At 55.0% G+C, this 445,519-nt stretch overlaps 9 protein-coding genes, 13 long non-coding RNA genes, 1 other non-coding gene and 2 pseudogenes across 59 annotated transcripts, besides 110 other annotated features; 12 read left to right on the forward strand and 13 right to left on the reverse strand.

Moving 5' to 3' along the window:
• Positions 4,537-5,050: an enhancer, noted in NCBI's record as "H3K4me1 hESC enhancer chr20:61339152-61339665 (GRCh37/hg19 assembly coordinates)". NCBI's record gives its function as "activates a minimal SCP1, AML or CMV promoter by ChIP-STARR-seq in naive H9 embryonic stem cells {active_cell/tissue: H9 hESC(naive)}" and the evidence as "EXISTENCE:reporter gene assay evidence [ECO:0000049][PMID:30033119]".
• Positions 5,051-5,563: an enhancer, noted in NCBI's record as "H3K4me1 hESC enhancer chr20:61339666-61340178 (GRCh37/hg19 assembly coordinates)". NCBI's record gives its function as "activates a minimal SCP1, AML or CMV promoter by ChIP-STARR-seq in naive H9 embryonic stem cells {active_cell/tissue: H9 hESC(naive)}" and the evidence as "EXISTENCE:reporter gene assay evidence [ECO:0000049][PMID:30033119]".
• On the forward strand, positions 5,573-59,508 carry NTSR1 (neurotensin receptor 1). The gene is made up of 4 exons (NM_002531.3): positions 5,573-6,658; positions 51,422-51,623; positions 55,003-55,093; positions 56,755-59,508. Exons 1-4 carry the CDS (start codon positions 5,945-5,947, stop codon positions 57,002-57,004), a joined length of 1,257 nt encoding a protein of 418 aa, NP_002522.2. The 5' UTR covers positions 5,573-5,944; the 3' UTR covers positions 57,005-59,508.
• Positions 5,773-6,319: an enhancer, noted in NCBI's record as "H3K27ac-H3K4me1 hESC enhancer chr20:61340388-61340934 (GRCh37/hg19 assembly coordinates)". NCBI's record gives its function as "activates a minimal SCP1, AML or CMV promoter by ChIP-STARR-seq in naive H9 embryonic stem cells {active_cell/tissue: H9 hESC(naive)}" and the evidence as "EXISTENCE:reporter gene assay evidence [ECO:0000049][PMID:30033119]".
• Positions 6,320-6,864: an enhancer, noted in NCBI's record as "H3K27ac-H3K4me1 hESC enhancer chr20:61340935-61341479 (GRCh37/hg19 assembly coordinates)". NCBI's record gives its function as "activates a minimal SCP1, AML or CMV promoter by ChIP-STARR-seq in naive H9 embryonic stem cells {active_cell/tissue: H9 hESC(naive)}" and the evidence as "EXISTENCE:reporter gene assay evidence [ECO:0000049][PMID:30033119]".
• Positions 18,111-18,303: a silencer, noted in NCBI's record as "fragment chr20:61352726-61352918 (GRCh37/hg19 assembly coordinates)". NCBI's record gives its function as "represses an EF-1alpha promoter that drives an FKBP-Casp9 reporter gene in an ReSE screen in HepG2 liver carcinoma cells {active_cell/tissue: HepG2}" and the evidence as "EXISTENCE:reporter gene assay evidence [ECO:0000049][PMID:32094911]".
• Positions 20,131-20,670: an enhancer, noted in NCBI's record as "H3K4me1 hESC enhancer chr20:61354746-61355285 (GRCh37/hg19 assembly coordinates)". NCBI's record gives its function as "activates a minimal SCP1, AML or CMV promoter by ChIP-STARR-seq in naive H9 embryonic stem cells {active_cell/tissue: H9 hESC(naive)}" and the evidence as "EXISTENCE:reporter gene assay evidence [ECO:0000049][PMID:30033119]".
• On the reverse strand, positions 26,667-32,096 carry NTSR1-AS1 (NTSR1 antisense RNA 1). The gene is made up of 2 exons (NR_199009.1): positions 31,963-32,096; positions 26,667-29,919 (listed from the first exon to the last, which is right to left on the reverse strand). It is a non-coding gene; the product is annotated as an NTSR1 antisense RNA 1 (long non-coding RNA).
• Positions 31,520-32,365: an enhancer, noted in NCBI's record as "H3K4me1 hESC enhancer chr20:61366135-61366980 (GRCh37/hg19 assembly coordinates)". NCBI's record gives its function as "activates a minimal SCP1, AML or CMV promoter by ChIP-STARR-seq in primed H9 embryonic stem cells {active_cell/tissue: H9 hESC(primed)}" and the evidence as "EXISTENCE:reporter gene assay evidence [ECO:0000049][PMID:30033119]".
• Positions 36,497-37,696: an enhancer, noted in NCBI's record as "P300/CBP strongly-dependent group 1 enhancer chr20:61371112-61372311 (GRCh37/hg19 assembly coordinates)". NCBI's record gives its function as "activates an origin of replication core promoter dependent on BRD2, BRD4, P300/CBP, MED14 and CDK7 cofactors, with strong dependence on P300/CBP, by STARR-seq in HCT116 cells {active_cell/tissue: HCT116}" and the evidence as "EXISTENCE:reporter gene assay evidence [ECO:0000049][PMID:35650434]".
• Positions 36,677-37,305: an enhancer, noted in NCBI's record as "H3K4me1 hESC enhancer chr20:61371292-61371920 (GRCh37/hg19 assembly coordinates)". NCBI's record gives its function as "activates a minimal SCP1, AML or CMV promoter by ChIP-STARR-seq in naive H9 embryonic stem cells {active_cell/tissue: H9 hESC(naive)}" and the evidence as "EXISTENCE:reporter gene assay evidence [ECO:0000049][PMID:30033119]".
• Positions 57,818-58,597: an enhancer, noted in NCBI's record as "H3K4me1 hESC enhancer chr20:61392433-61393212 (GRCh37/hg19 assembly coordinates)". NCBI's record gives its function as "activates a minimal SCP1, AML or CMV promoter by ChIP-STARR-seq in primed H9 embryonic stem cells {active_cell/tissue: H9 hESC(primed)}" and the evidence as "EXISTENCE:reporter gene assay evidence [ECO:0000049][PMID:30033119]".
• Positions 65,670-66,401: an enhancer, noted in NCBI's record as "H3K4me1 hESC enhancer chr20:61400285-61401016 (GRCh37/hg19 assembly coordinates)". NCBI's record gives its function as "activates a minimal SCP1, AML or CMV promoter by ChIP-STARR-seq in primed H9 embryonic stem cells {active_cell/tissue: H9 hESC(primed)}" and the evidence as "EXISTENCE:reporter gene assay evidence [ECO:0000049][PMID:30033119]".
• LINC00659 (long intergenic non-protein coding RNA 659) lies at positions 70,858-73,593 on the reverse strand. Of its 2 annotated transcripts, none has more exons than NR_046225.1 (3): positions 73,543-73,593; positions 72,052-72,123; positions 70,858-71,306 (listed from the first exon to the last, which is right to left on the reverse strand). It is a non-coding gene; the product is annotated as a long intergenic non-protein coding RNA 659 (long non-coding RNA). The 2 variants fall into 2 exon arrangements; NR_046224.1 differs by having other exon boundaries at positions 72,052-72,257.
• Positions 72,900-73,061: a silencer, noted in NCBI's record as "fragment chr20:61407515-61407676 (GRCh37/hg19 assembly coordinates)". NCBI's record gives its function as "represses an EF-1alpha promoter that drives an FKBP-Casp9 reporter gene in an ReSE screen in K562 erythroleukemia cells {active_cell/tissue: K562}" and the evidence as "EXISTENCE:reporter gene assay evidence [ECO:0000049][PMID:32094911]".
• Positions 73,594-79,954: 6,361 nt separating the features above from the next.
• On the reverse strand, positions 79,955-91,018 carry LOC105372716 (uncharacterized). Of its 5 annotated transcripts, none has more exons than XR_001754705.2 (4): positions 90,500-91,018; positions 88,639-88,861; positions 83,683-83,813; positions 79,955-80,566 (listed from the first exon to the last, which is right to left on the reverse strand). It is a non-coding gene; the product is annotated as an uncharacterized LOC105372716 (long non-coding RNA). The 5 variants fall into 5 exon arrangements; XR_936984.3 differs by having other exon boundaries at positions 90,316-91,018; XR_936986.3 differs by having other exon boundaries at positions 83,625-83,813; positions 90,316-91,018.
• Positions 89,835-90,529: an enhancer, noted in NCBI's record as "H3K4me1 hESC enhancer chr20:61424450-61425144 (GRCh37/hg19 assembly coordinates)". NCBI's record gives its function as "activates a minimal SCP1, AML or CMV promoter by ChIP-STARR-seq in naive H9 embryonic stem cells {active_cell/tissue: H9 hESC(naive)}" and the evidence as "EXISTENCE:reporter gene assay evidence [ECO:0000049][PMID:30033119]".
• Positions 90,766-90,835: an enhancer, noted in NCBI's record as "active region_18214". NCBI's record gives its function as "activates an Ori minimal core promoter by ATAC-STARR-seq in GM12878 lymphoblastoid cells {active_cell/tissue: GM12878}" and the evidence as "EXISTENCE:reporter gene assay evidence [ECO:0000049][PMID:35858748]".
• Positions 90,926-91,515: a silencer, noted in NCBI's record as "silent region_13119". NCBI's record gives its function as "represses an Ori minimal core promoter by ATAC-STARR-seq in GM12878 lymphoblastoid cells {active_cell/tissue: GM12878}" and the evidence as "EXISTENCE:reporter gene assay evidence [ECO:0000049][PMID:35858748]".
• Positions 91,807-92,353: an enhancer, noted in NCBI's record as "H3K27ac-H3K4me1 hESC enhancer chr20:61426422-61426968 (GRCh37/hg19 assembly coordinates)". NCBI's record gives its function as "activates a minimal SCP1, AML or CMV promoter by ChIP-STARR-seq in naive H9 embryonic stem cells {active_cell/tissue: H9 hESC(naive)}" and the evidence as "EXISTENCE:reporter gene assay evidence [ECO:0000049][PMID:30033119]".
• Positions 92,977-93,516: a silencer, noted in NCBI's record as "silent region_13120". NCBI's record gives its function as "represses an Ori minimal core promoter by ATAC-STARR-seq in GM12878 lymphoblastoid cells {active_cell/tissue: GM12878}" and the evidence as "EXISTENCE:reporter gene assay evidence [ECO:0000049][PMID:35858748]".
• MRGBP (MRG domain binding protein) lies at positions 93,210-98,466 on the forward strand. 2 transcript variants are annotated; one of them, NR_136405.2, is made up of 5 exons: positions 93,210-93,408; positions 93,847-93,968; positions 95,324-95,405; positions 95,590-95,786; positions 96,193-98,466. NR_136405.2 is itself a non-coding variant. In NM_018270.6 (5 exons), exons 1-5 carry the CDS (start codon positions 93,261-93,263, stop codon positions 96,378-96,380), a joined length of 615 nt encoding a protein of 204 aa, NP_060740.1. In that variant the 5' UTR covers positions 93,210-93,260; the 3' UTR covers positions 96,381-98,466. The 2 variants fall into 2 exon arrangements, 1 of the variants encoding a protein (NP_060740.1); NM_018270.6 differs by having other exon boundaries at positions 95,712-95,786.
• OGFR-AS1 (OGFR antisense RNA 1) lies at positions 97,364-102,324 on the reverse strand. Its single transcript, NR_102430.1, has 3 exons — positions 102,205-102,324; positions 98,752-98,846; positions 97,364-97,816 (listed from the first exon to the last, which is right to left on the reverse strand). It is a non-coding gene; the product is annotated as an OGFR antisense RNA 1 (long non-coding RNA).
• Positions 101,345-102,250: an enhancer, noted in NCBI's record as "H3K27ac-H3K4me1 hESC enhancer chr20:61435960-61436865 (GRCh37/hg19 assembly coordinates)". NCBI's record gives its function as "activates a minimal SCP1, AML or CMV promoter by ChIP-STARR-seq in naive H9 embryonic stem cells {active_cell/tissue: H9 hESC(naive)}" and the evidence as "EXISTENCE:reporter gene assay evidence [ECO:0000049][PMID:30033119]".
• Positions 101,345-102,295: a biological region, named in NCBI's record as "H3K27ac-H3K4me1 hESC enhancer GRCh37_chr20:61435960-61436865".
• On the forward strand, positions 101,572-110,737 carry OGFR (opioid growth factor receptor). Its single transcript, NM_007346.4, has 7 exons — positions 101,572-101,767; positions 104,274-104,342; positions 104,984-105,062; positions 106,322-106,400; positions 107,236-107,302; positions 108,199-108,347; positions 108,967-110,737. The coding sequence occupies exons 1-7, from the start codon at positions 101,597-101,599 to the stop codon at positions 110,384-110,386; spliced, it is 2,034 nt and encodes a 677-aa protein (NP_031372.2). The 5' UTR covers positions 101,572-101,596; the 3' UTR covers positions 110,387-110,737.
• Positions 101,766-101,835: a silencer, noted in NCBI's record as "silent region_13121". NCBI's record gives its function as "represses an Ori minimal core promoter by ATAC-STARR-seq in GM12878 lymphoblastoid cells {active_cell/tissue: GM12878}" and the evidence as "EXISTENCE:reporter gene assay evidence [ECO:0000049][PMID:35858748]".
• Positions 101,916-102,065: a silencer, noted in NCBI's record as "silent region_13122". NCBI's record gives its function as "represses an Ori minimal core promoter by ATAC-STARR-seq in GM12878 lymphoblastoid cells {active_cell/tissue: GM12878}" and the evidence as "EXISTENCE:reporter gene assay evidence [ECO:0000049][PMID:35858748]".
• Positions 102,126-102,295: a silencer, noted in NCBI's record as "silent region_13123". NCBI's record gives its function as "represses an Ori minimal core promoter by ATAC-STARR-seq in GM12878 lymphoblastoid cells {active_cell/tissue: GM12878}" and the evidence as "EXISTENCE:reporter gene assay evidence [ECO:0000049][PMID:35858748]".
• Positions 102,446-102,505: a silencer, noted in NCBI's record as "silent region_13124". NCBI's record gives its function as "represses an Ori minimal core promoter by ATAC-STARR-seq in GM12878 lymphoblastoid cells {active_cell/tissue: GM12878}" and the evidence as "EXISTENCE:reporter gene assay evidence [ECO:0000049][PMID:35858748]".
• Positions 105,247-105,296: a silencer, noted in NCBI's record as "silent region_13125". NCBI's record gives its function as "represses an Ori minimal core promoter by ATAC-STARR-seq in GM12878 lymphoblastoid cells {active_cell/tissue: GM12878}" and the evidence as "EXISTENCE:reporter gene assay evidence [ECO:0000049][PMID:35858748]".
• Positions 111,967-112,653: an enhancer, noted in NCBI's record as "H3K4me1 hESC enhancer chr20:61446582-61447268 (GRCh37/hg19 assembly coordinates)". NCBI's record gives its function as "activates a minimal SCP1, AML or CMV promoter by ChIP-STARR-seq in primed H9 embryonic stem cells {active_cell/tissue: H9 hESC(primed)}" and the evidence as "EXISTENCE:reporter gene assay evidence [ECO:0000049][PMID:30033119]".
• COL9A3 (collagen type IX alpha 3 chain) lies at positions 112,950-137,896 on the forward strand. Of its 5 annotated transcripts, none has more exons than XM_047439894.1 (32): positions 112,950-113,054; positions 114,304-114,372; positions 115,255-115,290; positions 115,959-116,030; positions 116,666-116,719; positions 117,918-117,953; positions 118,244-118,267; positions 118,494-118,547; positions 118,848-118,901; positions 119,328-119,369; positions 121,182-121,238; positions 121,705-121,758; positions 122,554-122,607; positions 122,941-122,994; positions 123,504-123,557; positions 123,978-124,031; positions 124,660-124,713; positions 125,501-125,554; positions 125,660-125,713; positions 126,192-126,236; positions 126,365-126,418; positions 126,503-126,556; positions 127,097-127,150; positions 127,254-127,325; positions 128,891-128,926; positions 129,757-129,801; positions 132,658-132,690; positions 132,924-133,070; positions 133,215-133,269; positions 133,820-134,002; positions 135,421-135,498; positions 137,279-137,896. In XM_047439894.1, exons 11-32 carry the CDS (start codon positions 121,224-121,226, stop codon positions 137,467-137,469), a joined length of 1,494 nt encoding a protein of 497 aa, XP_047295850.1. In that variant the 5' UTR covers positions 112,950-113,054; positions 114,304-114,372; positions 115,255-115,290; positions 115,959-116,030; positions 116,666-116,719; positions 117,918-117,953; positions 118,244-118,267; positions 118,494-118,547; positions 118,848-118,901; positions 119,328-119,369; positions 121,182-121,223; the 3' UTR covers positions 137,470-137,896. The 5 variants fall into 5 exon arrangements, with proteins under 5 accessions (XP_047295850.1, NP_001844.3, XP_047295849.1 ...); NM_001853.4 differs by lacking the exon at positions 112,950-113,054 and adding an exon at positions 113,787-113,879; XM_047439893.1 differs by lacking the exon at positions 112,950-113,054 and having other exon boundaries at positions 113,787-114,372.
• Positions 113,342-114,027: an enhancer, noted in NCBI's record as "H3K27ac-H3K4me1 hESC enhancer chr20:61447957-61448642 (GRCh37/hg19 assembly coordinates)". NCBI's record gives its function as "activates a minimal SCP1, AML or CMV promoter by ChIP-STARR-seq in naive H9 embryonic stem cells {active_cell/tissue: H9 hESC(naive)}" and the evidence as "EXISTENCE:reporter gene assay evidence [ECO:0000049][PMID:30033119]".
• Positions 114,716-115,401: an enhancer, noted in NCBI's record as "H3K27ac-H3K4me1 hESC enhancer chr20:61449331-61450016 (GRCh37/hg19 assembly coordinates)". NCBI's record gives its function as "activates a minimal SCP1, AML or CMV promoter by ChIP-STARR-seq in primed H9 embryonic stem cells {active_cell/tissue: H9 hESC(primed)}" and the evidence as "EXISTENCE:reporter gene assay evidence [ECO:0000049][PMID:30033119]".
• Positions 115,402-116,089: an enhancer, noted in NCBI's record as "H3K27ac-H3K4me1 hESC enhancer chr20:61450017-61450704 (GRCh37/hg19 assembly coordinates)". NCBI's record gives its function as "activates a minimal SCP1, AML or CMV promoter by ChIP-STARR-seq in primed H9 embryonic stem cells {active_cell/tissue: H9 hESC(primed)}" and the evidence as "EXISTENCE:reporter gene assay evidence [ECO:0000049][PMID:30033119]".
• Positions 119,971-120,659: an enhancer, noted in NCBI's record as "H3K27ac-H3K4me1 hESC enhancer chr20:61454586-61455274 (GRCh37/hg19 assembly coordinates)". NCBI's record gives its function as "activates a minimal SCP1, AML or CMV promoter by ChIP-STARR-seq in naive H9 embryonic stem cells {active_cell/tissue: H9 hESC(naive)}" and the evidence as "EXISTENCE:reporter gene assay evidence [ECO:0000049][PMID:30033119]".
• Positions 120,660-121,347: an enhancer, noted in NCBI's record as "H3K27ac-H3K4me1 hESC enhancer chr20:61455275-61455962 (GRCh37/hg19 assembly coordinates)". NCBI's record gives its function as "activates a minimal SCP1, AML or CMV promoter by ChIP-STARR-seq in naive H9 embryonic stem cells {active_cell/tissue: H9 hESC(naive)}" and the evidence as "EXISTENCE:reporter gene assay evidence [ECO:0000049][PMID:30033119]".
• Positions 121,936-121,995: a silencer, noted in NCBI's record as "silent region_13126". NCBI's record gives its function as "represses an Ori minimal core promoter by ATAC-STARR-seq in GM12878 lymphoblastoid cells {active_cell/tissue: GM12878}" and the evidence as "EXISTENCE:reporter gene assay evidence [ECO:0000049][PMID:35858748]".
• Positions 127,177-128,133: an enhancer, noted in NCBI's record as "H3K27ac-H3K4me1 hESC enhancer chr20:61461792-61462748 (GRCh37/hg19 assembly coordinates)". NCBI's record gives its function as "activates a minimal SCP1, AML or CMV promoter by ChIP-STARR-seq in primed H9 embryonic stem cells {active_cell/tissue: H9 hESC(primed)}" and the evidence as "EXISTENCE:reporter gene assay evidence [ECO:0000049][PMID:30033119]".
• Positions 128,134-129,089: an enhancer, noted in NCBI's record as "H3K27ac-H3K4me1 hESC enhancer chr20:61462749-61463704 (GRCh37/hg19 assembly coordinates)". NCBI's record gives its function as "activates a minimal SCP1, AML or CMV promoter by ChIP-STARR-seq in primed H9 embryonic stem cells {active_cell/tissue: H9 hESC(primed)}" and the evidence as "EXISTENCE:reporter gene assay evidence [ECO:0000049][PMID:30033119]".
• Positions 129,090-130,046: an enhancer, noted in NCBI's record as "H3K27ac-H3K4me1 hESC enhancer chr20:61463705-61464661 (GRCh37/hg19 assembly coordinates)". NCBI's record gives its function as "activates a minimal SCP1, AML or CMV promoter by ChIP-STARR-seq in primed H9 embryonic stem cells {active_cell/tissue: H9 hESC(primed)}" and the evidence as "EXISTENCE:reporter gene assay evidence [ECO:0000049][PMID:30033119]".
• Positions 129,345-129,394: an enhancer, noted in NCBI's record as "active region_18215". NCBI's record gives its function as "activates an Ori minimal core promoter by ATAC-STARR-seq in GM12878 lymphoblastoid cells {active_cell/tissue: GM12878}" and the evidence as "EXISTENCE:reporter gene assay evidence [ECO:0000049][PMID:35858748]".
• Positions 129,875-129,924: an enhancer, noted in NCBI's record as "active region_18216". NCBI's record gives its function as "activates an Ori minimal core promoter by ATAC-STARR-seq in GM12878 lymphoblastoid cells {active_cell/tissue: GM12878}" and the evidence as "EXISTENCE:reporter gene assay evidence [ECO:0000049][PMID:35858748]".
• Positions 130,047-131,002: an enhancer, noted in NCBI's record as "H3K27ac-H3K4me1 hESC enhancer chr20:61464662-61465617 (GRCh37/hg19 assembly coordinates)". NCBI's record gives its function as "activates a minimal SCP1, AML or CMV promoter by ChIP-STARR-seq in primed H9 embryonic stem cells {active_cell/tissue: H9 hESC(primed)}" and the evidence as "EXISTENCE:reporter gene assay evidence [ECO:0000049][PMID:30033119]".
• Positions 132,526-133,725: an enhancer, noted in NCBI's record as "MED14-independent group 3 enhancer chr20:61467141-61468340 (GRCh37/hg19 assembly coordinates)". NCBI's record gives its function as "activates an origin of replication core promoter dependent on BRD2, BRD4, P300/CBP and CDK7 cofactors, and independent of MED14, by STARR-seq in HCT116 cells {active_cell/tissue: HCT116}" and the evidence as "EXISTENCE:reporter gene assay evidence [ECO:0000049][PMID:35650434]".
• Positions 137,742-158,559, reverse strand: TCFL5 (transcription factor like 5). 14 transcript variants are annotated; one of them, XM_005260185.5, is made up of 6 exons: positions 157,761-158,559; positions 156,862-157,045; positions 156,101-156,263; positions 154,132-154,372; positions 150,753-150,894; positions 137,742-138,834 (listed from the first exon to the last, which is right to left on the reverse strand). In XM_005260185.5, exons 1-6 carry the CDS (start codon positions 158,405-158,407, stop codon positions 138,712-138,714), a joined length of 1,500 nt encoding a protein of 499 aa, XP_005260242.1. In that variant the 5' UTR covers positions 158,408-158,559; the 3' UTR covers positions 137,742-138,711. The 14 variants fall into 14 exon arrangements, 13 of the variants coding, with proteins under 13 accessions (XP_005260242.1, NP_006593.2, XP_047295796.1 ...); NM_006602.4 differs by having other exon boundaries at positions 154,132-154,375; XM_047439840.1 differs by lacking the exon at positions 157,761-158,559 and adding an exon at positions 157,567-157,697 and having other exon boundaries at positions 154,132-154,375.
• On the forward strand, positions 142,334-142,928 carry DPH3P1 (diphthamide biosynthesis 3 pseudogene 1; annotated as a pseudogene).
• Positions 144,274-144,568: an enhancer, noted in NCBI's record as "tiled region #13411; HepG2 Activating non-DNase unmatched - State 25:Art, and K562 Activating DNase matched - State 12:CtcfO". NCBI's record gives its function as "activates a minimal TATA promoter and a strong SV40 promoter by Sharpr-MPRA in HepG2 and K562 cells {active_cell/tissue: HepG2 | K562}" and the evidence as "EXISTENCE:reporter gene assay evidence [ECO:0000049][PMID:27701403]".
• Positions 157,978-158,127: a silencer, noted in NCBI's record as "silent region_13127". NCBI's record gives its function as "represses an Ori minimal core promoter by ATAC-STARR-seq in GM12878 lymphoblastoid cells {active_cell/tissue: GM12878}" and the evidence as "EXISTENCE:reporter gene assay evidence [ECO:0000049][PMID:35858748]".
• Positions 158,172-175,703, forward strand: LOC105372717 (uncharacterized). 3 transcript variants are annotated; one of them, XR_936988.4, is made up of 4 exons: positions 158,172-158,278; positions 171,510-171,658; positions 171,779-171,914; positions 172,303-175,703. It is a non-coding gene; the product is annotated as an uncharacterized LOC105372717 (long non-coding RNA). The 3 variants fall into 3 exon arrangements; XR_936989.4 differs by having other exon boundaries at positions 173,524-175,703; XR_007067712.1 differs by having other exon boundaries at positions 173,723-175,328.
• Positions 158,352-159,006: an enhancer, noted in NCBI's record as "H3K27ac-H3K4me1 hESC enhancer chr20:61492967-61493621 (GRCh37/hg19 assembly coordinates)". NCBI's record gives its function as "activates a minimal SCP1, AML or CMV promoter by ChIP-STARR-seq in naive H9 embryonic stem cells {active_cell/tissue: H9 hESC(naive)}" and the evidence as "EXISTENCE:reporter gene assay evidence [ECO:0000049][PMID:30033119]".
• Positions 158,628-158,817: a silencer, noted in NCBI's record as "silent region_13128". NCBI's record gives its function as "represses an Ori minimal core promoter by ATAC-STARR-seq in GM12878 lymphoblastoid cells {active_cell/tissue: GM12878}" and the evidence as "EXISTENCE:reporter gene assay evidence [ECO:0000049][PMID:35858748]".
• Positions 158,868-158,967: a silencer, noted in NCBI's record as "silent region_13129". NCBI's record gives its function as "represses an Ori minimal core promoter by ATAC-STARR-seq in GM12878 lymphoblastoid cells {active_cell/tissue: GM12878}" and the evidence as "EXISTENCE:reporter gene assay evidence [ECO:0000049][PMID:35858748]".
• Positions 168,710-170,017, reverse strand: ARF4P2 (ARF GTPase 4 pseudogene 2; annotated as a pseudogene).
• Positions 172,071-172,725: an enhancer, noted in NCBI's record as "H3K4me1 hESC enhancer chr20:61506686-61507340 (GRCh37/hg19 assembly coordinates)". NCBI's record gives its function as "activates a minimal SCP1, AML or CMV promoter by ChIP-STARR-seq in naive H9 embryonic stem cells {active_cell/tissue: H9 hESC(naive)}" and the evidence as "EXISTENCE:reporter gene assay evidence [ECO:0000049][PMID:30033119]".
• Positions 172,726-173,379: an enhancer, noted in NCBI's record as "H3K27ac-H3K4me1 hESC enhancer chr20:61507341-61507994 (GRCh37/hg19 assembly coordinates)". NCBI's record gives its function as "activates a minimal SCP1, AML or CMV promoter by ChIP-STARR-seq in naive H9 embryonic stem cells {active_cell/tissue: H9 hESC(naive)}" and the evidence as "EXISTENCE:reporter gene assay evidence [ECO:0000049][PMID:30033119]".
• On the reverse strand, positions 174,480-234,641 carry DIDO1 (death inducer-obliterator 1). Of its 6 annotated transcripts, none has more exons than NM_033081.3 (16): positions 234,533-234,641; positions 210,947-211,143; positions 207,511-208,351; positions 206,436-206,757; positions 203,884-204,096; positions 202,624-202,837; positions 193,268-193,733; positions 192,970-193,129; positions 191,786-191,902; positions 191,547-191,651; positions 191,150-191,285; positions 190,403-190,931; positions 189,546-189,699; positions 188,724-188,813; positions 187,697-187,892; positions 174,480-179,151 (listed from the first exon to the last, which is right to left on the reverse strand). In NM_033081.3, the coding sequence occupies exons 3-16, from the start codon at positions 208,347-208,349 to the stop codon at positions 175,970-175,972; spliced, it is 6,723 nt and encodes a 2,240-aa protein (NP_149072.2). In that variant the 5' UTR covers positions 208,350-208,351; positions 210,947-211,143; positions 234,533-234,641; the 3' UTR covers positions 174,480-175,969. The 6 variants fall into 6 exon arrangements, with proteins under 6 accessions (NP_149072.2, NP_001180298.1, NP_542987.2 ...); NM_001193369.2 differs by lacking the exon at positions 234,533-234,641 and adding an exon at positions 223,176-223,242; NM_080797.4 differs by lacking the exon at positions 174,480-179,151 and having other exon boundaries at positions 183,951-187,892.
• Positions 176,034-176,328: a silencer, noted in NCBI's record as "tiled region #11652; HepG2 Repressive DNase matched - State 18:Pol2". NCBI's record gives its function as "represses a minimal TATA promoter and a strong SV40 promoter by Sharpr-MPRA in HepG2 cells {active_cell/tissue: HepG2}" and the evidence as "EXISTENCE:reporter gene assay evidence [ECO:0000049][PMID:27701403]".
• Positions 177,245-177,445: a silencer, noted in NCBI's record as "peak4302 fragment used in MPRA reporter construct". NCBI's record gives its function as "represses an SCP1 promoter by STARR-seq MPRAs in K562 erythroleukemia cells {active_cell/tissue: K562}" and the evidence as "EXISTENCE:reporter gene assay evidence [ECO:0000049][PMID:32103011]".
• SNORA117 (small nucleolar RNA, H/ACA box 117) lies at positions 179,543-179,640 on the reverse strand. The gene has a single exon (NR_145839.1). It is a non-coding gene; the product is annotated as a small nucleolar RNA, H/ACA box 117 (small nucleolar RNA).
• Positions 182,471-183,001: an enhancer, noted in NCBI's record as "H3K4me1 hESC enhancer chr20:61517086-61517616 (GRCh37/hg19 assembly coordinates)". NCBI's record gives its function as "activates a minimal SCP1, AML or CMV promoter by ChIP-STARR-seq in naive H9 embryonic stem cells {active_cell/tissue: H9 hESC(naive)}" and the evidence as "EXISTENCE:reporter gene assay evidence [ECO:0000049][PMID:30033119]".
• Positions 196,674-197,528: an enhancer, noted in NCBI's record as "H3K27ac-H3K4me1 hESC enhancer chr20:61531289-61532143 (GRCh37/hg19 assembly coordinates)". NCBI's record gives its function as "activates a minimal SCP1, AML or CMV promoter by ChIP-STARR-seq in naive H9 embryonic stem cells {active_cell/tissue: H9 hESC(naive)}" and the evidence as "EXISTENCE:reporter gene assay evidence [ECO:0000049][PMID:30033119]".
• Positions 196,858-197,107: an enhancer, noted in NCBI's record as "active region_18217". NCBI's record gives its function as "activates an Ori minimal core promoter by ATAC-STARR-seq in GM12878 lymphoblastoid cells {active_cell/tissue: GM12878}" and the evidence as "EXISTENCE:reporter gene assay evidence [ECO:0000049][PMID:35858748]".
• Positions 204,234-204,283: a silencer, noted in NCBI's record as "silent region_13130". NCBI's record gives its function as "represses an Ori minimal core promoter by ATAC-STARR-seq in GM12878 lymphoblastoid cells {active_cell/tissue: GM12878}" and the evidence as "EXISTENCE:reporter gene assay evidence [ECO:0000049][PMID:35858748]".
• Positions 219,214-219,725: an enhancer, noted in NCBI's record as "H3K4me1 hESC enhancer chr20:61553829-61554340 (GRCh37/hg19 assembly coordinates)". NCBI's record gives its function as "activates a minimal SCP1, AML or CMV promoter by ChIP-STARR-seq in naive H9 embryonic stem cells {active_cell/tissue: H9 hESC(naive)}" and the evidence as "EXISTENCE:reporter gene assay evidence [ECO:0000049][PMID:30033119]".
• Positions 222,118-222,731: an enhancer, noted in NCBI's record as "H3K27ac hESC enhancer chr20:61556733-61557346 (GRCh37/hg19 assembly coordinates)". NCBI's record gives its function as "activates a minimal SCP1, AML or CMV promoter by ChIP-STARR-seq in primed H9 embryonic stem cells {active_cell/tissue: H9 hESC(primed)}" and the evidence as "EXISTENCE:reporter gene assay evidence [ECO:0000049][PMID:30033119]".
• Positions 222,340-222,389: an enhancer, noted in NCBI's record as "active region_18218". NCBI's record gives its function as "activates an Ori minimal core promoter by ATAC-STARR-seq in GM12878 lymphoblastoid cells {active_cell/tissue: GM12878}" and the evidence as "EXISTENCE:reporter gene assay evidence [ECO:0000049][PMID:35858748]".
• Positions 222,732-223,345: an enhancer, noted in NCBI's record as "H3K27ac hESC enhancer chr20:61557347-61557960 (GRCh37/hg19 assembly coordinates)". NCBI's record gives its function as "activates a minimal SCP1, AML or CMV promoter by ChIP-STARR-seq in primed H9 embryonic stem cells {active_cell/tissue: H9 hESC(primed)}" and the evidence as "EXISTENCE:reporter gene assay evidence [ECO:0000049][PMID:30033119]".
• Positions 222,732-223,429: a biological region, named in NCBI's record as "H3K27ac hESC enhancer GRCh37_chr20:61557347-61557960".
• Positions 222,830-222,919: a silencer, noted in NCBI's record as "silent region_13131". NCBI's record gives its function as "represses an Ori minimal core promoter by ATAC-STARR-seq in GM12878 lymphoblastoid cells {active_cell/tissue: GM12878}" and the evidence as "EXISTENCE:reporter gene assay evidence [ECO:0000049][PMID:35858748]".
• Positions 222,990-223,429: a silencer, noted in NCBI's record as "silent region_13132". NCBI's record gives its function as "represses an Ori minimal core promoter by ATAC-STARR-seq in GM12878 lymphoblastoid cells {active_cell/tissue: GM12878}" and the evidence as "EXISTENCE:reporter gene assay evidence [ECO:0000049][PMID:35858748]".
• Positions 224,228-225,076: an enhancer, noted in NCBI's record as "H3K27ac-H3K4me1 hESC enhancer chr20:61558843-61559691 (GRCh37/hg19 assembly coordinates)". NCBI's record gives its function as "activates a minimal SCP1, AML or CMV promoter by ChIP-STARR-seq in naive H9 embryonic stem cells {active_cell/tissue: H9 hESC(naive)}" and the evidence as "EXISTENCE:reporter gene assay evidence [ECO:0000049][PMID:30033119]".
• Positions 225,853-225,942: an enhancer, noted in NCBI's record as "active region_18219". NCBI's record gives its function as "activates an Ori minimal core promoter by ATAC-STARR-seq in GM12878 lymphoblastoid cells {active_cell/tissue: GM12878}" and the evidence as "EXISTENCE:reporter gene assay evidence [ECO:0000049][PMID:35858748]".
• Positions 226,073-226,122: a silencer, noted in NCBI's record as "silent region_13133". NCBI's record gives its function as "represses an Ori minimal core promoter by ATAC-STARR-seq in GM12878 lymphoblastoid cells {active_cell/tissue: GM12878}" and the evidence as "EXISTENCE:reporter gene assay evidence [ECO:0000049][PMID:35858748]".
• Positions 234,085-234,134: a silencer, noted in NCBI's record as "silent region_13134". NCBI's record gives its function as "represses an Ori minimal core promoter by ATAC-STARR-seq in GM12878 lymphoblastoid cells {active_cell/tissue: GM12878}" and the evidence as "EXISTENCE:reporter gene assay evidence [ECO:0000049][PMID:35858748]".
• Positions 234,405-234,454: a silencer, noted in NCBI's record as "silent region_13135". NCBI's record gives its function as "represses an Ori minimal core promoter by ATAC-STARR-seq in GM12878 lymphoblastoid cells {active_cell/tissue: GM12878}" and the evidence as "EXISTENCE:reporter gene assay evidence [ECO:0000049][PMID:35858748]".
• Positions 234,825-235,054: a silencer, noted in NCBI's record as "silent region_13136". NCBI's record gives its function as "represses an Ori minimal core promoter by ATAC-STARR-seq in GM12878 lymphoblastoid cells {active_cell/tissue: GM12878}" and the evidence as "EXISTENCE:reporter gene assay evidence [ECO:0000049][PMID:35858748]".
• Positions 234,825-235,618: a biological region, named in NCBI's record as "H3K27ac-H3K4me1 hESC enhancer GRCh37_chr20:61569565-61570233".
• Positions 234,884-245,212, forward strand: GID8 (GID complex subunit 8 homolog). 3 transcript variants are annotated; one of them, XM_047440247.1, is made up of 6 exons: positions 234,884-234,990; positions 235,461-235,561; positions 238,228-238,357; positions 239,724-239,920; positions 240,232-240,429; positions 241,476-245,212. In XM_047440247.1, exons 3-6 carry the CDS (start codon positions 238,240-238,242, stop codon positions 241,647-241,649), a joined length of 687 nt encoding a protein of 228 aa, XP_047296203.1. In that variant the 5' UTR covers positions 234,884-234,990; positions 235,461-235,561; positions 238,228-238,239; the 3' UTR covers positions 241,650-245,212. The 3 variants fall into 3 exon arrangements, with proteins under 3 accessions (XP_047296203.1, NP_060366.1, XP_047296202.1); NM_017896.3 differs by lacking the exon at positions 235,461-235,561; XM_047440246.1 differs by having other exon boundaries at positions 234,984-235,561.
• Positions 234,950-235,618: an enhancer, noted in NCBI's record as "H3K27ac-H3K4me1 hESC enhancer chr20:61569565-61570233 (GRCh37/hg19 assembly coordinates)". NCBI's record gives its function as "activates a minimal SCP1, AML or CMV promoter by ChIP-STARR-seq in naive H9 embryonic stem cells {active_cell/tissue: H9 hESC(naive)}" and the evidence as "EXISTENCE:reporter gene assay evidence [ECO:0000049][PMID:30033119]".
• Positions 235,125-235,254: a silencer, noted in NCBI's record as "silent region_13137". NCBI's record gives its function as "represses an Ori minimal core promoter by ATAC-STARR-seq in GM12878 lymphoblastoid cells {active_cell/tissue: GM12878}" and the evidence as "EXISTENCE:reporter gene assay evidence [ECO:0000049][PMID:35858748]".
• Positions 248,856-249,685: an enhancer, noted in NCBI's record as "H3K27ac-H3K4me1 hESC enhancer chr20:61583471-61584300 (GRCh37/hg19 assembly coordinates)". NCBI's record gives its function as "activates a minimal SCP1, AML or CMV promoter by ChIP-STARR-seq in naive H9 embryonic stem cells {active_cell/tissue: H9 hESC(naive)}" and the evidence as "EXISTENCE:reporter gene assay evidence [ECO:0000049][PMID:30033119]".
• Positions 249,237-249,556: a silencer, noted in NCBI's record as "silent region_13138". NCBI's record gives its function as "represses an Ori minimal core promoter by ATAC-STARR-seq in GM12878 lymphoblastoid cells {active_cell/tissue: GM12878}" and the evidence as "EXISTENCE:reporter gene assay evidence [ECO:0000049][PMID:35858748]".
• On the forward strand, positions 249,446-266,322 carry SLC17A9 (solute carrier family 17 member 9). Of its 4 annotated transcripts, NM_001302643.2 has the most exons (14): positions 249,446-249,626; positions 249,948-250,009; positions 253,502-253,699; positions 254,178-254,317; positions 257,241-257,340; positions 259,361-259,491; positions 260,010-260,106; positions 260,321-260,417; positions 260,965-261,052; positions 261,869-261,903; positions 262,347-262,462; positions 263,262-263,317; positions 263,440-263,469; positions 264,074-266,322. In NM_001302643.2, the coding sequence occupies exons 2-14, from the start codon at positions 249,969-249,971 to the stop codon at positions 264,235-264,237; spliced, it is 1,293 nt and encodes a 430-aa protein (NP_001289572.2). In that variant the 5' UTR covers positions 249,446-249,626; positions 249,948-249,968; the 3' UTR covers positions 264,238-266,322. The 4 variants fall into 4 exon arrangements, 3 of the variants coding, with proteins under 3 accessions (NP_001289572.2, NP_071365.4, XP_011527280.1); NM_022082.4 differs by lacking the exon at positions 249,948-250,009; XM_011528978.3 differs by lacking the exons at positions 249,446-249,626; positions 249,948-250,009 and having other exon boundaries at positions 253,590-253,673.
• Positions 249,567-249,666: a silencer, noted in NCBI's record as "silent region_13139". NCBI's record gives its function as "represses an Ori minimal core promoter by ATAC-STARR-seq in GM12878 lymphoblastoid cells {active_cell/tissue: GM12878}" and the evidence as "EXISTENCE:reporter gene assay evidence [ECO:0000049][PMID:35858748]".
• Positions 269,287-269,346: a silencer, noted in NCBI's record as "silent region_13140". NCBI's record gives its function as "represses an Ori minimal core promoter by ATAC-STARR-seq in GM12878 lymphoblastoid cells {active_cell/tissue: GM12878}" and the evidence as "EXISTENCE:reporter gene assay evidence [ECO:0000049][PMID:35858748]".
• Positions 269,367-269,616: a silencer, noted in NCBI's record as "silent region_13141". NCBI's record gives its function as "represses an Ori minimal core promoter by ATAC-STARR-seq in GM12878 lymphoblastoid cells {active_cell/tissue: GM12878}" and the evidence as "EXISTENCE:reporter gene assay evidence [ECO:0000049][PMID:35858748]".
• Positions 270,100-270,949: an enhancer, noted in NCBI's record as "OCT4-NANOG-H3K27ac-H3K4me1 hESC enhancer chr20:61604715-61605564 (GRCh37/hg19 assembly coordinates)". NCBI's record gives its function as "activates a minimal SCP1, AML or CMV promoter by ChIP-STARR-seq in naive H9 embryonic stem cells {active_cell/tissue: H9 hESC(naive)}" and the evidence as "EXISTENCE:reporter gene assay evidence [ECO:0000049][PMID:30033119]".
• Positions 270,950-271,801: an enhancer, noted in NCBI's record as "OCT4-NANOG-H3K4me1 hESC enhancer chr20:61605565-61606416 (GRCh37/hg19 assembly coordinates)". NCBI's record gives its function as "activates a minimal SCP1, AML or CMV promoter by ChIP-STARR-seq in naive H9 embryonic stem cells {active_cell/tissue: H9 hESC(naive)}" and the evidence as "EXISTENCE:reporter gene assay evidence [ECO:0000049][PMID:30033119]".
• Positions 274,424-274,583: an enhancer, noted in NCBI's record as "active region_18220". NCBI's record gives its function as "activates an Ori minimal core promoter by ATAC-STARR-seq in GM12878 lymphoblastoid cells {active_cell/tissue: GM12878}" and the evidence as "EXISTENCE:reporter gene assay evidence [ECO:0000049][PMID:35858748]".
• Positions 278,959-279,876: an enhancer, noted in NCBI's record as "H3K27ac-H3K4me1 hESC enhancer chr20:61613574-61614491 (GRCh37/hg19 assembly coordinates)". NCBI's record gives its function as "activates a minimal SCP1, AML or CMV promoter by ChIP-STARR-seq in naive and primed H9 embryonic stem cells {active_cell/tissue: H9 hESC(naive and primed)}" and the evidence as "EXISTENCE:reporter gene assay evidence [ECO:0000049][PMID:30033119]".
• Positions 294,864-295,628: an enhancer, noted in NCBI's record as "H3K27ac-H3K4me1 hESC enhancer chr20:61629479-61630243 (GRCh37/hg19 assembly coordinates)". NCBI's record gives its function as "activates a minimal SCP1, AML or CMV promoter by ChIP-STARR-seq in naive H9 embryonic stem cells {active_cell/tissue: H9 hESC(naive)}" and the evidence as "EXISTENCE:reporter gene assay evidence [ECO:0000049][PMID:30033119]".
• Positions 296,143-296,785: an enhancer, noted in NCBI's record as "H3K4me1 hESC enhancer chr20:61630758-61631400 (GRCh37/hg19 assembly coordinates)". NCBI's record gives its function as "activates a minimal SCP1, AML or CMV promoter by ChIP-STARR-seq in primed H9 embryonic stem cells {active_cell/tissue: H9 hESC(primed)}" and the evidence as "EXISTENCE:reporter gene assay evidence [ECO:0000049][PMID:30033119]".
• Positions 296,786-297,427: an enhancer, noted in NCBI's record as "H3K4me1 hESC enhancer chr20:61631401-61632042 (GRCh37/hg19 assembly coordinates)". NCBI's record gives its function as "activates a minimal SCP1, AML or CMV promoter by ChIP-STARR-seq in naive H9 embryonic stem cells {active_cell/tissue: H9 hESC(naive)}" and the evidence as "EXISTENCE:reporter gene assay evidence [ECO:0000049][PMID:30033119]".
• Positions 300,582-301,095: an enhancer, noted in NCBI's record as "H3K4me1 hESC enhancer chr20:61635197-61635710 (GRCh37/hg19 assembly coordinates)". NCBI's record gives its function as "activates a minimal SCP1, AML or CMV promoter by ChIP-STARR-seq in primed H9 embryonic stem cells {active_cell/tissue: H9 hESC(primed)}" and the evidence as "EXISTENCE:reporter gene assay evidence [ECO:0000049][PMID:30033119]".
• BHLHE23 (basic helix-loop-helix family member e23) lies at positions 302,664-303,701 on the reverse strand. Its single transcript, NM_080606.4, has one exon. The coding sequence runs from the start codon at positions 303,509-303,511 to the stop codon at positions 302,786-302,788; it is 726 nt and encodes a 241-aa protein (NP_542173.2). The 5' UTR covers positions 303,512-303,701; the 3' UTR covers positions 302,664-302,785.
• Positions 303,420-304,125: an enhancer, noted in NCBI's record as "H3K27ac-H3K4me1 hESC enhancer chr20:61638035-61638740 (GRCh37/hg19 assembly coordinates)". NCBI's record gives its function as "activates a minimal SCP1, AML or CMV promoter by ChIP-STARR-seq in naive H9 embryonic stem cells {active_cell/tissue: H9 hESC(naive)}" and the evidence as "EXISTENCE:reporter gene assay evidence [ECO:0000049][PMID:30033119]".
• Positions 304,126-304,833: an enhancer, noted in NCBI's record as "H3K27ac-H3K4me1 hESC enhancer chr20:61638741-61639448 (GRCh37/hg19 assembly coordinates)". NCBI's record gives its function as "activates a minimal SCP1, AML or CMV promoter by ChIP-STARR-seq in naive H9 embryonic stem cells {active_cell/tissue: H9 hESC(naive)}" and the evidence as "EXISTENCE:reporter gene assay evidence [ECO:0000049][PMID:30033119]".
• Positions 305,685-305,754: an enhancer, noted in NCBI's record as "active region_18221". NCBI's record gives its function as "activates an Ori minimal core promoter by ATAC-STARR-seq in GM12878 lymphoblastoid cells {active_cell/tissue: GM12878}" and the evidence as "EXISTENCE:reporter gene assay evidence [ECO:0000049][PMID:35858748]".
• Positions 306,445-306,744: a silencer, noted in NCBI's record as "silent region_13142". NCBI's record gives its function as "represses an Ori minimal core promoter by ATAC-STARR-seq in GM12878 lymphoblastoid cells {active_cell/tissue: GM12878}" and the evidence as "EXISTENCE:reporter gene assay evidence [ECO:0000049][PMID:35858748]".
• Positions 306,755-306,834: a silencer, noted in NCBI's record as "silent region_13143". NCBI's record gives its function as "represses an Ori minimal core promoter by ATAC-STARR-seq in GM12878 lymphoblastoid cells {active_cell/tissue: GM12878}" and the evidence as "EXISTENCE:reporter gene assay evidence [ECO:0000049][PMID:35858748]".
• Positions 307,155-307,474: an enhancer, noted in NCBI's record as "active region_18222". NCBI's record gives its function as "activates an Ori minimal core promoter by ATAC-STARR-seq in GM12878 lymphoblastoid cells {active_cell/tissue: GM12878}" and the evidence as "EXISTENCE:reporter gene assay evidence [ECO:0000049][PMID:35858748]".
• Positions 309,675-309,824: an enhancer, noted in NCBI's record as "active region_18223". NCBI's record gives its function as "activates an Ori minimal core promoter by ATAC-STARR-seq in GM12878 lymphoblastoid cells {active_cell/tissue: GM12878}" and the evidence as "EXISTENCE:reporter gene assay evidence [ECO:0000049][PMID:35858748]".
• Positions 313,510-314,477: an enhancer, noted in NCBI's record as "H3K27ac-H3K4me1 hESC enhancer chr20:61648125-61649092 (GRCh37/hg19 assembly coordinates)". NCBI's record gives its function as "activates a minimal SCP1, AML or CMV promoter by ChIP-STARR-seq in naive H9 embryonic stem cells {active_cell/tissue: H9 hESC(naive)}" and the evidence as "EXISTENCE:reporter gene assay evidence [ECO:0000049][PMID:30033119]".
• LOC105372718 (uncharacterized) lies at positions 322,153-324,493 on the reverse strand. Its single transcript, XR_007067718.1, has 3 exons — positions 323,942-324,493; positions 323,635-323,853; positions 322,153-323,262 (listed from the first exon to the last, which is right to left on the reverse strand). It is a non-coding gene; the product is annotated as an uncharacterized LOC105372718 (long non-coding RNA).
• Positions 324,989-325,058: a silencer, noted in NCBI's record as "silent region_13144". NCBI's record gives its function as "represses an Ori minimal core promoter by ATAC-STARR-seq in GM12878 lymphoblastoid cells {active_cell/tissue: GM12878}" and the evidence as "EXISTENCE:reporter gene assay evidence [ECO:0000049][PMID:35858748]".
• Positions 325,353-325,904: an enhancer, noted in NCBI's record as "H3K27ac-H3K4me1 hESC enhancer chr20:61659968-61660519 (GRCh37/hg19 assembly coordinates)". NCBI's record gives its function as "activates a minimal SCP1, AML or CMV promoter by ChIP-STARR-seq in primed H9 embryonic stem cells {active_cell/tissue: H9 hESC(primed)}" and the evidence as "EXISTENCE:reporter gene assay evidence [ECO:0000049][PMID:30033119]".
• Positions 329,375-330,099: an enhancer, noted in NCBI's record as "H3K4me1 hESC enhancer chr20:61663990-61664714 (GRCh37/hg19 assembly coordinates)". NCBI's record gives its function as "activates a minimal SCP1, AML or CMV promoter by ChIP-STARR-seq in naive H9 embryonic stem cells {active_cell/tissue: H9 hESC(naive)}" and the evidence as "EXISTENCE:reporter gene assay evidence [ECO:0000049][PMID:30033119]".
• Positions 330,823-331,547: an enhancer, noted in NCBI's record as "H3K27ac-H3K4me1 hESC enhancer chr20:61665438-61666162 (GRCh37/hg19 assembly coordinates)". NCBI's record gives its function as "activates a minimal SCP1, AML or CMV promoter by ChIP-STARR-seq in naive H9 embryonic stem cells {active_cell/tissue: H9 hESC(naive)}" and the evidence as "EXISTENCE:reporter gene assay evidence [ECO:0000049][PMID:30033119]".
• On the reverse strand, positions 330,954-333,765 carry LINC00029 (long intergenic non-protein coding RNA 29). Its single transcript, NR_028295.1, has 4 exons — positions 332,785-333,765; positions 332,302-332,458; positions 332,020-332,178; positions 330,954-331,405 (listed from the first exon to the last, which is right to left on the reverse strand). It is a non-coding gene; the product is annotated as a long intergenic non-protein coding RNA 29 (long non-coding RNA).
• Positions 331,548-332,271: an enhancer, noted in NCBI's record as "H3K27ac-H3K4me1 hESC enhancer chr20:61666163-61666886 (GRCh37/hg19 assembly coordinates)". NCBI's record gives its function as "activates a minimal SCP1, AML or CMV promoter by ChIP-STARR-seq in naive H9 embryonic stem cells {active_cell/tissue: H9 hESC(naive)}" and the evidence as "EXISTENCE:reporter gene assay evidence [ECO:0000049][PMID:30033119]".
• A 982-nt stretch (positions 333,766-334,747) lies between the features above and the next one.
• LINC01056 (long intergenic non-protein coding RNA 1056) lies at positions 334,748-350,600 on the forward strand. The gene is made up of 6 exons (NR_033369.1): positions 334,748-334,922; positions 345,593-345,662; positions 346,249-346,393; positions 348,359-348,488; positions 349,642-350,003; positions 350,249-350,600. It is a non-coding gene; the product is annotated as a long intergenic non-protein coding RNA 1056 (long non-coding RNA).
• Positions 353,179-353,379: a silencer, noted in NCBI's record as "fragment chr20:61687794-61687994 (GRCh37/hg19 assembly coordinates)". NCBI's record gives its function as "represses an EF-1alpha promoter that drives an FKBP-Casp9 reporter gene in an ReSE screen in phorbol 12-myristate 13-acetate-treated (for megakaryocytic differentiation) K562 erythroleukemia cells {active_cell/tissue: K562(+PMA)}" and the evidence as "EXISTENCE:reporter gene assay evidence [ECO:0000049][PMID:32094911]".
• Positions 356,339-357,181: an enhancer, noted in NCBI's record as "H3K4me1 hESC enhancer chr20:61690954-61691796 (GRCh37/hg19 assembly coordinates)". NCBI's record gives its function as "activates a minimal SCP1, AML or CMV promoter by ChIP-STARR-seq in naive H9 embryonic stem cells {active_cell/tissue: H9 hESC(naive)}" and the evidence as "EXISTENCE:reporter gene assay evidence [ECO:0000049][PMID:30033119]".
• Positions 357,182-358,023: an enhancer, noted in NCBI's record as "H3K4me1 hESC enhancer chr20:61691797-61692638 (GRCh37/hg19 assembly coordinates)". NCBI's record gives its function as "activates a minimal SCP1, AML or CMV promoter by ChIP-STARR-seq in primed H9 embryonic stem cells {active_cell/tissue: H9 hESC(primed)}" and the evidence as "EXISTENCE:reporter gene assay evidence [ECO:0000049][PMID:30033119]".
• Positions 364,901-365,407: an enhancer, noted in NCBI's record as "H3K27ac-H3K4me1 hESC enhancer chr20:61699516-61700022 (GRCh37/hg19 assembly coordinates)". NCBI's record gives its function as "activates a minimal SCP1, AML or CMV promoter by ChIP-STARR-seq in naive H9 embryonic stem cells {active_cell/tissue: H9 hESC(naive)}" and the evidence as "EXISTENCE:reporter gene assay evidence [ECO:0000049][PMID:30033119]".
• Positions 365,982-366,483: an enhancer, noted in NCBI's record as "H3K4me1 hESC enhancer chr20:61700597-61701098 (GRCh37/hg19 assembly coordinates)". NCBI's record gives its function as "activates a minimal SCP1, AML or CMV promoter by ChIP-STARR-seq in primed H9 embryonic stem cells {active_cell/tissue: H9 hESC(primed)}" and the evidence as "EXISTENCE:reporter gene assay evidence [ECO:0000049][PMID:30033119]".
• Positions 366,484-366,983: an enhancer, noted in NCBI's record as "H3K4me1 hESC enhancer chr20:61701099-61701598 (GRCh37/hg19 assembly coordinates)". NCBI's record gives its function as "activates a minimal SCP1, AML or CMV promoter by ChIP-STARR-seq in naive H9 embryonic stem cells {active_cell/tissue: H9 hESC(naive)}" and the evidence as "EXISTENCE:reporter gene assay evidence [ECO:0000049][PMID:30033119]".
• Positions 366,665-366,836: a silencer, noted in NCBI's record as "fragment chr20:61701280-61701451 (GRCh37/hg19 assembly coordinates)". NCBI's record gives its function as "represses an EF-1alpha promoter that drives an FKBP-Casp9 reporter gene in an ReSE screen in phorbol 12-myristate 13-acetate-treated (for megakaryocytic differentiation) K562 erythroleukemia cells {active_cell/tissue: K562(+PMA)}" and the evidence as "EXISTENCE:reporter gene assay evidence [ECO:0000049][PMID:32094911]".
• Positions 366,681-366,881: a silencer, noted in NCBI's record as "peak4305 fragment used in MPRA reporter construct". NCBI's record gives its function as "represses an SCP1 promoter by STARR-seq MPRAs in K562 erythroleukemia cells {active_cell/tissue: K562}" and the evidence as "EXISTENCE:reporter gene assay evidence [ECO:0000049][PMID:32103011]".
• Positions 368,473-368,562: an enhancer, noted in NCBI's record as "active region_18224". NCBI's record gives its function as "activates an Ori minimal core promoter by ATAC-STARR-seq in GM12878 lymphoblastoid cells {active_cell/tissue: GM12878}" and the evidence as "EXISTENCE:reporter gene assay evidence [ECO:0000049][PMID:35858748]".
• Positions 368,573-368,642: a silencer, noted in NCBI's record as "silent region_13145". NCBI's record gives its function as "represses an Ori minimal core promoter by ATAC-STARR-seq in GM12878 lymphoblastoid cells {active_cell/tissue: GM12878}" and the evidence as "EXISTENCE:reporter gene assay evidence [ECO:0000049][PMID:35858748]".
• Positions 369,506-370,005: an enhancer, noted in NCBI's record as "H3K4me1 hESC enhancer chr20:61704121-61704620 (GRCh37/hg19 assembly coordinates)". NCBI's record gives its function as "activates a minimal SCP1, AML or CMV promoter by ChIP-STARR-seq in primed H9 embryonic stem cells {active_cell/tissue: H9 hESC(primed)}" and the evidence as "EXISTENCE:reporter gene assay evidence [ECO:0000049][PMID:30033119]".
• LINC01749 (long intergenic non-protein coding RNA 1749) lies at positions 376,729-382,680 on the forward strand. Its single transcript, XR_010947461.1, has 2 exons — positions 376,729-376,840; positions 377,047-382,680. It is a non-coding gene; the product is annotated as a long intergenic non-protein coding RNA 1749 (long non-coding RNA).
• Positions 382,681-392,229: 9,549 nt separating this feature from the next.
• HAR1B (highly accelerated region 1B) lies at positions 392,230-399,056 on the reverse strand. 2 transcript variants are annotated; one of them, NR_152601.1, is made up of 3 exons: positions 398,852-399,056; positions 392,774-392,920; positions 392,230-392,650 (listed from the first exon to the last, which is right to left on the reverse strand). It is a non-coding gene; the product is annotated as a highly accelerated region 1B (long non-coding RNA). The 2 variants fall into 2 exon arrangements; NR_003245.1 differs by having other exon boundaries at positions 392,230-392,920.
• On the forward strand, positions 398,029-401,123 carry HAR1A (highly accelerated region 1A). Its single transcript, NR_003244.2, has 2 exons — positions 398,029-399,991; positions 400,292-401,123. It is a non-coding gene; the product is annotated as a highly accelerated region 1A (long non-coding RNA).
• Positions 399,105-399,494: a silencer, noted in NCBI's record as "silent region_13146". NCBI's record gives its function as "represses an Ori minimal core promoter by ATAC-STARR-seq in GM12878 lymphoblastoid cells {active_cell/tissue: GM12878}" and the evidence as "EXISTENCE:reporter gene assay evidence [ECO:0000049][PMID:35858748]".
• Positions 401,124-412,972: 11,849 nt separating the features above from the next.
• Positions 412,973-418,690, forward strand: LOC105372719 (uncharacterized). Its single transcript, XR_936993.3, has 3 exons — positions 412,973-413,222; positions 413,579-415,365; positions 415,853-418,690. It is a non-coding gene; the product is annotated as an uncharacterized LOC105372719 (long non-coding RNA).
• Positions 413,241-413,441: a silencer, noted in NCBI's record as "peak4307 fragment used in MPRA reporter construct". NCBI's record gives its function as "represses an SCP1 promoter by STARR-seq MPRAs in K562 erythroleukemia cells {active_cell/tissue: K562}" and the evidence as "EXISTENCE:reporter gene assay evidence [ECO:0000049][PMID:32103011]".
• Positions 416,549-416,732: a silencer, noted in NCBI's record as "fragment chr20:61751164-61751347 (GRCh37/hg19 assembly coordinates)". NCBI's record gives its function as "represses an EF-1alpha promoter that drives an FKBP-Casp9 reporter gene in an ReSE screen in both phorbol 12-myristate 13-acetate-treated (for megakaryocytic differentiation) and untreated K562 erythroleukemia cells {active_cell/tissue: K562 | K562(+PMA)}" and the evidence as "EXISTENCE:reporter gene assay evidence [ECO:0000049][PMID:32094911]".
• Positions 418,560-419,061: an enhancer, noted in NCBI's record as "H3K4me1 hESC enhancer chr20:61753175-61753676 (GRCh37/hg19 assembly coordinates)". NCBI's record gives its function as "activates a minimal SCP1, AML or CMV promoter by ChIP-STARR-seq in primed H9 embryonic stem cells {active_cell/tissue: H9 hESC(primed)}" and the evidence as "EXISTENCE:reporter gene assay evidence [ECO:0000049][PMID:30033119]".
• On the reverse strand, positions 422,017-427,013 carry LOC105376996 (uncharacterized). Its single transcript, XR_001754707.1, has 2 exons — positions 426,928-427,013; positions 422,017-422,490 (listed from the first exon to the last, which is right to left on the reverse strand). It is a non-coding gene; the product is annotated as an uncharacterized LOC105376996 (long non-coding RNA).
• Positions 427,718-428,471: an enhancer, noted in NCBI's record as "H3K4me1 hESC enhancer chr20:61762333-61763086 (GRCh37/hg19 assembly coordinates)". NCBI's record gives its function as "activates a minimal SCP1, AML or CMV promoter by ChIP-STARR-seq in naive H9 embryonic stem cells {active_cell/tissue: H9 hESC(naive)}" and the evidence as "EXISTENCE:reporter gene assay evidence [ECO:0000049][PMID:30033119]".
• Positions 437,936-438,759: an enhancer, noted in NCBI's record as "H3K4me1 hESC enhancer chr20:61772551-61773374 (GRCh37/hg19 assembly coordinates)". NCBI's record gives its function as "activates a minimal SCP1, AML or CMV promoter by ChIP-STARR-seq in primed H9 embryonic stem cells {active_cell/tissue: H9 hESC(primed)}" and the evidence as "EXISTENCE:reporter gene assay evidence [ECO:0000049][PMID:30033119]".

The following is a 445,519-nucleotide window of genomic DNA, read 5'->3' on the forward strand; positions in this document are numbered from 1 at the left end:
GCCAACGAGGACCCTCTGAGACCCTGGGTCTGGGAGCCCAACACGCATGCAGGTATACACACATGTGCACACACACATGCATGCACACACACCATGTGGACAGCAGGCGGTTCACAGGAAGACTTGGGGGTGCTGCACCCAGACGAGGGGGAAGGCTGAGTAGGTGAATTGCCAGCTGTTCCCTCCAGGTGCTCACAATTCGCTCAACACACATCTCCCTGTCCACTGGGTACCAAGCCTGCGCCAGATTCCCGCAGAGCCAGGTGGAAGGCAGATGGCTTTGGGGGGCACAAAAATTAAGGGAACTTGGCTGCTTTTGCCCACTAGGTGTGAGCCCTTGAGTCAAGGGCTCACCAGGAGGCTCTGGCCTCCAGGCAGATGGCAGAGATACACTTGTTGATATATGTTTGACGACTGCGTGAGTCAGACCATCCGGCTGAATCAGAGCCCGGAGGAAATACATGATTGAAAACCAGGCCCATTACAGAGCAGCCAGCTCTCCACGGAGCCATGTCAGGTTTGAATTAGAAGATTCTTGGCTTCTTAGCCGTGGAAGGAGAAGGAACCCTGGATAATTTGGGATTTGGAGGGAGTGGTGAGACCTGGTCCCAGTGGGGGAGACCTGGGCTGGGAGGGTCAACGGAGCAGGAGAGAGCCTGGGAAGGGAGGGAAGCTGCAAGAGCAAACTCCCACAGCACACAACCAGGGTGACCCTCAGCCCCAACTGCTTGAGACTGAGAGGGCTCCAGCTCCCAGGTCTCCGGACTTGCTGTTTTAAAACCTCGAAAGTCCCAGGAAAACCAGAGTGAGTTGTTTGTCCTACCCTGAGCCTCCCAGCCTGCCAGTGCCATCTTACTTAGGCAACCTGCAGACACCATGTGGAACAGCCATCCCAGCTCACTTGAGGCCCAAAACTGGATTGCCGAGTGTCTATAACGCTGACAGGGACCTCACATAACTCTGGTGGCCAATCACTCTCCATCCTCAGCCTAGCGCACAAGACAGCCACGGCAACGCCCCGAGTGTGTCCCACTCAGGCAAAGGCAGAGTGTGTGACCCCCCTCCAGGCCATCCTTCTCCCACCCAGCCTCTCCAGCTGCCCTGCAGCCACCAGGGTGAGCCCTGGCCTCTGTGTGGAATGAAGTGTGTGCACATCACAGGAGGCTCACAGCAGCCTGGTGACCTAGGGGCCACGTCATGCTTTTCACACACAGGAAACTGGGGGTCCAGGCCTGGTGAAGCTGGAATTCGAAATCACCTCCTCTCCAGCCTGCCACCCCGACCTGCCCTCGGCATCCCTGGCCTTCCCGGGGCTTATCCCATGCAGCAGCCGCTGCACTTGTGGGCAGCCACGCCTGCTTCCTCTTCTGGTTCTTCCCTGAGAACACAGCTCATGTTTCCAGAAAGCTGGCCAAGGTCCAAGGGGCGGCCTGGGAATGTGAAGGACAAGGATGCCGATGACTGAGGCTTGATCAGCCTGTAGCACAGCCCCCAGAATCTGCCAACAGCCCCAGAGATGCCTGGAGCGCAGCCAGCGTGAGGCTGGAAAGCGGCTCCGCCCTCCTTGCCCGCCTGCGAACACTCACTGTGCGTACACATGTGCAGGTGCCGCTCTGTTTTTAAAGATCCTCCTTCGAACACCGTCCGTCCTGGAACACGTGCAATTTCCATGCTGTGGGTGGGAAAATCTATAGCCAGGCTCTACCGATTATGTTTATTACGTATCTTCTGTGCCTCTAACACATCCACGTTTCTGCCCCACCCGCCTTCGTCCTCATAGGAAACCAACTACTCTGCCACTGACATAATAAATGCCTGTTGTTTTAAGCCACTGAGTGTGGGGGCATTTCGTTATGCAGCAATAGATAACTGATTCAGGTGTTATTGTCAACTTAATTTTTTCAATTTTAATAAGAAGCCTTCCTGCTAGCAAGAGTCACCCAACAGCGGTTGGGGGCCTGAGGGAAGAGAAGGTTGGAGGCTGGAGAGATGGTGGCTCTCCTACATTTGGAAGCCTGAAGCCTGCTGCAAACCAGTGACGGGTTTCGCACATCCTGCTGGCATGGCCTCATCCTGTTCACCATTGCATCTGCTCCACTAGTGCAACACAAACCCAGTGAGCGCCAACTGAGCGTTGGAGGGACTCAGGGTAAGCTAGCCAATGAAACAAGCAGGGACCCCCACCCGTGCCGGGCAGTGTTGGAGGGACTCAGGGTAAGCTAGCCAATGAAACAAGCAGGGACCCCCACCCTTGGGAGCGTGCTTCCAAGGACCTCTTGTGTGGTGACTCTTTGGACGTGATTGTCACCCCAGGCACAGATGACTACCTTGCTTGGTAATAAGGACATGCCTCGCTCACACCACTCAGGAAATCACAGAAAGCCAGGCTGTCCCCAGCACACTGGCTGCCCCAGCTCAGCACGCCTGCTGCACCCTAGAATCACAGCCGTGCCCGTGGACCTCGGTCCTCGCTGCCCATGGGACCGGCCGGCTCCTCAACAGGCAGCATTGGGAGTGTTGGGATCGGGGCAGCAGGTCCCCAAGGCTCTCCAACTTGCAGGAGACACTCGCCCCCGGAGCCCTGCCCCCCACAAGGCGTGCCCGACTTCACGTGTCAGTGAAGGCATCCGGCTGGCCAAGGGTGTGGCTGCATCCCCAATGGGCATGACCGGACCTGGCCTGTCCCTTCCCAAGCACCTCACCGGCACTTTCTTTAAAGAGTCTCAGCTGTTTAGGAAGGGCTTCTGTCTGCAGAAATCAGAAGAGAAAGGGGCAAACAACGTGGAGTTAAGAGCTTCCAGCCGCTGAGCCATCCGGTTTGTGAGTGCACAGAAGAGCTCAGAACGGCCGAGCGGCGTGGCTGCCAGGGGTCCCCACCGGAGGCCTGCCATCTGCCTTGTGTAGAACAAGGCCTTCCAAGTGACATTTTCCTATGTGGTTTTAAGCAAATGCTCCAACACAATATTTGCACTATGTTGCCTTTTATGATTTTGTAAGCTCCCAGGCCAACTCACAGATAAATCTTTGAAAATAAGGGCAGCTTAGCCAAAAGGTCAGGGGTTTAAAAACCAAACAATGAGCTTAGGCAGAGGGAGAGCACAATCGCTGCATCCTCCTGCTTTGGCTGGCAGAGGGACAGACTCCAGTGGCCATTGCTGTGGACTTCCTCTTTGTGGGGGTCTCGACAGAGGCGCCTGATGGCCCAGCCCGTGGTCAGGCCCCAGTGTTACCAAGACAGTGGTGAGCGCCTGGACCTCACACTGTCCAGCACCTGTACTCCCTGGCATGGTGTGGATGCTAAGGTCCCCGCCCAAACCTCTGTACTTGGCCGGGCGCAGTGGCTCACGCCAGCAATCCCAGCACTTTGGGAGGCCAAGGCGGGTGGATCACGAAGTCAGGAGATGGAGACCATCCTGGCTAACATGGTGAAATCCTGTCTCTACTAAAAATACAAAAAAATTAGCGCCTGTAGTCCCAGCTATTCGGGAGGCTGAGGCAGGAAAATGGCGAGAACCTGGGAGGCGGAGCTTGCAGTGAGCCAAGATCGCGCCACTGCCCTCGAGCCTGGGTGACAGAGCGAGACTCCATCTCAACAAATAAAAAAAATAAAAAAATAAAAAAACCTGTGTACTTAACTGGTGAATCGTGTCTTCCAGAGGACAAATCTGGCCTACTCCAGCCTATTCTAGTTGGATGGAACACCTCACCTCACACCCGACAGCCCATTCGACCTCGTTCATTCCCCGTGGAGACCCATCAGTAACAGCCCTGCCCTTCATTCAGCCGCTATTCCCATTTTACAGACGACTCAATCGAGGCACAGAGACGCTAAGCACACTCGCCCAAATGTGAAGTAGCAGGGCCAACATTCAATCCTATCTACTGGCTTCCAGCAAAGGGATCACTGGCGTTTCCTTTGATGCCAAGATTTCTAAGCTCTGATGTTTGTGAGCTGCAGCCCCCTGACAAGAGTATCAGGCTCCGGTTGAACAGAGAAGTCCAAAGCAGGGCGAGAACGGACGAATAATCACAGAGTCCCGCTGCCAGCCACCGGCTCAGAAGCCTTGAATTCTCCTAGCTGGGCGGGCCCGGGAGGGGGTTCCTCAGCCTCCCGCTTCCCTCAACACCCTGCGACCCCCGCCCCAGCCTGCCCAGGTTTCCTGCTCCCAGCACAGCAGGTGCAGCCAGCCATGTGCACAAAGGCCAGGCTGGTTCCCTGGGCTGCACTCGAGCAGCTCCTCCCAGCCCTGCACACATGGGGCAGCAGCTCTACCCAACCTCTCCCAGGGGTTCTGGGGAGGAGGGAGCAGGGGAGGGGGCGGGGAGGGCCCAGAGAAGGGACAGTAGTGCCCTGGGGGCCCCTGGGCAACCCAGACATGGAGGGGGGGGCAAGCTTGTGCCTGGCCACCTATGCCAGTGCCACCAGGTGCTGGGGGGGACACGGAAAGGACAGGAATCTTGCCCTCACCTGGCTCCCGAGCCAGGGGCCGGGGCACCCTGTGAGGACACTCAGAGGGAGGGAGTGTGCAAAGCCTGCAGGGCCTGGGAGGATGCGTGCTGGGGCTGCCTCTCCCAAATCCTGCTGGGGCGCAGGCTCTCAGGGTGGCTTCTGATGACAAATCCAGGCAGTAATAAGGGGCCCAGGGCATCACATCCCATAGCGTCATGAGACCAGCCCAGGGTGCCAGATGCAGGGCCCTGAGTGGGGAGGGTGCTGCTCTGGGCACCTGCTTTCTGCCCTCCCTCATTCACCCCTCCCCAGACTTTGATGAAACCATCTGTGGCTCCCGGCCTCTGCAGGACCCAGCCCCTCAGCTCCTCAGCCCCTGCAGGTGTCCCTCGGTACTGCCTCACGCCATCCTGCCCCAGGTGATAACTATGCCCTGAGCCCCCACCATTTCCACTGGGCACATCCCAGAAATACGCATTCACAGACCAGGCACGCCCATGACTGCGGCCAGATTTTAAAAGGAATCACCAGAAATGTAATCTCCAGTGGTCCTAGAGCCCCCTGGGCACCCAGCTTCTGGCACCCTGTGGACACCCAGGAGTGGGGGTCGGCCCAACCAGCTGCGCAGCCGCCCAGCCCTGCCAGCGGGGAGCTTCCTCCCTCCCTGCCCTCCGGATACACCCTCACCCCAACTGAGCGAGCCCAGGGTTGGGGGAGGTGCATAGTTCCCTTCCTAGCCGGTGCGAGAAATTGCGGAGAACAGGGAAGAGGGTGGCAGGAAGGGTCTGGTGCACGATACCCGCCGCGCCCGCTCGGAATCCTGGTTCCCTGGAGCGCTCACCCCAGCCCGCCCTGCCCCGGGGAGCGCGAGGGGGCGACCCGCCAGGCTGCACCCGGGCGGGGCGGGGATGGCGGCGGGGGCTGCCTCCCTCCTCCGCCGCCACCCCCCACTGCTGGGCGCGCCGCGCGGCCGCCGGCTCCGTGGAGACGCGCAGAGCCGGGAGGGCGCGGGCGCGGCGGGAGGTGTGCGGGGCTGGGGTGCGCGGAGAGCGCGAGGGAGGAGATTCTGAGCGAGGGAGGGGAGCGCGCCCGGGCAGCAGTGCGTGCGCTCCTCCCGGCGCCACAAGCTCGCCCCGCGCAGCCCGAGCCGGGCTGGGCGCTGTCCTCGGGGGCCTGGGGAACCGCGCGGTTTGGAGATCGGAGGCACCTGGAACCCGTGGCAAGCGCCGAGCCGGGAGACAGCCCGAGGAACCACGGGTTCTGGAGCTAGGAGCCGGAAGCTGGGAGTCCGGAGGAGAGCGGAGCCCGGAGCCCGGAGCCCGGGGCGGCGCGTCTGGGTCTGGCGCTTCCCGACTGGACGGCGCGCCCGCTGGTCTTCGCCACGCGCCCTCCCCTGGGCTCCCGTTCATCGGTCCCCGCCTGAGACGCGCCCACTCCTGCCCGGACTTCCAGCCCCGGAGGCGCCGGACAGAGCCGCGGACTCCAGCGCCCACCATGCGCCTCAACAGCTCCGCGCCGGGAACCCCGGGCACGCCGGCCGCCGACCCCTTCCAGCGGGCGCAGGCCGGACTGGAGGAGGCGCTGCTGGCCCCGGGCTTCGGCAACGCTTCGGGCAACGCGTCGGAGCGCGTCCTGGCGGCACCCAGCAGCGAGCTGGACGTGAACACCGACATCTACTCCAAGGTGCTGGTGACCGCCGTGTACCTGGCGCTCTTCGTGGTGGGCACGGTGGGCAACACGGTGACGGCGTTCACGCTGGCGCGGAAGAAGTCGCTGCAGAGCCTGCAGAGCACGGTGCATTACCACCTGGGCAGCCTGGCGCTGTCCGACCTGCTCACCCTGCTGCTGGCCATGCCCGTGGAGCTGTACAACTTCATCTGGGTGCACCACCCCTGGGCCTTCGGCGACGCCGGCTGCCGCGGCTACTACTTCCTGCGCGACGCCTGCACCTACGCCACGGCCCTCAACGTGGCCAGCCTGAGTGTGGAGCGCTACCTGGCCATCTGCCACCCCTTCAAGGCCAAGACCCTCATGTCCCGAAGCCGCACCAAGAAGTTCATCAGCGCCATCTGGCTCGCCTCGGCCCTGCTGGCGGTGCCTATGCTGTTCACCATGGGCGAGCAGAACCGCAGCGCCGACGGCCAGCACGCCGGCGGCCTGGTGTGCACCCCCACCATCCACACTGCCACCGTCAAGGTCGTCATACAGGTGAGCCTCAGTAACCAGCCCCGGGGCTCCCCTCTCCTTCACCCCAAAAGCAGTGCCAGTGGTGTGCCTTCTGGGTAGGGAGTGGGAGAGATGTCACAGAGACAGTCTACTCCTGCGAGGCTGGGAAGGCGGTTGGGGCAGCTTGGGGGCAGCTCCAGAGTTGCCAGGCTCAGCCCCTATCTTCTTCCCTCCTGTTGAGGGGATGGAGCCCCTGCCTGTGACCTCTCTGGTGTTGGTGGCTGGGCCTCGGACATCTCTGAATTCCTTAAGCCTAATGGAAACATGTGCGCTGGCACCTGCGTCTCCAAAGGAAGAGTAACACTTTCATCAGCTTCTCAAAAGACTGTGCCACCAACAGGTGATGTTCCTTCCTCTGCAGAGAAGCCCCCAGACTGGCTCTGCCGGTGCCTCCCAGCTGCCTGCCCTGACCCAAACTTGGGAGTCAGAACAGAACCTGATGCCGTGTTGGGCCAGTTCCTAGTTTAGCCTCAGCTTTCCCATCTGTGTGATGGGGTAGTGATAGCATTGACCTCAGAAGGTAGAGCATTGGAGAGAGGACGCGTGGGAAGTGTTTGCATGGCCCCTGACACATAGAAGGGCTCACAGGCACTATTATTGCGGGATGGTGGGGACGATGTTTCTGCGGGGAAGGTTGTGAGGATCTGCGTGTGGCGGCGGTGTTGTGGTGAGGTGTGTAAAACTGGAGCCGAGTGACTAAGGGCCCTCCAAGGGTCTGAGCAAAGCGCCGTGGGAATGCGGGTGGGAAGCCCCCTTGGGAATCAGTTTGGCTGAGGTTCGTGGCACGGGGGGTTCCAGTGCTGGAGGGGAGGGCTGATCAAACCAAAGCCCCGAGCAGGAGGCTGGTGTCCAGGGAGGAAGTCAGGGCCGGTCGGGAACTTTGAAAGGCATCTTGGAAATGAGCAGCCTTAGAAGTGTGGGGTTTCCTCCATTTCTGGTGGGCTAAGGAAGCCAGAGGGTGAAGGATCCGGGCAGAGTCGCCTACCTCTGCCCAGCTAGAGGGGCCAGGGTGGCTGGCTGTCCCCCCAACTCCCCACACACCAGCATCGCCAGCCTCCCAGCTAAGCTTCTGTAGTTGCCTGGGCACCCCGCGTATGCCAGTATGCCCGGTGGGGGTGAGGGCAGCAGTGCCGGGCAGGGGGTCACCTGTCTGTCACTCCCTGGGCCCTAACTGACCCTCCACTGGCCACCACCCAGGTGGGCTGGGGGGTGGAGGAGGGTAGAACTGAGCTCCCAGTCTCCCTGGCTGCACATAGAACTGGTGGCTACAGGTGTCCCATCTCGGGGAGGCCCCTCCCACAGACACTGGTGGCAGGCAGTGAGTCAGGGCTGCTTTGCTTCTGCGGCGAGAGTCCCTCCCCTCACCAGAGGCAGAAGTAGGCACGGCCTGTGGGGTAAACACAGTGAGAAATGACCTCTCCCTCCCTTTGAGGCTTTATCTGCTCTCCCCAAGCTCCTGTCTTTGATTGGCATTGGCCAGGGGGAACCTCTCCCCAGTCCGCGTGGAGGGGCCCCAGGGGCGACAGCCACTCAGTCCTTCAGAAGGTGGGCAGTGGAGGGGTCAGCGCTGTCACTGCCCACCCAGGAGATGCCCCCACTCAGACCCCGGATCCCCCCACTCAGACCCCCGATCCCCCCGCTCAGATCCCCGATCCCCCCGCTCAGAACCCCGATCCCCCTGCTCCCCTGGCAAAAGGCCAGGAGCTCACCAGCCTCCTGCAGTCCTCAAAAACAAACAGCCGAAAAGCACAGGGGCGTGAGGACAGCTCGGCTCCGCCCCCCGGAAAGTGTCCTCCCCGCGTGCGTGGGCTCTCTGCCAGGTACTTGGGATTGGGCACCTGGGGGACATCACTTTGCCTCCCAAAGCACCACCTGCCCAGCCTTGTTGCTCAGAGGCTGCGAGGCAGATTTGGCCAAGTCACGCTACGGCCGGCCACAGGCACTCGTCCAATCGCAGAGGCCTGTGACGTATCAACCGTAGGACAGCGGCCCCACGCCCTGCAGACGCCATGCTGGCCGAGCGTTGCTGAAGGCACCCTTGGAGAACGTAGTTTCCATTTTTCTTTAAAGGGCTCAGCTGCGTGCCTGGGAGCAGCTGATTACAAGGGTGCTCCTCCATCCGATGCTGATGACCTGGGGCTTTCCAGGGCCCCGATGCCAGCTGCTCTGTGTGCTTGAAAAGAACATTCCTCGTAGGAGAGGCCTTGGCTTCCCCTGACCCCTGCCCCGCCATTTGCCATTTTATGAAAGGTTTCCCCGGAATTAGGGGGTTTACGGTCCCCACGTGGGCTTCTGGGCCATTGGCAGATCTGGGCAAACATCCACGGTTTTCAGATGGTGATGTCTGGCTGAAGAGGGGCTGGATACCCTGAGCTAAGTGTCTCCCTCTCAGTGACCATGTTTGGAAGTGTTGGGGCAGTGGCCAATCAAATGGCCCCTCTTTCCAAAACAGGGGTCCTTTCCTGCCCCAGCGTCTCCTACGAAATTTTGGCCTGGGCACTTGCAAACAGAAATTGTGTTTAGAAATGAGGTGGTTCAGTGATAACACTTTGGAGCAACTTACAATAATCCTCCCTGAAGCCAGCTGGGCATTTTCCTAGTGTGTAGCTGGGACTGGGAGTTGATGGTGGAGTGGGCAGGGCTCTCAGGTCAGCAGACAGGACCTGGTGCCCAGGACCCTCCCAAAGGCCCCAGACCTGGCCCTGGTGCCAGCAGGGTGACTGGGAGGAGGAGCTGGGGGCTCAGGGACCTACGGGTGCCCCTGGGTTCCCCTGGACTGTCCTACCCATCCTCTAACCCACCCGCACACGTGGCCCCACACGGGCAGATGGCCCTTGCTTCTTGGATGGTCCCCCATGGCCCAGGCCCAACCTCCAGCTCAGCTTTGACCTCGGCTGTGACAGGGTCCCAGTGGCACACGATCTGTGTGGCAGGGCTCAGGGCTGATGGCCCAGATGGTGGGTCATCAGAGTCCCATGCTTATCTGTCATCTGTCCATGGCGTGTATACTGAACGTGTGCACACATGTGTGTGTCCAGGGGCCCACAGTGGCAGGGGCCTGGGACTTCAGGTGTCCGATTCAAATCAGATGAGGTGGCTGCAGCCTTTGAAACAGTTTTAGAGACCCGCCCCTGACTATGGCCACACACGAAAGCAAACCCTCCCAGCCTCACAGGCACGAGTCCATTAGACCCTCCTGAGCAGCCGTGAGGACTCCTTTCATCATTGCCATTTTCTGCACCAAGGGAGTCCTGCTCCTGCAGGCTCAGCCTCCCTGCCTCCTCCTTGTTTTTTCTGAAAGCCTTCTTCATATTGAGTACAAACAGCAGTGCTCTTCGCTGGGTTAGACCCCAACTCAGAGGGCACCTGCTCCCTCCCAGGGGCAGACAGGGGCCTCAATTTGTGCAGGAGGCGCTGGTGTCCTACAACCCCTGCTCCAGAGGCGTCCAGGAGCAGACAGATCACAGGGCGACTTGGCAAACACCCCAGCCGTTCAGGGCTGGCAGAATTCCGGGAAAGGAGAGGCGGCTGAGACAGGGAAGGAGACAGGTTCCAGTGAAATCTGGCCATGGATTATTTCAGGGCTCCTGTCCCGTGCCCCAGGCTGTGCCCAGCAACCTCCACAGGCAGCATCCTTGTTCTTAGGAAGGATACAGAGGTGTTTAGAGTGTGGAGTCTGCAACTTATTCTCAAATCATTCAGAAAGAAAGGTGTGGCCAAATGGAAGGAGAGCAAGCAGACAGTGAATCAAGGGAGGAGACTGCTTGCGGGTCATGCGGCATTGGGCTGCAGCCCTGCCACAGGCAGCTGAGTGTCCTGGGCATTCTTCCTGCAACTGTTCTGCAGTAGGAACTTTTTCAAGTTAGAAAGTTGCAGAAGGCCGGGCGTGGTGGCTCACACCTGTAATCCCAGCACTTTGGGAGGCTGAGGCAGGCGGATCACCTGAGGTCAGGAGTTCAAGCCCAGCCTGGCCAACATGGCGAAAACCCATCTCTACTAAAAATACAAAAATTAGCTGGGCGTCGTGAAGGATGCCTGTAATCCCAGCTACTTGGGAGGCTGAGGCAGGAGAATCGCTTGAGCTTGGGAGGCGGAGGTTGCAGTGAGCCAAGATCACACCACTGCACTCCAGCCTGGGTGACAACTGTCTCAAAGAAAAAAAAAGTTGCAGAAGAAGTTCTTCAAGGGGTCCTTAGGAACAGCCTGCTCCACTCTGACCTCCCGTGAGGACGGGAAGGGGACCCACGCCACGCAGCTGTGGGCAGCTCTGGCTCTGGCCGTAGCGGCCACAGTGTCCTCACCTGCAGCGCAGGGCATAGAGGGCTGTTGGTGTGGGGCCAAGAGTCACACACTTCCTCCAGTCTGAGCCCATGACCCTTTAGAGGAAAGGAATGGAGTATTTTTCCTGCCTTTTCTATTCAAACGGTACTTTAGAATAACCCAAGAGTAGATAAAAGGCAGTGTCTCAGCCCAGAAATGTTCATCAATAAGTGAAGAAGGAGCAGGATGGTCAGAATACCACCCATCAGGTGCAATCCTCATAAATCAATGGATGTAGGCATGGATTCTTGACAGCTGCTGGGGTCACGAAGGGGAGAGAGTTAGGTGTGAGGTGAGCCCTGGTGTGCACACAGCCTCGTGGCATCCTTGGAGCAAAGCCATTGAATCTGAATCTCATGGAGCCCCTGATCCAACACACAGGACACACCAGGGACAGAGGAACAGGGACAAATGTACCATTAGGATGCAGCCAGCAAAACCCAGACCACAAGAAACAGCTCCAAATAAACAACTCGTTCTGTTCTACAAACAGTGAGGGAATCGGAGACGGTGGCCTGGTTTCTTAGCAAAGACTCGGACAAGTCAACCTGTCGCAGAAAGCCGGCACCAAAGCTGATCATTCTTCCTGCCAAGAAACAGCAAAAAAGCCTAGGTAGTGAATAGCTACAAATTCTTGTTGTCCAGAGCTGTTGTGGGTATGGTTTTCAAAATGGTCCTGCTCTCTTAGAGGTACATGCGGAAATGTTTACAGACAAAATGATGCAATGTCTCAGATTTACTGAAGCGTGATCTGGGGGAAGGGGCTGTGGGAGGGCTACAGAGGAGACAAGATTGGTCTTAAGTCTGTAATCATGGAAAGTGAGTGTTGATGACATTTTTGGCATGTTTGAAAAATTTAGTAATTAAAAGTTTTCAAAAGGTTAAGGTGCTATATGTTGGAAATAAAGAATTTGGCGTATGAAATCACCGTTCAGATGGTGACTCTGAGGCTGTGGGGGGTGAGAGGGCAGGACAGGGAGGTGACCTTGGCCTTGTTCCAGGCACCAGACCTGCCTGTTGGAGCCAGGTGGGAGACGGCAGGGTGAGGACGTGCAGACATGCGGGTCCACCTCTGTACCCCGTAACCCCGTTTCCCAGATGAAGCAGAGGGCAGAGCCACCTGTGCACATCACGTGGCTGGAGAGAGACAGGGCCTGGAGGTGCTCTCAGAAGGGAAGGCCTAGCCTGACCCTGTGGTGCTCCCCGTGGGGACAACGGTCAGGCTTTTGAGTGAGATGGGCAAGGGTGGGAACGTGAGGGGCCCAGAGCTGGCCATGGCTGGCTCTGACTGGGCTTGGAGTCCTCGAGAGTGACTTGGCCCAGAGTGGTTCAGGCTCACCTGTTCACAGCTCTGCATTGTGACCCGGGGTCAGCTCTCCCGGGCTGTCCTGCACTTGGACTGACAGCATTCTGAGGATGTTCAACTCCAAGGACAAATGGGGTCCTGGGGCTGTGCCTGCAGTTCTGTGGGTACTGAGGGCAGCAAGGGGGTACAGCCACCCTGTGCTTGCCAAGAACCACCACAAGCCACCCCACAGGTGAGGCAGGCCTCAGGCAGCAGCCCAGGGATCTCCAGGTCTGTTCTCAGGGGCACTGGGGCTCCCAGCTGGTAACATCTGATGATGGGCAGAGAGGGCCCTGGGCTGAGCAGGGCCCGAGAGGACGTCCGACCTGTGCACGAACCAGAGGCTGCCTTCGTTTTTCTCAATCAAATCTCACGTGGTGATCTAGTAGTTTGTATTAAGAGAAGAAAGAAGCTTTTCTTTATTTTTGATTCATGGTGAAACACACATCACTTAAAATGTGCTGTTTTACCATCTGGAAGGGCACAGTTGAGCGGCGTGAAGCACGTTCACATTGCTGTGCAACCGTCGCCACCATCCACCTCCAGAACCTTCTCTCTCCCCAGACTGAAACTCTGTCCCCATTAAACCCTGACCCCCAGCGCCTGGTAACCTCTTTTCTGCTTTCTGGCTCGGTGAGGTGGATGACTCAGACTGGCAGAATCTCAGGCCTCCCCTGGGTCTTCTCTAAGATGCAGGTTCTTGAAGGCAGGCTTGCTGCTGAAAGACGCCAGACTCCAAGGCCCTGGGTGATTCCAAGCACTTGAGGTTCTGGACAACGCTGAGCCGTTGGGACAGGAGGAAGGTCGGAGGAGGGGTGGGGTGGCCATAGGGGCGCTGGGAACTCTGGGGTGACGGAAATGTTCTGTATCTTCGTTGTGGATCATAGCTCGTGGTTTCAGCGCGTTAGTCCCGCCTCCGTGAGTCTGTGTTGGTTGTGGTTCAAAGCTCGTGGGGCTGTAGACTGAGGGGTGGATTTCAGCGCGTGTTAGTCCTGCCTCCGTGAGTCTGTGAAAAACAACAGCAGCAGAGAGTGACCGAGCTGCCGTCCGCTCAAGGCTGTTTCGGGTGGCCAGGTCCTCCCTCCTGTGGGCCTGTGTGCACTCAAGATCGTCCTCCCCTGGACGGCCATGAAGGGCTGTGAAGAGCATGAGCCCCCATCCCGGCAGCCCCTCGCTCCCTGACCAGGCTGCTGCCTGCACGAGGCTAGCTCTGCAAGGGGGGCACGGAGGGGAATAGAGATCCTGGTTCTTGGCGCTTGGTGGGGATGGTGTTACTGAGGTCACAGCCATGGGGTCTGCCTGTCTCAGAGACCCCCACTGTTCCCCCGCCATGCCCTGGAGTTTGACCTTGCCATCGCCAGTGAAGGCGCAGTGGCCAAGGGGCTGTCCCCGTCCATGTGTCACCCCAAGGGGAATGCACAGCTCCGGAGGGGGACCACCGGGCTCTGCAGCGTCAATGAAGAAACTGAGGCCCAGAGCGGGGCAAGGCGCCTGCCCCACCCTGGTGCCCACTGCTCTTCCCAAAAGCATTGCCAGTGGGGCACCACCCACCCCAGGAGGGCAAGGTGAGAGCCCTGGGTCTGGAGTGCCACGTGGACCTGGCACAGGTTGGAGAGGGGAGGTGCCCAGCATGCTGACCCACCCGAAGCCACCCGTGCCTACTTTGGGATTTTACATCCCTGTGCACCTGTGGGGGCTGTGTCCTACATACCCAGGGCTGGCTCCTGAAGGCAGTCAGGGAAGCAAGAAGGAGATCAGGAGAATGCTTCCCGAGAATAGGTGGTTTTGGGTTGTCCCCAGTGGCTTGGAATGGCTGGCTTGCCAGAACCCAGGTTCAAATCCCAGCTTCACCACTGGCCAGCAGCACGACTCTGGGCAAATGGTGTGACCATCTGTGCCTCTGTTTCCCCATAAGCCAACTGGAGGTAGCGATTGCCCTGCAGTCTCATGAGTTAATGACATAAAACGCTGGAGACTGTGCCTGGGGTGGAAGAAGGACTCAATCGCCCATGAGCATGATTTGTGTTCTCCCCTGGACAACGGCAGAAATGCAGCAGCGCTTGGGAGGGCTGGGAGCCTCCCCAGGCAGGAGGAATTCTCTTCTGAGCATCTGGGCTAACATCTTTCCTTCCTTCCTTCATTCACTCATCATTCATTCACTGAACACCTACCACATGCCAGGATGGGGGTATAGCAGCCCAAAAAAACTGGCAAAAAGTTCTGGCCCTTTGAACTCACGTCCCATCAGAGAAGACAGAAAATAAGCGAAATAAATAGGCACCATACATGGCCGGCAAGGAGTAACGAGAGCCGCAGAGAAAACCACACGGGGGGAGCGTGGGGGTGCAGGCAGGTCAGGAAGGCCTCGTGCAGACCCTGCAGGAGCACTCCGGTGGGCGTCGGGGAAGATGCCAGGTAGGGGAACAGCAGGTGCAAAGACCCCAGGGCAGGCACGTGCTGGGGGTGCTGGAGGAACAGCGCTGGCCTGGCGGGGTGGCCGGAGCGGAGGGAGCAGAGGGCCGTGTGAGAAGCCACGGGCAGATCATGCCTCGTAGACCTCGCCACAGCTTTTATTCTGGAAGAAGTGAGTGGGCGTGGGAGATTCTGAGCAGAGCCGCCACGTGACTTACACGTTAAAGGGACAGTTCTGACTGCTTTGTGGAGAATGCATTTAGGGGTCAGAATGGTTGGGAAGCTGCTGCTGGATGCCTGGGGAGTGACCAAGGAGTCCTAGGCCAGGGTGGGGGTGGAGAAGGTGGCGGAGAGGGGTTGGATACCAGAGACGTGCTTTTCGTTGTTCCTACTTCATTTTTCGACTGACAGGCAATAAGATTCCCTTCTGTGCTTGTTCGCACCTATGAGCTTCGATAAATGCAGCCATGTATCCCCACTTCAGAAGACACACCGGCCCCCGCCCTCCAGCCCTGTGGCCCACCCGCCCCGATGCCCGCCCCTCCACCCACTGGTCCGCTCTCCTCCCCCACAGCTTTGCCTTTTCTGGGACGTCGAGTGAATGGAGCCAGCTGGGCTGTGGCCTCTCGAGCCGGCCTTCTTCCTTCACTGCATCCTCTGAGCTGTTGCCTGCATTGACCAGGCGTTCCTTTTTATTGTGCAGTCAGATCCATTCTGTGGATGGACCACGTTTTGTTGAGGCATTTGCCCACCAAAAGACTTCTGGGTTGTTTCTGGGTTTGGGCGATTATGAATAAAGTAGCTACAAATATTCACATATGATGAATTTTGTGTGAATATACATTTTCATTTCTCATGAGTAAATACGTAGGTTTCAGATTGCTGGGTCATACAGAAAGTGTATGTTTGCCAGTGTTTCCTAAGCGATGCGCTGTTTTGAACGTCCCTCACCCTAGCCTTAACCCACATGAAGCAGTGGTCACTCTGCATCCTGGCCAGCTCCTGGTCTTGCCTCACTGCTCTGGCTATGACGTCCAGTATGATGGTGAATAGGAGTGATGAGAGTAGACATCCTTGCCTTGCTTCCAGTCCCTTTTTTTTTCTTTCAAAAAAAAAAAAAAGTTTTTCGTTTATTTAAGTTTTTGTTAGAGCTCTTTATAAAGTTAGGAAAGTTTCCTTATATTCCTAGTGTGCTGAGAGATTTTTTTCTTCATCGTGAATGAATGTTAAATTTTGTGCAGTGATTTTTCTGTCTCATCATGTGGCAAGATCATGTGGATTTTCTCCATTAGTCAGTTAATGTGGTGAATTATATTGATTACTTTCCAGTTGTGATAAAATGTACATCACGTAAAATTTACCACTTTAATCAATATAAGTGCACAGTTCTGTGGCACTAAGTACACTGTCACATGACCATCTCCACCCTCCCTCTCGGTACATCGTCATACGATCATCCCCACCCTCCCTCTCGGTACATCGTCATGCGACCATCTCCACCCTCCCTCTCCAGAGCTCTTTTCATCTTTCCAAACTGAAGCTCTGCGCCTGTTAAACACTAACTCCCCATCTCCTCCTCCCCCAGCCCCTGGCAACCGCCATTCTACTTTTTGTCTCTGTGAATTTGACCACTCCGGGGGCCAAATATAAGTGGAAAACCTTGGTTAATTCTTGAATGATGAACCAGCCTCACATTCCTGGGATAGACCTCATTTCGTCGTGTATTAGCTGGTTTTGACTTGCTAGTGTTTTGCTGAGAATTTTTGTGTCTATGCTCATGAGAAATATTGGTCTGTAAGTTTATTTTCCTGGGTTATCTTCATCTGGTTTTCTGGCCTCATAACATGAGCTGGGAGGTTCTTGTTCCTTTTGTGTTTTCTGTCAGAGGTTGTGTAGAATTGGCATGATTTCCTCTTTAAAGCTTTGGTAGATTGTCCAGCAAAACCATCCGGGCCTGGAGTTTTGTAGGAAGGTTTTTATAAATTCAATTCTTTTCAAAGAAACCAGGTGTAGTGGTTCAGGCCTGTAATCCCAGCACCGTGGGAGGCCAAGGAGGGTGGATCACCTGAGGTCAGGAGTTTGAGACCAGCCTGGCCAACAGGATGAAACCCTGTCTCTACTAAAAATACAAAACTTAGCCAGGTGTGGTGGTGGGCACCTGTAGTCCTGGCAACTCGGGAGGCTAAGGCAGGAGAATCGCTTTAACTCGGGAGGTGGAGGTTGCAATGAACCGAGATCACGCCACTGCACACCAGCCTAGGTGACAGAGCGAGACTCCATCTCACAAGACAAATTATTTTAAAAGATAAAGGAATATTCAGGTTATATATTTCTCCTTGAGTAAGTGTTAGTAATTTGTATCTTTTGAGGAATTGGTCCATATAATCTATTTTGTCAAATTTTAGAGCATAGATTTATTTGTGGTATTCTGTCATCATCCTTTTAATGTCTGTGGGGTCAGTAATAGTGTCTCCTTGTTCATTTCTAATATTGGTAATCTGTGACTTCTCTCTTTTCTCCTTGGGCAATATGGCTAGGATTTTATTAACATTATTGTTCTTTTTCAAGAATGAGCTTTTGATTTCATTGATTTTTTTTCTATTGTCTTTTAGCTTTCAATTTTATTTATTTATATTTCTTTCTTCATTTCCTTTTTCTGCTTGCTTTGGGTTTAATTTGCTCTTCTTTTCCTAGATTTCCTAAGGTGGGAGCTTGGATTATTGATTTAAGATCTTTATTCTTTTCTAACATAAACATGAAATGCTATAAACATCCTCCTAATTAATGCTTTAGTGGCATCTCAAAATTTTTGAACATTGTATTCTAATTTAGATCAAAATTTTTTTATATCTTGAGATTCCCTCTTTAACCTTTGTGTTATTTACAAATGTGTTGTTTAGTTTCCAAATGTTTGGGATTTTCCAGATATTACTTTTTTATCCATTTCTAATTTAACCCTATTATGTTTAGAGAACAAATGTGCATGATTTAAATTCCTAATTTTGTGAATGCTTGTTTCATGGTTTAGGATAATGGTCTATTCTGGTGAATGTCACATGCACACTTGAGCAGAATGTGCTGTGCTATCATTGCTGGGTATATTATTCTATGAAGGTCAATTTGTTGGATAGTGTTATAGTATTTAATTCTAGAATTTTTATTGGTTCTTTTAATATAGTTTCTTTTTGTCTTTTAAGAACTTTCATTTTTCCATTTATTTCAAGAGAGTTACCTTTACCTCAAGGAGCATGGTTGTAATGCCTGCTTTAAAGTCTTTGTCTGGTAAATCCATCCTCTGGGTCATCTTGAGGGTGGCATATATTGATTCTCTTTTCCTTGAGAGTTAGTCCCATTTCCATGGTTCTTTTTCTGTTAAGTAATTTTGAATTAATTCCTGAACATTTTGAATTTTGTTGTGGTTCTTTGGGTTATGTTAGAATCCTCTGGAGAGGCAGCCCGCTTGGTCAGAGCTGCCGCTTTTGTCTCACTGTCTGTCCGTGGTGGTTCCAATGCAGGCCTGTTTTTGGGTCTTTTGCTGTTCAGCCATTCCACATGAAAGTGCCATTCAGGGGCAGGCTTAGATCTTGGAGATCGTTTATATCACAGCGGTTTTCAAGCCCTTAACTATAATTGTTTAGGTGTGTTCCTCATATGTGGTAACTCCAGGACTTGTGTTGACTCATACACAGAACTGGGGGATCCCCTTGTTCAGCTCTCACCTCTCTGAGATTTCCTGTCACACTCTCTAGTTTCCAGGGATCCTTTCCTTAGGCCTCCAGCCAGGAAGCCCGAGTATTCCATGTTATGTCCTCTGCTGACTTCTTTAGATCCACTTCTCTGTATTTGCTCTTGGAATGGTTGCCCTGGAATATCAGTATGCCTCTGAGTGGACTCTGAGTGCTCAGAGTCTGATCAGATTCATATCATGCTGATTTACACCTGACACCTCCTGCTTCTCACTTCCACCTTGATGTCTGTTTCAATGGACTCATTTTTTTCTTGTCAATGGGTCACATTTTACTTTCTTTGCATATCTAGTAATTTTTAACCTATACTAGACCTTGTAGATGACACATTAAAGAGACTGGATTGTGTTGTGTTCCTTTGGAGAGGGTTGATTCTTATTTTAGCAGGCAGTTCAGTGGCAGACTCGTCATCTTGAACTTGGGTCGGCTTGGTTTCATGCTTAGTTGAGTAAACAACTACGGAAAGCCCAAGGCATTTTCCAATATCCCTTCTCACTTGGAAGAACTCAGTGGGCACCTTCAGCCTCCTCTGTGGATTCTGTCTTAGCTGGGGTGGGTTTGGAGGCCTTGCTCTAGGGCTTCTCCATCCTCCTGTGTCATGGGCTTCCTGGCATCTCTGTTGGCTGCTTCATGTGTTAATGAGACTTCTTCCCCCTAGCTCTGCCAGGATGCCAGCCACCCTCTGATAAGCCTTTCGTGGCCTTGTTCTGTACACGCTGGGCCAGCACAGATCCCACAGGAAAGCCGGTGTAGGCTTCTGAGGACCGTCACCATGCAGTCCCCCTCTCTAGCACCTGGCTCTGCAGATGTAGCCACAGCCACAGCCCGCATCTCTGATCTCTGCCTCCTTGGCTCAGATAGTAACGTTCTGCCCGGACCTCAGCTCTTACGTCTCCATCAGGAAACTGTCCCCAAACAGAGGCATGGTGATGATGGGCTCACCTTGTGAGTATCCATGCCCTTAGGGACCACAGTCCTGAGGTTTGTCCAGGGTCTGAAAACAACTGCCTGATACATCGTGTACAATTTTATAGTTGTTTATGGCAGGAGAGCTAGTCCAGTACCCCTGGCGAAAGTCATCCGTAGATTTTAAACACTGCCTACTTTCAAAAAGATCTGAGGCAGCTTATGATAAAAGGCTTGGGCTCAAAGGAATTATTAAAACAATGTTACAAAAGAACACAGAACAAAGAAATAGAGTTATCCAAGAAACATGAGTCTGAGGACAGCCACTGTGTTTGAGTAAATCTTACACTGAAGCTTATGAAAAAGAGCAACATTATTTGGACTTAAACATTTTTAGCCTGTTGTCTGTGAAAAGGTGAACTTACTGTAAATTTCAGTAACTCTCCTTTGACATATTTAAAGGTTAAGAGAATTATTTCAAGAGCCTTGTTTTCTTATAATTCAAACACGGTTCCTCTCCTTAAAAACTCACACTTCCAGGCTCTCAGCATTCAGAGAGTACGGGAGCTGTTTGGGAATCATTCCTGCTTGGGCATCACTCAATTGTAACTGCTCACAACAGCCGTGGGATGCTGCTGTCTGGGGTGTCACTTCCCAGTTGATTGGCAGAATCACGAAGCCCCCGGCTCCTGCGAGTCAGGGAGGGACCGCAAGTGTGTCTGGGCCGTGTCACTCCGGAGCTGCGAATAGAGCCGTCCGGAATGTGCTGGTCAGGAGCCAGGGCAAGGAACGCTCATTTGTCCACCTGTCGACTTCAGGCTGCGTGCCCAGCAGGATGTGCACAGTAGGAAGCGGCTGTCGGGGGTCACTATTTATTGCCTGGAGCTGAGGGATAAGCCATTCCATCTGGGCTGACCCCATGGTGGAGGACCAGATCCAGGATCCCTGGTCCAGGGCTCACCAGCATTTCCCATCACCACTGCCCTGCCCTGCACCCTTAAGACACAGAAGCTGCCAGTGGGGACAGAGGTCTTTCCAGCCCAGGGACCTCCTCAGACACAGCAGCCTGAAGCTCCTCTCTCTGGCCTGTCCTTAGTACAGGGAGCCCCCAAGCACGGGGCTTTATTTCCTCTGCACCTGTGATGGGCTGAGGGAGTCAGGGCCGAGCCAGCGAAACACTGGGGTTGCTTTGAAGCTGGCTTCAGGTGAACACGCTGACCCCCTGGGTGGTCTCCAGGTGGTCTTCCTGTGGCAGCAGGTCAGGCGGAGGCAGCAGCCTCTGGGGCAGGAGGCAGAGATGGGAGGGGCCATGGGCAAGAGGTCTGGCAGCTCTGTGTCTGCCCAGTGGCTTCAACCAGCTTGTAGGAGGCAGTGGGGAGTGGCTGCCCAAACGGCCCCACTGTCCCCACAGGCCTGGCACAGGGTTGAGGGTCCAAGATTCTGCCCCGCTCAGAAGTTTGCTTTGCCAAAGTGGCCCAAACTCTCAGGGGACCCGAGCCATGACCTCCCAAGTCCTGGGAGGAGCCAAACTGCACCCAGACCCCAGCTCAGAGGGCAGCAGCTCTCAGCAGAGCCCTGGGACAGTGGGGCCCCTGCAACCCCAGAGGCCCAGACGGTTAGGGACAAACACTCAGATGCTAGTGCAGTGACCTGGAAGCATGCTTCTAACCAAAGGAAGCATGCCTGGAACAGGGAGGGTCCCCAAGGCCCCTACCCTGGCGAACCTGCCACAGACTAGAAGCGGGTAATTGCAGGGCACTCAGACAAGGTGCAGGGCACCCATCAAACTTCCTGCAGTGGATTTTCCTGACAGCTTCTTCAAAAGGAGCCCATCTAATGTATTAAAAATAACTGCATTTGTGTCCGATCAGCACAGAGATGCTCAGAAAGCCTCCAGTTAAAACCAGCGGGGTGGAGATCTGTGTTTTGACAGCTCCAACCCCAAATACCTTTCATGCTTCTGCCTGTCAGGAAGAACCACAGAAACCCCGAGGGTCTCCTGGGCAGGCACTGGTCTCTTGGGGCTGCAGAGGCTCAAAACACAGAAATGTGTCCTCCGTGGCTCTGGAGGCCTGAAATCAGGGTCCCAGGCCCACACTCCGCGGAGGCTCTAGGGAAGGACCCTTCCTGCCTCCTGCAGCTCCTGGAGGCTCTTGGCATTCCTTGGCTTGTGGCCGAATCGCTCCTTTCTCTGCTTCTGTCTCCACGTGGCTTCCCCCTGTGCGTCTCTGTGTCATCTAAGGATACTGGTCATTAGATTTAGGGCCCACTCCGATCCAGGATGATCTCATCGCACAGTCCTCAGTTACATCTGCACACTCTTTTCCCAAATAAGGTCACACAGGTTCCAATGGACGTATCTTTTCGGGGCTACCAATTACTCCACAACACCACAATTCAAGGGGAGAGGCAGCAGGCACCAGGCCTCCTCTCCCGGCAGACAAGTGCTCCCCAAGGCACAGGATGGGGCTCCCTGGCTCCTGGTGGAAAGCAAGCACCAGAGCCCCAGATAAGTGCAAGGGGAGGAACAGGAAGGGGCTGGAAGGGCTACCCCAGCCCCCAGCCCCAGCTCAATTGCCTAGAACAGTCCCAAGACCAGCATCATTCTGGCCTCCCTGCAAGGGGGAAGGAAGAGGAGCAGGGGTAGGAGTGACCTTTCACAGCCACCCTGGCCTCATCCTGTGGGGCCTCCAGCCAGGTGAGGCCATGCGAGACACAGTGGGAAGCGGGAGGCGGGAGGCGAGTGGGCTCGGGGCATTTGCCACCCTCTGCCGCTGCACTGTCGGCCCCGTCTCCCCCCCGCTGCCTTCCGGTCCCATCACTGCCCACTCCTCTTGCTCCCTGGGGGATAAGGTGGAAAGAGGTCCCCTGGATTCAAGCCTTAGAATCCTGCAGCCACCCAACCGGCCACCCCATCTGTCCACGCCTCATCTGCTGTCCCTGAGCTCAATGTCTTCCAGCTGCTGGTTGGAGGTGCCAGCTGGTTCCTGCTGGGTCCGTCTGACAGTGGCACAGGGAGGTTCAGGTGGGCACAGACGCCGCCGCCTCAGCTCTGAGTGTTATTGGTATCACCCCCCACCTTGAATCCCAGCAAACCAAGAGGAGGGAGGAGGACGGAGGGAGAGGGAGAAGAAGGGAGGTGGAAGAAGGGGGAGGTTGGAGGAGTGAGGGGGAGGGAGGAGGAGGGAGGCTAGCAGTGCCCAGGATCACCCAGCCCAGGAAGAGCGTGGAAAGGTGGCCGGCCCTGGCTTGAGGGTGGGGGGACTCTGGGTGGCTCTGCCCTGTACCCTGAAATCTCTGTACACCAACCTCATGGGCCAAGAGATCTGCTGCCCTGTCCCTGCCCTGGGGCTTGACCAGAATGTCGGGGGCAGCATTTGGGGTAGAATAAAATGGACATGCTCACCTGCCCTTGGGGTTCGCAGCCTCCACCGGGTCACCGGCAGCTCCATTCCAGCCCGAGGGGTGAGCAGCCCTTCCGAACCGGTCTCAACCCTTTCTGTGGGGCTGCCATTGTCCTGATTCTCTCCCCAAAATTGTCAGCTGGGATCACCTTGCAGAAACCCAGTTAAAACCCAAGCACAGGACTCGGAGGAGACAGATCTCCCAAGAGGCTCCAGCCTCCAAGAGCCGGCAGATCGGCCTGCGTCTGTCAATGGAACTGCTGCGACTATTTGTCCATAAATAAAACCTGTTTTCATTTCTCCTGCCCTCAAGAAACTGCTGCTCTCCGAGACCAGGCCCAGGAGTGTGGGCTGCTTAGAAAGGAAACCCAAGAGGCACCAGCAGGACCTCGCTTAGCACGGCATCCCCACTGCCTGCCCACCGGTCCCCAGGAGAATCAGCCATCCCAGGCATAGCAGGCTTTAGGATGCTGAGATTGCCTGGGCATGCTGGCTGGTGCCTGTGGCCCCTGCCTGGGAGGCTGAGGCAGGAGAATCGCTTGAGCCTGGGAGGTCAAGGCCGCAATGAGTCGTGATGGCACTACTGCACTCCAGCCTGGACGGCAGAGCAGGAACCTGTCTCAAAAAAAAAAAAAAATGGTGGGAATGGCTTCACAACTGTGGAGTGCTTTTCTCATTTTACTAGGTGAGGAGGAACAGGTCCATGCTCCCCGAGGCACAGGCACCTAAGACAAGCCTGGCCCCGGCCGCGTTAGTGGAGAAGGCTACAGATGGCCAAGATGCTCACAGGACGGGCACTTCCTGCCCAGGATTCCAATGTGGCCCCATCCACACTGGGATGGTTTTGAGAACCAGGTGACGGCAGGTGCACCTGTCCTCTGAGCCCCATCTGGAAACTGCTTTGTGGACAACCGTGGCCTTGGATGAAAGGGGTCCTTGCCAGAGCTTGTGGGGTGCACAGCTGGAGGAGAAGGGTTTCTGCATCACCTGTTTTCATTGGTTCCAAGGCTCAAGGCCCTCCTGGAGTCCCCGAGAGACCGCCTCATCCGCCTGGGAAGCGGGTTGCCTGCATAAGCCAGGGCAGGACACACCAGCCCCACACAGGAGCCCGTGAGGGCTCCGCACTGCCCCCACCCTGAGCCGGGCTCCTGCAGGCTCCCCGGCCCCACAGACCTGTCACCACGTAGATGCGCTCTCTCCGGCTCACAGGGCCTGAGGACAGGGTTTCCTCTCCACCCTCAGGGAGCAGCAAGGGCTGGGTGGAAGTGGGGGGTCCCAGCAAGTCCCAGCCCAGAGTGCCAGGAACAGGTGAGCTGGAGTGAGGAGTGAACACTGAAAACACACAGGCTGTCACCGCCTGGGGCCACGGGTTCTGCCCCAGAGATAGCGCCAGCTGGACTGCCGGCGGGTCTGGAGCCACCTCTGCACCTTGCCCGGCCGCCGGGCTCAGCACCGGTCTAAGGAGAGTCCGCTGTGGTACGGCCGCTGGGCAGTGGCTCTGAGCCCTCCGCCTCCAGCATCGAGGTGACTGAGGGGATAGCACAGAGAGGGTGGCTGGACGTGGATTTCCTGGAGGGGAGGCGGGAGTGCCTGAGCCACAAACAGGTTTCATCACAAAACCTGTGTCTGGCGTGGTGGCAGGGGGACCTGTGGGCTGAAAGCAGCAGCCCCTGGATCAGCAAATGGCCCCGGCCTCAGAACTGCACAGCAGCGGCCACCAGGGCCACAGCCGAGGGCCAGAGTGGGAGAAGAGCAAGGGCAGGCGGGTATGGGTGCCATGGCAAGGGTGGGGCCAAGTGGGCAAAGGGACAGACCTGTGTTCCCGGCGCTCCCGGCGTGGGCCGACCCAGCACCTGGGGCCTGCACTCACTCACCTCCTGTCACAGCAGATGGTGCTGGGGACCCAGCGAGGCCTCAGGGCTGCCCCAGGCCCACGGTGCCTGCAGGGCCAAGGAAGGGCCAGTCTAGGCCCGGCCCCATCATCTGGCTCTTTACTCCCCCTCCTGGGGCTCCTTATGACCACAAGGACGAGCCTTGTGGATGAGGGGTGTGGACTGGACAGCAGGGAGGGCTTCCTGGAGGAGGGGCTGAGTCGGCTTTGAAGTCAGGGGAAGGGAGTGGTGCACAGGTCCCCCCGAGTCTCCCAGCATCCGAGCCTTGATCAACAGGAGGGAGATGGGTACCTTGGGGTCGGTGCTCTCTCTTTCCCTCCCCGGCTACTCAGCTGGACCCCAGGGTCACCTCCTCCATGAAGCCCTGTTTCCCCATCCCTGCGGTCAGTGTGTGCGGCAGCCCCACCCTGAGGAGGGGGTGGAGCTGGGTGGGTGCAGACACTACTGGTGATGAACAGACAGACGTCCCCGCAGGAGGGGACGGAGCTTCCGTTTCCAGCACCAGCTTCATTCCCGGGGATTTTTACTGTTCAGTTTCTAAAAATGGCAGAAGTTCATTTCTTAACATCCCCTTGGCAAGGCTGCTTCCATTTCGGTGAAAGTGGAGGCCGTTTGTGGTTTTCTCTGCCTGCCGGAGGCTGGGCCACGGTGTCTGCGGAAGACGCTGTGTGCACAGCTGGGCTTTCTTTGTGTGTGCCAGCATTGCTCAGGAAGGGGAAGGAAAAGGAAACTGAGTCGCGAAGGGCAGGCCAACACCCGGAGGCCAAGCAGGTTTCACGGCAGCCACTTCTGCCAAACGCCAGAGGCACGTCCACCAGGTCACCTGGACAGCCCAGCCAGGTGCCCACCCAGTTTCTGTCACCTGCACCCAGAACCGGCCCTCAGTGGAGTCCTCGCTCCAGACAGAGGGGCTTCAGGACACTGAGAAGGGTCTTGGGGTAGATTCTTTTCTGAAGGAAGCCGGAGATGCTGAGTTGGAAAGGGACCCTAAGACTGTCCCCTGACCCCACCCAGCCCTTCCGGCGACACTCAGAAGAAGCTGCTGGCAAGAGCCAAGAGATGGATGTCCAGTCCTCGGTCTGTGCACACCTGAGGGGCTCGTGCCCTGCAGGGAGCTAAACCTGAGACTGAAGCTGTATCCAGACACACTTACTCACGGCATGTCCCAAATGCCTGACACCCACAGATCCACCCAAGTCTGCTTCTCTGCTGTGCCTGCAGCCCCCAGGAGTGGCTATCTGCATGGTCAAAGCCACTCCTCCCAACTTGGGGGCTCCGGGAGGAGGGCAGGGTGGGGAGAGAGTAGCTCCCTGGGAGCCCCAGGGTGGCCTGCTCAACACAGGCTCTGTGGCTTCCAGCCCACTGGGGAGAGATGAGACAAAGGGAGAATGGAAAGATCTGGAATTTCTTTCGTGCATGGAGCGGGGGCAGTCCTCAGAAGCACAGCCTGAGACAGGGATTGTGGTGCAGGTGATGGATGGAGGGTGGGCCCTCAGGGGAGGAGAGGGAAACACAGGTGACACAGGTGTAGCTCAGAGCCTTATAGCCTCAGGAATCTCCCCCAGGGGTGCTTCCAGAATGCAGACCCCAAGGCTCACCCCAGACCAACTGGATCAGAATCTCCAGGGCAGAGACCTAGAACTTGGGGCTAGGGGTTTCTAATTTTTTTTTTTTTTTTTTTTTTGAGATGGAGTCTCGCTCTGTCACCCAGGCTGGAGTGCAGTGGCACGATCTCAGCTCTCCACCTCCCAGATTCAAGTGATTCTCCTGCCTCAGCCTTCTGAGTAGCTGGGATTACAGGAGCCCGCCACCTCCCTCAGCTAATGTTTTATATTTTTGGTAGAGACAGGGTTTCACCATGTTGTCCAGGCTGGTCTCAAACTCCTGACCTCAAGTGATCTGCCTGCCTCGGCCTCCCAAAGTGCTGGGATGACAGGCCTGAGCCACCATGCCTGGCCATCTAAATTGTTATTAATAGACTTTATTTTTTAGAACAGTTGTAGAGAAGCGTTGAGCCCACAGGACAGCGGCTCCATGGTGTCTCCTGGCCCTCACCTGTTAATAACAGGTGTCTCCCTGTTATTAACATTTTGCATTAGTGTGGTACATTGTTACAATTAATGAGCCAATATTGATACATTATTAAGGAAAGTCTGCAGTTTATATTAGGGTTCATCAGTCTTGTACCTTCTGTGGGTTTGGACAAATGTGTAATGTCCTATATCTACCATCCCAGGATCCTGCAGAAGAGTTTCATTGCCCGAAAAAATCCTTGGAGCTCCACCTGTTTATTCCTCCCTCCCCACAACCCCTGGCACCCACTGATCCTCTTACTGTCTTTCCAGTTTGTCTTACCCAGAACGTCACACAGCTGGGATTATACCGTATGCAGCCTTTTCAGACCAGCTTCTTTCCCTTCGCAGTATGTAGTTGAGGTTTCTCCCTGTCTTTTCATGGCTTGATAGCTTGTTCTTTTTACGGCTGAATAATATTCCATTATCTGGATGTCCCCCAGCTTGTTTATTCACTCAGCTATTGATGGACATCTTGGTTTTTGGCATTTATGAAGAAGGCTGCTATAAACATACATGTGCAGGTTTCTGTGTGGCTTTCACCCCTTTGGGAGTAGAAATGCCAAGGAGGGCGATCGTTGGAACACGTGGTAAGGATACGTTGAGCTTTGTAGGAAGTTGCCAAAGTGCCTTCCAGCACGGCTGCGCCATTTTGAATTCCCAGCAGCCACGGGTGAGGGCGGTTCTGTTGCTCCGCAGCCTTGCCAGCGTTTGGTGTCGTCAGGATCTTGGTTTTGGTTTTTGTAGCCATTCTCATTTGATCTCATTGTTTTAATCGACATTTCTCTAATGACATATGATGTGGAGCATTTTTCTTGTGCTTATTTTTCCATTGCTACGTCTTCTTTGATGAGGTGTCTATTCAGATGTTTTGCCCATTTCTTCATGTTTGTTTCCTTATTGTTGAGTTGTAAAAGTTCTTTATATATTTTGGATAACACTCCTTTATCAAGTATTTTGCAAATATTTTTTCCTAGGCTGTATCTTGTCTTCTCATTCGTTTAACAGTGTCATTTTTAGAGCGTTTTTGTTTTGTTTTGTTTTTGTTTTTTCTTTTTTGTTTTTGAGACGGAGTTTCGCTCTTGTTGCCCAGGCTGGAGTGTAATGGCACAATCTCGGCTCACCACAACCTCCGCCTCCCGGGTTCAAGTGATTCTCCTGCCTCAGCCTCCCGAGTAGCTGGGATTACAGGCGTGCACCACCATGCCCAGCTAATTTTGTATTTTTAGTAGAGATGGGGTTTCTCCATGTTGGTCAGGCTGGTCTTGAACTCCTGACCTCAGGTGATCCACCCGCCTTGGCCTCCAAAAGTGCTGGGATTACAAGTGTGAGCCACCACGCCCAGCCGTGTAATTTCTTAATTTTAATGAAGTCCAGCTTATTCATTTTTTTTGTGGATTATGCTTTTGATGTTGCATCTAAAAACTCATTGCCAAACCCAAGATACCTAGATTTTATACCCAAGATACCTAGATTTTATTACCTAGAAATTTTATTATCTTGTATTTTATATTAAATAAAATGTGTTATTATCTATAAATTGTATTATCTTGCATTTTATATTAAGGTCTGTGAGGCCTTTTGAGTTAATTATCCTGAAAGGTATAAGACCCATTTTTTTCTACATGTGGATGTCAGTTGTTCCAGCACCATCTGTTGAAAGACAGTCTTTTCAACATCAATAACTTTTGCTTCTTTCTCAAAGATCATTTGCCCATGCATGTGTCCGTCCACTTCTGGGCTCTCTTTTCTGTTCCATTGGAATATTTGTCTGTTCTTTAGCCACGATTACACTTTACTGGCTGGGTGTGGTGGCTCACGCCTGTAATCCCAGCACTTTGGGAGGCCGAGGCGGGTGGATCACTTGAGGTCAGGAGTTCGAGGCCAGTCTGGCCAATATAGTGAAACCCCCATCTCTACTAAAAATACAAAAATTAGCCAGGTATGGTGGCAGGTGCCTGAAATCCCAAGTACTCAAGAGGCTGAGGCAGGAGAATCACTTGAACCCAGGAGGCAGAGGCTGCAGTGAGCCAAGATTGTGTCACCATACTCCAGCCTGGGCGACAGAGTGAGACTCCATTTCAAAAAAAAAAAAAAAATTACACTGTACCGATAACTGGGGCTTTATAGCAAGTGTTGAAATCGGTAGTGTCCATCCTGTGAACTCACAGTATGACGTTAAATAGGAGTGAGGATAGGGGGCCTCCCTGCCTCCTTCCCTATCTTAGGAAGAAAAGCTTCAGGTTTGTCACCATTGAGTATGACATGGGCTGTAGGTTTTTAGTAGATGTTCTCTACCAAGCTGAGGGAGTTCCCTTGTATTCCTGGCTTGTGAAAGGTTTTTCTCACAGATGGGTGTTGGGTTTTGGAAAATAGTTCCTGTTGCCATGATGGATTTCGATAATCTGTTTCCGAACCCTGGAGCAGCCTCGCATGCCTGGAATAAATCCTGTGCTGTCTAATTCTTACCATGTAGCGCTGCATGAGATTCGCTGCTATTTGTGTAATTCTTAGTATGTGGTGCTGGTTGGGAAATCCTGTGGTGTATAATTCTTAGTATGTGATGCTGGATTTGCTGCTGTTTTGTTGAGGGTTTTTGCATCTGTGTTCATGAGACATCCTGGTCTGCGTTTTCCTTTCTTGTAACATCCTCGGTTTTGTTATTGGGGTAATGCCGGCCTCGTAGAGTGAGTTATAAAGTGTTCCTCTGCTTCTATTTCCTGGAAGAGACTGTAGAGAGTATCTATCATCTGTTCCTTAAATGCAAGGTAGAATTCTAAGTCCGTGTCCCTGCGTGGCTCCAGGCACGCTGGTTCCCCATCTGACCCTCCGCTTGCTTTTCCTCGGGCTCTCCCTGCCTGGGCCTGGAGGACCACAGCGGGCACAGGGGGCGGCTCAGGCTGAGAACCAACGGCGCTGACGTCGCCTAAAGGGGGTTCCCAGCTGGCAGCCTCCAGGTGCTGGAATGTTTCTCGGTGAGAAGCCGCCACGGGAGTCTGTGGACTTGTCACATCACCCGCAGGCGTGGCCCTGAGGCCACGTATCCAAGCAGCAGTGCCGTGCATATTCATGTCGGCATTGGACTTGCAAATTCTGAGTGAAGTAAATGTCATCGGCAGTGTGTAGACGTTCTTTCGGAAGAAGATCTGTCAGAGAAAATGCAAGCTGATTACCAGCCTAACAGAGAAATGTGCATCCCGGTCCCCGCAGGGCCACCCTGGAGGCACCTCTGCACCTCCCAGGCACAGCTCTGGGAAGGCTGAAAATTAGCACCAATTAGGGAAGAATGAAGCTCTTGGTTCCCTCCTGAAGCACTTGGTTGAAGCTTGCTGCGCTCCTTTCCGGGAGCAAATGAGCATCTCTCGGGACAGTTGTGTTTCCCTTGGGCAGGGAGCCACTGGCAGCTCCCCAGTGGGAATCGTGCCTTCTAGTCCAGATTTCCACTTTGGAAAGGGAAGGTTCTAGAAAGTTCTGGAAAGCTCGGCTGTGGCTGACTCCTGGCTTAGGGCTCAGGCCTGTCTCACCTAGCAATGCAGGGTGAGCCATGTGGGCTGGCTTCTGGGGATGGGGAGGAGAGATACACACATGGAGAAAAAGAGGGAGATAGAGAAGAGAGAGGGAGAGAGAAAAGGAAAGAGAGGAGAGAGGGAAAGGCAGAGAGAGAAACAGAGGGAGAAACACAAAGAGAGGGAGAGAAGGAGAGAGAGACACAGAGAGAAAGGGAGGAACAGAGGAGAGAGAGGGGAGGAGGGGGAGGGAGACAGCACCCTCTTCTCCCTACCCTTGCCTGGGGTCTCAGCTGAGAGAGGGAAGGCTCTGTGCTGGGGAAGAGGCCTCCAGCAGGGAGTAGTGACTGATGAATGTATGATTGCTACTTTATCTCAATAGAGGATTCGAACAGCCCCCAGGCAGGGTCGCATTTTAAATGATGGTTTTGGGTGCTGAGCCAGCCCAGCTTGGAGGGGGTTTCGTTTCACAGATGAGGAGCCTGAGGCTGGGGGAAGCCACTTGCTCAGATGCACACGGCTGGGGCCGGCGGCAGGTTTGCCCGACCTCGAGTCTGCGCTTCTCATCCTGGAAGCGACCGCCTTGTCCCCTGCGCAGCCTCCTTCTCTGGCTCAGCCACGTGGGTTACTACTGAGTTCACTCTTCAGCCCTGGTGGGGGACGGGCAAGAGATGGGGCGTGAGGGGCGGGCGGAGGCAGCGAGGTCTGGGATGAGAGCTTTTCTGGAGCCTTCTCTGGAGTGTGACCCCCTTCCCCGCAAAAAAAAAAAAAAATCTTGGCTCAGCTCTTGGGCTTCGGTGCAGTAGGGGCTTTGTGGCCGATGCAGAGGAAGCCGAGCTCTGCTCCTGGAAGGACGTGGCCCCTTGTCTTACCCAGGCTTCATTTTGGGGCCATCTTTTTAGGTGGTTGAAAATGAGTAACTCATTCTTGACCTTGTGCAATGCCCACGCCCTGTGTCCGGGGCTGACCTGGAGGCTCTGGGTTCTCTGCTGAGCAGAGCTGGGGCCAAGACCACCCCTGGGGAGCGAGGAGCAGGCGCTGGTGTGCCTGGCCCAGGTGGCTTCCCATAAAAGCTGCAGGCAGCCCTGTCTAATGTGGCAGCCCTGGGCCACACGTGGCCACTGGGCATTGAGACATGGCTGGTCTGAGTGAAGATGAGCTTCAGCCTGAAATCCGCACCGGGTTTTAGAGTTAATGCGGAAAGGCGGTATACAATAGCTCACTAATACCGTTGCAAGTTGATATGATATTTTGAATACATTAAGTTAAATAAGATATCGTATTAAAATTATCATAGCTGTTTCCTTCCACTTTTGTAACATAGCTACTGGTACATTTAAGCCTCACGTGGCCTGCATCCTATTTCCACGGGACTGTGCTGCCCGAGCCCCTCCCTGCTGATGAGAAGCAGCCCTCGGGTGGCTTTGGGGTGTGTCCAGAGCCTGTACAGCCTCCCCTTGGGGTGGGGTGCCGCGTGCGGGGTGCCAGGCACCAGCCGGTGCTGAGGCCCCATGTGGAGGCAGCCCTGCATGATGGGCAGCAACCAGTGGGGTGCCATCGTGTGCGGTGACGTGCACACTAAAGAAAGACGCTCAGCTCCCTCCTCTGCCCCGCCTGGCCGCCAGCTCAGTGCCAAAACCATGGTTAGGGGGTGGGAGGCCACGGGTGCCCTTGGGGACCTACCAGGCCTGCAGGGTCCTTGGCAGAGGGGCAGTGCCTGGCACCAGGAGGACACTGTGCTGGAAGGTCAGCCTGTTCCCACAGCCAGGGATGTGGGGCTCCCAGGTAGCCCCATTCATAGTTATTTGAATTGCTGTGATGGAGGCAGGCGGAAGAGGTGGGACTGCGAGGGAAGGCAGGGGCCCCCCGGGGAGAGAGTGGGTGCCTCCTTCCCTTTCCTCAAAGCCCAACGGCCTTGCAGTGAGACTGCCACTATACAACAAAGAGCCAGCACCGCTGTGCACGCTGGAGTCTCACAGATGAGCCGATTATGTCTTTGTGACAAACACATTATTAGGAGTGAGATGAATTCCTTCTGTGGGCGGGGATGATTCAGAGAGAGGCGTCCCAGCCCCAGGAACAGCCTCCCCGCAAGGTGGCCTCAGCCTCCCCCATGCTCCCCTGGAGGCCGCTCCCTGGCTTGGGGGGTGGGTAACACGGGAGTCCCCCCGACACGGCGAGGTGAGCTCACCTCCTGAGGCTGGCGTGCAGGGAAGTAGGAAAGGGCACACACTGCGACCGGGGACCAGGGACAGGGTCTTCCCCGCTGTGACCTGTGGGGCTGTGCAGGGGGCGGGAGCAGCCCCCATCCCAAAAGGAAATGGGACAGGAGTTGCCAAGAACAGTTCCCCTTACCCTCCAATTCCTCACGGGTTCAGCACTTTCTCTGAGGGGGTCTGGTCTGAATCCCAAATTCAGATTCTGTATTCAACTGTTCCCTTCATTACAAAGAACAAATTTCCGAGCCCAGTAATTCCCGTTTAAATTTGTCAATTTTCATCCCTCGATAGAAATCAGTATGTGGTGATCACAAAAGCCGGGGTATTAGCCCAGTGGACAGTTTGTTCTGAAACTTGTCCCTTCGGGGCAGGGCCTGGGTTAGGAGGCCTGAGATCTGCCTGGAGCCTGGGGTGCCTCGGGCAGGGGCATCGTGGCTGGGGATTCTCTGCACTTGCCCCATGGAGCAGGGCGGGAAGGGAAGCCAGGCTCCTTTCCCTGTCTGGGTCTGGGGCTGCTGCCCTTGGCAGCTGGGGAGACCCTGGGACCCCAGAGGCAGAGCCCCACTCTCTGTACCCTCAGGCGCAATGCCCTGAAAGACAGGCGCCACTTTGTCTTCAGAAAGGCAGGAACCAAACCCCTCTCACAGTTCCAGAAGCTTCCCTGAGTCCCAGTTTAGACGCAGAATCTCCTCTGTGGATCACTCCAACTGGGGAACCAGGAGAGGGGGTTTGGGAGAGGAGGGAAGTGGCTTCCACCTGTGGGTGGGGCAAAGAGAGGGCTCCCAGCTATGCAGGGCGGGCCCAAACCTCCAGCAGAGCCCCTTTCCCAGCGAGGACTCCGAGGACTCCGAGGCCCTGGCCTGTGGCTCCCAGGGAACAACCTGGACCCTCAGCATAGGACCCGCAAGCTGAGACCCTCCTCTGTTTTACTGCTTCATTTTCCATCTGTGACCAGGGCCCAGGCCACATGCACACACCTGGCGTAGGAGTTACTTCGTGATGTGTTTGGCTGTGTCCCCACCCAAAATCTCATGGGAATTGTAATCCCCATAATGCCCCGTGTCAAGGGCAGGACCAGGGGGAGGTGACTGGATCGTGGGGGCGGTTCCCCCAGGCAGTTCTTGTGAGAGTGAATCTCATGAGATCTGATGGTTTTAGAAGCGTCTGGCGTTTGCCCTGCTGTCACTCACACCGTCCTGCTGCCCAGTGAAGAAAGTGCCTGCTTCTCCCTCCACCATGATTGTAGGTCTCCTGAGGCTCCCCCAGCCCTGCAGAACTGTGAGTCAATTCAACCTCTTTCCTTTATAAACTACACAGTCTCGGCAGTTCTTTAGAGCAGTGCGAAAATGGACTCACACACTTGGCCTGGGCCCAGTCTTTCCCGGATGGATGGTGCGATGATCAGCCCCGTGTTCGTGAGGACGGGGCCAACCCAGACCCACCTGGAGTTGTAAAGTTTCATCAGCACTCAGCCCCACCTGCTCATGTACGTACTGCTATGGCTGTGTTGGCCACAGCGGCCACAGTGAGTGGTTCTGCTCAAAAGTTGAGATCCTCCGGCCCACGAAGCCACAGTGACTCACTCTCTGGACCTTCACAGAAAGCATTCACCCACCCCACCCTAGGATGCGTGTCCAGAGGTGAAATGGCTCCCTCCGTGCAGTCGGAGAGCCCCTTGACTCACGGCTGCACCCCTGCTCATCAGGCACAGCGGCAGGCACGTGACCTCTGTGGGGCCACTTGTCCTACTTGCAGGGAGGGGCCGAGCATGGGATGCAGCATCCACGCCTGCACTTAAACGAGCCCTCTGTGGCCTTGCCCCACTCGGCCTGAGGAGAGCCTGGAGAGAGATGCCGTCCCTGCCTGGGCGCTGCGATCCTCCTTCCTTCCCACCTGCTCTCGTCCCCACATCTGCCCATCGCCAGGTCCAGCCCCGGATGCAGGCCACACCTGGGTCCCTCCCTGGCCCCACCCCTGAGAGCAAACCCAGAATGCAGTTGTGGCTGCAGCGGCCTCCTGCTTTACCTCCTGCTGCTGCTTCCCACTTCTGAGCTGCTCCAAGTCCAGGATTGATGACCTGACCCCTGCCCCCGGTCCTCCCCACCCCCCACACCCCTGCACCACCTCACACACTCTTACCTCCTTCCTCCTGGCCCACAGATGCCCTTCAGCCCTGCAGCCTCTGCGTAAAGCTCCCTCCTCTGGAAAATGGCCCCTTATCTCCCCCAGACCACGCTGCATGCCCCCTGGTCCTCCGCAACAGCCGCATCCCTTTCCCTGCAGTGCCCATCTGCCCACGTCTGCCCCCCTCCCCCTCCTCTGCCTATGCCAGGTGCCTTGGATGCATCAGGTGCACCGTCAGGGCTTTTGAAGGCTCCACGAGGCGGGCCTGGGCACGCAGTGCACGCAGAGGGTGATGGAGGGTGCTAGATGGCCGGCCTGGATGAACCCAGGTGCACGCAGAGGGTGACGGAGGGTGCTAGATGGCCGGCCTGGATGAACCCAGGGACAGGGACAGACAAGGCAGGTGCAGCCACTGAGTTCTGGAACATTCCAAGAAGAGTCAGGCAAACTACTCCCTGCTCAGGTCTGCAGCCCGGCTTGGGGAGAAGCCTGCAGCTGTGGGGTCAGCCTCCCAGCTGCCAGCAGTAATAGCCCGAGCCATGGGGAGGCCTCGTTTCCTAAAAAGGCCTCAGCTGCCGCTGCGTTCCTGCAGGGTGGAAGGACAGGCTGATGACCACCAGCGAAGTATCATGAAAATCTCCCGGCGAGCCTATGAGCCGTACATTTGTCTCTCTCTAGAGACAGGCTTCTCCTGGAGCCAATCAGCCCTCTGGCTTTCATGGGCTCCTACCTTGCAAGGTGGCCACAGGCCTCAGCCGTGCCTGTGTTGGCAGGGAGCCCTGTGCACTGCCTCTCTTCTGCCCGCGGGGTTAGCATGGCAGGAACCCGGGCTGGAGGCTGGGAACACGTCCAGGCTCACGCTGGTCCTCGAGGTGGCTCCAGCCTTGCTGCTCTTGGCAGCAGAGATGGCGGAGGGTCTAGGTCTCAGGCCAGAGATCTCCAAAATGGACCAGCCCATCCCCTTCCATCATGAGGAGGAGACAGGGCCAGCACGAGAAGGGAAATATGCTCAGGGTCACTCAGCGAGGCCAAAATCCTGGGCTGCCTTGTTCTTGACTCTAGGATCTAGAAATGGGAAAGCTGGGACTTGTCGCCTCCCCAGTGATCTATCTTTTACACACGCGTGTTTTCATGCACTGAGCCATTCATAAAACAGAAAAGCCAAGCCTCCTCACTGTTGTAAAGGAAAGCCCTGCGTGGCTGTGAGGGAGACGCGTGTGGAACCTCATGTCGTGTGGCGCCGTTGGGGACCCGTTGGGCTCTTGAGACTGAACCGGGACAGGCTGAGAGGCTCTCCAGGACACTTCCGGGCAGCAGGCCCCCTCTGGCTGTGCTTGACCCTGGCCCCTGGGCCCTCTTGGTTCACCAAGTCTCCCACGTCCTATGCTCTTGAGATCCCAGACTCGGCACTGGATGGGGTGGCCCTGGGTCCCACTGCTGTTCCAGAGCACTGGCCCTTCCTTTCGGCCACTCAGGGTAGAGGCTGGAGCCCCTGGAATCACACAGAAGGGGCCTGGCTGAAGCACAAAGGGTGGAGATCTGGGGTTAAGCCAGAGCCTGGGGCCCCCTGAGCCCAGGGGCTGGGCAGCTGGGGAAGCAAGGAGAGCCAGGTGTCACTGAGTCAGTCCCTCCCATGCAGGTACTTGGGGGTGTGAGGGGCCGCCCCCGGCCTTCCTCTCTCACCCCTACGGCCTCTTCCGGTGGGTGAGGACACTTGGCTCTGTGTGTTCACCATAATCAGATTCACCACAACAGGGCAGAACACTAATTCCACTGACACCGCTGAGATGCTGTGTAGAGCCAGATGTCTGTGGGACACGGCGGCCAGCTTTGCCAGGGCGTGGCCACTAGGCGCTGGGAGGGGCAGGATGTGCCTGATGCCCATATGTCTGCATGGCAGAAAAGCACACAGAGAACCGTGGGGCTGGAGGTGCAGCGGCCGGCGACGGCCAGAACTGGAGAACAGGCCGGCGGGGTGCGGGACGCATATGCTGTCCCGCAGGCAACTGGGAACACTTGCTCTTTTCCAAATCTGTGCTCTGACATGGAAAGTTAAGTCGTGCTGGGACTGCTGGCCCCTGGCCGCACCGCCTCGTCCCCAGCTGCAGGGCCTCCCCCTTGATCACAGCAGCTCCTCCTTGGTCACAGCTGGGGCTTTGCACAAACTCCCCGGAAACCCAGGGCTTGCGTTTGCAGGTCTCTGGGCTTTTCCTGCATGGAGCAGAGAACTTTTCCGGATGGTGTGGCTTTTTTCAAGGAACCGGGCTCCAAAGCGCTCTGTGCTAAGTGTGTTAGCTCCACTTCTGATCTGTCACGTTAGTGCCCTGCGTTTTAGAAAAGTATGAACGAAAGCCTCAGCAAACCGGATCGAACGGGCTCATTCGCAGCCATAGGGTGAGCGGCAGGCAGATCTTACAAGCCGTGCAGGCCGGAAGGAAAAGGGTTGTGGGGCTCATTCTTAGTCATAGGGTGAGCGGCAGGCAGATCTTATAAGCCGCACAGGCCGGAAGGAAAAGGGTTGTGGGGCTCATTCTTAGTCATAGGGTGAGCGGCAGGCAGATCTTACAAGCCGTGCAGGCCGGAGGGAAAAGGGTTGTGGGGCTCATTCTTAGTCATAGGGTGAGCGGGAGACAGATCTTACAAGCCGTGCAGGCGGGAGGGAAAAGGGTTGTGCCGACAGTCTGAGGGTGGAGACCAGAGCTGTGGACTCGAGCCCAGGGGAGCCCCCACCTGGCCACGGTTTCCTCATCTGAGAAACAGGAGTGCGAGGCCCTACCAGGGATCCTTCCCGCTCAGATCCCCAGAGAGGTGGGGGCCGTGACCGGGGCCAGAATTCCACCCCTCACTCACTGCTCTGCGCAGCCTCCTGGGCTTGTCAAGAGTTTTTAAAGCCCTGTCGTGCTTCCCAGCAGATGCCTTGTGGGTGTGAGCATTCTCATGGGCTTGAAGCTGGCAGATATTTGAAAACATGGCAGAGACCTGCAGCCCGCAGCCTCAACCGCTGGCTGTCACCTGCCGCTGCCTGTGATTTACTCTTGAGAAGTGCTGGAGCAGCTGAAAAGCAACTCGCCACCCCAGCACTGCCCTCAGAGTGACTAATGGGGCACACTGGGGTTCTGGGCCCCGGCCAGGCTCAGCGAGGGGAGGGCCGTTCCCGGGGCTGAGGGCCAGGGGCCTCCCCTCCTCCTGTCCTGGAGGGCACCTGCCCAGCACAGGTAGAGGAGGCAAGGGTGTCAGGAAGGCTCTTTCCCTAATCTGACTAAGGCCCTCTGGGCTAAGTCAGGGGTCTCCCGGCAGCCAGGCTGCTAAGTCAGGGGTCTCCCGGCAGCCAGGCTGCTGCCAGTCCCGCAGCTCAGCCGGGCACAGACAGGATGTGGCTTCCAGGGGCTTCTGTTCTGCCAAGTCCCCACTCAGACAATGGCCTCTATAGCTCCAGCAATCAGGAGGGAAAAGATTCCAACTCCCACACTCAGGGCTCCCTGCTGCCTGGAAGAGGAGAGGAGGGCAAACCTCTTGCAGAGGTGACGGGTGACTCACCAGCCCCGCTCAGAGGACGGGTCTGCAGGTGGCCAGAGTTCTCCTGATGGGGTCCTTGCCCCCAGCTGGCTTGGGGGTCCCTACACCGGCCCCCTGCCCCACACCATGTTCCTCCCACCCCATGTCTGTGCGCCCCTTCGAGCATGCCTGGGCATTGTCCATGGTACTGAACCCCTGAGGCTCCCTGGGGCTCTGGCATTCTCTTGAGCCTTTCCCAGAAATTCCAAACCAGAAGAAAAGTGCAGGGAACAGAGTGGAGGAGCCATGGACAGAGGCTGTGGGGCAGGCTCAGTCCCTGAGAGGTCGCCAAGGAGCCACAGCCTTGGACTAGATGCTCTCAAAACCTGGCAATGGCCCACAGAAGGCATCTGCTCAGGTGAGGTACATGCCACAAAGCTTCACCAGTGGGGATGAGGATCTGCTCATAGGATGGCCCCTGATGGAGGAAGTGGGAGCTCAGGCTGTGGGATCAGGCCCCTGGGTTCACAACTGTGCCTGGGTTTCTTTATCTACAAAAGGAGCCTGACAGGAGCCTCTGCCTCACAGATGAGACCTGTGTGCCTGAGGTGGTGCACACAGAGTATGTGTAGACCCCAGGACAGTCGATGTCAGCTAGAAAGTGAAGGTTAGAGGAATTCAAACCGTTATTTTTAATACTGAGCCAAAACCTGCACATCAGAGCTCTCTGATGGAGGCGTGGACGGGGTCGTGAGGGGCCAAGTACTAGCCAGAAGCTGCGCCGTCCATTTCATCCCCTCCCCACAGTGGTCCCACAGACACCGAGGTGGCTGACATGGCCCCTCCAGGTCACACGCCTGTTCTCTCTCCAGTCCTGCCCTCAGGGACTCAGAAATGCTGGCGTTCCAGGAGGTGGTGTGTGGGCTCCTCCTCAGGCCAGGTCTGTGGTCACTGCTGACCACGCGGCAATGTACGGCTTTCCAGGCCCCCATCCACCATGAGTCAGGCGTGTCCCCACTGGGCAGCAAGTCCCACAGCTTTGCATTCCAGATCCCAGCAGCATCTCGAGCCGGGCCTGGTACTGCTTAGATGCCTGGGAGGGAGGACCGAGGAAAGAGACTGGGGACTGAGGGACAGCACAGTATCCCAAGCTGGCCACTACCAGAACCTTCTAGAACAAGGTCACACTGGCAGTTCTTTATGCCTTCCGTCCTCTGCTCCCCAGACACCTGTTTACACAGGGCCCTAGGTCTCAGGTGTCCTGTGGGTGGCCGCTGCTTTTCCCTGGGTCCCTCCATGGTGTCTCCTCTGAGGACAGCCACTGGTCAGAGCCTCCTGGATGACCTCACTCCTGGAAAGCGCTGGGCTGTGTCACCTTAAAGACCCCTTTGCTCTCTTGGCCCTGGCACCCCACCTCTGGCATGGGGAGCAGAGACCCACCAGGGTTCCCATCCCTCTCCCCGCAGTGTTTCCCCAGTTCCAGGGCTGTGAGGTGGTCACAGTGGCTCTGGTGTGGCCGTGGGGTTCCTGTTCATCCCAGGGCACCTGTCACGGGACATACCCACAGCACAGGCAAGTGGAACGTTCTCTGAGTTTAGCTTTGTTTGTGTAGGTAGTTCACTGTGGGAGTCTAGCTTTTGGGGGACACACCTGAGACCCTCCCAGCTACCCTGCCCTCTCCCCAGATCAGCTCGGTAGGCTCCAATCCAGAGAGTCAGGCTGGGAGGGGAGCACGGAGCCGCCCCTGCTGGACACGTATCCCGGCCATCTCAGGCCCACCCATTGCCTCATTGCTCCCTGCCCCCGGTCCAGTCAGCTGAGTGCCCCGTGGTGTGGGTGCGTCATGCCATGGCGACCAGCCCCAAAGGGTGAGCCTTTGAGTTGTTCACCAATCATTGGGGTTTCGAACAAGCCTGTGCTGACGGCCCTGGCACACAGGGTTTCTGAATTAACTCTGCCATCGTTCCTGGCCTCAGCTGTGGTGGGGAAGGCAGTTCGGGGTCATGAGAACCCTGAGGGTTGCTCCCAAGTCAGTGTTTGCTGGGTCTAGTGGGGGCCTCTCCACCTGGAGTCTGTCTGGGAGGTTAGAAAAGACCGTCCGTGAGCCTGGGCCCTGCTGGGGCTGGTCATCTGCTCAGGGAGAGGGCGATCCCCTGCCAGCCCAGCAAGGCCACCCCAGCGGTCACCCCCTTGGGAGGGTGTGGACAGGAGCCTCCCCTCCCACCCGCCCCGCAGCCTCTGCAGCCATCTTACAAAGCCTCTGGGTTCTGCAAAGCAAAAGGGTTTTGCACCTTCCCACTCAGCACAGGCTGGCTGCGGAGCCGGGAAGCAGTGTGCCAGTCTGGGGCTGTCTCTTGATCTAAACACAATGGGATGAATTAGAGAGAAAGGCAGAATACAAAACAAGCAATTGCTCTCGAAGAGCGAGGTGAGAACGCCCTGCCTGAGGTCGAGGGGCTGAGGCCGGCTGTCTGGAGCCTGTGTCGGGGGCACCCTCCTGCTGTCTGGCTGTGCCCTCACCTGTGGGCAGGCATACCGTGTGCACCCCTCCCGCTCCCCACCTGGTCTCCACGGCCAAGCTCAGACCAACCACCCAGAGGCTGCGCCCCGGTCCAGATCCCCCTAACACACCTGCTGTTTCATTATCTAACCTTTCACTCCACCTCCGTCCTCCCCATCAAAATTACACATGCGAGGGGGCAGAGGCCAGGCTGTCCCTCCCATAGGTCCAGCCCCACCAGCCGTCGCCCCAGCGTGTCCCATCCCAGCCTCCCAAGCCGCAGTCCTGTGCCCCCCAATTTGCTTCCTTTCCCACACCCAAGGGAGCACAGTCAGTGCTCCAGGAACTGAGGCAGCACCTCTAGGCTCGCTCTTTTAGAAATGAGGCTGAGGGGCTGGACGCAGTGGCTCGTGTTTGTAATCCCAGCACTTTGGGAGGCCGAGGTGGGCGGGTCATGAGGTCAGGAGATCGAGACCATCCTGGCTAACATGGTGAAACCCTGTCTCTACTAAAAATACAAAAAAATTAGCCAGGCATGGCGGCGTGCACCTGTAGTCCCAGCTACTGGGGAGACTGAGGCAGGAGAATGGCGTGAACCCGGGAGGTGGAGCTTGCAATGAGCTGAGATCACACCACTGCACTCCAGCCTGGGTGACAGAACAAGACTCCGTCTCAAAAAAAAAAAAAAATACAAAATTAGCCAGGCATGGTGGCACATGCCTGTAATCCCAGCTACTCAGGAAGGCTGAGGCAGGAGAATCACTTGAACCTGGGAGACGGAGGTTGTGATAAGCAGAAATCGCGCCACTGCACTCCAGCCTGGGCAACAAGAGCAAAGCTCAGTCTCACAAAAAAAAAAGAGAGAAATGAGCCTGAGGCCCAGGAGGACCTGCCGAGCTCACAGCTGGCCAGGGAACAAGCCAGGCCCCCACTTCTGGCACCAAACCCCAGGCATTCGGCTGCTTCTGAGAGGCTTGAGGCCCTACCAACCACTCAAACGCCATTCCCAGACCCAGACAGGGCTAGGAGGCAAGGGGTAGCAGCTGAGGGGTGCACACAGCAGAGGATACTGCCAGAAGCACGAATGAGATTCCCATGGAGGCAGCCCCACCTCCAGACCACCACGGCTGTCACAGCAGACACCCCTGTCTCCCACCATGACCTTCTGCTCTGGAACATCCACCCCTAAAACCTCAGACCCAGCCACTGAGGCCCATGGCCCAGAGCCCAGCTACCCAGCCGGCTCCAGGGAGGGTGGCCCAGCCAGTTCCTGCCACCTGAGGATGTTGGTACACACACCAGACTCAGAGGGAGACCCAGACAGACAGCAACACAAAGACAGAGAGAGAGACACAGAGAGGAAAGCAGAGACACAGAGAGACATGGAGAGAGACACAGAGACAGAGAAACAGACACATAGAGGAAAACAGACACAGGGAGACACAGAGACAGAGATACAGAGACACAAGAAAACAGAGACAGAGATAGAGACAGAGACACAGAGATATAGAGATAGAGACACAGACTCAGGAAAACAGACAGAGAGAGACACAGGAGAACAGAGACACAGAGATACAGAGATAGAGACACAGGAACAACAGAGACACACAGACAGAGACAGACACAGGAAAACAGTGAAAGACAGAGACACAGAGGAAAACACACAGATATACAGAGAGAGACACAACAGAGACAGACACAGGAAGGAAAACATACAAGGAGACAGAGACACAGAAAAACACAGAGAAAAACACAGAGACATCACAGGAGAAAGATACAAAGACAGACAGAGACACATATTCTGCCTCGCCTCCAAATCCAGCTTGGCGTGGACCTCGCTGGGACTGGATGGCCTTCTCTACAGCTGCTGAACAGCCTCGCCGTCCCCAGGGCTTCCCTGCTGTTGGCCATGACCCTCCCCTGCTGCTTGGAATTGCAAAGCCAGGCGGTCTGGGAGTCCCAGCCACCACGCGTCCCCCAGAATATTCATGGGGCTGGGCCAGGTGACTCCCTGCTCTCTTTAGAGACAAATCGAAAGGCGCCAGGGTGCTGTGGCATCAGTGGCGCTGAGGCATCCTCTGGCCGGCCCTGCATGGCCTTCAAGCTGCTTGAGTCCATTGGACAAAGTCCCTCAAGGCCACCCTATGTGGCCAGGGCTGAGACGCCTAGAGAGGTAGACGCTCAGCCTGGGCAGGGACGGGGGCCACACTAGCAGAGGTCAGAGAAGGGGTCAGCCAGGGGGAAGGTCAAGGCTGCCGCCCGGCGGGTCACCACCAGGCCCCCACACTACCCCAGCCTGGCCGTCTGCTTCCTGTTCAGTTCTCACCCCCTGAGTTCTCAGGTCTGTGAGTTTGCTGGACCGTCTGCCAGGAGAGCTTAGGGTCCCTGTAGGCTTGTGGGTGCCATCAGGTCAGAGATGAGAAGTCACCTCCAAGCAGAGGCCTTCCCGGAACCCCCAGCACTACTGCAGCCAGGCTGCCGCCAGCATCGCTGTGTCTGTAGCTCTTATTGGCCCTGAAGTCACTGCAGGTGGTTCTTTCAGTGGTCTCTCCTCCCCAGGATCCAAGACCTCTGACGGCAGGGGCTCCTATGGCTTCTCCAAGGCAGTGATGTTTGTGGGAGGGAGGAAGGGAGAAAGGTGGAGGGAAGCTAGACTAACCAAGAAAAAAGAGAGAAGACATAGCTAAAATCAGATATGAAAGAGGAGACTTTACAAGATGCCACAGAAATCAAAAGGATCATAATAAACTGTGAACAATTTTATACAAACCAGCTGGACAGCCTGGAAAAAATGGATACATTCCTAGAAACTCACAAGCTTCCTAGAGTCAATCGCGAGAAATGGAAAATCTGAAAGGACCAATAACAAAGAAGGAGATTGAATCAGTTACCAAAAACCTCCCAAAAAAGAAAACCCCAGGGCAGGGCCAGGTTGCTTCGCCGATGGATGCTACAAACATTTAAAGAAGAATTAACACCAGTCCTTATACAATTCCGAAAATGTGAAGAGGAAGGAACACTTTCTAACTCATCTTACAAGGTCAGCATTACCCTGATACCAAAGCCAGAGAAGGACGCTATGAGAAAAGAACCAAGAGGCAAAAATCTTCAACAAAATACTGGCAAACTTCATTCAACAGCATGTTGAAAGGCTCATCCACCATGAGCAGGTGGGATTTATCCCTGGGATGGAAACACAGTTCAGCACATATGAATCAGTAAATGTGATCCACCACATGAACAGAAGGAAGGACAAGAGCCATTTGATCATCTCATTTGATACAGAAAAAGCATTTGACAAAACTCAGCATCCTTTCATGATAAAAACACTCAACAAACTGGGTGTTGAATGCATGCTACACAATAAAGGCCACGTATGACAGACCCACAGCTAACACCACACTCAGTGTAAAGGCCACGTATGACAGACCCACAGCTAACACCACACTCAGTGTAAAGGCCACGTATGACAGACCCACAGCTAACACCACACTCAGTGTAAAGGCCACGTATGACAGACCCACAGCTAACACCACACTCAGTGTAAAGGCCACGTATGATGACAGACCCACAGCTAACACCACACTCAGTGTAAAGGCCACGTATGACAGTCCCACAGCTAACACCACACTCAGTGTAAAGGCCACGTATGACAGACCCACAGCTAACACCACACTCAGTGATAAGAAGTAGAAAGCTTTTTCTCTAAGGTCAGGCAAAGCAAGGATGCACTACTCAACATGGTCCTGGAAGGCCTAGCCAGAGCCATTAAGCAAGATAAAGCAGTAAAAGGCATTCACATCAGAAAGGAAGAAGTAAAATTGTCTCTGCAGATGACATGAACTTATGTATAGAAAACCCTAAAGACTCCACAAAAACAAAAACAAAAACAAAAAAAAACTGTTAGCACTAATAAACACATTCAATAAAGTTGCAGGACACAAAATTGGCATATGAAAATAAGTTGTGTTTCTATACACTAGCAATGAATTATCCCAAAAAGAAATCAAGAGGGCCAGGCGCAGTGGCTGACACCTGTAATCCCAGCAGTTTGGGAGCCCGAGGCGGGTGGATCACCTGAGGTCAGGGGTTTGAAACCAGCCTGGCCAACATGGCAAAGCCCAGTATCTACTAAAAATACAAAATTAGCTGGGCGTGGTGGTGTGTGCCTATAATCCCAGCTACTTGGGAGGCTGAGGCAGGAGAATTGCTTGAACCTGAGAGGCGGAGGTTGCAGTGAGCCAAAATTGTGCCATTGCACTCCAGCCTGGGCAACAAGAATGAGAATCTGTCTCAAAAAAAAAAAAAAAAAAAATCCCATTTACAATAGCATCAAAAAGAGTAAATTTAATCAAGGAAGTAAAAGACCTGTACACTGAATATAACATGATGAAAGAAATTGCACAAATAAATGGAAAGATACCTCATGTTCATGCATTGCAAGAATTCATATTGTTAAAATTTTCATACTACCCAAAGTGATCTACAGATTCAGTGCAATCCCTATCAAAATTTCAATGACATTTTACACAGAAATAGAAAAAAAAATCCTAGGATTCATAGTGAACCACAACAGACCTCAAATAGTCAAAGCAACATTAAGAAAGAGGAACAAAACTGGAGGCATCACACTTCCTAATTTCCTTTTATATTACAAAGCTATAGTAATCAAAACAGCATGGTACTAGTACCACATAGACCCACGGAACAGAACAGAGAGCCCAGCAATAAACCCACTTTCGTACAGTCAAATCATCTTTGACAAGGTGCTATGGTTTGAATGTCCCCTCCAAATCTTATTAAAACTTCATCCCCAGTGTGGCAGGATTGAGAGGTAGAGCCTTTCAGAGGTGATGGGATCTGTGAGGACTGGACCCTCATGAATGGATTAATCCATTCATAAATAAATGAGTTATAGGATTAAGGGGCAATCACACAAGGGGAGCTGGTGGCTTTATAAGAAGAGAAAGAGAGACCTGAGCTAGCATGCTCTGCCCCCTCTGCACGCGATGCCCCATGCCACGGCGGAACTTTTCCGAGAGTCCCCCCAGCAAGAAGGCTTTCACCAGTCGCATCCCCTGGGCCTTGGACTTCCCAGCCTCCATAACCATGATAAATACCTGACTTTTCTTTGTAAATTACCCAGTTTCAGGTCTTCTGTCATAAGCAACATAAAATGGACTTAGACACAAGGGCACCAATACACAATGGGGAAAAAGCAGTCTCCTCAAACAGTGATGGGAAAACTGGATATCCCCATGCAAGAGAATGAAATTGTAGGCCGGGCGCGGTGGCTCACGCCTATAATCCCAGCACTTTGGGAGGCCGAGGTGGGCGGATCACGAGGTCAGGAGATCGAGACCATCCTGGCTAACACGGTGAAACCCCGTCTCTACTAAAAATACAAAAAATTAGCCGGGTGTGGTGGCGGGCGCCTGTAGTCCCAGCTACTCGAGAGCCTGAAATTGTACCCTTATCTCACACCATGCAAAAAAAAATCAGCTTAAAGTGGATTAAAGATCTAAACATAAAACCTGAAACTATAACACTGCTAGGAGAAAACATAGAAGAAAAGCTTCTTGACATTGGTCTTGGCAGTGATTTTTTTATGACAGCAAAAACACAGGCAACAAAAGCAACATAAATGAGACTACATTAAAATGAAAAGTCTCTGCACAGCAAAAGAAACAGCAAAACGAAAAGGCAGTCTCTACAAAATGGGAGAAAAATAACCCATTTAAAAATGGAAAAGGGGCCTGAGTAGACATTTTTCCAAAGAAGAGCTACATATGGCCAATGGGTTTCTGAAAAGGTGCTCAACACCACTAGTCATCAGGAAACTGCAAATCAAAACCACAGTGAGCTATCACTGTACACCTGTTAGGATGGCGATCATCAAAAAGCCGGCAGATAACTCGTGGTGGGGACAATGTGGCGAAAAGGGGGCCCCGGTGCACTGTTGGTGGGAATGTATTAAATGGGTACGGCTGTTACGGAAAACAGGATGGGGGCTCCTCAAAAAAAGTAAAGGCAGAACCACCGTAGGATCCAGCAATCCCACTTCTGGGTATTTATGCAAAGGAAGCGGAATCCGGATCTTGAAAAGATCCCTGCAAGCCCCTGTCCGCTGCGGCACTGTTCACAATCGCCAAGACACGGAATCAACCCAGGTGTCCCTCAGCAGACCCGCGGATCGAGAGAGCGTGGTGCAGATACACAGCAGAGTGCTGCTCCGTCTTGAAAAATAAGCAGATCTGGTCATTTGCGGTAGCCGCAACAAACCTGGGGGCATTATGCTAAGTGAAATAAGCCAGGCGCAGAAAGACAAATGCTGTGTGATCTCGCTTATGTGTGGAATCTGAAAAAGCCAAACTCGTGAAGACAGAGAGCAGAGCACTGAGTGCTGGGGGAGGGGAACGAGGAATGGGGAGAGGACGATCAAGGGCTGCAAAGTTTCAGTTATAAGGCGAGTACATTCCGGAGCTTTGAGGTATGGTGTGAGGACCAGAGTTAACAATACTGCATTGCGGCCGGGCGTGGTGGCTCACGCCTGTAATCCCAGCACTTTGGGAGGCCGAGGCGGGTGGATCACGAGGTCAGGAGATCGAGACCATCCTGGCTAACATGGTGAAACCCCATCTCTACTAAAAATACAAAAAAATTAGCTGGGCATGGTGGCGGGCGCCTGTAGTCCCAGCTACTCCAGAGGCTGAGGCAGGAGAATGGCGTGAACCCGGGAGGCGGAGATTGCAGTGAGCCGAGATCATGCCACTGCACTCCAGCCTGGGCGACAGAGCGAGACTCCGTCTCAAAAAAAAAAAAAAAAAAAAAACAATACTGCATTGCACACTCAAAATGTCCTCAGAGAATAAATCTTGTGTTCCCACCATAATCAACGGGGGTAACTGTGAGGTGACGGATGTTTCATTAGCTCGATGGCGGTGATCATTTCACAATGTATACATAGATGACAACATCACATTGTACACAGTCAATAGATACAAATATTTTTGCGATGGGCGTCTCACTCTGTTGCCCAGGCTGGAGTGCAGTGGCGAAGTCATAGCTCACTGTAGCCTCAAACTCCTGGGCTCAAACAATCCTCCCATCTCAGCCTCCCAAGTAGCTGGCACTATAGGCGTATGCCAGCATGCCTGGATGATTTTTTTTAGTTTTTGTAGAGATGGGGTCTCACTGTGTTGCCCAGACTGGTCTCAAACTCCTGGCCTCAAGGGATCTTCCTGCCTCAGTCTCCCAAAATACTGTGATTACAGGAATGAGCCACGGTACCTGGCCAATAGATACAATTTTTATTTGTCAATTATCCCTCAATAAAGCTGGGGGAAAAGGTTAAAAATATATACATTTAAATTTAAAACTTCCATGATTTCTTATAGTAATGTTACGGTTTTTGGTTTTAGGTTTTAATCTTCTTACCATGTGGAATTTTTTTGGGGTAAGATCTCTATGAGTTAGGGTACTAACTCCAGGAACTAAGTCAAATTGTCTTATCCCTTAAGAAAAGGAATATTTATTTCACTCAAGACACACTGAAAGTCCAAGAATAATAGCTGCAGGCGCAGCTTGACCCAGGAGCACAAACAATGTCATGGGGTGCCCCGCTTCACCGGTGCTGGCTTTATTCTTAGGCAGGTCTTCTCTAAAAGGTAGGAAAACGGCACTGACGGCCACGGATGCATTTCCTGCTCAGTGAGCCCAGGCAAAGCTGGTGTCTAGCAAAGGTTTGGGGCTGGCCCTCATCAGACAAATGTGACTGATGCAAATGTTTGGCTGACCTGTCCAATGAGGGCCTACCCAGGCCTTTTGGGATGTGTTGATTGGCCAGGTCTGGGCCACATGCCAGTGGGATGGAGGGTGCACGGCTCCCCAGGGGAAGGAGGCGGGTGGGACAGGGGCCCTGAGGACCCAGCTTCCTGTGGTCCAGGCCGTCAGCTGTCCAGCGCCATGCCTGGGTGGCCAGTCTTCTCCCCGATGATCTGGATGCTGTCTCCATCACAGATGGAGCTTCTGTCTGATCTGGCACTGTCGATGCCAAATTCTCCTCATTAAGGTCACTCTCAGTGACACTCAGGTACATCCCAGTGGCTGGCAAGGCTGACGCTCCCTTGTCCTAGCGACCTGCCTTTCAAGAGCCTTTCTGGCCATTCTGAGACTATTTCCCACTTGAACTGTAGAGTCCATGTGTCTATGCACAACAGCTCTCGTGTTTTATAGGGACTGGATGCACAGACGTGATCTCAACGGGTCCTTCTGTCCAGGAAGGGGCCTGTCCTTCCCCTCGCTCAGTCCTCCCCTCACCTCCCCTCACCCCCAGCAGCATCGCAGGCTTTCCTCCGAGTCCCCGCGCTGCCGATGGACGTGCTCCCTTTGCTTGTTGTGGAGGTGGGGGGCAGCTCCTTACCCAGAGCGGGAGAGATTACAGGAAAGGACGGCGCAAGCCAAAGCCCCTGCTTCCAGCTGTGCGTCTGGGAAGAGAAGGCCGGCCCCAGGAGTCGGGGTGCATTCCCCTCACCCCCCAATCCTACTCGGCTTCAGTCTCCAGGGTGGGCAGGTGGGGGAGGCGGGGGAGGGCCAGACTTCCTCTGCAAGGCCCCGCCTCTGTCCCCACACGTGGCCCTGCGGCAGACTCTGTTCCCTCCCTCTGGAAACGGCAGGATCCTCCAACGGGGGCAGCCAGGGGGCCGGGGCCAGACCCTACAACCCACCAGCCCCCAGAGGTAGCTATTTTTGCAGCCAGCCGTGTTGGTGAGGTTGGTATTTTAAATGTTTTGACATTTAAAATCTGTGTTGGATACATTGGTGCTGTTTAAACTATCCCCGGGCTGCGGTGACTCACAGGGAATGGGTTTATCTCCTGAGGCTGGGCCTGGCCTCCCCTGTCCCCGCTCCCAGCAGCCGGAGTGGGAAGAGGGAGTTTTTACCTGCCCCCAGTCTCACCAGCACCTTGTTGTCCTGCAGAAGGTGGACTTCGGCCAGAGCAGGAGAACAGGAGGGACGCGGGACGGCCTCAGATCCGGACGCCCAAGCAGGGGAGGGCAGAACAGACCCGCCACCCAGCCAGGGTCAGCAGCGGTGGTGGTGGCTCTCAGGAGCCCACACAGGTGGCACGAGCAAGGGGCGCTGGGCTGGCAGGTGCAGGATGCTGCCTCCCGGGGGTTTGAGTGCCCCCTCTCCATGCATGTCCTCTGATCTGTTAGCAGAACTCTGCTCAAATGGAATGTGAGGGTAAACTCAGGCCGCCTCCTTCCTGAAGGCCTCTGAGTGCTTCTGAGTGGAGCCGGGAGCTTCGATGGGAGCAGGAAGGACCTCCAGAGGTGCCTCAGCCGGTGCCCAGAGGGGGCCAGGGAGAAAACCTGCCGACATTCCCACGACCCCAGCACCTCTCAGTGGCTGCCCTGTCCCATGGCCACCGCCGCCTTCATTAGCGAGACACGGCGAGGATTGTCCTCACCGGGACCATCCTGACTTGGACTGTTGAGGCCATGTGGCTCTGCCCTCCCTTGTGGCAGGAGGTTGGGAGGGAGGTGGCCCCTGCAGCCCAGCCCAGGGAATCCCACGGCAGATACCCCTGGACTTTCTACCGCAATCACAGCCACCAGCCACAGAGCTAGTACAGGCCGCTTCTCCAAGACACCCAAAAGCTTCTTGGAATCAGAAATTCAGCATGAGGATCCCGGGCAGCTTGGCAGAGAGGGGGCAGCCTCCGTCCCCGGCACAGGATCGAACCCGCAAGTGTGGCAGCCAAAGACGCCAAGATCTGGCTTGCAGAGAAGAGCATCTTACAAAGAACCGAAGGCCAAGGAAGATTTTAAAGCCATTGATGGCTGTTATTCCACTGCCCCAGGGAGGGGTGCCGGTTTCTCCATTGGAAGCCGGGCCATGGCCGTCCTGGCTGGTTCTGCTGCTGCCAGTCCGCAGACATGTCCCCTTCCTGTTCTGAGCAGCAGCTCTGGTTGAGGAGGAGGCTAGGCCACTGCCCATCTGGGGAAGTCACAGCCACCCTGCCAGTGCCTACAGAGTCACGTCTCAGCCAGGAGTCGCAGAAGGAGCGGGACTCAGCTCAGGCCAGGCTCAAATCCAGGCACAGCCCCCCTTGCGCTGGAGTCTTTGGGCAGGACCTCTACCCTGTCCAGGACTCGGATCAGGTGCAGGGTAGCTATGATGACCCAGCCTTGTGGGTTGATGTGGAAGCTAGAGGTGGGGAGTGGGGGCTCCAGGTGCTGATAACAGGGGCCCTATACCTTTCAATGCTCTGAGAGGTAGCTGGGGTGGGAGGGAGGAAGGGGCCTCTATTAGTGTGAGCTGTCAGGACCTAGGAGAACTGTCTGCACACAGCTACAAGGCCAGGGCTTGACTCTCCCACAGGACGGGCCTTGGGGTGGGGCAGCCACGTGCTTGTGGGCCTCAGCCATGCACACAACATGTCCAGACCTGGGAACCTAGAGCCTAGGGCCTTTGCCACAGCTGGGACACCCCAGTGGTTGTGTTCCTTGCTGTGTACAGGCGGGACCCTCGGGAGGGACTCATGAAAGTAGGGGAGTCTGCAAACTTCTTCCCAGTCAGAGGCAGGGTCGGGGGCAGGCTGAGGGCCAGCTTACAACAGCAGCCAGGGGTGGCCATGTCTTCCGGGCAGCCGGGATAGGGCCGGACCTCCTGAACTTGTGTTGACTGAGCACCTCACACTGAGCAGGCCTGACACCCCAATCAGCACGGCAGGCATCCCAGCTGAGGGTGCATGAGTCCCGCTGCTGGCTCTGACAGCCTCGCCCTTCCTCTCCTGCAGGTCAACACCTTCATGTCCTTCATATTCCCCATGGTGGTCATCTCGGTCCTGAACACCATCATCGCCAACAAGCTGACCGTCATGGTACGCCAGGCGGCCGAGCAGGGCCAAGTGTGCACGGTCGGGGGCGAGCACAGCACATTCAGCATGGCCATCGAGCCTGGCAGGGTCCAGGCCCTGCGGCACGGCGTGCGCGTCCTACGTACGTAACCTCTGGGCCCTCCAGGGGCGGGAGGCAGGCCAGGGCTAGCAAAGGCAGCGAGCGCTGAACCACCCCAAGCCTGGGCAAGGTTTAAAGACATAGGGATGGAGCTGTCAGGCCAAGACCCAAGGGTGCCAGCTCCCCCGAGGGGTGAGTGCCATTCTGCACTCCATCCCTCCCTCCATCCTTCCATCTATCCTTCCCTCCCTCCATCCATCCATCCTTCCCTCCCTCCCTCCATCCATCCTTCCTTCCCTCCATCCATCCATCCCTTCCTCCTTCTATCCCTCCACCCCTCCCTCCTCCCTTCATCCCTCCCTCCATCCATCCATCCTTCTCTCCCTCCTTCCCTCCATTCACTCCTCTACCTCTCCCTCCATCCATCCCTCTCTCCCTCCTTCCCTCCATTCATTCCTCTACCTCTCCCTCCCTTCCTTCCTCCCTCCCTCCATCCATCCATCCCTCTCTCCCTTCCTCCCTTCATCCCTCCATCCACCCTCCCTCCCTCCATCCATCATTCCATCCATCATCCCTCCATCCATCCCTCCATCCATCCATCCATCCTCCCTCCATCCCTCCCTCCCTCCATCCATCCTCCCTCCCTCCATCCCTCCCTCCATCCATCCTCCCTCCGTCCATCACTCCCTCCCTCCATGCATTCTCCCTCCCTCCGTCCATCCCTCCCTCCATCCATCCTCCCTCCCTCCATCATCCCTCCCTCCCTCCATCCCTCATTCCATCCCTCCCTCCCTCCCTCCATCCCTGCCTTCATCCATCCTCCCTCCCTCCATCCATCCTCCCTCCCTCCATCATCCCTCTCTCCCTCCATCCCTCATTCCATCCCTCCCTCCCTCCCTCCCTCCAGCCATCCTCCCTCCCTCCAGCCATCATCTCTCCCTCCCTCCCTCCATCCCTCCCTTCAGCCATCCTCCCTCCCTCCATCCATCCCTCCCTCCCTCCATCCATCCTCCCTCCCTCCACCCATCATCCCTCCCTCCCTCCATCCCTCATTCCATCCATCCATCCCTCCTTCCATCCCTCCTTCCCTCCCTTGTTCCATTCCTCCCTCCCTCCATCTATCCATCTCTCTGTCCATCTGTCCACTTGCTCACGTGCTCACTTATTCATTTGCTCAGCAGTTGGCTGAGTGCCCACCCTGGGTCTCGCCTATTCTTGCTCACAGGCATGGAGGCAGCAGAGGCAGGGGCATCCCTGCACTCTGGGGGAACAGGGGCTCCACCAAGGACACAAACACAGGCACCAGGCACCTTCAGCCAGTGATGAGCATGAAGAAAAAAATACCACCACCACCACCCCTGACTACATCTGGCAGCTGGGAGGGGCTCTCAGAGCAGGTGGCATCCTGCAAGTCCCAAGGACCAGGAGCCCATCTGGGCAACAGAGCTGCAGGCGAGGGGATGGCTGGAGCAAAGGCCCTGTGGTGGGAGGTGCTTGGCAAGAAGGCGGGGCAGGGGCAGGGCAGACGCTGCCAACAACACAGGGCTTGGAGAGTGTGATGGGAACTGGAGAGAATGAAGCCCTTTCATGCCTGAGACCCAGGTCTTCAGTTTGGTTTGCCTGAAGCATTTGGCTTGAGCTCCTCCCTGGTGCTGGCCCATTTTCAGGGCTTGTTTGAGGGTGTGGCCAGTCACAGGAGAGGCCCATAGCCAAGCACATTACCCTAAGAGAGCCTGGCTCTGGGCTCAGCCTTCCCTGCTCATGGGAACCAGCCAGGGCTTTGGACACGGAGCTCTCAGGGCTGGCGAAGCCCACAGCAGGGCAACGCCCATCCTATCGGAACCCTGAGGACCAGCCCCAGCTCAGGACGGCTGGCTTGCCAACATCCAAGGTGTGTCCTGGTCCCAGTGTGTGCCTGTTGTTTTAATAGTAGCCATCCTAATAGATTTGAGGTGGCATCTCGTTGTGGTTTTGATTTGCATTTCTCCAGTGATTTAAGATTAATGATTAATAACATCTTTCATGTGCTTGTTGACCATTTGTATCTTCTTTGGAGAAATGTCTGAGTCCTTTGCCCATTTGTGAATTGGATTGTTTGTTTTCATGTTGAGTTTTAGGAGTTATACTCTCAAGGTTAACTCATTATCAGATGTGATTTGCAAATATTTTCTCCTTTTTTGTGAGCTGACTTCCACTCTCCTGATGGCATCCTTTGATACACAGAAATTCAGTGTTTATGTTGTTCAATTTATCTACTTTTTTCTTTTGTGGCCTGTGCTTTTGGTGTCATACCCAAGAAATCATTGCCAAAATCAATGTTGTAAAGTAATTATGTTTTCTCCTAGGAGTTTTATGGTTTTAGTTCTTATGTTCAGGTCTTTAATCCACTTCAAGTCCATTTTTGTATATGGTGTGAGGGGAGGATCCACCTTCATACAAGTGGATGTCCCGTTTTCCTAACACCCTTTGTTGAATAGACTGTCCTTTCCCCACTGAATGGTCTTGGTGAAGATCACTTGACCATAAAGGTAAGGGTTCGTTTCTGAGATTTCTAGTCTATTCCCTTGGTCTACGTGTCTATCTTTATGCCAGCACCACACTGTAACTTTGTAGTAAGTTTTGAAATCAAGAAGTGTAAGACCTCCAACTTTATTTTCTTACAAGATTGTTTTGGCTGTCCGGGATCCTTTGAGATTTCATATGAATTTTAGCACAGATTTTTCTATTTCTGCCAAAAGCATTCTTGAAATTTGATACGGATTGCATTGAATCTGTAGAGTGCTTTGGGTAGTACTGACACCTTAACAATATTAAATCTTCCAATCCATGAACATGGGATGTCTCCCTGCATCTCCCTCAGACCACGTGTCTCCTTCTCTGAGGCCATATCTCTGTGTCTCTAAGCCCATGTCTCTGAGCCAGTGTCTACCTCCCTCAGCCCATGTCTCTCCCTCTCTGAGCCTGTGTCCTGTCTCTGAGCCTGTGTCCTGTCTCTGAGCTTATGCTCCCTCCCCAAGCCCACGTCTCTCCCTCTCTGAGCTTGTGTCTGGTCTCTGAGCCCATGTCTCCCCCACTGAGCCCACGCCTCTGTGCCTCAGGTGCAGTGGGTCTCTGAGCCCACGCCTCTGTGCCTCAGGTGCAGTGGGTCTCTGAGCCCACGTCTCTGTGCCTCAGGTGCAGTGGGTCTCTGAGCCCATGTCCTGTCTCTGAGCCCACGTCTCTGTGCCTCAGGTGCAGTGGGTCTCTGAGCCCATGTCTCTGTGCCTCAGGTGCAGTGGGTCTCTGAGCCCACGTCTCTGTGCCTCAGGTGCAGTGGGTCTCTGAGCCCACATCTGTGTGCCTCAGGTGCAGTGGGTCTCTGAGCCCACGCCTCTGTGCCTCAGGTGCAGTGGGTCTCTGAGCCCACGTCTCTGTGCCTCAGGTGCAGTGGTCATCGCCTTTGTGGTCTGCTGGCTGCCCTACCACGTGCGGCGCCTCATGTTCTGCTACATCTCGGATGAGCAGTGGACTCCGTGAGTACCGGGAACCAGGAAGTTGGGTGCTGGACAAGTAAGTGCTCCCAAAACAGATGGTGGGTGTGGCAGGCACTGCTGAGGGGATCCACTCAGGGCAGGGGTGTGGTGAGTCCCCCGGCGACCCCCTGGGCAGGGTTGTGCTGTGACTGGGGCCGGGAGAAGGCCATGGAGGGACAGGTTCAAGGCAGGGGCTATTCAGGCCAGACTGGTGCAGAGAAAGAAAGTTGGTCCTAAGAGAGATGGCCCAGGCAGTTTCCCGAAGGTGAAAGAGAGACATCCCTGGCTCTGCTGGGGACATGGTGGGGGTGTCACCTCCTCATATGGCAGCTGTCAGAGCCCCAAGGCCACCCAGGTTGGACCCACAGGGCTCAGCCTGGAGTTATACTCAGGGCTGTGACTTATCGCAGCAAGAGCACCAATACTGACAAAGCTTTGCTTATACAGCAAAGTCAGCAAAGGGAAAAGACACATGGAGTGGGGTCAGCGGAAGACCAGATGCAGCTTCCAGGGCCCCCTCCCAGAGGAGCCTCACAGGACGATATGGGGGCCGATCACAGGGGCACCCACTGCCTGGCAAAACCCCTACTGTTTGCACCAACAGTTCAGGGGCAGGGAGCCCTTCTCACCCAAAAATGGCAGAGCCTTCCCAAAATCCAAGGCCCCAGGCACCAGCCAGAGGCCAGCCTTGCCAGCTGGCCATCCTGAGATGGCAGCTTGGGGCCCACTTGTGAACCCTTTTCTGTGCAGTGGGGCTGCCAGATCCCAGAATAAAAGGTTCCTTCCAGTGACAACCACCAGGGAGGGCGCACCTACGACCAATGAGGAGGAGAAGGCACGGGGAACAGAGTGTGGCCCCTGCAAAAGCTTCTGAAACTCAGGGCTGACTGGTAGTAATTGAGCTGCCTGGTGAGGGAGTGAGATCACTGTGGGGGGAGGCAACAAGCTGAGGGCAAGGTGTGTGGCTGCTGGGGAGGTGTGGAGGGGGTTACTGCCCTGGCTGTTTGGTTAGGCCGGGACCAGCCAAGCCCTGGACCCTTGGATGCACAGAGCTGCGAAGGGCAATGCAGGCAGCTGCAAGGAGAGGCAGGGATGGACAAGCAGAGCCCACGCTCCACCTAAAGAAGCCCAGGCTGGGTGGGACACGGTGGCTCACGCCTGTAATCCCAGCACTTTGGGAGGCTGAGGTGGGTGGATCACGAGGTCAGGAGATCGAGACCATCCTGGCTAACACGGTGAAACCCCGTCTCTACCAAAAATACAAAAAATTAGCCGGGCGTGGTGGGGGGGTCCCTGTAGTCCCAGCTACTCGGGAGGCTGAGGCAGGAGAATGGTGTGAACCCGGGAGGTGGAGCTTGCAGTGAGCCGAGATCGCGCCACTGTACTCCAGCCTGGGAGACAGAGCGAGACTCCGTCTCAAAAAAAAAAAAAAAGCAGCAGCAGCCCAGGCTGGGCGGGAGCACGACGAGAACTTGCAGCTGCTCAGGAGAAGCCAGACCCTGGAGCTTGTTATGAAATGTCCCCAAACAACCATTCTCAAGGGGTGTTTTAATTAGCGTCTGAGCCACCACGTCCCTCAGCCGCTGTGGCCCCGGCTGTCACCCTGCCTTGGGGCCCTCAAGAGTTCTCTCTGGGATCTGAGCGCCTCTCTCTCCCCGCAGGTTCCTCTATGACTTCTACCACTACTTCTACATGGTGACCAACGCACTCTTCTACGTCAGCTCCACCATCAACCCCATCCTGTACAACCTCGTCTCTGCCAACTTCCGCCACATCTTCCTGGCCACACTGGCCTGCCTCTGCCCGGTGTGGCGGCGCAGGAGGAAGAGGCCAGCCTTCTCGAGGAAGGCCGACAGCGTGTCCAGCAACCACACCCTCTCCAGCAATGCCACCCGCGAGACGCTGTACTAGGCTGTGCGCCCCGGAACGTGTCCAGGAGGAGCCTGGCCATGGGTCCTTGCCCCCGACAGACAGAGCAGCCCCCACCCGGGAGCCTTGATGGGGGTCAGGCAGAGGCCAGCCTGCACTGGAGTCTGAGGCCTGGGACCCCCCCCTCCCACCCCCTAACCCATGTTTCTCATTAGTGTCTCCCGGGCCTGTCCCCAACTCCTCCCCACCCCTCCCCCATCTCCTCTTTGAAAGCCAGAACAAGAGAGCGCTCCTCTCCCAGATAGGAAAAGGGCCTCTAACAAGGAGAAATTAGTGTGCGGCAAAAGGCAGTTTTCTTTGTTCTCAGACTAATGGATGGTTCCAGAGAAGGAAATGAAAGGTGCTGGGTGGGGCCGGGCCTCCGGCGGCCCGGCTGCTGTTCCCATGTCCACATCTCTGAGGCCTGCACCCCCTCTGTCTAGCTCGGGGAGTCCAGCCCCAGTCCCGCAGGCTCCGTGGCTTTGGGCCTCACGTGCAGACCCTGCCATGCAGACCCATGCCCCCCTCCCCCAGGCAGCTCCAAGAAAGCTCCCTGACTCGCCCCTTCAGGCCTGGCAAGCTGGGGGCCCATCGCCGTGGGGAGTCCCTCCCACCACCCTCGCCGCAGGCAGCTGCAGCCCCCAGAGGGGACCACAAGCCCAAAAAGGACAAAAATGGGCTGGCCTGGAATGGCCCAGACCCCAGCCTCCCCTCCTCCCTCCCATCCTCACCCAGGCCAAGGCCCAGGGGCTCTGCCAGGACACCACATGGGAGGGGGCTCAGGCCTCAGCCTCAAGATCTTCAGCTGTGGCCTCTCGGGCTCGGCAGAAGGGACGCCGGATCAGGGGCCTGGTCTCCAGCACCTGCCCGAGTGGCCGTGGCCAGGATGGGGTGCGCATTCCGTGTGCTTTGCTTGTGGCTGTGCAGGCTGAGGTCTGGAGCCAGGCCCAGAGCTGGCTTCAGGGTGGGGCCTTGAGAAGGGGAATGTGGGACAGGGGCGATGGTGCCTGGTCTCTGAGTAAGATGCCAGGTCCCAGGAACTCAGGCTTCAGGTGAGAAGGAGCGGTGTGTCCAGGCACCGCTGGCCGGCAGCCCTGGGCTGAGGCACAGACTCATTTGTCACCTTCTGGCGGCGGCAGCCCTGGCCCCGGCCTCCAAGCAGTTGAAAAAGCTGGCGCCTCCTTGGTCTCTAGGATCCAGGCTCCACAGAGCACATGACTAGCCAGGCCCCTGGCTTAAGAAGGTCGCCTAAGCCTAAGAGAAGACAGTCCCAGGAGAAGCTGGCCGGGACCAGCCAGGAGCTGGGAGCCACAGGAAGCAAAAGTCAGCCTTTTCTTCAAGGGATTTCCCTGTCTCAGAGCAGCCTTTGCCCCAGGGAAATGGGCTCTGGGCTGGCTGCCTGCACCGGCCATGTCGACCCAGGACCCGGACACCTGGTCTTGGGCTGTGTTCAGCCACTTTGCCTTCTCTGGACTCAGTTTCCCCGTCTGAGAAATGAGAGTCGAATGCTACAGTATCTGCAGTCGCTTGGATCTGGCTGTTGAGTTGACGGGTTCCTTGAACCCCACAAAATCCCTCTCCAACCACAGGACCCTTCGGCTCACCAAGAACAGGGCCCAGGGGAGTCAGGCCTATTCGCTGCACTTCCTGCCAAACTTTGCCCCCACAAGCCTGGTCATCAGCCAGGCAGCCCTCCCAGTGCCCAAGGGCCACCAACCCCAGGGAAACAGGGCCAGCACAGAGGGGCCTTCCTCCCCCACAGAGCCCCCATGACATAGTCTGCTCTGGGCGGAAGAGCTTTGCTGCCAGCCAGGGATGTCCAGAGGTCAGTGCAGCCCCTACCCCTGCTCAGGAGTGGGCTCAGAGTCTAGCAAATGCTAAGGCCCCTCAGGCTGGGCTCTGAACGAGGACCTGGACTCAGAGCCAGACAGGGCAGCCTCAGACCCTTCTCTGGGGCTCCTGGACCTTGGGCCATAATTTCTGAGCCTCGGTTTCCCCATCTAAGGAACAGATGTGGTCGTTCCGCCCTCTCAGCTGGATGAGACTGTCCTGGAGGATCCACCCCGGAACAGACAGAATGGTGTCTCTCAGGATGGTGCTCTGAGAGAGGGCAGAGTGGATGCCCCACTGCCCTAGACCCTCGGTAGACGTGGGGTCTCTGGGGCGGGGTCTGTGGCTGTGACTGAAGTCGGCTTTTCCCGTTGATGTCTTGATGCTCCTATCTGTGCACTTACCGTAGGTAGGGACACGTGTCCACGCACCACAGACACACCCACGACACCTGATCTCGTATCACTAGCTTGCGGCCAGGTCATGATGTGGCCCCGGAAGCTGGCCCTGCGTGCCATGAGTGCGTCGGTCATGGAGTCCGGAGCCCCTGAGCCGGCCCCTGGTGACGGCACAGCCCTCACAGCTCAAACGCCCACCCCCACTCCCACCATCTGCAGGTGGTGAAAACAAACCCCGTGTATCTCTCAATAAAGGTGGCCGAAGGGCCTCGATGTGGACTTGAGTGTTGAGGGCCTGCATGTGCCCACCCACCCACTCATTCATTCACTCCTTCATTCAGACACGCACCGACGCAGCAGCCAGCCTGCACTGGGCCTCTTACCAAAGTCTACAGGGCTCTGGTCCCAGAAGCTGGCGGGTGGGGGGCGCCGGGATCCCTCTGCTCACAGCCCACCCACCCTCCCTAGTGCTTCAAGGAGCAGTGGGCCCCCTGCAGGGCCTAGTGACCACCGAGGGGCCTGTGTGGGCAAAAGTCCTCACCGTCTCCTGAGCTTCAGTCTCCTGATCTGTGAGCTGAACACAGAGGACGCTCAGTGAAGCGGGGAGCCCGGGGTCCCATGACCGCTCAGCTCAGATCTCCATGGCCCCCTCTAGCCAGCCCAGGGGTCCTGTGGTTGTGGGGGAGGGGGCCATGGCCCCATCGAGGCCTTAGCAGTGGACAGATAGGCCCGGGTGCAGTACTGAGCCTCTGGCCTGGGCCCAGCCCCGTGCAGGCTACTGAGGAGACAGAAGATGCAGCTGAACCCTCACCCCCAGGGCTTCTGCTCTGAAAATGAGGGTTCCCAGGCACCTCCCAGACCCACCGTTTCCAATTCTCCCCCGCCAAGGCCCGGGTCATTCTCCATCCCTGGTTGGGCGGCTCTGGCTCTCTGCTGTGCTCCTTTTTAGGGCACCAAAAGCTTTTCTCCGGCTTGCCTGAGCCTGAGCCACAAGAGGCCGGTGACAGCAGAGTCTGCAGGGTGGTGCCCTGGGGTCTTTCTCATAAGCCTCCTGGGCCTCAGGATTAGGAGTGCTGGGCTCACCCTGTGGAGCTCAGCAAAAGAAGCATTTGCTTGGGCTTGAACAGTCCAGGAAGGCTGCCTGGAGGAGGAGGCAGGTGGGCCAGTGGGAGGCAGAGCCTGAGCAAGGGAGAGTGCAGGAGTGAGGGGTCTCCCCAGGGACATGAGGGGCTCAGAGTGGCTGGAGAGGAGAAGGGCAGGTGCTAGGGGAGCAATAGGGGAGGGAGAAGGCGGGTTGAGAGCTTGAGGGATTTGAGCGCCCATGGAGGGGCTGAGTAGGGGCCTAGGGGGAGAGGGGAGGAGCCTTGGGGCCCTCGTGGTCAGGAGCCTGCCATGGTTCCTGGGTCCTGATGGCAGGGAGCACCCCTTCCTGAGGGGGTCCTCTTGGCCGTCCTCAGCAGCTCTGGCCCTGCCTCCACCTCCCTGCAGCACTTAGAGATTCTCTAAGTGTTGTTTTCCTGTGCCTGGGGGCTCAGGACTCCTTCCTTTGGGGGCAGCCAGGTGGCAGCAGGGCTGGGAGGGGTCTGGGTGAGGGTGGGGAGATAAACTATAACCCTGATCATCTAAAGGGATCTTGGCACACGCTGCCAGGCCCCTCCCTCCCAGCACCCAGCACTCACCTTCGCCTGCCCTCCCAAGCGGCGCTGCCCCAGATCCCCACCAGGCTCAGCCTGTCCTTATCTGTGCTAAAGCGTTAGTGGCCACAGCATCTCCTGGTAACAAAGATCCCCACACCTTAACCCAAAGGACAGCAGAAACACAGGACAACCCCACCCACCCTAAGGGCATGGTCCCCCACCTTCCCCTCCGAGCCGCACCTGCCCAGCTCAGAGGTGGGGATGGCTTGAGTGAGGACTCCTGGGCCCCTGATTCAGAAGAGGCTGCAGGGTCTCCGGGAAGACCCTCTCACCCAACAGCTGCTCTCTCTAGGAAGCCTTAAACCCCCGACAGAGGGAAGCCAGAGCCAGGAGGAGGCCGGATGGGGACGAGGAGAGCCTGCTGCCTCGGGGTCCCGCTTCCCCTCGGCTGTGCGTGGCCACAAGGTGGGCACAGGGAGAGGGCACCCACCATGTGGAGCCCTTGGGGGGCCTGTGTTGTGCACCCAGAGGCTGCGTGGCGAGCACTGGGTGAAGAGGGGATGCCAGCTCTTCCCCCGGCAGCACAGCACAGCCATGAGCGCACAGGTGGTGACGCACAGGGTCCTGGGCTGGACTCCAGCTCTGCCACTGTGAGCTGGGACGTGGGATAAGGTGGAAGTTAGCACTCAGGGCCCGGCCCGCAGGACCAAGGTTGGCCGCGTCAGGGGAGCTGGGAGGGAGGCGGAGGCTGCCTTCCTTGGCATCTGGCCTTGGCGGCCAGGCCAGTGTCCCTCCTGGCCCAGAGCGGTACCCGGGCCCTCGACTGCTGCCCTCCACGGGCTCCCTGCCTGAACCTGTCCACACCCCGATTCGTCCCCAGAGTTGGACACTCCGTGATGTTTAAGGTTAAGGAATTGGTGTCAATCATGAGCTTCATGCCTGGCTGCCCGGCTCCTTCTCTGCCCCGGCCTAGTCTGAGCCCCCTCCACCAACAGTGGAGCCTGGTGCCACCCGCTCCTGTCACTCTGGAGGTGGCCCAGGGTATAGCACTGCCTGCAACCAGGTCCCTGCTCTCCTCTCCACTCTAGAGCCTCTCTCCCCTTCAAGCCTCTCCCTGGTCTGAGGCTCCCTCCCCTCTGAGCCTCCCTCCGAGCCTCTCTTCCCTCTCCTCTCTTCTCCCTGCTCCTCCCTCTCCCTGCTTCCTCCCTGGAGCTGGGGGCTGTCTCTCTGACTGCATCTCTGGAGGAGGAGGAAGAGGATTGGGAGACAGGACTTTAAGCGCAGATTCTGCCAGGCATCACCTAGGAGCCCTGGCTGAACCCAGCTGTGTGTAGGGAGCCTCCGGCCGCCCTGGGGCTCAGCATCCTTAGGTCATTGTTCCCATTTGACTGGCCAAGGAAGCCAAGGCTCTGGTAATCTGCCAAGGACCCACAGCCTCCCTAAGCTTGAAGACCATGGTCCTATCAGCCCTCATGTGCTCCCGGTGACCCACCCTGCAGGCCCACAGGCCGAAGGCGAGCTCCACCTGTTTCACAGCTGGGGACGCCAGGGAGGGGGAGAGCTGCACGGAGCTGGTGTTGGTTCTGCCCTCGCCATTGTGGGACCTTCAGAAGACCCCACCTCCCAAGGACCGTGACCCCCTCCTGGGGAGGGCACGCCTCCCCAGGAGCTGCCAGGTGAGAAAAGCACCCAGCCTCCAGCACACCAAGACCCAGGAGCAGTGAGAGGGCAGAGCCAAGCTGCTGCCCCAGGGACTGGTAGGGACCACTGATGGCAGTGGCAGGAGGAAGCTCCAGGCTGCGGGGCTCAGAGAGGGATGAAGGACAGGGTACGGGTTGCTTTGCCCCCAAATCAGAGATGCTCACCCGGCAGGAGACCCTGCATGCCCAGGCTCTCCCACCTCAGCCTCAGACGCCGAGCTGTGTAGACACTGTCCAGGCTACACCCAGAGCCTCCTGGGGTCTGCTTCAGCCTCTGGGAACCATTTGGCTCCTCTCTTCCCCCTGGGGGGCATGGGGAAAGCATGCCAGGGAGGAACGCTGGTTGGGCAGCCAGGCAGAGGTGGATGTGGCGGGCTCTCACCCCAGGCAAGTTGACCAAAAGGGTGACCGCAGCAAGGTGGGCTCTGCAGGGGACCCCAGGACGCTGGTCAGGCTCAGGGGCAGGGCTGGGGCGCAGGTTGGGAGGGCAGAGGTGAAGGAGCAAACACAAGGCATGGGTGGTCTCGGATGACGGGCACCCTCCCCCACCCACCCATTCAGGTCCTCGCCCTCATTCCCCACGGCAAATTTTCACACGGGCTGTTAGCCAATAGCTATTTTTTAACTCTGGCTACATTTTTAAAGTAAAATTATTGGATTCAGACAACATAGTTCTCCTTAAAGTAAGAAAGTCTGTGCCTAAAGCCGGGAGGAATAAGTACCATTTGGTGGTGAGTTTCAGTATCACCCCAATAAATCATGGGGTGCCACATGGCATGGAGGCAAACCCAGATCAACAACCGAGAGAACAGTCACTGCCCCTCCTCCTGCCCGCCCTCCTCCTTCCACTCCGTGCTTCCCTCTGAGCCCCCCACTCTCCCTCCCAGAAGACCGCCTAGCCCCACAGCCCTTTCCTTTCTCTGGGGTCTTTGTTACATTGACCACCATCCCGACTGGCTTCCACTTGGTTTCTCCCGGCTTTTCGCACACCCACGGCTCTTCATGACTGAGACCCAGCAAGCGGGAGCAGCCTGAGGTCCCTGTGGTCTTTCCAGTTCTGCCTCTCTCTAGGGATCCCTGGGCTCTGTGCCAAGGAGGAAGGAGCTGGAGCAGCGAGGCAACAAGGTCAGCCTCCTCCCGGGTGGGCAGGTGGGAGCAGCAGTAAGATGCGTGGGGACCAAGGACACACCAAGCGTCCTTCATAAACACCCCGTAGGATCCACAGCCACACACACGCCAGCGTTTAAAGAACTGAAAAAGGCTGGGCGCGGTGGCTCACGCCTGTAATCCCAGCACTTTGGGAGGCCAAAGCGGGCGGATCACTTGAGGTCAGGAGTTTGAGACCAGCCTGGCCAACATGGTGAAACCCCGTCTCTACTAAAAATACAAAATAGCTGAGCGTGGTGGTGGGCACCTGTAATCCCAGCTACTTGGGAGGCTGAGGCAGGAGAATCACTTGAACCCAGGAGGCGTAGGCTGCAGTGAGCTGAGGTTGCACCACTGCCCTCTAGCCTGGGTGACAAGAGCAAGAACTCCATGTCAAAGACAGAGAGAAAGAGAGATAGAGAAGAAAGAAAGAAAAGAAGAAAGAGAAAGAAAGAAAGAGAAGAAAGAAGAAAGAAAAGAAGAAAAGAGAGAGAGAGAGAAGGAAGGAAGGAGAAAGAGAGAGAGAAAGAGAAAAAGAGAGGGAGGGAGGGAAGGAAGGAAGGAAGGAGAAAGAGAAAGAAAGAAAAAGAAAAGAAAGAAAGAAAGAAAGAAAGAGAGAGAGAGAGAAAGAAGAAAGAAAGAAAGAAAGAAAGAAAGAAAGAAAGAAAGAAAGAAAGAAAGAAAGAAAGAAGGTTGAAGGAAGGAAGGAAGGAAGGAAGGAAGGAAGGAAGGAAGGAAGGAAGGAAGAACCCAGCCACCATCTGCTTCTGAGCTGATGAGGCCCTCCCTCCCATCCCCACGGGAGGACACCCCCACAGGAGGACGAGAAGACACCCCCATGGCAGGACCCCCCTGAGGGCTGACAGCCCCACAGAAGTGCCTTCTGCGCCGGGTGTGTCCCTGCCTCATCCCCCTTCCCACCTCCCTGCCTCTGCCTCCATCTCACATAGCAGAGGGGTCCCCCAAACCCCCCTGCCCAGCCCCAAGCCACTAGGGCAGAGGCAGGGCCTTGTTGACAGCCAAACGCTGTCCTCTGGGGGACAAAGAAGAAAGCCCCTTTCCCAACCACAGGCCTCCAGTGCTCCTGCTGCCCCTGTTCCCTGTGTCTCCTGGGCAGGCAGATGGGCGGGCTCACGTCAGAACCACCAGGGAGCCTGTTCCAGACCAGTTTCCCAGGCCCCAGCTGAGCCCCAGGCGATCAGAAGGTAGGGTGGCCTGGGAATCTGCATGTTAACGACTTATCCAGGAGAGTCAGATGCGCCCTGGGGTGGGAGAGCCACCTCCCTATACCTTCCCATCCATCCATCCATCCATCCATCCATTCATTCATTCATCTGCTCAGTGCTCCTCGGGACCTGGCTGACTCGGCACCCCCCTGGCTGGCACAGAACGGAGGGTGTGGGGCTCTGCTGCCCCAGCCCCTGCAAGGAATTCTCACAACCCCCGTTCACTCCAGGGCATAGGAGATCACTGCACCCCAACCGGAGGAACACTGACATTGACGACAACATCATAGGAATGGAAATACAACCATGGAATTCCAGCTCAGTCATGGAGCGGGAGATCTGGGGACACTGGCCGGGCAGCCTGCCCCAGGCACCCCTGAACTCCAGTCCCCTGAAGCCAGAGCCCGGGTCAAGCCCCTCCCCACCCAGCAGGTCTGCCGAGCTCCGCCCTGTTCCAGCACAGAGACAGAAGCCCATCGGCTAGGAGGCCCACCCAGGAGGACAGTGCCGGCCCGTCGCCATCGCGAGGCAACAGGGGAGCTCTTGAGAGAGAATTCTATACACTCTAAATACCTCTGAAGGAAGAAAAACCAGCCACAGCCATTGAGACCTGAGCTTCCTGTATAGAAAATGTTCCCTCCTGCCTCCACCCTCTCTCCCAGCTCCCCAACTCCCTGCAATTATGACTGGAATTCCAGTTTTTATCAGAGCACCATGGAAACCATGGCCAGGCTGAATTTATGAAAGGAATGACGCCAAGCAGAGAGAGAACCGGTGAGGGGAAGGCAGGGAGCCAAGGCAGGGCAGGAGAGCAAGGCAGACGAGGAGGGGCTGGCACCCGCAGGGCGCCCGCAGCACGTGGTGAGTGGGCCCTCCCCAGCACACGTGCACGTATACACAGGCACCCCATGCACATGCACACAGCATGCACATGTGCCAGCGCATGCATACACACACAGACACACGTGTACACACAGGCACACTTGTGCACATACATGAACCCATGGGCACACACCCATGTACATGTGCCAGCACATGCATATACACACAGACACACATGTGTACACACAGGCACACTTGTGCACATACATGCACCCACATGCACACATTTACACTCAACTCACACACACACAGGCAAATGCATATACACATGCCTGCACGCACACACAGGCATGGCATGTGAACATGAGTGCACACACACAAGTGCTCACACCCGGGCACATTCAGCCTGCATAGGGCCTCCCATCTCACCAGGAAGGGCTCGTTCCTTGGGTCTGTGAGACCAGCCGCTTCTCATCCTGCCAGGCCAACTAACCAGGTGACTAGCAGAGCCACTGGGGACACCCCCAGCCAGGCCCAGACCCCAGCCAATTACCCAGGGCCTGGAGCAAGGCCCTGTCAGCTCAACCCCCATCATCTGACCTGGTTCAAGGCCCATGGCCACCGAGAGCCAGTCTGCAGCTGGGCAAAAGGGCAGGTGCCGGAGCCCTCAGGGTCAGCAGCTGTGTCTAGAGCTCGCTGGACAAAGGCTAGGCCAGGCACACTTCAGAAAGCACCTGCCTCCCACCCACTCTGGTCGGTCCCCCACCCCAGTCACTATGTGGCACTGAGGTCTCATCTCGGGCCCCAGTGCCAGGCTCTTGGCCAGCCCTGTCAGGATGGGGCAGAACCCTGGGGGTAGGGAGGGCCTGTGACTGGGCCACCACGCTGCAAGTACAGCAGTGAGAATGACCGCTAGGAAAGGACACTGGCGGCAATAGGGGGCTCTGCCCAGGGCTCTCTGCCTGGGCTGGGGCAGGCCGGCTATCAGGCAGTCGCACCCCCAGAGCGGCCTCGTTTGTTACCCCCACAGGCAGGAGTTGGATAAATACTCAGCCTCCTCCCCGCTCCAGGGGAGTCACTGGAGGGTGCTCAGCAGGGGCACTAAGCCATCAGCCCTTACAGGTGCATCCCCTTCCCTACTCCCTGTCTTCCTGGGTCACCTCCCAAAGAAATGAACAGCTTCCACATCAACCCTGGCCTCATTCTGCTTCCAGGGAGAGTCAGCCAAAAACATCAGGAGACAGCCATGGTGTAGGGAGCATGAGGACCGGGACCCAGGCACTGGCACGCCAGCCTGAGGACCGGGATCCAGACACCGGCACTCCAGCCTGAGGACTGGGACCCAAATGCCGGCACTCCAGCCTGAGGACCGGGACCCAGACCCAGACGCTGGCACTCCAGCCTGGACGCCCGCTCACCGGCATGCGCACGGGTGAATATGGAGGGAGGTGGGGGAACTAGGAAAGGAAGAGGAGGTCCCCTGGAGGGAAAGGCGTGGAAGCTGAGGCCTGGAGGGGGCAGATGGGAGGAATGTTCTGGGCAAAGGGGCAAGCTCCTGGACCTGTTGTTACCATGGCCAGGACTCCCCTCACCCAGCTGACAGCACAGCCCCACAGAGCCCCCAGGTGAGGGCCTCATCCCCATCCTCACACAGTCCCCAGGGAGGGTCCCCCCTCACAGAGTCCCCAGGTGAGGGCCTCATCCCCACAGAGTCCCCAGGGAGGGCCCCGCCTCACAGAGCCTCATGCCTGCAGACAGGGCCAGGTGAGGTGGACGTCTCTTGCACCTACACATCCTCGCGACAGGAGGATGCACGTCGTACAGATGGGGAAACAGGCTGGGAAAGGGAGTGTGACCTGCCCGTGATCCCAGAGGTGTGGCTACCAGAGCTGGAACTAAAACCGGAGCCCTTCACCAAATCCAGGTGTGACTCGAAGTCCTGAGTGCACAAAGATCACACGAGGACAGAGGCTCCTGGGCCTGCACAAACCACAGTTCCGGGCACCCCAGCTCCAGCCGGCCCGCACGCTCCACCAGGGCCTGTCCCCACACCTGCCCTGGGACAGAGGCTCTCACCCCATGCAGCCACGCAGAGAAAGACCACCCCCGATTCGCACCTGCAGAGGTGCCCAGGGGGGTCCCGCCTCCCCAGGGACAGCGAGTCACACCTGCCACCTCCCAGGGCAGTCACAATGCCAGCCCACAGGAGCCGCAGGAGCTTTGCCCTCCTAAAGATCATGTTGTTGGAAGACCAGAGCCTTCGGGGGCTTAGTTATGCTCTGAGGGTCCTAAAGCCACGTGAGGGTAGCTAAGGCCACCACAGTCCCCCACTCGGCGGGGGAGGGAGGGCAAGAATGACATTGAAGGTGGCAAACAAGGAAAAACAAGGAACGGGGTCTCTGCCCTCTCTCTCGGGGGCCCCTGACCTCTCTGGGGTCTCTGGCCTCTCACGGGGTCTCTGCTCTTTTGGGGGTCACTGGCCTCAGAGTTCTCTGCCCTCTGAGGAGTCTCTGCCCTCCTGGGGTCTCTGCCCTCTCCGGGTCTCTGCTCTCTTGGGATTGCTGCCCTCTGGGGGTCTCTGCTGTCTCGGGGTCTCTGCCCTCTCGGGGGTCTCTGTTCTGGGGGTGGTCTCTTCTGTCTCAGTGCCATGTCCCTGCCTTGCCTTTCTCCTCTCTGGTCGTCCTAGCTCCCAGGACCTAAGCTGGCCTTGGATGAACCCAGTACGGTGCCTCTCCTGCCTGTATCGGGGCATCCGGGCACTGCCAGCGTCCCATTACTGGACTCTGGTCAAGGAGCTTGGTGTGGATAACGGGAAGTTTTGGAAACTTCCCACCCTTCCCAGAGGGCTTAAAGGGACTGGGGCGAACGCCCAACCCAGCCACAGCCGTCCAGGGCTTTGTTTCTGACATGCCTTAAAAGGGGACAGAGTGGCCGCCGAGGGGACGGAGCCTGCCGTGTCCCGTGTGCAGCGGCGGACCACCAGGCAGAGCGCCAAGGGGAGTGTCCGGAGATCCAGCATGGGAAGAGCCCCCTGCCACTTCCAGCAAGGAGCACACAGGTGCATCCGTTCTTTCTGCCCCACACTTTCTAGGGACAGCAGGCCGAGCCCATGGTGTGCGCCGTCAGCATGGGCTCTGCAGCCTCCGACCCATGTGCGGCCTGCCCGGACCCTCGCTCCTCCGTGTGCGGCTCGCCTGGACCCTCGCTCCTTTGGGCCGTCACTCTCCCTACTTTGTAGACCTGGAATGCCATCCCTGCCCCAGCTCCACTGCCCATGGGTGGCCATCCAGCAGCCACGGTGGAGTACACGCTGCACTGTGGTGCCCAGGGGCCCTCTATCACGGCAGGACTCCCCAACGCGATGTCCCCGGGGTTCACTGCCCCAGCCCTCAGTGGCCTGCCTCTCTAGGCATTGCACTGGCAGAAGAAAATGTTCTCGTCCAAGCTCACAGCCACCAAGGTCACAGGCTACCAAGGTCATGGCCACCCACACCGGGCAGCTGACCTCCAGGATCATCCTCGGGAGATGCCCGCCTGGCCCCACCTGGCCGCCCTGCCCCATTTGCCCCATCACCCCACACCACTGCACTCCAGCCTGGGCGACAGAGCAAGACTCCGTCTCAAAAAAACAAAAGAAAAGAAAAGAGAAAAAGAACTCTATGTCCTCATTTCAAATGCAGGGAGAGTCTCTCGGTTTAAACCGTAAGTGCCCTTCCCAACTCGGCAGACCCGCCCCAGTGAAGAGCATTTTCATGACTTGGGAACAGGACACTCACCTTGCCACTAGGCAGGACTGTACTCACTGGCTCGGGGGGCGCCCAGGCAGGAGACAAAGCATTTTCCCATGGCATATGGATGGCTTCCGTGTGCTGCATGACTGGGCAGTGTGAGAAAAACGCAACCCCCAGTGACTGCTGTAGAGGACAATTCAGCCAAAAATCAAACTGCCACCGTCATCTGCTGAGACCTTGATTTCCCAGGGCCTGGTGGTGCTGAAATACTCAGAACATCCTGAATGAATGAATGTCCACTTCCTTCACCAGCTCTGTGCTGGGGAGGGGGCAGGGCCTGCGTCTGATCAGGAGCTCCTCCCCCGGGGACCAGCCTGGAACCCCTTATAGCGATCAGGAGACACAGGAGACACCCTGAATGACGACACTGAGCTCTTTCCAATCTCTTGCTTGTCCCAGCGAGTACAGTGAGCACATCTTTCCCTGTGCTCTGGGCAAACCCCTGCGGCAGCAGCTCCTACCGTGAAATTGGTGTTTCTGGGTCACAGGGTTTGTGCCTTTGTGATTTTGTTGCTATTGCCAAATACCCTCTGCAGAATTGTGCCAAGGCACCTCCCCACCAGCCTGAGCATTTGCAGTGAAACGCTTTAGCAATCCTGACATTTCTGCCAGCATATTCCACAGCATGCTCTCTTTGCCACATTAATCAACAGGAGCTCAGAGGAAAACTTGAACTTCAGGCTGAGCCATTTCCTGCAATCTGAAAAATGAACGTGGCCTTCGGACACAGGGTGGTCCCTTGCCAGGGACTGGATGGAACTGGTTCAATTCCCCGCTCCTGGGCTTCCTGGTGTGCAACGTGAGCCATGCTCACCCCAGGGTGGCTGGGAAAAAACGCCGGTCCGCTCTGAGCATTCGTTTCAGTGATGGCTGTTCTTGTTCACGTGAGATGTGCCAACTCTACAATACTAAACCGTTGGGAGAAGCTTCAAGGGGACAGCACCTGGGGAGGGGCAGTGGCGGGCTCCAGGTTGCCCAAGGCTGTCATGGAGAGGAGGAGACCCCAGTCCAGCCCAGCCTTGTGCCTGCAGTGGAGGTTCCAGTTGTGAAGGGGCTCCAAGTGCCTTGTTCATCCTTTGCTTGATAATGAACCACCTCTGCCAGGTGCCAGCTGTACTGTGCACCTGCAGCTCCACACCCTCTAGGCACCAGCCCCTCCACTCTTTGGCCTCTTCGACAGGGAACCCCGAGGGGACAGTGGAGCAGGCCTGGGGCTGTTCCAGGCAGCAGGGGGGCGCCTGGGTCAGCGTCCCCACCCGCTGCCCTCCCCGGCCTTCCAACTTGCTGTGTGCACATTAACAACATGGACGGTCTTTTTCTTTTATTATAAAAGTGATTCATTCTCTTGTGAAGATTTAAATATGAAAGAGTGGATCTCCGCTAATCCCACCCGGTGATGATAGCAGCCGACAGATGGGCGAGCATAGAGCTCAGACATTGCCAGCAGCGTCAGATCCTTATATATCCAGAGCACGGCTCACACGCCACCGCCCTGCTGGCTCTGTCAGCCGCATGGTCCTCCGCGACACCTGGGGCTCTCCCTCCTTCCTTTGTGTGCACAACCTCAAAGCCATTTTTTCCAGACTTGGCGTGAAGATGATTTTCTGACACGTTGATGCTTCTGAAGCACAAGGAGGGCCCTGTCTCCACGGTGTCCAAGCAGAGGCTGACATCCTTTCAGGAGGGAGGTGATTCGGGCGCAGCTGGGCTGGCGGGAGGCATGGAGGCTGAGTCCCCTTCCTCACTGCTCTCTACCTGGAGAAGAAACCACCAGACCATGAGGCCGAGCTGGGGAAAGTTCCGGGGGGCTGCTTGGGCTCTGTGCTCCCTCCACTGGGGCAGGCGGAGGGCCCTGCGTGCTCCTTCCAGGCAGGGGCTGAGGGGACTGTGGAAGCCACGACAGGGGTCTGTGTGAACAGAAGACCCAAGGACAAGGTGCCCCAGCACTCCCAGCCACTAGCAAGGACAGGCAATTTTCAAAACTTCTCCCCAAACTACAACCTCAGGAAAAGGGGTGGAGAAAACTCCTTTGACAGAGATTTGGTTTTCACCACCATGACAGGACAATGATGATGGATGGAAGCTGTGGCTGGGCGTGGGAAGGCTGAGTGTGCAAATGTGGGTGGAGTTCTGGGGCCCCGCCCCCGCCAGTCTTCCACTTGGTCCCTGTGAGGACCCACATGAGGGAAGTGTTGCTTCTGGCCTCAGAACCCAAGGCAGAGCAGGCTGGAGTCCCACCCCATGGATCACGAGCCCACGCTGTGACCCTGAGTCCTGGACATGCGCAGAGGGAGGGTGTGCACGAGCCCGGGAGCTCCTGTCTCTGTCTTAAGAGTGGAGCATGTCTTAAGAGCTGGCATGAGGATCAGAGGGTCCCTTCAGTGCGGCCTTCTAGAAGAACTACAGCAACCAGGCCCTCGCAGGGGGGAGATGCACCTGCTGGGGCTAAGGAGCGAGTGAAGCCAGCCCCTGAGACACATGCTCCCAACCCCATCCTCACCTCCCAAGAGAGGGGGAGCCTCCTGTTAAGCATCCAAGTCCCAAGTCACCGGCCGGCATCGGCTGCAGCTCTCTGTGTGTGGAGACATCTCATTCTGGTGTCTTCTTTACACAGGTCAGCGCTCACAGGCTCGGCTGTGTCTCAAGACCCAATTCCTTCGAGTCACTGAGATGCCCAAGGACAAGGGCAACAGAGAGTGTGAAAAGCTGGAGTAGACAGGACAGAAAACAGGGTGCAGCGTCCCCCAGGTTGGCAGATAGCCCAGCCCCAGGGACCCCACAGCCATGGCAACCTGTGTGAATGAGCCCCAGGAGCAGGGCAGTACACGATCTGCGCGACTGTGCGGGGCAGCCCTGGGTCTCTGCCTCAGGGGAGAGATTGTGTCCTCGCCTTTTGTGGTTTCTAGAGGTTCCTGCCCTCCTTGGCTGCACGGCATCTCCCAGCCTCTCTCTCCCTTCCGTCGTCCCCTCTCCTCCTCTGACCCTGACCCTCCCAGTCCCTCTTAGAGGGGCTGTGATTAAACTGTGCCCACCCTGACCATCCAGAATAATCTCCCATCTCAAGGTCCTTAACAGCATGTGGAACTGCACTAGCCGCCCCAAGGCCCCCAAAAGGCAACCCTGGATTGGGCCCCCCAAGTTGCCTGGGATTCATGGCCACCACCCGGCTCGACGGCTCCAGACCGAAATGCACCCAGTTATAGAAACAGACAGTTGCCTCTTGAATGTGCACATGTGTGAGGAGAGTGTCACACCCGTCGAATTAAGGTGGACCCGCCATGAGTGGGGGCAATGCTGGCCAATGCCCACCTGCCCAGCACCCACAGCTCTCGGCCTGGGGCTCCCTCTGTCTCTGGAGCCCGCACTAAAGTGTGCGTCTCCATCCACGACTGGCAGGGCTTGGGGCATAGACATCCCGCTGCCTTGCCTGGAGGCGCCCCAGGCCTCCACTCCCACACTGTCTCAGGGCTCCCCGGGGCTCGGCTCTCCTTGCTCACAGTGGTCCGGGCTGGGGTTCCTTCTTGGTTGCATTTCCAGCTGTGTTCTTTCCTTCACTTTCTCACTCTCCCTTGCCTCAGGGTCTGCATCTGGGGGTCCACTGGGGAGGACTCAGCCTCTCCCGCGTCCTCCATCCCACACACCTGTCCCTGGGCAGCCACGGGGAACAGGAGCACAGGGGACAGCAGGCAGAGGGCAGCGCCCGGGCGAAGGGGACTTTCGCCCTTGCTTCATGCAGCCCTGGCACCCGCAGCAGGGTAAGACGAGATCCCAGAGGAGGAGTCTTGGCCGCAGAACTGCAGGGCCAAGGCACCAGCCGCTCGGGGGCCTGGAGAGCTCAGGTCACAAACTTGAAGTCAGCTGCCCAGGAAGCAGCCTCAGCTGGGGGTCACAGGCCAACTGGGCAGTGCCCTTGGCCACACCTGTGGAAGGAGGACAGAGGAGGGCAGGGCGGAGGAGGGAGGTGCTGGGCTGCAATGTCACCTCTACAGACCTCGGCTGATCCCAAGGGGGTCCACAGTGGATATGGTCCTTCAGGGGTGCCCTTGAAGGCAGGAAGGGGACAGGACTTTATACTGTTCCTCCCACCCCTTCGAGCAGTCACCAACTGCAGCCCAGATGAGGTCAACAGGTACAGAAAGGAGGGGGTGGGACAGGAAGGAGGGGCGGGACAGGAAGGAGGGGGCGGGACAGGAAGGAGGGGCAGGACAGGAAGGAGAGGGTGGGACAGGAAGGAGGGGCGGGACAGGAAGGAGGGGGCGGGACAGGAGGAGGAGATGGGAACAGGGAGGTGGAACGGGAAGGAGGAAATGGGACAGGAAGGAAGAGATGGGAGCAGGAAGGAGATAGGACTGGAAGGAGGAGATGGGACTGGAAGGAGGAAATGGGACAGGAAGGAGGAGATGAGGCAGGAAGGAGGAGATGAGGCAGGAAGGAGATGAGGCAGGAAGGAGGAGATGAGGCAGGAAGGAGGAGATGAGGCAGAAAGGAGGAGATGGGACGGAAAGGAGGGGATAGGACAGAAACGAGGGATCAGGGTCCTATTCTAATCTCCTGGGGGCATGATTGCAGGGGGTGACATGATTACTTCCAGCCAGCCCTACATGAGCCACCTCGTCCATGGAGTCAGCCCCGCCAGGGCAGCAGAGCCCTGGGTTCGCACAGGGAGCCAGGGTGGCGTGGGGCCTGCATTGCAGACTCCATTTGTCCACATCAATCACTTCTCTACGGCCCAAATCACCCTTAGTTGCCCAGTTCCTGCTCCGCGGCAGTCTGGCTCCTGCTGGCGCCCCAGCCATCTGTCTGCATTAGAGAATGATGCTTGCCAGGGCCTCAGGGAGGTGGCACGGATGGGCAACACTGTGCTCCCGGACCAGGTGACAGACACCACCTCATGCCCCATGGCATGGACCTCCACCTGTCTGATGGCTTTGCCCCAGCCTATCTGATGGCATGGTCCCTGGCCAGTCTATCTAATGGCGTGGTCCCCAGCATGTCTGATGGCGTGGTCCCCAGCCTGCCTGATGGCGTGGTCCCCAGCCTGTCTGATGGCATGGTCCCCGGCCTGTCTGATGGCGTGGTCCCCAGTCTGTCTGATGGCGTGGTCCCCGGCCTGTCTGATGGCGTGGTCCCCGGCCTGTCTGATGGCATGGTCCCCGGTCTGTCTGATGGTGTGGTCCCCAGCCTGTCTGATGGTGTGGTCCCCGGCCTGTCTGATGGCTTGGTCCCTGGTCTATTTGATGGTGTGGTCCCCAGCCTGTCTGAAGGTGTGGTCCCCAGCCTGTCTGATGGCGTGGTCCCCGGCCTGTCTGATGGCTTGGTCCCTGGTCTATTTGATGGTGTGGTCCCCAGCCTATCTGAAGGTGTGGTCCCCGACCTATCTATCTGATGGTTTGGTCCCCAGCCTGTCTGATGGCGTCGTCCCCGGCTTGTCTGATGGCATGGTCCCCGGCTTGTCTGATGGCATGGTCCCCAGCCTGTCTGATGGCATGGTCCTCAGCCTATCTGATGGTGTGGTTGGTGTGGTCCCCAGCCTATCTATCTGATGGTGTGGTTCCCTGGCCTATTCGATGGTGTGGTCCCCAGCCTGTCTGATGGGGTGGTCCTCTGTTGGCTGGTGTGATCCTGCCTCTTGTCTCACATCGTGAACCCTGGCCTGCAGGAGGTGACCCAAGGCTGATGACTCCTTCTCCGGGGCCCTTGCACCACACAGCCTGGCCCTGATTACAGCCCCTGGGCTCCTGTACCTGTCCTCGCAGCCCCCACTCTGCCACTTTGCATTTGTCTGTTTCACTCAACACACATTTAATGAGCACCTACTGTGTGTACCAAGCCCAGTGGGGAACAGCACATCAATGAGGCTGGTGCGGGAGGCCTTGGGTACCCTCCGTCTGGCTCCCCGCCCCAGCGCATGAGGCTGCCTCTCTGGGTCTCGGACGCCCACACCGCAGTGTCTGGGAGAAGGCCTGGAAGCCTGCATTTGGGCAGTGGCTCTGGGGCCCGGCCTTGCTGGCTTCCGGTGGCCCCAGGCAATGACTCCTCCCTGTCTCCATTTACAGATGGGGAGAGGAGCTGAGGATGGTGGGCCCGTGACCCTGAGTGGCCAGTTCATTCCCCAGGCCCTGACTGGTGCAGCAAGAAAGAGAATCCGCCTTGGGTTGGGGGATGTGGCATGAACTTTAAGATCCACCCTTTTCCACCCTGGGATCCTGGCCCCCGTCCCGCATCCCAGCCCCAGCCAGGACAGCCCCTGGCCACACCTTCTCGGCACATCAAGAGTCATGAGAGGCAGCGTCTGCCACCAGGAGGCCTCGTCCCACCGGGCCACCTGGCCAGGGCAGCTGCGACAGGAGGCAGAGCTGAGGCCCTGAGCCCTCCTCTGCCCATTCCCAGCTCACCCTCAGGGTTCTAGCCCTGTGTCGCTGCCCCTCTGATCCAAAAACTTGCCACAGGTCCCCTCCCTGCCATGCTGCCCTCTGAGTGACACCCACCCCCTGCAGCCCCCACAGCCCCCACCTTCCCTTCAGAAAGCAGGAGCTGTTGGCCCCGGGGCCCCGCCCACAGGCCACGGTGTCAGTGGTGGCTGAAGTCCGCCGTGCTCACCAATCCTCTGCAGTCTCGCCCCTGCAACAACAGCACTTGAGGAAGGAACTGGCCACGCAGCCTTTCATGAGGTGGGAAACTGAGGCTCAAGGGTGTCTGTACTTTGAACTGGACCACCCCGCTGTGAGAAGGAGCAGGGCAGAGACTGGGAGCACCCACCCTCCCGCACCCTGTGTGCTGACATGAGCTCATCCCTGCTGCTGCAGGGCCAGAGAGACAGACGGACAGTTTGACGGTGGTCCCTGGAAGGGTCGACACAAATGAAAAAATTTTTTAAATTAATCTTCTTTCCTGCAAAAGGGAAAACAGACCCCTTTTCTTTCGGCTTTTAGTTAGAAAGCTCTTCGTTGTGGATTCTTTGAATGTGGGTAAATCTTTTTTTTTTTTTTTCTTTTTTTTGTGATGGAGTCTTGCTCTGTCGCCAGGCTGGATTGCAATGGCACGATCTTGGCTCACTGCAACCTCTGCCTCCCGGGTTCAAGCGATTCTCCTGCCTCAGCCTTCTGAGTAGCTGCGACTACAGGCGCCCGCCACCAGCCCAGCTAATTTTTTGTATTTTAGTAGAGACAGTGTTTCATCATGTTGGCCAGGATGGTCTCGAACTCCCTACCTCGTGATCTGCCCACCTCAGCCTCCCAGTGTTGGGATTACAGGCATGAGCCACCATGCCCAGCCAAATGTGGGTAAATCTTTTTAAAAGCTGAATAAGCCCCCTGCCTGGGCACAAGCCAGGGATGTCTTTCCCAGGGGCAGGATGCACCATCTTTGAAACGTGGACATCAAGGAAGGCGGCACCTGCCTCCCCGCTCCCTGCCCAAGCCCAGGAGCCCGACTTTGGCGGGCGCAGTGCTTCAGAACCACCTCCCGTCGTAGAGACACGAGGAGTTTGTTTTTCCTTTGGATAAAGCCAATTAGCTGGCACAGATGGTCACCCCAGTCCCCAGGTGGATGTGTGGTGGCGTCTGTGTGACAAATGGTGCCGCCAAGCCGTCCCACGGGAAGACGAGCTCCTGTTTGTCTTTCAAGGAGAGATGCACGTAGCGGACTGCATCCGCCCGGCTGTGTGCAGGCTGAGATTTCTCTCTGTCTTTGCAAACTCTCAGCAGCTTGCACGTCGTGCACCTGGCATCCTGGTTTGATGCTCAATCAATGGCAAAACGGGTTTCTTTCTTTTCTGCCTTAGTGGAGAGGTCTGGGGGTTAGCAAGAGATTTTGTTTTTAATTGTATTTCTCCAACACCCCATGAGATGCTCCAACTCCATGTGACTAGGAAGGGGCAAGGGAGGAAACCTGTGGAGTCCCCTGCACAGGACGCTGTCTCCGCCCTGCTACGACGCTGTCTCCGCCCTGCTACCATGCTTATTCCTGGCTGCTGCTTTGCTGTTGACTCTCACAGGCAGATGAGGTGTCTGCTCAGAGAAGAGCCCAGGTGCCACCGAGGGAATGCAACGTGCCACACCCCAAGACATGACACTTGTGAGAACAGTGTGGCCCAGCCCCCACTCCGGGCACAGCCTCGGACACCCTGCCCGCCTCCGCCCATGGAGGTGCGGCCTGCAAAGCGTACCTGCCGCCGCCTTCCCATCCCTCGGGAAAGCCAGCCTCATGTCCAGTCTAAGGAGAATTCTAAGGGATGCTGCCAGCCACCTGCAGGCTCCGGGCTGAGCTCAAGGGAGGGGCCAAGGGCGGCTTTAAAAGGCCTTCACTGATCACTTGCCAAGAAGCCCAAAATAGCTTCCCAATCTACCAGCCTCCATGTGCGCCGTGACCGGGACATGTTCTGAGTCTTGTCTTTTCATTTTTTGTGTTTTTCAAAAGTATACAACTTATAAATAAGAGTATAAAGCCTGGCGTGGTGGTTCACGCCTGTAATCCCAACACTTTAGGAGGCCGAGGCAGGTGGATCACGAGGTCAGGAGTTCAAGACCAGCATGGCCAAGATGGTGAAACCCTCTCTACCAAAACACAAAAAAATAGCCGGGAGTGATGGCGGGAGTCTGTAATCCCAGCTACTCGGGAGGCTGAGGCAGAGAATTGCTTAAACCTTGGAGGCGGAGGTTGCAGTGAGCCAAGATCACGCCACTGCACTCCAGCTTGGGTGACAGAGTGAGATTCCGTCTCAAAAAAAGTATAATTTCCAGTAGGTAACACGTGCACGTGGAGCCACACACAGGAGGCAAAAGCAAAGTCCACGTCCTCCCAGCCCCAGGCCTCTTCCTCAAGGCAGCCCTGGGAGGCGTTTACATGCTCCTAGAGGGATGGGACAACCTGGTCCCTCCTCTCCCACCTACGGACAATTTGTCCCTTTGAATCAGGAGAATTGGGTCTGGTCAGGGAACCTAAGGCTGTTTCACACTGACTTATTAGAACTAAATTCTAAATTGAAAGGAAAACTCTAACTTTCCAGGCCTAAGTAACAAAAGGACCAGAGGCTACTCCCTTTGCAAACCCGGCAGATGGAAAATTAAAAGTATCTCTGATTGGTTGCTTTTTGCAACCAATTAGATGTTTGCATAGGAGTGTAACTTTGTTTTTTGTTTGTTTGTTTGTTTTTTGGCTTTTTGTTTGTTTTCATTTTGTTTTGCTTTTTGAGATAGAGTCTCGCTCTGTTGCCCTTGCTGAAGTGCAGTGGGACAGTCTCAGCTCACTGCAACCTCTGCCTCCTGGGTTCAAGCAATTCTCATTCCTCAGCCTCCTGAGTAGCTGGGATTACAGGTGCACGCCACCACACCCAGCTAATTTTTGTATTTTTAGTAGAGACTAAAGCAGGGTTTCACCGTGTTGGCCATGCTGGTCTTGAACTCCTGACCTCAGGTGATCCGCCTGCCTGGGCCTCCCGAAGTGCCGGGATTACAGGCATAAGTCACAGTGCCTGGCCAGGAGTGTAACTTTGTAACTTCACTTCAGCCTCTGATTGGTTGCTCTCTGCAGCCAATCAGACTGGTTGCAGTCACCACTTCATTTACATAAGGTGAGCACCAAGTGCCAATGGGAAACCTCTAGGGGGTATTTGGACCCGAGAAGATTCTGTATCCAGGGCCCTTGCACACTCCCGCTCCCACACTGTGGGGCGTACTTTATTTTCAATAAATCCCTGCTTTCGTTGCTTCATTCTTTCCTTGCTTTGCTGTGCATTTTGTCCAATTCTTTGTTTAAATGCCAAGAACCTGGACAACTTGCAGTCCAGACCCTCCACCGGTAACACCTTCTCCCTGCCCAGCACCGGCGCCGAGGTCTCTTCATCTCACTGCAGCACAGAGCTCTTTCCCCATGAGACTCAGCACCGCCTCCTGCCGAGAGAGGCAGCTTAGTGTCTGTGGGAAGCAGAATGCCAGCATCCCAATCCCTTCATGTGCTACCATGACGTGTGGCGGGGGAAGGAGACTTGGCAGCTGTGGTTAAGGTGAAGGTGGGGGACAATCCTGGATTCCCCAGTGAGCCCAGCGTATGAACCCTTAAAAGAGAGCGCATTGGCCAGCTTCTCCCTGGAGGCCGAGCCATAAGGCAGGAGGCGGAGGCAGAGAGAGTCGAGGTAAGGACATGACCTGGTTTTGCTCTGAAGATGGAGGATGGAGCCGTGAGCCAGAGAACGGAGCAGCCTCCAGAAGCTGGGAGCAGCCTTTGGCCAACAGCCAGCAAGGATGTGGGACCCAGGTCCTGCAACTGTAGGGCCTGGATTCTGACAACAGCTTGTCAGAGCAGGAAGCCAGTTCTTCCTGGAGCCTCCCAGCAAGAACCCTGCTGGCTGAAACCTCAATTTCAGCCTCATGAGACCTTGAACAGAAAAACCAGAAGAACCCGCGAGAACCTCTGACCTCCAGAGCATGAGATGAAAAATGGACGTTGGTTTACGCTGCTACATTTGTTATAATTTGTCCCAGCAGCAGTGGGAAACACACAGTATCCCCCTTGCCTGCTCTGCTGATAGAAAGGTACATTGTTTTCAACCTTCTGCTATGAAGAAAGCTTTGCATTAACTCTCCTTGCTCATATGCACATGGAGTGGAGGACAAATCTGCTGTCAAGCCCTGAATTGGGTTTTTGAGACACTGTCCGTCCAAACACCCACAGTGTGCCCCTGTGCAGAGGCTATGCGTACACAAGGCCCCACCATCCACAGGACGACAGAGGCTGGCTTGGCCAGCCCAAGACCATCCGGCCCCTCAGGAGCTGCCTGACTCCAGGAGCTCGTAGGCCATGCCCCGGCTCCCCCTGGGCAGGCTGCCTCCTGGGTCTGAGTGGGGAACAGGAAGGCCTCAGCCTCTCAGGTCAACAGAAAGTTTGTGCTCAGATGGGCTGAATGTTCCGGGTCCATTTCCTCCTCAAGCCCAGAAGGGTTTGCTTTGCAGGAACCTGTTCCAAGTGATTTCGAAGTACTCAAAGGCTCTTTGGTGGATGTGTCAGGATCCCAATTCCTGAAATAAGAAAGTTGTGTCAAAAATCACAAAAGACGCTGGGCGCGGTGGCTCACATTTGTAATCCCAGCACTTTGGGAGACCGAGGTGGGCAGATCACTTGAGTTTAGGAGTTCAAGACCAGCCTGGCCAGTATGGTGAAACCCTGTCTCTATTAAAAATACAACAATTAGCTCGGTGTGGTGGCAGGTGTCTGTAATCCCAGCTACTTGGGAGGCTGAGGCAGGAGAATCACTTGAACCCAGGAGGTGGAGGTTGCAGTGAGCCGAGATCATCGCGCCCCTGCACTCCAGCCTGGGCGACAGAGTGAGACTGCATCTCAAAAATAAATAAAATCAAAAGGAACTGGCCTGGCCCAACATCCTGGCCGCTGCGTCCTCCTCGCTGCAAAGTCAGATTCCTCGCTCCCGCTGTGGGGTTTCCTGGACCCCTGCCCACAGTCTGCTAAGTGCCTAACCTGGCCACTATTGGAGCCCCCGATCCCACAGAGGTGGCTGTTCAGAGAGAAGCGGTGGGCCCAGTGTTCCCCAGGCCACACTCCACAAGTAGGTGCAGGAAGAAGAGAGGTGACACTTGGGGCTGCTGGGGCTCAGCCCCTCCAGGGCCCTCAAGAGGGGTGTATAAGCCTCCCACCCAGGGGTGACGAGCTGGGTGCTCCCCACCAACACCCGCTGGCATCAGCAGCAGCTGATCCTAGGGCATCACCTGCCCGAAAGCCAAGGAAGCCCCTTGCAGAGGGCAGCGTATCTGGCAGTGGCCACTCGGGTGGGGCCGCCTTCCTCAAGCTCCCAACCCAGCAAGGACTCCCTTGCCTCAGGCTCTCCCCTGCCTCTCTCTCAGCCGCGTGAGCACGGCTCTGGGCACCGCACCTGCACCCAGCAGAACTGTGCTAACCGGGCCAGATCTCCAGGGGCCAACACAGCCTGGCCTCTAGGACGGGCCACGCTGCGAGGGAGGGAGGCAAGTGTGGGGAGGCCGGATTCCACCTGTTTGGTTTTTGATTAGGGAATGGCAGAAACCCAGGCCTCCCGGGGCAGGGATTCAGCTCTCCTAACGGAGGCAGCCTTGGTGGGGGATACTTTTCAGCAGGGACTCTTTTATCCCAGAGTGTTTTTGCTGTGTGCGCGATGACTGGCTCAGTTTTTGTAATAATCGTTTCCATCAGCATAGAGACAGCTGTTTATATTCTTCAACTTTGTATTATGAAAAACGTCAGACAGAAAAGTCGAGAGACTAGTATCGCATGCACCTGTGTGCACAGCATCCAGATTCAACAGTTACGAAGGGAAAATTCCACATTTTATTTTAAATTTACTAAAGACTGAAACACACCAAGTACCGCAGGAAGGATAACCTGGGTGGAGGAGGGATGGGGCTGGAGAGTCGGGGCACAAGGGTGAGGGGAATGGGGTGGGTGGGACAGAGGTGGGGGATGGAGGGTGGGGTAGCATGGGGTGGAGTGGGGGATGGAAGGTGGGATGGGGCTGGGTGGGACCGGGTGGGGAGATGGAGGGTGGGGTGAGGCAGAGGTGGGGGAATTGATGGGCGGGTGGAGGTGGGTGAGGGTAGGGTGGGATGGGTGAGACATGGGAGGGATGGAGCATGGGGTGAGGCAGAGGTGAGGGGATGAAGGGCGGGGTGGGCCAGGGGCAGCCCCCAGTGCCCACAGCTGGAGCAGGCGAGGGGCAGGAGGGAGCGGCTGCCTGCCCCTGCGCTGGGTGGGCCCTGGGGCGCCCCCTGGCCTGCTGCCAGGTCTCCTGAAGGAGGGGTTTGTTCCCGCCTCCCGAGCCCACAGTCTGGTCTGTGTGTGCCTGTGTCTGTTGACAACTCCATGAGTGAACTGTGATACGTCAAGGCTTGGGGGAAGTGTGGGAAATGCTTGTGATTTTCTTTCTCTGTAGAAGTGGAGCAGAGAGAAAGCAGCTCCCACAGCGTGAGCGCCTGATACAGAGGAGACCCGGGGCTTGGAGGCCTTAGGCATTCACTCCAAAGACCTGAGAATTAAGGGAACGCGGCGGGGCCTCTTGCCCAGACCTGGAAGAACAGCAAGTGCTGCGAGGGCCTCTGCACCCCCTGAGGACCCCTACGCCCCCCGAGGACCCCTGTGCCCTGTGAGGGCCCCTGCACCCCTGGGCCTGGGTGGAGACCCACACACAACCCCACTATTCCAGGGGAAGAGAAAGGGGCCCTGTGGGGCTTGTCAACCATCACAGACCCAGAGACTCTGGGCAGAAGCTTCTGCCTGTCACGCTCAGCCTGCGACGGCCCCACCAGGAGAGCGCAGCCGTGAGTCCCAGAGGAAGCGGCTTAAAAGGCCCCTTTCCACCAGCCGCCAAGCCCCTCCAGGCTTTGCTGAGGCCCTGAGGTAGCCAAGCAAAAACCAGCCTCACTTCCCAGGAGCTCAATCACCAGAAACTTCAGGGAAACAAAAACCCACCGGAAGACGTTTTCCCTAATTACCCAGACAAGTCAGACAAAGGCCATGTAGAGCCTTTCCCGGAGTTTCCCAGCAAGCACCGCAGCATCTGGGTTCTCACGTGGCCGTCAAGCCTGTGCACCTCCACACGGAGCTCGGGACCCACCCCCAGGGCTCCTGGAGTCAGCTCAGCCTCCGCCAGCAGGCAGGCCCCAGTGCCCACAGGCATTTCTGGGCTTGCAGGGCACAGAGCCTGATGCTTTGCTCCAGCTCCCAGCGAATAGGAGAGGAGCCCACGTGGCTGCAGCGTGGGCAGAGGCACAAGCCCCCCACCCTGCTGGGAGCCCAGGTGGCCCAGGAGTGCTCCTAGCCTGGTCAGCTGCCCACGCCTCTGGCTTGCACTGTCTGAGGCCCTGAGAGGGAAGCCTAGCCTCCAGCTGCTTAGCCCCAAGAGGAAGGTAGGGCTCACAGGCTGGATGGGGGGTCAGACGCAGCAAGGACAAGAGGCCACTTGACTGTAGCCAGCACCTGCCTGTGTCCCAAGGCTGCAGTGTGTCCAGGAGGGCCCAACAATACCCATCTGTCTTGCCTTGGCCGCCGCCACAGCCAGCCTGACCACCCAGACCTGAGAGATTTGCTCACCAGGACACTCAACACAGCAGGCCGCAGAGCTGCCCAAGAGCCTTAAATCTGCTCCCACCTTTTCATTCTTGATCTCGGTGTAGACGTGCTCTGGAAGATGATCCATTTGGGGCATCGACACTCCTTCCTCTCGCCACTGTTTTTCTTAGTTACTGCATTATTTTCAGATGGCCGGTGGATACTTCATACCTGTAAGCAATGCACTGGAGCTGTGCTTCTTGGCTGGTGACTTCTGACTACTCCCACGGAGGGAAAGCCTGGGTCCCCTCCCACCCGCATTCCCACCCTCATCTTTTCCTTATGTCCCCTTCACGTTGTTAAGATCTTGGACATTTGCCTTCGTTCAATCATACATTTGAGACCTCCTTTTTCGTCTATAGGATGATTCTAACTAGGTTATATGGTTTGGCTGTGTCCCCACCCAAATCTCATCTTGAATTGTATCTCCCATAATCCTCACGTGTCATGGGAGGGACCCAGGGGGAGGTCACTGAATCACGGGAGCGGTTACCCAGGTTGCTGTCCTTGTGACAGTGAGTGAGCTCTCACAAGATCTGATGGTTTTATAAGGGGTTGTCCCCCTTTTGCTGGGCACTTCTCCTTCCTGCCACCGCGTGAAGAAGGACGTGTTTGCTTCCCCTTCTGCCATGATTGTAAGTTTCCTGAGGCCTCTTCAGCCCTGTGGAACTGTGAGTCACTTAAACCTCTTTCCTTTATAAATCACCCAGTCTCAGTTATATCTTTATCAGCAGTGTGAGAACAGACTAATACACCAGGCCATCCTGATAAACAGCACTTAAGTATTATGACGATTTAAATATCATCTTTTGAGAAGCCAAGTGCTACGTTTGTGTCCAAGGGCAGGAAATACAATGCCATTCTAAACCCTTCCGTGTAAACCAGACTCTGCGGAGCACTGGCTCTCTGTGCCCTGTTTGTTTCCACTCTCAGCTTTCACCTTTTCTCCATGTCCTTGCGTCCCCGTGGCCTCCTCCTTCCCAGCTGCTGTGGCTCAGGTGCTTCAGGTGCACTGAGCACCCCAGGTCTTGGCAGACACGTTGTCCTCACATGAGAAGATGTGGGCTGCAATTGAGGTTCTTGGTTCCTTGTGAACTTTGTCTTCAAGCATCCAGCGTCATTGATCCAAGCAGCTGTCACTCTGGCTCTGAGTCCTATGGGCACTCAGTTCCTCTCCAGAAGCTCTCAGGCCTTCCCTCCTTCCCTCCAGATTCTGAAATGTTGCCAGAAGGGGAAGCAACACCCTTTGCCTCAAGCCCGCTTGGTACTCGGGAGCCTGGCTCACATCTCTCTGTTCCCTTCCATGTTGTCCTCATGGAGCTGCAGTTGACACCCACTGGGTTGGCCCTTGAAACCCTAGCATCTCCCTCCTAACAGTCAACAGAAAACGCATCCAAAGCCCAGGTGCTGCAGAGCCCAGGTTAGGGGACATGCTGGGGCAGAGGGACTTACTTCAGAAGGACTTTTCTTGCCTATGAAAAGAATTGCTCCTTTTACAAAGAGGACATTGGCTGTTTTCTGTGTTGACCCAAAGAATAATTTCCCTTTGTTGCACAAAAAAAAAAAAGCAGAGCTGGACTTTAGAAGCTGAATGAATGGGGAAAGTTTCCATCTTTTTAAAAAATAAATTCTGCCCCTTGTGAACCCACAGGAACCCGACTGGAGAGCTGAAACCTCTGGGAAGCCAGGCCAGCCTCCGTGGCATTTTTCAAGTGTAATGTCTCCATCCTGGGTGTTTTTAAAGTCGTGATTGTCCCAGGGTTTTGAGGGATCCGCGGAGATGAGAATAGCGGTGTGAAATGATGCGTGACACTCACCACAGACGGCCATGTCAGAGCCTTGTCTGGAACATGCAAGCAGAGGCTGGCTTCATGGACCACAGATGGCCGTGTCAGAGCCTTATCTGGAACATGCAAGCAGAGGCTGGCTCCATGGGCAGAGGCGCTGCTGGCGCCAGGCTCCCCGTCAGCCTGGGCAGGAAGCTCCACGGCCAACATCAGTGAGACTCCAGCCTCTTGGGATCAAGGGCCCAGGCCGGCTAGGAACCTGAGAAGCCTTGTCCTTGCTGCCGGACGTCATCGCCTCTGAGAGCTGGTCTCTTGCTCTAGGCAGGGTCCCTGGGGTGACCCCCCAGCCTGCACCCCAACTGTCTACCACCCTCAGCTATCTGACACCTCTCCTGAAGAAGATGATTCCTGCCATGCCTGCAGAAAACTCCCAGGGGGCCACGGGAAGGGGAGCAAGATGGACAAGACTGGCCCTTCCCAGGCAGGAGAAAGGACAGCTGCCCCTCAAACCCACCATTCAGGGAAGGTGAGGCCAGGTGATGGGCCCTGGGGTAGCGCGGGCTCAGCACATGCCTGGTTCCGCCTGGTTCCTCCACCTGATGTAGGAAACACATTACCCAGTGCTCCTGCGCCTCAGTTTCCCCATCTGCAATGGAGGTAGCAGTGGCTCTACCGGGAGGTTACTATGATGCATAAGTGATGTTGCGCCGTGAAGAGCTGGCACAGCACGGGCAGAGAGTGACCAGGAACACGCTCCCACATCCCGACAGCTTGGTCCTTGTTGTCTGGGCTCCGGCTGAACAGGTCAGGACGAAGGTGCGGCCCCTTGGCTCTCGAAGTCACCATTTGCCGGCTGGACAAAGGTCCTTCCAGCTCAGCCTGTTTTTTTGTTTGTTTGTTTGTTTTAGACAAGGTCTCACTCATGTTGCCTAGGCTGGAGTGCAGCGGTACAATCACAGCTCACTGCAGCCTCGACTTCCCAGGGTCAAGCCATCCTCCCTTCTCAGCTTCCTGAGTAGCTGTGACTACAAGTGTGTGCCACCACACTCAGGAAATTTTTTTTTTTTTTTTTTGGTAGAGATGGAGGGCTCCCTAGGTTGTCCAGGCTGACATCAAACTGCTGGACTCAAGCAGTCTTCCCACCTCGGGCTTCCAGAGTGCTGGGATTACTGTCCCTGGCTGAGCTTGGTTCTTGGTGACAATGGGGCGGTGACTGAGAACTCAAAGGACCACACACCCCATGGCAGGCAGGAAACATGAGGCTCCTCTCCCCCAGCAGATTGGAAAAAGACAATGAGAAGCAGCTCAGCCCGCACCCCCCAGCCCATGTGAGCCAACTTAAAAACAGCTCGAGTGGCAATTGCGTGGCCTCTCCCACTGTGGTGCTCGCACCCACCAGCCCTGGAGAAGTGCTGGGCCCCGCCCCAAAGCGTCTGATGCCGCAGAGCTGTGTGTTGGGTGTGCTGCCCATGTGCACGTGTACACGAGTGTGTGTGTGTATATATGTGTCATACACATGCATGTGTGTGCACCTGGGTGTGCATGTGTGTGTCCATGTACGTGTGTTGTGTACATGTGTGCACGTGTGTGTGCATGTGTCGTACCTGTGTTGTACATGTGTTGTACCATGGCAGGCAGTACAGGTGTGTGTGTATATGTATACACACATGTGCACATGTGGGAAGAATACCTATTTCTGACAAGTCTCCGGGTGAGGCTGAGTCTGCCGTTGCAGGGCCCGCATTCTGAGCACCCTGGGTCTATCAGAACTCAAGCCCTCCTCCTCCTCCTACTGTCCCATCCCACAGAGGATAAGAGGTGTGCATGTGGACGGGGGTTCCAGGACAGCATGGCTTCTCACAGCAGAAACACGCAGCAGAATCTGTCCATCAAGGCAGGCGTGGTGAAATCAGTTAGGCACCCTTACCTAGGAATCCTCTGCGCCCACAAAAGCAGTACCTGGAGAGCCAGGTCCTGGGTCTCCCCTGGGCTATCATGGCCTGCCTCTCTCCCTCCCTCTACAGACCCTAAGGAGCACCCGGCAGGGAGAGCACCGCCCACCCTGCCCCTCAGTCATGCAGCTCACATCGGGCAGAGGTGACGCTGTGGACCTGGGTGGGCCCCACGTTTCAAGTCAAATCAAGCTGCTGACCAGGAGGTAATTCAGGCAAAAGGAGCAGAATCATCAGATAAAAGGTAGGATGCCCAGTTATATTTGAATTTCAGATAATTCAAATTTGATTCAAATTTGATAATTAAAATGTGAATGATTTTATAGTATAAGTATGTCCCGAATATATACATGGATTATATTACATTATGCTATGTTATATCATATTATTTTATTAGGAAGGTGGTGACCACTGCTAACCAGAAGGTGCCTGTCTCCCAGCCTCATGGGAACACGTGGTTCTTGGTCATGAGAGCTGGGTACAGTGGAAGGGATGTTTAGAAGGCTTTGGTCAAACATATATATATATATATATATATATATATATATATATATATTTGGGGCATACTTACACTACAAAATTATTCAATGTTTTTCTGAAATTCAAATTTACCTGGGCATCCTGTATTTTTATGTTAAATCTGGCAACCCCTGAAAAGAGCCAAAACCCCCTCAGGCGGTCGAGAGTGCGGCAGCCAAGCCAGCACGCTGCAGCTCCCTCCTTCTCGGGGCCGTGGCCTGGCCCTGCAGGGGACATCGTGGGAACAATAATTGTCCAAGTCTAGTGCTGGGGGCATCATGGGCGCTGCCCCAGAGCCACAACCAGCCCGCCTTTCAGTCAGCATGGTGAGTCTTCCGATGCCCCATGTGAAGAATTGAACTTCTTTTCTGAAAGCTGAGAGTGGCCCCCTCGTGGTGGGCAGGTTCCCAGGGAACGGAAACGCCTTCCCTTGGTTCCCTCCAGCAGAGTTCAGACAGGAGCCAAGATCTGGGTCCAAACAGTGGGTGGAAAACGCCCCCTAGAGGTGTGATGTGTTGGCTGCAAGCCTGGTGGCTGGGCCTGGGGACACCCTCACCAGGTTGCCTTCAATGGGGGGTTCCCCTGAAGCCCAACTTTTAATTTTCTGCAACCACAGGCTACTTTGGTCAGAAGGGAAATAATTAGATCAGAACCTTAATAGCGTTAATTTCCCCCAAATAGGAAGAAAGCAAAGGGAGGGGACATGAGAGCTGTTAATTAGGTGACGACCTCTCCTACCTGCTGTGTTGGAAAAGCGGCTCTATGGAAGACATAGCATCCAGGGCAGGAAGAGGCAGGCTCGGTGGTGTTGGGTTGGAAAGCCCCCGCCTCGTCCGGCGGCCATGCAGTCCCCAGCACCTCTGAGTCCACTCAGCCCAGGGAAGAGGACAACAGAGCTGTGCTCAGTGTCCAGCTGTCTGGATGAGGCCCAGGGAGATGGCCTGTGGTGGAGCAGGAGGACCTGGGGAAACAAAACCCACAGTGGCTGCCCAGCTGCAAAGGCTGCGTTCTTTCTACAGTGTCTGGGGTCTCAGGTATGAGTGGCAGAGGGAGCAGTCCCATCAGCCATGTCAGCCTCGTTGCAATGGAATTCCACTTCTGTCCCAGACACTCAGCCAGACAGGAGGAAACTGTGACCACAGGCATGTGGACACGCAAGGGTATGTTTGAGCAAAGCCTTCTAAACATCCCTTCCATTGCACCCGACTCTCATGACCAAGAACCAGGTGTCCCCATGGGGCTGGGAGATGGGCACCCTCTGGTTAGCAGTGGTCACCCCCTTCCAGAGATGACATCAGCTCCCCAGGCAAGAAACTCCACTTAGAACCCAGAGCCGATCTGAGGAATGATTCATGCAGCTAGACTTATACAAGACTGATCTATAAGCTGGAAGGCTTGTATGTTCACTGACCATGGGAAAGCCTTTCCAGGGCCTGAGCGTTTCCCACTTGGGATCCAAGTCCTCTGTTCCTGGGATCAAGATATTTGGGAAGCCACATCCATCTTTTGAAGGAAATTTGAGCAACAGGGATCAAAGAGTGAGGATCATTCATTCCATCCCCGTAAGGGAGGGAATGGGTCAGTAGGTTGTGTAGCCAGTCCACAAATGGTCACTGTCCACCTGCTGTGTGTTGGCCTTGCCTGAGAGGTGGGGGACAGTGGTGCCACGCCATTCCCAGCCCTGGCCCCCTGGAGCCAGCTGATAGCCTGGCAGGGGAGGCACACGTTGAACAAATTATCATCCGTGATTCACAATGACAAGTGTGCAAAGTGTATCCCACAAAGCACTTATTGAGTGAGAAACACAGGTGTGTGGCCACAGAGACCAAATGGGACCCTCACAGCTGGGGCGGTGACCTTGGAGCTGAGAGTGAAGGCTGCGCAGGAGAGAGACAGGCAAAGGGGTGGGGGCAGGCATTTGCACCCCAGGGGGCTGCAGGGTGATTTGCAAGGGGAGCCCAGGTGAGGGTCCACAGGGACTAGAGCAGGCCAAGAAGGGAGGTTGGTCAGGGGTCGGCTGGAGCCAGGCTTCTGAGGGTTGATTCCCGGCTCTGCCCTCAACCCAGGCAGTTCCCCACTCTACTCATCTCTGACTCCTCCCCTCAAAGCAGGCGTGACAGCGGCACCTGCCTCAGAAAGGAGGGGGCGTGTGGGGAAAGCAGGTATTTCATGACGACCGCCCAGCATAGAGCCCTGGAGACAGTACCCCTGCCCAGGTTCCCACTGGAGCAGGCAGACAGCCCCGGCTGGGATGAGCCAAGCGTGTGTCTCCATGTGGACCCGGCCCAATGTGGGGCTCAGCACCCTCGGGTCTCCTGGTCCGGGCTCCTGTCTCACGCTTTTATGCCATCTTTTCTCAATAGGCACAGGGGACCCCCAAGGGAGGAGGCGCTCCAGACTGAAGGAGGAGAGTACCTGGCAGGGACGGGTGGAGAGGCGCAGGGACCCCAAGGTGTCCAGGGAACAGTAAGGAGATGAGTAACGGTGAGGGTCCCGTCTCCCGAGCGTATCTGTGCTAAGGGGCTGTGGGCTGGGCTTCATTCCTCTTTAGAGCAAGGCTGAGGCCAGGGCCACCTAGGGGCCAGGGTAGAAGACGTACCACGTGACAGCAGTGGCCTAGACCCCTCACGAAGTCTCACTGGGCCATATCTCCACCAGGGCATGGCAGGGACCGGTATCACCAGCGGCCCCCTGCACAGATGGGGAAGCTGAGGCCCAGGTCCCAGTCAGCCAAGCCAGCTCTTGGACCACTCAGCGGTCCCAGCAGGTGAGGCTGACCAGAGCCTGCCTGGGCTAAGAGGCTGCGTTCACCAGTGCCAGCTGTGGTTGGTCACCAGGATGCCTGAGCGCGCTGGCACAGGCCCAGGGCACCCTGCAGAGCAACCAACCCTCACCGAGATCCCCAGGGAAGGGGCTGTTGTTGGCCCATTGTACGGAGGAGGGCACTGAACCCTCAAGAGGCTCAGGGCCTCGCCCGGTCACACAGCTGGAAGGCGCCAGAGCCAGGAAAGGGACCCGGAAGCCCGACCCGGAGCCTACACCCGCAGAGGCGAAAACATCTGCGTAGCGGCTCCCTGGCCAGTGGGCCGTGGTGGGCGTGGCCGAGAGGGAATGGGGCGGAGAGAAGCCCGTGAGGGCAGGGCGGAGGCGGAGGCGGAGGCAGAGGCGGAGCGGGCGGAGCCGGAGGCCGCGGCGGCCTTGATTGGAGGCCGCCTTAAGCTCGTCATGGATGCGTTTTGACCTGGCGGCCCCGCCCCTGACCCGCCCCCGAGCCGCCCTCCCGAGCGCTTCCCCGCCCGGCCCCAGCCTAGGCCCCGCCCTGATCTCGCCCCCTCTTCACCGTCCGGCCCCGGCCCCGCCCCGCGGTGGGGCCTCCGCAGCGACCCGCGGTTAACGCTTCCCCAGAGCTTGGGCTGCGCGGCGGCCGGGAGTCGGAGGCAGGCGGTCAAGGCCGGCAGGGCCGGACCCCCTACTTGCCCTTTCTCCCAGCAGGCGCTGGACTCTGGGGGCGGGCGTGAGCCCCTCCGTCCCGCACCCAGACCCGGGCAGCGAGCCCTATGCCTGCAGTAATTGTGGGGTTTCTGGTTTTGTTTTTTCCTTAACATCTTTATTGAGACCGTTAAGTTCACCCGCTTAAAGCGCACGATTCGGTGGGGTTTTGTTGCGAGCAACCGTGGCCACTATCTAATTCCAGAGCATTTCACCTCCTTAAAATGAAGCTGGGCCCGGCCGGGCGCGGTGGCTCAAGCCTGTAATCCCAGCACTTTGAGAGGCCGAGGAGGAAGGATCACCTGAGGTCAAGAGTTCGAGACCAGCCTGGCCAACATAGTGAAACCGCGTCTCTACTAAAAATACAAAAATTAGCCGGCCGTGGTGAGCGCCTGTAGTCCCAGCTACCCGGGAGTCTGAGGCAGTAGAATCGCTTGAACCCAAGAGGCAGAGGTTGCAGTGAGGCGAGATCGTGCCATTGCACCCCAGCCCGGGCAACAGAGCGAGACTCTGCCTCAAAAACAAACAAAAAAGAAGCCGGTCCCCATCCGCAGTGACTCGCGTTTCCCTCCCCCTCCCCCGTCCCCGGCAACCGTGCATCTACTTTCTATTCCTATGGAGTTGCCAGTTCTGGCTCTTCCTGTGAATGGATTCCCATGCTGTGTATTTTCGTGTCTGAATTCTCTGACTTTCGTCTCAGCCCGCACCCACGCTGCCGCAGTCCGCGCTCGCTGCTTTTAGGCTGAACGCGGCTGCGCCGTGCGGGTGCCCGCGCTCCGGGCGCCCCTCGCAGGTTCAGCCCCGGGTTGGGGGCGGCGCTTGCCTCGCGGCTGCGGGTCCCAGCCTGAACCTGTGTCTTGTTCCACTGCCGCGGGCGCCCGCCACGGAGCTGCTGCTTCCTAGGGAGACGGTTCCATCGTTGAAGGAACGGCCAGACTGTCTTTCGCAGCAGCGGCCCATCTGACCGCACAGCACGACCGCACGAGGGTCCCGAGCCCTGACCCTCGCAGCACTCGTCACCCCGGCCGCGTGGTTGTGGCGGTCTCGGCGGGGCAGGGGGTCCCCACGCGGGCTGATTCTAGTTTCGCGTGACCGATGGTGCTCATTAGCCATATCTGTACATCTTTTTTTTTTTTTCGAGTCGGAGTTTCGCTCTTGTTGCCCAGGCTGGATTGCAATGGCGCGATCTCGGCTCACTGCCTCCCGGGTTCAAGCGATTCTCCTGCCTCAGCCTCCCGAGTAACTGGGATTACAGGCGCCCGCCACTACGCCCGGCTACTTTTTTTGTATTTTTAGTAGAGACGGGGTTATACGATGTTGGCCAGGCTTGTCTCGAACTCCTGACCTCAGGTGATCCGCCCGCCTCGGCCCCCCAAAGTGCTGGGATTACAGGCGTGAGCCACCGCGCCCGGCCCATCTGTACATCTTCTTTGGAAAAATGTGTATCCAAATCCTTAGCCGTTTTATAGTTAGATTGTCTTTTTATTATCGAGTTATAAGAATTATTTATACCTTCTACAAGGAAGTTCATTATCAGATATAGGATTTGCAAATATTTTCTCTCATCTGTGGGTCGTCTTTTCACTTTTCTGATGGTTTCCTTTGAAGCACAGACTTTTTTGTTTGGGTGCAGTGTATTTCTTACTGTGCTTTAAAGAGGAACACGTTTTAAGAACCCCCGCGCGGGGCGGAGCAGGGCGGAGTCCCCGGCGGGAAGGGACCCGAGACCTCGGCTGCGCCTGCGCCGACGCCGGCGCGTGAGCCCGAGCGCGTACCCGGCGGAGCGCGCGCCCGCCCCCGAGTGCGCCTGCGCGGAGCTCGTGGCCGCGCCTGCTCCCGCCGGGGGCTCCTTGCTCGGCCGGGCCGCGGCCATGGGAGAGGCCGAGGTGGGCGGCGGGGGCGCCGCAGGCGACAAGGGCCCGGGGGAGGCGGCCACCAGCCCGGCGGAGGAGACAGTGGTGTGGAGCCCCGAGGTGGAGGTGTGCCTCTTCCACGCCATGCTGGGCCACAAGCCCGTCGGTGAGCGCCCAGGCTGCGGACGCGCGTGGGGGCGGGGCGGGCAACCGGCGGGGCGGGGCGGGGCCTGCGCTCGCGACACCCTCGCCCCCACGCTCCCCGCCGAGCCCGGGCCGTGACACCGCCGCCACACCCGTCCCGGGACCCCCGCCCCCTCCCACGCGCCCTTCGGACCCCGCCCCGGACCCCGCCCACGACCCCTACCCCCGTGAGACCGCGAGGTCCCAGCCCGCAGTGCCCCACCCCCACCCCCGCCCCGGGACAGCCCACCCCCTCCCACACACACCACCCAGCCCTGCCCCCCCACAGCCCCTCCACACCCTGGCCCTCCCCATCTCTCCGCAGCCACCCTTGCCCCTCCAGTCCCCAGGGCAGCCCGTCCCCTCCATCCCCTTTCTCCTCACCGCTCACCGGTTATCCCGCCGCCCCTCCTCCCCTCAGGTGTGAACCGACACTTCCACATGATTTGTATTCGGGACAAGTTCAGCCAGAACATCGGGCGGCAGGTCCCATCCAAGGTCATCTGGGACCATCTGAGCACCATGTACGACATGCAGGCGCTGGTGAGCCCAACCGCCCTCCCTGTGCCGCCCGATGGGGGCACGAACCCGCACACCGCTCTCTGAGAGTCAGCCTGAGCTGGGCAGAGGCCCCTCCATGTCTGCTGGGGTCTGCTGGGCAGAGTAGAGGCCCCTCCATGCCTGCTGGGGTCTGCAGTGAGCTCTCAGGGTCAGCCTGAGCTGGGCAGAGGCCCCTCCGTGCCTGCTGGGGTCCCCTGGGCAGAGACCCCTGCAGTGAGGCTCGTCCTTAAGGAGGACATCCCGGGGCTCCAGAGCCTGTCATGGAAAGCACAAACACAGTGCTAGCAGCTGGCTAGCTTTTCAGGGGCTCTGCTTTAGACTGGGTGCTGGGCCAGAGTCTCCAGCTGAGACCCTGGGGAGGGAGGGAAGGATGCAGAGTCCCGGGCCCTTAGGCCATTGTCAGCCTCCTGGGAGGCCCCCGAAGTGCTTTAGGCAGAGGGTGACCCTATCTGAGTCACACCAAGGTGAATTTGGTGACTTCTGTGGGAGTCAGACAAGTAGAGTTCCAGTCCTCGCAGAGCTTGGAGCTGGCACTGTGTGACGGGCGAGCGGGTTAACTAGGTAAGCAGGGTGGCCAGAAGAGACAGGTGGGTGTTCCAGGCCCTGTGGCAGCAGGAGGTGGTGGGTCCAGGAGCTCAAAGAAGGTGGTGTACTTGGAGAGTGGGGTGGGGGTCAGGGGTCAGGTGACCAGGAGGAGTGGGGACCTGTGCTGGTGGAGAGTCTGTGCCAGCCACGTTGGACTCAGGGCCACACCGGCCATCAGTATGACATAGGTCTCTCCCTCTGGTCTGTGCGACCTCAGGAGGGCAGTGCCTGGCAAGCACTCTCTTCTTCTTTGCCTGGTTCTGTGCCTGTGGCGCTCCCAACCGACACCCTCGGTGTCCATGGGCTCCTGCCACGTGGATGAGAACTCGAGGTGCCTGCGGCCTTTCCCCAGGGCTGTCACTGTGCCCTCTGCATGCCGCCTTGGGGAACGCAGTCTCATGGTGAGACTGCAGGCCGTGCTGGGCAGGCGGAGCCCACAGGTGTGTGTCACCAGGGCTGCCCGGTCCTCAGGGCCCGCCTTAGTGATGCTGGCCCCGGTGGGTCTTCCTGACTCCTGCATCTGCTGCCGCTGGTTCTGCCCTCCCTGGGTCTGTCTGGAAAGCCCAGCTGTGGCAGGCGCTGTTCACAAAAAGAAGAAATGCCCTTTGCCCTTGCCCCGCCCGCCGCAGCCTCCAACACAGTGATGTGTGCTCATTGGCCTCTCCCCAAGTGGCTCTTACACGGCTCTAGTGACTTCTTGAAACTGCATCTTCACCCTTGTTTCTTAAACAAAACTCTCTATTTGATATCAGCATGAGTCTGAGATTCTTCCATTCCCGAATCCAGAGAGGAACTTCGTCCTTCCAGAAGAGATCATTCAGGAGGTCCGAGAAGGTGAGGCTCGGGAAAGGTTGGGCTTGGGATTCAGAAAAGGCCAGACCCTGGCCAAGGGCAGGGAGGTGAGGGTGAGGACCCCGGGCCTCCAGGGAGGTGTGAGGGTCCAGCGCAGACCCCGCCCTACCTGTGCTTGGGTGGTCTTGGAACCTCCGGGATTGGAGAGGACTTTGTTTGAGAGCAGTGGCTGGACGGAAGCTGAGGCCTGTGTGGGCAGCAAGCGTCGGAGCAGTCCCTGGCCTGACCATCCCCCAGCGTCGGCCACCACCGTGGGTTTTCGGTGAGCGTCAGCTGTCTCCTCCACAGGAAAAGTGATGATAGAAGAGGAGATGAAAGAGGAGATGAAGGAAGACGTGGACCCCCACAATGGGGCTGACGATGGTGAGTGTGGAGCTCACCCTGCCCTGATGCCCTTTGGGGCTCAGCACCCCAAGACTGCCTTCAGGCAGGGCACAGTCAGGTGGGCGTAGAGCCTGCGGTGCAGAGGCCCCAGGCAGGTCATCTAGGCACAGGATGGATCCTGCAGTGCCCCCTCCCCAGGAGCTGAGTGCCTGCTCCATGTTGTAGGCCAGGGTCTGAGCGGCGGTCCCTGCAGTGCCCGCCGCAGGCAGGTCCTCAGGAGGACCAGGCCCCTCTGTGGGCCCAAATGCAAGGGGCTCCCAGCTCAGGAGGAAGCTTTGGGTTCAGAGGGTCACGTGTCAGTATGCAGATTTTTTTAACTGAACAGGAAGACAAAAATAAGATTCTGGATATTCTGTTTTCAGCCAAGTGATTTTTCGTTTCTCAGTTTTTTCATCTTCAGGGAGTTTGGGGAAAGCATCAGAAAAATCCAGCAAAGACAAAGAGAAGAACTCCTCAGACTTGGGGTGCAAAGAAGGCGCAGACAAGCGGAAGCGCAGCCGGGTCACCGACAAAGTCCTGACCGCAAACAGCAACCCTTCCAGTCCCAGTGCTGCCAAGCGGCGCCGCACGTAGACCCTCAGCCCTGGTGGCGGCAGAGAAGCGGGCGAGGCACTGTGGTCGCTGAGGGGGTTGGCTGGGTCTGAGTGCCACCCCCCAGGCCACAGTGATACCATCCCAGTGCCATGAGCCCACACTGCCCGCCCTCAGGCTCTCAGGTGAACGTGGCCGTCAGCGGGGAAACGTGTGTGTCAGTTGGACCATGTGGGACCCTGATGGACCTGAAAGACCAGGATCGGTCCAGCTCAGATATTGAGGGCTCTGAAGCCTAGTTCTGTCTTCTCTGGAGCAGCTGTGGCTTCCCCGTGGCTGCTTGGTGACATGGATTAGCGCTACGTGGGCTGCAGCATTTGGGATCCAGGCTACCTAGAGGGGCATCGGGCCAGGGAAAACCTCGGATTAGCAAGCAATAAAAACATGACCTCACTCTTCCTCAAAGGAGCCCCTGGTCTTCCCTGTGTGACTCAGTTCTTTCCATCTGTTTGTCCCGCTGCAAGCCTCTTTCTGCGCTGACTGTGACATTGGAACGTGGCCTTCCTGTCACCCCCTCCGTGCCACGCACTGAAGGCCACCCCCACCCACCTGGGAAACTAAGAACTGGATATTTTGCCTCATTCACTTGTACTGTAACAATGTATATAATTTGGTTGGTATTTCACTATTTAATTTTTAAGAAGCCTATTTTACTAGTGTTTTATATGAACAAAGTACTGCAGAAGTTAAACCTGTGTTGTATTTTTTCTGAGATGTTTTGCTTTAAGAGATACTTTTTGCTCAGTTTTTATATGCCAGATACAGAGAATTTGTAGCGGTTATTTTTGTATGATCTAGTAACTTGCAAACAGACCAAATGGATGAGAGGCGGGGACCGTGCAGCTGTCGGCTGATGAGGAGGCGGCCGCCCCAGTGCTGATGGAGATGCCACTTTCGTGTGACTGCGAACATTAAAGCACAAAAAAATCCAACCTGGAGTTGTGTGATTTTGATACCAAAGTAAGTTCACTTTTCCTCCAAAAGGAAGTTTTTATTTTTCCAAGATTTATAACTAAAGCATACACTTAGATGACTTATTAACATTCACTTGATACAACATATAAACAAAATAGTAACAGATTCTGAGTGGTTATTTTGTGGACTGTGACAAGCACTTCAAATACAAAATGTTAGGAGGGCAAAACGGTGCGGGCCCTCGTAGGTCAGGCAGGCACCAGTGGGCTCCTTCCTGCTGAAAGCTGCGGCTGTGAGATGAGACCGCTGGCTGGGTCACAGAGTGAAATCCAGCGTTCCGTGTGCGGACGAGGAGACAAGCTGTCCTGGCCAGCCATCGCACCCCAATGTCTTCAGCTTGACGTTGCTTCTCTGCCAGTGGAGCCTCCTCCACCACCTGGGAACATCCCTGGCCATCTGTCCCTGAAGTCCTCCTCACCATGACGCAGATCACAAGGCACCCACTAAAGGGGCAAAGCCAGGAATCCCGTGCCATGTGATCGCCCCGTGTGGCACCTGCCACTCGTCTGCACCAAACGCACTGCCAGTTCTGGGGAAGAACAGCCCAGGGAAGCTGCTGGTCTACGGCCTGCCTGAGCTGTATTCCAAGGGTAGAGCAGCTGCCTGGGGGGACCCTGTGGGTCCCTTTTCTATAGAGCCGGGACAAATCCACAGCCCTGCAGTAACAGCCTGCCACAAAGAGCAGGCATCTGGAGGGCCCCACACACATAGACCAAAGGACTGAGCCCGCCTGGCATTCCTCCACTCACAGCACAAATACTCAGCCCTGCAGCCAGGGAAGGGTGGGGTCTCCCTTTGCTGCCCAAGTGTGCCCCCTTGCCCGTCTGATCTCTCCTGTTAGGTCAGCCTCATTCAGGGCTTTGTGCCAGGTCCTGTCCTGGAGTCTCAGTCCGGGACAGCAGCCTGGCTCTTAGGCAGTCCAGAAGCAGCAGGGCAAAGGGGGGCAAATACTAACACGGGGTGTCACGGGATGGCCAGGAGGAGTCCTGCTCGCCACCCAGGCTCACTGTCCTAAACCTCCATCTGAAACCGCATCTCGGGTGACCTCAGATTGTGCTAGGAAAGCCTAGTTAATAAATCTGCCTCATCTCGATTACTGTAACATTTTGCTGCACTTCCAGGAGAAAGCTAGAGCCCACAGGTTAAGCCCACTGGGCAGGTGAGCAGCGTGCCCCCGCCCCGGGCCTCCCTTCTGGACCAGAGGCTGACTGGTTGAAGTCAGGAGCCACGCAGCCCTTATGGACTCACAGGGGCTTCTGGGCTTCCCTGTGGGGAGGCCCAGTTCATGCTCTGCTGGCAGGTGGGATGACCAGGTCAAATTCACAAGTGTCAGGGCAAGGGCGATGTGGCCTCAAGTCCTGGTAAGCGCTGTACTTACCCTCTCCTGGCCCCAGGGGTCCTGTCTGTAACCTGGGGGCTTTATGTAATGCACACTCCACCATGTCATGTAGAAGGTGCCGACTGAACCCCAATCTGAAAAGGAAAACAGCTGGCATGAGGCTGGCCCGTGCACGGACGCTCACGCGCCTGCTGCTGTAGAGGCGAGACGTGGTACACTGTGCACTCGGGACAAGATCTGAACGGGTCAGAAGCCGCCGCTGATGTTGAGCCTGGAAGCCTCAGCAGCGGCTCTACACCTGGAACACGCAGGGCCCAAGAGCACCTGCTGCCGCAGAGACATTTTCTCTATGGCTGGCAGCTGCGGGTGGGGACTCAGTGAAGGCTGAGAGTGGGAGTGATCTGAACTCCCCCGCCTGCCCACCCAGGGCGACCCAGGGGTGACTGGGAAAGGCAATTGGGCTCCACTGCTCCCCAAATAGCAGCGAATAAATACTGAGCGGCAGGGCACTGGCAGCGAGGCTCCCTGCTTGGCTGGTTGATTGAGGACAGGGCATGCTTGGGCCAAATCAGGAGGCTGCCACTGGTCTTGCCTGGAGAAGATATGAAGGCTGTAATCCAAGCTCCCAGCCACACAAAATTCTGCTGGGCTCCTTAGCTGTGAGCATTGCCTGCTCCAGGCACATCACCCACTGCGTGTGCAGAGACCATTGCCCTTCCTGGGTGCCTGGGAGCTGTGTGTGTGTGTGTGTGTGTGTGTGTGTGTGTGTGTGTGTGTGTGTGAGTATGTGACAGAGAAAGAGAGCCCCTTTCCCCAGCCTCAACAGCAAACCCTTCTGGAATGCCGTGCCACACGGGGCGTCACTGGACTGCAGAGGATGCTCTGAAGAAGCAATTCTGTTGCACAGTCCCCTGCAGCAGCTCCTGCACTTCTTGGATTAGCACGCCCCCGAGATGAGCTCTGCACACACACACACACACACACAACACAAAAGCAACTAAAGAAGCAATTTGGTGTGGTGATATTTGTAAAACAGAAGTTGGGCAATGTCTCTAATACTCTTTTTAGGGAAGTGGTTCTATAGTCCTGCCGACAGTAGGTAGCAGCGGGAATGCTGTCCCCGTAGAACAATGTTGTCAGCACCCAGTATGCTTGTCTTTCTGTTTTCTGGGGCAGTGGAGGGGGCAGCCTGACCACCCAAGTCTCAGATCACCCAAACCCTATACAACCACCCAGCACCCATCAATGTCCCCATCAGAGCCCCCCGACTCCACCTCACAGTCTATTCTGATGCTGCAACCAGATCCCACCTGTAAATCATCTAACAAGGAGGTCAGGCAGCTCACTCAGGCTCCCTGGGAAACCTGCCCTGGCCACTGCACTAAGTTGATTTACAGAAATGTCCAGCGCCCCAGAACTTCGGGGCATCACCACTGTCGTTTCAAGAAAGTGTGATGCATGTCCACAGGTTCCAGCCAGGTGAGACTGCACCTGCTAACAGTGGTCAACAGGTCAGCAAAGATTAGGGCCCAGCACCCAGAGGGTCCTTAACCTGTACTTGTGGCCAGGATTGGAAGACTTGCGTTCACGGCTGTCCCTGGCACACAGTACAAGGAATGTCACCAGTTCCCAGGCCCAGCAGGCCTGCAGGGCTAGGAGATGGCAGTGTCCCCTAGGGGCTGGGCTGGGGCCTTCTCCACCTTTCCACCACCATCATTACAGGGACAACTCTGCGAGGAGCTATCCTCATGGCCAAGTCCAAAATCCAGATTTAGTTTTACCTAAATGTTTTGAAATGAATTGGTATAGCAGTTACAGAAGAAATTTATCTGGAGTGGCCACTCCTGATTTTTATTTCAAGAGGTCACCAACCTTGCCATGTATCTGCCAGCAGATGTCAAAGGTGGATGAGCAAGGGACCCGCGGTGCTGGGAAATGGCAGGTGAAAGTGACTTTGTGTTGCCCCATATCTGCCAGTGCTTAGAGAGAGGGCCCTGAGGAGGCGCTGAACTGGCATCAGCTGTGTTGAACAGTCCCCAGGGTGACCCTCCCGGTGGCCCAGGCTTCGTGTGGTCCTCTCCCCTAAGTGCCTTCTTACAACTGAGAGATGGCGGCAAAGGTGAAGGAAGCCACGGCTTGCCCATGTCATCCTGGTTATATAAGACTCGGCACCCTAGAGAGAAAGACTCCCCTGGTGGCTTTGAAAAGAAAACGGCCGTGCTTTGCACTGCCTATGGAGGGACAGGGGTCCGCCAGCAGCTTCCAGGAGCTGAGTAAGGCCCCCAGCCCGCAGCAGAAGGACAGAGACCCCTACACACCCAGCTTAGGGAGAGAGGCCCCTGTGGACACGTGGCCCCTCCGGGGGTTATCCTCCAAGGGACATTCTTCTGATGGGGACATCCTCTGGGGGGATTTCTCTTGGGGGACAGAAATATTCCTGGAAGAGGGGATTCTCTGCGGGGCAGGCATCCTCCGGGGAGAGAATCCTGCTGGGAGGACATCGTCGGGAAGACATCCTTCCTAGGTACCCGGCTCATCTTCCGGGGAGACCGTCCTCTGGGGGGCGGGCAGGCTTTGGGGACATTTTCGGGAGGGAGGATCTCCTAGGGCGGGCATCCTTGCGAGACGGGGTGGGGCGAATCCTCCCGGGTGGGCATCGTGGGGTGGGGGTGGGCGTTCCGCGAGGGGCATCCTCCCGGGCGGACGTTGGGGGATTCTCGGGGGAGGGAGGGGCGCGGGGCGGGCGTCCCGGGGAGGGAGGGGCGTTGCGCGCGGACGCGGGCGGGGCCTGGGCCGCTCCGTCCCCTCCCCCCGCCCGCCCCCCGCGCTTCCTCTGCTTTCGGTTTCGCTTCCGCCTCCAGCGCGAGCCCCGCCGCCGCCGAGCATGGACGACCCCGACTGCGACTCCACCTGGGAGGAGGACGAGGAGGATGCGGAGGACGCGGAGGACGAGGACTGCGAGGACGGCGAGGCCGCCGGCGCGAGGGACGCGGACGCAGGGGACGAGGACGAGGAGTCGGAGGAGCCGCGGGCGGCGCGGCCCAGCTCGTTCCAGGTGCGGCCCCGCGGCGCGGAAGAGGCCTGGGGTCCCCGGCGCCCCCCGCCCGGCTGCGTGGACGGGAGACCCCCCCATCCCGGGCGGAGACACCTGGAGCCTCCTGGAGCTCCCGCAGCCCCGGGGACCCCCCCCCAGACCGGCCGACCCCCAGCCCCAGGGCCCGGCGGGGAAGTGCGGGGGCCGCGCGTGGGTGACAGCGGAGCTGAGCCTCCCGGGCCCCATCGTGTGTGGGCGCCGTTCCCCCCGGGGGTGCCTCGGGCGCGTCCCGCCCCCAGCCGCCGTGGCCGCCCCTGATGGAACCCCTCCCGCCTCGGGCCCGCGCCTCGGCCTCCTGGCGGCCCCTGCGCAGGCCCCGCGGCCTGGGGCTGGGGCTGGGGCTGGGGCTGGGGCTGGGGCCCGGGCCGGGTCTGGCCTGGGAGGCTTCGCGTCTGCACCTGCGGGAGCCCGGGGCGGGCCGACGGGGCCTCCGCTTGTTACTTTTGTTACCGCCGGGCGCCTGTCATCGCCGGGGTTACTTTTGTTGCCGCGCTGGGAACGCCACACTGTCGCAGTCCGGCCCCCCTGTCGGGGAGCTGGGATTGATCTGGGAGCGGCCTTCCAGCTGAGCTGCCCGGGTTGCGGAGGGCCGGGAAGTGCATGGAACTCGACGGCTCCGCATGGATTCTCCCCTTGGCACCCAGCACTGTTTGCGTTTGCGCCTGGCCATGGTGGAGCGGGCAGTGAGAGAGCACGGAGGGGCTCCGCCCTGTCGCCGGGAGGGCAGCGGCCAGGCAGGCTGGGCAGGGGGGTGGGGTCTGGCTCTGTCCCACAGGACGGTGTGACCCCTGGGTGGGCTCTTGACGGGCTTTCCTCACTGGAGTTCCTCAGGCCGCTCTCCTGAAGCGGTGCTCAGAGGCCCTGACCATCCTGCCAGGCGCCCGTGACCCCTGACCTCTTCCCTCTGCCTCCTGCTGTGGCTTCTGTCCACAAGCCCCTCCCCTTCCCCTTTGGACCCCTCAGGCCTCCCCAGCTGCCTGCGCTGGACCCTGGCGGGGCTGTTTCACTTTTTCCTGGGCAGTGTCATGTATGCACCTGTGGGCTGACTGTGTGGCCACATCCAGTCAGGACCCAGCCTCCAGAACTGACCCAGGGAGGCTCCCGCTGGCCCCAGGAAGGAGAAGTAGAAACTGATGATCAGGCGGGGCGAGAGAACCACACCAGCGGCCCTGTTGAGAAATCAGGCCGAGAGGTCGGTGGCGGTGGCTCAGGCCTGTAATCCCAGCACTTTCGGAGGCCTGGGCAGTCGGATCACCAGAGGTCAGGAGTCCAAGATTAGCCTGGCCAACATGGTGAAACTGTTGTCTCTACTAAAAATACAACATTAGCCAGGCGTGATGGGCACCTGTAATCCCAGTTCCTCCAGAGATTGAAGCAGGAGAATCGCTTAAACCTGGGAGGTGGAGGTTGCAGTGAGTGGAGATTGCCTGGGAGGTGGAGGTTGCAGTGAGTGGAGATTGCCTGGGAGGTGGAGATTGCATGAAGCTCCATCTCGAGGGGAAAAAAATAAGAAAGAAAAATCAGGCAGAGAGGCAACGCCAGGTCCCAGCTGGAGCTCAGCGGGGAGCCAGGGGATACAGTGGCTGACCGGGCCTCCTAACCCCCCTTCTAGCACTCCCCCAGGATCCTGGGTCCCAATTGTTGCCCTGGACAAATACGCCCATTCCTGCCCTACCCACCGAGTGAGGCTCAGCCCCAGGCCCCCCACCCTCATCACAAGGTCAGGGCTGTGTCCCACCATCCTCATCACTAGGTACTTCCGGCCCTTTGCTCAGCCCCATGATGCTTGGCCTGCAGAGATGGGGGCTGAAGGGCTTGGGGCATCAAGGGGACCTGACATCTTGCTGAGAAGCCATCACTAGACAGGGCTGGAGGCTGGAGACTCAGGGCCTGCCCTCACCGTGGCCAGTGAGGCGTGGGGTTGGGCAGGGAAGGGGCATTCATTCATTAGACCCTGCCAGAAGCACCTGGGTCCCCTTCTGGGGCTACAGGTGGTGAGGCCACTGCCCCCAAGAACACAGCCTGGTGACTTTAGTGTACAAAGCAGGGGGAGTCTCCAGGGGCACAGAACAGAGGCTAAAGCCAGGGTGGAGGTGGCCAGCAGGCCTAGGAGGAGGAGAGGGTCAGGGCCACACCCCAGGGGAGGTGCATGTCAGCCAGGGGCCACCCTAAGGTGGAAGCCAGGAGTCCCAAAGGGGCCTAGAGAAGGAGCAGCCCCCCACCTGGCTACCGCAGCCCTCTCTGGTTCTGTGCAGGGTATTGGGATGCGTTACTGAGGCCCAAATCTGCCCCACTGGGAACCCCCAAAAAAGAGCCAGGGCAGGAGAATGAGAGGGAGGAGCCATGAAACCCCCGCCCTTTAAAGACAGCTCTGTGGCAGCTGGCCCAGGCCCTGCAGCCCTCACCACGTTGGGACTCACTTGGGGGTCTCCCATGGGGGTCCTAATCCCATCTCTTTTCTTCCCAGTCCAGAATGACAGGGTCCAGAAACTGGCGAGCCACGAGGGACATGTGTAGGTATCGGCACAACTATCCGGTACGTACCTGCCCCTGCCCCGGGACACAGAACCCTCCCGCCAGCTGCTCTTCTCAGGCAGAATGTCCCAGGTTCTACTGGAAGGCTGGCCTGGCTTGCTGTGCCAGGGCCACAGTTCTGGGCAGGACCCTGCCTGGGGCACAGCCTGGTATAGATTCAGAGCCCTGCCCTTCCCCTCTCGCGGGAGACCGGGGGCATCCCCCTACTTTTCTGAGCTTCAGCACACCGTCGCCTTGCAAACATGGCCATAGTGCCAGCCTCGTGATGCACACGTGTGGGGTCCGTGATACCGCCCACACAGCACCCCACCCCCATGCCAGCCCTGTCTCCTGCAGGTTGTCCTCAGCCATTACCCTCCACACCCCTGAATCACGGAAACCCCTGTGCTGCCTTCAGGGTGCTGAGGAGGGGACCTGCCAGGCCTGGCCTGGCTGGCGAAATGGGGAAGGGGGGTCCCTGGGGCTTGGAGGCAGCTGCTGTCCTCTGAATGGCCCCCACCTGCAGAGTGAGGAGCCAGGCGGGCTCTTGGGGTATTGGGCCAGCCTGGAGGTTTGCAGATGCGCCTCCCCGAAAGACACGGAGGGCCCCAGGGCAGCTTGTGTCTGATGGATCCCTGCTGTCCCCTTTCTCTGGCTCTTCAGGATCTGGTGGAACGAGACTGCAATGGGGACACGCCAAACCTGAGTTTCTACAGAAATGAGATCCGCTTCCTGCCCAACGGTAGGTGCCTCACAACCACTGGCAGCCGGCGCTTCCATCCTTGCCTGGCAGGGGTGGTCCACTGGGCCCTGGTTTGGGATGTACCCGGCGATTACCAGGGCCACGGCTTTCAAATAGCCCCACAGTGCCCCCTGGAGGCGGCCAGAGGGACTCCAGGATCCCCGGCTTGGGATCTCCGCAGTGGTGTTTGGGTCGGGGTGGGCTATCTCTGTAAAGAGCCAGAGACTGAATATCTGCAGCTTTTCAGGCCACACAGTCTCTATCAAAACTACTGAACTCCTGCACGACCTCATGAAAGCCACATGTAAACCAACGAGCTAAGGATAGCTTTTATATTTTTAAATGGTTGCAAAAAATTAAAGTAGAGGCCGGGCCTGGTGGCTCACGCTTGTAATCCCAGCACTTTGGGAGGCCAAGGCGGGTGGATCACAAAGTCATGAGTTCGAGACCAGCCTGGCCAATATGGTGAAACCCTGTCTCTACTAAAAATACAAAAAAAATTAGCCAGGTGTGGTAGCGTGCGCCTGTAGTCCCAGCTACTCAGGAGGCTGAGGCAGGAGAATCGCTTGAACTTGGGAGGTGGAGGTTGCAGTGAGCCGAGATCTCGCCACTGCCCTCCAGCCTGGGCAACAGAATGAGACTCTGTCTCAAAAAAAAAAAAAAAAAAAAAAAAAAAAAGAACAGTGTTCTATTACTTTGATATTATAAGAAATTAAAATTTCAGTGTCAATAAAGCTTCACGGGCACGTGCCCACACCTGTTTATGCACGTGCCGGGCTGCAACGTGAAACAGAGACTGGGTGGCTGCACAAAACACTGTCAGGCCCCCATCTCAGGAGACTGTGCCTGCCACATCATGGGACTGGGTTCAGCTGGGGGCTGTGTTTGAGGACAGATTTCTGTGGCTGACGGGCCACGCTTTTGCAGGAGGCACTGAGGCCCCCTCCTGTACAGACAGGTCCTGGTCGAGGACCAGTGGTTCCCCCAGAGGGACCTTCCGGGCTCTCAGTGGGGTTTGCCGCCAGCCAGCAACAAGGGTCCAGGTCACAGATGGCAGCAGGGCAAGGGCTGTGCATCGGAGGAGGGATGGGCAGCCCCACTGAGCCTAGCACCCTGAAGAGCCTCAGGAGATGAGGGCGAGGAATAGCTTGGGGAAGCTGCTGGCAGCACTCTCTCCTTATGTCCCCCACCCACACCCCGTCCTCCTGAGCACGGGCAGGGTGGCTGCCACAGCTGACTTGTCCCCATGGGGCTCCCAGGCTGTTTCATTGAGGACATTCTTCAGAACTGGACGGACAACTATGACCTCCTTGAGGACAATCACTCCTACATCCAGTGGTGAGTTGGGGAGGATGGGGGGATGGGGGGTTGGCGAGGCCACAGGGGGAGGGCCCTCCCAGGCAGGAGCCCTCCCGACGCTGCTTCCTGGCACGGACTGAGCACTCCCTGCCCTTCCTGGAAGCTGGTGTCCACATTACACGGATGGACATTACTGGACATGCAAGGGCCGCTGAGGGAAGGCTCAGGTCTGTCCCCAATCTGTGGGCTCTTGGTGACCAGGGAGACAGGAAGGGCTGCACACAAGCTCCCTGAAACAGGAGAGGGGGCAGGCACTGCCTGCCAGAGGGGCAGCCTTAGTGCCAGGAGGCCTCAGTGAGCCTCAAGGGGCGGCCCCCGTCTCGGACTCAGCTGGGGCAGGGTCCTGGCGTAGTGCTGGGATGAGACTTGTGGCAGGCGTCTTGGGGACCCACAATGTGGCCCCGGAAACAGCATGCCCTGCTTTGGGGACAGCTCGCTGGGCGTCCACAGGGAGCCTCTGCTGGTGTGTGACGTGTCATGAGTGACAACACAAGAGAGGGAAGAGTGAGGAGTAGAAAGGAAGGCCCTGTCCGCCCGGGCTGGATGGCTGCAGGGCCCCTCGCTGCCTGAGTCACCTCCCCAGTCCTGCTGAGCATGCAGGCTGTGACTTACGCACCACACACCTCCTGTCCTGGGCCCTTGCACGCTCACCTGAGCTCTCCCACCCTCGCTCCTCCACCTAGCCACTCCCTCCTAGAGTTGAGCCTGGGAACCCAGAGGGGATTGGAACTGCCCCGGGCTACACAGCGAGCACCTGCCCAAGGTCTGGAAGCGGCTCTCCTAATCCCTTGCCTGAGCATCTCTTCTCCTGCAGGCTGTTTCCTCTGCGAGAACCAGGAGTGAACTGGCATGCCAAGCCCCTCACGCTCAGGGAGGTCGAGGTGAGCCAGGCCTTGGCTGTGACTGGAGGGGAAGATGGGGAGGCCTGGGCAAGCCACGCCGCTGCAGAGACGGGGTCGCCTCTGGCAGTAGGCATTTGGTGCCCCCTCAGGGGTCCCTTGGAAGGCAGAAGGGCCGAAAGAGCCTCCAGTATGATGACCTTCCCTCCCCAGTGGTCCTCACCCCACCAGGCATCTAGAGAAACTCAATTTCCGAGGCTGTTTGTCCCCATGCGGGAGTCTGGGGCTGAGCCCCTGAGAGACCCGGAGTGGCGGGACCTGCCTTTCTCACCACTGGTTTAGGCTGGAGTGGGGTCACCCAAGTGTGGAAGCTGCCCCTGAGGGATGCAGGGACTTAGAGAGCCGAGGGGCCCCTCCTGGCACTTTCCCATGGCCAGCGACTTCCTCTCAGGGGAGGGCGGCAGCCTCAGGCCCTGGTGAGAGCTCGGAGCAGCTCAGAGGAGAGATGGAGGCATGAGTGTGTCTCTTGTCACTTTACCCTAAAAGTCTGAGTCCAGGCTAGGTGCCGTGGCTCACGTTTGTAATCCCAGCACTTTGAGAGGCTGAGGCGGGTGGATCACCTGAGGTCAGGAGTTTGAGACCAGCCTGGCCAACGTGACAAAACCCCGTTTCTACTAAAAATAGAAAAAAATTAGCCAGGTGTGGTGGCAGGCAACTGTAATCCCAGCTACTCGGGAGGCAGAGGTTGCAGTGACTTGAGGTCACACCATTGCACTCCAGCCTGGGCAACAGAGCAAGACTCTGTCTCTAAATAAATGTCTGTCTGTCTGTCTGTCTAGTCCAGGCCTCTGAGTGAGTCGGGACCCACGGCCACCCCCACACTCAGGAACCGGGGCTTCAGGGATGGTGCCTGAGCTCTCCAAGGGGGTCTTTTCCAGGTGTTTAAAAGCTCCCAGGAGATCCAGGAGCGGCTTGTCCGGGCCTACGAGCTCATGCTGGGCTTCTACGGGATCCGGCTGGAGGACCGAGGCACGGGCACGGTGGGCCGAGCACAGAACTACCAGAAGCGCTTCCAGAACCTGAACTGGTGAGGCCCGGCTGCTCCCGCCCACCCCCACCCCGGCGCAGAACAGGGCCACGTCAGGTTTCGGGCAGGTCACAGAGCGCTGCTGCAGACGGAGAACTCCAGGGCTGTTTGGGCAATGGACCAAGGCCCTGAGTCCCCTCCTTGCTGCCTGTAGAGCCGGGCGGTCCCTCCCCGATAGGGTTGGTGAGAAGGTAAAGAATGCTCTTCCTGCACCCAGGAGGTGGCAGTCCACATAGAGAAGCAAGCAGGGGTGATGGAGAACCTGCAGGCGGTACAGCCAGTTCTCACAGGGTGTTCGAGGCGCCTGTACCCTGCAGGGGCCCCTTGTGGCTCTCATCCAGCCAGCTCCTCCCCACCAGGGGGACTCGGGGTACAGCCACCCTCTAGGTGATGCGTCAGCATCCCCCTAACCCCCGTGTGTCTAGGGCCCACAGGCCATTTTCACAGGGATGGCATGAGTCCTCCCCTGGGCCCAGAGAGGTAAATGGAGAGAGAGACTGAATCGTGGGCCAGGGTGGGGAGACCTCGTGGAGCCGGGTGGGAGGGCAGGCCAGGGCGGGGTGCGGCCCAGCAGGAGGGGCCCCAGCCATTGACCTCTCCTGACCCGGATCTCTCGCAGGCGCAGCCACAACAACCTCCGCATCACACGCATCCTCAAGTCGCTGGGTGAGCTGGGCCTCGAGCACTTCCAGGCGCCGCTGGTCCGCTTCTTCCTGGAGGAGACGCTGGTGCGGCGGGAGCTGCCGGGGGTGCGGCAGAGTGCCCTGGACTACTTCATGTTCGCCGTGCGCTGCCGACACCAGCGCCGCCAGCTGGTGCACTTCGCCTGGGAGCACTTCCGGCCCCGCTGCAAGTTCGTCTGGGGGCCCCAAGACAAGCTGCGGAGGTTCAAGCCCAGCTCTCTGCCCCATCCGCTCGAGGGCTCCAGGAAGGTGGAGGAGGAAGGAAGCCCCGGGGACCCCGACCACGAGGCCAGCACCCAGGGTCGGACCTGTGGGCCAGAGCATAGCAAGGGTGGGGGCAGGGTGGACGAGGGGCCCCAGCCACGGAGCGTGGAGCCCCAGGATGCGGGACCCCTGGAGAGGAGCCAGGGGGATGAGGCAGGGGGCCACGGGGAAGATAGGCCGGAGCCCTTAAGCCCCAAAGAGAGCAAGAAGAGGAAGCTGGAGCTGAGCCGGCGGGAGCAGCCGCCCACAGAGCCAGGCCCTCAGAGTGCCTCAGAGGTGGAGAAGATCGCTCTGAATTTGGAGGGGTGTGCCCTCAGCCAGGGCAGCCTCAGGACGGGGACCCAGGAAGTGGGCGGTCAGGACCCTGGGGAGGCAGTGCAGCCCTGCCGCCAACCCCTGGGAGCCAGGGTGGCCGACAAGGTGAGGAAGCGGAGGAAGGTGGATGAGGGTGCTGGGGACAGTGCTGCGGTGGCCAGTGGTGGTGCCCAGACCTTGGCCCTTGCCGGGTCCCCTGCCCCATCGGGGCACCCCAAGGCTGGACACAGTGAGAACGGGGTTGAGGAGGACACAGAAGGTCGAACGGGGCCCAAAGAAGGTACCCCTGGGAGCCCATCGGAGACCCCAGGCCCCAGCCCAGCAGGACCTGCAGGGGACGAGCCAGCCGAGAGCCCATCGGAGACCCCAGGCCCCCGCCCAGCAGGACCTGCAGGGGACGAGCCAGCCGAGAGCCCATCGGAGACCCCAGGCCCCCGCCCGGCAGGACCTGCAGGGGACGAGCCAGCCGAGAGCCCATCGGAGACCCCAGGCCCCAGCCCGGCAGGACCTACAAGGGATGAGCCAGCCGAGAGCCCATCGGAGACCCCAGGCCCCCGCCCGGCAGGACCTGCAGGGGACGAGCCAGCCGAGAGCCCATCGGAGACCCCAGGCCCCCGCCCGGCAGGACCTGCAGGGGACGAGCCAGCCGAGAGCCCATCGGAGACCCCAGGCCCCAGCCCGGCAGGACCTACAAGGGATGAGCCAGCCAAGGCGGGGGAGGCAGCAGAGTTGCAGGACGCAGAGGTGGAGTCTTCTGCCAAGTCTGGGAAGCCTTAAGGAAAGGAGTGCCCGTCGGCGTCTTGGTCCTCCTGTCCCTGCTGCAGGGGCTGGGGCCTCCGGAGCTGCTGCGGGCTCCCCTCAGGCTCTGCTTCGTGACCCGTGACCCATGACCCACAGTGCTGGCCTCCTGTGGGGCCACTATAGCAGCCACCAGAAGCCGCGAGGCCCTCAGGGAAGCCCAAGGCCTGCAGAAGCCTCCTGGCCTGGCTGTGTCTTCCCCACCCAGCTCTCCCCTGCGCCCCTGTCTTTGTAAATTGACCCTTCTGGAGTGGGGGGCGGCGGGCAGGGCTGCTTTTCTTAGTCTGATACCAAGCAAGGCCTTTTCTGAATAAATTCATTTGACTTTGAGTCTTTGGTATGGACCGGGGTCCTGTTGGGTGGCTGGTAGGGCTGGTGTCACAGCTGATGTCCCTCCAGGCTCCAGTGGCCTGGCCCGGCGACCGCCTCACATTGCTCCACCAGGTGCCTGTGGGGGCAGAGTGGTGGCCCAGCCCTCCCCACACACCCACTTGGCCACACAGTCCCCAGGCATGAACAGGTGGGCAGGCTGCAGCCTCCCAGAGCCTCTGAAGGTGGAACCGAGGTCCCTCAGCAGGCTTTTGCCACCTGTTCAAGATGAGTCTGGGGCTTCCCTTGGGGTTGGCCGGGGCAGTGCTTGTGCATGGTGGGGTCTGGACCAGGCCTTTCTGCCTGCTGTGATCTGGGATGCGCTGCTGTGCCTCGGGCAGGCTTGGCAGTACTCTCTGGCGGGCCCCTTGGCTCCCTCAGGTCTGGTGGAGCCAGGTGTGCCCCCAGGGCAGTCCCTCCCTGCAGTCTGCCCTTGTCACCCTGGGCCAGGACCCCCCGCTTCCCGGTTCCCCTACATTTCTACATCAGCAGGGTAAGGGGCTTTTTGTGGGGCCTCAGAGGAGGGGCCGGACACTTGTCTTTGCTCAGTGAAGGACAGGGCAGACCTGGGGCACCCCTGGGTGGGAGGGTTAAAGCTGTAGACCCTGGTACCACTTCAGGTAAAATGCCCAGCTCCCATCTGGTGGCACAGGATACACGAGCCGGAAGTCACTGGGAGGAGACACCCGAGGTTCAATAATCCCCCAGAGCTGCGTGGGGAAGCTGTGGGACCCCTGGTGCCTCAAGTGTGGCTCAGGGGATTCCTGCCATGGAGGGAAACTGAGGCAGTGAGCTGGACATAGGGCTAGAAGTGCAGTCACTGGGGCAGCGCCCGGCAGATCCAGCGTCCCCAGTCCAGGCCGTTGTGGGGCTGGAGTCGGTGAAAATCAGCGCCTGAAGTGAGGAGCCTGTTGGAGCAGCCCTGGGGGCCGATGCCTGGCGGTGGGCACCTGGGGACAGCAGGCAGTGCTGGCCAGCCAACCCGGGCTTCAGGGAGAGTGATGACCCACAACAGGCGGGCAGCAGGAGGCTCTGCCCCACTCAAAAGTGAGCCGGGGGAGGCTGAGCTCTGACAGTGCCCACCCTCTGCCTAGGATCTGCCTGGAGCTGGGGGTGGTTTTTTGAGGGGCTTGAAGGTGGTTCGGGGGGGACACCAAGCAGGTGTCCCAGGCATGAGGTGGCTCCCCTGGCCTGAGGTGAAGGCCAGCTGTGTTTTGTCTGATTTGGGTCAGATAGCAGTCCTTGCTGACTGCATGCTGGGCATCATGGGGATAGGCAAAGTGGGGTGTGGGGCCAGGGACCAGGGGAGAGCCACTGAGGAGGGGGCTGGCCACAGGGTCATCTTGCCAGGTGGAACTGGTAGGGAGGACTTATCCTGTCCCCCAGACCCTGGGCTTGGGGTGGGGCTGGTGCTGGGAGCCCCTAAGGCCCCCTGCTGTCTGGGCTGACCTGCTCCACCCACCTCTCCCCGTAATCAAAAGTCCTCTGTTAGGAAGCTCTGTGCCAGGATGACTTGGACTCCTCAGGAGGGTGGGCCTTTTCAGCTCCTCCCACCTCGCCTGATGGAATTCGCACACACCCCTCCCAGCCCAGCCACCGCGCTCACCCAGCAGTGAAGGGAGAATCTCCCTCCACTCACTTCACCGCGGGAGAGATTAGAGCGACACTATTATTTTGAGACAGGGTCTCACTCTCTTGCCCAGGCAGGAGTGCAGTGGCGCCGTCTTGGCTCACTGCAGCCCCGACCTTACAGGCTCAAGCGATCCTCTTGCCTCAGCCTCCCGTGTAGCGTGGACTACAGGCGAGCACCACCATGCCCAGCCGATGTTTTAATTTTTGGTAGACATGAGGCCTCCCTCTGTCTCCAAGCTGGCCACGCCCGGCCGATGTTTCAATTTTTGGTAGAGATGAGGCCTCCCTCTGTCGCCAGGCTGACTGCGCCCGGCCAGAGTGCGGTGCTCCTGCTGAGCAGTTTTGCGCCCACTCCCCTCTCATCCCCTCCCGCCCTTGCTAACTCACAGCATTGCAACAGTCATGAGTCCCCACCTGCCGAAAGGAAGCTCCTGCAGCCCCCTACAACCCCCAGGGCAGCCTTTCTCGGGAATTTTCAAGATTCCTGGGGGAGGGGCTGGCATCTGCGCCTTCACTGAGCCTACAGGCAACTGGAAGCTTTGAGTCCCCTAGGGCAGCGACTGCCCTGGCAGCCTGAGGCAGAGCTTGGCCGGACCTGGCGACCCCTGAGCTTCTGGGAAATGGACATGGCCAGCACCGCCTTCAGGTTCCTGCCCAGGGCACGGTTCCTTCAGGCCGGGGATCCCGGGGAGGGGTTCTTCCCCTCGGCCAGGGTCATCGTTTTGCGATCTCTCCTGGGAGTCTGGGTTTGGAGTCTGGTCTTAGCCGGTAGCAACTGACGTGGCCTGACCACCCGGCCCGTCCAGGTCCACGGGTGAGGGGCCGCGGTGGGGGTGCTCCCAGCCCAGCAGGCAGCGCTGGACAGTGACCCCGGAGCGGGAACCAGGGCTGCGCTGGGCACTGACCGGGCCCTGGTACCGGGGATTCACCCTCCCCGGGGTGTTCCTGGGCCTTGGGTCGCCTGGGTCCGCTCCGGCGCCTGGGGAGGGGTCTGCGGCTTCGGAAACTCGCGGGTCTCCCCTGCCCCTCCCTGAAGGCGGCCCTTCAGCGCCGCGCGCTTCCGCCCCCACACTCGGGTTGAGGAGCAAGGAGAGAAAAGAGCGTCTTTCTCTCTTGCTCAAAGCTGCGTGTGTGCAACGCGCCAGTCCCAGGATAATTTTAACTCGCGGCCGGAGAGAACGCGCCGCCCGCCCGGCGTCTTTTTTGTTTTCGCCCAGGCGGGCTGGGCGGCGGCGCGGGGCGGGTGGAAGCCCCCCCGCCCAGGTGGGCCCGGCTGAATGGGGGGCTTGTGCAGGCGGGGGCGGGAAGGGGAAGGGGAAGGGGCCGCCCACCTCCCGCCCCGCCCGCCCGCGCGCCGCCCGCCCCGACGCCGCAGCTCAGACTCCGCTCAGCCATGGCCGGGCCGCGCGCGTGCGCCCCGCTCCTGCTCCTGCTCCTGCTCGGGGAGCTTCTGGCGGCCGCCGGGGCGCAGGTGAGCGCGAGCTCCGGGCTCTGAGGCTGGACGTGGAGCCGCGACCGCCCCAGCCCCGAACCCGCCACTCCGGGGTGCCCGGCGCAGCCTCGACGCCCCCAGCCCGTGTCGCCGTCGGGGCGCGGAGTCGCCAGCGCCTCGGGATGAGCCCCGTCCGGCCGCGTCCTCGATGGGTCCTCGCTGGCCCGGGTCGGCCGGCGCCGCCGCCTCCTCTGGGAGCACAAGGGGGCCTTTGTTCCCGCCGCCGGAGGGAGGCGGGGGACACACTGCGCGGGGGCGCCGGGCTCCGCCCGAGGCTTTGGGTCTCACCGAGGAGAGCGGCGGTCGTCGCAGGCCCCGGAGCCGCTCGGGACCCGGGAGGAGGGGACGCCGGGTCAGGCCCACGGGGGCACCTGCGCTCCTTAATGAGTTTTCTCCGTTTCAGAGAGTGGGACTCCCCGGCCCCCCCGGCCCCCCAGGGCCGCCCGGGAAGCCCGGCCAGGACGGCATTGACGTGAGTTTGGGGGTGGGGAGGGCCCCGAGCGCTCTGGGGTTCTGGCTCTGGCCCCCACCTCCCTGAGCTCCCCGGCCTGATGGAGAGAAAACCAGGCCCCACCTCCCAGAGCCGGGGTGACATCAGGGGACAGCCAGTGCCTTCACGGGATGGGGGTGGCCCTGCGGGGACTGCTGGTGGGTAGGGGTGGAGGGTGTCATGTGGTGGTCCTCCACCCAGAATGCCGGCACTGAGGTGTGTGTCTCTGGGTCCCCTGAGGGGCCCGTGCCCCTGTGTTCGGGGTTCTGGCCTCTGGCTGAAGTGGGGAGAGGCACGTCCTTTGGGTGGTTGGGGGCCGGGGGTCTTGTTGGAGGCTGCTGGGCTCTGGAGCCAGCCATGGAGGGGGCTTAGGAGCCGACTCAGTCCTGAGATGATGTCCCCTATGGGTATCTCAGGACTGGTGTGGGCCAAGCAGCAGGAGGAGGCGGCTGAAATTCTACAATTGTGCCTCCCTCGGAGGGACCGTCTGGGGTGAACCTCCCCATGTGACCACCACCAGGGCAGGAGTCCCCTCAGGGCCTGTCCACGCTGTGTGGTCCCCGTGGAGGGCTGTGGAGGGCTGCACCAAGAGCCCCCCATGACCCACCCTCTGCCCCCCTGCCCAGCTCGGCCTCAATGGCCACAGCCTCCTTCCAGTCTGTCCAGTTCACCCCTTTGCCCAGTGCTGCCCCACACATGGGAGGGTGCCCTCTAGGTAGGGATCGGGGGCTCAGGGGCCCCTTTTGTCTGCTGGGGCTGGGCCTCTGGGGCTGATTTGGAGGCCAGCGCTGCTCTTTTCCCCGAGGCGGGGTTCTTGAGGGACCCCTGATTTTCAGGGTTACATGTGGGTGTCTTTCCTCACAGGGAGAAGCTGGTCCTCCAGGTCTGCCTGGGCCCCCGGTGAGTGTCCCTGGCTGGGGAGACAGCCTTTTTCCAGTCTGGAGAGAAAGGGGGAACTCAGAACAGAGGGGTCATTGATATCCTGTCTCATCCTGCCGGAGCCCGGGTTGCCTGAGGGGAGGCCTCAGAGGGCTTGGAGCAGGCCTGGAGCCAGCGGGGCGGGAGGGGAGTGTGTGGGCTCAGCCTCTGCATGTTCAGGGCAGGGCCTGGCTTTGAAGCTTTCTTTGGACCAGCGCCAGGCAGGCCGGGACCGGGGCTGGTACAGCCCTTCAGGTCCCCCAGGCCTGAGGTCACCTGGAGCCCTCCCACCTTCTTCAGTTCCAGGGGTTGAGGGTCCTGGGGCTCAGAGCCCTGTCTGGGCCCACTGGGGGTCCGACAGAGATGCCTGCTGGCCCTTAGCCAGGGAGGCCGAGGTGACCAGACGAAGGTCTTACAGATGCCACTGAGGGATGGGGCGGGCAGCCTTCCTGGGCCAGCAAGGTGTGGGCAAGCAGGACACACGTGCCCCAGCTGAGCCGGGTCTGCCAGACAGTAGGGGGGACCCAGGAGAGGGGCCCATCCCGTATGGTTGGGCTGGGGGGAAGTGGAAAGCATTTTGCTTCATTGCTGAAGGCCTGGGCTCCAGGCCAGACCCCGCCTTCACATCTCTGCCCTTTCCTCCTGCACAGGGACCAAAGGGGGCCCCAGGAAAGCCGGGGAAACCAGGAGAGGCTGGGCTGCCGGGACTGCCGGGTGTGGATGTGAGTGCGCCTGCCCCTCCCCGCCATGCCCCACTCCCCGCTCCGGGTCCCTGGAGGAGTCCGGCCCTAATTGCTGTTGTCCAGCTGGGCCTGCTCAGGCGGGAAGCCCAGTCCTGAGAGAAGTCTCCAGAAGTCCCCAACAGGGGTCCTTTGGCCTTCATCCCAGACGCCACCAGCATCTGGCAGGGGACAGAGCCAGCCCAGTGGAGTCGGAAGTCCCGCCAGCCCTCCTTGCTTGTCCAGGAATGAGTGCCCATTGTCAGGACCTTCTGCCCACTGCTGGCCTCACTTAGTCATCTTGGGCTCCAGGCCTGGCCCCAGGGCCACGGAGTTTTGTTCGGAGGAAGCCGGGCCTGAGAAGTGAGCTGTCCAGTCCTGCTGGGTTGGTCCCCGAGGCCTGACTACAGCAGGTGCCTCCGTTGCTGGCTTCCCGCTGGCTGCCCCCTCCCTCCTCCCAGAGCCTCTGGCTACAGCAGGCAGACAGTGGACAGGGCCAAGAGAGGAGGCTGCCACCCTAAGGGTCTTCTATGCCTCTCTGGACTCACCAAGGGAAGGGTCCGTGCTTCCATTTTTGCCTGGGGGGTGGCATGTGCTTCCCATGTGGCCCCTCGAGCTCGCCCTCTGCCTCTCCCCAGGGTCTGACTGGACGAGATGGACCCCCTGGACCCAAGGGTGCCCCTGGGGAACGGGTAAGTGCCTGCGCCGAACCCAGTGGCTTGGGTTCAGAGGTGAGGTCCCCTGGCCACCTCTGGCTGCTCTGTGTCCACAAGGCCAAGGAGCTGGTAGTTCCAAGGACAGCTGCCCTGCCCGTGCCTGGGGTGGAGGGGCAGAAGGGCAGGGTGCCAAGTGGCCAGTCCCCTGTGCCTGCCTCCCTGCCTCACCTCCACGTATGGTCAGAGTTGTCCTGGTATCCAGACCATGGCAGGGAGAAGGGGGATGGTTTGGGGGAACCCACCCCAGGTGCCTCCTCAGAATGTCCCTGAAGCCCCCAGGGCCCTGGGCAGACCACCACCAGGGACCCCCGGGCACGCAGCCTGCAGAGTCCCCTGTGCCTGCCTGTTGGACACTGAATCCTTTACCCTGACGGAGCGGCACCACCACCCAAGGGTGCCTTTCTCCCCTTGTGGCTTCTGAGTACAAACCCGAAGCCAGCATTCTCTCTTTGGCTTCATAAGACGTGGCTGTCAGCCAACCGGGTGCCACTGGCCCCAGGCGCAAAGCATCACAGAGGGCAGGAAGGCTGGGCTGGGGACACGAGGACACAGCCCTGCCCTTGGGACCCTTGGGAGCTCGTCAGGCATGAGGCGGATTCTGAGCTGAAAACAGGAGGGAAACAGTAGCTGCTGGCAGCCGAGTCCGTGGTGCCCAGGGGTGTGGGGTGGGCTGGTCCCCAGGCTTTCAGGAGGGGCCTCCAGCCTCAGCACAGGGCCCGTGCGTGCCGTCCAGGGAATGAGGCATTTCAGGCAGCAGGGGCCAGACAGGGCCCAGAGGGTGTGGAGGGCAGACAGGGCCTGGCTGCCCAAGGCTCTGGGGCTCGCTGACGTGGGCGGGGGCTGAGGACTCAGCAGGCTCCGTGGGTGGGTTATCGGGAGGGCTTCCTGGTGGAGACAGGCACCCCGGGTCACTTCGGTGCCTCTCAGCCCTGCCTCAGGTTGCACCTTCTTGCAGCGAGCGCTGGGACTCTGGTGCCATCTGTCTCCAGCAGCTCCCCAGGACGGCAAAGACCCTCCAGGTCAAGAGGGCTCAGAGGCCCTGCCCCTCTGTGAAGTGGGGACTTGGACCCTGTTGTCCTGGGAGTTGGAGTTGTGACGTCACACTTCAGAGGGAGGGGATTGGGTTTGCAAATAGAGGCCCAGCCCAACCTAGACGCCTGCTTTCCTCCCACAGGGAAGTCTGGGACCCCCGGGGCCGCCCGGGCTGGGGGTGAGTATGGAGTGTGGTCCTCTCCTCTCCATGGGAGTTTGGGGAGCTGGAGAGTCTGGTCTAAATGGGGTGGCCTCCAGGAATCCCAGGGACCATCCCTGGCCCTCTCATCTGCAGCCTCTCCGGAGGCTGGTGCCTGGATGGGGTCCTGGTGCCCTCTCTGGGCTGGGACCAGACACCCATCCCTGGAACCGCCCTTTCCCCAGGACCCACCTGAGCCATCTTAGGGAGGGGTGAGGCGCAGCCCTTCTTGTGCCTGGCAGGCTCTGACCCCATGTTTGGCTTTGCAGGGCAAAGGCCTCCCTGGACCCCCCGTGAGTACTGACAACCCTTGGGGCCCTGAGCAAGCACGCAAGTCCCGAGAGCCTGCCAGGCTGGGATGTCCCAAACCGTGCCTGGGGGTGGGGCTTCTCAGGGGCAGCCATCTGACCACCCCATACTTGGAGCCCCTCTCCCTTCGGAGGCGGCACACCAACCCTGGGTGGGGATCCTCGGGGCTTCCGGGTGCAGACCTCCCCACCTCTCTTTACTTCCCTCCAGGGAGAGGCAGGAGTGAGCGGCCCCCCAGGTGGGATCGGCCTCCGCGGCCCCCCGGTGAGTGGCTGTCCCAGAGCCCCTCAGAGTGTGCTCACCTGTGGCCTCCACCCCCAGACTCAACAGCCAGGGGCTCCCTTCCCCTCTCCCTTTTCCCTTTCTCCCCCAACCCCACCTTGGTGGGTGTTGGTAGAAGCCCTGGCCAATGATCCAGACCCGACCTCAGGACGCAGACACCAGCACAGTCCGTGGGAGTGGGGGCTGGTGGGAGCTGGGCGTGTCCACCTCCCTGGGAGAAGCCGGGCACCTCACTCAGGTGGGGGCTGGTCCCACTCTGTCTAAGTCATACCCCCTCCCCAGGGACCTTCTGGACTCCCCGGCCTCCCTGGTCCCCCAGGACCTCCCGGACCCCCTGTAAGTACTGGGCAGAGGCTCTAAGAAGTGCTGGGCATGGACTAGGACACTGGGTTGGACCCTCCCCATTCCCCCTCCCCAGGCTCCATGCCCCTCCGAGATCTCCTAACCCTAACTTGGCCACTCCCAGGAACAGTCAATGGTGGGGGCAGTGGCTGTGGCTAGGCCAGCCAACTTGGGGATGGTCAGGACTCAGGTCCCCATGGCCATCCTGCCCCAAGGACAGGTGGATTCTGTCGTTGTCACATGCCCTGTGGGTGGGCCAGCAGCTCCCAGCACTGGCCACTTGGGGGACAGGATGAAGGGTCTCCAAGTCCCCTGGTGGATGGGGAAGGTTGTGGTCCGTCAGAGAGTGGGTGGGTGGGTTGGGTGGCTGCAGGTGGCTGGGGAGGGCGGGAGAATGTCAGCTGTCTCTTTTTGTCTTAGGGACACCCAGGAGTCCTCCCTGAAGGCGCTACTGACCTTCAGGTAGGCACTTGAAGCCATTTGTTAAGGGTGCTGGGGGGTGCCTACCTTGGGGGGAGGGGTTCTGGCCTGGAGAGGGGCTTGTCCATACTGGCAAGAAGGCAGGGCCCGAGCCCTCCCTGGGGACAGGAGCTCAGAGCAGACAGCTCGGGCACAACCTGGCAGAGAGGCTGGCTGGGACCTCCCCCTCCCCCTTCCCACCCTCCTCACCACCGTCTAGACCTGCACTGTCCCTCATGAAGCCACCAGGCGCATGGAGCTGTACAAATGTAATGAATCACAATCATGTCACAGAGCCATCCAGCTCCCCTGCGTCATCCGCAGAGGGCGCCCTTGGCCACAGATGGCGACAGAACTGGAGTCTGGGACCCACCTTTATCTTGATCTTTGAGCCTTGTCATTTGCCTGAAAAGAAAACAGGCTCAGGTCAGGCGCAGTGGCTCAGGCCTGTAATCCCAGCACTTTGGGAGGCCCAGACAGGAGGATCGCTTAAGCTCAGGAGTTTGAGACCAGCCTGGGCAACATAGTGAGATCTTTGTCTCTACAAAAAATTGTTAAAGTAGCCAGACGTGGTGGCGTGCCTGTTGTCCTAGCTACTTGGATGGCTGTGGTGGGAGGATCACTTGAGCCCAGGAGGCAGTGGTTGCAGGGTGCTGTGATCAAGCCACTGCACTCCAGCGTGAGCAGCCAAGCTCAAGCCTGTCTCAAAAAAATGAAGAGGAAAGAAAATGGGCTTCGGAGGCCACGGATCCATCTCTCCTCTCTGTTTGGCCGTCCGTGGTGGCAGTCAGCGCCTTGTTTCCATAGAGAGGTTTGATAGTTTTGAAGGGAAAAGCTCGGCCCACTCTGACCTGACCACCGACGCTGTCTACCAGCCTCTCTCCTCACCCCACCCCGGGGCCTAGGTGCCTGGCCAGCCTGTGTCCCAGAAGGGAGGCTTTAGGGAACCTTCCAGAATGTGGTGCGTGGTTGGGCCCCCGATCGTGGGCTGAGTGGGGCAGGGGCTGAAGATACGGGTCTGCACCCTTGGCCTGGCCTGCCCATTGCAGCTGTAGGATCATCTAGAAGCAGCCCTGGGTTTCCTGAGCATCAGACCTGTTGCCTGGGCTCACAGTGCCCCTCCTAAAAGCCCCATGCCGAGCACATTCCTGTGCTGAGGATGGGCCCGACCTGAGGCTGCTGCAAGGCCCCCTGCAGTGCCGGCCGGGACTGTGCTGAATGGCTGCTTTGATAGCCAGTGTCTGCCGTGGGGCCGGCTGCTCCATGCAGCCCCTGCTGCACTTGGCCAGTGCTGAAGGAGACCCTGTCTGTGTCCTGTCCCAGTGCCATCACCTGTACGGAGTGGCCTCCTGGGGTCCCGTCACTGTGTGGAGTGGCCTCCTGGGGTCCCGTCACTGTGTGGAGTGGCCTCCTGGGGTCCTGTCACCCAGAGTGTCCCGACACCCGCGCGGAGTGGCCTCCTGGGGCCCCGTCACCCACGCGGAGTGGCCTCCTGGGGTCCCGTCTCTGTGTGGAGTGGCCTCCTGGGGTCCTGTCACCCAGAGTGTCCCGACACCCGCGCGGAGTGGCCTCCCGGGGCCCCGTCACCCACGTGGAGTGGCCTCCTGGGGTCCCATCATCTGTGCGGAGTGGCCTCCTGGGGTCCCGTCACTGATGCGGAGTGGCCTCCTGGGGTCCTGTCACCATGAGGAGTGGCCTCCCGGGGTCCCGTCACCGTGCAGAGTGGCCTCCTGGGGTCCCGCGGGCGCTGACCCCTGCGTCGGACGTCCTGCTCTGTTTGGCTGGGAGGGGTCTGACTGCTCTGTTTTCCGACAGTGCCCAAGTATCTGCCCGCCAGGTCCCCCAGGGCCCCCTGGAATGCCAGGGTTCAAGGTGAGTCACGGGTGACTGGGACCCAAGCACCACCCTGTGCTGGGCAGGAGGCAGCTGGGCTCCCATGGGGCTGTGGAGGTGGCGGGTCCAGAAAGCTGGACCCTGGTTCCAGGGTTGCCCCAGGAAGAAAGCTAGGCCAGCCTCCTTGTCCCGCCTTCAGCACCCCAGTGACACGCTGATGTGGCCAGGCTGGGACTGGCCATAGGCGTCAGAGACTGCGGGGGAGAGCTAGCCTCAAGCTCCCACCCCAGCCCAGCCCTGGCCCGCTCCTGACCGCAGAGCGCCCTCATGTGGGTCCTAGCGCCTCTCAGGCCTCAGTTTCCCCATGAGGGCCCAGACCCGCGGTCCTGTGCGCTGCCGTGTGGCGGGCCCTGGGCTGACTGACCCTGCAGGCCTCACTTCAGTGTTGCCAGGGAGGGGGTGTCGGGGGGTCTGGGTGGGGCAGTGACCCCACATTTGCTTGCAGGGACCCACTGGCTACAAAGGCGAGCAGGGGGAAGTCGGCAAGGACGGCGAGAAGGTGAAGCTGCCGCACAGCAGCTGGGGAGGAGCTGGGGACTGGAGGCTGGGCTCCGGCGGGAGGGAGGGGCTGGGCTCCGGCGGGAGGGAGGGGCTGGGCTCCGGCGGGAGGGAGGGGCTGGGCTCCGGCGGGAGGGAGGGGCTGGGCTCCGGCGGGAGGGAGGGGCTGGGCTCCGGCGGTGGGGAGGGACCGTTTCATGGGTGCACCTGCACTGGCACCTTCTGTGCCTGTCTTCCAGACAGGGCCTGGCTGGTCAGAGCTGGGTGATTTAGGCAGGGTCCCTGGACAGACCCCGTCCTGCCTGGCCTCGCTGTGGAAGCTCCCTGGTTTGTGTCTGTGGCCGGGGCGAGGGGCATCTGTGAGGATGGCTGGCTTTAGCCTGTAGCCTCCCCTCACCTGTGGTCGCTGTCCGTGGAGGGTGTCTGTCCATGGTCACCTGCAGGCCGGGGGACCAGGTCTGGGATGCCCTTTAGCGTGGCTGGAGTGATCAGATGAGGAGACCCCAGGTGCACATCAGAGGGGTCCCTGCTTGGCCACGAGGAGGGGCCTGGACAGGGCTGAAGGGCCTTGTGGGAACAGTGACCACGGACCCCGGCCCGGCAGGGCGAGGCCACCGAGACTCGCGGGACTGCTCTGGAACTGTGGGCAAGTGTCCCCTTCACAGAGCCTCCAAGGCCCAGCTGTGAAGGGGGCAACACCCCCAGCTGCTTGGGCTTGAGTAGGGTGACTGGAGGCACCGAAAGGTGCAAGGAGAGCCAGACTGGGCCGCTGACCACCCTATCCCCTCTGTTTCAGGGTGACCCTGGCCCCCCTGGGCCCGCCGGCCTCCCGGGCAGCGTGGGGCTGCAGGTGAGGCTAGGAAGGGGTAAGGATGGTGGGATGGGAACTCAGCCCACAGAGTGATCAAGCCCTGCACATATCTACCCCCGAGGGGGCCAGCTCCGGCTGGGGGGTGTTTGGCCAACACCCAGGCACAGGAGCGCGACCTGGCTGGGGGTCCCACCTCTGCCAAGGCTGCTGACCTCAAGGCTGGTGCCCCCTCCCTCTGGGGGACCTGAGCTGAGGCTGAGGGCTCATGGAAGACACCAGGGCTCCCAGGGGTACCCCGAGGGCCTTGGCCCTGGGTGCTCCCCGGGGTGGAGGTGCAGCCCCAGCCTCTGCATCTGTGCCTCTCTCTCGCAGGGCCCCCGGGGATTACGAGGACTGCCAGGGCCACTCGGGCCCCCTGGGGACCGGGTAAGTCCTGCAGCCCCTAGTGGGGGCCGGCCAGGTGGCTGGGGGCCTGGTTGTCTGCACCTCCAGACTTCAGATGGGCCCCGTGAGTGACACTCTGAAGCAGCCGGCACCCTGGCTCTGGCCATCGCCACTGTGGCGCAGGCCTTGCTCTGGGCCCCTGTTCTCGCATGTGCCTGGGCGAGAGCTGACAGTCGGCGCTCACTGATGCCCGCACGCGGTCCCAGGCTGCTGTGAGGGCTATTCACGCGTGTGCCCGGGCGAGGGCTGATGAACTCTGCTCGCTGACACCCACACACACGGTCCCAGGCTGCTGTGAGGGCTGTTGTGGCTTAGGCCAGAGCAGGAGGGGAAGCAGGGATTTGGAGACTACTAGGTGGCATCTTGGGGGAACTTGCTGGGGAGCCCTAGAGGAAGGGCTGCTTGTGTCTGGGCCGCCCCTGAGGGAGCACTGGGGGGATGCCAGCCAGGCCTCAGACAAGAGGACCCCGGATCCCCTCTCTCCTCTGCAGGGTCCCATTGGGTTCCGAGGGCCGCCTGGGATCCCAGGAGCGCCTGGGAAAGCGGTACGTGTGTCAGTGGACGGTGGGCGCCATGCCTCGTGACCTCTCTCCCCTTTCCCTCTGCTCCTCTCAGACGCCCCCAGCCCCACTGGGGCCCCTCTTCTGTGGCTGAGCTGTTCCCTGGACACCCTGGGAGGGCTTGTGGCATGGGTACGGGGGTGCTTACCAATGGAATCCATTCTTTGTGAGACATTCGCCTCCTTTCTGGTTCTGGACGTGGAATGAGGGGTCACCATCGTCCCTCTGGCACCTCCAGCCATCTCTGACCACTCCTGGAGGGCCCAGGCCTGGAGGGGCCCCCATCCCACTCTCTGACCACTCCTGGAGGGCTGTCCCCCGCCCGGGCCTGGAGGGGCCCCCGTCCTACTCTCCGACCAACTCCATGGTGTTAACTCTGTCCCTGCCCCACCTCATCCTTTCCAGGGTGACCGAGGCGAGAGGGGCCCAGAAGGGTTCCGCGGCCCCAAGGGTGACCTCGTAAGTGAGAGGGAAGTTGGTTCCCTGGGTCCTTATGTGGAAGAACCCAATTTCCCTCCTGACTCGTGCTGGGGAGGGGGACACACTTGGGAGTGAGACTGCAAGGGGCTGCCTGGGTGGGCCTGGGGGTGCGTGGGGGTGAGCCTGACCCTGGAGGGCCCGAGCTCTCTCCCTGGCCCCAGCCGTTCTCCCAGAGCCACATGGGAGCTCTGTGGCCCCCTGCAGAGCGGCCCACGAGCCGGGTGGAGGGACCAGGCTCCAGGGCTTGGATCCTGCCCCCAGAGAAAACGGCTCTCGGGTTGAGCAAGTGAACATAAGGAAAGTCCAGAGGCAGCCAAGCGTTCCAGGAGTGGAACTGAAGTGACCGTCCCCAGACTGGTCAGCCTCCACACCTCCCTCGACTGAGCCCTGGCAGCCGGAGTGCAGGGAGCCGCCGTGCCGTCCTGCAGCATCTGTGGATCCAAACACAGTTTTCTCCACGCACCCACAGGCCCCAGGGTGGTGGTCGGGGGTGGCCCCTGCCGCTGCCCACCATAGCTCCTTGGTGTCCCCGAGCAGCTGGCCGGAGAATGCGTGAGGCCGTCTGGGAAGAGACTGCCACTGCTTCTGTCACTTGTGTGTCCTCTAGGGCAGACCTGGTCCCAAGGGAACCCCCGGAGTGGCCGGGCCAAGCGGAGAGCCGGTGAGTGCACGTGGCTGCTCATGGAATGCTCCTCCCCCGGGTCCTGGGTATGTACAGGTGGAGATGGCATTCAGAAGGGCTGGAGCTCAGTGCCCTCTGCTGTGGCCATCTTGAAATCTGGGTTAACGGTGGAACAGCCCCGCAGCCCCACACATTTCTCTCTTGCCCAGAGCCTCACGAGTGTGCAGGAGTAGGGGCCTCAGGCTGGGTTTACCTGCACAGAGGACACGGGAAGTAAGGGTGGGTGGGTAGCACCACTGGGCAGAGGTGGGCACTCCCAGGGTCCCGGGCACCCATGCGGGCACCTTCCTTCCTGCTGGGTGCCCACCCTCAGCCCAGACCTGAGCTCCCTTCTAGCCCCTCGTGTTGCCTCTGCCCCGGAGTAGTGCCCTGTCTTGGGACACCCAGCAGTTGGCTGTGTCCTGATTCCAAAACCAGTCCAGGGTGGACGAGGCAGGCCTGGCCTAAGGCCTCAGTTTCCCCACCGTAAAATGGGCCAGAACCAAACTTCCTTAGGGCACCATGATGTGCCTGGTGGACGAGGCCTCGGGCGTCAGCACTGCATCAGCACCGCCTCTGCCACCCACCCGCACCCCTCACCTGTGCGGTCACCGAGGCAGCACTGGTTGCCACACGGCCACCTTGGTCATGAAACCAGATAACTGCCAGGGTGTGGGGGCAGACACAGTTTTAGGTTGATGGGGAAGGAGGCTGCCCCCAGGGCAGGACTGTAGAGGGAGGGAGGGGGGCCACTGCCCGACGGGCCTTACTCATCCCTTGTCCCCAGGGCATGCCGGGCAAGGACGGCCAGAATGGCGTGCCAGGACTCGATGGCCAGAAGGTTGGCATGGGGCTCAGGGTGTGACGGGAGGGAGGGGGCTGGAGGGGAGTTCGGCCTCCCGAGGCCTCAGCCTCCCCTTCCGCACCCCAATCTCTGTCCTCACAGGGAGAGGCTGGTCGCAACGGTGCTCCGGGAGAGAAGGGCCCCAACGGGCTGCCGGTGAGTGCCCGGCGGGTGGGGCCAGCCTGGGGCGCCACAGCTTCTGCCTGCTCAGTGGCCCATGTTGGGCTGGGTGGGTTGGTCACTGTAGGGCCGACTCCCTGTGAGGGGTTCTGGGGCCTGTGTCCATCAGGGCCTGGCACAACCCCTGGTGCCCAGTGGGTGCTGTGGACGGTTGCCTGTATGTTTGCATGTGTGTGCTTATTCGTGTGTACATGGGACATGTGTGAACATGTTGATGGCCATCCCTGGATGCCGTGCGGTCATCACCCCCATGGGCTCTGAGTAGGGGCTCCTGCATCCAAGGCCAGGGAGGCTGTCAAAGCCGCACCTCAGGTCCACAAGGCTGGGAGAAGTTGGCCCTGCCTTTGGGTGCACTCACTCTGGCCCCTGCACCCTGCCTGCGTGCACGCCCCTGGGTGCTGCTGCCGGCGTGCAATGTAACTGGCAGCCCTGACCGCAAGCTCTCTCCTGGCAGGGCCTCCCTGGACGAGCGGGGTCCAAAGGCGAGAAGGGAGAACGGGTATGTGGCTGCAGCCGCTTTCTCTCTGGGAGGGGAGGCGAGGGGCCGGGAGGCAAGGGGCTGGGGGGCCAGCGACCTGGCCCCAGTGCAGGTGTAGGCAGGCACTCACAGCTCTCCTTCCTCTACAGGGCAGAGCTGGGGAGCTGGGTGAGGCCGGCCCCTCTGGAGAGCCAGGCGTCCCTGTGAGTATCTGCGGCGCCCCAGACCCCTCCCCATCCAGCCTGTGTGCAGACCCTGCCCTGACACCCTCCTTCCTTTCCCTGTAGGGAGATGCTGGCATGCCTGGGGAGCGCGGTGAGGCTGGCCACCGGGGCTCAGCGGTGAGTGCAGGGACATGGCCCGGGGTCGGGGGTTAGCACTGAGCCATTGGCACATGGCCCCAGTTTCTGAGCAGGCCGGGGTGGCATTTGGTTGCCTTGATGGGCCAGGCCCACAAAAGCCTAGGATGCCAGGAGGTGTGGGGCCCCATCTTCTTGTCCCTCACCCGCTGGGAGACGGTCGGGGCCAGGCCGGAGCTGCCCTGTTTTCAAGCCTTCTATGCTGAGCCCAGCCTTGTGCCCCCATAGACTGAGATAATGACAGCACCAGCCACAGGGCCCTGGTGGGGGGAGCCAGGGGCATGGGTGCCTGGCCCCGAGTCTGGCCTGACAAATTGGGTCCAGGGTATGCCTGAGTTCTGAGACCCCCTAAACTGCCCTGGGAGGTAGCCCTGCCTTTGTCCCCAGCAACCCAGCCAGGTGGCTTAGAACCGGCTCCTGTGTCCACCCACTCTGGGGGAAGGCTGAGCCAGGCTCCCTGGGGCCTCTTGGGGACTCCTCGAACCCTGAGACATCCGCTCACACCTCACCTTTGTCTTCCAGGGGGCCCTCGGCCCACAAGGCCCTCCCGGAGCCCCTGGTGTCCGAGGCTTCCAGGTGGGTGAGGTTGGGGCAAGGGCCTGGCATGGGGGGCGGCACACCCAGACGGGCCAGACCCGACAGGGTATGGGCACTGACGAGCCAGGACCTCCTTCCCCAGGGCCAGAAGGGCAGCATGGGAGACCCCGGCCTTCCAGGCCCCCAGGGCCTCCGAGGTGACGTGGGCGACCGGGTAAGTGGCCCTCTCAGCAGGAAGCTCCCCTGCACCCCCTCTACCCATGTACCACAGTCCCCCACCCCCATGACAGTCCCCCAACCCCCACCACAGTCCCCCAACCCCTACCACAGTCCCCCAACCCCCACCACAGTCCCCACCCCCTACCACAGTCCCCCAACCCCCACCACAGTCCCCCACCCCCTACCACAATCCCCCACCCCCCACCACAGTCCCCTGGGACGCAGACAGGGAGAGGCCCTTGCAGCTCCCAGTGGGAAATCTGGCCATGGGCAGTGTCTCCCTGCGTGGCGGAGGCAGTGGCATCAGGGCCCCGACTGTGGCGCCTTTGGCCCCTCTGACCTTCCACGTGGTGTTCCTTGTGGGTGGGAGGCTGCGGGAGCCTGGGCCGCTCTGCCTCCTGCCCTGCGTAGACGCCTGGCGGGACCTGCACACGGTCAGTGTTCATTCCTCGAGATTGGCGTGGAGGCTGAGGCTCAAGAGCCACGCCTGCTCCCGCCTAGCGGGTGTCTGCGGAGGCGCGGTTGACAGAGGATCACGTTGCTATAAAATAGGTTTGAACACCATGTCCCAAGTGACTGTAACGGTCACAGCTTCTACCTCGTCAAGACTTTTTCCTGCTGGTCTTGCAGCAGCTGCAGCATTAGCTCCTTGGGGGTCCGGGCAGAAGCGGGGCACGGCCTACCCAGGGCCCCAGCTCACTGGAAGGAGCCTGTGGGTCTGGTCTGGGCCCCAGCCATGCTCCACCAGGTCCTTGGGGACCTCGTGTGCCTGCTGTGGCCACCTCTGCTGGGCAGACAGACCCCTTTTTAGATGTCAATCCCGAGAAGCCTCCAGGACACGGCTGCAGATGCCCCGTCATTCCAGGGTGATGGTCATTCCAGGGTGATGGCCGGGGCTGTGGACACCACCACCCCATGGGGGATAGCGGGCTGTTTATTGGCCTCCAGGCAGGACATTCCAGAGGTGGGGGCCATGCCAGCAACCTCAGGGCCTCCGAGAGATGGCAGGGCTGGCACCCGCCCTGCGGGCACTGCGCCTGTCCCAGGTGTGGGTGGGGCCTGGTGGCTGAATTTCCCTTTCACTTTAAACTCACGGGAAAGTCTCCTGCTTTTCTGCCCTTTGGGCCAGTTCTCACTTATGTGGCCATGTGAGCAAATGGACATTTTTTAAAGGGATTCATAGCAACTCCCAGACATGTCCTCATTTCACAATGCCGGGGGAAGGTGATTAGATGAGCTTTTGCATCTTTGACTCTACTGTGACGGAATTATCCTGCAATTGTGCAGAAACACCCGCACGAATTCACGGGTGTTACAAACAGTGCAAACCTAACGGGACTTCACTACCCACAAGGGGAGGCTGGACAGAGCCATCGGGCCCAGAGGCTGTGAACGTGAGCTTGGCCTTTGGGCCTGTGTCTGGGAGCCGGTGTTCACAGAAGCCCTTTGTGCAGCACAGATGGAGATGTGGGGAGGTGTTTACCATTCCTGGGCCCAGGGCAGGCTCACTTTAGGGATTCCTGCCATTCCTCTAATCCAGAGCCTTCTCTCCACATCCAGGGTCCGGGAGGTGCCGCAGGCCCTAAGGGAGACCAGGTGAGCTGGGCACAGGCTGGGGCAAAAGGAATGAAGGCAAAGCTGCACAGCTTCTCCCAGGCTCCTCCTGTCCCGGCTCTGGCCCTGGCTGTGTTTTCGGGACACTGAGCCTCCTTTCTCCTCTTGCCGTGTCTGTCAGTCGCCCTTTCTGGCTCCTGCCCCTCCTGCTTAGCACAGCGAAAGCAGCTCTGGGCACCCAGCCCCCAGGCACGCCCCGGCATCCGCCGCTGCCTTCCTGGGTGCAAACAGCTGGCCAGAGTGTCCCTGCATGGCTCTGGGTGCAACAGAAGCTGCTTCTAGTCCAGGAGGCACCAATGGGAACTCTCAAAGGGACAGAGGTGTGTCCTGCCATCCTTCCGGAGAACTGACAGAGGGCAGGGGCTAGGCTCTGCGTGTGTGTTTTGCAGGCAGATTCGAAATGCATTTCTGCTGTTCGAAGCACTCTTCTTTTTGGAAAAGTGTCAGGGTGGGTGGGGCCATGGCCGTGGCTGCCCCGCCCTCCTGCAGTGCCTGCTCTCACTTCTAGGCACAAGGCCTTTCCATACCGCTGGAGGGCCTGCAGCCATCGAACCCCCACCGCAGGTTCTGCTTGGCAGAAAAGCCTCATTATGCAAACAAATGTCTTCCGTTTTTTGGCCCCGCCCCTGCCTGCAGGTCTCCCAAGGGCTGTGTTTGGAGCGGGTTAAAAGGCAGCCCTGGGGCCTGGGCTTTTGGCCTCGACCTTAAGATGAACATTACACCTACGGAGGCTTGAGAGCAGGGACTTTAAGGCATGAAGTCCCTACTCATGCATGAACAGCTCTTTTAACTTTGGGGTGTATCGTTTTCAGGGTATTGCAGGTTCCGACGGTCTTCCTGGGGATAAAGGAGAACTGGTGAGTAATTAGGTAACCTCACTGTTACCAACAGCTGGGAGCGAGGTCGCCACTGTGGCTGGGGAACAGTCCTGGGGACAGGGTCAAAATCTGCAGCTCCCGGTGGAAGATCGGCAGCTCTGCTGGGCAGCGTGGGGATGGAGCAGGGTCGGGCAGAGGCCTTGGCCACTGGCCATCCCTTAGCAAGTGGGCAGGGCCTGGCAGGGAAACTCAGCGGCTCTGGAGTCTGACCTGACCCGGTGCTCAGACGTGTGGGCTCCCGCACTCTGCCCCGTGGAGTGGCACCTGCATGAAGCAGTCACAGCTGCATTTTTGTTTTTTTGTTTTTGGTTTTTTGGGGTTTCTTGTTTTTTGTTTTGAGACGAGTCTCACTCTGTCACCCAGGCTGGAGTGCAGTGGCGCGATCTCGGCTCGCTGCAAGCTCCGCCTCCCGGGTTCACGCCATTCTCCTGCCTCAGCCTCCCAAGTACCTGGGACTACAGGCGCCCGCCACCATGCCCAGCTAATTTTTTGTATTTTTAGTAGAGACGGGGTTTCACCGTGTTAGCCAGGATGGTCTCCATCTCCTGACCTCGTGATCATCCCGCCTTGGTCTCTCAAAGTGCTGGGATTACAGGCATGAGCCACCGCGCCCGGCCGGGGGTTTTTTTTGAGACGAAGTTTTGCTCTGTTGCCCAGGCTGGAGCACAGTGGCGCGATCTCGGTTCACTGCAGCCTCTGCCTCCTGGGTTCAAGCGATTTTCCTGCCTCAGCCTCCTGAGTAGCCAGGATTATAGGCCCTCCCACAGTCGACTAATTTTTTGTGTTTTGGGGGGTTTTGTTTGTTTTTTTTTGAGATGGAGTCTCGCTCTTTCGCCCAGGCTGGAGTGCAGTGACGCCATCTCGGCTCACTGCAACCTTCCCAGTTCAAGCGATTCTCCTGCCTCAGCTTCCTGAATAGCTGGGATTACAGGCGCCTGCCACCACGCCCAGCTAATGTTTGTATTTTTAGTAGAGACAAGGTTTCACCATGCTGGCCAGGCTGGTCTCGAATTCCCGACCTCAGGCAATCTGCCCGCCTCGGCCTCCCAAAGTGCTGGGATTACAGGTACGAGCCACCGCCCCTGGCCTAATTGTTGTATTTTTAGTAGAGACGGGGTTTCACCATGTCGGCCAGGCTGGTCTCAAACTCCTGACCTCAGGTGATCCACCTGCCTCAGCCTCCCAAAGTGCTGGGATTACAGGCGTGAGCCGCCGTGTCAGGCCCACAGCTGGTTTTTAACTGAAGAAAACTCCACTTCCACAGGCCTAAAACTCAGGTGAAGCATAAAATTACGTTCTTGTTTGAGTCCCTTGATAGGCACATTTCTCCTTCTGGAGGTAACAAATGGAGCAGTCGTGAGTCCGAGGGAAGGACGGCCTTTCTGGCTTTCCCGAGGGGGGTTTTCATCTATGATTAAGTCTTTCCTTTGCGTCTGGGTGAAATAGAAACAGCCTAGCCCCAGGGACCCCAGTCTCTGGCAGACCCCCACAGCCCAGTGTAAACTTTTTATGCCTGGGGACAAAAGACCTCAGTTGTATGTGTTTCATTTAGTGAATTCTTTTTTTATTTTTTTTTGAGACGGAGTCTTGCTCTGTCCCCAGGCTGGAGTGCGGTGGTGTGATCTCAGCTCACTGCAATCTCTGCCTCCTGCGTTCAAGCGATTCTCCTGCCTCAGCCTCCCGAGTAGCTGGGACTACAGGTGCCCACCATCACACCCGGCTAATTTTTGTATTTAGTAGAGATGGGGTTTCACCATGTTGGCCGGGCTGGTCTCAAACTCCTGACCTTGTGATCCGCTCGCCTTGGCCTCCCAAAGTGCTGGGATTACAGGCGTGAGCCACCTCGCCCAGCCCATTTAGTGAATTCTTAGACAACACTGACAAATGGACCCTGGAAATCCCAGAAGCTGCCCTACGTGGCCACTGTTGCTGGTGGGGTGAGGGGCAGAGCCCCTTGCAGGCGGAAAACCTAAGGCTTTGCTCTCAGCTACTCGCACGGTCGGGCTGTGTGAGGTGACCCCCTACCCTCCTGGCCTCCGCGGAGCATGCTGTCTGGGCCCGGTCGGTCCCTCTGCTGTGCGGTTAGACTGTGTCAGTCTGTATTCTGCAGCTGTAACAGAACACCGCAGCTTGGGTAGTTTACAAGGGAAAGAGATCCATGTGGCTCCTAGTTCTGGAGGCTGGGAAGCCCAAGACCGAGGGGTGCATCCATCGAGGGCCTCCCCACTGCGTCATTCCATGGTGGAAGGCAGAAGGGCCAAGAGGAGGTGCCAGAGAGAGAAAGGGGCCCAACCCATCCTTTTCATGAGGAACCCACTGCGGAGACAACGGTGTTAGTTTACTCCGGAGAGCCGAGCTCTCAAACCTAATCACCTCTTAATAGCATTGCAGTGCAGTGGCCGTTCAATTGCAGCATGTGTTTTGGAGGAGACATTAACCCGGCTGACTGTGTGTTGACGCACCTGGGGCCAGTCATTCCTGAGGACCCAGCTGGAGGGGGTTCCAGGGTTTTAGGGCAGAGAGGTTCAGCCCAGCATTAGGCGTGTTAGTAAGAAAAAGGAATGGAAGCAAAGTAAGCGTGTGTAAGAGACAGCACCGTGCAGCTAACAAAGTCACTCTTCCCAGGAAAGTAAGTTTTTAAAAAGCTTCAATCAATCAGTGCAATCACAGAAATATAAAAAATGTATATAGAAGAACGGAAGGAACCACTGTCAATATTTGGATGTAGTCTAATAGCAGGTGTGTGGATGATTTGATTTATTTTATCCTCAACTGGCTACTTCCCACCCACCCAACAATACACTTAGTTCAAACACACAACTTTTCTCTTCACAGGGTCCCAGCGGCCTGGTCGGACCCAAAGGAGAGGTGAGTGCCCGGCGACTGTTCCGATGACACCATCCATGGGCGCCTGCTGGCTTCCTGCCCACCTCTGGGCAACCAGGCAGCCCTGCAGGGCACTGCCCAGATCCGAGATGTAAAAAAGCTTGCTCTGGTCAAGGCTGGGCAAGACGGCTCCGTGCCGGCTGGGAAAGAGCACGTCGGGGTGGCTCTGGGCTCCTGGGCTCGCCCCTGACCCACCTTCCTCTGTTCCTCTGCAGTCTGGCAGTCGAGGGGAGCTGGGCCCCAAAGGCACCCAGGGTCCCAACGGCACCAGCGGTGTTCAGGGTGTCCCCGGGCCCCCCGGTCCTCTGGGCCTGCAGGGCGTCCCGGGTGTTCCTGGCATCACGGGGAAGCCGGGAGTTCCGGTACGTCGCTTTTCCGGCTTTTCCAGCTTTCACAGGGTTGAGATCGTGTTTTTTCCGGAAGGAAGTTACTTTGCGGGGTGACGGTGGGAATGCCTCACCGAGGCTGCCGCCCCCATGCTGACGAATGTGTGGGGTGAATTCCAGGGGAAGGAGGCCAGCGAGCAGCGCATCAGGGAGCTGTGTGGGGGGATGATCAGCGGTAAGTCAGCCACGTGCACCGGCTGCAGCGGGGCCCATCCCCGCCTGGGGGTCCCGTGCCTGGGGCTACACAGAAAGCCTTCGTGCCACTGCTTTCCAGCCAAAGTGAGCCCCTAGCACTCACCCCGCCTGTTAGCCCTTGGGGGTCCACGTCCGCCTTGGCGTCTGCCTGTCCTCTGCGCTAGAGGATGGCCCACGCTCCCGCCCCGGATTCAACCAGATTCCCAGCACGCAGCAGACGCCCTAAAGCCTGCTGAATGCAATGGGTACAAGAACAGCGGAGTGTGCCCCTGTGGCTGGCAGGGCAGGTCCCTAAACACCCCCAAGGGCACTTCCTTCACCTTCCCACTCAGGCTTCTCAGGCTCCAAGGGGTTGGGGGTCCTTTCTAGCTCCAGCATTCATCACCCCAAAGCAGTTAAACCATTTTCCATCAATCAGAAGGAAAACTTGCTTCTGGAAGACAGCACCGTGTAGATATTTTATGCTTTACGTAACAATACTTCTGATGATCCTCTCTCGAGTAAACGCCTGCACCCTTGTTTTCCCAAAGAACAAATTGCACAGTTAGCCGCGCACCTAAGGAAGCCTTTGGCACCCGGGTCCATTGGTCGGCCCGGTCCAGCTGGCCCCCCTGGGCCCCCAGGACCCCCAGGCTCCATTGGTCACCCTGGCGCTCGAGGACCCCCTGGATACCGCGGTCCCACTGGGGAGCTGGGAGACCCCGGGCCCAGAGGTGAGTGTTTGACCCCATGACACGGTCACCCTGCTGTAAAAATCCCTGAGACTGACTTGTTAGTAGGCGCTGCTTCTGGTGCCTGCCATGCGCCCTCAGGGGTAACCCCTGGAACGTGGGGGCCTCTCATGTTTTGGGGCCTAGCGCAGTTAACTCCTTGGTAATCCTGTGGGAACTGGAACATTTTTAACATGTGATGTTTTTCTCAAATACCATTAGAACAATATTTGGCAGGGAGGGATTGATTTAAAATGTGACGAAGGCTGGGCGCGGTGGCTCACGCCTGTAATCCCAACACTTTGGGGGGCTGAGGTGGGCAGATCACGAGGTCGGGAGTTCAAGACCAGCCTGACCAACATGGTGAAACCCTGTCTCTACTAAAAATACAAAAATTAGCTGGGCATGGTGGCACACGCCTGTAATCCCAGCTACTCAGGAGGCTGAGGCAGGAGAATCTCTTGAACCCTGAAGGCAGAGGTTGCAGCGAGCTGAGATCGCACCATTGCACTCCAGCTTGGGCGACAGAGCGAGACTCCGTCTCCATAAAAGAAAAAAAAAATGTGAGGAATGGCCGGGTGCGGTGGCTCATGCCTGTAATCCCAGCACGTTGGGAGGACGAGGCAGGTGGATTACTGGAAGTCAGGAGTTCAAGACCAGCCTGGTCAACATGGTGAAACCCCGCCTCTACTAAAAATACAAAATTAGCCAGGCAAAACACAGATGTAAGATTTGAATGACGCAATTAGAGGGATGTGAAAATGCCCTTAGGTGAACCATGGGTGGAAAATCATTTAAAACATGATTACAAAATATTAATAAATACTCAACTGCTTAATAGGCATAAATATTTTGAACAAAACTAAAATCCCATTTAAATTGGCTGCCAGAGGTCAGGGAGGTGGTTCAGCCGTGCACGGCTCAGCAGCAGGCATAGGTTCTGACGGCTGTGCCACTGGGCGGTTTCACTGTGGAACATCTGAGTTCACTTACGCAAGCCCGGCCTCCTGCACCCCTGGGCCGTGTGCCAGAGCCTGGGGTTTATGGCTGCAGACCTGCACAGCCTGTTACTGGGCTGGGTCTTGTGGGCGGTTCTAACCTGGTGGTGGGTATCTGTGTTAAATACATCCAAACACGGGAAAGGAATGGTAAAAATTGGGTATGATAATCTTAAGGGACCACTGTCACCTATGCGGTGCGTCGTCCACCTGCAGCCGTCCTGCAGTCTAAGACTGTGTACAGGTGGGTCCCTCTCGTCGGACCCCGTCAAGCCCTACGCGTGTGACATCTGTACTTTTCTAAATGTTTCCACTTCAGTGAAAAGCTGGCACCCTGTTTGTTACAAAGGTTGATCAGACACCGCTGTGGTGTGGCTGCAACAGATACTCTAACCATATGTCTGTGTCCACACCTCGTGACAGGAAACCAGGGTGACAGAGGAGACAAAGGCGCGGCAGGAGCAGGGCTGGACGGGCCTGAAGGAGACCAGGGGCCCCAAGGTACGAGTCCACGGCCAGCAAGGCTTCACTGGGTGACATCTCTTCCGCCATCTTGTAGCTTTATGTGGGGCGTGCTTGGGTTATGAATGGGTCTCTTTTCCTCTTCTCTTGGCAAAGCAGTCTTAGAGACAAGATTAGGAATTGTCTCAATAACCACTTTAATACATAAAAGTTTAATCGGGGCTGGGCGCGGTGGCTTACACCTGTAATCCCAGCACTTTGGGAGGCTGAGGCAGACGGATAACCTGAGGTCAGCAGTTTGAGACCAGCCTGGCCAACACAGTGAAACCCCATCTGTATTAAAAATACAAAAATGAGCCGGGCGTGGTGGCGGGCGCCTGTAATCCCAGATACTTGGGAGGCTGAGACAAGAGAATCGCTTGAACCCGGGAGGCGGAGGTTGCAGGTTGCAGTGAGCCAAGATGGCGCCACTGCCTTCCAGCCTGGCGACAGAGCGAGACTCCATCTCAAAAAAAAAAAAGTTTAATCAGTAAGCAGATCCTCCTGGATCTATTTTAGCTAAGTCAATTTGGTTAGATTCTGTTTAAGCTACTCAGTATCTATTTCAGTTAAAGTATAACAGAATTTTCTCTTAATTGACCTGTGCATACGTTGAATATTTCCATTTCTAATGTCAAAAATAAATGCTTTGTCACGGAGGGAGGCAGCGCCAGGATCCTTGGCAAAGGCCATCCCCTGCCCGCCCCTGTCTTAGCCTGGTGCCTTCTCAAAACCAGGAGGCCTTAGACTCCAAGGATGTGTGTGTCCAGATGAGAAGGATCCCGAACAGTCTTCGAGAAGGCACCCGCTCCCACCTCTGCCTGGGTGCCCTGGAGCCTTCTCCTCTCCTCTCCTCCACGCACTCACACTGCTCTCTGGATGCCCTGGAGCCCTCTCCTCTCCTCCACCCACCCCACCTCTCCCTGGGTGCCCTGGAGCCCTCTCCTCTCCTCCACCCACCCCACCTCTCCCTGGGTGCCCTGGAGCCCTCTCCTCTCCTCCACCCACCCCACCTCTCCCTGGGTGCCCTGGAGCCCTGTCCTCCCCTCCATGCACGCACGCTGCTCTCTGGGTGCCCTGGAGCCCTCTCCCCTTCTCCCCTCCACGCACACACACTGCTCTCTGGGTGCCCCATGCTCCTGGACTCTCCTTTGCTGACCTAGCTCTGCCTCTACCTGGTGTCCAAACGCACAGGGGTCCCAGGCCCCAGCCACGTCTCTCCGCCTGTGGCTCTGAACAGCATCTGTGTTGCACTTGCTGGTGGACAGCAGCCTCCCGGCCGCACCATGCCCGCACCATGCCCACACCATGCCCGCACCATTCTGGACTTTGTCACCTCATCTCAGTGAAGGGCTCTGACACCCCCCACTTAGGCGGCTGACTCCCTCTTCCCTCACACCCAGGCCTCCCATGTTTCCACTGTCATCACTCACCAAAGCCACCCCACAACCCCCCACTCCGGGCCCCCTGCTCACTCCAAATCCACTCCTTACTCACACAGCCCCCACCAAACCCGCGTAAGTCAGAGTGCGGGTGTCCTCAGGACGGCTCTGCACCCCTGCCTGGGGCTGGCCGCGCCTGGCCTTCCCCGGACACTCCCGACCGCCAGCCCCGCGGAGAGCCTTTGTGTGCCGTTCCCTCGGCCTCCCCACCCGCTGTGGCCTCTCCCCAAGTGAAGAGTGAGCAGATGGAAGAGCAGGGCTTGCCCACAGCTGGATGTCAAGTCCCCCTGCTTTCAGTCCGGGCTGCAGCTGAACTCACCTTTCTGCTCTGTCCCAAGGACCCCAAGGCGTGCCCGGCACCAGCAAGGACGGCCAGGACGGTGCTCCCGGCGAGCCTGGGCCTCCCGGAGATCCTGGGCTTCCAGGTGCCATTGGGGCCCAGGGGACACCGGGGATCTGCGACACCTCAGCCTGCCAAGGAGCCGTGTTAGGAGGGGTCGGGGAGAAATCAGGCTCTCGAAGCTCATAAAATTCAACGTGAGGAAGCAAGTGACAAGGACGCCCGAAGCACAGTGGACGGTCATGAAGGAGCGGGGGTGTGGCAGGCGGGTGACGTCCAGGAGAGGGAGCGCCCCTGGCTGCCCCTCGGCCGCCGACTGGACGCGCGGGCCTTGCCAGCGAGCACCCTCATCGGGCTGTCGCCTGACAGCATACCTCAAAAGGCCCTAGCTAATAAACCTGTAAGCCCAGCATTTGAGAGAAGGTAGGGTGTGTATATATAAAAGGTTGTGTACAACTCCACGAGGTGAAAAATATTCAGTAACTTGTTTACATAGCATTTGTGTAAAGACTATGATCTCATCCCAATAAAATGATATATTAAACCTTCAGATTAATGACTGGCTACAGAGTAACAAAAAATAAAGAATTTAATGTACAGTAAATTCTCTCCCATACAAAGGTCTAGTCTGATGTTTTGTGTACAAACTCACATCTCCAATTAACAGTATTTATTGAGGGTGACTTTGTATTGCACTAACGTCTATTGCTATTACCTGTTGTGATTGATAAGTAAAGCCACTCATTGAAAAACCCAATTCCAAACACCACAGTTTGTGACACATGAAGTAATGAATGACTCTTGGTATGAAAACGTGGCATTTAAGCGTCTACTGTGACAGTATTTCATTTGTGGACAAAAGTAGCTTTAAAGCAAGTATCTGGAAAATTTTTAGCACACAGGTTTAAAATGGTCCTGCACGTTGCAATACAGCAGCACGTGACTCAGAGTCATGACAAGGGGGTGTGATATAACGAATGAAATAAAATTTCCAAACTGTTTTTAGTTAACAATTTAACTTGTTCCAATTGCTAAAGGGGCATATTTAAAAGGTAAATAAGTAAAAAGCCGTGTACTTTTTAAGATTAAAGAAAGTACAAAGGATGTCAATTTTTTAAGTTATCATGTTAAGAAAACATGATGGAATCAGAGCATTGAGAAAATGCTTACTAATTATTACTAATTAATTATTACTAATTATTAAGATGGCTTCATCCCCAAATGGTCTAAGAGGACATTCATGGATAAGCATTTGCGTCTAGATAAATATTTTTACAAAATGTGCTCTCAAAGTCCCTACTGGAGTCCCGTCAGCTTGAGTCACGCCCTTTTCGAGTCAGACTAGCCGAGCAGAGCTCCAGGGTTGCAGAAGGCGTGCACAGGTCACGAAGGAATGGCTGTTCACCCCCCGAGGATTCCTGTTCAGTCCGATCACTTGATCTCCATCGAGGGGCTGCTCTGTAAACTCCCCTGTGCAGGACAGGTCACCAAGGAGTCCGGTCTGGTCAGCTTTAGCCTTCGGCCAGTTTTACCGCAAAATACGCTCTCAAATTCCTGCAGTGAAGAAGTGACGGTTAACATACTGAATTAACTGACATGAAAACTGCTGTCTTCCAAAGTGCAAAAGGTTCAAATTAAGAGCTAAGTAAATGACTTTAGAATACGCTGTTTTAAGGTGTCATTCACAAACTTGTGTCTTACCTCACAAGGGGATTTATATAATAAACAGATTTTAACTTTTTTTTTTTCAAATAGCAGTTACACTGTACATGTACTTTTGTTTTTCCAATACTCAGAATGTCTGGCCACACTGTATTGATTTTATTGTGGTAAAATATACATGACATGAACGTTTCAACCGCTAATGGGCCCTAGCTAATAAACCTGTAAACCCAGCGTGTGAGAGAAGGTAGAGTGTATATATTAAAACGTTTCAGGCCGGGCGTGGCGGCTCACGCCTATAATCCCAGCACTTTGGGAGGCCGAGGTGGGTGGATCACCTGACGTCAGGAGTTCAGGACCAGCCTGATTAACATGGTGAAACCCCATCTCTACTAAAAATACAAAAATTAGCTGGGCGTGGTGGCAAGCATCTTGTGACCCCAGCTACTTGGGAGGCTGAGGCAGGACAATCTCTTGAGCCTGGGAGGTGGAGGTTGCAGTGAGCCGAGATCATGCCATTGCACTCCAGTCTGGGCAACAAGAGTGAAACTCCGTCTCAAAAAAATAAATTTTTAAAAAGTTTCAACAATTAACAAGTCAGGGGCATCTACCCCCACCCCAGGGCGACTGCCTTGCCCTCTGCACTGCCACACACTCAGGGTTCCAAGGCCAGCAAGGTGGAGGTGCTGCTCGCTGAGATGGCTCTGTCCTTGGGGAGACCCTGCCAGCAGGGTGGGGGTGGGCTGAGCTTGCTCCTGTCACACCACCTGTCTTTTACAAAAGGCCTCAATTATAATGGTGGGGTCAGTCTCAACCTCCCGAAGGAGACTGAGAGGAAGAGAGGGGCACAGGCGACGGCCCGATGACAGGCGCCAACCACCACGGGCAGAATGTGGAAACGTCTACGGGACAAATCATTCCCTTTTCAACAAATGAACGGTGAGGAAGAAAGGAAGGGGGAACTATTACGGGTTAAGATATATTTAAAAACTATCAACCAAATGTGATGTTTGGATCCTGATTCAAATGAGCTGACCGTAGAGACACCTGTGGGCTCACGGGAGATTCTGCTCAGATTCGGGAAGGAGACTCAGGTGGGTAATAAGGAGTGAAGGCTTTCAGGAAGGAGACTGATAATGCGGTTGTGTTTTTAAACAGGCCTTTTCTTTCGGAAGATATATTTATGAATGAAATGATGTCTGGAATTGTTTTAAAATAATTCAGCGGGGGTGGGAGGGCGAGGGGATAGGTGAAACAAGCTGATGCCTGAAACTGAGTTAGAGGGACCTGGGAGTTCACTTTCTATTTCTGTGCAGATTTGAAAATTTCCATAAGTTGGTTTTAAAACATAGCATTCTACACGATTAAATCCAGGTTTATACAGTTTTTATTGTGGTATTAAAATATAGCATAAAATTTGCCTTTTAAGCATGTGTAAGTGTACAGTGGAGCAGCGTGAAGTCCACTCACAGTGCTGTGCAGCCGCCACCACCTTTTCATCACCCTAAACAGAAACTCCGTACCCATTAAACACTAACTCCACACCGCTCCGGCCCCCAGCCCCTGGCACGTACCAGTCCACTTTCTGTCTCTCTGAATCTGACGGCTCTAGGTGCCTTGTTTACGGAATCCCGCAGGGTGTGCCCTGTTGTGACTGGCTTATTTCACTCAGCATAATGACCTCGGGCCATCCATGCTGTAGCCTGTGTCAGAATTTCATTCCTTTTCATGGCTGAGTAAGATTCTGTTGTGTGCTTGTAACACATTTGTTTACTCATTCCTCTGCTGGAGCACACTTGAGTCATTTCCACCTTTTGGCCACTGTGAAAGGTGCTGCCATGAATATTCATAGAAAAGCATCCATTTGGGTCCCTGTTTCACCTCTTTGGGGTTTATGCTTCTCTGGTGATTCTATGTTGAACCTTCTGAGGAGCTGTCATACTGTCTTCCACAGTGGCTGCACCATTTCACACCCCCAGCGGCAAAGCACAGGGATTCTGATGTCTCCACATCCTTGCCAACACTTGCTATTTTGCTTTTGTTTTTGTTTTTGAATAGCCATCCTAGTATGTGTAAAAGTAGTATCTCATTGGGTCTTGATTCGTATTTCCCTAATGACTAACGGCTTGGCGCATCTTTCATGGGCTTATTGGCCATCTGTGTATCTTCTCTGGAGAAATGTCTATTCAAGTTCTTTGCCCATTTTTCAGTTGTGCTGTCTTTTTTTTGGACAGGGTCTTGCTCTCTCAGGCTGGAATGCAGTGGCACATCCACGGCTCACTGCAGGCTCAGCCTCCCGAGTAGCTGGGACTACAGGTGCACACCATCACGCCTGGCTTTCAACATTTTTTTTCTGTTTTTTTTTGTTTGTTTTTTGTTTTTTTTTTTTTGAGACCGAGTCTCACTCTGTCACCCAGGCTGGAGTGCAACAGCGTGATCTCAGCTCACTGCAACCTCCACCTCCCTGCAACCTCTGCCTCCTGGGGTTCAAGCAATTTTCCTGCCTCAGCCTCCTGAATAGCTGGGATTACAGGCACCTGCCACCACACCCGGCTAATTTTTGTTTTTTTAGTAGAGACAGGGTTTCACCATGTTGGCCAGGCTGGTCTCAAACTCCTGACCTCAGGTGATCCACCCACCTCGGCCTCCCAGAGTGCTGGGATTACAGGCGGGAGCCACGGTTCCCAGTCTGTGTAGTCTTTTTGTTGCTGAGTTGTAGTAACTTTCTACTTAATTCAAGTCCAGGAGGACACAAGCGCCATGCTGCCATGGATTTAACTTCTGAACCACCTGGAGTGACTGGAACATTCCACCCATCCACTTTTAAGCAACTTTCCAACCAAGCAAGCTGCCATTTCCAACTACTGTGTGCACTCAGAATCTACACCTGCATATAAATATACTCATTTTCTTCCCAATTTTTTTTTTTTTTGGATATGGAGTTTCACTCTTGTCGCCCAGACTGGGGTGCAATGGCACGATCTCAGCTCACTGCAACCTTTGCCTCCTGGGTTCAACTGATTCTCCCACCTCAGCCTCCTGAGTAGCTGGGATTACAGGCATGTACCACCACGCCCGGCTAATTTTTGTATTTTTAGTAGAGACGGGGGTCACACCGTATTGGCCAGGCTGGTCTCGAACTCCTGACCTCAGGTAATCTGCCCACCTCAGCTTCCCAAAGTGCTGGGATTACAGGCGTGAGCTACGACGCCCAGCTTCTTCCCAAATTTTAAAAGGTTTTAGGATGCAATTTAAAATGACCCCACATTTTGATAATTTCCTATATTCTGACACCTAAAGCCTACATATAAAAAACACTTGCCTATTTGGCAAGATAGAATTCACCTTTCAGGACAATTAAATGAAAGTCAGAGCCTGGGCCGGCTCCGGAGAAGTTAGACCCTCGGAGCTGGTCTCGGACTGCTGGGGCGTCACCCCTTCAGCAACCCCCGCTGACCATGGCAGTATTTCATGACGAGGTGGAAATCGAGGACTTCCAATATGACGAGGACTCGGAGACATATTTCTGTCCCTGCCCATGCGGAGATAACTTCTCCATCACCAAGGAAGAGCTGGAGAATGGGGAAGGTGTGGCAATGTGTCCAGGCTGCTCTCTCATTATAAAAGTGATTTATGACAAAGATCAGTTTGCGTGTGGAGAAACAGTGCCAGTGCCTTCAGTCAACAAAGAATGAGTTAAATGCTAAGGAAGCCTTCAGGAATCCGAACCCTGAACAGCTGGAAATGAGCCCAGATAGAAACTTCAAATGCAAAGCTCCTGGCTTCGTGGAGACACAGCCATTTGTGATTTGCTGTTCTGTAGGCGTGTTGTGGATTCTTTCCATCAACTGCTGATTTCATCTTCAGGAAGCAAGTCCATAACATGACGTATCTGGAGTTTGTGCTTAGAACCTTAAATTGGAAGCATTCTTAATTATCCATCTAAATTTAAAAGACGATAATTTAAAAAAAAAGAAGGAAGGAAGAAAATAATCATCCTCAGACATAACTAGGCGCTCGCAAGATCTTCTGAACTATTTTCACACAGTGATGAGGCTAGTCCCGGCGTCTGCCTTCACTATGAACAGTTGGGCAGAGGCAGGGTTGAGTTGTGGTTCCATCTGGACCCTTGCAGGGCCCGCCCACGACCCGTCTCCTGGGAGCTGGGGCAGCTGTGAAAGAGAGGAGCAGATCCCCTTAGTCCTCCTCAGCTGAGCCCAGGCCAAAGACGTGGTACTGATGTCATCGCACTCTCAATCTGCACCTCAATCCAAATGCATCTATTTGCAACAGAACATATGTGAAATCGTTGAGTTTTAAAGGAATTTTTATAACATCAAAACATTGAGATGACAACGTCCCAAAGCAGATACTCATGTTAGATTTGTGAACATGAGAAGAATAACAACAAGACGGGTGCGGTGGTGAGGGGCGCCTACGGTCCTAGCTACTCGGGAGGCTGAGGCAGGAGGAGCACCTGAGCCCAAGAGGACGAGGCTGCACTAAGCTGTGGTTGCACCGCACTCCAGCCTGGGTGACAGAATGAGGGCCCCTCGCTGGGAAAAAAAAAAAAAGAGAGAAAGAAAAAGAAAAATAATAATACCAACAATAAAAAAAATTTTCTTAGTAAGAAAAAAGAAATAGCTCTAACTATGAGTCAGGAAAATATACCAGGAAGTTATTAAGAGGAAGAAAGCGGCCGGGTGCAGTGGCTCACACCTGTAATCGCAGCACTTTGGGAGGCCGAGGTGGGTGGATCACCTGAGGTCGGGAGTTCACGACCAGCCTCACCAACATGGAGAAACCCCATCTCTAATAAAAATACAAAATTTGCCGGGGTGGTGGCACATGCCTGTAATCCCAGCTACTCAGGAGGCTGAGGCAGGAGAATTGCTTGAACCCAGGAGGCAGACGCTGTAGTGAGCCAAGATCGCGCCATTACACGGCAGCCTGGGCAACGAGTGAAACTTCATCTCAAAAAAAAAAAAAAAAAATTACAAGCTATTTAAAACTGAGAAACAATGAAAGCATTGTGTCCTAACCTGTGAAATGTTTCAAAAGCACACCAGGACAAATTTACTATAATGCATTGATTAGAAAACAACATAGACAAAATAAACTTTCAACCCAAGATACCAGAAAAAAATAAAACTTCAAGAAGGAAATAATAGAAATAAGGTTTTGGGATAATAAAGATAAGAGCAAATTATGATGGAAAAAGCACTACCACTGACCCCACATAAAAAACCAACAAAGTGAATGACTGAGCCCCAGAAAGACTCCAGCACGGCCCAGGCCAGAGGGGTACAGCAGACCAAGGAGCTCAGGTGGCCAGAGGTAAGGAGGCATAAACTCATTAGGACAAAAAGAATGGCTTTTCTTTTTCAAGATGCTTTATTTTTAAAACAGGTCACAACACAGCGTTCGGCTCATTCTGCCACGAACAAGCTACAAACGCTTGCTCTGCAGCCGAGAGGCCCTCCAGTGGCCATGTTCAAAAACAGAATGAAAATCCGTATGTAGGCCAGGCGCGGTGGCTCACGTTGGTAATCCCAGCACTGTGGGAGGCCGAGGCGGGCGGATCACCTGAGGTCAGGAGTTCGAGACCAGCCTGGCCAATATGGCAAAACTCCATCTCTACTAAAAATACAAAAATTAGCTGGGCGTGGTGGCGTGACCAAACGGCATGGGAGGCCATGATCACAGGCTGCTGGGAATGGATCCAAGAGAGGATGAAGTGGCTCAGGAGGTACAGACAAGCGCCGGGCAGCCGGGCAGCCAAGGAGAGCAGAGAAATGGGCGGTTGCCAGTACAGGACACGAGGTCCAGGGAGTTCTCACAGAAGGATCACGGGAGAAGTCACAGCGTGTCCGCAGGAAAGGAGGAGAGAAGGGACAGGCCAGTCCGAGTCTGCAGCAGGGCCTGACAACAGACAGCACGTGAGGGACAGCGACACCGGGGCCTGATGCAGATGGCAGGGAGATGCGAAGCGGGACTCAACCACCTGCTGGTGTGAAGAAGGGAGGGACAGACACCACAAGGGAGGCCCCAGGAGTGGCTGGCACCTTCAGGGCCCCCAGCGTGCAGGGGCATCTCACAACTAAACACAACCAGCGCCCCAGACGCCATCCCGACTGGGGAAAAAGTTGTAGTGGGCACTATTGAGACAGCAGGCAAAATGTGAATAACAGTCTTGCACCAATGTTAAATGTCCTGATTTTCATCGTTGTGGATATTAAAAAGTCAACACGGGGGCCGGGCACAGTGGCTCAAGCCTGTAATGCCAGCACTTTCAGAGGCCGAGGCGGGAGGATCACCTGAGGTAAGATCGAGACCAGCCTGGCCAACATGGCGAAACACTGTCTCTACTAAAAATACAAAAATTAGCCGGGCGTGGTGGGATGCGTTTGTAATCCCAGCTACTCGGGAGGCTGAGGCAGGAGAATCGCTTGAATCCAGGAGGCGGAGGTTGCAGTCAGCCGGGATCACGCCATTGCACTCCAGACTGGGTGACAAGAGCGAGACTCCGTCTCAAAAAAAGTAAACACTGGGCCGGGTGTGGTGGCTCAGGCCTGTAATCCCAGCACTTTGGGAGGCTGAGACAGGCGGATCACAAGGTCAGGAGTTCAAAATCAGCCTGGCCAACATGGTGAAACCCTGTCTCTATTAAATACAAAAATTAGCTGGGTGTGGTGGCTCAATGGTAATCCCAGCACTTTGGGAGGCTGAGGTAGGCAGGATCACTTGAGGTCAAGAGTTTGAGACCAGCCTGGCCAACATGGTGAAACCTGGTCTCTACTAAAAATACAAAAATTAGCCGGGCATGGTGGGCCATGCCTGTAGTCCTAGCTACTCAAGAGGCTGAGGCAGAATTGCCTGAACCTGGGAGGCAGAGGTTGCAGTGAGCTAAGATGACACCACTACACTTCAGCCTGGGCAACAGAGCGAGACGCCGTCTCAAAAAAAAAACACGGAAGTATTTAAGTATAAAGAAGCATGGTGTCTGCAGCTTACTATCAAATGGATCCCAAAGATACCTGGAGAGAAACTGGGACCGGCAGGGAGAATGGAGCAAACCCGGACAGGCCTACAAAGAGCTCTTTGTACTGTTCTTGCAATTTTTCTGTAAGTTTGAAATTACACCAAAATTTAAAATTACCAACAGTAAATAGAGCCATCTAAACCCAGAATGTGGGGCATTCTCTAGACAACCGGCCTGATCTCTTCAAAGCCTCAATGCCATAGTTAATAACTGTGGGGGGGATTCTTGTAGCTCAAAGAGCTTGAAAACTGTCATCAAATGCAGTGCATAATCCATGGCTGGGTGCTGGACTGTGGAAAAAAACAGCTATGAAAGTCATTTTTAGAACATTTTGGCTGGGTGTGGTGGTTCATGCCTGTAATCCCAGCACTTTGGGAGGCCAGCCTGGGCAACATAGCAAGACCCTATTGCTACAAAAATTAAAAAACTAGTCAGGCATGGTGGCTCATGCTTGTAATCCCAGCACTTTGGAAGGCTGAGGCAGGAGGATCACTTGAGCCCAGAAGTATGAGACCAGCCTGTGAAACATGGCAAAACCCCATCCCTACAAAAATAAAATTAGCTGGTCATGATGGCACACACCTGAAGTCCTAGCTACTTAGGAGGCTGAGGCAAGAGGATTGCTTGAGCCCAGGAGGCAGAGGCTGCAGTGAGCCATAATCATGTTACTGCACTCCAGCCTGGGAGACAGCAAGACCCTGTCTCAAAAAAATAAAACAAAACAAAATAAACATTAAAATAAAAAAATTAGGCAGGTATAGTGGCAATAAAAGAACATTTTGGGCAAATCTGAATAGTCTGTGCATTAGAGGATATGAAAAAGACTTATTATCTTGGGGAGGCATGATCATGGCACTGGGATTCTGTGGAAGGCCTGTCTTGGAGATTTATGTAGAAATATTTAGAGATGAAGGTTCGTGTCTATAATTGTCTTTGAAATTGTGCGTGTGTACAAAGTAAATACGGTAAATGTTCATTGCTGAGACTGAAGCATGGGTGTACAGGTGTTCACTGTAATTCCTATGTTCACTAGAAAACGAACAGAAGTGAATCACTGATGGCTGACGCCGCCCTGCCCTCACCCCATACTTATCTATCCCCTGCCTCCCGATGTCCCCACCTGACGCCCCCAGAATGCCGAGATCCTGCTTCTCTGAGTCTTCCCTCTCAGTAAACAGCCCCATCCACCCAGCCACCGAGGCCAAACCCTGACGCCTTTTTCCCATCACAACCCCCAACTGGTACCGCCACAAACACAAGAAGCCTTGTGCCTTTCCTCCTCCCCAGCGCCGCCCCCTGGCAGCCATCGCCCGGCAAGCCACATCTTCCAGCTACTGCAGACTCCTGGTTTCCACTCTCACCCCAGCCCAGCTCCTACTCCCTAGCATCCAGTGTCCCCCAGCAGCAGGGTGATATGGGTCATGTCACTCACTGCCCAAAGACTGCCGAGGCCCCCAACCCTCAGGACTAGCGGTCCACCAGGCCCCAGCCTGCCCCGGTGCCCTGCCCAGCAACACTGGCTGGCAGGCAGGCACTCCTCAGACTCTGCAGCCGGCAGGTCCTGGCTGCCAGCTCCCTGTCATCATTGGGCCTTGGTTGGGCGCCTCCCTCGACCACCCAACATCACCCAATCCAAAGCAGCCCCCGAGTCCGGCTGGCTCGCAGCAGCACCTTCCACCCGCAAGGCCCTGCTCCCACTGTCTTCACGTTTACTCGTCCCCTGCCTCCCTCCATGCCAGACATGCCTCTATCTTGCGCAGGGTACCCCAGCACCTTCAGCAGTGCCTGGTCACACTGGAAAAGACCTGCTGAGTGAAATGTGTACCAAAATAATGTAGAGAAATCACTTAAAACTCTCATGTATTACGTCTTCAAGGACAAAAATATGCATCCAAGTAAAAGGGGGCAGTCACTAAAGAAACAATTAAGAACCCATGTGTTTCGGCTTTTTATGTTCTAATTCCCCGAAAAAATTGTGAACTGACTTGACCTCAGCCTGTTTCTTGGTGGGTCTAATAATGTGACCCAGAAGTAATCAGATTCAATGTAATTACATTTAAGAAATATTCAGCAAACATAATGTATGTAAAGTATCATATCCATAAACATTTGGTCTACTTAATCTTTGACTATACATACAATTAACATTTTTTAATTTCAAAAATTATAAATGCCTTCGTCTTGAGTAAATCAGATCAATAATGATTTACTAATAGATACACAAAGCCAAAACATTAAAGCATTTTTTAAAACACAAAAGCTTTATTTTATCAAAACAAATCAACAGTCTACCTCTAACAATAATCTTCAAGAGTAACTGCATTGTAAATAACCATAAACGATCCGATCAGAATACATTCAACATAGCATCGCTATAGAATGCAATTAAATGTATAATGTAAATAAACAACTTAAATTATGCAACTCGCAAGATGTAAATGTCATGTGGACACAGAAAAGGGACAGAGACAAGACAAACTATTGCCTGGCGCTGAAGAGACGAGCCCTCACTCAACACAGCCCAGCTGCGGGGACCTCTCTCTAGCCCCACCATGACGTAGACACAGGAGCCCTTCTTTTGAGATGGAGTCTCGCTCTGTCACCCAGGCTGCAGTGCAGTGGTGCTATCTTGGCTCATTGCAACCTCCGCCTCCCGGGTTCAACAATTCTCCTGCTTCAACCTCCTGAGTAGCTGGGACTACAGGCGCCACCACGCCTGGCTAATTTTTGTATTTTTAATAGAGACGGGGGTCTCATCATGTTGGCCAAGCTGGTCTCGAACTCCTGGCCTCAAATGATCCACCCGCCTCGGCCTCCCAAGTGCTGGGATCACAGGCATGAGTCACTGCGCCAGGCCTGGGAGCCCTTCTTGGAAGAGGTCCTTGTTTGTTGCAGCAACCTTAGTTTGTTCTCTAGTCAGACTCCTGCCTGGGTCAACAGCAGCAATTCCCCAACAGCTTGGACCAGGTACAAAGTCAGGACCCTGTGGATCTATTTCACTAAGGTCTGCTCACTCCTAGAGGGCCAAAGAGCCACTGACCCTGGCCACTGCAACGCTGAGGCCGGGACCTGGAACTCGGGTCCCCCAAAGGCAGGGCCCAGGACCCTGGAACTCGGGTCCCCTGAAGGCAGGGCCCAGAACCCTGGAACTGGGGTCCCCCCAAGGCAGGGCCCAGAACCAGCCCTGTGACTGACACCTTCTTCCTTTTAGGCCACTGAGGGGCTGACTGAACTCCTGCATTCAAATCACACGTCTAGTTCCAGCCAACCACGATGGCTTGCTGCAGGCCACTGCCACGACCACACAGACAGGATCACGGCAGGCTGGCTGTCCTGAGGGACTGCATATGCTGGCGCTAACACGCCGGCTCCTCCCTAGTCACCCAGTCCACAGAAGTATATTCACCCGGTCCACAGAAGTATATTCACCCGGTCCACAGAAGTACAGTCACCCGGTCCACAGAAGTATATTCACCTGGTTGACAGAAGCATAGTCACCTGGTCCGCAGAAGTATATTCACCCATTCCACAGAAGCACGGTCACCCGGTCCGCAGAAGTATATTCACCGAGTCCACAAAGGTATAGTCAACCAGTCCACAAAAGTATGTTCACCCAGTCCATGGAAGTATAGTCACCCAGTCTGCAGAAGTACATTCACCCAGTCAGCAGAAGTATATTCACCCAGTCCGCAGAAGTATAGTCACCTAGTCCGCAGAAGCATGGTCACCCGGTCGGCTGAAGTACATTCACCCAGTCCGCAGAAGTATAGTCACCCGGTCCACAGAAGCATAGTCACCCGGTCCACAGAAGTACAGTCACCCGGTCCGCAGAAGCACAGTCACCGGTCCACAGAAGCATAGTCACCCGGTCCACAGAAGTACAGTCACCCGGTCCACAGTATAGTCACCCAGTCCACAAAAGTATAGTCACCCAGTCCACAGAAGTATAGTCACCCAGTCCACAGAAGTATATGCACCCAGTCCACAGAAGTATATGCACCCAGTCCACAGAAGTATATTTCTTATTAACCTGCTGGGCATATTTGAAGTCCAGATCAGACTATTTGACACTTATCTGCATTTTTGTTTCTCTTTCTTTTTTGGGGTGGGTGGGGGTGGGGCAGGGTCTTGCCCTGTTGCCCAGGCTGGAGTGCAGTGGTATGATCTCAGCTCACTGCAGCCTCGACCTCCCTGGCTCAATTGATCCTCCCTCCCAGCCCCCGCCCCGAGCAGCTGGGACTACAGGCATACGCCACCACACCAGGTTAATTTTTGTATTTTTTAGTAGAGATGGGGTCTTGCCATGTTGCCCAGGCTGGTCTCAAACTCCTGGGCTCAAGAGATCCTCCCACTTCAGCCTCCCAAAGTGCTGGGATTACAGACGTGAACCACTGTGGCTGGCCGGTTTTTGTTTTTCTATTCTTGCTTTTATCCCTTTCACAAGTTTTTCTGAGGGCAAATATCATGTCCTACACACCCGTCAGCCCCAGTGCAATATACCGTACACAGCAGGTGCCCAATTTGCTATCTGACAATTGCCTCTTCACAGTTATTTACACACTGAGTGTAACACATGTAGGCTGTGACTATTACTTTAATAAATGACAAGTTATATCATTAAAGAGCAGAGCTTTGCTCATACTGGACTTAGTATTTGATGTTAGATTCCAGGAAACAAAGGATAGTTTGAGTTATCCTTAGGAAAAAGGAGGGACATTGTTAAGTAAAATTTGTAAAATTCTGAAAATCTACCTGGCCTACCACTAACCTTTTTAAGAGAATCTCCATGTCTTTCCTGGATGTATTTCAGGAATGCTGTGGTCCACTGCAGAGTTGTGGCCTTGTCAGTCTCGGCATTGCAGAACGGCACTAAGAGATTCAACTCATCACAGCAAATGCGGATTCTGCGCCTATAGTCAAAACCCAAAGTCATCACCGAGAGAGACCGGAGCAAAACAAACATGTAAAAGGAAGCGTCTCCTGTAGTACTTGAGGGAACCAGAGCTCGTGCATCCTGGCCACTGAGTGCCACGGAAGCGCCTGTCACCACAGGAAGCCCCACGGCTTTGCCACGGCCTTGTCTACAGAGGCAGCCACTGCCTTCCAGAGGCCAGAGCATCCTCGGGTGCCCTTGGCGGCCCCATGACCCACAAGCTCCCTGGAGCTTTCCCTCTTTACTTCTCACGGGCCAGGTTCAAGTCTCTAGATTAGGGATGGCTCCAAAGCCCCTGAAACTGGAAGCAACATTTTGTGTCTGACACCTTCTTCCATTTGGACCACTGAGGGGTCCAAATTGGGCAGATAACTCTGTCATTCAAGACTGATATTACTTGCCCTTCACGGGCTAAATACCCTACCAGGAACTCGTGCACAGCTTTCTCCAAGGGGCCCTGATTCAGAAAGGATCACGGCCCAACACTCTGTTAATATTCTGAAACTTGGTCTTTGTAGAGATAAACAATTGGAGTCTTGTTATTAGACTATTTTTTAAACTTTTACATATTACATTCAGTAACATGCAAAGTCCTAAACAAGCAGATACTGAGCAACTTATTCAATATGGCCCTTGTTACTCACCTTCACACCCGTCTATTTAGAACTTTAATTAGAGACTTTGCCAGTAAAACAGCAGCTGGCATTTACTAGGTGCTTTTGGACTTCTAGACATTGAGCGAAACACTCTTTACACATCAGCTCACTGAACTCTAACCACAAGTCTACGCAGTAGAGCTAGAAGTCCAACTTTCAAACTGTCAACGTACGGTGTAAGGCTTTCCACATAGCAGGTACTCAATAAATGTCTATTAAATAAATGTCGGAGCAAAATGCCCTTCATAATTCACAGTAGGGTGAGGAAGGCCCTCAGTTAGTCCATGTGTATAAAAGTATCATAAAAAGATATTAGCTAGCTTTTTAATTTTCTTTCTTTGGGGGATGGGTCTCACTTTGTGGCCCAGGCTGGAGTGCAGTGGCATGATCACAGCTGACTACAGCGCTGACCTCCCAGGCTCAAGTGATCCTCCCACACCTCAGCCTCCCAAGTAGCTGGGGCGACAGGTGTGCAACACCACCACTACTAGTATTGTTGGTTTTTCTTTAGAGACGGGGACTTGCTATGTTGCCCAGGCTGGTTTCAAACTCCTGGGCTCAAGCAATCCTCCCACCTCGGCCCACAGTCATGAGCCACTGCACCCTGCCCCAGCAAGTTTGAATAGATCCCTTTAAAAGAAATTGCCATGCCAGGCGCAGTGGCTCAAGCCTGTAATCCCAGTACTTTGGGAGGCCGAGGCACGTGGATCACCTGAGGTGAGGAGTTCGAGACCAGCCTGACCAACATGGAGAAACCCCTCCTGTACTAAAAATACAAAATTAGCTGGGCGTGGTGACGCATGCCTGTAATCCCAGCTACTCAGGAGGCTGAGGCAGGAGAATCGCTTGAACCTGGGAGGCGAAGGTTGCGTTGAACCGAGATCGTGCCATTGCACTCCAGCCTGGGCAACAAGAGTAAATCTCCATCTCACCAAATAAAAAAATAAATAAATAAATAAATTGCCTTAGCTCAACATTCAACCTTGGAGCTTCAAACCTGAGTATTTGTCTCACTCACTGTTATTTATTTCCTGAACTTAAAGCAGAAACTGGTACACAGTACCAGTACTCGATACATTATGTAGTTAATTAATTATAGATTAGGGAAATATTCTATGAAAACCCAATTATAGGCCGGGTGTGGTGGCTCATGCCTGTAATCCCAGCACTTTAGGAGGCCGAGGCAGGCGGATCACAAGGTCAGGAGTTCGAGACCAACCTGGCCAATATGGTGAAACCTCATCTCTACTAAAAGGTACAAGAATTAGCTGGGCGTAGTGGCGGGTACCTGTAATCCCAGCTACTGGGGAGGCTGAGGCAGAAGACTCGCTTGAACCTGGGAGGCGGAGGTTGCAGTGAGCCGAGATCATGCCACTGCACTATTCCAGCCTGGGTGACAAAGCAAGACTCCGTCTCAAAAAAAAAAAAAAAAAAGAAAAAGAAAAGAAAACCCAATTATAATAGAAAAAAATTAACCACTCTTAATTCTACAAAGAAGGATACCACAAATAAAATCTACAGACAAAACCACTTAAATAACAATTTTAACCTCTTCCTTCCCAGCAATCTTAAAAGAACCAGGCAATAGCCAGGAGCGGTGGCTCACACCTGTAATCCCAGCACTTTGGGAGGCCGAGGCGGGCAGATCACGAGGTCAGGAGATCAAGACCATCCTGGCTAACATGCTGAAACCCCGTCTCTACTAAAAAATACAAAAAAATTAGCCAGGTGTGGTGGCAGGCGCCTGTAGTCCCAGCTACTCAGGAGGCTGAGGCAGGAGAACGGCATGAACCCGGGAGGCGGAGCTTCCAGTGAGCAGAGATCGCGCCACTGCACTCCAGCCTGGGCGACAGAGCAAGACTCCGTCTCAAAAAAAAAAAAAAAAAAAAAGAACCAGGCAAAACTTGCTGAACTCAAGCTGGCTGGTAAGCAGCAGTTACCAAAACAGCCTGACCACTCTCCTCAGAAAGGCCTGCAGTCAGGGCTGGCCCTTAGTGGAGTCTGCAAACCTAGATTCAGGGAGTTAAGAGTGCCCCCAGAACCTACACTGTGCAAACGATATGGCTGACACTGAACAACTGCTTTCCTTCTGGGAGACTGGACTGTGGTTGCATGCATGGGGGCAGTGCCTACGTGACACGCCCCTGGTCTCTAGCGAGCTTTCCTGGTTGGCAACACCTCACCCACGTTTTCAGACCACATGGCTGGGGGCATGAGGGGCAACCTGCCTGACTCCACAGGGCGCGCTCTTAGAAGCTTGCACCTCAGCTCCTGCCTTCTCCCCACGCGCCTTTGCTGATCGCACCTGGCATCCTTTCTCCATAGTAAGTCACAGCCTGAGAGTGACTGCATGCGGAGTCCCGGGAGTCCTCCTAGTGAGCCAGCGAGCCTGGGCATAGTCTGGGGGATCCTTGATCCATCTGGGAAAGCTAACGATGCTCCTACCTGCTTTATTCCCTCTGAACGCAGAAACGGCTAAGGATCACTCATCTGTGATAACCATGTATGACTAAGGTAATCATATATGAGTCAGCCTGACAAGCAGTCACACGTATTACCTTCTATCTCTTTCCATTCGGTTATGCCTCTCCCTACGTTGAGACCTTCCTCCCTGGGGCCCACTCTGGGCCTGCTCCCCCAGGTTTGCCTGTGAGGACTCCGAGGACTGCCAAGCGCCTTGTGTGGCGGTGGCACCTTCGCCCACATTCTGAATCTCTCCAAGGGCTCTTCGCTCTACATTTGTGTCCAACTGACGCATTCTACTCCGATTCCTCTTCAGTGCTTGTTTGCATAGCGCTGCTTCTTTGCGAAAGAAGAAAAAAGTGGTTTTTAATTTTGTATTCTTATCTCAATTAATGCTGAATACAGTTTTGGCCTTTTCAATCCAAGATATAAACATTATTGGGTAAGCAGCACAGAGAACCGAAACACAAAGAGATGTACTAATGCAGTTTTTCAGCATCAGCAGGGACCATGAAGCCCAAGCCTATTTTATACAACGAAACTGAACAAGAATCAATCATCACACTAAATACGTTTTCCAAGTGCTATGCAACCAATATGACCTCATCCAAAGCCCCTCTTTTTAATTAACAGGTGTTATCTATGAATACAGAAAACAAGAAGTTGTTTACTTTTTCTAAAGGTCAGAATGGAAAAAAAAAAACAACAACAACAAACCACCTGGACATATTTCCTCCCAAAAATATTTTCTTTATATACAATTATTCTAAGAACAAGAAAAAAAAACAATTATTCTAATATGACAGTATTTTTACTGCAATGCTCAGAACAAAACTGCAGCAGCGTGTGTGTGTGCCCTCGCCGCAGAAGTGGCTCTCCTCCCCAAAGCAGGAAGAAGTAGCGTCCGAGCTTTTCTGCTGCGTGACAGGCTATGCCACGTGTGCGTCAGTGGAACTGTATCCATCAAAGGACCACAGGCACGTGACTGGCAGGCGTGCTCATGTGCACGCGTATGCCACACAAAGCACCCATTTCAGAAGGATGATGAAGCTTTCAGCAGGAGAGAGAGGAATTCGGTCGTTTTGGTGATATTTTATTCCTTAACCTGAGTAGTCGGCACAGAGGCTGCTTTAATACTCATCTTTGTATCTTACAAATGTGAACATATACTTTGGCATAAAATTTTATAGGGAGGAAAAGGAAGGACTGACATGGGAGAAGGCGGTAGCTCTTCCTCCCCATCTTGTCTTCACCAACTCTTGGAAAGCTAAGTGTAAGGAGTGTTCTTTTTTCGGGTCACTTCACAAATCAGTTTCCCAGGGAGGAAGGGGCTACGCAGGTGTTTCCCAGGGAGGAAGGGGCTATGCAGGTGTTTCCCAGGGAGGAAGGGGCTACGCAGGTGTTTCCCAGGGAGGAAGGGGCTACGCAGGTGTTTCCCAGGGAGGAAGGGGCTACGCAGGTGTTTCCCAGGGAGGAAGGGGCTACGCAGGTGTTTCCCAGGGAGGAAGGGGCTACGCAGGTGTTTCCCAGGGAGGAAGGGGCTACGCAGGTGTTTCCCAGGGAGGAAGGGACTATGCAGGTTAGCGCAGCAGTGCCTTCAGCAGTGACTTTATTTCCAAACTTTCCGAATCACCTTACAGCCTCTCCCTGGCAGCCCTAATAGGGTCCTCCTATTAGCAGCCACCTATCCAAAGGCTTTCGGCAGATGTTAGATGACTGCCTCACTCATCGAGTATAACATAAGGAAAATAAAAAACTATAAAGTACTTTCAGTAACTTGAAAATAACTGAAAATTTATGTAAGTCTATCACTTTACTGTTAAGAAAAAGCCCTCAAACGCAACGTTCTCACACCAAGATTAATTATGTTTGAGAATCAGAATAATGTTTAAAGCGAAAAGACAGGGAAGCGGGTGGACAGACCCCTGAGATACACAGACACCTCCAAGACTGTTTCACATGTGTACAAACCATCTGTCTCCCCTGCCCCCCAAGGCCAAAATGCCATCAGCCACAGGGCTCAGTCAGAAGAAAGCTCCCACTACCTGCTGCTTCATCGCTTACCTCCCACTTTAATCCAAACTTGCTCAGGCAAAACTTTGTTTCTACTACCTAACGTCTGTTTAGTGGATTCAATTTCTTGCTGATAACAGAAAGAAAATGCTCTAGGCAATCCAATATCCTGGTGCTTGGCAGCTTCAAGTACAGAACATGAGTTACTAGAACTCTGGAAAAAAATGAAGCAACAGGAATTTTATCAATATGTGGCTTACTCTCCTCTTTACTGCACAAATGAAATGCACTTAACAAACATCAAAACTACTAACACGTAATTTGAAGAACTTTAGTTGCACTGAAGATTTAAAAATATTCGCATACCACATAAACACTCAACTTTCACAGGTATTTTTTTGTTTTTGTTTTTTTGTTTTTTTTTTTGAGACAGGCTCTCACTCTGTCGCCCAGACTGGAGTGCAGGGTCGCGATGTCAGCCCACCACAACCTCCACCTCCCAGGCTCAAGCGATTCTCCCGCCTCAGCCTCCTGAGCAGCTGGGATTACAGGTGTCCGCCACTACCACCTGGTTAATTTTCGTACGGGGTTTCACCATGTTGGCCAGGCTAGTCTTGAACTCCTGAACTCAAATGACCCACCCACCTCGGCCTCCCAAAGTGCTGGGATTACAGGTGTCGGCCTTGGCGCCCGGCTTAAAAGGTTATTAAGCTCACTGAAGGGAAAAAAAAGTACTTGGGACCTAACCAAAATAAGTTAAAATTTACCCATTTAATACAAAAGAGCAAAGCTTCACAAATCATGTTCCCTACCTGTGTCTGTGAAAGATTAGAATTTCCACTAGTAGAGCAAGCATTTGTAGTAAACAGTGGGTATGTAAATTGCAAAGCAGTAGTTGTAGCCGCAGTTTTATTTTTCACTAATGCTGTACATTTGTTTTGTTGCTGAAGAGGAACATTCATTAGTTCAGATGGATGTCGAATGAGAGTTACCAAACTGCCAAGACAAAAGAAAGCCCAGAAGTGTCAGCAATACGTGGCAGACAAGCATCCACCATCCCACTCCCATGGCTCTGGCTAGTTTTTCCAGACAGCAACCCAACTCTCATCCTGGAAATCTCTACACAACAATTAGCAACTATCGCTGCTGTGGAAGTCCTCCTCTTCCTATGGAGGAAAAGCAAAACTGCGCCACCTCCCTGCTCTCATCACATCCTGACACCAATCTCACTTTTGCCATCCTCCAGTGTGACCACGATGGGCAACTACAGGCTGGGATGAGCAGAAAACTGCGGACGCAGCCCCTTCCACAGCCATCCCTGAGGGTCGCCAAGGGGGCGGCTGCAGGCTGGAGCCTCATTTTAGAGCTCAAAGCCTGCAAACCCCCGTCGGGCCTTCCTAGGCTTCCCTGACATCCAAGAGTGCCACCCGGAGCACATGGTTCCCAGGAATTCTGCGCGCTCGGCCCCACTCCAGGCGGGGCCACTGAGGGAGGGGGTGTTTAGTTTCTGGAAGTACCTGCTCCCCGGGGCCCGCACAGCGCACACAGCCTTTCGGGGCGGCCCCAGACCCGGTGAGGTCCGCGCCCTGTGCCGCCGGGAGGGCAGGCTGGGGGCGTGCACAGCGAGGGCCCCCTTTGCCTCCGCCCCGGCCCCGGCCCCGGCCTCGGCCTCCACCCGGGCCCCGCCAGCCCCCGGCCGCCGGGCACGCACTTGTTGAGCGCCCCGCCCGGCTCGGGGGGCTCGGGGCCGCGCGGCGCGGGCGGCGGCTCGGCGGGGATGCTGTTGAAGCGGTCCTCCAGGCGGACGCGCACGGCCGGCTTGGCCCGGGCCTCGGGCGCGCCGTCGGGTCCAGCCGCAGCCGCAGCCGCGCCCGCGCCCTCCTTGGCGGCGCCGTCGGCCCGGGCCCTCGCTCCGTCCCCGCCGCCCGACGTCTTCTCCGCCGCGCCCGCCTCGCTTAGCAGCATCATGCGCAGCTCCTGGAAGTCGATGTGGCCCAGGCAGGGCGCGTCGGCCGCCAGCGCGGACGGGCACAGCACGGGGTACACGGGCGCCGCGCCCCCCTGACCGCCCGCCGCGAAGCCGCCCGCGCCTGCGCCCGGGCCCGCCGCCGCCAGCAGCGCCGAGTTGAGGCGCGTCTCGAGCTCGCCGTCAGCCGCCGCCTCCATGTGCGAGCAGAGGATGTGCTGCAGCTGCGTGTACTCCACCTCCGTCATCTCCACCAGGCTCAGGTCGGTGGTCGTGAAGCTCAGCCCCGGCTCGCCCAGCGCCGCGTCCCCGCCGCCCGCGCCCTCGACGGCCGCCTCGCCGCCTGCCGCGCCTGCCTCCGGCGGCGGCTCCCGCGGTCCGGGGCCCGACATGGCGGCGCGGCGCGGCCCAACGGCGGCGAGGGCGACGCGGGCGGCGGGCGGCGGGAGGCGGGAGGCGGGAGGCGGGAGGCGACCCCCGGCCCGAGCACTACTCTGCGCCGGCCACAGCCGGCGCGCCGTTGGGGGAGGGAAAACCGCTGAGTGCCGCGCACAGCGCCTGCGCCGCCCCGCCCCGCAACGGCAACCCCACCCCTGCGCCAGCCCCGCCCCCTCCGTTACCCGCCGCCGCCGGCCCCGCCCCCGCCCAACCGCCCGCACGCCCGGCCCCGCCCCACGTCGGCGGATGCTTGCGCGGAGGGCCCGCCCCCACGGCCCAGCCACGCCCCCACAGCTAGGCCACGCCCCCAGCTCAGGCCACGCCCGGTTCCCAGCCACGCCCCTGCTGCCCGGCCACTCCCCGCTGAGGCCCGGCGAGGGCGGCTGCGCTGGAATCAGCGTGATACCTACGCGGTGACACCCTGGGGAGAAGCCACGTCCGTGCGTGCACGTGCGCCCCATTACAGCGGCAGGAATGAAGACGTTGTCAAAACAGCTCCCTGGACCCACAGTCCACAGTGCCCAGGCCATCCGCTTCATCCGCGTAAAATGCGCAGCGCATGGCCGGGTTCTGTGGCTCATGCCTGTAATCCCAGTACTTTGGGAGGCCGAGGCAGGTGGATCAGGAGGTCAGGAGATCGAGACCAGCCTGGCCAACATGGTGAAACCCCGTCTCTACTAAAAATACAAAAATTAGCTGGACGTGGTAGTGCGTGCCTGTAATCCCAGCTACTCGGGAGGCTGAGGCAGGAGAATCGCTTGAACCCGGGAGGCGGAGGTTGCAGTGAGTCGAGATCTTGCCACTGCACTCCAGCCTGGGCAACAGAGCCAGACTTCATCTCAAAAAAAAAAAAAAAATGCACAGCGCGACGGTGGTGGTACATTCCCAGCGCTGGGCCCGCCTCCACCGCTGCATTCACCACCGGTCTCCTGTAGCAGTCAGCACACTGCCCCTCCCCCGCCTGCAGCCACTAATCTTCTGTGTCCAGGAGTTTGCCTAGGCTGGGCCTTCCCTGTTAAGGGAACTATGCAATATGTGGTCTTTAAGAGACTTATTTTTGCAATCTTGAAATAATTCCTGTACTTAACCTCTCACCCACATTCCCATCTCACTCAGTGGTTGTCTGTTCTCTGTCTAGGCATTAGGACACTTAAAGGCCTGTGACTTGCACATCGTCTTCTAAGCCGGGTCTGAATCTTTCGCTCATTTCATCACAGTTTAGACACAGACCAATATATTACAATGATTCAACGATGGGCTATGAAAGCTCAGCCATGCAAATCTAAACTCACACATGTATACATGAAAATAATATATCAGTTTTGGGCAAAACATCAGGTTTCAGAAAACACTACCAAGGAGGAAAGCAAGGACTTAAAACTCTCAAGGACATGGCAACAGAAGTCGTCTAACGTAAAACAGAGAGGGAAGGCTAAGAGAGTGAGCAGAGCATCAGTGAGCTGTGGGGCCGCTTCAAGCAGTGTGATTTGAAGTCCCCTGGGGGTGGAAGGATGGGGAGAAAGACATTTTAAGAAGTAATGATTGCCAGGTGAGGTGGCTCACGCCTGTAATCCCAGCACTTTGGGAGGCCGAGGCGGGCAGATCCCTTGAGGTCAGGAGTTCGAGATCAGCTTGGCCAACATGATGAAATCTCGTGTCTACTAAAAATATAAAAAATTAGCCAGGTGTGGTGGCATGTGCCTGTAATCCCAGCTACTCAGGAAGCTGAGGCAGAAGAATCGCTGGAACCCGGGAGGTGGAGGTTTCAGTGAGTAGAGATTGCACCACTGCACTCCAGCCTGGGAGACAGAGCAAGACGCTGTCTCAAAAAACAAAAACAAAACAACAAAAAAAAATAATGATTGAAAAGTTTTTTTAAAACTACAAACCTACAGACCCAAGAAGTTTAACATACCTCAAACTCAAGAAACATGAAGGAAACTACACCAAGATGGAAAGCAAATTGCTTTATTTATTTATTTTTTTATTTTTTGAGATGGAGTCTTGCTCTGTCTCCCAGGCTGGAGTGCAATGGCACGATCTTGACTCAGCACAACCTCTGCCTCCTGGATTCAAGTGATTCTCCTGCCTCAGCCTCCTGAATAGCTGGGATTATAGGCATGTGCCACCATGCCTGGCCAATTTTTTGTATTTTTAGTAGAGACGGGATTTTGCCATGTTGGTCAGGCTGGTCTTGAACTCCTGACTTCAGGTGATCTGCCCACCTTGGTCTCCCGAATGCTGGGATTACAGGCATAAGCCACCGTGCCTGGCCTCAAATTGCTTTAAATCAGTGAAAAATCTTAAAAGCAGCTGTACACACACACACACACACACACAAGACATTGTGTACAGAGGAACAAAGATAAGAATGATTACAGGCCAGGCGCGGTGGCTCACGCCTGTAATCCCAGCACTTTGGGAGGCTGAGGCGGGCGGATCACAAGGTCAGGAGATCGAGTCCATCCTGGTAAACATGGTGAAATCCCATCTCTACTAAAAATAAAAAAAAATAGCTGGGTGTGGTGGCACAGGCCTGTAATCCCAGGTAACTCAGGAGGCTGAGGCACGAGAACCGCTTGAACCTGGGAGGTGGAGGTTGCAGTGAGCCAAGATCACGCCACTGCCCTCCAGCCTAGTGACAGAGCGAGAGACTCCTTCTAAAAAAATAAATGAAAAGATTGCAGTGATTGCAGACATTTCTTCAGGAATAATGCAAGTCAGAACAGAGTGGAATCACACCTTTGAAGTGCTGAGGGCAAGGGAGAAGCTGACTGATAGTGTCAGGCGTCTGTATTCACAGGCTCTGCGTCTGTGGATTCAACCAAGGATCAAAAATACTCAGAAAAAAATTACTTGCACCGAAATGCACAGACTGCTCTTCCTTGTCATTATTCCTTAAACAATATGGTATAACAAGTATTCATTTAGCATGTACATCGCATGAGGTATTATAAGTAATCTCGATATGTATATATTTTAGAAACAGGGTCTCGCTCTGTCTCCCAGGCTGGAGTAGGATAATACGGTTATAGCTCACTGCAGCCTCGACCTCCTGAGCTCAACCAATCCTCCTGCATGACTCTGCCGAGTAGCTGGGACCACAGGCACACACCACCATGCCCTGCTAATTTTTATTTTATTTTATTTTTTGTAGAGATGGTATCTTACTATGTTGCCCAGGCTGGTCTTGAACTCCTGGCCTCAAGTGATCCTCCCACCTCAGCCTACCAAATTACAGAGATTACAGGTGTGAGTCATCACGCTCGCCGCTACAGATGATTTAAAGTGTATGGAAGAATGTGCATAGGTTATATGGAAACACTATGACATTTTGCATAAGGGACTTGAACATTCGTGGATTTTGGTACCCATGGCAGGTACTGGAACCAATCCCCCAGGGATACTGAGGAATAACTGTAGTTCTATGCCCAGCAAAGATATTTTTCAAAAACAAAGGCAAAATAAAGACTTTTTTGCACTTACAAAAGCTAAAATAATCCATCACTAGCAGACTTGCAGTACAAGACATGTTCCAGAAGTCCTTCAGACAAAAGGAAGGTGAGACTGGATAGAAGTCGGGGTCTCCACAGAAGAATGAAGAGACTGGACGGGTTAAAGCTATTTATTACGAGCCTTACCACAACCACTGCAATACAGCAACAAAGGGTGATGGCTAATAAATCAATAAAGGAGAGAAAATGGAATCAGACTCTCAAAGGGGCAGAAAGTGAGATATGATTGTGCCACTGCACACCAGCCTGAATGACAGACCTCACCTCTAAAGTAAATAAATAAATGATACAAAAATTAAAAATGCAAGAGGCAGAAAAAAGAAAAATAGAACAAAGAGCACACGGGACAAATAGAGAATAAATAGCAAGATAGTAGATTTAAATCCAATAAAAAAAAATCACATGAGATGTAAAAGGTTTAAACACGTCAATGAGAAAGCAGAGACCAGAATGGATAAAAAGTCAGAACTTGGAGGCCGGGCGCGGTGGCTCACGCCTGTAATCCCAGCACTCTGGGAGGCCGAGGCGGGCGGATCACAAGGTCAGGAGATCAAGACCATCCTGGCTAACACGGTGAAACCCCGTCTCTACTGAAAAATACAAAAAATTAGCCAGGCGTGGGGGCGGGCACCTGTAGTCCCAGGTACTCGGGAGGCTGAGGCAGGAGAATGGCGCGAACCTGGGAGGCGGACCTTGCAGTGAGCTGAGGTCCCAGCTCTGCACTCCAGCCTGGGCGACAGAGTGAGACTCTGTAAGTCAGACCTTGGAGTGCCCGTAAGAAACTCATTTTAAAGAGAAAGGATGGAAAGTGCGCACCTCCCTAGCGCTGTCGAAAGGCAGCTGGAATAGGCATATAAACACTAAAGTCAATTTCCAGGAGGCGGGTCTGAAGAAAAAGAAGAAAACAAATACTAAAGTAGATTTCAGAGCCAAGAATTTTGCCAGCGATTCTGGTCATTTCATAGTGAAATAGGGGGCAGAACATTTTCCTGATTAAATGCATCTAATTAGAAAGCTTAAAAATACATGGAGCAGGGCCGGGTGCAGTGGCTCACACCTGTGATCCCAGCACTTTGGGAGGCCGAGGCGAGCGGATCACTTGATGTCAGGAGTTCGAGACCAGCCTGGCTAACATGGCAAAACCCCATCTTTACTAAAAATACAAAAATTGGCTGGGCATGGTGGTGTGCGCCTGTAATCCCAGCTACTTGGCAGGCTGAGGCAGGAGAATCACTTGAACTTGGGAGGCAGAGGTTGCAGTGAACTGATATTGTGCCACTGAACTCCAGCCTGGGCAACAGAGCGAAACCCTGTCTCAAAAAAATAATAAATAAAAAATAACAAAACAAAACAAAACAAACCATGGAGCAGGCCGGGCGCAGTGGCTCACACCTATAATCCCAGCACTTTGGGAGGCCAAGGCGGGCAGATCACAAGGTCAGGAGTTGGAGACCAGTCTGGCCAACATAGTGAAACCCCATCTCTACTAAAAATACAAAAAAATTAGCCGGGCGTGGTGGCGTGAACCTGTAATCCAGCGACTCGGGAGGCTGAAGCAGGGGAATTGCTTGAACCAGAGAAATGGAGGTTGCAGTGAGCTGAGATTGTGCCACTGCACTCCAGCCTGGGCGACAGAGGAAGACTCCATCTCACAAAAAAAAAAAAAATTCTGGGCACGGTGGCTCACGCCTGTAATCCCAGCACTTTGGGAGGCTGAGGCAGGTGGATCACCTGAGGTCAGGAGTCCGAGATCAGCCTGACCAACACGGAGAAACCCCGTCTCTACCTAAAAAAAAAAAAAAAAAAAAAAAAAATTAGCTGGGCATGGTGGCGCATGCCTGTAATCCTAGCTACTCGGGAGCCTGAGGCAAGAGAATCTCTTGAACCCGGGAGGCAGAGGTTACAGTGAGCAGAGATTGTGCCATTGCACTCCAGCCTGGGTGACAGAGTGAGACTCCGTCTCAAAAGAAAGAGAGAGAGGAGAAAGACAGAAAATCAGAAAGGATGCAGAAGACCTGGACAATGCCATCAACCAACTTGCTCTAGTTGATGTTTATAGAACACCCCAACCACCCACATCAGAATACAGTCTTTTCAACTGGATAGGTAACATCTACCAAGATAAACCATAATTTGGACCATAAAATATGTCTCAATAAATTTAAACTTTAGAAAAATATGTCCTCAACCACGACTGAATTTAATTTCAAATCTAATGTAAAGATATTTGAGATATTGTAAATCTCCGAACATTTGGCAACTAAATAATACATTTCTAAATGTCTCACGGGTCAAAGAAATCAAAAGGGAAGTTATAAAGTATTTAGAAATGAGCAAAAATGAAAACGACAACATCAAAATTCATGGAATATAGCTAAAGAAATACTTAGAAAAGTATAGCAATCACAAAAGAAGACAAGTATCAAATTATTAATCTCAACTTCTGCACTGTTGAAAAGGAAGAGTAGAAAAGGAAGAGTAAAGTAAGCAGAACTGTGCGTCAGTTTCCATTGTATTTCTAAATACAATAAAAAACAGAAAAACCGTAGAGAAAAGCTCAAATGAAACCAAAGGCTGGCCGGGCGCGGTGGTTCATGCCTGTAATCCCAGCACTTTGGGAGGCCGAGGAGGGTGGATCTCCTGATGTCAGGAGTTCGAGACCAGCTTGGCCAACATGGTGAAAAACCCCGTCTCTACTAAAAATACAAAAATTGGCCGGGCGTGGTGGTGGGCACCTGTAATCCCAGCTACTCGGGAGGCTGAGGCAGGAGAGTTGCTTGAACCTGGGAGGCAGAGGTTGCAGTGAGTGGAGATTGCACCATTGCACTCCAGCCTGGGTGACAGAACGAGACTCCGTCTCAAAAGAGAAAAAAGAAAAAAAACTGAAGGCCGGTTCTCTGAGAGAAGCAATAAGATGTATCAACCTCTGGCCAGACTGAGCAGGAAAAAAGAGAAAAACAAATGACCAGAATCAGGAATAGGCGGTGACAGCAGTAAAGATTCTAAAGATACTGGATGGGTGCAGTGGCTCATGCCTATACTCCCAACACTTTGGGAGGCCAGGGTGCACAGGCCGCTTAAGCTTAGAAGTTTATAACCAGCCTGGGCAACATGGCAAAACCCCATCTCCACGAAAAACACCAACAATTAGCCGGGAGTGGTGGCACATGTCTGTGATTCCAGCTACTTGGGAGGCTGGAGGTGGGAGGATCACTTGAGCCTGGGAGGCAGAGGCTGCAGTGAGCTGTGATCATGCCACTGCACTCCAGCCTGGGTGACAGTGAGACCCTGTCTCAAAAATAAAATGAAGAAAAAAAGCTTCTGTAGATATTGAACGTATATTAAGGGGCTATTATGAACAACTTTATGGCAATAAAATCAACAACTTAGACAAAATGGGCAAATTCCTCAAAATACATAAATTACAAAAGCTCACTCAAGAATAAATAGATAACTTTATTTTCTCTATATCTGTTGATAAAATTGAACTGGTAATTAAGGACCTTCTCATAAAGAAAATGCCTCTAACAGATGTCTTCACGAGCTAATCCTACTAAACATTTAAGGAAGAAATAATACCAGTTCTATTGGTAATACGAACTCTTCCAAGAAACTGAACAGGAGGGGATACTTTCTAAAGCATTCTATGAAACAAACATAACTCTGATATCAAAACCAGACAAAACAGAACTACAGAGCAATATCTGACAGGAGCAAAGATGCAAAAGTTATTTTTATTTTTATTTATTACTTTAAAAAAAAGTTTCAAGAGACAGGGTCTTGCTCTGTCACCCAGACTAGAGTGCAGTGGTGTGACCATGGCTCACTGCTGCCTCAATCTCATGGGCTCAAGCGATCTTCCCACCTCGGCCTCCTCAGTAGCTGGGACCACAGGCATGCCAGAATACCTGGCAATTTAAAAAAATTTTTTTGTAGAGACAAGAGCCTTGCTATGTTGCCCAGGCTGGTCTCGAATTCCTGAGCTCAAGCAATCCTTCCACCTCAGCCTCCCAAAGTGTTGGGATTACAGTTGTGAGCCACCATGCCCAGCCCAAAATTCTTTTTTTTTTTTTTTTTTTTTGAGACAGAGTCTCACTTTGTCACTGAGACTGAAGTGCAGTGGCACGATCTCGGCTCACTGCAACCTCTGCCTCCCGGGTTCAAGCAATTCTCCTGCCTCAGCCTCCCAAGTAGCTGGGAATACAGGCACCCGTCACCACACCTGGCTAATTTTTGTATTTTTAGTAGAGACAGGTTTCACCATATTGGCCAGGGTGGTCTTGAACTCCTGACCTTGTGATCCACCTGCCTCGGCCTCCCAAAGTGCTAGGATTACAGGCATGAGCCACCCCACCCAGCCCAAAATTATTTTTAAATAATGTTAGCCCTGTAATCCCAGCGCTTTGGGAGGCTGAGATGGACGGATCATTGGATGCCAGGAGTTCGAGACCAGCCTGGCCAACGTGGCGAAATCCTGTCTCTACAAAAAAATACAAAAATTAGCTGGGCGTGGTGGCGGGCACCTGTAATCCCAGCTACTCAGGAGGCTGAGGCAGGAGAATTGCTTGAATCCGGGAGGCAGAGGTTGCAGTGAGCCGAGATCGTGCCACTGCACTTCAGTCTCAGTGACAAAGTGAGACACTGTCTCAAAAAAAAAAAAAAAAAAAAAACAAAACTTAGAAATAAATTTGATGAAAGATGTAAAAGACTGTACACTGAAAACTACAAAATACTGTTGAAATAAATTAAAAAGATGGACAAATATAGAGATATACTATGTTCATGGATTGGAAGGTTCGATAGTGTTAAGATGTCTGTTATTCCCAAAACTGATGTATGCAGTTCCAATAAAAACCCAGCAGTGTCTTAGTCCATTTGTGCTGTCATAACAAGACACCTTAGACTGGGTCACTTATAAACAACAAAAATGTATTGCTCCTAGTTCTGGAAGCTGGAAAGTCCCAGATCAAGGCACCAGCATATGTGATGGCTGATGAGGGCCTGTTCCGCTCAGATGCTGCCTTCCTGCCACATCCTCATGTGGCAGAGAGAGAAAATCAGCTCCCCCAGGCCTCTTGTAAAAGGGCACTAATCCCATTCATGATGGCTCTCCCGTCATGACCTAGTCACCTCCTAAAGGCCCCTCTTCTTATTTTTTATTTATTTATTTTTTTGAGATGGAGTCTCGATTTATTGCCCAGGCTGGGGTGCAATGGCATGATCTCGGTTCACTGCAACGTCTGCCTCCCGGGTTCAAGCAATTCTTCTGCCTCAGCCTCCTGAGTAGCTGGGATTACAGGCACGTGCCACCACGCCTGGCTAATAGTTTTGTATTTTCAGTAGAGACAGGGTTTCACCATGTTGGTCAGGCTGGTCTTGAACTCCTGACCTCAGGTGACCCGCCCGCCTCGGCCTCCCAAAGTGCTGGGATTACAGGCGTGAGCCACCGCACCCGGCCATTGTTTTAAAGACCCCTCTTCTTAATGCCACCACAGTGCAGATTAGGTTTCAGTATGAATCTTGGAGGGATACAAACTCAGACCGCAGCAAGCAGGGTTTTTTTTCTTTCTTTCTCTCTCAAATTCTTGGAAGGTTGAGCAGGGCAGGGTCACCAGGCCTGCCGGCAACTGCTCCCCTTCCTCTCATCCTCCTGTAGCTTCTTGGACTCCTGGGCCAATTGATTTTTCTGTTCCGTGATGTGGAGTGATCAAAGCTGGTTCTGGGTTTTCTGGAGCTGGATCTTTGATTGCCTTTGATTTAAAAGCATTGGTAACCGTTTCTCACGGGAAAGAGGCGCTGATAATTCATGCAAATGAGCATCAATGGGCAAAATTCAACCAAGTGCCTCTGGAACCAAGGCTGCCATTGAACATTCTAGTAAAAATGGGGTGGAGGCTTTTGCCCAAGTGCTCTGGATAATCTGGGAAAAGAAAATGGTGAGTCAGTGCTTTATTTTATTTATTTATTTATTTATTTATTTGTTTGTTTTTGAGGCGGAGTCTTGCTCTGTCACCCAGGCTGGAGTGCAGTGGTGCGATCTCGGCTCACTGCCACCTCTGCCTCCTGGGTTCAAACGATTCTCCTACCTCAGCCACCCAAGCAGCTGGGATTACAGGCACATGCCACGATGCCTGGCTATTTTTTGTATTTTTCTGGTAGAGACAGGGTTTCACCATGTTGGCCAGGCTGGTCTCGAGCTCCTGACCTCAAGTGATCTGCCTGCCTCGGCCTCCCAAAGTGCTGGGATTACAGGTGTGAATCACCGTGCCCAGCCGAATTTTTTTTTTCTTTTTTTTTCTTTTTAGATGGAGTCTCTGTCACCCAGGCTGGAGTACGGTGGCACGATGTTGGTTCACTGCAACGTCCGCCTCCTGGGTTCAAGCGATTCTTCTGCCTCAGCCTCCCGAGTAGCTGGGATTACAGGCACGTGCCACCATGCCCAGCTAATTTTTTTAGTAGAGACGGGGTTTGGGGTTTCACCATGTGAGCCAGGATGGTCTCGATCTCCTGACCTCATGATCCCCCCGCCTCGGCCTCCCAAAATGCTGGGATTACAGGCATGAGCCACCGTGCACGGCCTTTTTTTTTTTTTTTTTTTAAATAGAGGCAAGGTTCACCATGTTGCCCAGCCTTGTCTCCAACAAGCTCAAGGGATTCACCTCCTCACAGACAGTGCTCCCACAGGCGTGAGCCACCACGCCCCACCTTATTTATTTTTATGTATCTTAACTTCCAAGGTGGATTTATTTAAAGGTTTTACAATAACTATGTCCAGGCTTTAGGCTCATGGGAAGTAAATGAGGACACCTTTTTCCCAAGAAGAATTTCTTTAAAACCAAGCACATTGCTAAATAACAACATTATATTTGGCAAACAATAATTGGCAACAAAATAAGTTTATTATTCTGCCCAAGCCAGTCCCAGATGCTGTTTCTTAACCAAGATACAAACAAATTTTGCTGTAGCAAGTCTAGACCAATTTTATCAAACATGTCTTTGGTTAGATGTCTAGTTTCATTTAACGTTTTGAAAACTCATTTGACAGCCAGTCAAGTCCCTCATCTACACCAGCTCCGTGTTGCACAAGTGGCTTGAACATACCATGTCCTGTTAGGAAGAGACTGAAGAGCTGGCTGGCTCATCTGTCGTCACACTGATGGCCCGAGCGCTGGGCAAACCCTGTTTGTTTGCAGAGAGCAGTGGCGCTGCGTCTCCACACTCACCGGCCAGAAGCCTTTTCTGCAGCGCGTCCGCCACTTCCCGAATTCTTTCATGATCGTTGCTATCTACCAGCAAAAGAAAACCCTGGGTATTCTGGAAGTAATGCTTCCAGAGAAGCCTAATTACATCTTGACCATGAACATCCCACACCATGAAACAAGTGTTCTCTTTTTGAGTCAGAGTCTCGCTCTGTCATCCAGGCTGGAGTGCAATGGCGCAATCTCAGCTCACTACAACTTCCACCTCCCGGGTTCAAGCAATTCTCCTGCCTCGGCCTCCCGAGTAGCTGGGATTACAGGAGCCCACCACTATGCCTGGCTAATTTTTGTATATTTAGTAGAGACAGGGTTCCACCATATTGGCCAGGCTGGTCTTGAACTCCTGACCTTGTGATCTGCCTGCCTCGGCCTCCCAAAGTGCTGGGATTATAGGCATGAGCTACCGTGCCTGGCCCAAAACAAGTGTTCTTATATTCTACTCTTTCCATGTTAAAACCAATGGCAGGAACTGTGGTGAGTACCTCCCCTAACTTCAGTTTATACACAATGTATAGGCAGCATCCAATCGAACCGTCCAAATGTGCATCTGCTTCTTGCTGAAGAGGCGGGAGAAGAGAGAGGAGATGGCGGGGACCATGGGTTCGTGGCACTTGTGATGGGCAGAAGCAGAGGGGCTTGGGGGGCCCTGTGCTTTCTTCTTTCATGCTTCCAGGCAAATTGAACAAGGGGGAAGAGAAAGAACTGAGGAAGAAAGAGGGAGGCAGGGACATCTCACTGGCCCATGTGCTGGTGAAGCTGTAGACAGGAATTAGCAGGACGAGGACCTGCTGGTGATGGACACAGCAGCTCCAGCTCTCGATGCTTTAAATGCCTGGCTTGGAGTCTGAAAAAGGAACCTGAAAGCCTCTATGACTGCCTTAAAGTAAGTCCTTATCTCCTGTAGCCATGGGGCTGAGATTTCTGCAAAGCAAACCTGAAGCCTAGTCTCCTGGATGATTTAATTACAGCCTAAACTGCAGTTTCGACTTTGCAGTGCCTCTTTTGTTAAAGTTAGGGAAGTTGGGAAAGAATGGGAACCTGACGTTGCAATGGGGGCATGTGGGCGGCAAGCCACCCAGGTGCCGAGGCAAGAGACCGAGGGCACGAGCTGTTCCAGTGTAATAAAATATATAAAACAACAAGAGTTATACCAGATACAGATCATAGACATGATTATATATGAATATCTTTCATCATTAGTTTGTAGCAATTACTCTTTATAATGCTTGCTCTATAATCATAATCTAGGAAAAACCAGGCCATACAGAGACAGGAGCTGAGGGGACATGGTGAGAAGTGACCAGAAGACAAGAGTGTGAACCTTCTGTTACGCCCGGACAGGGCCACCAGAGGGCTCCTTGGTCTAGCGGTGACGCCAGCGTCTGGGAAGACGCCCGTTGCCAGACGGACCGTGGTCTAGCGGTAGCCTCAGTGTCACGGAAAAACACCCGCTACTTAGCAGACGGGGAAAGGGAGTCTCCCTTTCCCCGGGGGAGTTTAGAGAAGACTCTACTCCTCCACCTCTTGCGGAGGGCCTGACATCAGTCAGGCCCGCCCGCAGTTATCCGGAGGCCTAACCGTCTCCCTGTGATGCTGTGCTTCAGTGGTCACGCTCCTAGTCCGCCTTCATGTTCCATCCTGTGCACCTGGCTCTGCCTTCTAGATAGCAGCAGCAAATTAGTGAAAGTACTGAAAGTCTCTGATAAGCAGAAATAATGGCGTAAGCGGTCTCTGTCTCTCCCTCTCTGTCTCTGCCTTGGCTGCCAGGCAGGGGAGGGCCCCCTGTCCAGTGGACACGTGACCCACGTGACCTTACCTATCACTGGAGATGACTCACACTCCTTACCCTGCCCCTTTTGCTTTGTATCCAATAAATAACAATGCAGCCAGACATTCGGAGCCACTACCGGTCTCTGCGCATTGGTGGTAGTGGTTCCCCGGGCCCAGCTGTCTTTTCTTTTATCTCTTTGTCTTGTGTCTTTATTTTTACACTCTCTCGTCACCACACACAGGGAGAAGCCCACCGACCCTGTGGGGCTGGTCCCTACAGGGGCATGTGGGAAGATCCCAGTGAAGCTGAGGACCACGAGCCCTGCAAGTCCATTGGGATCTGCCGGTGAACTCCGCAGGTCGTCTTTGAAGGCACATGTGGCTCTTCTGCCACTGCCTGGGGAGCTGAGACCCCTTTGCCCAAAGACCCTCAAGTGCCTTCCCTAGGGAGCTGCCCTGTAAGGTGCCGCCGTCCTGCCCGGGACTCACCACCACCTCTGTGTTCCTTCTAGACCTAGATCCAGACTGGAGTTCCAGCAGGCCCCAAAAGAGAAAGTGTGAGGTGTGGCCTACAAATATGTTTCCCTACGAAAACCTGCGGAAAATGTGTGGAAATCGATGTTGAGAGTGCGGGATCTGGGTGGGAGGAATATAAGCTTGCGTAAGTGGACAGGGACTCAGATACGAGATTCTGGATTTGATGCGTTGGAGGGAACGGCTGGGAGTGACCCACCCCCCACCCCCATTTTCTTCATCAGTCACCGAAACTTTCGCCCCACAGGTAGCTGACCCTAAATTCAGTGAAATCCAGAACTTTCCTGGCACACTGGAGAGGACGGCAGAACGCTGGGATGGATTTATCGTGCAAGACCAGCTTGATGTCCTTAGGGCTTGGAGGTCACCCCTTCACGAGGATTGTGAGGAGTGAATTCATCGGGGAGCCCCGCACCCTCACCTGCACCCTCACCCCCACCCCCACCCCCACCCCCACCCCCACCCGCACCCCCACCCCCACCCTCCCCCCCACCCGCACCCGCACCCCCACCCTCACCCGCACCCCCACCCTCACCCCCACCCTCACCCCCACCCTCACCCCCACCCCCACCCTCACCCGCACCCCCACTCGCACCCGCACCCCCACCCTCACCCGCACCCCCACCCTCACCCCCACCCTCACCCCCACCCTCACCCCCACCCCCACCCTCACCCGCACCCTCACTCGCACCGCACCCTCACTGGCACCCTCACCCACACCGCACCCACACCCACATCGGGGAAGAGCTCCATGATCATTCTTTTCTGTAGGCGAAAAACTGCGGCGGGAACTGCTGCCATGCAGCTGGGCTCCCAATGCAGTGGGGATGGTGGCGCTCTGGGCTGGCGGGAGCTATCCTGCCGGACGTGATTCCCAGCACAGCCGTGAGCGGCAGCAGAGGCGCAGTCATCTGACCCACATAGTTCCTGCGTTGCCTGATGGGCGCAGCTTCCCTAGAACTGAAAAAAAAGGACATCCTGCCAAAGGCGTCCCCGTTCTGTGCTGGCAGAAAGGCTGTAGGTCCGAGAGCAGGAGTCCTGCGCTCTGACTGGAAGCCCCAACACAGAGTCCGGGGCCCTCGGCCAAGTTCCAGACTCTGGACAGACCCAGGCCCCTGGAATGAAGGACAGACTGAGTCTCCGAGAGGAAGGGGCCCTGCTAAATGCCAAAAACATGCAGCTAATCTTCCCACCGCCCCTTCCCAAAGGAATCTTCCTCTGTTTATCAGGAGTCTGTGCAACGGGAATGGGAAATAATCAGGCCTTTTAGGAATTACTAGACCCTGGAGCTGAAAGGACATTCATTTCAGGAGGCCCAGATGCCAGGCAGAGCTGTGGTTTATGGAGGCGGACGACGGAGTTGGTTCAGGTTTTCCTCTGAGGAGGCCCAGTGAGCCTCCCGGCCTCCTGTGGAACAGACATACTCAGCCAATGGCAGGGTCCCCACATGGTCCCCTGAGCCCTGGAGTGAGGTCGGCTGGGAGCAGCAGAGCAGCCGGAGGAGGAGGAGCAAACCCCAGGCCACAGCGTGCTCCTGGAGGGACCCCGATTTTGTCAAAATTTAGATGCAGAGAGAAAAAGATTAAGGAAAATACCAAATTAACGACAGCAGTGACTGCTGGGTGTGACGTTTTGGGCAGGCTTGGTTCTTCTCCCTTTTGCTAGGTGTCCCACAGGAAGACGGACCCAGCATGTGGGGACCTGCACCCAGCCAGTCTCGCCCTGGCTCAGCCTGTTCACTGGCGCTGCCCTGCCACTGAGGGCTGAGGTCACTGTCCGTCTGGGCATGTCTCATGTGGTCTTTCCTTTTCTCCCCTTCTGGTTAGGCCCCCTGAGCTCAGCCACAGCCACGATCCCCACTGCCGCCTCCTCCCTGGGACTCGCTGATGCCTGGTGTGGGGAGGGTGCTGGCTGCTTTGGGTGTTACCCCCCGTTGGAGGCCCCCGTGCCGAGTTCTCGAGTGAGATGGCTCTTTCCATTTTCCCCCGACAGCTGCCTCGGCCTCTGTGCTAGAACAGGGAGCTACAGCTCAGTGACCCTGTGGTGCCTTGTGGGCCTGTGGGTGCCAGGGCTCCGGGGCCTGGGCCTTTTCCTGCTTGGTGTGGCTGACCGGGACGCGGCCGACCCCAGGGGCATACTGGAGCTAGGTCTTCCTCGCCATGTTTCCACAGTGAGCCCTTTGGCTGCACAGGTCACGGTCTGGAGCTGTTGGAGGAGGCTGCTCAGAGCTGTTGCTGCCCCACCAGACACTTGGCCAAGGGGCCTGCACCGGTCTGCGCGGGAACGTCCCACCGGCGTCTGCTCATGGCTGGGCTGTGGACCCATACGCTTGTTCGGAAGCCAAGCTCTGGCCCACAGGCGACCAGAGGAAGCTCGCAGGCCAGGCGCCAGCTCCCCGAGCCTGTCCCTGCAGCCGCGCTGTGTGCAGGCACGTGGGCCACCGCGTCTCCTCCACTGGCACTGCTGGGTCTGGGCCGCCAAGCCCACCTGCCCACCTGCATCCTCAGCAGCAGCACGCCCCGCAGTCGGCGGGTGCACACTCTGCTGCAGCCTGGATGGGCTGGGGCCTCGGGGCTCACTCCCCAACCATGAGACTCCTTCACCGCAGTTGAGGCTGTTGCAGTGGTCTCGGGCTCCCACTCAGCCCCAGGAGAGGGTCTGAAGGGGGTGAGTCCCTCCTCCCGACCTTCCTGCCCATCGTCTCCAGAGCTGGATGGTGCTGGGTCCCCACAGGGAGCGAGACAGCTGCCCCGTGACGGAAGGATGTGGGGACCCGCACCCGGCCGGTCTCACCCTGGGCTCAGCATGAGTTCAGGGAGGGGTCCAAAGGGCACTCCTGCCCACGCCCAGGCAAACCAGCAACAAGAAACTGGGTGGCCAGGGCGTCCGTGCACGACCCCAAACTTCTCCGCGTTAGAAAAAGGCTGATGAAGACCCGAGACAGAAACTTCCTGTAGCTGTTTATTCTACTGCGAGTAACAAAACCTAGGTCGTTCCATGTTCTCATGTACAGTGATATAAGCCTCCGCAATATAAAATACAATGTACAGGAATCTCTATCAAGTAAACTAAAGAAACACACTTGATTTTTACATTTGTGTATTTAAATTAGAAAAATTTGCTTTATATGTTAAACAAACAAAACCTTCTCATCGTACTAGATGTTGGAACGTGACACCTACTTTAATGTAATTTAACCTATGGACACTTGGCTTTCAACACCAAACATCTCAAACTGATACATTCTCAATGTTTTCTTAACTTAAAAAATCTGTGCTATAAAGTGAAAAATCTGTAGTGACGTACAATGGAATAACAGACTCCAAAGAACAAGTGAAGTTCTTTAATTTTACATCTGTAAAAGTTTATGAAAATATAAAAAATTATCAAAGTGTATTTGTACAAATAAATTAGCCAGATTTTTTTACTTCACACTTCAGAAGTACTCGAAAAATACACGACAAGCAAGAGACTGTTTCACAGTGAACAGCTTCCTGTCTCATTTGCAGTTCTTGAGCTAGTGATCACTAGTTCCCGTCTCAGACTTTACACAAGTCTTGTTCCACGTTCAAGGACAAACTTTTACATGTATCGTCTGACAAATACCAGTTTGGGGCCGAGCGTACTTTTCCCGGGATACAGAAGAACTGCTCAGAAGGCGAAACTGGACCAACAAAACTCCTGATTATTCAAATCAAGGACTCCTCCCTGCCCCCAAAGTACACTTAATTGGTTTGTTACTTTTTTTAGGCTGGTAAAACTTAACATTTTTCAATAAATTGTTATTTAAAATGCAACAATTATACTAGGACAGATGTTGCTTTAAATCATGTTTTGGAAAAAATTGATAAGGTGATATATAAAATCTGAGCACGCTAAGAAATGTGTTTCTGTTTCCCAGTTGAAAATTGTAATTCCAATTTTATGACAAAAGAAAGATGCATTTGTAAGGTTTGTGTTTCTCAAGACTCCAGATACAAGCTACTAAGACTTCTCCCGTAGCCGCAGGGTGGACGCCTGCAGGTCACGCCCACACCGGCCTCCGGGGCGGCGGCTAAGACCTGTAAAAGCAGCTTTTGGAAACACAAACGGATGAGATGTCAGTGAAGGTATGGCTCTAGGGTCCAACGAAACTCCCTTAAAATTTACAATAAAGTTATTGGAAAAGATAACTATGATCTGAAAAGCAATATGCTCCGTAGGCAATTTCCCATTTCTTTTAATTTTAAATGGAAATATTAAAGTTTAGTTTTTTTAAAAAAGCATCAGAATTGTAAAGATGTGAAATCTTGTAAGAAACCATTTACACAAAATTACAGTAATGTTTAAGTCCAGAATATTCTATCCTGAATCTAAGATCGTGGCTATTTCAAAAGCTATTTGTTCAACGCATCTTACGAACGTGGCTTTAAAAAGGGTCTCTGCCCGGCCGGGGCGTCTAGGCCTGCGAGGCGGTGCCAGCGTCGGAGGCCCTCGAGGCCTCGGGCTTCGGGTCCCGAGCGCTCTCTTTGCTCTTGCTCCGGTCCTTGCGGTCGCGGCCCCGCTCCCTGTCCCTGGCCTTGTCTCGGTCCCGCTCTCTGCTCCGGGACCGGTCCCGGTCGCGCCTCCGGTCTCGCTCGCGCTCTCGGTTCCTGCTCCGCTCCCGGCTGCGGTCCCACTCCTTGCCCCGGTCGGCCTCGCGCTCTCGGTCGCGGTTGGCGCTCCTCTCCCGGTTTCTGTCCCAGTCCCGGCTGGAGTCCTTGTCCCGGTGTCGGTCCCACTCCCGGGGCCGGTCCCAGTCCCGCTCTCGGCTCCAGTTTCGGCCGCGCTCGCGCTCTCTCCTCCTGTCCTCGGACGCCCGGCCCTGGGCGTCGGGCTCCTCCAGCGGCTTCTCTTTGGGCCCCACGTCAAACCGCTCTCTCTGCCTCCCTTCGAAAGTCTGGTTTCTGTATTCGTGGCCTTTCCCCTCTCGGAAGTCGGCCGATGCCCACTGTCCGTCGGCCTCGGGGCCCTGTCCGGGCGCACTGGAGGAGAGCGCGGAGGGCGGCCCGGCCTCCTCCCAGCGGTCCTTCCGGTGCTGCGGGGGGTGGCTGGGAAGCTCCAGCAGGGGCCTGGGGCCCGGCTTCATCACCTGCGGGGCCTGGCCCTGGAAGTGAAATCGCGAAGGGGTCTGCTCATTTTTTTCAGAAAAGGGTGCGGACCCCCGTAGTCCACCAAACTGCAGGGGTGCAGGCGCCCTTTGGTTTGTGAATCTTGGTGGTGAATGGACCCTCTGGTCTTCGAACTGCTGAGGCTGAATGCCCCTGGGACCTGGCATAAAGTTAGGCGCTTGGCCTCTGGGTCCTTCAAACTGGTTGGGATGAGGGCCCCGGGCAGTTTCAAACTGACTAGGATGGGGCCCTCTTGGGCCCACGAAATGACCAGGGGGTGGTCCTCTCTGACCTCCAAACTGAGAGGGAGGGGGGCCGCCTCGGGGGCCTTTCAGCTGAGACAGCAGTGGCCTTCTCTGGCCTCCGAACTGGAAAGGCGCGCCGCCTCTGCTTCCCAGAAATGGGGCTTGCTCTGTCCCTTCAAACTGGGCGGGGGCGCCCGTCACCTCGTTATACGGGGCGTCCTGGAACTCCCTCTTCTCCCCATGGGGATCCTTGCGTTCTTCAAATTGGGATGGTGCCACTCCTCGTGGTCCACCAAGGTAAGAGGGTGAGGGGCCTCTGCTGTCCCCATAAGGAGGTGGCCCATGTTGCCCCGAGAATAAGGAAGGGATGGGCCCCTTCTGGGCTCCGAATCTGGCTGGCGGAGGCCCTCGTGGCCCATCGTTAGAAGCGATATTCTCTTCTGGAAACGGAGGGGCTGGCCCCCTTGGTCCCGGGAAATTGGGGCCGTGAAGCCCTGACATCCCCAAAGCATGAGGTCCAGGTTCCCGCTGACCCTGAAACGGGGGCTGAGAGCCCCCCACTTTCTGTCCTGGTGGGGGGAGCGGGGCGGTGCCCTCGCCGGGTCTGGCCTGTGGCTCTCTGTCCCCCTCTGTTTCACCTGCAGGGCTGCTGCTCCTTCCAGCAGAATGAAGATTTCTTGGGTCCTCATACTGGGCTGAGCCGAGAGCCTTGTCCTGCGACGCGAACCCCGGGCAGGTGAAAGGGTCCCTCTCACCGTCGTGCTGCAGCGGGAAGCCGGGCTGCAGGGCGCCGCAAGGCGGTGTGGGCAGCAGCACCCTCCGGGCAGGCCTGGCCGAGCTGTCTCCAACCGTGGCGGGGCGGGTGCCCTCCCCAGGCTCTGCCTTCCAGCCGTCCTGCTCGGACCCCGCTGGGGGCTTTTCGCCCGAAGCCCAGGGGGAAGAGGCTGGCTCTTTTTCCTCCGGGACTGGCATGGGCGCCTGGCCCACGAGGCCACCCCTGGAAGCATCTCTCTCGGGCAGGGCACCCTGGGCACCACGTGCCGAGAGCCTGGAGAGAGGCTCCCCCTCCCCCTCACCGGTCTCAGTGGCCAGGCGCCTCGCCTGCCGGGGGTCCCTGTGGTTTGACGCCTGGCTGGCGGGGGGCAGTGAGGCGGGCTTGTCTGCAGACTGCTGCTCTTGCTGGAACAGCTCTGCCTTGGGCAAGGACGACTTTGGTGGTGGAGACATCAAGGCGTCCGACACCGAGAAGTGGGCCATGGAGACCCCGACGGCGGCCCTCTGCTGCCTGAGAGCTTCTTCTTGCTCCTCCAGCTGTCTCTTCTGCTCCTCGATCTGTTTGTTCAGCTCTTCTAGCATCTTCTGTTGCTCCACCAGGGAGGGCGTCGCAGCCCCGGCCACCGGCTCGGCAGGCCTCTCCACGGAGTTCCTTCTCACGTCGGCACACATCCTGTTGGGCAGGTCATCAACAGTCACTTTCGCTTCTTCTAAGATGGTCTCATCCTCGGGGTCATAGGCCACCTCTTCCCGCTCGGCTGCAGCTGCTTCAGGAGCCCTTTCCACCTCGTGGCGCCGCCCTCGCTCCACAAGCTGAGTGTCGAAGGCCCTCTCCGGGTCGTACTCCTCCTCAGGGTCGTATGGCCTGTCGTCCTCCTCTTCCTCTAGAGCCTTATCTTTTGAGAACTGACCGAACTGCTGGACGATCGGATCTAACAACGGAGGTGCCGGCACCCCGTCCTCTGCTGTGGTTTTGGGCTCCTGGGGGAGACCTGCGGTGGACCCGGGAGGCTCTCTGGCGGACGGGTCGAATGATTTCTTCTTTCCAAAGAGAGTCTGCAGGATGTGCTCCAGCGGTGATGCTGTTTTGGAAGCAGACGAAGCGGTGGAGGAAGCTGCCGTGGAGGCTGCCGCTGCTGTTGTGGCTGCTGTGGCTGGGCTGGGGGCTGCAGGTTTGAGGGATGACAGCACTTTTAGCACCGGTGGTTCTGGAAGAGGGGGCGGAGGCGGCGGCGACCCAGGAGGTGTGGTGCTGACAGCCGCGTCTGCAGAGCAGAGTGGATACTTGGAGGGCTTCTTTTCCGACTGCGGGACTGTGGCTACTTTTGGATAGGCCGGAACGTCCGCTTCTTCCGGTTGAAGTCGGGTCCGCTTTTCGTCCATCTTGTCTAACTCTCCACTGTTTGCGGGACGTTTGATTTTTTGGCAGATTACTAACCCAAGAATTATATTCGGACGTGGTGACTCAAGACCTGAAAAACAAAATATTTGTGCAAATTTTAGAATCTAAATCCAGCTTTTACCCTTTAGAGGTGAATTTCATTAAGGGCTTTCACGGGGAACGTTTAATAGACAAAAATAAGCCATTCTGTGGCAAAATAAGATCAAGTGTCAAGACAGTTGCAAAAGCCTGGACGATTCCGCCCCAGGAACGCACCGCCCCGGGAACGAGCTGGGAACACACCGTGCCAGGAATGCACCAACCCAGTCCTCCCGGAGCCATGTGAAGGGGGCGACTAACCCCTCGTCACCAACCATGGAACCGAAGGCCCAATCCACAAGGGAATTCATCCCAATCGTCTGAATTTGTTACATATTTTAAATTATAATGCTAGAGCAGTAGTGTGGAGGGGAGGGAGGCCGTGGTGTGAGCCTGCAGGGTGAAAAGGGCATTGTCGCACATGCCCTCAACACAACAGCTCAGCTATGCTCTTCTTCCCCTCGTGCCACTGCCAGGAAGGTAACAAACAGCCTTTTTTTTTTTTTTTTTTTTTTTTTGAGATGGAGTGTCGCTCTGTTGCCCAGGCTGGAGCGCAGTGGCGCGAGCTCGGCTCACTATAACCTCTGCTTTCCAGGTTCAGGAGAATTCTCCTGTCTCAGCCTCCTGAGTAGCTGGGATTACAGGCATGCACCACTATGCCTGGCTAATTTTTGTGTTTTTAGTAGATAAGAGGTTTCACCATGTTGGCCAGGCTGGTCTCGAACTCCTGACCTCAGGTGATCCACCTGCCTCGGCCTCCCAAAGTGCTGGGATTACAGGCGTAAGCCACCGCACCCGGACCCCTTTTTGTCTTTAACTTAGGAGTTGCAACACATAATTACTCTAAATATACTAATATTAAATTATCAATAAAGTCATAATAATCAATAAAGCACAAGCCATGAGGTCATCCATTAGTCTCTGGTGTCAGAATTACAACTAGACAGGAAAAACAGCATTAAATGAAATGGCTAAAATAAATGCTTTGGACTGGGCATGGTGGCTCACGCCTGTAATTCCAGCACTTTGGGAGGCCAAGGCGGGTGGATCACAAAGTCAAGAGTTTGAGACCAGTCTGGCCAACGTGGTGAAACCCCGTCTCTACTAAGAATACAAAAATTGGGCCGGGTACGGTGGCTCACGCCTGTAATCCCAGCACTTTGGGAGGCTGAGGTGGGCGGATCATGAGGTCAAGAGATCAAGACCATCCTGGCCAACATGGTGAAACCCCGTCTCTACTAAAAATACAAAAATTAACTGGGTGTGGTGGCGCACACCTGTAGTCCCAGCTACTCAGGAGGCTGAGGCAGGAGAAATCGCTTGAACCCAGGAGGTGGAGGTTGCAGTGAGCCGAGATCACACCACTGCACTCCAGCCTGGGTGACAGAGTGAGACTCTGTCTCAAAAAAACAAAACAAAACAAAAAACAAAAATTAGCCAGGCGTGGTGGCGTGTGCCTGTAGTCCCAGCTACTCAGGAGGCTTGAGGCAGGAGAACTGCTTGAACCTGGGAGGCAGAGGTTGCAGTGAGCCGAGATCGTGCCACTGAACTCCAGCCTGGGCAACAGAGTGAGACTCTCTTGGAAAAAAGATAAAATAAATGTTTTGGGTTTAGAAATTCAGTGAGCATTAACATATCAAAGACTCCCTAAGGCTCATGTCTTTGTAAACACAGGACAGACACCACGCTCACGTAAAGCACCGAGGTGCTCAGCAAACAGGTGGCAAAGAGCAGAGCAGGTGGACGACGCGCACTGGGGGTTTTAAGGCACAGTATTAGTTTAAAAAAAAAATTATTCAAAGATATTCCCAACGTCGTAAGTTGTGGTAACTTCAATCAGGAGTACTAACATTCCAGTAACGACCATCCCCACACTCATAATCAATCAAGAATGCCAAAGGGGAATATAAAAACCCACATCCCAAAACAGGAGCTGAAGGAAAGTGATACACGTGGGTGGGACGTTTCAGCGGCAGCGACGTAACACTATGTGAGATTAAACCGTAACAACTCAACGGTACAGATAATTTAACGTGACTGTGGTATACAAAAGGTGCTCACACTACAGATTTTCTTCCCCTTACAGTGAAAACCAGTATGATTTCCCGTGCTTCAGGTGATGTTAAAGATCATCACGGACTGCTTCAGGCACCACCATGTAGTTCTAAGTACATCTGTTGTTCATCTCCCTAAATTCCACTAAGGAACTGATGGACAGGCTGAGCACGGAAGATGGGTGAAGGCAGGAATACCAGGCCTGCCAGACTGAGTTGGGACCAGCCTGCTCCACGGGACACTTCCTCCCTCCTGGAGAGAGGACCAAAGGCCTCTTCCTTCACAGGCTGCTGGACAGAGCTGAGATTCCCAGCACCTCACCTCCACCTCCTCTTCACTCTCTGTCCCCCGGATAGTAGCACGGTGCCAGTGAAAGGGCTGGGTGGGCAGAGGAGGAGGGAAGCAGGAAAACCAGCCGGGCCACACCGAAGGGCACAGCTGAGCTCTGCTGCTCAGCAAACCTGTCGAGTTCATGTTCTGCTTAACATGAGTTGAACATATTTTAAAACGGTATTTCTCTCAGCACAACAGCTATCTGTTTACTGAATAAGCTATTACACAGCTTACTCAAATCCACTTTTCGGGTATGTTCGGTTATGAAATTGGCTATTATGGCCTTCCTGGACCATACATCTGCAGAGCCCACCACGCCCTGGGGTGAAGGGCACTGAGGCTCAGGCTGAGTTCTGTAAGCCGGGCTCTGTAAGCCAGGCCCTCTGCCTGCAGAACCTGACACGGGGAACAGACACAGGCATGGGCTAGGCCTCGGGAAGGACCCTGGGCAGTAGGGCTTGTGGGGCCTCGTGTGGGGAAGTTACCTGGGGAAGCCTAGTGCTGACTCTGACACAGAGGGGACATGCCACCCAAGGGAGACACTCAGCTTCTAAAGGGCTGTTAGGGTGGCAGTGTGATGTACAAAATCACTGTTACGTGGTCCCGTCTCGTGGTGTGTCACTAGAACTCAAACTTTTAATGGCTAACTTGCTTGTTAATGAAAAAAATAATTAGTATATCCCAACCCTGGCAAGACTCGTTAGTCTTGAAAACAGCAACCGTCTGGAGATTGGCATCAAACACGCAGCTGGCACGTGTAAATGCTCCCAGCTCTTGGTGCTCTCAACTGCAAACACTGGTGACTGAATAAAGAAAGCTGCAGAGTCAGATGGGTGCTCGTTCTGAATTTCCCCGCCATTTAAAATTTAAATTGGGCTGTCCAAAAAGGCACACCCGCTGTGAAACAGTCAAATCTTGTCACCCAACTCATGTTTGTTATTATGTATGGTTGCATGAATATGTAAAATGTGGCAGGCGCCTTGGAAATAACTCTTCGTGGAAGGAGCAGTGCACTTCGCCTGGCTGGACCTTGGGAGCCATCTTCCCCTGGAGGAAAGGGTGTGCCTGCCACTGCCTGGCATGTCCAGCAGACCAGTAAGGTCGAAAGGTCACAGAGCCCCCACCTCAGGGGGGCAGTCGAGGTTGCCCAGGGGCTGTTCCCAGGCTAGCCCCTCCCCTCGGCAGCTGCCCCGTGGTGTGTGAGCCCTGGGAGGGAGAGTGCCCCGGGAAGGTGCAGAGACTGAGGCCTGCACGAAGCTGGCACCAGCCAGGTTGCGGGTGGCACAGGGCACGGTAGGCTTACTTACCCACCTTCCTCCTGAGGGCTACTGAGGGCCTCAGTTCATAAAGCAACCAGGGGCCGGGGCTCAGGAGCAACCAGGGACCAGGGCCTGGAGACGCCAGCTGCGGCTAAACGTGCCCCTGCACTTCCACTGAAGGGTACTGATCAGGCCTGGAACAAGGGTGTGGATGTTCCCCCAACGCCCTCTGAAAGGCCAGAAGGCAAATGGCTTTCTTCAGGGCGTACCACGTGCAAGCCAACAGGCCTTTTTAGCACATCTGTGTCCTTTGCGTATTCATGACGGAGGGGTCTGGACTCAGTGGTCAGAATCAGACCACACGCACAGGAAAAGAACTCAAGAAACTGAAGATAAAAGGGTGTATTCGAAAAGCTGTGTGGGCCAAGACCAAAACCAGGATCTGTGTCCAGGTGTGTCGCAACAGGGACTGGGGGACAAGGCAGCTGGCAAAGGGAACCACCTGCTTCTCAGGGTGCAGGAAGCACCCTCGGTACTGAACCTGAGGCTGCAGGAAGACGCTCCTTCTTACTAAATGAACCACCCGAAACCTGACTCCTCCCAACCCCAAACTATCACAGTGAGGCCTTTACCCCTAAAGCCACCTGGCACATCCCACTATCAGTGATTTAAAATGAAAACTCTCTCAATGGTCTGCACCTGTCAAAACAAAATGTTCACACCTGCTGGAACAGAAACGGTGTGGAAGTTAATCAACAAGGGGTGACGTATGACTTGGATAGAAAGACTTGGCAATTAAGGTGGGAAGAAGTGACTTCCCCCAACCCACCAAACACACCCACTCACACACACACAGACCCTCCCTTGTTCCAACTGGGAATCTCTAAGACCTGCACAAAGCCACTGGGTCCAGCACGTCTCAGGTAAGAGGAGAGCGACGTCCATCTTCTTCTGGGTGCCGGGGTGCCGAGAAGGGCCCCAGGGCAGCACCAGCCTGCACTGCGTCCTCTCCAGCAGCTGCTGGGTGGGCTGCAGAGCTGGGCACACTAGGGTGCACTGCGCTGGCTTATGGAAAGCAAACAGGGGCCTAGGATAGGTGACCAGGAGCCACCAAATGGTTCCAATTCAAACAAACAAGGACCAGTTTCCATGAAAGATGTTTATTGATTTAGGAGGAGAAGGCAGTACATTCCATTCAATACTGTATTTGACTCTGATTACAATTTCCATGCAAAGCTACTGTTACATACACACATGAAAACTGAAGAAATGCTTACCTGACAATATTTCAAGTCAGAATTTCTCAGCTAATTTAGAAAGCAATTAAAAGTGAATACAGAAAGACACTATGGATTCAAACATTCTTCCCAGAAGAGCTTTCTAATGTATAAAGACCTCAGAGAAAAGAGCCCTTTCCATTCGAGCAGCTACAGAGGGCGGTGTTTCCTCCTGCCCTGTACTTGGGGAGAACAGACTGTGCACCCATGTTTATGGACCGAGGTTACTCCACAGGCATTTCAGACCAAGGCTCCGAGGCCTGCGGCTTCACGCGGAAATGACGGGGGCTGGGCATGGTTAACAGGCAGGCATCTTGGCTGCGGTCCAGTCCTGTAAGGGCCCTGCACAGAACCCTACACGATGAGCTTTCAACCTGACTCATCTCCCTTCCATGAACAAGGCCCTGAGACAGGCCGGGACTCTGCGACCCCAAGTCCCTGCGGGGGGCCCTGTTGGTAAAGCTGGAACTGAGTGGGGTGAACATCTAGGTGGAGAAGGTCACCTGGAACCAGGCCTCCCAGCTGCCCCCCACCGTGATGCTGAGTTACAGAGAGTGCCCCCACTGCGGGGCAGAGGGGCAGAGGAAGACAACCCGGTGTTTCTGTGGACAAATCATTAAGATATGCAAGGACAAATGTCCTCAGGGAGATCCAGCTACTGCTGTGAACTGCATGGCTCCTGAGGGTGCTGCGGGGGCAGCTCCACTCTCACTGCCCGACAAGGGCCAAGTGCTGACAGGGCGGGTGACTTAAGTTTCCCCTGAGGGCACAGCTGGGCACCTTCAGGCCTTCACTTGCTTAAGTGTGAACAGCAAGCACTGAGGGGGCTAGGACTGGACACCACGCTGTCAAAACCCACTAGGTCCCCATGTGTGGGAGGCATGGACACCTGCAATTGTGTGGTATAAACTGAGGCACATGGACGAGTCAGTCACTCTTTTCTGCGTGAATCTCTACCCCCAACAGGACCTTCTCCTTAACATCCCCAGGGGAAGATGCTCCCACATCAGTGCCCTGATGCAGACGGGCAGCTCAAGGCTGGGGCGCCAGGTCTCCTTCAGGCCTGTGCTGCATGTGCCGCAGAGAACTGAGGCTGTGGAATGGAGCTGGGTCCTGCAGACCCTCACCCAGCACTTCTGGGGGCGTGACTCCAAGCTGCGCAGCACACGCTCACCCCTGACCACAGCTCTGTGGAGTCACCACCATCAGCACCCTCAGGTGTGGCCTGTGCTGTCCAAGGGCTTCTGGGCTATCTCCGTGAGGACAGGGTCCGCTGAGACAGGGGAAACATGCCAGGACCTAGCCTTACACACACACACGCGCGCACATGCACACGCACTACACATTTACACCACAAAGCCAGGACACACATGTACATGTTTATATCTAGAAAACGCCAAGTCAAGTAATCAGTACGTGAAGCGGGCCGAGTACCCGATGGCCTGGCCCGGGGTGAAGGCTGTTTAGTGACCATGGAAGTGTGTGAGATTTCACGCACACGCATTCATGTCAACAAGGACATCAGGAGAAGTTAACATTATACTGAAGTCTTAAGTTAAAACATTTCTGAAGTGTATGGAAAGGTTTCACTAGCTGTTACTTTTCTAAAGTCCCTTGCCCTGTGTTACTTTACCCAGACGCCTCTGCTCTTTATCGTGGATCAAAGTCCCTGGGGCTTTTGTGTGTCCCCGTCAGGCGGCGTCGTGGCCTCAGCAAGTGCCTTGGTGGGCGAGTGTGACGTTCCCCCAGCTGGTCGCGGAGCTGACAGTGTGGGTGGTTGGTGCCATCGCACTCAGCAGACAAGGTGAGTGACCCCAGCCCAGCCCTCCTTGTCCCGGTGCCATCCGGGAGGTGCTGGGAGACCTGTCCTTTCCCTCTGCCCCGGGGCTGCACCTGCACAGCCAGCCCTTGCTGTGGGGAGAATGGAGGCGCCGCTCCTCTGGTGGCCTCCCTGGGCCCCGTCACTGCCCAGTGTGGGGAACCCGGTGCCCGGCATGCGCCGGGGCTCGCTCAACACCCTACAACCGTGCTCACCTGACAGCTCCAAGTTTGGAGATGAGCAGGGAGAGAAGCTCAAGAAAGGATGAAATATCGCCTCAATTGTTTTAAAAAGGGGAGGCTCGCTATCTAAGAATCATGTTTCTGTAAAGAAAAAGTGCTCTTTCCACCCCGGTAGGGAGGTGCTGAGGTGCTGCAGTGTCTGCACTGAGTGCACACACTGTCGCACTTGCAACTGACCAGTGGGTCTTCACAGGTGCGGAGAGGCCAGCTTCTCGGTCTTCACCTCCAGGAGGGCCGGGCTTTTCCTCTCCCTGGTCACGTGGAGCTGGCCAGAGCTCTTCACAAGCAACACCAAGAACCTCTACCAGGGTCCTTTCTGCCACCCATTAGGTGGCATCTCTTTATCCCAAGTAGGATTTGAGGGGACACACTAAAGCACTTTGCTTTTAAAAATTTATCTGGCACTAAAATAATTTAATGCACCACGCCAGCAAATATTTAACCCTGAAATTACTGATACCAACCAATCCCTTTATGGACATATAATTCCACAACACAGGCATAGGCTGAGCCCACTCCAGCTGTGAAGAATGGGCTCCAGTAGGAACGTGGGCTGTGCCTGGGGCGACAGAAGTCCCGCCCAAGATGTGGAGTGGCCCCTACAGGACCCCAGCTAGCTAGGGTGCGGCATGAGGGGTGTGGGTGGGAACACCCTGCACAGCTATGGCAGGAACACCCGCCGAGGCCTGGTGACAGGGACAGAGGGCACTGAGGCACAGGGTCCAGACAGCACCTGCCTTTATGACGAAGCACTTCAGAGGACACTGTGTGATCCACACACCCGCTTTGAGAGAACACCAATCCTCTGGGGACTGCATGGCCACGGAGACACTTCAGTTGGGCATCAGATACTAACCCCTAACTGAAGTCACATCAGCTTCTTCTAAGGGGCTATGAAAGAGCTGGTCACTAACAGAGCACGTGGCCCCTGGAATCACCCTCAACCCTTGACAAAGATGTATTTTAGGCTATTTGTAAATAATCGTTTAAATACAGTACTTTCCAAGGAACGTGCAAACACAAAATAGCTTGCCAAAGATGAATGAACCTATTACAATTTGAGCTGCAGATTTTAAAATAATTATTTCTAGAAATAGTTTTCTATGTCATTATTGTTAAGTCTCCTGGAAATCCATCCCTGTTAGAGAAGTGATCCCTGATGGAGCCACTTCCCGGTGTGTGCTGGCTCCCGAGTCTGTCTAGAGGAAAGAGCAGGGCCGCTGGGAGTGTCACCTCCCTTTCTGGCTGAGCCTTGGGCTTCTGGGCACTGAGTCTTCTCTGACCTGAGGCCAAGATGAGCTGGTTGCAGGCTGTGGGTTTTTCCCTCTCTAAAAAACTCTCCTAAGACAATTTATGCTGTGAATCAGGGGTACTTCTCGTGCCACAGTCCTACGCCCTCAAAGATGAATCCTATTGCTAACCGCTGCGTCTGTGCTCCTAACTCCTGCTCCCAGAGAGCCCTGGGCTGGTCAGGACTCAGCAGGGCATGTCAGTGGGAGGAGGGGTGCAGGTGCAGGTGGGCCTCACCTCCACCCAGAAAGCCGGCGCTTACCTGGTCCCTCAAAGGGCAAGAGTTTGGATGGAACAGGGTCCTGGGCGCTCAGCGGGATCAGGTAGAGGTCCTTGACGTGCCTGTTGTTATTAGCTACAACACCAAAGCGGCCACGGCTGCTGAAATAGGAGTAGAGAGAGATATAGGCGACCTCCTCTTCCTCTGTGGCGGGGTGGAAGCGGATCAGACAGAGCTCCTGCAATGGAAGAGTGGGAAGCACTCATAAAGAAAATGTGGCTCAAGCATCACACGCCCAATTCACATCCTGCTTTCAACAGGAAACCTTGTCAGATCTCTCCGACTCACAGCCACGATCTCACAGAGCTGCTGTCTCAGTGAGGCAATTCACGTGACATGTGAGCCCAGCAGTGTCTGGAGCCGAGCCGGCTCTTCCTACATGCACGACGGCCCCGGTCACGAGGAACCAGCTGCATGATCTGCAATGGCTGTCTGTGCCCCTCCCTAGAGGGGGTTAAACTAGACGACAGGGTCTAGCCCTTTCGTGAACCTGACGAAGACTACAGAGATTCCCCAGAGAAAACCACAGACAGACACGCACAGCTGTAGCTAAATCTCAGGGGGTCCCAGAAAACCAGAACCGTTCAAGAGCCCAGGTTGAGTGCCCTGAGCCTGATCACCCCTGCAAAAGACACCTTCTGCTCCTTCAATCATAAAAAAACAAGAAAATAAAACGTATCTATTTCTTCCTAAAATTTAACCGCACATACATTATAATAAATCAGAAACAAACTTCTACCGCGGCACACTCAGACACCTTCACACAGTCATACAACTATGTAAACTTTTTTTTTTTTTGAGACAGTCTTGCTATGTCTCCCAGGCTGGAGTGCAGTGGTGCGATCTCGGCTCACTGCAAAACTTAATTTTTAACATTCACCTGGAAATATCTAGTAAGCTACAGGCTAACATTTTAAGTGTTAACCCATCCAAACGAGAGGTTAAAAAAAGATGTGTTTAAATCAACACAATTTTCCATGGTTGCAGAATTTATACTATAAGCAGGTACCTTAGACACAGAAGACTTGAGTTTGCCAACATAATCCCAAACTGTCTTCGGTGCGATCCTCCCACCAATGTGAATTGTGTCAGGCAAATCCTAAACAGAAAGTACTTTGCGTAAATCACTTTGAACTGTAGTAGTCACAGAAAGACGAATGCAGCCATGTGAAGGCACACACTACCCAAGATTCAAGAAGACTACAGCTATTCCAAGGAAAAGAGTCACACTTGTATTAAATGCATTAAGTCCAGGATGACAAGTGGCCAAATCCAAAGGGGGAGTGATGCCAACCTTCTGCCAGACAAGATTATGTTTAGAAATGACTGCCCAACACTTCTATGCTGTCTTTACGTACATACACAGAGAGTAACGATTCACTATGAGCCAGGGTGACTCCTTGCATTAAAGTCATAAATGCTAGTGCTGTCTTCTGGTTAATTCTGAAAACTAAAAGGCCTGCCACGGGGTCATATGCGCCACCCCGCAAGTGGCCAGGTGTGTGTAAAGCAGGCTCCGAACACCTGGCTGTGCCGGTGGCTGTGCGCACAGCCATGTGGTCAGTGCCCCAGCGAAACCGATCACTGAGAGGCCAGACTGCAGGCTCACATTTCCGACCCTGTCCAAACTGCTGAACCTGCGGACTCATCACGGCCATCGCCACTTTGCATTTAGAGCCGTTTCTGCATCCAGACAGACGGTTGCAAGAGTGTCAGGCATTTCTGTTTCTCTCCTACCTCATGAATTAAGGGAGAAAGTCATGTGTTTGACTCTAGTTTAGAAACTCCTATGAAAGACACACACACGCACACACATTTTCTTGGTTCTAACCTCACTGAGGTAATCAAAACACCCAGAGACAGGATACGCCTTAGTGACAAATTTTGCCACACTCTGCATGTTAATAAATCCTTTCCAAATGGTGCTGAGTCGAGACAAAAAGAGGGTCGTGTCTCCCTCTGGAGGGGAACGTGATTCTGAAGTGCTGTAAAACAAAACCATAAAAAAAAAGTCAATGTCTCTCTGTGCAATGAGAATTTCAAAAGTAGAAAGCCTTTTTTTTTTTTGAGACAGGATCTCATTCTGTCATGCAGGCTGGAGTGCGGTGGTGCAACACAGCTGGCTGCAGTCTCCGCCTCCCAGGCTCAGGTGATCCTCCCACCTCAGCCTTTCAAGTAGCTGGGACTACACGCGTGCATTACCACACCTAGCTAATTTTTGTCTTTTTTGTAGAGATGGAGTTTTGCCATGTTGCTCAGGCTGGTTTCAAACTCCTGGGCTCAAGCACATGCTGGGATGACAGGTGTGAGCCACTGTGCCCGGCTTCAAGAGTACAAAGACTTTATATGTAAAAGCAAAAGTGAACGCTTGCAAGTTTTACGTTTTTGGTAGCTTACTTTTGCCAATTACTTACTTTAATTAAAATGATACAGACATTTTGGTTAAAGAAAAATAAAGTGAATAGGCAACAAAACTGGATGAGCACAAATTTAAATGTCAATTTCTAAGATCTCTACTTCCAAAAGGACAATAAGGCACCCTACAACTGGGGCTTTTTAAAAGATGAAAGAGTGAAGCTGTATTTCAGGTTACATTTCCAAGTTCAACTATTTAATCACCAGTTATCTTTCCTTTCGTTAATCTAAAAAAAAAGTTTGGCTTGTTCAGACCACACCTGAAGTACGCACCTGATATTTGGTGACGGAGGAACTGACAGGTATCTTGGGTCAGGAGATGAGGATGGCTTAGCTAGTATGGACTTGGGCACCATCACAGAAGTCAAGACAGGCTTCGGCACATCCTGTCTGGCTTCCACCATGTGGGTGCTGTCTGGGCGGGATGCTGCGGAGGCCACGGCTGTGCATGAACTGCTTGGAGCGGTCCTGGGGTCCCGGCCGGACACTGTGACGGTGGTGACCACCCCGCTCCCACAGGAGGCTGGGCAGGGGGACAGGTCTTCCAGCGGGGAGGGCTCGGGATGGCCATCTCCTGGAGGCCCAGGGAAATACGTTCTGTCCACATTTGGATGAGAAGCACTTTCTAGGCCTGGCTCAGAGGCAACTTCAGGCACAGCCTCCGGCATCACCTCATCAGCTGAATCCGGAGCTGGGTCAGGTGCAGAGCTGTCATGCTTTGATTTTAAGTCTTCTTTCTTAACAGAAGCTGACAATTTTTGTTTTTTCGGAGCTGGCTCATCTTCTGCGGAGGGAACCTGGCCTGAAGAAGGCGAGGAAAGGCTCTGTGAGAAACCCAGCCGGCACACTGGTGTTTCTCACACAAAGCCGAAAGCAATACTCTAAAGGCAGGGCAGGAAATCATTCTGGCCCTTCTGCGTGTTTAAGCTTACGTGCGGTTGCTTTTAGGAGGTTCAGTGATTTTTAACAAAATCAAGTTTAGTCTCAGCTCCAAGGCTCCATCCCCTGCACTGTGCTCACCTGTGCAAATTTTACAGTTGAGATCGAAGAGGTGTGCGCGGTGCTGACTGGTGGTGTCTTTCAACATGCTGCTGAAGACGTCGAGAAGCGGCGCTGTGCTCTTCTCAGGGACAGCACGTGCTGACTCTTGCTGTTCCTAAAAAAGAAAAAGAAAAAAAAGTGAGGTCGTTTCTTCTCCAAACTCAGCTCCAAATTAACCACACACAAGAAAAGCAGTCTCATGGGATTGAGACCCACGGGGGAGAAAAAAGGACCATCTAATACAAGGACTGAGGAATGCCACAATGACATACACCTGCTGTAAGCTCAGGTCCTGCCCAATAATTTAAGATAACCTCAAAACATTTGGGATGGATTAGTCTATTCTCGGTGAACACAAAATCTCCCAAATGCTTACCTCTGAATCCGACACTGGCGGAGAGTCCTCCAGATCGGGGATGGCCTCCTGCCTGGGGGCCGTCTTCTTGCTTTCATTGTGCAGTTTAGTTCTGGACTCCATCACCTGAAATGAAAAAGACGAAACAGAGCTTAGGCCTTGTTTTCTAGGAGGAAAGCATCGCTTATGCAGCCGTCTATGAATTTATTTCTATTAAGCTCGAGTCCTGGGTGCCTCCGCAGGTACCCCTCAGCACTCACAGATCTCGCTGGCCTCTCTTTCCACGTGGAAAGCTCTTTAGATACAAGTTCTTCTGGCTTCAGTCTCACAAGTTTCGCCAAAGAGATTTCCTCACGCAGAACACGATGGAAGAGTCCCTATAAACAAGTATTTTTCATTTACTCAAATAATATTCCTATATCTGTCAATACAGAGAGCTTCTGGAAAACACAGCTGCCCAGAAGTTTAGCGGGCACAGGACAAAGGCCCTCAGGGCCCACTTGCGTGTGGCACTGGGCAGAGCCCTCCCTGCAGGGTGTGACCTAACTCCCCAAACGGCCTTATGAGAGTGCGCCCCAGGATATCCCTGCTGTGAGCAAATGGGAGCCCAGAGAGCACAGGTAATAAGGTTCAACAGTGGGTTTCACGGCCTGTGCTGCACTGGCTCTGCTAAAAAAAAAACAACACACAACACCTCAGGAAAAACAATTATGTACACAAGGTGGACACAAGTCAAAAAGGTAGCGTCAGGAACAAAGGAAGGAAGAAATCATTTCTGTTTAGGGCTGTTCAATGGTGAGATGCAAAGTCAGGGTATTTCATTATCCTAAAATTCTAAACAGGGAGGAGCCTGGAGGCCGATGGAGAGAGAACACCACAAGGCTGTCAGCCCGGCGGCCTATCCCTCCCAGCTGGAGTTTCTGTCCTCGTCGCATGGCCCATGCTGCAGTGAGGAAGGACTGATCCCACTACCTGGGCGTGAGCAGCCCCTGCTCCAAGTGGTGAGAACTCAAGCAGCCCAAACCATCAGGCTCACTCGGCTGATGAGGAATATGAGAAAATAAGGTGGAAAAGGCTGTCTGAGGCCGGAATACGGACACCCTCATACACTGGGATGAAGAACTGGACTTTATTTTGGAGCCCAGTGAAGCGACTGGCTTGTACCTTTACAGCAATGTTTACAGGAGACTAATGTGGTGATAAAAGGTGGACTTCAGGGAAGCCAGGAAGCGGACGCGACCCTAGTTAAGGCAGGGAAGGGAAGGGGTTTCCAGGACGCTCAACGCCAGTGCAACAATACGTGGGCGGCAGAAGGATCACAGAGGAGAAAGAAACGTCTTAGCTTTCCTGGAAAGGACACGAACATCTCAAAATATTGGTTGATCCCTTTAGCACCCAGCGAACAGAACAGGAATACTCCAATGCACCGACACCAGGCACACACCTGATTTTTAGGGTCCTTCAGGTTGAACATGATGCTGCGATATTTACTCTTGTAGCGATTATCTGTAACTTGAAACAAGTTAAACATCTCCTTCTCAATATGGAGGGCAATTTTTCCTACTTCGTTTTCTGTCATGATTAAGTCATCGCTGTCATTGACTCTGAACAGAATAAAAAAAAGGAACTACATAAGACACTTGTGTATATTAAACTTTTTGAACAGTGAGGCAATCCTGCAGCCACACTCTAATGAAAGCCCTTCCATTTTAATGGGTAAGAAATCAAGCAGAACAGCCCACCTTTTCCACAAAATCTCTTTTAAGGAGCGTCTGATATTTTGCCGAATTTGTGAATTTGGCTGCGATGGTGCAGCACTCATAGCCCCAAGGCGTCCTGGGGCTGGCGAGGCCATTGGAACAGAAGGTACCACTGGCTTCCTTACGGCTCCCACCAAAGCAGCGGAGCCAGGGAACTTCTTGGAGGCAGCCGTTGCCGCTGCAGGTGCCGGTCCGGCCTGCCTGGCAGCTGAAGCACCACTCGATGGGGTAGCGGAGAGCCATGGCCTCTTGGGGATGGTGCCCTTGAAACCTGAGGGTGGCTTTTTAATGGCTGGTGTGGCTGCTGCCACATTAGCAAAAGAAGACTTCTTTGGCACGAGGTTTCTAGGTGCAGGCTGCTTGCCCACCGCGGAGCCTGGAGGGGCTGTTTTCTTTGAGGCTGCCATGGCTGCCGCTTTCTCCTCGGACCTCCTGTCTTCCTTCGTGGCTACAAAGAAGAACACAGGCGCTGAGTAAGGGAGGACACCACAGGGTGCTGTCACCTGACTCTAAAAAGCAGACTTACCCTTAAACCTGTAAGTGCCCACCTGGCATTACTGAATAGGATACACATAGAGAAAAGGATTTGTAAAATGTTAGTGTTCAGAGGAGTGTAAGGGAGGACCGCCAGCAGCATTTATGACGGTGACTACATTTTATTTCAGAAAGAAGAATGCTTTATTATTCTATCTTTTACCTTCAACCAGCAAACTCTAGTTATTAAAGGCTTGACTTGCGCACTAGCTAAGCTTCAAAGCTGAAGGACAATTTCCTATCATCACTTTTTAAAAGGCAGATTTACAGCAGCACTATCATTATGAATTCAAGTGCAAACTGTTTGTAAACTTCAGTGAAAAAGACCGTTTAGAAGCGTAAAACAGGCTCTCTTAGCCCGGTGGGTGGGGTTTACACATCTCACTTCGTTGTCCTTCCAGACTGGAGTCCATTGGAGGCGATGCCATTAATAAAAATATGGAAAGCTGGCATACACCTGAACCACAGGAAGAGCAGCCACACCTTTACGTGAAGAGTGAGAAGCTGAGAACGCAGCAATGCTGTTACAGGAATGCGTCCATTCACAGCCCTCAGGCTGTAATTCCATTAAGTGAAGTATGAATCCAAACAAGGATTATAATTAAAAGCTCAAAGACATCAAACCCCCTCAACTTGCACAAAAAGCTTTCTATGTCAGTAGAGAATCAATCACCTTATAACCCCATGTGAGATCGTCAGAGCCCAAAGGCCCTCGAGCAGGGGACAGACGGCGTGCCAGGGGACAGATGGCCAGGGGACAGGGCTCGTTGAGGTGCACCGCATGCCGGGGCAGGGATCCAGCTAGTGGAGCAGAGTGAAACGCCTGGGGAATAGGGGGCCCCCATGAGGGCCCCAGGATGGCAGAGGCCATCTCAGCTCTACAGGCAAGTGCCTGGGAGCTACCTCGGGTGATCAAGTCAACAAGGCACCTCCTGAGGAAAGGCTTTTCCAACGATCGGTACAGCAGCAAGCCTCCAAAACTCCCAAAGGCCTAAATGGGAGAATGTGACAGATGCTCCCAAGAGCGCTTCAGTTCTACCCAGGGACTGAAAATCAAACCGCACTCCTCCCCCGTCGTCTTACTGACCGCTTTCAATAAATGAGGTAAGTCTGAAAGCTCAGGAAAGAGCCAAGACTCTACAAATAAGGCCTGATTCAACAGCCTGCCCCAGCTTGGTCCTGCAGGATATCCCGCATGTGCTGCCAGGCTTGGCCACGTTGGCAGCGGGTGCCAGCCCTCCCCAGCAGCCAGTCCATCAAGCAGCAGCCTCAGGGCTGCAAGTCTTCCCAACTTCCCAGATAAGTACAACTCCTTCCATTTTTACAAAACTTGCAACAGTACTACATGGATCCAAAAAGCGGTGTCACTGTTAACAGATACCCCAACTTTCAAACAATGGTGTCACTGTTAACAGATATTCGCCCCGACTTTCAAGATTTCCATGTGTTCTTTCCTAACCATCATTTTAATGGTAACTAAGTAAAGGCAAATCCTGTATTTTCATCTTAGGACCCTTCTAACCTCATGGCCGGCCCCTGCCTACCCCTTGCTAGATGTGGTCCAGCCACAGGACCCCCTCCTTGGCAACACTGCCAAGCCCTGTCTCCTCACCCACAACCGCACCCCAAAACACTCATTCCTGTTGGAGCTGGATCTTAAAAGCGCACTATAAAAAATGGCAACGTCTAACACGACAGGAACAAAGGTGACAGCTAGTTTTTATCTGTCCAGGAAACTTTGCTTTTAATTCCACATGTACTATGTCATCAGATCAGGTCTATACACCCCAGGAGTCACTACCTTAGTGTTTGAAAATCTGTTTTTAACAACTCAGTTTAACTCATTAGACTTAGCTCACAGGTCTGCAGCATCTTGCCTGCAGGGTTGCAATAGGTCAGTCAGGTTAAATAAAAATCAGTGGAGGCCCTTTTTCTTGGGGGAAGCAGCGAGGGGGTGGGGTGAGGATGGAATGAAAAGGCCCAGCAGGCCTAGGGCGCTGGAGGCACACCGGCAGGAGGCTGACACCAGGCAGGCACCAGGAACCAAGCCCCGGTCTCCAGAGGCGGCAGACAGACACCTGCCGGGAAGCCAACCGTGATTCAAACTGAAACCTCAAACCAATTCAGTGACTGCACTAGAAACCTTGGAGTGTTTTAATATCACGTTTAAAGAACTCTAAAAAAGCTGGCTGAAAGCATTTCCAGAAACCTCGGCAAAATGCCTTGGCTGTGACACACAGAACACCTGTGTGCTGTGACCTGAACGGTATCTTTAATGATGTTTAACGCTCACCTTGTTGCAAGTTAGGGTTACATGCTACCTTCAAAACCATCAACTCCATTTCTCCAGATCGTAAGTGTTGGAATGAGGCGTCCATGGCCACACTCAGATTTCTGCTCGTGTAACTACACTATTGTCTCCCTCACTTAGGGAAAACCCGAGTTGAGAGATGAGTTTTAGGGCACTCCCAGTACATGGGTTTAAAACCACCCATTACCCAAGAGTGGGGGCAGCAGATTAACGTAATTTATTTTAAAAGCAGGAAATAGCTTTCCTTAACCATTGCTATTTTAGAAAATTAACTGCTCCCTTTCTAAAGGCAACCTTTGTCATCCCTCATCTGTGCTTTAAAGAGCATGGAAATGGGCAGTCAGGTGAGTGAACGGCAGAATGTTCCAAGCCGGGCCTCTGGGAGCAGTGTCCTACAACACGCAGAAAGCCCCATTCCTGCTCTGAACGGACATGTTCTATCCAGCAACTGTTCCAGGGACCCGAGCACACACCCATTCCACTCCAGGTGGGACAGCATGGCTGGTGCTCAACTTGGGTCAGCTGCTGCTGAAATGGGGACAGAAACTTTTTAGTGGAGCTAAAATTCAATTTGCAAGTTCATCCAAATTTGCTTTGAACTATTACGTTGTGTATAACTTCAGAGAAGGGCAAGCAGCAACTCCAGGCAACCCAGGAAAAAACCCCACTGCAGAAACACAGGGCTCTGTCAGGGTACGAGCCTCCCCTACACGCTGCTGGGCCCCCTGGGGGCAGCAGTGGTGGTGACCTGGTCACACCGCACAGCACTGATGCCTGAGAGCCAGGGGTCCCCTGCCCCTCCCCACACCTCTCTGCCCCTTGGTCGCAGTGCTGTCTCCTTTAGCTCCCACATTCTGGGGGCCTGCCCAGGCCACTGGCCCAGATGAAACTGTTGCTGCCGGGTCTGGGTTTCAGCCAACTGCAGAATGAAGCAGGTCGTCGTCGTGCACAGGGATCAGCAGCACACTCTAATTGGCCAATTTCCCCCAAAGCAGAAGGCTGGCTGGCTTGGGTGCTACAGCGCCTCTGGCCACTGGGTGGCACCAGGGCCTGAGCAGAGACGGGGAGGAGAAAATCAGGCCCCCACTGGAGGATGGTGCTACTCCGCTCCTCTCTGCAGAACCCATCCAATTGCCCCAGTGGAAGTTTTAGCAGGACAGGGATTAAAATATGGGGCAAGAGACCAAGTCTGCTCAGTTCTGGACTGTCCAGAGGCCCCCATGTAGCAACCTTATGTGCTGGATGGCTCCCCACAGGGAAAGGAACTGGTTATAAAAATCACTAAAATAAACACCACACGCCCTCACGTAGGTGTTGACAATGAAGTGGCCTGCCCTGTCGCGGTACTGCTGGCTGGTTTAGGGAAGCTGGGGCACTCAGACCTCCACTGGTCTCCCACGGTGTCCTGAATCCTGCCTATCACCATCCGCTACAGCTCTAAGGGCTGTTTCTATGCTATGCACCTGAAAACAGACTCAACAGTCAGTGAAGGAACTGTGGAAGTAAATTCTGTTCACTGTGACGTCAGGCCTATTTGCAGCCCTCAGTGAGGCGTGTGTACAACAATGCAGTTTCCTGCTTTACCTGTTTCTTCACTCCAAGATTGCCCCTAGTGGGAACAATCAAGGTGGCAGCGGCAAGAGAAAATGTTCTGCTTTTGCTCCTCTCAACATGCTAGAATGTGTTCACATGAATTCGCCTTTTATAAGTAGTTACTAGTTTGCTTTCATGTTGCGGGGAAACAGTTACTTCCCAAATACAGCAGGCAGACTACATCGCAGACGCTCCTCAGAGGAGACCATCACTACAGCCAGGACGCCCTTGCAGGGTCCACAGCTAGACTGCCGTGTTTTGGAATACTCAAAGCTTTCCTTGGTCAGTTTTCTTACTAATACCCGCTACTTGAGTGCCTTCCAACTTAATGGAGAGGTGTGTAATTCTCCCTAAGAAACTCGTGTGATGAGGGCCACGTGGACAGATGGACGTTCCACTCAACTGCAATTTCAGTTGTGCCCAGCTGCACATGGTGTGTGCCTGGCTGCCAAGCCCATTTGGGAGCAGAGCTGCTGCTCTTCCCAAGATCTCCCACACGAGTAATTTAACCTTTATCTAAGTTGTTTACTACTTAAACCAACATGTTAGGGGCATGTTAAAATTAGTCCACAACCCTCCCCTGTAATCCCTCCAGTCCTAAAGGGCCATACTCAGTATAAAGCCCCTAGCTGACAGCACCAAGCAGGTCAGTTGAGGATAAAGCCAGTTACCTTAAGCTCTTCTTGCCGAACTCTTCCAGGTTTGCGGCAAATGAAAGTTGCCGCAACCTTCATTTAAATAAGTAGCAAAAATTCTTGTCAATATTCTAAGTTACTTCTCTAACTTTTAGAAGCTAAGAATATAACTATGTGTATGTTGATGTGTTAACAGAAAAAAAAAAAAAAAAACCTAGTATTATTTTACAACTTTATACAAATCTACCTGAAACTTGTGTACCACATTGGAGGAATTGTAGCAGGCGTCTTCAGAGCTGACCTCTGCACTCTGTGACACCGAGAATGCCGAGGAGGCTTTCCCGAGTATTCATCTTTAGACTATGAGTAGATCCACAGCTCCGAAAGGTCCTATGAAGGTCACTGAAGAGGTGGTGAATTCAGGGGGACCGATCCTGCTGGAAACTTCCATCCCTGCACCCCACCTGCCCAAGGTGGCTGAAGCATAAGCACAAAGGGGCACCTGAGGGATGGACAGGGGCACCACGGGACGGTGCTGATGTGGGACTTCACCGTGCAGGGTCACGGTTACGGAGGTGTGAAACCTTTCCCTGATGTAATTTTCTCAATGGCAGGCTGCTTTTTAAGTTTATAAAAAGTAAAACACTTAAAAATAACAAAAGAATGTCATTACTGACAGCCAAGAAACTTCCAGTTATATGGATAACGTAAAAAAACAACTATCAAGCTATATTCTTTCTCAGAACAAATTCTGATTTTTCTAATTGGGAGGAAGAGATTGGTGGACACGTAGAGTCTGATGACTCCCAGTCTCGTTTTATTGCCGCTGACAACTCTGGAGGAGACAGATAAAAAAAGAGCTCACGCGACCAGTGAAACAAGCCACCCTCCTCTCCCGGCTTTAAATTCCTGCAAAACACTCTTAGGTTCTAGAATCCCCCCATGTATTTTTTATTAATGAAAACTGAGACTGGGTCCTCTTAGGATTTCAGTGAAATGTGCTTCTGGAGCCCACACCATGAGTTATCCTTGTGAACGGTGTTCTCCGTCCATTTCACCCCACCAGGGCCATCTCTGTGGCAGCACGTGGGAACAAGAGGCAGTGCTTCCACCTGGGCACCATGCTTAACACAGCATCTGGATTTGGGTTTACAAACTGGCAACGTTTTCCATTTTAATTCCAACGGTTAGATGAAACGAACTGTAGAATCTGCTTTGCAGTCAAAATCTGTTCAGATCCTCAGTGTTTAAGTCACTTAATGAGCCATTTAGGGAGACAAAATACTAGAAATTGCACCTATCAAATACCATCTCAAAATTTTGAGAATTCCATCTCAAAATTCTAGTCAGTCAGGTACATCTCAGAAAAACATTTCCAACTGACTTCATGCCTCGACAATAATGGGAGGTGAACAGTGGAAATAAAGAGAAAAAAATGGAATAAGAATTTATAAAACCACAAAAGAAACATCATGATCTTTGAGAGAAGTTATGTGCACCAAATGTTTACGTAAGCTAAATAAACTGTATATATAAGAAACAATTTTTAAAAACAAATGGGAGGAACAAGGTGAGGCTGTGAAGGACCTACTGATATCTTAGCAGGGGGCACAGCCTCCTTCTAGCAATGGCAGAGTGTCTGTGCACACCAGGCCTCACCTGTTGGACAGGAACCCCCAGGTCAACCGAGTGCCATGGGAAGGACAGGAGGGTGCCTAGGTGCACTGTGGGGAGCAGCAGCGGTAGCTCCACCACGTGGGTCTTCTGATGGTATGTGTGGTGAGGCAAGTGTGAGTCAGCTCATGGGACAGACCCACACCAGCCTCTCACTTCCAAACTCACCCCCTACCAGGGAGGGCGAGCTCCGTGGCCAGCCAGGGAGGCAGGGCAGGGGCCTCAAAGGCATACAGTGGTGGCAGGCTCCCCAGTACTTGTTGAGCCTACAAAAGTGCAGAGGTGTTTAGGGGAGAGGCAGAGACATGGTAGCTGCTGTCACCAATGTCTCTAACTCTGCTCCAATCAATCACCTTTTGGGAAGACAACATTTACGGGATAACAAAACGAGCAGAAGCTACTAGCTCAAAAGTGTGTCGTCCCCATTCCCATCCTATACAAATTCTGGAAATCCACCAATTTTAACTTGAGGTGATGTGTTGGGAAGGTTAACAGGCAATTTCCCCCACCTCCTGTCCCTGGAGCAAATCAGCTTCCCAGAGGAGCTGATGTGTGGCAAAGAAGGGAAGAGGGAGAAGAGGTCAGAGTACCCCGCTATGGGCAGAAGAGCAGCCTCCTGGTCGACCTCTCCCCGCTCACAGTGCAGGAGGCAGGCAGGAAGCAATAACCCAGGGCTGAGAGCCCCTCATTTCCCCATCTTCCCACCAATGCTCCCTCCCCACAATGTACACGGACTCTTCCAACTCCACATGTGGAGTCTCTGGCAGCTTTTCAATTTTGGTTGACACAGATGGAAATTAACCAAACTGAAATTATCACCCACTTATCTGAACTGAGGCTATAACCGCAGTTTTTCTTTTCTTCACTGTTATGTGTCTAAAACCAATGTACAGCTAAATTTTAGTACAGCATTAAAAATCCCTCTCTGCATTCACAGGTGGGTGACACTTTAAGCCCATTAGCTCTGTAGAACTGCTCTATCGTAGAGGTGCTAGAATCTGATGAACATTTGAGACATTTGCTAGCATAAAATTCTCAGCTCAAACAATGTAAGGTATCGAGATTCATTATAATGCAGCAATTGCATGATTCATTTTATGTGCGGCTCAATTTCTTAGGTCTAGGCTGTTTACATGATCAAAACGAGGGACATATTTTTCTTCTTTTATGAAGCTACTCATACTCAATAACTGCATATTTTTAGCCAAGCGCTGTGGCTCACATCTGCAATTCCAGCACTCTGGGAAGGCCGAGTTGGGCAGATCACATGAGGCCAGGAGTTCAAGACCAGCCTGACCAACATGGTGAAACCCCGTCTCTACTAAAAATACAAAAATTAGCCAGGCATGGTGGCACGGGCCTGTAATCCCAGCTACTTGGGAGGCTGAGGTAGGAGAATCATTTGAACCCGGAGGTGGAGCTTGCAGTGAGCCGAGATCATGCCACTGCACTCCAGCCTGGGTGACAGAGCAAGACTCTTGTCTCAAAAAAAAAAAAAAAAAAAAAAAAAAAGTGTCTTTTTTGTAAGGCACACCAGACCTAGCATAGGTCTGCTTGCCTGCATGAGTGCCTTCCCTTAGGGAATCTGCTCAAAGTCTGACGACGGGAAAGTGGGGCACTCTGTGATCATCTTTGAATTGAGACTATTTAACCTTTCGGTGCTTTTTAAAAAAAGCACAAAATGCACTATAGACAGAAGGCATTAAAGACTGAATTGAAAATAGTTTTATAGCAGAAAACTGAGAAACAAGAAAACATTAAAATTGCACCACAGAATCTGAGGTTTCAAAGATCTGTTTGAAATATCTTCATTTCATTAATTTGAAATTTGGGGCAGGATATGATCTTAAGAGTCTAAACATTCAAGAGACGAGGGCAAGAAAGCCAGTCACATGTAGAATACCAAGTCCAAGGCACGCGTCCTGCGGTCAGGACAGTGTTCTAGGTGTGAACTCACTTACCGTGGGGCCTATGAAGCAGGAGTGTGTGGCCTTCGAAGTTCGAATGTGTTCATGTGGGTGTGTAGCGTGTGAATCGGACATGGAAAAAAAAAAATCCCCTATCTGCCCAGTCAAAAATAAATGTACACCTGAAAATCAGATGCAACACTAACTTGCAAAGATTCCCACAACATAAAAAAGAAGTGATGCTTTCATGTGCTGGCCGTGGACAATGTGGAAAAACTGAAGCGTATACAGCGCTGTTGTCAGAACAACTCATGTGCAGACAGGGGTGGATGTGGCGTGCCGGGCAGTGTGGCTATGCAATCAGACTGGGATGAAGAGAATACGAATACTTACCAGAGCCTGAGAGTGAAAACAGAGATTAAAGAATCAATCATTAAGGTGAACGTTCACCAGTGAGGTTTACAGCTTTGGAAAACAGTGACAGGAAGTCCTGACAGACTAGGGATGGACACAGGGCAGCAGGAGGCATCCTGGACATGGGCTCTGCTTCCCGCTGATGGTGCAGCCGGTGTCTGTGATCAGCTTAACACAAAGCTGCAACTCCCAGTCCTGGACAGGCCCAGGGGATGGCTATCCAGAAAGAACGGGAGGGGTCCAGGAGGCCAACCCCTAGGTGATACATACATTTATACAACAGTGACGGCGAGGGAGCAGCAGTCTTTTCTGGCTTTACTGCATTGTAATTGTGATCGCTCGCCCACGACGGCGTGCTGCTCTCACAAGCTGCTTCCTTCCCGAGTGCTTCACTCCGCGCAGGGACCACCACTGCCTTCTTCACTGTGGTCTCTTTTTTTTCTGGAGCTGGTCTCTTGTGCACAGAAGAGATTTTAATACCTGCCTGGATAATCAGTAAAACCCCAAATCATTAAAAAGGTAAGAAATCATACCTTCACTTCATTTCACTGAGAGATGAAGGCGGGGACCCAATGTCTTCCTGAGGCCATCTGAAGACCCTGCACCCATCCTGCGCCTGCTTGGCAGCAGTTCAACACACTTGCGTATTCGGTGGGCCCGCGGTGGGCCCGCAGTTTCCCCGTGCAAAACTGAGAACTTCAACCACTTGTGCTCCGTGAAGGGCGGCTGGCACAGAGTCACCTGCAACCCTGATGAGGTGCCAAGTTGCCAAGATGACAGGAGCAGCAGCCACTGGACAGGCTGCCAAGATGACAGGAGGAGTGCGGCAATGAACCAAATGAGCCAAATGAGAGGAAAGGCCTGCGCGCGAGGCTGTGCCCAACGCCGAGGGTTCAAAAGGACCAGCCTTAAAAATTAAGTCATTCAAAGGCTAAATAATCATTTGAAAATAATCAAGAAAACTCCCTGAACAGTGCTAGTTGCGCTTTGCTGGTCACAAACATAACCGGGGCAGTGACACAGCCACCGCCGCCTGAGCCTCACAAGGGCCTTCAAGTCTAAGACAAGAGTTTGCGATCTCTAAACATTCCAAATAACACGGAGTTCTTTCCAAATAACACGGAGTACAAACATGAGACAACTCTGAGAGCCGGGTCTTAAATGAAGACCACAGCCTTGCCCCGAACCCGCCTCCCACTCCTACCTGCCTGCAAGTCTACGCTCTACAAACTCCACCGGGTGGTTACCAACTCTTCTCACAAGACAGCAGGGTGTGTCCTGAAGTCTTATGCCCCCCGTACACTGCCATTGTCAGCATTTGCTTTACTGCACTTGTGTTAATTAACCCCTCAGCTAACGGGCAGAGAAGGGAAAACTGGTGGGAAGGTGGAAGACAAAGGTCAAGGCGACACCACGTGTGCGCCCCCCTACACCTGCCACCCCCACACGGTCTACAAACCAACAGTTCTGCGACAAACGCTCTCACGCCTGTGCGTCCACTGCCTGGGCGGCTGGTCCTGGTCCACTCACCTGAGCACCGCATTTCGGAAGACTGGGCTTCTCTGGCTTCATCTTCATCTTTTCTTTAGGCTTTGGCTTCTGTTCTTTACCTGAGCTTAGAAACTTCATTGTCGCTGCGGCGTGTTTGAGGATACAGTCATTACTGCAGTACACCGAGTCGGGCTGCGCCACGTGACAGCACCCGGGGCCAATACATTTTGAGGCACCAGGCGCCTCTATCACCTGCAGAACAAAACAGATGACTTCAAACAATGTACTTGCCAATTTTAAGCAGTTAAGTGTGTGTTTTGTAAAATCACCATTTATAGTACCAAGGCCACAGTTTCAAAATGAGATACTAACAGTACTTTTAATATGAATAAACATTTTGTTGATTCAAGCTATGAAAAAGCCAGGTAAGGCATTCACACTGTCACTGCCCGTCATGCCCTGCAGGGGGCAGGAGTGTGAGGAGACCCCTGGACTGCCGCCCTCTGCTCTGTGCACCCCTCTCGAGGGTGGGCGGGGCCCACGGGACCTCACATCCACGATGAGGCTCCGCTAGAGGACCCACATGCAGGGCTTCTTCAGATGTAATTAAGGATCTAACTGGGATGACTGCAAGTCAAATGGGTCCGGCTAAATCAGGTAAAAACCCTTAAAAAAGGAACTGGGTCTTTCATGAAGAGAGAAGACTTCATAGCTGGTTTTGAAGTAAGCTTCCCTGCTTTGAGAGGATTAGCTGTGGCTAGGATCTGAGGGCAAGGCTGCCAAGTAAAATACAGTATGCCAATGAAATCGGAATGTCAGATAAACAATGAGTAATTTTTCAGTGTAAGTATGCCCCCCAAATTGCATGAAACATACTTTTTTTTTTGTTTGAGACAGGGTCTCGCTCTGTTGCCCAGGCCGGAGAGCAGTGGCACAATCATAGCTCACTGCAGCCTTGATGTCCTGGGCTCAAGTGATCCTCCCACCCCAGCCTCCCCAGTAGCTGGGACTACAGGCACATACCACCACGCCCAGCTCATTATTTATTTTTTTGTAGAGATGGGGGTCTCACTACGTTGCCCAGGCTGGTCTCGAACTCTTGGCCTCAAGTGATCCTCCCATCTTGACTTCTCAAAGTGCTGGGATGACAGGTGTGAGCCACAGCACCCGGCCAGACACACTTATACAGTAAAAAACAGCGTGAGGGCTTCTGGAAGGGAATCCCCTGCCAAGCCTCTGGAGACCACAGCCCCCGCTGCACCGTGACTGCAGTCCTGTGAGACCTGAGCAGCAGGTCCAGGCTTCCCATGGAAATGGAGGCATAAATGTGAGCTCCTTCAAGCCAGGACTGCAGTAACTCATCGTGCAGCAGGAGGAAACTCACGCACCACAAACAGCTTGACCACTGCTGTTTACAAAGTCTGTCTCGATGATCAGGCCTCAACACACACGAACATGTCCCTCACACATACTTAAGCGAAACCTTATTTCTCAAATTAAATATTTAACATAATCAGTTTTCCTCCACAGAATCTAAGTTTTATTGAGAATACAATTTAGGTTTGTGCAGGGTATTGTCAAGCACAATGACAATTAAAAAAAGATGTTGGGCGTGGTGGTGTGTGCTTGTAGTCCCAGCTACTTGGGAGGCTAAGGTGGGAGGATCACTCAAGCCCAGGAGATCGAGGCTGCAGTGAGCTGGGACTGTGCCACCGAACTCCAGCCTGGGCAACAGAGCGAAGCCTCAACTGCACAAAAAACAGAATCAATATATTTAAAAAATAAAGACATAAAGCCAATGACTTTTCTCATGAATTCCCATCTCCATTCATCTCTGAATGCCCAGATGTGGCCTCTGATAGCAGCGCAGCATGAGCCTTCAGCCCCTCCTGCCTCCAAGGGCACGCTCCCAGGTGCACGGCCCAGCCTTCGGACATCCTCACCTTGCAGCTAATGCAGTGCAAGAGTGTGAAGGCAGAGATGCTTCTAGACACAGCAATTTCCAATACCTGCCAGAGGACAGGCAGCTGGGTGGGGACAGGCCCGGGACCCTGGAGGGACCAGAGTGAAAACACGCCAAGTCACACCTGCCCTGTGGGGACTGGAATGGAGACTGCAAACACAAGACAGCAGCAGAAGCTGACAGCATGTGGGAAATGTCATAAACATCAGGGGGAGAGAATTAAGTGTCAACACAGCTGCAAGACAGAGAAACCACTCTCAACACAAGCACCCCGAGGAGCCAGCACCAGAACCACGAGGCAGCTGGAGACAGCAGGTGACACAGGAGCACCGCCACTCCCATCGTTCAGAAACAATTCCTTTCTGCTAATGCATACAAAGCATGTAAGCAACACCCAAATCCTCAAAGATGGGCTGATTTCAACAATTAAGTCATTAATAGTAGAGGAGGTAGACAGGGTAAGAATAAAAATAGAAAGGCCTCACCCAGGTGGAGTGAGGCAGGAACCCGGGAGAGGCACCGCCCCACATGGGTGCAGCACCCGTCCTGGGAGGAATTTCTATCTAGAGCGAGACTGAAACCAGTGAGGCCGACTGCTGAATGCTCGTCTCAGCGGACAAACACTTACAGGCTGGAAGATCTTGAGTTTCTTCTTGCCACTTGGATTTGCAGCTTTCTCAATTCTACCCTTTATCCCTTGGTCTTCGCTAGACTTCTGCTCTATTGTTCCTATACTTGTACAATCGGTGCCATCAGCATCTCCAGGTCTCCATTTAGCTTCCTGCTGATCTGCCGTTTCTGAATGAGTCTCATCCTGCACTTGCAGAATGGTGCAGTTTGGGCAGATATAGTCTTCCCCATTCCTTTCCAAAAGCCTCCCTCGAGCCTCAGAAATGCCCACACAATCGCCATGAAACCATTCTTCACAGCGGTCACAGCAAATCATAAACCTGAAATTATAAAATAACGGTATTAGCAATGGGACGTGAGTGACAAGCACTTTTCAACACATTAATAAGACAATTGGTTTTAACTTCATGAAAAAATGCAAATATACAGAAAAGTAGAGATTAAGAACGTCCTCATGCCTTTCCTTTGATTTTAACATTCAACCAAATTTACTTCACCGTTTTTTAAGAGTAGCGCATTTTAGGAGCAAACTCTAAGGCATTCCACCACAGATACCTCAGCAAGTCTCCCCCCAAAACTGCGACAATGCCTTTATCCCAGCGCCAAGCCAACAGGCTGCCTATCACCGTCTGACACCCAGTCCTAGCAGAGATCTTTTGAGCTGCCCCAATGTTTGCACTAGGACACTTGCGGTCTGCACATGCCCCTCTGCTATGTCTCCCAAGGGGCAGTCTAGAGGAGCAGTCTCAGACAGACCCCGGAGTGACGGACACATTCTCCTCCATGCCGTCTACACAGAGCCACTGGCTGCACGTGGCTCACGTGACTGGGGTGGGGCGCTATTCACCTCCTCACTTGACTGGAAACAGCCATGTGTGGCCAGTGGCTACCAGAGTGGAGAGGTGGCTCTAGGAAGTCCTTAGCCACTCTTATGTGTTTCTTTTTTGACAACTTGTTCATCTTTTCCAACAAATCGCTCATCCAGCCCAGCTTTGTAACCCTTTAAAATGAAAACAAATGGAAAATTCTGTTTGCAACCCTGGGATTTCTGTGGGTGCCCACACATGACCCACCTGTTGTTGTGAGGCTGGCGGCAAATGCAATACAGGGCGTTGGGGTCGTAACCCTCACATTCAGGCTTCGGTCGGCCCAAGTCTCCAGGCTCCTCATCTTTGATGTCCTGAGCCGCCTTTCCCTCCAACTTACTCTCTCTGTCATCTTTCCCAGCCTGGGACACAACCCCCTGATCGTTCTCGGGCTCCTGCTTACTGGGCAGGACGCCCTCCACAGTGTCACTGGCCTCGGAGCCCACAGTCTCGGCGGGACCCTCCTCCCGGCGCTTCTTCCGCAGGCGACTCTGGATCCCTTTCAGGGGCCTCTCAGTGGGCTCCTGTTCCCGCTTCCTGCGAAGGCGATTCTGAAGCTCTTTCAAGGTCAGGCCATCGCTGTCACTATCGGAGGTGTCATCGTGGTCATCCCCTCCTTTCACCTTTTCAGAAGAGGCTGGTCGTTCCTTCACAGCTGTGGAAGCAGACTGGGGGCCGCTTCTGGTCTCAGAAGCGCTTTCCACGCTGCCCTCGGAGGCTGTCTCGGCGTCTGTGGCGGGGCAGGACGTGGGCTCACCAGAATCCTCCAGGGAGACAGGCATGCTCCTCCTGCCGCGGCGCCGCGCAATGGTCAGGAACTGCTCCACGCGCTCAGTGCGCTTGGGCTGCCTCCCACTGCGCCGCAGGGACAGGCCCAGCTGCTGCTGTGGGGGTGGCGGCTCCAGTGGGTCAGCCTCCGCGTCCCCTGCGCCCTCTCGCTTGGCGATAGTGGTCCTTCGAAAACCCCATGTTTTCCTGAACTCTTTGCTGGTGGGTTTGATGGCCTTAGGTGCCTCCTCATTGCTCGGGTCGCCTTTGTCGTCCATACCTAGCGGTAAAGTGTAAGCACATAGTGACCAACTGACCACAGAACAAAAGGTGACATTGCCGCCAAACACGCGCAGCAGGGGCCACCTCCCTACAAACAGTGGAGCTCTACATAAAGCAAGTCCTTCTGACCAGTGTTTCCTAATGTGTGCTATGTGAGATGATTCAAGATGATTTGTAAAGATAATTTTAATATAGTTAAACAACTAACGTTTAGACAAAAATACAGCTAACAAATCAAATGTACAATTTCATCATTTAACTGCTCAGGACAAGGCTTCACAAGCCAGACAGTAGGGACAAATAGGAAATATTGGACAGTATAGCAGGGTAAGGATGTGAGTAAGGACGTGAGCAAGGACGCGAGCAGCTCGGAGGTGGCACGAGCTCCCCAGCACCTCCGCAGGCAGATGGGCTGCTCTGACCACAAGCACAGTGAACAAGACGCTGTGCCAGTTTGGGTGTGGCCTGCAAAGGGACCCAAGTCTGTTCTGGACTTTTGCAAGTATGGGCTGGCCACCACCATGCTGAAAAGAGGATATGAAGAAGCTGAGTCCCGACTTTCAGCTCCCCAACCAGGGGCTGGGGCCAGGAAGGATGCTATCACTATCTGGGACCCTCCATACCAGCCCTGCTGCCAAGTGAATGACCCTCACGGGCACAATGTGAGAGAACTGCCTAACTCCTGACCCAACAGATTGTGTGGTATGAAATAAACCTTGTTTTAGTCTACTGAGCTTTGGAGATATTGTTAGCAGCAAGACAACTGGGACACTTAGAAAACATGGTCAAGGCGATCACTTTAAGGTATATTTCTTTTTTTTTTTTTTTGAGACGGAGTCTTGCTCTGTCCCCAGGCTGGAGTTAGCCACTGTGCCAGGCCAGTATATTTTTTTTTCTGTATTATTTTTCACTTTCATTCTAATACATTACTAAAGAATCTTATTTATGAAACTTTTACTCTTGTTGAAATGACAAAAATCTGAAAAAGACAGTAGATACTTTGAGAATTCTTTTCCAAGCTGTCCAAGCTTTAATTACATTTCAATGCTAATGATGACTCTGATTTTATGCCATGTTCCATCCTGGGGGAAGGACTGGCATAAAATGAAAGCCTTAAAAAATATACAAAATGGGGCCGGGCCTGGTGGCTCAAGCCCATAATCCCAGCACTTCGGGAGGCCGAGGCAGGCAGACCACTTGAGGTTAGGAGTTCGAGACCAGCCTGGCCAACATGGTGAAACCCCATCTCTATTAAAAATACAAAAATTAGCTGGGCATGGTGGCAGGCGCCTGTAATCCCAGATACTTGGGAGGCTGAGGCAGGAGAATTGCTTGAATCCAGGAGGTGGAGGTTGCAGTAAGCCGAGATCGCACCACTGCACTCCAGCCTGGGCGAGCAAGACTCAGTCTCAAAAAAAAGAAAAAGAACGAAAATACAAAATGGAAAATTACTTGCAACCTGTAACCTGTGTTGTTCTTTTTGCTTCCCTCTAAATGCTGTCACTTCTCATTTTCCTGTCCAGCTAAAGATGCTGCCTGGCCGTGGCCTCCACGCTCTGTAAACATGACCCACACCCCCCAGGGCACTCCACGGAAGCCTTGGAGATAAGGGACACATCACTTCTATGCTCACCTGAAGTGACCCCATTGTTAAAGGACACAGCTCAACTCAATCAGGGCACCAGCAGCGACTCCAAGTCAGGGTGCAAACTCTGGAGGCTGCTGTGTGAGGGGGGCACTAGAGATGGTGGTAAACAGAAAGGGGGGCTTCCTTCACCAGCCAGGTGACCCCAGGCAAGTCACAAGGAACCGCTCTGATCCAGGAGGCAATGCTGACCTCAAAGATTAAGGGCAAAGCAGAGAATGCTGCTTACAAATATATATGGTAGAGCAATTATTAAACCACATCAGTTAAAATGGTTTATTCGTTCTCATTGGAAATTTTACATTTAGAAGAAGTTTTCTGCTTGTGCAAGCCAAAATATTTGCAAGAAATATGACTGTCATCTCAAAAGAGGGTCAAGCTCTCGTTTTCATGCAACACTTGGAGTTTCTAGTAAAGATGTAGTCTGAGGGGCTCGCACTAGCCTTTGCCCAGAAGGGCACAAAGTTGCAGTCGCCTCTGCCTCTGGGGGCCTATGAAGCTCCAACCCAGCTGAAAAGGGCTGCTGCATCCATGCTGGTAGCTTTCTACAGGAAGAGCTCTAGTTTATAAAACTGGGTTCTCATTAAAGAGAGAACAGGCTATTTGCACATGACCTATGCAAAACCTCTCAAATATTTAGATCATCTCTAGATTACATCATAGAAACAGTTGCTGTACTACACTGTTTTATAACATTTTTATTATTTTTTATTGTCAGATTATTATTTATTGTTTGTCCCCCAAATATTTCCAATCTGCAGCTGGTTGAATCCACAGATGCAGAATCTGCTGCTATAGAGACTGCTGATACAAATGGCTGAATGTATTTCAAATGAATACGAATACTACATTCTACTATCAGTTTCTTTACAAATGCCACTTTATAAATAGCAAATACAGACTTATTAAGTTAAAATTTTGTTGCTACTAACAGTGTTGATACCTTACCTGCTCCAACACTGAAAGCTTGGACACTTTTCCCTGAAATCCTAAATACAACCAAAAACCCTGGCAGACGAAACCTCTGGGTCCAAGCAGACAGCCAGGCTCACAACAACACTGTTGTCAGCCACTGTTCACGAGTAACAGGCTTCGTATTTTCAACAACTCAGATTATCTAGAGGCTGTTCCCGTGGAGTAAGCTCCTAAAAGAAAATAAGAAAATATTTTACATATCTTAAGTAAACTACGTATCGACAACAATTAAAAGGGAGTACCGAACTTCTCAAGTAACCTATTATTTGAGTGATACTGTGTGACCCACAAAGACAGCTTGGGGGTTGAAAACCAGCACGCAAGCAGTGTCCTTAAGGACCTCTACCCAGGACAGCAGATGCTACCAACCCCCAAGAGAAAGGGGCCGGGGCAGCGCAGGAAGGAGTGGAGTCCCAGGCTTGCCCCAGGGAGGCAGGCAGAGGCCCAGCCAGACCAGGGCCAGAGAGGAGTCGCCAAGCATCAGCTTCTTTTCCATTTGGAGCCTATGTCCGAGATGGACCCCACTCAATAAAATCCACCACAAAACAGAGGAACAAGAACAAAAAGTGAAAAGGCTGAACATCGAAATTATATAAGAATGTAATAATTGAAAATTCTTAATAATGTATCTGAATTATTTTAATTAAAAACAAGAAAAATTTTAGAATACTAATGTTTGTGACGTACTAAAATCAACACGATACAGTTCACCACGTGTGTTTAAGAAACAATTCTCTTGTATCCTCTCTCAACCAGTCACATCACAACACTCAAAGGTTCCAGGTGCCGAGTTTCTAGCTAGGTCCTTGCCCCAAAGCCGACACTTCCAAACTGAGCCCCAGCTCTCACCTCTTCCTCAGCCTCAAGACCAACTGCCTTCCCTCTGTGGTCTCCCTGGCAACCTCAGAACAAAGGGACAAACATTCCAACTCCCCTCCTTTTAAAGGGACAGTGACAACTGGGCATAGTGTTTCGCATCTGTGATCCCAGCTGCTTGGGAGGACTGCTTGAGCCCAGGAGTTCAACACCAGCCCAGGCAACGTGTCACCATGTAGACACCCCGTCTCTACAAAAAATAAAAATAAGACAGGCATTCCCTCTGATAAGCCAAACGGCATCGTCATAGTCACCATCTCTTCAATGTGGTAAAACTATCATCCTCAAAACAATTACTTCAAGAATTCAGAAACGACTGCTCAGAAAACACTGGAAATAAACTTTTATATTTTGCAACACTGAGCATTTAATTTATTTTACTTTACTTTTTAAAGAGTTGGCATCTTGCTTTGTTGCCCAGGCTGGAGTGCAGTGGCCCAATCATGGCTCACTACAGTCTCAAACTCCGGGGCTCAAGTGATCCTCCTGGCTTAGCCTCATGAGCAACTGGGACTACAGATGCGTGCCACTATGCCCAGCTAATTTTTGAAAAAAATTCTTTTAGAGACAGGGTTTTGCTATGTTATCCAGGCTGGTCTTGAACTGCTGGCCTCAAGCAATCCTCCTGCCTCAGCCTCCAGAGTTTTGGGGAGTACATGAACGAGCCACCATGCCCAGCCAACACTGAACATTTATAAAAGCAAAGAAATTAAGAAGTTCTCGGGAACGAAAACTGATTTTTAAAAATTCAATTTATGTTAATCTGCGAATAAACACGCTACTAGATTTGAGTTCTGAGTAATCAGAAAAATGTAGTTATTTCTGTTAAGTAGAATTCAATGAAGGATATACCTTCGGAAAAGATCAGATCACTTTATATTTACAAAACTGATTTCATAATGTCTTCAACAGAGAAAATTTACTATAACATTTCAGTCAGCTTGTAAAATAAAAACATATGTATATCAAGGCACAAGCAAAAAAACCTGTTCTAACACAACTTTTTGTGTGTATAATTAGTGTGTAATTCTACACACTACACAGCCCATCACAGGGGGAATGTGTTCATAAAACTGCAACCATATTGTATCAGTAACAACTTTTCCCCAGAAAGAAAAATGTGGGTATCCTTGAAGCTGGGAAGTGAACAAACTACAGGTTAAAACAGAATGTACCAAATTTAATATTTCCACATTTCTAAGCACATTTTTTTCCCCAGCTGAAAACTGCTTCATTTTCTATTGACTAGAAGCAGCTGATGAGCGGCGATTCAAGCAGAGGACACACACTGACTTCCAAATGCTTGAATGGCGGCTCTCAAACCTTTTGTCTCAAGACACTTTTACAAGTTGAGAACACCAAAGAGCTTTTGTTTATGTGGAATGTATTGCTATTTTCAAAATTCTAAGTATGTATTAAAAATAAACCTATTAATACATTAATAGTATCTTTAAATGAAAGTTATTTCTAAAACAAACAAAAATGAACAGGAAGAGTGGCCCTGTTGTACATTTTTGCAAATTTCTGGCATAACCGAAGACAGCTCCATGTTCATGTCTACTTCTGCCCTCAATCTGTTCCCATAGAGTGTTTCAGCTAAAACATGTCATCAAAATCTTGCCTCACACAGATAGGTCTTTAGAATGGAGTATTGTAACCATCTTCACATAACTGGATGTTCACTGATACTACACCAACTCTCGCCAAGGAGCAGTTTCATAAAAGTTAGCTGAAACAGAATTTGCAGCCTTTGTCAAGGAACTTCTCCCTTTCTTTCATGAAAACTGACTGCTGTGTTCACTCTGAACACGTCCTTGCACTCTGGACCCATGTGCATGCTGTTCACCTGGATGACACGGGTTCAAGTAACAGACAGATTCTCAATGTCCACACATCTCATCGGATAGCATAAAACAAACATTTTTTTTCCTGTTGCCCAGGATGGAGTGCAGTGGTGCAATCAAGGATCACTGCAGCCTCAGCACCTCCCCCACCCACACCACCGCCAGGCTCAAAGCGGTCTTCCCACCTCACCCTCCCCAGTAGCTGGGACTACAGGTGCATGCCACCATGCCCAGGTAATTTTTGCATTTTTTTTTGTAGAGACAGGGTCTTACTATGTTGCCCAAGCTGGTCTCAAACTCCTGGGATCAAGTGATCTACCCACCTCCGCCTTCCAAAGTGCTGGGATTACAAGTGTGAGTCACCTCACCTGGCCGATAATGTCGGGTCCAATCTCCAAGAAGACTTTAATTACTAGAAAGCCATCAGGTTTACAATGGCAGATACAAGTTTTCTAAAATTCCAATTTTCACCCCAAAGCTCAAATTTTATCCTTAGCAACAAATACTGTTCGTTTTTTCTTTGAGACATCACTCGTTTTGGACAAAACGCCTGCCACATGCTGAGTCTGAAAACTGTCCTCCGTCTGTTGTTCTGTCAGGGACAGACAGCGTTTCCGAGACCACTCGGCTCCCAGCTCAATCCCCTAGGGCTGTGCGTGGACAGTACCACGTGGGGATGCAGCAGAAGCTTTATATATAACTTGACATTTAATCACAGCGAAAGTAAAAAAGATGTATGTTTGCGGGTTCCGAAAAAAATTAATATTTACTGCATCATCAGGGACATTATTTGGGAAAATTGGCATATTCTAAACATTCGGTGCCCATGCACGGTGCTGAAGAGGGCTCCAATCTGCCCTGTGCCACCGATGCAAATGTCAAACTCACCAGAAAAGGCCTGTACTATTAGACTATTATTATGCAGAAGTCATCTTTACCTCTTAGCCCCAGAAAGGGCTTCAAGGACTTCCCCCTCAGGAGTCCATGAAACACAAAGAACTGTGGCAACATGCCATTTCTACCAGTTTAGGAGTACACTGGATATGTGCAAAGCAGTAATACATACCTATGCTTCAGACATCAGAAGAGACTTTAAACATTTCCTTCCACAAGGGTTCTGTAACTACCTGTTAATCTTCCCTCAGATTCCCCAACTCACCAAAACAGTAAGCAGCCAAAAGTGAAATTTCTTAAAAACCAAATAAAAATATCTTCCCAAAAGGTCAGCTCTGTTACTTTAAAAAGCCTAACTGCAACTATTACAATGCATGGGTTTGCAACCACTGCAAATCTGTATGCTCAACTTTTACTACTCTAAAATCTGCTTGAAGTCATTAACTCAAGCGTGCCCACTTCCAGGTTGTGGTACAGCTGCATGATCAGGGCTCACTGCAGCCTCTACCTCATAGGTTCAAACGATCCTTCTGCCTCAACCTGAGTAGCTGGGACACCACTGGCGTGAGCCACAGTGCCCAGCTCCCACCTAAAGATTTTCAGTTCCAAAAACTTGAGACTAGTTTCTGAGTAATTAATCTCCAAGACACTTTAAAATATGACATACAACCATAATTAAGTTTCTATTTTCATAACATCGCACCTCCAGGAAAAGAGCTCTGACTTCTAAGCAAAAAGATAAAACAAAAATGCATAGTTTACCTCACCTAGTGGCAAACATTCTGTTTCTTCAAACCTCACATTCCCCTGAAACAATATTCAAAACAATTTTAACCCGCCAGTCAGAAATTATAATGCTACAATAAAACCTCACTATTCTAAACTTCATTATTTTCGCTAATTCTGACAGGGTAGGCCAAAGTTTACATTTATTTATATTTTGCCTATTAAGGGTCTCCTGGCTCATCAATCTGTTTATTATGCAGATGAGGAGCAACTGAGAAGACACTAGGTAAAAGATCTTTAAACTACCACAAATGAAGGAAAGATTACCCAATGAAAGACTCTTGATAGCTCAGTTTTCATTAATGCGACAGTCACTAGGAGAATATGCCTAGAAACTTCAGATGACATCCCCAAATGCGACGTGTTCTCCAGCCACCAGCAGCAGCCGTTCATGTACCATGATGGCCCACTCAAAGCTCCACCAGCTTGCGGCAGGAAACACTGTGCTGCACTCACCAAACAGGAAAGAGATTTGGGCCCACAAGGAACTGAAGAAGCCCAACTTTCATTTACTTTAGTATCTATGCAGAATCTGACTCAATTGCATAGATTACATTTAAATCCTTCAGACGGCAAATTCAAAGTTTTGCTGCTTACCAAATAATACCGTCATTACAAAAATTATTCTGGGCCGGGTGCGGTGGCTCATGCCTGCACTTCGGGAGGCTGAGGCAGGTGGATCACCTGAGGTCAGGAGTTTGAGACCAGCCTGGCCAACATGGTGAAATCCCCATCTCTACTAAAAACACAAAAATTAGCAGGGCTTGGTGGCAGGTGCCTGTAGTCCCAGCTACTTGGGAGGCTGAGGCAGGAGAATCACTTAAACCCGGGAAGCGGAGGTTGCAGTGAGCTGAGATCGTGCCACTGTACTCCAGCCTGGGCAACAAGAGCAAAACTCCCTCTCAAAGAAGAAAAAAAAAAAGCAGCAAGGGTGCCACAACACAGTATGTTTCTCACAAAGAAAATGTAGAGAAAAATCCAGAAACAACCTATTGTTGTTTTACATTTCTTGGGTATTTGTGTTTTTATAGATACGCGGAGACAAAAAGCAAAACTTGTTACTGAAAAACCTGCTGAGGACTAATGCTTTGGCCAGCCCCCGGCTACAGCCGGGCCGCCAAGCTCCCCATGTGAGCTTGCAACAATCCTGCCATTTCCCTCTATCTACTTCCTAGTGCAAAACACAGGCTGGTGACCTTGGTGGGCAACTCAGGTGGGAAATTTCAACTCTCCAAATGAATGCCAGGAACCAGAAACAGTCACATAAAATCATTTATCGAGGTGAAGGAGAAGTGAGGTTTATTGTTCTCTATTTAATGGCTGGACATAAAGTCTCCTAAACCACTACCTTTGATGGACTCCTCTTGTCTCAGTAAAAAAGAAAGTATGGTTTCAAACACTTAAGATACGGTCCCAATTCTACATACCAGGATTCCTGTTGCTCTTAATAAAAGATTACCACTTGGGCCCTGGTGAGGACCACAATGCACAGGTTCTTATCCCCATGAAGAAATCCACCTCATGCCGCAAGTGTGGCAGTGTGAGCTCCCCGGGTACCATGTGAGTGGGGTGCGCTGCGGGAGGTCATCCCAGCAGGGTACTGTGGGGGCTGCTTCCCCTCAAGGGCATCTGTTTATTACAGGTTTAAATCACTGTTCCTTTATGTTCTCCTCGGTCCACACCCTTAGAGACCTGCATAATTCCATGGCCCCAAGCACAGCCTACTCTTGCCTCCCCCCAACCCCCGATTTTCACTGCTGCAAAGGATTCAGCAAGGGGCTGTGTAGGGCACTTTGAGGGAGAGGTGTGTACTGGAACAGCTTTACCGGTGACAGCGCATCAGATTGATTCCACACTTGCCCCAAGGGGCAAGCACATGGTTGAGCCACTAAAAATTGTTCAAAGACACAGCTTATCTTCCTAAAAGTAATCAATTTCCCCAAGTGTTTAGAGCTATTTTACAACTCTTAGAGAAGTGGTTCTCAAAGCGTGGTCCAGGGGTCCTTTTGGGAGGCCCCCGGATCAAAGCAGTCTGCACAACACCAACATTCCATGCTGTTTCCACAGCCACTCTGAGTATATGCTAGAGCATTTCAGAAGCTGAACGGAGACACTAAGTTTGAATTCGGAAGGAGAATCCAGAAGCTGTCAGTTAAGCCAAACAGATTTGTGAAAACAAAACCATCTTTCTCATTGTTTTCGTCATTGAAAACAGGTTCCACTAAATGGTTTACTTATGTTAATATATAATGGTTTACAATTTTACTTTATTTATTTGAGATGGAGTCTCGCTCTCACTTAGGCTGGAGTGGAGTGGCACGATCTCAGCTCACTGCAACCTCCGCCTCCTGGGTTCAAGGGATTCTCCTGCCTCAGCCTCCCGAGTAGCTGGGATTACAGGCGTGTGCCACCATGCCGAGTTATTTTTTTTGTGTCTTTAGTAGAGAAAGGGTTTCACCATGTTGGCCAGGCTGGTCTTGAACTCCTGACCTCAGGTGATCCGCCCACCTTGGCCTCCCAAAGTGCTAGGATTACAGGCATGAGCCACCGTGCCCGGCTGGTTTCCAATTTTAAATAGAAGGCACTTCAGCATTTAAATGACTCATTTTTAAATGTCAAACATGGTGACTATCAATAGATATAACAAAAGCTCTTTGGGGTCTTCCCTGCTTTTTAGGAGTGTAAAGCAGTCCTGGGTCCTGCCAGTCTGGTAACCGCTGACACAGCAGCGCCTTCCACTGCTGGAGCCTGAAAGGCTGCTCCCCGAGGCCATTCCGGTTCAGTCAGGATCCTAGTGGCAGTGACAGGTACTGCTTTAGCATTCACTTTTTCCAGACACCCTGTCTACTCTCATTCAGTTTCATGTGATTACTGACCAGGCAGGGATTGCCAAGTGAGATGATGGCCACCCTAAGTTCAGGTGGAGAGAATGGGGTTTCTTCTTTAAAAACCCTTCTCTCACAAGAATTTGCTTCTCAAATTGGAGCTGCAGCCAATTTTTTTTTTTTTTTTTTGGAGACAGGGTCTCTGTCGCCCAGGCTGGAGGGCAATGGAGCGACTGATCACGGCTCACTGCAGCCTCAATCTCCCTGGGCTCAGGTTATCCTTCTACCTCAGCCTCCTGAGTAACTGGGACTACAAGCATGCACTACAATGCCCAGCTATTGTGTGTGTGTGTATATCCACAATATATATATACTATATATATCCACTACATATACCCGCTATATATATATCCACAATATATATACACACTATATATATATCCACAATATATATACACTATATATGTCCAAAATATATATACACTATATATGTCCACAATATATATACACACTATACATATGTCCACAATATATATACACTATATATATATCCACACAATATATATCCACACGATATATATACACACAATATATATATACACACACTATATACACTATATACACACTATATATACACACTATATATATACACACACACACACACATATATACATATATACACACACACACACACAAACAATGCCCGGCTCTTTTATATGTATGTGTGTGTGTGTGTATATATATATGTACATATATATACACACACACACATATATATATATACACACACACACATATATATACACACACACACAGGTGTCTACCTGGCCTGTGTCTCCAGGGTCTTGGGAGCATCTCTGGGGCCTACTCCCCTCAGTGCAGGTTCAGCATTCCCAGTCCTGACAGCTGCAGCCAGCAGTGCCCACCCCCACCCAGACATTTATAACCAGGACAAGCCCTCAGTTAAGCAGATGGGGGGCTCACTCAAGGGGGAACCTGTCTATGAATGCAGGGTTCAACCCCAGCTGCAAACGATAGCGGGGGTGGGGGGGTACAGTGTACCAGGCAGTGTATCTGTCTAGGAACGCGGGGGCCACAGGGTATCAGGCAGTGCATCTAAGGCCTGCACTTTCCTGTCTGTGAAATGGGGACGGTAACGACCTCACAGCTTCCTACAAGGTTTTCTGAAGCGACATCCTGTGCCAAATCATCTGCGGCAAGTGTGCAACAGACGGTAGGTGCCACCTAAGAAAGTGACACAGCCTGTGCTGGCGAGGGCTTGGAGAGAAAGGCCCTCTTAGGCGAGTCTATTTGTCCGACATATTTGCCAACAGCCCTTTATGGGCTTGGCACAGGGAAGAGAGCGGGTGACATACTGTTCTCATGGAGGGCAGGGAGTGCTTCACGATGACCCAGGAGAAATTAAGTAGGAAGTACACACTAACTTATGAGTGTTTTTTTTCTCACAAAGGTGACAAACTGAACACAAACTAACAGACCAGTTTGAAAAATCAAGAAACATCTATATAGTGAAATTCTTTTTGTTGGGGGTGGGGGGTGGACAGAGTCTTGCTCTGTCACCCAGGCTGGAGAGCAGTAGCAGAACCACGGCTCACTACAGCCTGGAACTCCTGGCTTCAAGGGGTCCTCTGGCCTCTGGCCTCAGCCTCCCAAAGTGCTGGGACTACAGGAGCACATCAGCATGCTTGGCCTAATTATTATTATTTTTTTTTTGAGACAGAGTCTCACTGTCGCCCAGGCTGGAGTGCAGTGGTGCGGTCTCGGCTCACTGCAACCTCGACCTCCCAGGTTCAAGCGATTCTCCCACCTCGGCCTCCCAAGTAGCTGGGATTACAGGCACGTACCACCACACCCAGCTAATTTTTGTATTTTTAGTTAGAGATGGGGTTTCACCATATTGGCCAGGCTGGTCTTGAACTCCTGACAAGTGATCCACCCATCTTGGCCTCCCAAAGTGCTGGGATTCCAGGCACGACCCACCATGCCCGGCCGGGAATTCTTTAAGGGTGATGAATCATCACATGCACAGCCGTGAGAAAAACTCCCTGGCACCTGAGTGAGAGCCGCAGACAAGCCGGCCAGGGCAGTGGCCACAGCCTCCAACGCATCCCGTTCACTAGTGCAAAACAGCTGTAACGTGGAGCTTTTCTGGACAGCACCCTTTCTAGTGTCTTTACTTTCTATTTTTACATAATGTTTAAGTTTCCTGTATGTGTATTACTTTTGTAATCAAACACATTAAGGTATCTTCATTTTGGAAAAAAAGTTGATTTACCTTATTATAAAGGTATATTAAGTACCACTTAAATGTCTATATCAGCATACGCAAAACAAAACCACGGCATCAAAATTTGATACCCAAGGAGAGAAATGCCTCCTTTACAACTTACACACGATTACAACCGCCTATTAAGTTTTATGGACATGGTTACAGAATTCTTATTAAAATATGTACAATTACCTATTCAACTTCATATAACAACTTAACCTCAAAATTACTACTCAAAAAATAAAATGAGGCCTAGACAACACAGACTGTCTCACAGATGACTGTGTACACGTACATGAAATGAGCAAACTGGACTTTGTTCTTTGACCTCCTCTTTCCCAATTAGTACATTTCCATTAACTGTTAATTATAGAACTTTTGTAATGCAATTAACACACATCATTTGATAGTAGTCATAAAAAGGCTGATCTTAGTATCCACTGTAAGGGACCCCGTCATTTAAATAAGAAATGTAAGTGAGAGACTCTGTTTAGAGAGAATTTTCTAGTGGTCTTCTGAGCCTGCCAGAGAGATGAGACCTCTCAGGCAAGGGCACAGTGCAGGGACCCACAGATAGTAGGGAGTCACCTGTTAAACACTTTCAATCTTAGCTCTTCAAGAGCCAAATAAGCCACTTGGTATTATGGGACAGGCATATAAAAAGGAAAAACGTGTCTTGTTTACAGAGATTCCAAACAATGAAGACGTGGCACAGCTTAAAAATAAACACTGAAGAGAAGCACCCTACTGGGCTCCACAGAACTGACCTTAAGGGAATTATGACCCTAAGGCTGTAGAAAAACTCACAGTATCAACAGCAGAACCTGCCAACTTCACCGCGAACAAAACGGGAGCCAATGCCCATTCCAATCATTTCCTCCTTACATGAAGAAACCCCAGCACCCTCCAAGGCCCAACCGATGATCCGCACGTCCTAGACAAGCCTTTGCGAGGCTCACATATGCACATGCAACATGGGCTGGGCTGTCTGGTAACCATGGGTACGGCTGGGCAGTCAATCACAAATTATCTTATTTGTGCCCTGTCTTCTCACCACAGCACAATGAGCTCTGCTTGACATAGTCTGAATTCAATCAACTACTAATAAGGGACAGCCTCTGGTGGAAAGCCTGAAAAAATTCAAGATACGCGCTTTTCCAAAACAAGAGGTATCTTATGAAACTTGCTGAAACAAGTCTACAAGAACAGACATCTCCTCCCCATGTACACAGCAAGTAGGAAAACAAGTGTGCATTAAGCAGGGAGTTTCACAACAGGGCTGTGTCTGTCTTCCTGGGTGACACTTCTGAGATGTCTATGCCGTATTTAAAATAGTGAAATAGTCACAGACACACATACACTAACAGCAACCCAAAGGGCCACTAAAGAGCCCTAGGCTCCAGGTAAACGAGTTGGCAACACCTGATTTAAAGGAAGGAGCTGGAATAATCTCTCAAGTTCCCCAGTGAACTTGTCTCCAGGACTGGGACAGGGGCCACCTTGGTCACTGCTGTATCCCTCGTGCTAACAGTAAGCAATGAATGCTCATTTAAAAAAAGACTGTATTTACTCCTTAAAAGGCACTGCTAAGGACCTTTCTCAGAACTGTATTTCAACCAAGTCATATGTGGCCCTACGGAAACCATGGAACACGGGGTATATAGCAAAGTTATGTGAATATACCGAAAAGACGTTCCCATCTGCCTTTCCCTCCTCTAAGTCCCTGAGTACACTAGGCTCAAATCTCATTCCATCAGCAGACAGATGACACGGATATCGAAGGCCCAGGCACAAGTTAAAGAGTATTTTCAATAACTGGTAACGCAGTAAGCTACTGCTACCTGTGGCCCAAACTCTAAACTTATATATTAAAGTCCTTTATTTAGAGCAGAAAAGCCGGCCTTGACCTCCACTGTCTCAGAACCGCGAGAAGGAGCCCCGGACGCCGCAGCGGAGGCAGCACGAGCACCCCTCCCGCCGAGCGCAAGAGCGGGCCCTTTCGGCTTCCGGGGTCACTGGAAGGCAAAATGTGTCACAAATACGGCCAGTACAAACCAACGCAACAAACTATTCCACAAAAAAACTGAAAACCAGCGCGGGGAGGTAAGGACACACTCTTCAGAAAAGCGAATCCGGGCTCTTCGCGCTTCCTGCAGCGCCAGCCGCCCCTGCAGTGCCGGAATCCCCCGAAGGCACGCCAGAAGCTAAGCCGGCCACCCCGACCGCACCCAAGGCCCGGGAGGAAGCGCCGAGGTCCCCGAGAATGCCTAGGGAAACCAGCTGCGCTTACAAGCCAGCTACGCAGCCCCCGAGCCCCGGGCCGCACTCGCCCAGGCCAGCCCTGCGCTCTTCCCCGCGAGCGGCCGCCCCGACTCCCACCCTCGGAACCGTTCCAGCCGCGACCACCGAGTGCTCGCCAGTCCCCTCGACCTCACGCAGCCCACCAGGGCCGGCGTCTGAGGCCCGCGCCCCAGGCCGCGGCGGCTCTGACCGGCCCCGCCCGCTCGCCCGCCCGCCCGCCCGCTCCTTCCCTTCCGCGGCCGCCATCTTCTCGGCGGGAGCGGCCTGTGCGGGATCCGCGGCTCTCGCCAGCCGGGCTCCGATGCCGGCCCCGCCCCGCTCCCGAGGGCGGCCCAAGCGGCGGCCGGCTCTTCTACCCGGCGCCCGGGACGCCACTTACCGCAGGCCGCAGGCCTCTAGGGTCTCGCAGCCATTTCCCCGAACGCCGCGGAGTGGGCGGACGGCCACCGAGATGGCGCGGGGCTAGAGCGGCGCCCCCGCGCGGCGGGCGGAGGACGAGACCGGCCACCGAGACGCTGCGGGGCTAGAGCGGAGCCCGGGCTGCGAAGCCCGGCCCCGGACTGCGCGCATGCGCCCGTCTTTCATACCTGCACTCCGGACGCGCCCTTCGGGTCTGCACTGACAATGACTTGCTTGCATCCTTTGTGGACACCTTATTTCCCCGACTCCAAGAGTGAAAGCTGGGGCAGTGCCCTTGCGGGGATCCCTCGGAACAGCCCGGGCAGGGCGCAGGCGGAACGTGGATGCTAGCCCCGAGGGACTGCACTCCGCCAGGATTTCGCTCTTAAGACCGATAAACCCTTCAAGTCGGTGGGGATAGAAAGCTCCTGGGCTAAATTTGTAAGAGGTGTAGGGGGGCGGGGACAGGGGATAAAAGAAGAAAAGGCCCAGGTTTTCTCTTCCAGATTGTGTTTCTCAAAACGCAGGCCCCTGACGGCCTCGGCTGGGAATGGCAGCGAGGGGCGAGGTCCAGGTGTGGGCGGGGTTTCTCTCCAACTTGAAGACCCTACCTGCTGCCTCCCCACCCCAAGCTCGGCTCCAGAAACCAGGAGCGTGGGGGTGGGGGGGAGAGAAAGGAGCACAGCGAGGAAGGGAGGCGGGCACGCTGGACCTCTAGGCCCCAGGGACCTTGGCGGTGTGGTCCCAAAGCTCTGCCTCCTCCCACCATGTCAATCCTACACTCAGAACTACTGACCAGTAGCTAGAACTCAAAGAACGCATGGACATGTTTGCCCACAGGGGTTGGAGGGAAAGATTAGACACTTACTATCAAGAGAGGGGAAAGTGAGGTATGGTAGATGTCAACCTTCCATGTGGATTTTCTTCAGTTCGCTCAATAGTAACTAGAGTGACACTCTATCACCTGTCTGTCCCCAGATACTGCAGGAAAGAGACTGGGAGGGGGCAGGAGGGGCAGCTGTTGCCTCGAGGCACCATGGGCACTGGCCACTTGCTCCGAGGGCAGGGACCTGGGGGGGGTGGAGGTGGCCCCATTACTTGTTTCTGCTTCTGTGAACAGTGATACGCTACCTGGAAGCATGGACCATCTAGCCTTTGGCGTTGGCCCTGGCCAAGAGTAAAAGGGGCCCAGAGTGCCGTAAAGCTGCCCCTAATACAGAGGCTTCTGCGATGCTTCCATGGATGAACCAGGGGCTTTGAGGCAGGTGTGCTTTTTAATAATACCGCTGAAGATTACAGGGTCTGCTAGTTTCTGAGGCAGACTTAGTTTTCTTCAAAGGAATACAACGCAGCTTGTTTTTGCTGGTGTGGCCCATTAGGACCACATTAATAGAATCTGGCAGGGATGGGCTTGACAGTCTTCCATCTTGAGTGTGATCTCAGGTTGCAAAGAGGGCTTTTTGCTCTCAGACATGGGGTAGTGGGAAGCTTAGAAGACAGACGGGGTTGAGACCACCTTTAACAAGCAGTGAGATCTTGGGCAAGCTCTCTGTTAAAGGAGGGCTCACATGCTGAGGCCCAGGTGAAGACCACATGAGGCCTCCCTACAAGAGGCTCTCTCTAAATCCAACTGGTATGGGGGAACCTCAGCCCAGTCTCTTTAGCTGAGGATCTTTAAACCAGCCACAATTTGTTTCTGCAAGACGGTGAGATTTTTAAGAGATTTTAACTCTTGGGTACAGTTTCACGCTGGGCACTCAGGAGAGATAGATGGAAAGGCACTAAGGGAATAGAAAGAGTGGACAAGGCGGCTCAGGGACAAGAGAACCAAGAGGAAGAAAAAGGCAGGAAAACATGAGGAAAGGGAACCCTCACTCAGCTCACCGCAGTGCTCAGCGATACGCAGAATGCCTTCCTTCCTGCAAGTCCAGAGGATACTGGAACCTGCCTCTCGTTCTCATCTCCCCCGCCCCCCAGCAGAAGCTGGCTCGGCTGTGGAGGCCTGGCCAGACTATCCACTCTGGCCTTCCCCACCTACAAGGTGACGAAGTCAGCTTTATCCCAGCTTACCTGCCGTCACTATTCCTGGGAGCTGCCCTCCCTGGTGAGAAAGGCATTTGGAGAATCTACAGTCTGGGTATTTGAATTTGAACTCCACTAGCAAAAGAATACTTTTTCCTAACCGAATTTATTTTAAAAGTAAAACCCAAAGGAGGAAACAAACTCTTCAGTTGTTTCAATAAATTGTTCCTTAAATATCCCCAATTCACAAACAAAACCCCACAAGTAGCACCGATTTACAACAGGATGTGGCCCAGAAAGCAGGAAGGGGGCCAAGAGCGCTCCAGCAGGAAGCTTAATAGGTGGTCCATGGAGAAAAACACGATGGGTGCATCACAAATAGGTGTAAACAGTACACTTTTGTAATGTGTAGACACCAGTTTCTGCAACCCCCATGCCACGCAAAGTTTCAGGGAAAGTCTTTGAAAGTACAATCCGGAAAACTCAGCAATTCTTAAAAAAAAATGGCTTTCCGCTGTTATAAGCCTCCTTCCTAAGACTCAGGGTCCGCAGCAGAATACCCTGACCCAAAATAAAAATACTATGACAAAAATACTCCAGGAGGCAGCCGGCTTTACTTCGTTTAAAGCCGGATTTCGCTTAGTCCCGTGAAAGCGAAGGAGCACCAGCGCTTCCTGATTCCGCACAGTTCTCTCGGCAGAGACGGCCCGTCCTCTCCAAGAACCGGAAGCCGGACAGCGTCAGGACGTTTTATTCTTCTCACCTGGGATTCAGAGAGGCAGCGGCCAAGGACAGGGCCCCCGCCGAGGCCACCGGGCAGCGTCCAGGTCTCGGCCTTTGGGAGGGGAGCAGCGGGGGAGGGGCACGGGGAGGGGCGAGGGCGGGGCGCGCCTGGGCCTCGGCGCTGGGCTCCTCCTCTGCCCGCTCCGGGGGACACCCACAGGATTCTTGCAGACCTCTGCCGAGGCAGGATGGAGGCCTGCAGGGATGCACCGCGGGCCCGCGACCCGGGCGGCCGGAACATAGTTCTTTCTGGCCGGAGATCGGCCCGGTCGTGAGTCGTGTCTGTGCCAGGCCCCCCACGCTGTGCTCCAGGGCCTCAGTGCCCGGCGCGCCGGGGGCTGTATCGCCAGCCACTTGGGGCAGGAAAAAGGAATCACAAAATACAACCCTCTCCTTTACCCAGGAGGAGAACGTGGATTCCCAGAAAAAAGAAAAAGTGTATATATATATATATATGCCTACTGTTTTCTTATTGCTAACAAAAACTTCAGCCACTGTTTTGTTTTTTTTTTTTGAGAAACTGATGAATTTTCTTTACTTTTACGTTGTATAAGGCCAGCTAACTTTAACAGTTAATTTTAGATAAATCAACTCACCAATGCTAAAAGGTGTCACAATCAAATCGTCCACTACTTCCCCTCAAAGCAAACACGAAAGCACTGCCTTTGGCTCCTTTGAAGAATACTAACCAGATCTGCCAGGCGCGGTGGTTCAAGCCTGTTCCCAGCACTTAGGTAGGCCGAGGTGGGTGGATCGCCTGAGGTCCTGAGGTTAGGAGTTCAAGACCAGCCTGACCAACATGGTGAAACCCCATCTCTACTAAAAATACAAAAATTAGCCGGGCGTGGTGGCAGGCGCCTGTAATCCCAGCTACTCGGGAGGCTAAGGTAGGAGAATCGCTTGAACCCGCTGCACTCCAGCCTGGGTGACAGCGAGACTCCGTCTCAAAGAAACAAACAAACAAAAAAAAAAAAAACACAGATCTTTGTCTACCAAAGGGCAAATGCTACGTTTGTGCATCACTGAGTAACAGCACTGCCAGAAAAGGCAACTTCACAGAATTCACCCACTCAATGAATTCCGCTGAATGCTGTTTTGAGACAACCAACACAGAGGGAGAGCATGGACGATAGTGGGTAACATAAGGGGAACCGGCAAGATGGAAAAGGGCCAGGAAACAAAAGAATTCAAGGAAAAACAGAAACAGAAGTTAAACTTTGTGTTCCAACCCCAAAGACCTCTAGAAAGCTGTGGGATGTGATGGAGCTACACGTTCTATGCGGCATATGAGAATCATACCAATTTTCTGTCTTTTAGACAAAAGAATAAATGTGAAATAGGAAAAAGGGAGGGAAATGAGATGGGAGGAGGGCATCACCCCCTTTAATGCTGTACCAAATTACTATACAAACTGAATTGTTGTAATTAGAATTATGGACAGTGTCTTATCATTTGTATGTTACCAGAAACCTGTGCTATGACTTTTAACTAGAAAAACAACAAGGGATGATGGATCTTTCTTTGGTCACATTAGCCTCTGTAAGTTACTCAAGACAGCTGCAATGAACTGACAACAATATCCACAAACAAGGCAAAAGGAACTTCTCATGGCAGGGAACTGAATCTGGATGTTATTCTCAGTTCTGTCATTTTCCAGATACCTTTAGAAAGAATGAGCTGCAGTTTGTGTTGTTGTTTTCCTTGAGACAAGGTCTCACCCTGTTGCCAGGCTGGAGTGCAGTAGTGTGATCTTGGCTGTCTGCAACCTCTGCCTCCCAGGCTCAAGCAACCCTCCTGCCTCACCCTCCCGAGTAGCTGGGACTACAGGTGCATGCCACCACAACTGGCTAGTTTTTGTATTTTTTGTAGAGATGGGGTTTCACTATGTTGCCCAGGCTGGTCTCGAACTCCAGGGATCCACTCGCCTCTGCCTCCCAAAGTGCTGGGATTCCGAAGGCATGAGCCACAGTGCCTGGCCTAAGCTGCAGTATTTCTATATCTTCTGCTAAGGAGTGAACACATTAATACAGAACCATGCTCATCACTCCTTCCTCTGAGAATGTTTCATGTTTCTCTAAGGTGTCTAAGTTTTCTCTTTGAGGTCAGTGAAAAGTAAATAAAAACAACTTTGGAATAAATCAATATTTTAGTTAAGTATAGGGCAAAAAACTATTTCTTTTCTGACTGGTTTTATCTCAACCATCTTTAAAGGAACACAGCAAACAAGCCAAAAAAACGCTTGGACAGATTCTGACAGAATAAGAGTAAAGTGGTTGTACCCAAATAGGACATTTACCCTTACAGGCTCTTCACACCACGGAATAGAGACCCGCGAAAAAGGGGAAACGAACCCATAGACGACTGAATTCCTGCACCTGCTGGCGAGCACCAGGAGGAAGGTGCAGGGATGTCCATGAGGTCAGAGACAGCCATCAGTTCACACTGCATTCCAGACGCAATGGGCCCCGGCCCCATTCTTGGGCCTTCTACCTAACCTCAATGCCTTGGGAGTATGGGACCTTAGGGGTAAGGATAGGGCTACAATTGTGCAGGCTACAATTAAAGATTTTTTTCTTAAATGAAAACACTTTAAGAAGTGAAAGAGACTCCAGCAACCTTCCAGAATTTGTCCAGATATGAATAACTATATAAATTAATTCCTGCTCTTGCTTAGTTCACAAAAACAAAATGGTAAAACTGAGAAAGAGTGTGTTTGGAGGAAATACCAACAACAACAACAAAGACTGAGGTATTAGCAGTTTCCAAAAGACACCCAAATGGGAACTGGAGGTTTTTTCCCTTCAGGGAGGTCTTGCTTTGTTGACCTGGCTGGTCTCAAACTCCTGGCCTCAAGGGATTCCCCTGTCTCAGCCTCCCCAAAGTGCTGGGATTGTAGGTGTGAGCCACCCTGCCTCTTTCATTCCAATAGGAAAGTATTTAAAGAGTAAATGTAGGGCCAGGCACGGTGGCTCACGCCTGTAATCCTGACACTTTGGGAGGCCCAGGAGAGAGGATCACTTGAGCCCAGGAGTTGAAGGCCAGCCTGGGAAACATAGGAACTCTTATTTCTACTTCTACCTGCCCATCAGACACGTGATCACAACAGCTGCATGCATACAAATAACTTAAGACACAGAGAGAACTATCCACATGTATGTGTGTATATTTACATATATTTTTTGTTAATTTTTATAAAAAAGAAAAGTCAGATCCCAAACCAGTAACTGTCTATCAAATCCTGACCAGCCAGGTTCAAACTACATAATCAAACTCAAATGAAATAGTACATAAACAATGCTTTGACCATGTACATTGCTACTCAAAATACTCTTTGGCCTTTCCCACTGGTCTGCAATGGCAGGACTGTATCACCTTCCCTCCTACCACATTTGTTTCAGGTAACAGTATGCTAGATACGGTTTGTCTCAACCTCAGCAGGAGTTAAAGGTTTTAAAAAAATAAAAATAAAAATCAAGAAAAGATTATTCTTGCTCTCACCCAAACAAACTTACAAAATATTCAGTGCTTTCTGATTTAGTGGTATAATCTAGAAAGGGAAATAAAATCAGGCAAAAAGAGGGAGGGGGAAGGTCACCTATATCAAACAATCACCAGTGAAGATTCTTTACAGGGTCTGGGTTCACCAGACACATGGTGTCAGAATATGTGCAGCAGGCCAGGCGCCATGGCTCATGCCTGTATTCCCAGCATTTTGGGAGGCCCAGGCAGGTGGATCACCTGAGGTCTGGAGTTCGAGACCAGCCTGACCAACATGAAGAAACCCCATCTCTACTAACAATACAAAATTAGCCGGGCGTGGTGGCGCATGTCTGTAATCCCAGTTACTCAGGAGGCTGAGGCAGGAGAATCGCTTAAACCGGTAGGCGGAGGTTGCAGTGAGCCAAGATCGTGCCATTGCACTCCAGCCTGGGCAACAAGAGTGAAATTCTGTCTCAAACAAAAAAACAACAACAAAAGAATATGTGCAGCAGACTAAATAGTAAAATTCTTCCTTACCTCTTTCCAACATCTCTAATTGTTTAAAATACTGTGAAAAGTGAAGTTCATGAAAATTGAGGTCTGAGTGTTTCCTACCTACTTCTGCTAACCATTCTAAGCATCAACAACTGATGGGTTTATCAATTATCCTGAAAAGTAAGGTGGTTTGATTTGCCCAATCTCTTTGAAAGCCTGAAGTCTCCAGTATGTAGGGGTTTGATTTTATGCTTTTGGGTTTTGAGAGTAAAACAAAACATCCATGGGAATAATGTGGTTTTGAAACATGGCTGATATCCTGGTTTTTAAACATTCTATGATTTGAGTAAAGGAAGCACTCTATGCAGTGGTTCACACCTGTAATCCCAGCACTCTGGGAGGCTGAGGCAGGAAGACTGCTTGCACGCAGAAGTTTGAGAACAGCCTGGGCAACATAGTGAGACCTCTCCTCTACAAAAAATAAACAAAATTAGCTGGGTGTGGTGGCTTCCGCCTGTAGTCCCAGCTACTCAAGAGGCTAACATGGGAGGATTAGCTGGGAGGTGTAGGTTGCAGTGAGCCATTATCACACCATTGCACTCCAGCCTGGGCAAACTGCTCTCCCCTTTTTAAAAACTCATTAATGTTCTTTTAAGATTAATATACCTTTAGCACTCCTCTTTCTGTTCATCTCTTTCAATATGAAACAACTCAAGTTCAAAGCCACCACCTCAGCTTGCAAGACACTGGAAGCTCTGAACACCTGGTTGCCCCTCAGCTGACTGTAAGGGCCAAGCCTTTGGTTTCTCTCATCCACATGCCCACCTCTGTCATAGGAAAGCTCAGGCAGTTGATGAATCCAGCAGGCTGAAGTCCTTGTCACTGTCCCAGATGCCAACCCGTGTGGCCCTGCACCCTCTCCTGTCCCGGGACCCACCTACCTCTTTCCTGCTCTCCTGCACTCTTGGTGAGCCTCCATGCTGGTGGCTTCAGGGCTCTGGCCCAGGCTCTCCTCCTCTCCCTCCACCCATCCCTTCTCCACAGAGACTTCATGCACACCTGGCTGTAGTTGCCTTTATCTCTGCCTGGATCTGGGCACCATCATTCACCTGCTCCCCTGGCATCTCCACGTGAATGCCTCAAATGCACTTCAAAACCTACCTAACACATGCAAAATGAGCTTAGGACTTCTGACCTCCCTACTACATACTTCCAGGCTCTTCTCTGGCGTTCCCTATCCAGAGGATGGTCCCACCACCCTATAAATTCATAGGCCAGAAGCTGAGAAATTATCCTTGACCCCCCTCCCTGCTCCTCAGTCTCACCTGCTGCTGCAGCGTTTTGTGGCATCTAGCTCACTGCTCACTTCTCAGTACATAAGTGCATGGCCCTAATGGCTTCTGAACACCTTCAACATACTACGCTGTCTTCACCTCACCCCTGCTCACCACACTCCAATGTTTCCCATTCCCATCACATCTCTCAACTTCTTGCTCTCTCACCAAAAACCATCAAATGGGGAGTTTTGGCACCTTCACCCTGGACTTCCCTGCCGCCTGGAAACTGCTAACATAGCTTCTCGAAACTGGACACCCTGTGGCTTCAGGGAGCGCCTTTGAAGCCCCTGGTTCTTGTCAGACCCCCCGGCCACTTTCTTGCTACCCTTCATAGGCAGCTTCTTCCTTAGTGAATACAGCTTGCAGCTCTGCATTCTGGACTTGATCCACTCCTTGTCTCCATGGGCTTCCTCTGAATACTGTACCCATCAACTCTCAACTCTAGCCCTGCTCTTCCCCTTGAGCTTTAGATGTGTCCCACAGGCACCTCCAATTGAATGAGGCCCACGGTGAACTCACCACCTTTCCCTCGTTGTTGCACCTCCTTCTTCTTCATGATCATTCTCAGTTGGTGCCACCACCTCATCAGCTGGGCTACTCACCCGCATCACTCTGGTCTTCCTTCTTAGCTCCCACAAATTGTCAGTCACCAAGGACTGCTCATTTCCATCCTGACTGAAGGTCTCTTTCCATTTTTGCTAGTATTGCTTCCAGTTAAGATCCTCATAATCATTCACTCATTTATTCCTTCGTCACTCAACAAATAAATATTTATGGAGCTCCTATTACGATTTAGCCATAATCAACTCACATGAAGCTTACCATTTTATGCTGAATCATGACATCCCATCAGACAGCAACCACACGGACCGTGTGCTAAGAGCTACGAAGAGCTAAGTTAGGATTCTGTGCAAGCATAAAGGAAAGGCACTCAATCCAGCTTTGTTAGGGAAGACTTCCCCGAGAAAGCCACGTCTCTACTGAGGAGGTGAGCAGGAGTTAGCCTAGGGAAGGCTGTTAGCTAGGGCCCAGACTGAGAGCACAGCGATAACAAAGCTTGTTGACATGAGAAAACCTCCAATCAGCTGGGATGGCTGGAGCAGAGAGTAAGATCAGGAGTGCAGACTTATAGCTGCGCTAACTTTACACAGGCAACTGGGGAGTCCCCAAGGGATGTTAGAAGGATAGAGTCAATGAGTGATGGCTTTTGGAGAGATCACCCTGTCTGCTATGTGAGAGGTAGTGACAGGACTTCTGGAGCTCAACAGGAGTTACGGAGACATCCTGGCAATCCAAAAAGCAAAGATGATGGCTTCCACGTTATGGTGGAAGAGGCTGGGAAACAACACAAAGGAGCCAGTTTCTAGAGAGGATTAAGGAGGGGGCTCGAGCAGGACTTGGTAACCGGTTGGCTGTTGGGAGGAGGAGCATTAACCTGTGACCCACAGGCAGGCACTGAGACAGCCTCTTTGGACTGGAATGTTAAGGAATGTCGCCTTAAGGCGCTAGCACTCAAGCTTTCTGCTCGTGCATCCCCTTGCACACTTTCTCCTTGACGTTCAGGCTGGGCATGGTGGCTGACGCCTGTAAACCCAGCACTCCCAGAGGCCGAGGCGGGAGGATGGCTTGAGCCCAGGAGATCGAGACCAGCCTGGGCAAGAAGGCAAGACCCCGTCTCTAAAAAACTTTAAAAAATAAAAATAGGCCGGATGCGGTGGCTCATGACTGTAATCCGAGCACCTTGGGAGGCCGAGGTGGGTGATCATTTGAGGTCAGGAGTTCGAGACCAGCCTAGCCAACATGGTGAAACCCCACCCGTACTAAAAATACAAAATAAGTAGCCGGGCGTGGTGGCGGGTGCCTGTAGTTCCAGCTACTCGGGAGGCTGAGGCAGGAGAATCACTTGAACCCAGGAGGCGGAGGTTGCAGTGAGTCGAGATCATGACAGTGCACTCCAGCCTGGGCAACAAAGTGAGACTCCTTCTCAAAAAATAGAATAAAATAAAATCAAAATAGGCCGGGAGCGGTGGCTCACGCCTGTAATCCCAGCACTTTGGGAGTCCGAGGCGGGCGGATCACGAGGTCAAGACACTGAGACCAGCCTGACCAACAAGGGGAAACCCCGTCTCTACTAAAAATACAAAAATTAGCTGGGCGTGGTGGTGCGCCCCTGTGGTCCCAGCTACTCGGGAGGCTGAGGCAGGAGAATCGCTTGAACCCGGGAGGCGGAGGTTGCAGTGAGCCGAGATGGCGCCACTGCGCTCCAGCCTGGGCGAGAGTGAGACTTCGTCTCAAAATAAATAACTAAATAAAGACCAATAACTGTTTCCCATAGGGTTATGTAGTTGCAAATGAAAAAATTACTGGCATGTACTGCCTCTGCATATGAAGCATAATTTTGTCAAGACCTTATACCTGCAGATTTAGCTCTTTCGATTAACGGAAAATGTCCAAAATCAGTCTCCTCCAACCTATTTGCCGAACTGGACTTACTGTCGCTGAGTAGACCGACCGACATAGCTTACACGTTGTTCAGCTCGCTTGTAAGCAAACACACGAAACCACCTCACCCCTGACTTCAGAAAGAAGCCGTCCCGTGAATTCCTCACAGATGAAATCAGGAGCTGCCCCTCAAGGACTCTATTTCTTCCTTCGGCTCTATCAAATATTTTAAGGTACTTCCCAGCAACGGAAACATGGGACCCTGCAATGACAGACTTCGCATTCCTCCTGAGCGGACAGGCAATAAGCAAGTAAACGCGCAAATACCCAAGTGCGGCCTCAACCCGCGCTCCTGCCGGGAGGGTCTCCAGTCACCGAGTAACCCCGGCCCTGCCCCGCGCCGCCGCCGGGACTCCGCCCCGCAAGCAAGTGGGGTCTCCTTTGTCCCGCGCGCCCTGGCCGCGTCCCGCCCTTCGGCGTAGCCCATGGGAGGCGCCCTGAGGGCAGGGCCCTTCTGATTCCCCACCTGGCCTCGAGTGAGGACGCGCTCAACAACATCTCGAGTAAAGCGGGGGAACTCGCTTCAACGCGCAGACAGCACAGCTCTCGCCCAGCCCGGTCTCGGGTCAGCCGTCTCTCCCTGGACCTCAGGGACACTAGCCCTGGAAGGCCGCCGGTCGGGAGGGGACTCCCTCCCCGTCTGAGGGGCGGCCGCGGACACCCGGCGCCTTTCCCCCGCCCCACCCCGTGCGGCCTCACGCAAACGACAGGAAAAAAGCTGGGACCTTCGCCTCCGACTCAGTGTAGACGTCGCCATCCCGGTTCCAGATTTCCGCGCTCCAACGCCTCCGCAGCAGCCATCTTGCCAGAGGGCCGACGCCTTTTGACTCTGGCGCCAACCCGTAGTGCGTGGTCGCCGCGAGGGGAGTTCTGCGCAAGTACGGAAGCTGAGGTTCCGCGCTTCCGGGAGGCCGTCCGCCCCGCCCCCTCGCGGGGGCGCTTCATTGGTCATCGGCTCGCGCTCTCGCGCTCTCTTGCTGTCGCGAGAGGTGCTGAGGGGCGGCCTCCGGTGCGCCTGCCCTCCCGCTCCCCGCCCCCGCCCCCGCCCCCGCCTCCGCCGCGGCCCCCACCTCTGCCTCCTTCTACTCGGGCGCCCCGGCGGCCGCCACCTCTCCCCAGCCCAGGAGAGGCTGCGGAGCCGCAGCCGCCCAGACCGCGCAGCGCGGGAGGCAGGTTCCGCACGGTAAGATGGCGGCGGCGGGCCCGGGCGGCCGGGCCGAGCGTCTCCCGGGGCCGGGCCGGGCGGGCAGGCGGGATGTGGCCGGGGTGCGCGCCGCCCCCGCTCTGGGGGCCTTGGAAGCGCCGGCGCTGGCAGGTGCGGAATTGGGGCGCGCAGTGAGTCCAGGCCCGGACGGCCGCCCCGCGCCGGTGCCCAGGGGGCAGTCAGGGCTCAGCCTCCAGGCGCGCGGCCTCAGGCGCTGGTGTTCTGGGGCGGTCCCGGCCAGCCTGAGGGGCGGCGGTAGCTGTCTCTGTGGAGGAGCGACGTCCGTAACGAAGTCTTTTTAATAAAATCTGCTGCTTTAAAGCAGAAACCGAGCGGGTGAGGATGTAAAGTGTGGCATGGAAAGTAGGAGTCTTCAGCACACGGGTGTTTTCTTCTGCTGAATCTTTTTATGCTGGAGTTTGAGACTACCGAGTTCTTCCTGCTAACAGGACTGGCCAGTTCTACAAAGTTGTTGCTTTTCATGGGCGCACGTAACTGCCCGGAGTGGAAGCGCTGTGAGTGCCGATCACCGAATGGGCCGAGAGAAAAGGTGCCTTTTCCTAGGGAGCTCTTAACGTTGGTCCTAGGGCCGGGCGCGGTGGCGGAGGTCGAAGTGGGCGGATCACTTGAGCCCGCGAGTTCGAGACCAGCCGTGGCAACAGCGAGACTCCCTTCTCTGCTAAAAATAAAAAAATTAGCCAGGCAGAGTGGTGCGCTCCTGTTGTCCCAGTTACTCTGGAGGCTGAGGTGGGAGGATCGCTTGAGCCCAGGAGGTCGAGGCTGCGGTGAGCCATGATCGCGCCACTGCCCTCCAGCCTGGGCGACAGAGCGAGGCTCTGTCTCAAAAAAAAAAGAAAAAGAAAATGAGTCCTTAAGTTACCATTAATTGTCGTGAATAAAAAGTTGGTCTCAGTGAGTTTTGCAGTTGACAACGAAAGATGGGTGTTCGTGTGTGACAGCGACTCCTGGTTTCTCCTCCACTTTACCTGCCGCTCCACATCAAGTTTTCTTCTGCTGGTGCCACTTTCTCTGCTTTACCTTCAAGGTTGGCATCCTCCAAGTAATGGCGATTCTCATTCCCTATCTACGCTCTTCCTATGGTCTTTGCTGAATTCTTGGCTTTAAATATCCCTGTGCCCCAGCACCGCCCCCCCCGCCCCTTATTTCACTAATTCATGTTTTCAGCTCTGAGCTCAGGATCTGTAATTCAGACACCTGCTTGATTTCTCCAGACGCATGTCTAATAGTCACGTCAAACTTGCCCTGCTTCTCAAACCTGTTCTTCTTCCAGTCCTTCCTCCTTATTTGTGGCCCCATCTTGCAGGGCCTCTCATGCTTGAAACCTGTGACCATCTTCTATTCTTCCCTCTCTTTTGTCCGGTAATCTGTCTAGCAGCAGCCATTGACTCTGGCCAAAGCATCTTGATCTCACCTTGCTCTCCATCTCTTCTGCCGATGTTCTCTCTCGCTTGGGTGTCTCCCTAAGGGACTGGCTGCTCAGATCTCACCACCCTGCATTCATCCCATTTTCAGCCAAGAGACCAAAGTTTTTTAATTTATTGAAACACTTTAGCAGTACTTCGTATAAAGTAGTATGTGTAACGTATGTATCAGTGGCAAAAGAGAAAGACAGAGTGGACGGTGGCGTGCCCCTGCCTGTCTCAGGTATCCACCCATTCTCCCAAAGCCGGAACAGCTGCCTCTGGGGCTTCAGCCATTTGCCCCTCCCACAGGTAACCCCCTCCTGAGTGTCAGCTTTCATGCCCTTATTTAAAAAAAAACAAACAAAATAGGTTTGCCACGTACATATTTGTTGCTAAAGCACATGTCATGTATTTTGTCTTGTTGTTCCTGATAAAACTCACGGCAGATTTGGCCTCTCCTGCAACTCTCTTTTTCTTTTCTTTTTTTTCTTTTTTTTTTTTTTTGAGACGGAGTCTCGCTCTGTCGCCCAGGCTGGAGTGCAGTGGCACCATCTCGGCTCACTAGAAGCTCCACCTCCCGGGTTCACGCCATTCTCCTACCTCAGCCTCCCGAGTAGCTGGGATTACAGGCATCTGCCACCATGCCCGGCAAATTTTTTTTTTTTTTTTGAGACGGAGTCTTGTTCTGTCGCCCAGGCTGGAGTGCAGTGGCATGATCTCGGCTCACTGCAATCTCCGCCTCCCGGGTTCACGCCATTCTCCTGCCTCAGCCTCTGGAGTAGCTGGGACTACAGGCGCCCGCCACCGAGCACGGCTAATTTTTTGTATTTTTAGTAGAGACGGGGTTTCACCGTGTTAGCCAGGATGGTCTGGATCTCCTGACCTTGTGATCCGCCCGCCTCGGCCTCCCAAAGTGCTGGGATTACAGGCGTGAGCCACCGCGCCCGGCCGCAACTCTCTTTTTTCATTCAGCATTGTTTTATGAGAGTCATCCAGGTGACTTTGTGTCATGTTCATTTATTTTAACTGCTTTATGAAATTCTCTTGTGTGAATACATGACCACAGTCCCTTCTCAGCAATGCTAAAAATCTAAACATCTCTGAAACCACAGTTTTTGGTTTTGTTTTTAACCTATTTGGTGGCCAAAACCTCACCAGGTAAAGTTTAATAGCCTCTACCACTTAGTATAGATACCTAACACATTTCAGTGAAGAAATAACGTCTGATGATGGGGAGTGCCCCCAAACCCCAGTGAGGCTGTTACATGGTAAATTGTGCCAAATAATCGTTGTACATTGAAGAATTCTGAATTCCAAAACCCATCTGCCCAAGGGTTTTAAACATGCAGTTCTGTGCGCCACAGTCCCTTGGTCCACGCTGCTGTTGAATGAACGCTCAGGTGGGTGGCTTCCACATTCCTGCCGCTTTGAACGGTGCTTCTGTGAACAGCGTTGTCTGTGTTTGGTGCATCCTGGTGAGTTTTTCTAGAATATAAATGTATTAAAAGTAGAATTGCTGGGTTGTGAGGAGCACACATGTTCAGCTTTGTAAGGAGTACCAGATTGTTTTTGTAGCACAGTCCGTTCTCCTGATACCAGAGTAGAAAAAGTTGAAGTGAACTTATTCTTTGCTAAGCATTGGCATTCTCAGTCTGGTGGGTGTCCCACGGCAGCGTTGTCTTTCCGTACATGCTCAGTGTGGGATTCTCCGGCTCACAGCTCTTCCAGCGCTGCCCTCTGCCCTTGGAGGAGCATCTAAACCCCTCCCTCAGCTGTTATTTTTTTCCTGTAGAAATAAATCAGAATGAGTTATGCAGAAAAACCCGATGAAATCACGAAAGATGAGTGGATGGAAAAGCTCAATAACTTGCATGTCCAGAGAGCAGACATGAACCGCCTCATCATGAACTACCTGGTCACAGGTAATGGCTTACAGTGAGGATGCTGTTGCATGAATGTGATTCTCCCTTTTTGAACACATAAGGAGTGCTGTAGCACTGAGGTTTGATGACGTAGTTATTTGTGTTCAGACATTATGAAAACACAATGCTAACCTGGTAAGTTTGGAAGTTATCATGTGAAAGCCTTTTCTGAAGATGAGATTTTTCCAGGTCTCTGAGACCTAACACAAACCCATTTTTCAGCCTTTGACAGTTTTACAGTTACTCAAAATAATTGAGACTGTTGTGAAGTAAGTATATTGAAAGCCTAAATAGTTGATCTCTTCTGGCCAGTCTGCAAAAATATGCTGGCCTGTTTCTGGAAAGTATGCCCAACTCAGAGGATGGGAATGGGGAAGAGCAGAAGCGTGCAGAGGGAAATAACAGTCAGGCTGTTCTTGATGTCAACTGGAGGAAGGGCAGTGCTGTATATGGCAAGAAAATAGATGTTTTTAAAAGACATGACATGAAAAATCTCCCTCCTGTTAGTCCCCAGTTCCTTCTCCCAAATTAATCTCTGTGAAACTTTTTTGGGCCAAGCATGGTGGCTCATGCTTATAGTCCCAGCACTTTGAGAGACAGAGGAAGATTGTTCGCGCCTAGGAATTCCAGACCAGCCTGGGCAACATAGTGAGACCTTGTCTCTACAAAAAAAAAATGTTAATTAGCTGGATGTGGTGGCTTGTGCCTGTAGTCCCAGCTACTTGGGAGGCTGAGGTGGGAGGATCACTTAAGCCCGGAAGGCGGAGGTTGCAGTGAGCCAAGATTGTGCCACTGCACTCCAGCCTGGGAGAGTGAGTGGGACCCCATCTCAAAAAAAATATTTTTGGAAGGTGAAGAGGAAATTTAGGCCTATAATTATGTCAGGGGCAGGGGAAGGGGCACACATGCTGGCTTTGAAAAATTGTAGACACTCTTAAGAGGTGGGAGTCAACAGGCCACTGCAGGTATAGCTGACCATGGAGGGCCCCTGTGCTGTGGAGGCTGAGCCAGTGTGACTTGCCTAACCTGGCACCAGAGCTGCGGCTGCTGGCGTCTGGACCTATTATCTGTCCTCTCAAAGGAGCCCACACCAACACACTGGGCCAGCAGCCATTCTGACCTCTTTGGCTAATGGGTTAGAGTTTTTGGATGGGATAACAAGGAATGAAGTATACTCTTCTCATTTTCTATATGTATTTTGAGAGCATAACTTGTAAATTATAAAGATATTAATACCGAGTTCCTGAGAAAGTGTGGTTCACATCAGAGGTTATTAATTGAGGCAATTGGAGTTTCTGGAGATACAAAGTCTTTGCCTTAATTCCTTGCTAACTTTCCTAGCAGTGAAGATGGTTTTTCTATTCAGAGGGCTTTAAGGAAGCAGCGGAGAAGTTTCGAATGGAATCTGGAATCGAACCTAGTGTGGATCTGGAAACACTTGATGAACGAATCAAGATCCGGGAGATGATACTGAAAGGTCAGATTCAGGAGGCCATCGCCTTGATCAACAGCCTCCACCCAGAGCTCTTGGACACAAACCGGTATCTTTACTTCCATTTGCAGGTATGTTTCAGGAGAGAGTAGTCTGGTTTGTGAATACTTGATAAGTTAAAGTTATTTGCAATGATTGAGAAATAACTAGGCTAATTTGCTTTAATAATGTTATTTCAATGCATGTGAGGGGGAGAGGTTTGAGTTTGCTCTTTTATGTAGTTCAGAAGCGGTTTTTTGTTTTAAAAATGCAAATTTGATAACTCAGAGATGCAAGAAAAGTCTTCCCTCTGTGATGTACTTTTGATTGGGACCTGGTACCACCTGCCCTAAGTCCCTGGCCTGGGTGTGTGGGGGTCAAGCTTGTCTGTCTCTGCCTCCAGCAACAGCATTTGATCGAGCTGATCCGCCAGCGGGAGACAGAGGCGGCGCTGGAGTTTGCACAGACTCAGCTGGCGGAGCAGGGCGAGGAGAGCCGAGAGTGCCTCACAGAGATGGAGCGTACCCTGGCACTGCTGGCCTTTGACAGTCCCGAGGAGTCGCCCTTCGGAGACCTCCTCCACACCATGCAGAGGCAGAAGGTGGGGCCTGCCAGAGGGAAGCTTTCTTCCATTCCCCATGTGCTCTGAGGGGGCTTCGTGACAACGCCAAGTGTGTGGCTTTGCTGTGTGGACTGAGAGACAGGTGGCTTCTGTGCCTGGGATGCTAAGTGGTTCCTTCATGGCTTTTTTTTTTTTTTTTGGAGGTGAAGTCTTGTTCTGTCGCCCAGGCTGGAGTGCAGTGACGAGATCTCTGCTCACTGCAACCCCCGCCTCCTGTGTTCAAGCGATTCTCCTGCCTCTGCCTCCCAAGTAGCTGGGACTACAGGAGTGTGCCACCACGCCCAGCTAAGTTTTGTATTTTTAGTGGAGATGGGGTTTCACCATATTGGCCAGGCTGGTCTTGAACCCCTGACCTCAGGTGATCCAGTCTCCCAAAGTACTGGGATTACAGGTGTGAGCCATCATGCTCAGCCTCTCTCTGGCTTTTAATCTTTTATCTTGTCAAACTAGGGACAACGGACTTGGTGATCGTTACACAGTATTCACACCCTTTGCTGGTGTCTTATATTTATCTGAACCTTCTTTCTGTTTATGTCCCAAGTATTTCTCATTTAAAATCCTGTCTTCTGAAACTTTTCTCTCCTCGCTGCTATGTTTTTGTCTGGCAGAACATGACAGCTCCTCGCCTTCCCAGACCCAGGTCCCTCTTCCCCCGGGTCCTCTCCCGGGGGCTCTGTCCTCCCTACGCTGTCTTGGAAGGATGGCCTGTCCTAGAGTCCACTTGAGATGTTTTCTTGAGGCTTGTGAGGAGGGTGCTGGTATGTCCTGCTACGCTGGTCTTACCTCTCTCCCAGTCCCCTCAGCACTTTGTTCAAGGCTTGCTCATGGCACTTAACTGCCATCGAGGTTGCATGTGACGTTTAACAACCAGACTGTGAGCTTCCCCAGGCAAGGACTATGTATTTCATGTCCTGAGAGTGTCTCGCAGTTAAGAGCTTAATGTTTGTTTAAACTGCCTCTTTTTAATAGACTCTGCTGGTGCTCTGCGTGTATGGTGGTTTTTATCAGATGTATTTATATTCTAGGTGTGGAGTGAAGTTAACCAAGCTGTGCTAGATTATGAAAATCGCGAGTCAACACCCAAACTGGCAAAATTACTGAAACTACTACTTTGGGCTCAGAACGAGCTGGACCAGAAGAAAGTAAAATATCCCAAAATGACAGACCTCAGCAAGGGTGTGATTGAGGAGCCCAAGTAGCGCCTGCGCTTGCGTGGTGGATCCAACACCAGCCCTGCGTCGTGGGACTTGCCTCAGATCAGCCTGCGACTGCAAGATTCTTACTGCAGTAGAGAACTCTTTTTCTCCCTTGTACTTTTTTTTGACCTGGCATCTTTTTATAGGGAAAAATGGCCTTTGTAGGCAGTGGAAAACTTGCAAGGAAAGCTGCCGTCTCTTTGGCAGTCTGATGCAGAGCCTGCACTCTGGCACTCGCTGAAGAATCTGGAAGGTTGCGGTTTGCTCTTCCAGTGTTCGGGGGCCTCTGGCTGCTGAAGGATTCGGTCTACCACGGAGGGCTGTGCTGTTAGGCTGCATCCCACTCAAAATACAGGAAAAGCACGAATCATGATTCTGCTTTCTGTTAGCTTAGGCAGACATTGGGCCTTCACCTACAAGTTTTTCCTTACCCCTGTGGTTTTTGTGTTTTTTTTTTTTTCTTTTTCCATAGGAAAGAATATATAAATTTGTAAATCCTAATTCAAAGATGGCTCATGTGTGAGGGCATTGAGTTTGATTTGTTTTCCCTTTGGTCTGGGTTGTGTGGCTTTTGGGGGATGCGTGTGAGGGGGCTATGTGTTTTTTAATTTTTTAAATATATATTTTGGTGCTGTGTGTGGTAAGAGACTTGTTCCTAGTGGATCAATGAACCATCTCTTCTGGGCAGTTTTGTTGAAAATAAAGGTTTCTCTTTGATTTCAAGAATGACCAAAATGGCCTCTAAAAGATGTTAATCATCTCAAATGACCTTTTGTCTTTGGGGCGTTCTTCCCCCTGTGATAGCGGCAGTGGCTTTTTCTGGTACCTGCAGCTGGAAAGGCCACTTGGCCCTGTGCTGAGTGAGCGGCCTTCATTAGAGCGAGGCAGCCCTTGGCCGGTGGGGACGCAGAGCCCCAGCAGGTGGTGCACGACTGTTGGCGGAAGGAACGCGTGTTCATCCTCAGTGATCTGCCCTCCAGCATCTCGGCAGCATCTCATCCTCCATCGTCAGCTGGCTCTGCCGATGTCCTGCTTCTGTTCACTCACAGAACTGTCCCCTGCTCCGTGGTGGGCAGGAGGGAAGTGGTGCAGGGCTGCGTGCATTGCCTGCGAGTCGGGACAGTTGATGGGCACATGGCCTTGTAGCTCTGGGCACAGATGTGTTTGGATTCATTGCAGCGGACCACCGGGCACTGTTGACCCCACTGAGCAGTGCTAAGTGTTGGTTTAGTGGATGTTCGTGGAATTGCTGACCCATCCAAGGGCGTCCTTTGGAGCCAGTGGAGCCTGCCGGCGCATCTGAGGGGCAGAATGCTGCTAGCACTTGAATCTGGGATCTCGCCTTATTCTCAAGTAGCAAGGCATCTCGACAAGCATGGTCTAGGTCTGGTGGCCAGCTTGCCAGTACCTGAGCCGGTCGGGTCATCTGCCTCTGAGGGACCGTCCTCACCGAGCTCCTGCATCCCTTGAGTGTTGATCAGGAGGCGTCCACAGCATTGTTCTCGCCTCTGAATGATGCTTCTTTCTGTGTTGGAGCCTGGCGAAGTTGTGTTTTCAAGCCCTCTACTTCTCTTTCCAGTGGGTAGGAGCTTTTGGCAGTGTTTACTTTACCTAGATGGCTTATATAATCCAGTAAGAGATGCAAAGATAAAATTGCTGCGGTTGTTACAGAAGCATGGCGGCCTCCAGACTGACCCATTGGTTGCCCTTTAGATTTTGTAAGGATGCGGTGCTGGGGAGGTGGTGCTTCCCTACCCCCTAGAAATGCTGCCTTCCAACTACCACTCTCCCAGATGTGACCCTTGCGATTATTTCCTCTGAGGTTTGAGGATGAAGATAAGTTGGAGGGAAAGAGAGTAACTAATAGGGGATGAAATATAGCAGAAGCTAGAAGAAAGCGGTGAGGTGAGAGAGATGCATCTGCACGTTTTCTTCAACAGCACCAGGTGATTCAGCATATTCCTAATTACCTTTCACTATTCGTGTATATAAGATCGTTTACTTGCATAATATATCATCAATTTGACATATTCTTAAAACTAGAGGGTGTGAGAAGCACAGCAATAGGAAGTCTCTCCACAAACTAGGGGAACACAAATGGGGTCATTCACGTGCCTGGACTGTCACTATGTGGCTGTCACGTGAAGTGCTGGTGTTGATTTCCATTTCAGCCAGTGGGTAGCTGATAAGCCAGTGCCAGCATCCAGCATGAGCAGATGTCGGGGAGACTGGGAAGTCTCCAGCGTTACTGCTCTCCTTCCCTTCATGATAAGCCAGTGCCAGCATCCAGCGTGAGCAGACGTCGGGGAGACTGGGAAGTCTCCGATGTTACTGCCTGCCTTCCTTTCGTGTGAGGGGCTGCACTTGCTTTTCTTGTGATCTGTTAGTGGACGAGGTCTTCCAAGGAAGTGCTTTGCACACTTTCTTTGCTCCTTTTTACAGTCTTTGTCTTTGCAGCAAGCAAATGAAATTAAGCCACTTTGGGATAATGAACATTCAGTATAATTCTACTTTGTCTCATTTTGGATCTCACTGTTGTCTTTATAAAAATGGCACATTTTACAAAGTAGTTTATTCTTATTATACTTTCTGCTGGAGAGTGCCTTGAAATAAAATGTGAGAGTATTCTGGTACTCTGTGTTCCAGATGCATGAAATTGGGTGAGGAATAACCCCTAGTCTGGAATCTTTGTGAAGCATAGGGTTATTGCAAGGCAAATGGGAACTAACACATCTTGCCATTTGAATCAGGGTCTCCAGTTTCTAGAAAAGGCAGACACTGGTTGGGACCAAAGTCTCCATGGCACATGACTGAAGACTGGTGGTCGTGTGTGTGCGGAGTCCACGGAAGCCTCGGGGAGGTGGAGCTGCTCCTTCCATTCCGTCAGGACGTGATCTGAAAACATGTAGAGAAGATGAGTTGAGGACAGCTTTTCTAAGGCAATGTGATGTCTTTGCTTTCTTATTTCTCTTTCTCTGCGTTGTTAGTTTTGAAGAGTGGAGGAGCTAGGGGCTCCAGAAAGAATCTTACACATGTGTTGAAGACATTGATGTCATAGGGAGCGGGGAGCTGCATTCCCTTCTGGGCTGTTACTGCTAAATCTCAGTATGAACAGACCAGGCGGAAAGCTTGGTGGCCAAGCAGTCTGTGTGCTTCCCCGCTGATGGAGAACGTTGCGTTGTTCACAATAGGGCCTCATGGGTGTAGCCGCATGGCAGACCCATGGCTGGCGCAGCTGCCTGTTGCCGTCTGTCTTCAGTAACTGCTGCTCTGTTAACTGTTCTATTCTGATACTACGCGTGTTGTTTTTTACAACAGGTATGTTTTTGTTTCAGAAATATGTATTGCTTTTCTCATATTTTTTGCAAATTGTATTGTCAACATGGGTCATTTAAAGTCCTGTATGAACCATAACCTGCTGTGGTACCTTTGTACATGTTTGATTCTGTATTCTTTATTCCAGTGTGGCATATGTGCCCCTCTGTATCTTTTGAGAAGTGCGGAATAGGTTGCTTCTACCACCTGTTCTTAATGTAACAGTAAAAGTTTTCACATTTTTCTCAGAACTGTTATCTGGAAGCTCTCTTTTTTCCTAAGGGTATTTTAATAACAAATACTGATGCATTTGTATTGAAAGTTGATATCTTGGAATGGAAGGACAGAAGAAAGCTCGCCTCTTGGAACTGTAGTTGGCTCTCCTCTCACTCTGACAGTGCTGCCCCTTTTAGTTTGTAAATCTGTACTTGGTGTGTTTAATTTGAAACCTATCGGCTGCTCTCTTGACTGGGGCACTTAATGTTTCATAAACTAATTTCCTTGGTGTGAAGGAAGTAGAACTTTTGAGCTACCCACTGCATGATTTTAAACTGATTTTAATAGCCTAAGTAATTACTCTTTTTTTTTTTTTTTTTTTGCTTAATGAAATTTTCCAAACATATTAAAAACAGAGGGAATACGCCAGCACATCCCAGTATCCACCAGTCAGCCTGACACCCACCACCACCTGCCAGAGCCCCAGGCAGGAGATAACTACAGGTGTCTGATTCTGGGTGGCTACCATGCTTTCAGGGCCATGAGCGTCTTCATGAGTGGAAGGCAGTTGTAGGGTTCTTGGAAAGGACTCAGACTGACCCCTTCAAGGGCCTGAGGTGAAATTCAGAAACTGCCCATGCAGAGAAGCTGAGCAGCGGGCATCATGGAGCGAGGCGTTGAGAGCTTGCATGTTTGTTGGGTATCAGAGAACAGGGAAGGCCTCTCCTCACCTGCTGCTCCTCCCTATGTGGCAGTGGCATGTCACAGTGTTCTTGATGTTCACACACCTGTGCCAGTCCATTAGCCTCACGGGTCAGAAGGCAGCACGGTAGTTCTTAGTGGAGGTGGGCATCACCAGGAATGCTTCAGTGTGAGCTCCCACACTACAGTCTGGAGGCTCACACCATCCTTGCACACATGGCCTTCCTGTCTTAGATATTCTGCCTTATTTTGGAATGCCATCTTTGCTTGTGGTTTTTCACTTCTGTTAAAGTAGAACATGGGGTTTGAATGGGCCTTTGGTGTAACTAGCTATGGCAAGAATCTTTTAAGAGATGTGCTCTTTGGAGATACAATGTCCTGAGCTTGTTTGCCTTTTCCAGAAGCCACAAAATGGCTTTGAAGATAAACAGGCCCATGCTACAGAGCCACCGGCACAAGGCACCTGGTGTGCAGGAGCTGAGGTGCAGCCTGTGGTTAATTGATAATAATCATGTCCCCACATCTGCACAGTGGGGGCTGTTTCTCTCATTTCACACCCCAGTATCCACCAGTCAGCCTGGTGCATGTGTGCGGGGAATATTTAAAGGGAATGTGACGTTCTGATTTGTCTGTAACATTTCAGTGTCACCTAGTTCAAGGCCAGGTTTACGGGTCCAAATTGTCCATAGTACAGAAGACCATTTATCAGGTGAAGCCCGTAAAGCCATAGGCACAGCTATAACCAAAAGAATTCATGAAAGGAGTAACAACTGAAGGTGAGTGGGTTTCCTCATGTTTGTAAATGCAGGTCACGTTGCAGGCTCTTCCGCCAGCTGTCCGTCCATGCAAGGCAGTTGGTCACCCCGCAGGCTCACTTCGGAGATGAAGAGTGCTGGGTGCAGCAGCGCCTCCTGTCCTTGGGTCTCTGTGTATTTGAGGTGGAATTGATGAGCTTGGGAACCAGGGAGAAGCGGTGGAGCTGCTGTTGCCTTGAGCTGCCCGTGTCAGGCAAGGTCTCCGCCTGGCTGTGACTTCTGCTTCCTGGAGACACATCTGTAGGCGTTCCTCACACAAACAAGGTTTTCTCCCTCTTGTGGATCACGGTGTGTGACTGACAGCTTTGGTAATTTTCCCAGCTGGCTTTGAAAGTGAAGCAGGCTGACCCGTCACCAAGAATTCTCTGCCATGGAGGGTCATGGAAGAACGGGAAGAGGTGCTGGCGGTCACAGCAGCCCAGGGTTCGTCTGTGCTCGTTTATAGATTTGTGTGCCCATCCAGTCCTCACTGGGCCCTCCCAGTTTTAGAAATGTTGAACACTAGTGCTTGTAAGATTCGAACAATGAGTTTACCAGCTCTGAGAAAAATGAACTGCTCCAGAACCTTCAAGAATGTTTCTCTGTATCACGCCCACATCACACCGAATCCATTTGTCGTCATTGCAGAGTTCATCTTTCTGGTTTTGAGCACCATCTCACACAGTTCTTTGTCTTTTTCCAGTCTGCTGTTGACTGGGTTAGCTCAGCCCGAAAGGTGCCCCCACCTTTGAGGCAGTTCCCGCACGTGATGTCCAGTACCGCGGTCTTCCCTCTTGCTGCTGCCTGTCAGTCATGGCAGAGGAAAGTGTCATCTGTCAGTCTCCTTTTCATGGACTCCTCATCTTGAGAATTGTAGTTGGGCTGGAAGGTTGCAGGGCTAAGTGGGGTGCAGGGAGGAGCCCCAGGCCCAGGGCTGGCTTGTCTTGGTTTACAAGAAGCTGTGCGGGGTCTCCTGGGGCGTCTGTGGGGGGTGTGGATGCAGAGGCTGAGCAACGGGCGCCATACGTAGTGAGGTGTGGATTTGCTTTAGGAAAATCTCTAGCATCGTCTCCCTATAGCAGCACTTGAAATAAACAAGAAGTTAGGTGGGCCAGGCCCAACAAGAGGGAGGCACGCAGCCTTCCAGAAGCAGAGGCCAGTGGGTGCTGGCTGTGACTGCCCTGTCCGCAAGGTCACCCTGTGTCCTTGAAAACCCAGGTGTTGACTGTCTATTGTCCCTACATAATTTTTCACCTTAGGCCTCAAAGATGCTTGGGTGCGGGGCAGCTCTCAGAATCCACCAGAAGCGTGGAGAGCCTCCATCTGGCCACTACCAGCACCCAGCTTTATAATGTCCCTGTGAGATGGCCCCTTCACCCACCCAGCCATCCCTGCATGGCCCGTTTCTTCAGCTCATCCAGCCTTCACTCAGGTGTCCAGGGGTGCCTCCTCAGCCCAACCTATTTGAAGTAACACCCCTTCCCTACCCCTTTCACTACTTTGATTTTTGTCTACCTGCCCCAGAACATCAGCTCCAGGAGGAAGGGGACTTTGGGTAACCAGATGGCAAATGTCTGCTGCAGCATGATCACAGATCTCGGTAGGAAATCACCATCACAGAGTGAATGGAAGCGAATCACCTCAAAGAGGGTGCTGTTGACAGCGATACGTTTAGCAACAGTTTCCAAACTTCCTGGCTATGGGCTAGGGCTGTTTGGGGCAATAAACCTCTCTCTGCCACCATCTTTTCACCTACCCTACGTCAGGATGGATGAAAGTATGACCTTGCTTTTCAGGGTGCCCGTGTCTTTCTGTTCAGAGGGCCCTGGGAGCAGGCCCTGCAGTGCAGTGGGTTGGGCTGTTGGAGACCTGAGGGCTAGGGGGAGGGAGGGGGTAAATGTGGGTCTGTTCTAAGTGCAAGGCCCTGCCTTAGACGTGTCTCCCTCGGCCCCTGGGTGGTGGCTGCTGCGTGGAGGATGGACTGAGGTGGGCCCTAGTGGAGGTGGGGGCAACGCCTGAGGAGCAGGCCCTGCCGCCTCCTGGGGAAAGGCTGCATGGTTGAGGCCTTCCCCTGCTGGCTTCATCCTTGGCATGGCAGCAGGAGCACACAGAGTGGGGGCCCCACCCCGTCACCCCTGCCCCCGAGCCCAGAACCTGGCCTGTGATGGGTCCTCAGGACACCTTTTGTCCAGGAACCCAGGGGCCAATGACAACCTTCACAGGCATCTGCTGAGAAGACATGGGCCAGCGCTGGATTTGTCCAGCTCTCCCAGGCTTGGTCCAAGGGCTCAGGAGTGGACCCATCCCTGCCCCGAAAGATCCATTTTAAAAATCAGTGACCCTGTACTTTTACTCTCTTTGCACTTGGTTAAGACTTTATCCCTGATTTTATTTGATCGGTAAGGCAGGGACTGCCATCATTCCCCATTTTATAGACAGAGGACAGACGGCCCCATGGCTCCGTGTCGTGTCCAAGGGATGGGCTGGCACCTCTTGGACCAGGCTTACCACCAGGGCCCTTCTCTGAAGCCCCAGTCTGACCGGCCTGCTGCTGGGAATCCCCCTCTGCCCCCACACTAACCTCTGCTGGGGCTGAGCCAGGGCGCGTCGGACAGTCAGGGCGACCCAGCCAGGGCGACCGTTGGCCCCGCTCCTATGGGGCAGCAGGGACCGACGTCAGCAGGGTGGGGCGGGCACCCGAGTGGTATGCCCCGCCCTGCCCCGCCTGCCCGCCCTGGTGGCCGTCTGGGGGCGACAAGTCCTGAGAGAACCAGACGGAAGCGCGCTGGGACTGACACGTGGACTTGGGCGGTGCTGCCCGGGTGGGTCAGCCTGGGCTGGGAGGCAGCCCCGGGACACAGCTGTGCCCACGCCGTCTGAGCACCCCAAGCCCGATGCAGCCACCCCCAGACGAGGCCCGCAGGGACATGGCCGGGGACACCCAGTGGTCCAGGTGTGGCGGGGGTGAGGGGAGGGGGGGTGGGAGCGGTGGAGATGGGGCCGTGGGGAGGGAGCTGAGATACTGCCACGTGGGACGATGCTAGGTGGGGAGGGCTGAGCTGGGCGGGCTCCTCTGGCTGTGGGGCCCCCTGTGTTCCTTGTGGGAGGTGGAAGGAAGTGAGTGCCCTGTCCTTCCTCCCTGCCATGAGATTCCAGGACCGGACCTGGCAAGTGCCCTATCCCAGCCAGTGTTCCTGGGGCTCTTCCAGGCAGGGCTATGTTCCCCAGGCCAGGGGCATTGTCCTGGACAGTCAGGAGGCATACCCCTCGCCAGGTGGAACCACCCTGTGTATGCATGACCCTGACAAGCAGGCGCCAGGACAGTCAGGAGGCCAGGTAGGGGGCACGGGCTGGAGCCTGCAGCTGGACGGGGTTGGGGGGGGTCCTGCCACCACGTGCCAGCTGTGTGCTGAGGACGAGCTCCCCGCTGGCTTCAGCTCTCGGAGCATTTGGTGGTGGGGAGAAGCAGGGCCTGGGCAGGTCGCCTGGCCACCAGCACTGCTGCCTGTAGGAGGCTCCCTGGGCAGGTGACGCCTCAGAAACCGGGCGAGATGGTGACCGCGGGCCATTGGTCAGCTGGGGAGGGCCTCTGCCAGGGAGCTCCTGAGAGCAGCCCCCACACTGCTGAACCCCTTGGCTCTGGGTCTTGGGCTGAGGCCTTAAGTGGCTGGACCCTGGGCCTAGACTCAGGCCCTGTGGGTTCCAGAGCAGTCTCCTGCCTGCACTGAGTCCCCAGGGTACCTACCCTGACCATGGCAAGGTAATGGCACCTTCTGGCCCCACCAGTTCCCAGCTGTATGAGGGCTGAGGACCCTAGAAGTGCTGGGAAGAGTTGTAGGAAGGCCCAAAGGGGCAGTGCCACCATCGGATGTTGGCACCCAGATGAAGGGAGCGCTGGCTGCATGGGAAAAGCTGGCAGCCCAGATCACAGCCCTGTCAGGCGCCAATTAGAGGGGAGGGCTGCCCTCAGCGGGCCCTGCCCCTTGCTCTCTTCCTCTTCCCCCACCCACGTTCATCCAGGCCTGCCGGGCAGGGCCAGCTCCCCAGGGATTCAGGGCCTCCTCACTGGCGGCTGGTTTGAGTGGCTCCGCCTTCACTACGTCCCTCCCAGGCTCGATGTTTAAAAAGGAGCCCTTGCCGCAGCCTTCACTACGTCCCTCCCAGGCTCGATGTTTAAAAAGGAGCCCTTGCCGCAGCCTTCACTACGTCCCTCCCAGGCTCGATGTTTAAAAAGGAGCCCTTGCCACAGCTCTTCAACTTCCTTTGCAGGCCCTTATTGGGTAGCGCCAAGGATTCTGGAGGGGCCTGTGGGTCAAGGCTGCCACACGCACGCCTTTTCCTAGCCCGCCCTCCTGCAGCCACATCACAAAGGCTGGGCCAGGCGAGAACAGAGCTGGAGGGCGGCACCCACACTCTCCGGTTTGCTGCTCGCCTGGCCCGGCCCCGCACAGTTCCCTTTTCTGAATGGAGGGGCCATGTGACCACCTGTTTGCTCAGCCGTGGATGCTGCTTCTGCACAGGGGCCGTTTGCTCTAGAAAGTTCACAGGAAGCAGGCTGCTGGGCTCAGGGAGTGCAGAGTGGTGGGAGGAAGCTGTTCAAGCTGCCCAAAGCTTTCCGGTTCTTGGCACACCCCCCGTCCCCCGCGCCCCCAGCAGGATGGAGGATTCCCAGCCTGGGGTCCTAGTCAGGCCTCAGGTAGCCGACTGTCTGGGCCATCCTCTCCAGCCTGACATCCTTGTCTCCCCGGCAGCTGTGGAGGGTGCCCCTGTGCCCACCTGGCCAGCACCACCTGCCCAGCTCAGAGAAGGGGCTGTGGCTGCCGCCTGCCACGTAGGGCAGATTGCTTGCCTGGAAGGGCTGTTCTTGACTTCCTCCTTCCAAGGAGGCCCTGGAGTGGCTCTGTGTTCTCAGTCCTGTGCTGGCCTCAATGGGGGTGAGGATCAGTGCAACTGAGCTTTCTGCTGTTTCTAGCTAGCGGCCAGGCAGTGCGGGGCAGGTGCCACCTGGACACAGGTCCCCCACCTCCCCCCCTTTCTTTTTCAAGACAGAGTCTCTCTCTGTTGCCCAGGCTAGAGTGCAGTGGTGCAATCTCGGCTCACTGCAACCTCGACCTCCTGGGCTCAAGCGATCCTCCTACTTCAGCCTCCCAGCTGGGACCACAGGTGCACACCACCACACTCAGCTAATTGTTGTTTTTTTTTCTTTTTTTTTTTGAGATGGAGTCTCGCTAGGTGGAGTCTCACTCTGTCGCCCAGGCTGGAGTTCAGTAGTTTGATCTCGGTTCACTGCAACCTCTGCCTCCCAGGTTCAAGCGATTCTCCTGCCTCAGCCTCCCAAGTAGCTGGGATTACAGGCACCCGCCACTACGCCTGGCTAATTTTTACATTTTTAGTAGAGATGGGGTTTCACCATGTGGGCGAGGCTGGTCTCGAACTCCTGACCTTGTGATCCTCCCGCCTCAGCCTCCCCAAGTGCTGGGATTACAGGCGTGAGCCACCATGCCCGGCCCTGGCTAATTTTTAAAGTTTTTTTTTGTTTTGTTTTGTTTTTTTTTGTAGAGCTGAGGATGTCCCCATGTTTCCCAGGCTGCTCTTGAACTCTTGGGCTCAAGTGATCTGCCCACCTCGGCCTCCTAAAGTGCTAGGATTACAGGCATAAGCCACCGTACCTGGCTCTAAAGCTCCTTTTTAAAGGCACCTTTGGACTGTGTGGCTTTTAGTGGAAAGTTAAGGGTGGGGGCCCCCATGTCCCTTCTGCAAGCCTCGTGTGTTAAGTCAATGAAAACTGTTTACAGAGAGCCTGGGGCTAGGTAAACAACAGGGCTGCGGGTATCAACCACGCCAGGACAGGGCGTGGAGGCCAGGGCTGTACTGGGTTAGGCAGCCTGGCAGTGAGGACTGTGTCCTTCTGTGGTAACCCAGGGAGCAGCCAGATATGGGGCAAGCCAGTTGTCCCCAGAGTGGAACCTGGCTGCAAATGACGCTGGCGAAACCACACTCACTGCCAAGTTCCAGGACAGACAGCACTTCCTCCCACACAACTTTCTCCAAACTCCAGGGGTTAATGGTTGGCCCTGCCGTGGGGAGGGGCTGGAGCCAGGATAGCCTCTGGCAGAGCAGGAGGTGTCAGAGGACGCAGCTCTGGGCTGCTGGAGTGACCTGTTCTTGCCTCTGAGATCTCGCCCGGCCTCCCTCACCAGGATTGGGAGTGTGAGCTGGCCGGCCTGGCTCTGTGACCTCGGGCATGGTCAGTGCCCGACTTGGTGGTCTTTTCTCCCGTGGGAAGCGTCTAGGCGCAGACTTGCAGAGAGTGCCGAGAAGGCCGTATACCTGCCCCTCTGTCCACAGCACACCGTCATCCACTCACTCATCTGGGGCAGGTTCTTGGGAGCACACACCCGGGGTGCAGCCAGCTCCCCGCAGGGGCAGACAGGACCTTTTGGGAAGGGTGGGGTGAGACTCTCCAGTGTCCGACTCCTCTGCCACCCATCTCCTGGTCACCCTCTCCCCTGTTCTCTTTGAGGGGAACAAGCAGGGCCCGGCCCAGGCACCTTTTGTGGGGATGAGTCGTTGCTGTGACCTGCCCGAGTGCTGGCCACTCAGTTGCTCCCAGGAGCCACTGTGCCTCATTTCTGGCTGCCTGTGTTCTCCCAGGGGTCAGCAGATAGGTGCGATTAGGTGTTTGAATGCTTGCCAAGTTGCCCTCCATCAAAGCTGTCCCCATTCACAGTCCATGTCCCCCAGCCCTGAGGGAGGTCTCTGAGTGATGAACTCGAAGCAGCAGGGCCGTGGGGCCTCCCCAGGGCCTGACCATCTCCTGTCCCACAGGCCCGAGTGCCAGGCATGGACGGGGACGCTGCTGCTGGGCACATGCCTTCTGTACTGCGCCCGCTCCAGCATGCCCATCTGCACCGTCTCCATGAGCCAGGACTTCGGCTGGAACAAGAAGGAGGCCGGCATCGTGCTCAGCAGCTTCTTCTGGGGCTACTGCCTGACACAGGTTGTGGGCGGCCACCTCGGGGATCGGTAACTGCCCATCTTCCCCATCTCCTGGCTGGTGGGGGCCGCCCCACTGGGGCCTCCAGGGGCGAGTGGGCTGGCTGTGCTGCTGCACGCAGAGGATGCGACTCCTGGGGAAGGAGCTTGGTGGACACAGAGGATGCGACTCCTGGGGAAGGAGCTTCGTGGACACAGAGGATGCGACTCCTGGGGAAGGAGCTTGGTGGATAAATCTGGGCAGAAGACCCCCCCAGAGGAAGATGGGAGCTGGGAGGGGAGAGGCCAGGCTTGGCAAGGCCCCAGGGCCCTGCAGGCAGAGGAGGCAGGCCGCTCCCCTGGAGTACCTGGTCTCCTCACGAGGCAGCTCTGGGGTCATGAGCAGGCCCTGTAGAGGCAGACAGGCCAGGCCCAGCTCTGAGCACCCACTCAAGGGCTGCCCTGAGTCAGGGTGGTGCCCCTTGGTCCTGCACAGCCACATCCTCACCTCCCTCTGTCTTCCCTCCAGGATTGGGGGTGAGAAGGTCATCCTGCTGTCAGCCTCTGCCTGGGGCTCCATCACGGCCGTCACCCCACTGCTCGCCCACCTGAGCAGTGCCCACCTGGCCTTCATGACCTTCTCACGCATCCTCATGGGCTTGCTCCAAGGTAAGGGGAGCTCAGGCGGCTCCCTCACGCTCTCTGGCACCAGGTGGGGAGACAAGGGGGGTGTGCACGGATGTGTGTGCAGGTGCATGCGTGCATGCAGGTGGTGTACAAGTGTGTGTGTATGGGCATGCCCGCGTGCATGCGTGCACCTGTGTGTGTGTGCGTGTGTAAGTGTGTGTATGGCATGCCCGCGTGCATGCGTGCACCTGTGTGTGTGTGCGTGTGCAAGTGTGTGTGTATGGGCATGCCCGCGTGCATGCGTGCACCTGTGCGTGTGCGTGTGCAAGTGTGTGTATGGGCATGCCCGCGTGCATGCGTGCACCTGTGTGTGTGTGCGTGTGCAAGTGCATATGTCCCTGCAGACACGTGTATGCAAGCAATGTGCATGTATGTTTGTGCTTGTGCGTGTGCGTACGTATGTGTGCATGCACATGTGTGAGCATGCACTTGTGCGTGCAGGTGGTATGCATGCGTGTGCATGCCTGTATGCATGTGTATGTGTGTGTGCGTTCCTGTATCCATGTGTATGTGCGTATGCGTGCCCATATGCGTGTGTACGTGCGTGAGTGTGCCCGTATGAGGGTGTACGTGTGGCCATGTGTGTGCCTTCTGTAGGTGCACACTCTGCAGTGATACACAGGATCACAGGGGGCACCTGTGTAGTGAACTTGCCCCTGCCCCTGAATTTTGTCACCAAACGCCTTAGTTCAGTGGTGGATTCCAGCTGCAAGGGACCTGCTGTGGGACTCTGGGTTTTGTGCATTTTGGTCACACGTATGCTGATGATGCCTCCGATACTAGGGCCTTGGAGCGCCTTAACTGTCAGGAGAACAAGGTGGGTGGGGGGGCCAAGGGGGCTTTGAGGGGCCCCTACTTGGCTGGGGTCCCCTGGAGAAACAGCCAGGCCTCCAGCCTGCAGGGGCCTGCTGGCCCCAACCCAGCCTGCCTGGCCACCCCACCCATCAGCAGTTCCCTGCCTGGGCCACTCCTCCCCCAGTGTCCTGGGCCATCCAGACCCCCCACTCAGGACTCCCCCTACCTTCCTGAGCCGGCATCAGGTTCAGAGCGCTGGCCATGGCTCCCCTAGAACCTCTGCCCTCCCTCTCCTCCAAGTCCAGAGACTTTGGGGAGTTCACTCCCAGGCCTCGTTCTCCTCCCTCTCCACACCCTCACTCCCCAAGGTTATGGCCTGGAAGGTGCTGCCTGGGACTGTCTCCATAACAGAGGAAGGGGGTCTGCCCAGGAGAGAGGCCACTCTCATGGTCACGGGGTGTCACATGAGAACAAGGGCCCAGTGCATGGCCCACCCTCAGAAGAGGGTGCAGCGAGTGCAACTGAGGACTTAGGATTGTGTGTTTACTGTGAGGCCCCATCCCAGAGCCAGCCCCTCCAGCATCACCGCCTCCCCAGGCACTGCCCAGGTCCCACTGCAGGAGCTGGAGGAGGAGGGGAGGAATGAACGAATCGGCAACCACCTGGAGGGGAGGACAGGCCTGGCGGGGGGTGGGGGCCCTCATCTTTGTTTACTGGAGGGTCTTCGGGGTGAGGGAGGAGGGTCCCAAGGCTGAAGCTGTGAGGAAAACAGTGGTGCTGCCTCGGACTGGGCTGACCAATGCCTCTAAGTGTCGCTGAGAAGACCCTCGGCCCTGGGGCAGGCGGCTGTCCTCGTGGGCAGCTCTGGGGACCCAGCAGGCAGCCAGACCCCGTAGGCTCGCTGCCGCTCCAGCTGCGCTTCCTCTGCGGGGCCCAGCTTGTTGTGCTACGATGACTTGGCACCTGAGGCACATTCTGTTTTCTAGAAACCTTCAAAGTCTGGCACGTCTCAATGTCAGATGTCATCCTGTGCCCATGAGCCTACTCTGGGGGTCTGGGGGGCAGCAATGGCGGCTGCGTGGTAACGGTGGGCACCACCTGCGGCTGGCTTTGCCGTGTTTGTGCACGCTGTCTTCGGGCAGAGCAGAGACGCCAGGTGTCCCAAGACCTGTGGCTCTTGCTGCGGGGCATCGGACTTCTGGAGGGAGCCCCAGGAGCTCCGCCAGGCGGCCCCCAGCCTCCCTCGAGGGAGCGAGGGAACGGGCCCTGCCTCTGAGCCGTGAGCCTATGAGTGAGCGCTCTGCGGTTAAAAGTTACAGGCGCTGGCCAGGCAGGCGCTTCCTGTGTGTGGCCGTCTGTTTGACGATGCCCCCCTGCAGGGTAGCATCAGCGCCCTGTAGACACGGCCCGTGGGTTTGGGGGACAAGCTCCTGTTGTCACCGTGGCTCCGCGGTGCCTCCCCTCGCAGAGTCCCTCCAGGTCAGGCTCAGAGCCCTCTGGATGTGGAGGAGCTGCATGGGGTGGTAAGGTGGTTTCCAAACTTCTAAAGCGGCTGAGAACACTTGGTCCAAAAGAAATCCTGGGAGGAAGCTCAGTTTATAAAACAGGGAAGGGCAGCTTTCTTGGGGGAAGTATGTGTCTGTGCACGCATGCGGCAGGTGTCTGTGCACGCAGGTGTGCATCTTCATGCGTATGCGTGTATCTGCATCAGTGTGAGCACAATGCAGCACTGCCAAGAAGTGTGCCGGTGAACACGTGCGTGTGCAGGCGCATGTGTGTGTGTTGGTGCGAGGACTCTAGAGCACAGCTGGAGGCCGGTGGTGAGAGTGTGCACATGTGCATGTGCGTGTTCGCGGGGTGGGAGGGCTAGCTTGGAAGCAGGGGTGTTTCCCTCAGCCGTGCGGGTGGCACGACCCTGAGCGAGCCTCACCCAAAAGGAGTCTGTTTCCTCAGTGGCACCAAAAGCCCTGCCCTGCTGGTCCCTCGGGTGGGGAGGTGAGCTAGAGGGACAGGTGGACGTCCTCTGGAATCACAGCCCAAACCTGAGCAGATAGGCCGGGAGGAGCCTCCCTGGATGGACCCTGAGAGACCCTCCCTCCACTTGTTGCAGGGGTTTACTTCCCTGCCCTGACCAGCCTGCTGTCGCAGAAGGTGCGGGAGAGTGAGCGAGCCTTCACCTACAGCATCGTGGGCGCCGGCTCCCAGTTTGGGTAAGTCCTGGCCTAAGACGGGGCCCAGGAGAGGCCACCAGGTGAGCCCCTTGCCGAGTGGCCCCTGGTCTGCGTGGGGGATGGGCCACATGGGCTTGCAGGGCCACCATGGTGAGGTGGGTCCCGCAGGCGCCTTTTGGGCTCTGTAGCCCGAGGCTGTGCTCTGCAGGTACCAGCCCCGGGCACCGCGCTTGCTTTGTGCATATTTCTGCCTTTCTGGAGTGGCTGGCAGGTGATGAGGCTGGGACTTGGGGACATGGGTTGGAGGAGTGGCCACATCATCTCATTTTCTTTCATCTGTGCTAACGATGCCAGATGCCGTCCCCACCATCCGCTGGCCCCCACCCTCGACAGGAGAGTCTGTGAGCGCAGGAGCGTCTGGGCCAGGGTGGGCCTATCAGCTGGCTGGAGGGCGGCTTGTCCTCAGGGTGGGCCTATCAGCTGGCTGGAGGGCGGCTTGTCCTCACGGTGGGCCTATCAGCTGGCTGGAGGGCGGCTTGTCCTCAGGGTGGGCCTATCAGCTGGCTGGAGGGCGGCTTGTCCTCAGGGTGGGCCTATCAGCTGGCTGGAGGGCGGCTTGTCCTCAGGGTGGGCCTATCAGCTGGCTGGAGGGCGGCTTGTCCTCAGGGTGGGCCTATCAGCTGGCTGGAGGGCGGCTTGTCCTCAGGGTGGGCCTATCAGCTGGCTGGAGGGCGGCTTGTCCTCAGGGTGGGCCTATCAGCTGGCTGGAGGGCGGCTTGTCCTCAGGGTGGGCCTATCAGCTGGCTGGAGGGCGGCTTGTCCTCATCCACGATGCGGCAACCCCGTGCCCCTCAGTCCTCCCTCCCTGCGCCCGCTCCTTGGGGAGCTCCAGACCCTCTAGCGATGCTGGCGGCCTGGATCGAGGCCAGGCCAGGGGTGGGAGGCCTTCCCGGTGGTTGTAGCAGGGTGGATTGGTGCAGGAGCTGACCGGGGCTTCCCAATCACTGGGCTCAGGCCCTCGTGTTACTGTTGCTGAGGTTCAGAGGGGCGGAGGCGGCCCCTGTAGGTGGGGCCGGGAGCAGGCCCAGGCAGGCCTAGAGTGACCAGATTCATCAAGTAAAAACAGACTGCCCAGAGGAATGTGAATTTCACATAAACCGGAGGGGATATACTTCTACTAAAGAATGAATCCTCACTTCTCCGAAACCCGGTTTCATTGAGTGTCTTGCGGTTTTTCTGCACCCAGGTGGGGAGCAGAGACAGGGTCAAGTGTGGGCTGGGCTGGGCAGGGAGAGTGCTACCCCAGCCCGCCCTGGTGCCCAAGGCCAAGTCTTGCTACCCCAGGAGCTGTGTCCACCCCGCAGAGGCTCCGCGGGAGGAAGGAGGCCCCATCTGGATGCCAGGCCCCGCTTTGGGGCTCTCTCTCTTCCTCCTTTTGCCATGATGTTAACTATTCCCCCTGGTGCCAGTGGAGGGGCCTCAGCAGCAGATGGGGGCTGGGCCGCCAGCCAGGTTGCACCCAGAAGGGAGCCTCTGAGGGGCTATTTGGGACAATGAAGTCATGGGGACGGGATGGGGGTTGTTGGATTTGGCCGTCATGGTATTTTTGCATCCAGAAGTCTTTTTGAATTTTGTCCTCAATGATGTTTGAAGCACAAAAACCGTGCGGAGCTTCACTGTGGTATATGCTCATCACCGTCTCCTCCTCGGTGCCGTTTTTAGTTGAAAAGGATCCACATGACAAATTGTAGGCCAATTGGAAGGCCTAGAAGCAAGATGTGAAAAACAATGTGAGTTCCACAGCAGCCGCCCGACTGGGACACATGCGTGGCTGGTCCCAGGTTCGCCCCAGCCCTGTGTGCCCGGAGTCTCCCCTGAGTACCCGAAGTCCTTAACAAAACAGGCCAGGACGGTGGCTTCTGAGCTGCTCCTCTGGAGGCGATGAAAACACCCTCTTCTCCAGGGGCTCAGCCTGCACCAGGGTGGGGTTTCTGAGAGGCCCCTCCTCACCCGAGGGGTGCCGCTGAGGGGCCTGGCCACACTCCCCCTGTCTTTGCAGGACGCTGCTGACCGGGGCGGTGGGCTCCCTGCTCCTGGAATGGTACGGCTGGCAGAGCATCTTCTATTTCTCCGGCGGCCTCACCTTGCTTTGGGTGTGGTACGTGTACAGGTACCTGCTGAGTGAAAAAGGTAACGCAGGCCGGGCGGGCTAGTCCCGGGCGCCCACAGCTGCCCAGTGCCTCCTCCCCTGGTGGCAGCCGCTGAGCAGCCTGGAGCAGGAGCCCGGAGACGATGGCTTTGACCTCCCAAAGAATCCGCCAGTGAGGAAAAGCGCTCGGGTGCTGAGCTGTCAGCGGCTCCGCCACCCAATTCGATCTGGAAGGTTCCATCTAGGGCTAAGGCAGACACCCAGGAAGACCTGCTGGGCACAGGTCAAGGCAGGGTGCAGGAGCAGCCGAGTCTTTGGGTGGCCAGGGGGCTCTGGAGGAGGCCGTGTGGAGGGTCGTTCAGAACGCGGTTCTCAAAGGTGATGCTGCCTGTTAGGTGTCTGGTAGGGGAGGCCAAGGGAGGCTGGCGCCCATGTGCAACCTGAGGCATGGACGAGGCCTGCTGACCCCTCTGGAACCACCCCCAAATCCCCAATCCTTTGGCAACGGGTGGCGCCTCCCGCCCTGATAGCCATCAGTTTGAAACCGTTGCTCCCTCAGATCTCATCCTGGCCTTGGGTGTCCTGGCCCAAAGCCGGCCGGTGTCCAGGCACAACAGAGTCCCCTGGAGACGGCTCTTCCGGAAGCCTGCTGTCTGGTGAGCTGGGACCTGTGCCACCCCTTGGAGCAGCGGCAGGGCCGGTGACCATGGGGGTGTGAACCTGGCCGGACCTGACAGCCCTTGAGCCAGCAGGGCCTAGGGCTCAGAGAAGTGGGACTCTGGCCCCCAGGGGACGCCTCTCGGGGTGGGTCCCACAGGCCCGGCCAGCTCGTGCGGCACCAGAGTCACGGTCCACCATTGGGCCCCGCAGGGCAGCCGTCGTCTCCCAGCTCTCTGCAGCCTGCTCCTTCTTCATCCTCCTCTCCTGGCTGCCCACCTTCTTCGAGGAGACCTTCCCCGACGCCAAGGTGAGTCGGGGGCTCCCGCAGGGTGAAGGAGCGCCCAGAAGGCACGAGGCTTGAGCTGCACCAGGCACTGTGGGTCCTTGGCCTGCAGATGGTGGAACCCTCGGCTCCTCCTGGACTCTGAGGGTCCTGGCACTGCCAGGCTCTTCCTCTGGAGAGGACCCCGTCCATGCTCGGGGCAGGTTTCTGTGTTTGAGGCTGGAAATGATGCGGGCGCTCGGTGCCTTCCTGCTGCGGCTGCAGCCCTCCCAGCCCTCATCGTGACCTGCTGGCCCACAGAACCCGACTTCAGAGCCTGAGGAGGCCGGTGCAGAAGCCGGGATGTGGACAGAGGGGTCACCTGCGGTCAGCACGGTTCCTTCTCTGAGGCTGTCTTGCTGCCCTGCCGGGTGGTGGTCAAGAGCTGCACATTCCCAGGAGCAGGGCTGGCCCTGCCGGAGAGCTTTCCTGGGCAGTGGTGGGCACGGGGGCGCTGTCCAGCCTGAGTATCCTCTTCCAGATGGCCAGATGCCGGCCCTGGCCCCCTCTAAGGCCAAACTCCCCCCTGCAGGGCTGGATCTTCAACGTGGTTCCTTGGTTGGTGGCGATTCCGGCCAGTCTATTCAGCGGGTTTCTCTCTGATCATCTCATCAATCAGGGTGAGCCCCAGGGAGGGGACCGGGGCTGGAAGCCACACCCTGGTTCACCTCGCTTTCGAGGGGCAGGATGCTCCCATCCTGGGGCTGCAGCTTCAGCACACGGAGAGCTGGGACAGAGGGGCACTTCTTTCCAGGCTCGGCCTCCTCCTTAAAGGGTGGGGTTAGACTGTGGTGGAGGGTCTGGTCTCACGGTGACTGTGGAGCTCACCCCTGGGGGCTGGATGCAGCCCCTGACCCTCCAGGAAGGCACCTGGAGGGGTCAGAGGTTACAAGCATCCTTGAACCTTTGGAAGAGCTTCTGTCTTTGTTCCATGTGCTCCAGACCCACGCTGGGATGAGCCCCGAGCGGGCTGCGTGTTTCTTCCCCTAGTGCAGTGTCCGCTGCACAGACACGTACAGGCGGATGCACACGCGTGCCCACATGCTCTCTCCACACGTGTGCCTATTCTTAGAATGTTCGTGTTTTTCCTAATTGCAAAAGGAATACACACTCGTTGTGGAAAAGCTAGAAAATCTGGAGCAGCAGAGGAAGTGGGGCCGCTCGCCTGTTTCCGCCTCTGTAACTGCTGTGTGGCTGTTCTGTGTTTCTGCCCAAACCCACGCCTTGGGAACCTTCCAAAGGCGCACATGCGGCCTCGCGGCTGCACCCCACATGCGTGTGTGCACACGTTTTTGCCTGCAGCACGGGATAGCTGTCTTGAGCCCCAAGCCTCTTCCTCCCCTGCTGCCCCTCTGCAGCCATTCGGGATGGGACCCCCTCTGGGGTGTCAGCACGAAAGGGCTAACGGGAGCCCCTTCCTTGGCCTCCCCCTGTAGGTTACAGAGCCATCACGGTGCGGAAGCTCATGCAGGTAGGAGAATCATTCCGGTCGTTCTCTCTGGATATCCCTGCTTTGTTCAGGGTCTCCCAGGAACTCAGGGTTGTGTCCCCAAGTCACCTGATATCTGGGACCAGGCAAATGCCAGGCCTCTCCATGTGTCCAGCACTGGGGCCCAGAAGGGGCTGTTTAGACAGCTGTTGGGGGGAAGGCTGGGGTCAGCATCCTGTGCCCCTCTGGGCCCAGGCCTGAGCTTGCCCACGTCGAATAGGGCCTCTCCCTTGGAGCGGGGCTGATTCTTGCGGAGACTCCTCCCAGACCTCCTCTAGGGGGCCTGGTCTGAGAGAAGTTTGTGGTCGCAGCCAACCTGACCGTTGTGCGGTGCGCCCAGGGGGGCTTTCGGGCAGCTGAGTCAGGAGAGGGCCCTGCTGCAGGCGGGCTGGGTGCCTCTCCGTCACGGTGGCGCTTTCCTGCAGGGCATGGGCCTTGGCCTCTCCAGCGTCTTTGCTCTGTGCCTGGGCCACACCTCCAGCTTCTGTGAGTCTGTGGTCTTTGCATCAGCCTCCATCGGCCTCCAGACCTTCAACCACAGGTGAGGGCCGACTGCTCCATCCACCAGAGCGCCGTGCTGCCCGCACGGCCGAGGCCCGCACATGTGAAGAGGGAGCTCTGTCCGCCTCTCTCAGTCTCTTCCTCACACTTCACCCCCTTCCCAAGCTGCTGGGCAGTGACTGCACTGAAGACCCAGTAGTTCTTTAGGAACCAGCAATTCACTTCAGTGAGCAGCACGTGCGCGTGATTTGTGCGAACATGCTTTCCCCACAGCACTTTACTCTAAGGAGTCGCTTCCTGCACTGGGTCCTCCATGAAGACGGGCAGCTGGGGCTCGGGTTGGCATGGTGTGCAGGGCTGCAGTGCTCTGGCCAGTGGGTGGTTGGGGCTCGGGTTGGCGTGGTGTGCAGGGCTGCAGTGCTCTGGCCAGTGGGTGGTTGGGGCTCGGGTTGGCATGGTGTGCAGGGCTGCAGTGCTCTGGCCAGTGGGTGGTTGGGGCTCGGGTTGGCGTGGTGTGCAGGGCTGCAGTGCTCTGGCCAGTGGGTGGTTGGGGCTCGGGTTGGCATGGTGTGCAGGGCTGCAGTGCTCTGGCCAGTGGGTGGTTGGGGCTCGGGTTGGCGTGGTGTGCAGGGCTGCAGTGCTCTGGCCAGTGGGTGGTTGGGGCTCGGGTTGGCGTGGTGTGCAGGGCTGCAGTGCTCTGGCCAGGGAGCAGGCCTGAGCGTGTCCCAGCCCCTCCCGTGGCTCCACGAGACCTTGCTTCCCCGCTTCCCCTGTGACAACCCTGGGCCACCAGCTCGGTGGTGGCCAGGGCCACTCACCACCCTCTTTCCTCCCCACAGTGGCATTTCTGTTAACATCCAGGACTTGGCCCCGTCCTGCGCCGGCTTTCTGTTTGGTGAGGACCTTGCCTTACCCCAGCTTTGCCCCTCCCTGGGCCTCCGGGTGGGTGAGCCATGGGGGATCCCGGAGGGCTTTTGCTGACCATCCATATTCTCTCTCGCTCTGGCCTCTTCACAGGTGTGGCCAACACAGCCGGGGCCTTGGCAGGTGAGGGGCGGGCCTCTGTGCCCAGGAGTTCCCCTGTCTGTGGGGTTTGAGGCCACCGAGGTGCTGCAGGGTGGGGTTGTGCCTCCCTTCAGAGGGGGTCCGGGTGTCAGAGGAGGGCACAGACCCCAGAGCAGGCCCAGGAGAGGAGGATGGGGCTGCCTTCCAGGTTCCACTGGACTTTGCTGACGGCAGGTGGCTCATGAGTCGCCATCTGCCCTGACTCACAGATATGTTCCCATCCTGGTAGCCCAGGGTCCCCGGGACACCTCCTGGCCCCGCTGAGTGCCATGGATGATGGGGGTCCTTCTTCAGCTCAGCCTCGCCTGGGCCGGCCTGTGGCTCCCATTTTCCTTTCAGCGGGACAAAGGGGACTTGTTACCAGGCCATTTTCTGGATGGCCTGTGAGATCTCTGCCCCTCCAAGACCCTCCAAGTCTGAGCCTGACCCACAGCTGGGACACTGAATTCAGCCCTGGGAACCATGGGGGCTCCTATCAGGCGCTAGACCCCCAGCCCTTCCCCTGGCACTACCTTGGGAACCAGGGTGGGGTGTGGGGCCTGGGCTGCCCGGGAGCACTCAGCCCGCCTGGCCCTCTCTTGGGCAGGTGTCGTGGGTGTGTGTCTAGGCGGCTACTTGATGGAGACCACGGGCTCCTGGACTTGCCTGTTCAACCTTGTGGCCATCATCAGCAACCTGGGGCTGTGCACCTTCCTGGTGTTTGGACAGGCTCAGAGGGTGGACCTGAGCTCTACCCATGAGGACCTCTAGCTCCCAACCCCACAGCCTCTCCAAGGACCCAGGCGCCAGCAGCCCCAGGACACAGGGGACTCAGTGTGTGGGACTTGGTCACTCCATGTCAGACACACGAGCAGAGAGGAACACAAACCACTGTGGAGCCTGAAGCTCCTTAAGAAGAGTCCACAACAGCTGGTGGGAGGGTGGGGTGGGCCTGGGTCCAGACCAGGCTCGCTGCTCTCTGGGCCTCAGTTTCCCCACCTGCCAGCGGGCTCGGCCCTGTCCTCCTCACAGGCTGGTGTGGCCGTCAGGGTGGGTGGGGTTATTGTTAGTAGGCGCAGCCTCATTCCCACCACGATCTGTTCCGCGTGGTTCCCGCCAAACCTCCCTCGGTCGCCGTGTTCTCCGCAAGCCTCCTGCAGCGCCCGCCTGCCAATGTGAGGCTGGCACCAGGCTGCAGCCTCCCCAATCCCAGCCCACTTTGCTGTGTCTCTGGCGGGCTGTCCTCCTTGGTGGGAGCTGTCCTGCACACTGTAGGATGCTTAAAGGTATCCCTGGCCTCCACCCACCCCTAGCCAGCAGCTCCCAGTCAGACAACAGCCAGAAATGTCTCCAGACTCTGCCCAGCCTCCCCAGGTAGCCACCCTCGAGACACGACCTCAGAGTCTCTGTGTCTCCTAGAAGCCTGACAGAGACCCCCAGGGCAGTGGGTGGGTGGCGGGCTAGAGACCCTTGCCTGTGTCCGGGACCCTGGCGCCGCTCTCCCCTCCTGTGGATCCCTCCGCACTAACAGTGTTCTCAGTGGGCAGACGCCTGGGCACCCCTTGGGCCCTGCCCAGCATGGCCATGGCGCAGGCTCTCGAACCCGCATGGCTTTCCCAGGCCTGGTGATTCTGCTCTCCAGGGACGGTTGGCACCTTCCTCGGGGGCGGGCCCCACGCACCCCAGAACACACAGACCCACCTTTCTGGCGTTCTTTCTACCTCCCTTTTCGTTGCCTGAGGAGCTGGTGGTTTCATGAGTTAATGATACATCTTGCAAGGTGTACACATAGAGAAAAAAACCTAAAAATGTGGAAAAGCACGCCAAAGCCTTATTTAAATAATAACTATTAAACTATTCAAAAAGAAGACTGTTATTTTATTTAACACCTTTGTTTTTTAAGAATGAACACGTGTTAAAGACTTTCTGTAACTAATTTCATGAGGAAACGAGTGACACGTTGGAATCAGGTCAAAGGAGAATCCCAGGAACGGACTCCTAGGCCGGGAGTGTTGAAATGAGCATGCCAGCAGAGCCAGGCTGGGTTTCGGGGTTCCTTTGCCGCCAGGGGTCCTGCGTGTCCACAGATGACAGCGATGTACCCTGCTATCAGCTGTCCACCCAGCTTTCCCAAGATGTGGGGCCCCCATGGAGTCAGACAGCCCAGCTGTGCTGTGGAAAGACAAAGTGGAGTTTTGCACTTGAGCACAAATGTTCCCCTACAATCTCTCCAGTTTCGGTCAGCCCAACCCTGTGGCACCATGGGTACAGCCTAGAGCATCACCCCCACAGAGGCTTCGGGACGGTCCTGCTGGACTGCTGGACGCTGCTGTGGGGTCTTGGGGCAGGAGGGGCTTCCAGAAGCCTGGCAGTTGCTGTCTGGAGGCCAGGAAGCCAAGCCCAGGAAGCCCACCTGCGGCTGAGTTCAGAGGTGGGGCCTGTGCGTTGTGAATGAATTGCTGTCTCTCTCCTCCTCATCTTGCACTAAATCTACATAACTTAAAATTTACCATTTTAGCCATTTTTAAGTGCACGGTTCTGTGGCATTAGGTACATTCGCATTGTGCAGCCACCGCCACCCTCCGCCTTCAGAACTTTCTCATCTTCCCAAACCGAAGCTCTGTGCTCATTAAAGGCTAGCTCCCCGTTGCTCTCCCCCAGCCCCGGCAACCCCATTCCACTTTGTGTCTCGACCGTAAGTGTGGCTGCTCTGGGACCAGTGCCAGTGGGCGCACGCTGGGTTTGCCTACGTCTGGCTTACTTCACTCAGCAGAGTGTCCTTCGGTTTTATCAGTTTTGTCACAAGTGTCAGCATTTTTCTCATTTTTAAGGCTGAATAAAATATTGTGTGGATAAGCCATGTTTTGTGTATCTGTTCACCCATTGATGGACCTGTGAACACGAGTGTGCAATTAGCACCTTTTATTTTTATTTTATTTATTTTTTGGAGACAGAGGCTCGCTGTCTCCCCCAGGCTGGAGTGCAGTGGCTTGATCTGGGCTCACTGCAACCTCCACCTCTCGGGTTCAAGCGATTCTTCTGCCTCAGCCTCCCAAGTAGCTGGGATTACAGGTGGCTGCCACCAAGCCCGGCTAATTTTTGTATTTTTAGTAGAGATGGGGTTTCACCATGTTGGCCAGGCTGGTCTCGAACTCCCGACCTCAGGTGATCCACCTGCCTCGGCCTCCCAAAGTAGTGGGATTGCAGGCATGAGCCACCACGCCCGGCCCCGGCCCTACTTTTTTTTTTTTCTTGGAGACAGGGTCTTTCTCCGTCACCTAGGCTGGAATGCAGTGGCACAATCACAGATCACTGCAGCCTCAACTTCCCTGACTCCAGTCGATCCTCCCACCTCAGCCTCCCGAGCAGCTGGAACCACAGGTGCACACCACCATGCCCAGCTCTCACTGTGTTGCCCAGGCTGGCCTTGAACTCCTGGGCTCAAGTGATCTGTCACCATGGCTTCCCAGAGTGTTGGGATTACAGGCATGAACCACGGTGCCCAACCAGTCAGCACCGTCTAAAATCCACAGCCAGCTGTAAAATCTCTGAGAGCAAGGAGGCAGCCCCTCCCAGGGAACTGGAGTGGAGAACCCAGAAGGGATACAGGACTAGGTGGGCAGTGCGGCCGCCCCTTGGGCTGCACAGTCCTGCAGGACCAACATTCCTAGGCCCTCTGGATTCTGTGGAGTTTCTGTCACTTCCTTGCAGAGTGGGGGCTGGGGAGGCCGTCATGTGGGATGTGGGGGCGCAGGCCCAGGCACGGCAGGCAGGCCCACCCCCTTCCCTCCCAGCAGCTTCTGGGTGCCACCTCCCCGGCCTTTCCTCAGGCAGATGTTGGAGCCCGAGTCAGGGAGACTGTGGGTGGTCTGCTTGTTCTCCAGCTCCAGCAGAGGGGATGGTGGGGTCTGCATGTTGTTGTCTGCTGCAGACAGGCCCAGATGCCATCTGCACCCCGTGGGGCAGCTCTGCAGGATCGTGGTGCAGGAGCTGTGGGAGCCCAACCCCCTGGCCCCCCAGTCTGGAATAAGGTGCACCGCGGGATGGAGCTCCTCAGCCGCAGAGTGAGCGCTGATGGCAGAGCATGCTCGTCCATTCGCCCGTGTGCTGGCTCCTTCTTCCAGGAGCTGTTCGGCCATAGCTGCTGACTGCCTCTGCCAGGTCAGCTCCAGGCTTGGGTGGCAGTCCTGACACGGCTGGGGCGCAGGGGCCGGGACGTGGGCGGGAATGAGAGGGAACCTGCCTGGGAAGGCTGGGGAGGAGCGTCCAGGCCCCGTGGTCATTTGCGGAGGTAGCGAGTGGCAGGGCCTGCTTGGGTGGATTCTGAGCCTGGAGGCCTCTATGCAGGCCAGCACAGACAGCCTCGGGCAGGAGACTCCCAGCCGCACACAGGCTCCTGGTCCTCCAGCTCGGTGCCCGCCCTCCTGGGACCTTGCTAGAAGGCAGAACGTGCTGTCAGTGCCACGTCAGACCCGGCTCCCAAAGCCCCCCCACCTCAGATCCTGATGCTGGCCCACGAGGAGCTCCCATTTCTGGGTCTGGATTTTCAGAACCCCCCCAACAAACCACTCTGCTGCTAGGTTGGAGCCCTGCGGGCAGCCGAAAGCCAGGAGGAGGCAGCAGGGCCCACGGCACCTCTCATCAGCGCCCTTGTGCCCTGGAAGCAGGGGCTCTGGCCAGCTGGGGCTGTGTGTGGGAGCATGTGTGTCTGTGTGTGTATTTATGAGTTGTGTGACCCTGTGTTTGAATGTGTGTAGGAGTGTGTCTGTGTGTGTATGAGTTGTGTGACCCTGTGTTTGAATGTGTGTAGGAGCGTGTGTGTCTGTGTGTGTATTTGAGTTGTGTGACCCTGTGTTTGAATGTGTGTGGGAGCGTGTGTGTCTGTGTATTTATGAGTTGTGTGACCCTATGTTTGAATGTGTGTGGGAGCGGGTGTGTGTGTGTATTTATGAGTTGTGTGACCCTGTGTTTGTGTGTGGGAGCATGTGTGTCTGTGTGTGTATTTATGAGTTGTGTGACCCTGTGTTTGAGTGTGTGTGGGAGAATGTGTGTCTGTGTATTTATGAGTTGAGTGACCCTGTGTTTGAATGTGTGTGGGAGTGTGTGTGTCTGTGTATTTATGAGTTGTGTGACCGTTTGTGTGTGGAAGCATGTGTGTCTGTGTGTGTATTTATGAGTTGTATGACCTTGTGTTTGAGTGTGTGGGAGCGTGTAGTGTCTGTGTGTTTATGAGTTGTGTGACCCTGTGTTTGAGTGTGTGTGGGAGCATGCGTCTGTGTGTGTATTTATGAGTTGTGTGACCCTGTGTTTGAATGTGTGTGGGAGCGTGTGTGTCTGTGTATTTGAGTTGTGTGACCCTGTGTTTGAGTGTGTGTGGGAGAATGTGTGTGTGTGTGTATGAGTTGTGTGACCCTGTGTTTGAGTGTGTGTGGGAGGATGTGTGTCTGTGTATTTATGAGTTGTGTGACCCTGTGTTTGAATGTGTGTGGGAGCGTGTGTGTCTGTATTTGAGTTGTGTGACCCTGTGTTTGAGTGTGTGTGGGAGAATATGTGTGTGTGTGTATGAGCTGTGTGACCCTGTGTTTGAGTGTGGGTGCGCATGCACGTGTGTGCACGCATCCGAGTGTGCATGTGCCTGAGTGTGCGAGTTGCCGCATGTGCGTGTGCGTGTGAATATGCACGTCTGTGTGTTCACGTCTGAGTGTGCACACAACCTCAGGACCTGGCCGTGGCGGTCATTCGCTGTCGGGCCGACAGAGGGTGCCGTCGGACAGGGCTGTGCCGGCTCTCTGAGCTCCCAGCAAAGCTGTCTCCTGCTTGGGACTCAGCGTGGGGGAGGAGCCGGCCGCTCTGCTGTGAGAGAAGGGAACGGGTTGCGAGGGAGACCTACGAGGTGGAGGAACAGCGTGGGGGATGGCAGGGGGCAAAGTGACGTCCAGTTTGGGGTGGGAGGAGGGAGAGTGTGAGGCCCAGGAGCGGGACGCGGGGGAGGGGGCCGGGCGTGGGCACCGGATCTTCTCAGGACTGGTGGGTGTGCCTCAGGGGCCTGATGGCCTGATGGACGGAGGGCAAGAACCCTTCCACCATCCGCTCCGTCCCCAGCCTGGGGCACCACGGCGCGTCCTTCCCCCGGGTGCGCAGCGTGTCCTGCCTCCCCCTTAAAGGACAAGGGGCAGAATCCTGGCCCAGGGCAGAGCTCCAGGCTCTCCTCGCCGCCCCTCCCCATGGTCCAGCACGCCCCCATGCCCTTCCCCTCAAAGACCACAGGGCCCAGCAGGGCAGGGCCGGGCTGCAGTGTGGACAGACGGCTCGGGTAGGAGTTCTGTGGCGGGGGCTGCAGTCCCGGCCCCATCCAGGACAATCATCGTCTAAGGAGCGGCTCCGGGTCCGCGGGCTTGGGGAGGCTGGGCGAGGCACAGGGCTGTGGGCACGGGATCACCGAGGACACCAGCTCAGGAACACGGGCTGGGGCGGGGTCACATGCGGGCGGTGCCAGCTCTGGTGGTCCGGGCGCTGCAGTGCCCACCGAGCTCTACGCTTGCTCTTTCCCACGGGACTTTGCATGAAGATTTCGAGTCCCTGTGACGGGGAGTCCTGTTGGAAATATTTACTATTGTGATGACCGGTCCGGAGAAGCTGGGAAACACAGAGGCCTGTGGAGGGGAGAACCAGTTTCCCGGCGCGCTGCAGTTGAGCCGTGGCTGCCCCTGCCAGCCTCGCAGCCCACAAGCCCTAGAGGCCCCATCCTGGTCACTTCCCGGCTTCTCCCCAAGCCCACTGCCCTGAGTCCTCCCGCCCCACCCCCCGCATGTCCCTCCAGGGCTGGGGCTGTGCCTGCCCGAGCTCCCTGACCCCCAGGTCCTGTCCCCAGGCCCGGACCGCCCCACGCCAGCCTCCCCAGGGCTCTCCTACTCACCTCCCCTCCTGGTAAGAGGCACTTATCTGTCATTTCTTTTCTTTTCTTTTCTTTTTTGAGATGGAGTCTCACTCTGTCGCCCAGGCTGGAGTGCAGCGGTGCGATCTCGGCTCACTGCAAGCTCCACCTCTCTGGTTCCTGCCATTCTCCTGCCTCAGCCTCCCGAGTAGCTGGGACTACAGGCACCCGCCACCACGCCTGGCTAATTTTTTGTATTTTTAGTAGAGACGGGGTTTCACCATGTTAGCCAGGATGGTCTCCATCTCCTGACCTTGTGATCCGCCCACCTCGGCCTCCCAAAGTGCTGGGATTACAGGCGTGAGCCACCGCGCCCGGCCTGTCATTTCTTTAAATCAGGATCTTTAATGGCCGCTTAATAGCCACCATTAGTATGTTAATAACCCCCCCCCCACTCTAGGCAGCCTGTCTCCCTATTTCTGGGCCATTGTCCTTCATCTGTGGGGCGGCAATACCTGGAGATCTCTGCTTGCCCCCTTGGGGACCCTGGACATCTATTCCCCTGGATGGGGACACTCGAGCTGGGACAATGCCTGGGGGATGCCCCAGTGGGAGCACCTCTCAGGAGCCCTCCAAGCTGCGTTCTGCCTGTCAGCAGTGGGTACCGCCGGGCTGCCCAGCCCCTCCCCTCCCCTGGGTCCTGCCAAGTCGGTCAGAAGGAAAGATGGGCAGCGGTTGGAATATACTTTTGACGGGAATTTACTTTATTGTGTTTAATTGTAAAGCGTGGAAGTCGAGGCATGAATATTCAGCGTCGCCGGCTGCTGGCGCGGAGCCGAGGTCTGTGTTCCGACGTGCCCAGCAGGGGGCCTGTCCGAGGGGGAGCGACGGTGAGGAAGCTATTTATTGAAATAGCTTCATTAATTAGTAATTAACAGCAGGGTAATGACTATGTCACACATCGTAATTCAGTGGATGCCCTTCATGTGTTATGAGGCCTTTAATTAAAGGACGTGCATTTTAATTAAAGGGGTGCTTGGCCCTTTGGCCTTTGCAATACAAAAGACGCTCTCAACTTTCAAAGAAGCTGACAGGGAGGCTGTGCTCGTGCATGGAGTGGGGGCTGCCGGGGGTGTCCACCCTCAGGGCACGCCTCGCCTTCCAGCCCAGCTCTGGCTGGTCCTCCTTGGAGTCCATTGGACAACCTGGTGGCCATGTGGGGTACAGGAGGGGCCCTGGGCCAGACAGCCATGGATGGGGAGGCCGAGGTCCCTGTGACCCCCCTTGGGGTCCAAGCACTCTTCTCTGCCCCCGCAACTTATCTATCTGTGGGTTGGAAATATAGTGTCTGAGAGGCACCAGGGACACTTGTCTCCCACACTGGTTTGCCAAAATTCTAGGGTCTTCCCATCCCAGCACTGCCTGGGCACCTTTGTGCCCATCGTGGGAGGGTGCCCTGCTGAGGCTGTTTTAAAACTGGCACCCACATTCTTTCCCTCAAGAGATGGAGCCTGTGTCCCCTCCCCTTGAATCTGGGGGTGGGGACTTGTGACTGCTTCTGAAGCTAAAATGTGATTTCTGCAGCTTCTGCCTGGATATCCTGGGCACTCACTCTTGGGACCCGGCCACCATGCTGTGAGGAAGCTGAATCACCCCACGCAGGAGCCACCTGGAGAGGCCAGACATGCACCTAGGGTGGGGGGAGGGGGTGTCTGAGCTGGTTGGAGGAGGGAAGGCTGTTCACTGAGAGAGCAGACCCAGGAGCCCCAGTGGCAGAAGGGGCCCGGCAGGGAGTGCTGGGCAGGGAGCGCCCATGTGCCCACCCGAGTGCCAGTGCCAGCCAGCTGCTGCCCGGAGAGCCCCGGCCCTCTGTAGCTATCTGGCCTCTGCTCATGGCTGTTGCTCAGAGAGAATCTGACCAGCACTGACTTCACCTCCGCCCACCCCCTGAGGCGGCAGCTGGACCTCAGCGTTGCTTCAGGAAGAAGTCCTCAGCCAATAGTGTCCATGCCAAGGACAAATCTGAGAGGCCACTAAAAATGCCAGAGACATGCAGGATAAAATACAGCCTGTCCCATTAAATTATTGATGCCTTTAACATTAATTACCATCCTCCAAACCTGCAGTGGCTCACATCTTCCCTCCTTCCTCCGGCTTGGAGAACCTTCAGCTAGAGCTCAGGCTGGAAATGTATTTTACTGTTTTCCCTGTGCCTCTGTCATGCAGGGGTCTTGGAGGTGCACTCCCACCCCAGCACAGGTGCCACAGGACTGCCTCTGGTGCCCTTGACCCACCCACACCAGCTCCACACCCACACCTCCCCCCAACCTTCCCCCAGCAGGCGCAGGACTGCCTCTGGGGCCCCTGACTCACCCACACCAGCCTCTGTGATGTGGGGGTCTTGGGGGTGTGCTCCCACCCCAGCACAGGTGCCACAGGACTGCCTCTGGTGTCCTCGACCCACCCACACCAGCTCCACACCCACACCTGTCCCCGAACCTTCCCCCAGCAGGCACAGGACTGCCTCTGGGGCCCCCGACCCACCCACACCAGCCCCACACCCACATCTGCCCCCAACCTTCCCCCAGCAGAGAGGCTCCAGGTCTTTCTGGCCCCTTCTCCCCTTGCCATCTATTTTTATGGCTGCCTATAGGAACGTTTTCCATGAATGGAATCTGGAACTCCCACACAGACAGGCCTGGTGCTGGGGTGGGTCTGACGGTGTCGTGTGAGTTACCTCTGCTGCCCTAGCGGGGTCCTGTGACAGGGCAGCCTAAACAACAAGAATGAGTTTTCTCAGCGGGGCACAGTGGCTGGAATCCCAGCACTTTGGGAGGCCAAGGCAGGAGGATTGCTTGAACCCAGGAGTTTGAGACCAGCCTGGGCAACATGGCAAGACCTTGTCTCTACAAAAAGGAAAAAGAAATATTAGCCGGGTGTGGGTGTACGAGCCTGTAATCTCAGCTACCCCAGAGGCTGGGGTGGAAGGATGGCTTAAGCCCAGGAGGTCAAGGCTGCCATGAGCTATGGTTGCACCACTGCCCTCCAGCCTGGGCGACAGAGCAAGACCCTGTCTCAACAAACAAAAACAAACAAACAAAAGAAATGGGCTCTCTCTCAGCTCTGGAGCCCAGAAGACCGAGATCAAGACCAGGACTGGTTCCTCCGGAGGCCACTCTCCTCCCTGTGTCCTTCTGGTCATCCCTCTGTGTATGTCTGTGACCAAATTTCCTCTTCTGATCCAGCCAGACTGGATTAAGACCAACCCCAGTGACCTCAGTTTGCCTTTCTTACCTCTTTAAAGACCCTAACTCTAAATGAGGCTGCACCTGAGGTGGGAGTTAGGGCTTCTGCACAGGAAGGGGAGGGACACAGTTCAGCCCAGCACAGCGAGGCTCCATTCCCGCCTGCCCTGGACCCAGGGTCTACCAAGCAGCGAGGCTACCCGAGAGCATACGACAGCCTGGCGCTGCCCTGACCTCCTTGGGGACTGAGGGGTGGTGGCGACAGACGGCTCACAGCTGAGTCCCTCTCCTGGGTCTCACGCTAGCAAGTTGACGACTGGTCAGCATGGGGGACAACCCCGAAGCCACGGGGGCTCCAGAGCACCTGTGGGCCGCAGAAGCTTCTGTCGGGGCTGCATCGCACCCCAACTCCTCCCCCGCCCTGCCTTGCCCCCCAGCCCCAGGACCCTCCGTCGGCAAATCTCCATCTCCATCAAGTTTGTGGGGGCCCAGCCTAAGGCGAGACCCCAAGCCCCTTGCTGGGAGGGCTCCCAGCAGACCCTCCCTATTAATAAGGAAAAAAAGCCAAACCGAGTTGAGAGGACCACGGCAGATGACATGTTCGGCCACAATGCCACAGGACTCAGTCCAGCCAGGAGGAAGCTGGGGACAGATGGAGCCCTAGGGATGGGCCCAGGCAGGAGGTGCTACTGCAGGGGATGCGGGTCTGTGGCGAGAGGGGTGACACAGGCTCCAGAGCCTGGAAAGCAGGGCCCGGAGGGTCAGCCCACAGAAAGCAGGGCCTGGAGTGTCAGCCCCACAGAACACTCACAAGCTTGGAGGCGCCAGCCGCGCTGCTCTGATGGCTGCGCCCTGTGTGCAACGGTAAGCTGTGCCTGCAACATGGACTGTTATTACGTGTCATTATAAACAGAATAGAAACCCCCACCTGATGCCACGCCCACACCCACTAGAATAGCTGGCACTGTGGCCACGCCCAATAGAATGGCTGGCACGGTGGCCACGCCCACTAGATTGGCTGGCACTGTGGCCACGCCCACTAGAATGGCTGGAACTGTGACCCACGGGAGGATCAGGAGGGACCGAGGCTGTGGAGGGGTCCTAAGAGCCTGCCTGGTGTCGGGGAGCTGCTGATGCCCCTGTTAAAGTGGAGCACGTGGAACTGGCCCCCGAACCGTCCCCACCACCCTGCTGGGGCGGCCGGTCCCTGAGTGGGTACGAGGCCAGGGTGGGGTCTCACAGCTCCCGTGGGCCATCTCCCCTCCTGGCGCACTTCCTCTTTCTGGTTTTAGGATGTCACCTTGATAGACGTCACAGAAACCGCATACCGTTATCTGAGAAAGTAAAACACACGAGTGAGCCCAGGCATCCTCTGGGGTTTGGTCAGTATCCTTCGAGCTGCTGGGCGTCTGTGCACCGCGGGTTCCCCTGGGCCCCCTAATGGGAAGCGTTCTCCTGCCGGGTCGTAGGGTCTCCTGTCAAGGGCAGCGGCTGTCCCACCCCCATCTCCCTCTGCTGAGACACCTCTGCTCGGCACCCCGCTCCCTGGGCCTCGCCAGGGACACATAGCAGGGGGCTGTGAGCCCCAGAGGCCAAGAAAACTGCTCCCTGCTTCCAGCCCCAGACACCACCTCGCCTGTCCCAGGTGGCTGAGAGTGGGATCTGGGATTGGCTACTTCCTTTGGGCATCTCCCTGCCATTCATACCCAGGCCATCCTCCTTCCTTCCTCCCCCAGGGCCAGGATGGTCCCAGGCAAGGATGAGAGGATTGCTCACCCGAGCAAGGCCCGAAGCCTTTCCTGAAGCTCATTTGGGCAATTGGAGGCTGGAGGTCCCCCCGCCCAGCCCAGGAAGACTCAGCCTCCGCCCCCTCCATGGCCCCTGAGTCTCAGTTCTGCTTCGGCAGCTCCTCCTGTCCCCAAGCGTCCTCTGTTCCCGCAGCCTGAGCCAGCATGGGGAAGCTGGAGACAAGCCCTGAGCAGCCGGGCCCCTCCTCCTCAGGGACCCCTCCGGAGCTGGGCACGGGCAGCACTTCCTCACCCCGTTGTCCTGGGGGGCCGAGCTTGGTGGATGGCAGTGCCCAGGGACGGGGGGACCCTCGGAGGCCGGGGTGTTTCCTGTGGACACTCAGTGTGGGCTTCTCACGGGGCCTGAGGGGTTTTCAGCGAAGGAGTTGCCTCCGCCCTTTAGGCTGTTTACGTGCTCCCCGTGCCACCATTTTCTCCCCAAATAGACAATCTGGCTACAGGCTCGGGAAGGCACCGGCGCGGCTGACCGCTGCCCCCACGCTGACCCTAGGACGGTCTGTCTCTGTGTTTTTGCCAGCATCCCATGGAGCGGATGGTTTTAGGAGGGACTTTCTTGGACATTCCCTTGCTAAGCCAGGGAACTCAAGGATCAGCGGTCACGTACCCAGTTTTCAAACATTTTCCATTTCTACGTTTAATTGGAGGAAATGATTTTACCAACATTAACTTTTTTATGTGGAAAACTACGAACAAGACTTGGCCACTGTCAAAATTTGCCAATTATCACGCCCCATCTCTCTTGGGCGCCTTCAGTTTCCTGGCTGGGTTTGAAGCTCTAGCTGATGTCAAGTGGAGGTTATTCTTCCATTGGCCTTTAGTGGGTGACAAAGGTGACCCTGAGCTCAACAGCACCACGCGGGCCCCAGGCAAAAGCAGTCGAAAACCTGGATCACGAATGTTTGGGGCGCAAACAGCTGAGCCAGGGTCTCCCAATAAGAGCTGAGAACACATACTGGCTCCTGTGCCCGACCGAAGCTCGATGCCCTGGCTGGTCCTCCCCTCATCGTGCGAGGGCCAAGGACGTGGCTCTGTCTGGCTGGGCCCTCTCTGCCCCCTCTGCCAGGAGGGCTGAGGTGATAGCAGCTCTGCCCAGAGTGGAGTTTCCTGCCCCTCCCACTGCAATACAAAGCTCATGATGGTCTTGGATTTTGCATATTGATCAGTCCATACAGAGCAGTGACCGTGGGCAGCAAGTGGCTCAGGCTCGTCTTGTCCCTGGGCAAGCTGGGGCCTGGGAGAGGACAGACAGATGCTCAACACTCCAGCACGCAGAGCCCCTCAGCACAGCTCAGGCTCCTTCATTAGCATCCCTGCCTGCCGTGCAGACCCACCCAGGGTCACAGGCTCCTGTCCCTAGTCATCTCCAGGATTGGCCTAATTGGCGGCTTTTCGGCAGCTCTCAGAGAGAAGGGTGAGGCGCTGCGGCCATCCCCTCGTGGGCGGAGAGCTGCCGTCTCAGCCAGCGTTGGGGGGGACCCTGCAGGGGAGGCGAGGAGACAGGACTGCCTGCCAGCCCTGCCCAACCCTGCCGGCTGGTCGCTGTCTAGAGCTGGCAAGGAAACTCGGTTTGTTTGCAGAAAAACGAAGAGAGGAGAATAGCCCCTGAACTCATGCAGCCCACGGTTGCCAGATTTGACTGGGTCCTTTCAGTCCAGCGGCCCCAGGCAGGGACAGGTGGCTTCCCTGCCAGTCCTGGTCTGAACCCCACGGGCGAGGGTCCTGCAGTCCCAACCCTGCATCTCAGGCTCAAGTGCGGCCCCCCTCGCTGCCCAGCTCGGTGGCTGTGCCTGCTCACGGGGAGGCCCTCTCTGCGCACAAACCACCGGTGTCTGTCCCGGACAGAATCAGTCCCATCTTCCTTTGCTCACCAGCACGATTCAAAGGGGGCTGAAGAATAAATGTTTTCCTAAGTTTTAGCTGACATTCAATTTCAATGACTTTTTAAACAAAGTAGCTGTTAAACGTGCAATGTTTTATGGTTTCCTGATGTCTGACAGGTGTTTTTGCCCATGTGGGAAGCAGATGCTAATCGCATTCTCCCTAATAGCTCATAAATAATAAGCACTGAGTGTTCCCTTTGTGCGCCGTGCTGCCAGTGGCCAATTTGTTCTTCAGAAGTGGCCACGCTGCCTGTCAATCAGCTCTCGCCCGAGGCACTTTTTGGTGATTAGAAGCCCCTTGGAGAGCGAGAACTCCAAATTAGTTTTAAATAAAAAATAAGAATATTCATGCTGCTGAACATCTAAAGGTAAAGGAGACAACACAGTCCAAACCTGCGGCCTAGGTCCGGCATCGCTGGTGGAGGGGCCGCGCGCCCAGACCCACCGGGGTCCCCGGGGACGGGGACGCGGACGGGGTGCAGACGGCACCACACAGAGAGGCACGGGGTGGGGGTGACAGGCACGGAGCCGCTTGGCGGGAGGGGCTCAGGCAGCCTCCTGTCGGCTGAAACGCGCGGCCACACGAGAGCTCGGCTGCGTTCCGGGACTGGCGTAATTGGCAGGCTCCAGGCAAGAGCGCTCATGCTGACTGGCGCCTTTGCTGGGACTTGAAAGCAGGGGAGGGGATGTGCCTGTCTCCTTGAGAGGAGAACAAATGTTCCCTTTGAAGAAGTTTGCGATGAGCGGGGCCAGTGTCAGAGGAGATGGCTTCTGGGGTGGCGGGCGGTGGCGGCAGGTGGCGCTGGCCCTGCCCCTCCCCCCTCTCCCCTCCCCCCCTTCCCCCCTCCCCCCAGCAACCTCCGTGGGTCTCTCCTTTGGGGCAGTCTCAGCTGGGTGGGCGCCGCTGCCACCCGCGTCCTCAAAGTCACTCTTGCTGTTGTCCCTTCTGTGCATCAGAGTGGGGCCGTGTGCGCCCTTCTGGGGTTCCTGCTGGACTCCCCTCGGCCCCAGGCTCTGTCCGTGGTGCAGGGAGGTCCCGCCATCCACCCAGGCTCAGAAAATAGCATGAATCAGCTCATGCAGTGGGGAAGTGGGACCCTGGGCTAGGGGAAGCCAGGGGCAGTGTCCTCAGGGTAGAGAGGCCATGAAGAGCTGGGGAGGGCAGGCAGGGCTTCTGGACCAGTATGGGCAAAGGCCCGGTGGGTTCGGGGGCGGTGGTTTAACGCCTCTCTGTGAGAACCCAGGATGGGCGAGGGCTCCAAAGGTGAGTTGGCTACACAGAACCCTCCAGAATCTTTTGACCCTCACTGTGCTCCTTCCGACGCTGAGGGTGACCCACTCTGAGACCTCGGGGCTGTCTCCCTCCTTGCCAGCGTAGAGCCTGTGGACCATGGGTGCAGGTGTGGGGCCTCAGGGTCCAGTAGGCCAGGGAGCGGCCAGGGAGCGGCCAGACCAAGACCTGCTGGGGGGCAGTGAGCAGGCTCTTGGTGGGACAGACTGGGGGACCGTGACTCCACTTGGGCTGGGGACAGCAGAGGGCTCTGGGCATTGGGAGAAGGGGGCAGGCTGAGAGAGGGGCAACAGGAGGCAGCAGGAACAGGCTGGGCCCATCTGAGGCTGGCGAGGCCTTGAGTGCAGGGACCCTGGAAGGCAACGGGCAGTGCCCAGCTCTGGCCTCCTCCAGAAGTGCCCCGACAGCACCAGCTGCCCCAACCCCTCCCCACCTCTCTCCACTTCCTCCCAGGGGTTTCCTTCCAGCGACCACAGCTGCCAGGCCACAAGCTTGGGGAGGATCCCCATCTCTCCAGACCCCACCCGGTTCTCCACACTGAGGGTGCCCTGCCCTGTGCCTTCCCTGTGCTCACAGGCTCTGGGGGTCCCTGACGGCCCTGGGACTGGGCGTCCTTCTCTGCTGGATGCCAGAGCTGTGAGCCCAAGGGGCCAGGAGTGCAGGCTGCCCTCAGGATCTGGCATGAGAAGCCTCCGGGTTCTCAGGCCTGGGGGCAAGTCCTGGGACTGAGCACCGTCTCCACTGGCCTAAGCTGTGGGCAGTGGGGAGGGAACATGGAGGAGGTCACATGTTTAAGTCTGAAAACAAATGATGTCCTCCCACTTCACCCTGCCTGGCCCCCACAGCCCACGGCCACTGCCCCCAGGACCATTTCACAGCTATAATTCTTGTCCTTCCTGGCTTTCCAACTAATGCATTGTGATTAGGCTATGCATTAATTAATAGGCAAAGACAAATCCATTTCATGGTGCATGCATTCTCGAGTTGGCTTCCGGAGGCTCTGCAGGAGGGACTGAAGCCTGGCCGGGGGAGGTGCCGGTGGCTGAGCCTGCTCCCAGTCGATGGCTGAGGACCCGGCCGCACCTCGATGGCTCACACGGTCAGGGAACCCGGGTTGTCCCTGGAAGGGGGAATAGGGAAGCTGTGGAACCCATGGGTGGCCTTAAAGGTGGCTGCGAAGAGGATGGGGGATGGTGGTGCCTCCTCACCTGCCCTCACAGAGGACTGAGGGCCCTGCCCCAAAACTGCAGGCCTGTGGCCTCCGTGGCGGGCACACAGGACAGGGTTTCCATCACAGAGATTTAAGCTGCCCTCATCACTCCCATCCCCTTCCTACAATGGCATCCCCCGCGCTCAGGGCAAAGAGCAGACCCCTCCCTGTCCCCAGTACAGGCCCCGACCTCCATTCCAGCCAGGGCACCTGGCACCGCCCTCCCCAATCTTAGTCCCCCTCCCCCACCCACACACCCTTTCCCCTCCCCTGAGCACCCTCATTGCTGCCTCAGGGCCCTGCATGTGCTGTTCCCCTGCCTGGATGCCCACCCCCAAGGGTCACCTCCTCCAGGAAGCCTTCCTTCTTCTCAGGCTGAGTTGGCTGGTTACTGCTGTGCCTGCTCTTGACTGGGGATTCTACCGGGGCGAGGCCAGGCTGCTCTTATCCATCGTCATGTCCTCAGTGGGCACACAGAGACCTGTGACCATCAGTCAGTGTGACAGGGTTAAGGCTGCTACCATCGACATCAGTGCCATCTCTTCTTTGTGATTGTCTTTGTAAAGAATGTGCCAAAATACACATAACAGAAAACTTACCATTTCAACCACTTTTTTTTTTTTTTTTTGAGGCAGGCCCAGGCTGGAGTGCAGTGGTGCAATCACAGCTCACCGCAGCCTTGACCTCCCAGGTTCAAGCAATCCTCCCGCCTCAGCCTCCCGAGCAGCTGAATTACAGGCCCGCACCACCACGCCCGGCAAATTCAGCCATTGTTAAGTGTGCTTTTCAGTGGCATTAAGGACATTCACAATGTTGTGCAACCATCACCACCATGTACTTCCAGAATCTTTTCAATTTGTCAAAACACACCTTGTACCTGTAAGCCATCACTCCCAAACCCCGCCCCCAGCCCCTGGCAACCACCAATCGACTTGTTGTCTCCGTGGCTTTGCAATTTCTGACATTTCATGAAAGTGGAATCACAAGTGCCCTCCGTGTCCGGCCTCTTCCACAGAGCGTTGAGTTTTCAAGGTTCGTCCCTGTTGTAGCAGGAATCCGTGCTTCACTTAGGCTGCAAGGGCGTACCATGGCATGGAGGCACCTATGGGTGGACGGCGTTTCGCTGGTCTGTCCTGGGCTGAGGGCTGAGGGCTGGACACCCCCACCTGGCTCCCGTGTCCTGTTGAAGAGGTGTCGAATCTTCGCCGCTCTCGAGATGCACGTGTGCAGCTTTGGCCGATCCCCTGTTTTCAGCTGCAACTGTCTCCCGAAGTCACAGATTCCCCCTTGGTCTTTGGTGTGCGGGGAGGGCTACAAATCCTCCCCAAGAATGCCCACCCTGCCCCCGACTGGGGCAGATTCTGGTTATCCATAGGAGGCCCCTCCTGCCAGGACAGGGCGCATCCTCTCCGCCTCCTGACCTCCCTGCCCTGTCCTGGGCTGGAGCAGCCAAGCCCTGAGCTGGCGAAGCAACTCGAGCTCTTTGCATATGCGTGGCCGCCCGAGTCTCCAGCTAGCCCCCCTGCCATACTACTAAATATTTTAGCAAATAAAAATTTTTTAAACGTGCGGCCAGATGTCCAGGTTGACAAAGTGCTTAAGGCGTTTGACTGATAAAAAGCTGGAACCCTTGGTAAATGGGGATTTAAAACAAGCCCTGAGGCAAGTGTGTGATATTAAAAACATCCTGGGCTCTTTTGTGCAGGGCCCGGGTGCACAGAGGCTTGAAGGCGAGCGTCCATCTGTCGCCGCCGTGTGTCCTGACACTCAACAAAGCTGGATCTTGGAGCGGTGGCTGCTCAGCAGCAGGCCTGGGTGGCTGGGCGCACGCTCACCACAAAGGAGGTGCCATCAATATTCATGAGCTGGGCCTGCGTGGCTGGGTTTACAGAGAGGACGAGGCAGCCACAGGCCAGACACCTCTCCGTGGCACTGGTTCTGGGCCTTGGCTGGCAGGGAGGAACAAGTTCTGCCTCCAGAGTCCCTGTGAGCCTCCGAGAAACAGGCCAGGACTCTACAGAGGCCACAGTTCTGGAATGGATGAGGGGTAGAGATCAGCCCAGGCTCCATGCGAAGCCAGAGGCTCCCCAGACTGAGAGGAAGCGAGGGAGAGAGAAGGCCCTGGAAGGATGAGAGGCCCTGGGAGGGAGGCCCAGGCCCACACAGGCACCCTTTGCAAACAAAAAAAGCAGAAAAGCTGAGAACAATGAGGGAGAACACCTGTCAGAATCCGTGAAAAGCCTGACCTCAGCTGTTTTTAATGCAGAGGTTGATTTTCACACAATGCTTGCCAAGTGGGTGGAGGCCCCAGGGGACTGATGGGAGTCCAGGACAGGGGACATCATCGACACACAGAGACGCTGGTCCTTTGTGGTCTGACCTGTCCATCCATCACACTCTGATTTGCTGATTTCAGCCAGTATCACCAGGGCTTCGCGCAGGGTCTACAGCGCTCTCCTGAGGCCCTCCCCAATCATCTTATGCCATCCTGACACGGACCACATGGAGGACTGGTGCCTTAAGAGGCGGGGCCCGGGCGGGCTGGGGAGGACTCCAGCGTCTGGAAAAGGCCTGGCCTCAAGGGAGTCCTGGCCCCGGCTTCCCCGGCATCTGAGCATCTGAGAAAGGCCACTGCACGTGGTTCTCAGGCTGCCGCAAGGACTCCGGGGACACATTTAGCTCCAGGGCCTGGCGCCTGAACCAGGGTCCAGTCTGGACCTGGGAGCTGGCTGACATGGGTGAGGCCACCCCAGTTCCTCGCCCGTCTTGGTCCCAGAGTCCTTCTGAGAGGACCCGCTGCCCACACTCGTCTGGGGTGGATGGAGGCAAGTGTCTCCTTCCTGATGTTAGAACACGAAACCTGACAGGTGCTTGGACCTGGGGGTGAGGTGGCCCCTGCTCAGGTGAGGTGCTCAGGAGAGGCAGGCACCAGGCAGTCCCTCGGGGCCCCACAACCACAGTCTTTCATGCAAACTTGTTGATCTTGACACCTGCTTGGCCCAGCTCTGTCAAAGTCCCTCTCCCTGGTTTCTGCCCAGGCAGGCTAGGGGACACCACAGGTCATCTCTTCACAGGAGCTGGCGCTGTGGGAGGTGAGACCTTCCAACCTGCGTCCAGCCCTCTGCTGGACCTTGTCAGGCCTGAGGACACCTCTCCTAGGCCTAGAAATGACCTACAGTGAGGAAACCTGGGGAGAGGGGCCGGGGAGCAAGAGCAGGCACTTCGGGCTCTGAGGATGAGGTGGGATGGAGGAGAGCCTGGGGCTGTGCAGCAGGGCAAGTGGTATTGTGCAGCTGGGCAGTGGGACAGAACAGGTGGACTGGGGTGCAGGTGGACTGGGGTACAGTGGGAAGGGGGCATAGGTGGGCAGAGGGTGCAGGTGGTCAGTGGTGCAGGTGGGCACTGTTCAGGTGGGCAGAGTGCTGGTGGGTAGGGGTGCAGGTGTGCAGGGGGTGCAGGTGGGCGGGGATGCAGATGGGTGGGAGTGTAGATGGGCAGAGGTGTAGGTGGGTGCAGTACAGGTGGGAAAAGGGTGATGGGGCAGAGGGTGCAGGTGGGCAGAGGGTGCAGGTGGGCGGGGGTGCGGGTGGGCGGGGGTGTGGGTGGGCAGAGGGTGTGGGTGGGCAAAGAGTGCGGGTGGACTAGGGTGCAGGTGGGCAGGGGTGCAGTTGGGCAGGGGGTACAGGTGGCTGGAGTCTGACATGGGGGTGATGTAGGCATGGGGGTGCAGTGGCCTGTGGGTGTAATTCTCCACTCTGCCCTTTATTCAAATGCAAATGTCCAGCCCTGTGAGTTCAGAGCCTTGGAACTAGGAAACTGATTTTAACAGGGGAAAATGTGACCCTAGAACAGGACTATCCTCCTGAACACTGTGCCAGTTGGTGTCTGCGAACTCCGCCCTGTTGTGCATTCTCACTTCTAAGAGGTTGTCCACCCCTCCTGGGTGTCTGTGGGCCTCATCTGCTGAGCCCAGGGGTGGCAGGAGCCACGTCTTCACCGTCATTTCACAGACCAGGATACGGAGGCTCACAGTAGTCAGCGGCTTGCCTGGTCTCTCGGGCATTGGTTCAGGCTCTGGCCCCTGCCTTGCAGGGATGCCCCAGTCTCCTATCCCAGCCTGCACCCTCCTGGGGGCCACGCCAGCATGGTGGGGCGAGAGGGTTCTGCAGAGAGAGCCTGGGGGCACGTTTGGGATCTTAGCCCTCTAGTGCCCTTCCATTTTCTACTGGGGCAAGGAGCGTGAGGCTCCAGCATCCCCTCCAGAACGTTCTTGTGGAAGCTCCGCTTTGTTTCAGAACAATGGAAGCTTAACATAAATATGCAGAGGAAATGTGACGTCACAGTTTTTATTGGGACCTGGAATCACTCCTGTGATAGAGTCATTACCTGGGTTAAGCTCATTAAGTTAATTAACGTGAGCGTTATTATTGCTGATAAAAGATAGTCTCAGGGGATTGGTAGAGCCAGCGTAGCATGCAGGGGTGGGCACAGGGGGGATGGGGATGGGGGACTCAGCAGAGACAGCTGGGGGACCCGGGGACCCCTGCTAAAGCTGCAAAACACAATCACATTCTCACACCCGGGCTGCCCCCACCCTGAGGACACGGGTGAACACGGAGCTCGGGGGACACGACCATCCAGCGTCATGAAAGCCAGGCGTGCGAGCCAACTACTTGTACCTGCAGGACAGGAACAGTGAGGATAGAGCGATGGGCACAGACCTCACCCCGAGGACAGAGGTCATTGTCACCAAAGACCCCCGAGAGAGGACGGCGATTGGTCTTGAAGGGTCGATGATGGACATTCCTTCGTATGTGGCCCCTCTTTTGGGATGTTCGCTTCTAACTCCAGAGCTCGGAGACTCATCTGAAGGTTGAATTTAGACCCCATCATTATTTTTACATGTGTGGAAGGATCTTTGGGTGGTTTTCTTTATATTTTATATTATTTTATTTTATTCTATTTTATTTTTTTGAAACTGAGTCTCCCTTTGTTGCCCAGGCTGGAGTGCAGTGACACCATCTCATCTCACTGCAACCTCCACCTCTCAGGTTCAAGTGATTCTCTTGCCTCAGCCTCCTGAGTAGCTGGGACTACAGGTGTGCGCCACCACGCCTAGCTACTTTTTGTATTTTTTAGTAGAGACGGGGTTTCACCATGTTGGCCAGGCTGGTCTCCAACTCCCGGTCTCAAGTTATCCTCCTACCTGGGCCTCCCAAAGTGCTGGGATTACAGGCATGAGCCACTGTACCCAGCCTTGGTGGTTTTCTTTAAATCCTTGTCAGTGAACTATCTGAGTGTGGTGGTTTTAAAATGTCCCCCATTTTTGTGGACAATCCTCCCTCAAAAGCAGGTTTTCTTAAGTGTGAGCCAGACTTAGCAACTGGCTTCTCATGAATAAAATGTGGTGGAAGGGGCCGGGTGCGGTGGCTCATGCCTGTAATCCCAGCACTTTGGGAGGCCAAGGTGGGAAGATCACCGGAGGTCAGGAGTTGGAGACCAGCTTGGCCAACATGGTGAAACCTTGTCTCTACTAAAAATTCAAAAATATTAGTTGGACATGGTGGCGCATGCCTGTAATCCCCGCTACTTGGGAGGCTGAGACAGGAGAATCACTTGAACCTGGGAGGCGGAGGTTGCAGTGAGCCGAGATCGCACCACTGCACTCCAGCCTGGGTGACAGAGCGAGACTCCATCTCAAAAAAAAAAAAAGAAAAACAAAGAAGTGGTGGAAGGGACAGTGTGACTTCCAAGGTGAGGCGCTGCCCGCTTTGGGAGTCCACGTGGCGAGGAACAGAGGCCGCCTGCCTGCAGCCGCGGAAACCCTCCTAGAAGTGGATCCTTCAGATGAGCCATGGCCAGCCCCTCGACAGCAACCTCCTGGGAAAAACGTCCAGCTAAGCCACACCCCAACTGGAAGTGGGTCCTTCAGATGACCGGAGCCACGGCCAGCACCTCAACAGCAACCTCCTGTGAAAACCACCCAGCTAAGCTGCACCCCAATTCCTGTTCCTCCAATACTGTGGTCAGAGGGGCTCAAAGCAGAATGAGTCCATCTTGAGTAGGGAGTGGGTAAAATGAGGCTCAGACCTGCTGTGCTGCACTCCCAGGGGTGAGGCATTCGGAGTCACAGGATGAGATTGGAGGTCGGCAGGACTGGTATCACAAGATGCAGGTCATAAAGACCCTGCTGGTAAACAGGATGTGGTAGAGATGCCGGCCAAAACGACCAAAACCAAGACGGTGAGAAGAGTGGCCTCTGCTCACCCGCCCTGCTCATTACACACTAATTATAATAGGTTAGCGGCTAAAAGACGCTCCTGCTAGTGCCATGGCAGTTTACAGATGCCACGGCAACATCAGGAAGTTACGCTATATGGTCCAAAAAGGGGAGGAACCCTCAGTTCTGGGAATTGCCCACCCCTTTCCCAGAGAACTCATCAATAATCCACCCCTTGCTTAGCATATAATCAAGAAATACGTGTAAGTGACCTTAGTCAGCAGCCCATGCGGTGGCTCTGCCTATGGAGTCCCCGTTCTTTTGTTCTTTTACTTTCCTAATTTACTTTCACTTTATGGACTCGCCGCAAATTCTTTCTTGCATGAGACCCAAAAACCCTTTCTTGGGGTCTGGATCGGGACCCCTTTCCCTGCTCGTCTTCTCTGCATCAGCCCAGACCCCACACCTGTTTCCTGGCGTGGACATGGAGGACTGAGGCCATCCTCCCAGCCACTGACACACGCCCCTTCTGGGGTGGCCCGGCTGGCATTGCCTTCTCCTAACGTTCCCGGGGTGGCCCGGCTGGCATTGCCTTCTCCTAACGTTCCCGGGGTGGCCCGGCTGGCATTGCCTTCTCCTAACGTTCCCGGGGTGGCCCGGCTGGCATTGCCTTCTCCTAACGTTCCCGGGGTGGCCCGGCTGGCATTGCCTTCTCCTAACGTTCCCGGGGTGGCCCGGCTGGCATTGCCTTCTCCTAACGTTCCCGGGGTGGCCCGGCTGGCATTGCCTTCTCCTAATGTTCCCGGGGTGGCCCGGCTGGCATTGCCTTCTCCTAACGTTCCCGGGGTGGCCCGGCTGGCATTGCCTTCTCCTAACGTTCCCGGGGTGGCCCGGCTGGCATTGCCTTCTCCTAACGTTCCCGGGGTGGCCCGGCTGGCATTGCCTTCTCCTAACGTTCCTGGGGTGGCCCGGCTGGCATTGCCTTCTCCTAACGTTCCTGGGGTGGCCTCCAAGGTGCTTGTGACTTTCAGGAGAGCCCAGCAAGGCCACCCTCCGTGCTCCTTGGTCTGAGCATCCTGAGGTGGAGGGTGCATGACCTTCTGTTCAAGAATGCAAATGCCTGGACCAGGAGAGCGTCGGTGTGTGCCAGAGAGCCGCCTCCCTGCATACTTTCCACCCCAGGCAGGGGCTGCCTCTATGGGGCCAGCCGGGAGACTTGCCTGCAGCTGCCTTGGGCCCTGAGTTCCGGCTCCTCCGAAAGCAGCAGGAGGCCCTGGGTCTCCTTCACCCGCCACCACCCCATCTGCAAGACGGGAACGAGAGCCTGGCTTCGTGGCTTGCACTGCGGAGTGCTTAGGACCTGACCCACCCAATCTCCACAGCTCTTCACAGCCTGTGAACGTGGTAAAACGCGTGATTAGGTTAAGGGTCCCAGCGGGGAGTGCGCCGGCTTGTGGGCACTTAGTACCTGAGCCCACCCAACCTCCAACAACTCCACAACGGCGGTTCCTGAGCTGGGCTATAGAGCGATCAGTCCCTCACCCACCTCATCTCCAACACCTCCACGGTAGGGGCTCCTGAGCCAGGCTGCTGAGCACTCAGTACCTGATCCACCCAATATCCAACACCTCCACAGTGGGGGCTCCCGTGCCGGGCTGCAGAGGCCCACAGGACCACACAAGGGTCTCTGTGCCCAATTTCTGGGCACCCTGGCTGGCTGACCTGTGGGGTGGGGGCAGCTTTGCTGCCATGCACACTTGATGGAATTTCATACTGACAGCTCGCCCACCCTCTCCTCTCATTCCTCTGGGAGAAAAAAACTTACACGAAAGATGTGAACAGGCCCAAGTGGAAAGGAAAGCCACCACCCCAGGAGGATGCCAAAGGGCGTGGGGGCACACGTCCACGCCGCAGCCCAAGTTTAGGATTTTTCACGGCAGGTGCTGCTTTCATCTTCTGGAACTGCTACCGTGAAGTACCACAAACTGGGCAGCTTAAAACAAGAGAAACTGATCCCCTCATGGTCCCGGAGGCCAGAAGCCCCAAATCAAGGTGTGGGCAGGGCATGAGTCCTCCTAGGGGGATTCTCCTTGCCTCTTTCTGCGTCTGGTGGTGGCCGTCAATCCCAGCTCCCAGCACTGCAAGCTGCTGGCAAAGGCCAGGAAGTCAGAGATGGAACCTGAGCTGCTGCTCAGAGGAGCCGGGCTCAGTCACACACACGATGCAGACAGTTCCCAGATCGACTAAGGAAGCAAGTAGCCAGAAGCACTGTTTGCAACAGGCTGTCATTCTGCTTTTTAGGGAAGGGATATTTACTCAGATACACACTGTCTCTGTAGGCAGATGAGAAACCAGCCACTGCGCGGCTTCTGAGGAAGGTGCTTGTCCAGGAGGCAGGAGGACAGGGAGGCCCGATTCCCAGAGCTGCATCTCTACGGAAACCGTCCTCTACCACTGGGAACATTCTTAACAGAAGAAAATACCCGCAGTGGCCTGAGTGGTAGCCCCCAAGAAGGTAGGTCCACACCCTAATCTTCAGAGCCTGTAAATGTGGTAAAACACATAATTAGGTTAACTGTCCCAAGAAAAGGGGCTTATCCTGGATCATCAGAGGGGCCCCTGATGCCATTACCTGTGGCATGGTCTGGCTCTGTGTCCCCACTCAAATCTCATGTTGAATTGTGATCCTGAGTGTTGGAGGTGGAGCTTGGTGGGAGGTGGTTGGACCATGGGGGTGGCTTCTAATGGCTTCTAACCATCCCTGAGTGCTGTCTCATGATAGAATTCTCACGAGATCTGGTGGTTTGAAAGTGCCCCCACGCCCCACTCTCTCTTCCTCCTGCACCAGCCAGGTAGGACGCCCTGGCTTCCCCTACACCTTCCGCCATGACTGTAAGTTTCCTGAGGCTTCCCCAGCCACGCTTCCTGTACAGCTCGGGGAATCATAGCCAATTAAACCTCTTTTCTGTATAAACTTCCCAGTCTCAGGTAGTTCTTTATAGCAATGTGGGAACTACTAATACAACATACATCCTTTTTTTTTTTTTTTTTTTTTTTTTTTTGAGACAGGGTCTTGCTCTGTTGCCCAGGCTGGAATGCAGTGGCTCCATCGTAGCTCACTTGCTGCAGCCGAACACCCCCGGGCTCAGGCGATCCTCCTACCTCAGTCTCCTGAGTAGCTGGGACCACAGGTGTGTAACACCACACCTGGCCTGCATGCATCCTTAGAAGAGAGAGGCAGGGGAGTTTGGGGACGAACGCACACAGAGGAGAAGGTGATGTGAAGACAGATGGGGCCATGTCACCTGTGTGCACAGCAGTGCTCCGACTCATGCTCTGGCCTGCCCGTGCTGAGGGACAGAACCCACAGGGAAACCCATGCCTCTCCCATGAGATAGAAACTGGCCATCTCCTCTCCAAATGGAGATTGGACAGACTGTGTTCCACGGACGGGAGCGAGGGCAGCAGCAGCTAAACCAGGCCTGTCTCCACCTCCCACACAGGCAGCAGTCTCCAGGTGGAAGTGTGGAAGTGTGTGCTCCTGGGTGTGTGTGCAGACGTGTGCACACGTGTATGGATGTGACCGTCGGGTACTGGGATGAAGGGGCCAAGAGGGATGGAGGAAGAGGAGGGCGCTAAGAAGTGGGTCTGTCGTGGGCCTAGCTTGCTGTGCTGCTTGACTGGGGTGTGAGGTACACCCCTCCCCTCCCCAGGCATGGCTGGCTTCACCGTGCGTGACCTGAGCAGCTGCCCAGGGCCCTGTGATGAGAAGGGACCTCTGCTTGGTTTAATTCTCCGAAGTTGCCATATTGAAATCTTTAACAGTTTTGGAACAAGGGCCCCATATTTTCATTTTGTGCTGGGACTGCAAATTCTGTAGCCAGTCCTGCCCCCAGGAAACTCACTGGAAAGGTGTTTACAGCATCCTTTGGAGGAAGGGCCGCAGGGCAGGGTCAGCCCTGGAACTTTGGTGGCATTTAATAACTGCAACCACATTTAAGGTGCTGGCAGCTGCAGGATTTTACCTGGTTAGTGTGGCGGGGGAGGCTGGGAGCAGGGGAGCCTGGGAGGCAGGCAGAGGCTGGGAGGCAGGGGAGGCTGGGAGCAGAGGAGGCTGGGAGGCAGGGGAGGCTGGGAGGCAGGGAGGCTGGGAGGCAGGGGAGGCTTGGAGGTGGGGAGGCTGGGAGCATGAGAGGCTGGGAGGCAGGAGAGGCTGGGAGCAGGGGAGGCTGGGAGGCAGGGGAGGCTTGGAGGCAGGGGAGGCTGGGAGGCAGGGGAGGCTGGGAGGCAGGGGAGGCTGGGAGGCAGGGGAGGGTGGGAGGCAGGGGAGGCTGGGAGGCGGGGAGGCTTGGAGGTGGGGAGGCTGGGAGCAGGAGAGGCTGGGAGGCAGGGGAGGCTGGGAGGCAGGAGAGGCTGGGAGGCAGGAGAGGCTGGGAGCAGGAGAGGCTGGGAGGCAGGGGAGGCTGGGAGGCAGGAGAGGCTGGGAGCAGGAGAGGCTGGGAGGCAGGGGAGGCTGGGAGGCAGGGGAGGCTGGGAGGCAGGGGAGGGTGGCCAGATGTAGCAAGTAAGGACACAGGATGCCCCCAGTTAACTTTGAGTTTCAGATAACTAGAAATACATTTGTAGGGTAAATATGCCCCATGCAATACTTGGGACCTAGTCACTGTTTTTGAATCTGGCACCCCAGCTGGGCGTGTTCGGCCAGGTGGGCAGGGAATCCCAGGGGTTTCCAGGTGGGCTTTGTCCGTGGGCACCGAGTGGGGGGCCTTTGCCTGTAGTAGACCCTGGGGGCCAGACCGCCGCTTCTGTGCGGAGCTGCCTGTCCTCCTCCCGCTGAGGTTCTGAGGCAGGAGTGCAGCCCCAGGCAGGCTCCTGGTCCAGAGGCATCCAGGGACCACGTCATCCCTGGAATTTTGGTTGCATTTAATAACTGTAATGTGCAGAGGAGCGGGTCAGCGTTTCAGATTAGCGCCCAGCACGTAACGAGGGCAGCTGCTTCTGTCCATCTGGAACTTGCTCTGGTCTCTCTCGGCCAAGGCTCAGCCCACAGGCCTCGCCCACCGACGCCTGCTGGTCTCCATTTAATGAGCGATTTTGGATTAAAATGGGAGTCAACAACAGGGCACAATCTACATTAAGTCTCGGCAAAATGAAAATTGCGAAGATTGACTTAGGGTGTTACGGGGAATATATAATCATAGCTCATCCATAACATCCCACAGTGCCCGACAGATAACTGAGCTGCCTAGAGGGGGATTAGGAACGCGGGCTTGTGGAGACAGCCCCGCTGTCTGGGCCTGGCCTGGGAGGTGGCTGGGAGCAATGCACCAGGCTCCGTTTGGGGTGCTGACGTCCTGACATCATGACTTCCCCTGGTGGAAGCACCCTAAACCTGGCTTGTCTATTAAAGGCCTGTCCATCAAGGCGTGAAAGAGAAAAAAGTTGAGACGAGATCTGAGTAGGAAAACCCACCCGCCATGTTCCACCTTCTAGAGACAAAGGACGGTAAAGCGTGTCTCTGGCCGAGCCTGTTCCATCTCAGGAGCTGCTAGTCTGGTCCTTTCTCATTTGCTGGTTCGTTGCAAGATCGCGTGGGCCTTTCGTGACTGGTTTATATTCTGCAGTGTTTGTAGTCAGGGCTGGGGACGTCTCCAGGTTAATGCCAAGTGACAGGCAGCGTAGCGGCAGCCCTGCGGGCTGAGCTCACAGGGGCCTCCCTGGCGTCCCCTCCAGACCATTGCTGCTGTTTCAATCCGTCAGTCCTGCAAGGGCCTGAGCCCCCAGCTGCCCCAGGCCTTTCCACACCACGCAGCCTTCCCTTCGCCCGTGCGTGCCTGGCCAACTCATTCCCCTTGCCTGTCTCCACCCTGTCAACCCGGCGCCCGGTGTGCTGTGCTGTGGCTGGAATCTGGAGAAGTGTTTCTGGAACTGTGGGAGACAGCTGGGCTGCTTCCGAAGGGCTGCCAAGCACGCATCGCACTGCGGATTCTCCGTGTGCCGCAGAACTGCAGGCAGGATCTTGACACAGGTCCATGGATCTTTCCAGCAAGATTAAGGCCGGGCCGATCACTTCATTCCCCAAACGTCTCTTTCACATCCAGAGGCTCACGCAGGGCTCCTCCTGCAAAAATCAAGGCGGTATACGACTTTCAGAGCTTCAGTGAGGGCCCCTGTGGGGCAGCAGAATAAGAATGACAGCAACTCCCGGCCTGGCCCACTCCAGGATTTACAGAAACACCTCCTGCAGCTCCTCAACCCCCCAGTGCAGCCACGTTAGTGCTGACAGTCTAGGGCACAGGGAGGGAAGGAAGACAGACTTGAAGGCCCCAGTCCGGTGACTCCGTTTATGAGACATTCTGGAAAAGGCAGAACTCAGGACAGAACACAGGCCAGGGGTCACAGGGGCACAGGGCAGGGACCACAGCAGGACCTGTGGGGTGATGCAGTGTTCTCTGTCTCGACTGTGGTGGGGGCCGTGTGGCCGTGGTGTTTCAGAAGGGTGAATGTCACCGTACATACATTACACCTCAATTTACGAGACAAACGATCAAATCATAGCAAAGTCCTGGACATGGAGAGTGACGCTGGCTGCACTACACTACATGTCCTTCATGTCACCGAACTATACACTTAGAAATGGTTACCACGGTGAGCTCCACGTTTCCTCCACTGCAGGCTCTTCAGGCAGAGAACTGGCCGCACCTGCCCCTTCCGGCTGCCGCTCTCTAGTGAAGGGCTGTGGTGCCTGTGTCACCCCCATGTGGCGTGGAGCCGCGTGACTCAGGTCCAGCTGGAGGCTGCTGCGTCTGTGGGACTGCAGCTGACCCTGATGCAGTGACCATGCGGGCCTGGAGTGGGGAGGCCCCCCCTTAATCCTCAGGACGCAGCTCAATGACGGTCACTCCCCAGCAGAGAAGGTGGCCGGATGGGCGAGGGGAGCGGGGGCCCAGCCTGCAGGTGCAGACCTCAGCTGGCCACCTGGCGTGGAGTTTGCCAAGGACAGGGACACAGTGCCGAGGTCGGAGCCCGGGCGGAGACCTCACCCTCAGCCTGTGGGGCAGTGTGTCTGGACCACAGCAGGGCCCTGGACACGCCCCTCCCTCCCCAGCACACCAGCCTCTGAGCGCGTCTGTTCATTTGTAATTATTTTGGAAACACCTGTTCAACTACATGATGGGGGCAAGGCGTGGGGAGCGTCCTCTTTCCACAACACATTTTGTTGCTGCAGGCTGTACAGAGGCTGCTTAGTGACACTGCATCCTGGAGAGTCCATCTGTCCCCTGTCCCCTCCTCTGTCCCCACAGCTGCAATCCCACACAATATCAATTAGCCACAGCATCACCACCACCTGTGCGGGAGACGGGTCCCTCACTGATAACCAGCAGGTCTGGGGGAGCCATGTCTCCTCAAAGTTACCTTTTAAGCCTCATTAAGCAGAAAGTCAGAGCTGACTTGCTACACCCATGCTCACTGAAAGGTGCTGACCGTTGGCCGGGCGCAGTGGCTCTCGCCCACCTTCTGGAACAGCCATGAGGCAGGGGTGACCCCACCCTGGGTGAGGCTCAGGAGTTTCTCCTGGGCTGACACCCATTTTCTCCGAGCCACAGCCACGAAGGCTCAGGCGTTTCTCCTGGGCTGACACCCATTTTCTCCGAGCCACAGCCACGAGATGCTCTTTGGTCTCGGGCCACATCTCTACACTGCGTCTTGGGGCGATGCTCACAGTGGGCACAGCTGTGGTCTCAGGGGCTGATAGTAAAGTTTTATTTTCTTTTACTTTATTTTTAATTTTTTTTTGAGATGAAGTCTTGCTTTGTCACCCAGGCTGGAGTGCAGTGGCACGATCTCGGCTTACCGCAACCACCGCCTCCCTGGTTCAAGCGACTCTCCTGCCTCAGCCTCCAGAGTAGCTGGGATATGGGTGCACACTATGCCCGGCTAATTTTTTTCTTGTATTTTTAGTAGAGACTAGGTTTCGCCATGTTGGCCAGGCTGGTCTCGAATTCCTGACCTCAGGTGATCTGCCTGCCTTGGCCTCCCAAAGTGCTGGGATTACAGGTGTGAGCCACTGCGCCCAGCCTGACAGTCAAGTTTTAAATCTGAGCTTTGGTGCTTTGGAAAGAGTAACCTTCTCCCCCAGCCTCGGTTTCTCCTTCTGAAAAAATGGTCAATGGTCAATGGAATCCCACAGGCCTGTTGTCTCAAGTCCACAGCCTCCATTTCAAAAGGCTCTGAAAATGGAAATGTTAAAAAAAACACTCATTTGATAGCAAAGCCTGCCCTGGAGGGACCTGAGGCCGGGTGTGGTCTTCGCCTTGCATGCCTGCGGTGGGAGTCCTCGATTTCAGGAGGAAACAGCCGCAGCCCCTAACTCTGGCCCCTCCCTGCCCTGGCCCTGTTGTGACTCAGTCTCACTCCAGTTTCCCTCCCTGGGGGGAGAAAGCCTGAAGGGAACCATGGCCGAAGGACCCCCACACTGAGGACAGGCCGTCATCCTCCCTGGCGCTCCCTTCTCCTTGCCCTCCTGTGTCTGGGTTCAGGGAGGCTACACGTGCCTCTGGCTGTGACGTCTGCGAGTGGGGTGTGCCCTGGATGCCATGCAGCCTTCCTGCTGGGCAATGAGGAAGCGCTGGCCTGCCCCCGGCTTTCCCTCCCTCTCTATGCTCACCCCTCCGACGCGCACAGGAGAAGCACGGGGAAGCCGGGTGCACTCAGAGTTGGGGACAGCCCGGGAACCTCCCACGCTCCAACTCTCTCTTCTCCTTCCAGAAAGGGTTACAGGGCCTGACCTCTGGGACACCCAACTCATCGTGTTTGCCAGGGCTTTCCAGGGTTTAAGAAAGACAGAAAGGGCTGTGTCCTGGGAATTGGAATGGTGGCTCACGTCTCACCTCGGTGAAACACACAAGGCAAACTCGACAGAAAGGGAAGGAGGGCCCCAGAGATCTCTCAGGGCTGGAGGTGGAGGGACGTGGGGGCAGCAGGGCTGTCCTGGCAGGTCAGAGTTGTGCTGTAACAGGACGAAGGCGAGGGGGCTGGAAACCCACACAGAAAGAGAGCTGTATGCAGCATCGCACCACAAACATGCTCATATATGCATACACATGCACGCACCCCACATGCATGCATACACACCACACATATGCATACAAATGCACACCCCCGTGTATGCACACACATGCCAAACACATGCGCACATCCCCCACATGCATGCACACACACCCCACATATGCACACACCCCACATGCATGTACACCCCCCACATATGCACACATATGCACACACCACACATATGCACCCCCCATGCATGCACACACACCACACATATCCACACACATGCACACCCCCCACACACATACACACAAACCACACAAATGCACACACACGCACACACACCACATATGGACACATGCACACACACATCATATATGCACGTGTCCACACAGGCACACCACATGGACACACACATATAGCACACACAAACACAAGTTTGGGTAACACACTTGGGCAGAGATAATTTTTGCCCCCATCTGATGTCTGCCTGTCTCAAGACTAGGGTGACGACAGGCGCTCAGTTGCCCCACCAGGGCCAGTCTTTCCTTTCCAGACCCGCCAGGCCTTCCCCAAGCCGGACGAAACCAGCACCTACCTGGGCTGGGGGAGGTGACCAGGGGCTTGAGACCTGCTATACATTTGGGATATTTTTAAAAGCATGGGTTGATGGTTAGGGGAGCAGAGCTACCCAGACAAGAGGGGGTGCACTGCAGAAGCACCCCATCTTCTGCAGAGAGCCTTGAAGGAGGAGGAGGAGTGGGGAGGGGAAGGGGAGAGGGAAGAGGGGAGGGCGAGCCTAGTGCTTTTCCTTCTGTTAGTGCCCTGGAAGCTGCTAAGGTAGAAGGCAGGAGAGCAGACGGCTTTGGATGCATCTGCTCATTCTGGACACACCGCTGATGCTACCACCCTGAGGGCGGATCCAGGGTAAAAGCAGGGGAGTGCTCGTCTCTTCCCGGCAGCAGGTGAAGACGCTTATTTTGGAAACCCAGATTCCTGAATGTGAAATCAACATCTTCCCGTTTGTCTATGGTGCTTGGAATGAAAGCGAGGGCTTCACCGACTTCTCAGCTCAGGGCCGTGGGGACTCTCTCCAGCAGGTGTCACTGACTTCTCGGCTCAGGGCCGTGGGGACACTCTCCGGCAGGTGGGATGGTTCTGCTCAGGGGCTTGGTTGGTGTGGGGTCTGGAGGAGAATAAGCTTCTCCCCTCCGTTTCTTCCACCAGCAGCATGGGCCTGTTGGCATTCACTGGTTCATAGTCGGTGGGTTTCTGAATCCCAGTCCCTAAAGCTGTGGGTGTGTTCATGTACTGAACACCCTTGTGACGAGTCTCTCACCGGTTTGCATTACGTGGACCCACCGGGACGCAATGCCCCAGGAGTCTGCTGGGCTGTGGAGGATGGTTTTATTTCCGTGCATGAAATGCAGAGACGGTTTGACCCTGTAACTTTGGTAACTTTGGTGTCATCCGTGGTCGGAAAGCAGGAAGTGCTGGGGGCCAGAAGCAGCTCCAGACGCCGAGAGCACACAGAGGCTGTGGATGACGGCGACAAAAATGCATCCTGTCAGATGCCTTGTGGCCATCAGACAGCATCGTGGGTCCTGTCTGTGTCTCGGGGTTTGCGGCCACAGATCTGGACTGGTGGAGGCCTCATTAGGACAGCAAGGGCCGTCCACGTGCACGGGGAGATTGGCCCCCCGTCAGGGCCAATCAGGGGTTCCCGGGACAGCAACTGACTGTGGGCTCATTACTTTTAACAAAACCCAGCTTGGAGGCAAAACGAGGCTGGCTAGGAAGAGGTGCAGACATTTTCTGAGGAGCACTTTAGCCAAGATCATGGTCCTGTCCCCAGGGGCCCCGGGTGGGGCAGGCATGCATGGTGGCGCTGTGTGTCTCGGGCAACAGAGACCATTGGCAGGCTCGTGCGCACTCTGCGCTGTTTCCGACCACCATGGCCCCCAGAAACGCACAGCCACAGAGGCCGCTTGCCTGCAAGGGTGGCTCTCGGAGGATGCCCACAGATGCCTGGGCAAAGACACACCAGGGAAGGACAGAGACAGGAGAGGCCACGGCGGTGTGCGGTGTGCTCAGAGACCCCCTTCCATGCATGCCCCTCAGAGGGGCTCCTCCTCTTACGTTAACTTCAAGGATAATTCTGACCGTCTTTCCATTCAGCTACTACACAACAGCTTTTATACATTTATGTGAGTAAAGATGCCTCAGGCACGTCAGACTGGAAATAATACAGCATAAATCACTTTTTACAGCAAATAAAACAGTTGAATCAAAGGTGACTTTGCTAACTGTTTGAACCTTTTCTGCGTTCGGGGTAGCACAGGTTTTGTCCCTTTGGGATTAAATTTGCAAATGCATATCAACTTCCTAATTTTATGAAACAGACTTTGGTTGGAGTATTGGAACACAGTATCCAGGGTTATGAGTTCAAAGAGGTAATTGTTGGAGAAATAATTTAATACATCACAAATCCTCTATTTCTATCTCTTCAAATGGGATGCCAAAAGCGATTAAAGACTAAAAACATACCACAAACAAATTCACATTAGAAAATTGCTGTAATCATTCTCTGCTGGATTAACCAGGGTTTAGGAGCCTCTGGTGGCTGGTTCCATCAGGAAGTCTTTTGGAGAGCGATGGTGAAACCAGAGTGGCTTGGGGGTTGGAGACGGTTTGTGCATTTCACCCATCCTCTTAGGAGAACGGTGTTTGTCCTTTACGAAGAGGTGCCTCTTCTTCTCCTGTTCCCATCCTGCAAGGGAAACAGACACGCGCATTTGGTAAAGTAAGCGTCTGTAAAGCAAGCGGCTGGGCATTGACTTAACCATAAGGTAAAACAAAGTTCCCCAATGAGTCTAGTGACAGCTGCGCACATGAAAACAAATCCCATTGTTGGGATGAAATTATCAGCTAAAAGGAGCTGCTGGAAGCCAGCGTGCCTGGTCAACCAGGGTCTGCCCATGAACTGCTGTGGGCCGGATGGACCCAGTGGCACCAGACAGGCCCTAGGGTGGAGGTGAAGCTGGGGCAGTTTTGCCCTGACATAGGAGGCCGAGCGCCTGTTACTGAAAACCGGGGATGCAGTTGTAGGTGAGTGAATTTCTTAACTGGGGGAAGCAAAGCTCTTTGTAACATATACCAGGCACCAGCGGAACCAAAAGTGCTCGGGCCACAGTGCCTCACCCAGGGGTGGGAAAGTCCTTGGCAGCTTGGTTTCAGGCAGGAAAGTGCGTGTTAAGGGCTGCCTTGTCTGAGGTACGCTGACCACAGGGCATCCAAACGCGTGGAGATGCAGGAGAAGTGTCTGTCTCTTTAAGAAATGAAAGGCCAGGCACGGTGGCTCACGCCTATAATCCCAGCACTTTGGGAGGCCGAGGTGGGTGGATCATGAGGTCAGGGGTTCGAGACCAGCCTGACCAACATGGTGAAACCCCGTCTCTACTAAAAATACAAAAAAATTAGCTGGGCGTGGTGGCGGGCGCCTGTAATCTCAGCTACTCAGGATGCTGAGGCAGGAGAATTGCTTGAACCTGGGAGGTGGAGGTTGCAGTGAGCCGAGATCGCGCCACTGCACTCCAGCCTGGGCGATAGAGCAAGACTCTGTCTCAAAAAAAAAAAAAAAAGAAAAGAAAAAAGAAAAAAGGAGAGGCCTTGTGAACCCCACATTTGTTTTCTAACCTGCTGGGCCCTCTATTTTTACCCAGCAAGCTGGAGAGTCCCTGGGGAGCAAGGAAGCAGGCATGGCCATCAGTGCATGAAGACAAGAGTGGGACCTAGGTCAGGCAACCTGCATCTCCTGACCGCACGAGGGACCCTTACAGAGCCACTGGGCTCGGAGAAGCCTGCCCCAAGCTCCCACAAACTAAGCTTCACAAAACTCGTTTCCAAAGAGAGGCCAAGCCATCAAGAGAATGGGTCTTGGCCAGACGTGGTGGTTCACGCCTGTAATCCCAGCACTTTGGGAGGCTGAGGCAAGTGGATCACTCAGGAGTTCAAGACCAGCCTGGGCAACATAGGAAAACACCGTCTCTACGAAAAACAAATTAGCTGAGCGTGGTGGCGCTCGTCTATAATCTCAGTTACTCAGGAGGCTGAGGCAGAAGAACAGCTTGAACCCAGGAGGCAGAAGTTGCAGCGAGCAGATATCGCACCACTGCACTTCAGCCTGGGCAACGGAGTGAGACTCCGTCTCAAAAAAAAAAAAAAAAAGAACAGGTCTTGATCTGTGAGTCGCTCAAGCAGCAGCCAGCAGGGCCCACACCTTTACTCTGTGGCCTTGTAATCCGCTTTCTCCCGTTTCCTAGGCTTGGGTGTGGTTGGCGCGTGTGAGGCTGGAGGGGCATGTGGACCCAGTGACTCAGTGGGCACAGCCTCTGCCTTTCCTGCTGCCGGCCCAGGCCCCAGCCACAGCCCCAGCCCCAGCCCGCACTCCGGAGAAAGGCTCGATGAATCAGGATTGGAAAAGAAACAAGGATGGGACATTTCCTATTTGCCCAGCTCTAGAATGGACTCCTTAAGTCCATAGGCATTTCCTGGTTATTATTAAACAAAGAGAAAGAAGCAAGGAGTACTTTGCGTGCTTGGTGTTTTCACGGCCGAGAGCTGCAAAACCCGAGGCTGCCAAACCACGCGTGGCCACTGAGCACTGAAACGCATTGGAACATGGCTGGTATGAACTGAGCTGGGCTTTAAACACATGCTGGAACTTGAAGACTTAGTGCCAGGAAAGTAAAATATCGAATAACTTTAAATATGGATGACACACTGAAATGATATTTTGGATGTATTGGGATAAGTATTAAGTTATCAATAAAAATAATTTCATCTGCTTCTATTTCCTTTTTTAATATGGCCACTTGAAAATGTAAAATTCTACACATGACCACGTTCTCTCCCTACAGCAACACTGGTCACGGGGTGGTGTGAACACCTCGGTTCTGGGGACGCTGCCTCCCACCTCCCACAGCCTGCACATCTCTACCTAGAAGGAATCTAAAGGTGAGCATCTTAGCCAGACGTGGTGGCTCAGCCTATAATCCCAGCACTTGGGAGGCCGAGGCAGGCAGATCACTTGAGGTTAGGAGTTCAAGACCAGCCTGGCCAACATGATGAAGCCCCATCTCTACAAAAAAATACAAAAATTAGCCAGGCGTGGTGGCGCACATCTGTAGTCCCACCTACTAGGGAGGCTGAGGCAGAAGAATCGCTTAAATCCGGAAGGCAGAGGCTGCAGTGAGCCAAGCCAAGATGGTGCCACTGCACTCCAGCCTCCGTGATGGAGCGAGACTCTGTCTTAAAAAACAAAACAAAACAAAACAACACAGTGAGCGTCTTGAAAAGCTCAGCTGGAAGCAAAGCTCTTTCGTGTTTGGTTCCTCCCTGAGTGTTGGGGGAAGGGTGGCTCCTGGTGGGTGGTGACGGTGAAGTTCTTTCCCGGTGATCCCCAGCCATTCTCAACACACCTGCAGGAGCACAGCCGTCAGAGAAAAGACGAGCAGCCCCCCACGTTTCTCGGGAGCCACGGGCTTGCACAGGCACCCACGTGGGTTCTGCTTTGCTGTTTGCCAGATGTGGGCACACAGGCCGTGGAGGGCTGTCTTGGAATGAGAAGATCCTTGGGCAAATCTGAGAAAGGCCAGATGACACTGTGATTGCCCAGGTGGCTTCGCGAGCAGCCACTGCAGAGAAGGCGAGCTAATTCTCCGAAACACTCCACTCCACTCAGGCCAAGTGAGAAGCATGCAGACGTTTGTAGAACAGTAGACACACAGCTTTGTCATGTACAAAAAAGTTTAAATGTAACTTGAATTTTTATTTAAATTAAGTAATCGGAAGAATTTTTGATTAGTGAAGTGGTTTTTTCAAAAACTTATTCTCCACCCAAAGAGAGAAAGAGAGATTTTTTTCCTCTGCCCTTTTCCTTATGATTTCACACATGTGCTATAATAAGTGGTTGCTTTTAGATGAGTTTTAGCATCTCAGAGACTCTTCAGACTCTGGTTTCGAGTGGACACAAGTATCTGAAAATTGAAATTATTGTGAATTCAGCTACAAATGAACACTATTTCACTTGATATTAAAATTTAACCATATTATTTTTATAAAATAAATGGCAATAAAATGCTTTATTCTGAATATAAATGATGTACCAATGTCTCTGATTTTAACCAGAATAAACACCCCTGTTTCAAATTCTGATAAGCAGGTAATTTATTTAAGATCACGTTGAAATGACCCTAGAAGTGAAGGGCATTTGAGTTTCCAGCTTTCCCACTTTATCTAAAAGGGGAAAAACGGTGTCTGGCACTCAGCTTTTCGAATGTGCAAAACTGATAAACTAGTCTGTTAGGGGAAAAAAAAAAGACAATGAAGAAATAAAAGTGGAAATTAGCAGAAACCAGTATTAGGCATATGTCTTTATGAATAAGACTTAACCATACACTTGATTTTGCAAGTACAGAAGGCCCTGTGGAATGTATTAATCAGAGTTAAACGCTGTAGACAGGCGCGTTGCAGGGCGGCGGCCCTCTCCCCTTGGCATTACCGACAGCCGAGGAAATTGGGTTAATAAAGCCGGATACTGCGGCGGGGCCGCGGGGCGCAAACCGGCGCGGACAGATGGGTCCCCGGGGGCACCCTGCCCGGCTCCCTGGATCCCGGATGGTGGCAGAGCTGGGAGCTGCGCAGGACGGGCACTGCGCAGCGCATCTCCGTTCACACCCGGCGGGGCACGGGGCCCGCAGCAGCTTACTCACCCGTAGCCCGGCCTCCTCCCTCGGAAGGGAGAGGGGATCGGTGGGGAGGGGGTTTGCTGGACACCAGGGCTAGACGGGGCCCTCCCCTGACCGTCAGGGTTAAGTAGGGCGCGGGCTGTGAGGACCCTCCTCCACGCAGCCCCCCGAGGCAGAGGGCCCGCAAAGCGGTCTCCATCCAACTCCACCCCGCGGACGTCCCAGGCAGCGGATGGCGGCGGGGGGGGGAGGCCAGGGGACATTTAGGGGACAAATTCCTCAGACTTCGAGGCAGCCGGCGACGGCGTCCAATTCCCAAATAAATAGAACAAACTCCTACTTGGAAAAGGCCTTCCCCGGGGTCTTCCTGCGCCCGCGGTCCAGCTCCTCTGCAGACGGCCATCGTGGGCTCTCCGCAGGGCTGCGGAGTCTCGGAGTCACCGAGGTGGGAGGTGCCGGCCACGCGCGTCCTCAGGAACAGAGCACTGCCCTGCAGTTTAGCACGAAGGGCCGGCTGGAGCGGGAGCGCGAGGCCCACTGCAAGAGGATCAGGAGCCAGTAAGTCCGGCTTTTCTTCGTCTCCACCTTTCGTGCGCCCGGGGCCAGGACCGCCTGTCCGGAATCTGACCAGTGCCCGTCCTCGCCGTGGCCCTGGGACCCCGCGGTGGTCTTCTTTTGGGGACGAACGGCAGTGCCCGAAGGATGCTCTACCCACCCCCGTTCCTAGACTTGCTGGGTCCCGACAATACCCAGTGGGTGCCGCGAGTTCCCGGGCGCAGAGTCCAGCGTCCGGCTCTCGAGCTCAATCCCGCGCCCCGACGGCCTTGGCGCTTCCCGCTGCGCTAAACTGTCCACCGCGCACAGGCTGGAAGCGAAGTCGGGCCCCCTCCTCCTGGTCTGCAGGGTCCCTCCAGGCCTTTCCTGTCCGGGCAGAGAGACAGTCACAGGGGCGATCGGAGGACGCGTGCGGGAGGGCCGGGGGCCCGCGCGGTCACGGCTTCTCGTGACAGTGTTTGCAAAGCGCGGAGGGCGTCCCGGAGAAGGCGGCGCACTTGTCAGGGCAGGGCCCCAGGGCGGCGCCTGCGGAGAAGGGGCACACAGTGGCCTGGCCGAAGGGCGTCAAGGGCGCGGCGTTTACGGGCGCGGCCAGGCCCTGGCCCTGGTTGAGGAAGGCCACCAGGCGCCGCATCTCGTCCAGGGCCTGCGCCTGCATGAGGATATAGTTCTTGGCGAGCAGCAGCGTGGCGATCTTGGAGAGCTTGCGCACCGACGGGCTGTGCGCGTAGGGGATGACGGCTCGCAGCCCGTCCAGCGCGTCGTTTAGGTCGTGCATGCGCCGCCGCTCGCGCGCGTTGATGCTGAGCCGCAGAGACCGCTGCTCTCGCGGCCGCCGCCGCCCGTCCGCCGCGCTCCCTGGCCCGCGCCGCCGCCGCCGCTGCTCGAAGGCGTCGTCCTCGTCCCCGCTCTGTTCGCCGCTGCTCTCCGCCGCCTGAGCTGGGGCGCGAGGTGCAGGCGCCGCGGGGAGGTCGCCGCCCGGGCCCGGAGTGCCGTAGCCGCGGGCCGCTTCGGGTTCTCGCGCCGCCCCGTAGGCGAGACCCGCAGCCGCCGCCGCGTAGCCGTGGCTTAGTGCCAGGTACGCGTCCCCCGACAGCGACTTGAGCTCGGCCATGGCCGCGCCGCCTGGGCTCGGGGGCTCGCCGGGTGGGCGGATGCTCATGTGGGTGAGCAGCCCCCGAGGCCGGCCCGAGCCCGCCGCTGCCGCTGCCGCTGCGATGAGGCTCCCGGCTCTGCGCGTCGGTCTGGCTTGCCTGCGGGTCCCAGAGCCTCGGCGCCCGCTGCCTCCTCCGCCTCTTCCTTCTCTCCCACCTCCTCTCCCTCCCAGCCGCGACGCGCAGGGGGCGGGCTCTACCTCCCCCTCGCCCCCGCTTCGGTTTTAAGCCGCGGAGGCGCCCGGTGGGACCTCGCTGCTGTCCAATCAGGGGGGACCGGGTGAGCTCCTCTTCCTGGAGCCGGGCTCCACCAGCGCCGCAGGCTCACAGGCCGGGGGTGGGGGCTCTGGACCGAGGGGCGGCGCGGGGCGGCGCGGGGCGGCGCGCGCGGTCCTGGAGCGCTAGTACTTGCTTCTCGACTCCCCGGCCGCCGCCTCCGGCCGCCCCGGGGATTCCGCCACCAAACGCACGCGTCCCAGGTGGGCACCCGCCTCGGTCCGTCTTTGAGTCTGACCCTAGCGCAAGAGTCCCTGGCGACACGCAGGGGCCAGAGCGGGGGGGCGCGCCGCAATAGCAGCAGCGCCAGCGCCAACACCCTGTCCCGCTGAGGGGCCGCTTCGGGTCGGGGTCAGGGTCGTGGGCGCTCTGGTGCAGCCGCGGCGCAGCGTGTACCCGGAGCCCGCACACTCCCTGCTCGGGGCGCCCTGTGGCCAGGCTTGAGGGGCAGAGTGAGAGGGAGTTTCTAGAACCTGTTGAAAAACGCCACGAGCGTTGCAGGCCGGGGAGGGCGGGAAGGTGGAGGGCAGCGCGGCCTGGGGCTCCCCGGGGGTGGGAGGGGAGCTCTGTGAGCTGCAGGACCGCCTCTTCCCTGCCAGCCGCTTCCTGGGCATCTATCAGCGAAACGCGTGAGGCTTGGTGGGCTTTCCCGGAGCCTCCGAACCCCTGGGGTCCAGCCACACTGGATGGGAATGTGGCCAGCCTCGGACTCGCCTTTTCAGTCCTCTTCCAACCCCGCATGAAGGCCAGAACCCCAGCCCTTCTCCCAGGTGGGAACCTGCCTGGAGGCCCGGCCGAGTGCTGAGGCTAGAGTGTGCTGAGGGATAGTGGCTTCTCCGGTCCTGGCTTGGGTGGGAGACTGGGCCACCCTGGCCTATGGCACGAGGTGGAGCGGCCCGTCGGGCCCTTCTGTGTGACCTGGGAAGGGCCGCATACCCTCCCTGTTCTCCAGGCTCCGCCCCAGGAGGAGCCACAGCGATGGGGCAGTGTGCGCAGCCCCGGGAGGGGAGTGGGAGCTGCACGTGTGTGGGGCGGATGTGCTGTCTGGAAGGTTCTGGGAACGCAGCAGTGACCGGCCTGTCCGGTGGTTCCCTGCCAGGTGCGGGGTGTGAGGAGACAGATGCATGGATAAGTCTCCGTGGGAAACTCAGGCCTTTGTCCTGGCGGAGGGGAATGGGTCTGAGGCAGCCTCTGCCGGGCTGGCGGCCTGTCTGGCTGCGCGTCCTGCAGCACCGGCCTCACCCCCAGCACACGCCCGCCAGGAGCGCAGGGGCCCCGAGGATGGAAGCGTCTGTCTGAGGCGCTGTCCTGGGACCCCACCCCGCCTTCGGGGCTGATGCACAGACCGGGAATTGAGGATACCTGGTGTGGAGGAGGCCGCTGTGTTTGGGCCTGGGTCTGAAGGGTGAGTGGGTGTCATTGTGGCCACGGGCCGGGGTCGGGGGAGCATTCAGGTGGCCGGAGGAGGCCTGGCACAGGGAAGGGCAGTGAGGGGCCCGGGTGGGGCCAGGAGATAGAGGGGCGGGACCAGGCCTGTGGGACAGTTTGAATCACGCGGGGAGTTTGGTCTTTATGGGAAGAAAGGCGCCGTGGCCATTCGGAGAGCCACTCTGGCACTGCTGCCGGTGCGGTCCGGGGCTGCGGGGCCTCCTCCTGGGCCTGAACTGCAGGGCTGGTGGGGGCCATGGGGGAAGGTGGCTCCACAGGTCCCCGGAGCTGGGGGAGCAGGAGGATGGGGTTGACCAGGAGGGAAAGCTATGGAGCTGGAGAATGCAGGAGGCCCCCGAGGGGAGGTGCAGCCAGCGCTGGTGGGGAGGCCTCTGAGGGGTACGCGGTAATTGACATCACGGGTGTGGGTGAGAGTGGCTTTCAAAGCATCGGCTGGAGCAGGGTCCCCATTAAAGCCAGAGACGCTGACGCCATGGGGCTGGGGTTGGGGCTGGGCCGGGGCTTTGGGAGGTCCGAACTCCCCAGCAGGGAGCCAGGGCTCTGGGCCAGTTCCCAGGCCCAGTTAATCTTCAGTAGAATCGATCGACCTTGGCTCAGAGGGTTGGAGGCAGGGATGGGCAGGGGGTGAGGGGTGAGGCGCACGAAACAGCACCCGGGTGAGGCCCCTGCTGCGGCCCCTGCGGGACCAGCCACGAATTCCGGGCTTCAGCCCCGCCAGCTTCAGAGGCGGCGTTTTCGGTGCGACGCTGCCACCTGCTGGCTGTCTGGGAGTTGCACCCAGAGGCTCAGAACCCGTGTTTCTCAGAGGGCCCGGGAGGGGCGAAACTGCGGGTTCCCAGGCCCTCCCGGATTCTGCGCAGGTGGACGCTGGGGGCTGTTTCACAGGCGCCCACATGATAGGGGAGCTGGAGGAACCTGCCGTCTCCGCCATCGAGCGCCCCTCCGAGCTGGGGTTGGACGCTGCCAGTTTGCACAGCAGCAGGTGAGCCTGGGGGGTTGAGGGCTGAGCGGGGGTCCCAGCCGATGAAGCAGCCCCGCACCTTGGCCAGCTTCTCGAACCTCCTCTGGGCAGAGGCTGTGGAGGCTGCGAAGCGGCGGAGGCGTTGACCAGGCCAGCTGCTCAGCCTTTCTGGCCTCAGTTTCCACAGCTGTAAAGTGGGGTCTGTCCACAACACGTGTGGTCTAGCGACGGCCCTGCGGAGTGGGTCTGTAACTGCGGACTCACTTGTCCCGGGCTGTTCTGAACCGGTGGTTCCCCCGCCCTCCCAGGAGACAGCACCTGTGGCCGGCAGCCGCCCCTGCAGCGGCCCCTGGCTCCCACCGCGCCCTGGCCCTGGGGGTGCCCAAAGACCGGGGTGTGCTGTGGCCCGAGTGAGCACCCTGTGGGCGTCACTGCTGTCCATGCTGCTGGGATTGGGGAAGGGAGGTCTGGTGGGGCACAGTGGGCGCACCAGGAGGTCAGGCTGGGTGGGGGGAGCGGGAGGGAGCCCCCGCTGGGTGGTCTTGGGCCAGCCAGCTTCTTGCCTGCAGGGCAATGGTGCTAGTAACTGGAACAACCCACCCTGCCTCTCCCAGAGACGGCGCCTCCTCAGTGCTCCCCTTCCACAGGACGTAGGGTCTTCTAGAGATCAAAACAGGGAGGAGGAAAGAAATCCTACCGCAGGCCCCTGCCCCGACCCTGGGACCCACACTGTTTGGCTTCTAGGGACAACGCCCAGGCCCTGGGATTTGAAGACTCCACCTTTTCTTTCGTGTGTATATGTGCTCTGTCAAAATGTGTATCACATGAAGTTGATCGTTGTGACCATTTTCAGGTGCACAGCCCAGGGGCATTGTACACAACCGCGGTGTTGTGCAGCCGACGCCCCCATCCAACTCCAGAATGTTTGTATCTTCCCAAACTGAAACTCTGTCCCCAGTAACCCCGGCTCCCCTCCTCCCCCACCCGCTGGAAACCACGACTCCGCCGCCCACCTCTGCATTTGACTGCTCCAAGTACCTCAGGAAATGACCTCATGCGGTCTCCGCACGTTCGCGTCCATCTTGTTTATTTCCAGCGTTTGGCCCGTGGGAGCGATGAGCGCACCTGTTCAGCCCCTGCTTTCAGTTCTTTCAGGGAGTTCTCACGTGGTCTTCAGAGGTTCCCACACGCTGCTTCCCACAGCAGCTGCACCATTGTACATTCCAACAGCAACGGACAAGGGCTCCAATCTCTTCGTATTCTTGCAAACATTTACTATTTTATGTGGTTTTTTTTTCTTTTCTTTTTTTTTTTTTTTTTTTGAGACGGAGTCTCGCTCTGTCGCCCAGGCTGGAGTGCAGTGGTGCGATCTCGGCTCACTGCAAGCTCCACCTCCCGGGTTCCCGCCATTCTCCTGCCTCAGCCGCCCGAGTAGCTGGGACTACAGGCGCCCGCTACCACGCCCGGCTAATTTTTTGTATTTTTATTAGAGACGGGGTTTCACCGTATTAGCCAGGATGGTCTCGATCTCCTGACCTCGTGATCCACCCGCCTCGGCCTCCCAAAGTGCTGGGATTACAGGCGTGCGCTACTGCCCGGTTTGAAAAGGCAATTGAGGTTTCTAAACTCCTACTAAAGGAAATAATTCCTAGAGTTGGGCTGCCTAAGAGCTTACAGAGCGATAATGGCTCACCTTTCACAGCGACAGTTACCCGAAACACATCTTCAGCCCTAGGAATTCAGTGCCGCCTTGACTCGGCACGGAGGCCACAGTCTTTGGGGAAAGTAGAAAGAGCTAATCAAACTCTAAAAAGGACTCTTGCTAAACTATGCCAAGAGACATCAGAAACCTGGAGGTCTTTATTACCTGTAGCCTTATTACGGGTTCGAATGGCCCCTAAGGGAAATCTGCATCTCAGCACTTTTGAAATAATGTATAGAAGGCCTTTCTTAACTACAGACCTCCTAATAGACATAGATACTTTCAAGCTACAGAATTATGTGATCAACTTAGGACAAGTGCAAAACGCACTCCTTGACTATGGAAATCAGAGACTCCCTTCCCCCACTGAGGAAGACAATCTGGTTCCAACCCAGCTGGGAGACTGGGTCCTATTGCAAACTTGGAAGGAAGGATCCTCAGCAGATCAACTTTCCCCCCAAGTGGAGGGGACTCTATCAAGTTCTCCTTAGTACCCCAACTACAGTTAAACTTCTGGGAATAAACAGCTGGGTCCACTTATCTCAAATTAAACCTGTCTCTTATAAAGCCCCACAGGCCAACGGAACACAAGAGACTGATCCCGTTTATTCCCGTGAGCCAGTCAGTGACCTCTGATTCCTGTTCCTAAGAAATGAGAGGGATGGGGGGCATAAATACCTGGATTGGCATTCTACTTTTAGGCACAAGTTGGAATCATGCAGAGAGTGATTTATTTACTGAGTAGGCACAGACTTTAGCCTGTCTACATAATCACATAAACGGTTGGGTATGTGGAGAATTGCCACTTTCCTCCACCTCTGGGTTGCCCTGGCATAGTCAACTGGCCAGCCTAAGTCTGTGGGGATTTTACGTTCCAGACCATTACCCAGGCTATGAGAGCTTTAGAGCTCACGTCTCTGCCATTGATGAGCTGTCAGTCAGTCCTCTATTGGCTTGGTTCCAACAGCTGCCCAGTTCTTGGAAAGCCTTTCTGTTTAGCTAGTTTACTTGGAATGATTTTATTTATTTTGCTTTGCTATTGTAGAATATATTGCGGTTGTACTCTTTGTGTAGGAATGCATGACAAGCTCACTCAACACTTTCTTCAGTTGGACATTTTTTTGTTTTTTTTTTGTTTTTTTTTGAGACGGAGTCTTTCTCTGTAGCCCAGGCTGGAGTGCAGTGGCATGATCTTGGCTCACTGCAACCTCCACCTTCTGGGTTCAAGTGATTCTCCTGCCTCAGCCTCTTGAGTAGCTGGGATTACAGGCGCACACCACCATGCCTAGCTAATTTTGTATTTTTAGTAGAGACGGGGTTTCTCCATGTTGGTCAGGCTGGTCTTGAACTCCTGACCTCAGATGATCCACCCGCCTCAGCCTTCCAAAGTGCTGGGATTACAGGTGTGAACCACCATGCCCATCCTGTTTTTCCTTCTTAAATGAGACAAGAGGGATAGAGAATGGGGCTGTGTGTTTCCCTTCCCAACATAAAAGACTGGAGGGAGCTGGAGTTGATACTTCCCTTCCTCCAGGTTGGTTAGACTCTGATTAAACTCTGGTACGTTAAAAATAGTTTCTCTTGAGGGCAGAGGAAGAACAGAATGCTCTGGCATATTTCGAAAGTGCTACTTCTCCCCTCCCCTTGTCCAAAGCACAAGGGGATTTTTCTCTGGTATTTACCTGGGGGATCTGGTAGAGTTTGTGCAGGTAAAACTCACAGAAGTGTGGCCTCCACCCTAAGACTGGGCCCTGGAGTTTTTAACTGTCAAGCTTGGCCACACAGCCTCCAGCAATCTGCCAGTGACAGTTTAGGTTTTCCCAACCTGGCAGTGGTTCCCAGGGAGGTGTCTGCTCTGCAGAATTGGGATTCTCTGCATCTGTCTGTCGTCTCTACAACTTTTTTGGGCAGTGGTTTGCCCTGTGACCTCATCATCTGTTGAATATAAGAAATATTATTGACTTTCAGTTTGCTCACGTTTTGTTCTTGTGAAAAGATTGATTGTTTCCAAGCTTCTCACACAGTGGACTAGAAATTGATTCATTTCATTTATCCTTTTTGGGTTTGTGGGGTTCTTGAATTTGTGACTTGATGATTTTGATTACTTTTAGAAATTTCCTGGCTATTAACTCTGGAGTATTGCTTCAACCTCATGTTCTCTCATCTCCTCTCTGGGATCCAGTTACAAATATATTGGTCCTTCTTCCTGAATCCTTTGTGTATCTTAACCTGTCACCTGTATTTTCCATTTGTATTATCCATACTTCATTCTGAATATTTTCTACTGACCTATTTTCCACTTCACTAATTCTCTCTTCAGCTGAATTTGCTATTAAAGCCACTAAGTTTATAATTTAAGTGATTTTATTTTTCAGTGCTAGAATTTTCATTTGGTTTTTCTAGGTTTTTTTTTTTTTTTTTGCTGAAATTCTAAATTCCACCTCTATTTCTGCAAATGCTGTAAGCACAGTTTTGTTCCAGTCTCTGTCTCGCGACTCCAGTGTCTGGACTGGTAGATCTTCTGCCTATGGTCTCTGCTGCTTTCATTCTTGCTGATTTGTTTTTTCAATTGTCTAGAATTTTTATTGTGGACTGAACATTGTATTTGTAAAATTATTTTGTAGAAATCATTTGAGGTCTATTTTATTTTCCTCCAGAGAGGGTTTATGTTTGCATCTGCGAGACATGGGGGCACTAGGGGTCCTGGATCATCTTACTCTAGTTTCAGGGATTGAAATCATTTCAAGATGATTACAGTTTAGGTTTTCCTACCCTGGCAGTGGTGCAAAAGGCCCTGAGTTGCTGCAAGAGCCGGTCTCCTTCTATCCACCCCTATGTCTAGGGTGCGGTTATTTGTTGTCCCAACTCAAAATGGTGGGGGTCGGGGGGATGTTCGCCAACTCCCCACTCTCAGGTGGGCTGAATCTCTCGCTGTCTGGCTCCTCAGTGGGCTGTGAGCTATCTGAAGCAGCAAATGCTTTGGGGGAAAAGTGAGCGTCCCGAAGGCTTTTTTCACTCTGGATCTTTGTCTTTCTGGGATTTTGTTTGTTTGCATTCCAAGCAAATATTTTTAACATTTTGCTCAGCTTTTGTAGTCACCATCAGAAAAGTGATGGGTCCAGATTAACTAGTCCCTAATAACCAGAAACTGGAAGTCTGATGGTTGTTTTCAGTCTTGAACAACATTGATTCTGCGGTGACCAGTTTAGAGTTCATGCAATAGACCTTCCTCCCCCTTGTAAAATCATCACTATTTCAGCTAATACTTAGAGTGACCTCCTGGTGACTCATCCTCAGCCCCCTTTGCCGGTTCTTCTTTTCCCCGACATTTTCATTCTGGAGGGCTTGGGATTCAGTCCTTTGGCCTTTTTCCTAGCTGTGTCTGCCCCCTCGGGGATCTCATCCAATACCCTTCCCACAGCCTACCCAGACCCCAGTGCTGAACTCCAGACTCACGGATTCAGCGGAGCGCAGAATGTCAGATGTGTGAGGGCCGCCTCCGATGCAGCGCGTTCCAGATGGAGCTGCGGCCTCCCCCAGACCCGCCCACCCCCACCCCCAGATTCTGTTGAGGGCAAATCATGCTTCCTCGCAGCTCACACCCTGTTGGTTCTCCCTCCCACGTTCATCTGGAATGCGGCCGCTCCCCACCTCTTCCCGCCTGCCCTCAGTCAGCACAGCAGCCTTCTAATGGCTTCTGCCCTCCCATCATCCCCAGACCCTCCCTTTCACACAGCAGCTGTGAGGTCCTCCTCAGGCAGGGTCAGGTCACGCCTCTCCCTCTCAGAGTCCTGCCTCAGCCCCTCCCCTGTCATCAACAAAGACTAGACTGTGAATGGCCCCATCTGCCTCCTGCCTCCCGAGCTCACAGCCTCTGAGGTCCCGGATGGGAAATCCCACCAGGCAGTCTGTGGACGCCGCACTGCAGGCGAGTGGGGTCTATCTTTTCAAAGCTGATGCCCACGCCCAGAGAGGGTGTCTTCCATGAGAGACGTGGCCTGGCAGCTGCTGCTGTGGGCCCTGGGCCCGGGGACACACCCGGCCCTCATTGAAGACAGGAGGCATCCCGCTGGGGGAGTCAGATGAGATGTCCAGCCCCACGTCACCTCCCTGTGCTCGGCCGTGCTCCGTGAATGGCCTGGTGGGTTTCTGTGTGTGGAGAGCTGGGTGGGCTTCTAGGGTCTTGACTACGGGGCTGGATGTAGAGTACTCTAGAGAGGCTGGGGATGAGATGAGGCAGCTGCAGGTGGCCCCTCCTCACCGCCTGAGGACGCGGGACCACGCCAGGCTTTTCTGGGCAGGGTGCCCCTGGCTGTGTGGCAACAGATATGCACAGAAATGCCACATGGGCTCCTGAGGCAGCCTCATGTCTCCACTGGTGGGTGGTGTGGGAGAGGGGACCTGAGATTTTGCCTGGCTCCTTGCTATTTGGGGGACGGGTGTGCCTCTGGGGTCCCAGCTGTGAACCAGGTTGTTTCACCTGGGGTGGGGTCGGGCTTGGCTCTGTCCCCGGGTCCTGGGCTTTCCTGGGCTCCCACTCACTGCCCTCTGGGCAGCTGGGCCTCCCCACATCCCTGGCGCGCTGGGGCAGCCCCATCTTCCTTCCTGCTGCTCAAGCGAGAGCCTCGCCACCACTCTGAGTGCCTTCGCTCACGCTCATCCAGTGCATTTGAAATCCCCGTGCTCCACCTTCCCGACACCCAGAGTCAGCCCCATCACAGGTCTCATCTGCACAGGGCTCCCTGCCTTTCCCTGTCTCCACCTCCCCCACCCCTGCCCAGTCAGCCGCATCACAGGTCCCATCTGCACAGGGCTCCCTGCCTCTCCCTGCCTCTCCCTGCCTCTCCCTGCCTCTCCCTGCCTCTCCCTGCCTCTCCCTGCCTCCACCTCCCCCCGCCCCGCCCAGGCCTGCAGCTCCTCTCACCCGGTGCTCCACCCCTGCATCTGGGCTGCTGGGGCCCCCGTGGCCATGACAGATGCCGCAGAGGCGTCACATCCTTTCTGGGTGTGATGGCCTCGGCTTCTGCTCGCTCACTGCCCGGCATCTCCAGTCCAGCTTCTCCTGCAGCATGGAGAGAGGCCACGTGGAGGGTGTGCCCAGCCCATGGCCCACCCAAGGTCCCCTGTGTATTGGTGACCCTGCTTGGACCTTGCAACCCAGCCCAGCCCCACGGGATGCAGCCACGAGGTCAACCCAGCCACACCTCATGAAGCGGACACGGCCACCCCGACCCTTCTCTAGTCCTGCACCCAGAGTTGTGACTGTAAAGTGGGGGTTGTTTTAAGCCACCAAGCTCTGGGGTAGTTTGCTCCAGGCAGCAGGTGACTGAGACACTGCCCTGTGGGACTCCCCATTTCTGCACTCGCTCCCCTGTATGGGGGCTCCTGGATCATGCCAGGGTCACGTCTGATAAACCCAATGTTAGTTGAAAGCCTCCAGATGAAAGGCACTCAGTGCACTCCGCCTCCTGAATATCATTGTTCGGCCTCCCGGCCTTCACCATGTGCAGACGCTGACGTCAGCACATTCGACAAAGTCCCCAATTCCCTTGCTCTGTTTCTAAGGCCCCGCCACCCCCACGCTGTGGCTGCGCTTCCTTGTCCTCATCCTTGTCCACCTGTGTTCTTTCCAGGTGCCCTGAGTGGACTGGAGGGGCACAGGGCAGCCTGGCACCTGCTGAGCCCTTGCTGGGGCCATGCTGTCCTGAGCCCCTGCTGAGCACCTTATGGGGACATGAGTGGGGGCTCAGTCTGGGAAGGAGGAGGGGAGGCCTGGGGAGATGGTCTGACTAGCTCTGCCCAGCCCCTCGGTGCTGTCTGGGGACAGGCTGGGGTCCAGGGCCTCCCCAGATGATGGGACCAGTGTCTCCAGGGCTCTGCAGGCTGGTCGGGGCGGCTGACCTGGGCATTTCTTCTTCTGGCTGCCGGGAGGCAGCAAGGCCCCAGGTTTGCATCTCAGTGGCCAAGTCTGGGCGAGGCTTTTCGGGGAGCAGGGGTGCAGCGGCCAAGTGTGTCTTTGGCCACTCTGGGGCCACATCAACGGGTCCTGGGGTCCCTGAAGCACCCGGGAGGCAGCCAGGAGGGCGCCAGTGCTGGGCTGTGCAGGGTGGGCCTGAAGAAGGGGGTGGTGCCTGGCGGTGATGGAGTGGGCCCGTCCCATCCCCCAGGCCGGCAGCCCTGCCTCAGGAGAGCCCTCAGTGGGCTGCAGAGGGGCCTCCCACGGTGAGAGAGGACGGGGAGGGACTGGAGTGTGGTTCATGTGGTGGCCTGCTGGTGCAGGGCTGGGCTCCATGTTGGCAGGGCTTGCGGGGGCGGTGCTGGGCTTCACAGTGGCAGGACTTGCAGAGGGGGCCTGGGCTCCATGGTGGCAGGGCTGGTGCAGGGCTGGGCTCCACAGTGGCAGGGCTGGGGGGTCTGTGCCCACAAGGCCACATCAGGCACAGGGGACCAGCCCCCAGGACAGAGGTCAAGGCCTGGATTTTGTGGCCCAACCTGGACCCCTAACTCTCTCCTTGCCCCACAGTGAGTAAACCGAGGTGCAGTCATGGCGCCTGCCTCCTGCCGTGTGTTTAGGTGAATGAGGTCAGGCCGGGTACTCACCTGTGCATCCCCGCTGCTGGGACCACAGCAGGTGCACCCACGGACCCCAGCCCCACTCCGACCGCCTGTGTCCTCACCCTCTGCGGGCTGACCCTTTCCCCCTCTGGCCAGTGGAGGTGGGAAGGCTCTGAGGGCCCCTGAGCCCAGGTTCCCTCTCTGTGGCCCTTAGCCCTGGCCACAGCACTCGGAACTTCTAACCGAGCCCTGCCGCCATAGCACACGGTCCGTGGTGCAGTCACCTGACACTGCACCAGGGCGTGATGTCCACAGGCAGGCCATGCCCCGGCTCCACACAGCGGCCCCGGACTGGAGTGCCCCCCGCAGAGACAGCGGGCAGGAGGCCGTCCTTCGGGGCCACCACTGTGACCATGAGATGCCCAGCCCTAGAGGGTCAAGGGTCCGTCTGAGCTGCCCGAGAGGTCCTCTGGGCTGAGCAGGGAGTGCACAGGTGGTGGCCGACGCCTGCTGCTGAGAGCGCAGCTCTGCGGTGTTGATGTGGAAGCAGCTGAGCCCTGGGGCATGGGCTCCACCAGGGCCCTCACGGCCTGCGAGACTCAGGGCTGGGGACTGGGTGCTGCCATGTGGTGGCCCTGCTGTCAGCTGCAGTCCCCAGCTCTGACCTGCAGAGTCTCACTGTCTCCTTTCGGCGTTTGCGGAGTTGGTGCGTGTGCCCTGGCCGTGCTCGGCAAGGGTTCCTCCCGGATAAGGTGGAACCCGATTTGGGGTGCGCTGGTATCACTGTCGCAATGATGCAGTGTCGTCCCGTCTGGGAACAAGGCATCTTGCCATTTATTTAGGTCTTGAATTTTTCTCTTCAATGCCTTGTGGTTTCAGAATGCGGCTTTTCCACAGAGTTTGTGAGATTTTCCTATTTGTCCCACCTGTTCTTGCTGCCTCTTCTCTTGTATCGTTTGGGACTAACGGACCTTTCACATGACTCTGTGCTTACTGTCACTACCCGCTTGTTTGATACTCCCTTCCTTCCTTCCTTCCTTTCTTTCTTTTACTTTCTTTGTCTCTTTGTTTCTTTTTCTTTTCACAGTCTTGCTCTGTCACTCAGGCTGGAGTGCAGTGGTGCAATCTCGGCTCACTGCAACCTCTGCCTTCTGGGTTAAAGCAATTCTCCTGCCTCAGCCTCCCGAGTAGCTGGGATTACAGGCATGAGCCACCATGCCCGGCTAATTTTTGTATTTTTAGTAGAGACGGCGTTTTGCCATGTTGGCCAGGCTGGTCTCAAACTCCCGACCTCAGGTGATCTGCCCGCCTCGGCCTCCCAAAGTGCTGGGTTTACAGGTGTGAGCCACCGCACCTGGCCCTTTGGCTTACGTCTTAGTGGCCACCCTCTTCAGTAGGTAGGCTTCTGGTACGTGCTTCCAGATCACCAAGGCGTAGCTCTAAAGAGCACCATGAGTTCATAACAGCATAAGATCCGCTCGCCGCCCACCCGCTCGCCACCCACCCGCTCGCCACTCACCCGCCCGCCCACCCGCCTGCTTGCCCTTTGTACTATCGTTGTCAGACGTTTTACTAAATCCACATATGTTATAAACCCCACAGTGTATTATGAATACGTTTGCTTTAACAGGCGATTATCTTTCAAAATTTGAAAAGTAATAAAAACAGCATTTTTTTTTTTAAAGAGACAGCTCTCACCGTGTTGCCCAGCCTAAACTGAACTCCTGGGCTCAAGTGATCCTCCCACCTCGGCCTCCCAAAGTGCTGGGATTACAGGCGTGAGCAAACACGCCCAGCCAGAAAAACAGCATTTTTATCATCCACATATTTTCCCTATCTAGCCACTTTCTTTGTCTGTGTAGACTCATCTGGTGTCATTTTCCTTCTGCCTGAATAACTTTGATGTTTCTTGTACCGCACGTCTGCTGGTGATAAATTCTCTCGGCCTTTTGTTGAAAAAAATCTTTATTTGCCTACATTTGTGAGGATATTTTTCCCGATGTAGAGTTTTAGCTTGACAGGTATTCTCTTCTTTCAGTCCTTTAAATGTGCTAACGCGTCGTCTGTCTCCCAGCTCACGACGTTTCACACGATGTCGGCTGTAATTCCTGTCTCTCTATGTAACATGCCTGTTTTCTTTGACTGCTTTTAAGATTTTTCTGTGTCACTGGTTTTCTACAGTTTTATTACAATGGCCGTGCCGTGGTTTCTTTCTGTTTATTCTGCTTGGAGTTCATGGAGCTTGTCTAGATTTTTGTCCAATTGAAAAACTTTATTAAACATTTTTTCTTGATCCCTCCACCACATTAGCTGTGTGCAGCATATTGTGGATTTTTTTTTTTTTTTTTGAGATGGAGTTTTGCTCTGTCTCCCAAGCTGGGATGCAGTGGTGCGATCTCAGCTCACTGCAGCCTTCACCTCCCGGGTTCAGTGATTCTCCTGCCTCAGCCTCTTGAGTAGCTGGGGCTACAGGCACTGCCACTAGGCCTGGCTAATTTTTTTGTAGTTTTGGTAGAGATGGGGTTTTGCCATGTTGGCCAGCCTGATCTCGAACTCCTGACCTCAATTGATCTGCCCGCCTTGGCCTCCCCAGATGCTGGGATTACGGGCATGAGGCAGCACGCCCAGCCATTGGTCTTCCAGTCTTTTTTCCCTCACTGGGCTTCATTTTGAATATTTGCTATTGCTATGTCTTCACATTCCTTAAAAAATGTCATTGGATGTTATTCCTGTCCATCGTGTTTCATTTCCGATGTATTTTTCGCCTCTGAAATTGCGTTTAGGTTCCTAAAGATCTGTCATTGCACTCTTCAGCACGCTTATGTTTTCCTCTGTGTCCTTGAAAATGTGGGCCCTAGTTGTGACTGCGGCTTTAATGTCCTTGTCTGCTGATGCCATCGCCGCCGTCCTTTCTGGGTCTGTTTCTGTTGATTCTTTTTTCTCCTGATCCTGGGTCATACTTCCCCCTTTGTTGCATCCTTGGTAATTTTTGGCTGCACGCTTCCTTGTGAGTGCTACATTGTTAGGTGCCAGGTTTTGTTGTAACCCTTTAGAGAGTGTTGGGCTTAGTCCTGGTATGTGGTGAAGCTGCTGGGAACCCGATGACCCTTTCCAGGCTGGCCTTGGGTGCTGGCAGGCCGGATGCAGGTTATCTCAGCGCCGTAGCAGTTCCCTTTGGAGGGCTCTCCCGGTGACGCTCCCTCCCTGTGGGGATGCAGCTTATTCCTGGCCTGTGTGAGTTCCAGGTGCTGTCCCTGTTCCATTCCCCAGGGCTTTCTCCCATCTTGCAGTCTCATCCCAGGCACGTGCAAGTTGGTACCTTTCTAAGGCTTTCGGGGAGCCCTCTGTGGACCTCGGTGCTCCCTCTCTGTGCAGCCCTCTGTCTCTGGTCTTCTGCCCCGTGGCTATGCCTTCTGTCTCCTCAGCTCAGAGAGATGTCTGGGTTCTGTTTGCAGCCCCTTCTGAGTCGCAGCATGGGAGCTGTCTTCAGGTGGTGAGCCGGGCAAGTGTGGGTGCCCCTCACTTGCTCTCTCAGGGGTCATGGTCCTGCACTCCAGACCCCGAGTCTGAAGGCTGCTGTCCACGTGTGTTGTCGGTTTCTAGTTGTTTATAGGGGAGGGGCCCTTTCCTAGACGGGCACCGGAGTCTGGCTGCTTCTGTCCCTGTTCTCTCCACTGGCCGGGGACCATGAGAGGCTCTGGTGGGGCCGGTGATGTTTATTGAGTGGTGACGTTTATTGAGCAGTGGAGGGGACCGGCTCTGTAAAGCCTCAGCTCTGTGCAAGCACTCAGCGGCCTCCTTCCCTCCTGTCCTACAGACGGGGACCTGCGCCTGGAGAGCACTCTGCCCGCTGAGGCAGAGCCCGAGTATGTGCTGCCGTCTGTCTGTCTGCAGAGCTTGGGAGCTGGTGTGTGAGGGGGGGTGTCCAGAGTCCTGGGCGGTGGGTGCTGGGTTCTCCTACTGTGGGAAGACCTCAGGGCACCAAGCGTGGGGCTCCCTGATGTCCACGTGGGCCCTGCCCATCCCCCCCATCACTGAGTGCAGAGTCTCCCTCTGGGTTCCCGGATGGTTCCAGACGATGTGGGTGCAGGCGGTAGGTCTCTCTGCAGTGTGGATGGGTCCAGACGACGTGGGTGCAGGTGGTGGGTCCTTCTGCAGTGTGGATGATTCCAGATGATGTGGGCGCAGGCGGGGAGGAGTGAGGGGAGCACGGCGCAGGGCCATGCTTTCTGAGCCCTGACTGGACACAGCATTGTATGGGGCGGAGACCTGGACGTCTTGAGCTGGGTCTCGCCGACTTCCCCTTCCACACATCCCAAGCTGCACAGGAGGCTGGCCCGGGTCCCGAGGGCCCCTGGAAGCTGCCCCAGCCGCGTTGCTCTCAGACAGGGGCGTCCTGGCTGCAGCGGGGGCCCTGTGCCGCCTGCGGTGTCTGAGAAGGCGTGAACGCCTGGAGAAGCCCAGGGACAGAGACTGCGCTGGGAGCAGAGTGAATGTGTCTGTTATTGATTTTCTCCACGTGGCTCCCACGTTATTGCACACGTGATTTTGTACTTGGCTGAGATTAAATATTAATACATTGAACATTAAAAGAGTTTTCAGCCCTTTAAACAATTGTTTATGGCACAATTAAAAGGCAAATGAATGATGTTTTTTAGGAGCAAGTTTGTTGGCCTGAGTCTTATTTGTGAGGGCTGGAGCTGAGGGGAGGCCCCTTGAGGGGGCGCAGAGAGGGAAGCCGTGTGGCATGGCCACTTGCAGTGGGCGGGCATCTGCTATTTATTGAGGCAAGATGAGGGGGCAGGCTGCCCTGGTGCCCCTGCTCCAGACCCGCAAATACCAGGAGCAGCCCCTGACGAGAGACCCTAGCCCCCTAGCCCATCCACCGTTTTGATGTAAACCAGGTTTCCATGAGCCTCCCATGCGGCTGCAGGGGGTGGGGGAGGTGGGTCAGCAGAGAGCGAGCCAGGTGGGCAGATGGGGTGTGGGCCGCTGCCCTGTGCAGGGTGCTCCCCTCTCCCTGGTGAATGGACCGTCACCTCTGCTTCCTGGCGCCAGCTCCTCGTCTGTCTGACTTCTCTCGTGCTGTGACCTGCAGGGTCAGGACCGCACGGCCTTTCCTCTGAGCTGGGGTTCAGTCACTTGCAACTGAAGGATCCTGACTGAGCCAAACTAGTTAAAGTAGGAAAAGGGCCTCTGGAGTTTTCAGTTACGTGAACCGAGAACGGCTTCAGGCACAGTGGAGTCCAGGTGCCACTGCTGGCACAAAGCCTGGGTCTCCTTCCATCCCTCAGCTCTGCTGTGTCCTGGGCTGACTTGACTCTGAGGCAGTGGAACCCTCAGCGTGGCAGGAGCTGCCGGCAGCCCCGGAGGAAAACGAGCACCTCTTCCTCCAGCATCTGCTCTCTCTTGGCCTGGAAATTCCGTCCTGAGTCTCCTTCCCAGGTCTCAGTCCTGGCGGTTTGAGTGGCTGATCAGAATCTCCCGCGCCGCCCACAGGAGACCCAGCTGGGTCCGGCTGGTCAGTGCCAAGCCCTGGACCTGCGTGGTGGCGCCCCCAAAGGCTGCTCGGAACCGGCCCGTGCAGGTGGACCTCTGTCTGTTGGTTCCCCTCTTCCCTCTTCACACCCTTTAGGTGCTTCCTGCAAGTCTGAAAGGAGGTGCACCCTGGCCCGGGGGAGGTTTGCGGGGTGAACACTTAATCCGGACTAGTTTCAGGAGGGCTTCCTGGAGGGGGCTGCATTTGGGTGGTGTCCTGATGGAGCAGAGATTGTCTTTTTGGAGGACCGGGTCCCATGTAGAGGCTGTGAGCTGCCCACACACTCTTCATGCCATGCCTCTCCTTTCTGTCCCCTGCCGCTCCCTGGGCCAGAGCTGGACAGATTCTTCCTGAGCACCTGGTCCAACCCGGCTGAGGCTGGTCAGTGGCGTGGTTAACTCGGGGCTGCCCCGGGGGGCTCCTGCCATCTCAGGATTCCCAGCACGGACCCCTCCCCTGCCTGCCTCCTTTGCTCCTCGTTGCCTGCTCTAAAGGGAGGGATTTGGGCTTAGCATGTCCACCCGATGCCACTTCTTTTAACTGTCAATACGGTCGGCATCTGCCAACCTTTCCCACGGTGACTGGCCCCTCCTTGGGCCACTGTAGGCAGAGTGATGGGGTCAACTCGACAATTGCTTTCACTGTCAACCCAAGTTCTGCCTAATTAGGGGGAACGGCAGCGTGGCTGAGAAAATGAGGGTGTGTGTGTTTGAGCACACGTGAGGCCTTCCAACCTGAAACAACAGCTGTGCCCGCGGCCCCGGAGCCTAGGGGGCTGTGTAGCCCCAGGCCCCTGACCCGGCCCCCACCCTCCCTGGCCCCGGGGTCCTGTGGTCGCCCACCACGGTGGCACCACCTTGCGGGGATAGCACAGAACACGGGCTTCTCAGACCCAGAGTTTTGAAATTAGGCAGATTTGAGTGATTTTTAAGAACGGGGTGGGAGATCGGAACTATTTCACATTTTCCAAATACAGTGAGGCTCTAGAGTGACGTGAAAACTGGATGGTGCAGCACGGCGATGTCAGTTATGTGAACAGCCGCCACCCTCGTGCGGGCAAAAGCGGCTGATGGGAAGGACTGGATCTGTGGCTGCCACTCCGCTGCTCCGTGGCGGTGGGGGGCGGTGGCCGCCCAGTCCACTCTGCAGTGCGGGAGCTGGGCTCCGCGAGCTCCTGGCCCCCACGCCGCTGGACACTGGCCAGCCCGGGTCGAGGTGGATCTAGGGTATGGCAGACAGAGAGCTGGAGCCTCTGGGCCTCCTGTGGGAGGCAAACCCTCACTTCTCTGTAGCTGGAAGTTCAGCAAGCGAGAAGTTTTACGAGGCCGTCAATAAGATTGCATCTTTGTTCTGATGCCGCGGTGCCTGCGTGATGATTTAAAACCGCTGAGCCCGACGTGCTCACGGGCCAGGCCTCATTGTCAAGGCACAAGGCTCTGTCGCTTAATCACACACCATGATGGCGAAGCTCTGATGGGATTAAGCTTCCCTTCTGCATCTCCACCTCCCTTATTCCTCTCAGAGGGGGCCTGTGAGGCCAGGGGCCTGTGAGGCCAAGCGCCTCACAATCCCGCTGCCTTTGGGGACATCGTCATGGCTCCAGGTGTCTGCAACTCTGCTGTGAAGGGTTCCCTGGGGGAGCCATCCTCCCCTGAACGGGCACCGGGTGTCTTGGGACCATCCCACTCCAGCTATGGCACTCAGGTGAACCCCGAGTGTTTTGTGCTGTGACTGGGAACCCGGGCATTGGCAGGTGATGTGGTTCCAGCTGCAGCTTCCCGTGGTCCTTGGGAAGGCGGCTTCAGGGACGGTGTAAGTTGTCAGCGTCACCCCTGGGAAGGGCTCCGAAGCAGAAGGATGGGGGTGTCTGTCTCCAGGACCCAGATTGTCCTATCGGGAAGAGTTGAACGAGGGTGGGGAGGGTCTCCTGGGGGGACACCAGAGCCGAGCCTGAAGGTGAGCAGAGCCTTCGCCCTGGGTGAGTTTCGTTCTGGCTGAGCAGTTTCTCTGTGGCCCAAGGGACCTGCATTGGTTTTTTGAGTTGGGTTAGGGGCAGAGAGGGGGAGTGATGGGGCTGTGGGGGTGGAGGTGGGACTTTGTTTCACTTAGTTTTATACCCTCCACGATGTTCTTTCCCATCAAGGACAGGAACACACCACCCACAAAATGACCTTGGAGAGACTTTTGTTATTTTTTAGATAGGAAAAAACAAAAAAACAAAAAAATCCCCAAACCCAATAACCATTTGAGCTACTTTGATGGTGGAGGCAGCGAATCCCGGGGAAAGCCAGGCTCCTAAGCCCCAGACGCCCCTGCCTGCTGAATCAGGTCCCCGCCCAGTGCTCAGATGGTCACGGGCTCTGGGATCCTGCGGGATTTGGAGGAAGAGGCCGTGCTGCGTCCGGGCTGGCTCTGCCCACACCCCGGCGAGAGATGCTGACTTCACATTCACCTCTGTGAAGATCACAGGATTTAAGCTGTCAGCGTGGGACGGGCATGTGCTTTAAGGATGATTGCGCCAGCAAAGCCGCCTTCCTGAGCCATGCTTATGCCAGGCTCCTCCTGTCTCTGAGCAAATGCTGGCCGCCCGGCCCGGGAGCTTCCGGAAGCTGTTTGCTCCCCGTGTGCAGGAGGAAATGTGTGTCTGCAGCCATGTGTGTGGGCCGCTGTCTCCTGCTGCACCCGGCCTTCCTCACGGCAAGAGCTCTGTGCTCTGTGGGCTCTGGAAGGAACGTTCCGGGCCGGTGTGTCTTGAGAGTGTTGGGCAGCTGCCGCCCTGGGGGAAGGACCCTCACTAGGCTGGCCCGGGGCAGGAGCAGGAAGGATGCGGCTCAGCTGCCGCCTAGCTCTGTGTGCCAAGTCCCTGCAGGGACCCTGGAAGCCGAGAGGGGCGGCTGGGTGGCCACGCAGCGGGGTGGGAGGTGAGGGGCCTGAGGAAGCCGCGGTGCCGCGTTCCCTGGGCAGCGTCGCTCACACACAGGGAGGCTCATTCACGCTCACTCAGCACGGCCGTGTCAAGGCACTGCAAGTACACTGACACGCAGCTTGCGGTGGGAGGGACGGTGGGGTCCTCGGACCACCCAACACAGGGCCGCAGACTGGGCTTTGACAACAGAAATTCAGTGTCACTGTGCTGGAGCCGGAAGTGGGAGACCTGGGTGCTGGAGGTTTGCTGCGATCCTGGTGTTCCTTGGCTCGAGAAACCATCACTTGGCCTCTGCCTTCATCTTCTCACCTTTCCACGCCTCTCCCGTGCGTGTCTGTGTCCACGTTTCCCCTAAGGGCACAGTCACATTGAATTAGGGCCCACCCTACTCTAGCCTGACCTTGTCTTAACTAATGACCCTGCAGTGACCTTCCTCCCAAGTAAGGCCACATCTCAGGCACCGGGATGACGCCTTCCACACTAGAATTCTTAAGGGACCCAATTCAACCCCTAAGAGGGATGCCTGAGCTGAGGTCTGTCGTGGACAGGCTGGAGCTCTATCCCCCGGGCCTCTCTCCTGCCTGGTGCCTCCCATTTAAGGAGCAGGTTGAAGGAGCTGAGACCCCCCCTTGGGCATTGAGCACTCCTGTCTTGGATACAGGCTTCCCCAATGCTGCCGCCTCTCTCCCTGACCTCAACCTGCTTCCCTGCACTGAGCCTCACCTTTGAACGTCCTTCCTTCCCCAGCGCGTGGAGCCCCGCACAGCTGGGGCAGCTCAGCCGAGTGCAGGCGGTGGCAGGTCCCAGGGGCTGGTGTCTTGGGTGGGGCCTGGTGTCCGAGGCCTGCAGATCAGCCCTGCTAGCCCTGCCCAGTGCCCAGGCTGCCCCTTTGCCTGGTTGGGGGTTGGTGGGGCAGGGAGCCTGGTGGGCTTCACTCTGGGTCTACCAGGAAGGTGGCACTAGGTTAATCATTATTGCCCCGACCCCCTCCGTATGGGGGGGCAGGACCAGCTCAGAAATTTTAGAGTACCACGCAAAATAAGAACGTTGGGCTTCTTGCTCAAAAATGAAGAATTCTGGGACAGCAGTGGCGGAGCATGCAGCCTTCTGAGCGCAGACGTCGGGACACCAGGGACGCTGGCCGGGAGCGAGGGAGGGGCTTTACCGAGGAATGGGTTTCCTCCTCCAGCCTTGTTCTGGAGATCACGCCTGTGCAATCTTTTTAAATACAGAACAGAAAAAAATGCCAGCCCCCTGCAGCCTGGTCACGAGAATGCCAGGATCTCAGGGCACCTGCTGGCTGACCTTCGCTGAGATAGAATTTACACACTGCACATGCTCCCATCTGAAAGGGATGCCCCGCGGCCTTCAGCACATTCACAACATCGCGCAACCATTGCCACTCATTCCAGAACTTCCACCACCCCGAAAGGAGCCCATCAGAGTCTCCCCACTGCCCCTGTCAGCTCCTTGCTGTCCCTGTGGACTTGCTGGTTCTGGACACTTCATGGAATCAGAATTGGTGTGACACAGGGCCTTGTGGCGTGGACTACGGCCCTCTGAGCGGTCTTGACCTGTTCACCTAAAACCAGACGCTGAAATTAACCAGGCCCACCTCTCCAGGCCAGGGCGGGTGAATTCCCGGGGACCCAGCCCTTGCCTGCACCAGGAGAGTAAGCGACTTATTAATAGGGTAATTTATGCGGGTGCCTGCGCACCGGGACGGACCAGCATCTATCATGGCTGTTTTGCGTTTCTTGATTTCACGATGTCTGTTGTGTGCTCAGGCCCCTCCTCTCCAAGGTCCCAGCTGTCCTTGCCCTGTTCCCTGTGAAGAGTGAAGAACCAACGCGGGCGGGGAGTGGACCGGTGGGGAGAGGGCCGGTGGGGAGAGGACCGGTGGGGAGGGGCCGGTGGAGAGGGGGCCGGTGGGGAGGGGGCCGGCGGGGAGTGGTTTGGTGGGGAGGAGGCTGGTGAAGTAGCGTCAGGTGCGGGCCTGGCGTCGGCGAGTCAAGTCGAGCTGATCCAGGGCCTTCTTTCTGCAGCTTCATCAGGTTCTCAATTAGCGGAGGGCGCTGGCGGTGGAGGAGGGCATTAGCCGTGCCTGCTCTCGGGCTCTGCCTGCCAGAGTGCCCTCATGTGGCATGAGATTAAGGCTCAGCCTCTTTCCTGACAGCAGGTTTTCCATTTTTCTTCTCCTTCCTCCTCTCCTGGCAACAAAGTCCTTTGCTGGGCTGGGGGGTCTCCACTCTGATCCACTTCCCTCCTTCCTGCCTCCCTCCCACGCCCTGGAAACCCCGGCCCATGACTCTTTCCCTGAGGGGGCCGCCCGCAGCCTCTCCCCCATGGGGGCTTTGCTCTGGGCACCCCCTTTCCCCCGGGGCGGGTGGGGCAGCGGCCGGGACTCAGGAAGATGGTGGCCCAGTGGGGCTCTCTCCTTGGGTGTGTGGGAGCGGAGTCCCCTCGCTCTTCTGGGATAGAACGCTCCGTTGAGCTCCCCAAACTGCTCCCGTGCCGAGCTCTGGGGGAGGGAGTCTGTTCAGAGACGGTGCAGTCCTACCTTTTAGAAGGTACGCCTGCCTTTTTAAGCAGCTCAGCTCTCAACAATGCACAAGTGGCTTGAGTAGAAGAGCTGCTCCTGCTGGGAGGCGCAGGAGGCTGAGCGAGGCCCACCCTGCAGGGGCGAGGCCACGGTTTGTGTTATTTCCCATGATGACTCCAAACGCACCCGAGTCCCCCGGGCCTCCGCGCCTCCGTGTGCAGGTCCCCCGGGCCTCCGCGCCTCCGTGTGCAGGTCCCCCGGGCCTCCGCGTCTGTGTGTGCAGGTCCCCCGGGCCTCCGCGCCTCCGTGTGCAGGTCCCCCGGGCCTCCGCGCCTCCGTGTGCAGGTCCCCCGGGCCTCCGCGCCTCCGTGTGCAGGTCCCCCGGGCCTCCGCGCCTCCGTGTGCAGGTCCCCCGGGCCTCCGCGCCTCCGTGTGCAGGTCCCCCGGGCCTCCGCGCCTCCGTGTGCAGGTCCCCCGGGCCTCCGCGCCTCCGTGTGCAGGTCCCCCGGGCCTCCGCGTCTGTGTGTGCAGGTCCCCCGGGCCTCCGCGCCTCCGTGTGCAGGTCCCCCGGGCCTCCGCGCCTCCGTGTGCAGGTCCCCCGGGCCTCCGCGTCTCCGTGTGCAGGTCCCCCGGGCCTCTGCGTCTCTGTGTGCAGGCTCAAGTTTGCCAACGTCCATGCACGTCTCAGCCTCTCAGCCTGGACTGGACAACTGGGCTTCGGGAATTCATTTAAATTCTACCCGCTACACGCCTTCCCTGGATTCAGGGCGGCGTCCAGTGCATTCATCACGCGTGTGCTGCCGTGAAGGTGCGGGGACCCCCCCCAAAAGGCTTCCTTCCCTGTCCTGCGTCCTGCCCACAAGGCGGTGCTGCTGGCACCAGGCCTGACCTGGCGCTGCCAGTGCTCCACTGTTTTGAGTTATTGACCAACAATTCACTCTCGGGTCCCGAGGGGAACTGGCCTGAGGCCACTCAAGCAGAGGCTCAATGAGGAAAGATAAATATTTCATGGTCTGGGTCGGTGAGAGAGGGAAATCAATAGCGCATCCCATCCTCAGTACGGCGCAGGCCTCCCACCCAAGGCAGCGAGTTGCATCCTCCGTGCCGCGCGGGCCCTCCCACCCGAGGCAGCGAGTTGCACTTCCGGGCTTGTTCTCTTCCTCCCTTTAAGGCAAGGCTGCAAACTGCCAGGCCGATGGCCCGTGCTGGGAGCAGGCAGGTGTCCTGACTCCGCCTCCAGCCGGTGAATCAGAGCCCTGAGATTCACCAAGGGCCCCCTGCCCGGGTCGTGGAGGCAGAGCCTGGGGCTGGGAGAGGCCCTTCAGGACCCCTCTGTGGGAGCCGGACGCAGGCCTGGGGATGTTGGAGGTGGGAGCGCTTCCAGGCCCCTTGTGTAGGACCAGAGGCTGCTCCGACCCTGCTCGGGGCTCTGGAGACAGAAGAACGGCATGAGTGTTTCACAAATGGTGCAGACAGTTCACAGGTCAAGACAGGGGACAAAAGTGACCACTTTTAGTTAAAAACAGGTGACTCCGTCCCAGGACAAGCACGATGCTGTGTTAGGTCCCGTTAGTCCCCTTGGAAAGCTGTCGGCTTTCCCTGGAGAGGACCTCGTTCTGTCCACGCCACTGCCCTGCGAGCGAGAGGGAGTGCGAGCGGGGCGTCCACGCGCTCCCATGGGGGACCTGGGGCTGCTTCCCGCTTCCCGATTTTCCTTCAGCGCTGCTCGTGGCGTGCCCTTTCTCCCGTGGCGCAGTCACCAGCAGGACGTGTGTCCCGCTCACGCTTTGGGAAACACGGCCTTGTAGCAGGAGCTGCTCTCGGGGTTCAGCATCGGGGGTGGCAGAGCCCAGTGCCTGCTGGGGCATTGCCAGGCATCGTGGAGCTGGACCCAGAGCCAGGGGTCCCAGCTGCTGCTCCTCAAGGACCCTGTGGCTCAGGAAAGCCCTCCCATTGCTAACGTGTCACCCGAAGGGCTTGGGGACCTCCACGCAGGATGGGCTTCAAAAGTCAGCTCAGGCGGTGCCCTGGCCTCGGGTGCGCGGGGAGACCACTGGCCTCCCTCATGCCGGCTCCCTGCTGACTGTCTCGTGAGCTCCTGGCAGCCCTTCTAGAATGTTCTGGCGTGGCTCCCTGCTCACGTTTCTAAAGCAACTATCAGCCCATCCTCAATTACCGTGTCTCCAGGACCACAGACGACCTGGAGCAGCAAGAGTCAGTGCTGGGGCCGGGCGCGGTGGCTCACGCCTGTAATCCCAACACTTTGGGAGGCCGAGGCAGGCAGATCACCTGAGGTCGGGAGTTCGAGACCAGCCTGGCCAATATGGAGAAACCCTTTCTCTACTAAAAATACAAAATTGGCCGGGTGTGGTGGCGCATGCCTGTAATCCCAGCTACTCGGGAGGCTGAGGCAGGAGAATCGCTTGAACCCGGGAGGTGGAGGTTGCAGTAAGCCGAGATCGTGCCACTGCACTCCAGCCTGGGCAACAAGAGTGAACTCCGTCTCAAAAAAAAAAAATAAATAAAGAGTCAGTGCTGGGACGAGAGGCACCGGTAACATGGCCAGTGTTGCAGCCGGAGGCGGGCAGGGCTGACCTGTCCAGGGACCAGCAGAGCTCGGGCAGGAGGTGACCCTGAGTCGGGGGAGAGGGGGCGTGGGAGCCTGGGGCTGGGGGAGGAGGGAGGATGTCACTGTGGATGAGGCTGGTTCCCAGCCTCAGGAGCCAGGCCCGGGCCCCTCCAGCTCCACCTGTGCTCACCTGGGCAGGTGATGCCCCATGCTGAGCCTCTGCTCTCTGGTCCTTAGGGTGGGGGTGCAGTTCATGCCCCATGGGCTGGGTGAAAGAATAAACCCCCACCCAGTGGGCACGTGCGGCGGGCACCCAGAGTGCTTGAAGTTTCCTTGTGAGGCTGCTGCTGACTCTGGGGAGGGACGGTGTCGTTGGAGTGGGGCCACCTGGCTTGGCCCGTTGCCCTTGGCAGCAGGAATACAGCTGCCCTGGGGGCTCCTCTGCCACACGGGCACTCAGGGGTGCTGGTCGTTGGGTCCAGGCAGGGTGGGGGCAAGAGCCACTGAGGGGCCCTTTGTTTGCATCTTAGGTGACGCTGCAGAGGTGAGTGGCCGGGGCATCCAGAGCTTCCCTGAATGACTGGGCCACGACGATGAAGGCGTCAGGGCTGCAGCCTGCTGGGCGTGCCCCAGCCAAGTTTTCAGGACGGCCTCTGCTTCTCCTTCGGGGAAGGAGCAGCCCTACTCCCTCTGATGGGGCTGCCTGGGAGGGTTGGATTTGTTGTTTGTAGGGAAAGACTGGGGCGGAGAGCAGGGTGCTGTGGCCCCTCTCGTCCCTTTCTGGTTCCTGGGGCTGTCCGCACAGAGCAGGTGGGGACACGCTGGCTGGATTTCATCTGGATCAGAGGAGGGTGAGAGGATGGTCTCCTGGTGGGGAGTGCAGAGCCTCAGCTCTGGAGTGTGGAGAAGGATCCAGCTTGTTGGGTGGTGTATGGTCAGAAGTGGGGACCTCGGGGCCTCAGATCTGGCCTCTGATCCCAACTCTGTTCCCCTCGGAGCCACCCTTCCCTCATCCATCAGGAGCCAGTAGCAGCCCCAGGACAGCTGCCGTGGGATAAATAAAAGGAGCCGCCTTCAGGAGCTGCCTGCCGAGTGTCCACAGAACGTAGCGTCTTCCCAGCACTCAGCGGGTCCTGATGGGCCTCCTTCCCACCGCCCTCTTCCGAGTGTGGGGAGCTCAACCCCTGACTTGGGGTCCCGGGACATTCAGTTTTGTGTGTGATCAGGGAGGCAGCGCCTGACCCACAGAAAGCACCTGCTACTGGTGGGGTCTCAGATCTGTGCACACCTGTGTCCCGGGCTCCTCACTGTCCGGGTGGTCACACTGTCCCTGCGCTGCTGGACTTGGGGGCTTGGGTGCAGCCAGCCTTGTGCTCCTCAGCCTCCCTGGTACAGGAGGACTGTCCATCTGCCTGGCAGGGGCAAGGCCGTCTTCAGCGGAGAGACCTGGAGGCCACGTGGTCTGCTCAGAAGTACCTGCATGCAGTTTGATGCCCTGCTGCAGCAATCTTGAAATTCTTAGTAATTTTATCTTTGAATGCTCGCTTTGTAAGTGCAATCTAAGGATGGTGGCGTGAGCATGACTGAAGGAAGCTGGAGATGGTCAGGGTGCGAGTCCACTGCGGAGCCAGTAGGTGCCAGTGGTTCGAGAGGCCACGCTTTCCCTTGACTCAGAGCTGGCCCCAAGTGCAGAAAGGAGGTGGTGTTGCTCTCAGATGCCCACACAACCAAGGACACATCCCCCCCGTCTCCCTGGGACTCCCATGTGAGCTGGCCACCTGCACTGCAGATGACGATGTGGAAGGAGAGAGAAAGACAGGAGACCGCGGCTTTTCCTTTCAGTCCTTCGTACCCAACAGCAACTGAGAGGGCGTCCCGGCAGGGTATGAATGGCCAGCAGGACGCTGAGGCTGCGTGGCGTTTCCACCGTGCTGCAGGAACAAGATGCACATCGTGCAGGAGCCGCAGAGCACGCGTGCAGAGGTTTCGGTGGCTTTGCCCCGCAGCTAACGTGTGCGTGTGTGCCTTGACTTATATTTGCATTACTTAGAATGACATTCAATAGCAAATGAAAGACAGCCGGCAAGTCAATAGAGAGAATGCGGAAGGAAGGAGAAGGCTTTGTTTGTGGCTCTGAGGGCACTTTTCCTCCTGCATTTGCATTTTGCACTGTGCAGATTTGCACCGTGCAGCCACCCGGGCCTCCTCGGGTCTGGGGCTCCATTTCCAGCACCCCCACCCAGCGCTGTGGGCCCCTCCCCCACGCACCTCCCCCACTTTGGTGGTGACAGTTGGTTGTGGAGGAACAATCGTCAGTGATGGGTGAACTAGCTGTGTTTCACGTGGCCTCCTCATCACTCTGCCAAGCCCCTGGGGCAGGCACATTTTGGCTGCCATCGACTCTAGAATGTTCTCTGGTGTCTCCAGGGGGTGTGCAGAGCTGGTCCCTCCCAGCGAGGAGCTCTGCTCACAGGTTCACACCCCCTGCCCTGTTCTCCAAGATGGGAATGTCTGATGAGAGCCCCAGAGAAGAATCAGCCGCTGGGGGTCGGGGAGGTGTTGGACTCTCTTGAAACAAAGGAGGCCCAAGCCTGGGGTCACGGGGCTGGGGGTGGGGGTGGGGTGGGAGGGAGTGGGCAGTGACCTGAGAACAGGAAGGGAGGTGGAGGTCTTGGGTCACGGGTGATGGATGATGGAGGAACAGGCCCAGGAGGCCCTGCTTGCTGGGGGCTTCTTTCCTCTTGCGTAGTCACCCTGTGGGGGGCTCTCAAACTCACAGAGTTTGGCCGTAGGGAAGTGCAGGGGTGGCCTGGGAGGCTGCAGGCTCTGGGACAGCCTGGCTCACACAGGAGATGGGATGGCGCTGAGAGGAGACCCCGGGGCGCCCAGCGTCTCAGGCTATAAGGAGCAGCCACTCATTGTGACACCCGATGGTGAAATGCTGCATTATTATTTATGGTGTTGAATAATCACAGCACAATCATTGCAGGCCACAGGGCAGAAAGTGCTAATGTAGTTTAAAAACAGTACATTTGAATCTGGACACTGGCAAGAAAATAGGCAAAATAAATACTTTTGTCCACCCCTCCCTACCCTCTTTTGGTGACTTGGGGTGGCCTGGGTCGGTGCTCAGCCCAGGGTCCCGCGGCCAGAGCCAACCATGGCGCGCCTGGTCTCCTCCAGATAAACGCGCGCCCACGTCTCTGCTGGGCTTTGGAATTAGCTCAATACTCATTCAGACGCAGAGTGCGTGTGCCCTGCCAGGACAGACGTCATTGCTGTGCGGTGCTTGAGTGCCATCAATAAGCCACAGAAGAGAAATCCGGAAACAAGGGACGCGCAGCGTGATTCCGTGCCACGGCGTCAGGAGCGGCATGTAGCATCTTTTGGTTTGAGAGTAAAATTCCGCAATCAGAAATGAAATCCGAGCAAAGAAGCAAAGCGCACAGAGGCTGGAGACGCTAAAGCATCCAGGCAGGACTCCGCCAGGTGGGCAGGCAGAGGCCTGTGCACAGGCAGACGGTGTGCCCGTGAGCAGGACATGCTTGTAGGGTCACAGGTCACCCACCCGCAGGACACGCATGCAAGGTCACGGGTCAGCCACCAGCAGGACACGCATGCAGGGTCACGGGTCAGCCACCCACAGGACACGCATGCAGGGTCACGGGTCAGCCACCCGCAGGACACGCATGCAGGGTCACGGGTCAGCCACCCGCAGGACACGCATGCAGGGTCACGGGTCAGCCACCCGCAGGACACGCATGCAGGGTCAGGGGTCAGCCACCCGCAGGACACGCATGCAGGGTCACGGGTCAGCCACCAGCAGGACACGCATGCAGGGTCACGGGTCAGCCACCAGCAGGACACGCATGCAGGGTCACGGGTCAGCCACCCGCAGGACACGCATGCAGGGTCACGGGTCAGCCACCAGCAGGACATGCACACCCATGTGTGCACATGGGTAGGTGTGCTCGACCCACACATGTTGTGCCATCACCCCATCCTTGTCCTTGGAGAAAGGGCTATTGGCCATCGTGACGGGGAGCCTCTCAGCTGCGACTGGGCCCTGGGAGCCATGGAGTCTTCTGGCCGCCTCTCCTGGCCACCAACCAGGAACCCCAGGCCCCAGGCCCACGGTTGCATCTGCTGTGCCATCCTGTGGACAAACGGACGATCCAATCCAGATGGCACTGCAGGGGACTGAACGGGGCTCTGAAACCCGGCCGGAGCTGCCCTCAGGCCACCCTCCTCACCTTGAGCCATTCCCCTGCTCCGTCACCTGTGTCAGGCCTGGGTGCCGCCAGGAGGCCTCCTTCCAGCTCTCTGCAAGCTGGCCCCGTGTTCACGGGCATCCAGCGGGATCCACCATGGAAAGACAGCTTTCTCAGAGGCATCTCAGCACGTGGGCCCAGCCAGAACCTCGAGGGCTTCTGTCCCTGGAGGGCAGGGCAGAGCGGGAGGACACAGGGACACAGAGAAGGTATCAGCTGGCGAGGGCAGGGCAGAGCAGGAGGACACGGGGACACAGAGAAGATGGCAGCTGGCTGAGGGCAGGGCAGAGCAGGAGGACACAGGGACACAGAGAAGGTGGCAGCTGACTCGGCGGGAGCGGAAGGTGCTGCTTTCTTCGAGGTCCCCCTCTTTGCGGCTCACCCTTCTCCCTCTATGGCCCCCTTAACCCCAACCCCCCTCGGCTGCCTCTCTGAGTAAAGGACAGGCCAGCGCCGAGCAGGTATGTCCCCTGCCAGGGTCCCCCGCACACCTGGATCTTCTAGGCTGGGGAGTAGTGGAAGGATCTGCGGGGCTCTCGAAGCCGTCTGGGAGGAACGTCAATGACCAGAGGAAGGAACAAGGGTTTCGGGTGGGATTGGCCAATTCCCTGGGTCATCTCAGAACCACGAGCTTGTCTTCCTGGGTTACAGGGTCCTGAGCTTGGCCGAAAAGGGACAAACGAAGGGCCGGGTGTGATGACCCTGCATAGGTTTGACAGCCCTGTGTCCTTCCAAATCAAGTGAGTGGGTCTGGGTCCCCGGCCCCCTCCAGCCTGGGGTCCAAGCCTCCCTGGTCTCCTCGGGCAGTCAGCCTCTCTGCTCCAGTGCCGTCAGTTGTCACCTACGTGGGTAAAACGCCAGGAGAGGCTGGATCCCCAGCTCACCGGCCTGTGGCCCGGGCATCCTGGGCTTGCAGAGGGAGGGCCGAGGGTGGTAACTAGGAGGAGTGGCTCTGAGCCGGGGAGGGAACACGGCCAGAGGGGGATGAAGGCCACACGGAGCACCGCGGGAGCCCCGCCGTCTGCGCAGGGTTCAGCCTTTCAGCCTCGATGTGGGAAGTCTCTCCATCTGTTCAGGTTTTCTTTGGGTCTTTTTACCAGCCATGTTTCGCAGTTTGCAGCGTACAAGTCTCACACTTCCTTTGCGAAATTATTCCTAAGTAGCTTATTCTTTCTGATGCTATTTGACCAGGACGCTTTCTGCATTTCATCTTGGGGTGTTCACTGTCAGTGCAGAAATATCCTACGCCCCATGATCTTGTTAAACTCCTTCGATCATCTTATCAGGTTTTACTTCATTTTATTTTATCTTTGTAGATTCCTTAGGCGATTCCACCTACGGCGTGAGGCGTACTTCTACATCTTTTTTGCTAATCTCGGTGATTTGAGTTCCATGTTCTTGCCTCACTGCCCTGGCTGGAACCCGCTGTGCAGTGTGGGAGGAGCGGGAGGGGAGGGTCCCCTTGACTTGCTCCCTTCCGTGGGGAGACGGTCAGGCTTTCCCCAGGAAGCGTGCTGTAGGTTTCCATAGATTCGAGACGGTCAGGCTTTCCCCAGGAAGCGTGCTGTAGGTTTCCATAGATTCCATTGCTAGGTTGAGGAGGTTCACTCTCATTTCTGGTTTGTTGAAAGTTTTTTTTTAATTATAAATGGGTGTCAGATTTTGTCAAATGGATTTTCTATATCAGTTGGGATGATCATGTGGCTTTTGTCCTTTATTTTATTAATATGATTTATTACATTAATTGAGTTCTGGCTGTTAAACCAATCTTTCAGTCCTGGGAAATATCCCACTTGATCATGGTGTACAGTATTATCTTTTTAAAATAAATTGTTGGATTTGGCCAGGCACGGTGGCTCATGCCTGTAATCCCAGCCCTTTGGGAGGCCAAGGTGGGAGGATGGCTTGAGCCCGGGAGGTCGAGGCTGCAGTGAGCCGAGATCGTGCCATTGCCTGGGTGACAGAGTGAGACCCTGTTTCAAAATAAATAAATAAATAGTCGAATTTGGTTTGCTAAGTTAAAAAAATTAAGTAAGTGTCCCGCTCAGCAGCATTAATTACATTCACGATGTTGTGTCACCATCACCACCAGCTACATCCCCAACTCCAAACAGAAACCCTGTCTCCATGAATAACAACTACCCATTCCTCTCCACCCCCAGCCTCTCTTAACCTAGAATGTACTTTCTGTCTGTGAATTAGGCTCTTCTAGATATCTGATGCAAGTAGAATCATACAACATTTGTCCTTTTGTTTCTGGCTTATGTCACTCAGCACAATGCTTCCGAGGTCGCTCAGCAGGGGGCTTCCGAGGTCGCTCAGCACGGGGCTTCCGGGGTCGCTCAGCACGGGGCTTCCGGGGTCGCTCAGCACGGGGCTTCCGGGGTCGCTCAGCACGGCACTTCCGAGGTCGCTCAGCACGGGGCTTCCGAGGTCACTCAGCATAGTGCTTCCGAGGTCGCTCAGCACAGCGCTTCCAAAGTTATTTACCTGGTAGCGAGTGTCAGACTTCCTTCATTTTTCTGGCTGAATCCTATTCCCATGGGTGGATGGACCGCATTTTGTCCTCCATTCATCTGCTGGGGGCAACTGTGCTGTTTCCACCTTTCAGCCATTGTGAGTAACGCTGGTATGGGAGCCTAAGTGTCTGTTTGGGTGTTTGTCTTCATTCTTCCGGACCTACCCTTGGGAGTGGAATTGCTGGATCGTAAGGCAGTTCGGTGTTCCACTATTTGAGGAGCTGCCAAATCGTCTCCCACGGTGGCTGCTCCATTTTACATTCCCGCCATCAATTCCAACTTCTCCACATCCTCTCTGAGGCTTGTTATTTTATTTTTATTTATTTATTTTTTTGAGACAGGGTCTCACTCTGTTGCCCAGGCTGGAGTGCAGTGGTCCAATCTCAGCTCACTGCAACCTCCACCTCCCGGGTTCAAGCGATTCTCCTGCCTTAGCCTCTCGAGTAGCTGGGATTACAAGCGCATGCCACCACACCCAACTAATTTTTTGTTTTTTGGAGAGCAGCCGTCCTATCGCATGTGAGGTGGTGTCTCTGTGGTTTTGATTCACATTTCCCTAGTGACCAGTGAGTGCTGTTGAGCATCTTTTCATGTGCTTATTGGCCATTTTATATCTTATTTGGAGAAACATCTATTCGAGTCCTTTGCCTATTTTTAAATGGAATTTTTTTGTTGTTGAAGTGTAGCAGTTCTTTATAAATCCTGGGTATTAAAACCCTTATCAGATATATGATTTGCAAATATTTTCTCCCACTCTGTGGTTGACGTTTCACTTTCTTTTTTTTTTTTTTTTTTCGTTTTTGAGAAGGAGTCTCGCTCTGTCACCCAAGCTGGAGTGCAGTGGCGGGATCTCGGCTCACCGCAAGCTCCGCCTCCCGGGTTCGCGCCATTCTTCTGCCTCAGCCTCCCGAGTAGCTGGGACCACAGGCGCCTGCCACCACGCCCGGCTAATTTTTTGTATTTTTAGTAGAGACGGGGTTTCACTGTGTTAGCCAGGATGGTCTCGATCTCCTGACCTCGTGATCCGCCCGCCTCGGCCTCCCAAAGTGCTGGGATGACAGGCATGAGCCACTGCGCCCGGCTGACGTTTCACTTTCTTGATAGTGTCTTTTAATGCAGAACAACTTTAATTTTGATGAATCCAATTTATCTGTTTTCTGTTAAAAAAATTTTTTTTTTTTTGAGACAGAGTCTCAATCTGTCCCCCAGGCTGGAGTGCAGTGGTGCGATCCTGGCTCACTACAACCTTTGCCTCCTAGGTTCAAGCGATTCTCCTGCCTCAGCCTCTAGAGTAGCTGGGATTACAGGTACCCACTATCATGCCTGGCTAATTTTTTTATTTTTAGCGGAGACAGGGTTTTGCCATGTTGGCCAGGCTGGTCTTGAACTCCTGACCTCAGGTGATCCTCCTGCCTCAGCCTCCCAAAGTGCTGGGATTACAGGCGTGAGCCACCATGCCTGGCCCTGTCTTTTTTCTTTTGTTGCCTATGCTTTCTGTGCCATTTACCATTGCCATGTTGAAGGTCGTGATAATTTGCCCCTATGTTTTCTTCTAAGCGTTTTATAGTTTTAGCTCTTACATTTAGGTCTTTGATCCATTTCATGTTAATTTTTGTATATGTTGTAAGATAAATGTCCAACTTCATTGTTTTGCATGTGTAAATACCTTTTTCCCAGCATCGTTTGTTGAGGAGGCTGCCCTTTCCTCACTGGTGTTGGTCCCTTATTGAAAGTCAATGGACCATGTATATGGGGGTTCATATGGGGGTTCTCTGTTCTACTCCATTGGCCTCTACATCCATCCTTTTACCAGCAGCACATTATCTTGATGACTGTAGCTTTATGAGTAAGTTTTGAAATCAGAAAACGTGAGTTCTCCAAGTTTGTTCTTCGTTTTCAAGATCGTTTGGGCTATTTAGGGTTCCGGAAGTTCTATATGAATTTTAGGATAAAGGTTTTCAATTTTTGCAAAAATTGCTGTTGGGATTTTGATAAGGATGACGTTGAATCTGTGGATTGTTTTGAGTAGTACTCTCATCTTAACAACAGTAAGTCCTCCAGTCTGTGAACACGGGTGACTTTCCATTTATTTGTGTCTTCTTAATTTCTTTCATCAACGTCTTGTAGTTTTCAGCATACAAGTCTTTTTCCTCCTGGGTTGAATTTATTCCTAAGCATCTGATTCGTTTCGATGCTATCGTAAGTGGGGTTCTTTTCTTTTCGGATTGCTCATTGCTAGTGTCCAGCTGACTTCTAAGTAATGATTTTGTACCCTGAATCTTTGCTGAGTTCATTTATTAGGTTTAACAGTTTTTTTTTTTTTTAATGGTTCTCTGGGCTTTTCTACATGGTGCATATCATCTGCAAATACGTGCCATTTTAGTTCTTCCTTTCCAACTTGGATACCTTTTGTTCCTTTTTCTTGCCTAATTGCTCTGGCTAAAACTCCCAGTATTGTGTTGAATAGAAGTGGCAAAAGCAGGCATCCTTGTCTTTTTCCTGATCTTGGGGAGAAGCTTTCAGTCTCGTACCATTGACTGTAATGTCAGTTGTGGGTTTTTCATAGATGACTTGATTTACTAAATTTTACTAAGGATATTTTGGTTTACGTTCATGAGGGATAATATCTTATAGTCTGTTCGTGTCTTTGCCTGGCTTTGATACCAGAGTAATTCTGGTTTCATAGAATGAATTAGAAAGTGTTTCCTCATCCTCTACCTTCTGAGGATTTTGTGTGAGATTGCTGTTATTTCTTCTGTAAATATGTGATGGAGTTTACTAGTGAAGCCAGTGCTATTTGGGCATTAATTTCTTTACTTGTTGTGGGTGTCTTCAGGTTTTCTCTTTCTTCCTGAACTCATTTTGGTAATTTGTGTCATTCTAGGAATTTGTCCATTTCATCTAAGTTGTCAAACGGTTGGCATAAAATGGTTCATAATGCTCCTTTATAATCCTTTTAATTTCAATAGGATCAGTAGCAGTGTTCTCTCTTTTATTCCTGATTTTAGTAATTTGTGTCTTCTCTCTTTTTTTCATGGGCATTCTTGCTAAACATTTATCCACTTTGTTGATTTTTTTCAAAAAATCAAGTTTGATGCTGCTGGTTTTCTGTATCGGCTTTCTGTTTTCTGCTGCACTGCTGTTCACTCTGGTCTTTTATATTATCTTCCTTCTGCTTGGTTGGGGTTGGATTTGTTCTTCTTTTTCTTGTTTCTTTTGGTGGAAGATTATATTATTGATTATATTATTGATATAATATGATTATATTATTGACCTTTTTGCCTTTGAAATATGGGTATTTAAAGTTATGAATTTCCTGCTTTAGCTAGATCTCATGCGTTTTGGTATGTTGTGGTTTTGTTTTCATAAGTTCAAATTATTTTCTAATTTTCTTTTTTGTGATTTCTTTTTTGACTCATGGGTTATTTAGAAATGTGTTGTTTAGCTCTCAAATATCAACTTATTTCTCCAGTTTATTTTTATTTTTATTTTTTGAAATGGAGTCTGGCTCTGTTGCCCAGGCTGAATGAAATGCAGTGGTGTGATCTCAGCTCACTGTAACCTCTGCCTCTCAGGTTCAAGTGATTCTCCTGCCTTAGCCTCCTGTGCAGCTGGGATTACAGGCACATGCCATAATGCCCAGCTAATTTTTGTATTTTTAGTAGAGATGGGGTTTCACCATGTTGGCCAGGCCGGTCTCGAACTCCTGACCTCAGGTGATCCACCCACCTTGGCCTCCCACAGCACTAGGATTACAGGCACGGGCCACCGTGCCTGGCTATTTCTGTTCTTGGTTTCTAATTTAATTCCATTGTATTAGAGAACATACCTTGTACGATTTAAATACTTTTAAATGAGTGAGACTTGCTCTGGGTCTAGCCTACGGGCTCTCCTGAAAAGTGTGGCACTGCTGCTGAGTGCTGTCATCATGGGGAGCGATCTATAAATAAGAGTTTGGGTAAGTTGGTTGACAGTGCTGTTAAAGTCTTCTGTGTCCTTACTGGTACTCTGTGTAGATGCTTTATTCGTTATGGAGAATGGGCATCGCAATCTCTCATGATAATTATTGAATAATATATTTCTCTTTTCAGTTCTGTCTCATTTTACTTCATATATTTTGGAGTTCTCTTGTTAGGCATGTATATACATTTATGTCTTTCTGTCAATATTGACCCTTTTATCCTTATAAAATGTCCTCTGTCTCTAGTATTTTTTTCCTTGAAGTCTATTTTGTCAGATGGAATATCTGTGTTCCACCTCTGTTGCAGTTGTTATTTGCATCATGTGTATTTTTCTGTCCTTTTGCTTTCAGTGTATTTGCATCTTGAAATTTAAAGCATGTCTCTTATAGATGGCATGCAGTTGGGCCTGGAGTAGTTTATCCAGTCCAATAATTTCTGCCACCCGACAGTGTTGTTGTTGGTTTAGTGGCATTTTTGTCTCTGACGTTTTGTTCCTTGCTTTCTACATGTCTCGTGTCTTTTTTGTTTCTGTTCCTCCTTTACTGCCTTCTTTTGTGTTAAGCAAATATATCTCAGTTACCCTGTTAGCTAATTCTGCTGCCGATTGTGTTAATTGTTAACCATGTTTTGAGTTGTGTTCTTAGTGATTCTCCAGGAAACCAGTATATATCTTAATGTATTACAATCTACATCAGGTGAATACTGACTTAATTCCAGTAAAATGTCACCTCTGATCCAGGACAGAGCCGTTCCCGCCTGAATTGTGACTGCACACCCAGTTTGTCCCTGTGTCCCTCTAGCCTGAGGGTGGCGTTGGCTTCCTGTAGTTGAGACTTTCCGAGTTGCTCCTCATCCCCATGGGGACCTTCTCACACCTCTTCAACCGGCATCCCATATCGAACCCCTGGGTATGTGCTGTTTTCTCCCATGGACTCCAATGGGTGCAGGCATCTCCACCTGCTGTGGCCCTGACCCTCCCCTTCCTCTCGATGTTCATGGGGCATTTAGGGGCTTCGTCTGGGGATGGATTAAAGGGCCTGGGCTCCTGGGGAGGAGCTCCCCTGTTCTCCCGGGCTTTCCTCGGTCTCCCACTCCCCTCACCCTTTGTGGATTTTCCTGGGGGATTTTACTTTATTAAACGTTCATGAGCAGATATTCTGCTGCCAGGAAAGAAAAGCAATGACCAGAGATTCGGCTGTGAAAAAAAGAAAATGGAGGGGTTGGGACACCATATCATTCATAGGACCCCTTCATTCCAAAGCTCAGCATTGGGCTGAGGCCTGGGCGGAGGGCAATGGAGAGGTGCAGCGTGGGGGCTGAGTGCGGCTTGGCTGGGTCCCCACCGGTGGCCACGGCACCTGCAAGGCCACAGGGACCCCATGCGGGGAATCCGTGGGCCTCTGTCGTGAACTGCAGCCAGGGACCCTGAAGGGCTCGGGCAGCTGGGGTGCTCTCTGCTTCTGCTGCACGCCTGGCTGGTGCCTGAGCAGCTCTGCGATGCGCATCATGGTCGGGGCTGTTTTGGGGCCGTTTCCAACACCAGCAGCGTCGTGGCTCCACAGCAGCAAGGCTTCCTGAAGGAAGAAGGGGGCTTCGCAGTATAGTTCGAGTCGGGCTCTGTTTCTTTCCATCCCAAACACATAGAGACGACCAAGGCCCTGATCCCAAAAGAAGAACCCAGGCTGCCGGCGATCCTGGGGACAACGATGTTAACTCAGGGACAGGCGCAGTCTCTGGACCAGGCCAGGTCGTGGTGCACACACTCGATCTCTGCAGCGTTTCCCACATGGGCACTGCGGACCGGGAATGTCAGGGGAACGCGGGCACCGTGGACCGGGAATGCCAGGGGATCGTGGGCACCGCCGACCGGGAATGTCAGGGGAACACGGGCACTGCCGACCGGGAATGTCAGGGGAACGGGGGCACTGCAGACCGGGAATGTCAGGGGAACGTGGGCACTGCGGACCGGGAATGTCAGGGGAACGTGGGCACGGCTGACCGGGAATGTCAGGGGAACGCGGGCACGGCCGACCGGGAATGTCAGGGGAACGTGGGCACTGTGGACCGGGAATGTCAGGGGAACGCGGGCACGGCTGACCGGGAATGCCAGGGGAACGCGGGCACTGCGGACCGGGAATGCCAGGGGAACACGGGCACTGCCGACCGGGAATGTCAGGGGAACGTGGGCACGGCCGACCGGGAATGCCAGGGGAACACGGGCACTGTGGACCGGGAATGTCAGGGGATCATGGGCACTGTGGACTGGGAATGCCAGGGGAACACGGGCACGGCGGACCGGGAATGTCAGGGGAACGCAGGCACGGCTGACCGGGAATGTCAGGGGATCGCGGGCACTGCCGACCGGGAATGTCGGGAACGCAGGCACTGCGGACCGGGAATGTCAGCAGAACGGGGGCACTGCGGACCGGGAATGTCAGGGCAAGAGGGAAGTTGTTTGCTAGCTTGTCATATGTTTAGCTAATTATTTAATTTCCCTAATTTAAAGTTTCACCGGATTAACATCAAAACAAAAATCTTGTGATTGCAGCATCATAAAGCAATAATGTAATTAACTTGTTTAGGGTAACTTACTAACTTGGCTGATTGCAAGGCATGGGGTCTGGGGGCACCACACTTGAGGTGGTCGGGGCGCTTGTCAGGCCCAGGCTCCTGGCCTCAGCGCGGCGCCCAGCTCCCGGTGCACAGGGCTCCCAGGCCCCGGTGAGGATCAGGCCACTGTGCCGCCTCAGGGAGTGGGTGCCGGCCTCACCCCCAGGGCTGGGGCTCTCACTCAGGCTGCGGGCAGGCATCTCCTTGGCCCAGAAGCTCTGACCTTGGCCACAGTTGGGTTTTGAGCACGCAGCCCAGCAGAAATGCCGTTCCGAAGCCGTGCAGGCTGTGCAGGCCGGGACACCCTGCTAACCAGGAGTGGAATTGAGAACAGGATTTCTCTACACCACGAGTTCCTCCCAGAACTCTGGAACAGATTCCAATGTTGTTTGAAAAGTTACCAAACCCTGTTTGATCAGCATCCATTGCTGAGAGAGCAGCTTTCTCTCTTCCCCTTTTCCTCCTCCCCTCTCCCACCTCAGCTTCCACAGAGGTGGCGTGCATGGCGGGAACCGTCTGTCCTATCGGAGCCTGGAGACCCTGGGTCTTTCCCTTCAGCAGCTTCCACAGAGGTGGCCTGCATGGCGGGAACCCTCTGTCCTATCGGAGCCTGGAGACCCCAGGTCTTTCCCTTCAGCAGCTTCCACAGAGGTGGCGTGCATGGCGGGAACCCTCTGTCCTATCGGAGCCTGGAGACCCCGGGTCCTTCCCTTCAGAAATCCCTGCCATCTGGTTTTGAGACTGGCTTTGGGGGACAGTGGCCCTGGTGGGGATTCGGGCATGAAAGGCCCCCTGTTGAGGTCGAGCCTGGCAGCATGGGGGGACTCGCTCGTCTTCGTGGTGGGCCTCACAGACACAGCCATCTGGGCACACAAGAGCATTCTGGCCGTGCATGTGTGCAAATGAGAACCGTGTGCTTCAGAAACAGACTGGAGCGTGTGGGGACAGACGGGAACTCACACACACGTGAGCTGCCCCAGGCCCAGCAGACACTGAACGTGAGGTGGCTTGCTACAGCCAGTGGGCAGAAGGGGCAGGTTTTGGTGTTGGGAACCCAGTCCCCGAGGCTGAGAAACTGCCCACAAACCTCCTGCTGTTCTTTGAAGTGAGGGGTTCATTTTGCGTGGAGCCCGGAGCACAGAGCAGGCCCCATACCACCAGGCAAAGCCCACCTGGCTCACCTGCTCCCTAGCCCCGAGATGGTTTCAGGATGAGGCAGTGTGGTCAATTTGGAGAAAAATCATAAAACCAATTCAAGCCTGGCTGCCCAGGTTTTGGGATCCACCAACTGGGCTGCTTTTTCTCAATTTTAGCCACATCGCCCTCAGTTCGAGGAAGTACTTCCCATGAGCTTGTGCTATGGTGTGAATGTTTGTGTCCCTCCAAAATTCACACTGAAACGTCATCCCCAGTGCCATAGTACGGAGCCTTCGGGAGGTCAGTAGGCCGGGAAGGCTCTGCCCTCACCAATAGATTAGTGCCAGTAGATACAAGGGCGGGAGGGATGAGTCCGTTCCTTCTCTCCCTTCTGCCATGTGAGGACACAGCACCGCTCCCCTCCAGAGGACACGGCAGCAAGGCACCATCGCAGAAGCCAGGAGCCGCTGTCCCCAGACTCGAGGCTGCAGTGCCTTGGTCTTGCACTTCCTGGCTTCCAGAACTGCGTGAAATACATTTCAATGCTTTATAAATGACCCAATCACAGGTGTTCTGTTACAGCAGCACAAACACACTAAGACAGCTTGGTAGAATTTTCTAGAAGCTATCTGCTGATTAAACAACAGGGAAAAGGTGGAGTCTGAGAGGGAGTAGTGTGTGAAGGGGCCCTGCTGGGAGAGGTTTTGGGAATCTGTGGGCGGCTTTATAGTTCTTGGCACTTTCATTTTCCTCTTGGGGGTCGGTTTGGTCTAGGTTCCCCCAGTGCCAACTCTGACCTAATGGGGGTTGGGTTTATCTGACAGGTGATTGCAGGAGGAGAGGGATGGAGGAAAACAGTGCCCAGGCTGGGACAAAGGGGGCTCGGCTCTACCGGCATTTATCCACCATCCCATCTCTCGGTGCGTTGACGCCCTGGGGAGCTCACCCCCAGGCAGAAGAGCACAGGTGCCTGGTGTGTTCGTGAAGCATCCTCAGAACCTGGGGGGGTGTCTAGGGTCCTCAGAACCTGGCATGGAGGGGGGTGTCTAGGGTGGGCTGAAGGGCATGCACAGCATCTCCCTTTAGGAGGAGGAAGCACCTGCCATCCAGCAACCCGCCGTGAGCGCCGTACTGCACAGTCCTCCCTCACCTCTCCGAGGACAGACTCTCCTGCAACTGAGGAGCTGGATGTCTGCCTTTTCTTACATTCTACATCTACCCTCCCTTTCTGAGTGGTGTCAGATCCTCGGCTTGGGAAGAAAATGCAGGCTGTGGTCTCTCAGACAGCTCTTCATGGTGACACATTTGCTCGGCACCTGCTGTGTCCCCAGATCAATGCCAGTGGCCTGGGGTCAGAGGGCAGGTGCACGATTTGGGTCCAGTTTTTCCCAGTGGGTCATATGTGGATCTGGGGCAAGAACCACCACCCAAGAGGACGCTACTGGCATGCAGCCCTGAGCATTTTTCTGTTTTTCTTTCTCAGCTTTACATGTTCAGGGTGTAGTCAGATGGCTGTGTGCAACTGCAGTTCACTTTCAAAGCTGTGTATCTGTTTTGCGAATGTGCCGCCGTTTCTTTACCTGCTCATTGGCTGGTTTTGTGGATGTGCTACCATCTCATTGGTCAGTTTTGTGAATGTGCTGCTGTCTATTTACCTGCTCATTGGTCGGTTTTGTGGATGTGCTACCATCTCATTGGTCAGTTTTGTGAATGTGCCACTATCTATTTACCTGCTCATTGGTCGGTTTTGTGGATGTGCCGCCGTCTCATTGGTTGGTGGCATTTGCGTGGTCCTCAGCTTTGGGTTGTTTTAGACTCAGCTTCCTGAACACTCTTGTCCGGGTCTCTCATCTTCTGAACACTCTTGTCCAGGTCTCGCATCTTTCACTTTGGCTGTTCTGTGGGTGTGTCGTGCGTCTCATTGTTTGATGACTGAATCGCCATTATAATAGCATGAAGGTGCAGCTCACAAGCGTCCACACAGGCGAATTCACGTGGTGGCTCCAGAGGAATGTTGGCCTTGCAGAGTCTTGGCATCTCCGTGGCTTCCCATGAGCCTGCGAGAATGCTGGGCCTGTGATGGTGACAGCGAGTCTTCCCTGTCCTCAGGGGTGCGGCCTTCACCTTGGAAACATCATTTGTCCCCCTCTGTTTGGGTTCAAGTCAGGTTCAGTGACTCACTAGAAAGACAGACCTGAGAAACGCAGTTCTAGTCCCGATTATGGTTTATTAAAACAAAAAGACGCGTTAAACTCAGTGAAGAGGAGACGCTTGTGGAGCAGTCATGGGCGGCAGGCATGAGCTGCTGGGAGTGCTCTCCCGTGGAGCTGTATACACAGCACTGTTTCTCCCAGCAGCCAGCCCGGGAGGCTCGCCTGAGCTTTGGTGGCCATGGTTTTTACTGGGGCTCAGTCATGTAGACTTGGAGTCCCTGTGTGGCTGACCCTAGTTACTCAGTCTCAAGCTGACCCTGTGTGGCCCCAACCTGAAATCCCATCATTTCCTTAGACTACCCAACGTGGCCCAAAGCCCCCAAAATACAATGTTCTAATGGCTCAGGATGGCTTCCCAGGTGCTCGTTAATTGCTGGACTTTTATTTGGAATGTGTGGGGTGTGGGCAGCCCAGGCCTGCTGAGCTCACCGTCACTGCACGCCCTCTGATGTGGCCTGGCTCCAGGCTGTTGGCAATCTGACCCTCACTCCTGGGGTTTCCACAACTGTGAGTTCCCTGGCGGGCCCCTGAGGGAAGTTCTAGAGAAGAAAGAGGAACACAGGATCAGCCTCAGGCTCTGGGAGGAGAACTGGACCCCATTGTTTGGGCTTGGACAGCTGTCCAATTGCTCAGGACCTGGGTGCTGGGTGGAGGCCTCATCAGCAAGTGTCCTGACTCCACGGGTGGAGGGATCTCACACTGCCCACCACAGTGGCAGCCTCAGAGTAAGCACGAGCCTCTCGCCCTCCATGCGTGTATAAACAACATGGCTGGTGGGTGCCTAGGCCCCCAGGGAGGCCCCTGGTATGAGGCCAGCGGAGGGGGCGGGTAGGGAGGAGCCCTCTCTCTTGCACTTAGGTCTCTGGAGTGACAGGGATGGCCCTGCCCCACTGACCCAGGCGTTCACCCCAGAGAAGCGTGCAGGCAGGTGAGAAGCTTGTTTGGACCTGAAGACCAGCCTGAGCGAGGAGAGTCTTGTGCAGACGGTTTATCCAGGAGGAGCCCGGGGAGAGGGGGGTGGGAAAAGCCACAGTTTTGGAGGTCAGCAAGGTCATGTGGGGGCAGACTCCTCCTCCTCCTCCTCTTCCTCCTCCTCCTCTTCCTCCTCCTCCTCTTCCTCTTCCTCCTCCTCCTCCTCTTCCTCCTCCTCCTCCTCTTCCTCCCTCCTCTTCCTCCTCCTCCTCTTCCTCCTCCTCTTCCTCCTCCTCCTCCTCTTCCTCCCCTCCTCCTCCTCTTCCTCCTCCTCCTCTTCCTCTCCTCCTCCTCCTCCTCTTCCTCCTCCTCCTCCTCTTCCTCCCCTCCTCCTCCTCTTCCTCCTCGTCCTCTTCCTCCTTCTGCCAGGACCCTTCTTCCAGGACCCCTGAGAAGCGCATAGAATAGCGTCCAGGACTGTCTGCCCCAGGCACGCTGACCACTGGCTCCACTCCCCTGGGCAAGGGTCGCCCCTGGGCTGCTGCCTCCCAGCGACACAGGCAGGACCCAGAAGCCTGGTAGAAAGTGACCATGTGTGGCAGGTACAAGAGGCCGAGTGCGGTCAACTTGAAGGGACAGGAAGCCTGCAGGCAGTGACCACTCTCTAGGCTGTGCTCAGAGGAGAGGCCAAGGGGACACAGGCACCAGGGCCGTGGGACACACCTGGGCTACCCCAGCTCCTATCAGGCAAGCACCTGGAGCCTCACTGTGGAGGGGAGACTGTGGCCGCCGGGGCGAGGGTGACACAGGGACACCTGCTGGAGAGGGGAACCCAGGGCTGGCTCATCCACTGCGGCCATAAAACTTCAGCTTTTCCTGGATGGTCACTGTGCTTGGCCAGAGGTCACTGGTGGGACCAGACTCTGGCCAGGCTTTGAGACATACGTGCCTTTCCGTGTGGTAGGCCTGACCTTGGAAGGGGAGGCCAAGACCTCCACCCCCTCCCCTCCGCCCTGGCCTGCGCTGCTGGGAAGTGGATTTGGAGGCTCTGTTGCTCTCTGCACAGCCCCTCCTGGCCTGGCGGCCCTTCTGGAGCCTGGGAGCAGAGGTGAGGCTGGCATGGGCACGAAATGTGGAAATGCTCCACGCCCCCAGGGCTTGCAGGGGAAGCGACCGACGTAGGTGTGTGGCCCTCAGGGACAGCCCCGGGAAGGGAAGTGGCCGATGTAGGTGTGTGGCCCTCAGGGACACTCCCAGGAAGGGACTGGGCTGCAGAGGACCCGCTCAGGGAAGCCCGGCCCAGGGCAGGGCAGGTGCTGACCCTCTGCATCTCTGCCCATGGTGTTTCCCCCACCTGGAGTGCCCTGGCCAGTGGCTCAAATCCTCCATGGCCTCGAGCCTCCCCTTTAGGTTCCAATGCCGTGCTCCACACAGGGTGCTGTGTCCAGTGTCACTGAGTGAATGGGAGAGTACATGAGGGATACCATCGAGGGGAGTCTCTGCTGGGCCCCACCTGCTCCCCAACCACACACTCCCCCAGACATTCCTCTATCGAGGGCAGTCTCCCCCAGGTCCTACACAGTCCCCCAGCCATTCCTCTATGGAGGGCAGTCTCCCCCAGGCCCTATACAGTCCCCCAGCCATTCCTCTATCGAGGGCAGTCTCCCCCGGGCCCCACACGCCCCCGCAGCCATTCCTCTATCGAGGGCAGTCTCGCCCGGGCCCCACACGCTCCCCTAGACATTCTTCTGGGCCCCGGGGCATCTGTGTGGCTGCTGGGACCCCCACAGGGGTGGCGGGTGTGGCTGCCCCTGAGAATCATGCTCTGTAGTGTCCCGCCCCTGGTGCAGAGAATCATGCTCTGTAGTGTCCTGCCCCTCGTGCAGAGTATTATGCTCTGTAGTGTCCCTCCCCTGGTGCAGAGGATCATGCTCTGTAGTGTCCTGCCCCTGGTGCAGAGAATCATGCTCTGTAGTGTTCTCCCTGGTGCAGAGAATCATGCTCTGTAGTGTCCTCCCCGGTGCAGAGAATCATGCTCTGTAGTGTCCTCACCCCGGTGCAGAGAATCATGCTCTGTAGTGTCCTCCCCGGTGCAGAGAATCATGCTCTGTAGTGTCCTCCCCCCGGTGCAGAGAATCATGCTCTGTAGTGTCCTGCCCCCAGTGCAGAGAATCATGCTCTGTAGTGTCCTCCCCCCGGTGCAGAGAATCATGCTCTGTAGTGTCCTCCCTGGTGCAGAGAATCATGCTCTGTAGTGTCCTCCCCCCAGTGCAGAGAATCATGCTCTGTAGTGTTCTCCCCCCAGTGCAGAGAATCATGCTCTGTAGTGTTCTCTCCCCAGTGCAGAGAATCATGCTCTGTAGTGTCCTCCCCCCGGTGCAGAGAATCATGCTCTGTAGTGTCCTCCCCCTGGTGCAGGATCCGGAGGGGCTGCCAGGCCAGGCTCTCAGGGAAGGTCTGCGGATGCCCAAGTGCCTGCACACCTCTGAGGGCCCGTGGCAAGTGTAGAAAGCAAGCTCTGGGCAGGGCTGGCTGCTGCCAGCCTCCCACCTCCTTGGTTCCTCCTTTGTCCTGCAGGCTTGTCTCTTCCAGTCTTAACAATGCTGCTCTCAAAAGTCTGAAGCCATAGAATCCCTTCGAACAGCTGATTCCTCTGGAGAATCCAAAAACATAACTCAATTCCCAAAATTTAACTTTTTATACAACTTGCAGGACTTGATGTGGCGTATGGAGCACTGACCGTCCATGTGGCAGGACTCAGAGGACGCGGGCAACACAGTGCCCAGGACAGAGAGGCCACAGAGGAGCAAACGGGCAGGCCGAGGACAGTCAAGACCAAGGGGTGCCAGGCAGGGTGTGGGCTTCTTGGGCCCACAATGACGGGCCCTCCATCGGGATCCTGTGGGGCAGGCCAGGGGCAGGGGCAGGTGGCCTCATAAGCCCTTGAGGAAGGTGCAGGGGGAGTTGCTCCCACTCCATGGCTGGGGGACAAGGGGAATTGCATTTCCAAGGGGGCTGAGCCAAGCATCCTCAAAGGCGGCAGTTTTGGAGCGAGTTGGCACCATAAGCACAGAAGACAGCAAACGTTAGACCCTCTCCCAACTGTGGCGGCCTGGAGGGAGCTCATGCCACCTCTTCTCGAAGGGAGCGCCCTATGACCTCCTCAGGTGAAAAGACAGAGGGCAGTGCTGGCAAGGGCACCCCAGACCGCCCCCACCACAGGTCGGGGAGATGCTGCAGGTGCCTACAGGACACTCAGCTTGCAGTCATGGGAGGTCACCGCCACCCCCCTGCGGGGCCTCCTGAGAACTGAGGCCAACAGAGCGCCCTGCATGCCCAGAAATGCAACATGCTCTCCCTTCCTTCCCCTGCAGGACCCCTCTTCAGTCACTCACTCCCTTCCTTCCCCTGCAGGACCCCTCTTCAGTCACTCATTTTGGGGCAATTGAAGGCTTTATTTGGAAAAGACATACCAAATTTCCTCAGCTGAGCAGATTTTTAAGTAGCAAATTATTATCAACCCGAACTGGGAGGCCAAGTCGTCTGTAGACCCTGTGAGGAGCTGGGAGGTCACTTCCCTTTCCTCTGGGTGGAAGGGGACGCCTGAGAGCCAGGGGCAGAGGAAGAGGCAGAAAGGAGGGAGGGGACAGGGAGAGAAACTGCAGGTGGACAGACAGGCAGGGCCTGGAGTCCTGGAGCTCAGAGGGGACAGGAGCCCACCCACAGGGACAGCCCAACTCTGTCTTGTCTTTTTGCAAAATGCTCAAGCTCAAAGCCCGGCTGAGGCTGCTTTAAATTAGATGCTGCCTCAGCGGGTCCCTCTGGAGTTGTTGGAAATCTAATTAGCCAGGCAGCCTGGCACAAATGTCCTAATTCCCTGACGCTGGGGGACGCGAGTGTCTCTTTGCTGCTGGGGTTCCCGGCCTCAGCCTGGCCTTTGCACTCTGCTTGTTTTCCAGGATGATGCCTATCAGAAACCCTAATTGTTTTTTCAGAAACGGCTAATTAATTAGGCTCAGCCTCTTGAAAGGCACTTAAAATACTAACGACTTGCTAAAAAAGGGCAGGACTTGAAAGCAAAGCCAAGGTCCAAAGTGCCCACCAGCGTGAGGGGTCTGCTGCCTCCCTGCGGGGAAGCCCTGGCAGAGCCCCTTGCTTTGCTGCTCACAGAGTCCAGGACATGAGAGCCGAGCCCATGCACCAGTGACTCACGCCCCGGCACAGATGAGCCCAGAGCCCGGAACAGAGGCCGTAGCAAGACCCCGGGAGCCCAGCCTCCCCTACCCCTCCAGCCCCGCTCTGGGCCCCAGGAGGCTGACCTCCATGGATGTCCCAGCAATCTGTCTCTGGCCTCTGGGTGGGTGTGGCCAATGGAGTCATCCGGGACACGGAGGTGGGAAGGGACTGGGCCCTCCTTATCAGGTCTGAGGGTCAGGGGCCCTACATCTGCTTGTCCCTGTTCTCAGCGCCAGGCTCACCTCATCCCCTGCCCCTTGTCAGAGCTCCTTCTTTGACCCTCCCCAGGGGTCCAGCTCACTTGTTTGTTAGTGACCTCATCACAGACAAGTTCTCAGCCCTCCCATGGGGCGGTCGGTCCTTCAGGCACTGGAAATACAGCGGTGGACACAGTGGTGGACCTCCCGGTATGTCCTCTGTTCGACTGAACAGTCGGGTTGCGGGGCCTCCAGGAGCTCTGTGAGCCCGTGCTCAGGTGCACACAACAGAAGTACTCCGCTGACGCCCACCCCTTTCACTCAGCTCTCGGTTCAGTCATCGCCAAGCAACTGAGAGCCTTTGTGAAGAGGCTTCCTGCCCTCTTCATCTTCCACAGACACGCTCTTCTTCCTTAAGCCCAGGCATACACAGACACAGTGAATGCACACACAAAGACACACACCAGTGTGCACACTGCTCTGGAATCCACAGGTTCTATAAATATCTAGAAATGATATCTGAAAGTGCATTGTTATATGCGCTGGTCTGTGATGGTTACGGTGATGGTGATTCCTCCTTCCGGAGGATGGCGCGGCTGCAGCCAGAGGGAGATTAGGTGGCGGAGGCTTCGATGACCATTTACATTTTACGAGTACTTATTTTGAGTGTGTATTTGGAAAAATTAAATTTGTATATCAAGCCCATGATTTCACAGATATTTTTGCTTAGGTCAAAGGCTAAAACAGGTATTTAAATCAATTCGTTTATTTAACTTAAAGAAAAATATGACGGGTTAAGGTTGGGCTTCCCCAGAAGTAGATCCCGAAGCAGGAATGGGAGGTGTCCCAGCGTGGCGGCGAGTTACTTCAAACTGGGTGGCTTTAAGTAACGAGGATTCATTCCATCTCCGTTCTGGAGCTGGACATCTGAAAGCAAGCTCTGGGCAGGGCTGGCTCCTGTGGAGGCTCTGGGAGGGGGTGTGGTTTCTTCCTGGTCCCTTCCAGCTTCTGGTGGCTCCAGGCCTTCCTTGGTGTCCCCGGCTTGCAGCCGCATCACTCCAATCTCTGCCTCTGTTTTCCGTGGCGTTTTTCTCCAAATCTACCTGTCTCAGCTTCTCCATCTCTTATGAGGGCACCCTTCATGGGATTTGAGGCCCACTCTAATCCATGATCCTTACCCTAATTACATCTGCAAAGACCTTATTCCAAATAAGGCCACATTCTGTGGTTATGGGTGGACATATTTGGGGGCCCTGTTCATCCTACTTAAGGAGGGAAAGTTGTTTATTTTGGAGGTGACTCTGAGAGCACAGCAGCAGGTGAGTGGGAGGTGAGATGCCCAGTGACCAGGGCGGCCATCAGGCAGGCCACGGCCAGGCTTCTGGGCTCAGCCTCACCAGGTCCTCAGCTGCCCAGGGCTTTCTCACCCAGGACCTGCCTGGAGACTGCTCCGGGGCCATCAAGTCCCCGGCATGTCAGCCCACCCTGGCCAGAAACAGCCTGGTCAAGGGGCACAGGGCTGTGGAGTTGGGGTGCCCAGGAAGGGGAGAACCAGCGGGGTCCATGGGCCAGGAGAGTCCAGCCTTGAAGATGGGGGTGTGAACCACACAGTCACGGTCTCAAAGGCACAGAGCTTTGAAAGCAAGGTAGTAGCTCCTCAAGCCCTCTGGGCACGCCCCACCAGGGTTTGTGTGTGGAGTTAATAGGGGGCAGTTCCAGGAGCACACCAGAGGGGCCGGGGCAGCCGGAGGGGCCAGGGCAGTGGAGGGCTGGGCAGCTGGGGCCCAACCCCAGTGGGGACTGAGAGGCCTCGTGACTGCTGCCTCAGATCCACCTCTGAAGGGCGGGAAGCCTGGGCTCTCCCTGTCCCCCACAAACCAGGGCTGGGGTGTAGCTGGGGGGTGTGGAGTGAGGCTGGTGAGAGGTGCCCGACGGGAGAAGGGCCCCGGTCCAGCAGCTTTCCCTGATCAACCAAGGGGGATCTATTTTGTTTGTAAAAAGCTGATTATCATAGATAAATGTGTCTAATTAGTCTCATTTGCTGACACACAAGCCTTTAATTGCAAGTTGAATAATTAGACATATCTGCATATGTAAATGATACAGTTATACCCTATGTCAGTCTTTAACGTGATTCCTCCAGAGACAAATAATTCTATTTCAGGAGAGAATATGATATATTAATTTACATAGACAAACAACTTTATTTAGAACCAGCAACTCTCGTGTTTGTTTACATAAAGTAATAACTCGAGAAATGGGAAAGATCGATGTTGCAGCAACATCTGGAGGCTCCTAACCTGCAGGGGAGTCCCTGGCAGCCTCCCACGGGAGCTGGGTCTTCCTCCGCCCTCCTGGGGCCCCAGTCCTCCCACGTGGACAGCAGCTCTGGGCCTGGGGGTGGGCTGGGGCCCAGGCCATGGGGTCTCCCTCCCCTCTTCCCCCTCCACCCTCCCTCATGCCATGCTTCCTCCTCTGCCCCTTGTCCTCGCTGGGTGGCAGGATGGGTGAGATGCCCGGTGGCCCTGCAGGCCTGCAGCTGGCCCAGTGCATGTGGGTGTCCCCTCTCCATGGCTGTGCCCTGCATGCTGGCAGAGCTGCCAGGGGCAGCTTGGAGCAGGAGCAGCTGGAGCTTGGGTCCTGATTCAGGCAGTGCTACAGCCGGCTCCCTGCCAGGCCCTGGGTCAGCTGCCCACCTCCCCAGTGGGTGTCATGCTCAGCAGCCTCAGGACAGGGCTGGGGGGCTGGCTGGTGCCGCCTGCCTCTGTCAGGCCCCCGGCCTCCACTCTGGCTGAGTACATCGTCTCCTCTCTGAGCTGGGCAGGGCAGCCACTGGCGACCCCTGGCATCCTCCGGGTCTGACTGGCGGGGACAGGGCTGCGAAAGCATTTGGAGGCCTGACCTGGAAGGAGGAATGAGGGGCCAGCTGAGGGCGTCCCAGGCAGAGCCAGGCTTGCGATGCCCAGGGTGCCCGGGGCACAGAGTGGCCCGGCCGCTCCCACACCCCTTCCCCCTTCCCTGGGCCCGTGGTCACATGGGTTTCGCTGGGAGGCAGAGCGTGAGGAATTTGGCTCTGGTGGAATGAGGACGGCTGCACTCCCTGCTTTGCAGAGGGCCCGCACAGCAGCCCGTCACTGTGGCAACCGGCTCCGTGATGCTGGCAGGAGCTGACATCGTCCCAATTCGCCCCTGTGGTCCCTTTTGGTCCCCCTCCCCTCGACCGCCAGGAGCCGCTGTGGATCGAGTTGGCCAGCAGAGGGCAGCAGAGGGCTGGCGGGGCTGGCGGGGCTGGCGGGGCTGGCGGGGCTGGCAGTGGACGCCACACTTTGGGGTCTCCAGGCCCCCAAGTCTTCTGGGGAAAGCAGCAGACAGGCGACAGCCACAGGGATGGGGAGGCGCCATCACTACTGCAACCACTGGGGGTAGCCCTTGGCCCGTCTGGGGGCATTTCATCTTTGGCAGAGCTGAGGGGTCCAGCACGTGGGCCTCTAAGGAGGGGTCTCCCGCCCACCGCCCCCAGTGCTACTGTGACCGCGGCGGCTCGGCCCCGCCTGCACTCCCAGGTTCTCACTCATGCAGTCACTCACTCATTCGCTCGCTCATTCACTCGCTCATTCACTCATTCATTCACTCGCTCATTCACTCATTCACTCATTCACACACACTCATTTGTTCACTCATTCCTTCACTCAATCATTTACACACTCATTTGTTCACTCATTCATTCACATACTTATTTGTTCACTTATTCATTCCTTCATTCACTCATTCATTCACACATACTCATTTGTTCACTCATTTCCTTATTCACTCATTCACACATGCACTCATTTGTTCACTCCTTTTTTCATTCATTCATTCACACACACTCATTTGTTCACTCATTCATTCACTTATTCACATACACTCACGCATTTGTTCAGTCACTCATTCCTTCATTCACTCACTCATTCACACACACTCATTTGTTCACTCACCCATTCACACACACTCATTTGTACACTCACACACAATCATTTGTTTACTCACTCATTCACATTCACTCATTCATGCACACACTTACTGATTCATGCACACACTTATTTGTTCACTCACTCTTGTTCACTCATTCATTTCTTTCACTCATTCACTCACACACATTCACTCATTCATGGACACACTGATTCATACACACAGTTGTTCACTCACTCATTGCTTCATTCACTCGTTCACTCACATTCATTCACACATTCATTTGATCAGTCATTCATTCATGCAATCATTTGTTCACTCATTCCTTCACTCATTCATTCACACACTCATTTGTTCACTCCTTTCTTCACTCATTCATTCACACACTCATTTGTTCACTCATTCCTTCACTCAATCATTCACACACTCATTTGTTCACTCACTCATTCCTTCATTCACTCATTCACACACTCATTTGTTCACTCGCTAATTCAATCATTCATTCACACACACTCATTTGTTTACTCACTCATTTGTTCACCCACTCATTCCTTTAGTCACTCATTCATTCACACACTCACTTGTTTGCTCACTCATTCCTTCACACACATGCACTCACTTGTTCACTCACTCATCCACACACATTCATTAATTTATTTACACACACTCACTCACTCATTTGTTTACTCAGTCACTCCTTTGTACACAGGGAAAGAGTAAGGTACCTTTCCCTCCTGTTCAGCTGCTGCCAGAAGCAGTGTCCAGTTCTCCTGGTCTAAGCAGGACTCAAGGTCCTGCAGCAGCTCAGCAGCCCCTGGAGCTGCAGCGTCTCCTTTGTTCTCTCTGAAGGGGGCATGCCTTGGCCCCAACATTCTTGTCCTTCATTTTTTGAAGTTTCTTCCCCCTCTCTCCTGGCTAATCTCATATCTTAACTACCAATATAAGACAAAATATTTCTGTGACTTTCTTTCCAATTCAATAAATCCATCTGGTGAGAAGAGAAAAAAATGCAAGAAGAGAAGAGGCAATGCCGCACCCCAAACCCTGTCAGTCACTCACACTGAGGACATTTTCACGAGGCGTTAATGGGTGATGTTTGAATTCTGGTTGCCAGCACAGATCAGGGCAAAGCTCTTGTAAAACTCTATTAAAGTCTGTGGATCCAGCTGAGACACAGGGCTGGGAAACAAAGTTAACTGTTCTCCCTCCTGAGCGGCTTGTGGTTCAGGAAACACCCCCAAGCCCCTGCCTTGGGGGATCTGTGGGTGAGAGGGAAGCATATTTGGATACAGCTTCAAGAGAGAGGTCCGACTGCTCTGTGTGTACACGTGTGTGTGGATTGCCCTGTGTGCACCAGCTCTGTGAGTGCCTGCATGGGAGTGTGTACACACCTGTGCTCTGTGTGCATCCTCAAACACACCACACCAACAGGGGTCTGGCATTGCCTCCCTACGGTGCTCATGGTGAAGTCCTCGGACTCCAAGCCCCTCTTCTGCGCCAGCAGTGACCAGGCTGTGGTCAGCATGGCCTGTTGGTGGCCTTTGACTTCCTCTGTTGGCAGATGGCTTGAGGCCCCCCAGTTCAGGGCCACAGGTGACTTCCCCCTTTCCCAGGTGGTGGGGCCCTGTAGGCTTGACCAGCCCCAGGCTCCAGAGCGCACAGAGGTGGCTGTCCACAGAGCGCGGGAGGCATGGGAGGGTGTGCTGCTGCCTGCTGGTCATCCAGCTCCTCGCCCATTAAGGAGCCCGCTTTCCCCTTTGGGAGGCCACAGGGGCTGGCGAAGGCCCTTCAGCTGTGGCTCAGGTGGGCTGGGCACCACTGCAGGAGAAGCCTCCTCCAGATGGGAGGAGGTAGGAGGTGCCTCCTCCAGATGGGAGGAGGTAGGAGGTGCCTCCTCCAGGATCAACCCCAGCTCCTTAGCACCAGCGAACAGACACAGTAGACACACGCAGGAACAAGCACATGTCCCAGGCTGCACCGTCTGTGTCTTTCCCTTTTTGGGGTCCTTGCATTTCACCCTTACCTGGTTCTGGATTCAGCTTTTAAGGGCACACTGATTGGCAGCCAGGCCACTGTGAGCGCTGGCTCCAAATGTCCTTTTGTTTTGTTTTGTTTTGTTTTGTTTTTTGAGATGGAATCTCTGTCTGTCATCCAGCCTGGAGTGCAGTGGTATGATCTTCGCTCACCTCAACCTCCGTCTCCCGGTTTGAGTAATTCTCGTGCCTTAGCCTCCCCAGTAGCTGGGATTACAGGTGTGCACCACCATGCCCAGCTAGTTTTTTTGTATTTCTAGTAGAGACGGGTTTTCACCATGTTGGCCAGGCTGCTCTGGAACTCTTGGCCTCAAGTGATCTGCCCACCTCAATCTCCCACAGTGCTGGGATTATAGGTGTGAGCCACTGCGCCCGGCTTCCAAATGTCCTTGACAACGGCCACAGCATAGCCTGCAGCCAAGGGGCGAGGGCTGATCGCGAGGGCCTGTGGTCATTCCTCCACCTTCGGTGCCCTGCCTGGGCACCCCCGTGCAGCTACCACGTGGGGAAGGCACTTGGCCTCTTCCCTCATCTGCAGACTCAGCCAACTTCTGGGGCTCCCTCGGCAGTTGGGGCTAACTCAGTGGGTCAGGTGGACCCCGGCTGTGCGTGCAGCCCCCGAGAGGGTCAGCAGGGGCGCGGAGGCCCCCTTGGCTCTGCTTTGTTCTGCCTGCGGCTCCGGTTGGTTTGTGATATCTTTGATTCCATCTCTTGCCCCCATGTGACCCCATCGTCTGCCTGGCCGGGGGCTCCCTTGTTGGAGTGTGGGGCGAGCCCCCACCCGTGTGGGAAGAGGAGAAGGCCAGGCTCTAAGCCCCACTCAGCTCCTCGTCCTCGGAGGGGTCCTGGCCCTAAGAGGGCTTGTTGGGGTCACGCAAGCTCACAATGGCTGTGGTCCTCAGCAGGTGGGACAATCGGGCTGTTTTCCGATGGTGTTTGGCAGAAAGTGGGAGTCAAAGCTTAGAAAAGCCCTGACAGAAATGGTTCCCTGAGGCTGGCGGGAGAGTGGCACTCGGGATATTAAAACAGCGAAGTCGGTCCTGGCCAATTATCAGCCAGCTGGCCTTGCTCCGGCGCCCAGAGCTCACAGGGTGAGTCACCATCTGCGGCTGAGCATCCCTGTTCAGTGAGGGAGACAGATCCTGTCCTGGTCCCTCCTCCCAGCTGTTTGTGGCCTCCCTCCTCAGGCTGCCTGGGAAGCTGTTTCAGAACCTTCCAGTCCCCTCCTGGCTGGCCCTGGGGCTCTGTGGAAGTCCTGCTTCCCCCAGCAGTGCCTGGCCCTTTGTCCCCGACCCAGGAAAAGGTGAAGTGGGGGTACTTCCTGTGCATGACACGCCCCCTTCCCTTCTCCCAGCCTCCTGCCTCGGGGCTCTGGCAAGAAAGAGGGCCTGAGCTGCAGGAGAAGGGCTTCCTTGAGCAGGAAGAAGCCCTGGCCCAGGGCAGGGTGCCCGGAAGGCGGAAGGATCCCAGCCCAAGCCACAGCCCCACCAGATGGGTGGGGGCCTTCATCACAAGAAAGATCAGAGAGTTGCCCTCTGAAGCCTTCGCAGTGGCCCTGACACAGGCTGCCAGGGATCCGTCACTCAAGGGAAGGCCCTGGGGGTGGGGGGCTCTGGCAGGGGTGACCACAGTGGTTAGGGGCCTGGGTGAGAAAAGGGACCCCTGATGTCCCATCAGGGCCGGGAGGGGAACTGGAGGACCTCCTGGCACTCCCTGGCCCCTCCTCTGGTGCCTAGCACCTTCCAGTGCTTTTCCCAAGAGGAAGGGAGAGCCTGGTTTCATTACTAAGCCCTCCATGTCCTGTCCGTGTCCGTGTCCTGTTTGTGTCTGCGTCCTGTCTGTGTCCATGTCCTGTCTGTGTCCGTGTCCTGTCCGTGTCCTGTCTGTGTCCTGTCCGTGTCCTGTCCATGTCCACGTCCTGTCTGTGTCCTCTCCGTGTCCGTGTCCTGTCCGTGTCTGTGTCCATGTCCTATTCATGTCCGTGTCCTGTCCGTGTCCTGCCTGTGTCCGTGTCTGTGTCCTGTCCGTGTCCTGTCTGTGTCCGTGTCCTGTCCATATCTGTGTCCGTGTCCTGTCCATATCTGTGTCCGTGTCCGAGTCCGTGTCTGTGTCTGTGTCCATGTCCATGTCCTGTGTCCGCGTCTGTGTCTGTGTCCATGTCCATGTCCTGTCTGTGTCCATGTCTATGTCCTGTCCGTGTCCTGTCAGTGTCCTGTCTATGTCTTGTCCATAACCTGTCTGTGTCCGTGTCCTGTCCATGTCTGTGTCCTGTCTGTGTCCTGTCTGTGTCCGTGTCCTGTCCATGTCCATGTCCTGTCCGTGTCTATGTCTTGTCTGTGTCCATGTCCTGTCCATGTCTGTGTCCGAGTCCTGTCCATGTCCATGTCCATGTCCTGTCCGTGTCTGTGTCCATGTCCGTGTCCTGTCCGTGTCTGTGTCTGTGTCTTGTCCATGTCCGTGTCCTGTCCATGTCCTGTCTGTGTCCGTGTCCTGTCCATGTCCGTGTCCTGTCCGTGTCCGTGTCCATGTCCATGTCCTGTCCATGTCCGTGTCCTGTCCGTGTCTGTGTCCATGTCCGTGTCCTGTCCATGTCCGTGTCCTGTTTGTGTCCTGTCTGTGTCCGTGTCCTGTTTGTGTCCTGTCTGTGTTCGTGTCCTGTCCATGTCCATGTCCTGTCCGTGTCTGTGTCCATGTCCTTGTCCTGTCCATGTCTGTGTCCTGTCCATGTCTGTGTCCTGTCTGTGTTCGTGTCCTGTCCATGTCCGTGTCCTGTGTTCGTGTCCTGTCCATGTCCGTGTCCTGTCTGTGTTCGTGTCCTGTCCATGTCCGTGTCCTGTCTGTGTCCATGTCCTGTCTATGTCCGTGTCCTGTCCGTGTTCTTCTTCACCCTGATGTGGGGGAGCTCTTTCGGCCTTTCCTTTACTGCAGCCCGAAAAGGAAAAAAGAGGGAAAAGCAGGCACATTTCTTGACCAGAAAAAATAAACAAAAACAAAAGCCCCTTGTGCTCCATGGGGGAGAGCGTGAAGCCCCCGAGCGCCACTGCCCCCGGTCCCAGGAGGCTCAAAGTCCTCTCTGCTCAGAGAGCCGGGGGTGCTTGGCCCCACCCTGTCCCCCTTCCCAGCCACTTGGTATTTACATGTACAGCTGGACCCCGAGAGAATCCCCATTCTAAGCCCAACAGTACATTCTGGGGCGTTTTAAAGAAGATAAGAAAGTAGCTCAGAGGTTTGCCAGGCTGCCTCATTCCTGGGATTTTTAGTGTGAGCCTTGGAGCTGGTGGGCTTGAATGTGGGGTTCCTGCAGTTGGGTCCCCCTGACGCCCCCGGCCCTTCCCTGTCACTCCGGGGTGTAATTAGGAGTGTCCCCCAGGATTGAGGGAGTGTGGTCTCGAGCTGGTTGGACTCAAGGCTGTTCTACTTTTTTCTCCAAGTTTTGTTTATTGTGGTAAAACACACATAAAATTTTATCATCTCAGCCATTTTTAATGAACAGTTCAATGACACTAAGGACATTCCCATGGTTGTGCCATCACCACTGTCCATCTCCAGAACGCCTTTCACCTTCCCAAACCCAGGCTCTGTCCCCATTAAACAGCTCCCCACGCCTCCTCCCCCAGCCCCCGGCCTCCCCTTTCTACTTTCTGTCTCTACAAATGTGGCAGCTCTGGGACCGCGTGTGAGTGGACACCTACAGTATTGTCCTCTGCGACTGGCTGATTTCATTAGCATGTCCTCAAGCTTCATCCACGTTGTAGCCTCCGTCACAATTTCCCTCCTTTTTAAAGGCTGAATAATATTCCATTGTGTGGATAGACACATTCTGTCTATTCATTCATCTCTCAATGGATACGGTTGCTTCCATGTTTTAGCTATTATGAACAATGCTGCTGCAAACATGGGTATAAAGTGTCTCTTTGAGATCCTGCTTTCAGTTCTTTTGCGGGTGCACTCAGCCGTGGAATGGCCGGATCACATGGTCATTCTGAGTTTTGTTTTGTTTTGTTTTGTTTTTTTGTTTTTGTTTTTTTTGAGACAGAGTCTTGCTCTGTCACCCAGGCTGGAGTGCAGTGGCGCGATCTCGGCTCACTGCAACCTCCGTCTGTTGGGTTCAAGTGATTCTTCTCTGTCAGCCTCCCCAATAGCTGGGATTACAGGTGCCGGCCACCACACCTGGCTAATTTTTGTATTTTTAGTAGAGACGGGGTTTCACCATGTTGGCTGGGCTGGTCTCGTACTCTTGACCTTGGGATCCGCCTGCCTTGGCCTCCCAAAGTGCTGGGATTACAGGCATGAGCCACTGTGTCCGGCCCATTCTGAGTTTTTTGAGGGAGTGCCATCCTGTTTTCCACAGTGGAGGCACCATTTTACATCCCCCACCAGCCGTGCACGAGGGTTCCAGTTTCTCCACATCCTCACCAACATTTCTTATTTTCAGCTTCTTCTTACGGTAGCCATCCCAGCGGGTGTGAGGCGCATCGCACTGTGGTTCTGATTTGCGTTTTCCTCATGGTTAGCGATGTTGTTTCACGTGCCTATTGGCCGTGTGTGTGTCTTTTTGGAGAAACACTTAGCCATGCCCTCCATGCATTTTTGAGTTGGGATTTTTGCTCTTATTGAGTTTTAGGAGTTCTCTGTACATTTTGGATGTTCATTCCTTATCAGATATATGATTTGCGAATATTTTCTCCTGTTTTCTGGGTTGCCTTTGATTCTGCTGAGATTGTCTGTTAAGGTGAATAATTTAAAGTTTTCCTGAAGTCCAGTGTGTCTGTTTTTTCTTTTATTGCCTGTGCCTCTGGTGTCATATCCAGGGAACCGTTGTCCAATCCAGGGTCATGAAGCTTTGTGAGGCTGTTCTACTTTATTTCCAGGGAGCTGCACAACCTGGGGTCTTCTCTGGGGCCGTGGGCTCTGAGGGCCGAAGGCCACGTTCCCCGGGTGTTGGTGTGGACCTCGGCACGGCCCCCACTGACCTGCATGGGCCGAGGTCCTGCAAGAGAACGGGCTCCATTTGCGTCTGAGGGCCAGGATGCCTGCACTGGGGATCACGCTGTGCTTCGGATGGAGCCTCCAATCTCGGGGATGCCATTTTACCCTGGAGGCCATCGGGCTTCATGCCCCACGGGCATTGTATCGGCTTCCGTGTGGCCCCGAGAGCAGGGCAATCCGAGGGCAAGGCCAAGGGAGTGGTGAGCGTGGCCTGCAGGGCGGAGCCAGGCGAAGTGGGGTGGGGCTGGAGGCCGCCCGGGCTCTGGTTGGTGGGCAGAGGCAGGAAGCCACTGGTAGCTCAGCACAGCACAGGGCTGATGTCAGGGGCGGCACCCAGCCAAGACCCAGGGAGCTGGGTGCTTTCAGCTTCTCTTTGCCAGTCAGCTGCTATGAGGGCCTAAGCAGTCCCCATGGCTTCCTGCTGAGACACCTAGGTCCCCCATGACTTCCTGCTGGGACAGAGACCCCCTCTGAGAGGCAGATGCCAACCCTGAGCAGGCCCCCGAGGTTCCCTCCCATTCTCCTGGTACCAGGGCTGGGAGGGCAGGGTTCCGGCCTGTGGCACTCAGGCTGGTGATGTCAGAATACGCTGCGGGTGCCCTGGACTCCTGCTCCGGTTCCCTGAGGGGTCATGACCTTGAGTACTCATGAGAGACAGCTTCTCACACTCACTTCCGCGTGCCTTCCCCAAACGCGGAGCTGCCTCCTGGTGCAGCCTGAGGCATTTTCTCATGGTCTGTCCAGAACAGTTTCTGGGTCAGATTCAGTTTTCAGAAGCAGAAGCCACAGCATTCGTCCTCTGCTCCGTCCACACGCGGCACCCACCCCAAGGAGGCGGCACAGCCTGGCGCCAGCCACAGGGCTCAGCAGAGAGAGGGGAATTAAACAGCCACTGGCTGGGAAAGGACGTTTCAAGGGCGTACCACGCGGCCAATTCAATGGAAAACCAAACTGCAAGCGGGAATGTGCATCAGAACCAGCCCGGAGCCAGCAGGCGTTGCTGGAGCAGGGTGGTGGGAGGTGGCGTTCCAGGCCTGGTTGCACTCCGGTTTGTCCTTCAGGTGCGTGAGGCCGCCTCTGCCATGGCTCTAGGCACGTCCCTGCCAGTGGGGGCTCCAGCATAATCCCTCGTCCTGCAGACACAGCACCCCCCACCCCCCGCAGGAAGTGCTGCATCCGGCTGCCTGGGCCGTGGTGCCCCTGGGGTCAGGGACGTGGCAGGTGCGGAGGCCGTGCTCGGTGCCAGGCTCTGAGAGGTGACATTGCCTCACCTGGGTCGAGCTCCAGCCACCGAGGACGATGGAATGACTGGGGTGTCTTCCGGGAGCCGTTTGATTGTCTCTGGAGAATCAGCCGAGGCTGGTGCCGCCTTGGAGCAAAAACAGGGGAAATGAGACTCCACACCTTCTGCCAAGACTTTAATTCTCTTCCAAGCTTCAGAACTGAAATAATTTTAGAAGTCATTGTTCATCAGCTGGCTCTGTTTTCCACAGCTTAAAAATGTCCTGAATGGTTGTGGAGTCAGGGTGCTAAAATAACAACGCAAACCGGGAGGAGGCCGGGATGCAGACAGAAAGAGAGGACCCGGCCTGAACCAAGCACTGGCCACGGAGGCTCGTGGCAGCGCTGAGGGGAGGACGGTAGCCTCCTGCCTGTGGCTGCCGGGGCTCACATCTGAGCGCCACTGGCTTACCAGGACTCCGACTGGGCTTGCCAGGCAGCGGCCCTTGGGAACCGGGGACGTCCAGGCAGCCAAGGCCTTGCTCTCAGCCATGCATGCCACTGGCCTTCAACAGGCTTTCCTTAGGTCGGCATTTTAAACAAACCCCAGGGTGGGTCCTGGTGAGGATGCTCTGTTCTCTGTGCTGTCCTCTAACTGCAGGGACGCTGGGTCCGCAGCTTCCATGGGCTGGGCGGCTCTGGTTTGGGCCGGGGTGGATCCTGGCTGTGCATTCGTGGACATCAGCTTCTCTAGGGTTTGGGATGGGGGATGGTTTATCTCAAACCCCCAACCCCTCACTGGACCTCAGGCCTGCTGCAAAGCAGAGGCTAGGGTTGGCTTTAACTCGCTGCCCCATGCAGGCTGCGGACACTCCAGGAGATGCTCTGTTTTCCCGCCCAGCAGTCACCATCACGGAGATGGAGGCCTGAGGTGCGGTCTTTTCCCCCTGCTTCTCTTCCTCTTGTGGGAATCACTGCAAATGAGACCACAGCAGCCTGGGCCTTGCCAGCAGCAAATGCTCAGTGGTAGAGCCAGGCGGCCCTCTTCTCCTGAAAGCCTTGTCCTGGGTCAGGCCCGGGAAGAAAGGATGGGGACAGGAAAGGACGAGGCTGCGGCTGCCGTCCCCCAGGGCAGCCACGCCTGGGCAGCCCCCGGACAGAGCCTGTTTCAGCCCTCAGACTTCACGGGGCAAGATCACAGCCCTCTCACCTGGCTTCATATGGCAGTGCCACAGAGGCCCCTCCCTGACTGCTCCAGGCTCTCCCTGACCCCTCCCTGACCTCTCTAGGGATCTCGTGGGGACCCACAGGCCATACGACATTCTGAGGGCCTGGAACGGTGACTTCCCTGACACTTTTCTGTTATTTTAAGTAAAATAATACATGCTCACCACCAAGGCCATTTCTGGTTGAATTTTTTTGGCTCAGATTAGATAATGCTAAATTTTATGCTAATTTAAAGTGTCAAACAAGAGGCCAAGCCGCGGTTCTCCGTGGTCCCCTGCTGCACCAGGTTATGTAACCGTGTTTCTCCTGCTCGTTTGCCTGGCGCCGCCCAGGCCCGTGTCTTTTCTATTTTGGGTGTAGACGGAGGTCCTTCTGTCTGAGCTTTGGAGCACAAGGGTCTGGGCGTCCTTCAGTTAGGGGAAGGGCTTTGATCCCTGAGTGCCTGCGACCTTGTGGGGACAGCGTGATCATGAAATATGGAATTCAAAGGTTCCCAGGTTTGAGATGTTGACACGTGAGTACTTTGCCTTCACCAGTCCTGGAAAGACCTGGTGGGGGAAGAGGACAATGACAAAGTTGCTGTGTGGATGGGCGGCGCGTGCAGAAGGCAGGGCCTCGGGCTGCAGGGGGATGTGCCCCTGTCTGCCTCCTGCCTCGAGTGGTCAGGCCGGTGCTGGGACATACCCACTTGCCCCACCCCAACCCGGAAGGACAGTCCTTGTGCCGGGCCCTTCCCACGGGAGCATCTGTGGGATGCAGAGCCTGCCAGCACCGGCATGTCCACCTGGGGCCACTCAGCGTTTTGTTTTTGATGTCAAGGTGAATGCCCCTGTGTAGGTTCAGCAAAATGAAGGACTGTATATTAAGTGTGTTACACACACATGAATGAATGCCTGGACTTGTAGAATGAGGAAACTCACCAAGCACCTACAAGGACCTGGAGAAAGAGAGAAAGAGGTGGGAGGGAGGAGGGGTGGGCCGAGACCTCAGCCCGTGGAGCTCATGGTGGGTGAGGGGAGGAGAGATGCTTAGGAGAACAAAAGCCAGCCTGGCTGGTGGTGAGGTCACGGCCAGGGGAGCACCCAGTAGAAGGGGACAGCAGCTATAAACACTGAGGACCAGGAAGGGCTCCCTGCAAAGGGGCAGTGTGGCCAGGACTGGAGGGAGGCAGGGGCGTCGAGACCCGCGGGGGCGTCGAGACCCCCGTGTGCCTGAGCACGGCCTATGCCTGCCCTGTGGCTACGATGAGAAACATCCCACGTGGGCTGCCAGTGGACGAATTGCCAGCACCTGCCATCTCCTGACATCACTCTCCTTCGAGGCTCACTCTTCTTCACTCAGAGTTGCTCACGGATTCGCCTGTTCCCTCATTCACTCATTGGTTCAGCCACCAAATTACTCATTCATTCATTCATTCACTCACTTATTCATGCGTTGAACACCTGGCTGACGTTTTGGGGAGCAGGGTTGGGATGTGCAGCACCCCACAGCGCTTTGTGGAGCTCTGATGGCCTCACACTCCTTGACCACCAAGCACCAGCCCCTGGGCCGCGAGCCAGCCAGGCTGTTGCCGTGTGTGAGACCCAGAGGCAGAGGTGGGAGCTGGGCCCCACGCTGAATTCATGGGCTTTTGTCTGCCTCTGCCCACCTGTGTCTGTTTATTCACCCGTCCCCTCCCTGCACCCCAGTCCCCACCCCCACAGCAGCAAAGGCAGCCCCAGTATTGACACCCAGCAGTGGGGCCTGCACCCCAGTCCGCACCCCCACAGCAGCAAAGGCAGCCCCAGCATTGACACCCAGCAGTGGGGCCTGCACCCCAGTCCCCACCCCCACAGCAGCAAAGGCAGCCCCGGCATTGACACCCAGCAGTGGGGCCTGCACCCCAGTCCCCACCCCCACAGCAGCAAAGGCAGCCCCGGCATTGACACCCAGCAGTGGGGCCTGCACCCCAGTCCCCACCCCCACAGCAGCAAAGTCAGCCCCAGCATTGACACCCAGCAGTGGGGGCCGAACAGACCCCAGACAAGGAGGGGCCACCAGGAAGCCTCTGCCAACAACAGCCCCACTAGGCCTCCCGCTTCCTGTCTGCCCTGCCAGCCCTGGTCAGGATAGCATTGAGGGTGAGGGCATCGGGGGCCATGGCCAGGATGGGAGGAGGCAGCGCTGCCACCCACCACCCCCGGCTCTGGGGAGCTGGACTCGGTGCCCATCCCACTGAAACCATCTGCTGTCCTGGAGCCCAGAGATGCCCGGGCCTGCCGAGGTGGGCAGCAAGAAGGTGCGATGAGGTGTTTCTACAGAAATAGCAGGCTGGCCATCCCACAGACAGCACAAGGACCTTCCCCCTTTCCTCCCAGAGAGGAATCTGCATGTCTCCTCCCTCCCAGAGAAAACAGGAGCTCCTTGTCCAAGTCATTCAGGGATTTTCCAAGGGAGAGGGAGTTTTTTTATTGTTTGTTTGTTTGTTTTCAGAGTCTTGCTGTGTCACTGAGGCTGGAGTGGAGTGCAACGGCATGATCTTGGCTCACTGCAACCTCTGCCTCCCTGGTTCAAGTGATTTTTCTGCTCAGCCTCCTGAGTAGCTGGGATTACAGGTGCACACCACCACGCCCAGCTAATTTTTGTATTTTTAGTAGAGATAGGGTTTTGCCATATTGGCCAATCTGGTCTCGAACTCCTGACCTCAGGTGATCAGCTTGCCTTGGCCTCCCAAAGTGCTGGGATTACAGGCGTGAGCCACCGTGCCTGGCCGGGAGGGAGTTTTTAAAGAGGTCAGACCTCTTCCTGATTTTGGGGTGCAGAGCCAGCACCATCCAAGGAGATGCTGCGGGGTTGGGAGGGAGGACCGGGTCCATGCTCCCCAGTGGAGGTGCCGGCTCTGGGAGACACAGGGCCCCTCGCCCTGCATGCATGCACATGCGGCTTCTCAGGGCAGCTGGACTTGCTCTGTTCATGAGCTCTTGGCCTTCTGAAACTGCTAGTTAGAGGCCAGTTAGAATGCTTGGCCTAGAGAGGCCCCTGTTCCCCCATCGGAGCTGAGCTGCCATCTCTCATCAGAGGCTCGTGTCAGAAAGCCCTGGTGGAGGAAAGCCAACACTTGGGAAGCACAGGGAGGCAGGCTGGACCCGGCGTCCTTGCGGGCTGTTGGCAACACCGTCTGGAGAGGGACCGGGCCCTGTGCCCGCCAGTCCCCAGGGCGGGGCGGCCTGAGCTGGCCTGGTCTGCTGTCCTTGGGATCAGGCCAGGACTCAGCTCTGTGCCTGGGGGCCCTCTCCAAGGTGCTGACGACACCATGTTCCAGCCTTCACTCCTGCCAGCCTGGGAGACCTTCGAGCGGCTTTAACAAACCCCATCGCAACTGGGCTTGCCTTGAACACAGCCCTGGACAATGGCTCTGTCTGGGTGTCTTTGGGAATACACGTCTTTTTACTAACTTCAGTCAGACCTTCAGCCTTCCTTGATCCAGCCTCTCTGTTCTTCCCCTGCTCCTCCTCCCCACCCCACCCTCCCTCCCACAGCAATTCCCCAAAGGAGCAGAGGCAGAGGGAGAGCCTTCCTCTGCTTGTCCCTTGAGAAGAGGATGTGGAAACGTCAGAGATTCTCCTGAGAGTTGCAGGCAGGCAGGGAGGACAGACGTACTTGGGACACTTCCTGCTGTGATTCCAAACTCTGCTGACCCAAGGAGGAGGTCTGCATGCCCTGCGCTGTTGACTGTGTGACACTGTGTTTATGCTGAAATATGGAGTCCCAGGAGGCTGGGCCATTTCCCTCTGTTTCTTTTCTTTTCTTTTTCTTTCTTTCTTTCTTTTTTTTTTTTTTTAACACAGGGTCTCACTATATTGCCCAGGCTGGTCTTGAACTCCCGGGCTCAAGTGATCCTCCTGCCTCGGCCTCCCACAGTGTTGGATTACACGTGTCAGCCAATACGCCTGGCCCCTATTTCCTTTCCCACTTAATGAAACAAAATATTTAGCTGGATAACAATTATTTCACTTTCTGAAGTCAACACGAGTCTATTTGCAAATACCTAGAATTCATTCTAGTAGCAGGAGGCAAAACTACGAGCCTGTGTTGGTCAGCGTGGCTCTGCTGCTCGGCTTTTCATGCCACATTAGATGGGCATCTGCCCAGTACTGTGTCCCCCTTTGCCCAGCATTCAGCCCTTGTCATTGAGAGGGGACAGATGCAGGTGGAGGATGAGAGCAGGCTGCCAGAGCTGAGTGTGGGCAGGGGTGGAGGCAACCTGAAGTAGACACTCTGCTGGGTGCTCAAGCTGCCAAACCCTGCTGGTAAAACAGAGATGCCTAAAGGATTTGGAGCCAGACAGGGAGGCTGAGTGGGGGGAAACAGCCCAGCATGGTGGGCTAGGTCATGGGCCCTGGACAACTCGTGTCTGGTGGAGTGCTGACTCTGCAGTGAGGGTGTGACCTTGGGGAGCTGAGAAGATTGAAGAGCTCATTTTTGAACCCTCATTCCTTTCTTGGTTTCCTCATCTGTAAAGGGGTCATGTTACTAGGGTCTCATGTAAACTCTGGCCCCTTGGTCAGCACTCAGCTTCACAGGTGTTGCCTCGGTCCCCAGCTCTCAGGTGCCCGGGCTGGTGAGAGGGCACTGCGCCAGGCGCAGCAGCTCTGCAAAGGTGGTGACCCAGGACACCTACCCTTCTCTGCAGCTCAGCCCGTGAATTTGCACCACAAATTTCAATGAAGTCATCTTAAGAAGATCTCACTTTGTTCCTTCTTCCAGAGGCGGGTGGGTGGGAGGCCCAGCTCCCCTTTCAGAGAGGACCTTCCTCACATGCTACCCTGTCCAGCCCCACGCCGTTTTCGGTGACAGGGGCCTGGACAGATCCCTGGTTCAGAGCCCACCCCACTGGAAGTACAGGAGACTGAGTCAGAGGCCAGTCAGGCCGGATGAGATCAACAGTGATTTGCCTCCAAGCCCTGATTCCTCCCTGAGGAATGCTCCTGAGAAAACGCTGGCTCCCACTCACAGCTGGAGCTTCAAAGGTTGGTCTAGCACTGACCGTGTGGACCCACGTGCTTCTGTCTGGAAAAGCCCCACAAGCCCCGCCCCATAAGACCCCGCCCCTCTTAGCTCCGCCCACAAGGCCACTTCCCAGCTCCGCCCATCTCGCGTCTGTACCCTACAGGCTCTGCCTGGTTCCACCCCACCGCTTCTGCCACCCACTCTAAGGACCCGCTCCTCCCCGCCCCCGCCCCCAAAGCCGCTCCTCTCACGGCCCCCGACCCCGCAGGCACCGACTGTTCTCAGCCCCGCCCCTCGAGGCCCCGCCCCGCGGCTTCCCGCCGGGGATTGCGGCTGCGCCTCTGACCCTCCGCTCCGGGCTCCGGGCTCAGGTCCCACACCTGCCCGCGCCCCCAGGCCCCGCCGTCCCCCAGAGCCTGCAGCGGGCGCCGCGCAGGCCGCCGGGCTCCTCCGGGTGGGCCGGGCTCGGGCTTTTGGAGCCGCGCGCCCACCGACCCCTCCCACGGGCGGCGGGGGGAGAGCCCACCCAGAGGCGCAGCGGGGCCGGTGGTGTTTCCCGCCCTCCCAGGGGGCCGCGGGTCCGGGGGCAGCAGCGGGGCGCGGGGCGGAGGGAGGCCCGGCGGGAACGGGCGCCCCCTTTGCACCCACAGCCGTGGAACGCCGAGGTCTCAGCTCCCCTACGGCGCGCGCCCCGAGACCCCGCAAGGGCAGTGCTGGGGACGCGGGGCCGAGACTCGAGGACGCCCGAGGCCGGGACGGGGTGTGGGGGCGTCCCCCAGGCTCCCGGGTCCCAGTGCAGGGGCTCGCGGTCAGGAGGTTAGGTGGATGAGTGAAGGGGAAAAGCGCGGTTCTAGCTGCCTGCTCAGGCTTGGGGCGATGTGAACGTCGGGGTTTGCCCCTCGACCCCCCACCAGAACGCAGATACTTCTCAGCAAAGAGGAGCTTGGGGCAGCCCACTCCCCACAGAGGAAGGGAGGGGCCCGCTCCACGGAGGACCTGGGGGGCTGGAGGAACAGGCACCCCCATGCCAGGCAGGACCCGAGGGATCGGTACAGGGCACGGGGAGAGGGGCCTGGGGGAAGCTGTTGACCCCGTGATCCTTTTTACAAACTTGTAAATCAGAGAGAAATTAATTCAGATGCTGCAATTTTTTCTGATAAACCTCGAAACATGTAAATATCAAACCCTCTTCCTTCAGTCACTAAAACAAATGGAAAACACATTTATTAGCATAGAGATGAGTTTAATCAAATCAGCCTGAGTGCAAATTAGCCACAGGAAATGCAATGAGCTGGGAATTAATTAGCAGCGTAATGATGATAAGGTGGCCTGCTGACTGCCTGGAGGCCGCCTCTCCCCACGGTTGCCGGGCTCCTGGCAGCTCAGCTTTTCCTTTGCAAGAGGCCCTGAGCGGGGACCACTGGACAGCCCCCTGGACCCCTTGGAGAGCTGCAGAGGAGAGGCTTCAGGGGGATGCCTCCCTTGGGGGGCAGGTCTGTGTGTTCTAGGGGAGCCCAGCCTACCCTCCCCCGGGGTGCTCGTGGCTTCCTCTCTAGGAGGCCAGGGATGGGGAATGAGGCCTTGGGATGGTTTGAGGCCTTCGGGAGCCCAGGAGAGGGCCTGGCCCCAGGGCAGTCCGGCCCAGAGGGGGCTGCCTGCTCTGAAGGAGGGGCTTCCCAATGTAGAGGTCCCAGTGGCCCTGGGTCCCAGCTGGGGGTGGACTTTGGTGACAGGCAGCCCCCACCTGAACTGGAGGAGCCTCATCGAGGGTCCTAAATGATACTACAGATGAGACGTGCATTTCAAATCTGAGGGCAAGGCTGGGACCCTGGGCCCTGGCACGTGGGACTCTGGAATCCACCTGAGTGCCCATTCCTGCAGGAATTCCTGAGATTGCTTGGCACCTTGCGGGTTGTGGCTGGTACTGAGGTGAGCGGTTGAAATGTCCCCCAGGACTGGTCAGCTGCCCTCCCAGTTGGGCTGGGTGCCCAAGTGTTCACAGGGCTCTTGGGAGGACCTGGGTGGCCTTGTGCACCCTGGGGGCTGTTGGTCTAAGGGTGCAGGGGCTCCCTGGAGGTCGGGAGCTCTCCCTGGGGCCAGCTGCAGCCCTGCGATGTGCCCTCCCCTCCCTGCACAGGCTGGACACACAGGGACACTTCTTCCCCGGAGGCTTCTCCAGTCCCCAGGAATCTGTCCCCCACCTGTCATCAGGAAACTTCAGAAGATCAGGAATTTTTTTCTGGAGCTGCATTTTGCACAGTTTCCTCTTTTTAAGGGAGGAGGCTCGGAGTCTCCGGTCACCACAGCCGATTTCCCTGAAGCCTCCGCAGGGGGCCACCCCCACAGAGTTTTATATGCTAACAGTTCTTAAATTCGGAGTCCTGTGGGAAGGTGGGAAAGTTAGGTATATACACTTTTTAATGTTTTTGTTTTTGTTTTTTTGTTCTACTCAAAAAGTCATTGGTACCTAGGTAACACACTTAAAGAAAGGCACACTTTGTGGCTGGGCACAGTGGCTTACACCTGCAATCCCGGCATTAGGGGAGGCCGAGGCGGGCCAGTCTCGCTTGAGCCCAGGAATTTGAGACCAGACTGAGTAACATAGTGAGACCGCATCTCTACTAAGAAAAAAAAGGTTAGCCAGGCGTGGTGGTGCGCACCTGTGGACCCAGCCACTTGGGAGGCTCAGGTGGGAGGATCACTTGTACCCAGGTGGTTGAGGCTGCAGTGAGCCGTGATCAGGCCACTGATCTCCAGCCTGGGTGACAGAGTGAGACCCCGTCTCAAAATAATAACAATAAAATAAAGGCACATTTTGAGAACAGAAGATGTTTCTGAGTTTCACATGTTGCCATATCCTGTGGACAGCTTATAGTGGGACACCAGGGCAGATATTGAAGTTTGATGTAACTTGTGAATGGCTTAAAAAGTGGTAATTTCTTGGGATCAGAAAGCTGATTAAGGCAAGGCTGAGAGGAGTCAGCTTGCCTCTCTTCCACAGCGTCCACTGGGACAGTTCAACCCTATCTGCGGGACCAATCTCCAAGACGTGAGTTGGCACAGCCATCAGTTCGTCTCCATGGATGTCTCCACGGGCAACCTGAGCTCCCACGTGGCATGGTGATGGTTCTGAAAGTGGGTGTTCCAGGAGACAGGAAGTGCCAGTTCCTTAAGGCCTGGGCCTGTGGTAAAATATGCATAACACGATTTACCTTATTAGCCATTTTAAGTGGTATTGAGTCTGTTCATAATGTTGTGCGGTCATCACGACTGTCCACCTCCAGAACTCTCTTCATCTTGTAAAACTGAAACTCTGTCCGAATTAAACAACTCCCATCCCCCCTCCCTCAAGCCTCAGCACCCACCGTTCTACTTTCTGTCTATGAATTTGACTAAGTACCTCACACCAGTGGAATCGTATAGTATTCGCCTTTTTGCGACTGTCTTATTTCACTTTGTATCAAGTCCTCAAATTTCATCCACGTTGTAGCATGGGTAAATTTCCTTCCTTTTTAAAGGCGGAATAATATTCCATTGCGTGGATAGACCATATTTTGTATAGTCGTTCATCCTTCAATGGATATGGGGTTCATATTAGCTGTTATGAACAGTGCTGCTATGAACATGGGTTCACAGCATGCACATCTGCTATAGGTTATCTTTGAGACCCTGCTTTCAATTCTTTTGGGGGTGCACTCAGAAGTGGAATGGCTGGATCACGTGGTCATTCTATTTGGAGTTTTTTGAGGGAGTGCCATCCTGTTTTCCACAGTGGTGGCACCATTTTACACCCCCACCAGCCATGCACGAGGGTTCGTTTCTCCACATCCTCACCAACATTTGTTATTTTCGGTTTTTTCTCACAGTAGCCATCCCAGTGGGTGTGAGGCGCATCGCACTGTGGTTCTGATTTGCATTTTCCTCGTGGTTAGCGATGTTTCATGTGCTTATTGGCCATGTGTATGTGTTCTTTGTAGAAATGTTTATCCAAGTCCTTTGCCCATTTCTGAGTTAGGTTTTTTGTTGTTGTTGAGTTTTAGAAGTCCTCTGTATATTATGGATATTAATCCCTAATCAGATATATGATTTGCAAATATTTTCTCCCATTTTCTGGGTTGCCTTTTTTCCCTGTTAATATTGTCTTTTGGCTGGGCATATTAACTCTGCCTGTAATCCCAGCACTTTGGGAGGCCAAGGCAGGAGGATCACTTGAGGGTCAACAACCTGGGCAACATAGTGAGACCCTGTCTCTACAAAAACATAAAATAAAAAACAGCCTGGCACAGTGCTCCATGCCTGTAGTCCTAGCTTCTTGGGGGGCTGAGGCGTGAGGATCACTTGAGCCTAGGAGTTCAAGGTTGCAGTGAGCTGTAATTGTGCCACTGCACTCCAGCCTGGGCAACAGAGCGAGACCCTGGCTCTTAAAAAAAATAGTCTTTTGGTACAAAAATATTTATTTTTTACGAAGTCCAATTTGTCTGTTTTTTTCTTTTGTTGCCTGTGCCTTTGATGTTGTATCCAAGGAATCATTGCCACATCTAATATCATGAAGCTCTTGCCCTGTGTTTGTCGTAGTTCATTTGTGTGGCTATAAAGGAATACCTGAGGCTGGGTCACTTATAGAGAAGAGAGGTCTGTTTGGCTCATGGTTCTGCAAGCTGCACAGGAAGCATGGCACCAGCATCTGCTTCTGGCAAGGGCCTCAGGAAGCTTCCGCTCATGGTGAAAGGTGAAGGGGAAGCAAGGGAGCTAGTGCACAGAGATCAGACAGCGAGAGCATGGGGAGCAAGAGAGGGGAGCAGGTTCTTTTCAACAATCAGTTCTTGTGGGAACTAAGAGTGAGAACTCACTCCCCCGAGAATAGCACCAAACTGTTCATGAATGATCCGCCCCACAACCCAAATACCTTCAACCAGGCCCCACCTCCGACACTGGGGATCAGATCCCCACAGGAGGCTTGGCAGGGCCAAACCAACCAAATCCAACCACAGCAGTTTTCTTCTAAAAGTTTGTTTATGTTGAACATTTAGGCCTTTGATCCATTTTAGTTAGTTTTTGTATATCTTGTTGGGTAAGGGTCCAACATCATTCTTTTGCATGTGGATGTCCAGTTTTCTTAGAAACACTTGTTGAAAGGACTGTCCTTTCCCCATCAAATGGTCTTGGCACCATTGTAAAAAAATCATTTAACCATGTATGTGAGTGTTTATTTCTGGGCTCTCCATTCTATTTTATTTGGTCTATATGTCTGATTTTATGTCAGTACCATATTACTTTGATTACAGTAGCTTTGTAGCAAGTTTTGAAATCAGGAAGTGTGAGTTCTCCAGCTCTGTTTTTTTTTTCTTTTTCAAAGTTGCTTCGGTTATTCAGTGTTCCTTGAGATTCCATAGAAATTTTAGGATGGGTTTTTCTATTTCTGCAAAATACGTCACTGAGATTTTGATAGGGATTACATTAAATCTGTATATTGCTTTGGATAGTATTGCCATTCTCACAATATTAAGTCAATACATGAACATGGGATGTCTTTCCATTTATTTATCTCTTCTTTAATTTCTTTCAGCAATATTTTGTAGTTTTTATTGTATGTCTTTCATCTCATAGGTTAGGTTAATTCTTAGTATTTTATTCTTTTTTATGCTATTATATGTGGAATTGTTTTCTTAATTTCCTTTTCAGATTGCTTGTTAGTGTATAGAAATACAACTGATTTTTATCTGTTGACTTTCCATCTTCTTACTTTGCTGAATTCATTTATTAGTTCCTGCAGTTTTTGTGTGTGTCATATTTAGTGTATTTTACATCTGCAAACAGAGACTTTTTTTAAGTTCTTTCTTTCTAATTTGGATGTCATTTATTTTTCTTGTCTAATCACTGGATAAAACATCCAGTACTATCTCAAATAGAAGTAGTGAAAGCAGGCATCCTTCCCTTCTTCCTGATATTAGACAAAAAGCTTTCAGTATTTCACCACTGAATATGATGTTCTTTGTGGGTTTCTGATACATGTATTTCATTATGTTGACATAGTTTCATAGTTTGTTGAATGGTTTTTATCATGAAAGGATATTGGCTTTTGTCAAATGCTTCTTCTGCATCAATTAAGATGATCATGTGGTTTTTTTCCTTCATTCTGTTAATGTGTATTACATTGATTGATTTTCATATGTTGAACCATCCTTGCATTCCAGGAATAAATCCCACTTGGTCCTGGGGCATAATCCTTTTAATATACTGCTGAATTTGATTTGCTAGTATTTTATTGAGGATTTTTGCATCAGTGTTTATTAAAAATATTGGTCTGTATTTCATACCATTGTGGTCAGAGAAGTTATTTTGTATGATATCTATCTTTTTAAGATCTATTGAAATTTAATTTGTAAACTAACATAGTCTATCTTAGAAATTGTTTCATGTGCACTTAAGGATGTGTAAGCTGTTGCTGTTGGGTAGAATGTTCTGTATATGTCTGTTATATCTTGTGGGTTTATTGTGTTGTTTAACTCTTCTGTTTCCTTATTTATCTTTTGTATGATTATTCTATCTATTATAGAGAGAGGATATTGAGGTCTCTAACTGTTACTGTATTAATAGAACTGTCTATTTCTTCCTTCAACTCTGTCAGTTTTTTGCTTCATACATTTTGATTATCTGTTGTTAGGTGTATAAATGTTTATAATCATTATATCTTCTTGCTGTGTTGAACCTTCTATTAATATATGATGCCCTTGTCTTTGCTCTTCTTTGTCTCTTTTTAAATTGTAAACTCTATTTTGTCTGATATTACTATAGCTACCCCTACTCTGTTTGGTTGCTATTTGCATGGAATATCTTTTCCATCTTTTTACTTTCAATCTATTTGTGTCTTTGGATCTAGAGTGAGTCTTTTGAAGATAGCATATAGTTGGATCATATGTTTTTATTCATTCTTTCAATCTGTGTCTTTTGACTGGAGTCAAACCCATTTATACTTAAAGTAATTACTGATGAGGAAGGACTGGCTTCTGTCATTTTGCTATGTTTTCTATATGCCTTAGAGTTTTTGTCCTGCATTTCCTACATTAGTGTCTTTTGTGTTTAGTTCATATTTTAGTGAAATGTTTAAATTTCTCATTTCTTTTTGTATACAGTCTATAGCTATTTTCCTTGTGGTTACCATGGCATTACATTTAGCATATTAAATTTCTAATTTGGATTCATAGCACCTTAACTTTGATAACATACACAAACTCTGCTTCTTTATAGCTCTGTCCCTACCCTTTTCAGTTATTAATGTCACAAAATTAAATCTAAACTAATAATTCTTTTAAGTGCATTAGTCTCAAATTATGTAGAAAACAAAATGTGGAATTACAAACCAAATTTACAGTAGTGCTAGTTTTGACTAATAACTTTTTAAAAAAGTATTAGTATCTTAAATCATATAGGAAACAAAATTGCAGTTACAAACCACTGTGGCAATAATGCTAACTTTTATAATTGGCCATGTATTTGTTTTTATTGAGACCTTTATTTCTTCATACAGCTTCTAGTTACTGTCTAGTGTCCTTTATTTCATCTTGCAGGACTCCCTTTAGCATTTCTTACATGGAAGGTCTAGTGATAACAAACTCCCTCAGCTTTTGTTTATCTGGGAATGTCTTAGTTTCTCCCTCACTCTTGAAAGACAGTTTTGACAGATATAGGATTCTTGTTTGTTTGTTTTAAATTTTATTTTAGCACTTGGAATATATTGGCCCACTGTCATCTGGCCTCCAAAGTGTCTGATGAAAAACTGGCTTGCAATCTAATAGAGGATCCTTTGTATGTGACAAATTTCTTCTCTCTTGGTGCTTTCAAGATTCCAGAGTCCTCCTGGAGGTGGAGTGTGGAGGGCACATGTGGGTGCACACAGTGGGCCACCCAGACCCCTCTCAGCACAGGGGTTTGCTAGCAGCTCACAGCTGAGTCTCTTTCCCAGGGCCATCCCTCCTTAGGGTCAGCCTCCATCCCAGGACATGGAGCCCTGCCCCCTACCTCAACTGGGACAACCCTCTCCCCTGCCCTGCCCTCCAACAAAGGGTACTGCCAGAAAGAACCTCCCTATACTGGATTGAATGGTGTCCACCAAAATCGATGAGCTTCCCGGAACTTCGGAATGTGACCTTATTAGGAAATAAGGCCTTTGAAGAAATACTTAGTTAAGATGTTGTACTGAAGTGTATGGGCCCTGATCCAATCCCTGGTGTCCTTATAGGGAGACAAGAGACACACAGCCACAGAGGACAAGGCCATATGAGATGGAGGCAGAGACTGGAGAGATGCCGCCACAAGCCAAGGATGTGTGGGGCCACCAGGAGCTGGGGGAGGTGAGGAACAGATTCTCCAGAGAGCCTGTGGAGGGAACCAGCCTACCAACACCTTGGTGCTGGGCTTCTGGCCTCAGAACTCAGACAGTGAATCTGTGTTGTTTGAAGCCTCCTAGTTTGGTCCTTGGTTACAGCAGCCCCAGGACACTCAGTCCCCAGCAGCCCCTGCAGCAAATCTCAGTGTCTCTCCCCCCATCTGTTTGCAGAGGCCCCATCAACGAACAAATGCAGACAACTCTTCCTGGAGTTTTGCATTAAAGACAAGAAGCTGGGGGCACAGCGAGGGGGACATGAGGTCAAGGCGCTGCTGCTTTGTTAGGTAGGGGAGATTGAGCATGTTTGTATCCTGATGGGAATGGACAAGCAGCAGGAGCATCTGATGGCACAGCAACCAGGGGGCCACCCCTTAAGGACAGGTGGGCCGGCTTGCCTTGGAGCATGGGTGCTTGCTCACAGGCTCGGGGCAAGGCACAGATGCGGGAGGCACAGACGCGGCAGTGGGAGCAGCTGGGTCCATCTTCTCCCAGCTCTGGGCACAGGTGGGAGGCACAGTGCGTGCTTTCCCTGCAGGCTTCCTGTGCTTCGCCCCGAGCCATCTCCCCAGGTCTGAGTTCCTCTGCTGGTCCAGGAGGGTCTCAGTGCGGTGGGACAAACTCGTTCCATTGGTGGATGGAGACACACCCAGTGTGGACAGAGGCTGCAAGCATCAGAGGGCGTGTCCATGCGGCAGTATTGGTGTCATGGCCATAAGGTTGGCACTTCCTACAGACTCCGGCCTTGCATTTTCAGCAGCTGGAGCTGTTCACAGCATCCTTCTCACAGGAGTTTTGGGAGCACAACCAGGTGGGGTATGCTTGAAAGCCTTAGAGTGAGGACCAGCACACCCACCCTCCTGGTGTCCCATGCAAAGCTGCTGAAGGGGCTGCTGTGGCTGAAATCTGAGCTCTGGGTGGTGCCTGCAGGAGCCCAAGCAGCTCCAGAGGGAGCCCCATTCCACTTGACCCCTTTTCCTTATGGCAGATTCAGCTTCCCTGGGGTGAAATCGAGGGGCATTTCCCAGTTATCTCCAGGAGTATGAAATTTCCCTCTTGTTTCTGCCCACCTGAGGGGCTGCACTTGGACCCTGCCATGGGAAGAGGTCTGTTCCTCTCTGCCTCCTGGGGGACCCCCTCCTTGTGTGAGTCCCCTCTGAAGCCCTGCAGAACCTGGTCTGGGTCCTGAACAGTCCTGCCGAGGCCTGGCCTGTTGGACACAGATGCTCAAAATCTACTCAGAGCATGCTGGCCCCTGTGGAGTGGTTCCTGTTCCTGGGGGGCTTAAGTGAATGAGGGCGAGTGATTCCTTTAAACATTCTTTATGTGCTGGGCACAGGGCTAGGGGCTCAGGAACCAGGCGTGCGAAACCATGCATGGTCATGGCCTCAAAGGCCGAGCTCACCATATGTGGACACACATGGACAAGGGGGTCACTGACCTGGGAAGGCTGTGAGGGGCACTGGTCAGGGCAGGAAGGCCTTCCTAGAGGAAGTGAGTCAGGTGAGAAGAAGTTAAGGAGCACCGTTCCTCTTCTTGGGACCTTGGGCATGTCTGTGTCCCCAGCTGTAGCAGAATAAGGTGCCATCTATGGATGTGGTGCTGTGTGGTCTCATGTAGCCCCATCCACGGCCTGACCTTCCTGAAATCCATAAACGCTGAGCTACAGATGTCACATGTGTCTAAGATCACTGGACAGAATTAGCATGCCTCAATGAAAATGAACTACGTCCCCAAGTAATGGCACGATTGCAGTTAAACTTATGCAACTTCAGAAATAACGGCAGATAAAGGGCTAGAGACGTAGAAACCGTGGCTGGCATGAGGGAGGAGCTTAGTGAGCCATGGGATGAAGGAATGTGGTGCCTGCAGGAGCCCGAGTGGCCAGGAGCCCTGCTCTTCCCACCGTGGGACTCCTATGGCCTCCCCACCACTCCAGCCTCTGCCTGGGGCTCCTCTAGCCCCTCTAGTTGGGAGAGGTCATCCCCCAACAGAGACACAAAGTATCAAAAAGACAAGCATGCTTTTGTTTCCTGTTTCCGTCAGGTGTTTCTCTGATCCGTAAGAGCCTCCTGCCCGTTCATCCATCAACAGCCTCTGGGGACACCTTCGGCAGCAGGAATCACTGGTGTTGGGTACTGAGTTTGAATTTCTGTGCCCACCTTTGCGCTGGCACAAAGGGGCTGGCTATGTGGAAGCAGAATGTGGGGCCCTTGCTTTAAAGACCTCAGAGGCTGGTTGAAGGGATAAACCTCACACCCCCAAAATTGAGAGAAAACATCAAGGGAGCTGCACCGCAGCACCACCTTGCTCTCTGGGCTTCAGCACCAGGGAGGCGGACAGCTCCATTCACTGTGGCCGCCACCGCCCATCCAGGACTCCAGCCCTCCCCGCATCATCGCTCTGCTTGGCTGTCGGGGGAGGAGAGCGGCTGCTGCTGTGCATGGGTGCTTGGGGGCGGTGGGGGGTGGGGTGCAGAGGAGGCACCACCCTACCCGGGGCCATCACCAACCAATGGGGATGGGAGCGGGTAGATAAATGCCCCAGCCTCCCCAGCGTCGGTGGACAGTTTGGAAGTGCATTCATTCTCCATGGCTTCCCAGAGGGCCCCCAGCAGGCCTGAGCAGCAGCTCTTGTGAAACTGCCCTCCATGGGCTGCTCTCTCTTCCTGTCTCACTGTGTGCTCCGTCCCTCACTTCAGCTTCCTGGTCTCACATCCCAAACACACTACCTTCGTCCAAGTCCTTGTCTCCACCAGGGCTTACATTTGGGGTGCCTAGAAAAGGAGAGAGCATATAATCAATGCCAGGGTGAGTGGGGGGACACCCAGAGCCATGAGGTCCCAAGGAGGGGGCGATGGCAGGGTGGCCCGTGAGGCAGGTGGTCTGGGCCCAATCCCCGGCTCAGGATGGACAGAAGGCAGGAGCAGCCTCTGTGGGGGCTGGTGACAGTGTGAGCTGGCCCAGCAGTGGGTGGGCTTGGCTCCAAGGGTGCCACAGGGACTGTGAAGCAGGCTGGAGAGGGTGGCGAGCGGGCCTCCAGTGGGAAAACCAGGCATGGCACTGAGGCGGGCAGGTAAGTTCAGCCCTACACTCCTCCTCCTTCCGGCCGGACTCTCACGTGGATCTCTCCTTCTGGCTGTGCAGGTTGGATCTATGAACACGAGACACAGAAACACCAGCTGGAGGAGCCCAGGAGGCCCAGCAGGTGAGGTTATCCACAGAATAGGCACGCCGCCCTAGTCCATGGATCACTGAGTGCCCAGACCAGGGCTTCAGGGGGTTCCAGCCGAGGCTTTGTGAACCGGATCCTGGGTCACTGAGTAACCAGACTGGTCTCAGGAGGTTCCAGCTGAGGCTTTGTGAACCAGATCCTGGGTCACTGAGTGCCCGGACCAGGGGTTCAGGAGGTTCCGGCCGAGGCTTTATGAACCGGATCCTCCTCTTTGCGTTTCAAACAGCGGGAACCATCTTAGTCCATGGGCCACTGAGTGCCTGGACCAGGGGTTCAGGAGGTTCCGGACGAGGCTTTATGAACCGGATCCTCCTCTTTGCATTTCAAACAGTGGGAACCATCTTAGTCCATGGGCCACTGAGTGCCCGGACCAGGGCTTCAGGGGGTTCCAGCCGAGGCTTTGTGAACCAGATCCTGGGTCATTGAGTGCCCGGACCAGGGGTTCAGGAGGTTCTGGCCGAGGCTTTATGAACCGGATCCTCCTCTTTGCGTTTCAAACAGCGGGAACCATCGTAGTCCATGGGCCACTGAGTGCCCGGACCAGGGCCCCGGGGCTTCCTGACAGCAGGAACAACAGGAATCATTCAAACCCTGGAGCCCAGAGGGCAGGACGGGAGCGGCCTTTTGTCCCCCGCGGGCAGGCCAGGGAGGTGGACAGGCCGGGAGCCTGAAGCCTGAGCAGCTGGAGGCTCGCTCATTCTCCCGTGGTCACTGTGTTCCCGGAGCCCCAACAGAGGGCCAATTGTCCCACGGGGCGGTGCCTGGTGGGTGTGGTGTCTTGGCGGCAGCCACTGCCTGGCTGTTCTCAGGATCCCAATCCCAGGTGAAGGCTGCAGTCCTCTTGCTGTGTGTGGACTATTTAGCTCCGTGGGCGGCCACCTTGCCATGGGGCCACAGCAGCCATTCCAGAGGCTCCCCCAGTGCCCTCCTCGCCCGGGGGGGGGTGCTCCCGGGTGTGGTCCGGCTGAGGAGTCTCACTCGCAGGAAAGGTGGCGTGTGACGGGCTGGAGCCGGCCTGCGAAGTCTGCCTGGTGGCCATGGCTCAGGGGCCTGTGTCTCCCGGACGCCCCCAGCGGGGCCTCTCTTGAAGGGACTTTGTGCTCCTGCCAGGAGAAAACAGCCCTAACAGCTGCCTCCTGGGCCATTTCCAAACATTCGTGTGTCAGGCCAGAGAGCGCCAGTTCGTTGCCCTTTTGGGTGGTTCCAAACGTGTGGAGTTGGGGCCCTGGCAGCTTCGGACCACCAGCCCCCCTTCACTGAGGGGTTCGTCATCACCAAGCCTCAGCCAGAGATGTTAAACTGGAAAAACAATCACGGACCCCCGTGGGGGAAGCAGCTTCTGGTCTGGGGACAGTCATGAGCTCTGCATGCAGCTGCCGGTGTCCCTTCTCGGTGCCTGGCGGGTATCAGGGCTCACCCTTGGCCTGGCCACACCTACCGCCTCTCAGGCCCACACCTCTTCCCGGAAGACACCTGGAGGCTTCAACACCGGCTCACGCCCTTTCCTGGAAGAAACCTGGAGGCTCTGACGCCGGCCCACACTCCTTCCCGAAGAAACCTGGAGGCTTGGACGCCGGCCCATACCCATTTTTGGACACCGGGGGCTTCAATATCTGTGGCATCAGCTCCTCAGCTCTCTCTTCCCTCAGCATCCCACTGACCCGAAATTCCAGGAGATCCCGAGATGGGCCAAACACAAAACAAGAAAACAACAAAAACACCCTCTCCAGAAAGTAGAGAGGAGGCTCGGAGTGAAGGTGTGAAGTGCTGTGCCCGGCACAAAGTTCATCCGGACAGAGCGGCTCCTTCCCATCTGAAGCTCCCATTTTCCTACAGAAATGAGTTCCGACATGCACTGCACAGCTGCTCTCTCTCCGCTTTGCAAAGCAGGAACTCATGATGTCTGATGAGAATCCACTCTGCTCTGGTCTGAGCTGGGGCAAATCTTCGTTTGTCCTCCGCCTGTCCAACCCAGCCCTCGCCTGCAGGGCATCTCAGAGCCCAGCACCTTCCCTGACGCTCTGCTGAGCCCGGAGCCACTTGGAGCTCAGGAACAGCAGAGGGAGGGAGGCCACGGGGTCTCAGCACAGAACCAGCAAGTCCGAGGCTGGACATCTGAGCAGCGGGTGGTTGACAGGGCCCATGGGCAGACCCCGCGGGCAGAGGACCGGGGTCTCTGCCTCACCCGCTTCCACCGCCCTTGGGTGCACCTGGCCAAGGCCGTCAGCAAACCGAGCCAGGCCTGTGTCCTGGTTCCCTCATGGGCTCATGGTCCTCCTGCCACCCTGCGAGAGCACCCCCGTGCACGCTGCCTGCAGCTCCCAGCCGCGAACGGCAGAGGCCCAGTCCCGCCGTCACACCCTCGTCCCGCCTGGCTTTCAGCGACGTCACCTTTGCCTGGCAACATTCAGGCGGGGCTGCTCAGGCCTGCTGATTCCATCATTTAAAGACGCCCATTTCTTCTAAGCCAGGGATTTTATGACGCTGAGGATTAGAAGCTGTTATCCCAACCAACCCTGGAGCACTCTGTTCTGATTTGATGGTAAGCTTCACTAATAAACTGTTTAAAACATACGCTAATTGTGTTTATTGTATTCTTTAATTATCATATGTATCATTAAGGATGTGCTTCTCCTGGAATCCGAGGGCCTTGCAGCCTCTCCCCGCCGTGTGTGCATGCGTGCACATGTCTGTGTCTCCATGCGTGTCTGTGTGTGTGTGTGTGTGTGTTCCTAGTGCACAGAACATTTACCTTTTACAAATTAGAAGAAACATCTGTGGGAGCCTGTGGTCAGTTCGGCCTTCATTTAAAGTGAGGATTTAGACAGTCTCTGAGCTTTGCCGCCCCTGGAAGCAGAGGCGGGAAACGACCGGATAAAACAGAACGATGGGGAGTTTCATCCTGTCATTTATTTTGAGTCTGACTACAGATCATTATTTCTCATTTTGGATTTCAGATGGTTTGAAATGCAAGTCTAGCTGCTCAACCATGGGGCTCTAGAAAGAGGTGCCTGGCTATCACTCAAGGGGTTGTGGGAGCCCAGGACGGTCGGAGGCGCTAGGAGCTCTGGGATTGCCTGTGAGGCCGCGCAGAGACAGGAGTTTAAGATGAATGAAGCACCCCAACCTTGCGCTCTGGGAATGCGCCGTGTTTAAGGCTCCCCTGGTCCTCTCCCGGGTGCCCCGGACCCTTCCCAAGGGCTGCTCTCCCTCTCACCGAGAGCCCCCTTGCCTCCGACCGCACCCCTGTGGCACCTGGTCAGCTGCGTTCACGTCTGCAGGTCGGCCTCTATGGGGGGGACCCACACAGCGTCCTGCCTCACTTCAGTAGTGTTTCCATTCAGACCAGATGTCCAGCCAAGGACGTTCTGCTCCCAGGTAAGACCTGTGCACCTGCCTCATCACCGTGGGCCAGTGCAGGGCCTGGCAGGAGCTGAGGGTCCTGGCACTGCTCAGGGAGGGTCCCGGGGCCCTGCAGCTCACGTGGTCCTTACCAGAATCAGGCCCTGGCCCTGCGGACTGGCCAAAAACAGGGCCCAAGCCAAGCCGCGTTCCCGTGGGTGGACGTCCACTTATTAAGAAGGCCTGTGTCCACAGGAGGCGTGATTCTGGGCGTGTGTGCACACGTGTGTGCGTGTGCGTGAATCTGACACAGAACACCTCAGCTGTTCTAACAGCCTGCAGTGCGCACCGGGGTCTTTCTGGAGGAGACCTGAGCTGGCAGAGGGCTGTGCGGCTGTCCTCCCTCCCCTGTCCCAGCCGCATGTGGAGAAAGAGGGGCTGAGGGACGTGAGGGGGTGGTGCTGTCGGCCGGGGTGAGCCCAGCTGTGGCTGCACCAGGTTCATGACCCTGTCTGTGGCATCCAGAGCTCACTCTGATTGCCAAGTGCAAACACCGGGCTGAGTGAGGCACTGATTCTTAAGGGCAGAAAAATTCATGCTGAGTGCTCAGCAAGGGTGTACACAGATGCGTCTGGGCCCACTGGGTGAAGGCACGCGGGACCCCTGTGACTCCGGGGTTGACCCTGCTGGGCCCAGGAAGCAGCGAGCAGGAAAACAAGCCTCACCTCTGTTGGAAGTGGGCTTCCTGGTGCGGGGGTCCCCACTCCCCACCCTGCAGCCCCTCCTCACGTCTCTGCTCTTCCGGCTGCCACCAGGCTCCCGGCACGCGGCCCTTCTTCCTTCTGAGTTGTTTTTCAGGGGCTGCGCTGGGGTCCCACGGACACCTCGCCAGAATCAGCTGGGTTCCCATGGGAAGGGGAAGTGCCGCTCCTGCGTCCCTGCACCCTTGCCCTCTGTGTGGTGTGGCGTGTCTATCCCGACTGGCGAGGCCGCGAGCCCATAGTTTGCTGCTGCTCCTTCACCGTCCGTGCTCATTCCTCAGCCTGGTACAGCCCCAACCCCCTCCCACCTTTGTGTGGTTCCAGGCCCATGCATGACACGCGTGTTCCATTTCCACGTGCTACCGGCACCAGAGCCCATTCTGTACATGCTCGTTTTTACAACCGCTTTTTAAATCAGCGAAGAGAGGAAAGGAGGTGACTCTACGCTCACAGCCTCTTGTAGCCGCCTTTCCCGGGCTCTGTGCGCCTGGGCTCCAGTCACCGTCGGGGCCCCGTGCCTGACCCCTGGGCAGCGTCCTCTTCCGTTTCTTACGAGGTGGCTCCATGCTAGGGCAGCCGAATGCCCCAGAGAAATGGGCAAAGGTGTGCAGAAGTTATCCCTGCCCAACAGGAGGGAGCACGGCCCCAGGTTTACCTGCTGTGCCTTCCAGGGAACCCCTTGCAACCTCAGCCTGCAGGGACCCAGGGCGTGGGTTCTGGATTTAGACAGGTATGGGCCTCCTCGCATCAGCCGTGTAGACTTGGGACACGCATTCGTGTCTGGACGCAGTTTCCTCACCTCCAGACGGGAATGGCTGCAGTTCCGTGATCACAGTTCAGCGAGGATGAAGCAACCCCTCCAGGGGAAGCCTTTCCTTACAGGACCAGGCAGGTGGAGGCTCTGAGCAGAGGCTGCCATTGTTCCTCTTGCTGCAATGATGAGCGTCTCCAGCACCTGGGCTGCAGCTGTGGTGTAACAGGTGCGATCAGAACACCTGCCCAGCACCGGGCTCAGGCTCAGAGCGTCCTGAGAGTGGAAGGGGTGGGGAGGCTGGCGGCGGTGGTGGTGAGGCGGGAGCACCTGCAGGCTGGGGTCTCAGGCAGCCCCCGGAGCTTGCTGGGAGAGGGTCCCGAGCTGGGGACCCAGAGCTGACTTGAGCTTTGCTGATGACAGACATAGCTCATCAGACAGTTGTCACCCAGGCACCTGAGAACATGGTACTACTCAGGGAAGGGCACATGGGCATTAGCCAGTCTGTAAACATACCGCAAACTCTATAGAAGTAATTGAATAGTAACTATCATGTAATTGCAGGGTAATCACATGGTTATTTTTGCTTTGCAAATTAAAGTGTTACTATGAGATTGAACAATTATGCGGGGTAATTATACCCTGATTCACATGCTAACTCCAAGCAAAATCATCAGGTAAACCCTAGGGTGGGTAGTTACTGTATAAATATGGAGTCGTTGTGACCACATCATTATACATTAGTGGGAGAGTAGCTGGCCTCCTTTGGGATAAGCCTCCCACTGCACCTGACCCTGACTTCCCTACTGAGCACGGCTAGACCCCGAGAGCAACACCGGAAGCCCAGAGGCAGGGCGCCCCGAGACCTCGCACCAGGGGACCTGCTTGATGGGGCCCGTTTTTGAGCATGAAGCACATTCTGAGAAAGTTGTTCTTTTCCTGACACGCTGGGGTTTCGGCAGGGCTGGCTGCCAGCACATTAGGGTGAGAACTGGCTGCAGAGACTGCCTCTGTCACAACCTGGCCTGCAGGCTGGGCCACCTGCACCACACCTGTGCCCCAGGCTGTTCAACTCACTTGTGACTTCGGCCTCACGGCAACCCCACAGGTAACCCCAAGAGCGGGAGGCACCTGTGTGTCAGTCACGCCACCCCCAGGCCTGGAAAAGTACCAGCACCTGTCAGGCAGGCCTGCGTCCTCCCGGAACTTAGTCACTCACACATATGCTGCGATGAGCCACACCCACCCAAGATGCCATCTCTGTCCCTGGGTGCAGGTGACCAGACAGAGGCTGGGGAGATCGTCCCTGGGTGCAGGTTACCAGACAGAGGCTGGGGAGATTGTCCCTGGGTGCGGGCGACCAGACGGAGGCTGGGGAGATCGTCCCTGGGTGCGGGCGACCAGACGGAGGCTGGGGAGATCGTCCCTGGGTGCGGGCGACCAGACGGAGGCTGGGGAGATTTACCCAAAGCCCCCGTTGTTATGCGGTGCAACACTCAGCTCCCAGTGTGCCCTCAGGACCGCGGGCCAGGCTCTCAGCCGTGCGCTGCTGGCATCTGGGACCGAGGGTCTTGGTGGGGGCTGCTCTGACTGTGGCAGCGTGGCAGCTTCCCCGGCCTCACCCATGGGATGGCGGTAGCATCCTCTCCCTATTATACGTTTAATTATAACAATTAAAAATATCTCCAGACACTGTCAAATGTCCCCCGGGGACAAACATTGACTGGTGATCTGGCTTTTACAGGAAAAGGTTGCCCACGCTGGGTCATGACTGGAGTATTGGCTCAAACCAAGTAGCTTCAGGAAATTGAAAAAGGGGATTGTGAGTGACTCAGGGAATTGATAAGTTAAACTATTTCCAATATACACTGGGTGCTATAAATTCATTATATGTATTAAACGCCAAGACCAGGAGTGCTCTGTAAGCCATCAGTGAGCTGCCAAGGTGGCGGGAGCCACATCTGGGAGCCCTCAGTCACATGTTCTGCTTGGGAAGTGCCTGGGGTTGAGGGGGCTGCACACAGTAGGCTCTCAGGCACACAGTAGGTGCTCAGGCATGTAGTAGATGCTCATGCCAGGCCACTGAGACTCATAGGCCCTGTCATCAGCTGAGCATGTTTCTTAGACGAAAGACCTGGCCGCTCCCCCTGCCTCGCTTTTTTTTTTTTTTTTTTTTTTGAGATGAAGTCTCACTCTGTCACTCAGGCTGGAGTGCGGTGGCACGATCTCTGCTCACTGCATCCTCCGCTTCCTGGGTTCAAGCAACTCTCCTGCCTCAGCCTCCTGAGTAGCTGGGACTGCAGGAGCATGCCACCAGCACGCCTGGCTAATTTTTTATATTTTTAGTAGAGACGTGGCTTCACAGTGTTAGCCAGGATGGTCTCGATCTCCTGACCTTGTGATCCGCCCACCTTGGCCTCCCAGGGTGCTGGGATTACAGGCGTGAGCCACTGCGCCAGGACCCCAAGGTGCTGGGATTACAGGCGTGAGCCACTGCGCCTGGCCCCCAAGATGCTTTTACATTTCCACTGGACCCTTGCGGGAGGCGTTGGCTGGGCCGCCCTCCAGGACACTTTGTTCCCTCTGCTCAGGGCATTCTCAAGGCCTCAGCGACACTCGGGCCAGCCTTCCCTTCCCCAGGACACCTGCCCGTTCCCATCCCTGGATGTCCCAGGCCCCAGGAACCCCTGTGCCAGCCATCCTGGCAGCCCACCTGCCCACCTGACACCCTCCCCACACCAGCCTGGGATCCACGGAAAGGCGCGGATGTGTCACCCTTGGGAGCCAAGGCTGCACTGACACCAGGGCCTGTTGTGACCTCAGTTTAAGGGCAGCAAAGCTGTGAGCCAGGTGAGGCTTCTTGGCCAGCTGGAGGCTCTCCTGGGACACGGTGGGGAGTTATTGGGGAGGGCCCAGCATCCCCTTGAAATAGAGTGTTGGGACCTGAAGCAAGAGTCAAGGATACCGGCCGTCCTGGCTGATGGCCCTGAGGCTGGTCTGAGTGCTGCCCTGAGGGGCTGGATGATCCCTGCAGCCTCCTCCCCTCTCGGGGCCTCCGTTAGGAGAGGGCCAGGAAGGTCCTTCCAGCCTCGGCATCCGTGTCTGCCTGTGGACAGAGGCAGGCCTCGCCCCTGGCCCGCCTTCCTTGTAACCTTGACCCCACGAGAGACGCTGGGTCGGGGCGTTGGTGGATGGTGCCCTGCCCTGCATCGCCCCAGGGCGTTGGTGCCCTGCCCTGCATCACCAGCAGCAGCACTCTCCTTGATTAAGCAGCAAGGCAAGGTGGGTGCTGACTCGGAGTCACTCACAGACCGGAAGGCGAATTGCAGAGCCGCACCCTGTAATTTAGTCAAAATGAAAAGGGCAGGAAGGAAAGGTCAATACTGTTTTAAATTAGTCTAACTGCTCCTTTATGTAGAGGACACTGTTGCTCCAAAGGACTGGCGATTTAGCAGTTGGGGAGAAAAGGTCAAGCTTCTTGGTCCTAGGGCAGGTGATAAAAGCCAGTTAAATTTTTGGAAATCATACCTGCAGGTTGTCAATTCTGGCAAATTCTGTACAAATTAGTCTACTCAAAGGCTTGAAGAGAAGGCGTTGCAAACCTCACTGGCAAGCCAGGTGGACTGGGGTGGGATCACCCATACAGGCATGGGGAGGGGAAGGCCTGGGGCTGGGGTGGGGGAGACGGTCAGGCCCTGGCCCGCTCCATCCAGTTTCCTGCAGACCGGATCCCAGGCCCTCCTCACAGAGCACCCCACAGAAGGGCTGCCCCGCAGGGAGGCGCTGCAGAGGGCACCCCAGGTGTCCCCTTGCACTTGGGGTGTGCAAATCTGATCCTTGTCTGCATGAGCGGACAGAGACGGTGCCGGAACGACCCTGTTCAATGTGTAGCACCAACTCCCGGCCACCCACACCAGACACCCTCACCCCCAGTCTGGGGTTTCTGGAGAAGGGGACCAGGGGCGGCTCCCTTCTCCCCGCAGGCTTGCAGGGCTGCTCCTGACCTGTGCTGCAGCTCCTGGCTCCTGTGGGGCCCAGGTTCCCGGGGCTGCGTGGGAGACACAGAAGTGGGGGCACCTCTGCAGCACCCACATCCTGCCGACGCCATGCACGTGAGTGTGCATGTGGGGTGGGGGTGCGCCAGGAAGGCAAAAATCCCAAATGTCAGCGCCCGGTGATTTGAGGAGTTCAGACAAAGCCTTCCCTGGGGCTGTCCTCGGCCCACTTCCCCATCATCCCAATGTCCCTGCAGCCCTTGAAATGGCTCGGATGTGGGGCAGGAGGGCTGGGCGGATGCTGATCTGAGGCCGAGGTTGATGGATTCCGGCTCCCCCAGTGCCGATCCGGCTGCTGCCCCACGTGGGGCTTTGAGGCTGCGGCAACAGAGCCGGTGGGACACGCTCCTGATGCCAGACCCAGGGGTAAGAGCTGCCCCTGCTCCACGGTCTGCGCCACGATGGCTGCCAGAGCGAAAATGGGAGGGAGAGAAGCGCTGTCAGGGCCTCCCAGGGAGGGTGTGTGGCGTGTGGCTTGCTAAGCACCCTCTTTTCTGATCCCGCCCTGAGCAGCTCCCTGGGACTTTTGTTGGTCAAAGCTTCAGCTGTGGTCAGAGGATCCAACGCTGCCGTCAACAGGCAGCTGCTGCCGTATGGCTGCAGATGTGGTTTCTGGAACAGACGGGCCCAGCCCTGCAAGGTGGGCTGGCTCTTTGGCTCTCGAGAGCACCATGGCACAGTGCTGATCTGGGTCCACACGGCCCAGCCACCCGGTCAGCTCGCCTGGTTCTTACATTTCCACTCCACAAACAGAACCCAGACCCAGATCTGCTTCCTCCGCCTCCCGCCCTCCTCGCCCCGCACCGTTTCTTGTCCCACAGAAGCTGTCATGGGTGCTGTGTACCCCACAGGGCGGGAGAGAAAGGTGTGTCCAGGAGCAATCTCGGGAAACAGGGGGCAGAGGATGCGGTGCAGAGCCGAGCTCCGGAGCCACCTTCCTGACCGCCAGAGCCTGACTGCATCCGTATGGCATGAGGTCGGTATCTAGGAGGCCATACTCTTTACCTAACATCCAGGACACAGGAAAAGGACGGAAACAGAAAAAAATACATAAATAAATTCAAGATGCATTTTAAAGAACATGAAAAACTTTAAAAGGACGGGTAATTGTCTAACATTTTGTTAATTCAATCAGGCTTGCAATTTAAAAATAGCTTTGCCTTTTACTGAAAAAGAAATTAATTATAATTTCTTACTGAATCCAGGGAGAGAATTCGGGACTAGGGGGTTCCCTGAGAAGGTCTTCTTACACGTTACCCTCCAATGTCCTGTGGCCAAGGGAGCTTCAACCCCCTCTTTACGAGGGTTCTGGTGGCTGGAGAACTCAGAGACGGCTCTAAAAAAATTGCAAGCTGGCCAGGCACGGTGGCTCACCCCCGTATTCCCAGCACTTTAGGAGGCTGAGGCAGGCAGATCACCTGAGGTCAGGAGTTTGAGACCATCCTGGCCAACACGGTGAATCCCCGTCTCTACTAAAAATACAAAAATTAGCTGGACGTGGTGGCGCACGCCTGTAATCCCAGCTACTCAGGGGGCTGAGGCAGGAGAATCACTTGAACTTGGGAGGTGGAGGTCGCAGTGAGCCAAGATGGTGCCATTGCACCCCAGCCTGGGCGACAGAGCAAGACTTCATCTCAAAAAAATAAAAAAATGTAAACATCGCAAGCTGCACCCAGGTGTGAATCTGGAGGGCGCCTCCTTGGAAAACTTGGCTGGTGACCGCACCCTCAGTTCAAGCTCACCGGCCGCCCTTCCCTGTGCACACACGTGAGCTCTCCAGTATGTTTGGAATATCCCAGAGCCGCTGTCTCCTGGCTGCCCGGCCTCTGTGAGCCGCACTCCAGCCTGAAGGCCAAGACGGCTGCTCTGGAGAAAGAACTTCCCCTGGTGCTGAAGTCCCGAAGGAGAGCCCCATGGGCATGGGGAGGGGAGGGTGCCTCGCCCCCAAGGCTGCGCTGCTCCGCGGCCTGGCCGGGACCACCACACAGAGGCTTCTCTAGGAAACAAGCCACACTCAGTGTGGCAGCAGTGAAGTGCTTTTCTCAGCTTCCTGCTTTCCTCCAGAGAGTAAACCAGTGCCTGACCGTCCGGTTCTCCCTGAATCAACACTCACCGAAAGGAGCTGGTGGAGGGGCCCGTGGGCGACAAACAGCCACAAACCAGACCCCGGGGTCTCCGGAGCTGGGGGCTCTGGGTGGCCCAGGGGTCGTTAATGGGCACGGTTTCCAGTCCAGTCCAGGCCAGCTGTGGTGGGGCTCAGACCCGTCCAGACACTGGGAGCCAGTCACCCCCAGAATAACGAGCTGGGCCTCGAGTTCCAAGTCATCTTTGAGCAGCCGTGTGTCAGCACCGCTGTCCCTGACCACCCCGTGCCGGTCTGCCTCCGTCTCCTCCTTCTCGCTGTACCCCAGGTCGGGAGCTAAAGGGCAATTCAGAGCCTGCTGCCTGCAGGCAAAACGTCTCCCCAGCACCGCAAGTCTGCGCAATTTGAGGCCCAGAAACCCCCTGGACGTAGCTTCTGCTTTTCAAAAACTGTTCATTCGTTTAGCCCCAGGGGACCTCATCCCTGTATGTCCACACTGGGCATCCCAAGGAAGCTGGGGGGGAACCGCACCTGCATCCCTCCAACTCAGAAACCCCCTTCTGCACCGGCAGCTCCGGGCCCGCACTAAGTGTGCAGCGTGGCCATCCTGCGGCTGAGACACAGGGTGTCCGGCAGCGTTTGGATGGATTCTACAATATTTGGGACAGACTTACACTAAAAAATCAGTCACTGCTTCTCCAAACTTCCTGTTGAGCTGGGCACCCTGTGTTTTTGTTTGCTGCGTTTTTGTTTGTTGTATCTGGGTACCCTAAGAATGATCCCAAATTACAAAGTCAGGCCCTGCAGACTCATGGGAGGCAGAATGGGGGCCCCTAAACATGCCCACCTCCCGGTGCACGGAAACTGTGGACACATGAGGCTGCCAGTCAGCCGCCTGACACGGAGGGGTGACCCTGGATTATCCGGGGGGACCCAGTAGAATCTCGGGCCCTTCAACATAGAGGCGGAGGGCAGAGCAGGTCTCAGTGACGAGACACCACTGGCTCTGAAGACGGAGGATGGGACTGAGGGCCGAGGGGTTCTCCCCTGGAGCCTCTAGAAGGAACCAGCCCTCCCAAGACCTGATGTTAGCCCAGGGAGACCATTTCAGACGTCTAACCTGCAGAAATGGAAAGTGTAAGTGTTCTTTTTTAAAAAATTGTCATGAGTACATACAGGGTGTTGCTATTTATGGGGTCCATGAGATATTTTGATACAGGCATCCAATGTGTAATAATCACAACAGGGGAAACGGGGTGAAGCCGCTATGTTTGTGATAATTTTTTAGAGCAGCCATAAAAATATATGTAAATAGGACCTAGTTAGATAACATATATTTTTGGCTTCTGCTCTGTAGAAACTCACACATGATTTGGGGAGTTGTGAAGGCCTGATTTGATTTTGTTTGTTTGTTTGCTTGCTTGCTTGCTTTTGAGCCTGGTGTGCCGGGCGGGCAGGTGTTTCATTGAACCTGGCCCCTTGCTTGTTCAAGTGTTGAGTGAGGGCAGTCTCCAGGTTCCGGGAGCTTCCGAGTGAGCCTCACGCCTCACGGCTGCAGGTCAGAAAGTGATTTGTGGCCCAGAGACCCCCGGACGTAGCTTCTGCTTTTCAGAATCTGTTCATTCATTTAGCCCCAGGGGACCTCATCCCTGAATGTCCACACCGGGCATCAGACCTGGTTGCAGAGTGGGTGGTTCCAGGAGGCAGCAGTGTAGACCAGTGAAGGAGCAGCCAGGGCCTGAGTGAAGCTGGGGCAGCAGAAGCAGCTTTCGATATTTTTTTTCTGCTGAGTCTTGCCAGCTTTTAGTTTAGAAGTTCCTTCCTGGGGAAGAAAGTGGCCGCTTAAATGGCATAAAAAATAATGCACCAGGCAGGGGACCCTTGAGACCCTGGGGCTGGGCTCTGGCTGGGGGCCTCACACGGAGGAGGAGGGATGAGACTCTCAAGGAGGCCAAGGTCCCAGGTCCTGGGCTATCGGAGGCTCCTTGGGGCCTCTGCCTTCCCCAGGAGCAAGCAAGGAAGGAATGTACAGCAGCAGGGCGTGGGCACAGGGCAGCCCCAGGAACAATGGGGATAGTCACGTGGCCCCAGCCTCCACCTCGCTGGCACTCCTCTTGTCCCAGGACAAGCCCAGCCTGCTGCCCGCTGCCTGCTTCTCCTGCATTGGAGGGCTCCAGGCCCAGAATAGCTGCTCGGAGCCAGCATTTGCATCCACGTCTCCTCCACACGTTAGAAAACCTGGACTTTGTTTTGTAACTGCTGGTTCCGCTCAGCAAATAGAATTGTACCTAACTGTGGAGGGGCCCTACACAGTGGCCCGGCCCGGGAGACCCACGAGGGCCTCAGGAGCATGGCTTCTCCCGTCTGCCTCCTGGTTTCTGTCTCTGACCATGTATCTCCAAGCCAGTCAGTCCTGAGTGGCCACAGTGGGGATGGGGCTGCACCAGGGGCCTGCCCTGCTGTGCTGGCCTCTGCCAGGGCTGGGCCCTGCCTGTGAAGGAGCCCTGGGTTGGGCTCTTTTGTGCCCACTCTCAGGTGGGGTTGCGGGAGGCCTGCTTGGCCCCATGGGGATCAGTGTGATGAGCATGACTGGAGGATGTGCGGGCTTAGGATGAGCAGAGGGACCCTACAGAGCCACGACCCCAGGCCCAGGGCCCCTGTTGGCCCCAAAGCGAGTGTGGTGGCCGTCGTTGGGACCCCAACAGGGGGTGGCACTGGCGTGAGGTCTGACACTTGCCAAATTCCTGCGAGCTGACCCCTCGATGGGGCTTGCACTCTAATTCTGCCCCAGGGAAGCCCAAGGTCAGGATTAGCATCCCCCCTGCTTAAGGGACAGCTGAGGCCAGGGTGGGGCTGGGGTGGAATGGCGGGCTGCATGCAGGAAGCCCATGGAGCCCAGATCTGCTCCAGGTCACAACCCTGTACCTGGCTTGGGGTCCACACTCCCCAGACACAGATGGTGGCATGTTCCCCTCGGACTGTCCACCTGTTGTTCGGCCAAGCCCTGACCCTCACAGCAGGCTGCTGAGTTCAAGGATGCCCCTGGGCAGCCAGGCTGGGACCCTTGCCCACTCCCTGGACGCACATCCGCCCGCCGCTGGGTTCACAGGGGAGGGATTAGAAACCTCTCAACGGAACGTCGACGAGGCGAGTGGGGTGGGGATGGGGGTGGGAAGGGGACAGGCCCTCCCCCACACGTGGGGAGATGCATGGCTGTGAGGTGCTGCCTCCGCCTCTGAGGCTGGCGATAGGCTGGATTCAGACACAGCTCGAGCCGCTCACCCTCCACGTCCTGCTTAGGAGGAGTGCGGGGCCGGCTAAATCCCCAATGCCCAGGGCCCAGGGGCATCCCATCCATAGCCTCAAGGTCCCTGGCTTCCCCTGGGGATGGGGCTGTCGCACCTGTGTCCTCCCAGTTCCGAGGTACCATTGATACACACACAGGGGTCCCTGGGGGAGTTTCCTAACTCCTCTTCCTCTGAAGGCCAGGCCTGGGAGAATGAATTCTCCAAGCACCCACCCTCACTGTACCACGGCAGGTTAGAGAATGCGGACAGAGCTGCTTGGCTGCACACCTTGGGGGGGCGTCACCCTCTTTTTAGCCTCAGTTTCCCCATCTGTGCAGTGGGTACCAGAGAGGACTTTACACAGAGGCTGTGCATTCCCTTTTTTTTAATTTTTTTTTTTTGAGTCAGAGTCTCGCTCTGTCGCCCAAGTTGGAGTGCAGTGGCGCGATCTCGGCTCACTACAACCTCCGCCTCCTGGGTTCCAGCGATTCTCCTGCCTCAGCCTCCTGAGTAGCTGGGATTACAGGCGCACATCACCATGCCCGGCTAATTTTTTGTATTTTTAGTAGAGACAGGGTTTCCCCATGTTGGCCAGGCTGGTCTCGAACTCCTGACTTCATGATCCACCTGCCTTGGCCTCCCAGAGTGCTGGGATTACAGGCATGAGCGACCGTGCCCTGACTGAGGCTGTGCATTCCCTAACAGAGGGGGACGTCTGGCTGCCCCCACAAAACAGCAGCTCTGAGCATGTCTAAGGTCAGCCCCTCCCTGCTTTCCTTTTCTCCCTGATCAAATTCATGTGGCTTCCACTCAGCCCCTTCTTCCGGCTCTTACTTAGGAATGCAGATCTACCCCAAACCCCAACACACACTGGAACCCTCAAGGTCCCATCCTACTGAAAGCCAGGTAGCCGGTGCAGTGAGCAATGGACAGATGGATGGATGATGGATGGTGGATGGATGATGGGTAGATGGAGGAATGCATGATGGATGAATGAATGAATAGATTAATGGATGAATTGAGTAGATAGATGAATTGATGGATGGATGATGGATGGATAAATGAATGGATGATGGATGAATAGATTAATAGATGAATGAATGAGTGGATGGATGGATAGATGGGTGAATGCATGGATGGATCATGGATGATGGATGGATGACAGATGCATGGAAGGATAGATGAATGAAAGAATGGGTGAATGGATTAATAGATGAATGAATGAGTGGGTGGATGGATAGATGGGTGAATGCATGGATGGAACATGGATGATGGATGGATGACAGATGCATGGAAGGATAGATGAATGAAAGAATGGGTGAATGGATTAATAGATGAATGAATGAGTGGGTGGATGGATAGATGGGTGAATGCATGGATGGATCATGGATGATGGATGGATGACAGATGCATGGAAGGATAGATGAATGAATGAATGGGTGAATGAATTAATGGATGGATGAATGGATGACAGGCTCTCCATGAGCCGCTCTGCTCTCCTCCATGGCCTCCTGCTCACTGGCCCCTATATCTCACATCCTACTTCCAGTTTAATGGAGACAAGAGTGTCCTCCCCAACCCAAGTTCTCACCCCCATCCCTTCCTCCCTCAGACCCACCTGGAAGAGCTGCTTCTCTTCTCTTGTAGAAGTCTCCCATCCCAAGGAGGTGCCTGGTCTTTCCCCTCAGGAAGGCACCTGGTCCTTCTTCCTCCCTTCCCTCCTGGGAGACATCTGGCCCTTCACCTCCCCCTGCCCCTTCACCTCCTATCAAGGCAGCTCCCTCAGTATTTTCTGCAGACCTTGTTTGTCTCCTGTGACGTTCATACCCTCCCGTTCCCACAGACATTCTTCCATGTCCAGCCCAGACAGAAGGAGGTCCCCCCCTGCCGGATGGATGATTGAGGCTGCCTGTGTGTACACGTATGACTGAGCAATGGACGGAGGTGTCTGTGTGCAGCAGGCATGTGGCACGACCTCGGAAGAGGGAACAAGACAAGATGTCCCCCAAGGTGCCCATGAGGACCCTCCCTGGGCAGCTGGACTCCAGCCCACCTTGGGCTGCAGTGTGCATTGGGGGTGGGGCCAAAGACCCCTCCACATAGAGAAGGCAGCCAAAGGGAGGAGGGAGTGGTCAGAAAAGGTTGTCTCAGCCAGGGAGCGGCTCCACCCTCTCCTGAGGACGCCTGACCTCAGACGTCAGCTCCCGTTAGAGACCCCCGTATACCCCCTGCCTAGAGCCAAACTCTGAGAGTCTCTGGATGGACTGAGGGGTGGGACAAGGAAAAAAAGGAAGGAGGGAGGGAGAGAAGCAGCAAGGAGGGGTCGCCTGGCCCGGCTCCCCCAGTGAGGAAAGGGGCTGTGGCACAGAGATTCCATCTGCAGGGCTGGGGGCAGCCGAGAATGGCACCTCCAACGCCCACGGCAGGGGCCCACCCGCCTGCCTCCTCCGGGACCACCGGGCCTGGCTCCTCTCACAGACTCTTTGAGAGCGTATTTGTGAAACGTAGCATATTGTGGGTGATTAGATTTAAATTTCAATACACTTTGTTAAAAATAGAGTTGGCTCTCGCCAAGAGGAGGCCGCAGGAAGGGGCTCTCAACGGCTCGTCTTTGGAATATTAATAGTATGGAAATGTTATTAGAATAATTTTTCATCATGAATAATAAATTAATGGAATAATTCGGCAGCGCCACGTGACATACCCTGCTAAGAGGGGCTTTGTTTTAACAGAATGGGGAGGGTGGGTTTGGGGTGTGGGGGAGGGCAGAGCTGGGGGAGGGTCCGCCCAGGGCAGGCGGGGTTGGGTGGAAGTGAGTGAGGTGCCTGAAGAGATGAAGGCTCCGGAGGCATTTGGGGAGGAGGACAGAGACCTGGGACCAAGTCCTCAGGCACTTTTAGCTTCATGTCTCAGCCAGGGTTCTGGCCCTGGCCGGCTCCTTCCCACAGAAAAGCTGGGAAGAGATCTTGGTAGGTGTCCGGCCCCACACACCATCCTGCTGGGGGTGGCTGGGTTGGACTTCACCATCCCCACAGCCCTGCAGCCTCCCCTCCTGCATCTTTCTCCTTGGTAAATGCCAGGAACCTCAAAAGCACCCAGAGGCCCAGAGAAATTGAGCACACAGGGGTGGGGAATTCAAGAGCAGGAGCTGTTTCTAGGGCCCCAGGGGCAGGGCCAGGGTCTCCTGGTCATTTCTGTGCTCGGGACCCCTGCTGCACCTGAGCTCACTGTGGAAACTGCCTGAGGGGGCCACACGGAGCTGATGGGGACAAGCATGCAGGGTGGGCACCCTTGTGGGCTCAGCTTGGTCCAGGGTGTCCACTGGGGGACGGGGAGGGAGATGGAGCACCAGGGAAGAAGCGTCTCTTCATGTGGTCAGCGCCCCCTCCTTCTCCCCACTCCCTCCTTTTGCCTCCCTTCCTGCTGCTGCCTGCACGGTGAGAACAGAGATGAGATGGCCCCTGCCCGGGAGCAGTCAGCGGCACCACAACCCTCCCAGGCCAACCCAGCTCCTGACAGAGAGGGAGGGAGGCAGCCTGGGGCTGGGGGCCCTGGCAGCAGTGGCACACGGAGTGTGCACATGGATCCTAGTCAGCCTTTTGCAGGGCGCTGAAGCCAGTGGGGGCCCCCAGGGAGGTTTTGGGGGAGTGTTGAGGGGGCCTGAAGGGTTCCGCTCCTCCCACCCAGGGAACCGCCATGCCACTAGTGGGCTGTCCTGGAGACTCGGGGAGAAAGCACACAGGCTGTCGGGAAAGGTGGGTCGCAGGCGGGCAGGGCAGCCCTGCTGTACTGATGGGCAGGCGCTGGGTGGGTGGAAGGCAAAGCCATCAGGTCATCCCCCTCTCTGTCCCTGCATTGGGCCAACCAGGTGTGTCAGGAGGATATTTGACCATTCCTGAGAGGCACATTCTCTCTCTCTCTCTCTCTCTCCCTCTCTCTCTCTCCCTCTCTCTCTCCCTCTCTCCCTCTCTCTCCCTCTCTCTCCCTCTCTCTCCCTCTCCCTCTCTCTCTCCCTCTCCCTCTCTCCCCCCTCCCTCTCCCTCCCTCTCCCCCTCTCCCTCTCCCTCTCTCCCCCTCCCTCTCTCTCCCTCTCTCTCCCTCTCTCTCCCCCTCTCTCTCCCTCCTCTCTCTGTCACACACATTTGCACATCCTGCAGTGTGAATGGAGTATGAATGTGTGTGGTAGGCGACAGCTGTGTGTGTACGTCCGGGTGCGTGTGTGCGTGTGTACATGTGAGCGTGTGTGCACGTGAGTTAGAGCCTGAGTGTCCCCTGCGTGGGTTAGTGTGTGCGCCCGCCCGGTGCCCTCCGTCTTGGGAGTCTGGGCTGCTGCTCCGCGGGCTCTGGAGCCGGCGCTCCCCACGAGCCCGGACTCTCCGCCGCGCCCGGGAGCTGCGCAATCGGCTGCTAAGACGCCGGCGCCACCGGCTGGGCCCTGTTCTCCCCTCTCTTTTCTACAGTCTTACCCGCAGCTGACAGGGTTCGAAAGAGCATGAAACGGAGGAGACGTTACAGCAACGTGTCAGCTGAAATGATGGGCGTAGACGCACGTCAGCGGCGGAAATGGTTTCTATCAAAATGAAAGTGTTTAGAGATTTTCCTCAAGTTTCAAATGAGGCGAATCCCGTTTTCCGCGATGCTGCAGCGCGCGGGTTTTAACCGCAGGGTCACGCGGAACGCCGCGCCGCGCGACTGTGCCTCGGTCTCTGCGCCCGGCTCTCCCTCCGGTCCGCAAGAGGAGGAAGGCCCGCGGCGTGCCGAGGTCAGCGGCGCGGAGCCACCAGGCGAGACGGTCACGGACGCCTGAACCGAGGTCACCGAGGCCACGGGGCCGGGAGGCCCTCAGCAGAGCCCGGGGGCTCCGCACCTCAAGGCCGGCCAGGAAGAAACAGCAGCAGGAGCCCAGGGCGCCCCGGGGAGCCCCCGACACGCGGGCCGAGCGCCCAGAGCGGCCCAGGCCCTCGCGAGGAGACCGGCCTCCCCAGGGCGGGGCTTCCGACTCGGGCGCCCGTGAGCCCCGGAGGCGGCGCGAAGGGGCAGAGTCCGCGTTTCTAACCAGCCCCCGGGTGGGCGGTGGCCCGCGCGGCACGGTGGGCGCGAGCGCCGTGGGCTGGGGCCGGCCTGGGCTTTCAGGGCGAGGGCTTTCCGCGCCGGCCCCAGCCCACCCGGCCCCGCTGCGCGCCCCTCACGCTGCAGCCTGGGAACCTGGGCCGGGAGCTGCGGGCCGCTCCGGGGAAGCGGGCCTGACCTCCCCTCCCCACCGCCGCCCCTGCGGTGAGATCCTGCCTGCCGGGGCGCAGGGGCCCGCGGTTGGGCTCCGGGAGACGGAAGAGGCCCCACAGCTCGGGCCCCACGCAGTGGACGCTGCCACTTAATTTTGGCGTAATTGATGTCAAGGCGGGTGCCCGGGCCCCCAGTGAAATGCCTCATGAACTCGCTGCGAGGAACGGCGCTCCACGCGGTGCACGGTGGCCAATCAGAGCTGCCGCTTCTGATGGAGGCTGAGCCGGCTGGGGAGGCGTCTTGGCCAAGAACCAGCCCCAGCCTCGCTCAGGGCCCCAACCCGCAGACCATGTAATTAAGCTGCGTTCTGCAGCCAGGGCAAGGTGCGGAGGGGCCTGTTTCTAGCATTGGGGAGGAGGAAGTGGGGAGGAGGGAGCGGGGAGGAAGGAGTGGGGAGGAGGGAGCGGGGAGGAAGGAGGAGTGGGGAGGAGGGAGCGGGGAGGAGGGAGCGGGGAGGAAGGAGTGGGGAGGAGGGAGCGGGGAGGAAGGAGGAGTGGGGAGGAGGGAGCGGGGAGGAAGGAGGAAGGAGCGGGGAGCAGAGGAGCAGAGCGGGAGGGAGGATCGTCGTGCAGGGGGCCTTTGTGGATGAGGCTGGGATGTCCCTGCCCCTCCGTTCCCTCCAGAGTCTCAGCTCTGAACATCTTCCCGCACCTCTGAGGAGCCAGGCCTGGAAACCCTCTAAAATAGATTTTTCTGCCTCAAGACAGAAGATGGGCGTTCCAGGCAGAGAAGAGCTGCCCAGTCACGTGCTCTGCTCCACCTGGTCAGAGACCCTTGACCTTTAGAAGACTGGACCTGAGGGCGTGGCTGGTGGACCTGAGGGCGTGGATGGTGGACCTGGCCACCCAGCTGTAGCTTTTTGGGTTCCTGTGGTCCCATTTCTTGGGTCAATCTCACACCTGGCAGCTCCCAGGAAGACACCCCCAGGCCCCTCACACTCCTGGGGGCAGCTGGAATTGGCTTCAGGGCGGGACCAGGGGCCCCATGGGTGTTTGGAATCCCTGATCTGGGTCAGGCACCGGCAGCAGGATTCCAGCCTGGCCTGGACTCTGGTGTGTCCCGTTTGAAGAAACCCCGCCCTGTGAAAGTTCAAGTTTAGCATCCAATGACCCATTTAAGAGGTTTGCTGAGCCACGTCACAGGAGGGTCTGGGTGCAAACGGAGGTGGCAACACACAGAGCGAGCCTTGAGCACCCAGGTTACCCCCAGGACCTCCAGTCTGGCTTGGGGGCTCCTGCTGTCCTGTGGAGCAGCCCCCTGGGATCAGGGACGGGGCTGAGCTGGAGAGTGTGCAGGATTGATTAATGATGTCTGCCACGGTCAGGCCAACTGCTGTGTTTCTGGGGCCCACAAGCTAAAAATGGTTGGAAAAAAATCAAAACATTAATATTTGTGACATATGAGAATGCTATGAAAGTCAACTTTGCTATCCATAAATAAAGTTTTATTGACATAGCCATGCTCACTCTTTCTCATATTGTCCATGGCTGCTCGTGTGTCCAGGCACATACCAGGAGGCTACAGACGGAGCTGGATTCTTTCCGGCCCTTTGCTGGAGGCATTGCTGACCCCTGCTCTGAGGCTCCCCATGGCTCTCAGGATCCAGACCCCAGGCTTCCCAGGACATTGGGGGCCAATGGCTCCCTGAGTGCCCTCCTCCCCAGCTCTTCTCCCACCCCTGCCCCCCCAGGAGCCCTCACCATGTGCCACTCACTGCCCACGCAATCTGACCTGTGAAGGGCAGACAGAGGAGCAAGCCTGCCTGAAAAGGAGGACTCTGACTTTGCCACTCCGCTGCCCTGCCTGGCCCCACTGTGGTGTTACCAGGAAAGGCCATGGCAGAGGGACATGCCCACGAGCTGCCCTGGGGGAGAGCGGCTGGGGCAGGGAGGGCAGCACTGCCCTCAGAAAGCCCCGCGGTGGTGCCCCTACCTCCCCTGGGTTCCAGGAGTGTGGACAGACCCTGCTGGGAGCAGATGGCACTTCTGCAGCTGAGGCCTGCTGGACGCTGGGCCATGCCGGGGACTTGAGCCTGGGGCCACACGCTCCTCCTGGCCGATGTCACCACTCCTCTTCCAACAGTCTTGGCCCCGGGGTGGGCCTGCTCCCCGCCCACTCTCTGTGTGGACGGATCATTGCTGCCGCCCTCTGTTCCTCCCTCCCAGGACTCAGAAGAGGGGCCTGGTGTGAACAGGAGGCAACCGCTGACCCCTGGCCTGTGCCCACGCAGAGGCCACCTCCCAGTCTGGTCTCTCTGGGCCAGCCCCTGGAGTGTGCAAAATTGAAAAATAGAAATTCCTGGGAAGTGCTGACTCTCCTGCAGTGCTCAGAGGTTCGCCAGGCCTGTGCCTGTCTTGGCCGGGCCCACGGCTCTCAATGTGGTGGCCGCCATCCCGCCAGCCTTGGCCGCTCGGGGACTGTGGGCTGTGTGCCTCTGATGTTGCATGGGAGCTCAGATCCCCCATCTGTGGACTGAGGCCTCTCAGCCTGGTGGCCGCTAGACCCAAATAACACGTGGACCCGGCCCGGCCGGGTCAGACCCCATCGAACACTTGGGGGTTCCTGTCAATCACAGGCCCTATGCCTTGCCCGGTGCCTCAACGCCCACGGGGTCAGCCTGTTCCACTTCCTGACACCCTCCTCTGCACTGGGCCAGCCTGGCAACCCCACCTCCGCCACAACATAACCCCGGATCTGCCCCACCCCCACCCTCCCACAGAACGCCACTGCGCTCCCGCCCAAGTCAGTGTTTCAGGAGGAGCACAGCAGAAGGTGCAGGAAGCCGAGTCTGGCCAACACCCTCCAGAAACTCATTCCTGCATCCCCCTGGGAGACCTGGACTGGGACATGGGCACAGGGAGGACCTCTATGCTCTGGGGCGTGGGGGTGGGTAGAGTCAGGAGGGGATGTGGCAGGAAACATGCCCAGCCGCTCTCCGAATCTGCAGGAGGCACCTGCCATGCAGCTCGGACCTCCCTGGGCTTCCGGGCTTGGTGACCACAAGGCTGGGCTGAGGGTGGGGGCAGCTGGCCCAGTAGGGGCGGCGCAGGTGACCCAGAACAGGGGCTGTGGGAGGTTAAGGGCTTGCTGGAGCCAGGCTCCGGGGCTCCTGGAGGAGGGGAGACCACAGGAAGACCTGGTCCTGGAGGGTCCTGGCCCCGTGGGCACTCCGTCTTTCTTCCTAAGGAACAACCACACCTCTCCTGCAGCCCGAGCTTTTCTTAGAGACCAAGGAGGCCGAACAAGAAGCATATTTTCCACATAACCTTTGCTTTCCCATGGGAAGGGACGATGGCCTGCACTTGCTGGCAGTTTTGGAGGCATGCCCAGAAGTTTGTGTATCTGTGGATGCTGGGCCAGGCATGGGCGGGACCGTGTTGGGAGGGGCCTCGTTGCTGGTGTCGAGGGAATGAGCTCCTCACAGGCCTCTGGACAGTGGCCCCAGGGCGCCCAGCCCCTTCTTATCCTAATCGAGATCCCTAGAGGACACCCTGTGTCCCCTGAGTTCTCCAGGGCTGAGGCTATCTCTGCCCCATGTCTCAAGCCTCAAGAGGCTCCCCTCTTTCTTACCCGAAGAAACTGTGGTTGGCAGGACAACAACAGTCCCCCAAACGTGTCCACGCCCCAATCCCAGGACCCCGTGACCCTGTCCCCAAGTGGTACAGGAACTCTGCAGATGGGACTGAGTTAAAGACCCCGTGACTCTGCCCCCACGTGGCACAGGGACCCTGCAGGTGGGACTGAGTTAAGGATCTTGAGCCAGGAGGTCATCCCTGTATAATTCTATTCTATGCCATAATCTCTTTACATATAAAATAAACCTAATTGTATGTAATCTGTATTTATATATTTTATTTATGTTCCTTCCTCCTTATAGGAGCGAGGCAGGAAGTGAGGCCATGGGAGCAGAGGTCAGCGAGCTGCAGTGTGAGGATGGAGGAGGGGCCACAAGCCAAGGGATGCGGGCGGCTCCAGAGGGTGGGGTGGCAGGAAGCAGGTTCTCTACGGGAGGCTCTGGAAGGAGCCAGCCCTGCAGACAGCAAGATTTTAGCCCAGTGAGACCCGCTCTGACCTCCAGGACAGGAAGACGACACGTCGTACTGTTTTAAGGGCTCATTTTGTGGTTTGTGGAGGCAGCCACTGGTTCTGACACCAATCGACCCTGATTCCTCCAGTGAGTCCAAGAGCACAGAACAGACTCCCACTCTGGCTGAGGACACGGTGAGGGAACTGTGGTGACCCCAGTTCCGTTCATGTGGCTGTCACTCCAGGAGGATGGCTCTAGAGCAGGGAGGGGCCAAAGAAGGCGAAAGCAGACAACGGGTAGCCCATGCTGGGAGGGGTTGCATGTGTGGCAGCCACCTCTGAGCGGGGGACACCTGAGCTGGGACCTGTGCGGTCATCTGGGAGCTGAGGACTCCAAAGACCATGTCAGGTTGAAGCCATCCAGCAGGAGTGACCTCAGACCCAGAAGGCAGCAGTGAGGCTGGACTGGGGACAGCTGGAGAGATGGAGACACAGGGGCCAGCAGTGATGGGGACAGGATGCTGTGTGAGACATCCCTGGTGATGCCTGGCAAGGTTTCCAGCAGGGGATGGGTAGGGTTTGCTTTGTGCTTTCAGAGAAGCTCTCCAGTGGCTGGAAGGGTAGGGGTAGCCCAGCTTCAGTGCCAGGTGCTGGGGTCAGACAATGCGGCTCCCTCCACTCCAGGTGGGGAAGGGTTACCCCATGGACCCTCCTCGATTCTCTGGCCCAGAAGGGTCATGTCAGGAGGATGGGCGTGGGAGCTGCATCTCCCTGGAGTCCCTACTTTCCTCTTTCTCAGACTGATACTCTCCAGGGGAGCAGAGCTGCTGGTGGCTCATTAATTGTGATCAACTGTGAACCCTGAGGGAATTGTTTTACTTGAGGGAAGGTGGGGCAGAGAACTGAGGAGGGAGGGAGGCTTCTGGTGAGAACCCCATTTCCCAGATGACCCCTGACAGCACCCCTGACCCCAGGACATGGAGACCACTGCCCACAAAGGGAGCCTCCCTGCAGCTGGAGGGGCTGCTCCCTGCTCCGGTCCCCTCAGGTTGGACTGAGGCTCGGCTTCAAAAGGGCCCTTGGGCGGGAGCCACCTTCCAGGCAGTCACCCCCGCCCCCAATGGTGGGACCCAGAGGGCAAGAAATAGACACGTCTCTTTCCCTGGATTGCAGGGACCTCTAGCCAAGCAACTCCACTCATTTCAGCATAATTCCTTATTCATAATGTGTGAGTGAGGTGGCAAGGGCCATAAAATCAGCCAATAATACAAAATCTTGTAGTCTTGTTTTGCAGTTCTTTCCCAGGGCTATAGCCCGAATGTTTATGTGTCCCCCAAATTCCTATGTTGAAATTAGAACACCCAAGGCAATGGTATTCAGAGGTGCGGCCTTTAGGAGGGGACTAGGCCATGGGGGTGGGGCCCTCCTGAATGGGATTAGTGCCCTTCGAAAAGGAACCCCAGACTGACCTCTCACCTCCTGCACTATGTGGGGACACACAGAGGAGGCACCATGGATGAACCAGGAAGCTGGCCCTCACCAGACACAGGACCTGCCGGCGCCTTGATCTTGAACTTCCAGCCATATATATGTATATCGTCTATATTCGGCACCATTCCCACCAGCAAGGCGCAAGAGTTCTAACTGCTCTGCAGCCTCACCAACACGTGTTATTTTCCATGACCTTTATTATGACCATCCTAGTGGATTTGAAGTTGTATTTCTTTGTAATTTTGATCTCCATTTTCCTAATGACTAAAGATGTTGAACATCTTCTCACAGGCTTATTGGCCATTTGTATATCTTCTTTGGAGAAAGGTCTATTCAAGTCCTTTGCTCATTTATAGTTGGGTTGTCTGTCTTTTTGTTGTTGAGTTATAAGAATTATTTAAACATTCTAGACCTGAGTCTCTTATCAAATATGTGATTGACAAATATTTTCTCCAATTCTATAGATTGTCTTTTTACTTTCTTGATAATACCCCTTGATGCACAAAAGTTTTTAATTTTGATGAAACTGAATTTTTTTTCTTGTCTTGTTCGTGCTTTTGGTGTCTTATCTAAGAGTTCATTACCACATCCAAGGTCATAAAGATTTACCTCTAACATTTTACTCTGAGTTTTATAGTTTTAGCTCTTACATTAAGATATTTGACACATTTTGAGTTTATTTTTGTATATTGTGTGAGGTAAATGATTTTTTTTTGCTTGTGAATATATAGTTGTCTCAGCACCATTTGTTGAGGAGATTATTCTTTCTCTATTGAATTGTCTTGGCACATTTGTTGAAAATCAGTTGGCCATAGATATATAGGCTTTCTCTGAAATAGATTCTATGCTATTGGTCTATATGTCTATCTTGATGACCGCATCATACTATTTTGACTACTGTGGCTTTGTTCTAAGTTTTGAAATTAGAAAATATCAGTCCTCCATTTTTTTCTCCTCTTTCAAGATTGTTTTGGCCACTTGAATCTCCTTGAAATTTCATATAAATTTGAGGATTGGGTTTTCATTTTCTGCAAATGATCCTTGGAATTTTGATAGAGGTTGCATTGAGTCTGTAGATCATTACGGATAATATTGCCATCTTAATATTAAGGCCCCCAATCCATGAACATGAGATATCTTTCCACTTCATTCCTAGGTATTTTATTCTTTTGGGTGAGATTATAAATGAAATTGCTTCCTACCTTCTTTTCAGGTTGTTCATGGATGGTGTATAGAAACACAACTGATTTGTGTGTGCTGATCTTGCACCCTGCAAATTTGTTGAATTCATTCATTTGCTCTAAAGGGTTTTTTTTTTTTTTGTAAATATTTTGGAGATTTCTGTATATAGGATAATGTCATCTGCAAATAGAGATTTTTTTTTCTTTTTTCCCCAGTTTGAATGCCTTTTATTTCTTTTTCTTGCCTCATTTTTCTGGCTAGAACTTCTAGTATGATGTTGAATATTAGTGGTGAAAGTGGGCATCCTTGCCTTGTTCCTGGTCTTGGCGGAAAGCTTTCAGTCTTTCACCACTGGATATAATGTTAGATGTGGGTTTTCCATAAATGCCCTTTATCATTGTATTAGGCCATTCTTGCATTGCCATAAAGAAATGCCTGAGACTGGGTAATTTATAAAGAAAAGGCGTTTAATTGGCTCATGGTTTTGCAGGCTGTATAGGAAGTGTGGTGCTGGCATCTGCTCAGCTTCTGAGGAGGCCTCGGGAAGCTTCGAATCACGGCAGAAGATGAAGGAGGAGCAGGCAGGTCACATGATAAAAGCAGGAACAAGAGGGGGTGGGGAGATGCCGCACTTTTAAACAACTAGATCTCACGAGAACTCACTCACCATCTCGAGGACAGCACCAAGCCATGAGAGATCCACCCTCACAACTCAAACACCTCCCACCAGGCCCCACCTTCAACACTGGGGATCACAGTTCAACAGGAGATTTGGGCAGGGATATATATTCAAACCAGATCAATCGTATTGAGGAAATGCCCTTGTATTCCTAGTTTTCCAAGTATTTTGTCATGTAAGGGTGTTGGAGTTTTCAAATGCTTTTTCTGCCTCAGTTGAGATGACCATATGGATTTCTCAACTTTGTTTTATTAATGTGGCCTATTTTGGTGCTTGAGTTTTATACGTGGAATCGTCCTTGCATTCCTGGGATAAATCAAACTTAGTCAGGATGTATAATCTTTCTCATATGCTCCTGGGAGGGTGTGGAGGCTCAGTTCCCCACTAGGCCCTGCTGACCCCATCCCATAAGAGATTGGGTCACCACCTATTTCCACCATGCAGGGGATAAATGATCCACTCTCTGCTCAGCCGGTCGACACCACTGAGTGAGGACATCAGAGAACTGCCACCTGCCTCTGCAGGGTGGGGGTGAGGTGGAGTGGCCTCTCTGAAACCACATTGGTGTCTGGCTAGAGTAGGGATGACAATGCCTAAAGGGGGCTCTGTTGTTTGACCACCCTCTCCTCATGCTTTGGCTGGGAGGAAAGCTCCAGGCTTCTCCTGGAGAGTTTTACTCTGTCAGTGATGACTGCAGGTTGAAGGCCACTGCAGTGTCCTGTCTATGATGTGTGGGAGGCAATAAGGAAACCCAGGGCACTCAGCACCACGTCATCCTGAGTCTGGAGGCTCCCAGGCGGTGGCCTTCTAGGCTCCTTGGTTGTGTTATGTGCAGGACTTTTGGGTTTTAGTGGGAAGATCCAGGAAGATTGGGCCGCTCCATTTTGGTGGAAACAGAAGTCTCCAATTCACCCCCTTTTGAGTATCCTTTGAGGTTTTGATGGGAACGTGATGACTTCAGAGGCAAATCTGAGGAGTGCTGGCACCTGCATGCTGCATGTCTTCCTACATCCACGGCACACATGTCCACATGACCAGGCCATCCTCAGTGGCCTTCACAAAGATCACATGTGTCCTTGATGGGCGACTCTTCATATCTTTCTTCCCCATTGCAAAGGGAATTACTTTTAATTGTTCTTTATTATTTTTATAGGGATGATAATGATTTTTGTACATGAAGCCTATACTTTGCTGATTAGTTCTCATAGTTTAGCTGCATATTTCTCTGAGCTTCTGTGCAATTATATTCTATACGAGAAAGGACTATTTGTCTCTCCCTCAATTCCTAGTCCTTGTCTTTTTTGTTTTGTCTTGTGATATTGGCTAGGACCTCTAATACAAACTAAATATAAGTGTGATAATGGGCCTTTTTGACTTGTGCAATAATATTTCCAAAGTTCTATTATTAAATGTTATGATGTTTGCTGTATTTTTTTTTGCCTTGTATCCCTAGCTTGCTGAGAATTTATCTGATTAACGCTGCAATTTGTGGACTGCATTTTCTTGCCTCTGTTGAGGTGATCACATGGCTGTTCTCCTTCCAGTGGTTCATGTGGTTTAAAACAAAGTGTTTCTGAGATTGAGCCAGCTTTGCATTCCTCTTCATGACATACTGTTTTATATATGGATGGACTTGATTTTCTAGTGTTTCTTTAGTCCTTGTCCTGTTTTGATATCAATATTATACTAGACTTACACATTACTTGGGTAGTTTCCTTACATGAAAAACTTTTAAAGACAGATATTTACTATTCCTAGAAAGTTTGGTGAAACTTGCCTATAAAACCTGGATCCAGAGGTGTGCGTGTGTGAGATAGAGGGAGAGAGGTTCAGTTACCATTTTGATTTGTTCAGTGGTAACTGATTTGTTCACTTCTTTTGTATTTTTGAGTCAATTTTACCATAGTTTTTGTAAAATTATTTATTTTATCAGTATTTTCCAATTTACTAACATAAAGTGCTTGGTGTGATTTACAGTTTTTAAAATCTGTACTGTGTCTACAAACACACAATATTCTATTTTTCTCTATCCTAATTTAAAAATCTGTTCCCACCTGCATGTGTCTCACATGCACACACACAGCACTGATGGAAACAGCATGCGTGCAGTAAGTATGTAATCCTGGTGACTGCACAGACCCCGTGGTGGAGGAGAACAGCAGGCAAAGCAGCTGTTGATCCAGGAGCTTTTGATGCAAGGTTCATCTTGGGATCTAGACACAGACATAGGTGGGAATGGTGGGTTAGGGCTGTGCTGTACCTGGCCACTCTGGACCATGCCAGGGAGTGCTCTCACAGGTGCCCCATGGCCACCTCTGTTGCCCCCACAGCCCAAGGAAGGACTCTCCCTGTGCCAGCTTTGACCAACACTGCCTTGGCTGTGAACCAAACTGGACAGAAACAGTGTCTTTGCCACAAGTTCACGCCTGGTGAGGGAGAGAACTGAGACACGTGGAGTCCCTGATGCAAGGATGGTGCAGGGCATGGACAGCAGGAAGGTACCTTGAAGGGAAGGCTGGGAGGGGTGGGGCCACAGAAGGAGAGGCCCGAGAGGCATTTGTGGCCAAGAGTAACAAGGGCCCCCCACTTGGACTTTACTCACTTCTCATGGGCACTCCACGGCGGGTCCTCAGGCCCTGGAATGTGGCCTGCTGATCCATTTTCCAGATGGAGGGACTGAGGCTGAGGGCCAGGTGGGGTGTCGGATGCACTAGAATTCAGACTTCAACTCCTGTCCTGTTCAACCCCTCCTCTTCGGGCCATGCAAGGAAGGAGGCCTCGTCTGAATTGCCCTTCCCAGGGGAGCCAGGCTCAAGGTGACACTGTGCCTCAGGTGCTGTGAGTCCAGGCGAGTTCAGCTCAGTGTAAGGGCCCCTAGCACGGCTAGAATCAGGCAGAGTGATGGGGCCCAGGACGTCCTGCCAGCCTTGCTTCCTGAAGAACTCGGACAGGCCAGGGCTGTACCAGAGTTCCTATCAGACTGGGGGCTTGTGAGGAGACCTCACAGACTCTCCGCACAATTGCCCAAATCTCTGCCTCCCTCTGCATGCAAATGGCCTTCGGTGACCTTGGCAAGGCCCCTTCCCCAGAATCACTCTCTTTATCTCATTTTGTGCAACCCAGATGCCTGCCACCAATGTTTCACAGATGGTTTGAAAGTAAAATTAGCTGAGCACACGGGAGCTCATGCCTGTAATCCCAGAATTTTGGGAGGCCAAGGCAGGTGGATCACATGAGGTCAGGAGTTCGAGACCAGCCAGGCCAACATGGTGAAACCCTGTCTTTACCAAAAATACAAAAATTAGCCAGGCATGGTGGTGTGCACCTGTAATCCCAGCTACTCAGGAGGCTGAGGCACAAGAATCGCTTGAACCCAGGAGATGGATATTGCAGTGAGCCAAGATTGTGCCATTGCACTCCAGTCTGGGTGACAGAGTAAAACTCTCTCAAAAAAAAAAAAGAAAAAGAAAAAGAAAAAAGAAAAAAAAGAAAGTAAAACTGCTGTTTAAGAGTCTATTTTAAAAAAAAAGTAATTGCATGCAATGTAGATTTGGGAATTTAATGCAATCAATGAGTTGGCAATTTCAGGGTGCACTTCCACATCTATTTCCAGGGGAATTTTAATTTTCTTGGTCTTTCTTTTATAGCAGGTAAAGCAAGATGTCATGATCATCTTTGAGAAATGTTTGTTTAGGGCATCCAGGGCCTTTAAGTGGGAATAATGATACTTGGGAACATAAAATTGCTTCTGAATAAACGTCTGGCTCATAAGGCAGCAGCACTCAGAGAGGCCAAGAGTGCATCTTTATGAATGAGCATGGGGAACGAAACAGGCTGAGTAACCCTGGGCCCACACACTGGCTGCTGCCAAAAGCTCCGTCTTCAGGGAGCCGCGTGGGGATGGCCGGGTGCTGGGGTTTCCAGGTGCTTGGATTCTGCTCCTGCCAGGGAGCCAGGCTGTCACCATGCTCAGAATTGACACCTGAGACCTGCACTTTGGTTTGGGTCCCCCAGAGACACACTGGAGGGCAACTTGTTTGTGTAGGGGGTGATCTTAGGAAATCCGGTAGGGTGTGGGGAAGGAAGGGAGTGTGGCCGATAAAGGTTGCAGCAGGATCGGCTGTGGCTGCAGGGATGTTCGGGGAGCCAGGACAGCCCGTGCGCCTCAACTTTCCCGCCGGAGGGGCAAGGGAGCCGCATGTTTTTGCCCTGATACCCCCAGCGCGTCATGGGTTAAGGCTGCTCCAGGCCTCAGGCAGAGGCTCTGGGCAGGTGGGGTTCCGCTGGGCTGGGTGAGGTGGCGAGGCCTGAGGGAAGTGGCTGGAGCTGACGGCACCTGCTCCTTAGATTTAAACCAGCCGTGACATTTCCAATATTCGTGGTTTTCAAGGCACTTTCTCATTTGTAAACGTGGTCACCAAAAGAGGACAGAGGCCCCTCCTTTCTCAGTAAATACTTGCTGAGCTTCTGGGGAGTGCTGGCAGTTGGTGGCCACCAGACACTCCCAGATCCCTGCCTCTTGCAGATGCTGGTCTCTTCTGTCTGGCACGCATGACCTTTGCGGTCACACTCCAGGATGTTTGTCATGGGGCTCTGAGGAGCGGGGAGTCGACGGCTCTAATGTTTGCATAAGTGTGACTTTTCTGAATGCGTTGGCAGAGACGGGGGTGAGAAGCAAATAATCTGTTTTGGTTTTGTACATTCTGGTAAATTCTGCAAGCGAGACTCCCAAACAGCTGCCTAAGAGTCCAGGGTAAAGCTACGGGTGACAATGCCAGGTAGCAACGTCTCATTCAGCATCACTGACAGCACCAGATGGAAAGAGCCCCCGCCCCTTCCATACACGGATGCTCATGCACCACAAACACACACACACACACACACACACACACACCATAGAAACGTAGACATGCAAATTTGCATGCATGCAAACCTGCATGTGCACACACAGACACACACGTACCACACACCACACACACAGATACACACAGACGCACACTCACCATACATCCCACACATAGGCACACACATACACACACACACCACACATACGGACACACACATGTGCACACAGTCTGTGTCTGTGGTTACTGACCAGGAGGGAGTGTGTGGTTGGGGGCTTACGGGGTAGGGAAACCTGGTTTGGTCTCCCTGCTCAAACCAGCTCTGAGGCCTCCTTAAGACTCGGTTTTCTCATGTGTCGCATGTTGGTGAAGGCTCCTGCCCCACCACCTCCCAAGGAGGTGATGGAACTTCAAACATGGTGACAGATGGAGAGGGCAGCCTGATGGGGAGGAGATGTGATGAGTGGGTGCCGTGAGCTGCGGACGGCACCGTGCTGCAGCCCACCTAGGTGTACTTTGGATGAGCAGAGTTGAGGCAGTCAGTAGGTTGGGGCAGTTGGTAGGGAGGTACCCCTCTGGCACGGGAAGGGCTCACTTGAGGCTGGATGCATGAGACATCCTCGCCGGGACAAGGCAAAGGCCCTCTCCACCCCAGGTCCAGCCTTCACAGAGCTGCCAGAGGTGCTGCTTAGAAGCAGAGTCCAGAGGCAGCAGCCAGGGGCTGGCCAGACTGGAAACTATGGAAGAGGTGGGAGGACCACAGAGATCCTCTTCTCAGGTGAGGGCTGCCTCCCCCGCTCCTGCTGTCTCTGATTACTTGAATCAGTGCTGGACAAAGGACCATCTCATGGAAAAGCCTCACCAAGTACCTCCAACCAATCTTCCATCTTCGGCTCAAATGCCCCCTGCTCATGGAGACCTTCACTCCCTGGCACCCACACTCCCTGGCACCCACACTCCCTGGCACCCACACTCCCTGGCACCCACACTAGGCCAGTGCCCCGGTTTTATGCCATTATAAAGCAACACATTTCCTCTTTGTGGCTCTTAAGTCAGATGTGACCACACGCCCAGTCCGGCAACCGCACGGGAGGTCTCTCCCCCTAGACTGTGCTCCATGGGGTGGACCCAGGCCTTGTGCTGTTTTTACTTATATCCCCCATGGAGACCAGAGCTAGGCACAGAGTACAGCAGCACCCCAACTTTCAGCCGGTTACCCATACATCTCTCATGTCATTAAGAACAATGAAACTATAGCACACACACATTCCAGTGGAAAAAAATAATTTTCAAAGTTCCCTGGAGTTCGTTGCAGTGGAATCCATGGCCCAGGTGAGCACAGCTGCAGGGAGCTGCGCGGGGGGAGCCGCAGAGCTGGGCACTTGCGAATTAAGTCCCGGTGACCGGTGACTGCCGAGGCTCTGGCAGGCGGAGGGCGGGGTGCGGAGATGCCGTTCAGAACCTCGGACAGCGCCGCGGCCCATCCGGCCAGCCAGAAGCTGGGTTTCATCTGTTTTCTTGGGGACTCCAGGATTACGGAGTATTGCCATGATAGGGGCCAGAGTGCTTTATCCCCCAAAGCACCCCCCAAAACGCGGCACGGGTGCAGGCTCCGGCCTCAACACCTGCTGCCTTGCCGTGTGATCTGGGGTGGAGCTTCCTCACGTCTCTGGGGCTGTTTCCCACAGGAGGAAGAGGTTTAGTTCAGCCTGGAAGGAGGGCATCCCATCTGAGCCGAGACCTCTTTGAGGGTCCTTGTATGTCACCTGCTGTCTGTCGCTGGTTCGCCTTCTGGCATCTTTGATACCTCCCCAGTCAGAGACCTCTGTTTGTGCCAAGAAGTCATCTGCTGTGTCTTCAAACAAGACCGTAGGAGGCAGAGCCTCTGGTGCTGGCACATCGCAGAAGCTAATACCTCGTCACCAACGGAGTGAAGAGACCACGGCTTTCCCCTTTCCTTCCTGTATTCCAGCTTGCATGGATGCCAGCAGAATTCAATCTAAAGTGGAAAGAGAAAAGTAAACAAACCTGAGAACTTTCTGGATCTCTGCAGAGCTGGGCACTTTGCCAGTACAGGTTTTATTGGAGGGAAGTGGTGGGTTGCTTCCTCGTGTTCCCATCGCACAGGCTGGAGTAAACTAGCTCCGTAAGCAGGCTTGCCTTTGGCCGACAGATGACAACGTGTCTGCATGTAGACATAGACTTTACAAAGGGCTAGAGATGGCTGGTGGTTCTCATGGGGAGATGGCCCTGAGGCTGATCAGTGTCATTCCAGTCAAAGGGCTGCCTCTTAGGGGCACGTGACATCCCCCAGCACCCGACCTGCCCGGACAACCAGCCACCAGGCAGACAGGAGTGAGGGGGTGAACGAAGTATGGACTGAATCCACAGCCTACCTGGACAACCTCACCACGAAGACAGGAGTGAGGAGGTGAACGCAGTGTGGACTGAATCCACAGCCTGCCTGGACAACCTCACCACGAAGACAGGAGCGAGGGGGTGAACACAGTGTGGACCAAATCCACAGTCTGTCTGGACGACCAGCCACCACGCAGACAGGAGCGAGGGGGTTAACGCAGTGTGGACCGAATCCACAGTCTGTCTGGATGACCAGCCACCACGCAGACAGGAGCGAGGGGGTGAACGCGGTGTGGACCGAATCCACAGTCTGTCTGGACGACCAGCCACCACGCAGACAGGAGCAAGGGGGTTAACGCGGTGTGGACCGCTGTCATGGCTCACAGCAGCCTCAACCTCCTGGGCTCCAGTGATCCTCCTGCCTCAGCCTCCCAAAGCACTGAGACGAACATAGACGCAGGCACACATGCACACAGGCTGTGAAATGTATGTCTCCAAGTGGCTGCGGGCCCCTGAAGGGCTGCTGCAGCCCTGGGGCTTTGCTCTTCAGAGCCATGTCGAGGGAGCAGTAGCGGGAGCCACATGTGACCCCCAGATCCAGACAGAGACCACTTCCAGCCCCCAGGAGGCCCACACTCCCCTCCACTCCACAGCGCCCCCAAAGGTGCCCACGTCTCTGACCCCCACCCTGGGTGAGTAGGAGCACGTAGCAGGTGCCCCTCACGTGCAGCTCTCTCATCCACACATACTCACACATGCTCACACAGGAAAGCACATGCCCGCTGTGTCCTGCTGCATTGCTGGGCAGTGTCCACTGCACGTCGCTCGCTGCATTGCTGGGCAGTGTCCGCGGCATGTCGCTCTCTGCATTGCTGGGCAGTGTCTACTGCACGCCGCTTGCTGCATTGCTGGGCAGTGTCTACTGCACGCCGCTCGCTGCATTGCTGGGGAGTGTCCGCTGCATGTCGCTCGCTGCATTGCTGGGCAGTGTCCGCTGCACGCCGCTCGTTGCATTGCTGGGCAGTGTCTACTGCACGGTGGACGCTCCTGCACTCATGGATGCTCAGGCTGCTTCCCGTTGGACGCGATTGTGAGTGACGCTGCTGTGAGCCTCCAGGTACCGGCCTTGGAGCCAGCAAATGCTTTCATTTCTCCCATGCAACATCTGGGGCTGGAATTTCTGGGTCATATGGTGGGTGTATATTTGACTGTACTAGAAAGTGTCAAGCGGTTCTGAAGTGGCCGCACCATGCACAGCCCCAGACAGTGTGAGCGTCCGCTGCCTGCAGCCCCCCAGCACTGCCCAGCCAGTCTTTCCGGTTTGGGCCATTCTGGTGGGGGTGAGGCAGCACTGCACAGGGTCTTATTTCCATTTCCCGAAGCCCATATGTTTTCTCTCTGGAGGACGGGGGACTCAAGGCACCCTCCCCGCCCCCTCCTGCCTTCTCCATAAATCTCTCCCTCTGAAAAACACAATCAATAAGCCACAGAGCCCAACATGCGACCGCAAAGCCGCTCCATTATTAAGTCTGTAATTGCTGAGAATTAATTTGCTAATTGCACGCAACTAATCTGCGTCCTTTCTGTTTTATATCAATTAACAGAGTAATTAAAAAAAGCAATCTTCGTGTCAGCTCCTCCCTGGCAGACTTAGCCTGCCAGAGCTAATGAGACAGGCCACCCTTCAGCCAACCTCATTAGTGACGACCGTGCGGCCAGGAAGTCCTTGATGTGCGATGTGCAGTAGCTAACAAGGGCCCCCCTGCCGCGAAGCAACAACTTGCTGGGCATGGAGCAGGGACCCACGGGTCCCCATCATTGCCTCCGGGCTGGTGGGACCCACAACTGTGCCAACACAGGGGCTTTGCTGGGCTGGCAAGTGCAGGGGGCCCCAGCCAGGCAGTTTCAGAAGAGCAGGCACGACGCCAAGGCCTAGGAAGGAGGCCACAGAGGCCCGAGTATCCCAGGGGGTCTTTGCTGGGATCTGGCATTGGGTGCCTCTCCCGCTACGCAGGGATGGAGAGAAAAGACACCGAGAGTCCTGGGGCTGATGAAGAGCTTGAGCTCGGAGCCTGACCACCCACAGACAGCAGAGTGATAGACGCCTCCATGACACAGAACGCAGCCCTCCCTGCCTCCAGCCCACAAAGCCTCCTCCTCCACAGCCCGACAAGGGCCAGTGCTGGGCCAGCTGCTGGAGGACAGACAGCCACGCCAGGGGACACCACAGCTCCCAGCTCCCTCCTGCGCCTCCCCGGCCACCATGAGGATGGAAGACAGCACCAAGGACGAAGAAGAGAGCCTGAGCAGAGGCCAGGACCTGGGCCAACTCAGGGACCAGGCAAGCACACCTTGCCATCTTGCCTGTCCCCTCTGCTGAGCAGGACTATTGCTGGGACTGGCCCCCTCCACAGCACCCAAGCCAGCCTTGGGCAAAAGGTGCTGTCATCCCAGCTGACCCCTGGTGCCAGCCCGGTACACACCAGTGAGGGGATCACCAGGGAGGCCTGGTGCCAGCCTGGTGTGCGCCAGTGAGGGGATTGCCAGGGAGGCCTCCACACAGACTGACCTCTTTTGGTGCTGGGGGAGGGGCTGCCACTGTAGATGCTCTCAGCTGGGGAACCTTCCCCAGAGCAAGCTGCTGGATGTGCAGGGGCCCCGGGCATGCTGTCCAGCAGGTCCTCCCAGGCTCCCAGCTGCCCCCATCCATGGCCTTCCGACACAGCCGCCAGCCGCTGACCGACATCAGGTGCCTGTGCATTGCTGGGCCCACCCTCCAGCACTGTCACGTTCATCTTAGCAATGGCTCATGAGGTTGGATGGCTCCTGTCCATGCTCAGCCAAGGATCCACTCAGAGCAGTTCAGTGGCCTTCCCCTGGCTGCAGAGTAGAGCCGGATGGAGTTGGACCTGGACGCAGGCCGCCCCCAGCCTGTGCTCCTGGCCACCGCTCAGCCTGCCCCTGCTGCCAACACGGTCCGAATGACCACTGTGTGTCCCATGCGCCTCCACGGGCCCAGAGGCTTGTGTGTGCCAGGCTCAGCACCTCAGGACCCTCGGTCTGATCGCTCGATGCCCAGGAAGCCCAGGAAGTGCCTGTGTCCCCCTCATCCCCTGCACAGTCACCCCAACACGAGTCCCTGCACCCCCCTTCCTGACCTCCCTCACCCTGCACCTTTCTCCTGTACCCTCCAGGTCCTGGCCCCTCCCCTCCCCCAGAATGAGCCCTTCAATTTCTCACCCAACGAAAGCCTGGCCCTGCCCTGAGGCCCCCGTCAAGGGGCAGGGGCAGGGGCTGCTCCCACCCTCCTGTCAAGGCGACTCCATTCCTGGGCCATTCTCCATCCTCCTCCCCAAAGTCCTCGCCTCCCGGGCCCAGGCTCTGCCACCTGCCTGGCTCAGCCTCCAGCCCAGCCCCCCGCCTTCCATCTCCCCTTGCCCACCAGAGGGTGGGGCCCCAGACATGGGCTCTTGTCCCTCTGGCCTGCCTGGCCCCCCCACATGCACACAGGGTGAGGCGGGGCAGGGAAGCTGGGCCTTGGGTATCCAGCCCTGGGGAAGAGCCAGGCCAGGGTGAGGCTGAGGGTGCTCAGCTGCCAGGTGCTCAGGAAAGCAGGGAGCAGGAAACTCCTGGAATTGGGAATTAAGTGCAAGGAGAGGGGATGTGTGGAGCTGGCAGCATTCTGCCAAGTGCTCCCCCAGAGAGCCAGCTGCACTGGAGCCCACACGCACAGAGCCCGGGGCGTGGCACTCATACACACGCTCGTGTCTGCCTTCACGTGTGTATATGAGTGTGGAGTGTGCACACGCATGCTTGTGTGTGCTTGAGCACATTTGAGTGTGCACCTGTGGCTGCGGTGCCCAGGTGCATGTATGTATGCTCCCGTGCAAGCACATATGTGTGTGCATTGGGAGGCAGGAACCATGACGACTGCACAGCCCAGCACGGCGCCCCCACGGTCACCCGCCCTGAAACGAAAGGGACCCCCAGGTCACCCAGGCTGGAGGGTTTCCAGTTGCTCCCCTCAGGGTCACTTAAGAGTCAGGCGAGTCCACAAGACCTGCTACTGCAAAATCACAGCCTGCAGCATCTCAGGGCCTGTCTTCCACCCCAGCCCATTGTCATTCTGCATAAAAGCAGAAAAAAAAAAAAGGCACCAAACTGCACCAAGCGTGCAACAGATGCAGCTCAAACAAACTCGTGTACGACACGGAAGAGACAAAAGCGTTGCCGGCAACTTGTTTGGGACACACGTGATACAGAAAGGTGACGAAACATCACAGATCAGTGGGAAAACAACTAAACTGCAAACTGAAGAATGGGCTTGGGCAGACCACTCACAGAAGAAATCCCAAAAGCCAATAAATGACTTGAAACTATCCAGTGTCACTATTAAAGAAATGCAGATTTAAATAAAGTTTGACTTTCAAACTAGCAAAAAATGTATGAAACTATGAAGCTCGATGCGTGTGATCATCAGCAGAGGCCGACGCTGCAGGCAGGGCCAAAGCTTCTGACCCTGGCCCCCAGGGAGGAACCCAGAGGCCAGTCAGGGAGGGGCAGCGAGCTCACGGCCAGGCAGCGCCACAGCACTGGCGACCCTCAGGGAGAACAGGCACTACCCAGGGCTGGATGCGTAACGGGCCCCCCGGCCACACCCCACCGCCCATCAGAGCCGCAGCTCCTGAGAACGCATCCGGAGGCAAGGCCAAAGTCAGCCATGGCACAAACATTTGTGCATCAAGGTCCTGTTGCTCTGCAACAACTCACCACAAACAGAGGGGTGGAAACCTCCATGTCATCGGACGGCCCAGCGGTCAGAAGTCCAACGCCATCTCCCTGGGCTGATGTCTGTGCAAGCAGGGCTGATGCCGTAGCTTTTCCGGCTTCTGGAAGCTGCCACAGCCCCTGGCTCATGGCACCATCCTCACATCCTCTGAATCCACATTCTCCTCTGAATCTCCCGCCTCCCTCTTTCCACTGTAAGGACCCTGTGATGACACTGCACCCTCAGACCCTGGTAACCCAGGGTCATCTTTCCACCTCAGGGCGTCTGACTTAAGCCTGCCTGGAGGGTCCCTGTGGTCACATTCATGGGTTCCAGGGTTCAGACACGGCCACTTTGTGGGATCATTACTCTGCCTACCACACCATGTGGCCCTGTGTGTGTTTTCAGGGGGCATTTGCGCTTATATGCAAATAATACATATATGAATAAACGTGTGAATGGTGGTCACGTAGGAGAGGGCATCTGTATGGGGCCACACCTGTATCTTCGCTGTGCTTTCCACTTGTTATTTTCTAAAGGGTGGATATGATCTTACAGAGGATAGCTCAACGTCCAGTTGTGGAAGGAGATGGGACGAGGGTTGGATTTACTTGGAAACACAATGGTGCCCACAGAGCAGCCAGGACTGAACTTGGCCTGGATCTACCCTGAGCCTGCTCAGTGCAGTAGGGGCTGGTGCTGCTGTGGCTCCATGGTTTCAAGTTAATTTTTGATCCATTTCAAGTTAATTTTTGCATATGGTGTGAGGTAAGGGTCCAGCTTCATTCTTTTTTATGTAGATGTGCAGTTTTCCCAGTGCCATTTGTTTGGGACTATATTTTAATTAACTATTTTTTTTTGAGACAGGAGGACCCCTTGAGCCCAGGAAGCTGCAGTGAACCAAGGTCATGCCACTGCACTCCAGCCTGGGTGACAGCCAAACCTATCTGCATAAGGTGGTCCCTGAGCACAGCCGTGGTTTCTGCACCATGGTGGCCCTTGTCCCTCAGCCTGCAGTGGACACAGTGGATGTTGTCCCCAAGCTCCTGTTGTCTGGAGCCTTTCTAGACACCCGTGACCCATGGACCAGCCCAGAGACCTCAAGGGTCACGGCAACAAGCGTATTGTGGGAAGGGAGGGCCGAGATGACGCCGGCTGCAGAGACTGGCCAGAGCCAGAGCCAGATGCTGGAGAGTCTCATGGGTCCCAAGGTGCCCACAGGGCAGAAAAGCCCACACGTGGTGATGGGAGGGCGACCTGGACCACACACGTGAACTGACGCTCAGCCGCAGAGTCCTGGGGCCATCACGGCAGCCCCGCAAGGGCTCTCAAGGTCCTGGTTTCCCAATGGTCACACCGAGGCAGAGAAAACTGAAGCGTGGACCACTGTGGCCCGAGGCCAGACCCCAACCTCGCCGGGCTTGGAATTAACCCCGGGTAGATGGCGGCACGGGCTTAGCTGACCTTTTCCAACGTCTCATCAGCCCCAGGGCTCCTTGCTGTTAGGGTCTCCAGGTTTAGCAAATGAAAAAACAGGTGCCCAGTTAAATTTGAATTCCAGAAAAACAAGAAATTCTTTTTTTTGTATGTGTGTGTTTTGTTTTGTTTTTTGTTTTTTTGAGAAGGAGCCTCACTCTGTCGCCCAGGCGGGAGTGCAGTGATTCCATCTTGGCTCACTGCAACCACTGCCTCCTGAGTTCAAGTGATTTTCCTGCTTCAGCCTCCCAAGTAGCTGGGACTATAAGCGTGCGTCACCACGCCCGGCTAATTTTTGTTTTAGTAGAGATGGGGTTTCACCATATTGGCCAGGCTGGTCTCAAGCTCCTGACCTCAGGTGATCCACCCAGCACTTTGGAATCCCAGGTGTGAGCCACCGTGCCCGACCCATGAAATTCTTTTTTCATATAACCACATCTCACACCTGCACAGGGCATCCTTCATGCAAACCTCGGGGTGGGGCCGGCGTCCTATTCTCCAGCGTCTCTGCCCCAAGTCGAGTGGATGAGACAGGACCTCCCAGCTCCTCCTCCCTCCCAGGTATGTTTAGCTTGTCATTCCACACTTACTTGTGGCAGGTGGCTGTCCTCAGCCCAAGGTCACGTCATGAATATTCTGGTTTGGGCGTGGGAGCCTGGGGATGAATCACAGGCCAGATTAGCAGCCCCTCAACCCTCTCGCACCAAATCAAGGGCCAGCAGGCCTACGTCAACGTAATAAACGTAAACCCCTTCTCTGCCAAAAAAGAAGGCTGGATGAGTCCTCCCTGAGTCACCCAGAACATCTACTAGTCACAGCCAGTTATTAACTCCCTTCCCGGGAGCCACCGCTGCAGGAACATGGCAGCAGGGCAGACATGGATGGGGCTGGGGCCTTGGTCCCCCTCCCGGCTCAGGCCACTGCACAGCCGTCCTGCCCCAAGGCCCTCTCTACATGCTTGATGGGCGCCACCGGGCACTGGGGGGCAGGAGGCAGAGGAGGGAATGGAGGTGAGCCACACAGGGGGGCCGGACTCCAGAGCCCAAGGAAGCTCGCCTCTGGAGGCTTTGTTACCCACATGTTCCTGAGGGGCCCTGCCAGGAGGACCGTCCCCTGAAGGGAGAGGAGGCCTCAGACAGGCCGGGGATGCCCAACACAGCTGTGGAGCCATGGAAATTACACAACTCAGTAAATCAGAACAAAACCCAAGGAGAGAGACGAGCAAAAGTGAGAAAGGCCAGGGGAGAGGCCAGCGGCGGCCACTGAGGGCTGTCAGGATGAACGCAGGCCACAGGCTGCAGTGTGGAGAATGGAGAGAGGCCAGGGAGGTCACCGAGAGTGAAGTATTTGGGGAGATAGCGGGAGGCACGTCCCACCCTGGAGCCATCTCGCCGGGCCTCTGAGAGCGAAGTGTTTGGGGAGACAGCAGGAGGCACGTCCCACCCCGGAGCTGTCTCGCCTCCTTCAGGACTGTGGGTGTCTGATTCTCCACGGCTCTTTAAACAAACTGAACCTAGAAATGGCACCAGCACCAACAGACTTGGCTATGTTTCGTGCAGTAAAGAGCGGGCAGGTGGGCCTTGGCATGGGGCTCCCAGCAGGAGGGAGGCAGCACCCCCTCTGCCCTTCTGCTCTGCTGGACAGGGAGTGGGCAGGCTCCGTCTGCATCTGGTCCTCCTCACACCCTGGGAGCTGGTTCTGTGATCATCTCCTCCTTGCAGGCAGGAAGTGGGGCTCAGGGAAGCCAAATTATCTAAGACCACATGGTTGTGGGGGCCGGGCTGGGGCCGAGGTGATGGGTCTGGTGGGCTCTGCTCCTGGGACTGTCTCTCTCAGCCTGGCCCTCAGAGCTCCCCTGAGGCCTTGTCTCGGTCCAGGGACAGCCAGAGGTGGCCAAGAAGAAGGGTTCCCTCCACTCCATCAGCCTCGTAAAAAGAGCCTCAGATGACTGTCTCTGTGTTTATAGATGCGTTGCCCCAGGATGAGAGATGCAATTCTCTGAAAGGAAGCAAATGCGATCATTATCCTCTTCACCCAGGCCTCTTTGCTGGTGGGAGGTTAGTTTTGCGTTTAATGAACATGGGCTGAGTCTCTCTAATGAGGAAGAGATGGGTGCACAGTGATTAGAAACTTGGCAGAGAAAGAAGCCATCACAGCTTCTGTGGGGAGGAGCCGCTGGGTTTGCCGTATCTGCAGACTGGCAGGAGGGCTCACAGCAGGCAGGCTGCACACTGATCTCTGAGACCCCCGCAAGCCTGAATCCCCTCGCCTGCTGCCCCAGGCTCTCAGGAGGACAAGTCCCTGGGTTTGTGGGCGACCTTTGGTTGAAGCTGGGGGGCATCCACAAAAATAAAGCAGGTCAGAAACCGTCCTGAGGGCTCCCGCAGCCTCAGCAACCCAGGACTCTTCCGCCCCACGGGACTCTTGTCCCACAGACAGGTGAGGCAGATGCAGGTAGCCACCCACCCAAGCACCCTCAGCCAGCAGAGACGCAGGAAAATGTTTCTGCTCCACATACTCCGTTGAAATGGGCCCCACTGGGAGAGAACTTGCACTTGACCTGGGAACCACAGAGCCTGGAATTGGCAGTGAGCTTGGTGGTGCACGGTGCTGTGAACGGGGGCCTGGCAGCAGCAGGTAGGGCTGGCGCATTCCTGCCAACCCTCCGGGGGGAAAAGGCCCAGGAACAATGGAATATGACTCAGCACTAAAAAGGAACGACTTTCGAGCCACAGGAAGGCGTGGAGAAACACATGCATGTCACTAAGCGACAGAAGCCAGTGTGGAAAGGCTGAGGGGAATGTATGAGTCCAGCTATAGGACATTCTAGAAAAGGTGAATCCCTGGAGACAGTGGAGAGACCAGGAGTGGCCGAGGTTGGGGGAGCAGATAATTTTTAGGGCAGTGAAACTGTTCTGTATGATACAGCAATGGTGGATACCTGACCTTACACATTGTCCAAAGCCACAGAATGCACAAGGCCAAGCGTGCGCTCAGGTGCACTCTGGACTTTGGTGAATAGAGATGTCTCCCCTGTGACAACGTCCCACACCAACACAAGAGGCCAATCACGGGGGAAGCCGTGTGCAGGGGAGTGGGGAACAGGAAACTCTCTGTGCTTTCTGCTTAATTTATGTGTAAACCTAAAGCCACACCAAAAAATCAAGCCTATTCGTTTTTCAAAGGTGTAGGCGACAAAGCATAAATGAAGAAACTCTGTCAGGCAGAATGCTCATGCCAGGTGCCCTCCCGATGGAGCTGGGCATCTGTGCAGTGGTGACAGAGACCTGCCCCTGAGAATGGAGCTGGAGGGTCCACGGGTCAGTGTCCTCACCTGCCTGCCAGTGGGCCCGCGGATCAGTCTCCTCACCTGCCTGCCAGTGGCACTCATCTCTGAACATAACCATAAAAATCACATTCCCCAAGGCAAACAGCAAAGCCTCGGCCCCATACGCTACCGTTTCCCCTGAAAAATATTTTGTCAAGTGAAACATTTGAGAAATTAGCAAATTTTCCACTTCCAAGATCTTGCTGCAAAGTGATGATGCTTCATTCTGCCCAGAGAGCTCCACAATCACCTCCCTCTGAAAGCCCCCCTCCTTGGAGCCTCCTGGCTCCCACACAGAGGCACCGTGTGCCAGGGACTGGGCCCCATCCGGAGGCAGCTTGGACTCCACGTTTGCTCATTCTGCCAAAAAGAATTCGTGGCAAATAACGTTCACACAAGCACAGCCAGCGGTGGGCAGAGGTGGGTGCCTGTTGGCTTGTTTTAATTTTTTACCATTTTTATCATGGAATATCATATCACAGGAGAAAGTGCAAAAGTGCGTGTGTCTAAGTGACTATGAATCAGAGGCCAAATGTTGTCAGCCCTCTAGGGGCCCTCTGCGTCCCTCCCTCCAGAGAGGAACGCCATCCATGTCTTTCCTATCATTGTTCCTGACTTTATTTTTTTCCTCAGTTTTTTAATTGTGATAAAATATACGTAACATAACGTATATGACCATTCATAGCTGACCATTCTTGCCACTCATAAGCACCCAGTTCAGGAGCATCAAGGACATTCCCATGGCTGTGCAGCCGTCGCCACCATCCATTTCCAGAACTTTTCCACCTTCCCAAACTACAGCTCTGTCCCCATTCAACACCGACTCCCCATCCCCTCCCCTCAAGCCCGGGAGACGCCTGTCTATCTTCTCTGTGAATTTGATGACTCTCGTGTTTCTTATCATTGGAATTCCAGTTCCAGTGGAATATGCATTCCATTGGTACTTGTCCTTTTGTGACGCTCATTTCATTTAGCATAACGTCCTCGAGCTTCATCCGTGCTGTCAAGGGCGACAGGCTCCCCTTCCTCTTTAAGGCTGAATCATTTTCCGCTGGATGGACGGACACATTCGCTTCTCCGTCCATCTGTCGACGGACACGCAGGTGGCCTCCACCCTCTAGCCCCTGTGAACACAGGTGTGCCAGTATTTTTTCATGTTCCTGCTTCCAATTCTCTGGAGATTGACCCAAAAGGGGGGTTTCTGGATCTCTGCTTTCTTTTACCTCTTTATATGCCTCCTAGATACCATAGTCTGCAGCTTTGCCTGTTCGTGAACTCTCTGTAAAAGGACTATTCTCAGTGTGTTCTTCTGATTTGCTGCTTTCCTGCCATCTCAGTTCTAAACTCCGTCCTCACTGCACGTGTGACTCTTGTCCACGCACGTTTGTGGCTGTGTCGCGTTCCCGGCGTGGCCACGCCGCCACGTATTGATCTGCCCGCTGCAGACACCTGGCCTATTTTCCAGGACTCTGCAGGCAGGGGCACCCTTCGCCAGAGTGTGTGCAGGGCCTTTCTGTAGTGCCCTCCCCCAGAAGCACATGGGCCCGTCGGCCCCCGCGTCCTCGGACACGCAATGCTGTCGGTCGTTCTAACCGGGCTGTCCTGACGGGCGCGCAGCGGCATCCCACGGCAGTGTTCACGAGTGTTGCCCCGTGTGTGGGGAGGCGCCTGTTCAGCTGTGCCACCCGTTTTTCTAAGGAGTCCTCTTTTTCTTGCTGATTCAGAGTCCTTCATATTCTGGTTTTGAGTTCCTGTGAGTTTTATGAATGACCGCACCTTCACCCTCTCCCGTGTCTTCTGAGAAACAAAGTCATGTGTGCTGATGTTACCCGCTTCCGCTGCAGCAAAGGCTCTTGGGGGCCTTGTCTGTGAGGTCATCAGGATGGGGCTCTGGGTCAAAAGTGCTGCCCTCTGGGCATCCACCTGGGGGGATCTGAATGCCGTGGGAGTCTACTTTCCTTTTTTCCCACGTGGGCACCTGACTTTCCTGGCACCAGAACAAGAGTCCAACCTTCCCCCAATAACCTGCAACGCCACTCCCTTCATCACACATCCGCGTGCGTGGGCACGAGCACAGGCCCCCCTCGGTGCCCAGGCGGTGTCCTACCTCGTGGGTCAGCGGCCAAGCCCCCCGCCAGCAGCTCCTCGTGCTCTGGGCAACTGCGGCCCCATAACACGTCCCACTTGCCATCCGCTGTTGCACCGTCCACCTGCTCCTCAGGAGGGTCTGGGCTGCTCCCAGCCTTTCTGTACTTCTCTGTACATTTTAGAATTGGCTTCTAAAATCAATCTCTCTCTCTCACTCTCCCCCACTGGACTTTGCTGGCACTGATGTGCATCTACAGACAGACCCAGGGAAAATGGTCACCTTCCTAACAGCAATCTTTCCAATCCATGGAAGGGATGTCTCAGGTCTTCTTCAGTGTCTCCAGATTTGTGGGTTTGCCATAAATGTGTCACATTTCTTTGCTGTTTACTCTGGTGTGGTTCATAGTTTGATGTTATTAGAAATGACGTTTCCTACATTTATTTTCTCCCTTTTTGTGGTTAATGCCCTGATTTTCTTACACTGTCTTTAACCTAGAAGCGTCAACTCTCTCGCCAATGCCCACAGTGCAGGTCACTGGGGACCCCTGAGCACAGCCACCATCCCCCGGGACAGCGTTATTCCCCATCCCCACCCCCGGGCCCCCACTTTCTCGCCCTCCCTAACCCTGCCCTGCTCCTGGGGTGTGGGGTGCACCCTCGTTGCCTCCCATCATGTGAAGCCTCCTTCGTCTTCCAGGTGCACTGTGAGGCTTTCTAAATGTCCTAAGTGGAAGTCTAATTTATGGAGCTCTTTTCTGCACCCATGAAGAGAATGAGACTTTCCCCCTCCAGGTGCTGCTGTGGTGTCACCGTGATGGGTTCTATCCCCTCAAGGTCCTGCTGCCATCGGGGCCACACCTGACCATTTGCTCCCGACTTGGGGCAGATTCCTTGGGGCTGGAGTGCAGGAGCCTCACCGCCAGGGGCTGCCACCCCCACCCCGGAGGGCTCACTCTAGGGCTCTGGGTCTCAATCCCCAGAGAAGGGTGCGTGGGACTCCTCCTCACTCACCCACTCACCTTTCCAACCAAAGCCGTGGACAGGCTCAGATCACTGTCCACACCCAACACCGCGCTTCCCGTGTACTCTGCCCGTGTGGTCAGCAGGGGCCGCTCCCTCCCCTCCCCCACTCGCCCTCCTCCCCTCCTCTCCTCCCCCCGCCCCCTCATCACCCACCCGCCCGCCACCACACAATACGGTTCCTTTCATTGTCTTGTGTTAAGGCTCTCGGGTGGGGGGGTGGTTATTACTGTCCCACTGTGTGACATCATAATAGGCTGCTGTCCCAGAAAACAAAGGCTTTCGAAGATGGCGAGGAGACACGTCCTATTTACGTCGTCACTGCCTAGACAGACGTGGAAGTGCGGGAGCAGAATAAACATCTGTATCCGGAGAGTAACAATAGCGCTGGCTGCCCTGTTATTTCCGAAGCCTGCCTAAATTATGCCCTGCGCAGCACAGAAAGGGATTTTTTGTGTATGTGCAGGTGGATTAATAAAAAACCATTGAAATGCAAAGTGAGGGCTCCTCCCTCACACCCCCTCCCCGAGAGAAGGGAATCGTCACCCAAGAACTCGCAGATCCTCTTGGGGACACATAGGCCGGGGTCGACCGTCCGCAAGCACGAGACCCAGGGCTGCAGGGGGAGGTTCCGGCTGCTGCTGTTACCGTCTTGACCCCCAAAAGACCAAAAAAGGGCCACGTGCAAATCGTAAAAATCAGATGTGAATGAACCACACGGCTCGCAAGGGTGGGAGGTTCATGCCCCAGCCCAGGGGTCTCCCAACACCTTTACCATTGGCACCCCTGTTTTGGAAAAATAACACAGACGTTGTTCCACTACGTGGGAAATACACCCCGTGGCTGAACTCCATGGCTTCACCCGCCTCCATCGTTGGGCTGGCAAGTGTGGATTGGATCACAATGCCCACCTGAGAGGAGGCCTGTCGGGTCCCCAAGCTGCCCCTGGGCCGGGCCACCCACACAGCAAGGGGCAGGGGCCGCCTGAAAGCACCCTGTGCTCCGGCGCGGCCCAGATGCATGCTCTGTTCAGGTGGCGTAGAGTCCTTCTGCCTCGGTGTGGCCCCAGGGTGGGTGCAGCTCAGGGAGGAGGCGCAGTGAGTCCTTCCCTCCCTCGGCCGAGCAGGGCTTTCTGCCGAAGAAGGTGTTTCCCGTCAGCGATGAAGAAGTAAGTTCGATGCTGTGGAAATGGATTCTCTGATTAAAACCAAAAAGCAAATCCAGCCCACCCGGCCATGTGCAGGGCTGTCTCCCACATAACCTGGTACTTGGTGGTGGACGGAGGAGCGGCCTCACCAGAGCACAGGGTGGGTGCAGCACTTGCTGCTGGAGACGCTGCCCCGTGTGACACGGGGTGCACGGAAGCCCCACCGTGGAAGTCACGGCTAGTTCCTGCCAGCAGCGAGTAGCAGCCAGCATTTAAAGACACGCCTGGGGGTTGAGCCCAATTTATTGTCTTTATTAAAAAGGATATTGTAGTAGCCTGTTTTCACACTGCTATAAAGACATACCCGAGACTGGGTAATTTATAAAGAAAAGAGACTTAATTGACTCACAGTTCCACATGGCTGAGGAGGCCTCAGGAAACTTACAATCACGATGGAAGGGAAAGAGACAGGTCTTACACGGTGGCAGGCGAGAGAGAAGAGTGTGTGAGAGTGCAGGGACAACTACCATTTATAAAACCATCAGATCTCATGAGAATTCACTCATTATCGTGAGAACAGCATGGGAGAAACTGCCCCCGTAATCCAATCATTTCCCACCAGGTCTCTCCCTTAACACCTGGGGATTACAATTCAAGATGAGATTTGGGTGGGGACACAAAGCCTAACCATACAGGTATCAAGTGTTCCATGCTGCCCTTTGTTGAAAACTGACTTTTATGGCCCTGCCATGTGACCATGGGTGACAAATGCTATTCCCTCCCAGCTTGGGGCCACGGTTTCTCCAGCCTGTACATTAAAGCCTCATCTGTTCTTCCTCCCCAGGCCTGGAGGGCTCACCGGCCCGTGAGCCCTGTGACATTACTTCCCCTGGGCAGACTCAGGGCACCATGAAGCTTCCCACCGGGTAGGCACTCACTATGTCTGTTACGCCGGGCGCCGGCCCGAGTCCTAAAGATAGGCAGCCCTGAGGGCAGAGGCACTCACTGGAGCTCGTGCACACACGTGCACACACGCAAACAGCCGGGCATGTGCACAGGAACACAAGCACACATCCACACGTAACTGTGTGCACACACATACACACATGCACAATCCCCACTGTGCACCTGAGCATCATTGTACACATGGGAAATACATCCACAAACACACACACCCATAACCAGGCACATGACCCGGGGCTGCCAGTGCCAGAGTGATGCCAGCTGCGTAGGCCACACCTCAGTCTGACATATACCTTCCTGGTTCATCAGCCCCATGAGGACCCCAACTCCAGGATGTACAGCAGAAAGGAGTCTTCACCTGCTTCACAGATTAGGACACCGAGGCTCAGAGAGGGTTGAGTGGCTGCCTGAGGTCACACAGCAGGCAAGGCAGGGAACGGCACTGCTGCCCCTCATTTTCTGCTGAGGAAAAGGTGGACGGGGTGCCAGCCGCAGTGAAGCCCACAGGCCCCCAGGTGCCACCTATCTTCATAGCCTGGCTTATCGTCACCCCAGGAGGAGGAAGGGCCTTAACTATGGCTTCCACATCAGATGCCAGCCCACCCTGGGTTAAGCATCTGCATGGAGCCCAGCGATGGGGACGCGATGACCACGGGCCTCAGAAGCACCCACAGCCTCGAAGGGGCCAGGACTGGCTGCACACAGCGCCAGTGACGACAACTGCTGCTGGCGGGGACCGGACGCTCAAGCCCCAGATACACTGTAGCACGTCCCCAGAGAAGCTGGACTCAGAGCTCACACTTCCCTAGAGACGCTCACGTCCAAGGCAGGATGCAGGTGTGCAGTGCAGAGCCGCTCAGAGCACCTGAGCTGGTGGAACTGGCCGGGGGTCCAGGGTCCACTCAAGGACGTTCTCCATGTGCAGCTGCCAGTGACTCCTGGGGGCTGCCGGGCCTGATCCAGTGAGAGGGTGGCCTCCCCCAAGACTAGTGCAGTAGACAAGGCCCTTTCCCGTCAGCCACCGGAGCGAGCTCACTGAGCACAGGCCATCTCCAGGGCGGTTTCAGACCTTCCGGCCCCTTTCAGGGACAGCCAGGCCTTTGTGCCCAGGACCGCTGCCCTCCAGACAGCTCCCTGTCATGTTCACGTCCAGCGCTGGCTCTGCAGACACTGGGGGCCGCCTTCACTCCTGGGGACCCCCTTCCCTGCCTCCCGCCTCTCTCCAGGCACCTGTCCCTTAGTACAGGAGCTCACAGCTCACCATGCTGCCCAGCACCCAGGCTGTACCGCCCACAGCTGTGCAGGCACTCACAGCCAAGTACGGAGCCTTGCGGAAATTCCCCCAGATCCTGGCCCTTCACCCACACAGATCGGACCCTCAGGGGACATCGGCCACCAATAAAGGAGCCAGCCTAGATGTCATTGCAGCTGAGCCCCCATGGCCAGCTCCTCGGGTCACGGCAGCTCCATAGCAAGGGCTCCTCTCATCCCAATCCACTGGGGCCACTGCCAAGAGGAGGACACAGCCTTGGCCATCGAGGGGGATGCTCAGGTACCAGGACCCAGGATGCGGACAGACTCCAGGGTCTCCAAGGTTCCTGCTCAGAGGTTGGCAGGGTGCTTGTCTCCAGAATGATGCCCACCTGGCGATAAGTCTCAGCAGAGCCCCCTGCAGAGTGGCCCTGGGGCTGGGTTCGGCCCCAGACGACCTGAGGAAGCTGCCAGGTAACAAAGCTGTCGGCATCCCCAGAGCCCAGCGGGCAAAGATAGCCAAGAATCTACCACCAACTGGCAGCCAAGATTGCCTGTGGGTCATGCAGCAGGTTCACGTCCCTGTTTTAACTTTTAAGAAACCACCTTAGTAAAGGTTGTACTGATAAACCGAGCAAAGACTGGGCCCGTGCCCCTGCCCCAGCGGACTACAGCCTGAAGGAGGGGCCCTGGAAACCCAGGAGCTCCTGTGCCAGCTCCGGGCACTTGACCATCGCCCACCAGGTTTGTCCCCTCGGCTCCTTCCTTCCGTGCCTCACGGTCGGCCTTCGCCTTGACGTGCATGCCAGGATGCATGACCACTGGGCAGGCAAGTGCACCCCTGGGTGCGGCAGGAAGAAATGGCCCCTTGTAAATCCCACAGGCGAGGAGGCCACACTCGTGCGGGGGTGGGGCCCACAGAGGGAAGCAGGGCCATAGAGGAGGCGGGGCCACAGGGGAGGCAGGGCCTGAGGGGAGGAGGGGCCTGGATGGGGAGGCGGGGCCCCAGGGGAGGCGGGGCCTTAGAGGAGACACGGCCCGGAGAGGTGGCAGGGCCCAGAAAGAAGGCAGGGCCACAGGGGAGGCGGGGCCCAGAGGGGAGGCAGGGCCCAGAGAGGAGGCGGGGCCACAGGGGAGGCGGGGCCCAGAGGGGAGGCGGGGCCCAGAGGGGAGGCGGGTCCCGGAGGGGAGGCGGGTCCCGGAGGGGAGGCGGGTCCCGGAGGGGAGGCAGGGCCACAGGGGAGGCAGGGCCCAGAGAGGAGGCGGGGCCACAGGGGAGGCGGGTCCCGGAGGGGAGGCGGGTCCCGGAGGGGAGGCAGGGCCACAGGGGAGGCAGGGCCTAGAGGGGAGGCGGGGCCCAGAGGGGAGGCAGGGCCACAGGGGAGGCGGGGCCCGGAGGGGTGGCAGGGCCCAGAGAGAAGGCGGGGCCACAGGGGAGGCGGGGCCCAGAGGGGAGGCGGGGCCACAGGGGAGGCGGGGCCCGGAGGGGTGGCAGGGCCCAGAGAGGAGGCGGGGCCACAGGGGAGGCAGGGCCTGAGGGGAGGAGGGGCCTGGATGGGGAGGCGGGGCCCCAGGGGAGGCAGGGCCTTAGAGGAGACAGGGCCCGGAGAGGTGGCAGGGCCCGGAGAGGTGGCAGGGCCCAGAGAGGAGGCAGGGCCCAGAAAGAAGGCAGGGCCACAGGGGAGGCGGGGCCCAGAGGGGAGGCAGGGCCCAGAGAGGAGGCGGGGCCACAGGGGAGGCGGGGCCCAGAGGGGAGGCGGGGCCACAGGGGAGGCGGGGCCCGGAGGGGTGGCAGGGCCCAGAGAGGAGGCGGGGCCACAGGGGAGGCGGGGCCCAGAGGGGAGGCGGGGCCCAGAGGGGAGGCGGGTCCCGGAGGGGAGGCGGGTCCCGGAGGGGAGGCAGGGCCACAGGGGAGGCAGGGCCCAGAGAGAAGGCGGGGCCACAGGGGAGGCGGGGCCCAGAGGGGAGGCGGGGCCCGGAGGGGTGGCAGGGCCCAGAGAGGAGGCGGGGCCATAGGGGAGGCGGGGCCCAGAGGGGAGGCGGGGCCCAGAGGGGGCGGTAGCCCCGCCAAGTCTTGGGGGCCTCTCTTGCTGCCAAGCAGGAGGCCTGGGCTGGCTGCTCTGTCTCTGGAATGCGCTGTTCCCACCACTTGGCAACGCCTCAGAGGGCAACACGGCCCTGCCCAGTGGGGAGAGGGCTCCAGCTGCCCACCCTCTGGCCCTGGGTAGGGGAGGATGAAGGTGGCCTGGCTTCCCCGTAGGACCAGATGCCAAAAGGTAACTGTCCCCTAAAGAGCAGTGAGGGCCTACTTGCTGATGAAAAGCCTAATCAAGACATTTTTTTGAGACGGAGGCTCTGTCGCCCAGGCTGGAGTGCAGTGGCGTGATCTCAGCTCACTGCAACCTCTGCCTCCCAGGTTCAAGTGATTCTCGTGCCTCAGCCTCCCGAGTAGCTGGGAGTATCGGAGCCTGCCACCACACCCGGGTAATTTTTGTATTTTTAGTAGAGACAAGGTTTCACCATGTTGGCCAGGTTAGTCTCAAACTCCTGACCTAGTGATCCACTCACCTCGGCCTCCCAAAGTGCTGGGATTATAGGCGTGAGACACCACGCCCGACCCTAATCAAGACTTTTTAAAAACATGAATCAAAAAGACACACTTTAATTAATAGGCAGTGAATTAAAAGACTGCTGACTTTGGAAAAATCGTTTTCTGAGTTCAAGATCGGTGACGCTGGATTAGCCTAATTGATCTGAACTTGTTGGTTTGGGATTCAAGGGCAAGTTTGGTTCCTTAGTGGCTGGCTGTGTTGTGTCCAGATTGATGTTCCCAGGTGGGGGGCAGGAGCCCTGGAAACAACAGCCAGACCCTGGGCAGCCGGCCCCGGCGAAGAGGGGTCCAAGCCCTGTCTCATGTCTCCCTTGGGGTACATTTGAGGCCTGGACACCCCAACCCCGGGAGGTGGGGAGTGGGTCAGGCTGGATATGAGCAATGACACTGAGAAGACTCAGGGGCCTCGCCAGACACTAGCCCCAGGAGGCCCGGCGGTGTCCCAAAAACTGGCCATCTGTTAGACAAACCAAAAGAAACTCAAAAGAGGTAAACAGTACAAATCTCACTCGATCAAAATTAATAAAAATAGAAATAAAAATTCCCCAATTTATTTTAAGTTACATGACCAAGAAATAAGTACCCCATGCCTAGGAGAGTGGGTGGGGTTTGGCCAGGCTGAGCTCAGGGAAAGGTACGTGGCCTTGAACTTCATATTCCAGATGAATATTAAGATGAATGGAATGAATACAGTCGCCCAAGTCATTCAAGAAAAGTAACAAATAAAGAGAAGATGGGGAAAAGTCAAAGCTGATGAATTAGGGAGAAAAGCTACGGAATTTGAGTCCAACAACTGGTTCTTTGGAAAGTTGTAAGAAGTGAGTGTTCCAATCATTTTCCTGGTCAAAACATTCGGCCTCACTGGTGGCCTGAGAAATCGCTTAAATGTCATCAGAGTAGAACAGAAATCAGGGCAGGAAAGAGCATGGGCAGAGAGGGAGGGGAGCCCCAGGGCGTCTCCGGTGCGCTCAGACACAGGTTCAATATGTAAAACAGTGTTATTGAGCTGTCGCTCACATGGTATACCAGTCGCCCATCTACAGCACACAACTCGATGGTCTGAGTGTGTTCCTTCACAGAGTTGTGCAACCATCACCACGGTCAATTTTAGAACATTTTCATCACCTCAAAAAGAAACCCTGTCCCCATTAGCAGTCACTCCCCACTGCCCCCACCACACCCCCAACCCCTGGCAACTGCAAATCTGTTTCCTGTCTCTCCTGGTTTGCCTGTTACAGACATTTCCCATCAGTGGAATCACACAATATATGTTGTTTTGTGTCTAGCTTCTTTCATTTAACAAAATGTTTTCACGGCTCACCCGTGTGGTAGCATACATCTGTGCCTCATTCTTTTTGATGGCGGCATAATATTCCATTGCACAGAGGAGCCACATTTTGCCAGCCCGTTCATCAGTAGACGGGCAGTGCCTTGTTTCCACTTCTTGACTATCATGAATAATGTTGCTATGAACATTCATGGGAAGGTTTTATGTGAAGGTATGTTTTCATTTCTCTTGGGTACATACCTAGAATTGGAATTGTTAGATAACATGGTAATTCCATGTTTAACCATTTTGAGAAACTTCCAAACTGCTTTCCAAAGCAGCTGCACCATTTCATATCCCCACCAGCAATGCATAGATTCTGAACTTCTCTTTCCACAAACTTTTGTTATTAAAAATAAATTGTTTAAAGAAGGGAAAAAACAGCTCTCCATAATAAAACACACTGCTCTTCTGAAATCTCCCTTGGCGTGTGTCTATGAGTTGATTTACAGTGTGGGTGCAAGTCCACAAGCCAGCAGACACACAGGGCCACAGAAGGGACACTGCCATGCTGGCCCACTACCACGTTCACACCGAAGGTGACTTTGCCTGGCTGTGGACTCAGCGAAGCTGGGACACCCTCAGAGGCGACTGTCCACCCAACCCTCACCATGCAGAGACAGAGACCAGCACACTTGGTCTCCTCCACCCAGATAAGCTCTTGGAGAGGTGGCCCTGGCACCTGTGAAAATGTAAATGGCTGTCGGCCTTTGACGGTGCTGCTGACGGGTGACCAGAGTTCTCTCGCGGCTGCACGTTTTCCCATGAGCGCCGAGGCAGGTTCAATATGGACAGCTCCTCCAGCCCCTGCAGGTAACCCAGCCCGAGCTCCCACTTCCTTTGTACCAAGCAGAAACAAGGGCATGGAAAAGGGAGGGGTGTTTTCACATCTGAATGGCAACATTCCCGTCCAACACCCCGGACTATATCTTCAAACAGATCTGTCTGAGAAGACAGTGATTGCATTGAGCCCAGCGTGCTGTCAGCTGCTTGAAGCCAGTTTCGGCACACGGGTATTAGGTTATAGAAGAAACCTTGTTGTAAGGATCGTCAGGGAGGAAGTCACTGTATTTACTTGAAGTTTGCACAGCTTCATCAGTTTCAGTGGAAATAACTAAAAATAGTTAAAGACATTAGTTAAAATTAAAGAAAAGGGGACGAGAAAACAAGCTACAGCCTGAGAGAAAACATTTACAAACCACATGCCCGACAAAAGACTCACAGAATATATTCCTTAAACTCTCAAAACTCAACAGTAAAAACAAACAATCAATCCAGTGAGAAAATGGGCAGAAGAGACATTTCACCAGAGAGGCTGTACACAGGGAAATAAACACAGGCAAAGACATCTAATGTCCTCTGCCAGGGGGAACTGCACATTTGACTCACGATGAAATGTCACTACGCACCCATCAGCATGGCGGAAATAAAAAATAACGGCAACATTAAATGCTAACGAGGTCATGAAGAAACGAGATCACTCATACACTGTTGGCGGGAATCTAAAACGGGGCAGCCACGGTGGAGACGGTGTAGCAGTGTTTTGCAAAACCAAGCACGTGCTCACCTACAACCCGCAACTGCATTCCTGGGCATGCATCCCAGAGAAAGGAAGACTTTCATTCACACAAAACCCTATCACGATTACTCATAGCAACTTTATTTGTAACCACGAAGAACCAGAAACAACCACATGCCCAACAATAGATGAATGGCTATACACGCTGGGGTGCTGCACACCCTGGGACTCCACTCAGCTGCAGAGAAAGAACCGGTGAAGCACACAACAGCTCTGGCGGGTCTTTGGGGAAAGACCACCGTCTACCGCCACGCGAGGGAAAGAAGCCGGTCTCCAAAGGTCACACCCTGCGTGATTTCATTTCTGTGACATTCTCAAAATGACGAATTTGGAGGAGGTTGGAGTGGGGAAAGAGCTGGAGGCTGTGACTAAAAAGGATAGCAGGAGGAAGATCTTTGCAGCCGCAGAGGGGCCCTATATCTTGACTATAGTGGTCACGCGTGTGATAAATGGCAAAGAGCAGAGACGTTGTCGGAGGCACGTCCTGGTTGCGAGGCCGTCCTCTAGTGGAGGGATCTGGGTGAAGGATGCATGGGCTGTCTCTGTACTACTGTGTCTGTCTTTGCAACTTCCTGTACATCTACAATCATTGCAACAGCTGCAGTGGGCTCCGGTGGGCCTGTACTCCAGCCTACGACAGAGAGAGACTCTGTCTCTTAAAAACTACTTTATTTTTAAAATGGCAGCAGGCGTTGCTTTGCCTCAGGAGAGTTGGACGCCGAGCCCTTTTGCGGGTACTCACCAGAGGCATTTGTGCTGCTTGGGGTCTGGGCACCCTCTTGTTGTGGTGACTGTGATTCCCATATCATTTTATCTCACAACGTTATGAAAAAAGCCTCATTGCCGTAACAGCACAGCAAGACAGCAAGCAACTGCGATCGCCTTGGCAGAGAAGGAGAAGCAAGGAAAGGAGACCAGAGCAGCGCTCGTACCTCTGAAGTCCTCTCCCGCAATGCGACGTATTAGCCCAAAGTAGACCGTGGCTATGGCCGGGGCGGGGCAGCTCTGTTTGTGAGCACGGAATCGAGGCTGGGAGCTGCACACTCACCTGAGCGTTCACAAACTCATCGTGGAGGGTGTCAAATGCACTCACGGCTGCGTGCACGTGTCTGCTGCCTTCTCTCAGGGAGTACAGATGCTCCCCTATGCTGGGGCTTCACCTTGTGTGTGGAGGAAAACACTGTGGGAACTATGTTGGTGCTGATTTTTTTTTTTTTTTTGATACGGAGTCTCACTCTGTTGCCCAGGCTGGAGTGCAGTGGTGTGATCTCGGCTCACTGCCACCTCTGCCTCCCAGGTTCAAGTGATTCCCCTGCCTCAGCCTCCCGAGTAGCTGGGACTACAGGCGAACGCCACCACGCCCAGCTAATTTTTGTATATTTTAGTAGAGATGGGGTTTCATCATGTTGGCTAGGCTGGCCTTGAACTCCTGACCTCAGGTGATCCACCCACCTCGGCCTCCCAAAGTGCTGGGGTTACAGGGGTGAGCCACCGCGCCCAGCCAGTACTGATTTTTAAATCTATCTGTTCAATCATTTCGGCTGGAGCCATCATTATCTTGCTGAAGCAGCTGTTGGAATATTAACAAGAGGCAGTGGTAACAAGTGGAATGTAATTAGCACTCCTTGTTCCAGTGAATTTGCAGTTCTAACTGGGAACAATTTGCAGTGAGTTTGTGTGTGGCTGTAATTAACTTCGCAAGCACACAGGCAGCACAGAGCCCATGGGACCACAGCCCGGGCTGTGACCTGCAGGCTGATCCCTCTGAGTCGCCCCTGAGTTCCCACCGGCTGCTCCCGTGCGCGGGTGCCCCTCTCTCAGCCTGGCATGTGACTGCCTCCTCCAAACACCCACCTGGTGTCCACCATTCTGGCCCTGCCAGCAGCTCCTTCATTCCATCATTTATCCCAGTGTTTTCCAAGCACCCAGGATGCACCAGGCTGGGACTTGCCCCCAGTCCCACAAAGCTCTGCACTCCTGGGTTCCCCAGTACCCCCCAGGAAGACTCCATGCCACACAGGTGGCACCACCTTGCTGGGCTCACGTGGGGAAAGGATGAGAGAGCCGCCCACCTGGGCAGACAGGTGCCTGAGCCGGGTGGGAGGTGGGAACGGAGCCCAGGACCACACAGGGGGTGCCGAGGAGCTTGCACACCCAGGAGGCTCCCTGGAAGAGGAAGGTTTCAAGCAGCTGCCCTCAGGCACCCCACGCGTGTTGACAGCCAAGCGTGACTTCTTGTCAAGGGCATCGTTAAAGGAGAACATGAGGCCTGCTCGGGGGCTGAGAGGAGAGAGGTGCCAGGGCAGGCGCCCCCCGCACATACCCTGCCACTGCCATGGGATCCCGGCACTGCAGCCTCCTGGTGAGGCCCATGTCCAGCTGGGGTTGCAGAGGGTGCGGTGGCTTCACACCCCGGATTGAACTCACCACCCTCCTCTTTCCCTCAAGCTTTGGTGGCTGGAGAATGACAGTCGATGGCCAGTGCCTGGTTTGCAGAGGCCGCTCATCAGCGTGAATCCCCCTGCGTGGTCAGGGCCACCTCCCCTTTATTGATGAGAAACTGAGGCACAAATACATTCAGTGCCTTTAGTGAGTGTCACGCCCAGAGGGTGACCACCTGCCAAGGTGGGGCATAATGCACTTGGCTTCCCAGCCTGCAGATGCTGGACTCTCACACAGATGGACCGGACGGACCGGAGCCCGAGGTCCCCAGCGTGAGACCCATTGTTGTTCTTGGCAGTTTATTTTCACATCTTTCCCGGAGGCCCAGATTCAGCGGTTCTTAGACTTAACCTAAGAATCTCTCAAAACCATGTAATAAAATACTCCATCTGCATAGATTAATTTACTTGCAATGAATACACAGACTTGGAGGGCACAATCCTATGGCCTTTTACAAATGTTTACAGCCATGTGACAACACCCCACTCAAAATACGCAACACTTCATCACCCTGGAAAGTTCCCTCATGCCCCTTGCCCAGCCGCCACCTAACCCCCAACAAACCAGGCAATGACGTTCTGATTTTTATGGTCAGGGAGTAGCTTTGCCTATTCTAGAACCTCAAGTAAAGGTGATTACGTAGCGTGCACTTCTTTGGGTCTGGCTTCTCTCACTCAACATGATGTCTGAGAGACGCCTGTTCTGGGGTGAGACGTGGTTCTCGCCTTGTTCTTGCTGAGTAGTATTCCACTGGACGGACGTGGCACAATGGTGGCGTTTCCATTCACCATCAGAGAACACGGAGCTTCCTTCCCGATTGAGGATACCACAAATAAAGCTGCTGTGAACATCCACGTACAAGTCTTTTTGTGGGTATGTTTTTATTGCTGTTGCATGAACACCTAGGAATGGAATCGCTGGATCCTAAGGGAGGTGTTTGTTTTATTTTATGAGAACGACCAACTATCTTTCAAAGTGATCAAAGTGCCTTACACTCTCAACAGCAATGGATTAGATTTCCACTTGACGGCAGGCAGGATGGCCAGGCATGTCCGCCTGGGTCATTCTCACAGGCACGCATGGCCCCTTGCTGTCGTTCTAATTTGCATTTCCCTGGTGACTAATCGAAAGGAGCTTTTCATGTTTGTCTCTTTGTTATGTCTTACAGAACCTACTTCTGTATTCTGCATATAAGTTATTTGCCAGGCATCTGAAGGGACTTCAAAAAGTTCACGGAAAAATAAAATTAGAAGATAAAAATAAAAATATAAACTTTATTTCTCAACATAAGCTCCACCAAGGTCAAGACACTTTTGTAAGTGATGATACCAGCCATTTAGTCCATCCCTAAGGCACTGAGGGTCCTGGGAATTTAACCATCTCAATGCAGTCTTTTTACATTACTAACTGAAGAAAAATGACTGTTCTTTAAAAATAATTTTTAAGATTAGGAAGAAAAAAGCCAGACGGAGCCAAATCAAAACTGTAAGGTGGGTGCCAGATGCCTCCAGCATCCCCAAAACTTGCCATAACCTTGGCTCTTGACCAGTCCACTTTTGCTGTGACTTGAGCACCTCCGCCTCTCCATAGCCTTTGCTTTGATTGGGCCTTTCCGCCTCTCTGTAGCCGTTGCTGTGACTTGAGCACCTCACTCTCTCCGTAGCCGTTGCTGTGACTTGAGCACCTCAGTCTCTCCGTAGCCGTTGCTTTGATTGGGCTTTGTCTTCAGCATGGTACTGGGAAAGCCAAGTCTCCTGTTACAATTCTTCAAGGAAATGCTTCAGGATCTTGATCCCACTTGTTTAAAATTTCCACGGAAAGCTCTGCTCTTGTCTCCAGCTGATCTGGGCACAACAGTTTTGGCACCCATCGAGTGGAAAATTTGCCCAACTTTAATGTTTCAGTAAGAATTGTGCCAGCTGAACCAACTGAGATGTCTATGGTGTTGGCTATTTTTTCTGCTGTTAATCGCTGGTCCTCTTCAATGAGGGCATGAACAAGATTAATTTTTTCCTCAAAAACTGATATGGATAGTCTGCCACTGAAGGCTTCATCTTCAATATTGTCTTGTCTCTTCTTAAAACAGGTTATCCACTTGTAAACTGCTGATCTCATTGGGACATTGTCCCCATAAACTTTTTGTAAAGTATCAATGATTTCACATTCTTTCACGAAGCTTCTTCATTAATTTGGTGTTTCTTCTTTCTTGCTTCAATTTTAGCAGAATTCATGTTGCTCCAATAGGAGCTCTTTTCAAACAGATTTCTTTTTTTTTTTTTTTTTTTTTTTTTTTTCTGAGATGGAGTTTCACTCTTGTTGCCTAGGCTGGAGAGCAGTGGTGCAATCTTGGCTCACTGCAACCTCTACCTCCCAGGTTCAAGCACTTCTCCTGCCTCAGCCTCCTGAGTAGCTAGGACTACAGGCATGCGCCACTACACCCAGCTAATTTTTGTACCTTTAGTAGAGACGGGGTTATATCATGTTGCCCAGGCTGGTCTCAAACTCCTGACTTCAGGCAATCCACCCACCTCGGCCTCCCAAAGTGCTGGGATTACAGGCTTGAGCCGCTGCGCCTGGCCCAAACTGATGTCTTATCCTTCTTAGTGCCTCACACCAGATCCTGTTCAGACATGTTATAACAAATTAGTATGAGTTTATTTTTGCACAATTTTTGACATCTATGCATAGTTTTTCACAATACACATTTTCCTTAAAGGGTTTGAGGACCCTTTTGTGTGACTGCAGACGCTTCTACAGTCTGTGACTTGTCTTCTCCTTTTCCTAAAGGTGGCTTTGATGGTCTTTTAAAATTTTGATTGAAGAACAACTTACCAATTTACCAGTTTGGGTTAATTTTGGGTTAACGCTTTTTGTACCTTTTCTAGGGAATCTTTGCCTATGTCAAGATCAAAAGCATGTCTTGGCCTAGTTCATAATGTTAGAGGGAAGCTGCAGGATTTCTGTCCATGCCCTTCGTGACACGGAGGTAGATCCAGGTACCAGTCGAATTGAAATTTTCGGTCTGCATCTGTTTAGATGATCATATAGATTTCTCCTTTACGTTAATATGGTAAAAATAAAATCACTGATTTTTGAATATTGAACCAATCTTGCATTCTAGAGATAAATATTCCTCGGTCATAATGCATAATCCTTGTGTTATATTGCTGGATTTGACTTGTTAATACATTTGGCCCTCCATATCTACAGGTTTCTCATTCACAGATTCAGCCAACCTGAGATGGAAAGTATTCAAAAGTAAGATAAATAAAAAATGAAGATACAACCATAAAAAATAATACAGTATAACAACTATTTACACAGCATTTACATTCTATTAGGTATATAAATAATCTAGGGATGGTTTAAAGTATATGGGTGGATATGGGTATACTATGCAAATACATACTATGTGCAAATACTGTGCCATTTTATATGAGTGACTTGAGCATCATTGGATTTTGGTACCCACAGGGGCTCCTGAAACCATTCCCCCGCATGTGCATGTCAAGGGACTGTAAAGATGGTCTCTGACTTAAAATATTTTTACTTTACCATGGTATGAAAGCGATACCGGTAAGTGCTCAACTTATGATGGAGTTACATCTGGATGAACCCACCGTAAGTCAAAAATCCTATAAGTTGAAGGCTTAGCTGGACATAGCCCTATCGTAAGTTGAGGAGCACCTGTATTTTGTTAAGGGTTTCTATGTCTTTGTTCATAAGGAATATTTGCTCTGTAATGTCATTTACTTGGAATGTCTTCATCATCAACTCTGGTATCAGGATTATGCTGGCCTTGGTATGCAGGAGCCAACTCACCATGGCCCCCAGGGGCCAACTGTGTGCATCTCTCCCCACCTCACACACCAGTGTCACGTTGGTAGTGACGTCAGCCATGGTGCAAGTATGTACATCACTGGAATTGGCAAACACTGCAAATCATACGTTTCCCCCAGAAAGCTAATTGTTAAATATTTACCAGTGAACCATTGGCTGGCCTCATAAAACAAATCATTTTTCTTCATCCTCTATTTTCTGAGTTTGTGTGAGATTTATAATATCTCTTCCTTAAGTGTTTGACAGAATTCACCAGTGAAGCCAGCTGTGCCTGGAGTCTTCCTTGTGCTAATGTCTGGTTGTTAGGAATTCAGTTTATTTAACAGATGTGGGTCTATTCTCTTTCTTCTCATGTCAGTTTTTGTTAGTTGTGTTTTTCTAGGGATTTTTCTATTTTATCCACATTATCTAATCTATTGGCATAAAGTTGTTCATAATACTCTCTTATTACCCATCTAATCTTTAGAATACTATTCCTGATGTAGAAAATGTGTGTTTTATCTTTTGTTCTTGATCACTCTTGCTAAGGGTTTATCAACTTTATTTATGTTTTCAAAGAGCTAACTTTTGGCTGTGTTTTCTCTATTGTTTGCCTATTTTCTGCCTCATTGCTTTCTTTTCTTACCATTGTTTTTCTCTTCCTTCTACTTGTTTTAAGTAGAGTTGAGTTTAATTTGCTCTTATTTTCCTATCTTCTTAGATGGAAACTTAAATAACTGATTTTAGACATTCAGACCTTTCTGCTTTTCTAATATAAACATTTAAAGCTTTCTTGGGAGCACTGCTTTAGCTGTATCCCACAAATTCTGATATGTTATATTTTTATTTCATTTCACTAGAAATATTTCTTGGCTTCCATTATGGTCTTTTCTTGACCCCATGGGATATTCAGAAGTGCATTGCTTAATTTCCAAATATTGAGGGCTTTCCTAAATATCAAATAAATTTCTTAGTTAATTCTTTTGTAATAATAGAATATACTCTTAAAGATTCCAAACTTTTGAAATGTATTGAGGCTTATGTTAAAGTATAACATATGATCCGTCTTAGTGAATTCTCCAAATATTTGAAAAAAAGTGGATATTCTGCAGCATTTGGTGTAGGGTTCTATTAATGCCAATTAGGTCAAGTTCATTGGTGGTGTTATCTATATCTTATTACTAATGTTTTGTCTACTTGTTCTATCAAAGACTGAGAAAAGGGTGTTAAAATCTCCAACTATGATTGTGAGTTTGTCTATTTCTCTCTTTAATTATGTCAGTTTTGTGTATGGTCACATATTTTTAAATTCTCTTATTATGTGCTACATATTTTTAAATTCTGTTATTATGTGCTACATATTTATGACTGATGTCCTGATGAAATGGGCCTTTTTTCATTGTGAAATATACCTCCTTATCTCTGTTGATGCTACTTGTCTTAGACCCCACCCTGTCTGGTATGGATGCAGCCACCTTGGCTTTCCTGTGCTCACTCTTTGTGTCACACGCACCTGTCCATCTTTGTACCTTCTACCACCCTGGGTCTTCCAAGTGTGTCTCCTGGGCACAGCATGCTGTCGGGTCTTGCTTCTTTGATCCAGTGTGACCATTTCTGCCTCTGAACTTGAGGGTATAATCCATCTACATTTGATACAATTAGGATACGTATGGTTCAGTTTAAGTCTACCATCTTGCTATTTGTTTTCTTTTTGTTCCACATGGTTTTTGATCCTATGTTCTACTCCTATCTTCTTTTGGGTAAATAAAATGTTTTTTAGTATTTTATTTTATCTCCTCTATTGACTTATTATAAATAAAACTTTTTAGTCGTTGCTGTAGGAGTTACAACAGCATTTTTATAACAGACCCTTTTACAATTATTAATCCTGAACCACTTTATATACAACTTAAGTTTATAGCAGTATAATTTCAGAGGCCACTTAAAATTAATCCTGAATCACTTTATATACAACTTAAGTTTATAGCAATGTAATTTCATTTACTCACCCCTTGTTTTTGGTGCTATTGTTGACAAATACACTTACTTCCACATATGTTATAAATTTGACAATACTTATGGACTCAAAATGTTTACCTTTTTCAATGCTTTTCATTCCCTCCTATGGATATTAAATTACATCTGGTTTCATTTCACTGCAGCCTGGAGAACTTTATTTAATATTTCTGGTAGTTTATGTCTCCTGGCAATAGATTTTCTTGGCTTTAAAAAAACTCAAAATGTCTTTATTTAACCCTCATTTATGAAGGATAGCTTTTATTGAATATGTTGCTTGACAAGCTTTTTTTCCAAACTAAGCACTTTTAAGGTATTATTCCATTGTCTTCAGGAATCCATTGTTTAAAACGAATATCAGCTGTTTCCCTGTGCCTAGGTGTCCTTTTTCTCTGACTGCTTTTAAGATTTTCTCCTTCTTTTCAGTTTGTGGCAGTTTACCATGATATGCCTCTGTTTGGTTTTCTTCGTATTTGTCCTGTTTCTTACACCTGTGCATTAATATTTTTCACCAAATTTGGGAAATATTTGGTTATTAGTTTTTCAAATTTTTTGCTACCTTTTTCTCTCTCTCCTCTTTTTGGGATTATAATTACATATATATTAGGCCACTTTATATGTTAGTTCCATATATTAACATATAACATATATTATCCCCACAGGTCACTAAGACTTTATTCTTTTTATCTATTCTTCCAACTGGATAATTTCAATTGATCTCTCCTCAAATTTACTGATATTTTCTTCTGCTGTTAAGCCACACAGTGAATTCCCATCTGTTCACTCACATCCTCAAAAATATTTAGAATGCATTCCAAAGTTCCTGTCTGCAAATGTCAACATCTGTACCGTTGCAAGTTCTATTTCTATCTTCTGCATTTTTTCTTTCTTTTTTTGTATTTCAACATGTGTATGTTTCATGTGTAACTGCTGTACTGAGATATAACTTACGTACCACGCAGTTCGCTCACTTAATAAAAGCATCATTCAATGGTGCGTGGTATACTCAGAGCTGCGAAACTATCCTCACAGTCAATTTAAGAACATTTTCATCATCCCCATCCTCATGCCCGGCAGCACTCCCTCATCCCCTCCCAGGCCCTGGCAGCCGAGAATCCACTCTGTGTCTCTGTGGATTTGCCTGCTCCATGCATCCTCTATCAATGGAGTCATCGGTCTTTTGTGTGTGGCTTCTTTCGTGTTATATCATCTTTTCAAGGCTAATTCGCATTGTAGCATGTGTCTGAACACCACTCGTTTTTAAGGTGAATAATACTCCATGGTGCAAACAGACTTCGTGTGCCCATCCGTTCCTCTGCTGATGAGCATTTGGGTTGCTGGGACCATCTGGGCCATCTGAAACCCCCTGGAGCCTGTGCTGCTGATTCTGACATCAGTGGTCCCGAGCACACACTTGGCAATCCTGAAGTCTCTGA

This window comes from Homo sapiens, chromosome 20 (genome assembly GCF_000001405.40).
Source record: "Homo sapiens chromosome 20, GRCh38.p14 Primary Assembly".
Lineage (NCBI taxonomy): Eukaryota > Metazoa > Chordata > Mammalia > Primates > Hominidae > Homo > Homo sapiens.

Bases quoted from the DNA above. Each gene is read 5' to 3' on its own strand.
- NTSR1 (NM_002531.3), top strand. From the start codon at position 5,945: ATGCGCCTCAACAGCTCCGCGCCGGGAACCCCGGGCACGCCGGCCGCC. The intron at 6,659-51,421 runs GTGAGCCTCAGT...CCTCTCCTGCAG, and splicing joins CCGTCAAGGTCGTCATACAG to GTCAACACCTTCATGTCCTT. The intron at 55,094-56,754 runs GTGAGTACCGGG...CTCTCCCCGCAG, and splicing joins TCGGATGAGCAGTGGACTCC to GTTCCTCTATGACTTCTACC.
- MRGBP (NM_018270.6), top strand. From the start codon at position 93,261: ATGGGAGAGGCCGAGGTGGGCGGCGGGGGCGCCGCAGGCGACAAGGGC. The intron at 93,409-93,846 runs GTGAGCGCCCAG...TCCTCCCCTCAG, and splicing joins GCTGGGCCACAAGCCCGTCG to GTGTGAACCGACACTTCCAC. The intron at 95,787-96,192 runs GTGAGTGTGGAG...TTCGTTTCTCAG, and splicing joins CCACAATGGGGCTGACGATG to TTTTTTCATCTTCAGGGAGT.
- OGFR (NM_007346.4), top strand. From the start codon at position 101,597: ATGGACGACCCCGACTGCGACTCCACCTGGGAGGAGGACGAGGAGGAT. The intron at 104,343-104,983 runs GTACGTACCTGC...CTGGCTCTTCAG, and splicing joins GGTATCGGCACAACTATCCG to GATCTGGTGGAACGAGACTG. The intron at 107,303-108,198 runs GTGAGCCAGGCC...GGTCTTTTCCAG, and splicing joins TCACGCTCAGGGAGGTCGAG to GTGTTTAAAAGCTCCCAGGA.
- COL9A3 (XM_047439893.1), top strand. From the start codon at position 114,049: ATGGGTCCTCGCTGGCCCGGGTCGGCCGGCGCCGCCGCCTCCTCTGGG. The intron at 134,003-135,420 runs GTGAGTGTTTGA...ACCTCGTGACAG, and splicing joins GGGAGACCCCGGGCCCAGAG to GAAACCAGGGTGACAGAGGA. The intron at 135,499-137,278 runs GTACGAGTCCAC...CTCTGTCCCAAG, and splicing joins AGGAGACCAGGGGCCCCAAG to GACCCCAAGGCGTGCCCGGC.
- TCFL5 (XM_024451808.2), bottom strand. From the start codon at position 158,407: ATGTCGGGCCCCGGACCGCGGGAGCCGCCGCCGGAGGCAGGCGCGGCA. The intron at 157,046-157,760 runs GTGCGTGCCCGG...TTGTCTTGGCAG, and splicing joins CCGGGCGGGGCGCTCAACAA to TTTGGTAACTCTCATTCGAC. The intron at 142,855-150,752 runs GTTAGTGGTAGG...TTCCAATTTAAG, and splicing joins ATGGAGATTCTCTTAAAAAG to GTTCTAAGCACAAACTCCAG.
- DIDO1 (NM_033081.3), bottom strand. From the start codon at position 208,349: ATGGACGACAAAGGCGACCCGAGCAATGAGGAGGCACCTAAGGCCATC. The intron at 204,097-206,435 runs GTAAGTGTTTGT...TTTGTTCTGCAG, and splicing joins AACTCAAGATCTTCCAGCCT to GTGATAGAGGCGCCTGGTGC. The intron at 187,893-188,723 runs GTACCTGCTTAT...CTTCCATTGCAG, and splicing joins TCAAGTCTTCTGTGTCTAAG to GAGCTCTGTCTGATCCGCTT.
- GID8 (XM_047440247.1), top strand. From the start codon at position 238,240: ATGAGTTATGCAGAAAAACCCGATGAAATCACGAAAGATGAGTGGATG. The intron at 239,921-240,231 runs GTATGTTTCAGG...CTCTGCCTCCAG, and splicing joins ATCTTTACTTCCATTTGCAG to CAACAGCATTTGATCGAGCT. The intron at 240,430-241,475 runs GTGGGGCCTGCC...TTTATATTCTAG, and splicing joins ACACCATGCAGAGGCAGAAG to GTGTGGAGTGAAGTTAACCA.
- SLC17A9 (NM_022082.4), top strand. From the start codon at position 249,568: ATGCAGCCACCCCCAGACGAGGCCCGCAGGGACATGGCCGGGGACACC. The intron at 254,318-257,240 runs GTAAGGGGAGCT...CACTTGTTGCAG, and splicing joins CCTCATGGGCTTGCTCCAAG to GGGTTTACTTCCCTGCCCTG. The intron at 257,341-259,360 runs GTAAGTCCTGGC...CTGTCTTTGCAG, and splicing joins GGCGCCGGCTCCCAGTTTGG to GACGCTGCTGACCGGGGCGG.
- BHLHE23 (NM_080606.4), bottom strand. From the start codon at position 303,511: ATGAGCATCCGCCCACCCGGCGAGCCCCCGAGCCCAGGCGGCGCGGCC.